This window comes from Schistocerca nitens, chromosome 2, assembly GCF_023898315.1.
Source record: "Schistocerca nitens isolate TAMUIC-IGC-003100 chromosome 2, iqSchNite1.1, whole genome shotgun sequence".
Classification (NCBI taxonomy): domain Eukaryota; kingdom Metazoa; phylum Arthropoda; class Insecta; order Orthoptera; family Acrididae; genus Schistocerca; species Schistocerca nitens.
In genome coordinates, this window is record NC_064615.1 from 80109059 (window position 1) to 80685774 (window position 576716).

At 40.8% G+C, this 576716-nt stretch overlaps 1 long non-coding RNA gene across 2 annotated transcripts; it reads right to left on the minus strand.

The window, feature by feature from the left end:
* Nucleotides 1-78139: 78139 nt before the first annotated feature.
* Nucleotides 78140-321070, minus strand: LOC126234276 (uncharacterized). 2 transcript variants are annotated; one of them, XR_007544701.1, is made up of 7 exons: nt 320989-321070; nt 272701-272724; nt 189637-189767; nt 166169-166530; nt 165507-165677; nt 100652-100880; nt 78140-78793 (listed from the first exon to the last, which is right to left on the minus strand). It is a non-coding gene; the product is annotated as an uncharacterized LOC126234276 (long non-coding RNA). The 2 variants fall into 2 exon arrangements; XR_007544702.1 differs by lacking the exons at nt 272701-272724; nt 320989-321070 and adding an exon at nt 216538-216630.
* Between the last annotated feature and the right edge of the window lie 255646 nt (nt 321071-576716).

Below are 576716 nucleotides of genomic sequence, written 5' to 3' on the forward strand. Positions count from 1 at the left end.
CCCAAAATTCTACCAATGAACCGAAGACGACTATCCGTCTTCCCCACAACTGCCATTACACGCTTGTCCCACTTCATACCGCTCTGCAATGTTACGCCCAAATATTTAATCGACGTGACTGTGTTAAGCGCTACACTGCCAATGGAGTATTCAAACATTACGGGATTCTTTTTCCTATTCATCTGCATTTATTATTATTATTATTATTTGTTTTATGGCCTTCATTGGACCTCTGTAGTCAAAAATACAAAGTTCTAAACTAGTTGTTACACATGGATACAATTTGGTTCGACAATAACTTAATATGATATTTAGGTAATATAATTATTAGAGGCTATTCTTATATGAAAGGTGTTTTGCTCTTCTGTCTGCCCAATATTTCTTCATTCTTTCAGATATTTTCTTTCTTTCTTCATCTGAGACAACTCTTCCTGTACTCCTTTCATTGATTTTCATTTGTAGTCTGGTTTGCGGGTCTTTCAGTATTCTGGTTTTCTCTGTCTTGTTTTTTAGGTCATCTACTGTAATTTGAAGTTCTTTTATATCTTCCTTAATTTCTGTGATCCATTTAATGTCGCTCTTGCTATTCCAAAATTTTTGTATTATTTTTTTACTAATTCTGTTTTCTGGAGTTCTCATCAGATGTCAAAAGAATGAGATGCGTTTTTTCCTGATTGTGCTCATGACTGGTTCTATTTTCTTATATACTGTTTCATTTGATGCTATTCTCCAATGTCCATTTATTTTATACTGTTTATTTATACATGTCCAGGACTAATGACCTCAGCAGTTGAGTCCCATAGTGCTCAAAGCCATTTATACATGTCCTAATTATTCTACTTTCTATTTTTAGTATTCTGTCAATTTCTGCTGTATTAGTTGTTTTGAAGATAGTTTAAGCTGTATACGTTATTTCTGGTTGAGTAACTGTTTTATAGTGTTTTAATTTTGCATCTATAGATAGGCTTTTTTGTTGTATGTAGTTTTGGTAATGTAATTTGCATAGTTCATTTTTTTTATTCTATTTTGCCATGATGGCTTCTCATTTAGATTGTATGTTATTATTCCGCCTAAATATTTAAATTTATCAACAATTTTGATTTCCTGTTCTCCTATTGTAATTTTGTTTGCAAGTAGTGGATCAGTTAGCATAATCTCCGTTTTTTCAAATGATATTCTAAGGCCTACTTTCTCTGCTCTTTCTTGTAGTGATTTCACTTGTTGCCTGGCTTCTTGAACGGTGTTGGCTAGGAGAGCAAGATCATCAGCGAATCCCAAGCAGTTTAAGCTAATATCATCTTTTGCACTTCCAGTTCTTATCCTCTTTGGATTGTCCTTGTACCATTCTCTCATTATGTATTCCAATGCACAGTTGAAAAGTAATGGTGATAGGCAGTCACCTTATCTTAAGCCTGTTTTTATGAGGAATGGTTCCGAAATTTCTCCTCTAAACTTCACTTTTGATTTGGTGTTGGTTAGAGTGAGTTGTATTATTTTAATTAGTTTTGGATGGAGTCCTAGATTTCTTAAAATTTTTTATATTGAAGGTATGTGGAGACAGTCATATGCCTTCTTAAAATCTACAAATGTTATTGCCAGAGGTTTGTTCCGCTTCTTGTAGTATGCCATAATCAATTTTAAACTAATTATCTGCTCTGCACAGCTTCTCCATGGTCTGAAACCTCCCTGATATTCCCCTAACTCCTGTTCTAATTGCTCCTTGATTCTTTCATATAGGATCTTGGATAGAATTTTATATGTGCAATCTAGGAGAGAGATTCCTCTGTAGTTGTCTGGGTTGCTCTTAATCTCCCTTTTTGTGTAGTGGGTGGATGATAGTGTGGTCCAATGTTCGGGAAATTGTTCTGTTTGTTAGAGCCATGTGTAAGGAGGTCTTGACTGTGTCACTTGCATATTTCCACATTTCAACAAAAACCTGATCTTCTCCACATGCCTTATAATTTTTTTGTTCTTTAAGAATTTCTTCTACTTCTCGGAAAGTTCGAGGGTCTAGTTTGTTAGGTTTGGTTTTTATTGGGGTATTTATGTTGATTTGTAAGGGTTCTTTGGGTTTCTCGCAATTCAGAAGTTTGTTAAATGCTTTGCCATGATTTCTGCATTTTCCTTGTTACTGTGTGTCATTCTTCCATCTTCATCTTTCAGTATTAGTGTAGGGGCCTCATATCGTTGTAGTTGTTTCCCAAAGATTTTGTAGTAGTTCCTGGAGTTGGTTTTATGATAATTACCTTCTATAGACTTTATAATATCTTTATGAAATCCTCTCTTAATTCTTCTAATATTTTGAGTGAATTTTTTCTTTCATTTTTTAGGTTGATGGCATTTTCTTCAGTTTTATGTGTTTGAAACTTTAACCATACTTGGTGTCTATCTTCATGGAATGTGTCACATTCTGATGTCCACCATGCATGTTTCCTTTGTGGGTTCAAGGGAGCTAGATTCTCTGCTTCTTTTTTAAGATTAGGCATTAGTTGTTCTAGATCATCTGTTAATTTGATGGTTTGTGTTATTTGTTGGTACTTATTATTTTTAATTAGCTGATGTGGGTCAAACCTCCTTTTTATTTTATTAGTTTTTCCGGTCCTCTTCTTTAACGGTGTGAATTTGATTTTAATTTTAACCATATAATGGTCTGAGCCTGTGTCTACTCCTCTCAGTATTTTAACATTGTGGATCTCCTTATGAAAAATTTTGTCCATACAGGCAAGATCTAGCTGCCACTCGCCCTTCCTCCAGTCTGGATGTTTCCACGTTTTAAGTTTACTTGGCTTCCTCTTAAAGTATGTTGATTTAGATATAAGGTTGTGTTCCCTGCAGAGTTCTACAAGTCTTTGACCGTTTTTGTTTGTAAATTTATGTGGACTCCATTTTCCAATTATATCTTTATATTTCCTTTCTTTTCCCAACTGAGCACTGAAATCTCCCAATAAGATTTTTACATTCTTTTTATTCACTCTGTTCACAGTTTGTTCTAGAAGGTCCCAAAATTTATCTACCTCTTCCTCTGTTTTTTTAGACAATTTTTTTCATTTGTTGGGGCATGAGCATTTATTATTGTGTAGGTTTTATTCATTGTTTTAAAGCTTAGAGTCGCAATTCTTGGTGATACTGCTTGGAAATCCGTTACTGAATCTATTATTTTTATGTTTACTAAAAACCCTGTTCCAAACTGGGGACATTGTTTCATTGCCCTCGGTCCTGGTTTCCCATTATAAATTCTGTATCCTTGTGATTCGAATGGGTCCTCTGTGGTGTTTCTCATTTCTTGGATCCCTGTTATTAAAATTTTTTGTTTATTTAGTTCATCTGTGAGCTCCTTGAGTTTTCTTGTCTGAAGTAGTGAGTTTATGTTGTGTGTTGCTATATAATTTATTTGTTTATGTTTAACCTTCTTTTTGTGTTTTAGTGTGCATTTGGATGGTTGAAAACGCTCCGATTCGTTGCTGTCTTCTAGTTGACTACCCACCGAATCCGATGTAGCCTTTTCCTGCCTTTTTGAGCAGGACGGTGGAATTTTTTTCCTAAAAGACCTCTCCATTTTTGACTGTCGAAGGTTGTCAACCTTAGTTGGAGCAAACTACGATTTACTGCTACGGTTGTTAACCGCAGAGGGTGTGTTTGGTCCGCGAGAGCTATTTTATTTCACTCAAGTCCGCCAGTAAACAGGTGAGGACTTCCCTATCCGCCACCTGGGACGCGCCACGTAGGAGTATCACCTCTCCTCCTACTATGACAGCATAGTAGGTGCGTGGTTCATCTGTATTTATTTACATTTTCCTATATTTAGAGTTAGCTGCCATTCTTTACACCAATCACAAATTCTGTCCAAGTCATCTTGTATCCTGCTACAGTCACTCAGCGACCACACCTTCCCGTACACCACAGCATCATCAGAAAACAGCCGCACATTGCTATCCACCCTATCCAAAAGATCATTTATGTAGACAGAAAACAACAACGGACGTACCACACTTCCATGGGGCACTACAGGTGATACCCTCACCTCCAATGAACACTCACCATCGCGGACAACGTACTGGGTTCTATTACTTAAGAAGTCTTCAAGCCACTCACGTATTTGGGAACCAATCCCACACGCTCATAACTTAGTTAGGAGTCTGCAGTGGGGCACTGAGTCAAACGCTTTCCGGAAGTCAAGGAATATGGCATCCAACCAGATGTTAATAGCAATAAGATTATAAACCATCGCAAAGATAGGCTAAACGGCGGTGGTGGAGCAGTGTTTATAGTGGCAAAAAGTTGATAATATCTAGTTGTTGATTGATTCTGGGGGAGGGGAGCAAACAGCGAGCTCATCGGACTCATCGGATTAGAGAAGGATGGCGAAGGAAGTCGGCCGTGCGCTTTCGAAGGAACCATCCCGGCATTTGCCTGAAGCGATTTAGGGAAATCACGGAAAACCTAAATCAGGACGGCTGGACGCGGGTTCTAACCGTCGTCCTCCCGAGTGCAAGTCCACTGTGCTAGCCACTGCGCCATCTCGCTCTGTGAGATAATATCTAGCGAGAATAGTACATAACCAAAACGCGAAATACTTTGGGTGAAGAGAAGTGTTAAATACGGATCAAACATGGTCATCGGATGCTTTAGCAGCAGTAGTGGCAGAACATTTGAGAGGGAACTTGGGGAATATTTCGCGCAAAATTTATCGTGTTAAGTGGAAATTTAAACTTAGCAATTGTAGACTGGGAGACACAAGTGATTAGGATAGGTAGTAGGACAGGCAATAGTGTGAAACTGTGCTAAATGCCTTGTCCGAAAATAAACTCAGCAGTAAATCAAAGAACCGACTCATGAACATACAGCCTCTTATCTGCTGATGACAAACAGACTCCAGGTTTTGGATTCAACTAGCATAGAAACTAACAAAACTCTACCATCTGGTGAGCAAGATGTATGAGATAGGCGAAATACCCTCAGACTTTGAGAAGAATATAATAATTCCAATCCCAAAGAAAGCAGGTGTTGACAGATGTAAAAATTACCGAACTATCAGTTTAATAAGTCACAGCTGCAGAATACTAACGCGAATTCTTTACAGACAAATGGAAAAACTGGTAGAAGCCGACCTCGTGGAAGATCAGTATGGATTCCGTAGAAATGTAGGAACACGTGAGGCAATACTGACCGTACGAATTATCTTAGAAAAATAGATTAAGGAAAGGCAAAACTACGATTCTAGCATTTGTAGACTTAGACAAAGCTTTTGACAATGTTGACTGGAATACTCTCTTTCAAATTCTGAAGGTTGCAGGGGTAAAATGCAGGGAGCGAAAGGCTATTTACAATTTGTACCGAAACCAGATGGCAGTTATAAGAGTCGAGGGGCATGAAAGGGAAGCAGCGGTTGGGAAGCGAGTGAGACAGGTTTGTACCCTCTCCCCGATTTTATTCAATCTGTATATTGAGCAAGCAGTAAAGGAAACAAAAGAAAAATTCAGAGTTGGAATTAAAATCCATGGAGAAGAAATAAAAACTTTAAGGTTCGCCGATGACATTGTAATTCTGTCAGAGACAGCATAGGACCTGGAAGAGCAGTTGAACGGAATGGACAGTGTCTTGAAAGGAGGGTATAAGATGAACATGAACAAAAGCAAACCTAGGATAATGGAATGTAGTCGAATTAAGTCGGGTGATGCTGAGGGAATTAGATTAGGAAATGAGACACTTAAAGTAGTAATGGAGTTTTGCTATATGGGGAGCAAAATAACTGATGATGGTCGAAGTAGAGAGGATACAAAATGTAGACTGGCAATGGCAAGGAAAGCGTTTCTGAAGAAGAGAAATTTTTTAACATCGAGTATTGATTTAAGTGTCAGGAAGTCGTATCTGAAAGTATTTATATGGAGTGTAGCCATGTATGGAAGTGAAACATGGACGATAAATAGTTTGTACAAGAAGAGAATAGAAGCTTTCGAAATTTTGTGCTACAGAAGAATGCTGAAGATTAGATGGGTAGATCACATAACTAATGAGGAGATATTGAATAGAACTGGGGAGAAGAGGAGTTTGTGGCACAACTTGACAAGAAGAAGGGACCGGTTGGTAGGACATGTTCTGAGGCATGAAGGGATCACAAATGTAGCATTGGAGGGCAGAGTGGAGGGTAAAAATCGTAGAGGGAGACCAAGATTGAGTACACTAAGCAGATTCAGAAGGATGTAGGTTGCAGTAAATACTGGAAGATCAAGAAGTTTGCACAGGATAGAGTAGCATGGAGAGCTGCATCAAACCAGTCTCAGGAATGAACACCACAACAACAACAATAACAGCATAGAAAAGTGAACCAGAGATCGTAAGGCCCGTGTAGCATCACTGAATACTGCTACAAATTGAAATATATAGAAAGACAGGAAGATTATTTTGCCTATTTAGAGCGACAAGTAGGAGATTTCAGATTACCTGGGCGGTCAGTTGAAAAATTTAACTCCAGCAGTATCAATGTTGAATATCAGTGGACTAAGTTCAACAGAATTATACAATATGCTTTAGACAGGTATGTAACGAGCAAAATTGTGGGGGATCTTTCCACACGCTGATCGCGCGAGGAAATAACGATTGTCTGAACGCCTCAGTACGAGCTCTAATTTCCCTTATCTTTAAATGGTGATCACTGCGCGATTTGAGAGTTGGTGGTAATAATATATGCTACGCATCCTCGGCGGAGATCGGATTTCGGAATTTAGTGAGCAGCCCCTTCCGTTTAGCGCGCCGTCTGTGTGCAAGTGCGTCTCACTTCAACTTTCTATGAGATGTGTAAGGCTCTCGCGATGGCTAAATGTACCAATCACGAATCTTGCCGCTCTTCTTTGGACCTTCTCAATCTCTTGAATCAGACCGAACTGGTAAGGGTCCCATACAGACGAACAATAATGTAATACTGGACGAACTAACGTATTGTAAGCAATTTCCTTTGTTGAAGGACTGCATCGCTTCACGATTCTACCAATAAACCGCAATCTGGAGTTCGCTTTCCCCGTTACTTGTGTAATCTGATCATTCTGTTTGAGATCATTTCGAAAAGTCACACCCAGATACATGACGGATGTTACCACTTCCAAAGACTGGGCATTTATTTTGTACTCTTACATTAATGGGGATTTTCGCCTTGTTATACGCAGTAGGTTACACTTACTAATATTGAGAGATAACTACCAGTCATTACACGACGCATTTATTTTCTGCAAAATCCTCATTGATTCGTTCACAACTTTCGTGTAATACTACTTTCCTGTATACTACAGCGTCATCGGCAAACAATCTAATGACGATGTCAATACCATCAACCAGATCGTTTATGTAAATCGTAAAAAGCAGCGGACCTATTACACTGCCCTGGGCCACACCTGAAGTTACGCTTGTTTCCGTTGAAGTCATCCCATTCAGGACGACTTACTGCTCTCTGTCTGTTGGAAAACTTTCTATCCAACAGCATATATCATCAGATAGACGGTAAGCGCACACTTTCTGGAGCAAGCGACAGTGCGGAACTGAGTCGAATGCCTGTCGAAAGTCGATAAATATGGCATCAACCTGGGAGCCGGTATCTGAAGCCTGTTGTATATCATGCACAAAGAGGACCAGCTGTGTCTCGCATGACCGCTTTTTCCTAAAACCGTGCTGGTTTCTGCAGATGGGCTTCTCAGAGTCTAGGAAGGTCATTATGTCTGAACACAAAATATGTTCCAGGATTCTACAACAACTCGACGTCAGTGAAATTGGCCGGTAATTATGTGTTATGTTAAACGTGTAAACGGATCGAAGCCATTTGTCCGGGCACTCTATGAGCATAATGGCACCGAAACGGAGGATGACACAGAAAAGGCCGAAATATTAAACGCCTTTTTCCAAAACTGTTTCACAGAAGAACACACTGTAACACCTCCTTTAAATCAGTCATGTCGGTACCAAAATGACAGATATTGAAACAGATGACTGTAAGACAGAAAAACAAAATCGCTGAACAGAGGAGAGGCCACTGGACCTTACGGGATTCAGACACGATTGTACATCGTATACGGAAAAGAATTTGCCCTCTTCTAGAAGTAGTATGCCATAGGCGTCTGGAAAAGCGAAGTGATCCTGATGACTGGAAGAAAGCACAGGTCATTCCTGTTTTCAAGAGGATCGTAGATCGGAGGTGCAACACCATAGGCATATATCTCTGACGTCAGCCTGCTGCAGAAGTTTTATGTTCGCGTATTATAACATTTCTGGAGACCGAAAATATCCTTGGAATTAACACGGGTTTCAAAAACAGCAGCTGTGTGAAACCCAGCTTACTCTACTCGTCCACAAGACCCAGCCACAGGCACCGAGCGACTCGAGTCCCTTGACTATTCTCTTCACTGGCCGTCCTTCACGATCATTCAACACACGCTTTCGTCCACATTGTGACTTGGCGAGTGAAATTTTTTCGCTTTCCCTGTATTCGCAATAAATCTTCGATACGGTTCTTCTTGAAATACCAAGCACTGCGGCTCCCTTGGTTACGCAGGCACCTACAATACGAGCACCGACAATGTGCCCACGTCCGATGTCACTTGTTCCAAAGCAATGCACTCAGAGCTACACAGAACAGTGCTCTAACCACTACTGACTCTTACAATGTATTGAGGATATTGCACATGAACCCACTACTGACTCTTACAATGTATTGAGGATATTGCACATGAAACCACTACTGACTCTTACACTGTATTGAGGATATTGCACATGAACCCACTACTAACTCTTACAATGTATTGAGGACATTGCACATGAACCCACTACTGACTCTTACAATATATTGAGGATATTGCACATGAACCCACTACTGACTCTTACAATGTATTGAGGATATTGCACATGAACCGTTCGCTGCCGAATACAACAGCGCCACCTCCAGTCGTAGCAGGCATCTGCGTTTATGTTCAGGTAAGCATTTCTCTCCATGTTTCCATATTTTTTCCAGTCCCTGTACATGAGAGTGAAATATGTTTCCCGATTATTCTTGGAATATACTCTCTCGGAAATCCAACAGTAAATCTGTCTGCAGTGCACAATGCCGCTCTTGTAGCGTCTGCGACTGGAGTTTGTTGAACATCTCGTTAGTGCTCTCGCGCCGACTAAACAGCCCCTTTGACTTTATGGGGTAATTTATCTGCCACTGCCGAACACCTTCCCCAATCCCATCTTGACTGGTTCACCGCTTGGTGTAACCAGTGGTTGCTCAAGGTCAATCCTTCCAAGACCCAGGCGATCATTGCAGGCAAAACCACCCCTTCCTTCCTTCTCCTCGATTTCTATATCACCATTTATGGCCGTCCTATCGCCCTCACCCCCACTCTTAAATACCTTGGCGTCACCCTTGACCGTCACCTCTCCTGGGCCACCCACCTCCGGACAATCTAAGCCAAGGCACGCTCCCGACTCCGTCTCCTCAAGCCCCTTTCTGGCCGCACATGGGGTCTGGACCCCTCCACCATCCTCCACACCTATAAATCCCTCATCCGCCCTATCCTCTGCTATACCCACCCTGCCTGGATCTCTGTCCCTCCTACCTTTTACAAATCCCTTCAAATCCTAGAACGCCATGCTCTCCGCCTCGCCTATTGCATCCGTCTCCCCTCCGCCATGCAGATCCTGATGACCTTATTCCGTTCCCGCACCTCCTCCTTTTCGTTGAATTGATACCGATCCTCTACACCTCCCGTAAACCTGATCCCCCTCACCCGCTTGTCTCTCCCATCCTCTGCCACCCCTGTCTGCTGCCGCGCCTGTATTCCCACATGCCACCTGCTCTCCATCTCTCCACCCTCCATACCCTCTCCCAAGGTGGCTTCCACCCCCTCTTTGAGGATACCCTCATCCCCTCCATCTACCCCTCCTATTAACTTTGATCCTCCCTCTCTCCCTCCTGCCTTCCTCCCTCCGGGCTTCCCCTACCCCCGTACCTTTTTTCCTCCCCCCTCCCATCTCCACTGCCACTGGCATCCACACTCTCCCTCCTCCCCCATCTTTCCCCCTTTTGGCAGGTCCCTGGACTCGCACATGTCAAGCGAACATTCGCGCGCCAGAGATCATCGCCATCGGTTCTGTGTGTGTGTCTGTGTGTGCCGTAGTGTTAGTGCTTCAGTGTTTTCACTGCTCCACGCTCACGTGTGTTATCTCAGTCATCAGTGTTCGTGTACAGTGCTGACCGTTTTTTTTTATTTTTTACTACACCTGTGAATGGCTGCGTGTTTTTTACTCATGTGTCTACTGTTTTTTATCCACCATTATGTTATGTTTTCTGTGTCTTCATTGTTTCTATTTGTACTGACTGTAGCCGAAGAGCGGCGTAATATTGCCGCTGCCGGCCCACCTTTTGTATAAGGTGTCAAAACAACAAAGAAAAAAAAACCTGCCGATGCCGTTTTATGCAACTATTAGTGTTACAGAAGATATGAATAAAACATTTTTGTAGGAAATATAATGAAATTAATTTTTTTTTTACTGTGATACGTTTTCGCTAGACGCCGTAGTTTTTGTCTTATTCAAGAATCACGTACAAAAGTGATCTTCCAACGCGACCCCACAACCACACTGAGCCTCTATCGGCCCAGATGTCTAGTGTGTTGTTTACGGCACTCCATTCTATCACTGTACAAAAATTTGTGACTGCACGAATTATTTCACACATTCGAACTTTTTTTTCGTCTTTATTGATTGACCTTATTACTACATGGGTTATTTGCGCATCTGTGAAATTGTAAAACTGACGATAATGTAAATTTTACGTAACAATTTTGTGAATTTAAACTTCATAAAAATCATTCATTGGCGTTATTACTACACCGGTTTAGTCGAGCACTAATGAAATTGTAGAACTGATGTTTATGTAAATTTTACTTAACAGTTTTGTGAATTTTAACAGCATAAAATGGACAATAACACAGTTGTATTCGTCAGACTTTCTGGCTACGAAACTACTGTGCTTCTAAGGATTAAGTTTGGATCGAATTCTCAACGCAATTAGATTTAGTGCAACGTTTTTAAAAGTAGTTTTTCTGTCACTATTACCACGGGCACGTTTAAATTAATATGAAATAGTCCACTACGCTGGTGGCGTAAAAGGCCGAACAATAGAGACTAAAGCTCGAATAGTTCGTGTAGTCGGAAATTTCTGTATAGTGGTTGGAGGGAGTGCCACAAACAACTTACTAGAAATCGTTTCAGTTGAGGGACGAGTGTGTGGGTAGGTGCTTTTGAATGTCACTTTCGTACGTTTTTCTTAAATAACTCAAAAACCGTAGGCTTCAGCGAAAACGTATCCCAGACAAATTTAACTACATTTAATTTTCTACAAAAACATCCTATTCATTTTTTTAGTAGGACTAATAGTTTGCGCGTAACGAGTGAGGAAATCTGCAAACTTCAGGCGTGGTTTTTGAAAGCAAGATACAGAATTCCAGCTTGCATAAATCGACATCGGTAGCGACAGTTGAATCACGCTGTATATTCATAAAGAAATGCATTTTCTCATACACCACTCATTTACTTTTTGTCTGGAATATATTGTTCGAGAATTAAAATATAAATGATTCGCAGTCCCCTGTTGTCGCAGTGGTTTCCAGGAGCTTTCCCTCCTTGTAAGACAAATGCTGGAACTGGAGATCGCGCCCTAAATATTCCCAGTTTGGTGTCCTTCTGTACCACTACCAAATATCCCGGTACATGGGTGAAAGTTTACTGAGTCTACTAGGGCTAGTACTCGAACAGCGCTCTTTGCCTAGTGAATAAGAAGTTTTTTTGTTTAAATCCATTAAAGGTGATATTACTATAAAATTGCACCAACACTGTTTTCGACTTTTTTTATAATAGTTGTTTTGTCCGCCGCTGTGAAGTGCTAGAATCTTTGTTTCTACCGTTCTTTTATTTACGATGTATGACGCTTACGAAAATGTCACGTGATCAAATCCTGAGGCGCTAACTGACGTAGTAAAGTGTAGCATTATTAAGTCAGATTAAAATGGAATATCTGTTTCGCGGTAGTGAGGAATGTGTCAGAGGGTAAGTCGTGTTGACGTACGGAAATTCTTCGTGTCGCCCTGCGGGACAGTGTTGTGTGTTTGCCGAACAGATATCGAGGACGTGAGTCGGCTGTTTGTTCCTTTCACCTGCTGCACGGTCCACGCTCCTACAAGACCACGGTCAAATATCGTGGACAAATTGGTCGCAGGCCAGCGCGGAGCTGGCCGTGTTTGTGTAAAGAAGCGACGTAGGGGTTTACTGAAGGGCGGAGTTTACCGAGGGAGTCCACGTGGAAGTCTGGCGCGGCCATCGCCTGGAACAGCAGTGACTGCGCGACGCAGCTTCCTGACACACACGGCTGTCTGCGTCGGGATTTCAACGGCACCATCAAATAGCAGTCTCACCATCCAGCTGAGAAAGCAGAATGTCAAACAAAACGGTTTGTTAACTGTTATGACCGGTCTGGATCGAATTAGGCCATTTTCAAATTTAACATTAAAATAAAGCGAAATGAAAACATTAGATTAATACGTAAATATTACAGGTTAGCTAAAATACAGGACTGTTGCTACCGACAGAGTCAGCTGGTGCTCGTTGCCGAAACTGCGATGACACACAAAACTCCTCGACTGCTTATGTCTGTGTGTCAGAGAATTGGAGTTACTCCTGCGTTAGAATGGTGGCGCCAAATCATTCATGTACTGATACTTGCTCTAGCGTTACTGGTACCTTTATCAAATGTTTGTAAAATTTGCGGGGACTTGCCGAAAACTAACGCCTCCCAATATTTTTATTCTGTTTTCAGTATCGGTTGAGATGTTACACGTCATGCATATTGCTCGGTCGACTTCCCCTTTCGCTGACGCAAGCTGCAGCCCTCTGCCACTAGAAATGTCCGAATTGTAGCGTCTGACATGGCGGTGTGTGACGTACCTACGTCGATGCTTGAGAATCGACGTAGTGTAATCGAGTTTTTAACCGCAGAAAATTTCGTCCTTACATGGGGCGCCCTCTCCTTAAGCGTGACAATGCCATAACACACACGAGCACTGCGACACCCGCTGGCTTCCGACGTCTTGGGTTCACTGCCTTCTAGCATCTTCACCTGATTTTCTTCGAAATGATAATTAAATCAAGACCCTACGCTGCCGACAGGCGTTGATATACATCAACGCGGAGGGTTGAAAATGTATGCCCCGACCGGGACTCGAACCCAGGATCTCCTACTTACATTGCAGACGCTCTCTCCATCTGAGCCACCGAGGACACAGAGGATAGTGCGACTGCAAGGACATATCCCGTGCACGCTCCCCGTGAGACCTGTATTCCCAACTTACTGTCCACACACTACATTCGTAGTGCTCCTGCCCATTACACTCATTACTAAAAAAAATGGTTCAAATGGCTCTGAGCACTATGGGACTTAACATCTGAGGTAATCAGTCCCCTAGAACTTAGAACTACTTAAACCTAGCTAACCTAAGGACATCACACACATCCATGCCCGAGGCAGGATTCGAACCTGCGACCGTAGCGGTCTCGCGGTTCCAGACTGAAGCGCTTAGAACTGCTCGGCCGGCCACAGCAACCCTCCTTCCACACGAGACACACTAGGGCAACTGGGCTATCTTTTGAATTTCCCGCCAGAATTAGAATATCCCGGCGTTTCACGCATAGCGTAAGTGACCTTCGTCAGGTGGGGTAGGGTGAAGGTAAGGATGGTGGTGAGGGTGGCAGGGAGGGGGAGGGGGAGGGAAGAGTATGGGGTTGGGGATGGCAGTTGGATTGGGGTTGGGAAGCCCCATGACTCATCGATTACGTCATTGGTGACTTACTTTGCCGGCCGGGGTGGCCGAGCGGTTCTAGGCGCTTCAGTCTGGAACTGCGCGACCGCTACGATCGCAGGTTCGAATCCTACCTCGGGCATGGATGTGTGTGATGTCCTTAGGTTAGTTAGGTTTAAGTAGTTCTAAGTCTAGGGGACTGACGACCTCAGATGTTAAGTCCCACAGTGCTCAGAGCCATTTGAACCATTTGACTTACTTTGTCTGTGCGTGTCCTTTACTATACAACTACCTCTCTGCGACTTGTCGGCCTCTAGCACTGGAGCAAGGCAGTGTGGTCATTTATGCTCCTTACTGGTGACTCCCGCTTTTACTGCTTACTGGTTACCAATGTGACTCCTTGGGCCAACCAACCACATCGACACAAAGCAAGTGTTGTGGCTTACCAACACAAGTACAAGGATAGCGTACCAATAGGGACAAGAAAGGAGGCATGAAGGGCGCCAACAGAAATAACAATCATCCATTTATTGCACCATTACACACGCACATAATGATATATGAAACATTATGACAAACAGTGTGAATAATGAAGGCCGCACAATTTTGCCAATGTAAGAAATTAAAATAATACTAGCACAAAATTAACTGAAGTGTCTTCAAGGAAATGCTTATGAGAAGAACATGACGGGGCCGCAAGGGAGGAGGCAACACAATACTTAACTCAGGTGCATCAAAACAAACAACGGTCACCAGGCCGCGCCAACAACGGTCACGTAAGGCACGCAACTACTCTCTCCGTTGCGGTTCCGCGCGTTGCACCCAAGTAATAGCTACCTGAAACATTTTAATACTTGGAACAGTACACTAGTGATCAGCAAATTTAAAAAAAACAATAACATGACATAAAACACAATAATTTAAGAAAATCACATCATATGAGTATGAGCTTAAGGTCTTTCGGTAATTAACAGATTACGAAAGGTAAAGGGGCATGTGCCACTATTAAATATTGCGTAATTACACTGCTAAATTTTTCAGTACCCAAGTTGCAATTAACGCAAGAAGAATTAAATCATTTAAGTGATAATGTTACTTTAAAATAATAATAATAAAATTATTTCATACAAAGAAAACCAAGAATGGCCCGATCAGTACTCCCCAGTGAAGCAGTTCACACAAATGGTACTCCACGGCTCCGAGCACACAGCCCCATACAAAATGCAACATAACCACAGCGTCCCGGCGTACTACCAGAACCACCAGGCAGTAAACCAAAATCGTACTAAGCCAAAACAAGGACCGACCTTTAAAATAACGAGACCTAGCCCGGGCCGGACAACAGACCAAATTCCGGGAAATCCATAAGAAACCTCAGCCCACTTAATACCAAAACAACAATTTATGAACAATATGCAAAACACAAGACCTCTCAGTCCAAAGGCTTCCGTTTAGTCACGAAGGTGGCTCCGACCCGCCTGCTGAGGTGCCAGTCGTCGTACGGAGTGCCGAATCAAGCTTAACCTTCGTTAACGGAAAGCGGAAGCACCACAAGACAAACGTAAAGCACCGAGACCAACGTGCCGCTGAACGACGCACTTCCATCACCAGCGTCCAGTAGAGTACGGAGAGCAGCGTAGCCCATCTATACACATCCGTGGGACGGTAAACGAGGATAACAATTCCAGCGACGGAGAGACAGGAGGACGAAATGACATCCCGCCGCACATAGAAGGTATTTCAAACTCAGGCTCGACAAACTACAACAGGCGAGATTTTGCTCCCCTTACGAATCAAGTTAAACGGCGCTGTCCACACTATTAACCGTAAAATCACGGTCCGGTCTTCCCATCGGGCCCCACTCGGCGTCCAGACGCAAACAACCCCAGCCGAGCCGAACTGCCAAGGCAGCCAACTCTCACCTCCTCACACGCCTCCAACTAACCCCAGCCAGCGATCACACACGGAAACAACCGCCTAACGCCAAAGCGCCATCTGAGTGAAAACTCAGCGCTAAGATCGATACGGACCTGGAAATAAGCGAGCACCGTAACAGCAAGTGTTGCAAGTATGTGTTATGGCACGATGCTCACTTGTCAGCTGTTGCCCACTTGGGTGGTGGTGGTGGTGGTTAGTGTTTAACGTCCCGTCGACAACGAGGTCATTAGAGACGGAGCGCAAGCTCGGGTTAGGGAAGTATTGGGAAGAAAATCGGCCGTGCCCTTTCAAAGGAACCATCCCGGCATTTGCCTGAAACGATTTAGGGAAATCACGGAAAACCTAAATCAGGATGGCCGGAGACGGGATTGAACCGTCGCCCTCCCGAATGCGAGTCCAGTGTGCTAACCACTGCGCCACCTCGCTCGGTGCCCACTTGGGGCACTGGTACTGGCTAAAGCTGATATCGCCGCTACCGTTGACTGGCTACCGCTGTTTCATGCGACCAGAGCAAGCCTCCCCAACAAATGCGCCACCTGGCGAAATTTGCTCGTTAGACAAGTGGTGGCACGATTTCAATTTCAGCTTCACAGCGAAATTCCAACCTGGAAAACCTCTGGAAAATTGCGGGAAAGAAGAAACTCGCGGCGTTTAGGTTATAGGGCCATGGGGTCGACTAATTTGCAACAGGGATGGGGGATGAGAACTAACTGATAACCTACATGACAAGTAAATTGGAAAAGCAAAAGCAGTATCATAAGCTATACAGGGGTTAAAGCGGCGCTATCAGTAAGAAACAGTTTTGTCTCGAGTTGAGGCCAATAGTAAATGAAGCGCTACAGAAATACACGGGGCAATCAAAAATTTTCAGTGTGATGGCGTTGCTGCAATGTATAAGCAACTTAGCGCGACTCTGATGTGAGTGTAGAGGCGCTCACATGTTGGCGAGGGATTAGTGTGGCGTTCGTGAGTGCGGTAAATGCGAAAACATGACCTACCAGTGTGATGTGCTGTTAGTCTTTTCTTGGGTGCCGAAGGGCAGACATCCATCGCAGCATGAAGAATGTGTATGGGGCAGCATCTCTGCCAAAAATCACCGTGGTGGAATGGTGCGCCAAGTCAGCCGACTTGGGAGGCCGACAGAAGCTACACCATCTCAAGCGTCCGCGCCGGTAGCTGAGTGGTCTGCGCGACAGACTGTCAATCCTAAGGGTCCGGTGTTCAATTCGCGGCTGGATGTTGTGTTGTCCTAATCATCATCATTTCATCCCCATCGACGCGCAAGTCGCCGAAGTGGCGTCAAATAGGAAGACTTGTGCACGGCGAACGGTCTACCTGACGGGAGGCCCCAGTCACACGACATTTGCATCGTGTGATTATCATTACATCAACGGAGACACTCGAGTACCCCACCGTCATGCGATCATCACGCCTTCGGTTCGTCAAAAAAGGCCTGAGGCTTCAACGATTCCTGTCGGACGAGAACGAGCAGAAGGCAATTATTGACTTCTTCACGCAGCAGGTCACGGTATTCTACCAAATGGGTACTTCAACTTCGTGCTTCGGTGGGATGATTACCTCAGTGTCAGATTGGCATACTGTCTCTGTACTGTACTGACTTTGAACGGCAACGTTTTGATGGTCCCCATACATTGCTGGCAGAAAGGGTAAAACTGGCGGTAACCGTGCTCCCCTCCATCCATTTGTCATAGAAACGATAATACGAACATCTCGAAGAACAGCACCTGTTGCGCATGCCACAAAGAAAAGCAACCAGTATTGTGTAACTGTGATCGGCAATCGAATGAACATACAGAATTTTGTCATTTGTTTCCATCTTACAAAATAATTCGATGTCTGCGGTTTCAAATGGGATCGAGAACCATTAATATTTACCTTAAAGTTTTCAAAAGATGTGTGACTAATAAGACACTGGAAATCTTTCTTTTCTAGCTACATCTGTGAAATATGTAACTGTACCGATAGTTGATGAACGTATTTGTACCCGATATATACATGTGGAACGATGTTGCTATATGTGTTGGGAAACCACTAACTGTTCATTAACTCATTATGCCAACTAGCTCTGCAGATGATGAAGAAATTGATGAAGTGTATGATGAGGTAAAAGAAATTATTCAGGTAGTGAAGGGAGACGAAAATTTAATAGACATGGGTGACTGGAACTCGAGAGTAGGAAAAGCGAGAGAAGGAAACATAGTAGGTGAATATGGATTGGGGGTAAGAAATGAAAGAGGAAGCCGCCTGGTAGAATTTTGCACAGAGCATAACTTAATCATAGCAAACACTTGATTCAAGAATCATAAAAGAAGGTCGTGTACTTGGAAGAAGCCTGGGTATACTAGAAGGTATCAGATAGATTATATAATGGTAAGACACAGATTTAGGAACCAAGTTTTAAATTGTAAGACATTTCCAGGATCAGATGTGGACACTGACCACAATGTATTGGTTATGACCTGTAGATTAAAACTGAAGAAACTGCAAAAAGGTGGGAATTTAAGGAGATGGGACCTGGATAAACTGACTAAACCAGAGGTTCTACAGAGTTTCAGGGAACAATTGACAGGAATGGGGGAAAGAAATACAGTAGAAGAAGAATGGGTAGCTCTGAGGTATGAAGTAGTGAAGGCAGCAGAGGATCAAGTAGGTACAAAGACGAGGGCTAGTAGAAATCCTTGAGTAACAGAAGAAATATTGAATTGAATTGATGAAAGGAGAAAATATAAAAATGCAGTAAATGAAGCAGGCAAAAAGGAATACAAACGTCTCAAAAATGAGATCGACAGGAAGTGCAAAATGGCTAGGCAGCGATGGCTAGAGGCCAAATGTAAGGATGTAGAGATTTATCTCACTAGGGGTAAGATAGATACTGCCTACAGGGAAATTAAAGAGACCTTTGGAGAAAAGAGAACCACTTGCATGAATATCAAGAGCTCAGATGGAAACCCAGTTCTAAGCAAATAGGGGAAAGCAGAAAGGAGGAAGAAGTATATAGAGGGTCTATACAAGGGCGATGTACTTGAGGACAATATTATGGAAATGGAAGAGGATGTAGATGAAGATGAAATGGGAGATACGATACTGCGTGAAGAGTTTGACAGAGCACTGAAAGTCCTGAGTCGAAACAAGGCCCGGGGAGTAGACAACATTCCATTACAACTATTGACGGCCTTGGGAGAGCCAGTCCTGACGAAACTCTACCATCTGGTGAGCAAGATGTATGAGACAGGCGAAATACCCTCAGACTTCAAGAAGAATATAATAATTCCAATCCCAAAGAAAGCAGGTGTTGACAGATGTGAAAATTACCGAACTATCAGTTTAATAAGTCACGGCTGCAAAATACTAACGCGAATTCTTTACAGACGAATGGAAAAACTGGTAGAAGCCGATCTCGGGGAAGATCATTTTGGATTCCGTAGAAATGTTGAAACACGTGAGGCAATACTGACCTTACGACTTATCTTAGAAGAGAGATTAAGGAAAAGCAAACCTACGTTTCTAGCATTTGTAGACTTAGAGAAAGCTTTTGACTATGTTGACTGGAATACTCTCTTTCAAATTCTGAAGGTGGCAGGGGTAAAATACAGGGAGCAAAAGGCTATTTACAATTTGTACAGAAACCAGATGGCAGTTATAAGAGTCGAGGGGCATGAAAGGGAAGCAGTGGTTGGGAAGGGAGTGAGACAGGGTTGTAGCCTCTCCCCGATGTTATTCAATCTGTGTATTGAGCAAGCAGTAAAGGAAACAAAAGAAAAATTCGGAGTAGGTATTAAAATTCATGGAGAAGAAGTAAAAACTTTGAGGTTCGCCGATGACATTGTAATTCTGTCAGAGACAGCAAAGGACTTGGAAGAGCAGTTGAATGGAATGGACAGTGTCTTGAAAGGAGGATATAAGATGAACATCAACAAAAGCAAAACAAGGATAACGGAGTGTAGTCGAATTAAGTCGGGTGATGCTGAGGGAATTGGATTAGGAAATGAGACACTTAAAATAGTAAATGAGATTGCTATTTGGGGACCAAAATAACTGATGATGGTCGAAGTAGAGAGGATATAAAATGTAGACTGGCAACGGCAAGGAAAGCGTTTCTGAAGAAGAGAAATTTGTTAACATCGAGTGTAGATTTAAGTGTCAGGAAGTTGTTTCTGAAAGTATTTGTATGGAGTGTAGCCATGTATGGAAGTGAAACATGGACGATAAATAGTTTGGACAAGAAGAGAACAGAAGCTTTCGAAATGTGGTGCTACAGAAGAATGCTGAAGATTAGATGGGTAGATTACATAACTAATGAGGAGGTACTGAATAGGATTGGAGAGAAGAGAAAATTGTGGCACAACTTGACAAGAAGAAGGGACCGGTTGGTAGGACATGTTCTGAGGCATGAAGGGATCACAAATTTAGCATTGGAGGGCAGCGTGGAGGGTAAAAATTGTAGAGGGAGACCAAGAGATGAATACACAAAACAGATTCAGAAGGATGTAGGTTGCAGTAGGTAGTGGGAAATATAGAAACTTGCACAGGATAGAGTAGCATGGAGAGCTGCATCAAACCAGTCTCAGGGCTGAAAACCACAGCAACAACTCACCAAATTGTTCGTTGCCTCTCTAACTGTACTTATTTCCCTTATTATTTATTTTTCTGTTTTGTGTCAAATTTCTGTGTAGTTTCGTTATAAATTAACTAAATAAAAATAGCTCCGAGTGTGCTTCTGATGACTGTGTACCGATCTGTTCTTGTGCGTTGTATATCAGATCACTATCGTCTCTCCAGTGTCCAATGATTTCTCTTCTTTTTTTAATAATTAATTCTGATTTTAAGGTAGAGGAAGGGTAGCCCAAGTAATTACGGACCCTGTTCTGCGTAACGGAGACTAATTGCTACAAGCAAATGGCGGATATTTTGCGGAAAATATTTCAACGTGTTTGGATGTTTGCGCGTGTCTGAGTGAGCAGTAGTGCAGAGAAAAAGCGCGTGCGAGTGACAGGGAGATGGGGAGAGGAGAAACGCGAGAAACAGGTGCGAACGATCATCAGCGAACACGAACCCTCACGATTTACATCTAAATTGAAACATCCGACTCATTCTCGTAAATACAGGCAAAAGCGTGTGGGAGGGCATTGTTTCGCCGCGTGGTCGCTTCAGACGCCTTGACTACCGTGGTATGTCGGCTGCTCAGGGTCTGACTGTTCATTGTGAGCAACTGCATCGAACAGTGGCAGAATCTGCGGGTGACCAACGGTGGAAGAAGCGCTCAAACATTCAGTCAAAAATCGTAATAGAGCTTTACGCTTTGGAGGTCGAAGTCTATGGTTCAATATATTATTTTCTTACAAAACTTATATTAATTTACTCTATGTATATACGTTTCAAACTATATGTACAAATACGTGTCAAATATGTTACATATATGTCAAAATATATTTGATACGTGCGGATGTGGGCAAAGCTATGAGTCAAAGCTTATCTTAAATCCCTCGAATGATTTCAACCAACTTTGATACACATATTACTTACAATCGGGAATGAAATGCTGTGTGGGTAAGAACCACCAGCCTCCTATTGATGTGAGAGGGATAACGTGGAGAGAGAAGGGGTATGAGGAGATGGGCAGAGAGAGGGGATGGGGAAATGGGCAGAGAGAGGGGTAGGAGGAGATAGGCAGAAAAAGAAAAGAGGAGAAGATCGACAGGGAGAGGCTGAGGAGGAGATGGAAAGAGAGAATGGGAGGAGGGGATGGATGTAGAGAAAGGGAAGAAGATGCAATTAGAAGGGAAGTAGGATATGAACAGAGGGGGAAGGAACAGATGGGGATGGAGCACATGAGAGAGTAGCAGATGGATGGAGAGAAGAGTAGGAAGATATGGATAGAGAGAAGGGCAGGAGGAGATCGACAGAGAGGGGGGAGGGGAATGGAGAGAGGGAGAAGTGGAAGAGGTGAAGAGAGAGGGGATGAAGGAGAGGATAGACTTATACAAGACTGAAATAGATACCACTTCGAGAAATTCAGATCCGAACTGAATACATTGTATATCCCCTTCGACGAAATAAACTAGAGACAACTAAGTGTTATCGTTTTACGAGTGGATGAGGCTTAAATAAAGCGTTCCATTGCAGGTTCTTGGGGCTTGTAATTTTAATTGGAAGAAAAAGTCAACATACAGTAGGTACAATAGGTAACGCTAGTCCAGAGTAGGAAACTCGGGTTTGAATGTAGATGATATTCTGTTTCTCGAGATACGATGACTGATACTGTCACCTTCTCATATAGTCACGTATGTATCTGAAAGTACTCGACGTTGGAATTTACTGTCATTTTGCAGTACATATTCGACTAAAGAAACCATTTACTGAGTGGTTATGAGGTACTGCGAAGAGAAATGGTTCAAATGGCTCTGAGCACTATGGGACTCAACATCTTAGGTCATAAGTCCCCTAGAACTTAGAACTACTTAAACCTAACTAACCTAAGGACATCACACACACCCATGCCCGAGGCAGGATTCGAACCTGATACCGTAGCAGTCCCGCGGTTCCGGACTGCAGCGCCAGAACCGCTAGACCACCGCGGCCGGCCTGCGAAGAGAATAAAATCCTACAACGTCATCGAGGTGTTCTCTTCCGGAAGCACGATACGTACGTGCACCTTCTTGGGTACTCTCCTCCGCGGGTTCAAAAATGGTTCAAATGGCTCTGAGCACTATGGGAGTTAACTGCTGAGGTCATCAGTACCCTAGAACTTAGAACTACTTAAACCTAATTAACCTAAGGACAGCACACACATCCATGCCCGAGGCAGGATTCGAACCTGCGACCGTAGCGCTCGCGCGGTTGAATCTGTGCACGAATGTTACTAGAGAGAGGGGGAAGGGGGAAGGAGAAGTACTCAAATGACTGTCATAGATACTCTTTCCGTGAACCTATGGCCATGTAATTATGACCAAGTATATTACATAACTTGCATTAATAATACATTACTTATTTGGATGCGTTGCTTTAGCGTAACTGTTTTCATATTATCAAAGGAAATACACAGGCATTCGATATTCTTGTTTAACGCAAGAGTAACTCCTCTGTTTCAGACGTCGTGAAAAGTCTCACAGATGAATATAAAACGGCGACAAAGATGTCTAGCTCTCTGTTAGCTGCTGGAGACTTTCTTAACTTTTCACTGCGTCGTTTCGTAATAATGGTGGCCTCCACGCGACTCTGCCGACATTGGCCTCAGACAAAAGTTAAATAAAGCCGGGGCTGTCTGAGCAGGAGGGCCTCCCTTACATACTAATACAGCGGCGCGACCGGGGGTGCTCCGCCGTGCCTCATCCCTCTCGGCGGATGAGTCAGCATTAAGAATGCAGCTCTTTCTGGCGCTTTACGGAGAAAGTTTCGTTAGAACTCTCATGAAATTACCCTCCTGCAACGTTCTTAATATTTATGCCGTAGTAAGTTTCCACTAGATAGCACGAGGTCTCGAATATAAATACGTGTCGTTTTCTGAGTACTTCACCCTGTCCGTGCTCTACGCTGACAAAGTATCCCAGCTACTGCATGGAATATTACGTTCAGCTGTGGGCAAATGTTGCTGTGGAAATTATGTCGTTCCTCTCATCAAACATTGGATGTTACTGCATTTATGTGATAATTCGTTTCATCGTTCAGCTGTGCTCATATGTTTTCCCTTGATCGGGAACCTACTTTACATACTCTGTATTGTCAGCAGCTCTGACGACTCTTAACATTTATCGATTTCTCGATGTTCATAACCTTGCGCTAGTCGGGGCTTCGTTTCTCTCTCTTGTTCTCTGATGTATCTTTGCTTACATCAGCCTGCAGTATTAATCGTACTGTAGTTTTACATAAATCACGAAATAATGAAATGATTAAATGCATCATGTATTAATTAAACAACTTTTTTGTAGCACGTAGTTATGTGGCAACTGATCCCCCCACCTTCCCACTATCACACCTTCCCACTGCCTTCCATATTTCAAAGGGCATTCTTTCCAGAATGAATTTTCTTTGTGCGGCGAAGTGTGCACTGCTACGAAACTTCTTGGCAGATCAAAACTGCATACTGGACTGGGCCTCGAACCTGGGACACAGTTTTAGGTCCCTGCCCGGTACACAGTCTTAATCTGCTGGCAAGTTTCAAAGATATTATTGTTCGCAGTAGGGGGATACTGCATTTCGTTATCACAGATGCATCGAGCTGTTCTGTAGAGTTAAGCCGCGGATGGAACTCCACTGTACAAACGGGACAGAACCAGGCAGTAACTATGTGTGAAAATATCAGTCAGCGTTCTTACTGTTACATTTCTTGTAGACCTCATGTAATAGAACGGCCTATTCAATGTCCTTCTCGTGGCTAGAATCACAGCATAGGCACGCTACACATATCATGCCTGTCACCTGCTTTACTGCGTACGTACATAGTTTTTTGAAGGTTTCCCTTCATTTAAGACAAATACAGGAACTGAAAATTCCCTCCCAAATATTCCCACAAATAAATAAATAAATAAATAGATAAAACACTTCACTGATCTAAATACCAAGTCACACACGTAAAAATAGCACTGTGAAGAACATGTAAATATAAAACAGACACTTCGTCGGCAAAGCAGATTCACGACACTAAAGTTAACAACGCTGAGTCTACCTACTAGCTGGAGAAATCAGAAAAAGAAATAAAACACACCAGTATATGCATTCGTGTCAGCATACTCACATGTGTTCACACGCTTGCAAACGAAAATATCTTTGTACGTAGTTAAGTACCAGGGTGGTTCAATACCTGAGATAACAAAAGCTCCCCATAGTGAATTAAACCCTGTGTGTAGATAGAAGAGACGCGTAAAACTGTCCAGCGGTCTAGGAACAAGGAGGTAAGTACACCGTTACATTTCGAAATGCAATTTCGGAATGGGGGCCTACGAGGTAGGCTATTGAAGCAGTAAGTGCGACAAGGTTCAAGGGAAACGTCTCCTGCTGCAATTAGTCACTAACTAGATGTATCGTCTTCCCAATCGAAGGGTTGATTCTGGCCGATCGTTGCAGTCAGGTGAGGCATACTGGACGAGGAGTCAGCATTCTGCTGTCAGTGAGTTGGAAATGATGCACAACGCACTAGAGTACCGCAATGCGTGAACTCTCTGGGTGCCACAGCAGCCCTCAAACGAGAATACAACGAGGTGAATGGGTTCTCTCCATTACTTAATGGGGTATTAAGCAAGGGGCGTTCCATTCGAGCACAGAGTCATCAGACGGGACGAAACGTCTGTGACTCATGGGACACTTGAACCGAAGAAGGCATCAATGATATAGATTCCCCTTCGGCTATAAGAATTTCAAAAAAGAAATGTACAAGAGAAACTTCATAGTTGCAGTCTCTTTTGGGTTGATCAGCATCACATACCACCATTCGCCACTTACGAGAGTAAATCAGAGACAGACGAAAGTAATGAGAAGAACAGCAATGAGATTGGTGTAGTGGAGGAAATGAAAGACTTCTACTACCTTGGAAGCAAAATTATGTAGGATGTTGAAAATCAAATTCAGTTGTTGGATAAGAGAAGGGGAAGACCGTAGAATCATCGAGGAAAACAAATCTTGTGAACAGCACTGACAAGAAATAATCATAGGATGTAGACATGTGTTAAAATACCAGACAGTAGCTTAACCTGTACTAGAGGGAGACGGAGAAGCCAAAAGACATGGCGGAAGATAAAGTGTAAGTAGGCTGTTTAGATTTTATATTGGTAACGCCATGTAGCGCTCTGTATGAAAATCACTGGCTGTGCTGTGTGCAGTCTGTGGCTGGGTGGCATTGTTGTAATATTCGCTATTGTAGTGTTGGGCTGTTGGCTTTTAACAGCGCCTAGCGTTGGGCAGTTGGAGGTGAGCCGCCAGCAGTGGTGGATGTGGGGAAGTGAGATGGCGGATTTTTGAGAGCGGATGATCTGGACGTGTGTCCATCAGAAACAGTACATTTGTAAGAATGGATGTCATGAACTGCTATATACATTATGACTTTTGAACACTATTAAGGTAAATTCATGGTTTGTTCTCTATCAAAATCTTTCATTTGCTAACTATGCCTATCAGTAGTTAGTGCCTTCAGTAGTTAGAATCTTTTATTTAGCTGGCAGTACTGGCGCTCGCCGTATTGCAGTAGTTCGAGTAACGAAGAGTTTTGTGAGGTAAGTGATTCACGAAAGGTATAGTCAGGGCCATTCTTTTGTAGGGATTATTGAAAGTCAGATTGCGTTGCGCTAAAAATATTGTGTGTCAGTTTAGTGTTGATCAGAATAGGTAAAGAGCGAAATGACTGAGTACGTTCAGTTTTGCTCAGCTGTTTGAAAATCAAATAATGTAAGAGATTTATCAGCACAGTAATTCAATAATTTTTCTAAGGGGACGTTTCAAAAGAATGCAACATATGCAACAGTTAGTCGAAGACGTTGGGTGGATGTGATACTCTGCGATGATGACGCTGCCACAGGAGGGAAAGTCGTGAAGGGGCACATCAAACCATTCAGAACACTGAAAAAAAGGAAATTTTGCTGTCCTATTTGTGTTTCGACAGGCAGGGTTCCTCGCTCAGACTTTATAAATTTAACTATAAAAATTATGTCAGACGAGTATGATACCATGCCACACAGTTCATACATTTGCAGGAGATAACGTTCTGTGCAACAGCGGCAAGGATGATGTGGAGTGTAAGCAGGATGCGGGAGACTAGCACTGGAGGACTACTCAAGCAGTCCTAATGAATATACCTTGGAGAACGCCAGAAATCACTTCTCTTTTACTCGCTGACTTTCCGTCAGTTCGTAGTAACTGTGACCTCTCTGATAGGAAATCACGAATCCAGTCACATAACTGAGACGATATTCCATAGGCACGCAATTTCACTACAAGCCGCTTGTGCGGTACAGTATGAAAAGCCTTCCGGAAATCTAGAAATACGGAACCAATTTGAAATCTCTTCCCGATAGCACTCAACACTTCGTACGAGTAAAGAGCTAGTTGTGTTTCGCAAGAACGATGTTTTATAAATCCGTGTTGTCTGTGTGTCAATAGACCGTTTTCTTCGAGGTAACTCATAGTGTTCAAACACAATGTGTTCCAAAATCCTGATGCATATCGACGTTAATGATGTGGGCCTGTTATTTTGTGGATTACTCCTACTACCTTTCTTGAATATTGGTGTAACCTGTGCAACTTCCCAGTCTTTGGGTACGGGTCTTTCGTCGAGCGAACGGTTGTATATGATTGTTAAGTTTGGAACTATTGCATCAGCATACTCTGAAAGGGGCCTAATTGATATACAGTCTGCACCAGAAGACTTGCTTGTATTAAGTGATTTAAGTTGCTTTACTACTCATAAGATATGTACTTCTACGTTACTGATGTTGGCAGCTGTTCGTGACTCGAATTCTGGAATATTTACTTGGTCTTCTTTTGTGAAGGCATTTCGAAAGGTGGCTCATTAATTGTAACGCAGACAGTAAACGAAGAAATAACTGACATTGCGCTGCTTCTTTATGTGCCCTAGAGCCAAGAAATAAAAGAGCGAAATCAGCATCATTATCTCCTCCTGATAACGAAGATATCGCTTAGTTTATCTGGCTATCTGGCGTCCGTGATAGTTCTGAGTCCAACCAAAGAGTTGTGCTCTCTCCAACACACGACATGTAACACTTGTCTGAAATATGAACATAGTACTAACGAATTCAAAGCATCTTATAAAGAGCAATTTCACGCTCAGAACTCTGAACGAATTGTGCAGATACACTCCTTCACGATGCCACTACTATCTAAACACTGACAAGCCTTGTAAACTTTTCATAGTGCAAAGGGATTCAATGGGATGTATACACAGGCTTAGATGTTACGTTCACAGAACAAAAAATATAACGAGTGCAAGGGCCATGTTACATATGGAAACAGAGAATGACAGCAGCGCTCCTAGTGGCCTGACAGTGAACTTTGAATACGATAAAGTATGGCACAGCATTTAATATTTTTAATTCGAAATACGCAGTTTAGATGACAATATTTTTCATTTATATTTTGTAGGTGGGCCTCGTAGTCTAGTAGTAAACTGTGTGCCTGGAATGCGAAAGGTTTGTGTGGGCTTGTCAAGTACGAGTAATATGATATTCGATTACCCTACATGAAAAACCAGGATTAACATCTCGTAGCTGGGATTCAAGCCGTGCAAACTTTTGTAAATGACGTCATGGTGACATTTTGACTGTAAAAGTATGTACTTGTATCACTCAATATCACAGTTATGAGCATGTGGCCATTATCAAGTGAAAAGAATTGTACCTTAGCACATGTGAAAATGATGTAATTTTCTGGCACCACTTGACAGAACACAGAAACTCGCTTCATTGCTTGGTGTTGCTGATTGTACTGTCTGAATTGCATTGTAAATATGTTGCTCGTATTCTGCTTTATTTTTGCATGCATCTGCGATATCTGCAATATTGTGCAGTATAAATGATTCCATATCTATTTTTATTTCATACAATACAGAAGCTAGTTTTGTTTCAAAGTGTTCTGTGGACATTTGTTCCTGTGCCTACAAATCCGTGTGTGAACTGCTCGACGTAAATGCGTTGCAGGCTAAGTACTTTTTATATACTACCTTATTTTAGTTTTCATCCAGTTTTCCTATTTTCTCGGATTTGGTGAAGAACTCCATTTTAGCAGCTTTTGACAGAACTAGTATTCAACATTATCGCATCTTGTCACAGGATGAGTATGTATTTCTAGTTCGAATAATGTTACTACTTGCCTCTGAGTATGCTTTGTAGTGTTAATGACTAAGGCATTCTTCCTTGCAAATGCTAACAATACGACTGTAGTTAAACAAATGTATTCACACGTTGTTGAACATTTTAGCTCAGATCAGTGTTCTACATAACTCTTTCTCTTCAATGAAAATTGAAAAGCAATTAATATACACTCTCATGCTTTCATCAGCGGATCTGCTAACGAATTGTGTATAACCAGAGTTTAGTAAACGCAGTAGCTTTCTGTACAGAGGAAGTACATTCACACTATACCACACAATCGCTTCTACAAAAATGCATTTCAATGTAGAATATTTTTGCAGCGTAATAGTAGCTGGCACAATTACTGTGTACTCCAACACTAATACTAAAAACCATACTCAGTGGCAAGATGAAACACCATTGAGATCAGAAGTCATACCCATTTCGTGACAACATGTAGTAGGTGTTTACCAATTATATCCAAAGCTGTGAAAATGGAGTTCTCCACTAGATGCAAGAAATTACGGAACATGGATAAAAAACTAGAATAAAGACGAGTACGAACAGTATACTTCGAATGCATTTAAATCAAGCAGTTCATACACGGATTCATAGACGGGAAGAATATTTACGGAACACCATGTGGCGAAGCTAGCTTCTATTTTACATGAAACATGAACAAATATGGAGTCATTTATTCCATCCAATATTACGGATACAGGCAAAAATCAAGCACAATACGAGCAACATGTTCACAACACAGTGCAAAGAGTTCCCATATGAGGTCATAATAAGGAACACAGTATTACGAAAGCAGCTCCTATTTTTAAGAATACCAAATGGTTCAAATGGCTCCAAGCACTAAGGGACTTAACATCTGAGATCATCAGTCCCCTAGACTTAGAACTATTTACATCTAACTAACCTAAGGACATCACACACATCCATGCCCGAGACAGAATTCGAACCTGCGACCGTAGCAGCAGCGCGGTTCCGGACTGAAGCGCCTAGAACCGCTCGGCCACATCAGCCGGCTTAAGAATACCAAAAGACTTCAAATCAACCAAAAAGAAACCGAGATTATGAACTGATGTACCTGCAGTGCTCCAAGTGTCTTGCCAATGAACTATGATCGTGTTACAGGAGGTGCCAGCAAGAGTTTCAGCCCCCCCCCCTCTTGCTGCCATAATAAACAAAAAAGTAGTTTTCACCAAAGAGCCCATGTGAAATGCAGATAAATATCGTTTAATAAGCACGATAAATAGTTTGGACAAGAAGAGAATAGAAGCTTTCGAAATGTGGTGCTGTGGTGCTACAGAAGAATGCTGAAGATTAGATGGGTAGATCACATAACTAATGAGGAAGTATTGAATAGGATTGGGGAGAAGAGAAGTTTGTGGCATAACTTGACCAGAAGAAGGGATCGGTTGGTAGGACATGTTCTGAGGCATCAAGGGATCACCAATTTAGTATTGGAGGGCAGCGTGGAGGGTAAAAATCGTAGAGGGAGACCAAGAGATGGACACACTAAGCAGATTCAGAAGGATGTAGGTTGCAGTAGGTACTGGGAGATGAAGAGGTTTGCACAGGATAGAGTAGCATGGAGAGCTGCATCAAACCAGTCTCAGGACTGAAGACCACAACAACAACAAGCACATATCTCATTCAGAATCAGATGTTGTATGGATGGTTAATATTAAAATGTTTGAAGGGAAAGAACTGTTTTTGTAGACAGATTGTTACAAACTACAAAAAATTTTAAACTCAGTTCACTTGGAACCTTTGGGTTAAAAATCAAAGACACAGCAAATGTCACATCGGTGTTCATTCGTTCTTCCGTCCTAGACTAGCTCTACTAGGGATATGATTTACAATTCGAACGAGGACTAGGCAGCAAAACTATAGTTTTGAGACTTTATCTACGTAATAGCTGCTTCAGTGGTTCACGGCCCTCACGTCGGTTAATATTGTGGAAGTTGTGGTGTCACCGCCAGACACCACACTTGCTAGGTGGTAGCTTTAAATCGGCCGCGGTCCATTAGTACATGTCGGACCCGCGTGGCGCCACTGTCAGTGATCGCAGACCGAGCGCCACCACACGGCAGGTCTCGAGAGACGGACTAGCACTCGCCCCAGTTGTACGGACGACTTAGCTAGCGATGCACACTGACGAAGCCTCGCTCATTTGCAGAGCAGATAGTTAGAATAGCCTTCAGCTAAGTCAATGGCTACGACCTAGCAAGGCGCCATGGCAATTGATAGTTATCGTATGAAGCATGTCTCATCAAGAACGATGTCTACAAATGATGGATTAAAGTTAAGTATTCCAGAAGTTACATACTTTTCTTTATAGCATTCATTACGTATCCTGTTTCAGACTTCACGCCAGCCTGTGAGAGTTAACGCCAGCACATTCGGCCTCCTCAACCAAGTAGTGTGCGTAGTGTTGGCTAACTGCTAACACTACAGAAGTGTACAATATTACAATGACCATCATCTTCAAATGCCTACAGACGTGTTGCTACGGAGGCTTGCCAATATGTTCGCTGGCTCGCTAGAAAAGAGCAGGCGCCAAGAGGGGGTGGGGGTGGGGGCTACAACGTCATCGTAGACGAATCATAGAGCACGGCGACACCCAGTGTTCCTTGCCGGAGAAATGGGCTCCAGTCTTCGTATGAGCGACGTGGGAAAATCGCTGCCGCGCGCGAGCGTAGGGAGTGTTGGTGCTCAATTCAAGGGTGCGGACTCCGATTCCCCGTCTGTGTTGACTCACATTCATTCGTTTGAGGCCTACTATACCTTCGTACCCGCAGTACTGGTTCCCATGCCTTGCTGAGTTGAAATCTCGTGTCTCTGTTAATCAGGTCGTTACTTATAGGTACGAGGGTTGTCCAGAAAGTAAGTTTCGATTGGTCGCGAAATGGAAGCAACAGTGAAAATCAGAAACGTTTTATTTGTAACAGTTAGGCGCATCTTCAACCTACTTCTGTACATAGTCGCCGCTCCAACTTCGAGTGTTGTCGTGGTGTTGTATCAACTTTCCAATGTCCTCGTCATAGAACGATGCCGCTTGTGCTTTCGGCCAGTTATCTGCACTGGTCTGCAGCTCGTTGTCTGTGGAAAAAATTTGTCTTCATAGCCAGTGGTTCTTGTGAGCAGAGATGAGACTCAGGGGGAGCCAATTACGGACTGTATTGTGGGTGATCAAACACTTCTCATCAGAAACGCTGCAGGAATGTCTTCATTGCCCCTGCAGTGTGCGGCCGAGATGTGACTTGAAGAAGTAACTGCTCGACAGTTGTGTTAAGTGGGCTGCATGACACAGGCGAAATCTCTAACCAGGTCCTCATACTTGGAGGGAGGTGCTATTCCCTACGCATCTTTATGTGCGACGCAACACGATAGACGGGAATACTAGAGACACAACCCAACACATCTGTGCAAAGCTTAGCCGGATTTTCCAGTGGTTTCCATTTCGTGACCGATTGGAACTTACTTTCTGGACAACCCTCGTATTTCAGTTGCTTCTTTCGTGATGGAGTCGCAGTGTGTGGAAGCGGACGAAAGGATTTTTCTGTTTCTGTTGTTCATGCTGAGACACAGCAGACTTTTCTGTCTGACCCAATCTGGCGAGGCGTCTATAATCAGCAAATTTGTCTGTAACAGTATGGCACGTTTGACCAATGTGTGATTTGCCACACTGGCACGGGATTTTTATACATCCCTGGCCTCATTAGACCTAGGTTTCTTTAACAGAACCCAGCGTCCTTAGCATTCGCATTGGGAGACGAAGGAATATTTTATTTAATGTTTCTTGAACAGCCACCTTACTCAAAGGACACGCCACCAACACAGGTTTAAAAACCATCCTCCTGGAATTCACAGTGCCTTCCGACTGTTCTTGAGATTTAGTGCGTGCAGGTTGAAGTGAATTTCGAATCTGTTAATCAGAGTAGCCGTTTTCTACAAACACAGAGCGAAGTGGCTATGCTTTGCTGACGAGCTTCCTAGATCTGAGCTAACTTGAAACACAACAGCACAGTGCCGAATAAATTTTTTCCAGCAGATAATTTTGTAACCATAATGCAACTGTGATGTATTTTCTGTCACATGTATCTTTTATTATTTTATTAATGTGGCCATATAATTAAATATTATGGAATGAATTGAAACGAGCTAATTAAAAAAGAATATTGTAAATATGATGCAGCAAAACGCTGGCATAGTCAGAGAAGTATGCTATAATATAGGGCCAAAGAACAAGTTTGAAGGAAGGAGTATTGTAGGTGGACGCGTAGGCGCGTAGTTGGACAGAGATAATCGGCAGAGAGGAGTTGCTAGCGACAAGTGATCAAGCAGGGAGGCAGTGCGCAGGAACGTAAGGAATAAACTGAAAGATTTTTTAATATGTCCAGGCGTATTATGGTGTTGTAAATGGGCACAGTACATTGCCATCAAGAGGAACTTTTATTTAATAGCAGTGAACTTCGTTGCTTGGTAGAATAACTAGTTTAAGAATAATAGTACAGTAGTAAAGAATAGTAAAATAATAAAGAATAATAGTAAATGAATAATAGTAAAAGAATAGAGCGGAAATTTTAATGAATATTAACAAAATATTACTTCACAATAATACATTTCATGTTTTTGTGTGCTTTGCAAACTCTGCTGACGTTTATTGATTGTTGTTCAAAATGGTTCAAATGGCTCTGAGCACTACGGGACTTAACATCTCAGGTCATCAGTCCCCTAGAACTTAGAACTACTTAAACCTAACTAACCTAAGGACATCACACACATCCATGCCCGAGGCAGGATTCGAACCTGCGACCGTAGCGGTCGCGATTGATTGTTGTAACAATGTAGGTGGAAGAATGACTGCATTTGAGCAGACACAAGAAACTGGCTGTCTACCCTTGAAGAAACCAACAGCAACACATAGTATTGTAGTGAAATTAGTGTTTTGTGTAATGAGAGTCTAGTGTACATTAAGGGAAAAAGCGTTGGCTTAACTCAAATTCAACATCGCACACCCACGAACTAAGCAGCATAAACTACACTACTGCCCATTAAAATTGCTACACCAAGAAGAAATGCAGATGACAAACGGGTATTCATTGGACAAATATATTATACTAGAACTGACATGTGATTACATTTTCACACACTTTGGGTGCATAGATCCTGAGAAATCAGTACCCAGAACAACCACCTCTAGCCGTAATAACGGCATTGATACACCTGGGCAATGAGTCAAACAGAGCTTGGATGGCGTGTACAGGTACAGCTGACCATGCAGCTTCAACACGATACCGCAGTTCATGATGAGTAGTGACTTGCGTATTGTGACGAGCCAGTTGCTCGGCCACCACTGACCAGACGTTTTCAATTGGTGAGAGATCTGGAGAATGTGCTGGCCACAAAAGCCCGTACAGGACCTGCAACATGCGGTCGTGCATTATCCTGCTGAAATGTAGAGTTTCGCAGGGCTAGAATGAAGGGTAGAGCCACGGGTCGTAACACATCTGAAACGTAACGTCCACTGTTCAAAGTGCCGTCAATGCGAACAAGAGGTGACCGAGACGTGTAACCAGTGGCACCCCATAGCATCAAGCCGGGTGATACGCCAGTATGGCGATGACGAATACTCGCTTCCAATGTGCGTTCACCGCGATGTCGCCAAACACGGGTGCGACCATCATGATGTTGTAAACAGAACCTGGATTCATCCGAAAAATGACGTTTTGCCATTCGTGCACCCAAGTTCGTCGTTGAGTACACCATCGCACGCGCTCCTGTCTGTGATGCAGCGTCAAGGGTAACCGCAGCCATGGTCTCCGAGCTGATAGTCCATGCTGCTGCAAACGTCGTCGAACTGTTCGTGCAGATGGTTGTTGTCTTGCAAACGTCCCCATCTGTTGAGTCAGGGATCGAGACGTGGCTGCACGATCCGTTATAGCCATGCGGATAAGATGCCTGTCATCTCGACTGCTAGTGACACGAGTCCGTTGGGATCCAGCACGGCGTTCTGTATTACCCTCCTGAACCCACCGATTCCATATTCTGCTAACAGTCATTGGATCTCGACCAGCGCGAGCAGCAATGTCGCGATACGATAAACCGCAATCGCGATAGGCTACAATCCGACCTTTATCAAAGTCGGAAACATGATGGCACGCATTTCTCCTCCTTACACGAGGCATCACGACAACGTTTCACCAGGCAACGCCGGTCAAGTGCTGTTTGTGTGAGAAATCGGTTGGAAACTTTCCTCATGTCAGCACGTTGTAGGTGTCGCCACCGGCGCCATCCTTGTGTGAATGCTCTGAAAAGCTAATCATTTGCATATCACAGCATCTTCTTCCTGTCGGTTAAATTTCGCGTCTGTAGCACATTATTTTCGTGGTGTAGCAATTTTAATGGCCAGTAGTGTATTTGCTAAATTTAGAGATAAATAGTAGCTATGCATTTATATAGGTTTTCCTTGATCAGACGTAGGTGTCTCTTGTCGTAAGTACAATCATAGTGACTAATACACCAATACAGAATTGTTACACATATGATGGTACAATAAATAGGCATATTAAGGAACTAACAAGTATACAAATGTGAAACGTCCCCTTAGAAAAATTATGAATGACTGTGCTGGTAAACTTCTACGTTATTTGAATTTCAAACAGCTGAGCAGAACTGAACGTACTCCGACATTTCTCACTTACCTCACAAAAATCTTCGTTACTCGAACTACTGCAATACAGCGAACGCCAATACTGCCCGCTAAATAAAAGATTCTAACTACTGAAGGCACTATCCGCTGATAGGCATAGTTAGCAAATGAAAGATTTTGATAGAGGACAAAAAATGTATTTACCTTAATAATGTTCAAAAGTCATCATATATATATGTCTATCAATTCATGACATCCATCTTTACAAATTTCCTTTTTCCGGCATACGCACGTCCAGATCGTGCTCACATAGTAATCTCTCAAAAGTCTGGCACCTCTCTCTCCACATCAACCACCGCTGGCGGCTCACCTCCAACCGCACAATGCTACGCGCGGTTCACATCCAACTGCCCAACACTACAATAGCGAATATTCCAATAATGCCAACCAGCCACAGACTGCACACAGCAGTCAGTGATTTTCATACAGAGAGCTACGTGGTGTTTGTGGTGTCACCGCCAGACACCACACTTGCTAGGTGGTAGCTTTTAAATCGGCCGCGGTCCGGTAGTATATGTCGGACCCGCATGTCGCCACTGTCAGTGATAGCAGACCGAGCGCCACCACACGGTAGGTCTAGAGAGACGTACTAGCACTCGCCCCAGTTGTACAGCCGACTTTGCTAGCGACGCTACACTGACAATTACGCTCTCATTTGCCGAGACGATAGTTAGCATAGCCTTCAGCTACGTCATTTGCTACGACCTAGCAAGGCGCCATAGCATTGGATATTATTTTATACTGTGGTTATAACATGTACCGTCAAGAGAGATGTTCTACAATTGTGGATTAAAGTTAAGTATTCCAGCAGCTACGTACTTTTCTTTATAGCATTCATTACGTATCCTGTTTCAGACCTCACGCCAGCCTGCGTGAGTTTAAGCGCGTGCCTTTCGGCTTCCTCTCATTGTGAGTTGGCTGTCTTGCATAGTCACAACATATTGGCGACGAGGATGGGATCCATCTCCTGGCTCGCCTCATCCCCAGGTGTTACCGACGCTGCCTTCCATTTTTCCCCATGGCCACGCGCCGCCGTCGCCGCCTGTTCTCCCGCCGGCGACGCCCGCAGTGGACGCTTCGCTGCAGCCGCCAAGCGCCTCCCTGGTCACGCGCCGCCGATCGCTTCCCGTGACCAGCTGTCCTCCGACATGGAACTCTTGCCTGCTCCGGACCAGATGTCTTCGCCCGTCGGGTACCCCGACGCGATGGAGGTCGACCCTTCGGCCCCTCCTGTCTCTTTACGGGCGCATACACCGCATGTTGGCGTGCACCCTGGACTAGGTTTTCAGGCGTTTCCTAGCTCCCCTTGGACCGAATGGCAGGGTGCGGGTGGCACAGCCTCGCCTGTTGTTAGGCTCCCCACCTCGTCGCATACGTCAACATGGGGTCCTCCCCACGGCGGGCGGAAGCCTTATAACACAACCGTACGCCGATTTGCGGGGGAGGAATGTGGTGCCACCGCCAGACACCACACTTGCTAGGTGGTAGCTTTTAAATCGGCCGCGGTCCGGTAGTATACGTCGGACCCGCGTGTCGCCACTCAGTGATAGCAGACCGAGCGCCACCACACGGCAGGTCTAGAGAGACGTACTAGCACTCGCCCCAGTTGTACAGCCGACTTTGCTAGCGACGCTACACTGTCAATTACGCTCTCATTTGCCGAGACGATAGTTAGCATAGCCTTCAGCTACGTCATTTGCTACGACCTAGCAAGGCGCCATAGCACTGGATATTATTTTATATTGTGGTTATAACATGTACCGTCAAGAGAGATGTTCTACAATTGTGGATTAAAGTTAAGTATTCCAGCAGCTACGTACTTTTCTTTATAGCATTCATTACGTATCCTGTTCCAGACCTCACGCCAGCCTGCGTAAGTTTAAGCGCGTGCCTTTCGGCTTCCTCTCATTGTGAGTTGGCTGTCTTGCATAGTCACAACAGTGTTACCAACATAAAAACCTAAACAGCCTACTTACAAATGGCTGTTTGGAGATACTTTGCGTCACTTGTCGTAGGCTAATATTATATAAAGTGAGGTTGTGTAACGTTGCGAGTGGTGTGTCTACAACGTATAAATTAAAAGTCAGAAGGTTTAGGTAAGTTTGCTGTATCTCGCTGCTTGCTGAGGGGCAGCTAGGTCAGGTAGGTGTACAAGCACTGGATGGAGCAGTAGGCATGGGAAGAGGTTTGGTGATGACCAGCAGGCAACTGTGCAGAAGCAGTGGGTAATTCCCTCAGCAGCAAGGATAAACTGTGTGGTTGTAGAAGCTAAGCAGTGTAACGAGATTCTAACTATGATAAAACTGAATTGTCACCAAAAACACTAAAACACCTCCCGACAAGCTACAGAAAATCTTGTGACACTATTGAAATTGTCATAAAGAGACAGGTTCAATAAAATCATTACCACATTTATCCAACAAATACTTTCAACCTTATTAACATTTATGTGTAAATTTTTTTTTGGCATGAAATATAAGCTATAGACACGCTACATATGCATAAGACACACCATCTGACAGACCTTCCAGTCAGCAGGTATTTATCTTACACCAAACAAACTAGATGTTATAAATCTATTATTTAAAGGTATTAATTGAGTGCAAAAACAATGAGTTCTCCACACATACATGATAGATTTAACTTCAGCATTAAAGACACGTACTATTCTTACAAATTGTTGATGTTATTTAACAAGACAATTTGCAAGTCAGTGCTTACAAGATGGACGTTTGAGTAGAGTAACGCAGAAGCGGGAAGTGGAATAGCTTTGTGAACTGGCTAGCGCTGATAAACATGTATATTACGAATATATAAAATCTTAAAATTTATAATCAGTAGAGTGGTGCTCTAACTTCTAGATACACCCTTGATCATAGCAGTTAGTCACAGGACAGAAGTGCTAAACAGGCAGGCAGTACACGTTTCTTGGCCTTCCGATTTTCGATTCTGTTTGCGTAAGGTCCTGAGTAAGGTTTGAGCGACCAGGTGTGTTTCGAGACAGAATTATATCTGTTGTTGTTGTTGTTGTGGTCTTCAGTCCTGAGACTGGTTTGATGCAGCTCTCCACGCTACTCTATCCTGTGCAAGCCTCCTCATCTCCCAATACGTACTGCAGCCTAGATCTTTCTGAATCCGCTTAATGTATTCATCTCTTGGTCTCCCTCTACGGTTTTTACCATCCACGCTGCCCTCCAATACTAAATTGGTGATCCCTTGATGCCTCAGAACATGTCCTACCAACCGATCCCTTCTTCTAGTCAAGTTGTGCCACAAACTCCTCTTCTCCCCAACCCTGTTCAATACCTCCTCATTAGTTATGTGTTCTACCCATCTAATCTTCAGCATTCTTCTGTAGCACCACATTTCGAAAGCTTCTATTCTCTTCTTCTCCAAACTATTTATCGTCCATGTTTCACTTCCATACATGGCTACACTCCATACAAACACTTTCAATAACGACTTCCTGACACTTAAATCTATGCTCGATGTTAACAAACTTCTCTTCTTCAGAAACGCTTTCCTTGCCATTGCCAGTCTACATTTTATATCCTCTCTACTTCGACCATCATCAGTTATTTTGCTCCCCAAATAGCAAAACCCCTTTACTACTTTAAGTGTCTCATTTCCTAATCTAATTCCCTCAGCATCACCCGAATTAATTTGACTACATTCCATTATCCTCGTTTTTCTTTTGTTGATGTTCATCTTATACCTTCCTTAAAAGACACAGTCCATTCCGTTCAACTGCTCTTCCAAGTCCTTTGCTGTCTCTGACAGAATCACAATATCGGCGAACCGCAAAGTTTTAATTTCTTCTCCATGGATTTTAATACCTACTCCGAATTTTTCTTTTGTTTCCTTTACTGCTTGCTCAATATACATATTGAATAACATCGGGGATAGGCTACAACCCTGTCTCACTCCCTTCCCAACCATTGCTTCCCTTTCATGTCCCTCGACTGTTATAACTGCCATCTGGTTTCTGTACAAATTGTAAATAGCCTTTCTCTCCCTGTGTTTTACCCCTGCCACCTCCGGAATTTGAAAGAGAGTATTCCAGTCATTGTCAAAAGCTTTCTCCAAGTCTACAAATGCTAGAAATGTAGGTTTGCCTTTTCTTAATGTAGCTTCTAAGATAAGTCGTAGGGTCAGTAGTGCCTCACGTGTTCCCATATTTCTACGGAATCCAAACTGATCTTCCCCGAGGTGGGCTTCTACCAGTTTTTCCATTCGTCTGTAAAGAATTCGCGTTAGTATTTTGCAGCCGTGACTTATTAAACTGATAGTTCGGTAATTTTCACATCTGCCAACGCCTTCTTTCTTTGGGATTGGAATTATTATATTCTTCTTGAAGTCTGAGGGTATTTCGCCTGACTCATACATTTTGCTCACCAGATGGTAGAGTTTTGTCAGGACTGGCTCTCCAAAGGCTGTCAGTAGTTCTAATGGGATGTTGTCTACTCCCGGGGCCTTGTTTCGACTTAGGTCTTTCAGTGCTCTATCAAACTCTTCACGCAGTATCGTATCTCCCATTTCATCTTCATCTACATCCTCTTCCCTTTCTATAACATTGCCCTCAAGAACATCGCCCTTGTATAGTCCCTCTATATACTCCTTCCACCTTTCTGCTTTCCCTTCTTTGGTTAGAACTGGGTTTCCATCTGAGCTCATACAAGTAGTTCTCTTTTCTCCAGTCTCTTTAATTTTCATGTAGGCAGTATCTACCTTACCCCTAGTGAGATAAGCCTCTACATCCTTACATTTGTCCTCTAGCCATCGCTGCTTAGCCATTTTGCACTTCCTGTCGATCTCATTTTTGAGACGTTTGTATTCCTTTTTGCCTGCTTCATTTACTGCATTTTTATATTTTCTCCTTTCATCAATTAAATTCAGCGTTTCTTCTGTCACCCAAGGATTTCTACTAGCCCTCGTCTTTTTACCTACTTGATCCTCTGCGGCCTTCACTACTTCATCCCTCAAAGCTACCCATTCTTCTTCTACTGTATTTCTTTTCCCCATTCTTGCCAATTGTTCCCTTATGCTCTCCCTGAAACTCTGTACAACCTCTGGTTCCTAAATCTCTGTCTTACCATTATATAATCCATCTGAAATCTGTCAGTATCTCCAGGCTTTTTCGATGTATACAACCTCCTTTTATGATTCTTGAACCAAGTGTTAGCTATGATTAAGTTATGCTCTGTGCAAAATTCTACCAGGCGGCTTCCTCTTTCATTTCTTACTCCCAATCCATATTCACCTACTACGTTTCCTTCTCTTCCTTTTCCTACTATCGAATTCCAGTCACCAGTGACTATTAAATTTTCGTCTCTCTTCACTATCTGAATAATTTCTTTTATCTCATCTTACATTTCTTCAATTTCTTCGTCATCTGCAGAGCTAGTTGGCATATAGACTTGTACTACTGTCGTTGGCGTGGGCTTCGTGTCTATCTTGGCCACAGTAATGCGTTCACTATGTTGTTTGTAGTAGCTTACCCGAACTCCTATTTTATTATTCATTATTAAACCTACTCCTGCATTTCCCCTATTTGATTTTGTATTTGTAACTCTGTATTCACCTGACCAAAAGTCTTGTTCCTCCTGCCACCGAACTTTGCTAATTCCCACGATATCTAACTTTAACCTATCCATTTCCCTTTTTACATTTTCTAATCTACCTGCCCGATTAAGGGATCTGACATTCCACGCTCCGATCCGTAGAACGCCAGTTTTCTTTCTCCTGATAACGACGTCCTCTTGAGTAGTCCCCGCCCGGAGATCCGAATATGGGACTATTTTACCTCCGGAATGTTTTACCCAAGAGGACGCCATCATCATTTATCCATACAGTAAAGCTGCATGCCCTCGGGGAAAAATTATATCTATGAGCACCTGTTCAGGACTTGCGACGTAGGGAACAGGTCTAGTGCAGAAATCAGTGTCTGAAGCAAAATGTGAGATCCCTGTCAGGTTCTCAAAATGAAATACTTCTGAAAATACGTTCATGTATGCTCTTAATTAAAAGATATGCTGTACTGTATATAATATTTAGGCCAATGGTTCAAACTAGTAACATGAAACAGAGTAATCATAGCAATTACCTCATTATTTATGAATAATGTGTGAAGCAATGTGGGTTACAACCGTGTACAGTGTTATGGGCATTTAGACCCAGTCCTCATAATAACTTACAGTTACAATATGTCAAATAGGGAGACGCGATTCCAAGCCATGAAAATTTCAGTGAAATTCCCTACCCTCAGTCTCAGGATGCGAACGAAGAAAATACACAAGAATAACACAATTTCCATGAAAAAATAGAGAATTCGTATTGCAACGTACATCTATTGCGAAGCTGCATACTCGCAACCGCTGCATCACAGTGCAAAGAAAGTCGTATTCGAAGCACGTCAGAACATAAAGTGCTTCTTCAAACTCTCAATCCAGAATGTCGAGAAACGGACTGTGACCTTGTTGGTCAACGCAGCTGGAACTGAAAGACTACTTCGTGAACACCTAACAGACAGGCCCAAAGATCGACTCTCTGTTTACAGTCGATAAGCGACTACTGAGCTGTAGCTTTGCAGAAGATCTGCATTAACTAACACACAAAGTAACTGAATAGTGCAAGTTGCAGATTTAACAGTCTAAGTTGCTAGTATAACAGCCAGCCTTCAAGCTTTTATACTGAACATTTTCCTGTCAGCAAGAAATAGAAATTTGCTTGACTCGATCACCATCATTATCATTCAACGTTATCTGCCATTCTTCACTCACTACTGGATAAAGGCTTCTGCCCCACTACTCCATCCACCTAAAAACAATCACGTTGCTCCTGGATGTTTTCCAGCCTCATCAATCCACCTTTCATAAGTCATCGCATCAGTCTTTCCTTAATGTTTGGAATTCAGGAATGAAATTTTTTGGTGCACCTACCAATCATTCATCTCGTCACTTGTCCAACTCAACTTAATTTCATCTAATCAAAGTTATATTTGCTTTTTATACATCTTTTTTCCCAGTCTGACCCTTGATTCATTACTTTGATTTCAAGTGTCTCTTTGTACTTTCGAAACTGCACCTCACCATTGCTCCTTCAGAAATCTTCGTCTTCTTAAGGGTTATTTTATAAAAGTTCCATGTCTCACTACTATAAATCCAAACTGGGATCCACACTAATTTTAAAGTTACCTTCTCGAGACACTTGGAATCCTAGTATTAAAAATTATATTTACTTTACGATAATCACACCAGGAAATTTTTATTCGTTTATTTCCTTCTTTTGCTGTCGACCACTCCTTGTTCTAAAGTGTCATAAGTACAAAACTTATGAACTGATTATACATCTTATTTAATAAGTTGCATTTTTCTTATCATTTGTTGGTTTACATAACTGAGTTTGAAGAATACTTTTAAGCTTGTACGTTGAAATACATAGAGATTTACCTTCACTACAGGCAAAAGTTTAATGTCATCAGTACAATAAATAAATTCTGTTCAGCATGTTCCTTATACAGTCTCAGAGGTAAACGATCTATAAAACTCATCCAATACCACTAAGAATAATTTTGACAATACGACATCTCGTCTCATTCCTCTTACAATTGCAAATTTCCCATCGTGTTAATGAATTCTAATGTTTGCTATAACATTTTTGTCTGTATTCTTCAGAACACTGATATAAATTCAAAACATGCTTCGCTTCTTCATGTACGTTTGTACTTTTTTTAAAACTGAATCAAAAGTTTTCGCAAAACTCTAAATCCAAGACGAAGAGGATAATCGTACTTGGTACTTTCTCCCGTAATTTCAGTCATAACTTGAGAATTTTCTGTTTTGTTAAATTCGCTTCTAAAGCATATTCAATCTTTTATTTGATTAAGAAACAACATTTTTCATGCTGTAATTGATAATTTAAGTGAAAAATCTTGTACATTACGCAGAGAAGGCACACAAGTCTGTAGTTTAATTCCTATTGCGTGTATTTGTTTCTTGTAAAGCAGAAAAAAATGATCCAGTTGTGGGGAACTGCATTCCACTGCAGATATTCTGTAATCAGTTTTACAACTTTCGTCTGTATTATTTTACCACGAGATTTAAAAAGTTTTGTTTCAACTCCGGTTTCTTGAGGCGTCTTCTCATTCTTCATACCGCTAATGGCTATTTATCAGCTTACTTAATCTGTCAAGATTATAGCCTGCAGACCCTCTCTTCCTTCCATCCAGACATAATTAGCAAGTTTACGCTACAGTATGCGTAATAAGTAATAATAATAATGATAATAATAATGAAAATAATAACAACAGACATAATAATGCATAATGCTCCAGAAATTAGAGTCCAGTTATCACTGCGTTAAGTAATTTCCTCATTACGTTTTTGTAAAACGTAAGTGACATCTAACAGATGTGTATAACAGCAGTGTAGAAGGAATAATATCTGGAAACGAATGTAAGTGGTCTGGAGAAAAGTAGGAAATAATAGCGCAAGGTAAGGAGACGAGATGGACAAAAAAGAAGAGAATGGAAGTAGACAGGGATGAGGAAAGCGTGGATAGCATTTACAGTGTGACATAATTTCGGTTGCAGGGGTTAGAATGAACACCGTGACATACAAAACCACCAAAAATAAACGCCAAGTACATCTGTTTGAAAAAGCACACGAAACTTTCTTGAGTTCTTCTTAACAGACAGTCTCGACTCGCTACAAACTATGGAAGTGTAGAAGAGATGTGGCTTAAGTAGTAGCAATAGCATCGGCGGAAATTGAGAGATTTATACGGAATACATTACTCAAAGGTGGTACTGACCGCCCACAGTACGCAAAACAGCTCAGAACAATGTTGTAGGAGTAACGGAAAAAGCATGCAAAATTCAAAAGGCCACAAAATCTCCAAGGTTGGCGATCTTTTACTCAAGCTCGAAAGTTAGCCCGGACTCCAATGCGAGATGCTATTGCTTGTTGCCACAACGAAAGCATGTCTCAAAATATGGTAGAAAATCCAAAGGAATTCTGCTCGCATTTAAGGAACACCAGTGGCAAGATAAAACCAATACCTTCACTGTGCGATACCAGTGGTAATATTACTGATGACAGTGCCACTAAAGTAGAGGTACTAAACACAATTTTGCGAAATTCCTTCACCAAAGAAGATGAAATAAATATTCCAGAATTCGAATCGAAAACGGCTGTCAAGATGAGTAACTTAGAAGTAGATACGGTCTGTGTAGCGAAGCAGCTTAAGTCACTGAATGAACGCAACTCTTCTGGCTCAGATCGTATACTAACTAGGTTTTTTTTTCAGAGTATGCTGACATAAATACCACCTTACTTAACAGTCATGTACAACCGCTCGCTCAACGATAGTTCCGCACCTAAAGACGAATGTTGCACAGGTCACACCAGCTCTCAAGAAAGGAAATAACAGTAATCCGCTGAACTGCAGACCCATATTACTGACGTCGATTTGAAGCAGGATTTTGGAACTTATACTGTGTTCTAAGACTATGAAAAAGACGGTCGAGTGACACATAGTTAGCACGGATTCAAAAAATACCATTCTTGTGAAACCCAACTAGTTATTTATAGGCCTGGAGTAATGAGTGATAGTGACTGAGGATCTCAAATCGATTTCTTATTTCTAGATTTCCAGAAGTCTTTTGACACAGTTCCTCCCAAGAGACTTGCAATCAAATGGCGTAGCTATGGCGTATCGACTCAGTTGATGGACTGGATCCCTGGTTTCCTGTCAGAAATGTCACAGTTCGCAATAATCGACGTGGAGTCATCGAATCGAAAAGAAGTGGTACTTGGCGTTACGCCAGGGAGTGTTATAGGTCCTCTGCTGTTCCTAATCTATGAGAACGATATTCTGGACAGCCATCTTTTATTGTTTGCAGATGATGCTGTCATCTCCTACCTAGTAAAGTCATCAGAAGATCAAAATCTATTTCAAAATGACAAAAACGTGATATATGTATGGTTCGAAAAGTGACAATTGACGCTAAATAAAAGAAAGTGCGAGGGCATCCACTTGAGTACTGAGGATAATCCATTAAACTTCAGTTACACGGAATTCAAATAAACAACTTGGAATTAAAATTACAACTAAATTAATTGGAATGGTCACATACATAATGTTGTGGGGAATCAAGCCGAAGACACTTATAGGACGGAACAAGTCTTCTAAAGACGCTGACGACGCTTATTTGTCCTCTGTTCAAGTCTTGCTGTGGGGTGTGGGTCCTTACTAGACAGGACTGATGGGGGACGGATAAAAATTCTAAAGAAGGGTCGTTATTTTGTCGTATCACGATGGGAGAGAATGTCACGGATATGATAAGCGTTGGGGTGCCAATCATAAAAACAAAGGCATTTGCAGGTGAGTCGAAATCATTTCGCGGAATTTGGATCACCAATTTTCTCCACCGAATGCGAAAACATTTTACTGACCCTAGCGTACATCAGAAGAAATGATCATCATGATAAAATAAGAGAAATCAGAGTTCGCACGGAAAGGTTTAAGTATCCATTTTTCTCACATGCTGTTCGAGAGAGGAACAGAGGAGAAATATGGGAAGGTGGTTCGATGAATCATCTACCTGTCATTTCAATGTGAATTACAGAGTAGTCTTGTAAATATAGGTGTCGAAGTGCAGGTTCGCTGCTGAACAGAAGCAAGAAAACATGAACATACCTAGAGGGAGGGTATTCTGATAGTAACAGGTAAGGCTTTAATCTCCTCATAAATGCAGAATGATTTTGTTTAAGACGCAGGTTACTGGTAAGTTTGTTTCATAGCTGTGTGGATGAAACGAAGAGGGAGACAGAGAATGATTTACGGTAATGTGTAATTACAGCCAAGACGTTGGGCGTATCAGGTCCAGTATGGCAGTTGTGGACTGATAGTTGGCATTTGATATGCGAGGAGAAGGCCTGAGAGTACCAGTTAATACGACATTGATGAAGAAAACAGAGCGAGTGAAAAATATGTCGACCATCCTGTCACAGATCTCTTAACCGACTGTCGGAAGAAATGATATAGTCGAACAGCCGAATGTTACACAAGCTTTCGTGGACAGATCTAGTCACCTGGGGGTTTCACTATTGTGTAATCAGTATTAAATATTCGACAGGACTTAAGTCTAATTTTTGTCCGAGTGGAAATATTTTTCGAAACTTTCCATTGCATGTGGTCAAGATAGAGATTTACTTCATGTTGCGGCACTTTGTTCTTTCCTGTTTAAATGCTAAACCAAGGTTATGCTGAAATCATTTATGAAATCAGTAACTGTTCTCTGAATGGACACCATCAAGGAATATTGGAAGAGCTACTTTACGAAAATCTTCTTTGATCGACATTCGATGTGTTATGTGGATGAATGAGATTCCTTGTACACTAGTTTTTGCAACACATTTTAATACTGATCAAAGCCTGCCAATCGCACTTAGCGCTCATGCTTAGAAACAACTGGCTGTCTCTAGCAAATAAGTGGTTTTAAAAGAATGTAGTACACATGAGATATCATTGACATACCACGAGAAAAGGAGTAGACCAAGCACTGAAGACTTCCTCGGAGCACATACCTTATACGGTGTCCACGACAACTTTTTCCAACACAGGCGACTCGATATTTAACGAAACTTCCTGACAGATTAAAACTGTGTGCCCGACCGAGACTCGAACTCGGGACCTTTGCCTTTCGCGGGCAAGTGCTCTACCAACTGAGCTACCGAAGCACGACTCACGCCCGGTCCTCACAGCTTTACTTCTGCCAGTATCTCGTCTCCTACCTTCCAAACTTTACAGAAGCTCTCCTGCGAACCTTGCAGAACTAGCACTCCTGAAAGAAAGGATATTGCGGAGACATGGCTTAGCCACAGCCTGGGGGATGTTTCCATTCTGAAAGTTTCATATCAGTGCACACTCCGCTGCAGAGTGAAAATCTCATTCTGGAAACATCCCACAGGCTGTGGCTAAGCCATGTCTCCGCAATATCCTTTCTTTCAGGAGTGCTAGTTCTGCAAGGTTCGCAGGAGAGCTTCTGTAAAGTTTGGAAGGTAGGAGACGAGATACTGGCAGAAGTAAAGCTGTGAGACCGGGCGTGAGTCGTGCTTCGGTAGCTCAGATGGTAGTCTGCCTTCGGCAGGGCAACAGAGCGGACGCGTACGTGTTGACTTCGTGCGGCGCGCGAGCTCGCCTTGTTTACTTTCTGACGGCCGTTGCTTAAGTGCCGGCTTACCTTGTACGATCCATGGCGAACCGTTACCGTAAATCAACACTTCGATTTACTTTCTACAAAGATTATGCCCGACCCAAAGCACTCGATGTGGAGCGTTTTCTGCGAGAGGACGTGAAGATCCCGGCGACCGATATTATCGGCATACATTTGTCCATCGTGAGCAGCACGGTCTATGTGAAAATCATTAACGACGCGGCGTGCGAACGCATACTACGTGAGACCAAACAGGGGCTCCGCTTCTGTCACGCTGATGGCAATGTGGGGGAGGTAACCGTCGACCACGCAGGCTTAGGTATGCGAACGATACGCATTTTCGAACTGCCATTCGAACTTCCTGCTGAGGAAGTCGTCGCGGCACTACGCCCATACGGCACAGTCCATGGCCACACTGCGGAGAAGTGGACACAGTTTCGGACGTATCCTGTCCTAAACGGGGTCCGACAGGTCACCATAGATCTCCGAAGCCACGTCCCGTCCTATTTACAGATTGGCGGATGCCGTGCAATAATTATATACGACGGCCAGCCTCGGACCTGTTCCGGGTGCGGTAAAGAAGGCCACCTTAGATCCGAATGCCTACAACGGCGTATTACGCAACTTCCAGCTGCCGAAGAACCACCCACGTCGCAACCTACGGTGCTACCGGTGACCTATGCCGCTGCTCTAGCTTCTCCTACCGCTTTGCAACGTCGCCCGGTCACCACAAACGACGCCACCAACGAGCCCGACCCGACACCGACGGAGAGCGCCTCGGACGACCCGCCACCTCGGCCGCCCATCGACGCCGCTCCGAAGATGCCGGCGCAACCAGACGCTGACCCTGGCCTCGAACACACGATGGAGATCGACTCGCTCATCGTTCCTACAGCGGCCTTTCTGCCAGAACGACGCGACTCCCTTGCGTCGTCTGACACGGAGGGTCGCACAAGGAAACAACGTTCCCCGAAACGTCGCAAGCGAAGACGTCGCACCGTTTCCGGCCAAGAGGAGACGTTACAAGTCGAGGAGGACGTAACCGTCGACCAGCACGAGGCCTCAGAACCCGCTACTGCTGACGAAGACGTTATGAGCGCGGAGACATCTATCGGTGTGCCTGCGCCCCGTGCTGACGCTGAACTAAATCCTGAACGTAACACAGGCGACACTACACCACGCACAATTACAACATCTTCTGCAGGCAAAATGGACGATACACCAGTTTCCGCTTCCACGGCGTGGCACGAGGAGGAGGTCGAGGAGCAGGACCCGTTACGGGACCCTGCGCCGTCACGGCCTCACCACTAATCATACTCTCCCCAGACTCCCCTGCGGGCCAGCGGGATAACGTTCCGCTGCGACGCCCACACCCTTGCGCGGACAGCGGAGTGGACCAACCTCCAGCAATCCGACACCAGGCCTACCGGATAGCAACCATCAACACCAACAACATCCGTTCCAGGGTGAAAATCCGCCTTATGCAGGAGATGTTCTGGGCTTCGGATATTGATTTCGCCCTTCTGCAGGAAGTTCACATGGCTAGTCTCCCGGATATCAATGGCTATACCGCCCACGCCTCCGCGAGTGATCCTATGGGCCGCGGGGTGGCCATCTACGTCCGCCACGGGATTTCTGTGCCCGATGTCGCCTTCCTTCCATCAGCTCGGGGCATGGCACTCACTGCCATGGGGACACGCATCATTAATGTCTACGCTCCCTCAGGCACCGACCGACGGCATGAAAGAGCCCAGTTTTACACCGAGGAAATCGCTCCCCTGTTTTTAGGGCGGTATGACCATTGCATACTAGGAGGTGATTTTAACTGCGTTCTGCATCCTAAAGATCAGATTCCCCACTATACTACATGCCAGGAGCTACGTATAGTGGTGCGAGACCTCCTGCTTCACGATACCTGGGAAGTTCAACACGGCGACCTTTCTGGCCATACCTTTCTTACCAGTCATTCCGCAAGTCGACTAGACAGGATATATGTCTCACAAACTCTTAGATCTGCGATACGGAGCGCCGAACGATGGCCACTGGCGTTTTCCGACCATTGCGCTTACATCTGTACGGTCCTCCTTCCGCCGCAATCAGTATGGCGCAGCCGTGCGCCATGGAAACTCAATACCTCACACTTGCATGACCTGGCGTGTCGCCAACAAGTCACTGAAACGTGGACAGCCTGCGAACGACGCCTTCCTCGCTACCACTCGACATTGACGTGGTGGTTGGATTGTACCAAGCCGGCGATCCGGAGCACACTGATGAGATACGGGAAGGACATGGCCGACTGGCATCGCACCACTGTTGACTTCTATTACGCGATTCTCCGAGATCTGGATGCTCAACCGCCAACCCCGGACAACCAGTTGGAACGGCAACGAACTAAGGCGAAGATAATTGCGCTGGTACGCCGGAAACTGCAAGGGGTCGTGATAAGGACGCGGCGCCACGATCACGCGGATTTAGAAATTCCATCCATGCATGATATAGTGTCCGACAAACGAAGGCGTCGTCGGCAGATCATCAGCACTCTGACCACGCCTCATGGAACGCAGGTGACCACTCAGAATGACATCGTCCACGCATTCGTCGAGCACTACCGTCGTACTTATAGTGATGAAGACGCTGGAACTGCAGCAGACGACTCCATTTTGCATTACGTCACGCGCACCCTCCCCCACATGGAGGCGGATGCTTTGACAGTGCCGGTCACGCTAGACGAAGTCAACCATGCCATCGCCAAGGGTGCAGTCAACAGATCGCCCGGCTTTGACGGCTTACCGATTGAGTTTTACCGTACCTTTCGGGACCTCATGGCACCACGGTGGACGACTATGTACCAAGAACTGATGACATCTGACCAAGCAATCCCACCCGCCTTTGCTGAGGGCATCATTATACCGGTCCACAAACCAGCCCGAGGTTCGATGGTCACGAGTTACAGACCGCTCACCCTACTCAATGCCGATTACAAGATTTTCGCGCGCTTACTGGCAATGCGGCTCCGAACTACACTCCCTCATATCCTCTCGCCAGAGCAAACGACGCCTGGCGGACAGGTTAACATACAGACTGCCACAGGGGAATGCCGCGACTTAATTGCGATAGCGGCGGCCTGCAGACTCCGGGCAGCGGTTGTCGCTATAGACTTCGACAGCGCCTTCGATAAAGTGCGTCATCGTTTCCTGTTTTCGGTGGCAGCCCGAATGGGCATCCCCCCTCCGTTTCTCGACGTCATCCGGCGTCTTTACGACAGTGCCAGTTCACGTGTCCAAGTCAATGGACGTTTAGCAGGGCCGGTACCTATCTGCCGTTCGATACGGCAGGGGTGCCCCCTCTCTACCCTCCTGTATGCCATTGCCCTTGAGCCCCTGCTTGGTGGCTTGACGACCAAGCTCTCTGGCCTCACCCTACGCCAACACACTTTTCGCTGTCGGGCATATGCTGATGACCTACTCCTCCTCATTCGCTCCGGCTCTGAGATTCGGGAAGTCCTCGAATTGATTACCCGTTATGGGGCTGTCGCTGGCAGTGCCATGAATGTCGCCAAATCTTCTGCAATGTACATTGGACGAGGCCTCCAGGAGGGTGAAGTTGCACCCCTGCCGCTTGTGCGGACTTTCCGGTACTTGGGCATTACCTTTACCCCCACGGTAACACGCACAGCAGCAACGAATTTCCGTCGCCTGTTACACGTCATCCGCAACGACGTCCGCCAGAACCTCTTGCGCCGCCAGGACACACTTCAACGGGTTGAGTTTATTAATCTTTATGTGGCATCAAAATTGGTTCACATCGCGCAAGTTCTCCCTCTGCCAACTGCATTTGGGCGCAACCTTCAGGCGGCTTTTGGCTATTATCTCACGGCTGGTTCGATGTTTAAAGTCCGTTATGAGACACTTACCCTGCCGTCACGGTATGGTGGCGTCGGGCTCGTCAATGTCCGTATGCGAGCTGCAGCCTTGTACATGAGTACCATGAGAAAACAGTGGATGGGCCAGGGTACATCTCTAACACGCAGCCTGCTTGAAGTCCTCCTACCCGCTTCCACCTCACCACCGGTGTCTGTCGGCCATATCGTGCCTTATGTGTCCCATATTTCGACCTTTTTCGTCGACTACAGTTACATACATACCAGTCTCCCAGATACACGCCCACCTAGGACTAAGGATTTTTACAGCCTGTTGCTGCGCTGTGTTCCCCGGAATGTGATGGAGACCAAACATCCCTCCATCCAGTGGCCCATAGTTTGGACTACCGTCCACCAGCCCTTCCTCCCTACGAACGTCCGGGCACTGTGGTATCACATAGTCAACAGGAAATTTGCCACGAAGCAGCGCCTGCACAACATTGGCTTGTCAGAATCCCCTCTTTGTCTCCTTTGCCACCAACTGGACACTGATGAACACCGTCTGACATGCGCCTCGTCGCAAGATGTATGGCGCTTCGTGCAGCAAATCATTGCCTGCTATCTCCGGGTGCCACCCGACACAATCGAACCTCGAATGTTTCTATACCCGGAGGACCGACATTTTCCCGCCGCCAAATGTCATGCTATTACGTGGGTCAAAGGATGGGCGGTCGCTTATCTCTTTCATGAGGGACCTAAATCTCGCCTCGACTTCTGGACCTATTTACGAACAGCCCATGCAGCTCTCGAAAACTCGCCACGATACCGAACATTATTTGCTAACTATCTTCGAGCGGTCTTTGTTAGACCTCCACTGAGTTGGGGGGTGCCTGGCTCCTCCCCTGGCGGTGTCTGAGTTTCAACCGCCTACGATCTATTCTACTTCTGACCTCCGCGGATGGGAGAGCGCGTCGCAGATTGCGCGGATTTTATTCCTTTTTGCTTTTCCTTTTTCCTTTCTTTTTCTTTAACCAGAATTTATATTTCTTTTCTTTTTCGCCGATGTGTTCCCGTAAATTCATGATATTAGTGAATCTTACAAAAACACATGCAAATAAATAAATAACAACGCCTTCCACTACTGTTGATTCCTGTGTCTCCTATTTCCCTAAACACCACAGGCTCGGTGGTGGTGGGGGGGACACTGTGGCCAGGCCTCAGGTTTCGACCCCTGCCCACTTTGCCCCCCGCGCCCCCACCGTCGCCTGTAAAAAAAAAAAAAAAAAAAAAAAAAAGGTGGATAGAGCGTCTGACATGTATATAGGAGATCCCGGGTTCGAGTCCCGGTCGGGGCACACATTTTCAACATGTCCCCAGTGAAGTATATCAACGCCTGTATTAAAAAAAAAAATGGTAGAGCACTTGCCCGCGAAAGGCAAAGGTCCCGAGTTCGAGTCTCGGTCGGGCACACAGTTTTACTCTGCCAGGAAGTTTCATATCAGTGCACACTCCACTGCAGAGTGAAATTCTCATTCTGGACTCGATATTTATTTCTTAAGGCAGCGGACGAAGCTCAGTGTTGCACGATTTGAGAAGTTCTACTATATCACTTTCATAAGTAACATATGGGTATCAAAGTCAACAGTAGCAAAAGTGTTGCTGAAATCAAGCAGTGTTCAAATGGTCACTTCGCGCTTGTTCGTGACTCACCTTTATTAATTCAGTTGCTGTGCTACGATGTTTTCAGAAGCGTGACTAATATTTAACGTGGATGATTTAAGTTTCAAGGTGTTCGTCGGCTACTGGTCAACAATCTGCTCCAAGAAATTATATATTATGGTTAATACACTGATCGGTATATACTCGCCTGGTGGTTTGGGGTTACCATTTTTCGTTTTTTTTCGAATCAAGATTGGTTACCACTCAGTAATATGTAAATCAGAAGAGAAACAAAGAGAGACTGAAGACATCAGAAGTGGAACAATAATGCCAACAACATGTTTAATAATACCTATCGTCGCTGGATCATTTTCGTTATCAGAAAAATACGTTTGTCGCGTAGGTATTTTCTTGTGGCTGGTAATTTATGACAAATTAAGAAGTGAGTGATATTTGCAAAAAGGCGCTTTATTCGTCTGCAGATGCTTGAAAAGCAGCATCAGATTTTGTCTTTCCTATACCAAAGTTACACAGTTTATTCTATAGCGATACAGTGTTCAACTTGAAACGCACACCTGGTTTTGGCTTCCTGTATATTTCATAAAGTTCCGGTGTTGGATTTCGTTCGAATCTCCTATGTGCAGAGTCTCGTTTATTCATTATCTGGATTGGTCGTATAGCCAGCCATTGAGCACAAGCTCTTTTGCTCTGACTGAACATAACGGCGCACATTTGAGTTTAAGTGCAATAAGCCTTTGACTTACTTTATGGGGAGAGACGGGTAATATACAACGTGTACAAGAGCCAATAGGGAATAATAAGAGTGGACGACCAAGAGGTAAGTGCTCGGATTAAAAAGGGTGTAAGACAGGGATTTAGTCCTTCGTCCCTACTGTTAGATCTATACAGCGAAGAAGCAGTGATGCAAATGAAAGAAAGGTTCAAGAGAGGAATTAAAATTCAAAGTGAAGGCATATCAGTGATACGATTCGCTGATGCCATTGCTATCCTGAGTGAAAGTGAAGAAGAATTACATGATCTGCTGAATGGATTGAACAGTGTAATGGGTACAGAATATGGTTTGTGAGTAAATCGGAGAAAGACGAAAGTAATGAGAAGTAATATAAATGACGACACCGATACACTTAACATCAGGATTGACAGTCGTGAAACAGATGAAGTTAAGGAATTCTACTACCTAGTCAGCAAAATAACCAATGACGGATGGAGCAAGGAAGACTTCAGAAGCACACTAGCACTGGGAAAAATGGCTTTCCTGACCAAGAGAAGTCTACTAGTATCAAACACAGCCCTCAATTTGAGGAAGAAATTTCTGAGAATGTACGTTTGGAGCTTGGCATTGTGTAGTAGTGAAACATGGACTGTGGGAAAACTGGAAAAGAAGAGAATCGAAGCATTTGAAATGTGGTTCTACAGACGAATGTTGAAAATTAGGTGGACTGATAAGGTAATAAATGAGGAGGTTCTGCGTAGAATCGGAGAGGAAGGGAATATGTGGAAAACACTGACAAGAGAAGGGACAGGGTGATAGGCCATCTGTTAAGACATCAGAAAATCACTTCCATGGTACTAGAGGGGGCTGTAGAGGGCAAAAAGTGTAGAGGAAGACAGATACTGGAATATATCCAGCAAATAATTGAACACATCTGTTGGAAGTGGTACTCTGAGATGAAGAGGTTGGCACAGGAGAAGAATTGTGGCAGGCCGCCTCAAACCGGTCAGAAGACCGATGACTCAAAAAAGTTAGTCTATGACAAAATTTTTTGGAATTTACCGCCTTAGTCAAATCATTACTTGTATCCTGTTGTGGGATATCTAAACATTCCTTGGAGAATATCATGGTAGAACTGTTTTAAGTTTCTGTATGTTATTTGGTGACATTTTTCCTCGAAAAATATTGCATCATTCACAGAAAGGCCAAGTCCAGAAGTCTGACGAGAAGTGGCAGTGGCATGCTATTTCCCTGTGCACCCTCATTTGAAAATCTAAAATACATATCAACAAAGTTTTGCATCACCTCGGTTCCGAGAGTTCTGGAACCAGTACAAAAAATTGGAATAGAGATCAACATTAACATAAACGTCATTTCCGCCCTTTCTATTGCTCATGAAAACCACACATTGCGTGTTGTACCACCATACAGCGAGACCTTCAGAGGTGGTTGTCCAGACTGCTGTACACACCGGTACCTCTAATACCCAGTAGCACGTCCTCTTGCATTGATGCATGCCAGCATACGTCGTGGCATACTATCCACAAGTCTTTCAAGGCACTGTCGGTTCATATTGTACCACTCCTGAACGGCGATTCGGCGTAGATCCATCAGAGTGGTTGGAGGGTCACGTTGTCCACAAACAGCTCTTTTCAATCCCTGCATTCATGTTCGGCAGGCTTCATGTCTGGGAACATTGGTACCACTCTAATCGAGCGATTTCGTTATCCTGAAGGAAGTCATTCACAATATGTGCACGATGGGGGCGTGAATTGTCGTCCATGAATGCCTCGCCAATATGCTGCCGATATGGTTGCACTATCGGTCGGAGGATGGCATTCACATATCGCAAAGGCGTTACGGCGCCTTCCATGACCACCAGCGGCGTACGTCGGCCCCACATAATGCCACCCCAAAACAGCGGAGAACCTCCACCTTGCTGCACTCGCTGGACAGGGTGTCTAAGGCGTTCAGCCTGACCGGCTTCCCTCCAAAAACGTCTCCGACGATTGTCTGGTTGAAGGCATATGCGACACTCATCGGTGAGGAGAACGTGATGCCAGTCCTGAGCCTTCCATTCGGCATGTTGTCGGGCCCATCTGTACCACGCTGCGTGGTGTCGTGGTTGCAGAGGATCTCGTCATGGACGTCGAGAGTGAAGTTGCGCATCATGAAGCCAATTGCTCACAGTTTGAGTCGTAATACGACGTCTTGCGGCTGCACGAAGAACATTATTAAATATGGTGGCGTTGCTGTCAGGGTTCCTCCGAGCCATAATCTGTAGGTAGCGGTCATCCATTGCAGTAGTAGCCCCTGGGCGGCCTGAGTGAGGCATGTCATCGACAATTCCTGTCTCTCTGTATCCGAAAAACATCGCTGTGTTTCACTCCGAGACGCCTGAACACTTCCCTTGTTGAGAGCCCTTCCTGGCACAAAGTAATAATGCGGACGCGATCGAACCACGGTATTGACCGTCTAGGAATGGCTGAACTACAGACAACACGAGCCGTGTACCTCCTTCCTGGTGGAATGACTGGAACTGGTCGACCGCCGGACCCCCTCCGTCTAATAGGCGCTGCTCATGCATGGTTGTTTACATCTTTTGGCGGGTTTAGTGACATCTCTGAAGAGTCAAAGGGACTGTGTCTGTGATACAATATCCACAGTCAACCTCTATCTTCAGGGGTTCTGGGACCCAGGGTGATGCAAATTTTTTTTTTTTTATGTGTGTACGAGGGCCGTTCAGAAAGTAACCTCCGGTTGATTTAAAAAAAATACACCAAGTTAAATAAAAATATTTTAATATATACATCTTACAACTACATCTTTGCACTATTTTTCTACATAGTCTCCATAGCGATTGAGGCACTTATCGTATCTCTTCACAAGCTTTGAAATTCCTTCTGCATAAAAATCACCCGCTTGTGCCTGGAGCCAGCCTGTGGCCGCATCTTTGAGCTCTTCGTCGTCATCAAACCGCTGTGACCCGAGCCATTTCTTCAAATGCATGAAGAGGTGATAATCACTTGGCGCCAGGTCTGGGCTGTAAGGTGGATGGTTGATAACGTCCCACTTGAAGGACTCAAGAAGGGCCGTTGTTCTGCGAGCAGAGTGAGGACGGGCGTTATCGTGCAAAAAAAACGATACCGGAAGTCAGCATACCACGGCGTTTGTTCTGTATAGCCCGTCGTAACTTTTTTATTGTTTCACAGTACACGTCTTGATTAACGGTCGTACCACGTTCCATGAATTCAACCAACAACACACCCTTTGGCATCCCAAAACACCGTTGCCATCAGTTTTCTGGCAGAAAAATCTTGCGAGGCTTTTCTTGGTTTGGTAGGCGAATTTGAATGTGCCCACATCTTTGATTGTTCTTTTGTCCCAGGGTTCACGTACTTAATCCAGGTTTCGTCACCGGTCACGATTCTGTTTAACAATGGTTCCCCTTCGTCCTCATAACGTGACAGAAAGTCTAATGCAGAGGCCATTCTTTGAGTTTTGTGGTGGTCGGTAAGAATTTTGGGCACCCATCGTGCACAGAACTTACGGTAACCCAATCTTGCTGTCACTATCTCATACAAGAGAGTCTTAGAAATCTGTGGAAAACCAGTAGACAACTCCGACATTGAGAAACGTCGATTTTCACGAACTTTTGCATCAACTGTCTGAACGAGTTCGTCAGTCACCAATGATGGTCTACCATTCCTCTCTTCATCATGAACGTTTTCTCGTCCAATTTTAAATAAACGTACCCATTCACGGACAACTCCTTCACTTATAACTCTTGGTCCGTACACGGCACAAAGCTCACGATGAATAGCTGCTGCAGAAAATCCTTTGGCTGTAAAAAACCTTATGACAGCACGCACTTCACATTTGGCGGGGTTTTCTATTGCAGCACACATTGCAAACTGCCACAAAAACTAAACTAGCGCAGGTACTACGTTCACTCGACCACGGCTTGATGCCGACTGACCTGTTGAGTGCATGAACGCACAGATGGCATCGCTACTCCCCCCACAACCCGCACTGTGACCAATCGGAGGTTACTTTCTGAACCGCCCTCGTATTACGTAACTTTCTGTAGAGCAGGGCATAAAATATCGTGTCGGAATTTTACAATTTATTGCTGCGACCCACATGTAAATACTAGATCTGATTCTAAAATTATGTGATTTTTAATTGAACAGTGCATCAGTATTAGGGGAGGCTAGCAGCAGCCACATTTGATCGCAGTCACGCTAGGTAAGGGGACATGGCCGTGGGGGAAGCGAGTGTCCGCTGCAGTGGGTGGAAGCCTGGTCCCAGGGAGGGGCAAAAGGAGACGTCTAGAATGTACTAGAAGGAATACTTGTATAGAAACTAAAAAGTAAGATGCAGTTTGGGGGGGGGGGGGGAAGACACCCCTTACTGACAGCAGGATCGTCTCGTCCCTGGCCCTGCAAACTGGGAGAGAAGAAATTGTCGTTTTGTAAAACTACATTTCGTATGATGTAGACCAATCCTAAAATTATGACGAGAATGGCTCTGAAAGAGTTGCAGCTGTGACTCATAGAGGTAGCTTAATTATGAATGCCAGGATAAGTTATATATCTGACATGTCACGCTCAGCAACAGTTACAAATAGGGGCAGTGTTCCGTTGTTCTGGGCAGATTTCTAGGGTTATTCGCTTAGTTCTGAACATATCGCTGGCTGCAGCTCACCCTCAGTGGCCCAGTAAGTTTTATTGTTAGTCCATCTGATGATGCAAAGTGTAACTATGTATAATTTCGTAGGAAGTGGTATTGATTGGTGTTTAAAACTGATTTTCTGAACTGTGATAGTGTTTAGAAAAGATGGGCAAAGCTGGTACTGGTAAGCAGGGCTACACTTATTACCTTACTATGTACAGGGTGTTTCAAAAATGACCGGTATATTTGAAACGGCAATAAAAACTAAACGAGCAGCGATAGAAATACACCGTTTGTTGCAATATGCTTGGGACAACAGTACATTTTCAGGCGGACAAACTTTCGAAATTACAGTAGTTACAATTTTCAACAACAGATGGCGCTGCAAGTGATGTGAAAGATATAGAAGACAACGCAGTCTGTGGGTGCGCCATTCTGTACGTCGTCTTTCTGCTGTAAGCGTGTGCTGTTCACAACGTGCAAGTGTGCTGTAGACAACATGGTTTATTCCTTAGAACAGAGGATTTTTCTGGTGTTGGAATTCCACCGCCTAGAACACAGTGTTGTTGCAACAAGACGAAGTTTTCAACGGAGGTTTAATGTAACCAAAGGACCGAAAAGCGATACAATAAAGGATGTGTTTGAAAAATTTCAACGGACTGGGAACGTGACGGATGAACGTGCTGGAAAGGTAGGGCGACCGCGTACGGCAACCACAGAGGGCAACGCGCAGCTAGTGCAGCAGGTGATCCAACAGCGGCCTCGGGTTTCCCTTCGCCGTGTTGCAGCTGCGGTCCAAAGACGCCAACGTCCACGTATCGTCTCATGCGCCAGAGTTTACACCTCTATCCATACAAAATTCAAACGCGGCAACCCCTCAGCGCCGCTACCATTGCTGCACGAGAGACATTCGCTAACGATATAGTGCACAGGATTGATGACGGCGATATGCATGTGGGCAGCATTTGGTTTACTGACGAAGCTTATTTTTACCTGGACGGCTTCGTCAATAAACAGAACTGGCGCATATGGGGAACCGAAAAGCCCCATGTTGCAGTCCCATCGTCCCTGCATCCTCAAAAAGTACTGGTCTGGGCCGCCATTTCTTCCAAAGGAATCATTGGCCCATTTTTCAGATCCGAAACGATTACTGCATCACGCTATCTGGACATTCTTCGTGAATTTGTGGCGGTACAAACTGCCTTAGACGACACTGCGAACACCTCGTGGTTTATGCAAGATGGTGCCCGGCCACATCGCACGGCCGACGTCTTTAATTTCCTGAATGAATATTTCGATGATCGTGTGATTGCTTTGGGCTATCCGAAACATACAGGAGGCGGCGTGGATTGGCCTTCCTATTCGCCAGACATGAACCCCTGTGACTTCTTTCTGTGGGCACACTTGAAAGACCAGGTGTACCGCCAGAATCCAGAATCCAGAAACAATTGAACAGCTGAAGCAGTACATCTCATCTGCATGTGAAGCCATTCCGCCAGACACGTTGTCAAAGGTTTCGGGTAATTTCATTCAGAGACTACGCCATATTATTGCTACGCATGGTGGATATGTGGAAAATATCGCACTATAGAGTTTCCCAGACCGCAGCGCCATCTGTTGTTGAAAATTGTAACTACTGTAATTTCGAAAGTTTGTCTGCCTGAAAATGTACTGTTGTCCCAAGCATATTGCAACAAACGGTGTATTTCTATCGCTGCTCGTTTAGTTTTTATTGCCGTTTCAAATATACCGGTCATTTTTGAAACACCCTGTATATGCTCAGTGTCTTGGTAGATAATAGCATGTGACCTTCTAATCGTGTCTGCATGTGGCTATTTAATACTTCTGGAGAATCTTGCGGGATGCGGGTACTAGACAGTAATCAGAACTATCCTAGTGTGTCAACATAAAGGCCGGCGAGGCAGCTTATTTTCTGGATATCTGACTGGAGTCGCTAGTTTGTAAAAGCTACGTTGTGGAGACGATTACTTTGAATTTGTGGCTTCCATAAAGGCTCTTTTAATTCTGATGTGATGCTCTTTTATCTTTGATTCGGAATTTATGCTGTTGTACACGAAAATAATGTGCGGACACAGAGCCTCAACGGTATAGTCTGTGCTGGTAAACCATCCTCTTCCGAGGCCCAGTATTTAATTCAAAGGCTGTGCATATGTCACTAAATGAGGCACAACGTCACAGCTCTTGCAGGCCAGGTAAGTCAGATGAGATTCGGCAGGCAGCAACGTGGCTGATGTGGGTTAAGTGTCAGCAGTCACCAGATGTCGGTCCGGAAAAGCGATACATTATGTGCAGACAGCCACAGCCGTGGCGACTTCTCTTCCAGAGAGGTGTTGCAAGTTCTGTACTTTCAACCTAACTTTTAGAACCCGATGCGTAGACATTAACTGACGAATGAAACAGGCTACAGCCTGAGAGTAATTACTTTATATGTACTCTTCATTGTCACTCTATCTACAATGAAGGGCCAAATAAACTGGTACATCTGCCAAATACCGTGGAGGACCCCCGCGAGCACGCGGAAGTGCCTCACCACCACTTGGCATTGACTCGACTGATGCCTGAAGTAGTGGTCGAGGGAACTGACACCATGAACCCTACAGGTCTGTCCATAAATCCGTAAGAGTACGGCGGGAGAGGGGGGCGTGGAGATCTCTTCTAAACAGCACGTTGCAAGGCATCCAGATATGCTCAATAATGTTCATGTCTGGGAAGTTCGGTGGCCAGCGAAAGTGTTTAAAGTCACTAAAGTATTCCCCGAGCCACTCTGTAGCAGTTCTGGATGTGTAGGTTGTCGCATTGTCCTGTTATAATTGCCCAAATTCGTCGGAATGTTCAATGAACATGAAAGGTTGCAGGTCATCAGACAGGAAGCTTACGTAGGTGTCAGGTGTCAGAGTCGTATCCAGACGTATCAGGGGTCCCACATCACTCCAGCTGTACACGACCCACGTCATTACAGAGCCTCCACCGGTTTGAACAGTCCCCTGCAGACATGCAGGGTCCATGGATTAATGAGGTTGTCTCAATACCTGTACACGTCCATCCTCTCGATACAATTTGAAACGAGACTCGTCCGACCAGGCAATATGTTTCCAGTCATCATCAGTCCAATGTAGTTGTTGAAGGGTACAGGCGAGGCGTAAAACTTTGTGTCGTGGAGTCGTTAAGGACACTCGAGTAGGCCTTCGGCTCCGAAAGCCCGTTTCGATGATATTTCGTTCAATGGTTCTCACGCTGACACTTGTTGGTGGCCCAGCATTGAAATCTGCAGCAGTTTGCAGGAGAGTTGCACTTCTGTCACGATGAACGATTTTCCTGAGTCGTCGTTGGTCCCGTTCTTACAAGATCCTTTTCCGGTCGCAGCGATGTTGGAAACTGATGTTTTACCGGATTCCTGATCTTTACGATACACTCGTGAAATGGTCGTACGGGAAAATCCCCACTTCACCACTACCTCGGACGGAGATGCTATGTCCCATTACTCGAGCGCCGAAAGCACCACGTTCAAACTCACTTAAGTCTTGATAACATGCCACTGTAGCAGCAGTAAACGATCTAACAACTGCGCCAGAAACTTGTGGTCTGGTACAGGCGTTACGAGTTAATTTTGGGTGTGCTGCAGCTTACTCTAATATTTCTCATAATCGTCATCATCATCCTCACTTCCTGGAGTAGACCCCATATCAGTCCAGAAAACATCTTGTACTCAGGCATTTGACGATTTGTTGTTCTGTGGGCGTGCAGTTCATGGCGACTCTATATACATGATACTTTTGCACCCTTTCTAACTGCATTCTTTCTAAATGGTTACATCAGTCGACAGTTCATACAATTGCTCTACGTCTACATCTACGTCTACATCTACAAGGATACTCTGCAAATCATAATTAAGTGCCTGGCAGAGGGTTCATCGAACCACCTTCACAATTCTCTATTATTACAATCTCGTATAGCGCCCGGAAAGAATGAACACCTATATCTTCCCGTACGAGCTCTGATTTCCCTTATTTTATCGTGGTGATCGTTCCACCCTATGTAGGTGGGAGTAAACAAAATATTTTCGCATTGCGAGGAGAAACTTGGTGATCGGAATTTTGTGAGAAGATTCCGTAGCAACGAAAAACGCCTTTCTTTTAATGATGTCCAACCCAAATCCTGTATCATTTCTGTGACACTCTCTCCCATAGTTCGCGTTAATACTAAACGTGCTACCTTTCTTTGAACTTTTTCGGTGTACTCAGTCAGTCCTATCTGGTAAGGATTCCACACCGCGCAACAATATTCTAAAAACGGACGGACAAGCATAGCGCAGGCGGTCTACTTACAAGGGAACCTCCCCATCGCACCCCCCTCAGATTTAGTTATAAGTTGGCACAGTGGATAGGCCTTAAAAAACTGAACACAGATCAATCGAGAAAACAGGAAGAAGTTGTGTGGAACTACTAAAAAATAAGCAAAATATACAAACTGAGTAGTCCATGTGCAAGATAGGCAACATCAAGGTTAATGTGAGCTGAGGACCGCCGTGGTCCCGTGGTTAGCGTGAGCAGCTGCAAAACGAGAGGTCCTTGGTTCAAGTCTGCCCTCAAGTGAAATGTTTAATATTTTCAGTTTATGTGACAAACTCTTATGTTTTCTTCACATTTTTGGGAGTGATTATCACATCCACAAGAAAAACTAAATCGGGCAAGGTAGAAGAATCTTTTTACCCATTCGTCAAGTGTACAAGTTAGGTGGGTCGACAACATATTCCTGTCATGTGGCGAACATGCCGTCACCAGTGTCGTATAGAATATATCAGACGTGTTTTCCTGTGGAGGAATCGGTTGACCAATGACCTTGCGATCAAATGTTTTCGGTTCCCATTGGAGAGGCACGTCCTTTCGTCTACTAATCGCACGGTTTTCCGGTGCGGTCGCAAAACACAGACACTAAACTTATTACAGTGAACAGAGACGTCAATGAACGAACGGACAGATCATAACTTTACGAAAATAAAGAAATTTAACATTTCACGCGAAGGAAGACTTGAACCAAGGACCTCTCGTTCCGCAGCTGCTCACGCTAACCACGGGACCAAGGCGCTCCTCAGCTCAAATGAACCTTGATGTTGCATATCTTGGACACGGACAACTCAGTTTGTATATTTTGCTTATTTTTTCGTAGTTCCACACAACTTCTTCCTGTTTTCTCGATTGATCTGTGTTTAGTTTTTCAAGGCCTATCCACTGTGCCAACTTATGTTTAAATCTGAGGGGGGTGCGATGGGGAGGTTCCCTTGTTAGTAGGTCTGTTACATTTTCTAAGTGTCCTGCCAATAAAACGCGGTCTTTGGTTAGCCTTCCCCACAACATTTTCTGTGTTCCTTTCAGTTTAAGTTGTTCGTAATTGTAATACCTAGGTATTTAGTTGAATTTACGGCTTTTAGATTAGAATGATTTATCGTGTAACCGAAGTTTAACGAGTTCCTTTTAGCACTCATTTGGATGACCTCACACTTTTCGTTATTTAGGGCCAACTGCCACTTTTCGCACCATTCAGATATTTTTTCTAAATCGTTTTGCAGTTCGTTTTGATCTTCTGATGACTTTATTAGTCGATAAACGACAGCGTCATCTGCAAACAACCGAAGACGGCTGCTCAGATTGTCTCCCAAATCGTTTATACAGATAAGGAACAGCAAAGGGCCTATAACACTATCTTGGGGAACCACTTCTGTTTTACTTGATGACCTTCCGTCAGTTACTACGAACTGTGACCTCTCTGACAGGAAATCACAAATCCAGTCACATAACTGAAATTATATTCCGTAACCACGCAATTTCACTACGAGCCGCTTGTGTGGTACAGTGTCAAAAGCCTTCCGGAAATCCAGAAATACGGAATCGATTTGAAATGCCTTGTCAATAGCACTCAACACTTTTAATTTTGAAAATTTGTTTCTGAGTCGCATTCCGTTTACAAATTGGGCTGTACGTCGTAAGAAATACAGATCAATATAGGGCCTGATAATAAATCCACCTAAAAATATGGCATCTCTAGGGAAAAACACAACGTCCGAAACTGAGGTACATGGCAAACGCTGGAGCAGAATGTTCAAATAATAAAAATTTTTCATTAGATATACTTATATACAGAAAAAAGACTTCTTTTTCTCTTTCATCAGCATCATCAGATGCACTTAATATCTCTCCAACTTATTCTTCTTCAGGTTCTTAATGAATCCCCCAACTATAATTAAAGTTCTTGTATTATTCACCACCGATTTCTGCAGTGCAGTTAACCATCTTCACGACCCTGAAATCTGTGTGTGATTTTGTAATACATTCAAAACCACCTCATGTCAGGGCACATTACGCATCACACCATTTACATCCTGTTTCAGACACTGGCACAAGAAAACTCTAGCCATCGCCCGCATCTCGTGGTCGTGCGGTAGCGTTCTCGCTTCCCACGCCGGGGTTCCCGGGTTCGATTCCCGGCGGGGTCCGGGATTTTCTCTGCCTCGTGATGGCTGGGTGTTGTGTGCTGTCCTTAGGTTAGTTAGGTTTAAGTAGTTCTAAGTTATAGGGGACTTACAACCACAGCAGTTGAGTCCCATAGTGTTCAGAGCCATTTGAACCAACCTCTAGCCATCCCTCTTACATTGTGATACAATCCTGTATGATTCTACACCTTGTCAATGGGTCCCTTCATACACCTAGTCAGTTGTGCATTTTCGTAGCTTTTGCATAGTAACAAATTTATTTCATAATGCTGATAAATTTTTTGTGCAGTATCTATTGATATGGTGTACTGTGCACACTAATCCATTAACTTTTCATCCTGTTTTGTTCATTTTTTACCCCTTGCTTGTTATATGTAAACTGATACTGTTGTAGTGTAATGGAATCAATGCATCGGCCTTTTAAAGCATAGTTACTGGTGGTTAGATTTACTGCATTATTTATAGATATAACAAAAAATGTGTTTAGTTCATTCAGGTACCAAAATATGGTACAGTTTAGAGCTGAAATACACATCAAATAAAGCAAGACATTTAAATACAGCTGAATGTTTATTGACAGTCATAAAAATAAACGCATATGCTAACGACAGCACATAGATAGTCTCTCATGCAGTACTTCCAAAATGCTGTTGTTTTCATTATTAACTATCTGAATTACTAATCGAGCAGTGAACTATTTTCTTAATAACTCTTGAAGGCTTGCATAATATTTTCCCTGTTGTTTGTTACTGTGCCTATTACACCTCAACAGCACGAAGCTGGTGTCTATGTGTCAGAACTTTATTATATTTTCTTTGAACTCCTATTGTTTTCAATAGTTTTTTGTAGTATGATGAAATCTTCAGAAAATGTTATTCAGTTCAGCATATTCCATTATGCTGCTGTTGCAATTTTTTTTAAACTCCCACCTATCCTTCAACGTGTAATTCCTTTCCAGATTTTCTTTTCTCTTCCTTCAACATATCTGCATTATTTTGGACTTTTGTGCATCTTGTAGTGAAATCAGCCAAATTTCCAGTTTGTGAAATAGTGTAACATAATTGCACCACGTAGAATGTGCTTTCCCTGAAACTAATAAAGTAAATAAAAAGTCCTTTTTTTAAACAATTGGCCCTTTCATCTAAGTCCACATAACAAAATGTTCGAGATGCTAATCATGTAAATTTAATTTGAAGCAACTTCTTATTCTTAAATGAGTTATTGAAATCTGTATTTCCAAATTTTTGTCTGAACAGTGTGTTTATTTCTATCTTTGTATCTGTTTTTGCTTTAAGCTGTAAGATTGTGTGATCGCTTGAAAATCTGAAGTATGTTTTATTCTAAACGGTTTCATTGTTGTTTGATTCAATGTATTTAATTTCAGTCTTAATTATATTTATTCCTTGTAAAATTTCATCCGTATTCGTTTACTGCTGGAAAAGTGTTTAATAGAATAACTTATGATGGTCTCAGAAAATTCTGTTGCAAGATAATGCCCTCTCCACGTTGCCAATTGGACGAAGATTACGCTTCAGCAGTTTGGTTGGGAAACACTGCAGCATCCCCCATGCAGCCTGGATACACCATCGTGGGATTTTCATAGCTTTGGCGACCTGTAGAAAGACATTCGAGGACCTTGGTGTGAGTCAGACCAGATGAAGCAGGAGTGGTTGTAGTTGAGGTTACGTCAGCGGCCAACTGCGTTCTATGAAACAATAACTGAATATCTCGTCTCACAGTTGAATAAGTATCTTAAAGTACGTAGTGATTACTTTTGAATGCAAGCGATCCATGGTCCCGTTGTGGCGGATGTTCGATTTTCATTTGACTGCCCTTCATAAGTAAAACACTGGACTGAGGTAGAAATCAGATTGTAGCATGGGATCACAGATGAACAGTACCATTACTCTCAAATTTGGAACTAGTCTATTTACATCCAGACCATCAGGAAGACAAAAGAGAAATTTTCACTTTAGCTGCAGTTCTTCCTTTCCATGCAACAAATTAATATCAGGATGTTAGTGAACATGTGACCTGTAACAGCTTCCTCGTTCTGTTAGAAAGAAAAGTAAGATTGAAGTTTTCGACTTATTGGAGACAAACGTCTTGGTATCCTTCGAGACTCAATGCAACTGTGGTAAGACGATGACATAAATTAGGAATAACTGGCATATTGCCAAATGATTCCTTTTTACGAATGAATGTAACACAGTGGTTTTCAGTGAAGACGAATTAGGAGAAAAGGTGATAATTCAACAGAGACTGCAAAATTGGTTATCGTGACACTGTACTTCTTTAAAAGAGAGAAGTATGTTCTTCTGGATATTATCACATAAAAAAGAATCACTTATATTTAACTGATTCTGCAGAAGTAAAGCATTATAATCGCAATAAGAAATACTCCGAGAGTTAAATATTTTCTGTTGACAAACTTAAACATTTTTTCCTACTAGTCACATACTGCATAATGCTCCGTAAGTGTTGCTTCCTGTTTCGATCTAATATTATAGACTAATTAAGTTTTGCTTGTGCCCCATTACTACAACATGGGGTTCCCAGAACCCTTCCGACCACGTGCGTATTTTACGTGTACAAGTAGGGTAATTTGGGAACCTCTGTGCTCGGAAATGGATAAACTTATCAAGCAAATATTCGAATTTGGTCGAAATCGGAAGCTTAGGAATATATCGTAAAAACTACAGCCGCTTGCTGCGCGTAGCCATCTTGGAATTTGCTGCCCGTTTTGATACCAGAAAACCATGTTCTTTGCGTGTTTCTCGTTAACGGATAAAGATTTTTGACAACAGGGAAGATGGTACTTCCAGATAAATGCCTGGGAAATATGCCGTTAAAATTTGAGAAATTTGCTGCTGTTTCTTGTTAGATATCCGCTGCTGACGGCGGAAAAATGGTGAAAAAACGGCTTTTCTCGGGGACCACCCATGAGGTAAATAGTGCCTCCACCATCCTCTTAAGGCGCATCGTAATTCACGTATAATGTACAAATAACTAACCGATTTGCTCAGTAACAGCAAAGCACTTGACACTACCTGTGAATTATCAATAGAACCCGGGGCATGAGCCCTGGGAAAATCCCGTGTTTATGCGCGGAATTTTGGAACTTATGGATAGCATATACTGTCGTTTGCGTACCAAAAGACGTTGATGTGTCTATGACGTAATAAATTAGGTACGGCGTAAATTGATTAGAGCAGATGTGACTGATAATGCGGTTTTTTCTTGAAGCCCTTTCTCCATCACCTTCAAGTGGTTCAAATGGCTCTGAGCACTATGGGACTTAACATCTGAGGTCATCAGTCCCCTAGAACTTAGAACTACTTAAACCTAACTAACCTACGGACATCACACACATCCATGCCCGAGGCAGGATTCGAACCTGCGACCGTAGCGGTCGCGCAGTTCCAGACTGAAGCGCCTAGAACCGCTCGGCCACACTGGCCGGCCATCACTTTCATTTCAACGAGTTTGATATAACTGAACACGACAACGCAGATGTGAAAACTACTTCACTTTGGTCACAGAGGGCATCAAGTTTTTGTCCTGTAGCGAAAAAAGGAGAATGTAGGTTGCACATGTAATCTGCAGCCATTCGCAATGTTACTGTGCTATTGTGCATGTTTGTTAATTATCTGCAAACATGAAACAAGTATACAAAACCGGTTACTGTCACCTATGCCATTATTTAATTTTTTTTTGGGGTGGTGGTTTGGATTGGATCCCCTACGGCAGTTAAAAAATCCTAATAATATTTTGTTTCAGGGTCGGACGTAACTTATTTTGTGCCGGATATTTATATTACAAGAACAAGGTGCTTATCATAGTTTCTAACTGCGAGTAGTTTCGAAACGAAGGCATTCATCGAGAACGTATGAAAGGAACGATTTTGAATTACAATAATTTTTTGAACGTATGTAAACGAACTTGTATTAAAGTGAGTGGCCAAAGGTCACGGAAAGAGTTGTACCATTGAAGATGTGTCTTGTATGACGCCGATAGTTGCTACTACATACGACGTTTGACGCTATTATAGACTCTATATTTTAAACAGGCAGCACATCGCAAGTGTACCGACTTTAAATATGGGAGGATAAACGGTGAAAGACGCATGGGGAACGGTACATTTGAGATACGACATAATTCGGACTTCCGTGGTCAACGAGAGTCTGGACCGGATCTTCAGTGTCACAGAGAGAATGTTTCCACAAACGTAATGCTGCGCACAGGACTACAGTAAGTGTTTGAAGAACCGACATGCGTCATTTCTGCTCACCCGATACAAAAGCGATACGAAAGGACTGAGGATCTTCTCCAACTCAGATCGCCTCCGATATGAATCAGAAGCGTGAGGAATTCGTTTCTACCTGGACCGTACGGAGATAAATGCATCGGATAAACTTCAGTAGCAAACGGTCGAATCGTATCCCTTCGCAGTCTTTGGCCTCTCAGTATGAGAAGTAATAACAGTCGGTCCAGTCACATTGATGTGCCCGCCACCTATGTTCGACGTCAACGTGCAGTACCCACTTACAGACGGCAGATGGCAGCACTAGCAGTGGAGTGGGAAGGGGGTGGGGGCGGAAAACAGTGCAGGCGTTGTCGTCATGAGGAAAACTCAGCGATTTATCTGACGTTCGAAAGGGCACGATCATTGTCTTTCTGGACAAGGATGACAACACTTCCAAACGGCTAGGTCTGTAAACTGTCCGCGTGTCGCCGTGGTTAAAGTACACCGTGCATGGCAAAATAGTGCTACCTAAAACGCGCGTTGAGCAACTGTTGTGATCCATCGGCCATAGATGACATGGATGAACGACTTGTTGACGAAATGTGTAGGAGCGAATAGTCGTGCAACTGTTGGGCAACTGACGGCCCAGATAAAGCAAGGGACTACCAACAGTGTCTCTTCAACGACCACTCAGAGAACGTTGTTGCGCCTTGTCCATAAACCCACGCTGACTGCTGCTCATCAGCAGCGAAGGCTGGAATTAGCACGTCTGTAACGCGACTGGATGCTCACTGAGTGTCGACAGGTGGATTTTTTCAGCTAAATCGATAAGCGTGCAACACCAAGCGCTACCTAAAACGTTTCAATCCGCCATGCATACAAACAGGACTCTTCCGGGGCTCGTACCATGGGGTACACTGGTGGCACCTTGGGCCAGAGACCATTTGTAATACGCAACAGAAGGACCGCCTTACTGTAAATATCCTACAGTACAGCGTCAAAATTTTGAATATTACACACTTCCTCCTGCTTAGGCAAATGGAACAAGTTGATAGGTTCTTTTTGCGTTAGATATGATTCATCGTAGGCGTTAAGGGGCTTATGGAGGCACTATTAACTCATGGGTGATTCCTTAGAAAGTCCCTCTCCACAAATAATTTTTTTTATCTTTTCTTCGTACTAAAACGGAGCCGCGGATTCCAAGGCTGTTATGAAAAACAAATGGCTGAAATTTTTACGATATATTCCCAAAATCACGATCTCGAACAGCCTCGAAAATTCTCTTGATATCTTTATTTATCTGTTTCTGAGATAAAGAGATTCAAAATTACCCTACTTGTATACGTAAAATCGCACATAAAATACGGAATGAGGCGAAATGTAAATAATAAACAACCACAGCAAACTGATCAGATTTTAACGGTATATCCTATAGACTTTCAGCTAGAAGTGCCATCTTTCCGTTTTGAAAAACCTTTATTAGTTCATGGGCGGTTCGTTATAGAAAGCCAAATGGCGATTTTTGCTAATTTTTTTGTTCCAAGCCTGAGCGATAGATTCCAAGATGGCTATTCGCAGCAAATCAGTGAAATTTTTACTATATATTCCTAAGATCGTGACCTAGAAAGAACTTGAAAACTTTGTTGAAATTTTTATTCGTTTTCGAGACACAGATGTTCAAAAATTACTGCATTTGTACACGTAAAATATGCACGTAAAATCTGATGTGAGGTGTAAAATTAGTTTTGCGTTATTTCTATTTCACATACGTAAACTATCAATCAAAATGTTACTGAACATAACATTATTTTCCTATGAGCGACAATCACCGCTGCAACGTGGAAAAGGAGGGACCCAGTGGATAAATGTTCGTATCGGAGCATAAAAAAGTAGAGTATGCCCTTGTTTTAAAGTCTCTGACTGAAAAGTGCGGTACCTGCTGACTCTTTCTTCCTTCTTCAGCACCTTTAAAGTCCGCCCCCGGTACCTGAGTGGTCAGCGCGACAGAATGTCAATCCTTAGGGCCCGGGTTCGATTCCCGACTGGATCTGAGATTTTCTCCGCTCAGGGACTGGGTGCTGTGTTGTCCTAATCACAATTATTTCATCCCCATTGGCGCGCAAATCGCCGAAGTGGCGTCAAATTGAAAGACTTGCACCCGGCGAACGGTCTTCCCGGCGGGAGGCCCTAGTCACACGACATTTATTTATTTATTTACCACCTTTAAAAATTTACTCAAGATTTTGGCATGCGACTATATTTGCGCTTTTCTATGCTGTGAGGGTATTAGACAGTGACAGTTGGAAAGAAAAGGAAAGGTAATAAGTACTGGAAGATGGTAGACAGTGGTCGTGGTATAGAAAGAGCGAAAGAGACAAACGTCCTAAAGAAGGTAGAGTGAGAAAACTGGTTCCCCACTTTTCAGTCAGAGTCGTTTAGACAGGTGCATATTTTCCTTTTTTGTGCTCCGGCAGGAGCATTTTTCCGTTGTACACGTTTTGTGCTGTCGGCCAGATGGTCGTCTAAAAGTAAACACCCTGCAACAATCATCGGAAGGCTCAAAGCCGGGAGGATGGATAATTTTTTCGTGGCATTCCGGGGCGACCTCCTCATTGTGGAAGTCACAATGAATCAACAGAAGTACGCATATATTCTTGGAGACCATGTTCACCCAGACATGCAGTTTTTTTCCTCAGTTGCATGCATGTCCGAGGGAACATAGCATCGTTCTTATTAACTACAAAAACACTGCAATATGTGCTTATCCTCAGGTACCAGGCAGTGACTTTCAATTAAAATATCCTCCTCTGTACAGGATTTAAATAATGAGTGTACGAGTACATGCTTGTGACGCAAGAACGACGACATATGAAAGTTTCGGTCTGCTTCAAGACTGCTCGTGTCGCAGTCATATGTTATTGGACACCTTCTTTGAGTTGTCAAGGCTGTACGCCTGGTTGATTAGGAAGGAGTTGAAGTTTGTGATGTCTGAAGATGGGTGTAGTCCCGAAACGCGTAACATGATCTAATAAAAGAGTCAACTGAACATCTCATGACTTTATTGCGATTGTGCAGCATTGGTTGCCAAGTATTAACATAAAAATGATCGCACGTCTCAGACGGGATTTTATGTCCTGTATATCAGTTTCGGTCTGGCCGTTATTCGTGCACGGATAGCCAAAGAGGTTAAAGAGCCCTTTCGCGTAAGGCGGGAAATCCGGGTTCGAGACCTGGACCGACACAAATTTTCTTTGTCACTCCCTTACGCAACTGATGTTTGTTCATAACACCAACTGCAAATACATTTCATCCATGTAAGTAAATGGCTGAAGCAGGTTAAGTAAAGCACCGAATTCTGAAATTGGGATAACGACAAATAGATATGAACTCCATTCCTCCCGAGTGCGTGTACATTCGATCATTGAACCACTTCACTCGGTGACTAACTACCAGAGGGATGAGACTGACATCTCTCTCAAACTAAGAACTGCACCAGGATTTATCTATAATGTGCTGAACAAGCTGTATAGAGAGCCCTGTGTTTAGCTTTATTTCTAGTCGTTGTATTGGCACCTTGCTATAAATAGGGAAAATGTAACCTAATGCACATGAATAACGAAAACAATTCTAGTCTTCGAATACAGCATTAGTAGTACGCTACTTAACATCGCCACTTCGATTAAGTATCTAGGCTTAACATTGCAAAGCGGTACGAAATGGAACGAGCACTAAGGACGGTAGTACGGAAGGCGAATGCTCGACTTCAGTATATTGGGAGAATTTTAGTGAAGTGTTGTTCATCTGTAAGGGAGACCGTGTATAGAGCACTAGTGCTACCCATACTCGACTACTGTTCGAGTGTTTGGGATCCCTACGAGGTCACATTAAAGGAAGCCATCGAATCAATCAAGTGGCAGGCTGCTAGATTTGTTACCGATTTGTTCGATCAACACGCGAGCATTACGGAGATGCTTCGTGAGCTCAGATGGGAATTGCTGCAGGGATGACGACATTCTTTTCGTGAAACATTATTGAGAAGATTTGAAGAACCGGCATTTGAGGTCTACAGCCGACAATTTACATTTCGCGTAAGGAACACGAAGATAAGAGGAATTAGGACTCGTAAAGAGGCATATAGACAGTAGTTTTTCTGCTTGTTTATTTGCGAGTGAAACAAGAACGGCATTTAGATATGAGGCACCTTACTTTGAAACCAAGGAACTGTATCTACCCATTGGGAAAAGCAACAAAAGTGCTTAGCAAATGGGACTTAACTGCTGTAACTTTTGTTCAAGTACCTTCTCGTTGCGCTGATAGATGGAGCAGGGGAAAGAATAATCTGTTTATAACTGTGTTCTTATCCCAATTTTCATCTTCAACGTCCTCATTGTAGTGATACGAAAGTGGCTGGGAACAATATTCGCGCATTCCACCCTGCAATGAGATTGTTAAAATTTTCCAGTCTGCCAAAATAGATTGTTCTGTTACACTTACCCGTTAGGGAAAGCGCTTGTGACACATGTTGCTCTTCTTTGTGTAAGCTCGATGTCACATATGTGGTCGACCTGATACGGATCCCACGTCGTCACTACCTTTTCGATGACCTTGTCATATCTAACAACTTCCTCCATTTTTGAGTTCACTATGCATCGGAAGGAGCACGTTTGCTTAGGGGCGTATGCAGCAAGTCATTTTGTCCGATGTTTCCAGAAAATCTTAGCAGACGTTCAACTGATGCACTCATCCATTCACTGTGTTCCGTTAATCCCAAAATTCAGGAGGGCTTTCGGGGATATTGGGACAATGAAATTATACATTAAGAAGCAGAAGCAGCTGCTGTAGCCTTCGTCTATAAAGCACACTAAAATAAATTATGACTAATGCTACTCTACTCATACTGATAATTATGAAAATTACTTCTGAATTACTTTGTATGTGTAAGGTGTATGTAAATTCGGAGAAAAAATAAGTAATTTGAAGGAAGTCACAGTCCCTCTTATAAATCTATTCAACTGCTGTTTTTATGTAACACGTGAAACAAAGCACTTAAAAACTTTACACAGTACGCTTCCTATTGGGCAGTACGCTTCCTATGGGTTTATACTGAAAAAGTCCAGTTTTGTTTTGAGACCAAATAAAGTAGTAAATCACAGGAAGCGTAGCATTTAAGGTATTAATTTACTTTGTTTTTGAACAGCTGGTGATTTTAAGTTTCCTTTATAATGTCTGTTACCTACCTGTTCACCTATTATACCATTTTGCATCAGATTATAAAACTCTGTGATGAAACCTAGACAGGGAGGTATGCCTATACGAAAATAATTTATACTTTTAGAATTTTAGTTGTGAATTATGCAATTCACCCTGAATTTACCCGCATTATTAACCGCGAATGTCATTTGGGAGTATAACTATTGGCATGTGAGTGTAAAAATTCCAAAGTGTTCCCAGGTTTCTGCAAAATATTCGATTATCAACATAATGGGATACATATCTTCTGGTAAAGCCAGAAAGCCTTCATACTATGATAATGGGATACGTTTTGGACAGTTGGACAACTTTTTCTTCTCCACCATAAAATTTGTGTATTTTTCAACGTTTATTGTCTTTTGGCAGGGTGTTCGTATAGATTGTCATACAAACTTAATTACAATGTATTGTCGATGCGCTGGCACTTAAGATGCAAGAGATACGATAAAATGAAAACATACTTGAGTAGACCATCTCACCCATAAGTGTGTGGGTGAAATGGACAAGGGTGTTAGGAGAGATGGACATATAGTAATGGCTAATTTAGTATTTTAATTGGAATATGTTTAATGAACACAGAATTATACTATTAAATAGTTGAGTCCAAAACAAATCTATCAGTTTATTATAAATCTTGACTGAACATTGGTTTTTCTGATGAGTTGCCTTGTTCAAGCATTAGCCTATCTTTCTCTCGCCACGGCCATTACACTTATTGCCAAATGTTGAACAACATTCATTTGACCATCATGAACGAGCAACTCACTGATGGTAATTGTCATTGTTATTAGTTTCGTAAAAGGTTTCAATATATCCTACACACTTATCTTTGTCCCATTCATCAAAGTTATTTTTGCAATCCTCTACAATGTCTGTATCAGATGAACACTCTGAGCTAGTTGCAGTATTTTTCCCTTTTTAGTTTCTTCAGTCTGTTTTCATTTTCGCTAGTATTTTCCTTTGGTTATCTTTTTTCTATTTCCTTTCTTTTCATTCCCTCTTTTTCTTTACAGTTTCAATTTTTTCAGTAGAGTTTAGTCATTTGGAACGATTGATGCCTTCCTCCTAAAATTCATAGTTTTATCAATAGAAGAAACGGATGACATTTCTTCCAAAAGTTTTGCCTGTGTTGGCTTAGGAGTAGACAGTTTGAAAGTGATAGTCTTGGAAGTTTTAGGTTTAGAAGGAGTGGAGTCCAAAGTTGTGTCAGTCAAGGAATTTGACTCGTGCCAATAACTCTGCTCTTAAGATGTGTTTTGGATCACTAGGTCTTATGATGGGTGTTGGTTTACTAGCCTTTGTGTGAGATTCTACTCTCCCATTTGTTGACACAGACACATCTTCCAACAAATAAGCATAGTCTGGGACTGCAGCCATCTTCAGTGAGATTATTCCACATGTCTTGAAGCTAAATTTAACTACACTCTATCTCTCCCTCATTAAAACGAGTGGTTTATATCTCCCAATGAACGCTTGTCTATCTCCTCCGACCGTCTGGGAGTGAAGCACCACAGCGACTTTTATCTGGAGGTAGCGAACTCGGGGCATTTTTAGGTTAGTTTGATGCCTACACATTTGTGAAGCTCGCAGTAAAAAGAACTACATCAATAAATACAAATAATAGAGCTTAAATACTAAAATTATGTAACTACACGATAAAACTTTTCGGCTTACCAGAAAAGAGAATGTGATTTTCTTCCAGAACAAACATGAAAATAACAGCAACACCTTTGCACCACTTTTGCCCACAAGAGAGCTTCCTCACAAATAACGGTGGCTGCTCTCTAGCGGCGCATTTGTGAAATACGCCACTAGTTCGTCTCACCTAGTGGTCCGACTCTCCCAGACTTACTCTACAATATTCTTACTTCGGTATAAGAAATACTCTTGACCATAGCTGAACTGCTGCAAAAGATTATGATATGGGGCAGTATGAAGTAAAAGAATGCAAAGCTTGGGAACATTTCTGCCTGTAGATCAATACAGTGAGAGTGAAAAGTGCAAATCAATAAAACTAAACTTCTGGTTAACTTTCCTTTTACAGTACGAAAACAGTTTTTTATCCATCTGTATTCCTAGAAATTTCACACACACAGATTATCATTTGGTTTGTGGGTTTTGACCTCTACTTCGTGTACCTGCAAGTAATTATTGTTTATTTCGAATTCTGTAAGAGGAGACGTTAAGGTTTAAGTTGTTTCCTGTGAAACAGTTACAAGCCTCTTCCATTACTTTCCTGGCCATGTATAGGTTAGATGTGTTTGGCCCTTTGTTAGCATACTAGTGTCATCAGCTAACATTATAGTTTTTGAAGAGTGCCTTAGTGTCTTAGACGAATAGGAATGGGTCGAGCACTTATCCTTATAGGGTACCACTTTTAATGTTTCCCCACTGTGAACTTAGTCTTATTCACAGTTGCATCATTTGTTAATGAAACACTCTGTTTTCTGTTGTTAAGATAAGAGGAGAATCTTTTAATTGAATACAATTTTAGTTTCCACAGCAGAATTTTATGTTTTATGAAATCTAAGACACTGGCAAGATTACAGAAAATTCCAACTACGTAATGCTCTCTGTTCCGTTCTTATACACACCCGTAATTGTGCAGAACGTTTCTTGTCTAAACAGATTGAGCAATGTGAGCATATTGTGTTGCTTAAATGATAAACTCACTGGTTACATGATAATGTGCAGCACGGTTTTTCAGCAGGATATGTCAACTAACTGTGATTATCACTTAATTTGTAGATCCACAACCAGTTCTTTCCAAAAAAAAGACGTGTTACAGTTAAGTATGCTGAACCTTGAAAATCTGGTGGTAGGAGACAGTTATGTCACATGGAAGTACAAGAAATGAAGAAGGACATAACTAAAGTACTTCTTCAATCACTGAAGTGTAAGAAGTCATAAATGTACTATGAAATATGTAGTAGGCTTCTTAGGACCAGCGTGCATTAATATTTTCATGTTAATCACTTATACTACGTTATTTTCTGTTTACTTGTGGACAGAAAATTCACTGAGTGTTCTACTTCATTTATTTCCATTTTTAGCTGTACATAATCAACTATATTATCTACTTTCAATTTATTGATTACAAGTGTGCCATTAGCTTTAATGGCTTTAGTCAGATTTTGTTTGTTGGGGGACTTACAAGACGAGGAAAAAAAGGAAAAGGAAAAGATTCAACAAGTCTGTTTTGAAGTATCGTTTTATTTGTGAATTTGTCAGTTGTGTGATGCAATTATGTGACTGCACCAGATTTTCTGCAGCTATTAGTATCTTACTTAAATTTGAATTCGTCGGTATACTGGGGACCTGACTAATATATAAATAATTTTCCGCTGGCAAAACGCATACTGTTTTTAACCTGTAAAAATGTCTCATGTAGAGAAAAATATTCTCCAAAAAAAAGTTGTTTACTGAATTCCAGAAATAATATTTGTTGCCTGGCAACATTTAATGTGTTTCTGAGCAAAGTCAAGGTAAAAGAAAAAAAGATGAAGAATAAGTACACCTACTTGCTACTTTATTCTTTTTTTCCTTATATTTGATTTCAGAACTTTCATTATATGTAGTCTGTAGATTTTATTGCCACCAACCTGTGCATTGCAATATAAAGATTATCATCTCATGATTATTCAGTTAAATACAAAAATGATTCTTTTAATTAACATTATTATATATGTTGATGCTACTCTCTACAAAAACCAATGAAAAAAGGTTATTCGTAGCAAACGTGTATGTGTTCACTGAAGTGGTTGTTAATATGATTTTATACTTAAAGAGACACCTAATGCTTTCTTTCGGCTGAACACCACATTCCATTCCTATTACAGCCTTTCACAAATCAAGTTGCTTTTGGGTACAAATTTTTTCTCAGGAACTGATACTCAGTAAGTTTTGAATAAATACTCTCATCTTTGGTTTAGTGCATTTCTAAATTTATAGGCACAAAAGACAAAAAGTTATTTAATATTCAGAGCTTTGGCCTGAGATCTCAAATCCAATTGGGTATTACGTACATTAATAAACTGTGTTATGACTCTTATCATACCAATGTGTGTGGATTATTTTTTATCAAATTTGAAACTGGGTTAAATTATAGGAATGTAAAAGATATCGTACAATTTTTGAAATGCGATTTGGAAATTTACATTTAGCTGATTCTCTGTTTGGCTACAAACTGTCAGTATACCAGTTGGATCAATACACAAATAAATGTTGCTGTTATGACCCAAAAAATATGTTGCATTAAAACGTTGAAGTTTTAGGTCTCATGCTTTCCTCTTCAGGACAGATGCAACATTAGAACATTGGGTTTACATGTTTCACATGTAGCAATTCTTGAACCTGTAATGAAAGAAGTATTTCTTTTAGTATTACATAAAACAAATTTTATGCAATTAATTAGTGATATGCCTAGTGATATTGCATTGATTGACTGTTCTGTCAGTTCTTGTTAGACTGTCTTATACACACACAACACTGGTGTAACATTCAGCAATGTTGTAGAATATGAATTCTACAATAATGTAGAATATTATGCTACATCATGTTTGTGTAAGTTTCATCCATAATACCTAATTATATTTATAAATGAACAACTAAGTATCTTCCTGATTAGAAAAATACGAAGTTTATCTAATATGTAAAAAAAGTCGACAGTATATTAAGAAAATAAAAGATACTGAGATATAAATAATTTGTGAGTATCTTATTAATGACACATTATAAAAAACATAGAAAAATAATATGTAGCACACCAAAGACACTACAGCCCAACCAGTATATGTTTACCCATTTGATATGGAACATCAAGGATCTGAAATACGTCGACTGTTATGTACATGACATTTGCTTCTTATGTGTGTTTCGTTAATGAGAAGCTGTATGAAAGAAATCTCAAGGCAAAGATAAGTATTACAATAGATGGTTGGCCTGTTTTTGTGACTGAAAGTAAAATTCATTCGTTGTTAGAAAGTTGTTTCATAATCAGAGCTTTTGGATCCATTGCTATTCTGCGGACAACCCATTTTCTGACTATTAAAATATCAAATTCAGTAAACCTACCATAAAAGTACCATCAGACGTCATTGTTAATTTCTATTGACTCAAAAACTGTAAGTATTTAATTAGTTTTCTGTAGTGACAGTTGTTTCGTTCTTCATCTCTAACATCCAAGAATAATTTGTATTGAGACTATGCGCAAGGAACATTGCCTCTTTGCTCTTGAAGTATCCTATATACTACTGTTTTTGTAAGTAACCTGTGTTTTGTGAAACTTGTTGATTTAAGATATCATATGTTCAGTTTTTCAGTTGTCCATCACTACAACGTATTAGCATTCACTGAAAGATTTACTATGCACTATGGCATAAAAGCTGAGCTGATTGGGATTAAGTTTGATATAGTTTAGATGGTGTCGACAAACATATACCTATGTGAATACCCTGTTGGTGCTTCTTTGTTACAACTATTTCGAGTAGCTGCACCACAGGGAAAATACAACTGTTTTAGTAGTAGATTTGAAGAAATGGAAAGGAATTTTTGTGTCAAGAAGTTAATGATTTTTCACTGTATGTATGTGGTCCTTCTCGTCTCTCGGCACGTACCGTTATTATTTATGCTTTTTTCATAAAAATATTTTTCAGTTTGGAGTACATGCGATGTTTGCTCATCATTTTGACAAGGAAATTTCGATGAATGCGGCCAGTCAAGTACTGGCTATTTACATAGTTCCTGGAAAAAAAGCGTACGATCGTCGAAATTTGAAGGTAGTGCAAATAAAAGAGAGCGATCGTTCATTAGTTATCTGGCCTCATAATACGGCCGACGGGTCTCAGTGGGCCGCCTTTTTGGAGGGTGCTGGCCGGTGTCCCATTACGGAGCGTTTTGCAGGCAACCCTGTCCAGGGAACGCAGTGACATTCTATGGCGCTGTCGAATCTTTCAACCTTGTCACAATGAGAAGAGTACACACATCTTGTAGCGATTGTTTCACCCCAGTAATTACTTCCAACACTCGTTTGTTTATTTATTCCGATTAACTTAATATGGCGGCCATATCGGTAGTATTATAGACGGGTGAAAGCGAAGTGTGGGTGGGGGTATGTGGACGAGAGAGAGAGAGAGAGAGCGAGAGTGAGAGAGCAGGGTGGCGGGCGGAGGGAGGGAATTTTGGGCATCAGGGTGGGGTTAACACGGGCAAAATGTTATTAGGCAATCAGGTACGTGAATACCGCGCGAGCTTACGGGAGCCCTTTGAACTGTCAATAATAAAAACCAAAAAAAGTAAAGCGAGTGCTTGTAGTGAAGGGGGTGTGCGACCCGTCGGCAGTCGCGCGCAACGCCAGGGCATGTGGTGGGGGCGGGATAGGGGTGGCAGCGGGCGGGGTGAGGGGAGGGCGACGTACGGGGCGCGCATGTTGTTTTCACAGCCTGACAATGCGATGACGTCACGCGCTCTTCCCCTCCCCCTCGTGATTGGTTTCCAGTCACAAAGAGAGCGCCGCGACGCCACGCTCGGGCAGATAGCGAGCTGCGCATGCGCGCCACGCGTCACGCGTCACGGCCGCTTTTTGTTTTGGCTGGTGTCGCCCGCTTCCTGTGCGCGCACACAGAGTCGCGCCGAAAAAGTTTTGGCGCGCTTTCCGATAAGGGCCGAGCACTTGTCAGCAGTGGCAGCACGGCCAGGTGGCCCCAACCTCGTGGCACGCAGCGGAGGATATCTCGTCCAGCAACAGGAAGCGGACACGGCGTGTCGAAGCTGCATCTGCGCCAGTTGCGTAACAGTGATGACAATGTTTACACTCAAAAAAATAAAAAAAAATAAAATAAAAATAAAAATAAAAAAAAGAAGAAGAAAGTTGCTACTGCCAGAACATTCAGCTTCTGCGACACTATTTTTTTTATCGATGTCAATACTTGTCGTGGTTATGGCACTTTTATTTTTCATTTATTTGTTATCTTTGGTCCACTGAGGCCATCTGAACCAAAGTTACTCTGTCAGACAACTTGTCACTTCGTACAGAAACGTAAGAAAAATAATAATAAAAAATGAAACAAAAAATGAAAAGATGATGGTTTGTATGAATAAGAAGGGAATTTCAACGAAAGGCTCTAAACTACTGTGAGGACTTGCAAAACGTAATAAACGAGTGAAACCGTGAGGATCTCTTAACCTTAAATTTGAAAACATCATTCACATTTCTCAGTCGTGCTGGAAGCCTATAGGAAACTGGACCTGTTCAATAACGCACGCTGTTTTGTTGCTGGCTGAAATAATTCTCATCTAAGTAAACATTACTTTCCTATCTATTGTTCTCATTGTGAATATTGCATCTCCTATTGAATGAGTTCATGTTATTAACCACAAATCCCATGAGGGAGTGTATGTAGACGGAACGCAGAGTTACAATTCAAACACACCAGAACAATGCAAGTGCCTCAACTGACACCCGTGAATGTCACTAGCGCCTTCTTCTAGGCAAAGAGAACACTCTGAGTTACCTAAAGAGCAAACGAGCTTCCACAAAATTCAGTGATGGAGACAGCTGAAGTCGGTTTCTGTACAAGTATGTGATACTATACAGAAAGCTCCTCATATGTCTTCAGTTCTAAGTTTTATAATTCTCGACCTCACTGATCATGTTTCTTTCCTTTTCTTGTTCTTTTTTTAAACCAGTAAGTGTAGCTACTGTATTCTATTGCACATAACAAAAATCTGTCGTAACGTTACAACCTACTAAAAAATGTAAAGCAGTCGTGAGCTCGAAGGTAGGTTTTAATAACACAGTGCTTTACGTAAAGCTATTGAAAGTTGCACGCCTTTTCCTTTCTGTAACATTTGCACTGACTTTCCCAGCCAGCTGCAGAGGAAGCTACAGTTCATGAGTAAGTCCACCCACGATGCAACATAGTATTTTTCAAACTAATCAACATTCCCAGAGTTGGAATAAGTGACAAATGGCAGATATAAATACTAGAACTGATTAGTATGAAACCCCAGGACTCTGGCGTATAGAATGGGCCTTAACTACTGAAACGCCGACTATATAATTTGCTAAGCATTTACTCAACATTCCAAATCTCCCACAGCAGTCTTGTGTCATTCTTAAAAATGAAACTTGGTGATTCATGTACCGTGTTTACTGACAGACCATTGATCTACATCAAGGAAAGGAAATTAGACAGATCACAGTAGCAACACGTGTGCTCTCCCCCCCCCCCCCCCCCCCACACACTCACACACATATGTACGCGCTTTATGGGACTCCAGTCGTATTCTTTTGGTTTTCTGGTTGTTGACGAAGTTTCGTTGTTTTTCACTTGTCCTTACTGAACAGCTTAAAAGCTGTATAGAGCTGGAGTTAATTTCAGCACATTTGAATTACCATGCGTTCTACAAACAGAAGGATAAGCACGCTGGCTAATGAAATTGTAAGACAGATCGAGACTGATTTACCGCCGGGGTCTTCACTGGAAGAACTGTAAACGTCGTTACACTAGGAAAGGGGAAAGAAACCGGTTTTGTTTCCGTGGAGAGAATCAAGTTGTCATGCACTTAAAATAGTTTACAGCTATTTTTATTTTTGCCATAAAGTCTTGATGTGTTACCCAACATGCGTGGTGTAGTTTTCGTAGTACTAAAGCATTACCCAACATGGGTGGTGTAGTTTTCGTAGTACTAAAGCACATTGGCCGGCCGGAGTTGCCGAGCGGTTCTAGGCGCTAGAGTCCGGAACCGCGCGACCGCTACGGTCGCAAGTTCGAATCCTGCCTCGGGCATGGATGTGTGTGATGTCCTTAGGTTAGTTAGGTTTAAGTAGTTCTAAGTTCTAGAGAACTGATGACCTCAGCAGTTAAGTCCCATAGTGCTCAGAGCCATTTGAACCAAAGCACATTGATTTGTACTTAATGTGCAGAAATGTTGATTTCAACGGAATCAAAACTTTGAATCAAACACGGTGTTTCAAAAACATTCGTCTAATTTCACGAGACTATACCTTCTACATCAAGACAGAAGTTTCAGGTGAATTTTAACTTAAGCTTCTAAAGTATTGCTGAATAACACAAATAATGTTGGAAGGGTGGTAAATTCTACTGAATGGGGAGTTATCACAAAGGAAGTCCCACAGGATTCAATTTTGAGTCCTCTGCTGTTCCTTATTCATGTGAATGGCCTCCCACTTAACGTTCAGCAAGTGGAACTAGTACTTTTTGCAGATGATACGAGTGTTATAATAAATTCCTTTTCAGAAAAAGCAGCTGAAGATATTTTTAAGGATGTCTTTCAAAGAATTATTAAGTGGTTCTCAGGAAATGGGCTCTCCCTTAATTTTGAAAAAACTCACTACATCCAGTTCTGTACACCGAATAGAGTCATACCGACAATTGATGTAGCATATGAACAAGGCTCAGTTAACAGGGTAGATTCCTTCAAATTTTTGGGTGTCCACACTGATGACAACTTGAACTGGAAGAAGCATATTACTGAGCTTCTCAGACGACTAAGTTCAGCTTCTTTCGCTCTTCGTATAATCGCTAGTCTTGTAATAAACAGATCAGCCTCCTAACATACTTTGCTTATTTCCACTCAATAATGTCTTATGGAATAGTTTTCTGGGGTAACTCACTAATTAGACATAAAGTATTGATTGCACAAAAGTGAGCAGTGAGAATAATTAGTGGTGTCCAGCCAAGGACGTCATGTAGGCACCTTTTCAAGGAGTTTCTAATGAAATTCGTTACAAATAATCCATCTCAATTCGCGAAGAACAGTGATGTTCATACATACAACACTAGAGGGAAAAATGACCTTTCCTATCCGTTATTGAAGCTGTCAGTTGCTCAAAAAGGAGTTCATTATTCAGCAACAAAAATCTTTGATCATTTGCCCAACAACATTAAGTGTCTGGCAGGTAGCAGATCAAGTTTTAAATCTAGCTTACAATCATTTCTTTTGGACAACTCCTTCTACTCCATGGACGAGTTTCTGTTTCAGAAATGGTAAACAAAAAATAAAAAAATAAAAAATAATTGTACCTCTAAATGTCGTTGCATGTGTGGAATAAAAAAATTCAGTAATATTAATATTAGGACTATTCATGTGTGTATATATATCTTGTAATCTGACTTGTTCCAGTTCATACCGATAAAATAATCGGGAAAATGATGTACGGAACATGAAATAACTAAAACTAAACTGAAACTAAACTGAAATATTGCCTTATTACCGTAGCAGTACCTGTCACCAGTCACGACTGAGGGAAGTGCATCAGTATTACAAACATTAGACTGCACACGAGCATCGATATCCAATGACTGAATAACAAATTAGTGTATGTACAGTATAATATAAAAAGAGACCATTTTTTTCACTAGTGCGTGTTTGCTAAAATAGTAACTAATTTCGTACAGTAGTGCATTATTTAGGCAGTCCAGTTTGCTGTTTTCCTGTTGCAAAATTCACTAAGACGTACAGTGGATTTTGGCGCAGACTGTGCAACACGTTTCACCGTTTCCATGAGTTTCATTTCCGTTTGTAGGTGACTGAACATTTTATCAGCGTCTTTTTAAAAGCCGTCCCTTTCACCGACATTCGATAGCTCGGCATGTCTATATTTTCCTTACTGCGCGTGTTATAAATGTAAATATCACTTCTGTTGCTGAACATTTCATAATTACCCTTCACGTACATCTACATCAGACAGTTGAAGACATTATGAGTGAAACTGGTCATAATCCTAGACGCGTGATCATGGATTCCAGTTTACTGCGTAATGGTATGACCATTATTGCTTGGCTCTTTGAGTAGCAGTACTTCCTGTCAACTTGCAGAATGACCCCATAGTAATGAGCCATACCTAATATAGCTATGAAACAGTGAAGAATATAGCATTAGCAGATTCTGATCATTTATCACGTGTTTCAGTTTTTGCGAGAGGTATTTGACTCGTGAGAGGTTGTCACACGCACGTTCGCAGCATGTGAGTTTGCTGTCTACCATGAAACACTTAAGTTTCACAGCCCCCTCACTGCTCAGGTATCCTTTGTCACTGAGGCTAAATGCAAATTTTTGCGTGTTTTCTTCCTCGGTTTTCGGTTTGTTTAAAGCACATCATTTCTTTATTATATGAAACAAAAGACCTGCTCCTTCTTGGGCATTATTAGTGTTAATGTTTTTCGTGTACAAAGTTGTGTCATCTGCAGAGTGCAGCTTCAACATCACTTACAAAAACTAGGAACACTAGGGGTCCATTAGCGATCCATGTGGCATGCTGTTCTTCGTTCTCATGATAGTGCTCTTTGGTCTGATACAAAAATGCCCTCTCTTTTCCGGGTAAGATTTGGGGGTTTCCAGTGTGTTGGCACCAACTCCATATCGACTGGCTTGTTTAGGACCTTACGAGGATTGCCGTCAAACGCCTTATTAATTTCGCAAAGTGTCGTAAATTATGGACTCTTTTCCTTCGCAACTGTGCTTATCCTACTAACTAGATTTAGTGCGGCAGCAGTTGTAGAACTGAGTTTCCCAACAACAACAAAATGCTGTGCATCTGTCAGGAGTTGATTAATTTCGAAATAATTTGTCATTTGGTCTTTCAGTGCAGACACGAACTATAGCGAAGAGTGGAATTACTGAAATTGGTCTGAAGCTTGCCACCATGACTGCGTCACACTTTTTATGAAATGGCGCTGTCCGTGCAAGCTTCAGAAAGTCTGGGAATATATCGACACAGGAAAACTTACTAATTACCATAGTTCGTGTTTGAGCTGTAATCATCCATGCCACTCATGGAATATAAAGCTCAGAGTAAAGATGTTCGTGACCGCAATTAATTTGTAAATATCGGGTCACATACTGTGGGAAAGTATTACTCGACGAGTGCGGAGTCTACCAGCTGGGCCGGCCGGTGTGGCCGAGCGGTTGCAGGCGCTTCAGTCCGGAACCGCGCTGCTGCTACGGTCGCAGGTTCGAATCCTGCCTCGGGCATGGATGTGTGTGATGTCCTTAGGTTTAAGTAGTTCTAAGTCTAGGGGACTGATGACCTCAGATATTAAGTCCCATAGTGCTGAGAGCCATTTGAACCATTTCTACCAGCTGCAGAGAGCCTGTAATCTCCGTGGAGCAAAAAGGAATGAAGGAGCCCTGGTACCATGGAAGACCTGCGGCACCGAGGAAGACGAACATGATGTACATGAGCTATTGCTGTTACACAGTATTCACAGAATGTTAACGAGATGTCTTTGAGACAGCAATTATTAATTGGTTATGGGAATATTAAGATTCCACGTAACGTCTAACCGTTTTTGTAAGATTGTGACAATGTAAGACATAACTGGAAGAAGTTCGATGGTGAGGAAGAACACGGCACATCATAGCAGGACCCTGAGAGAAGTCACAAGAGCTGCAAGGCTGAATCTCTATAGCAATCTACTACGGGAGTGAATCTTTAGGTGGTGGTGTCACGTCTAGAACGGGTCTAGAACAGACTTTACTCACGCAGTCAAAACATCGACACATAAGCTAAATACAGCAGCCATCAGCCGTTAATAAACACTCCATAGGAATTTCATAGATTAAGTTTCTCGAGGGCACTAGTGGGCATCCCACATATATACTGACAATCAGAAGGCCTGTAAGATCTCAAAACTTTTATTATTTAATGTTTTTGGTACTTTCTTCTGTTTCAACATGCCGCGCCTTTTGTTGTTTAAGTGATATTAAATGCACAAACTTAATGAAAAGATATGTTTCTTTCTATTTCAGCGACGAGGTTGCAGGCTGCGTCGCATAGGTTGCGACCTCCTTCAATTAACCTAGCACCTCTCTTCTTCCTAGCTTCTTGTACTTCCTATACACAAATTATTTTTGTGTGTAAATATTTACTGTAAAACATTTCGCTTGAACTGTGATAAGCTGCTGCTTTGAAATTATCAAGTACTAGCAGTACATTCCTTTTATTTAATGTCCCTAGGTATACCACATTTTTCCTTTCACTACGTTCTTTCTGTGTTCTGACTTGCTCTCAGGACATTTATGGATCTTCTGGGGATAGAAATAGCCAAATTTGCTTTCGATCATCTGGAAGAACTCTTTAAACGTATCAGGTGCTGCTATTTCCTATAATCGAGGTTGTCATTTTATTGCAAATAATGCTGTTTGACAAACACTTAATGCTTCCTTATTTAAAATCCCTTTTATGAATACATAATTAGAATGCCAGGGAAGAGCTGGTTTATTATTAACTGTTTTTGTATGAAGTTAAATAACTAGTGCTCTGTGGTCGGAGATGATTGGTTCAACAACAGTCATCTCATTATCTCAAGTACTTAGATTTGTGATCACAGTGTCACAGCAGGTATAAACTCTGCTTGGCAGATCATCAGCTAAAAACAGGCCATAACTGGCTACTAAATTCATAAATTCTCTCTCGTTAGTATGGTTTGAAATCACCAGGCAATGGAGCTTTTGATTTCAAGTACCTTAATTAGCACAGCCAAGACTCCCTCTGGGTGAGGAAATTTTCAAAGTTGCCATTTGGCAAATAGTATACTGAGACATTACGATCTAATAACTCTCAAGCAGCTGACGGTCTGAAAAGTCTATAAGGATGTTGCAGCGGAGGTTGTAATATATATACATCTTAAAAATAATTCGATGCGTTGCGTGCGTTTCCAAGTTATTGAGATACAAGTTAGGGAATTAGGCCGTTGCACTCACAAATTGAAGCACTTTTACGGGCTAAAATGCGATAATGCACAGCCATTTGTTGGTCCGTAAGTTACACATATTGAAATGCTCACCACCTATTAAAAGTTACCTTTTATGGAAGTGACAAAAATAAGCTAGGTGAGCAAAAGCTACGTTTGTTCGGTTTGAGGAAATCAAACACATAACACATTTGGCGACACGGCCTCTGGCAGGCTGCGACGATCTGATTGGCTTAATTCAGTGCTGCATAACAGTGAAACAGCGGAGGGTATCGAATTTGTTTCTTAAGAATTATTTCTCTGCACACCCTCCTCTGCGAGTCCCTTAAAAGCTTTTCAGACTGTTTCTAACCACCCTGTATAGAAACTCCAACAAAGGAAGCAGTTATTCTGTTATCACACACTTACTAAATTTAGATATTCAGTGCAACTGTGGTATTCAGCTTCTTGCGCTGATAACCAGTGTTCAAGCAGGTACAACGAATCTAGCTTCACGTCTTCTATTGAGAATGGTAACACATCAAGTTTGTTTCTAAGACACTGAACGTGCACAGTTTATAAAATATGGGAGTGACATTCTGAGCAATTTATGATCACTTTACTGTAAGTTACTGGTATAATTACTGGTATAATTAGCATTTTCAGTTGCTGTAGAATTCTGGAGCACTAAGTTTCGATTCTGTTTCGTAGTTTGTAGTGTAGTTTAGTACGAATGTTTGTGTTCTTCAGCCCCAGTTTCACTTTTTTTCCCCATTCAGTACTCTTGTAGATTTCTGTTTCATTATAAAAGGATACGTTTCCTCTCCTTTTCCTGTGTACTACTTGAAAAAATGTCCCTGCATTTTTACTGAGTTTCTTATGACCATTAGGACTACTTAGATCGTAACATTCACTGCATTCACATTCGTTAAGTGGTTTCCTATTTACATTTGAAGTGTATAGTGACGGTAACGGTGTGTTTTTGTTTACTTGGGAAGATATCTACGCACTTTAAATCACTACACACCTTTGTTTTAATTTGGCACCAATAACGAGTTGCCAGCTCACGTGATAACCGGTAGAGTCCATTTGGTGCCACTTGGACTGCTGTAGGAATCAAGTATCTGGATGTATTTGGATTTTCTCAAAATTGCGAAAACATGCCGAAAATTGTGTTTTTCAGTATGATGGATCAGCACCTCAGTGACACCTGCACGCAACTGAGTTGTCTCAACGATACATCGACCTCAAGGCATCCATAGATCTCGCATTCACCATTGACCCCATATGCCGCCTTTGTCTGAGAAGAGTAATGTGAAGAATTCAGTCTACATGCCACACCTTTCAACAACATAGGTTGAATTGTCACAAAAAAAAGGTTCAAAGGGCTCTGAACACTGTTGGACTTAACTTCTGAGGTCATCAGTCCCCTATAACTTAGAACTACTTAAACCTAACTAACCTAAGGACATCACACACATCCATACCCGAGGCAAAATTCGAACCTGAGACCGTAGCGGAATTGTGACAGCGCGTGGCAACACCACCAGCAACAGTTGCAGTAACTGCAAATGTACTCGCAAAAGTATGGGACGAATTAGTCGTATGTACGGTGCAGGGCACATTGAATGTTTGTGAAAGGTGAATGAAAGTTTTAATCCGAAAAGTAAACGTAAGAAGTACTGCAATGTCATGTTTGTACGCATGTGAAAGGTAGTCCCTTGTGTAGGTGGACTGTCAATCTGACAATAAAACTTTACACGATAATGCCTTACTCATATCTTCAATCACGTAGAAGATACAGTCTTGCGAAATCGGATTAATCTCTCTTAAACACCCTGTACTCTACCTAAATAATTTCAGACTCTTATGAAATAGACGATCACTGGGTATCCTTAAAGTGTTGTCGTAAACCTCAATACGTTTAATTGATATTTAACTAACACTCGAGCTGGTCAGTTTAAAATATTCTGAAGTCTCGATTGAGCACCAGCAGCGAGCCAGGGTACGCAATCGTATTGTGTAAGTGAGAGAAACTGCGGGCCGACTCCTCGGTGCAGAGAGACAACACGAGCAAGGCCGCAGTAATCTTCCGAGGGACAACAGGCCAGGGGAAGCGCCGTATAGATAAGAGGGCCCAACAGCAGCCTCTCTCAGTGAGTACTCAGTTACTCTGTTAGCAGCAGCGTCGCCGCCTTCTCGGAAGAAGTGCCAGCCGGCCTTCGACCATAAATATAATAGACTGGCCCTGACGTCATTTTCGTGGCTCCAACACCTCTGGGCTAAAGTCACTTGAACGTTGGCAAAACATAGTTGTTTCGTGTTGCGGTTATGGCTGTACTCAGCGTTTTGTCGGGGGAAATGGCATTACATTTCACGTGTGTTTCTATGATAGTGCAGATGCGTTTATTGAAATCTGCTGAAGTGACTTTTATATGTTTTTTACACTTGAAATAGAGTATCACGTAAATTAAAGTGTTGAAAGTGATGCGTGTAAAGTCAGACTCATATTACATTTTGGAAAGTATCTGTGATAATTCGGTTACGGAAGTAAGTATAACTGTTCCTCATTCCTACTCATAGGTTCCCTAAGGATGAAAACCGAAGGCAGCTTTGGATACAGGCCCAGAAACGGAAAAACTTGAAGCCATCTGCACATACGCGCCTTTTTGTATATATAAGTGAGATTATAATAAGGTAAGGGCACCTCTAGTCGACACATGAAGAGAATTTTTTTCTACCTTCTAATACTATTAAATAAATGTAGCCTCCAAAATTATTTTCTGAAACTTCAAAGTCTCACCTTTCATCTAAAATATCATTTTTTTTGAACTGATAGTTTAAACTTTTGTAAAAATAGTAGGAACTGAACCATTGAAGTGCACCTAAAATTGATACTCTAAAATGGACCTGCTCCTAAAGCCGACAATTTTGGCACCTAAAGTTGACATAATTCCCATATCCCATTTTCTTTTGTAAGTGACTAGAGCTCAAAACGCGGAGAATCCAATATTTAAAGTTTTGACACGAGCCCACTCTTACTGTTTAAAAGAGTTTTAACGACATTTTACTTTAATTGATAGTTTATAGTAATTTCGTCCCGCGTTCGATGTATTTGCTAGATTTTATAAATGGTACTGTGAACAAATCCACGTCAAATGTAGTTCTGACATAATTTTTCCCAAATAAGAAAGTAATTTTTGTTGTAAGCTTTTGGCAGTCAATTGAGAAATGTGGGTAAAATACGATACAAACATAGGATGGCAGACCGCTGATTTGAAATCCCGCCACGTTTTGCCAACAGTCACATGGTTTATGCTGGAGCCACACCAGCCCTGTAGCTTCTGCACAGCAAGGCCAGTCTACTAGTATCTAAGGTCGAAGCAGGCGGCACATGCCCGCTGGTCTCCATGTCACTAGGCCCCGTCTGTCGAACTTAGGATGAGTCCACAGCCGCAGTAGCGAGCTACGGAGGTAGAACCTGAGGCAGTCGTATGGCGCTAGGCTAGTTAGTGCCGGAGGAATCATCCTATTCTTACTTGTACATGCAGTTCTTGAGGACAGAACCTGGTTTCCTTCACCGAGTCCTGTATCTTTGAAACACTGCCGCTTTAGTAGATCGTCCAAGTCAGTGGTCTTCAAGCAGCTGCCCACGAATGGCAGCTCAGCAGCAAGTAAGACTGAGGTAAGCTCCTCTGTAACATAGCAAAGTGTCTCACACCGCTCGGGGACGCGACATTGTTCGAAGTTTACCAAGCCTAGTGAGCAATTATGTTTTATAAAATAAGATTTTAAGTTTGTTTACATCACAAACTGAATTTAAATACAGTTTTATTTGGTCTTAATACAACACATTTAAAACTAATCTTAACAGCTTAATGTTTGTGTTTGAACCATGACTTGTCCAGTTTTACCTTTTTTTAACTGACGTTGTGTTGTTCGGAGTATGACACATAAATACATACATTAGTGTTAAAATGACTTTACTCCTACCTGGCCTTGACCAAACACAAAGATTTTGTGCCAAGCAGGCCTCAGTCTTCTCATGTACTTTCAGTAGAACTTAAGTCCTGCATTTAAGTCCTCTAAACATTGAACTCTGTGTGTGAACAGAATGAAAGCGATTACACATAGAAATAATAGACTGATCTCTGACCACAAAGATAATAGAGAAGAAGCTGCGGCCTCTTGGTTTTTATTACTCATGATTATTGACAGTTTTAAGATGGCTGAATTGGATGAAATTGTTAATGAAAAAACAAAAGAAGGTAAAAGAGGAACGTTTGAGGAATGGCATCTTAATTTCAACTAACATAATAATACAAACTCGTGTGAATGACAACAGTACATAAACAGATGGAAGATAACGTGAAAATGATCGAATCGTGTGATATATTGATTTTAATACCTGATCTATTGAGTGTTAATAGTCGGTGGCCACAATACTATAAGAAAGCAACACTATATTAGTGGAAACAATGAAACATTCTCCGCCCTGATCTGAACAAGTTACATTTAAGCCTTCGAATACATAGAATTTAAGTTCTCTTCATATCTGAAAGGCTGTGTAATGACTTCATCTTGCGTACACTGACATGTATGTCACACATTTAAGCTTTGACAGCCTAACTGTATGAATGGTGTTCCTTTCCATAACACCTTAGCATATCCAGAAGGCAGTGTCGCCATCAAAACCAAGAGAGCAGTAGATATTCAGCAAGTACTATCGTATATATTTACCATGGATGACAAGAAGAGATTTTCTGCCAAGCGGTTGTTAACTGGAGCGACATGGCTGGAGCAGATGACGTTACTGGAGAAGACTGAAAGTTGTTAAATCTGTAACTGTGAAATGACTGACGTCGTATGGATTAAAAATCACAGTTTATGTTTGGTTTATTATGTGTTTGGATATTCTAAAAGTTTTAAATAATATTACTTCTGTAATATTGTTAGATACCTCGAAAAAAATACGAGATGAACTGTTTTATATAAATACATTAAGCCACTATTGAGTTTGGAAAAAATGCTTTTAGATCAAAAAATATGACTTTAGTTGAGAATAACAATACCATAAACAATAATAATTTTTGCAGAATTTTTACAGCAGAATTGTTAAATACAGTTATGTTCATGCACTATAAACCTCTTAAATAAGTCTGAATTGGGTTTTGAAATGAGAAGTTTTATAATAAAAATGTCCAAGAATAAATGTCTGAATTAAATCAAACAAATGAACCAGATGGTAAACATTTTTTTCCTAAGTTTTCTCAAAAGCAGAGTCAGTGGAATTACGCTCTTTTAACAAGTCATGTTTCATTTCTACATTATAAGTAACATTCCCTTTACGTTTCTCACATGGGTTGGTTTTGTGAAGCTGTTAACGTCTGGCTGATATACGCAGGGCCCTTGACTGTAGGGACTCCACAGTATTTAAAGCTTTTGACGCTACTTCTCGAAAGACTCGATCACTGAAACCGTCCTCTCCATGTTCACAAACTGCTACAGCCTCCTCATCTGATTTGTTAGGAATATTGTCTTTGTGTTGTTCTTGGGAGAACGTAACTTAATTCGTGTTATTGTTGTGCTTGGTGAGAGTGTCTGTAATACTTATGTTGCCATAAAAACGTTAGGATAGAAGACCAGACAGGAATTAGAATCCTGCTCCCCTTGATTATTGGTCTGTTTTTGGTCACATTGCCATGTTAGGATATTTCGCTGTGTCGCTACTGTTTCGACGAAGTGCTTGTTTCTTAAGGCGAATAGGAACAGGAGGTTAAACGCGTACCTGGAACACAATTATGATTTTTCATTTTCCATGTCGGATTTAGAAGCCCTGCTCATAGGATTTTCAGGCCTCTCAGCAAGGGGTATCGAGTGCAGTGTTACTTTCAAAAGTCACTCTGATCTGTTGGAACGAGAGATGTGGCGCAGTGGTTAGCTGTGCTTAACACTGTGGACTCACATTAGCGAGTACATCGATTTAAATCCGCGTCAGAGCATCCAAAATTTAGGTGTTCGGTGAGTTCCAAAAATCACTCAGGCCATTGCCGGGATGGTTCCATTGGAATGGCACGGCCCATCTCCTTACCCATCCTTGAAACATTCCTAGCTTGCGCTCCACCTCTAATGACCTCGATGTCGATGGGCCGTTTAAACCCCAATCTTCCTTTCTTTCATCTCTTGGCAGACGAAAACAGTGAACATGATATGCAAATAATAATTCTGTTGCGTAACACTGCTAGTTAAATGGGCTGCTTAATTGCAATAGAATTATTCATGTTGCCAGATTAAAAGCAACAATGATCCTGTTGAGAAATAATTTACAGCTATTTCGAGGAGAACCGCTTCAATCGAAAAAATTCTTCGTTTACAACAGAAAAAATACGAACCGCGATGTCAAAGTGATTGAACCTCTGCTTAGAGGCGTAGAACTGTTAAAAAGACACAAACTTCTGTTATCAGACATAATCGTGTACAATGTATAGAGCAATAACCAATTTTGACATCTTCTATTATTATCAGTTACAATCGTGTTCGACGTATAGAACAATATTCGGTTTTGGCATCTTATTTGTCATATACACAAAGAAGATACAGCACATAATGTATAGAGCAATAACCAATTTTGACGTCTTCTGTTATTATCAGTTACAATCGTGTACGACGTATAGAACAACAACCGGTTTTGACATCTTATTTGTCATCTACACAAAGAAGATACAGCACACAATGTATATAGCAATAACCAGTTTTGACGTCTTCTGTTGTTTATCAGTTACAATCGTGTACGACGTATAGGACAATAACCGGATTTGACATCTTATTTGTCATCTACACAAAGAAGATACAGCACACAATGTATATAGCAATAACCAGTTTTGACGTCTTCTGTTGTTTATCAGTTACAATCGTGTACGACGTATAGGACAATAACCGGATTTGACATCTTATTTGTCATCTACACAAAGAAGATACAGCATACAATGTATATAGCAATAACCAGTTTTGACGTCTTCTGTTGTTTATCAGTTACAATCGTGTACGACGTATAGGACAATAACCGGTTTTGACATCTTATTTGTCATCTACACAGAGAAGATACAGCACACAGCACCTTACTACAAATATATAGCGCAAAACACGAAATAATTATAAATGTTAGGTGGTGGTAACAGATAGTGAATCATCTGATAATCGTTGTGCTCTACCTATCCGTCGAAAATATAAATAAAATATTAAAAGGGTTTGGAATCATTATTACTGGTGTCTTGCGATCCGTTGTACGACAGATAATAATGAGTTTTCCAAGAAGCCTAAACATTTCTTACGAAAATGTTTTCATAGACTTGTCTGTCTTGCAACAGATTACATACGAAATACAGATGTGACTATTTCCTCGCAAATACCTGTTTACAGAGTTCCAACGACCAGTTTTACAGTTATGCCTCTACAAATACTCTACAGCCGGTAATATAGGGTGACACTGCAGATGTGGACAACATTCAGGAATATGACAGGAAACGTCGTTCGAAGCAAAAAACTTCAAATGAACGTATGCCCTGTTCCGAATGGTTTCCGAGATACAACATATTTAATGTACAATTGCTTTTCGGCTAGTGGCGCGTACGTATATGTCTTACTCGCCCAACAGGACAGAATTACTTTTTTTTTTTTTTTGGATAAGTCGTTTCCTGAACATCTTAGAACGTTCCTTGGACCACACGGACTGTAATGTACTTCCAGCATGACGGAGATCCTCCACTTTATACCACACGTGTGAGGAAACATGCCAGCCGTACTTACACTGGATAGGTCCTGGTAGTAAAATTAACTGGCCACTAAGATCGCTGTATCTTATGCCATTAGATTTTTGTTTCAGGGGTTGGATGAAGTCTGAGGTTTACAAACGAGCCGTGAAAACGCGAGATGAAGTAGTTGGTCGCATTACCGCCTGTGCTCCCCTCTCCTCATTGTGGAAACTGCAGAGACGTTCATTCAAGCATTATGAGAGCACAAATGAACACAAGTTGACTGCAGGATACTGAAACGTATATTGTGAACTGTGCAACAGCTGTAATGTGACGTGCGCGATATGATCATGCTCAGAGATGAATATATTATTTATAGGTGTTTTTCAACTGATACTTTATAAAACGCATGCTTTAATGTTTGCTAACTATTGTACATACACTATGTGATCAAAAATATCCGGACCCCCCCCCCCCACACACACACAAAAAAATACGTTTTTCATATTAGGTGCATTGTGCTGCCACCTACTGCCAGGTACTCCGTATCAGGGAACTCAGTAGGCATTAGACATCGTGAGAGAATAGAATGGGACGCTCCGCGGAACTCACGGACTTCGAACGCGGTCAGGTGATTGGGTGTCACTTGTGTCACATCTCTGTACGCGAGATTTCCACACTCCTAAACATCCCTAGGTCCGCTGATAGTGAAGTGGAAACGTGAGGGGACACGTACAATACAAAAGCGTTCAGGACGACCTCGTCTGTTGACTGACAGACGCCGTCGACAGTTGAAGAGGGTCGTAATGTGTAATAGGCAGACATCTATCCACAGCGTCACACAGGAATTCCAAACTGCATCAGGATCCACTGCAAGTACTATGAAAGTAAGGCGGGAGGTGAAAAAACTCGGATTTCATGGTCGAGCGGCTGCTCATAAGCCACACATCACGCCGGTAAATGCCTTGCTTGGTGTAAGGGGCGTAAACACTGGACGATTGAACAGTGGGAAAAACGCTGTGTGGAGTGACGAATCACGATACACAATGTGGCGATCCGTTGGCAGGGTGTGGGTATGGCGAAACCCGGTGAACGTCATCTACCAGCGTATGTAGTGCCAACAGTAAAATTCGGAGGCGGTGGTGTTACGGTGTGGTCGTGTTCTTCATGGAGGGGGCTTGCACCCCTTGTTGTTTTGCGTGTCACCAGCACGGCACAGGCCTACATTGACGTTTTAAGTACCTTCTTGCTTCCCACTGTTCAAGAGCAATTCGGGGATGGCGATTGCTTCTTTCAGCACGACCAAGCACCTGTTCATAGTGCACGGCCTGCGGTGGAGTGGTTACACGACAATAGCATCCCTGTAATGGAGTGGCCTGCAGAGACTCCTGTCCTGAATCCTATAGAACACCTTTGGGATGCTTTGGAACGCCGCACCGACCGACATTGATGCCTCTCCTTAGCGCAGCACTGATGAAGAAAGCGCTGACATCCCCCAAGAAACATTCCAGTACCTGATTGAGCGTATGGCTGCGAGAGTGGAAGCTGTCATCAAGGCTATGGGTGGGTCGACCTCATACTGTATTCCAGCATTACGGATGGAGGGCGCCACGAACTTGTAAGTAATTTTCAGCCAGGTGTCCGGATACTTTTGATCACATAGTGTATGTACAAGTGTAAAACTGACAAGATATGAAGTTATAACGAAAATAAATAAGAGAATACGTTAACTGCGTTCTGGTTTGAAAAAGAATTTGGAATAAGGGATATGTGCATGTAAAGTTTCTCGCTCCAAATGACCGTTTCTGTCAAATAACTGGGTACTGCCTCTTTCTAATGGGAAGTCTGTTGCTCGCTCACGGCCGCTAAAGTCTGAAGTTACTACAAACAGCGTGCTCAAAGACGTTAACGAATCATTCTTTCTAGGGTACATCCACATGCGGGAAGCGGAAACCACTTCATGGCCTCTGTTATCTGCGTTATAGTGATTCATAGAGTAATAGAGATAGCAAGTCATAAGTTCCAAATGGCTATGTGTCACATCTCCACCGTCCAGTCATATTAACGTGACTACCGTCTGTGTTCGACGTCAACATGCAAGAAACACTCACATGCGACGGGTGGCAGCAACAGCAATAGAGGATGTATAAGGTATGTCGGAAGGACGCGAGAAACAGTGCAGTCGTTGACGCAATGCGGAAACGGAGCATTTACCTAACGTCCAGTAGGACATGATCATTAGCTTTCGGGCCAAGGGTGGAAGCATACCGGCAACGGCTGAGTCTGTAGACTGTTCGCGTGCCACCTTCGTTAAAGTATAACGTACGTGGAAAAATGGTGCTATCTAAAACGGGCGCCAAGGTAACTATGGTGGACTACGGACTGTACATGACAGTGGTTAACGACAGTTGAGGAGATATGACGGGCGAATAGACGTGCAACTACTGAGCAACTGCCCACCCAGATAAGCCATGGAACTCTCGTCCGTTCAGCGGAAGTTGCTGCGCACGGGACTCCACACCAGCAGCCTGGTTCATGCACCCATGATGACTGTTGTCCAGCGGCGACTAAGGCTGGAGTCTGCCCGCCAGTACCGCAACTGAGTGGTAACAGGTGGCGTTATATGTTACGTTGTACAGATGGCTGTTAGCGTATAAGGCGTGAAACGTCGGAAAACAAAACACCTGCAACTGTCGTCGGAAAGGTCCAGACCTGACGAGGGAGCGTTATGGTCTGGGGAATGTTCTCGTGTCACTGTGTCGGAGATCTCGTCATACTGGAAGGCACAATAGACCAACACCAATATGCGTCTATCCTCGGGTGACATGTTCATCCCTATATGCAGTTCGTTTTTCACGGTATAATGGCGCCTGTCAGGAGAAGACTGCAGTGAGCCACACACTTCTCATTGTATGTTCGTGGCTCGAAGAGAACTAGGATAAGTTTACCGTACTCCCCTGGCCACCGAACTCCGGGGTTTAAACACAGCAGGGAATCTGTGGGTCGACCTCCCTCAGGAACTACGCGCCACGGTTCCTCAACCAAGTAACTTAGCGCAACTGACCACGGTCTGAAGAAGCGATGGCTCACCATCCCTATCGATACTACCAGAATCTCAGTGACTCTCTTCCTGCACGTGCGCACTGCAAAAGGGGGCTATCTACGCTTTTGGCAAGTGATCACGTTAATGTGACTCGTCAGTGTACATGCTGCCACATTGATACAATGCTATGATTTACTTCCAAATTATAGTTCTAATTATGGAAAAGTATTTAGTGCAATATATAGGTCAGCTTCTTGCATAGATATAATTTCGTAAAAGCCGTAGTAATATTCCTATCGCCACACGGGGTAGCCACGCCTTCTTAGGCGTCTTGTCACGGTCCGCGCGGCTGCCCACGTCGGAGGTTCGAGTCCTTCCTCGCGCTTTGGTGTGTGTCTTGTCCATAGCGTAAATTAGTTTAAGTTAGATTAAGTAGTGTGTAACCTTAGGGACCGATGACCTCAGCAGTTTGGTCCCATAAGACCTTACCACAAATTTCCAAATGTACGATCTTCCTATCAAATTGACATTCACTTTAAGTAGAAAATGAAATCGAAGAAGAGGTTTGTGTTAACCCGTGCTGAATGAGAGTCTTTTGTCGCTCATCAAGCAAGGAGGTCAGTGGGAAGACAATGCATTCGTTTCGGGATGACAGCGGTTCAAATTCGCGTGCGCCAGTCTTCATTTTCATTTTTGGTGATTTACCTAAACCGTCTAATACAGGACGTTGAATCTTAATATCCCATGTTTTTTTTCCTGTCCTTCATTTCCAATTCCCGCTTCTTCATTCACATGGCGTGAAACACACGTCCACACAACCCCCCCCCCCTCCCCCACACACACCTATACACCTACATGCCCACCCACTCAAACACACACTACCCACCTGCCCACCCACCCACACAGCCACCCACCCTCTGACCCACCCATCCAACCGCCCACCCACCAACACACACACACACACACACACACACACACACAAACACGCATTATATTATAAAAGTCTTCGATCTGAAGACCACACCATGACACATAAAAGAGAAGCTGAGAGGTGACAGAGAAAGAGAGAGAGAGAGAGAGAGAGAGAGAGAGAGAGAGAGAGAAAGATACGAAGAAAGAATAGTTTCAAAGGTTCAAACATGACGAGTGAAAGGCTCGTTAAGTGTATGCAGAATTAAGAAAAGGAGGGTAAACAAGAAACTAGCGTATGAAGACTAAGTTACAAGTGGGTGGACCTAGGATTTTAGAAGGGCTTGAGAGATGATGATGGGGTTGCCATCAACCATATCAGTGTCTAGCGGGATGACAGTGTCCTCTTCCTCCTCCTCTCCAGTCAATGTCCTTCATATTATCCTTAAATGACTGCATATTCTTGCAGCTTCATTACTATAGCGTTTCAAAGGAAAATGTTCCAAATAGCTCCACGTTGTTTCGGCCACAAGACAGTCATAATTACTTTCCAGAAAAACTAATATCTTCCGTAACGTAGCTGTCTCCTGTAGGGACGCATTTTTTACTTCTGGCCGCCTTGGAACTTATACCACAATATTATAGGAAAACATTCTTCTCTTCCTCCTAATAACAGGACAACACTTTCCAATACCCATCCATCTGTCATATCGTGCTCGAGTAATATGTTAACCAAGTGGAATTTTCGCTGTAACTGGGATAAGCAATTAACTTTTTGCTATCATTGGGCCAGTAATGAATTAAAACTTACCCATTTTGTTTAATTTCCTGACAATAACGTCCTTCACGGCAATTCTATTTCTCACTTCGTCTGGTACTGTGTCATCTCATCAACTATTGAATGTTTCCGTCCTTGACAATTCGACTGTGTTTGAACATTACGGATACAGCTTGTGAAAACTCAATACGTAGCTGGGAAGACATCTTCAGAGTTTCACATACCCATTTTCGAAGGACGTCTTTTTACTTTCTCTGGTAATCTGAAAGAGAAAGAGAAATGAAGTGCATGAAACACATTGTTATAGCACCTCAAAATGCTGTCACTTTTTTGGAAGTTACATGATTTATTAAGGAAGAGTTATTTCAATAAAACATGCAGTTAAAGTCATTGATCAAAGTTTCATATATTTGGTTTAAATTTTCATTGCGTCGTGAAATGTGTATCAAAATTAACCCTAATGATATAGTAAATCGATCGGGAATCGAATACGAACGATTATTCTTCAAGGACAACAATGCTCCAGCTGAGCCATCCAAATTCCTCACTCTCTCCCTTGCCCGCTTTCCTTGATTGGCACCCTGCGAGACAGAACGTGACGAAGAAAAGCCTAATACAGTCCAGACATCAATCTATTAATCTGTACCAAAATGTATGTGACAAACGTATCTTCTTAGTAAATTGGATATCCTTTGTGAACCTCTGAATTCGTATTCCAGTTATCAAATTAATTTAGAAACTTGTTTTTCTCCAGCCTTTCAGTTAGTCTCGCAAGAATAATATAGTATCTATTAAAGAGAAAAAAGAACATCTGACTAGGAATTTCCAATACTTAATCTGTCCTAAATTAATTGAAAATTCCAAACGTTGCAAAACCTCACTATAATGTTTAAGGTGTTATGAGTGTCAATCGTTATTTCGGAAACAATAAAACCCATCTGAAAAAGTATATATGCGGTGTTTATTCTTTCAGACTTGTCACAAAGAATTTTTTAAATTTATTTATCGAAATGTTGATTTCCCCACACAAAATTATATGAGAAGTCGGGATATAAGTTTTCTTCTTTGCTCTAAGTTAGTCACAAAATATGTTCCTCTTTACTCATAGGTTATTCAATTTATCCAAGAGCTCTACTAATTATTAATATCGTTGCTGTGTCATACACAGAACAGAAGCGGAACATCAAATTTGTACCTCATACTACTTGAAGTTACTTTCTGAATATAATTCAGCTGTAAGGAAATGTGAGAATGAAGTTGTACCACGAGACACAATGACCTGGTAAAGTATTTGAGGTACCAAAAAAAAAAAAAAAAAAAGTTAACAGAGTATGATTGAGAGCTTGACAAATATTTTTATGGAATTGGATTAGAAGACATGGAGTAAATACCATTAGCAGTAGAACGAGAAATATTCTAGAGAAATGAAAGTTTATCTCCCTTACGCTCTGCTGACACTTATCACATTTTAAAATACTCGTATATTGATAAAGATGGTGCTAGATAGCCCAGTACATCTATTCTTTAAGCTCGAGAATCCAGCAAATCGTTTGTCTCCAGTACAGAATCTGCACGAATCTGTAATGTTTTAAAGTGACTTGTACATTTCCATAAGAATTTGCACCTGTAATTGACATCTGAAATATAGTAAAATAACCCCACAGCTACAAAAGAATATTGCTGCAAATCCAGTTTACTTTTCCAGTTTGTAGTAATTAGTATGTGCTTCAGCTATTAATTGTAAATAAACGGAAGAACTGCAAGGCACTGGATGCTGAAACTATGCTCACTAGTGTGGAAGAAACGGCTGTTGTTGGAAACTGGGAACCGTGTGTTCCATGTGTAGGCCACTGAAACGTAACCTAGTGCTTAACAAACGAGGTGATAATTAATTTAGTGAGTGGTAAAAATCGAAAATTATATTGATTTTATAAATTTTAAACAAATTGGATGCTTCAATTTCAAACTTTTCCGCAAGTTTAAACAGTCTTCTTGTTAAAGAGATTACTTCCGGTTTCGTTTGGTCAAAAATGTTTTCACCTACATCTCTACTATGTAAGGAGTCCTGCTATCTGTTATGGCGTAGGAACATTGTGCTCTCTGAATTCTGAATTCTGGAATTTTCGAAAATGAGTGCGCCTTTTCTCTGCGGGGGGCACTGTCCTGCTTTCAAAGCCAGCATACTGCCCAAGCATTACTGGTCACACACAGAGTGTGTGTGTGTGTGTGCAGGGGATCCTTTTTGGGGCTACTGTTGTGATCGAGACAGCTCCGTGTTTGTTAATCAGTAACTTCCGTGGCGGAAAATATTGCTATTAGTAGGTAATTGAAAAAGGCTTTCGCTGTCAGTGATTATCTGTTAAATTAATGTGGAAGATGCAACACAGCAATGCTTACTTCGGTATTAATGTGAAACGTACTTAACTGTCAATTCAATAACATTGATTTGTACTGTTATTATTTCAAAATGATATTTTCCATTTTATAATTGAGGAAGTTCAACATTTGAAAAGTATAAGATACGCGCTTTCGCATGAGGCACAATGTCAGGTTTATTTCGTAACAAACACTGTTCTCTAGATAAAGCTCTAATACTCGAGTTAGATAGCTGCAAAATAACTAAAATAACATAAAAGGAGGTTTACATTTGTTGCTGTGTGCCTGTGACAGAGAGAGGTGTATTAAAATTAGTCACTGTGACATGGGCAGTCATTTTGCAACTATTAAACTAGCTGCTCTTTTGTAATAGGTCAGTAAACATCATGCAGCAGCAATGATAAAAAATTCTTTACCGAATCGTTCAGACATGCGTATCACTTCCACTATTTGTGCACATATCTGATCCGTGAACAAGAAAAAGTCAGGAGAAAAACAAAGATGAGACACATATAGAAGATGAAATGGAGGGTTGGGTGCGTGTGTGAAGATTAAAATGGAAAAAAAACATTAAGTCATCTGGCTGAGGAATGATAAGGTATAAGACGACGACTTATTGATGGAAGGCTGCCAAGATTTGTATGATATGGCTTCAGGAAAGGAAGGGCTAAAACGTTTGGTTTTAGAGAGACAACGATGCAAGACAGTCATGAATCGTTACATTTCAGTATCGGAAGCGTTTAGAATCTGAAGTTGATTTTCTCGAGGAGAAGCTACGCATTAGTAAAGACAATGTGAGTTAGTAAAAACCCCACTTATTACTTATAATGATTTACCATGTGGTCATCGCACACCCTACACTGAAGGAAATTCATGACTTGCAAGTCCGAAGAGGAGCCAACATTGACTCTGACCACTATGTAGTACGGATCAAAGTGAAATTTACTCCGAAAAGAATCCACCACAAGAAAACTCATTTTCAAAAAATTGACACCAAGAAGATTAAAGAAAGCAACATAAAAGAATAATTGTAAAAGGGAAAGGCAAGCACCTGGCATCAATTCAGTAACAAGATAATCAAGAGAACCAAAGAGGCAGTACCATTGAAGAAGAATACGAAACACCCGTGGTGGGATTCCGCATGTGAAGAAACACTGGAAGAACGAAAGGGGGCTTTCCACAAATCTAACTCTATGAAGTCACTGGATGCTCAACAACATTATATTCAGACCAGAAAAAAGCCTCAAAAATTATCAGACAAACAAAGAGGAGGCACGTGAAGGACCGGCTGAACTCGATAGAAAAAGACTCCCGGGATCACAATACTCGAGACTTTTACAGGACGTTCGCAGGGAGGATTCGAGGATACACCCCTCAAAACTTACGTTGGCGAAAAACCGGGCGACAAACTCGCGCTGACCAACCGAGATAATTGTAGAGAATTGTTTCGGTATTTGTCAGAGCTATTCAATTGCCAGGAGTTCACATCAAGATAGCCCAAACTAAACCCAGAAACTAAACCCAGAATCTCCACCACCTACCAAAGAAGATATCCATAGACACATCTTCAGACTCAAGAATAACAGGGCATCTGGAGAAGATGGAATAGTTGCAGAAATATTGAAGAACATAGGCCAAAATACACTTGAGGAGCTCACACAAATCATCATAGACATCGGGAAAATGGAAAAGGTACCTGAAGAATGGAAATGTGCACTCATCCATCCGTTACACAAGAAAGGTAACTACAGAGGAAGTTCTTTCCTTGAAGTCACCACAAGAACAGCTTGAAAACAAAATTGGTGACTATCAAGCCGGTTTTCGATCGGGGCGTTCTTGTGTTGAACAAATTTTTAGTTTGAAGATGCTATTGACATATAGAACAACCCAAAGCTCTCCGATCATCTGTATGTTCGTCGACTTCAAGTAGGCATATGATCCAGTCGATCGACAGTCCCTCTTTAACATCTTAGAAGAACAAGGACTTCATCGAAAGACATTAAGACTCATCAAGGAAGAACTCACGCGCACGAAGTCAAAAGTGGAATTCATGGGCGAATTGTCAGAGCCCTTTGAGATAAAGAGCGGTGTGCGACAAGGTGAAGGATTGTCACCACTGCTCTTCAACCTTGTTCTGGATAAAGTCACCAGAGAATGGGAGAAAGAATTGAAAACCCAGGACCACTGGAAACCCTTTCAAGAATGATGACATCAATGTCAGTTGTTAAGCTTTCGCAGGCGACCTACCGATACTAGCGGCCTGCGAAAATACAGCGATCAAACAGATTGAAGTCGTCAAGGATTGCGATGAGAAAACTGGACCACAAATTTCATTCGAGAAGACCAAGTTCGTCTGCACTAAATTCGACATTCAGGAACTGAGCACAAAACACGGGCAGATCAAATGAGGTCCACACTTCAAATACCTCGGTGAGATCATAGAACCAACAGGGTCGGAAAAGAAGGTACGGAAAGTTCGGTTACAAAAGCTCAAACGAGCAAATGTGAGAACGCGTGAAAACTACAAAAAGAAACGTATGTCCATCCATGTTGTTGTTGTTGTTGTTGTTGTGGTCTTCAGTCCTGAGACTGGTTTGATGCAGCTCTCCATGCTACCCTATCCTGTGCAAGCTTCTTCATCTCGCAGTACTTACTGCAACCTGTATCCTTCTGAATCTGCTTAGTGTATTCATCTCTTGGTCTCCCTCTACGATTTTTACCCTCTGCCCTCCAATGCTAAATTTGTGATCCCTTGATGCCTTAGAACATGTCCTACCAACCGGTCCCTTCTACTTGTCAAGTTGTGCCACAAACTCCTCTTCTCCTCAATTCTAATCAATACCTCCTCATTAGTTATGTGATCTACCCATCTAATCTTCAGCATTCTTCTGTAACACCACATTTCAAAAGCTTCTTTTCTCTTCTTGTCCAAACTATTTATTGTTCATGTTTCACTTCCATACATGGCTACACTCCATACAAATTATTTCAGATACGACTTCCTGACACTTAAATCTATATTCGATGTTAACAAATTTCTCTTCTTGAGAAACGTTTTCCTTGCCATTGCCAGTCTACATTTTATATCCTCTCTACTTCGACCACAATCAGATATTTTGCTCCCCAAATAGCAAAACTCTTTTACTACTTTAAGTGTCTCATTTCCTAATCTAATTCCCTCAGCACCCGACTTAATTCGACCTCGGTTTGCTTTTGTTGATGTTCATCTTATATCCTCCTTTCAAGACACTGTCCTGACAGAATTACAATGTCATTGGCGAACCTCAAAGTTTGTATTTCTTCTCCATGGATTTTAATACCTACTCCGAATTTTTCTTTTGTTTCCTTTACTGCTTGCTCAATATAGAGATTGAATAACATCGGGGAGAGGCTACAACCCTGTCTCACTCCCTTCCCAACCACTGCTTCCCTTTCATGCCCCTCGACTCTTATAACTGCCATCTGCTTTCTGCACAAATTGTAAATAGCCTTTCGCTCCCTGTATTTTACCCCTGCCACCTTTAGAATTTGAAAGAGAGTATTCCAGTCAACATTGTCAAAAGCTTTCTCTAAGTCTACAAATGCTAGAAACGTAGATTTGCCTTTCCTTAATCTTTCTTCTAAGATAAGTCGTAGGGTCAGTATTGTGTTCCAATATTTCTACGGAATCCAAACTGATCTTCCCCGAGGTTGGCTTGTACCAGTTTTTCCATTCGTCTGTAAAGAATTCGTGTTAGTGTTTTGCAGCTGTGACTTATTAAACAGATAGTTCGGTAATTTTCACATCTGTCAACACCTGCTTTCTTTGGGATTGGAATTCTTCTTGAAGTCTGAGGGTATTTCGCCTGTCTCATACATCTTGCTCACCAGATGGTAGAGTTTTGTCATGACTGGCTCTCCCAAGGCCATCAGTAGTTCTAATGGAATGTTGTCTACTCCCGGGGCCTTGTTTCGACTCAGGTCTTTCAGTGCTCTGTCAAACTCTTCACGCAGTATCTTGTCTCCCATTTCGTCTTCATCTACATCCTCTTCCATTTCCATAATATTGTCCTCAAGCACATCGCCCTTGTATAAACCATCTATATACTCTTTCCACCTTTCTGCCTTCCCTTCTTTGCTTAGAACTGGGTTTCCATCTGAGCTCTTGAAATTCATACAAGTGGTTCTCTTTTCTCCAAAGGTCTCTTTAATTTTGTTGTAGGCAGTATCTATCTTACCCCTAGTGAGATAAGCCTCTACATCTTTACATTTGTCCTCTAGCCATCCCTGCTTAGCCATTTTGCACTTCCTTTCGATCTCATTTTTGAGACGCTTATATTCCTTTTTGCCTGCTTCATTTACTGCATGTTTATATTTTCTCCTTTCATCAATTAAACTCAATATCTCTTCTGTTACCCAAGGATTTCTACTAGCCCTCGTCTTTTTACCTACTTGATTGTCTGCTGCCTTCACTACTTCATCCCTCAGAGCTATCCATTCTTCTTCTACTGTACTTCTTTCCCCCTTTTCTGTCAATTGTTCACTTATGCTCTCCCTGAAACTCTGTACAACCTCTGGTTTAGTCAGTTTATCCAGGTCCTATCTCCTTGAATTCCCACCTTTTTGCAGTTTCTTCAATTTTAATCTACAGTTCATAACCAATAGATTGTGGTCAGAGTCCACATCTGCCCCTGGAAATGTCTTACAATTTAAAACCTGGTTCCTAAATCTCTGTCTTACCATTATATAATCTATCTGATACCTATTAGTATCTCCAGGATTCTTCCAGGTATACAACCTTCTTTTATGATTCTTGAACCAAGTGTTAGCTATGATTAAGTTATGTCCATCCATACAAAATCAAACATTATAATATAGTGATGAAACGTGAAGAGCTGTACGTGACCAAAACCCTGGGTACTTAATAGAAAAGGCGATCTGGAGAACATCTTGAAGGAGGAAAGAAAGATCATGAGGAAAATGCTGGGTCTAGATAAAACAGAAGAGGCGTGTAGACTCTAATCGCGCAAAGCAACAGAAGAACCATCCAACCTTGCGGCGGATATTAGGAAACGAAGGCTGAAATTCTATGGACACATTCATAGACTCCCATCTTCAAGGCTAACTCTCAAGATTTTGACATACACTGCAAAACTGAAGAACATTCCATCGGTAGAAGAAGTCAGATATGACTTGGAAAAGTCACAGATAGGAACATTGGACATTCTAGACATGAAACTTTACTGTCAGAAGATAAACAGAAGGATAGTAAAGCCAGAGATTGTAGTCCCTAAAAGGTCAAGGACCAAGTGGTCAGAAGAAAGGAATAAAGCACTTCGAGAAAGATTGAAAGCTATGTGGGCTATTAGAAAGGCGAATCATAAATGTAATGCCTGATCCGACAGGGTCCATATGCACATAACAATAACATATTGATTTAATATAGCCTCATTACCTAGGAAGCAACGCTTGAGCTTGGAGCACATATGAAGAACAGATTAAAATTCCTCAGCCTGACACAAAAGTGATATTAACAACAAAGAATTTTTTTTGTACATGATGTGCAGAAGCATAAGTAAAACTTCTCTATGAGTAGCAGCCAAATTTAGTTTTTACATTTTTTAACATAGTCATGTTATGTAGTTGCACTAAAATGAAACAATTTACTTGGTATATCACAGTTTGGATTTCAGTGGGGTTTCTTGGCTGCAATATTCAGTTATACATTAACAGTACAAAAATAAATTAATGGAATTTGTGATTTTATGGACAACTAGTTTCAATCATATACAAAAAAATAATGCAGCAATTGAATCGATGTTGGAGAGACAAACTTTTCGTGAGAAGGGAGAAATCAGAAACTGAGTCCTACAGGGTTCAATTTTATGTCCACTCTTACTCCTTATATATGAAAATGGCCTTCCACTTAATATACGTCATGCAGAGTTAGTAGTTTTGCAGCTGACAAAAGTGTTATCAGTAATGTTCTTTGAATGAAACAATCAGAAAGAATGATTAAAATTGTTCTTCAGAGTAACAGAAAAACTTTTTAAGATTTCTCAAACTGAGCAATGTCCTTTAAAAATTATTAACTGATTTTCTCTTAATTTTGGAACAACACAGTATATTCAGTGCTTTACCACAAATTAACTACAAGGTACAAAGAGGGTATATCTAACAAATTTTGATTTTTTTGCATCAACCTACAGTTAGTTGTAGTGTAACTCTATGCACTGCATACATAGATCACACATATGCCCATTGGATCTTGTTATTGCTGGTTATTGACTATAGTGAAATATGCAGAATGAATGTATCTAGCACAGACGTTCCCTTTTTGCAAAGTAAATATACCATTTAATTGTATAACAGAATCATTGCTCATAATGTCACAATAGTAAGAAGAGTTTGTTGTGGAAAACTACAGGCAAAGAGTTTCTAGATCAATGTGGTGAATTCAGATAATAAGCTAGCTTTCAAGCGATGGCGTCCAGATAGTAAAAAAACCTGTGTCATTGAGATGAGACAACAGAAAAAGTACTTCAGATGAAAATAAAATTACTTTGCTACTGTCCAAATTGAAGCACATTGAATACAAATCAGATATTAAAGGATGAGTGTTGCTTTTAAATATATTGATGGACTACAAAGCATATATTTTCTCTGAAATGCTACAATAAATCTCTGAGTTTACAGCATCAAAAAGCATACATCACTAGTAGTGTTAAAATAACGATAAAGAAGGGGATCGACTTTAAAAACTGGTAAAACACATACTTGCAGAAGAGAGTGACTTCTGAGAGACAGTTTTCAAGTGGCCCACAACATTTGCAGAAGAAGAGGGCAATGAATGAGATGAAAAACTGCTTCTTATTACTCTTTTCATTTTTTCTGAATATTTTTATTAGTTTTGTTCATTTCGTAATTCGATCATGTGAAATAATATTACAAAACCTTTTTCTAACGATTTATTCATTATTTCATTAATATTTATAAGATTCCCATGTTTCTAAAAGTCGTACTTCGCAAAAATGGCATATGTACAATGGATATAATGCACAATAATTGTCTGGTATGTCACATGTAAGGTTACTTTTCCTTTCTACATTCTGACAAAATATGATAGCAAACCTGCAGAAAAGCTCCACATGCAAACTTTGTGTTTCAAACTATCTGTGACGTTTTTTGTGTATAATGAACATTTGCACTTTCGTTAGATATATCATTTCTGCACCTTGTACTTCAAATAAAATAACATCAGTATTACTAAGCTGCTTGAACAAGTATGTTGAACAAACTTTATTTCTTGTTTAACAGCTCGATTAGGAAACAAACGAATACTTTAAAAAATTTTGCTAATTTCCTCTCATTTACGAATTATGCCACACTTTTCTGGAGTAATTCATGAATTTGAAAGAAAATATTAATTGTACAAAAGAGAACAGTATGGTAGTATGTCATTTTCTAACACAGTCATCATAAAGATACTTCTTCAAGAATTTAGACATTTCAATGAATTCCTCACAATATGTAGTTCGATATAGGAATTCACAATAAAGAATCTTTAAAGCTTTGGGAGATTAGTAATTTTCACAGCTACAACAAAGAAACAAATGACATTATATTACTCATTACTACAGCTGTCAGTGACTCAAATCAGTTCAATATGTAGTCACAAATATCTAATCACTTGTCCAATAGCATTTAATATGCGATAAGAAGCAAACCAGGTAGTAATTCTATTACAAAATCATTTATTCTGGACAACTGCTCTTATTCTACAGATGAAAATTTAATTAAAAACTCGTAGTATGAGCTGTTAAAAAGCTAAATTAAATGAATCATTAGTTAAATGGGTACTAAGACTAGTATGTTAATTTTTATGAAATTTACATCAGCATATAGCCATACACACATATAAATTGCTTACATTTAACCTGTAAACTGACTTGTTCCACTTCATTCTGATAAAAACCTTGCCCTAACAGACTGGATAGAATACCATTACAGTTTCTTTGTTTTTGATGGTTTATCGCCAATGAAATTCATCTGCCATTGGGTGAATATACGTAACAAGCCTGCTCTTTCGATGTCAACAGTTATGAGATGGGATGCTGAATTCAACTGCCACTTTATTTCTGTCAAAGATGTGTAAGTTTTCTAGCTTATTTTTTGGTATTCAATGAAGGTGATGTGAGCTCTCTTTTCGTTCGATGTGCTAGACTTCATACTTGTACACTGGATATTTTTTCAAAGAGAAGTCCCCAGCAGTCGATATGCTATGCCACAGAGGTTCTGAGTGCAAACAATGTGATGTTTGATTGTCAGTAGCACTGTTATTGCCAGTGAACATTCTGTGTGGAGTACGAGTAGGTGAGAGAATACATGTTGGTCAGCCTGCTGAGTGGTCTGGAAACAACTAGCGCGACACAGAGATTCAAACACAGAGGATGTTATTTCTTGAAGTATGATTTTGTAAAGTGTGAAGATATTAAGACAATGTTTTCGCTGCATTAATTCCTCGTGCGTAAGTTATCACGAGTTTGAGAAAGGTAAATATCTAATACGATTTTTTCCTTTATTAATTTGGGTCCATTAGTTTGACTGTGGAGACATGATTAAACAAAATTACCTGACTACGAAACTTAGACTCAGAGTCACAAATACACCACTCCTTAACCATTTCAGTAAGGTACTGTAGTGAGGTGACAAAAGTCATGGAATGCATGAAGTTAGAATATTGTGACAGACCCCATTTTTCCCGGCGTAGGGCAGCAGATCAACTTGGCATGGACTTAACAAATCACTGGAAGCTCCTGAAAAAATAATGAGCCATGCTGCCTCTGCAGCCGTCAGATAATTGCGATGACGTTGCTGGTGCACGATTTCGAGCACAAACTGACCTCACGATTATATCCCAAAAATTTTCGATAGGATTCATGTCGGGTGATCTAGGCGGCCAAATCATTTGCTCGAGTTGTCCAGAATGTTCTTCCAACCAGTCGCAAACAACTGTGGCTCGGTGAATGGCGCATTGTCATCCACAAAAATTCCATCGTTGTTCCCGAATATGAAGTTCACGAATGGCTGCAGAAGGTCTCCAAGTAGCAGGCTACAATCATCTCCAGTCAGTGCTCGGCTCATTCCATGTAAACACAGTCCACATCGTTATGGACCCACCACCAGTTTGCACAGTGCATTGTTGACAACTTGGGTCCATGGATAGGCGGAGTCTGCACCGCACTGGAACCCTACCAACTGAAATCGGGACTCATTTGACGAAACACTGGTTTTCCAAGTGTCTAGGATCCAACCGATATGGTCACGAGTCTATTAGAGGCGCTGCAGATGACGTGCTGTTAGCAAAGGCACCCGAGTTGGTCGTGTGCTGCCATAGCCCACTAACGCCAAATTTCGCCGCTCTTTCCTAACGGATACGTTCGTCGTACGTCCCACATTAATTCCTGTGGTTCTTTTACGTAGTGTTGTTTGTATGTTAGCGCTGAGTACCCTGCGCAACGTAGGCCAGTGCGTTGTTCGTGATCAGAGATAATGCCTGAAATGTGGTATTCTGGCCACACTCTTGACACTGTCGATTTCAGAATACTGAATTTCCTAACGAATGTCCCGTGCGTCTAGCTCAAACTACCATTCCGCGTTCAAAGCCTGTTAACTGCCGTTGTGCGACCATAATCATGTGGGAAATGTTTTCACCTGAATCATTTGAGTATAAGTAACAGCTTCGCCAATGTAATGCCCTTTTATACTGTGTGTACGTGATACTACTGTCATCTGTTTATGTGCATATCGCTGTCTCATGACTTTTGTCGCTCAGTATACAGGGTGGTCCACTGATATTGACCGGGCCAAATATCTCACGAAATAAGCATCGAACGAAAAAACTACAAAGAACGAAACTAGTCTAACTTGAAGGGGGAAACCAGATGGCGCTATGGTTGGCACGCTAGATGGCGCTGCCATAGGTCAAACGGCTATCAACTGCCTATTTTAAAATAGGAACCCCCATTTTTTATTACATATTCGTGTAGTACGTAAAGAAATATGAATGTTTTAGTTGGACCACTTTCTTCGCTGTGTGATAGATGGCGTTGTAATAGTCACAAACATATAAGTACGTGGTATCACGTAACATTCCGCCAGTGCGGACGGTATTTGCTTCGTGATACATTACCCGTGTTCCTTTTTTTCCGTTTACCAATTGCGGAAAACGTCGATATCGTGTTGATGTATGGCTATTGTGATCAAAATGCCCAACGGGCGTGTGCTATGTATGCTGCTCGGTATCCTGGATGACATCATCCAAGTGTCCGGACCGTTCGCCGGATAGTTACGTTATTTAAGGAAACAGGGAGTGTTCAGCCACATGTGAAACGTCAACCACGATCTGCAACAAATGATGATGCCCAAGTAGGTGTTTTAGCTGCTGTCGCGCCTAATCCGCACATCAGTAGCAGAAAAAATGCGCGAGAATCGGGAATCTCAAAAACGTCGGTGTTGAGAATGCTACATCAATATCGATTGCAGCCGTACCATATTTCCATGCACCAGGAATTGCATGGCGACGACTTTGAACGTTGTGTACAGTTCTGCCACTGGGCACAAGAGAAATTACGGGACGATGACAGATTTTTTGCACATGTTCTATTTAGCGACGAAGCGTCATTCACCAACAGGGGTAACGTAAACCGGCATAATATGCAGTATTGGGCAACGGAAAATCCACGACGGCTGCGACAAGTGGAACATCAGCGACCTTGGCGGGTTGATGTATGGTGTGGCATTATGGGAGGAAGGATAATTGGCCCCAATTTTATCGATGGCAATATAAATGGTGCAATGTATGCTGATTTCCTACGTAATGTTCTGCCGATGTTACTACAAGATATTTCACTGCGTGACAGAATGCCGATGTACTGCCAACATGATGGATGTCCGGCACATAGCTCGCGTGCGGTTGAAGCGGTACTGAATAGCAGAATTCATGACAGGTGGATTGGTCGTCGAAGCACCATACCATATCCCGCACGTTCACCGGATCTGACGTCCCCGGATTTCTTTCTGTGGGGAAAGTTGAAGGATATTTGCTATCGTGATCCACCTACAACGCCTGACAACATGCGTCAGCTCATTGTCAATGCATGTGCGAACATCACGAAAGGCGATCTACTCGCTGTTGAGAGGAATGTCGTTACACGTATTGCCAAATGCACTGAGGTTGACGGACATCATTTTGAGCATTTATTGCATTAATGTGGTATTTGCAGGTAATCACGCTGTAACAGCATGCGTTCTCAGAAATGATAAGTTCACAAAGGTACATGTATCACATTGGAACAACCGAAATAAAATGTTCAAACGTACCTACGTTCTGTATTTTAATTTAAAAAAACCTACCTGTTACCAACTGTTCGTCTAAAATTGTGGGCCATATGTTAGTGACTATCACAAAGCGAAAAAAGTGGTCCAACTAAAACATTCATATTTCTTTATGTACTTCACGAAAATGTAATAAGAAATGGGGGTTCCTATTTAAAAAAACTCAATTGATATCCGCGAACCGCGCGGCTACACCGCGAGGCTGCACCGGTAGGAACACCGTCACTCAAAGTAAAGCACGATGTGCTTAGCATAGCTGTATATTTTCTTGCTTTGTACTTGTTAAGATTTTTCTTTAGCTGGTTTGCTGCTGTGGTGCATATTAATATTCATCACTTTGTAACAGCACAGTGTTTCCGTTGCTGCAAGATCAGGCACAAAATTTGTTAGTGCCAGTTTTACATCACTGTTAAGACACAGTAAGCGCATTCATAGTTAAGGATTGCGTTCCAAAATTATCTTCAGCGTTAGTTCAGGTAAAGTTCAGTAAAGGCCTCTTTATTCAGATATTGTTTTTCTTAATAGTGCAGTGTTACGTGTTCATGTGTTCGCATGTGTATCATTGAATGTTTGGAATTTCATTCAGCCAGTTTGTGGACGTAGATTTTCAGGGAATTTCAGTAGAAACATTTTGAATAGTTATTCTTTCAAAGTCATTTCATGCAGCATTTTTACTCGGGTAGTTTTATGTGTTGAAATTGCAGGACACGTACTTTGACGTCACTTATTGTAGCGGTGTTCACTGCACTGTACAGTACAGAATTTCAAAGAATATATTATTTAGTAAGGTTTTCTAATGTTTTTAAGGTTTTCTAATTATTTCGGGTTCAAGTTGATTAGAACTCAGTTATATGATTTCAGTTGGATTTGCCAACTATTTTTATTAGATAATGTTTACATAAGCACACCATTTGCGTTATTCAGTTTAACGTTACACCACAGATACAGTGGCTTAATTACTTCTTGCTAAAGCTTTCGTCATGTTTGTGTATTTCCGTAGCCTTCATGAAGAGGAGGGTGTAATAGCTTTACCCTGCAGCTAGAATTTCCCTGTCGGCGAATTTCATTATATGGTGTGTCTCTCACAGCGCGTACTTAGTCACAGTCGATTTCGCCACCTGCCCCAGCCTGCAAAGTCGCTTATGTTTAGTGATCTTGATGTTTACTGAGCGTCCAGGCATTCCAACATAGGCCTTTTCTCATTTACATTGTGTATAGCATATTCCCGACCTTTCAAGTGGGTCCTATTTCTCCCTTGCCGAACTGAGACACACTTTGATCTTCTTTGTCGGTTTATAAATAGCCTTTAAGCCGTGTTTGCGCAATTTACAGCCGATTCTGTACGTCACGCTGGGAATGTATGGCAGCGAGGCGTACCCAACATTTCTTTATCCTAACTCCAGCACCAGCTTTGGAGGGTGAACCTTTGACAATATCAGCCACTCGTGCTGGAGAAAAGTCAGAAAAACTATCAAACAAATGTCGGCCGAAGAACATGAGACAGAAGCCAAAAGACATTTTGTCAACAAGTTGCTACGAGAGCCTTAACAATTTTATGTATTCTTCTTTATGTTTTATCACTTGTATTTTCATAATTTGTGCTATTTTAGATAGTTTTTTTGGGTTACTTGCTTGATATTGTCGTGATTTGGTGAAAAGTAACCGTGCAGAGTGAAGCCATCCTAGTGCAGGTTCTACATGTTACTGTTTGATATATGCTGTTTTTTATTAATTATAACAACTGGGACAATTTATCTATTATGGATACTGTGTGACTGATAGACTTTTTTGTGGTTAATAGAAATCTTTGCACTATACTTTATTTCTGTCACAAAAAAGTCTCTATGGCTTGCAATACTAGATCCAGTTGTCGTTTGAGAGAAATAAGGAAAGTTCAAAGCGAGGATTTAGCACCAAGGGAAATTAGTGTTGTCTAACATTTACAACAAATTAGTAATGGCTCAAACTATTATCGAATCAAAATGTTGGGCGAGACATTGCTAGTGGAAGTTTAGGCTTTGAGGAAGAACCTGTGGGAGATGAGACACCACAACACAATGACATTTCTCAACAAGCTACGCCAGCGAAGGTAAAACCCTTGTTTGAGTCAACTTCTTTTGTGTTAACTATACCCACGTTGGTTTTTACTGGTGCTGGTGTCAAACATGGTTACGTCAATATTGTAGAATTGTTGCTAACGATAAAAAACTCACTGGAAGAAAGTACTAGGACAAAGGATAAGAAGAAATCTTAGGTACTGAATTTGTCAGTACAAGTTCGGTGGTATAAAAGTGATGAATTCCCGCCGATAATAAATAATATTTAGGCTAATTTCCTTAATGTTGAGACAGAACTGCATCGACAAAACGATGCATGTTTAGAACGAGATAAAATGGTAGATGATGTGATTTCAAACTCTGAAACGAGTCAACATCAGAATAAAGACAATTGTTAGCTAAGATAAACAGTGTAGTGCTGAGTGTTGTGATAACATAAGTGGAAGAACAGAATGAGCAGCTCTATACCAAGATGAGCTAAAGAGATGAACAAACTGAATCATTGAAACTGCAATTGGAAACAGAGAAAGAAGACCTAGGCTACATTTCTGAGAAAGTAGTCGGGATTGTTACAAAAGTAATGAATTTACCAATCAACACAGGTAGGCTTTCTGACAATAATTTACCGGTTCGTTTTACGGAAACAGAAGAATGACACGCTCTGATACAATTTACAGAAAATCCAATGGAAATCAACCAAAAACAGGAACGAGAAATAAGTATAATACCTGATTAGCCACACAAATCGAAATAAAAGTTAATCGAAATGGCGCTACTAATGATTTTGGTCATCCTCATTGAGTGATTTAGATGAATATGGAAACTCATGGCATTTAGGTGAACATTCTAGAGAACAAAATTAGTTTTGCAAACAAGATAGCGTTCAGACAATTTGATATAACAAAGGACGAATGCACTGAAGAGTGACAACTCGTTTCCTGATGCTTAGAAACTTCAAAGTGTTTCGACATTTTGGTGACGAAATTCACCCTCGAGTTTGGCTGGACTTGGTCACAAAGATGGAAACGACCCGGCTGTAAGGATACGCTCTATAGCGACAGAGTGTTTCAATTACGGAGAATTTTTGCTTTCGTTCTTATCTGCAAATTGGTCACAGGCTACAGAACATAACGTAAAATACGTAATCATTATGCACAAAAACTATAATCACTCAGATTTACAAGCCCCACATGTTGTTTTGAAAACGTGATGTGGAAGAATCCATATTTATCAAACCTCTACTGTCCATCTGAGTTCTTATGTATCTGCTCGACAAAATGCATTTATGGCATGTTATAATTGCAGACAGATTCAAAGACGATTTGTAAACATTTCAAGTTTTGTTTCAGGAATTGGAGCTAGATAATTATGATTATTGGGAAGAAAGTCGTTATATGTGCAAAGAAAATTACAATAGAAAAAAATCATTCTATACAAAACGAACACAGAAGTAATGTCAAAATTTCGACAACTGGGGTAATTTAAGGCATGAAAACAGACAGTAACTATAGAACATACATAAACGGCATGAAAGAAACAATTTTCATAACAGAGGTAGCTCCCAAGGCAGAGATAGAGACATTATGATAGCGAAAATCTGTTTCGCAGGACAACAAAGGTAATTACAGGCAAGTTTCGCGTCCAAACTCTTATTACAGTACTAAAGTGAATCCTCAGAGACAAGCTGACGCGACTGAAGTTCGGCTGTCTAATCCAAGTGGTGCTCATCTATTTCATGGAGTGGAGAGGATGGTGTCGATGTTCAAAAAAGTACATTTTTTGTGAATCAAATCTTAACAAAATCTGAACGAAATTATTCCAACACTGAACAGGAAGCTCTTTGCAAATTCCGTTTCCTTCTTTTTGGAAATTAGATTAAGGCTTACACAGATCATCGTACACTTCCATTTTTGATGGCATCTAAACTAATGCAGGATCATTTAAGACTTAGGCCTCTGTACCTACAAGAATTTGACTTCACTTCCCGGTTTTGGGAATGTTGTTACCGATACTGTGGCTGGTGCTCGAGTTGGTCTGGTTATAAATAGCAAGGAAGAGAGTCAAGATAACAATTTCAGTTTGTTACATATGCAGATGGTAGCTTCTGAGATTTTCATTTCTTCCTGTCTGTGTGGCACTGCTAAAGTTCAGGATACAGATCCGATCTGGAAAGACATAAAAGAGACGTGGTGTAACAAAGCGATCACAGCATTAAGACAGAATTATCTGGTGGATGATAATAATAATTGTTCTTCTACTTTGCTGCCTCTTGTACTACTGTTGAAGAGTAAACAGCCACCAGATCGTATTAAAGAATTTTTACTTTTTCTTTTATCACGTCACTTACTTCACAAGGAGTTAGTTGACATAGCATTGAGTAATATTAGGAAAGCTTCTGAAGACGAAAGAAATCACAACCTGCAAGAAGGAATATAAAAAAATTATAGATGGGAGAGAAGGTGTTAATGAAATATCACTACTTATTACATGAAGGTAAAAACGTCACTGACAATTTTTTATTGTCTACAATGGACCTTACTGTGTCCACAGAATAGGACATGATGAGGCTGTGGAAGATTAAGCTATATGTACACAGGAGAGCAAAAACACCTTCATCATATCACGTATACGAAACCGTTTATCGAGTAACCCTTAACATAATTTGCGGCGAATAGTTGGCTAGCATTTTTCACTTTGTGTATTTGTACATAGTTAGGGTCTTACATCCAGTCCACTATAATCTGATTACGGAATGTGCATTTCTGTGTATTGCTTTATAATGCAGAGAATATATAACATTTTGTAGACAATACTTTGCTACGCCTCTAAACGTCTTTTCATATGTTTAATGGATTTATGGCTACAAAGAAAGTTACAATCAAAGATGTTCTTTACACAGAAGAAACTAATTGTTACTCGCCTTATGGAAAATTTTAAGCCTTGCATGAAGTGAAGGTAGAGAAGAAGAATATGCAGGATCCTTTCACCTTCTTTTCTTGTAACAGCAACATTACCTAAGAGTTCTCCTTTAAATCTGTTTGGCTGGTTGATTTGGGGGAGGGAAGCAAACAGTGAGGTCATCGGTCCCATCGGATGAGGAAAGGATGGAAAAGGAAGTCGGCCTTGTCCTTTTAAAGTAACCATCCTGGCATTTGCCTGAAGCGATTTAGGGAAATCACGGAAAACCTAAATCAGGATGGCAGGACGGGGGTTTGAACCGTCATCCTCCGAATGCGACTCCAGTGTGCTAACCGTTGCCAAATCTCGCTCGGTCCTTTAAATTTATTTTTTTCTACAATGACACTATACTTTACCCTTGGATATTATAAGGTGAACTTGTGTGGATAAATTTACTTGTGAAAATATTGTTTTCAGGTTTTGCAACTTTTCCTTTTGGGAAACAATACAATACTTAAAGAATGAAATTTAGGGACATAGTGAATCTAAGTAAGGAATGTTATGTATCAGAATGAAGCTCAAAGCTGGAGAAAGGTTAGATTTGATGAAGGTGAGTTTTTATTCCGCTTAGTGTGCTGGAGTGATTTTTCTTTTTTTTTTTCTTTTTCTTTTTTTTTTTTATGTGACGGTATAACTTGTATTTAGGTTTTCTAGCTGTGTTTATAATATTGGTGGTCTTGAACAGGTAAGATGAAGTGCACAGATATTGATGAATGATGTGTCATATTGCGCGCGATTAGCCGAGCGGTCCAGGGCAATAGACAGAGAGGGGGGAGAGGATAAGATGGACAGAGACACAGTTTGGAAGAAATAGGCAGAGAAATGGGGGGAGGAAATGATGAACAGACAGATGTGGACGAGAAGATGGATAATTAAAGGGAAGAGGAGGAGGTGGACAGAGAAAGGAGAGAGGTGGTGATAGACACAGAAAGGAATTTGGAGGAGATTAACAGAGAGAGAGGGAGGAGGAGACTGAGAAAGAGAGTGTGAGGGGGAGATTGACAAAGAGAGTGGGAGGGGGAGGTGGAATTAGAGGGAAGGGAGGAGAAGATGGACAGAGGGGGAAAGAGCGTATGGACAGAATGGGAGGAGCAGATTGACCGAGAGAAGGGACAGGAGGACATTAACAGACAGTGAGGATAGAGGAGATGGGTGGAGAGAGGATGTAGTGAAGGTGGACAGAGAATGGGGACGAAGGAAATGCACTAATAGAAGACTGAAATAAATACATATCTGGACGACACCGGGTACTCACGCTAGTTGTATAGTTAGTATCAGGCACCAGAATTACCTTGTGATTGTGATTTTTTTTAAATCTTTGGTTTTGTGGTAATCAAACCAGATGATCAATACACAGTTAACTCTCAGCTGGGATCCTAATATTATTATCTCATGCAATTTCACTGGTTAGCTATTTTTTTTATTAAAATGACTGATGATTTCACAGCGGGAAGGTATTTCACATTAATACAGAGAACCACGTTACAGACAACAGACAGCAAATGCTAATCAGAAAAGTAATTTTGCAGCGTTTCATTTCAAATTTTAACTGTATTAATTACTCACCAACCTCTCAGTTTGACTGAAACTTACTCATAGTAAACGACCCCAAATCATCTTTCATCCGGAGCATCGAATTGGATGTTTTAACTGAAAGCCGAGTAGGACTCATTCAACTGAAGTCCAATATAGCACTCTTTGCCTCCAATCGTGAACGGTACAACGAGGCTTATATATCCCGCTCAGTCTGTTAGCATGCCTGGAAGGGTCATTTCAAGCTTACGCCACAAACGCAGTGTCACTTTTCGACAAGAAGGATTGCCAGCACGGTTAGGTGCCGTTACTTGAACGTTCTACCACTACTGTGTGGTGGATAGCTTAGTTGACCTGTTTGTTAGGTGTAAATGATAGCTCGTAAGTGTCTCGAGGGCCGCTTAACAGAGCTCCGGTTTTCTGTGCGGCTTGTCTGATCCAGGTCGTACGGAACGGTGTCCACACGACCTGTTCGGCCTGTAGGCGTCCATGGCGAGCTACATCTCGAAGTGCGCGAAGTAGGTGCGCAGAGGAACACATGGAAAGGAACCTTGTTCAGTGGCGTCAAGTTTTTCACATCAGCGAGCACAGGTTGTGTCTGAAGCTTGAGGATCATCGTAGTGGAATGTGGAGGCGACTAGTTACCAATGCTCGTTTCGGACTTGCAGTCTTCCGGTTTCAGCAGGAAGTTGGGTCGGTCGTGTTTTGCGCCGTTGTCACTTACGGGTGTCGGACGCCTGCAGTTAAAATTTCGGCGAGTGATTCGTCTTTCAAGACGACAGTGCACGAATACACAGACGTACACTCTCCACATAGTGGCTTTATTGATGTTATTTTGTTTTTACTTCACAGTAATTTTTTTAGTTTCATAAGATATTATTTTATTCCCTGCTCTCTTTCAAACTAATTACACACACCTTTCAGGTGCAAACCTTTTTTAGCATTTTTTCGAATACAGTTTAACAATTTCTGCTAGTGCACCACATTTTTGTTTTCAAAACTACCACACCTTACTCGATGCAGTGAAGATCGATATCATTAAGGCAAGGTACCTAAATGTCGTCAACCCACATGTCGAGACCGGAAAGGTTAAAGAAATGTTAAAAATTATCCGTTCTTACGTTGGCGAAAACATTCACTATTATAAATCACGGAAACACCATGAATGAACAACATTTAGAAATTATTGTTAGCCTCAAAACGTGTATCACGTGTGAATTTGTATCTATGCATGGATGAAGAGCATGTTTCGTGATACAAAATCAGGCATGTCATGAACCGAATCCATTCATCCCCGCTTGCGCTTTCCGTTTGGAAACAGTAAAATAATCTTTATAAATAGAAAATAAAATCATATTTTTACAAAAGTCCAAATTCCGACCCCGAGAGGAAAATAGGAACTATAAGGGGGATGAAATTACGAACCTATCCAGATTTATTCAAATGGGTGCTGCAGTAAGTAACATACGCGAAACAATTGACTATAGTGATTGCACACGCCCGAAACTACAATCGACGACTGAATATTTGAACCCAAATCAAGGCTCACTCTCCAAAATCGATATGTTGGTCCGGCAAGTAGCTATGAGCATTGAGGCCATCACCACATCAACACACCATGGTGAAGAAACACTAACATACGTTTTTGAGTGGGGTTCGCCTTTAGCAAAACACAATTTTGTTGCCGGCCAGAGTGGCCGAGCGGTTCTAGGCGCTTCAGTCTGGTACCGCGCGACTGTTACGATCGCAGGTTCGAATCCTGCCTCGGGCATGGATGTGTGTGTTGTCCTTAGGTTAGTTAGGTTTAAGTAGTTCTAAGTTCTAGGGGACTGATGACCTCAGATGTTGAGTGCCATAGTGCTCAGAGCCATTTCAACCATTTTGAACAATTTTGTTTTTTGTCCCAGACATGTTTCACTGCAGCTGCAGCATCATCAGTTGGTTTATGACTACTATGGCTGTTAAACGTAAGGAATGTTCTTTACTGTTTAAATCATATAAATGTTAGTTTCTAAATCGTATTTACAGATTTTTGAAGAGCACACAAAATTGTGTATTCTTACCTTCTTACCGCACGGTTTTATGTGCTCTTTAAAAAACCGGTAATTACGATTTAGAAACTAATACTTATATGTATTTAAACAGTAAAGAATATTCCTTATGTTTAACAGCCACAATAATAATAAACCCACTGATGATGCTGCAAGTGCAGTGAAACATGTCTGGGACAAAAAACAAAACTGTGTTTTGCTGAAGGCGGACCCCACTCTAAAACATATGGTTGTTAAAGCAAACACAGACAAAAGTGCTTCATCATGATTATGAAGAAACCCTTTTGATAGAACACCGTGTCCTGCTGCGTGAAGAAGTTCGCAACTACCTTCTGCACACCCTCGTCTGACAGGTGTCGTCGGCCCTTCGAGGCCTTTTTCAAGGGACCAAAGGCTTGAATACCAAATGAGAAGAATCAGGACTACACGAGGACAGGTGCTCGAGTATCTCCAATTTAATTCGGCGTAACGGCTGAGACTGGCGCCGCAGATCGACTGGCTTCTTGAGTGGAACCGCGACCAGCACGGAACGTGGCTCCCTATTACACAACGGTGATCTAAAGACAAGCTGTCCCAGACACATTCTTCACTCTCCGATGGATGTCTACCAGAGTTTGTCCTTCAGCAGCCAAGGAAAGAATAACAGCACGTTGGTACCATTTGGGTACAACTGGTAATAACGCCGTAGTTCACATTTCCGCATTTACCGCAAGCACGTCCGAAGGACACGAGCCCACACTAATCCCTTACCTATATTTTGTTGCTCATATTCCCGCATCAGAGTTGCGCTACATTGAATATACGTTGCAGCAGTGCCCTCTGTCGGAAACTTTTTGATCGCCACTTATACCTACTTTTGTGTTAGCAGAAGAGCGAACACCGTGTTACGAATGGAGGCCGAAATGCACGCGTTTTAGCTCACGCAGGCTGGCGTGAGGAGGGAAGAACTATACTGACGTGAGGTCTGGAACATGAGAAGGAATGAGAATTCAGAAAGCGGACGTAATTAGTTTGATACTTAACTTTAATCCATTAATGATGAACGTCGCTCTTGGCGGTACATGATGTGTTCAGAATATATTCTTGAAGATAGTAATATAGTAACTGAATATGGCGCCTTGCTAGGTCGTAGCAAATTACATAGCTGAAGGCTATGCTAAACTGTCGTCTCAGCAAATGAGAGCGTATGTAGACAGTGAACCATCGCTAGCAAAGTCGGCTGTACAACTGGGGCGAGTGCTAGGGAGTCTCCCTAGACTAGACCTGCCGTGTGGCGGTGCTCGGTCTGCAATCACTGATAGTGGCGACACGCGGGTCCGACGTATACTAACGGACCGCAGCCGATTTAAAGGCTACCACGTAGCAAGTCCCCCCCCCCCCTCCCCATGAACCATGGACCTTGCCGTTGGTGGGGAGGCTTGCGAGCCTCAGCGAAACAGATAGCCGTACCGTAGGTGCAACCACAACGGAGGGGTATCTGTTGAGAGGCCAGACAAACGTGTGGTTCCTGAACAGGGGCAGCAGCCTTTTCAGTATTTACAAGGGCAACAGTCTGGATGATTGACTGATGTGGCCTTGTAACAATAACCAAAACGGCCTTGCTGTGCTGGTACTGCGAACGGCTGAAAGCAAGGGGAAACTACGGCCGTAATTTTTCCCGAGGGCATGCAGCTTTACTGTATGATTAAATGATGATGGCGTCCTCTTGAGTAAAATATTCCGGAGGTAAAATAGTCCCCCATTCGGATCTCCGGGCGGGGACTACTCAAGAGGATGTCGTTATCAGGAGAAAGAAAACTGGCGTTCTACGGATCGGAGCGTGGAATGTCAGGTCCCTTAATCGGGCAGGTAGGTTAGAAAATTTGAAAAGGGAAATGGATAGGTTAAAGTTAGATATAGTGGGAATTAGTGAAGTTCGGTGGCAGGAGGAACAAGACTTCTGGTCAGGTGACTACAGGGTTATAAACACAAAGTCAAATAGGGGTAATGCAGGAGTAGGTTTAATAATGAATAGGAAAATAGGAATGCGGGTAAGCTACTACAAACAGCATAGTGAACGCATTATTGTGGCAAAGATAGATACGAAGCCCACTCCTACTACAGTAGTACAAGTTTATATGCCAACTAGCTCTGCAGATGACGAAGAAATTGAAGAAATGTATGAGGAGATAAAAGAAATTATTCAGATAGTGAAGGGAGACGAAAATTTAAAAGTCATGGGTGACTGGAATTCGAGTGTAGGAAAAGGGAGAGAAGGAAACGTAGTAGGTGAATGTGGATTGGGGCTAAGAAATGAAAGAGGAAGCCGCCTGGTAGAATTTTGCACAGAGCACAACTTAATCATAGCTAACACTTGGTTTAAGAATCATGATAGAAGGTTGTATACATGGAAGAACCCTGGAGATACTAAAAGGTATCAGATAGATTATATAATGGTAAGACAGAGATTTAGGAACCAGGTTTTAAATTTTAAGACATTTCCAGGGGCAGATGTGGACTCTGACCACAATCTATTGGTTATGACCTGTAGATTAAAACTGAAGAAACTGCAAAAAGGTGGGAATTTAAGGAGATGGGACCTGGATAAACTGAAAGAACCAGAGGTTGTACAGAGTTTCAGGGAGAGCATAAGGGAACAATTGACAGGAATGGAGGAAAGAAATACAGTAGAAGAAGAATGGGTAGCTTTGAGGGATGAAGTAGTGAAGGCATCAGAGGATCAAGTAGGTAAAAAGACGAGGGCTAGTAGAAATCCTTGGGTAACAGAAGAAATATTGAATTGAATTGATGAAAGGAGAAAATATAAAAATGCAGTAAATGAAGCAGGCAAAAAGGAATACAAATGTCTGAAAAATGAGATCGACAGGAAGTGCAAAATGGCTAAGCAGGGATGTGGCTAGAGGACAAATGTAAGGATGTAGAGGCTTATCTCACTAGGGGTAAGATAGATACTGCCTACAGGAAAATTAAAGAGACCTTTGGAGATAAGAGAACCACTTGTATGAACATCAAGAGCTCAGATGGAAACCCAGTTCTAAGCAAAGAAGGGAAAGCAGAAAGGTGGAAGGAGTATATAGAGGGTCTATACAAGGGCGATGTACTTGAGGACAATATTATGGAAATGGAAGAGGATGTTGATGAAGATGAAATGGGAGATATGAAGAGTTTGACAGAGCACTGAAAGACCTGAGTCGAAACAAGGCCCCCGGAGTAGACAACATTCCATTGGAACTACTGACGGCCTTGGGAGAGCCAGTCCTGACAAAACTCTACCATCTGGTGAGCAAGATGTATGAAACAGGCGAAATACCCTCAGACTTCAAGAAGAATATAATAATTCCAATCCCAAAGAAAGCAGGTGTTGACAGATGTGAGAATTACCGAACAGTCAGTTTAATAAGCCACAGCTGCAAAATACTAACACGAATTCTTTACAGACGAATGGAAAAACTAGTAGAAGCCGACCTCGGGGAAGATCAGTTTGGATTCCGTAGAAATACTGGAACACGTGAGGCAATACTGACCTTACGACTTATCTTAGAAGAAAGATTAAGGAAAGGCAAACCTACGTTTCTAGCATTTGTGGACTTAGAGAAAGCTTTTGACAATGTTGACTGGAATACTCTCTTTCAAATTCTAAAGATGGCAGGGGTAAAATACAGGGAGCGAAAGGCTATTTACAATTTGTACAGAAACCAGATGGCAGTTATAAGAGTCGAGCTGTATGAAAGGGAAGCAGTGGTTGGGAAGGGAGTAAGACAGGGTTGTAGCCTCTCCCCGATGTTATTCAATCTGTATATTGAGCAAGCAGTAAAGGAAACAAAAGAAAAATTCGGAGTAGGTATTAAAATCCATGGAGAGGAAATAAAAACTTTGAGGTTCGCCGATGACATTGTAATTCTGTCAGAGACAGCAAAGGACTTGGAAGAGCAGTTGAACGGAATGGATGGTGTCTTGAAGGGAGGATATAAACTGAACATCAACAAAAGCAAAACGAGGACAATGGAATGTCGTCGAATTAAGTCGGGTGATGTTGAGGGTATTAGATTAGGAAATGAGACACTTAAAGTAGTAAAGGAGTTTTGCTATTTGGGGAGCAAAGTAACTGATGATGGTCGAAGTAGAGAGGATATAAAATGTAGACTGGCAATGGCAAGGAAAGCGTTTCTGAAGAAGAGAAATTTGTTAACATCGAGTATAGATTTAAGTGTCAGGAAGTCATTTCTGAAAGTATTTGTATGGAGTGTAGCCATGTATGGAAGTGAGACATGGATGGTAAATAGTTTGGACAAGAAGAGAATAGAAGCTTTCGAAATGTGGTGCTACAGAAGAATGCTGAAGATTAGATGGGTAGATCACATAACTAATGAGGAGGTACTGAATAGGATTGGGGAGAAGAGGAGTTTGTGGCACAACTTGACCAGAAGAAGGGATCGGTTGGTAGGACATGTTCTGAGGCATCAAGGGATTACCAATTTAGTATTGGAGGGCAGCGTGGAGGGTAAAAATCGTAGGGGGAGACCCAGAGATGAATACACTAAGCAGATTCAGAAGGATGTAGGTTGCAGTAGGTACTGGGAGATGAAGTAGCTTGCACAGGATAGAGTAGCATGGAGTGCTGCATCAAACCAGTCTCAGGACTGAAGACCACAACAACAACAACGTAGCAAGTGTGGTGTCTGGCGGGGCCACCACACCTACTATGTATCTTCAGTCCAGCCTATGTACCAGAGTGTCCTTTATCGTCTGATAATCAAAATTTGTTCACGGTCATCGCATAGAGTCTTCATTGCAGAGTAGTTGATATTATTACCAGCCGACTGGAAACAAAGTGGTTCGAATGGAGCCTTAGTCCTCTTTCTTCGAGTGCTTCAGAGCGTTATCGGTCATCTGTGTGTGCTGTAGTCTTTGTATGTCCCTGAATAATACGTACAGCAGTTCATGAATAACAAGCTGACAAATATTTAAAAATTTAGTCGCTGATTTCTGAAACTGGCTTGCCTTAAATCTGCTGTAGGTGATGGTTAGAAGGCATTCTTCCACGTCGACTGTCTCAGATCAGTCCAACGATGAACTTGAAGGGGTGTTAAGTGACGTCCACCAAGACCAAATGCCGCAAATAAGTGGTGGTACAGTGGTTAGCACACTGAACTCGCATCTGGGAGGATGACGGTTGAAGTCTGCGTCCGATTATCCAGATTTCTGTTTTCCGTCATTTCTCTATATCGTTCAAAGCAAATGCTGGGACTGTTCCTTTGAAAGGGAACGGCCGATTTCCTTCCCCATCACTGACGCATTCCGAGCTTCCATCCCCAGTGACATCGATGACCACGGGACGTTTAATCCCAAATTTCCTTTCTTACTTCCTTCCTCTCTTCTTTATAATGCCGTTAAAAATAGGGCCTTTTATTTAAAAAAATCTTGTTTCAATATTTCGATTGACGCAAGAGTTAAGAGAGTTATATGCCCCACTGAGTACTATCTGCAGAAAATGTAGCTTCTATAGCTTAGAGGGTTCCCTAAATAATATGATTGTTACGTCTTACGAGATTAGTAAGCCAATAATTATCTACACTGCCGTTATAATCGTTCTTAGGTTGACACTACCACTTAGTGTTGTCGCAAGCCTCTAGATGGCACCTACCTCTTTGCTTATAGCAAGGTTTAGTTTTGCCACATCAGTTCGCTTCCCGAAGTGAACACGGCCGCGTGACACTCCGTTTGCACAAATGAAGAGCAGCACTGTATAATCCGTGCGAAGGTGCACCAGGATCTCAAATACAATGAAGACCTTTAGCAAAAGAGGGGGACATTGTTATAGTGTTGCGAAGCGTTTAAAAGTGGACTGAAGACGTGGCCAAACGAGCGTGAACGATGAGGAAACAGCAGGAAGTCCAATCACATTCAGGAAGTCTGTGATGTCTTTGAATAGCCAACGAATGACTGCTAATGACGTGCAAACTAACCGCACATTTGTCACCGTTCTGTGTATGACATCATCCACAACAAGCTCAATTTTCCTAAGGTGTTTGAGACATGGGTTCCAAAAGAACTCAGTGAACAAAAAAATGGCTCTGAGCACTATGGGACTTAACTTCTGAGGTCATCACTCCCCTAGTACTTGGAACTACGTAAACCTAACTAACCTAAAGACATCACACACATCCATGCCCGAGGCAGGATTCGAACCTGCGACGTAGCGGTCGGGCGGTTCCAGACTGTAGCGCCTAGAACCGCTCAGCCACCGAGGCCGGCTAAGGCACTGAACAAATAAATATAAAGTGGCTCCAAAATAGGAGGGAATGTCTACCATTGCTTAAATACACTGTTGGCAATAAGGCATAGAATATGTCCTTGAGTGCGACCTAACAGATGTCAACTAACATGTTATGTCCTTACGTTCATCACAGAATGGTCATGTTGGTAAAATCTGAGAAACTACAGCATAGGCACAGACTCAATCATTCTTGCCATGAACTATTTGCAAATGAGAGGATATGGTGAGGGGCTGAATCACAGTGGTGCCTCATGTCCCCTCCGCCACGCAACGTGATTTTCCTCGCGGAATACACTGAGGTGACATTAAGTCATGGGATAGCGATATGCACACATACAGAAGGCGGTAGCATCTCGTACTCGAGGTATAAAAGGGCAGTGCATTGGTGGAGCTGTCGTTTGTACTCCGGTGATTCATATGAAAACGTTCCTACGTGATTATGACCGCGTCACGGGAATCAACAGACTCTGAATGAGGAATGATAGCTTAGGCTAGACGCAAGGGACATTCCATTTCGGAGTCGTACGGGAATTCGATACTCAGCGATCCACAGTGTCAAGAGTGTGCAGAGATTATCACATTTCAGGCATTGTTCTCACGAAGGACACCGCTGTAGCCGACGGCCATGTCTTAATGGCCGAGAGTAGCTGCGTTTTCGCAGAGTTGTCATTTATAACAGACCAGCAACACTGCGTGAAATAACCGCAATAATCAGTGTGGGACGTACGACGCAAGTGTGACGAAATTTGGCGTTAATGGGCTATGGTAGCAATTGACAGACGCGAATGCCTTTGCTAAGAGCACATCGCCTGCAGCGCCTCTCCTGACCATGTCAATTGGTCCCTTGACGACTGCAAGGCCGTGGCCTCGTCAGATGACTACCGATTTCAGCTGATGGTGGAGTTCGAGTGTGGCGCAGACCCCACGAAGCCATGGACCGCATTTGGCATCAGGGTTCTGCGCATGCTGGTGGTGGCTTCATAATAATGCTGGCTGTGTTTACATGAAATGAACTGGGTCCTCTAGATGTTCGTCTATTTTGAGGCCATTTGCAGCCATTCATGGAGTTCATATTCCCAAACAGCTATGGGATTTATATGGTTGGAAATGCACCATGTCACTGGGCCACCATTAGTCTTAGTTGGTTTGAAGAACATGTGGAAATTTCGAGCGAATGGTTTGGCCATCCAGACCGCCTGACATGAAACCCATCGAACATTTATAAGACGTAATCGAGAGGTTAGCTTGTGCACTAAATTCTGCACCACCAACACTTTCGCAGTTATGAATAGTTATAGAAGCAACGTGGGTCAGTATTTCTGCAGGGGATTTTCAACGACTTGAGTCGATGCGATGTCGAGCTGCTGTACTACCCCAGGAAAAAGGAGGTCCGACAACATAGTAAGAGGTGGTTCAAATGGTTCAAATGGCTCTGAGCACTACGAGACTTAACATCTGAGGCTAGGAGTCCCCTGTAACTTAGAACTACTTAAACCTAACTAAACTAAGGACATCACACACATCCATGCCGGAGGCAGGATTCGAACCTGCTACCGTAGCGGTCGTGCGGTTCTAGACTGAAGCGCCTAGAACCGTTCGGCCACAACGGCCGGCTCAGTAAGAGGTATCCCATGACTTTTGTCACCTCAGGGTCTAGCTTGAGGAACACGGGAAACAGCAAAAGTAGTGAACAAGGTAACACAGAAAGAACTACTTTCATGATGAACCTCCTCTCGCTCGTATGGAACTCCCTCTTTCTGTTTGTACCGATGAGGACGAACGCATTTCGAGATGCTAATTGACAGGGAGCGAAGCGGTCAATGTTCCCGGATCGTTTTACAGGTGCTGGGATAAGCTTGGCGAGTGCGTGGGAACCGACACACAGTTCATAAAGTATTGCTAGTTTACGGCTTTAATCCGGCGACGCTTTTACTTTTACATGTCCGCCGAACTAGGTTCCGTCTCTTTTTCCTTTCCACCTCTTCCTGTTTTTTTTTTATTCCCTCCCCCTCCCCGTCTCTCTAAAAATGTGGGAACGGGATGCTTATCGGTGAGTGGTCTATTTAATCCGCCGGAGAAGAGTTTAATTTTCCGGCGTTCGAGTGATTTCTGATGGCGGTCGTGATTGCGGCGTTAGGAGCAAGTTTAGCGCCTGTTTACGCCGCTCGCGGCATGGCAGGGTGGCTCCGTGATGATTGAGCGGGCGGAGGGAGGGTGGCAGCGCAGGGCCCGCCTCGCGCCTAATGGCTCTCCGATCGATCACAGCCACTCTGCCCCCACCCCACCCCACAGACCCAAACCCAAACCGATCACCGGCTCCTGTTGCCGGCCGGGCCCATTGTCCGCCGAATATCGCGAGCCAGCCCGCCGTGTACACAGTCGGTGGCAACTTCCTTTGTACCTACAGCAAACTTGCTACGGCATTTTCGTAGGAGGCTGTCACAACATTTTTTTTTGTTCCTTTTTGAGAAGCTGTTCGCCCAAGTTGACGGCGATACTGGCAGCTACGAGGAAATTCGTTCGTTTGAAGCTGGCTGGTCATTGTTCTCCGGCGGGGATAAGCACCAACAAGCGCGTACGCTTTTTCCCCCCTCTTACCCTTTATTATTTTTTGCATACAAATACTCGTCGCTACATGTTACTGATACATTCTTTCTTGTCCACGTACCCTTTTCCCTTCCTGATACTGAGGTTAAATTCCGAAATTTGCCATTATGAGGTAATTTTTATGATGCAAGTTATAAGCTGTATACACGTTTTCAACCTTTTTTTTTTTTTTCAATAGTCCACACAAACAGTGTCCGAAACTCTTACGTCTACAAATGAATAAAGATACGGCAGAATCTACGCACTGTCAAGCGATATTATTGTTACTATTTCGCAGTTGTGACGTCCATTACACGTAACTCATGTCAGCATAATTTGTTCGGAAAATTTGTTTGGATAAATTTTGTTTCTCCAATATTATTTCCAGCAAGTGCGTCTCAAACTAAATACAGGTGCCCAGTTACGTAGTTGCTGATATCTTCGCTACAAGTCTGGCTACGTACCGTACATTTCTCACTTAACAGGTTTTCCAACATCATATTGTCTAAGAGAAAGGAAAGTCTATAATGGACCTACACTTGCGATTAATTAGGATTTTTAAATGTCACGTGCATCCAATGTTCCCTGTTGTTTACGAAAGGCTTCTATTCCAAAGAACAATTAGAAGCTGGACAAGTGTAGACACAGTTATAACCGAATCGTTAACGCGCGACTACATTTGCACGATAACGATCAAAAAAAATTTGACGAAGAAGTTAAAATAAGAAGCACTTATTGAAATTTGGAGTAAATAAACTGAATCTGAAGAACGGTTTCCTGCTCATTGTGTGATCAAAAATTGCTGTACAGTTATTACCTGTTTACAATCTGCGATTGCGAACTAATCTCTGAATTGTAATCAAGCGAGACCGCAATTAAAGGCACTGATTCAAGCTCAGATGTAAAAACACACTTAATACCATGAATTAAAGTCAATCAGAAAACCAGCAGATTGATTTGTACTGAACACATGCATGTAAATGTTAGTTGTTTGCAAAGCACTTTGCGTAGTGAATAGTATGCGTCACTCTCTGTAATGCTGTTACTGATTTTAGAAATGTAAATGTTAATAAATACTTGTTTCCTATTACAGTGAGCTATTTCTGGAAAGTTCATAATATTTCATTTACACTGTTATTTAATTAGCAAAAGTGAATAGAGTTTGCTGAGTACACTGTTGTTGTTGTTGTGGTCTTCAGTCCTGAGACTGGTTTGATGCAGCTCTCCATGCTACTCTATCCTGTGCAAGCTTCTTCATCTCCCAGTACTTACTGCAACCTACATCCTTCTGAATCTGCTTAGTGTATATATCTCTTGGTCTCCGATTTTTACCCTCCACACTGCCCTCCAATGCTAAATTTGTGATCCCCTGATGCCTCAGAACATGTCCTACCAACCGATCCCTTCTTCTAGTCAAGTTGTGCCACAAACTCCTCTTCTCCCCAATTCTATTCAATACCTCCTCATTAGTTATGTGATCTACCCATCTAATCTTCAGCATTCTTCTGTAGCACCACATTTCGAAAGCTTCTATTCTCTTCTTGTCTAAACTATTTATCGTCCATGTTTCACTTCCATACTACACTCCATACAAATACTTTCAGAAACGAGTTCCTGACATTTAAATCTATACTCGATGTTAACAAATTTCTCTTCTTCAGAAACGCTTTCCTTGTCATTGCCAGTCTACATTTTATATCCTCTCTACTTCGACCATGCTGAGTACACAGAAAACGTGAAGTCTGGAGTAATATTCTCTCAATATTCATTTAAATTTTGCTGTTACCCTTTCACTGTTAGGAACTATTCTTAACTAGCTGTTCTACAAAGCAACAAAGTTCGCTGGTATGTAATGACGTTTTGGATAGTTGTAGATTTTTTTAATTGCACTTCTTCATGTTATTTACCAAAATTAAATAAACTCATCACTTTCAGTATTTTCCTGTTCTTTCACTGGTGGTATTCTCGGAATGGTGACAGGATATGACCCTGTTGGGTAAATTATAGAGGTAAAGTTCATTTACACTATAACAGTTGCTATTTTGTTACACAATGAGAAAAAGTAATACGCTAGTCAGCCTTGTAAAATCTAACGAAGAAACTGCTCGGATCTTACTTTGACGAATTGCTGCTGGCGAGAAGTGAGACAATATTCGTCGACAACGTATGGCAACAGGCTCTTCTTTATCGTCACACCATGTAACAAGTTTGGGTCCTCAGTACTCTTCTTGAATATTAATTCCTTTTACTGAGAATGTACTGTGCCATTTACAACCATATAACATGCCTGGCTTTATAATAAAAATCTTGCAGTTTATTCCTTACATTCCCGCGTACTTCGTCTGCGCACTTGTTGCTAGCAACAACTCTGCTCCGCCTATTACTCTCCCCAGACACCGTGTTTACGGGCCAAGCGACAGTACTCCTTACATTACACGTATTCTTTTACTCTATGTAATAGCAAACTTCCCTGTCTAGATCAGTGCATTTACTACATCATAATACAACAACTTTCTCAAATTAATCATCTTGTGGTGCAGTTCTTCTTGTTGTCTCCGTGCTTGCTAAGAAAATGGGATGAGAAGTTCCGCCTTATGCAAGACACGTTTTTTCTCTTGTTTCACCCATACATGTTTCAGCACTTTTGTGCTATCATCAGTGGGTTCATTTTTATTTTAACTGTAAATTTGTTGTTATCATATTAACATTTTCGTCGTTTACAACATTATGTAAAAGTTGCATTTATAACTTAATTGGCATTGGCGAAAAATAACATACCTTACATTATATTATTGTCCTCTTATTTTGGTAGCTGTTATGCTACACAATATACAACATGTCATCTGCAAACAGCAAAACATAATTTATTTTCTATTTGCTATGTATTTACGAATGGAAATAAGACTATCATGTTTTCTTTCTGTAACTTACAGTTTTGAGGTTGTGGTATGTTTTCCTGTTTTGTTGGCGAAGTAAATGGGCTTACTTCTTTGCCTGTGTTCGTGTGGTAATGCAGTTTTTCGAATACTCAAAACATAAGCAGAGTTTTCGCTGCCATTACGTGTTGTTGTGGCTGTGTGGCGTTCATTTGTTTCGCAGCGTGAACACCTCAGAGCACTGAAAAGCAATAGCACACACTCAACATTTGCAGACCACCTGGTAGCACACAACCACCACCCAACAAACATTGAAACTGACCTTCACATCCTAAAAACTAGCAGCAGCCTATACCAAAAATTAACTATAGAAGAAAACTACCACATCCAAAAATCAATAGCCCAAGGAAAGAAAGTACTCAATGAATACACATCACTGTGCAACAAAACTCTCTTCGCCACAATAGAAGAACTATACAAGTAAAACACACACACACACACACACACACACACACACACACAAATCCTCTCTCTTTTCTTTCTTTCTTTATTTCATTCTTTCAGTCTCTCTCTCTCTCTCTCTCTCTCTCTCTCTCTCTCTCTCTCTCACACACACACACACACAATCTCTCTCTCTCTCTCTCTCTCTCTCTCTCTCTCTCTGCCCCAGTACTCATCACACACAAGCAAACCCACATAAACCACACACAACTAACACCAAATACAATTCAAACTCGCGCGCCTCAGCTAGCAGAACACGCTGCGAAACAAATGAACGCCACACAGCCACAACAACACGTAATGGCAGCGAAAACTCTGCTTATGTTTTGAGTATTCGAAAAACTGCATTACCACACGAACACAGGCAAAGAAGTAAGCCCATTTACTTCGCCAACAAAACAGGAAAACATACCACAACCTCAAAACTGTAAGTTACAGAAAGAAAACACGATAGTCTTATTTCCATTCGTAAATACATAGCAAATAGAAAATAAATTATGTTTTGCTGTTTGCAGATGACATGTTGTATATTGTGTAGCGTAACAGCTACCAAAATAAGAGGACAATAATATAATGTAAGGTATGTTATTTTTCGCCAATGCCAATTAAGTTATAAATGCAACTTTTACATAATGTTGTAAACGACGAAAATGTTAATATGATAACAACAAATTTACAGTTAAAAAAAAATGAACCCACTGATGATAGCACAAAAGTGCTGAAACATGTATGGGTGAAACAAGAGAAAAAACGTGTCTTGCATAAGGCGGAACTTCTCATCCCATTTCTCAAATTAGTTCGTTTGAATTAATTCTTTGACATTTAATTATATGATAACTATAATGGAATAATAAAAGGTAGAGAAGAATGATGGGGAAAAATTCGTGGAGTCTGTAATATATACCAGTGGAAGCCGGTCGAAAGCAAGTCGATTTGTGACCGTCCTTTTTGGATCTGATGGCAAGACAGACTTGACTTAGTTCAGTTCCTTATTGCCTATGTGGAAATACCCTCCGCTTCTACTTTGCTCTGTGAAATGTCAGCATGTGAGACTCCTCACTTTTGAATCATTATTTGAAGTTTGTCTACTCTTGAATCCGCCGTTAACTTTGGTAGTAACTTCTGTTCTCTCCTGAATGGTCTCTACAGACGTGCTTAGTGGAATAAACAGGCAGAGACTACATCTTGACTCTTGTTTAAACGTGACTGTCCTTAACTACGCCTGTTTAATGCTACCTAAGTGTTCACACTTGTCTTCTTTCTGGCCGACCAATACCAAACCGCGGCTTTGCTTGACGTATAGAACGCAATGTGTACTGTCGAAGAAGATTCAAGGACACCACCGAAAATGATACCAAATTGTATCGCAGTTCTGCGTTCACCCAAGAAGATCCTTCAAGCCGCAAATGCAACGAGTGATCAAAGAGTAACGGGAATTTTTCAATTCTCGGACTTAATACATCCATTTCTCAGATTTTTTTTATCTTGTTAGTACACGTGCTCCTGATGTATGTTTGCATTTTCGGCTGTTTTGAATATTTAGCTTCTTGTTGGCATCGAAAAGATCGAGTTTTTGAGTGCTAGACGAATTTTTACTTTCGAAAAGGATGGATCGAAGAACTTGCACTAAATTTTGCTTGAAAAATGGAATAAAGTGCAGCATCGTATTCGAAATGTTGATTGTGGCTTTTGGTGAATCTACTACGAGTAAGACAAGAGTTTACGAGTGATATAAATGTTTCAAAGAGGGGCGAGAAGACGTTGAAAACAACGACCCCCTTGACGCCCTAGCACGTCGATTACAGACGTCAATGTGGAGGAAGTAAAGAAAAGTGTTCTGAAAAGTCGCCGAGTCACCATCAGAGAGGTTGCTGATGATGTCGGCATATCCTTTGGCTCGTGCCAAGCAGTTTTTTCGGAAGTTATGGGCTTGACACGTGCAGCAGGAAAGTTTGTTCCGAAATTGTTGCATTTCGACCAAAAACGACGTCGCGTAAAAATCGCTCAGAAATAGCTGAATGAAATCGATAACGATCCAGAACTTGCAAAAGGCGGTTCTAACAGGTGACGAAACATGCGTATACGGGTATGACATCGAAAGCAAGGCCCAATCGTCCCAATGGAAAGAGCCAAGACCGAAAAAAATTCGAAAAGTAAGATCTAGTGTAAAGTTACTTCTCACTGTTTTCTTCGACTACAATGGGATAGTCCATCATGGGTTTCTGCCTTATGGTCGTACGGTGAATAAGAAATACTACCTGGACGTTACGCGCCGTTTGCGTGAAGCAGTCTGAAGAAAATGACTAGAATTGTGGTAAAACCACTCGTGTAAATTGCGTCATCATAATGTTCCCGCTCACACCTTAATGGTTGTTCGTGAATTTTTGGCAAAGAGGAAACCTCTTATGTTGTCTCAGCAACCGTAATCGCCGGACGTGGCCCCCTGCGGATTGTTTCTATTCCAGAGGCTGAAGCGAACTATGAAAGAACGTCGTTTTGCCACAGTTGATGAGGTAAAAGAAGAATCTCTGAGGAAGCTGAACACCGTAACGAAAAGTGAGTTCCAGAAATGCTTCCAAGATTGGAAAAAGTGCTGGCACAAGTGTATTATATCTGAGTGGGATTACTTTGAAGGGGATAAAGTTGATGTCGGCGAATAAATAGAGATTCCTTCAGAAAAAAAAGAATTCTGTTACATTCTGACAACACCTCGTGTAGCTAAAGAGAATGTTCACATATGACGATTTTGTAATGGACAGACTTACCTAAAAGGCTACCGATTATGTACAGAGCCATATGCAATAATTAGGCACACTTGTACAGCATGATAAATAAATTTACGGAAGGGGAGACAGTGAGCCCATTGGTCACTGACACAGGTTGAGTCCCGTTGATAGATTTGGCACTGTCGGTGAGCTTTCTGCACAACTGAATTTTGATATAAATAGCACATGGAAGATGATGGAAATACGAAGACAGCGGAAATCTCTGGGTACCGAAAACTGTGTACGATGTTGCCACCCCAACAGTTGCCACAGGATTTGAGGGAGAGAAGGACGGAAGGTTTCTCTGACCCACTTGAAATGTTCAAAGTCAGTAGACACACGTTCTTTCTTGGGTGATAGAAGAAGAAATGTAGCATACCTTTATGACACTAAAATACAAGAAATCGTTCTATGTCCCACTTCTTCTCCAAGGCCGCAAAAATTTGTGAGCCTTAAGTAGTTATAGTAACCGATTTTGGGATGACGAATGTGCCATTTTCTTTGTTAATAGGAACACAGCTGTGCCAAGAGCACTAACAAGGAGAACCTTTGACATCGAACACTCTGAACCGCACGAAACCATGTTTAGCGTAACACTCGACCATAAGAAACCAGTGGTCTGGGCATTTCCATGCAAAAAACTACCTTCTACCTCAAGTGACATTTCAATACAGAGAAACAAAGTAACAAGATATTGATATCATAGAAGGGAAATTTTACGTAATTCGATGGCGTCATCGTATCATTACATTTTAAACAGCAGTGCCAAAAACCTTCTACTTAAACTAATTATAATAGCGCAAAGTACACATATCCTACACACCTGATAGTGCTTATATTAATCTGTAAAGTGCAGATGCGGGATTCAAAGTAAGTGGTTAAAACAAAGTGGAAGAGAAAAACGTGCACACCTTAATAAAGTCACGTTTTTACATTCAAAATCACTTGTTGTGGACACCAGTCCGAAGACTGGTTTGATGCAGTGTGGGATGCTAGCCATTTCATCACAGAATAACTGCTGCAACCTACATCCTTCTGAATCAACTTACTGTCTTCATCTCATGGTCTCCCTCTTAGATTTTTACCCACTACACACCCCTCCAATACTAAGTAAGTGATCCCTTGATATTTTAGAATGTGTCCTATCAACCCATCCCTTTTTTGGTCAAGCTGTACCACAAATTTCCTATCTCCTCAATTCTATTCAGTACTTCCTCATTAGTTATGTGATCTATCTATCTAACCTTCACCATTCTTCTGTAGCACCAAATTTCGAAAGATTCTATTCTCTTTTGTCTAAATTGTTCATCGCCCATATTTCACTTCAATACATGGCTACTCTCCAGGCAAATACTTTCAGAAAAGGCTTAGTAACACTTAAATTTATATTCGATGTTAACAAATTTCTCTTCTTCATAAATTCTTTTCTTTCCACTCTAATTACATTTCAAATGATGATATGGGTATGCCAATGTCATAACCTGCCTTTCGTCAAGCATACTGCAACATAGGCGTATACTTTGGTGCAGAAAATTGATTATAAACGACGGAGAGAAGTTAGATAATGAAATAACGACCATGTATCTTCACTTATGGTTTGGCACATTGTAGTCTTACAAAATCAGAAATATTTCTGATATAGATCTTATACTGCCGAAAAAGTAAACATCAAGGGATTAGCAAATGTTGTTGTTTTTGATGGCAATATCTTCAGCACAACCGTTTTGTTTGGAAGACCTGTATCTAGGAGGCTACGATCTGTGTGACCTGACCAGGTATGGCACAACAACAGGCTCTTTTCACTTATTTCATATTCGCCAAGAACTGAAGTCAGAAAACGTTCACGTGTTCTTTAGTCATTTTTCCACTTTTGCTTGCATGCACATGAATGTTTCGTAGACAGGTTGTTTCAAGTTTCTTTGAAATATTTAGGTCGAAAGTGCCTTCTTCTTCTTGCCGCGTGACCGCTACGGTCCCAGGTTCGAATCCTGCCTCGGGCATGTATGTGTGTGATGTCCTTAGGTTAGTTAGGTTTAAGTAGTTCTAAGTTCTAGGGAACTGATGACCTCAGCAGTTAAGTCCCATAGTGCGAAGAGTCATTTGAACAATTTTTTTCGTGCTTCTTGAAAACAGATGTACAACTTGTTTGCTAGTCTGCTTGTCACTGATAAAGCCACAACAGTTGTGTAGTTGTGGGAGAGCTACGTACCGACTGCAAAACACTAGCTGTAGTTTTCTCTTCTCTGTGAGACAGTGTTGATGATGACGACATTTCGTACTGGAGTTGACTCTGGTCACTGTTCCAAACATTTCCATTCTCCACACCCTGCTCTGCAATGAACATGTTCACTCCTCCACAACGTATAGTGCCTTCTGAGATACACAGGGTAGGGCAAATAGAAGTGACCCAGAGAACAGAGTTCCAGGCTACAAAGAAACACAACAGAGCAAAGGAAGTACAGTAGTCTGATAACCTGACTATAACAGATGTTGAAAGTGACCATCATTCATCTCTTGGCGCTTATGGGCCCTAGTCAGCAAGTTTTTGAATGTGGATAGAAAATATACTGCTGTAATTGCAGCAATCTCATCCTAAATATTATGATGCAGTTCTTGAAGACTGCGGGGGTTGTTGCGATACATTGTAAGTAGACTGTTTAGGTTTTCTTATTGGTAACGCCATGTAGCGCTCTGTATGAAAATCACTGGCTGTGCTCTGTGCAGTCTGTGGCTGGTTTGCATTGTTGTTGGCTATTGTAGCGTTGGGCAGCTGGATGTTAACAGCGCATAGCGTAGCTCAGTTGGAGGTGAGCCGCCAGCAGTGGTGGATGTGGGGAGAGAAATGGCGGAATTTTCAAATTTGTAAGACTGGATGTCATGAACTGTTATATATATTATGTCTATTAAGGTAAATACATTGTTTGTTCTCTATTAAAATCTTTCATTTGCTAACTATGCCTATCAGTAGTTAGTGCCTTCCGTAGTTTGAATCTTTTATTTAGCTGGCAGTAGTGGCGCTCGCTGTGTTGCAGTAGCTTGAGTAACGAAGATTTTTGTGAGGTAAGTGATTTGTGAAAGGTATAGGTTAATGTTAGTCAGGGCCATTCTTTTGTAGGGATTATTGAAAGTCAGATTGCGTTGTGCTAAAAAATATTGTGTGTCAGTTTAAGCACAGTCATGTATAATTGTTCAACGGGGACGTTTCATAACTCTTAAAGTACGATTCCCGGTTTCCAACATCCTTTTTCACAAACCAGAGTCCCTAACCACTACTCATTATTCCTTGCTTTATTACACATATACATATTCGTAGACACTTCTTCAATATTTCATCATAATAATTACGTAGCATAATCAAATTCCTCATACAGCATCAGCTTATTGATCATAAACATACCGCAACAGCGTAATACACATCGTCATCATAACATCATAAAACCTCAGCCAAATCTCAAAATCGTCGTAGCTTCCTCCAATAATTTCAAAACCTAAACAAATTCTGTGCTCATTTCAATAGTGTCATCTACCTCAAATGTACTTTAAAAATCATGATCCCATACCAAATACATCATTCAAAGCTCTCATAGTATCACAATGGTTCCAAAAAATATGAAGGGTTCACACAATGCAGACAAAATACAATTTCATACGTGTGAAGTTATCCAGCTGTGTAATTGCGTAAACATCTGTCACTGACGTAGTAAAAAAGACATGTTTGTCTCTCTCAGTTAAATGATCAGATAGCTGTATAATTTATGTGTTAGAGAAATATGGTACCGATGTGTAAAGTTGTATAAGCAAACACCATATTAGCTAGGACTCCTTGTGCTTGCCAAACACATGTATATGTGTAATAAACTGTTATATTTACAGGATTTTGTTTCTACATATTTGTAACGCAAATTCTCGACCTGTGAAATTTTTTATATGAGACTGTCACTGTAGTGCAAACTGGTGTCGTAAATATTTCGGTAAGAAAGTTAAGTGACCACCTTCACGTAACGAGTCGTGGGCACCCAGTTGCGCGACAGTCGCCTTGAAAAAAGCCATTAGTGTGTGCCTTTCAGAGGCACACGTGGAAAAAAAAGAGGCCATTATCCTCGCTATTGACATTTCTTTGTAGAAAGCGTCGCAAATACGACACGCTCAAACTTGAAAACATATGATTACACTTTGGAGCTCTTAATTTATGATATTTACTAAAATGCCTAATGAAATGATCAGAAACATTTTTACATCTATTGTCTTTCTAGTTGAGAGATGGCTCAATTTGTTTAATATCTAGTTTCTAGCTGTCCTGCAGCATTGGTTAAAATAAAATTTTATAGATGTACTAATATAAATATTTTATGCCAGAGATCCAGTAAAGAATAACTTAATGATGTACTTAAAAAAAACGAAGGAGCACAAAAAGACATTTCCCTTTACAGGAATTGCATACAGAATTTTCTTTTCAAGTACTTGGTAATTTCTTTTGTAGAATAAATTGTGATGCATCACTCTAGTATTAAGATGTGACATAGGTATTAGACATGGCCATCTTTAGTGTAATATTTTTTCTGCTTGAGCTTTGTCATGTTTAGATATTAGTTATTGCATTTGCTGCTGCTGTTTGCCAGGCATAGTGCTACTGAATTTCACTTTGTATTACTGTGTTAAGCCAGTTTTACTACTGATTTATTTTTCTTGTTGCTGTACATTGGCTCATATTAGTTGTAATATTGCATTTGCTTGGTAATTTAGATTTACTGTAGCTTGCTTTGCCAATTTCCATTTTTTTGTCATTGCTGTTTGTGTTAATTGTTTTGCACTGCTGCATTACCTCGTCCCTTAGTTTAGCATCTGAGCTTAGTAGATTTAAGTTAGCTTAAGATGGGGTAGGCTATATGAGAGAAAGAGTTGTGATGAATTGGAAGAAATGCATTGAGAAGCTATAAGAAAATGGTTTGGCCAAAAATGTATTTTGAAAGAGGATATGAGCAAAAAAGTAGGGTTTATGGATAACAGGTTTAGGTAGGATTTTCTTGGAAATAAATGATGAGGTAAGATAATGGAAAATAAATAATGAGGTAAGAAATATGTGAACATATAAATACAGAAAGCATGCTTGGATAGGATTTTTTTGGTGGAAACAAATGTTGAAATAAGATGAAAGATCTATGGAATGAAGTTTTGGGTTGGACTGCAGTACCAAATGTTACACTGAAAATGAACCCTGTCATTCCTTTTGTATTATTCTGCTATGTGTTTCTGTACTCTTGTGTATTTGTGTTTTTCCTGTCTTTATGTGTTTAGCTAATACGATTTATGTTGTAGAATTTTTCTAGTAGTAAGGTACATTCACTATGATGAGGGATACTATTATCCTCAAATATAATTTGCATTAATAATATGTTATTTACTTTGTAAAGATGTTTAGACATTATTAATTCTGTTCTGTTTCAATGCTCATGTGTGAAATTAATGTTTCGAAAACTATTCTCAATATTTTATGTATTTACTTATGGCATAATCCCTGTAACACTGATGTATCTGTTTATTTGTATTCTTTTGTAAAGCCTGTACTACCACAAATGTTATCTGTATTGTTATGTTCTTTAATGATGTATTTTGTACCTTTGTTATTGTATTCTTATGTTATAAAATTGTAATGGACACCAGTTCATCAAATTATTAACTTGTAAGTTCCATTTCACTGCACACGTTTCTGTTGGTCATAGTATATGGACAATATGTGAGAAGTAGGGACTGTTAGTGTTTGCACATGTGTTAATAATTCAGCAAGGGACTGGATAACAGCATTGCTGGTTCTAAGGACATTTCAAAAAAAAATTTTGTGAGTGCACAAGTGGTGGTTTATGGACTTGCTATATTCTCCACAAGACTCTTCGATAGTGATTGTGCACCTGCACAGTCGCAACAGATGGCTGCTGGCCGTCTCTACAAGGACTACAGTGGGTCTGCATCTTTGATGGCCCACCAATACCATTATTTCTACAAGGACTGCAGTGGGTCTGCAACTCTGGTGGCCCACCAATACCATACTCTCTACCAGGACGACAGTGGGTCTACTCTGTGATGACCTACCTACCAATATTCTTCAAAACGTCGAATGACTCTGCTGTGGGTTTCCTCTGTTGTGGCCCATTACCTGTCTGCATGTCGTGAGTCAGCACTGTCTTTCCGTTGGAAGGACAACACTACTTCTTCAAGACTGCATGGAAATCCACTACTTCCGTGAGAATTTTCTTTTACTGCTCAGACTTTGAGAAAAACACTGCAATTTTACTGTGATGAATGATCAGGACTGTCTTTATGGACTGTAAAAAAATTTTAGCTTTTGACCAACATTGTATCAATAAGTGTGTGCATTTGATTTCTTTGTTATTGTAATTATAAAAATAATTTATCAAATCATTATTGGCCACTGCCCAAAACAATTTGTAAAATTTTTTGTGGGGAGCATGGGGGCTATGTAAGTAGGCTGTTTAGGTTTTCTTATTGGTAACGCCATGTAGCACTCTGTATGAAAATCACTGGGTGTGCTGTGTGCAGTCTGTGGCTGGTTTGCATTGTTGTTGGCTATTGTAGCGTTGGGCAGCTGGATGTTAACAGCGCATAGCGTTGCTCAGTTGGAGGTGAGCCGCCAGCAGTGGTGGATGTGGGGAGAGAAATGGCGGAGTTTTGAAATTTGTAAGACTGGATGTCATGAACTGTTATATATATTATGACTACTAAGGTAAATACATTGTTTGTTCTCTATTAAAATCTTTCATTTGCTAACTATGCCTATCAGTAGTTAGTGCCTTCCGTAGTTTGTATCTTTTATTTAGCTGGCAGTAGTGGCGCTCGCTGTATTGCAGTAGCTTGAGTAACGAAGATTTTTGTGAGGTAAGTGATTTGTGAAAGGTATAGGTTTATGTTAGTCAGGGCCATTCTTTTGTAGGGATTATTGAAAGTCAGATTGCGTTGTGCTAAAAACTATTGTGTGTCCGTTTAAGCACAGTCATGTATAATTGTTCAACGGGGACGTTTCACAACATCTTAGACTTGACGGCTCCCCACACAATGTGATCGCACACTGGCAGATCACGCGACCTGGGTGGCCAGCTACGACCGCGACCAGACTGACCTCTGCTAACAACTCGTAAGGCGTGAAGATTGTGTAGATGTGCTCCAAGTTTCTGCCGGTTGTACGGGGAACTGCTCCTTCCTTTTGGAAGTACATGTTGGCCTTGTCCTGCTCCGTCAATCCTGCCATAAATGGTTTCAAAATGTAGGCTATATAACGCGCAGAAGTCAGCGTCTGATGAAAGACGATGGGAACAATATTTATTTTTATTTGTTTATTCTTGACAATTACAGCCTGTTATCTAAAATGCTGAAATGGCCATAAAGTCATATTTCCTTCGATAGTTGTAAGTTATATATGGATGTGTGTGATGTCCTTAGGTTAGTTAGGTTTAAGTAGTTCTACGTTCTAGGGGACTGATGACCACAGTAGTTAAGTCCCATAGTGCTCAGAACCATTTGAACCATTTAACCATCGGTAGGGATGCATGTGTAGGTCCACGTGGAGTATTTGTCCGCATGGTCGACGTGTTATTTCGGTCTCTTGCGACAGGCGTCGGATTGATTTGGTAGGACTCCGAAGCATTTTCTGGTCAACTGCAGCCACATTTTCTGGTGTACGTGCACGTTTCGGAATGTTTCTTGACATTTTCACTAAGCGTTGCATGTCACCGTTTGCTGGCACTTTGACACCATTCAACTTCTGCAAAAACAACAGACCACCCGTTTCCATGACTTTGTTGTCACGTAACTTCCCACAACGAATAGCCGCTGCTCTGCTGTGAGTGCCGTCGCCCCCTTTGCACTGCTTCACTCAACACTGACACAGCCCGCACTGCGCTATGAACCGGTGTTGATCACGTGTCAAGCATACAAGTGGTGTGCGCGGTACGGGATGTGGTTACATGTATACACTAACTTTCAACCGTATCCTCTCGATACATTCACGTCCAATCGTATCCATTCGTCCGTGCCACCTTTATTTGCCCCTCCCTGTACTGCCCTGTCGTCTTATATGGCCCTTTTTTCCTGTCATCATTCTTCTGACTGGTTTGATACGGCCCGCCACGAATTCCTCTCCTGTGCCAACCTCTTCACCTCAGAGTAGTACCTGCAACCTACGTCCTCAATTATTTGCTGGATGTATTCCAATCTCTGTCTTCCTCTACAGTTTTTGCGCTTTACAACTCCCTCGAGTACCATGGAAGTCATTCTCTCATGTCTTAACAGACGTCCTATCATCCTGTCCCTTCTCTTTATCATTGTTTCCCACATGTTCCTTTCCTCTCCGATTCTGCGCAGAACCTCCTCATTCCTTACCTTATCAGTCCACCTAATTTTCAACATTCGTCTGTAGCACCACATATCAAATGCTTGGATTCTCTTCTGTTCCGGTTTTTCCACAGTCCATGTTTCACTACTGTACTGCTGTACTCAAGACGTACATTCTCAGAAATTTCTTCCTCAAATTAAGGCCGATATTTGATATTAGTGGACTTCTCTAGGCCAGAAATGCCCTTTTTGCCATTGCTAGTCTGCTTTTGATGCCGTCCTTGCTCCGTCCGTCATTGGTTATTTTACTGCCTAGGTAGCAGATTTCCTTAACTTCATCTACTTCGTGACCATCAATCCTGATGTTAAGTTTCTCGCTGTTCCCATTTCTACTACTTCTCATTACCTTCATCTTTCTTCGATTTACTCTCAATACATACTCCTTATGTGTGACAAACGTAGTAATATGCACGTATGAAATGCTTTATTCGGCCTTAAAATTGACAATAAAAGAAATCGAAGGTTTGAAACTGTCCAAGCAAACCATTTAGACGCTTATAGTGCCCACGTTTGCAGATGCCAAAGGTGAAGTGTTAGATCCATATGAACTTTCACTGTCAAATTGCGATATTACATTTTATAGTTTGTAATTGCTAGAGGCTGTTTCCTTTGAAATAAGCTCCTGCTCTCCTTTCGCCAGACGCATAATTAAGAATTAATCTGCAGATTGATTTATTTTAATGCACTTATAGAGCCTCATTAGTTCTGTATAGGAATTGAAGCTACGATTGTAATAGTCTTCATAAATGTCTCTAGTACACTGTCATCAATATTTTCTAACACACTGGGCGTCGACTGTTTGGGTGGAGATGGTGCGTCCTCACTTTGACTGGGCGTTTGCTGTTGCTCTGGAGATGTGGAGATGAACATCGTGTACAGTTTGAACAGCCACCTTCAGGCTCAGGTTCTTCCTGTTCAAAATCAGCATATCTATCCAGCATAAAGTCACATATTTCTGTGTCATCCCCATTATATTTATGAATTATTATGTTACATAATATATCTGCGGACTTCCTGTTCTCGACCTGGATTTCATTTATATATTCGGAATGTCCCAACTTTCTCCCTAGTATTTGGACGACATACGTTGGATTAATTCTCTTCGTGATACACTGCACACAGTATGTACAGTAAATCGCATGTGAACACTTTGAGACACATATCGAACTGCAACTATATCATAAACGCAACTCAAGCATTTGTTACTGCAGCTACAACATGCCACAGTCTGATGCCACTAGCAGACAAGTGCAAATTTTTCAATGGAGATGACACGGACCACTATTGCTTTTACAGGGTGTTTCAAAAATGACCGGTATATTTGAAACGGCAATAAAAACTAAACGAGCAGCGATAGAAATACACCGTTTGTTGCAATATGCTTGGGACAACACTACATTTTCAGGCGGACAAACATTCGAAATTACAGTAGTTACAATTTTCAACAACAGATGGCGCTGCAAGTGATGTGAAAGATATAGAAGATAATGCAGTCTGTGGGTGCGCCATTCTGTACGTCGTCTTTCTGCTGTAAGCGTGTGCTGTTCACAACGTGCAAGTGTGCTGTAGACAACATGGTTTATTCCTTAGAACAGAGGATTTTTCTGGTGTTGGAATTCCACCGCCTAGAACGCAGTGTTGTTGCAACAAGACGAAGTTTTCAACGGAGGTTTAATGTAACCAAAGGACCGAAAAGCGATACAATAAAGGATCTGTTTGAAAAATTTCAACAGACTGGGAACGTGAGGGATGAACGTGCTGGAAAGGTAGGGCGACCGCGTACGGCAACCACAGAGGGCAACACGCAGCTAGTGCAGCAGGTGATCCAACAGCGGCCTCGGGTTTCCCTTCGCCGTGTTGCAGCTGCGGTCCAAATGACGCCAACGTCCACGTATCGTCTCATACGCCAGAGTTTACACCTCTATCCATACAAAATTCAAACGCGGCAACCCCTCAGCGCCGCTACCATTGCTGCACGAGAGACATTCGCTAACGATATAGTGCACAGGATTGATGACGGCGATATGCATGTGGGCAGCATTTGGTTTACTGACGAAGCTTATTTTTACCTGGACGGCTTCGTCAATAAACAGAACTGACGCATATGGGGAACCGAAAAGCCCCATGTTGGAGTCCCATCGTCCCTGCATGCTCAAAAAGTACTGGTCTGGGCCGCCATGTCTTCCAAAGGAATCATTGGCCCATTTTTCAGATGCGAAATGATTACTGCATCACGCTGTCTGGACATTCTTCGTGAATTTGTGGCGGTACAAACTGCCTTAGACGACACTGCGAACACCTCGTGGTTTATGCAAGATGGTGCCCGGCCACATCGCACGGCCGACGTCTTTAATTTCCTGAATGAATATTTCGATGATCGTGTGATTGCTTTGGGCTATCCGAAACATACAGGAGGCGGCGTGGATTGGCCTCCCTATTCGCCAGACATGAACCCCTGTGACTTCTTTCTGTGGGGACACTTGAAAGACGAGGTGTACCGCCAGAATCCAGAAACAATTGAACAGCTGAAGCAGTACATCTCATCTGCATGTGAAGCCATTCCGCCAGACACGTTGTCAAAGGTTTCGGGTAATTTCATTCAGAGACTACGCCATATTATTGCTACGCATGGTGGATATGTGGAAAATATCGTACTATAGAGTTTCCCAGACCGCAGCGCCATCTGTTGTTGAAAATTGTAACTACTGTAATTTCGAAAGTTTGTCTGCCTGAAAATGTACTGTTGTCCCAAGCATATTGCAACAAACGGTGTATTTCTATCGCTGCTCATTTAGTTTTTATTTGCCGTTTCAAATATACCGGTCATTTTTGAAACACCTTGTATGATCGAGTGTTAGTCTAAGTATGGTATCCGAGCGTTCGACATCAAAGGTGTCCCTTATAGGAGGAATGCAGGAACACGGAACGAGCTTACAGAAGCTGTTTGGAGAGAGAAACCTAATCTGAAAGTTATCAAAATCCACTGAGACATTGTGTCGCAACTCAACTCTTTGGCAACAAATCAGCTGAAGGGAAAGTTCAGCAGCACCGTGGACAATCTCGTATCTGAAACCCTCCAACTCTGAGTCTGATTTCACAAAGGACGACTTCAGGGACAACGATTTGACGATACAGATGACTTGGAAGCTATGAAGAAATGGATGCAGTCGCTAAAGTAATTCGGCGGTGTGAGACCCAGAGAGCTAGGAAAATTCAAGAGTTGGACGTGACGGTGTCGCAAATACATATTATGATTGTTCAGTTAGTAGTAACGTCTTTTAAAGGAAGGATCACTATAGCATAACCTGCTTCAGTTAATAAATACGTTACGAACGATTACCCATTGCTTCCGGTACATACCTAGCATATCTGACTGACATGATAGATAAAGACAGGGATTTCTTTGAGTTACAAGAAGTGATTGGAAACGGCTTTCCAGTCTGTATGAAACGAGGGGAACGCAGTTTCGTAGAGATAAAGTTTATGAAAAATTTGTGAGTCTTTGCCGTTCAAGAGTATCATCATCGGATTAACAACACACGATGATTAACCACCTGCGGCACTAATGAGCTCTTCACCCCAATGAGCAGGTGATGAGTTGTGACTACGAGCGAAAGGTCGGGTTGATGTACTACATCTCACAGTTCGATAGTCAAGAGGCCATAAAAACTTGTCTGTAACAGTTCAATGAACACTATGGGTCATTGGGCTTCAAAGCAGATGGGTACAGTGTGCATATAATCTAACCGTAGTATACTGGTGGAAATATTTCATGAGAATTGGATTACTTTTGATTGTACTTACAGGCGAATTGGAGTATTCACTGATGAGCCATGTTTCCCGATAGTAGTCGTCTTGTACGCCGAACAACCGAACAACACTAGAAATCACGTAATATAAATTATGTCTAGAGCTTTAAAACTACCATAGGCTACCGTACACTGTCATAAGTAAGCATAGAATACGGTAGGACTCCTTGCAGCACTGGTCAGTCAAGGTCGTACCGGTGTTACTTCTATATTAGGTGCGTTGCATGACTATCTAGCCCTACCTCATAATTATCGCTTTCCTTACGCATTCCATCAGTGTCCTATTAGAGTTCCCTAAAAGCAGTGAACTGTCTACAAACTGACTGAGTATACATAAAGTACTCGGTAACCTATGGAACACTTATGTTCTACATAGTTATCGTCGTGTCTGTTACTTAAAAGTAAACAGTTCTACAGCAAAATTGAAACTGTTAAAGTTTAGTTGAGGTTTTATTAATAAACTGTCGATTTGTAACGTGAAAGAGACGGACGTTGTAGTGAAAATAAAGAAAATAAATAATACAGATTTATCATATAGCGCTAGAAAACACAATTTCCTCAACAAAAAGGTTAAAAAAAAACAAACAGCAAAACAAAAATATATCAGACAGTGCTTCAATCCTTCATCGAGCTTATATAATACGTGTTTCTGTCATTAATGAACAACTTTCGCATTTATCAGTAATAACCGGAAATACTTGCCTTTGATCATGGTGAAGCACGCTCTATGGAGTAAATAGAACAACAATAATTATATATATATTTTTACGTTTGTGTAAACTGTACTTGCATCATAAGTAACTGAAGACATGCGCCGAAAAACGGGCTACCCCTCAAATGCAAAATCTTACAGATAAGCGTTTACATCTGTTGCGCGGTATGGGAATTGGTCTCACCCCTAAGTGATATTTAGGGGTGAGACCAAAGTCCATTTTGATAGTTCCCATACACAGCAACAGATGGCAACACTTATGACTAATTTTTTGCGTTTGAGGATTAACCCATTTTTACGCGCATGTCTTCAATTGCTTTGGTTACATAAAAGCGCAGAAGTTACATGACCAAGTAACTTTTATTACTCATAAAATGCAGTTTACATTTCTAAGGGTATAAAGTACACAATGGAATAACGCTGAAAGATTCACGGTACTACTTACTTGCGAACCAAACAGCCAAACAAACAAAAAAACAAAGAGAAATCGTCTGCTCTCAGTTTCTGTCTTACACATTCATTTATGTTTCTTTCCGTACCAATGGTACCAATACTTCCATTTATTACTTCATTAATTTAGTGTATCGATACTACTGAACCATAGTTTTCGTAGAGCGCAACGCTAATTGTGTCCAGTGCTGGAGGAAAGCGAAGCCAAGGCGAAGCGCTATGATTTTCCTGGAAATCTATAGAATGATGAGTCTTTATGAAAGGCCATCTTCACCCGTCTATTTTCGAATTCGGTCTCTGAGATTACACAAGACTATCTCACCCGGGAAGAACGGCAACCGTACTGTAGTTTAATGCTTCACATTTTACATCTAGATATGTCCACAATAGGCTGGAAAAGCACCATGAAATCTTTAAAGTAACTCAGTGGCACTTTAACTCCTCTGGCCTCAACATAATTAAACTACCTCGCATGTCGGAACTGCTAAGCGAATCTTCGCATGCATTTCATATTATCCACGAGAAGCACTGTAAACAGTATTGCTCCAAACGCCTGTGGTGGGCTTTTTGCACTTGAATGGGTATTCCCAGCTAGTCTTCTCACCTGAGCTTGTGCGGTGCAAAGAGCGTTTTCGCTGGAGGCTAGTTAGTGATGAGAATCATTTGAGATAAAATACAGTATTTTCATCGGAGACTGTGATGCGACAAGGTAGTTATTTAGTGCCCTCTAGTATCAAGTGAGGAACAGATCCACCCACTTCCAGTAACTAGAATAATATCACAGTAACTTCCTTCCTCAAATGAAGCACTCTGTAGAATCTTAAATTCTTTTGCATACTACTCACACTTAATATTTGGTGGTACACTTCTGGGAATACCAAGCTCCACAATAGTAAAAGATGTGATTTTGCCCCGATTTTTCCGTATACTGTTAGAGTATTAAGGATACGGAATACACCATTTTCCGGTAAAATTTAGAGCGCCTAGAGACATCAAGCCTTTTAAGTATGTATCTTCATATACCATGGCCTTCTGGCAGTCACAGTAAAAGTCAACTGGTGTCTGGTCCTCGGAAAGCCTAGGCCGTCCCGTAGATACATACCTAAATGAGTTTTCCCTTATGTGTTTTTCTCTGAGTCACCTTGTAATACCGGGAAAAATGCACAGAAACCAATCCTGGTCAACCTAGAAATCGAATTATTATCAAGTTTAGGATTTCCTTAGAATAATCTCATCTCAGAACAAATACCGGAGAGTTACAGGAACCGATATCCCGACGTTTGGATTGTAACGTCCCAGCAAATATAAAGGTGAACAAATCAGAAAATTATAAGTTTTTGTGAGATATCGTTACGACAAGTCTCTACAGTGAAAACTGTGTAGCTCAATCTGTAGAAGAAAAAGGATGAAGGGAGAATACAGGTACGATGGGCCAGTTAATTTGAGATAACATGAAGAATGAATCAAGCGTCATGGAAGAATCACTCCGTATCGGTGATGCCAGAGTAGGATTCTGTTAGTCATTCCATTTTAAACTGAAAATTTCGTCAGGCTATACGAGAATGTTTGTTTCAGGACGTGAGCTTTTCAAAGTTAGTGTGTACGATCTCATCTCAGAGAATTTCAGAAGATCCGCAATAACATTAACGTGAAGCAGTGAGCATAGGCATCCGTGAGACGCCAAGATAAATTGAAGACAGACGCGAATCTAGAAACAAACTACTACAGGCAGTAAAACTCCCAGAAATGTTATGAAGCTTCTATTGTCATTTTCGGTTACAGACACATAATGTAGTCTCCAAAGAGATTTCAGAACATTCTGTCATCAGCGGCTTATGAAGTATTATATTGAAAGTACTTCTTGAGACTGCATGGCATTGCAGATTAAGCAATAAATTTCTTCTAAACGCTACAAATACTTCTTGCGATGAAATTTTGTGTTTCTGTTATATGGAAATTTTGAATTTTTTGCCCAGATGTTGTTACTATGATCAGTGTTGTTTGAACTCTTACTTCTAAAGCTCTACAGTTCCCCCTTACACATATACAACGTGCCATGCAGCAAGTGAAGGGAGTGTGTAGGCTACGGATTTGTACATACACACATCAAAAAATGTTTTGCATCCCCTCGATTCCGAGAGTTCCTGAACCTGTACAGAAAATTGGAATAGAGATCAACATAAACATCATTTTCGCCCTTTTTATTGTTCATGACAACCACACACTGTATGTTGTACCACCATACAGCGAGACCTTCAGAGTTGGTGGTCCAGATGGCTGTACACAGCAGTACCTCTAATACCCAGTAGCACGTCTTCTTGCATTGATGCATGCCTGTATTCGCCATAGCATAGTATCTACAAGTTCATCAGGGCAGTGTTGGTCCACAATGTCGCACGCCTCGACGGCGATTTGGCGTAGATCCCTCAGAGTGGTTGGTGGGTCAAATCGTCCATAAACAGCCCTTTTCAATCTGTCCCAGGCATGTTCGATAGGGTTCATGTCTGCAGAACATGCTAGCCACTCTAGGCGAGCGATGTCGTTATCCTGAAGGAAGTCATTCACAAGATTCGCGCGATGGGGGCGCGAATTGTCGTCCATGAAGACGAATGCCTCACCAATATGCTGCCGATATGGTTATACTGTCGGTCGGAGGATGACATTCACGTATCTTAAAGCCGTTACTGCGCCTTCCATGACCACCCGCCCCACATAATGTCACCCCAAAACAGCATGGAACTTCCACCTTGCTGCACTAGCTGGACAGTGTGCCTAAGGCGTTCAGCCTGACCGGGTTGCCTCCAAACACTTCTCCGACGATTGTCTGGTTGAAGGCATATGCGACACTCATCGGTGAAGAGAACGTGATGCCAATGCTGAGCGGTCCATTCGGCATGTTGTTATGCCCATCTGTACCGATCTGCATGATGTCGTGATTGCAAAGATGGACCTCGCCATGGACGCCGGGAGTGAAGTTAGGCATCATGCAGCCTATTGTGCACAGTTTGAGTCGTAACACGACGTCCTGTGGCTGCACGAAAAGCATTATTCAACATGGTGGCGTTGCTGTCAGGATTCCTCCGAGCCATAATCCGTAGGTAGTAGTCATCCACTGCAGTACTAGCCCTTGGGCGGCCTGAGCGAGGCATGTCATCGACAGTTCCTGTATCTCTGTATCTCGTCCATGTCCGAACAACATCGCTTTGATGATCCTGAACACATCCCTTGTTGGGAGCCCTTCCTGGCACAAAGTAACAATGCGGACGCGATCGAACCGCGGTATTGACGGTCTAGATATGGTTGAACTACAGACAGCACGAGCTGTGTACCTCCTTCCTGGTGGAATGACTGGAACTGATCGGCTGTCGGACCCCCTCCGTCTAATAAGCCCTGCTCATGCATGGTTATTTCATCTTTGGGCGGGTTTAATGACATCTCTGAACAGTCAGAGGGAGTTTGTCTGTGATACAATATCCACAGTCAACGTCGATCTTCACGAGTTCTGGGAACTGGCGTGATGCAAAACTTTTTTTGATGTGTGTAATAACATGCTATATTGTTCTTCTGCCGCTTCTTGGTACATAATAATAAACGTAAAGCACAATACTGAGTACGTACTATAGGGAAAATTTAGTTAACCTGTTTTCAATTTACAAGCTCACTTTAGACTTTAACCGACCATCGTCGTCAAAGTAGTTGGAAAGATGGTGGTAATGAAATTAAAAAGGTAAAAAGTTGAACAATAAATAAATACAAGGGGAGCAAACCAGAGAAAGAATGTACACTAAACTCGAAAAACAGTGCCTATATAACAATTCATATTAAATTAAAAAGCCCAGTTAAATAAAGTAGTACTTGAAAAGACAGCTAAAAGCAATTTGAAGAGGTATTCCATGTGGAAATCTGTACAGAAACCGTGTAAAACATAAACTGACTATTGTAACATCGAAATGTGTGGAGGACGTAGACAGTCACAATAAAACCAAAATAAATAAATGCAAGAGAAACAGACAGGAGTAGACAGTGTGGGAAAACTGAGAGGATGGAGTGTTGTTTAGAAGGGACGGAGTGTTGAGCTGTGTTTGGTCAGTTAATATTAAATCAGCACTGGTGACAGATATTTATTTAACTTCTAGGATATCCAACAGGTTGAGTTTTTGGCCTTTGTCTGCTAAGTGAAAGCTGTGGGGGGATTGTAGTTGGTAGCTGTGCACCTCTGTGGCCTTCACTCAGTACATGCTCAGCAAATATGGAGCTATAATTCTGCGACTTCCAGCAGTGTTTATGGTCAGCCAGCCAAGTTACTACGTTTCTCCCTGGCTGACTAATACCAAACTTATCACAGTCAGGACAAGTAATTTTGTGTACCCCACTGTTGGCTAGTAATTGAGTCTTATCATTTCTTTGCTGTTGAAAATACACTGGACTCTGGTGTTCTTCACATAGCAGGAAATCTCTAGTTGCAGGATTTCATTGTTCTTACTGCATTCCGTGATAGGTATAACATTGTACATCACTTCCTGCAGACATTGGAAGGAGCAGCAGTGAGAGCATAGGGGAGGGGTTTAAATCTCAATTTTTTTGCTTTCTGTGAAAGATGTGGTTTTACTGCAGAAAGCATTTTACCCACTGATTGAGACAATAAATTTATTTGTGCCTAAATCTGCTTTGAAATCTTCTTTGGACATGGGAATAGATATGAGACAGTGCACCATCGGGTGGAAAGTTGCATGTTTGGGTGTTAATGAGTGTTCTGAACAGGAACTTCTTACTTGTCTGTAGTTGTTCTTGTATATATTTCGAAATAATGTGTTTGTGTACTGATGTCAAAGGTTAGATCTGGGAAGTTTACAGATTTTTTACTATCTCTATTGCAAACTGAATATTTTTATGTTGACTGTTTATTATGGAAGAACGTATTGAGCTGTCTTGCAGGGCCTGTTGACGTACACAGTACATCACCTGTGTATCTGAGCCAGTATTTCATATTTGCATTCAAAGGTTCTTAATTCAGAATGGTGTTCAAAACAGTCCATGAACATTTCAGACAAAGGTGGATCAAGACGGACAAGCCACCTAATTCAAATGGCTCTGAGCACTATGGGACTTAACATCTATGGTCATCAGTCCCCTAGAACTTAGAACTACTTAAACCTAACTAACCTAAAGACATCACACAACACCCAGCCATCACGAGGCAGAGAAAATCCCTGACCCCGCCGGGAATCGAACCCGGGAACCCGGGCGTGGGAAGCGAGAACGCTACCGCACGACCACGAGATGCGGGCAAGCCACCTAATTGTTAATGCAGAGTCTCTTACGCATTTTCTTTCGTCATAGTGTATTATCAGTCAGGAAAGAGCTGTACTCGTTATTTAAAGAGATATGTTCGATGGTCGCTAGTTCTGTTTATAAGTCAGATCCAGATAATCTTACGATATGTGAAGAGATGCACCGATGGATGGGAAGCTACATGTTTGTGGCTGTGTGAGTGCTGGTAGCTTGCAGGAATTGTTGTATCTGTAGCTATGGTTTTTCTGTACACGGTAAATAAGTATCTCTTTGTTTTAATATCGATATAACGTCCAAGGAAATATGTAAAATTTCACCACTTCTGTATTCAGACAAACAGGAACCAATCAATAGTTACAAAAAGTGGCGCACTGGTGCATCACTCCATATACTGGCAAAATTTCAAATAACCTCAGGAAAAAACTGAAGTCTCGTAACTACAGACCTGCGTTTTACAAAACCAACAGCATTGAAACAGCTTTATTCAGTAGTAAAGAAGAAATGAATCGCTTGCCACATAGTGATTTATGTAAAATCACTTTCGACCGCTGTTGGAAAGTACATGTCGGTCAGTTAAGCCAAGCTTTGGCAGTTAGGTTACATGAACATGAGAAAAGCTGGAACTTAAGAAAAAAGATTTAACTTTAGCCGGTCATTTTTTAACAGAAAACCACTCATATGACTTAGAACGTTTTCCATTCTGCAAAGAAAATAGCAATATGACTCTGCTGGAAAAAAACCCACAGAATGTCAGCTTAGTATTAAATGATCAATCTGTTTCCTTTTTCCTCCTCTTTGAAATGAGGTTCCAGTTGCAAATAATACATTGAATAAGAAATTCAAAATTATTCTTCATCAGTTGTTAAGTGTACCTTTACAAAAAACTTTGTTTCCTTTTTTTAATTAACGTAATTATTTCTGCATATACTTTTCGCTGTAACAAACTACATGCCAGAGTTTTTGTTTCTTTGGTCTCATCTATGTAAATAATATCTAAGTAAGTCGCGTGTCATGGTATGTGTATTTGCGCTATTCCGTTGTCACCTGAAGAAGCTGAAAAGTAGTTTGTAACCATATAATCTTGCAGGACATCAAGAAGTGTTTCTTGTTTAATACTATAACTGTGTTCAGCCAATTTTGACGGAAAGTTAAACCATTTTATTTTTATTAAAGATGGACATAACATTTGAAATATATTTGTTGTTTGAAAGGGAAATAATGTACAGTTATTGTTACCTGAAGAGCTTTGATAGATTAAAGGACAATCATTACAGAGTTGACTAATGTACAGAACTGAATAAACATTTACGAGAGGCTTGGCTACTTTGCCAAGGGCCTTGCCGCGGTGGTAACGCCGGTTCCCGTCAGATCACCGAAGTTAAGGGCTGTCGGGCTGGGCTAGCACTTGGATGGGTGGTCATCCGGTCTGCCGAGCGCTGTTGGGAAGCCCTTGTGAGGCAAACTGAGGAGCTAGTTGTCGAGAACAAGCGGCTCCGGTCTCGTAAACTGCCATACGGCAGGGAGAGCGGTGTGCTGACCACATGCCCCTCCAAATCCGCATCCAGTGACGAATGTGGGCGAGGATGACACGGCGGTCGGTCGGTACCGTTGGATCTTCCAAGGCCTGTTCGGATGGAGTTCTGGCTACTTTATTCTTCATCTAATGAGCTGGATGATTTAACGACGTCAAAATGAGTTCAGCTGAAACATCAGTCAGGTCTTGGCTTTCGTATTAGGATCATTCATTATAAGAATGTAGATTTCTTTCATCTGGAAGGAAATCTGTTTTCCTAACCGTTCTTGGTGTACTATAAAAAATGGAAGTTTGAATTCTACACTTACTCCGATGCAAAAAGCATAATGCAGTCACAAAACGTTTTCCATCACACATTACACATGGCACCTGCTTTTACATTTATAAACCATGTTCTTCAAATTTTCCATTTACACGTGTCTTTATTTATTCAAGAGCTTATTTTTCTTTTTATAGAAAGCATTCCCCCCCCCCCTCCCCCCAACCTTTACTGAATATGAATAGTATGAGCTCAGTTATCCTACTGCAGCTACAAACAACGAAACAAGTAACGAATATTTGAAAAAAAGGAAGATTGGGTTTAACGTTCCGTCGACATCGAGGTCATTAGAGAGGGAGCACAAGCTCGGATGGTGTCAAGAAGGAGGATCCACCATTCACTTTCAGAGGAACCATCCCGGCATTTGTCTGGAGCGATTTAGGGAAATCACGGAAAATCTAAATCTGGACGGCTGGACCCGGCTTTGAACCGTCATCCCCCTGAATGCGAGTCGAGTATTTGAGTTCCAACCTTAACATTTTATAGTTGTATATTGTACGTTATGATTTATATAGAGCGAACTTCTTGTTACTGTTCAGTAACAACAAAATGACTGTAAGGCTATCTACAGGACCGACAAGGTCACATTCTGTCACTGCTTTCCCTTTTACTGTTACAAATCAAGAAACGTAACAACGAAAGCCGGCCGTTGTGGCCGTGCGGTTCTAGGCGCTTCAATCCGGAACCGCGCTGCTGCTGCGATCGCAGGTTCGAACCCTGCCTCCGGCATGGATGTGAGCGATGTCTTTAGGTTAGTTAGGTTTAAGTAGTTCTAGGTCAATTGGATTGATGACCTTAGATGTAAAGCCCCATAGTGCTCAGAGCCATTTGAACCCTTTTGTAAGAACGAAGTTTGAATACATAGTTCTATTTCACTGTATCAACAGTTTCGCTCTGTCTCGTATCATGTAATGACCCAATATGGGTAGCCTATGAGACAGGAAAACACACGCACTAACTGGTCAGAACTATCCGGTATCTGTTAGTGGACATGAATATAGGCCGTGTCCGTTCTTCGGCTGTGTGACTGAAGTCTGCTGCGGTCACTTTCAATAAGGTGTCTGCATAACTGTGGAGAAATGGCGCCCATTCTACTCAAGTGCCAAAACCAGACAAGGTAGTGGTTCTGGACGCCGGGATCTGGAAGGACTTCGACGTTGTAGTTCATCCCGAAGTTGACCCATTGGGTTCCAGGCGGGACTCTGGACAAGGTAGTTCAATTCAGTAATATTATTTTCCACAAACCACTGCGTCACAGATGCTGTTTTATGACAGGATACATTTCCGGGCTGGCACAAACATTCATCGTCTCCGAACTGTTCTTCTACAGTACACAGGATACAGTACTGCAAAATGTGTTCATATTATTCCGCATCTTGCATTTTCTTAAGCGCGATAATGAGACCACACCCTAACCACGGAAAACATCCTTACACCTAACACTCTCTACTCCGCAGTTCACTGTTGACTTCTACATACGATGGCAGGTAACTTTATCTAACCTTGGCATCGGCCAAATCCTTCCATCGGATAGCTACATGGTATAGCGTAATTCATCACTCCAAATCACTCGTTTCAGCCATCCTCTGTCGAGTGGCGTCGCTCTTCACGTCACCTCATGCATCGCCTAGCAGTGACTACTGAGATGTGTGGTTTACGAGGAGTTTCTCGACCATTGTACACCATTACTTTTACCTCCTCCACACAGTTATTGTGCTAGCTGGACTACTGAAAGCACTTTAGAACTCACGAATGATTCCTTCTGCTGATGTCACGTGATTTTTTTACAAATACCCACCGTAATGCACGACAGTACCTGTCCATCAGTACGTGAGGCCTGCCTGTTCTTGGTATATCTGTATTTATACCTTTGCATGTCCACTTCACATTGACATCACCAACAGTCGAGATAGGCAGTTTTACAATGGGTGGAATGTCCCTGATGGATCTATTGCGGAGTTTACACCCAGTGACTAGTCCACGTCTGAAGTCACTGATTTGAGCTCTCCCTACAGAGTCACTCTCTTGCCACTGCATTTCCATTGACAACACCATGCTAGTCACCTCCTCTTACACTAATGAATCCGCGTCTCGTGACACCTAGTGTCTGGATACTTGAAATTGGAAAGTGTGCCGTAGCCCTGTAAGGTGTCAGGCAAATCCAACACCTTCCATGAAAACCCTGACATGATAAGCAAATCCAGCAGTATGTCACATAGCTCCGAATAAATCGTGAGATTAAATTAACCAAAGTAATATGAGTAACGAGTGAGCAAATGGAATACCACAGACTAACACAAGAATGCCTAAATGCATGTCATACCTTCCCACTGTGAGACAGACGCAGTTCCGAGGGGAGAAACGAGAACAGAAGCCGAGAGCAGAACCGTGTTAAGCTAGAAGGCCCTACGATAAGGGACGGACACCCACGTCGCCAGCCAACCGCCAGGACCACCCCCCAGTCCATGTTAAAAGATAGAACCCTCCAGAAGAACAGTATAGATCTTACGATAACACTAAAAGGGCCACACCAGCTGCAAGTTTTAGCGTGAGACTTTTTCGCGTCTCTGTTACGTTGCAAACGTTAGAAACATTGCCCCACCACGAAAAGTATAACGTTTCTCATTGGATAGACAGAATTTTTGTAGGCGGAGCTTAAGGTTAACATTGAGACCCTGATTGGTCAGATGAAAACACAGCCAGATAGTTTTTTTTAAACCAACTTCGGTAAATTGTAGTAAGGAGAAGTTAGGTGAGAGTTGCTCCCGAGACGGCGAAAAGTATGGAGCTGCGCCGCCCGCCGCCCGCCGCCCCCTGACACTGTCTAACCAACGACAAGGTAATGAACGCACGCGATGCCGCCTAACAGCGCATAAAGCTTCACTCAGAACTGCAGAAGTCTCATCTGTTACACCCCCTTTTTACGTAATACTAGTGTCGATCGTCAATTAAATCTCATGGTGTTCACATTTGCTACGTGAAGTTAAAATCTGAAACGCGATGATTTTTCTGTTATATAATTATTGAGAAGCCATATCAGCCACTGTAATTTACGACAAGTTAGATAAGTAATTAAAGATAATTGAGGGTCACTGTAGACCATTTTGATAGTTTTCTCTTTTGTGAAACTTAAATTAAACCTAGATTATAGATGTGATATGGCATAGGTCATCCATCGATCCATTGTAGAACTTGGAAACCCACTCGGGGAATATTCGTTAACATTTTTGTTGAACGCAGTCGGTTTTTACCATCCTGTATTAAAACATGTCCTTTTATCAATAGTGCAATTTATAAACAACGTTTTGTGGGTAGAATAAAATTTCCAATGGTAAACTTAACTGCTTTTTCGACGTTATTTTACCAGCTAACTAAAAATAGGAAAGCCTTGAACCCTTTCCACTAAATTTAGTTAGTATTAAGATTCTTTTACAGGGAGTGCAGTGGAGCTGACGCTGAAATCATTAAGTATTTGGTTATATCATCGCTAGTCTCACTGACCTCTTCTGAATTCCACATGTCATGTGTGGTCTGGCGTCTCCTTACCAGCAACAGGTCCCAGGTTCAAACTAGTCAATTCCCTAAAAAACACGCTCAGAGCGTCATTGCGTGAAAGTGGTAGGTAGACATGGCTTAGAACAAACAGACACCACACAGAATGTTACAGAATGGGACCAGCAGTAACACAGATGCGAAAAATAGTTGGTAACGAGACAGGACACCTCAAATCGTAAGGGTTAAAAATTTTAGAAGGCGCATAGATCCTAAATTCTATATTTCAGATAAAGAATTAATAGTTCGAAGTTTATGTTTTAGACAGCTGGCCGCCTTGAATGAGCAATGTGTGTGAGAAATGTGTTTATAAACATCCTATGATTCATAATAAGCTGTTGTCTGCCACATCCACGTCGGTGGCGCTGGTGATCAAAATAATACACAGTCGTCAGCGATATGTCCATCCCGTATAGTTCATGACTGGTTCTGGAATACTCAACATTTCCCGTTTCAGGAACACGTGATAGTAGTAGTAGTAGCATTAGTATTATTATAGTAGTAGTTTTATTCATCTAAACATGACTTTTACAAGGATGCTAGTCGTGTCTTTGTATAACAGTTCAAGAATAATAAAAATAACATGCTTCATATTACGGGAATTTACATACACATAGCTCTATTTAAGGAGGGGATAGATAGTCGGCTATGGCCTTATATTAGGAACCATCCCAGCTTTGCCTGAAGTAATTTAGAGCAACCACAGAAAACGAAAATCAGGATGGCTGGATGAAGTATGGAACCAGCATCTCCCGAATACAAGGGTAGTCCACTTAGAACTGTGCTACCTCATTCGTTTTTATCCCTAGAGTTCAATACCGTGTTACAATCAAATGATTTTATAATGCAGAAGACTAGTGCTACATTGTTCATTCATTCTCATTCCCAGTACTGCACACACTCTCGTACATACATTCTTTCATAAAGTTGCACAACACAAACTATCAGGTGATTTCATTTCCATTTTGTGTTCCGCAGCTTCCCATTTTCAGTACAAAAAACTGAGTCAGCATTCCTCTATGACAAGTAAGATTTTGATCACGGAAAGATAATAAACAATGAAAAGATTCGGGAATAAGTTTTTCCAGAAAAGGAAAAAAGAGGAAAGAAAAAATATAGTGAGGAAATATTATGCGAAATGATTAGACATCTTATTATTACTGCTGTTATTTATTTGTGTTACACGTTTTCCCAGCTCTCAACGCTGCACTATCTAAGTATTCAACGTACAGAATGTATTGCGTAACTGATACATTTTAAATGCATTTTGAAGAGGTTTGTTTTAGTAATCTCTTTCACATCCTCGAGCAATTTGTTGTACAACTGTATTCGTTAGCAGAAGTTGCTCTTTTGAGTTTTATGCTATTCCTTTCGCGGTAAATGTAAGTTCAACCTACGTCTTGTTTCACACTAATGAACAGAGGTCTTTGTGCAGTAATTATCAAAGTTATTTCTGACGTGCACAGCTAACTGATAATTGTACTCTGTTTTGAACAGATTTTTACAAAGATATCGATTTCTATTTTTGGTTATTATTCTGGTAGCTCTTTTCTGTTGTTGCAAAACTATGTGCATACTTTGTGCATTTGTTCTCCATATAACAATTCCACAGCTAAAAATTGAGTGTACATATGAATAATAAGTAATTAAAAGACTGTTCTGTTCACATTGATGACAGGACTCTAAGGGTATATAAAATGCTGATGAAATTCTTCTTGCGAGTATCTTTACATGTTCATAACACTTCCACTGAGAATAAGTGTTCACTCCTAGAAATGTTTTGTTTGTTACGCGGTCTGTAGAGGAGCTATCTCCGTTTCATTTAAGAGTGTCGATTTCTCTCTTCAAATTGAAATTCACTTTATTGGATACCGTGTATGCATATTGCATTCTGACCAATAGTAAAGTTCCTTGAAGGTTTAATTTCCTTTTACTATAGAGAGTTCTCCTATTATCTGAGTAGATTTCCTTTTTCTACAGGGAGTTCTCTTATTATCTGAGTAGATGTAATCCTTGGAAAGCGACGTATCTAGAAATCAATTAGCAGCCATCACCAACGATGACTTGAGAAGTGAAGAGGACGTTCTTCACAACTGTTCTGAAGGGGTAATGAGGGTAAATATTCATCTGCTGCTCCGGAAAAGAAATATTTCGATATCTCATATTATCATTACTGGTTACATGTAACAAATATTTTGTTATCGACAAATGTCATTGAAATAACTGGCCTTTTAACCAGGAAAATTATTGTGATACATTGTTGGTTTGCCGCTAGTGAGACAATAATGAAAATTACTACCCTGAACAACAAAGTAAAAATTACACTTTTACTGGCTGGCCATATCGCTTTTACTGTATCCTGTGGATTACCCAGCATTCGATGGCAGTTTTTTACACATTTGGAATACTGTTAGTCTCAAAGCTACTGAAACAAATGTCGAACACTTCTTTGAGACTTTTCGTAGCCCGTATGTTTCCCCAAGATCTAAATAAGTACTTCGTCAAATGGGCACTTACTTATACGTTTCAACAGTATTGTTTTAAATAACACTACAGATCTTGGACTTCGTATGTAGGCACCTCACACAGAAAGACATAGCTCGTTAATATTCCTTATGTAAGTATTGTGTTTGATTCTGAGCGGCTGATATTGACTTCTTAAAATGTAATCGTCCCTTCTTTGGAAGACGGTTCAAAGTAAATTGTCCTCATTTGCTCAGATTCTAGGTGTTCTGAAGAATTTATTCCCGTTCACGTCTTTTTCGCGAGACAGCATCGAATAATGACAGTATAGCTGGATTCACTTTCACCTGTAATGGTGTAGAAGTGCAGCTATGAGAAGTAGTATAAAATAAATGTCTATCCGTTCCACCGAACGTATTTACTGCAATAGATTCAGTCAACGAATTGTTTGAATGATGTACATCGCTTAAATATTTCGTCCATTTATGCCATATTTCACTCAGAAGAGGAGTATGAGTCACCGTCTACATCTAGGAAATCAGAACTGTAGGAAAATAGTGCTGTTTGAACATCGCAGTCAGCAGATCGCGTCCTATGACGGGCGGTTGTTTCAAATGTCTCACAATATTAATGTCTCTACTCAATAGCTTTCTGTTTCTACCGCTTTAGTTTACAGTTGCTGTCATGGTATTTTAATATATTGGGGACTAGCTGGGTAGCTCTTCGTGTGGTCCTGTTTTATTTTTACCACGAGTCAGTAATGATGAGTATCGTACTGTAGATGGACTTCGTCGCTGTCCAGCAAGAATGTATCTCTGATAGCACATATCAATTTTCGTGCTTCTTTTTGTCCTCTCAGACAAGCCAAGCTCTACTCATTAATGGATCTTCTACTAAGTCAGCTACGCCTTCACATATTTCATCGAGATGTACTTTCTATACAAGACGACTGTTCAGTAACCCAACTAAGAATGTGAGTTCTATCAAATGTTACCTACCTGACGTAGGTGTCTTTCTGCCTTTACTCGTGTGGCAGCTACTCGTCGGTATACTTCTCATGCTGCGAAATAGCTGAATAGCAAATCAGTTGACTGGTAATTTGCTGGAATTGTAACAGGACAAATAAAAGTCCTTCTTTCTCCATAACGTCAAAATGAGCGTCCTCCCACCTGGAAGAAAAATATATCTCTCTTGTACCTTCATTTGTTCTGGAGACCGAAAGAAGATGAAGAAAACAAGAACAACAGAGTGTTTTGTTTTGCATGCACGAAGTCCTGTTCCCATGTGAAAAAAAGTTGCACAAAGCGTTGAAGACGTTCCCCCTGTTATTTCCCGTTCTGAAGATCATGTGTTACACTATGCACAGTTACTTATACATTGTATTATTTTACTACTATTAAATTTTATTCTGTGAAACATTATTTACTGAATAAAATTTTGAAGAAAAGAAAAACGCTTTGGAACTGGAATTTATCCAGATAATCTGTCTATAGGTTAATTAAAATACAGAGAAAAGAAACAATTTTATTCGTCCTTGAAACGTAGTGTGTTAAGTTGTAACACTATCGAGCAAAGTTCAAGATTCATATTTCAGTTCTAAGTTAACTAAACTCATTTAAATTGTTAAGTGCTTTTGGAATATAAAGTAAGAACATATTACCTTCGGAACCACATAATTTTGCCCAGTAATTGGCGAATTCATATTTGTTGAGGGTTAATTATGGTCTGACATATTTCTCCGTAGTAATGAACTTGCGTTCCATTGTTGTCCTTGTTGTTACTTGAGAATAGTAATGCAGCCTTCTGCTTTTTTTCCCTTCATCTCCGAATATCTGCTTTCGATGTAAAGTGTTTCTAAGTCGAAGCTCCTGAACCTTCTCCTTCTTGAAAACAAGCATTTCTGCTATTTACGAATGTGGCTCTTAATTTGAATCGACAATTTCGTTGATCATCATGCGGTTCAGGTTGCCTTTTGCTTAAGTATTTCCTTGTTCTCTTGCTCGTACGTACAGTGCATGGCATCTGAAACAGATATTTATTAGAGGTTGGTTGCTTTATCGTATTACAATCATCATTAGATCCCAAAAAAAATTGCCTCTCAGTAATAGAGAATAATGTATATCCTCGCAGTTGGCGCAGTGTCGCAACCAAGATTCTTGCTGGGTTCGGTTCAGTGACAAAATATTTTCGCGTCTACTTTCCGAGTTTTCGGAGAGACTACGTCTTCAGGAAACATAGAAGACGCGCCATTGTTTAGTTACGGAACCTGGCTACGTCGTTGTCCTGCAGTGACGAGTCTTGAAAGTCGTACACTATTCGCAGCAAACGAAACTAACAGCTTTGACACCGCAGTCCTAGATTTGGGAAAGCACTTCACCAAAGAGCACACTACAGTCAAACTCCTATTAGTTCACTTTCGAAACTTCTACAACGAACTCGTCCTAAACTGTACCTGTGTTCCGTGACATGTGATTTATCATCACAGAAGATATGCTCTTCGTGTTACTATTTGTATTCTTAGAGGTATTTTGCAAAACAAAATTTCAAATATCACCTCCTAGACATTTCATCTGTATATGGTCGATGAGATCTCTTACAGTTTTCTGACCGCAGCCCCCTCTTCCTCATCACGAAATCCGCGTGAATAAAGAGACGATATCGGCTGAAAGTAAAAGAGACGTTCCGTAGCCAAAACTTCAGTGATTACTGTCAACTCTATCATAGATTAACCACTACACATTGGTATGAGATTTCTCACATAGAACCAGATAAAATTTAATAATTTATGTACTGAATTTGTTGCGACTGTTGAATACGTTTCCACAAAGCAACCTTGGCAAAATTACCCTTTACATTTACACGTAGATTAGTTGAGACACCACACGTCCTGACATCCGTAATGCGTTCATGTTTCTTAGATACTTGAAAGTTTATTGAGTATTGTTTGTAGATGGCACAGATGTCTGAATTTATGGTTGTCTGCAGAAAATACATCTATAACATTGTAACACAGTCGCCCTAGATAGCCCCAGTTGCTAATAACATAGATTTTTATATATATTTCGTACTGAAACATACTCATCGTTCGACTTCCTTCACGTGTAATCAGTTTTATGAGACAAAAAGGGACCTATTGCTATAACATTATTGGGTAAACTGTGACAAGACATTTAGAAAAATCACTTATCTTATTACGATTACAATGCCTGAAGAGTAATTGAATATTTTGCGATGCTGACTATAAATCTCTTAGATTCAAATTGTTCAAATGGCTCTGAGCAGTATGGGACTTAACTTCTGAGGTCATCAGTCCCCTAGAACATAGAACTACTTAAACCTAACTAACCTAAGCACATCACACACATCCATGCCCGAGGCGGGATTCGAACCTGCGACCGTACCGGTCGCGCGGTTCCAGACTGTAGCGCCTAGAACCGCTCGGCCACCCCGGCCGGCAAATCCCTTAGAGTTTCCTTTAAAAATAAGTGTACTACTTCGAAGCAACAACAACAAGAAACGGTTACTAGTTTCGAATATAACAAGTTTTAGTGAGGTACAGTTCTTAGCAAAATTCTACTATTAAAATCCATTACAACTGCATATGTTTCAGATCAGCACGTCTAATTTTGTACCACGCAGGGATTTCAGCACTGTGCGCCTTCTGCAGCGACGTCACTGTCTAAAGTAGTAACAGATAGCGCTTCAAAATCGAGATATGGTTCCTGGTATTGTGTCACAAGCACTGCAAAGTAATTTCATTAACTTCTTGTTATAATCTATGGAATATGTTTCTGAAAACTGAAAAATCTGAATTCAAGATAGTAGCCTTATCGTCACGTTGAAACCACACTCAAATCCAAATCTGAAGGTTGGGTCGTCGATGAGGTACAACACTTAGAACTGAAAGGACGTTTATTACTTACAACAGAACAGAACTGACGTCCTGGATAGAGAGTGCAATTATTTATACTAATATAGAATATTCCATACATACAAAATATTCCAAATATACAAAAATTACCAACGTAAGATATTTCAAGAATCTTCCAGAAATGGTAAATACGAAATAACAAATAACAGTGGTCGGGTCTGAACTGGTGGCCCATAGCACGCCAGCTGCAGACGCCAACCACCACACCACGTTAGATGCACCATAGATCCCATCATTACTCCCTGTACTGGAGGACCAGCAATCTGCTCTTTCTGGAGTCCTAATTGGAGCCGATTACAGCACCCTGGTTCTAGAACTTTTCAATGGTCCACTGAATAGGGGCGCTGGCGGATGCCCGTATGCTGGTCGCGTTTTTACGTTCCTCTTCAGTGAGATGAGCGTCGAAGGTAGCCCCTCCTGTGGAAACTTCATGGTCGTCGAGTGGTTCTTCAGTTTCCGCGAAATACTCATCTTCAATCTACGCCTCTGGGCTGTTGTAGGGCTATACAGGGAGGACACGGACGAGATCTCAGCACTTTTCTCTTCTTCATGAAAGATCACAATCCCCGACTTCATATTTGGCGTCCGGCAGGAGTAGAAGGATACGATGCGGCCCAAAGTAGCGCTTTAGTGAATTTTTATACAGTCTAATTATCCGCCAAAGCCTAAAAATCCACTGCAAGTTTTTTGGCCTGTATCTTATTGATCTTACTTGACGTTTTATCGCTCTCGGTCTTTTTCCTGAACTTCCGGAGTCTGTGTGCGAGCTTATTTGCTCCTGGTGATGAGATGTCTCACATAGTATCGTTAGGTTGAAACGGGGACACTGTATGAAACAGAACGCACAGCTTGAAGCCTGTAATGCCTTGCTTCGCCGTTTTGTATAGGAACAACACGACGGTCAGTTTGTATCCCAATCTCTCTGTTCGACATGAACGTACATCGAGAACATATCTGCCCATGTCTAGTTAAGGAGTTACGTCAAGCCACTCGTTTGTAGATGTTAGACATCCTGTGGGTGATGTCACAACGTGGAATTATCTCTGACAGCAGTCTCGACCGAAAAGCTTTTCCACGATCAAATATCATCATACCGGGTGTACCGTGGTTTAAAACGACGCCTTCGAAAAGGAACTTTGCAATTTCTGGAGCTTCGGCAGTCGGCACAGCCGTGGCACAGCTTGATGACAGCATCGATTCCTGTTTGTTGACTTCGGTGAAATCCCTGAGTGGCCGATTCTAATTCGGTGGAATGGCGCTGCTGCAGGCGGGATTGATACCAGATCCAGATGTCTTTGAGCTAATTGCGGCATGTGCTTACGTGGTTCGCATTCCTTATAGTGGCTCACATAGTATCTGACAGATCGGTAGCGACCTGGTTAGTGATACCTGCGTCTGATTTCGTCTAGAGTCTTCAGGTGACCAGATGTTACAGTAAAGTGGAAATTCATCAAGATCGTTGGCCACAGATGAGTTGGGAAGCCATGAAACCATTTCCGCCCCACTGGATCATAGTTCCTCCTATGGAGTGCTCCGTTTAAAAACTGGAAACCCCCCTTGATCGATTCCCCATTCTTCCATGCTCCTATAGTTTTCAGTAGTTCTGTATCTTCCCTCTGTTGAGCAGGAATCTCATTTAACGCAGCGATGCCGGAGATTTCGTCCAAACTTCTGTGTTCCATCGAAGGATTCCTTGAAAGGCAATCAGCATCTTTGTGTTTTCGCCCATTCTTGTATACCACCGTGACGTCCTACTCCTGAAGCCCTAATGCCCATTCGCCAGCGGATGACTCAGTCTGGACAGCCAGCAGAGAATGGCGATCCGTTACAACAGTGCATGGTTTCCAAAATTACACTCCTGGAAATGGAAAAAAGAACACATTGACACCGGTGTGTCAGACCCACCATACTTGCTCCGGACACTGCGAGAGGGCTGTACAAGCAATGATCACACGCACGGCACAGCGGACACACCAGGAACCGCGGTGTTGGCCGTCGAATGGCGCTAGCTGCGCAGCATTTGTGCACCGCCGCCGTCAGTGTCAGCCAGTTTGCCGTGGCATACGGAGCTCCATCGCAGTCTTTAACACTGGTAGCATGCCGCGACAGCGTGGACGTGAACCGTATGTGCAGTTGACGGACTTTGAGCGAGGGCGTATAGTGGGCATGCGGGAGGCCGGGTGGACGTACCGCCGAATTGCTCAACACGTGGGGTGTGAGGTCTCCACAGTACATCGATGTTGTCGCCAGTGGTCGGCGGAAGGTGCACGTGCCCGTCGACCTGGGACCGGACCGCAGCGACGCACGGATGCACGCCAAGACCGTAGGATCCTACGCAGTGCCGTAGGGGACCGCACCGCCACTTCCCAGCAAATTAGGGACACTGTTGCTCCTGGGGTATCGGCGAGGACCATTCGCAACCGTCTCCATGAAGCTGGGCTACGGTCCCGCACACCGTTAGGCCGTCTTCCGCTCACGCCCCAACATCGTGCAGCCCGCCTCCAGTGGTGTCGCGACAGGCGTGAATGGAGGGACGAATGGAGACGTGTCGTCTTCAGCGATGAGAGTTGCTTCTGCCTTGGTGCCAATGATGGTCGTATGCGTGTTTGGCGCCGTGCAGGTGAGCGCCACAATCAGGACTGCATACGACCGAGGCACACAGGGCCAACACCCGGCATCATGGTGTGGGGAGCGGTCTCCTACACTGGCCGTACACCACTGGTGATCGTCGAGGGGACACTGAATAGTGCACGGTACATCCAAACCGTCATCGAACCCATCGTTCTACCATTCCTAGACCGGCAAGGGAACTTGCTGTTCCAACAGGACAATGCACGTCCGCATGTATCCCGTGCCACCCAACGTGCTCTAGAAGGTGTAAGTCAACTACCCTGGCCAGCAAGATCTCCGGATCTGTCCCCCATTGAGCATGTTTGGGACTGGATGAAGCGTCGTCTCACGCGGTCTGCACGTCCAGCACGAACGCTGGTTCAACTGAGGCGCCAGGTGGAAATGGCATGGCAAGCCGTTCCACAGCACTACATCCAGCATCTCTACGATCGTCTCCATGGGAGAATAGCAGCCTGCATTGCTGCGAAAGGTGGATATACACTGTACTAGTGCCGACATTGTGCATGCTCTGTTGCCTGTGTCTATGTGCCTGTGGTTCTGTCAGTGTGATCATGTGATGTATCTGACCCCAGGAATGTGTCAATAAAGTTTTCCCTTCCTGGGACAATGAATTCACGGTGTTCTTATTTCAATTGCCAGGAGTGTAATAAAGCAGGAACTTAGTGATGGCCAGAAAAAGATAAGGCGCTCTTCCTCGGTTGTATGTTCATCTCGGACTTAGAGAGTACTCGGGAATCATAAGGTTACCTTTTCATCACCTTCTTGAATTGTTCTAGAACTACGTCTAGCCAAAAACGACTGGTGCCTGTTCGAAGTTCTGTCTCGGCATCCACGATGTTAGAATTGAAGATGTTTGCGCCTCATTAAGGACAAAGAAGAATCTCCCTTGCACCTCTTTATAGCTACATTTGGCTCTCCCTGCGGTAATCCTTTGCAAGTGATGTGTATTGGTATGGACATCCTTCATGAATCACTGGCTGCAGGAGCACATACTGAGAAAACTTTTCACATCACGAATGTGCCGAGGAGTCGGAAAATCTTTGGCTGCTCTATTTCCTCTGGATGATGACGGACTCCATCGCCATGTACTTGGTGCCACAAGATTTTTATGCCTTGGGCGACGAAGACGCACTTTTTTGCATTCATGAATAGGCCTGCAACCTGAACACTCTACAACACGGTTTTGGCGTTCTTCAATACTTCAAAAGTTTTTGAAAAGACGACAAAGATAGCAAAGTTTCGGCGAACGTTTGGGTGAAGAAGAAATAATTGCTGGAGGTCAGGCTGAGCTGGCAGTGCGCAACATGCCAGTAAGCAACGCTGACCGCTACACCACAGTGTATGGGCCAGAAATGCGCTACTTATTTTGATGATACATTTATTCTCTCCAATGAGAAGTACTTAGTGGGGAAACCACAAGCGAACAGCAACACACCAGAGTACACTGAATTGCTATTTGTTGCTTTATAGTTGGCAGTTATAAGTGCTGGCAGTTTCCGTCAATGTTTGCAAGGAGTAGAATGTGCTGTTGCTGTTTACATATGATTTATGTCTCTATGAATGCATCCTGTGCAGTATTCTTCCTTTATCACCCATTACTATCACTTTTTGCAGTTCTCGACTCTCTTTCTTTCTCCTCCTCTTTTTCTCTCGTTTCAATACCCTTGACCCAGCGAGGTGGCGCAGTGGTTAGACACTGGACTCGCATTCGGGAGGACGACGGATGAATCCCGCGTCCGGCCATCCTGATTTAGGTTTTCTGTGATTTCCCTAAATCGCTCCAGGCAAATGCCGGGATGGTTCCTTTGAAAGGGCACGGCCGACTTTCTTCTCCATCCTTCCCTAATCCGATGAGACCGATGACCTCGCTGTCTGGTCTCCTTCCCCACTCAACCCAACCCCCCCCCCCCCTCAATACCCTTGAAAAAAGATGAGTTATACGCCTGTTTGACGTTCTACTCGTCCTTGATACTTAGCACCTGTAAGTCTTTAAAATTATGTTACGATCTCACTGTACCACTGGTGTTATGAAAGGTACGAGGTGCGGCTAGAAAAAAACCGGACTGATTCTGGAAAAAACATTTATTTACAATTATTTACAATTTCATGTTATCTCCTTCAATGTACTCTCCTTCTCGGTCTCTACACCGCTCCATACGAATTTTCCACTGTTCATAGCAATGCTGCAGATCATTTTCGGTAAGTCCATACATTACTTCCGTCGCTTTTTCTTTTACTGCTTCAACAGTCTCAAATCTAGTTCCTTTCAAAGCTGACTTGACTTTAGGGAAAAGAAAAAAAGTGACAGGGGGCCAAATCAGGTGAGTAGGGTGGATGATCTAAGATGGGAATGTTGTGTTTTGCCAAAAACGTCTTCACTGACAACGCACTGTGAGCTGGGGCATTGTCTTGGTGAAGGATCCATGACTTTTTTCTCCACAAATCGTTCCGTTTTCTCCGTACTCGCTCACGTAGGGTAGCCAGGACGCTAATGTAGTAATGCTGATTCACTGTTTGTCCCTCTGGTACCCAATCAATGTGCACAATCCCTTTGATGTCAAAAAAAAAAAAAAAAAAAAAACAATCATCATTGCCTTGAATTTCGATTTTGACATTGGTGCTTTTTTTTGTCGTGGAGAACCAGGAGTTTTCCAATGCATCGATTGGCGTTTAGTTTCGGGATCGTAAGTAAAAAACCACGATTCATCGCAAGTAATAACATTTTGTAAGAAGGTGGGATCACTTTCAATGTTTTCCAGGATGTCAGAACAAATAATTCTTCGGCGTTCCTTCTGTTCAATTGTGAGACACTTTGGAACCATTTTTGAACACACTTTGTTCATGTTGAAACTTTCATGCAGAATCTGCCTAACACTTTCCTTGTCAACTCCTGTTAACTCAGACACTGCTCTGATTGTTAAACGGCGATCTTGTCGAACAAGTTTACCGATTTTTTCAGTGTTTGCATCAGTTTTTGCTGACAATGGTCTGCCAGTGCGAGTGTCATCACTGGTGTCTTCGCGGCCATCTTTAAATCGTTTAAACCACTCAAACACTTGTGTTCGCGATAAACAATCATCGCCGTACACTTGTTGTAACATTACAAACGTTTCACTTGCAGATTTTCCTAGTTTGAAACAAAATTTGATGTTAACACGCTGTTCTTTCTGTACACTCAACATTTTCCGACGCACAGACAAAACGTCAACTACTTAAAACAGACGCCACGGGCAGACTGAGTGCAGGAGGCAGATGCAACTCGAGCAGTAGGCGGAGCGAGAGTCACGTGACAGGCCACGCGACTTTCAGCCTTATTGCATTCGTTTTATTGTTTCACCAGTACTAGTCCGGTTTTTTTCTAGCCACACCTCGTATACACGGAGGGGACAAAAGTTAAGCGATACCTCCCAATATCGTCTCGGACCTCATTTACGCCAGGGTAGTGAGGCAGCCCGGCGTGGCATGGACTCAATAAGTCGTTGGAAGTCCCCAGCCGTCCATAATTGCGTTAGTGTTGCCGGTGCAGGATTTTGTGCACGAATTGAGCTCTCGATTATGTCCCATACATGATCGACGGGATTCGTGTTAGGTGATCCGGGTGGCCACATAATTCGTTCAAATTATTGAATCCTGCCTCGGGCATGGATGTGTGTGATGTCCTTAGGTCAGTTAGGCTTAAGTAGTACTAATCTGTAGGGGACTGATGACCAGTCCCATAGGGCTCAGAGCCATTACATTAAACCAATCACGAACAGTTATGATCCTGTGACATGCTTGGGAACATGAGGTCCATGAATGGCAGCATATGGTCTCGAAGTAGGCGAACATAACCATTTCCCGTCAATGATCGGTTCAGTAGGACCAGAGGATGCAGTCCATTCCACGCAAACACGGCCCAAGCCCACACCATTATGGAGCCGCCATCAGCTTGCACACTGCCTTGTTGACAACTTGGGTCTATGACTTCGTGGAGTCTGCTTCTCAGCTGAACCCTAGCAACAGCTCTGACCAACTGAAATTGGGTCTCATCTGACCAGGCCACGGTTTTACAGTCGTCTAGGGACCAACCGACAGGGCCAAGAGCCCAAGAGGGGCACTGTAGGCCGTGCCATCCTTTTAGCAAAGGCACTTCCGCCGGTTGCCTGCTGCCATGTCCTATTAACGCCAGATTTCTCCGTACTGTCCTAACGGACACGTTCGTCGTACGTTCCACTTTGACTCACCGTTGCTTGTCTGTTAGCAATGACAACTTTTACGCAAAATTTTCTGCTCTCGGATGTTAAGCGATGGCCGTCGTCCACTGCGTTGTCCATGGTGAGAGGTAATTCCTGAAATTTGGTATTTTCGGCACGCTATTGACACTGTGGATCTCGGAATATTGGATTACCCAAATGGACTGTCGCATGCGTCTAGCTCCAACTACCGCTGCGCGTTCAGAGTCTGTTAATTGCCGTCGAGCAGCTCTAATCACGTCGGAAACTTTTCACATGAATCAACTGTGAGCAAATGACAGCTCCGCCAGTGCCTTGCTCTTTTCTACACTGAGTACGCGACACTATCGCCATCCGTATGCGTGCATACAGGTGTCCCACGACATTTATGACCTCGGTGTATAGTACAACACAGAAACGGTGTGCGTCTTCGAGGGACCTAGATTTCCATTGTTTTCCGCAACTTGGTTTACATAGCATGAGGCTGCTTTGGAGCTGCAGTGCTGCCTAGCGAGGTGAAGTTGCGGATTAGACTATGGGTTCCTGTGCAGGAAAAGAATTGTTAAAATTTCCTTTGGTACAATTTCATTTAATTTTCCTTCGTTTCGACACAGCATACCAGGCCAGTGTACATAAGGTTTCTTGTACGTGCCTAGGAGTGAATGTACTGATTCACCGCCCCCCGATCCTCCAATAGCACTTATTCACTTTTGTTTCCTCTAACTGTGGTCGTGTTACTCGGTGTCGACGTTACATGAACAGATACTTTCATCCTTGGATCCGACTGCTCTGTGAATCAACTCATCCAGTTGAATATGACGACAACTACAGTTTGACGATTTTGAGCCACTGATGCAAATTGACATTTTTTATGTTCATGAAGTTTTGGCAAACATTTAAAACGTTTGTTTCGTTTGTCAGAGCAAATTAAAAACAATATGATCCAACCAAATACACAATCTAGACAGTTTAACAAGTTTGCCATGTGCAAATTGAGTTTCATGTTGTAAACGTCGAATCTTCTTTGTGCGCAAGACTAGCTAGCCGTTCCTTCCTTCACCATGCTGAGATAGTAAATTTAGTTCGACAGAATTTTGCGTCTTAAGAAAAGAGAGTGAGCCTACAGAGGCTTATTCTAGGCACCAATGGTTGCACTTAAGAGTCTAAAGCTGCAGCATCCCTCTGCATGTGTGATTACAAGTATTTCGTGGAGTATTTATTTGGTACAACTGTTACGTCTACATACGTGAACAGCAGTGGCAAGTAGCCGGCCGGCGTGGCCGAGCGGTTCTTGGCGCTTCAGTCTGGCACCACGCGACCGCTACGGTCGCAGGTTCCAATCCTGCCTCGGGCATGGATGTGTGGGGTGTCAGGTTAGTTAGGTTTAAGTAGTTCTAAGTTCTAGGGGACTGATGACCTCAGATGTTAAGTCCCACAGTGCTCGGAGCCATTTTTAAACAGCAGTGGCAAGTGGGTTTAAGTGAGTATTTTTCGTAGCTAAAAAATTCATGTAAGTGTGTCATTCACCCATAACATTAAGCGCAGTATCCCGGGGACGGTTCCATGGTGGTTTCCTTTCCATGATAGCACGTAACTGTTGTCTGCAGCTTTCATAATATAAAATAACGCTGTTTACGTATCACGAATGCAGGTCATCGAGCTGTTTTTTAATTTGTTTAATTTGTTAAGGTATTGTTCGTAAGGAGGAATCTGTAGCTGACACTACTTACTGCAAGCCCTTTGGATGGGCTGTGTTTTGTTGGAGTATAGCGTGATGTGTGTGAGGAAGGAAGCACGTGACTTCCTTTCAACAATTGCCCTCAGACAGTTGCTGAGGCTACCCGCAGTACAGAGGGGTTGCTATCGTCAGTGACACTCCTCAAAGCCTCCCAATGGTCAGGATAACGTACCAATATGCAATACGACCAAAAATCAACAACCTTCCAGGCAGTCAATGACAGCAGGTCTCAATATCGCACAAGGCTCAGACAATTACCGCACATGCATCAGGCGTGTGTAACGTTAGCGTACAGCCTCGTTGTGTCGTACTAGTGGGGCGGTAGAGTTCCAGACACGAGGTACATTGAACATAATCAACAACCTCGGCTTTAAAATACAATTTTTTGGTAAATAATAATGTATCTATCGTATGCTGTCAATATTTTGGAGAATAAAATTAATCAGTGCAAGAATGATTAGTATACCTCCGACTAAAGCAGAGAATTAAATTTGTCCACTGAAATTATTTGAAGCGCCTTTTGTCTGTTGAAAAAACATGTACATCCAGAAATGGCCATCATACAAGTGATTATTAGGACTTACAAATCGCTTATTATTAGAAGTGAAAAATACATTAGTGAGTACAAGACAAATGGCACGGTTGATAATACTAAGAAACGTTGGACATCAACAACTACCTCCGCTATCAATTTCTTGTCGTTATGAATGTCAATGGATCTAACTTTCGTACGATGGTATCATTATGAGAAATTCAACTAATGGCCGCAAGAATAACTAGCAGACTTATCCTGCCCTAGGTTTGAATATGTATAGAAGTTATTATCATTGCTCTGACTTACAACTATAAATATAAACGTACATGTACCTTACTCTTGAACTGATAATTTCGCTAAATTTTGTTCTAGATTTAAGTTTATTAACTGACACACACACACACACACACACACACACACACACGTGTTCCCAGGTATGATGATTTCAAAAATTTACTTTCAGTTGTCTATTAGAAACAAAAAAAATTTTAACTTTATACATTTTTGCTTTAATACCATATGGTAGCTGAAGCAATGATTTAAAAATTATATTGGCCGTCCTGTATCAATACTTGTAGTCAAAGAACGTAAAGACATTCTCGAGGAATTATTTTAACTTACAAAAAATGCAAAATAATTTGCTCAAAATGCTATAAACTTTAAGGATTTTCAAGATTACTATCTTTGTTCGTCCATCTATGTAAGTTTGATTTTATGTCTAGGGTCCTTTTCCCTACTTCTAGGAATGCACTGAATACAATGAAGAACTTTAATCTCTGTCTCTTTTTTTCTGGAGCTGTGTAACGTGTATTTTATACCTAAACTCTAAAGTTACACTCACAGCAGATCTACGAAATTGCGTCGTGCTGGATGATTCGGATGTGTCTAGCTGTCCTCTGCTTTTAAAAAAAGTTGCTTAAGTCACTTGTCGGATCCTCTTTATTAACTGACACTTATAACAATTCGAGAGACCGAATTATTACTGCTGTAATTATTCAAGTGTTATCTTTCCCTATGGTTTTAATATGTGAACTGTATATCTCTGACTCATTGATGCTTGAAATTACCAGTGGAAATAACATTACATAATTTCCCATGCTCTGAGTGACTCCTCATCTCTTATCAAGCAAGAATTTCCTTATGTGGCACGTCCTTAGCTTAGTCCTGTCGACTGCGCAAGCTTTGTCACGTTGTTTTCTTCACAAGTCTACATGACTCGATCTCAAGGATACGGGTGAAAGTAGAGCATATCAGAGACGAAAAAAGTGAATGTGTTATATGTACAGGGAACACGAGTAACTTGAAGGCTAGTGAAGAAAAAATTGGCTTTGAAACTGAGTTTCGAATTGAGAAATTTTTAGCACACTATATACTTTTCTATGTCCTGTTCAACCTGAAACGTCCGTTGGCATTACATCATGCATGAATGTTCTACTATGGCTTCTTAAATAACTCATGTTTTAAAAATTTAAAAGCCTTTATATGGAATGTTAATTCATTATTACAACATTGTTAATTTTTCATTCTTACAATCTCGTTCCCTAATTCAGAATTTTTTTTTTTTTTTTTTTTTTTTTTTTTTTTTTTGCCAAAGCATAAGAGAACTTCGTAAGGGCACGAGCGTGGGAAGTAGACACAACAAATATTTATTATTTACAGCCAATATTTATTTTTATTATTAATTTAAAATTTTATCGACGCGCAAGTCGTTAGCGACTGAGTAAGTTGGAATAGGTAGAAAAACGAACGTGGCACAGCGTTACTAGAAAGGTAACTGCCATTCACCTCTGGCGATTTCGGAAAAGAGTGCAACATGTGAACCTGCACAACCGTCCCATTGCTGCACCTAGCTCACAATCAGCTTACGACGATAGTAACGAAAAGCCTTGTAGCCAACCATTTATGGGAAAGATTTCTATCTTTATACACCGCAAAAAAAAAAAAAAAAAAAAAAAAAAAAATCAGTTAAAAGCAAATGGGGAAGATTTCCATCTTTATACACCGAAAAAATTAGTTAATAGCGAATGAAGAAGACCAGAACATATCATTTGGCGTGAAATAATAAAATATATTCGCCGTTCGCTGTTATTCTTCTTATAACTGAAAATTCCAAATGGCTCTTCTAATAGTGTTGTACCTTTAGTTAGCGATGTTATTTCTCGTGTTAGGTGCCCTCCCCTAGCTCAGAACCCGGGTACGTTCTTGTAACAGGGCGAGGAGGTTCAGCAGTAGCGTTATCTTACTGTTCGAACAATGAGGGCTTTTACGACTGGATGTCGGGTTGCTGCATCCCCGAAGGTATCATCGCAGCTTCGGACGAAACGCCAGGAACAAAGGAGTTTCATGGATCACGACCATATAACGCGGAAGATCCCCATCAATGTTATCTTACTGTTTTGTGTGAGAAGCGGGTCTTATACAGTTATTAGCAAATCAGGAAAAAGCAATTCTCTTGAGTTCTCTGAATTCGGCGGGAGGAAAGATGAAATTATGTGTGTAAACATTGGCTACATCTATCTTTAGATGGTAGATTTACTTCGGATTTCATTTCCCGTGAGGTTTTGTGTGTGTGTGTGTGTGTGTGTATGGGAAGAACTGTTTGTGAATCCATACTCTCTCATATATTAATTGGTCTCTGTTGCTCCATGCCTTTTGTTTTAGTAAGCTGTAGTGCCAATCCCAAAATTCCGATCATGTATCAGCTCAGGAGCTTGATGCTTTGTGTTGTCACATCCCATGTTAACTTAGTTGACAAGGTCAAGGTTTTGGAAATATATCAAGGTATTAGATTAGTGATGCATGAAACATTGGAGATTATGCCACCAATTTTTTCGAATTCCCATGCGTGTATAACAATAGAAATGAACGAATAAAGCTGCACTTCGACTTAAACATTACAGAAATCACGTCCGGAGGTAAGCAAAATTTTGTAACGCAAGTGCATTTTACGTTTACTTTTGGTAACAGGCCTTTATTTCAGACTAACGAAGTACATTAGATGTGAAAATAAAAAAAGAACCTGTGAATCTTTTCATTTAGTGAGAACGGCGTGTATTTGTTTACGCAATGGCAGAAAATATTTGTCTTGGCAGACTTTATAATTGAGAAACTGGAGGCTAGTACTGAGCTTGTCTAGCGTTACGTTTTGTATGACGTCTACCTGAAATTCCGTCCATATACAACCACAGTTAGTGTATTGACGCTCGAGCATGTTTTTCTGTTTGTGTCAATCTCATTTATTGAACCACTCCTCATTTCAGAAGAGCACTGTGTCTATAAAAGTATTTACACAAAAATATGAACATAAATAAAGTATAAACACACATGTACGTGCGTTGACAGAAATTTCGTGGCAATGACTGTGTGTCTGTGCTAGTTTATTTAGTTCTGCAAAACGATTAATTGAATCTGAGGCACAGAAATTCTTCACGATGCGATGCAGAGTCGTACGATACTATTTACCGCCTTTGAATGTTTAAAATTAATGTTGTAATATGAGTTTTATTTTTCAACATAGGTTCGCAAATAATTATTGGGGGTTTATTGGTGATATCATGAAAGGATCCTACAAACGACCATAAACGTCTGGGGCGTGTTTGATTCGTTATCGTAACATCTATATTTGTTGCCGTAGCGTCTATATTGGTACTTAAAATTAACTGCATTGATGGAGAATTGTTGCTCATAAGTTTTTGCTCATGTATCACCATCACACATATGATATTTCCAGCAGGAGAAATCTGGTATTACCTGAGTTTAATGTGGGCATTAATGCCCTGCAAGTGTTGATGGTGGATACAGCAATAAGGAAACATTTAGAACGTTTGAATTAGCACTTACATTCTCGTGGAAATCTCTCTTTACTGTGACTGACGCACGGAATTAAATTTGTTATTTCTATGCTACTGACTGTGATTGCGGTTAATTTTCTGAACGCACTGATCTGTTTATTCAGCTTTTATTGTGTCATAGCAGTTTCTGTTCACAGATAATTAATTAGCTATTTTCTTGTTGTATGTGTCAGTTTCGCAATAGCTTTCCATGACGTGGAACATATTATCACAACTGAAAAAAAAATACGTTTTCTAGAAGAAGCATGACTATATGCCGTCTAGTTTAATGAGCGGTTTTAATCGATATTCGAAGTGATTAATTAAAACAAGCAAAAAGGATTACCCTTTACTTTTTCAATTGTTTTTGTTGTGTATCAGCACTTTAATTTGATTATGTATGTGATCCTTTTTTTCCATTTTTCTGCACATAAGGTCCTATGCAATGTCATGTTAAGTTTAAAATAGTGGAGGTAATTATTATTTTTATTGATTATGTGTGAACTCTAGTGTTGTTTCAGGATTTAATTAATTTTTGTATACACGTTTCAGCTGATATTTCTGATGTGCTACACATACCAAATGTAATTCAGCAAGCGTAGAACAGACCATATAATTTCTTCTTCTCTTTTCCTCGTCGCGGGGTCCTACGGATGTCGCCGCATCCCGCGTCTCTGTTGCTAAAGCCTCGATCTTACCATTCTTCCTTACCCCTTATAATCCCTTTACCTATCCATTTTTGGATACCGCTTAGACAAACTTTTCGTGGTATCATTTTTCTTCCAGGAGGTTGCCGTGAAAGTGCTTACTTTGGATACCTATTATTCTAACCATTGTTTTGACATGCCTTAACCATACAGTCTCCTTCAATTCCATCCGCAGTGCTATAATGGGTATGCGTCATTTGTCTAATCTCGTCATTTCTTACACGATCGAACCAGTGAATTCTACATGCTCTTCTCAAGTGCTCAATTTCTAAAGTTTTAAGTCTCTTATATTTCTTTCCGTCAGTTTCCAACATTCATTCCCCCAACGTGTTACTGGTTCCGCGATGGATTTGTACAGTGACATTTTAACCTTTGAATTTATTTATGACGAGCAATATCATTGCTCATATGTTTTTACCTGGTGATATAATTCAAGGAAGAATATTACGAAGTACTGCTACTAAATGTATCATGAGATGCAAATTTGTATGCCTGTTAGATTCGATAACGGTATAAGATTTTTGATTGTTTTTCTAATGTAATAATGTTTTGAAAAACGTTGCCATGGGAGTAAATATGATTGATCTCTGCACGAAATAGTGACTATATTCTGCATTACGAGGACTGTCTCTGTGTTAAAATGCTAATGCAAATACATAGCGACTTCTTTGTTTATCTTGAGAAAAATAAATATCTAAAAAGCTACTTATGATATTAAAAAACTGAAAAATATATGCTTATCGGCCATATCCCTACTCTAGCATGGGTGGTAGAGCTGGGGACAACTGTAAAGTCTCAACTAGAAACATGCCAATTTTATTGTATTGGGAAAAAATACGTAACTTTTCTATGATAACACTTTCCGTTGCGCTGTAGATGGCGCTGTAATCGACAAACAACGCAACTGAGTCGCATAAGGGTACTATCCCTAGAAAAATGCACTGGAGCGAAAACAGAAAACCGGACGTCTTCTGTAAATGTGAAAGAAAGCTTGTCAGAGGTGTGTCCTCCGACCTTTGCCAACGAGGTGCTCTTTGGGGGTGTATCCTCTAGCCTCTTATCAACGGGGTGCTTTTTTGTAAGACCTGCTTCACACCAAGTGCTTAAAAACGTCGCCGCCCGCTTCGATCCACTTATTTGTCCGTACATGGAGTGATGCGACATAAGTGAGAAGTATGTCCGATCCTATCTGCAGGCATTGGGTCGTGTTAGTGAGGGTTCTTGCACTTCATTGTAGGCTTCACTCTTCAAGTTACCCAACGAACAAAAGTCAGATCCGACGATCTTGCAGGCCAAGACACTGGACCGCCTCTTCTGATCCACCGACGTTTGTACAAGCGATCGCTAAATCCAGTGTTGTTACAGAATAATGTGCTGGGCAACCATCGGTGGTGAAACCAAATCGTCTGTCGCAAGTCCAAGGAAAGGCCTGCAAGCAATACTGGATGATTGTCCTCCGAGAATGTTCGATACTTACCCTCATTTAAAGTGCTATAAATAAAGAATGGGCCACTGATTTTGTCACCAGTTATTGTACACCACACATTCGCATTCCACGTACGCTAATGTTCAGCTTAGTGTAACCAATGTGGGTTTTCCACGTTCCAGTAATGCATGTTGTGTCGATTAACCATATCATGGTTCGTGAAGGTCAATGGTCAAAGAACAATACTCTGGCAAAGACATTAGGGTCTCTCTGTATTTGCTGCAGCGACCACCGGCAAAATGTTAGTCGGGTCTGGAAATCATTGCCTCCTATGGAGGAAAATAAGAAACGGATGATATTTTCTATGTTTCAAAATTCGGCAGACAGTAGTTATACTAACTCCCGATTCACAAGGTAATTGCAGAGCGCTAATGTGGGGACTATGATTCACTGCAGCAAATCTAGCAGTTTCATTATTATCTCCAGCAACAGTTCTTCGACTGTTTCTTTTTCGCGGATGTACGCTTTCCTCGGTGGAGAGTTGTCGATTAACCCGACAAAAAGAAGCCCGTGGTCGCACCCTGTTTGAAAATGTTGAGCACAAAGAATCACAGCATTATCGACGTTCCTGCCGGCTTCTTCTTAAATGTAAAGCATTTCATTTTTCTCTTCGATCGTAGTAGCCTACTTTCTGACTAACAACGCAGTCTGTTTATCAAGGAACGTATTTAAGGAGTGAGGGACGACGTCCACAAAATGAAATGAAGTCAAATAATGAACGGATGAATCTTTCGAAACAACTATATGGAGAAAACTGCAAAACAGTGTGTCATGGGGGTCGACGTTGGTAACGCAGGATATCACTTTTCTAAATAAGGAATCTGATGCGTGGTTTTTGAAATTAGTTGTCGCAACATAAATATCTCATCTGAAATATATGTATACCTAGATAATGTACCCATCCTCTGGTGTGGTAGCTAGATTATAGGAAGCATATATACAGGATTGACAACCAACAAATTTAAACGATATTCGCAGACGAGTGGAAGAGAAAAGTAGTAAAAGAATAACCTCAAATCTCTAAAACAATAGACGATTTTAGTATAGCCTCACGCGAAAATATTCATTTCGCTGCAGTACAAATTCATATACCTCAATTCCTCTTATAAGTTGTTACAATGTAGGGAATCCGTAACGAGTCTAATTTGATCATCTTTTTCCATTCAAGACTTACAACGTTCAGCTGAAAGATTACGTCCACAGCACAGTATGTGGTATCACTTCCACGCGATAAGTGCTTTTACTGTATTTTGTAGCTTTGTATTGAATTTCATCCCATCTTTCTGTCTCTTGCCGTTATTTTTTGTTTTCAGTTTCCCCATGTTATAGAGTTCATTGTACGTGCATACAAGTGAAAATTCGCAAACCGGTATTTCCGTTCAGAGCGGAACTGGAACCTGAACTTCTTTCATCGACATTCTGCAAGTAATGCATTTCTCCAGAGATGCATTCCACACATGACAGTGGCAAAAAAATAAAAATTGTAGTGCCTTTTGCGCGTAAAGGATTATAAAATGGTACTATCTATTCAAATAATATTTACCACCCTTTTAGTCTTGACGTTTTAAGATAGATTAGAGCTTTTCGGAGTGTGAACAGATATGGAGAAGTCTCTATGGGAAAATCACTAATGCTAAAACTCTCTTATTTTTCGTATATTTATCTACAAATTTAGTGTTGGAGTTATATCAACAAGTATTGGAAACATGGCGAGGAATGTCAGTTAAACGTAGTCATAGATGACCAAATTGTTCCAAGGTCGATCTGTATGCAGGATTGAACTACAATTTTCTGGTGCTGGTACAGTTTCGATCTTTAATATTGTTGAAGACCTGAAACACCACATCGAAGGTGACAAAAAATTGAAGTTCTTCCGTTCGCAACATTTTACTTGTTAATTATTTCACTTGTTTCATGATTGAAAGAGAATGTTGTAGCTCATCTCATTCCAAATAGAGGATGACATCTTAAAGATATCTGTGTTACTAAAATGCAATTACGTGTCTAAATTTGTAAATCGACTATAGGAGCTGTTCTGGCCGTGCTCACGGTACTGACGCAAACGTTTACACGAACAGCAACTAGCTGGTGGCACAGTAAGTAGTTAAGGAACTCGACACTCAGTCTGTAAGAGGATATTCGTATGGCCATTCAGATTCAGAGCTTCATGAATCGTTTAATGTAAATGCCATGGTGGCTATTTTGGAAAGAAAGCAGTTAAGTTCCTTCCCTGTTCTTGTCCAATCGGAGATTTTCTTCTGCAATAGCCACATCGCTGACGTGGCGTTAAATCTGTCTTCCTTCATAAACAACATGTAAGTAATTATCCAATGGGTACACAGTAACAACTTTACTAAACATTTGCTTATTTTATAACTGTAGGAGACTACAATTTATCCTTTAATTTTACAGACAACTGCTCGTGCAAATCATTCTCTACATGTAGTGCACAGAATTTTATCAACTAACATCTCCTAAAATACAGTCTCACTGTATGCTCTTTCCTCTCCCTACCCATCTTTCCTTCAGTTATCAACCTGAAATATCCTTAAAAAAATGTGATTCAACTTGCAAATACGTCAAAAAAGCAGTATCATTTCTGATTTCACTATTTATCCACAACGCCAAGTAATAACTAGGGTATCTTATAGTAATATTTATCTCTCTCCCTTCTCCGTTTTGGACTACAAACGAAATAAATGTAGGTAAGAATAGATTAGATTAGTACTTGTTCCATAGATCATGAATACGACACTTCGTAATAATGTGGAATGTGTCAGGTTAATAAAAGGTGTCTATACAAGGTATTACATTACACAAAATATTACATGACACTTAATATTTTTTTTTTTTTTTTGTGGGGGTTGGGGAAATTACCCACTTACTATATACAAAAATTCATCTAATAACTGGAAGGAGTTGCCATTAAGAAATTCTTTTAATTTCCTTTTAAATGCTATATGGCTATCTGTCAGACTTTTGATGCTATTAGCTAAGTGACCAAAGACTTTTGTGGCAGCATAATTTACCCCCTTCTGAGCCAAAGTTAGATTTAACCTTGAGTAGTGAAGATCATCCTTTCTCCTAGTGTTGTAGCCATGTACACTACTATTACTTCTGAATTTGTTCGGATTGTGAATAACAAATTTCGTAACTGAATACATATATTGTGAGGCTACAGTGAAGATTTCTAGCTCTTTAAATAAGTGTCTGCAGGATGATCTTGGATGAGCTCCAGCAGTTATTCTGATTACACGCTTTTGTGCAATGAACACTCTTCTACTGAATGATGAGTTACCTCATACGAAAGCAGAGAATGAAAATAGGCGTGGTAAGCTAATTTACTCAGATGTATATCGCCAAAATTTGCAATCACCCTAATAGCATAAGTAGTGTGTTTTTTCCAGTTCAACCCCTCATCAGTGCATACACCTAGAAATTTAAAATACGTATCTGTGTGTGTACTCTGCAGTTACGTTCGAATTTGTTCATTTGCTTGAATACCGAAGCGTACATGTCCGAAGAGATAGTCTCTTATTTTAATTAGGATCGCGGTTTTATTACTGCTAACTATAACATAAGCTGTAACTACAAGTCAAATGCCGTAATCCGATTCCGCGGTAATTTTACTCAGTGGAAGAGGAATCAACAGAAGCGAACACATGTTTCGGCTTCTCCTGCGATATTGGACCGTTTCTGAGAAAACAGCAGTCAAAGCTTTCGACATAATGAAGATACGGTTTAGCCGGAATGCAGGCGCTGTGGCTAGCAGCCCGGCCTTCCAGTTTTGCGACCAGTGTTCAAAACCCGAATGTTGTTTTGATTTTACTTTCTTTTTTTTATTTACTTTCCTATGTCTGTAGAAGGATACTACACGAGTTAGGGGATACCAGGGCGTTATACGAACTGCAAAATTACAAATGATTTTCACAATAAATTATTATTATAAAATATATTAGTGTATCGTATTTTCACAATCTTTTTAAATTCACTTATGCTTATTCTTATATTTAATTTTTATGTCAATTCTTATATTACTTCTTGTATTTATTTTGTACCTATGTTTATTCTACAGGAAGATTTGGTCCGTTTCCTTGGATGATACCGATCGTAGAAACATTCAAAACACAGAAATTCCCGACACCACAGGCGTCGCGTGAAGACAGTTTTGTCACAGTGGCATTTCGTCATATGAAACTCACTCATGAAACTTACTCTGGAAGGAAACGTTGTTAACATTTTTGAAGATTTTACGCGCTGACAATAATGTCGCGGTAATCTTCGCATGACGGATCACTTTACCAAAGACTTGCGCTTGCACTTGGTTATGTATCAACATGCAGTGCAGGAATTCCACCGAAAACGATTTCAAGTAATTTTCTAATGCATTTTTTTTTTTACAATCGTATTGACCAACTAAGATCACGTTAACAACTTCAGTTCCTCTTCTTCCTTTGTTGTTTCCTGTTTTTCCAGTATTCCCTCATTTTCTCCTCGTGAAGTCTCTTCCTTTCTTCTGTCCATGTTGTTCCCTTTTTTTATTTCTTCTTCTTTGAAAGCTTTCCAAATTTAGTATTTTGTTTTTAAAACGGTTTCTTTCTGCTATTTCTGATTCTTTGATGTTGTCTGTTTCAAGATCTTTTCTTACTTCTGTAATCCACGCTATTGTCGATTTCTTCTTCCAGAAATATAGGAGTATTTGTTTTGTTAGTCTATTTCCATCCATTCGGTAGAGATGTCCAAAAAAGGTTAATCTTCGTTTGGGCATTACTTCAGATGTTTTCTCTATATCTTTGTAGATCTCCTTATTATTTCTTATTTTACAACCATCTGCAGTTTTCATTGCACCCATTATTTTTCTAATAATCCTTCTTTCCAGTACCTCTAGTTTGTCCATCCTATAGTTCATCGTTAGGCATTAAGATGCATATAAACATTCTGGTCGTACCACTGTGGTGTAGTGTTTTAGTTTTGTTTGTCTAGATATACATTTCTTGTTGTTTTTTTTTTGGTCAAAACATATGCTCTTTCCATTTTGTTAATTCTTGCATCTATTGCAGATTTTTCTAGTCCATTCTGTTGTATAGTTTCTCCAAGATATTTAAATTTATTTACTCGCTCTATTTTACCTATTTGTGTTTCTATGTATTTTGGTGCATTTTTTATATTTGTCATGAATTTTGTTTTTTTCAGCTGAAATTTTGAGACCAGTTCTGTTTGCTAACTTTTCCAGAATGTTTATTTGAGTAACTGCTTCTGTCAGGTTTTCTGAAAGTATTGCGAAATCATCCGCAAAAGCTAAGCAGTTTACCTTAATTCCATTTGTTGTCCTTCCCACAGTTATTGGTTCAATTTTGTGATTTTTTAGCTCCGAATTCCAGATCCTTACAATTTTTTCTAGAACACAGTTAAACAGTGAAGGTGATAAACCGTCACCTTGTCTAACACCAGTTTTTATTTCAAAAGGCTGAGATACTTCTCCCATAAATTTGACTTTAGATACTGTACCTGTTAGTGTTTCACGAATTATGTTTGCTAGTTCTGATTTACAGCTTCAAGTCGGAATACGGAAAGTTCTCATGCATTTATTGTTTCTTTTCTTTTCTTAAAATTCATTCGCCAGACATACAGTTAGATAACGAATAACAACAACGTTATTTCAATGTATGTTGGAGAAATCGTCTTCTTACTCATGTAGATAAATGAAAAATAAGAACAAAAATAATACTCGGCTTTCGAACAGTTATCGCAAACGTGTCAAGGCGTGACGCAAGTCACGGCGCAGCTACTTCAGCTGAACCTTTTACTTGCTAACAGGCACATCAAGTACCTCGAAAAATTTGACCGTCGTTTCCTCAGAAAAGGTCGAATATCTACTGATAAGCCGAGATACGTATTCACTTATTTTGGTTCATCTCCCTCTGAGCGACGTGTCTGGCAAATCGGGTTGTGGCTCTTGGCGTGTTCTCCTCGTTTATTCGGAAAAAGGTGGAGTAAAGTAATAGCAGTTATGGAAGCGAAGTTACCAACATAAAAAGGCACATTGATTACCTACACACCTGCGCAATATTATCTGATGTTTGGGGGCGCACAGTTGTTCGTCCTGTGACAGCTCTGGAGTGAGACCGGCTCCTCGTGGTCCCAAGACAGGCCTCTCTTAACGTTGCTGGAACTGTTGACGAAGCAGGGCCTGCATGCAATGGAAGGTGATCGCTTAGCGATATCAAAGGTACTCATAAATCTGATACTACATGAGACAGTAGCTACATAAACTTGCGCTTCAAGACTACATGCAGTATACATTTGTTTAAGTACCTCTAGCAACAAAATTATTAACAATGATCGCTAAATTTATGGGTGTTGATACACTTGCGGCGATTAAGTTCAAGCTGACGAAGCGTGTGTCTACGCTTTTTAATTAGAAAGTAAACGACACTATTTTGAACCTCCTTGACCGAGGTAAGAGAAGCAAAGAAAATTATGGAGTGTGTGTAAATGTAATTATTCGCGCTATATTCTTAGAAGGTGTAAGTTCTATAGCAGGTATCAGGCCAGAAATAAAGTGGTTGTTTAAGAACCTTTTCGATCTGTAACATTACATGATTAGCTGCATATACAAAGCTGCAAACTGTTAAGTTGTCGCTACGCGGCATTTGCCCAGGATGTTATTTGCATCTTACTTAACTAGAAAACATTTATTAACTCATGATGCTGGCTCATCAAAACGAGGTCAACATGTGGAATAGCACCGTATTACGAAAAAAAGAAAACCATATGAAGAAATGCATTCTCTGAATGAAAAAAAGAATATGATAAATGTCTACTTATGTATGAAGAAACATGATTCTCACGTTTAAGTACAATGAAAGTGATCTATTTACGACGCTCCAAGCTTTACAGAACCTCGTATGTTCAAGGACAGACAAGTATGACCAGCAAATAGGTTTACAAAAAAGTTCACAAATCTGGGAAATGTCGTTTACAAACACGGCGAGCTGAGTCAAATGTATCGCAGGAATATAGTTGTTTTCTGTAGAACAAATAGTTGATGGTTACTGGTTAAATTAGAAAATGTCTAACAGGCAGACTAAGATAAAAAACGTACTGATTACAGAACTTTCAAATTTTTTTGCGCGAGTGTAGAAGCTTATAATTCATAATCTTACAAAGGTAATTTAAGATTATTCAAGTTTCTCATCGCATTTGGGAACCATCAAACCGAGGGGGGGGGGGGGGTAAAAAAATAAGACCTGTAACCGCAGGGCTCGGAGTTTTAAGACCCAAAATACCTGGAAGATCATCACTAAAATGACCTGGAAATATTGATAAAACTACTACATATGATATAAAACACACTTCAAGTAAGTCATAAAAGGAATTAGAGTAGTGAAAACTCTGTAGGAGTGCGGAAATGAAATTAAAAAACGGATAATTAATTTAAAATCTCAATGTTTTTCTATAAGGTATGCGACTCTCAAAAGATGTAAGAAGATTGTTCTGTGCTAATCATCTTAAAGCAATTGCAATGTATTACAGTGACCTGCCATTGTCGAAAATGAGGAACATCTGTTGTCAAACAACGCACGCTTGTAGTTAGAAAACCTTTCAGCATTTGCTGAAACAATTGGAGGGTGCAATGTCATGTCTTCGTTTAGTTTTAAGAACGAGTCTAAACACACGAATATTACATTTCGTAGATAGACATAACTTTTAGTTCAATATCAGTGTTTTCGTTTTAGTCTCGATACCTGGTAAAAAGTTAATAACAGTATATGATGCGACAATGACAATAAGAAGATGTACCATCAAATTATTTTCCGCATTTGTGAATACATTCTTGAGCATCATTGTTGCGTTTCCCTAGGGCATGTGTAGTGTCCATTCTTTCCAACGTTAAAGAAAGAATTATTCTGTCATAAATCGACATTAAACACAAACTTATAAAAAATGAAGTAAAATCATATCATTCTTGAAAAATCAAGTGAAGTACAGTAACAGCATGACGGGAAACGAAAATTAAATTTAAGTTTTAAAATCCAGATTATTCGGAGATTTTAGTACTTGTGAATAATGTGTAAGCCATAAGAATGAAAGATGTCAACAAACTCTGGGTATTAGTAATTAGCTATAATGAAATGAAGCTGCGTATCGACTTTGTGACAAAACTACTACATGTGTACGCTGTTCCATTAAGAAGGATATCCAAGGTATACGTTCCGTATCGAAAATGTGGGCTTCTTAGAGAACAAAAAAATCACCCTCCGAATCCCCACATGGTTAGGAACGCCCACCTTCTTAAACATCTTCATGGCTGTTGTTGACACATGGCAGTCACCGTGGTGCATTCATAAGTGGTCCATTCACCTAGTATAGAAAGTTTCCCGAGCCTGCAAATATGGGTGTGAATTCTGATTGGCATAAAGATGCGATTGAAAAATCAAATAATATTGTTAACATTATGACAGAGCAAACTAAGAGAAGAACTGTTCAGCAAGAATCTTACTAGTACAAAACTAATCGCGCTGAGTTGAAATAATTGTTCCTTGAGTATTGTTTTGTGCAGAGAAAAAACAAACTCAAATGCTGTTTTTTTAATTATTTATTGCAGGTCAGAGCACAATGAGGTAACGAAGTATTGCGAAAATATTTTGAAAGTGCCGGTAAAGATACCACCTGTCTCAAATATCTCGAAACGATTTAGATTAGGAGAGAAACTGTGTAGCTTTATATTACGCATTATCCACGGATTGTCAGTGAGCAAAAGCACGGATTACACATAAATCGATTTGAAAATCTGTGTTGAAGCTTGTGCTAGTGAGCGACAAGCGCAAAATGTGGGAAACGTTACCCATACTAGATTTTTAATAGCAGGAAAACAATTAGCTGAGAGAATAGGGCTTACGACGGGACCAACAGAAAACAAACTAATGATGTGAATGCGTAAAACTTGGGAACGTAAAAATAAATTTTACTGCAATTATACTATTAGGTTCTTCATATTTATAACTTTCATCCGGTACTAAATGTGTAACGTACGCCGGCCGCAGTGGCCGAGCGGTTCTAGGCTCTTCAGTCTGGAACAGCGCGACCGCTACGGTAGCAGGTTCGAATCCTGCCTCGGGCATGGATGTGTGCGATGTCCTTAGGTTAGATAGGTTTAAGTAGTTCTAAGTTCTATGGGGCTGATGACCTCAGATGTTAAGTCCCACAGTGCTCAGAGCCATTTGTGTAACGTTCAAAATTTTTAAACAGAATTAACGGGAAAAATATTTTTCCCCCCGCTGACACGAAAACCTGCTGGTGCTCCAGCTCCCAACGTTCAACTTAAACAACTTGGCTGTCTGCCAACTGATTGCTATAAACGTATGGGCTAAGAAAGTGAGGCTGTAATCTTTGCTGGGCCTTCCAATGCTAAAAAGGTCTCTTGGCGATATATTGACGGTCTGTTACCTGAAGTTATTTAGTGCTGGTTGTAGCTAGATGAACATCTCAGAGACTGAAAAATTAACATAAATTCCAATCATAGTTATTCCGCAGATAACAAAAATCTATATTACATAGGCGTTAAATACACTTCTACCTCTCACTATGGTTTGATAAACAAAGAACAAGGTTTGCATTGGAGTTGTGGTCTAGAGGTCCCATTTGTGTTTGCTGACGCTATCTGCTGATTTTCTGAATTTTTGGAAACAAAGCTTTTTTCTTCTGTCATGTTCCTTAAGAATAAAATACGCGTGTCTGAAAACCGAAAGCTTGCCGGATCGAACCAAGGTCGGCGTGCAGGTGCTTTTTTTGTTTTTATTTTTTATTTTTTTTTTGTTTTTAGTCTGCCTTTAACTTAGTATTCATCTCTCATTTATGTGAAGATTCTCCAGCAACGTCACGTGGCTCAGTTTCCACGTTAAACTGTGGTTCCCCCTTTCCATGCGTGTTTGGATAACTAGGTTAGGTTAGGTCACGCTAGTCGCTGAAATGTCCTCCAGTTGAAAATCTACACGAAGCTTTTGAAGCACTCGAAATTGTTATTAGTATTATTATTATGAAATTCGAGTGAGTCTTAATTTCAAATAACGAGAAGGTTCTTATAACATTAATGAGTAATTAGATTTAAAATTGCATATAAAGTTAAGATTTCTGTCTAAGCATATTCTAGCATGGATTATGTACTTGGGAAAAATTAACTCTGAACTGATAACATGTGAATGTCGTATATACATTCACTATGAGAAACAAGATAATTTTTATATTAGGTTTATTTTTACAAAACACCACTACAGCGATACTCCCATCTTATTGCAACGAACCCTTCAAACTCGCAAAATGACCACTGATGTGATTTATCGTTACCGAAATTTCCTAGTAACCTCTTGAGCAAAGGAAAATTTCATTAATATCTTTGAAAATTTTGAACTGAATCGAGAAACCTTGCTCATAACGGAAGCTCACAACTGTAAGTCATAAATTCTAAAAACAATAATAGAAAGTTGGGTGGATCGATAATTCTCCTAACCTCTTTCAAATTTCTAGCTTGGCTGGTTACCGCAAAAACATAGTCTCTAGTGTGGAACGGTAAATAAATTCTGCCGTAATTCGACCACTCTAGAAAACTGGATCTGATTGCAGGAAAATTCGCACTCACAAAGATCATTCGCCTGTTCATTACTGCCGTATTCTATGTAAATGTTATGAGAATTTCGTTTTCATTTTTAATTAATGTGCCTGAATCAAGATAGAAGAAACACGTTGAGCAATTCATTTACAATGGTCTCAGACACAGCTGTCTGTATTTATTTATTTATTTTGCAAAACTAGACATCACGCTCGTCAAATTCATATCCCACTTGTCTGTTTCCCACTACTCTTCGAACGTATACGAAAATGTAAACAAAAAAAAAAAAACTAATAAATATAACTAACTCAGTTCAAAGACGAAAACAGCATTGTTAACATGAGAAGTAGAGAAGAACGTTGTGATATACTGCGCAAAACGCCAATAGCCCGTGCTGAGCGTCTGTTGTCCTGATTAATAAGTTTCTCTTGCCCAGAAACATTTAAAGTTGCTTAGTACAAAAATCGGAATGTCTATGTCGGTTTAGTAGTGTTACTAAAAGTAAAACGGCACTATCCTCGCACTGACAGCCGACATGAAAACGAATCATGTCTCGTAGTAGATAGTAATGAAGAAAATAAAAGTACTAGCATAAAAACTCTGAGTCATTTACTGTCGTAGCTAGCAGAAATGTACTGGATACACTATTGTTTTTAACAGTTTGAAAAAAAATCTGTTTTAAAGAAACTCCATATCCCGGTGCTATAATTCCAACTTTCTTGAACCTCTAGTTCTCTTCTGTTCTTTGTAGGTGTAGCATCCTGCTGCTTGTGTAAATCAATTAAAAAGTATTTTTCCTTGAGTTCATTATGTAATAAGTCTTGTTAATAAAATCCGTTGGGGGTTCCCCGCTACCACCATACCTGTGTACTTACGTCTTCCGTATTCCAGTGAAATACTGGTATCTCTTTGTCTGTCAATGTCAGGACACAGACTGATAGCTTAAAAGTTCCACAATAAATGCGTTAAAGATAATATGAATTCCATTGCATGATATATCAGGTACGTTTGTACGATAGCTCTCTGGCACATGCAGTCGATAAAACTAATATTTTCATTCATTAGTGTATCATAGCGTCTGTGTCCAAAATCGTTTGTGATATAAACATGTGCACTTACAGGATGCTATCCCAGTGCTTTAAGTGTAAAATATGCTTTAATGGTATTACGTTATTATTTATTAATGGCACATGTTTTCCACAGTCGCTATTCGCCAAGTGAATCAGTGTGGTGGTATTTTGTTTGTCATTCGACATGTTTGTACCATGACATGTGCGGTGTTTAGTAGCGCTGTAGGTAGCATTATATCAGTTTCACATCTCATTTCCCCTCTTGTGACACTGTAATCGTTCAAACGTACGATAACTTCACTTTGTTACCATAGAACTCCTCAAAAAATTGTACACTACGCAATTGTAAAGGCAGTGACATTTTTTTACAAATAAAATACAAATGTTTGTGTTGTGCTATTACGCCTGTAGCGCCAATTATAAAGTACAGCTCAGTAAATTGTTCAGGGTGCATTTTACACTCTACGCCTTTACAGTTATTTGAAGATTTCGTCATTGGTGACTGCAAAAATTATGTTTCCGCTTACGATTTCCTTAAAACAGTTTGGAGACAGGATCCGGAAGACTTGGGCTTCATTTCTTCTTTGCAGTACCCGCATTGTCATCTCCTTTCATCGGTGAGATATTTTACGGTACGAATTAACGATAATACCCTCAAATAATGTGCAACGCATCTGGTCGAAATACAGACATATTGCAATCGTAATACACGAAGGGAGCAACAAAGGAAAGAAGAAAGGTATTGAAAGAATATAAATTCCCGTTGAGTACAAGATCATTAGGGAGCGCTCATGGTGACACGACAACAGGCAAGGATAGGGAATTGGCCGTTATGAATCCGAAAGAACCATCCCACCATTTACTGTGAGTCGTTGACAGAATCACGGAGAACCTACATCTAGATGACCCGACTGGAACTTGAAGCACGCACTTACTGAATGCAATCCCAGCGCTTTAATTGTAGAACGTGCTTTAACCAAAGTACAGTAGGCTGTTGTTTAATAACGACATTTGTTTTCCACGGTCTCTGTATGCCACGTGACTCACTGGGGTGCTGTCTCGTCGTCATTGAATTGTTCGGACCGTGACTGTGTGAAGATACACGTTAACTCTTACAATAAAGGAAAAATAGGAACTAACCACCAATAGTAATATTTAGTAAGAACAAGTACTACCGCTGCCAGTCCCGAATCGTCAGATTGATCGTCAGATATCTCGTGCTTTACATTTCATGTCGAGTGTTTTCTTTGCGGCGAACGTTGCTTATGGTGGCGGTATCCTACAGCAAAATATTAAAGTAATTGAAAGAAATTTGGACCATAAGAATTTGTGTAACTTGCATGCGTAATTTTATTGCCCTGTGGATTCCTTTAGATGTTTACGAATCGTGGAACAGTAGCTCTTTTTCTGTCATATTTTTTGTTAATTTTTTTCCTTAAGACAGGACCACCGCAACGAAACTCAACGAATGACAGTCAACACCACATGTACAGCATAAGTTAAATGCAATTAAAAATGTTGATAGACTGTCGATTCTAACCCGATAATGGAGCTATAACGTCTGTTTACTGTACTTAGAGTTTTCCTAAGGGTTAACATAAATAATTCTATGGATCGTTGGAGGAAATAAAATTAATAAACAGTGAACTTACGTTTACCAGGTTTTTGTTGCATGGAGTAACTGGGAAAGTTGGCTACATAAACCAAGACAGTAGGTATAAACTTCTGTAGTTCAAGTTACTGTTCTCTCTGCAGGAAGAATACAGTGGAGTAAGCATAAAGGTTCCTAGTGAATTCCGCATGTTATTTAGTTTAAAAATGCATCGATGTGTTTCAGTCGAGACATTGCTTATGAATGAAATATATTGTCCACAGTCTGTGTTTTTCAAGTGGAGTTACTACGAATCTGTAGAAGAAATATAATAAATACTGCAGTTACGCTCAGGGGAGTGTATTAACATGATTGAAAAGAGCAACTGGTCAAGTGTTAGATTCTATGATCCGATATTGTTCTTTCCGCGGAAGCAGTGCAGTTTTTTATTACAAATTTTAAATTTTGTTTAAAAACTATTCACTAACCTTATCCCGTTACTCCAATAGCGTATCTACAAGATCTTCAAAAGTAGATATTAATTTCATGGTTATAGACACACATCAATGGGCAAAGAAAGGATTTCACCCGACCTACTAAAACACGATGTCCACTTCCTGTTGCATTCGTTATTCTTAGCGAGGAGGAGGGGGAGGTAAGCGTTTAAAGCTCCGTCAACATGAGGTCATTACAGACGGAACACAAGCTCGTATTATGGAAGGAAGGAGAAGGAAAGCGGCCGTGCTCTTTCGAAGGAACCATCCCGGCATTTGTTTTAAGTGATTTAGGGAAATCACAGGAAACCTTCAGCATGGCCAGATAAGTGTCTGAACCGTCGTCCTCCCGAATGCGAGTCTAGTGTGCTAACCGCTGCGCTGCGCCGCTCGGTCAGTATTGCTGCCACTGCGTTGGAGAGCGCATGCAACATTTGCCTTTAGCTGAGATTTTTATCTTTTTTATAATTATGTAGACAGTTACTTGGCAGGTTTTATAGACTCTTTTTTTCTGCGTTGTACATGTTGACAGCCTGAACGGAATCACTGCTCGGACCAAACTCGTTACGATTTTGTGAAAGTAGTGGAAATTTAAAGAAACGCTGGACTAGTGCCAGCAAGATGAGTGCTCTGAGGATTCCGTGCAAACTCAGTTATGTATATGTAGTTCATCTGTTGGGTGTGATGAGTGAGTTTTCGAGTATCAAAATATGCGACATAAACGGCACTATCTTTTGACTGTATGAAGTTAGAAGCTTAAATTCTTTACACCGCCAAGGGACCGAAGACCTTCGTGTTTGACATGAATTTCAACGTGATACCTCTACGCGCTCCTGAGAAAAAGCTGTCTCAACAGACGGCCGCATCTTTTAATTGCTTTGACTTACAGATTTCAATTTTTTACAACGGCAAGGGAACGTAGACCTTAGTATTTTATATAAACTCAACAGGATATCTTTACCCGTAGCTGAGAAAAAGGAGTCTTAAAGACAGACGGACAACCAAAGGGCCGCGCGGGATTAGCCGAGCGGTCTTGGGCGCTGCAGTCATGGACTGTGCGGCTGGTCCCGGAGGAGGTTCGAGTCGTCCCTCGGGCATGGGTGTGTGTGTTCGTCCTTAGGATAATTTAGCTTAAGTAGTGTGTAAGCCTAGGGACTGATGACCTTAACTGATAAGTCCCATAAGATTTCAGACACATTTGAACATTTGATAACCAAAGGGGTACATACACAAATCGATAATTTTGTAATATTTTCCTTTACTTGTACTCAGAAACCTTATTTATTTTCAGATTTCGGGACTGTATACCAATGATAGGTTTTTGATGAGTCAGTTCGCGAATATCAAAATACATGACATAAAAAGCCGTATTCTTTGACTGCATTGAGTAAAAACTTAATTCTTTTACACCGCCAAGGAATTATAGACTTTAGTATTTGGCATAAATTTGACTTGATATCTCCACCCATCCCCGAGAAAAAATGAGTCTTAACAGACGGACAAACAGACAAATGAACAAAAAATGAGAAAAAAAAGTTTTGCGTGACATAATTTCAGATTAACAATTTTCGGCTATTTTTCTTTACTTGCGTTCTGAGACCTCGCTTTCTGCCGAATTTTGAAATTTTAAGCCACTGGTGTAGTCGATAAGCGTAGTGCTGGCTCCTGCTATCGACATCACAAACATACTGCTTGCTACTGGAGTATCGCTAGCCGCAAGTAGCAAGACATGCCCCACCCCTGAAGCAACATCGGCGGCCTGTGTTGAAGTAAGCTGACACACGGACACGAGGTCAGTTCTGCGCCCGGCTACTACGTTCCAGTCAACGCCTAGTCGACGTGAGGCAGCGAGAAGAGAAGGGTGTTCGGCTACAACAGAGTTAGAGACGACCAATTTGACTTTTCATGCTAATCAACAAGTCCTTTCTTATTTTGTGAACTTCGTGTTTCAGCAGTGCTACAAGAAAGGGTTTCTTTCTATCGACATTACCAACGACAGTCTATTTCATCACAAGTTTTAGACTGGTTTTATCAATGTATATAATTGTACGTACGCTGTGACCTACATTCACAACAAAGGATACGTTTCATGACAAAAGATAAGTGTTCATCTTGACCGTGAGGTATTTCAATTTTTAGATCTTACGCGTGCGATGATCATTTAATTTATCACCTATTCAGAAGCCAATTCATTTGCGACAATGTGTCACAACAAGGTCAAGAGAACATACCCTACAGGTTTTTATGAGTAACTTTCCGAGTGTCAGATCAGTGACGTAAATGGCCGTATCTTTTAACTCCATTGACTTAGAAGCTTAAACGTATTACACCTGTTTAGGGATCTAGGTATACTAACTACTGCTTAACAATATATTTATTCTTTAAAAATATATCACTTTTTCAAACCAACAGCTCAATTCATGGAAGCAATACCAGAAATAAGAATAATCTTCACAAGGATTTAAAGTCACTTAGTCTTGTACAAAAAGGTATGCATTATTCAGGAAGACACATTTTCAGTAACTTGCAAGCAGCCATAAAAAGCTTAACAACCAATGAAATTCAGTTTAAGAGTAGCCGAAAGGATTTATTGGTGACCAGCTCCTTCTACTCCATGGATGAATTTCTTAGTCGAACCAACTGATTTGTGTGTATATATATGTAAGTACAAAATAACGTTTGCACAATTTCAGTGCAGTAATGTGTTCATTGTAAATAAGTGTGTGTGTGTGTAAGTACAATCTAACTTCTGTACCATTTCAGTGCAGTAATGTGTTCATTGCAAATATGTATCATAGTAGTTGTATTACACGTTTATTACCTTATAAATAAATAAAAAACTTTTTTATTTTAAATTCAGTGCATTAGTATTTGTAAAATGATCCTTTCATACAGTGTTCATTAAAAAATGACGATCATTCCACCTGGGACCTGTGGAATGGTACATTAGCTTATTTGTTTGAGTTGTTAATTGTTGTGTACATAGTTCCGCGTAGTCAGCGCGTACACAACTTTCCCAAGAGAGCGCGCCCCGCTAAGCACAACAGCGCCGGCGCAGCGCTCGTCCGTCTCCGCACTACGAGATTGCGCTGTTTTAGAGAGGGACCAAATTCTGGTTCCGCCGTTCCGCGTATTAATATGTAACGCAGCCAATGAGATTGCTGCTAACGTAGAACCTTTTCTCCTCACGGATCACACTCGCGCAGTGATACCTGAACGCGCGAGGTATTATAACGAGGTATTATAACGATTAGTCAGTCTGCATTAGTCTGCATTTGTCTGTACCAGTCGATAGTCAAGTTTCAGTCTACGCCTAATAAGATTATCATATTCCTGTACGTAGCCATGAAGATAAATGAATAGACACTTTGTCAAGTATCAGAGATATGTGAGAATAAGATTCACGTACCAAGACTAAAGGAACTTCAGATTGTCAATTGTAAACAGCATCCAGAATCAAGTTACGTAATATCTATGATTTTTATTATTTTAATAAATGTGTGTGAAAATTAATCAAGTTCTGTTTAAAGTTGGTCACCGTCAATCTGCTACTCTAAGCGTGCAAGTGGCATTTCTATCGTCTGACCTAACGGCAGAAGATAAACACGCCACGATAAGACCACGAGACATATTGCTGACACTCGCCTACTTCGTTAGAGCGACAAGTCAAAAATCTAATGGTGTGTGTACCGAAGGTCTTACAGTACGCACACCACATTAATATTTGTCATGTATTGTTGTTTTCGTGACATGTTCTACATCCTGGAGGACCTCCTCACTACGGATCAGTTGGAATGAAAGTAAATGTAATCTAATCTAAACCGCCAAGGACCGTGGACCTTAGTATTTGAAATAAATTTCAAATTGGTAACTCCACCCGTTCCTGAGGAAATGGCGTTTTAGCAGACGAACAGACAAGCCGACGACAAAATGATCCTATAAGAGTTCTGTTTTTACCGACAGAGGTACCGAAACCCAACAAAACATTGTTGGCAGTGCTGTACAGAAAGAGACAAATCCGTCTTTTGCGAGCGTGTAATGCACCTGAAAGAGTTTGTTTACATGTTCACCGTTATCCACACACGCAGCCCGTGGTATCGGCGGCCGGCAGTTTGGCCTAGTTGGCGGCCAGACGCGGCAACGCCGCGCTGCGCCGCGCCGGGCGGCTTTATTGTGAAGGTCGCGGCAAGGATCGGCACCGGCGCGGACAGAGAAGGTCGGCAGGGGCAGGGCGGGTGTTTACCTCGGCAGAAGACACGGCGGCCCTTCCGGCAACAGCGCGCCAGTGAGGTAGGTCGCGGCCGGCTGGCGGCGCGCGCGCACCCACCCCGTCTTGCGACGCCAGCCGGCAGACAGCCACAGCCGAGGGCCTCCCACGCTCCCACCAGCCAGGCGTGCCCTGCGCAAAGGAGCGCACGGCGCGGCGCTCAGTCGGCCGCCGGTCGCCGCCGCGGAAACATCCGCTCTGTGCGGTCCGGGCACCCAGCGCCGCCACCTCCCCCACACGCCTCGCCCTCCTAATGCGCAATTTACTTAGACTCTGCGGCGCGGCACCCTTCATTTTACCGCCCTGCCAGAGTCCAGCAATGTTCATTTGTCTAGCTAAAAGCTGTAGTAGAAAATACTAGACCACTACTGTCTATTGCAGGTCGCAACATACATGGAATTGTCCGGTAAACGGGATGTGGCTAGCTACTGAAATGAAAGTTTTAACTTGGCAATGTAAATTTTCAGGTGTATTTTTACGATAAAGATCACAGTTAATACTGCCAAGTCCGTACTAAGTGGCAACACAATGTAAAGTTCACACGCACACCACAATCACACACGTAGCCAGTTTATGGTATTTACACCCGTTACCGAAGTTAGTAGAGTTGGTTGGTTGGTTTTTGGGGGAAGAGACCAAACAGCGAGGTCATCGGTCTCATCGGATTAGAGAAGGAAGTCGGCCGTGCCCTTTCAGAGGAACCATCCCGGCATTTGCCTGGAGCGATTTAGGGAAATCACGGAAAACCTAAATCAGGATGGCCGGACGCGGGATTGAACCGTCGTCCTCCCGAATGCGAGTCCAGTGTGCTAACCACTGCGCCACCTCGCTCGGTCAGTTAGTAGAGTTCACCGGATCATTTGTTACGAAAATGCTCGCTCAAATGTTGTGCACTCTGCTCTACGCGTAATACCTGTTCCAGTCTTAGATTGCACAACACGCCACGTGGTTTTAACTAACAGTCAAAAGCAATAATTTTGATATTCCGTCCGAAATTCCACACGACTTCCACTATACCGTTCACTTAAATACACTTTGTACTACTTCGCGAACTCGTAATTAGCATTTTCCCGCGATTTTACAGTACTTTCGTCGGAGCTGCTTTCAATGAAATGTTACTACTTCGAACCCTCAGCCCCGACCCCCCTAGATCACACCAAAGGCTTTGTTCCCAGCATAGATTAGCGCAAGCCTGCATTTTTATGATTGGCTGGTAGCACAAACAGCAAATAAGAAAAGTATCAATATAAAATTACTCTATCTGAAATTACCGATTATTTTGTGTTCTACTCACCGTTTATTAGTACCATAAACTGACTGCACATTTAATTATAGTAAATCCCCTGTATAGTTTAACTGGTACTTCGTAAATAAAGAAAACAATTTTCATTTACGTCTGTTCTTCTTCACTCATACAACACTCACACTGCTAATTACTACACCTATAAAACAATTATAATTGTACAGATACATTAAATATTAATCAAACATAACTTTACAACATTGTTTTGACTACGACTGCTAGCACTGTCCGTCAACTGCTGACCTCTGCCGCCTACTAGTACAACTACGTGCAGCTCTGTAACTCAGGTACATGTCAGCTGGTGACATCTGTCGATGACTCATGCCCATAACGATATCAAGGTGCTACGCCTCAACGCGAGCATATTATTATGTTTTTAATAATATATAATTTAGTCTCTGGTGACACGGATGTAGTGTTGCCAGGTCCAAAAATAGAAAAACTGGCCTCGGCGTTATATTTAGCCGGACATTTGGCCCCATAAGACGGACTACCTATTTTAATTAGAAATAGAGTCGGTTGGGTATTTTCAGTCGTTTAGTAATCACCAGTTACAGTCGGATTTTTGTGAGATTAGCCTTAAAGCATCTTAAACAAAGAAAATCACTAATCGGCCATAAGTTCTCTGCTTCATCGCTTAAATGCCGGACTTGTATTCAAGCATTAACCAGCGTGATCGGAAATGTTAACATTAGATTAAGGAAAGGCGAACCTACGTTTCTAGCATTTGTAGACATAGTGAAACCTTTTGACAATGTTGACTGGAATACTCTCTTTCAAATTCTGAAGGTGGCAGGGGTAAAATACAGTTTGCGAAAGGGTATTTACAATTTGTACAGAAACCAGATGGCAGTTATAAGAGTCGAGGGACATGAAAAGGTAGCAGTGGTTGGGAAGGGAGTGAGACAGGGTTGTAGCCTATCCCCGATGTTATTCAATCTGTATATTGAGCAAGCAGTAAAGGAAACAAAAGAAAAATTCGGAGTAGGAATTAAACTCCATGGAGAACAAATAAAAACTTTGAGGTTCGCCGATGACATTGTAATTCTGTCAGAGACAGCAAAGGATCTGGAAGAGCATTTGAACGGAATCGACAGTGTCTTGAAAGGAGTATATAACATGAACATCAACAAAAGGAAAACGAAGATAATGGAATGTAGTCGAATTAAATCGGGTGATGCTGAGGGTATTAGATTAGGAAATGAGACGCTTAATGTAGTAAATGAGTTTTGCTATTTGGGGAGCAAAACAACTGATGATGGTCGAAGTAGAGAGGATATAAATGTAGACTGGCAATGGTAAGGAAGGCGTTTCTGAAGAAGAGAAATTTGTTAACATCGTGTATAGATTTAAGTGCCAGGAAGTCGTTTCTGAAAGTATTTGTATGGAGTGTAGCCATGTATGGGAGTGAAACGTGGATGATAAATAGTTTGGACAAGAAGAGAATAGAAGCTTTCGAAATGTGGTGCTGTAGAAGAATGCTGAAGATTAGATGGGTAGATCACATAACTAATAAGGAAGTATTGAATAGAATTGGGGAGAAGAGAAATTTCTGGCGCAACTTGACTTGAAGAAGGCATCGGTCGGTAGGACATGTTCTGAGGCATCAGGGGATCACAAATTTAGCATTGGAGGGCAGTGTGGAGGGTAAAAATCGTAGAGGGAGACCAAGAGATATATACACTAAGCAGATTCAGAAGGATGTAGGTTGCAGTAGGTACTGGGAGATGAAGAAGCTTGCACAGGATAGAGCAGCATGGAGAGCTGCATCAAACCAGTCTCAGGACTGAGGACCACAACAAAATGTATTATATGTCATCAAGGTGATGACGAAAGAGTTCTCCTGAATTCTTTGCACTCATTCGTCGGTGTACACAAAGTGTATAGCCGGCCGTTGGTGGCCGAGCGGTTCTAGGCGCTTCAGTCCGGAACCACGCCACTGCTACGTTCGCAGGTTTGAATCCTGCCTTGGGCATGGATGTGTGTGATGTCCTTAGGTTAGTTAGGTTTAAGTAGTTCTAAGTTCTAGGGGACTGATGACCTCAAATGTTAAGTGCCATAGTGCTCAGAGCCATTTTTTGAACAAAGTGTATGCGATAGCGTAAGTGATGTAACCACGAGAGTAAAAGGAGCTTGTGATCACTGGAGACAGTGCCGCACGCTACCGAAAAGTCATATATACAAACTTTATTAATTTGTTCAACTCCAACTGAGGACGGAAGATTAACCCTCTGAAATTCGTAGTTAAAATAAAATAATTGGGGAACAGTTACAGAAACCTGTAGTTTCAGTTGATAATCATAACACACGGTAACGCCTAACCTAAAATGGTGGAAGCTAAAATGTTTCCTGTAGTTTGCATACCATGACCGGCCCCTGCAAATCTCAAAGTCTAGCATCAGTCAAATGAAATTTCGAACATAGTATAGCAGGACATGGGAAAAAGGGATGGGGGTCCAATGTGCTTGTTTACTATACAAAAGAATAACATACGTGAAAAACAGAGGTAAAACGAGGGCTGGCCGCGGAGAATCAACAGAGTCTAGCCCGGGATGGGAAGGCCTGTGCTGGGTACCGTGCTGTGACATGACCCGCCCCCTTCCAGCCCACCCCCGCCTCTCTGCCCACCCCCCCTTCCCCTCGTCGACCCAACGCTACCGACTCCCACCGCGGGACTCGCTCGCCGCCATTCGCATTATACACGAGTCGCCCACCGAAATTGTAAACACGTCCGTAATGGTCGAACTTCCAATACATGATAAAGCCTAACAATATTAATGTGAAAAAACTGCAGTGTCTGTATTTCATAATACGCACTGCGTCAAAATTTAAACCCATAAAATTCTCAGCGTTCGAGCGACTACTTCACGTATATCTATTTGCCTTTTTACGCATTCATTTGCATTCATTGATTGCAGCCGGTGTAAATCATTAGCACGACAGCGTGTAACAGCCTACATTCACCTAAAAATAGTGGTGATAACGCTATAGTAAAAAATTTCTGTTCTGTTGTATGTTTAAATCAGCAGGTAAAACAGCTAAAGTGACAATCTATCGGGATGGTGGTTTGAATATCACATGGCTTTTGAAACTATGTTTCAGTTGCTGTTAGTATATCCTTGACGTCCTCTGATCCGTGACCAAATTCACACAGACAGATACTGGAAAATCCACAGTTTAACACGGAATCAGTAATTTAACTTACTCTCTTCATTACAAAGACTCCAGTAGGAGACTGCTCAAGTTTACTTCGAACATTACTGTCCGTTGCTAGGAAGGGCCCCTTCTAAATATTATTCCTTAAAGCTCCCAAAACAAGGAGTATTCGGATTCAATGTGTTCCATGACCGCGTCATTAGTCAAAAATTCTGTTAATGAAAGGAACGAGGAAAGAATGACTGCTTATATTTGTATCACTAACAGTATGGATTTCCTGGAGTTAAACAGTATTGCACTATCTCAGTAGGTAGCATCCGGATTATTTACGTTATATCCTTTCCTGGAAAATCTGCATTTCATTTTGAGCTATCTTCCTTTAACTCTAAGAAATTTCGTGACTTCTTCAGGATCTGAACATTTTTTCTGATACTGCCCTTAAAGTTGGACTGTACTTTTTGGAGTTTCCTTTGGTTTCAATTATACCAGAGGACAGACATAATACTTCAGTTACAATAATTGATTGGTTCCCCTAATACGGCATTTGATGTGATTTAAGGACTTAAAAAAGTGCAAGATCACGATTTGTAGTCATTTACCTTCTTTTTCGACTAGTAACTGAAACGCGTTAAGATTAAGTTCCTTGGTTGTAAATAGAAATATGATGCATATACACAAAACATATCTTACTTCCCATGAAATAATGTCATGATGCCTTTACTGTATCGCTGGCACGAATGGTTTTATTGTCACTCAAGCAGTAGCGTAGTTGTGACACGGGTCAATCTTGATTGGCTCAAAATTGTTAACATCCAAAATATCATAGCAGACTACAAATGGCCGCTGACAGTAGATGTAGATGACGTTGTCGTGATCGAATACGCGTGCACTTCGTTACACAATTTTATACAGACTACACAAGAATGTGACAGCCGTTTGGACGAAATTATTGGAAGCGAAACATTAAGAGAACTGATAAGTACCTTTGCATAACACAGGTACAAATGAAATAATTTTTCCCATTAGAATTTAAAATCTACGCACTAGACAGGTCACGCATTCAGTCTACCCATTAGAATTTAAAATCTACGCACTAGATAGGTCACGCATTCAGTCTACACGATTGATAATGATATGTTAAATTCTAACCACCTTCCTTGTTTCCAGAGCTCCACGTGCACTTGAGGGAACTCGTTGACCCATGACTGTCAACAATTCAACGAATTCAAATAGTAGCCGCCGAAAAACCAGTTTGCCGTTAACAAAAATGGTTCAAATGGCTCTGAGAACTATGGAATTTAACTTCTGAGGTCATCAGTCCTCTAGAACTTAGAACTACTTAAACCTAACTAACCTAAGGACATCACACACATCCATGCCCGAGGCAGGATTCGAACCTGTGACCTTAGCGGTCGCGCGGTAGCAGACTTAAGGGCCTAGAACCGCTCGGCAACACCGGCGGGCGCCGTTAACATAAATACTAAGTTTTATAGGAGATAAATCACTACATATTACCAAAAGTCCTATTTAGAACAGACAGTTGGTAATGTTCTAATCGTTTCTCAATTGAAAATAAATAAATAAAATAAAAACAGAATTTTGCACGGAGAAACCATTTTTCCTTTAGAAAATTATGTAACTTATTTTTCGCAGAATGTATTTGTTTCAGAATTTTACTTATAGGTAGCCAATTTGCCTTCAGATTTTACACAATTTAGGGGACTAACTTCTTCATTAGTACGTGGTGAAACAATATGTGTTAAATGAACTGTGGGAACACACAAGTGGAGGCAAACACTATTAACTGTGCAATGGAAGTTTATTAAGCTTTATGTCTGTAATTACGATTAACGCTTTGTTCTACAAGTCATTCATTGCCCGAAAGTACAAGTGTGTCATATTCAACGAGATGCAAGTAATTACACTTCAGCAATGAAAAAAAGGTGAACACTAACATTAAGCTATTCTGGTTAGATGAATATGCTGAAGGCAGTCGTAACGAGAGAGTTGAATAGGCCTGAAGAATATCGAGTCCTTAAACATTAACTACCAGCTAAAAGATAATATGTGGCTGACGTACAGAGATACAATAAGTAGAATAATTTTGCCTCCGAAAGGAATTCTCGCGGACTTTGGAAACAGGGCCCTCTTAGGTCATGTTGAATAAGAGACGTAATAAAAAATTTATTTTTAACTAAAGCTCTGTGTGCGTAAGCTCAATGTCAAAACTGAGACCTTTGACGTTAACTTCACCCATAACGTAACAGAAATTTCACTGCTTTAACAAGTTAGTACACAACAGATCAGCTCATAAATAAGGTTTAAGGAGACAGAGATGTAATTAAATTTATTTTTAACTAACGCTCTGTGTGTGTAAGCTTAATGTCAAAATTGAGACCTTTGACGTTAACTTTACTGATTGTACAACAGAAGTTTCAGAGCTTTAACAAGTTAGCACAGTACCGAGCACCTCATAGATAAGATTTAAAAAGACAGGCTGTTACCCTCAATGTGCTTACTTACAAGGGAACCTCCCCATCGCACCCCCCTCAGATTTAGTTATAAGTTGGCACAGGGATAGGCCATGAAAAACTGAACACAGATCAATCGAGAAAACAGGAAGAAGTTGTGTGGAACTGTGAAAAAAATAAGCAAAATATACAAACTGAGGAGTCCGTGTCCAAGATAAGCCACATCAAGGTACATGTACACTGAGGGGCACCGTGGTCCCGTGGTTACCGTGAGCAGCTACGGAGCGGAAGGTCCCTGGTTCAATCGTCCCTCGAGTGAAGAGTTTTAATTTTTTATTTTCAGACAATTATCAAAGTTCATGCACGCAGACATGATCAACTTCGCTCTCCAAAATTCCAGGACATGTTCAGATTTGCTTGGACACATGCAGGATTTGACGATCTACACACGGAAAAACTTGAAAACGTTAAAAACGTATGTTTTGGCAGAGCACAGGGAAAACTGTGCGACTGTGAAACTGTTGCATTCATTTGTTGCCGTTTATGTGACAAACACTTACGTTTTCATCACTTTTTTGGGAGTGATTATCACATCCACAAGAGAACCGAAATCGGGCAAGGTAGAAGAATCTTTTTACCCATTCGCCAAGTGTGCAAGTTAGGTGGGTCGACAACATATTCCTGTAATGTGACGCACATGCCGTCACCAGTGTCATATAGAATATTTCAGACGTGTTTTCCTGTGGAGAAATCGGTTGACCTATGAATTTGCGATCAAATGTTTTCGGTTCCCATTGGAGAGGCACGTCCTTTAGTGTACTAATCGCACGGTTTTGCGGTGCGGTCGCAAAACACGGACACTAAACTTATTACAGTGAACAGAGACGTCAATGAACGAACGGACAGATCATAACTTTGCGAAAATAAGAAATTAAACTTTTAACTCGAGGGAAGACTCGAACCAAGGACCGCTCGTTCCGCAGTTACTCACTCTAACCACGTGACCACAGCGCTCCTCGGCTTACGTAGTCCTGGATGTTGCATATCTTACACTTGGACTACTCAGTTTGTATATTTTGCTTATTTTTTCATAGTTCCACACAACTTCTTCCTGTTTTCTCGATTGATCTGTGTTCAGTTTTTCAAGGCCTATCCACTGTGTCAATTTATAACTAAATCTGAGGGGGGTGCGATGGGGAGGTTCCTTTGTTAGAGAAATGAATGAAACCAGCGCGGAACTGCAAAAGGAAATGCAAATTAGGCCAAGACGGCGAGTGTTCATCAGAGACAAGGGTATCATCAGAAGTGCCCCAGGGAAGTATGATAGGACCACTGTTGTTCTCTACGTACACAAATGATTTTGCAATCTGCTGTTGTTTGCTGATCATGCTGTGGTGTACGGTAAGGTGTCGAAATTAAGCGACTGTAGGAGGCTACAAGATAACTAGGACCAAATTTCTAGTTGGTGTGGTGAATAGCAGCTTCCTCTTAATGTAGAAAATTGAAATTAACGCATATGAGCAGGCAAAACAATCCCTTAACCTTAGAATACAATATTAGTAGTGTGATTCTTGACGCAGCTACGTCAATTAAGTACCAGGGGCGTAACGTTGCAAAGAGAAATGAAATGAAACGAGCATGTGAGAACTGTGGGACTGTGGTAGGGAAGGTGAATGGTCGACTTCGGTTTATTGGGAGAATTTTAGGAGAGTGTAGTTCATCTGTAAAGGAGACCGCATGTAGGACGCTGGTGCGACGTATTCTTGAGAACTGTTAGACTGTTTGGGATCCGTACCAGGTCGGATTAAAGGAAGACATCGAAGTAATTCAGAGGGGGGCTGCTAGATTTGTTACCCGTAGGTTTGAACATGGGGTAAGTGTTACGGGGATGCTTCAGGAACTCAAATGGGAATGCATGAAGATAGTAACTGTTATCGAAAGAACAGATACCACTGATGACAGTGCAGATTCTCTAGAATAAATGATAATTAATTGAAACCCTCAGCTGCCGACAGGTGTTTTCGATATACCTCGATGGGGACAGCTGAAAATGTGTGCCCTGACCGAGGCCCGAATCCGGAATCTCCTGCTTATGTGGCAGACACTCTACCCATATGAGCCACCAAGGACACAGATGAATAGCGCGACTGCAGGGGCTTATCCCTTGCACGCTTCGTCTGTGCGAATGCGCGCAATTTGCCCGAACTATTACGGGAATCGTCACCTTAGTTGGCGCGAGTAATGAGTGGATGGGCAAATATCTATTAGGAACATTACGTATGTAAATTGTGGACACTAGGGGATGTGGGTCTCACGTGAAGCGTACAAGGGATAAGTTCCTGCAGTCGCGCTATTCATCTGTGTCCTCGGTGGCTCAGATGGATAGAGCGTCTGCCATGTTAGCAGGAGATCCCAGGTTCGGGCCCCTGTCGGGGCACACATTTTCAGCTGTCCTCATCGAGGTATATCAACAACACCTGTCGGCAGCTGAGGGTTTCAATTAATTATCAAATGGGAATTCCTGGTAGGAGGGCCACGTTCTTTTCGAGGAACAATGCTGAGAAAATTTAGAGAACCAGCATGTGAAGCTGACTGCCGAACGATTCTACTGCAGCCAACGTACATTGTGCGTAAGGACCACAAATATAAAATACAAGAAATTAGGTCTCATACGGAGCTCTGTCTGGGAGTCAAGCGCCGTACGGTGGTCTGCGGAGTGTCTATGTAGCTGCAGATGCAGAAGAGAATGTTTGAAACAACCTGAAAGTAGGGGATAAAAGCTCTTCGGGAATACTACGTGATCAGCGATGAATGTGAAGAATGAGCCTCTGTGAGTCAGTAGGATAGTGTTGTGAAACTGCTTTTCTCCTACGAAGAACGTTAACAGTATACCTCATTGATCAATAATATCCTTTTGCTGAATGTTTATGTAAAGACAGTATTCTCACGAATCTCGACAATCTTCAGAGATCAGATCGTAATTTTAGCATCAATTGGAATGAACGTCAGTGAAATGCGGTGCAGTTAAAAATGAAAATCCTTTTATTTCAAGGTACGAACGGCTGACAGCACATAGTGGTGCCAATTTATTTGTTGTTTGGACACTGATACGGCGTCACAACCATTCTTTCATTTAAATCAATTTACAGCTGAACTGAAAAATATTCGCCTTATTGATTATTTGTTAAACAGTCCGCTCCGAGAGCTTCTTCAATTCTTAATAGAATGAGCGGGAATCAGTCAGTGTCTCCCACGTCTTCAGATTTGTGTACTTTTCTGATATTTCTGATATATTATTATGGAGAGAGATCGGCGGATGTGAACTTACTTTATACTTTGACTAGCATTTTATCCACTGGTTAATCTTATCACAAATAAACTGGAAGCCGTCTTGATCGCATAATTTTTTTAATGTGGTGACCTGTTTCGATCTTATTATAAGATCATCTTCAGACCTACAATGAACAAGATTCCTTATAAACATATAAAGGAAGAAATCTTGTACTAAAAGAACAGTAAATAACGGTGATATACCATAGAGGTCTGCCGGAGGCGGTGGCGCATGGCAGACTTCTATGGTATATCAGCGTTGTTTACCGGTACTGTTTTATCAATATACGATACCGTTCTTTATATGTTTATAAGGATTCTTGTTCATTGTAGGTCTGAAGGTGATCTTCTAATAAGATCGAAACCGGCCACCACATTAAAAAAATTATGCGATCAAGACTGCTTCCAGTTTATTTATAATAATTATAGATCGCTGTTTCCTATAATAAGAACTATGTTCTTTAAAATGTTAATCTTATCAGTAGTCAGCCTGCGTAGGTGGTCAGCGCTTTTCACTGCCATACGGAGGTTAACGATACGGTTCCCGGTACTGTCAGGGATTTTTCCTTGGTTGAACGGCTGGTACGGGCTGCACTCAGTTTCGTGGGCTCAACTGAGGAGATATTCGAGTGACAAGTAGCCGTTCCAAGGTCAGGGAACCCGACGACGATGACCTTGAGAGCGACGTGCTGACCACACGCCCCTCCATACCGCATCTGATGACTCCACTGACATGGTGGACGGTCATGCCCGATTGGCTCATCCAGGGACAAAATTTACTTATTAGACTCAAAAGTCTATAATTAGACGTTTTCTATATGTTGTGAAATAATATGGAATAACTTCAGACTCACTGTGTATTGGACACACTCGTTAAACGTAAGGCAGTAGATCGTATGGAGAAATAATGTAATATCTTTGTTATCGCTGCAACTTGCAGCTGTTTGCAAATATTCATCCATAGATCTTTTCGGTGTCTATTTTCAAAAAATTTCTATGTATCTTGTTACTCAGAGTCTGCTCTGTTGCTATTTGATGTTTTTAAGAACTGCTGTTTCCTTTAGTCAAATCTGCTTAGTAAGTATACTTTTAAAACATTACTTTGATACATTCAGTTACTGAGTTTTTGTTAAACAGTCATTTATGACATCGTAACAACAAGAACGCTTTGTGTGTAGAACACACTATCTTACCTGATTTCTATGCAACGAAATTCATTTTATGTGGAATGAGTGGTGATTTATATTAGTCGTAGGTAAATTGTTTATGGTTATCTGGGAGTGTTTGAATGTTATAAAGAAACATTTTATTGTTGGCCTCTGCAGATTACCCAGTTCAGACTTCAAAATTTTTGTTTCTAGACAGTGCACAAACCTTAGTCCCTAGCAAACACAAGTTTATTGTGCGTGGATCTTCAGTATTAGTATTCTAAATGGTTCCAACGGTAGTGATGTTAATGGATATGCCTCAGCCCTATAACATGATCCTTCCGAACTGGACCACAGGGAGAGAATAGCGGCAAAGACAACATCTTCACAGATCCTTCCACTGTATAGTGGCATATTTTGAGAAAAAATTGCAATTGTCCGTCATATAATGATGCACAAAAATTAACAATGAAAGGACTCAAGCTTGACTCATATCGTAAGGTACCAAACACCTGATTTTAGGGATTTGGGTCAAGTTGTAAAGCAGAAATGAAAAGTCAGTCTCGACAAGCACACTTAGCAAGAAATCTATAATTACACATTGAACTGCAAATGCAGTATGCAACTACTTATAACTTCTTTTGACATGAATTTTCCATGAAAAGGTTGTAAGCTGAAAATGTGTTCCTATAAGCAGCCATTGTAGTGACTCAGAATACCAAACAAGAGGAAATGGTAACAGACTCTTTGCACTCAATCACTAGCGACAATGCTGAAAAATGTTGTAAAACATTGTCAGACAGGCTGAAACAATGGTCTACACCAAGAGAATAAGAAACTCTTGCGTTTAAGATGTCTTATCTGTTTTTGCGAGATAATTATGTCACGTACAAGGACAAAACTGAATCAAATATTTAATTAGTGAAAATAGCGAAACAGATGAGTAAGAAGAAATACCAAATTGGCTTACTGCGTCAATGCACCGCACATTTCTGTAGCACCCGATCACTTGTACACTGAGTGTTTTCAATTTTCCAGGTAGATTAACACTTTAGTTAGTATATTTACTAAATAAAATCGAAGGAAGGGATGCAGAGAAAGTTGCGAACTAGTCCCCATGATACCAATATTATCAGAGTTCTTGAGAAGGCAGCGTATAAGAGAGTTGTAACACATCGCATTATGTATAGTTCGATTTCACAATAGGAGGATCACGAAAGCGAAGGTTATTCTTTTGTGTATAATGGAAATGAAGAATAATAGCAAGATGACAACAGGAGGCATTCCTCACTACCTTTTGTGATGTACATTATTGTTTTGTATATATACAACGATGAAAAAGTTAAGATACCTAAATTCTTGAAACAGTTTCTGCATGTTTTAGAGGTCTTTCTTCTTAAATTGGTCCTAATTGCTTTTTTTTGTAATGTGAACACTCGTTTTGTCTCTTGCTTGTTTGAGTTTCCCCACACAGTCACTCCATACTGTAAGTATGGTTCGAAAAGTCCATGATACACTGTACACAGAAGGTTCTTGTCTGAATACTGTGATAGCTGCATCATTAAGAATATGACAGAGCTCAGTTTCTTACAGACATTATTAATATGTTTTTTTCCATTTCAGTTCATTATCCACAAGAATACCTAAGAATCTAGCAGATTCTACTTCTTGCAGCCTTGTTCCATCAACCTCTAAATCCATGTCTACAGCCTTTTCCTTGTTTTTAAACACTGCATACATAGTCTTTTTTAGATTTATAACCAGTTCATTTTCCAACAGCCATTGAGCTGTGACATTTGCAGATATGTATGCTCTTCTCTCAAGCTGTTCCATATTTTGGTCACTATTTAGTATTGTCATGTCATCAGCATACAATATTTTCTTTTCTTCCTCCTCAACACCTATATCATTAACAAATACATTAAATAACAATGGCCCCATTACCGAACCCTGCGGCACTCCATATTTGATGGATTTGGTTTCTGATTGGTACGAGTTTCCTAATGATACATACTGCTTGCGGTTGCACAAGTATGATTTTATCCATTCACCTGGTTGCCCCCGAATGCCATAGTTGCTTAATTTTTGTATCAGCATTTCATGGTCAATGGTGTCAAATGCCTTTGAAAGATCCAGAAACATTGCAGAGACAACCTTTTTCTCATCTAAGGACTGTAAAATGTAATCTGTTAGACTGACAATTGCTGCGTATTTCAAGGAAATTCGAATAATAAATCGTACTTGATGACTTCCTTGTGGAACTTCCCCTCTACTCCGTCCAAAATATTTCGCATTCACTTTAGTGTGTTATTTATTTGCATTGGCCACCTTCCTACTGACTTTTACATTTTTTATTCTCATTTTTAAAACTTTTTTCATCATTATGTCGTTATGTTGTGTCTCAGTTAATGGCTCTGAGCACTATAGGACTTAACATGTAAGGTCATCAGTCCCCCAGAACTTAGAGCTACTTAAACCTAACTAACCTAAGGACATCACGCACATCCATGCCCGAGGCAGGATTCGAACCAGCGACCGTAGCAGTCGCGCGGTTCCTGACTGACGTGCCTAGAACCGCTCGGCCACCGCGGCCGGCTTGTCTCAGTTATCTAAGTAGCTTCGACTCACATGGTCTCAATGAAATGTGGATGGACGTGTGATATTTCTGAGCAGTTTAGGAACGTCTCGGGGAATTAAAACGGGGTTTCGTAATCGTAAGCAATAGTTTGAATAATTTTGCAGATTCCAAGTGTGTATAAATACAATGACTGTTTATCATTACCATGGAACTCCTAAAAATCACTACACCACGTAACAACGGTTTCTTGTAGCTCTCATAGGAGAACCACTGAATTCCCATTTCAGTGGTAAGTTACTGGTCGCAGATTTCTGTCTAATTTCAACAAGATGCAGTTAGTTATCAGAATGAGTTGTTTATGACGCGGTACACTATACATTTCTATCAGATATAATATAAAAACCGGTAGGTACCTGTCGAAGGAAAGCTACTTCTTTTTATTAGTAGTGTTTTATGGAGGTCTGTTGTTTTATATCCATTCCTGAAGCGGATAGCACCGTACGAATTTTGTTGGTCAATTACGTATTTGGGTCCAGTTTTTATCCAGGCATATAAAACGTTCAGTTAATTTATAGGAATGCAGCCGGGCGATGTCGCTTATAACCGACGGTATTTCGCAGCTTACTTGATGCAGTTTTGCCTTGAAAAAGACAAGGTGTCACGTGGCGAAATAAATCGTCGTTTATAAGCGACATCACCCGGCTGCATCCCCATAAGTTATTTAAACAGTTACATATTTATGTATCTATTATGATGAAGGTAATGAAAGTGTGAAAATGAAGAGAAATTAAAAGTCTGGCACTGTTTGTCCACTTCAGTGGTGAGATATACGCAGAACTGCTACAGCTGAAATATGCACCTTTTACGCACATGAAAGCAATGCGATATAAGCTGGCACACTAGTTGACAATAGCGATCTACAAAGGGGGCGCTTCGGACGTACGTGAAAGTATCTTCTTCAGTCTGCGAGCTGATGCACCCGGGCGCTTACCGGAGCTAAGAGGAGCCTGGGGTGGTTCGACTTCGCACATGTTACTCACACAGTCCTGGAAAAGAATGTAGGATGATCCGATTAGCGAATGACTTATTTTTATGTTGTACTTTGGTTCTAAGGGTACTTACCGAAAATCCCCAGTACTTTGAAACTGAGCCAAGTTTCAGAGATATTTACTGTATTTATATGAATGGTTTGTGTAGAATGTCATTAAAGATGCTGTGACTCGACGTTGTGAAGAGGCCGTGGGAGACTCTGACTATGCGAGCTTTGACCTGAAAATAGATCGTGTGCAATAAATGGAACTGCCCTGAGGTGGCACCAAAGAATCTCTGGAGTACAAAACGGGGGAAAAAGGAAAAAAAAAACTATCTAAAAGGGTTATTAAAATTCATGGAGAAGAAGTAAAAACTTTGAGGTTCGCCGATGACATTGTAATTCTGTCAGAGACAGCAAAGGACTTGGAAGAGCAGTTGAACGGAATGGACAGTGTCTTGAAAGGAGGATATAAGATGAACATCAACAAAAGCAAAACGAGGATAATGGAATGTAGTCAAATTAAATCGGGTGATGCTGAGGGGATTAGATTAGGAAATGGGACACTTAAAGTAGTAAAGGAGTTTTACTATTTAGGGAGTAAAATAACTGATGATGGTCGAAGTAGAGAGGATATAAAATGTAGACTGGCAATGGCAAGGAAATCGTTTCTGAAGAAGAGAAATTTGTTAACATCGAGTATAGATTTAAGTGTGAGGAAGTCGTTTCTGAAAGTATTTGTATGGAGTGTAGCCATGTATGGAAGTGAAACATGGACGATAACCAGTTTGGACAAGAAGAGAATAGAAGCTTTCGAAATGTGGTGCTACAGAAGAATGCTGAAGATAAGGTGGGTAGATCACGTAACTAATGAGGAGGTATTGAATAGGATTGGGGAGAAGAGAAGTTTGTGGCACAACTTGACTAGAAGAAGGGATCGGTTGGTAGGACATGTTTTGAGGCATCAAGGGATCACAAATTTAGCATTGGAGGGCAGCGTGGAGGGTAAAAATCGTAGAGGGAGACCAAGAGATGAATACACTAAGCAGATTCAGAAGGATGTAGGTTGCAGTAGGTACTGGGAGATGAAGAAGCTTGCACAGGATAGAGTAGCATGGAGAGCTGCATCAAACCAGTCTCAGGACTGAAGACCACAACAACAACAACATCTTCCACTGCAGCTTCAATCTTATGAGAGCTGCCAAAGAGGAGGTTTCTTGATTTCCAGTTTCAACTGCACAGTACTTCCTTTCACACAAAGTTTTTGTTATCTTGTGATGGTTTTGTCTAGACGTTTGAAACAGTTTTCATGTGTAGAGGTGACAATTACGATTGTATTCAAGTGCTGAATTGCTTCATAAAACTCGTTTGGTACAATGACGTAACTATCTTGTCTACAAAGTCCTGTCAGGGCAAGTTGAACTGCTTGTTTAGGGGCATGTAGACGCAGCCGACTTATCTCTCATTCGATTTTCTGTTCGTAAATATCCTTTGCGTTTTTAATTAGTTTTTATTTTAGTTGTAGGTTTGCCATGAGGAATTGGAAAAGGCAGTCTGAAGCATCCTGCTCAGACATCGTGGCTGATCCACCCCCTGGTTACATTCTTTCCACCGCATCTTCGAGTGATACTCTTCCTCCAAACACAACCAAAAGACATTCGCCTTCTTCCGAAAGAAGTCCAATCGTGACAGGAAACGTTGGCGTACTATTATTTTGACAGATAATCCTATAATCCTATAATAATACCCAGTGGGGATGGAAAGCATCAAAATGAAGAAAATTCCATTTAAAAAGCCTATTTTAAGCAGGGAGAGCATAAGCGCTGCGACTCCAAAAAGAAGAAAGAAAAAGGATTTTGAAATAAAGGAATATGAGGATGTATTTAACGAGCTATGCTGTTTCTGGGAAAAATCGTGTGTTGTATGAGGCGCAGACACTGAAGAGAAATGCGAGCACAAAGCTTCGGTACCTCGAGAGTGCCCGTGTACACGAACTCCAAATGTGAACACCGTGGATGCATTTTCAGAAGATAAGTCAGAGCAGTTTTACGTTGTTGGCATTGTGGTGGTAATTATAAAACCTGACTTTATTTTGCACAACTAAAAGAAATTGATAATATGAATGATAATTTTCAACTTCAGTGGAAGAAATGGAATTTTAAAATAGGCCAGACATTCTAGGAAAATTAACGTCACTAGTTCAAGACAGCGATCTGCTTATGATCTTAATCGACAAGACGTTGTGATGGACGACTTCCTCGTTCTTTTTTATTTTTTGTAACTTTCGTTTATACATTATTACTTATTTTCCTTAATTTAATTTTATGTTTGTTGCTTAACATGTACATCACATTTTTCTGCGTTTCGATTTGACATAAAAGTTTTGTAGCTGAAATCCTACGTTTATTCCACAGAATGTATTAACAGTATGTTATTGTTATGGTCTTCAGTCCAAAGACTGGTTTGACGCAGCTCTCCATGCTACTCTGCCCCTTCCAAGCCTCTTCATCACCTAGTAACTACGGCACCCTACATCCTTCTGAATCTGCTTAGCATATTCATATCTTGGTCTCCTTCTACGATTACCCCCTCCCCCCCCCCCCCCCCACGCTTCCCTCTAGAACTATATTGGTGACTTGCTGACCCCTTGATGCCTCAGAATGTGTCCAACCAACCAATCCCTTTTTCTAGTCAGGTTGTACCACAAATTTCTCTTCTCCCCAATTCTGTTCAGTACCTCCTCATTGGTTATGTGATCTACCCATCTAATCTTCACCATTCTTCTGTGGTATCACATTTAAAATGCTTCTCTTCTTGTCTAAACTCTTTATCATCCATGTTTCACTTCCATACATGGCTACACTCCATACAAATACTCTCACAAAGGACTTCCTGACACTTAAATCTATACTCGATGTTAACAAATTTCTCTTCTTCAGAAACGCTTTTCTTGCCATTGTCTGCATTTTATATCCTCCCTACTTCGACTGTCATCAGTTATTTTGCTTCTCAAATAGCAAAACTCATCTGCTACTTTAAGTGTATCATTTCCCAGTCTAATTCCCTCAGCATCACCTGGTTTAATTAGACTACATTCCATTATCCTCGTTTTGCTTTTGTTATTGACTGTGTATTTTGTGAAAAGATACGCTCACAGTTCGTAAGATTTTGGAGAACGTCGTATTTCAACCGACTATATGGAAGCTCTTTCAATTGCTCTAACTGTAGACCATGGAACGCGTTCGTGGTATTCCAAACTGTAGGGTGCCTTGTGAGGGACGTCCCGACGTTTTGATCGAATGACAATGTAGCTTTCTAAACGAAGAGGAATGCCACGACCTCGTATTACTAGTATCTTTTGTATAAAAAAAAAACACTCCGTCTACAGGCCCCAAGTGGCCCATAGGGACCATCCGACCGCCGTGTCATCCTCAGAGGAGGATGTGGATAGAAGGGGCGTGGGGTCAGCACATCATTCTCCCAGTCGTTATGATGGTATTCTTGAGTGAATCCGCTACTATTCGGTCGAGTAGCTCCTCAATTGGTGTCACGAGGCTGAATGCACCCCGAAAAATGGCAACAGCGCATGGCGGCCTGGATGGTCACCCATACAAGTGCCGACCACTCCCGACAGCGCATAACTTCGATGATCTCACGGGAAGCGGTGTATCCACTGCGGCAAGGCCGTTGCCACAGTCTCTTTTGTATAGAAACAGTATTTGTAATGAAAGATACAACTGGACTAAGTTTTTTTTTCTCATCGAATTCCATGAAGTGTGCAGCATTACAAAGCAACCGCCACTAACGTGAGCAGGATAGTGACTCGTTACTTGAGAACTTTGTTTCCTGAGCGGGAACAGAGCTATCCGTTGGCGAAAGCGACCATTTAGAAGCGTGGAAGAAACCAACTGACTACAGCGAAGCGATCTGATGTTACTGGTACGTCGAGAGATGGTCAGCAAGTGTGCCACCAAGAGCTGACAGATGCCACCATCGTTGATGATTTAATACGGTGCATAGAACAGAAGTCAATATTCTTTGACTCTCGCGGTTTTCAAGAGTTGTCTATAGACGAAGCTGGTGATGAACAGAAGTTTTGAGTTGTGGCTCATTACTACAAGTAGCTGTGCATATGTAAGAGTATGCAGCACAGAATGATTAAAGATGTACAAATCTCATTTTCGGTCCTAAATTATCTGTGTCAACGAAGCAAACTTTGTCTTAAGGGAAAAGATAGTAGTTGGAACCTTATGTCTGTAACGGTAAACGTTTCTTAATTTTTGATTAGCATGCAAGTGGCGGAAGTGCTTAGTATTTTGTGTTCAGTTGTGTTAAATTAAGGTAAATATTTATGGTTGTAAGAAAAAGTATACTTGGCCGGAAACTCAGTTACATAGGTATTTTACATGTAACTGAAATAAAGTTACGCTTTGTGTTCTGACAACACCTTGCCTGTGAGTGTTATTTAGTAGTTATCAAGAATTTTTGACTTCATTAACTGCTTTGTTATATTCGAAGGAATAAAGATACAAAGGAAAGAAAATGTGCTTTTACAGCTGTAAAATATTAAGCGGATGGGAGAAATGGTTTTAAAGGAAAACTACTAATAAAATGATATTTTTCATAATAATGAGAAGATCAGAGATAGCATTTCCAAATAACTTTCATCATACATTGACAAAGAAAACTATGACGCTGCCTAACAAAATATAGCACTTCTTACCCAATCTGGCGCAATATAAAAATTTTTGCTCATTACGAATCTATTTAATGGTTTACAGCAAAGAGAGCTGATCTCAGAAGAACGTATAATTAAATTTCGTGAGTACAAAACTTTTGTCAAGAAATTTGTTCGGTAATTTTATTTATGTGTGAAATTAAATATTTCACAGCAACATACGAAATACTGGAGTACTAACACAGTTAAAAGAACTTCTACTGCAGCGTAGTAACCGTCTCTGAGGCTATATTATGAGTTATTGAAATCTGAGATTAAAACTATGTGAGATTACGTACTCATCTTTTAAAAAAGAAGTATCGCACGACAGAATCGGTATCGTAATCGCTAGATTACGGTCAGAGGTGACATATATAAGAAAAATGTATAATAACTTCCTTTAATATGTTACGAAGCATAATGAACGTTAAAATATGATTCATATCTGTGTCTTTGACTTATAAGGCAAAACGCAGAGGGAACCATTGGAAAGTTAAAAACTGTTTTCAGTCGCTTACAGTTCTTGTCGTCGACGAAATGTAAAAACACTTCTTATCCTTCGCTTCCTTTTCTGTTACCAACGTATCATTGTAGCGAGTATGTTACCGTTTGAACTTTCTCAAGGAAGTGAACCGATACAGGGTTGTTTCCAGTTCCAAAGACGGCCGGCTAAGCTTGCTTAGTGGATGCCTGTGTCTTGTTATCTTTTGTCCCGACATAATGAGTACTTCACTTGCATAGACTGTCTTTCTCTTTGTGTCGTACCTTAGTCATGGCGTGCAATATTTCCCAAGTGCTCCTGAGGCGTTCGTCTGCCGCGTACTCTTGTGGATAGCGGACAGCCTCATCGCTGCTTTTCTGTTAAGCACCTTGCTGGAGCCAAGGTCATCATGGATCTTGGGTATATTATGTGGAGGAGCTTGACAAATGCAGATGCTGGGGCATCTCCTTAAACAATAACTTCCTTGCGGCACGGACTCACATTTTCATCTGGTGTTTTACTGGTTTACTTCACCCTGCTGTTCATCGCTAATATTGGATTTTAGTCTTTCCAGGTATTCCTTTCTTTGAACATTGATCGCTGCTTCATTCTACTGTAGAAATCAAACAGTTTCGCTTCTCCTGACAAAAAAAAAAGTAGTGCAACAGTGGAAATGGGTATAAAGACAGGGTTCCTACGAAAATAATAGTACAATGTCTGTAGCGTACTGTATCGAATTTATTGTGAAAATTGTAGATACGTATAAAACATAAACAATAATGATGTAATTACATATCTTATCTCATAACACGAGTAACAAAACAAGGCGTTTGCTTTTTCTGAGTGGATACTGATAGAAAAGCACTCACTACCCTGTTGTGTTATTGTATTATCCAACCACTGTTCCTCCTAATTACCTCAAAAATTTTCTTCCACATTGATTTTGTTAGGGTTTCTAGTTCTTGCAGTGAAATTGTCGCCCACTCTACTCGAATCACACTTTTTCAGTTCACATACGGCCTGAAATTCCCTTCTATTGCGATAAATACGGCTTGCAAGTATTCCACAACAGTCTTCCACAGAGTTCATATCTGGGATACGTGCAGGCAAGCGCAGAAGATAAATATCTCTATCTTCAAATAACTTTTGGTTCTAGCAGAAACATATACAGATGCATGATCTTGTTAAAACATTAGCCTTTCGTTCCCGAGTTCCTTATACATATAATTAATTCTCCTTCTAGTATCTCAGTGTACATGTTAGAGTTCATAACAGTTCATAACATCAAGCAATGCTTGATTTCCCTTTAGCGCCTAAGGCTGCCCAAATCATAATACTTCCACCACTAAAATTTCTGCTCATTCTTACCTGCTGCGCAGTTCTCAGATCATGCGAAAACTGAAGTACATCCGGCTCTTCGAAATTAAACTCTATTTTCATCACTGAAGATCACTTAGACCCATTCTGAAGTCCATAACACATGATTTTAGGCAAATTTCATTCTATCTTATTTATGTTCGGGTGTTAAAGCAGGTTTCTGCGGCCGTTTTTTTGAATGCAAGATGTTTGTCATTTTACAAAATTTGTCGTACACATCTGGCAATTACTGACAACCGTTAATCACCAAAAGGAACCGTTGTGATGCCCAAGTAATTTTTTGCTTGGCCTACATTTTACGTTTTATTAATCTAGTGCGTCCAGCCTAACGAAATTATCGTTCACTGTACTTGGACTGTTCAACTTCTTGTCGATTTGACGATTAGAGAGTCCCAATTCCTTGCGGGCACCAATTTTTGCTTTTTCATCTCATGATAGCCTTTTTCATCATGACACTGTCACAGTATTGCTTTATGTACACTACTCCTACTGTTGCCGATTTCTATTACAGCCCTACAACAATGGCACTGCTGTACCATGTGCTACAGTGGCATTTGTTGTTGTTGTGGTCTCCAGTCCAGATACTGGTTTGATGCAGCTCTCCATGCTACTCTATCCTGTGCAAGCTCCTTCATCTCCCAGTACCTACTGCAACCTACATCCTTCTGAATCTGCTTAGTGTATTCATCTCTTGGTCTCCCTCTATGATTTTTACCCTCCACGCTGCCCTCCAATGCTAAATTTGTGATCCCTTGATGCCTCAGGACATGTCCTACCAACCGATCCCTTCTTCTAGTCAAGTTGTGCCACAAACTTCTCTTCTCCCCAATTCTATTCAATACCTCCTCAATAGTTACGTGATCTACCCACCTAATCTTCAACATTCTTCTGTAGCACCACATTTCGAAAGCTTCTATTCTCTTCTTGTCCAAACTATTTATTGTCCATGTTTCACTTCCATACATGGCTACACTCCATACAAATACTTTCAGAAACGACTTCCTGACTCCTAAATCTATACTCGATGTTAACAAATTTCTCTTCTTCAGAAACACTTTCCTTGCCATTGCCAGTCTACATTTTATATCTTCTCTACTTCGACCATCATCAGTTATTTTTCTCCCCAAATAGCAAAACTCCTTTACTACTTTAAGTGTCTCATTTCCTAATCTAATTCCGTCAGCATCACCCGACTTAATTCGACTACATTCCATTATCCTTGTTTTGCTTTTGTTGATGTTCATCTTATATACTCCTTTCAAGACACTGTCCATTCCTTTCAACTGCTCTTCCAAGTCCTTTGCTGTCTCTGACAGAATTACAATGTCATCGGCGAACCTCAAAGTTTTTATTTCTTCTCCCTGGATTTTAATACGTACTCCGAATTTTTCTTTTGTTTCCTTTACTGCTTGCTCAATATACAGAATGAATAACATCGGGGATAGGCTACAACCCTGTCTCACTCCCTTCCCAACCACTGCTTCCCTTTCATGCCCCTCGACTGTTATAACTGCCATCTGGTTTCTGTATTTTACCCCTGCCACCTTTAGAATTTGGAAGAGAGTATTTCAGTCAACATTGTCAAAAGCTTTCTCTGAGTCTACAAATGTTAGAAACGTAGGTTTGCCTTTTTTTAATCTTTCTTCTAAGATAAGTCGCAGGGTCAGTATTGCCTCACGTGTTCCAACATTTCTACGGAATCCAAACTGATCTTCCCCGAGGTCGGCTTCTACCAGTTTTTCCATTCGTCTGTAAATAATTCGTGTTAGTATTTTGCAGCTGTAACTTATTAAACTGATAGTTCGGTAATTTTCACATCTGTCAACACCTGCTTTCTTTGGGATTGGAATTATTATATTCTTCTTGAAGTCTGAGGGTATTTCGCCTGTCTCGTACATCTTGCTCACCAGATGGTAGAGTTTTGTCAGGACTGGCTCTCCCAAGGCCGTCAGTAGTTCCAATGGAATGTTGTCTACTCCCGGGGCCTTGTTTCGACTCAGGTCTTTCAGTGCTCTTTCAAACTCTTCACGCAGTATCGTATCTCCCATTTCATCTTCATCTACATCCTCTTCCATTTCCATAATATTGTCCTCAAGTACATCGACCTTGTATAGACCCTCTATATACTCCTTCCACCTTTCTGCTTTCCCCTCTTTGCTTAGAACTGGGTTTCCATCTGAGCTCTTGATATTCATGCAAGTGGCTCTCTTTCCTCCAAAGGTCTCTTTAATTTTCCTGTATGCTGTATCTATCTTACCCCTAGTGAGATAAGCCTCCACATCCTTACATTTGTCCTCTAGCCATGCCTGCATACCTATTTTGCACTTCCTGTCGATCTCATTTTTGAGACGTTTGTATTCTTTTTTGCCTGCTTCATTTACTGCATTTTTATGTTTTCTCCTTTCATCAGTTAAATTCAGTATTTCTTCTGTTACCCAAGGATTTCTACTAGCCCTCGTCTTTTTACCTACTTGATCCTCTGCTGCCTTCACTACTTCATCCCTCAGAGCAACCCATTCGTCTTCTACTGTATTTCCTTCCCCCATTCCTGCCAATTGTTCCCTTATGCTCTCCCTGAAACTCTGTACAACCTCTGGTTCTTTCAGTTTATCCAGGTCCCATCTCCTTAAATTCCCACCTTTCTGCAATTTCTTCAGTTTTAATCTACAGTTCATAACCAATAGATTGTGGTCAGAGTCCACATCTGCCCCTGGAAATGTCCTACAATTTAAAACCTGGTTCCTAAATCTCTGTCTTACCATTATATAATCTATCTGATACCTTTTAGTATCTCCAGGATTCTTCCATGTATACAACCTTCTTTCATGATTCTTGAACCAAGTGTTAGCTATGATTAAGTTATGCTCTGTGCAAAATTCTAAAAGACGGCTTCCTATTTCATTTCTTAGCCCCAATCCATATTCACCTACTATGTTTCCTTTTCTTCCTTTTCCTACTGTCGAATTCCAGTCACCCATGACTATTAAAGTTTCGTCTCCCTTCACTACCTGAATAATTTCTTTTATCTCATCATACATTTCTTCAATTTCTTCGTAATCTGCAGAGCTAGTTGGCATATAAACTTGTACTACTGTAGTAAGCATGGGCTTCGTGTCTATCTTGGCCACTATAATACGTTCACTATGCTGTCTGTAGTAGCTTACCCGCACTCCTATTTTTTTTATTCATTATTAAACCTACTCCAGCATTACCCCTATTTTATTTTGTATTTATAGCCCTGTATTCACCTGACCAGAAGTCTTGATCCTCCTGCCACCGGACGTCACTAATTCCCACTATATATAACTTTAACCTATACATTTCCCTTTTTAAATTTTCTAACCTACCTGCCCGGTTAAGGGATCTGACATTCCACGCTCCGATCCGTAGATTGCCAGTTTTCTTTCTCCTGATAACGACGTCCTCTTGAGTAGTCCCCACCCGGAGATCCGAATGGGGGACTATTTTACCTCCGGAATATTTTACCCAAGAGGACGCCATCATCATTTAACCATACAGTAAAGCTGCATGCACGTTATATAGCCTTTCTTTCCAAACCAAATCGTTTTAAATCACATTAGCTATGCATCGGCATTTGAATGTCTATCATTATTTTGCATTTGTGATTTGTTTCCCCATGCTTTCAGCTGTTCGCAGTACCACAACAGCAAGGCCGTTTTGGTTAATGTTACAATGCCAGATCAGTCAATCATCCAGACTGTTGCCCCTGCAACTACTGAAGAGGCTGCTGCCCCTCTTCAGGAACCACACGTTTGTCTGGCCTCTCAACAGATACCCCTCCGTTGTGGTTGCACCTACGGTACGGCTATCTGTATCGATGAGGCAACGCAAGCCTCCCCACCAACGGCAAGGTCCATGGTTCATGGGGGGAGGACATTTAAGTAACAGAAAACAGAAGTGCTTTTGAAGTTCGCTGGAAAGAAGCAATCGGATATAAAACATAATACTCCTTAAGTCATTGCTGGCGCTTTCGAAGAGTTTGTCGAGATGTGGCCTCAATCAGATCATTTCTATCGTGAAAATATTTTGAATTACATAACGCTTTTATGCTTATGTAAACACTTAACGTGAGTAAATTTAACGATATAAGCCACAACCTGTCATAGTTGTTATCATTTATCATTCGCGTCAATAGTGTCATAACGGTTCGAGCTTTCAGTAGTTCATTTCATTGGCGGGACACAGATTTAATGCCGCCAGTTTTTTATAGTTTATATATTGTTTTCCATTTACATACGTTTATCAATCGTCCATTGCATCTGTGAAACAGAGCGAGTTTAATTACGGTCACTCTGGAATATAGTAACTCACTAACAGATGGCATAATGAATGTAGAGATATGTTGATCATGTTAACGTTTACTTGGGCTGTGACGCTTGTGTAACGGGTTGTGTATACGTTATAAAGCCTTTCTTTCCAAACCAAATCGTTTTAAATCACATTAGCTATGCATCGGCATTTGAATGTCTATCATTATTTTGCATTTGTGATTTGTTTCACTGTAGTGAAACTATTCACAATAAAATTTAAAGTTAGTTACACAGTCCCATTTATAGTAAACAGTCAACATTCAAACAGTTGCGTCAAAGTACATAAGAGGTGCAGAAAGTCGAAGCTAAAGACGGTTAATGCAAAGAGTTATTCTTAAACTATTTTGAAAATTGGTAATTCATATGTAAGAGGGTCATGTTATTTTGGTTTTTGTGTGTCACTGACGTCCACGTCAGAGAGAGAGAGCAAGCTACTTTATTGTTGAACAAACTTTGGTCTTGTCGTGGCACAGTCTTTGCCTCTGTTCAGTCTGATTAGTCGAAGTGTGGTAGATGATGGACGTATTTGATAGCGCTGTGTGGATTTGTGATTGTATCTGTTAGAGGAAGAAAGGACAGCAAGGATGAGTATCATGAGTACATTGAAAAATGAAAGAAATAGAATTTTTGAATAATGTCATTATTTTTGAAGAGAAGGAGTTTGCACAGTTAGGAATGAGTATTGTCAGCTAGTTAACTTGTTCAGAGTTGAGGGAAAGACCACCCTACATACCTAAGTCAAGGATTTACAGGTTAATTGATTAAGCTGTTTCATTTTTATAGAAATTCTCTGTTAACTTCGTACTTTTTTTTTTTAAGTCATTGTTCACTTTTACCGTATTATTGTTCAGATCATTATGTGTGAAGATAACTCGAAGTTTTAATCTGTCTTTTGAATATACACTCCTGGAAATTGAAATAAGAACACCGTGAATTCATTGTCCCAGGAAGGGGAAACTTTATTGACACATTCCTGGGGTCAGATACATCACATGATCACACTGACAGAACCACAGGCACATAGACACAGGCAACAGAGCATGCACAATGTCGGCACTAGTACAGTGTATATCCACCTTTTGCAGCAATGCAGGCTGCTATTCTCCCTTGGAGACGATCGTAGAGATGCTGGATGTAGTCCTGTGGAACGGCTTGCCATGCCATTTCCACCTGGCGCCTCAGTTGCACCAGCGTTCGTGCTGGACGTGCAGACCGCGTGAGACGACGCTTCATCCAGTCCCAAACATGCTCAATGGGGGACAGATCCGGAGATCTTGCTGGCCAGGGTAGTTGACTTACACCTTCTAGAGCACGTTGGGTGGCACGGGATACATGCGGACGTGCATTGTCCTGTTGGAACAGCAAGTTCCCTTGCCGGTCTAGGAATGGTAGAACGATGGGTTCGATGACGGTTTGGATGTACCGTGCACTATTCAGTGTCCCCTCGACGATCACCAGTGGTGTACGGCCAGTGTAGGAGATCGCTCCCCACACCATGATGCCGGGTGTTGGCCCTGTGTGCCTCGGTCGTATGCAGTCCTGATTGTGGCGCTCACCTGCACGGCGCCAAACACGCATACGACCATCATTGGCACCAAGGCAGAAGCGACTCTCATCGCTGAAGACGACACGTCTCCATTCGTCCCTCCATTCACACCTGTCGCGACACAACTGGAGGCGGGCTGCACGATGTTGGGGCGTGAGCGGAAGACGGCCTAACGGTGTGCGGGACCGTAGCCCAGCTTCATGGAGACGGTTGCGAATGGCCCTCGCCGATACCCCAGGAGCAACAGTGTCCCTAATTTGCTGGGAAGTGGTGGTGCGGTCCCCTACGGCACTGCGTAGGATCCTACGGTCTTGGCGTGCATCCGTGCGTCGCTGCGGTCCGGTCCCAGGTCGACGGGCACGTGCACCTTCCGCCGACCACTGGCGACAACATCGATGTACTGTGGAGACCTCACGCCCCACGTGTTGAGCAATTCGGCGGTACGTCCACCCGGCCTCCCGCATGCCCACTATACGCCCTCGCTCAAAGTCCGTCAACTGCACATACGGTTCACGTCCACGCTGTCGCGGCATGCTACCAGTGTTAAAGACTGCGATGGAGCTCCGTATGCCACGGCAAACTGGCTGACACTGACGGCGGCGGTTCACAAATGCTGCGCAGCTAGCGCCATGCGACGGCCAACACCGCGGGTCCTGGTGTGTCCGCTGTGCCGTGCGTGTGATCATTGCTTGTACAGCCCTCTCGCAGTGTCCGGAGCAAGTATGGTGGGTCTGACACACCGGTGTGAATGTGTTCTTTTTTCCATTTCCAGGAGTGTATGTTTCATTCCAAAATCGTTGTCTTGGAATATTATTTCATAGGACAGTTACTCTCCCCACCTCACTGTTTATCATTACGCGTTACCACATGTAACAGTTCGAATATGGATTTAGAAACAAAAATTTAGTTTAGCCACTGCCTGCTTTCTGCTTGCTGTTGCGCTTTCGAGAAATATGTAAAAATTTCGTCAAGACGCGAGGTAACTGGAAATTTTAATTAGGGCCACATAATTGTTATACTTCCGTTGCGCATTTAATTCAAAGTCAAGCTGCATTCAATCAGTTCAGTTCACATTAGGTTCTTTAACGTTGAACCAAATTTCAGACAGGAACAAAATACAGAGAGCAGCTTATAATGTACAAATGGTAAATTATAGAGAGTGAAACAGTTGTAATATTAGGTATATGCTAACACTACTCATATTTAATTATAGAAAGTTAAGTGTACTGGAAACATCTTTGAAAATTATCGTGAATAATCCATTCCACTTTAGCCAGGACAAAATTCTGGTACCTTGTGAACCTTCACTGTAAATGAAGAGTCATATTTTCAAAGGACGTTCAGCGTTTCTCTCTTTTCAGCATAATATATAATACGTTTTCAGTGGATATCACGAAGAGATGACTGGCAAATATTGATTTGATTAGACTTCAGTATGCTATTTATATCTAATTTCATAATGTCAGTTTTTGGTGAATTACCACTCGCTCTCACTTGCAGGTGAAATCGAACATTGGACGTATATTAATATAAAAAAGCGCTATGACTATCAGAAAACGTTTGTAATAAATGTATATATCGCACCTAAAGAAGAGCTTGAGGAAGTCGAAACCGGTATGTTGCTATTTAATAAACAAGTATTGAAATTAATGAATGGTTATGGTTTACCGAAGAATGCTGAAGATTAGATGGGTAGATCACATAACAAATGAGGAGGTATTGAACAGAATTGGGGAGAAGAGGAGCTTGTGGCACAACTCGACTAGAAGAAGCGATCGGTTGGTAGGACATGTTCTGAGACATCGAGGGATCACCAATGTAGCATTGGAGGGCAGCGTGGAGGGTAAAAATCGTAGAGGGAGACCAAGGGATGAATACACTAAGCAGATTCAGAAGGATGTAGGCTGCAGTAGGTCCTGGGAGATGAAGAAGCTTGCACAGGATAGAGTAGCATGGAGAGCTGCATCAAACCAGTCTCAGGACTGAAGACAACAACAAACAACAAACAAAACAATGGTTTATATTGCTCAATGTATGTTAGTAGTTACATTTTTCTGGCGTCCTGTTACGGATAAAGTGTATACTTTGCCTTAATGTTCAATGGAATATTGGCGACTTGGTTTTATTTGTTTAATTATATTATGACAGGTTACATTACCGATATAGTTACATACGGAATTATTTCTCGTACCGTGACCCGGTCTATATGTTAGGTCTCACGTTCCTTAATAACGCACTATGTGACCTGGATCTGATATCGACGAGAACTACAGAAGGAAGCTCATTGGAACAGAGTCATGGTAGTTTTGTATTGTCGATTGTGATTATACGACAGCTTTTGCTTCCTCTGTGCAGGAGAAACATGCAAGGAGGAACCTGAACAAACGCTTCGACTTCAGTGAGTTGAAGCAGAGTACCTATTCGACAGATTCATTTTTTTCAGCAGCACTCACCTCCTGTGTCGACTAGCGATTCCTCGTAAGTAAGTCCCCAGAGTGAAACACTGCTCAGCGCCGAAAAAAACGTACACTTTCAGTCCTTTTCAGTGTATCCGCCCTTAAATAATGCTTGTTTGGCAGTTCTCGTGACTGTCATGCTGTGACGTGCATGTGGACTGATCCACATTGCCCACAGCATTTGTGAGACCTAATACGCTGATGCATGAATGATTTGTCTTTTTGTCTATATTAAATATGTGTGTACAGGATGTCTCTTCTAAGAGTCATTAGGTGCTTTTTGAATGGTTCGAATGGTTCGAATGGCTCTGAGCACTATGGGACTTAACAGCTATGGTCATCAGTCCCCTAGAACTTAGAACTACTTAAACCTAACTAACCTAAGGACGTCACACAACACCCAGTCATCACGAGGCAGAGAAAATCCCTGACCCCGCCAGGAATCGAACCCGGGAACCCGGGCGTCGGAAGCGAGAACGCTACCGCACGACAGGTGCTTTTTCTCTGGTTTTCCTGAAGATATTAGCAATTTCGTTTTTCGTGTGTAGCTGCACTCAGGCGAAACAAATAATTCTCATCACATCTCTCATTCGACTCCGAGTGTCTACGGAAATCGCCTGTTTGTTCCTGTTGCAAACAAAATGATTTCTGAAGTGGTATGTTACGTGCCCATTCGATTAAGACGTCCCAAATTAGTACAGTGCGATAATTGTTTTATCGATATATATTAACAGTGACAGTAAAACACGAAGAATAACTAGTGCTTCAGCAGTGACATCAATGCCCTGACCCGCAATGACTGCTACCGTGATACAGTAGCAGCGCTGCTTAGTCGCTGCTAGAGTACTGGTTATTCTTCGTGTTTTACTGCCCCTGTTAATACATGTCGATAAAACGAATATGACACTAATCTGGGACCGTTCTATTGAATGAATACCTAAAATTCCGCTTTAAAAATAGTTTAGTTTGTGATGAGAAGCAAACCGGCGATTCCCGACAACACTGGGAGTTTTATGAGAGAAGTGATAAGCAGTATTAGTTTCGGATGGCTCCAGCTATATCTTGCAAAAACTTAATTGCAAATATCTGTCGAAACATCAGAGAAAATACGGCTGACGACTCCTAGGAGAAAAAATGGTTCAAATGGCTCTGAGTACTATGGGACTTAACTTCTGAGGTCATTAGTCCCCTAGAACTTCGAACTACTTAAACCTAACTAACCCAAGGACATCACACACATCCATGCCCGAGGCTGGATTCGAACCTGCGACCGTAGCGGTCGCGCGGTTCCAGACTGTAGCGCCTAGAACCGCGCGGCCACCACGCCCGGCTCCTAGGAGAGATACGCTGTATATTGAAAGAGCGTACACTCTAGTATCATGCGATAAAAGGACATTGTAACGAGCTATAGGAGAGTGTCATTTCTTGCTACAAAGACTGGTTTACCACCACTTTTATTACTATTATTCATTGTATTTTTGTTTCACTGCTACTACTGTGCACCAATCGACATGTGTGATTCTGCAATACGGCAAATTGTCCACACGAGTGGTGTCACATGTGCACCTCTGGTACTAAGCGATAGTGTGCAACCTGCAATGCGTTTCTATGACTAGCGTGAGAACGGAGAAGCTCTGATACATGTGTTCAGTGTTTGTCGAGCCGTCCCTCGCCCCCAATTGTGTACATAATTCTGGAAATTGCGTATCTGTAACGCGAGATTATAAATACAGAGAGAAAATTTATGACGGTGCGCTGCTGCGGCTGTCGATGGTGGCCGCGCGCTGCGATAACATTTATTAATTTGCTGAAAGCCGGCGGCTGGTGGGACGTGCACTGTGCACGGGCGCGTTGTTTGTGGCGGCGCAAACAGCCGGGTCGGGCTGCGGCCGGGCCACGGCTGCTGCGACGGGTCGCCATCTGCTGGCACCGCCTCACCGGTCTGGCGGATTCGCGTTGGACGGCACCGGTACTCCGTCGAGTATCGTAAAAATGATCAGTGGTTACCGTCCAGCAAACATACCGCATGGACGAGCCGTGAATGACTGCTTTAATGTATCGATAGACCTGTAAGGGACAGTCACTTGTTTGCACTAACAAGGGGAGGCCGCCAATTGTGAAATTCAGATTCGATTCATACTGCGCATAATAAAAGCTCATGGCCAGAGGTGTGATGTGGCAAAGCACCAAGATGCACTTCTCAGCCGTTGTCGAGAAAATCGACAGTTAAAAGAAACCGTTGCGGTGAAATACTCTCTACGATTAATAATTTTCCACAGCGTCGTGGCGCAGCGGTAAGCGCTCCGGTTTGTAATGTTAAGGTCGCCGGATCGAATCTCGCACAATGCAACTTTTTTTTTTGTAGTATTCGTTTTTTGTAATTCAAATGTGTACACACACACACACACACACACACACACACACACATACATATATATATATATATATATATATATATATATATATATATATATATATATATATAATTCCCGGCAATCAGTTGCAACAATTATGCATACAATAAGTTGTTGAAAGTCGTTTGTCGTGGAAAAACTGGCGACTTTGAACATCATTATGTTTTCTGCAAACAAAGTTGTATTTCACAAATGTTATTCATTGTCTTCATAATGTTAACCACGTATAGTTAACGGAAGACGTAGAAACGATATTCCGAAACGAATACGTATAGCGCAAGTCAAACGTTCGAATTAGAATAGAGACCCCACGAACACAAATTCGCTGTGGCAGGTATGAAATATAAACTCTGTTACTCGCTCGTTACACTTGAAGGACAGATGTTGAATGGGCCGAAACGAGCCGCCGCATAACAGCGTAGTTGCCTGCTAACTTCGAAAGAAGGTAGATGCAGTCCCTAGCGCAACTTATAACATCGTCGAAAATCAGTGTGGATTGCAGAGATTTGGTACACCCTGTTAAAAAAACGGAAAAATGGAGGCGGTACAATTGGAGAGCGATCCGCCTTCACCAACAAGCATAAGCAATTCATTAATAGTTTATATATATATATATATATATATATATATATATATATATATATATTACAAAAAACTAATAATAAAAAATTGCATGGCGCGAGATTCGATCCGGCGATCTTTGGATTACGAACCCGAGCGCTTACCATTGCGCCACAACGCTGTAGAGAATTGTTAATCGTAGAGAGTATTTCACCGCAACGGTTTCTTTTAACTGTCGATTTTCTCGACAACGGCTGAGAAGTGCATCTTGGTGCTTAGCCACGTTACACCTCTGGCAGTATGAATCGAATCTGAATTTCACAATTGACGGCCTCCCCTTGTAAGACCAGCGAAACGTGAAGCTCTGTACGCGCTTGCCGCCTCAGTATCAATAGTCAGACGTCGCTCCTGCGGGTTAATTGTCAGCTAACCCCACTGAGGTCGCTAACGGTACCGACTGGATCTGTTGTGAATTGGCAGGAGCCAATTCACGGGGTTTGGAGGAAGCCGAAAGGCACGCGTTAAGCTCACGCAGACTGGCGTGAGGTCTGGAACAGTTAAGGGAATTTTTAGTAGCAAATAAAGTACGTAGCTTCTGGAATACTTAACTTTAATTCATAATTGGTGAACATCGGTCTGACGGTACAGGCATCACAAGTTAAATATCTATTGATAATGGCGCCTTGCTAGGTCGTAGCAAATGACGTAGCTGAAGGCTATGCTAACTATCGTCTCGGCAAATGAGAGCGTAATTTGTCAGTGTAGCATCGCTAGCAAAGTCTGCTGTACAACTGGGGCGAGTGCTAGGACGTCTCTCTAGACCTGCCGTGTGGTGGCGCTCGGTCTGCTATCACTGACAGTGGCGACACGCGGGTCCGACGCATACTAATGGACCGCGGCCGATTTAAAGGCTACCACCTAGCAAGTGTGGTATCTGGCGGTGACACCACAGGATCCTTACTTCTGCTCCCAGAAATCGTTGACGGTCGCGAACTGGGACCATTTGCAGCTGACAAATACTGCCGTTAGCTTGCCCAAAGGGAGCAGATGTGAGACGCCATCTGCTGGGATAGCATCGGTTGGAAGAACTGCATTCTTGGACGAGTCTGGTGTTGTACACGAAACTCCGTGTAAACAGGCCCCGCAAAGCCCAACAGTAACGATCGACTGCCGTGTCATCCTCAGTTGATAGGCGTTACTGAATGTGGGTATGGTGGGGCATGTAATCAGCACACCGCTCTCCCGACCGTTCTCAGCATACGTGACTGGAGCCGCTACTTCCCAGTCATGTAGTTCCTCAATTGGCCTCACAAGGGCTGAGTGCACCCCGCTTGCCAAAAGCCCTCGGAAGACCTGGACTGCCACCTATCCGAGTGTTAGCCAATCGCAACAGCGCTCAACTTTGGTGATTTGACGGGAACTGCTGTCAACACTGCATCAACACCATTGGCTGTTGTGCATGAGTTCGTCCTCTGTTAGAATATTGCTGCACGGTGTGGGATCCTTACCAGGTGGGATTGACGGAGGACATCGAAAGGGTGCAAAAAAGGGCAGCTCGTTTTGTATTATCACGTAATAGGGGAGACAGTGTGGCAGATATGATACGCGAGTTGGGATGGAAGTCATTAAAGCAAAGACGTTTTTCGTTGTGGTGAGATCTATTTACGTAATTACAGTCACCAACTTTCTCTTCCGAATGCGAAAATATTTTGTTGAGCCCAACATACATAGGTAGGAATGATCATCAAAATAAAATAAGAGAAATCAGGGCTCGAACAGAAAGGTTTAGGTGTTCGTTTTTCCCGCGCGCTGCTCGGGAGTGGAAGGGTAGAGAGATAGTATGATTGTGGTTCGATGAACCCTCTGCCAAACATTTAAATGTGTATTGCAGAGTAATCGTGTAGATGTAGATGTAGATAAGGCGTACCTTAACCCAGTGACAAACTTCGAGAACTTATACAGAGCGTCTGGAGTAACAAATTGAAGATAGGGCCCAGTGTTCAGAAACGGCATCCAATCATCTTAAAGAGCGTCAAAATTACAGGAATCGATGCCTGCTATTGACTCACCACTTCGGCAGCGAAACTCAGTCTTTCCGCATCGAAGTCTTCATGATCTTACTGCTGGACGTAGACTATCGAACCCGAGAGCCCAGTCAGGTGAGTTCAGCTGTGGACACTCCCTGCTGAAGCTCTGACCACCAATACGCAAATCGTCCCAAGACCCGTCAATGTGTGAACACAACACATTTCAGCTAGTTTAGAAAAGGCTAGCTGTCCTGACATAGGTCATGTCCTACATCGCGAGTAACAGACCATCAGGAGATGCGTCAAATGACAACACCTAATGAAGATTATATTTGGCAGGAGGATTCGTACAGGGAACATGGTGAGTGCTGTTATCATACAGAAGTTCGGGTAGGTTAGGGACTGAGGCACTCGAGAGCAAGGGATTTAATATGAATTCTTGCAAATGAAAATTCCATGTTCCATACAGGAGAATAATTCGGGCGAAAGTGCCTTCCATATTCTAATGAAGCATTTTAAATGCAATATCGGTACCATCACAGTTCCTCGTTCTTCCAGAAAAGACTACAAACTATTCTCAAGGTATTTCTCTAAACTTTCCTTAGAGTATTTATGTCTAGTGGAACGATCAATCCACGTACAATGTCCTTTCACTATTGGAGCTAGCAAAATATTCAGTTTAAGATACAGTGCTTGCCATGGCCAGAAAGTTCACGAGGTACCCAATTAAAAAATTCAAATAAGTCACTTCCTTTATTCATTACAAATGAGATAGTATAATAGCTCAGTAACTGCCTTAATATAACTAATTCGCCAATCCAGACATCGTATCCAGAGGATTTTAATAGTAATTTGTGTACAAATTACAGGTTTCTGAAATCACGTGACTTAGTGGGGTATGGTTGTGGTCCTGTATTCTCATTCTCTGTTCCGTCATTACTTATTTTGTTATTTATGAATAAGCCCATTACGACCAAGCAAAGTATATAAAGGTGGATATTTGCCTTCCTTCGTGCCCATATTTCTTTCTTTCTCTTCCTGTGGGCTTCCTTTCTCTCTTCAAACTATGTTTTCCCAGTCTTCTTCTTTGGTTTTTCCTCTTCGTAGAACTGTCAGTTGTGAAGTTTGGACCTGAAGATTTTTGCATGGACCTATTCTGGAGTAATTCCGCCCAATTTTAGACCAGTTTTATCTTGAAAACTCATTTCATTGTGCCAGTTTTCCCTTTTCTCCCGTTGTCAAAAAATCGATCTTTTGTTTTATAGCCGGCCGCAGTGGACGAGCGGTTCTAGGGGCTTCAGTCCGGAACCGCGCGACTGCTACGGTCGCAGGTTCGAATCCTTCCTCGGGCATGGATGTGTGGGATGTCCTTAGGTTAGTTAGGTTTAAGTAGTTCTCAGTTCTAGGGGACTGATGACCTCCAATGTTAAGTCCCATAGTGCTCAGAGCCATTTGAACCATTATTTTTTTTTTGGTTTATAAGTCTGCCTGGGAACATTATTTTAATGTGTCATAGAATATTAATCTGCTTTTTCTAATGTCCAAGCGGATGATTGCATGAAGTTTGTTTTCCTGATTGCTTCTCAGTCGGTATTGTTCGTATACAAGTTTTGGGCCTAGAATTTTTCTTACAATTTTATTTTCTTTTTTCTCAATGTTTTCAGTGTCAGATTCCCTATGCATAAAGACTTTGTAGTTTAGTTACTGTAATGTAATGCCTCAGTCTTGTATGCCTCGAGATAAATTTCTTGTTATAGATATTTTGGGTAAGTCGGTAGCACCTTCCATCTTTTGGCATTTAATATCATTTGCTTTGTTTCAATTGCATTTTTGTATATTTTCACCAAAATATTTAAATTGTGGAACTAGTCTAACTACGCCAAATTTCGCGTCCATGAATTGTTTGTTACAATGTTTTCAAATGATCTCTGGAGACCCACTTTTTCTGCAGTTTCTTTCAAGAGTTGTACTTGATTTTGTGCTGATGTCGCAAGCTGATATTGCTAAATCGTCTGCAAAAAATCATTATTTATATAATGGAGGTATGAATTAAAAAACACAGTAAAGTCACAACTTTTCGTGTTTCTTTAAGTACACTATGCATTTCGGGCACTGTGGGTCCATCATCAGGTGTGATTTGTCTTAATTCATGATTTATTTCTTCTCTTGAATAAGGTGAAATGTATATTCCTGTGAAAAAAAGTTTAATGTTAGGTTATGAATTTCGTAAATCAAACGCGCAAAAAATGAGCGAAATAGTTGAAAAGATGAACAGTGCAGACTTACCACAAAATCCAAGAAAAGCGTTTTCAACATTTAGAATATGAATACGAAAATGGTGGAGAAAAGAATGTTTGCTGGTGAAAGGCGGCTGCACTGAGTCACAGCGCCAGAGATTGCGCCAAAGATTATTATTCCGCCGCCTCCACTGGGTACAGTAGTAGTTCAGAGGATGTCGAGAGCAGTCGTTGTTCTGTTAGGTGAGGGAGTAGACGAACTGAGTGTTGACTGAAATGTTGTTCTGTTCGGTTGGTGTAATGTATAGATGGAAGAAGATGCAATTGTCAGAATATATTTGAGAAAGGAGATGGGCTGTTGATTTATGATGCTAGTTTAATGGAATATTTTCGTCAATATATAATGGGGTAAAAAGGTATTACGGTTTTCTTTAATAACAATACCTCTTGCTCACAGGTACAGTCAGCAAAGCTTAATCAAAGTTTGATTATTGTAATAACTTTAAAGAAATCAAAAACTCTCTGCCAAAATGTGTAAGATACGTTCTATAACATTATAGAACACACATGGCACTGCTGATGTCACCTACAGATTAAAGTGCTCATGTGAATGAGAATACATCGATCTTTGTAGTTCACCTAAGTTAATCTGTAACAGCAAAAATATTTCATGATATACTGCTCACCTAATTTATTGGTTAATGTAGACTTGTTGCCAGCAGTACTTCAGTCTTTGTACTACACTTTAAAGCAGTGACTCTCAACATGTTGGAATGCCGCCCTGGAGAGAGAGGGGGGGGGGGGGTGTGGGAGATTTATAGGGGAGGGAGCCATAGACAGCTTATGACGAAACGAGAAACATGCAGTCACGCAAGTCAAAATTTTATATCCTTGTTACTGTTACCATGTGCATTTTTAGTGCTGCTGAGAGCATCAACTTTGCTTCACACATCATCAAGTTACTGCTCACACAATACATTCTTTACTCTGTGCTCTGCATTCTTAATTCAGTTCTAGGCCTGTTTTATTTTGTAGAAGTAAACAATATTTTTATTATTTTTCTATGTTGAGTGAAAATGTCTAGTGAAAGGAGAGAGTATAATGAAGAATACATTAAGTATGCATTCACATTTACTGAAAAAGAAGTTGTCCAACTCCTACAGCATGTTGTGTGTCATATTGTCATACTAACAAGTCACTGTGGCCTGTGCATGTGAAATGTCATCTAGCAACCTAAGGTTTTTGCTGGAAAAGAAATTCCTTAAATTGCATGAAACTGGACTATACTGGGATGTTTCAGCAGGGAAATGAGAAAGACATTAAAGCATCATATGAAATTTCTTTGTTAATAGTGAAAAACAAAGAATCTCATATTGTTTCTGGAGAAGATAGATGGACAAGATACGTCTTTCAAATAACGGGGTACAACATAAAAAAAGGGCCTTCATTGTGAAAGAACACCTAGTTAAAAAGACTGAATGTGTGTCCATTTTTTGTCTTGCAGTGTCATGATTCTACTGATACAGCTCAATGATGTCGCCTCATGCTGTACTGCCCACTTGTGGATGGGAAGAAACTAAAGGAATATCTGTTATTTTTTAAAAGATTGGAAACTACAAGAAAAGGTTCTGAAGTATTTTCTGTCATTAGTGGACTTTTGGTTGAAAATTATTCATCTTGCGACAGAGTTATGGGAATTTGTAATGACAGAGCACTAGTCATGTTAGGTTCACTTCTGGCTTCCTAAGTATTGCCAAAGAAAATAATTATATTCTTATCTGATCTCACTGAAAGTTCCACAGACAAGCCCTAGCTTCTAAAACTGTAACTTAGAAACTAAACACTTCACTGAAAGTGGGTGTTAGTGTAGTTGATAAACAGAGGAACTGTGAATACTAGATTTTTCCGAATCCTATGTAATGATCTCAATGCTAAACACCAGTCTTTAAACTTTCACACACTAGTCAATGGCTTTCGAATGCCAATACGCTTAGCAGGCTGAATGAATTGAAATCACTGGTAGAACTTCTTCTTTTTAATCAAGGGAAAGCTGCACTTCATTGTTTACCCACTTGTTACAGCTTTATGTATTCCCTAGCATACACTGCAGACTTCTTTGAAGCCCTGAATAATCTGAATTTGAAACTACAAGTTAGAAACACCACAATAACCGACGACAATGATGCCATAAGGGCTTGGAAAAGACGTTACAGCAGAAACTTCGTCAGGTTTCTCCCATTACCAGTTTTTTGTCATTCTCTCGATTCAGTGAACTTCTAGGCATGCAACAGTGCGATATCAATGCATGGAGAGTAATGACCAGTGAAAACCTGGAATGGCTCCAAAGAGAGTTCCACCATTATTTTCTTGATTAGTGTTCAGAATACTGGCACTACAAATTAACATGAACATCCTTCGCAACTGATGTGCATGCTGTTCCTGACGTAATGGAAGAGGATTTAATTGAATTGAAATGTGATTCAAGTGCTAAGGAACCATTTCAACAAATGGGGTTGGAAGAATTTTGGACCATTTTCCTTCGTGTTTAATCTGGTAGTATCAAACGAAGCTTGAAAAGTCCACATTCAGTTATCGCCTACATACCTAAGTGATGCCAGATTCTTGATACTAGCCACCATGAGAACAAAACACTGGAGGTATCTGAAAGTATAGTGTGACCTTAGATGTGCTTTAATTAGTTCCAAACAAAAAATTCAGGAGCTGCTCAGGGTAAAACTATGTCAACCCTCTCAATCATAACATGAATACAAAAACGTTAGATGTCAAAAGTGTGGTTTAAGGGAAAACAATATCATAAGGTACTTAACTAAGATGTAAAGGTCTATTTCAGCTACCAAGTCCTTTAAAACACTATTGTTTTGCATTATTCAACATCTGATAACCCTCTTTTACTAAGGCATGGATTCTAGATTATTGTTAACTTTTTCGAAAGAAGCAAATAAATAAATAAATAAAATAAATAAACATTGGGTGGTATGAGATATTCTGGGGTTTAAATGAGGGGCACCAGGTAGAAAAGGATAGAAACCACTGCTTTAAAGAAACCGAAAATTGTCTGTATTATTAATCAAAACACATGCAGACTTGATCAACAACAATACCAATGCATGTAAGTAGCAGTAGTGATTTGACTTACAGGTTAAGGTACACTTGCCAAAGATGATTTACAGTGACACATAATGGAAACTGTGACATTTCAATGAAACAGCATAATGAACATCAGTTTTAACATATGAATTTTATAAACATTCATATTGCTAAAAAAAGAGGAGTACTATGCTTTCAACTATTTTTCGAAGTAGCGACTTCATGCAGTACAAAACACTTGTCATCTTCTTCTGATAATGATAACTTATGCTGTTGCACAGTGGAGACTACATGACACTTTGATGAGATAATCAACTGAGCTGCAGTTTTAGCATGAGAATTCAATACACATTTGGTGACACAGGGCACATTATTACATTGTGACAATAAGTCCCAACGAGACTGTAAGAAACTACCCTATTAGATATTCAGTTACAGATAAGCATTTAAGAAATTGTAACTCTGTAATTTTACACTCAAGTTATTTCCTTTTCTGCCATATTCAATGCAGGTGCTCTGAAGTATGCTGCTGTGAAACTGCAGAAAACCTATGTTGATGTTAAAATGAATACCATTTGAGTAATGACATGGTGGCTGCTACTATTGGAGTAATTAGGGTTAGTTGAAATTGTTGTCAACTGTGCACTTCTGAGTAACACTTGCATTTTACAATATGAATTTTAAGCAATACAGAAGCAGAAATATCACATTAAAACACATCATTTTTCAGTTTGATTTCTTGTTCAAAAGTGCCATAAAATTTTACATTGGTGGCTGAACATGATGTTACAACGTAAATGCAGGAAGGTTCAAAATCAAAAGTAATCAAAAAATATATATTCATCAGTCAATAACATCAACAGTATTTTTCATGATATATTTTGTTCTTCATCCCTAAAATGGTACTTGGTAAGTTTGTTTTTGAACTCTGTAAGTACTGTCAATATTTTTATGTATTTTGGACAGGAACTTTACGTTTAATGTCGGTATGTGTCACCCTAGATACCAACAATGAAATTATATATTTGAAAGAATGTTCCATTTTACATGTTAACTTCACTTTCCTCTTAAGGAGCATATTGTTACTTTTTCACCATCATTAGTAATATGTGAGAATTACTGATATTGTTAATTCTGTACATGTAAAGGTTTTGTATGTTATGGCACTGAAAGTAAAGAAAGAGTAAAACATAAAATGTTTTTTAGTAAAGTGTGAAACAGAGAGAGACAAATATTACTGATGAAGAAGAATTTAAGGTAAAACTTTTGGATTTAGCAGACTTTTTTCCTTTTGTATGTTTCAGAAAGATGAAATTTACTGCCATGCAGAATTTGTAGGTACAGTATTTGTCATAAATTGTTTTTAGTGAGAATAATTAAGTGTATGAATGCCCAACCTGGCATGTATTTTACATATTCTTGGTAAATTGTCATCAGGTTAGTTTTGCACATGGCATCAATTTATGCAGTTCAAACATTTCAGATAATTTTGAACATGGCTAAAATGGTAGTTCTGGGGCTACACATAAATTACCTGTTTTGTTTTAATGGTGTGTAAAATACTGGGCCGTGATTGGCTGTTTCTTTTCACTGGCCAGTGCAGTACCATTCTAAGATTAGAACAACTGGGTTAGTTCCAACATCTTGAATATTTTTTAATTTAATGCCACTGTAACATCATGGATTTCATCATCTTGGATTGTGATGCCATTTACTGGTTTCTATTCTATGGAAATCGCACATGTTAAATTATGAGTACATCACTGAGCTGTCTGTGCATCATCATGAGGGTGAAAATAGCCTGGATAGCAGGTAGCTATACGCCTGTTGCTAAACTCATACATAAATAAAATCAGCTGTAAATTACTGTATATCAGTGTATTCTTAAAGTACAGAATTTTATCCTTTTCCTAGTATAGGTGTGACTCTTCAGCAGTTAATATGCAGCTGAAAATGAGTCAAAATTTGTTCTAAATTTAGGAGGTATAACTGGAAGTGACATCTTGATTATGCACGTTGCGGCAGTGTTTGTATGTGTATGTATGCTTCGTGAGCAAAGTCTAATGTGATACATGGGAAAATTTGTTACAACTTTAGATTAGATTAGACTAGATTAATACTAGTTCCATGGATCATGAATACGATATTTCGTAATGATGTGGAACGAGTAGAATTTTCCAATACATGACATAATTAGGTTAATTTAACAACATACTTAAGTTAATATAACAACTTTACTTTTTTGTGTTTTTTGTTTTTCTTTATTTTTTATTTTTTTAATATTTTTTTCTTTTTTCTTAATTTATATCTAAAAATTCCTCTATGGAGTAGAAGGAGTTGTCATTCAGAAATTCTTTTAATTTCTTCTTAAATACTTGTTGGTTATCTGTCAGACTTTTGATACTATTTGGTAAGTGACCAAAGACTTTAGTGCCAGTATAATTCACCCCTTTCAGTGCCAAAGTTAGATTTAATCTTGAATAGTGAAGATCATCCTTTCTCCTAGTATTGTAGTTATGCACACTGCTATTACTTTTGAATTGGGTTTGGTTGTTAATAACAAATTTCATAAGAGAGTATATATACTGAGAAGCTACTGTGAATATCCCTAGATCCTTAAATAAATGTCTGCAGGATGATCTTGGGTGGACTCCAGCTATTATTCTGATTACACTCTTTTGTGCAATAAATACTTTATTCCTCAGTGATGAATTACCCCAAAATATGATGCCATATGAAAGCAATGAGTGAAAATAGGCGTCGTAAGCTAATTTACTAAGATGTTTATCACCAAAATTTGCAATGACCCTTATTGCATAAGTAGCTGAACTCAAACGTTTCAGCAGATCATCAATGTGTTTCTTCCAATTTAATCTCCCATCAATGGACACACCTAAAAATTTGGAATATTCTACCTTAGCTATATGCTTCTGATTAAGGTCTATATTAATGGCGTCATACCATTCACTGTACGGAACTGTATGTACTGTGTCTTATCAAAATTCAGTGAGAGTCCATTTACAAGGAACCACTTAGTAATTTTCTGAAAGACGGTATTGACAATTTCATCAGTTAATTCTTGTTTGTCAGGTGTGATTACTATACTTGTATCATCAGAAAAGAGAACTAACTTTGCCTCTTCATGAATATAGAATGGCAAGTCATTAATATATAATGAGAACAACAAAGGACCCAAGACTGACCCTTGTGGAACCCCATTCTTTATAGTTCCCCAGTGCTCCCATGCTAGCCCTAAGGTTGGTAAGGAGTTCTTATGGTAGGGCACTTCATTCCTCCACCAGCACAGTTGACAACTGTGCAGGGATCACTGGTAGATGTGGATGCAGTGCAATACATCTCCCCTACAAATCCCTCACATGTTTGATGAAATTTAAGTTCGGAGAATGGTCAGCACAGTCCATTGGCCAAATATTATCTCATTCCAAGGGCTGCTCCACCTGTGCAGTTTGTTGTGATCACATAATGTCGTCCATAAAAATGATGTCAAGGCCAAATGGACTCCTGAAAAGATACTTATGGGGAGAGGTACAATAATGTAGACTGGCATGTTAAAAGGTTCGGAGGTCAGCACACCCACAGAACAGTATGCCTCCCCATACAGTAACACCTGTCTCACCAAAACGACCATGGTTGTAGAATGCTGGATGTACTTCATATGGATATAGGTGGGAGCCCATAATGTACACAGCAGCACTGTCAAACATGAACATTTTGGTGGTCCATGTATTATTGTGTGGGGAGGTATAATGTTGCATGTGTGTGTCGTCCTCCAAATCTTTGAACACAGTGCACTCACCATTCTTTGTTATTGTGACACTGTACTCTTTCTGCACATGCATATTGTTAGGGGTGTACTTGGCTCTGATTTTTTTTATGGGTGGCAGAACGATATTTATTCAGACTACAGAGATGGAGGACCTCTTGGAATGAGAGGGGATTCGTCTAACAGACTGGTCTGCCCCTTCCCCCAACTTAAATCATATTGAGAACGTGTGATTCGTTGGAAAATGTTGTATAGCACGTCCACATGCACTAACGAACATCCTGGAGTCGTCAGCCACACTATTGGAGGAATGGAAGCCCTTGCACAAGAATTCCTTACCAACATTGTAGCCAGGATGGATGCATGTTACAGAGCAAACATTGCCATCCATTGTGTGCATGCATTAAGAAAGATTTCTTGCCATTCGTAATGTCCAGGGAACACTCATTATTTGTGGTAACTTCAGCGTAATTATTGTCTTTGAATAAAGATGTCACAACTATTCGTCTCATTTCGTATTTCTTTGAGCTAAATTCTAACTATACAGGGTGATTCAAAAAGAATACCACAACTTTAGGAATTTAAAACTCTGCAACGACAAAAGGCAGAGCTAAGCACTATCTGTCGGCGAATTAAGGGAGCTATAAAGTTTCATTTAGTTGTACATTTGTTCGCTTGAGGCGCTGTTGACTAGGCGTCAGCGTCAGTTGATGCTAAGATGGCGACCGCTCAACAGAAAGCTTTTTGTGTTATTGAGGACGGCAGAAGTGAATCGACGACAGTTGTTCAGCGTGCATTTCGAACGAAGTATGGTGTTAAACCTCCTGATAGGTTTTCTGTGCCATTTCAGCCAATAAAGTTTTTGGTCCCTTTTTCTTCGAAGGTGCTACTGTAACTGGACTACAGTATCTGGAGATGTTAGAGAATTGGCTGTTCCCTCAGCTCGAACAAGAAGCACAACAATTCATATTTCAGCAGGATGGAGCGCCACCACATTGGCACTTATCTGTCCGTAACTACTTGAACGTCAACTACCCGAGGCAATGGATCGGCCGCCAGGCAGCCCGTGACAGAGCACTTCATCACTGGCCTCCAAGAAGCCCTGATCTTACCCCCTGCGATTTTTTCTTATGGGGGTATGTTAAGGATATGGTGTTTCGGCCACCTCTCCCAGCCACCATTGATGATTTGAAACGAGAAATAACAGCAGCTATCCAAACTGTTACGCCTGATATGCTACAGAGAGTGTGGAACGAGTTGGAGTATCGGGTTGATATTGCTCGTGTGTCTGGAGGGGGCCATATTGAACATCTCTGAACTTGTTTTTGAGTGAAAAAAAAACCTTTTTAAATACTCTTTGTAATGATGTATAACAGAAGGTTATATTATGTTTCTTTCATTAAATACACATTTTTAAAGTTGTGGTATTCTTTTTGAATCACCCTGTATTATGCTATATTATACTATCCTGTTGTACTTCTTCCTATGCATGGTGAAAGTTTCAGTGAACTATGTTACTTGACTGTGACACATCATGTGAAAGTCTATTCCGTCCTGACTTTTTACACATCGTTATATTAGGAAATATTTCATGGATATCACAGAAACAAAATTAAGAAAAATAGCGTTTTAATGTTCACAAAAAAGATTTAAATATAAAAGGGTGAGAAATGGGCAATTTCTTACAATTTGGCTTCATGCTTATCTCTAACCGTTGATGTGTAAGGGAGTAGGGAGAGTTTTGTTACATATTCGTTAGGGCTGGTTGCCACTTAAAATATGGTACATACATCGAAGTATTGTGCACTTAAGCTGCAAGTTTGATGAGTGGTACCAATAAGTAACCCACGTTACTTGTGATAAATGAAAAACATGTCATTGGTTGCTTAAATAGTCCATTGAAATCGTAGGAAAATATTCTGTATCTTCTAAAAGGTGGGGTAGAAGTTTCGTTTACCTCGTTCATATGTTTGGGAAGATTGAAAAACCAAGTTTGGCCAGCAAAATTTATGTTGACTAAACTTTCGTTGCACAAAAAAGTTGGAAAATATAGGAATTTTTCAGTTTTATCGAATAAATTGTTTCTAGTGCACCTAACTCTTTGAGATCGATTTCCTTTTTAAAAGAACACAAATTTCTCTACAAATTTATTACAACATTCTTTTCTGCCTTGAGTTGCAGGGGTGCTGCAGTTAAAAAAACGATTTTTTATACTTCATGCATAATGGCAAAATACTAAGTTTTTGAGCATAATTTTTTTATTTTTTTGTATAGTAGAAATATATTATTTGTAATGTTATACACTAGAATTGAACATTTCACTTTGCAATACGGCCAGCATACATAGCATCGCTGACATTACATTCAGTACCTACTAACACAGTCAGATCAAATTCCGTTTATTTTGTGTTTTCTTTTTTTTGTAGCATGTACCACTGACTAATTGAGTGCAGCTGCCACACGTATTTTATAGCTGAATGATGTTTATGATCAATTATGAAAAAAATGTACATGAATTTTTATATAGTAGGCAGTACTGCATTTATTTCTTGGCGATTGCTTACACAGCACGTTCACAGCTGTTAGCATGCAACCATAAAGTCCTTACATTATTGTAATGGCTTCCATTGAATATATTTTCATGATGTTGTGATGCTGAAAAGAGTGTGTCTAATGTGAATTTGTATTTCATTTGCGAAAAAATGTAATGAGTGATGAACATTTATCGATCAGAGTGTTAAACGTAGGTAGTCTGCCCTCACACATTTAATGAAAGGGCTCTGTGAAGTGGTAGTACATGAAATATACTGCAAATATACTGTTCTAATTATCCAAGATCCAGCACCTGTGTCACTATCTTACGTAGCTGTGTACTCATGTGAGCTGAGATGTGGCAGAGAAAGCTCCTGCAGAAGTGCAGGTGTGAAATATTCTTACATTTCTAGGAACTATAGTGGAGTCAGCTGTGAAAATGTGCCAGAATTTTGATATAAAGAAAGTGAAGAAGAAGTAGCATTCATGGAAGTTAGTGTAGAAACACATATAAACGAACGACCTGGAAAAAATCTCACTCACTGTTAGAAGCACAGGTAGCTCTAGGACCCACTCAATGAATTTCCCCCAATTATATTAGTCAAGGCATTTCTATAGGAATCTAGCCCATCGAAATATCAGAAGTGATTCACACCATGTTTGCCTCACGTTCACCAAGCTCTGAAGTACACTGTCAGAAGTATTACACATCCAAAAGTGATAATGATAAGTGTTAGTAAATTTAATGCCTTTTTAATTACAATAACGTTACTTACATTTCACTTGTATCGAAAGGTTTCTTTATACTCATATAATTAGCTACCTATCGCATTTTGCCTATTTCTGCTAAGAACAGTTCAGGTTTCTGTTACTGGTTATTTAATATACATAACATAATGAGTAAATGATGTAGTTTTAGAAATGTGTTTGAATGGAGGTTGAAATACCCTGGAACTTAACTTCAACTAGTGACGTACAAATCACTTTAGGTAGCTGCCCAGAAATCACCTGGTTGCATAGGGATAAATTGATTACTGCAGAGTGAGATGTTCATTTTCAATGTAGAACATAATATATAATTTATTTCTACAACAGGAACTGAAATAAAATGGCTCAAAAGCTAGATATTTTGCTATTTTGAAAAACTGATATTGTTTGGAAAAATGTTGTACCCTTGGTATTGGGTGCAGAAAACTGTTATAGTAATCAGATTTATAGAGAAAGAAAACAGACATCGATGTGACACAAGTAAACGAAACTAAGGTAATTTTTGAAAAAAATTGAAATCTCCAAAGTTTTTCAAGTTTTTTTACTACAGAAAGTTTAACGAACATAAATTTTGTTGGATAAATTTGGTTTCCCAAACTTTTCAACTACAGGAATGAGCTAAAAAAATGAAACCTTCTACCCAGCATTTGCAAGGTATATTTACTATTTACTTGGGTGAAGAGTGTGATAAAATAAATGTAACCATTCTCATCGACAAGTGCACTTTAATGTCTATGTTAGATCAGTAGCTTCCGTGTGTGTTTTGCAATGTTATAGAACAAATCTTGATGTATTTAGATAAATAATACAGACGACATTGCCTTTTTTCAAGTGTGATATGATAACTGAACTTTGAATATTGGTAAATGCAGCTTAACCTTGAAGTTATATCAGCAGTGCCAGTATGTATCACATGTTCATTCGTTTTTAATTTTATAGAACAGTTAAATTATAACAGTAGTGCCACATGTGTTTTGTACTGTTATAGAAAAAATCTTTAGGAATTTTAGTAAATAACACACACAGTCCTATTTTGGTGCTAAGATCGAATTTTCGCTCACAGTCAGAGATCTGTGTGGGATCTTGTCTATCATTGTGTTTGATCAAGCAGTTTCGTCATATTATATTTCGTGCATTTCAACATTATACTTATATATTGTTATACGTGACCCACATTTGTTTTGTATTCTTATAGAGGAAATCTTTACATATATACTGATAAATACTATAGACAACTATGTGTTTGTGCAAAAATTAAATTTTCGAGAGATCAGACTTTTCTCTCTGTCAAACCTTGTCCATGATTTTCTCTGGTGAAACAACACATAAAGTTCCTATCAAAACACACCATTGTTATTATGCTTTGTTGTGCTATAGATTCAGAAAATGTGATGTCAGTGGATAAACATGCTAGTGTCATATAACCATAGATACATCTGGGATGAAAGCTATGTTAGTCAGTCAATAACATTACTGATATTTTTCTTGATTCATCATCTTCTCCCTCTCCTAAGATGGTGATTGGTTTGTAACGTTTATGTGCTATCAGTGGCATAGCCTCATTTAGGCCTAAGAGGAAACATTGACAATTACTGCATTATCTGATCACCATGTTATTTTTGCAAACATCCTTTGTACTGTTATAAAACAATAAAACAGATAATTTAGACATCAAAATAGCATTGTGGTAAATAATTTGAGAGTCCAAAGTCCTGTTCCAGGCACCAAGTGAATCTTAACCTGTAAGTTGTACAATAATTGTGCTTTTCCAGTAGCTGACACTATTCTATCCAACATTTAGAACAATAGTATAAACAATTTAGACATGGAAATATTTAATTTTTTTTTTTGGGGGGGGGGCTACATTGCACTTTGCACCAAGTGTAGTACAGAGATGAAATTTGGTCACTGTTCAATGAAGCTCAACCTACAAGCGAAACTGGTAGGGTCATGTGTACTTAAACACAATTTAGATGTGGAAATACTATAATTTACAACAGTATAGTTAATATCTTTACACAGTTTTGACATATATTTTAGATGTGGAAATAACAATGAAACACTGTGTGTTATTGACGTATTTTTTTTAATAATGATATAGACATTTGAGATGTGAATACTTTAAGTTATATCCTTTACATCTTTGTGACAGACATCTCATCATGGTAATATCGCTGACATGTAAATTATGTATGTGTGTGCATACATATTTTTGATAAATGATACAGAAATGTTAGATGTAGAAATGCTCTAAATTATACCAGTATTGTTTCATCATCTTTCGGGCGTGCACTCAGGACAGCGACAATTCTTCTTGCGATATTTCGGCTAGAAACCTCCCAGCCATTTTCAAGGCGAGTCGGAGACTGAGTTCATAGCGTTTGCGCGTGCCTATTTATACGGAGAGTCACGTGATACAAAGCTGCTGAGGATTGAAAGCGCATGCGTCAAAGATATCAAAGTCGCCACTACTGTGCTAGTCATAGATAAGATGTATATAGCAAAGATAAACATATAAGCGCAGAGTGCAAACAAAATAGTGCTGCCGCTTATTTCACACCTTCGTTCGGAAAGTATATCTGCATCTTCACTTCCGACAGATGTTACCACTTTTAAAGATTAATTGTTTATTTACAAGCACTGTGGATTCGCAGCTTTCGGCGTCTTGTGAATAATATGCCTAGAAAATTTGGAAATTTGTGACAAGATCCTATGGGACCAAACTGCTGTGGTCATCGATCCCTAAGCCTACACACTACTTAATCTAACTTTAACTTACGCTACGGACAACACACACATCCACGCCCGAGGGAGGACTCGAACCTCCGACGTGGGGGGGGGGGGGGGCAAGATCTCAGGGACAAACGGATTGCTACAGGTTAATAGTTAATAGGTGGTGGCTGGGCTTTATTTGCTCATAAGTGTATATCTGGCGCTCTGATAGGTCTTACGTTTAACAGGTAAGTGTAAAGCACATTAACAGGATCTTCGGATTTACTGCCATTCTCGTAAACATTTCATAACATTTTTCTAATTGTATCTACGTAGACTCGAAGGAACAAAGAGAATGTTTTCTAATTGACCTATTCGTGAAGACACATCGAAAGATATGAAAGAGCTACTCTACACTAGTGGTGTGAAACTAGGAAGAGATACGTATGTAGTTATGAAAAATTTCTTGATTCAGAGAAGAAAAGAAGCGTTTCCGATTAGATGAGGGAGTATCTTAAATTAAAGACTTGGTGGAACAGTTTTTACAGTGCATTTAAGCTGTATTGCTGCGACAGTAATAGTAGGTGACAACAATGAAATGTCTTCACCTCTGCCTCACCCATCGCCATCACTGAACTTCTTTGCAACCCCTAACATCTAGTATCCCTGTCTCCTTGGACCTCAATCGCACAAGAAATATCAGTTCTTAGTGATTGGCCTTATCTGATGTTTAATGGAATGCTAAGTTGTATGAGATTAAATATGTCTGACTATGGACCGTATATCCTGAAATGGTGTACATGATATGTTAATAATACTGTAGCTTTGATTGTGATTGGTACGAACTTACATAAATGTGCAATAATCGTCGAAAAACAAATCCCAAATAATCCTTCCTGTCCCACCTATGTGTACCCAAAATATTCCCACGAAATAGTTTCCACCTAAGATTGAAATAAAGTGAAAAACAGATGTGTAAAATAATCCGACAACCCGACGACAGAACATCAAATGTTTTCTGTCTTTTATCGCGTGATTCATTCCAGAAGTTACGAGGTTGTAACACCTGCCTATACAGATGCGTGTTTCTTTGTGTGTGTATGTCTGTGTGTGTGTAAGAGAGAGGGTACGAGAGGCTGCAGACGGACACAGACAGTACAACGTTTTGAATGAGGGTGATTTCCGACTGTCACGCCAGAACATTTTCGTTTCGTGTGTTTTAGCGACTCGTACAACGGCCAATACCATTAAACTGAGTAACAGCCCTTACTCTCCCTAACATATAGCAACTGAACACAAACCACTGTGCTGTTCAATAGATTTACACGGCACAATTCGGGCGTCACGAGCACAGACTGAAGAAAACCGGGGTTACTTGTTCGACTGATTCCCAGTCTGATAGCAAACCAGTCTGCTGTTAGACTGTTCCTGCAGGTTCTACGTGGATTTTTGAAAAGTTATATTAGCGGCGGTAGCAGGCTCTTGACTCCCTGTCACTCACTGATCAGCTTTGCAAATTGACAGAGAAAAACAGTAATTGTCTCCGCCAAACGAGTGTCGTCGGTGCACATTACGTTGTTCACACAACTAAGAAATTACATTATTATGAAATTATAAGTGTGCAATAAAAATTATATCATAAATTATTAACATGGTGGTCAGGTTCCGGTTTGGTTTTCTTGCGATTTTAGCATGCTATTCTGTGGGTAAACAGTGTGAATCTCCGAAACGCCACCGCAGTGTTAAGACACAAGACACACATTCGGGTGGACGATGGTTCAAATCCCTCTGGCCACCCGGATTTAGGTTTTCCATAAGTTCCCTAAACCGCTTTGGAATAGCAGGATAGTTTATCTTTTTCAAAGTTCCTCAATACGAGTTTATGCTCCTTCTCTAACGATCTTATGGTCGGCGAGACGTTGAACCCTAATCATCCCTACTTTTTTAAGTGTCCTAGTGAATTCTGTATTTAGCTGATAGCTCCTCTGATGATCAAACCGATGATACCGTTCGCAAGATGTACAAAGACGAAGGTGAATGGACTTAAATGAAAGCTTCTCTAATATGACAACGAACTCCAGAATGAGACTTTCACTCTGCAGCCCAGTGTGCGCTGATATGAAACTTCGTGATAGATTAAAACTGTGTACCGGATCGAGACTCCAGCTCGGGACCTTTCCCATTCGCGGACAAGTGTTGTAACGGCTGAACTATCCTAGCACAGTTCACGAATCGTCCTCACATTTTTACTTACGCCAGTACCTCGTCTCCTATCTTCCAAACTTTACACAAGCTCTCCTTCGAAACTTGCGAGACTAGCACTCCTGAAAGAAAGAATATTGCGGAGACATGGCTTAGTCACTGCCTGGGGAGATGTTTCCAGAAAGAGATTTTTAATCTGCAGCAGAGTGCGAGCTGATATGAAATTTCCTGACAGACTAAAACTTCCAGCGAAAACTAAAGATCCCGAGCTCAAGTCTCGGTCTGGCATACAGTTTTAATCTGCCAGGCAGTTTCATATCAGCGCACTTTCTGCTGCAGAGAGAAAAGCTCATTCCGGAAACATTCCCCCAGACTGTGGTTATGCCATGTCTCCACTATATTCTTCTTCCAGGAGTGATAGTCTTTCAAGTATCGCAGGAGATCTTCTGTGAAGTTTGAAAGGTAGGAGATGAGATACTGGCGCAAGTAAAGGTGTGAAGACAGATCGTGAGTCGTGCTTGCGTAGCTGTCAGTGGAGTACTTGGTCGCAAAAGGCGAAGGTCCGTTCGAGTGTCTGTTCGGCACTCAGTTTTGATCTGCCAACAAGTTTCAAGATAATGAACTGTTCATATTAACATTTGAAAGGTGAATGGTTCATTCGCGTTCTGGCGATATATTGTCTCACGTAATTAGAAGAAGCTTGAAGATAACACACTGCATTTACATAAGTTACAAATGAAGCGTTCAGTATTCCGTAACGTGTTCTCGTACCTTACTTCCCCTTGATTCCGTTTACACACTTTGTGCCTGAGTGTTGTAACTGACGTTGTAGTAAGGACAAAGTACCGTCACTGAAATTGAAATAGCGGATATGTCACGCACTATCTGGTTACATACGCATAACTGATTCGCATTATAGATAACAGAATCTCAAGTACATCATACCTAGTGAATATCAGTCACTTCGCCCGTGCAGCAAATCTAACAACAGTAATTTCGATAATTTTCTGGATAAATTTCATGTACCATCTTTTCAGATTCTCAGAAACACAGAAATCCAAGAATTTTTTCTGGCGAAATAACCGAATATCATAGCTGTAAATGGGTGTAGGTCCAGAAAGTGACAGTAGTCACTTTCAGGTTGAAGCCAGAACAACAGACAGAGTAAGCAATGAGTTCATTCTGTTGCACTACAAAATTACGTACTGGGTGTTTATATACGATAATGATTGAAGCAGATAACATTTGATTGTGAAATAGGTAAGTAACTTACAGAAATGTTTGATACAGCAGTGAATGCAGTGTGTACCCAAGTTTTATTTACAAATGTTCAATGTGGCTACCTGTAATACGACAAAAAATATCCCATCCGTTCAGTTTCCTGCGAAATCCTATGAAGAAAATCTCGACATATGGCGGCAACTGCTTGTGCTATCTGTTGTCGCAGCTCGTTGACGTGTTCCGGAAGCGAAAGAGTAAACATTTTGTCTTAAATGGAACCCCAAACACAGAACTTCATTAGGGTTAAATAAGATGACTGTGACGGCCAGCATATTGATTTCTACACAAAATTCAGCTCATTTTTCTTGTCACTTTCTCTTAAAGCTTGGAACAGTTCCAGTTTGTGAGGTCTGAATGATAAGCGTTTCTGTAATACCAACCACACTGTAACAATTCTAAGATGGCATTTCTCGTTGATTTACACGGACTTCAAATGTAAGACTACCGAACTTGTTCAGTTTCTGCGTCAGAGACTGCTGGTCGGACCAGAGCCTGCGTCCTATGCGATACACAGCAAATTTCGGCGAAACGATTGTACCAAATAATAACAGTTTGTCTTTGAGGTGGTGGTTTGTGATATTCAGTTTTGATTTTTCTCTGAACTGTTGCAGCAGATTTGGATTCACGAAAGCATAAACAACTCTGCGCCGTCTCTGTACCGTTCCGCCAGTCCACGATGACAGTTGGAATAACTCATTCGCACATGCCACCCACCGTGAACGTCGGGAACTAACAGTGTTAGGAATAATTTGAAAAATGCTGCATTCGATGCCGTATCAAACATTTCTGTAAGTTATTCACCCTTTTCACAATTAAAGGTGACTTTTGTATGGCTAATTTATAAACACCCCTTACTTAGCGTGGCTGAGTAAAATTAAGGTATTGCCCTCCGGTGCTGCAAGATTCCAGGTGAGCGAGTCGAGTTTGCCGGGACAGATACGCAGTACGGCAGGCTGAGTCAGCGGTAACTGCTGCTTTGGCAATGAGGCAGTTACTTCATTCCGTCGCGAAGCCCAGCAAGATGGAGCAGAAAGATGGAGCATCCACGGCGCGCGGACAGCACATTTACCTCAAGCGCAGGTTAAGGCTCTGTTATGACTGGAGTGGAAGAAATAGTGCTGGAGCTACACATATACGGACCAGGCCCGTACAAATAATCCTCATTTTCAGGTAGAGGTATCTCAGTCTGCCAGCATCCAGCTACGAGGAGAAACCGGCATCGGTCCGCAGTCTTTAGGTCTACTGTTCTACGAGTTCCATGGTTTTCCTGTGAACTTTGACGCTCCTAGCTGCGTTGCTGTGCTGCCCAACGATGAAGACGGAGCTTTGTAACCGGAGGGCGTCTTGGTGCCCTCTAGTTCGTGATATGGGGCGCGCTGCAGCATGTCCACTACGACTTCTGCGTGCAAACTACGTGCTTGCTGCAGATTCCGCCACTAGATGCTGCTCCTTCTGCACACAGACTTCGTCGTGCTCACGCTTGCCCTTCCCGAACTGCTCCAGAGGCTTGATGGTGTACGTCTCTCATGCTGGGTGCAAATGATTTTCTATTCTAATGATTATCATTGGATTAAAACGCACATAATGGATATCTATTGTCTTTAGCAGGAACTATGTGCCGAGCCTAATGCCGTTCATTTTTATATTGTGCTGCGTTTTCTTTTCTACACTTTGGGACCTGGACTCTAGCATAGCCTGCTAGAAATTCTCCCAGGAGTCAGTTTCAAAAAGAATTTGTAAATAGCCATACTCTCTGCCATTGCGTAAGAGAAACATTGGCATTACCGTTATATCTACAGTTGTGGTTGAAAGATTCAAACGACTTGTCGTTTTTCTTTTTGTCTGAATCCAGTATAGAATTTTCCACCTTTTCAAATTAGCTTTGCTACTTCACTGTTATGTTTACTAGGATCACGACGATTTTATATCTCTACCTCTTGATTCCCCGTGACCAACTGAAGCATCATCAGCTGAAATATCGAAGTCTTCTGGCTAGTGAGCCAGAGATTTCATCAGCAGTAGCGCCAAGGATCAAGGAAGGTAGTTTACCTTCACTAGGGTCAGTGCCAGTACGTGATGGACTGTTATCCCCGCATGAAGGGCTGATAATGTTGCTAGATATTTCATTCGTAATGTAAAGGTATGTATTTGCTGCAGGCCACATCGGTTTCGGAGCATTGCAAGAGTTTGGTCAACAGAGAGCAGCGGTGAATACGAGCGGTGGTGTCTCAGAATGAGCCTGCGCACACACGTCTCATTTTCGTTTTTCAAAAATGTAACTTGCATCGTTTTGTTTCTACCCCTCTTGATTCTAAGCTTTAATTTTAATTCGAATCTTGTAATACTTGGTGGAATTTAATAAAGACGCTATATGAAAAGGGAAAAATCATCATTTTCCACATTAATGACGGTGGTTACAAATAAATTACTCAGCCACATATCAAAACTTACTAGTAGATTGTCGTAAATGTCTTATTTCTGCGCTATACTAAGCCATCAAGCACAGTTGACAGAAGCGAAGCTGTTAAGTTTTGGTGTTTCAAGTATGGAACTTAGAAACATCTGTGTAGTAAAACATATGAGTTTTTGGTTGTCATCTGTCTAGACAATGTTTGGAGAAATGAAGAGTGGCGGCTTGTAGGTATACATTCTGGATGTTCACGAATTTTTAAATTCAGGTACATATGAGAGTGCGAAATTAATAGCATCTGCTGTAAAACAGTTATGCTTATCAACATATTTATACAACTTCAGCCGCTGTCAATAATAATAATAATAATAATAATGATAATTGTAACAATAGTATGCATAAATTCTCTGAAAAAAGGAAGAACAGTTTTTGTGGAATTTTGTTGTTTTGTACATAATTTAGTACAGTTTATCGCAAGAGCGAAATAATGTTTAAGCTTTCGTTACTCACTGTTTCGAGATTTTGTGTAAGAAGGACTTTTCGTGCTTTTTTATTTCTTCGGACAAACGTAATGTCTTGCCATGAAGAGCAACAAAACAGAGTCTAGAATATCGCCGACATAGCCCCGTGCTGTGAAGGGGCCGTGGATAGCAACCAAAGGGGTCCTACTATGAAGTGAAATGGTACCCAGACCATTACTCCTAGTTGTCAGGCCGAATGGTGGGTGAGAGTCACGTCAGTAGCCCACACCTCTTCGCCCTGGAATCTTACTGACTGCAGAAAAATTGTGTTCAGTGATGAATCCCGCTTCGAAATGAGCCGCGATGACTATCGAAGACGTGTCTGGGTGCGCCCCAGACAGTGGCTGGATACCAGCCTGACTGTCGCCCAACATACGGTCCATCAACCAGAAGTGATGGTCTGATGAGCCATATCTTTCCATAGCAGCGTCCCTTTGGTTGTCATCCGTGTTATCATTAAAGCGCATCAGTACGTCGACGATATTCTCGGCCCTTCCTTGTTGCCTTTCATCCTGGGCTTATATTCCAGCAAGATAATGCCAGACCACACACGGCGAGAGTTTCTACTGCATGTTTTCGTGCTTGCCAAACCCAAATTTTGCTAGCAAGGTCACGGGATCTCTCCGAAATTGAGCTCTTTTGACCATTATGGGCAGAGCCCTCCAGCTAGCTGGGGATACGGTCAATCTAATGCGCCAATTAGATCCTGGCACCACATCGCTCAGGATGACACGCAACAACTCTATAAATGAATGCCAAACCGAATAATTGCTCTTTCTTCCAAACAAATCATCCAATCTTTCTGAAATTGTAATTATTTGTTTCTCTATGTTTATCTCTAAATGTACATTCCTCTGTGGTGCGTCTTTTTTATCTTATAGTGTATTTCATTTTAGTGAGGTGATGTAATTTGGAAATATGGTTTTGGCTTGAGGAATCACAAATAATTTCATCCCTTTACCATCAAAATATATTTCGATGAAGTTTCAGAATCATCAGTGGGTGCTCTTATTTTCTTAGTATCACATATTAATGATGTCTATTTGGATGTCTAACATTTCCAGTACAGCTGATATTTTCTTTAAACTTGCCATTTTTTATTGTTTCCATTTCCTCATCGCTCTATGTAAACTGTCCTTTCTAACTTTCGTTGTGCTGTTGATCACACTATTGGGTCTGTATTAAGAAACTGCTAAAACAGTACCCCAAAACGGTTGCAGGTTGGCTGTCGATTGGGTTCCAGGAGCAACAAAAGTTTGGTTATCAGTATTTCACACAAATAGCGACTGAATTTAAAAATTTAAAATGCTATCATAAACCACTCACTAAGAGCTATAACCCTAGTTAAATGTTTAACGCGAAACCTAACTGTTATAGTTATACTCTCTGTCTATATCTTAAGCCATTGTAACTCACGGTGCTCAAATTAATCAGAGTAAATTCATCCAGTATTCTTGAATCAAGCACTTAGCGACTTCAAACGAGCATTAAGCATAATTTAAAACCCCTTCGAAACTTTTTCTTGCTGATTTTCCCCGCAGAACAATGAGAGAAAAAATAATTATCGCTTGCTACATTTTTGCTGTCCCTGCAATATAGCTTCAGCATCAGATGTGACGTTTCAATTAATTGCTTCTTGACTACTAAATTTACTCGCAACACGTTTTGCAGACAGTATCCACACACATCAGGCAATGTACTTGCAAAATTATACAACTGTGTGCCACATAGTTCAGGAGAGATGACGTCATAAACAGAGAGAAGCGTGAAAAAGGAGCTTTTCTTAAAGCAGACCCCAAATTATTCGGACTACACTCATCCTATTTTTGATAATTCTCCAACAAGCTTCAAACATAGTTTCAAAACTTTTGTAAACTTTTTTCGCTTGTAGCCACAAAATAATGAATGAAATGTTCGTTGTTCATATGGTATAGTTTCGGCATCAAGCATGAATTATGTGAAGGGTATTTTAGTTTTTAAACGTATATTTTATTCTTTTTTAGCCTCCGTTACTTGACTCACTTGTCTGCCTCCGTAGGTGAGTGGTCAGTTCTATCTGCTGTGCGACCCTGTTTGATTCCCGCTACTGAAAAGGACGTTTCTTGACGGGAGGACTGCTGTGGGGCGCACTCAGCCTGTTGAGGCCAGCTGAGGACCTGTCCGACAGATTAGTAGCGGTTCGAAGGTCAAGAAACCCGATAACGGCCGGGAGAGCGGTGTGCTGAGCACATGCCCCTCCATACCGCCTCCAATGACGCTACTGGCAGGGGGTGAAACGTCGGTGGTCGCGCCTGATTACTCCGTTTAGGGACATAACGTGGAACTAGGTAACTTACGTTAGAAGTAAAACTTTATGCTTTTGCATCTCCTAACAAACCCATCAAGTAAATTAAAAAATCAGTACCGAACTAACTGAACAACACTTTTATTTCTCGTGCACCTGTAATGTTGTAAATCTGTTGTGAAAATATTAAATAATTTTAACCAGTAACGCTGCTATAATAGAATTTTGTTTAGCCGTTTTATGGTTACGAGCTCATTTCAGTACCATGGTCATTCTCAAGACATCTGTAAAACATACAAGATGTTAGTACATAATTTTTGTACATTTCCGTTAATTGTAAATTACGTTATAACTTTAAATTACAATGTGGAATTTATTTCCATAACACTTCGTTATTGCGGGAGTTGTCGAGAATTATTATGTGGTAATAAGTTGATGGAGATTTTTAATCTGCAGTTGCTGAGCATTATTTTCGAGATGTTTGACTCGTTTTTAAAACTGACAGCTTCTGTTGACTGATCTGTCACGACGTTCTATGGTTACATCCCTGGTTTATTAGTCTATGGATTTGTGTGATATTTTCATCTTTGTATTGTTTATTGGTGGTATAATTTTTATCTGTGAACTATGGTTACATCTCTGCTTTATTAATCTATTGATCCACAGAGGTAAAAAAAAAAAAAAAAGAAGAGAGGTGGCACTAAAGACTTACGCTGCACCTTGTTTTGAAGAACGAAGTGGGCGGGGCCTGCCACCCTCTTAGATAGTTCAAAACATTAGCAGAGAACTGTTTGTGATTGCTTCTTGTTCATTATTTCTGTCGTGTCCACGCAACAGCTCTTTTAAATACTAAAAATTGCAGTACTTACACAAATAACATTGTGTCAGAAAGGCAATATCCAACGTTTTCCTGTTCTTGAATGCGAAGTTGCTCTAGTAAAAAGACACATTTAGCCACGTTTATGTAACTTGTTTTTTCTTGCAAGATGAGACTGCTGAGATACGATAAGAATGTTTTCGTTTTCCATCTAATTCCACTTTTACTGTATTTGTATCGATAGCAAATCAAGCTGGGACTCCAAAACCATTGCTTATTTGCTTACTGGTACTGCTTCTTGTTCGTTACGTTTTCAGCTTTCAGCTCTTAAACACAACATTTTTAATGTCCACTTTTGCAAAAAAACTTATCTGTGCGTTCTTTGCTAGTCCATACACGGGTGCAATGACGGAAGACGCAAGATATGCTATCGTATTTTGTTCATATCAACAAAAGTGAATGATTATTGAAATACCTGAATGAGATTTTTACTCTGCAGCGGAGTGTGCGCTGATATGAAACATCCTGGAAGATTTAAACTGTGTGCCGGACCGAGACTCGAACTCGGACCTTTGCCTACTGAAATGTTAAAGAAACAGAACTGCATGCAGAATCGAGTTCTTGTTTTATTAGTTTTGCCTATTGAAATGTCAAGGAAACAGAACTGCATGCAGAATCGAGTTCTTATTTTATTAGTTTGTCAGTGAATTAACTGTAGTTTACTCATCTTCTCACTTTGAGACCTTATCTATGATGTGACATTCAACGTGTAGCCAATACTAGCAATTTACAGGAAAAAAACTATGTTTTTAAACATATTATAGTATTGTGCAATACTATAAATGTGATTAAGGGAATGGTCCTTAATTCTTAGACCCGTAAAATCGGTATTTTGTTTTATCATGTATGTGAGTCATATATTATTTTAGTAATGATAGCCTAACCTGTAGAACATTTAGGCCCACGTTTCCAACAGTAGTCTGTTCGCTTCTTTACCCGGAATATTTCCCGCCCATAGCTCTGTCACTTTCTCAAGAACAAATAAATAAATAACAGTTGCAATGTTTGTCTATTTGTAATTTGCACAATAAATCGTAATGATGTGGAACGAGTCATTTTATATTAACATCAATCTTTTTTTTTGTACATGTTCCTCTATGCTGATTATTTTTTTTTACTAGTTGTTTTTTGTTTTTAAATTAAAGACAAACAGATGTTAAACCAGTAATTTCTACCTATCACGATTTACAAATTATCATAATGGACTTCTGCGGTAAAGGAAGAGTTGTCGAAGAGGAACGTTTTAAGTTTGGTTGCAAATTTTACTTTTGTGTCTGTCAGGTGTCAGGTATCTTATATTACTGCGTAAGCGATCAAAGCTTATGGATGCAGCATTGTGAACCCCTCTTTGTGCTACACATGACCTAACTGTGACGTAATGAATGTCAGTTTTTTTCTTCTGTAATTGTGAACATCATTGTGCCTGTTTATGCGAAGTGGATTCTTTACAGCGAACTTCATGATGGGATAACTAGACATGAAGTAGGTACATTGCTCTCACAAGCCGAGCAGCAGTCATACACACAAAACTAAACACACACACACACACAAAAGCGCGCGCACGCCTACATGAAATGGCTGTCTCCGGCTGTTCTAGGCAGAATCTTTTTTTTAAAGGAGGAGGAAATGTAAATAATTATCGGTATGAGGAATTTAGGCATGAGGTGCTGCACAAATAACCAGCGCAGTCACGTAGCTGTATGTTGTGCGAGGACGAGACCATTAATATAGTGTGGCTCGAATGTTGGAGCATTTACGGTTTGGAAGACAATGAAAAACACAGGAAAGTAGAGAAAGTACGGGAACCGAACGAAGTAAAACTTTAGAGGACAGTAACAAAAGAAAACATGTATGGTTTGTGGGATAGAGAAAAAGCAGTTAGGTAAAATCAAACAGAGGGGTGTCCAGATTGGAATATCAATAATATTCGCCAATTCTGGCTGCGGGTACCGGAGACAACGGTAATGTGTGCGCGAGTTTTGTGTGTATGATTGTATAAATATGTGACTGTATTTTCCTTCTTTTCTGAAGAAGGGTTTACCAAAAAGCTGATGTAAACAGTCTTTTCGTCTTGCCTTCTGCTATTTGACGTGTCTTTTTTACGGTGACTAGCAGTCTATTCTTTTAACAATATTGTTGATGTTCCAACCCCTACTTTCCATTCCACTGTTTGATATACTGCGAAGAGCTAGTCAGCGTGCCAAACGCCTGATACAGATGTCTACAAAATGATCGTTGCTGAAAACCACATCATATTCTTACAGAAGTTTTTGAGCAATTAATATTTTCTTTCTTAAAGATATGTTGTCCGCAGCTCGTGGTCGTGCGGTAGCGTTCTCGCTTCCCGCGCCCGGGTGCCCGGGTTCGATTCCCGGCGGGGTCAGGGATGTTCTCTGCCTCGTGATGACTGGGTGTTGTGTGATGTCCTTCGGTTAGTTACGTTTAAGTAGTTCTAAGTTCTAGGGGACTGATGACCATAGATGTTAAGTCCCATAGTGCTCAGAGCCATTTGAACCATTTGAAAGATATGTTACACCTGAACAGTACTGAATGGAAATATACGAATCATAGACAATGGTCGAAAGTAGGCATGGGATATATCACTGCAGTGAACTATGGAGGCATAAATGCGGTGAACATAATGTTTTTGGGCTACATAAGATGGCAGAAGTCAGCTTCACGTTTGTGACGTAATGACAACTCCCTTCCTTTTTTCTACCTTCATGTATGGATCTGTGTGCTTCTAGAATCTTTGTATAGTTTACTGAAGGTATTTTTTTCCCTACATTATTTATCCGTTATGGTTTTCGATGATTCCAACGAAGTTGTCGATGTAATGTTTATGTTTTAATTCTGTCGGTTTGCTTAAGATTTTGTTCGGGTTTATGCACGTATGAGTGTAAATTTCTATTTCTTCCGGAAAATTTAGTGTCAAGCTCTTAGGTGCTATGTCCAGGATTCCTATAGCATTTTCTGTCTGGTTCACGTTGTAATTTTCTGTTTTGATGTGATGAAATAAAGAGGACTGGTTCGTATCTCTAATTCTTATGCATTCTTGAAATCTTACGTTGAAGTTTCTGCCAGTTTGGCGTATGCGGAATTTTTAACATTCACTACAATTGAGTTTATTTTTCCAGTTCGATATGTGTTTTGAGATAGTATACTGTTTTCATTTTGCACGAGAGATGTACCCATAGTACATCGTCACCAAGCTGTCAAACATCTAAATAAAAGTGCTCAACAGCTGCAGATTAAAAGAACTCCATCAACTTATTAACATGTGATAAATTTCGACAGTACCAATGATAGCGATGTGCTAAGGAAGTATTTCCACATTATAAAGTAATTTATAACGAATGAAAACTTACAAAAATTACGTACCGATATCTTATATGTTTCGCATATATCTTGAAAATGACCGTGGTGTTGAGATGAGCTCTGAGCCTTAAAGATATCTGAATAAAATACTATTATAGCAGCGTTATGAGTTAAAACTATTTTATACTTGTACGATGGTTATTCAATAGTTAAAGAGACAAATTTACCTGGAGAAAACAGCGTTTATTTTTGCAAAACAATACTTTTCAAAATAATCCCCTTGAACATCTATGCACTTGTTCCAAGGGCTGCAAGCCTTTTTATTCTGGTTGCAAAGAACTGTTTATCTTGACTTTGAACCAATTTCTCACAAACTTTTTCATGCCCTTGTTGTCCTGGAACCTCTTCCCACGTCATTCAGTGCACCAAACAAATGGAAATCACTAGGTGCTAAATCAGGACTGTAAGGAGGATGAGGCAGTACTTTCCCGCCCATTTTGTCGATGGTTTCACGGGTTAGTTGAGCAACATGAAGATGTGTGTTGTCTTGCTGGAGAATCACACCTCTCCTCTGAGATCCACGACGTCCCTCTCTCATGGCTGGCTTCACCTTGTTTAAAAGCAAATCCGAGTAGTAATGGCTGATCATTGTACGCTGCTCTTCGAGACAATCACAAAAAACTGGACCTTCAGCATCCCAAAACACCGTCAACATGACTTTTCCTGCTGATGCTTGGATTTTGAATTTTTTTTTTTTTTTTTTTTTGACGAGTTGGTGTGCTTCCACTCCATGCTTTGTCTTTTTAATTCTGGCTCATCATAGTGAACCCAAGTTTCATCACAAGTTAAAATGTTGTCGAAGAAGTGCTCACCTTCTCTTTCATAATGGTCCTTTAGCTCTGTACACACTCTCAACCTTGTTTCCTTGCGTAGCCGCGTCAACTCCTTTGGAACACATCTTGTATATGTTTTGCGGTTCTTCAGCTTGTTACAGATGTTATGAACTGTACCAGTACTAACGTGAACCTTATTAACTATCATTCCTAGAGCCACACGGCGGTCGGCACGATTAATGTCATCAATTTGTCTTTCAAGATAGGTACCTGAAACTGCAACTGGTCGGCCAGAACGGTGTTCTTCGGTCACTGAGTCGCGACCGTTTTAGAACTGCTCTTCCCACTTCTAAAAATTTGCAGGATTCATACAACTTTGACCATAAACTTTAGACATTCTACAGTATATATTCACCGGTTTCTCGCCTTCATCAAGTAAAAAAGAATAACTAATGTGGACGTTCCAAGCGAACTCGTCCTGAAATGTATTTTTGAGTTTATAAACAAAACAATGTTGATACATCAGCTGATCAGGGTTCATAACAGTGATGCCAACTTAGAGCCATAAAAGTAGAAGTAAAGCTGTGAGGACCGGGCGTGAGTCGTGCTTGGGTAGCTCAGATGGTACAGCACTTGCCCGCGAAAGGCAAAGATCCCGAGTTCGAGTCTCAGTCGCGAACACAGTTTTAATCTGCCAAGAAGTTTCATATCAGCGCACACTACGCTGCAGAGTGAAAATCTCATTCTTCGAGAAATATTCTGTTTCAAGAAGTACATTAGGTATTAGATTTAAAGAAGAAGACTGGATTCAATATCAAATTTGTGAGAGTTAGCCCCGTCAGAATTACGCCCAAATAGAACATAACAGTCTTTTACTAAGCATGTGATAAATGTTTCACTAAAGGTTAAACTAATATTTTAATTTAGGTCTAAATCAGGAAACGGACTGTAGAGAAGCAGCTTATGGAAAGATAGGCAAATAGCTGTATCTACAAAGAGGGGCCATAATCAGAATCCCGAAAGGGCGGGATACAACAAACAATATAAGTCAATGTTCCAAATTCATTCAATGTAAACTTTACACAACATTTAAAAATAGTTGTACTCTTCACAAAAAATCTTGAGCTTTTCGTATGATTTCAATATAAATGGTAAATACAAATGTCTAGGTTTCTCTACTTAGGTCGTTCCCGTATACAAAACGAATTTTTATATTGTTATCATTTAATTATGACTTTGTGTTGAACTTATTGATCCCAAAATAATTTCATGTACCTGTTTTAAACTGGTCGAACTGAAACTTTTACTGTTGTACGTTGCAGACAGCCTATGATACTCAAACATTTACTGTGTACACTGTGGGGCAATTAATTTATATTGGCATGAGGTCATTAACAAAATGTAGTATGTAATAATAGCCGGCCGGTGTGGCCGATCGGTTCTAGGCGCTACAGTCTGGAACCGCGCGACTGCTACGGTCGCAGGTTCGAATCCTGCCTCGGGCATGGATGTGCGTGATGTCCTTAGGTTAGTTAGGTTTATGTAGTTCTAAGTTCTAGGGGACTGATGACCTCAGAAGCTAAATCCCATAGTGCTCAGAGCCATTTGAACGATTTTTGTAACAATATTGATATGTACACGATTTTCATGTGTATGGCTTGGGTCAAAATGTGTGAAAGAAATCCATACATTGCTAATCCAACATCACACTTGATGTCAATAAAATGCAGCTATTACTAAAAAAAATTCTCTCTCTCTTTTCTACCTAGTTCCCATTTCTTTGGATTACCGATTTTACCTTGGTTGCACAGTCGTTATTGTAATATGGCATTAGCAGCTCATAAGTTAAGCAGGTATGACACCTTTTGTAGGAAACGGTGGGAGCACCGTGTCTGCCTTGTCAACGTGTCATCAGAAGATCTATAATTTATTTACCTCAAGCGAAACTATACGCTTGGTGAAGTTAGCAGTATTTGGATTTGCTCATCATCATAAGTGAGGTAGAGGCAATAGTAAACAGGAAATAATAAGCTATCTTTAAACTGGCTGAAAAGGCTTGCTAAATCATTGATGTTCAGCTTTAGGGGCACAGAATTTAGCGTGTTAATTAATGTTGGACATTTTAATTCATTGATGACAGATGGGGTAATATTTTGAAGTAAAACCACATTTTAGTAGAACACACTTAATACACCGAAGTTATAAGAACTACATAACGCATTCACCCAAATACTCATGTAAGCATCTGACAATATTAACCAGAACCACACAGTGCATTTACTCGCAGCTAAGAAGTTGAGAGCAAGAATCCATTCAAGCCTGAAAGCAATAGAGAAATTAACAAATACGATACTGGAAGGAAAAATGAATGAAGTAAAATACAATACAGTGACTCTACATTTGGTACTGAAAGGAATGAATTATGTAGATGTAAAACTCCTCGACATTGTACAGACAGACATGCAGTAGCAGTATTTTCAAAAGCAGATTAAATAAATTTAATTCCTCTGAATGACTTCCTCTATATCATTTTGAAAAGTTCGTACAACTTTTATTTACAGAGGGGATCTCTCCTGTTCCGGGATGAATGCTCCTACGAAAATGCCTGAGAGGTCAAAACACAGTAACGCGCAGGGACTCGAACCTACACACTTTCGTTCTGGTGGAAATGTTCTTGATGAGTGAGTCCTACTTGTGCGACTTAAAGCTTTACTTCTGCAGGTACCTCTCACCTATTTTTCGAAATTCACAGAAGCTCTCTTTCGAAAAAGCATAGATCTCAATTAGTTTTTTTCATTTCCACTCGATCTCTACAATATGATTTTTTTAATAAACTATGTAGTAACATCATAACTTACCCTAAATGAAGTGATCCTGTCTACGATATCTCCAAGGTGTTTTCCAGTAGATCCTTTGAATCTTTCTTTGGTAATGTTTAGCAGAATTCTGAGAAGTGGTGAAATGCTAGTGTTATGTATGACAAATAATCGTCATAATTTCCGTCTTTAAGAATGGTGATACATGTAGCATCAAGAGTATCCGAGAAAACTGTGTTAAGACTCATACCGTTCATGTTGTATATTAATGACATGGTACACAAAGTTAATAGTAACCTCATACTTTGGCAGAAGATGCAGTTATCTATGGGGAAGAACTATCTGAAGAATAAGTTTAACAGAGACCCAGTTAGATCATCATAAGTTTCAAAATGTTACATGGACTGAAAACTTGTTTTAATATCGAGGAATGTAAAACTTTGCTCTTCACAAAACGTAAAAACGTAGTATACTATGGCTACGATATCAGTGAGTCACACTTGGAACTACTCAACTCATGAAACTAGATAAGTGTAACAATTTGTGGGGATATGAAACTGAATGACCACTTAGGTCAGTGTTAAGAATAGCTGGTGACGTACTTTATTTTATTGGTGGGATACTGGGAATATGCAGTCAGATTACAAAGAACAACGATTACAAAACAGTCGCGTGACCCGACCTAGAATACTGTTTAAGTGAGTGGGATCCATATAAAATAGGATTAACAGTAGATTCTTGAACGTATTGAAATAGGGACGGTCGAACGTTGATGGGATTGAGTCAGTGGTAAGCATCACACAAATGGAGAAAAACTTGAATTTCCAGACAGTTGAAGACAGACGGCAATTTCATGCAAAAGCATACTTAGAAAGTTTCAAGAGCCGTATTAAATGAGCCCCCTACTATCTGTTTTGCGGGAACGAGAAGCTTAGAGTAATTATAATTCGAACAGAGGCATTTAAACAATTATTTTTCCTGCGCTCTAGAAGCTTAGGAAAAGGAAGAGATCATAACACATCATCGATGGGAAGCAACCTCTAACATGCTCTTGGAACATATCTTGCCCAGCTGAAAAGCTGCAGGTCAAGCATGTACAGCTCCCGAAAACGTCAATGAAGCCCTTAAAAATGGCGTTGTAGCTCCGAAAAGCTGTCGACTTCAACATAAATAAATCTCGAACAGCTCATGACTGAATGTCTGTTAACACCGCATTTTCACGTAAGTAAAAAATTCAGAGTATCAACAGCAGTCGCCCAAGACGTCCGACAGCTGCTGGAGAGCATTCAGTGGTGCTTAATACATACAAAATGGTTAAACAGTTGTTCTGTTGTGAGCTGAAACTGTCGATAAATTTTCTTGTGATTTTTTTTTTGTTTTGGTAACATCTCTAATGAAGTTTTTATATAAGTCTTCAAACTCAAAGAACAGTGTGGTTTGTCTTCCCGTAAGCATCAGACTGAGGCTTTCTACATGTCTGTGCAAAGGTTTTTTAATCTTCAGAAATCAAAATGTCTACTGTTGTCGGCACTAAACATTTGACCAAAGGAAAAAAGTTATAAATCCTAACCTTGTGATTGAAATGGCAAACTTTTTCTGTTCCTAGTGTTAAAACTAGTAACGCCGAATGTCGTAGTTTCACGGTCATTTCGAACGACGATACAGCTGAGAGTTTTCATATACATGCACCACTGAACGTGACGAAAGTGAGGCTACGTACTAAAAGATGTTTATTTTGCAGTTGGTGGTTTGACGTTGAACCACCTTTGAGACAGTTAATTTTAAGGCAACTTTCCTGTGAATCCGCTTCAAAAAATCGGTATTTCGTTTTTCATCTTAAAGCAACATTTAGAGAGTTTTGAGCAAAATGTTGGTTAAAAGAACTGAATTGAACAACAGGAAGACGTTTAAAAGCCAACTTAAACATCTCTTGCTTTGCGTCCACATCCATGTTGCCGCTGCTGTCACAGGTCGCTGTCACCATTAGACTCCTGTTCGAAAAACATATACTGCTTTTCAAGTTGGCAGCCCTGTTAGAACACACTCTTCGTGATGCTCTTATGTTTCCCTTGTATATTTTTGGTTATAGAGTATCGATTCCTTTATAAACTTTTCTGTGGTTTGGTTCAAATGGTTCAAATGGCTCTGAGCACTATGGGACTTAACATCTATGGTCATCAGTCCCCTAGAACTGAGAACTACTTAAACCTTACTATCCTAAGGACAGCACACAACACCCAGTCATCACGAGGCAGAGAAAATCCCTGACCCCGCCGGGAATCGAACCCGGGAACCCGGGCGTGGGAAGCGAGAACGCTACCGCACGACCACGAGCTGCGGACTCTGTGGTTTGGGCTGCTACTATTTTGTCATTCTTGAGAGTTATTATTATGTTTGTAATTTGTTTTAATGGGGGAGGGGCAATCAGTAGGTGTGAAGTTATAGGGTTTCTAGGAATAAATTTAGGCTTAATATTAAACAGTCACTGTTGGCAGTTGATTACATGAGCGTGGCCGAAGCTGAATAGTCAGTCTTTGAGGCAACTAAAGACAGCAAAATAACCTGAGAAACAAGAGAGAAACATCTAAACGAAGAAGATTATGCAACTGGGGTGTATTAGGAGCAAGGGAGATGAGTCATAGATCAAATATAATTTTGAAAGGAATTTCCCTAGAATTGATTTTGCTGACGTGTTTATTTTATGCGCAAAAACATTGTTGTAACAAGAGATCTGTAATTTTTTGGGATATTTCAGGATACATTTTGGAGGAAAGTGGCCTACAGACACTAACGTACTAGCAATAGGAAGGAAAAATACATAAAGATTAATCATAAAAGAGTAAACTTAATTATCATTATCAGATGTAAACATTTCTAGATTAAAAACATGTGGCTGAAATGATGTGATTGTAGTCTACTTTTTAGACAGATATGTTGTTAATGTGTACTTAAAGTTTCAGGCATCTAAGTACGATAGACAGTCAGTGCATAGATTCTACGTATGAACCGGGATCTAAAAATGTAATTTACTGATCTTCGTAAAAAAATTGTAATAAAGTCAGCATGAGAACTAATGTGATTTGTGTGTATCAAAATGTTTAGCAAGATACACTCCTATCGTTTTATATTTTCGTCCTGATAAGAGTTCACGTTTTTTATTAGAGCCGCGCAAACTTTATGAAAATTGTTGGTATTTTTCCAGATGTTCACAGCCGAGTTACGTTAAATGCGTTTGCGGGGGTTTGTTAGCATTATGAATTTTTCAGTTTGGAGCGGTTAATACACTGTAATGTAACTTAATAGGAGATTACAATCGTTATCGGACATGTTTTTACTTTTAGCATGAAACTGCTTTACCGGCAGAAACATCCGAGAACGTCCCGCGGCGTGACTCAAATTTCTTATGGAACTGCGTCTTTGTCCATACTTCCCAGTAACAGTGCCTCGTTAATTTATAAGTAATTTTGAACAATAATAATTTTTGCACGTCCAATAGGGTGTGGCATAGGCTATCTTTTTCGCCGTGTTCTATCTCTTATAAGTGCTGGCAGACAGAAATTTTCGTTAGGGCCGAGAGATGCGCTGGTATTAAGCGATAGCAATAGTTCACCTTGGAAGGCCAAGGTCAGGATTCTAGTCGCGAAGTCCCACCATCATTTAATTTCAGCGTATTCCATGAGGTGGGGCTAAACTCATCGCTGGGCCAAACTAATTTAGAGATAATGTATCATTTTAAATGGCTTCAGGTGAATGGTCAAGAGGTTGCATCACAGATCTCTCGCCCCTTTCCTTCCTTCGCCCACAACATAAATATAATGTTATCAATGTCGACAGAACGCTCCAGCAGAGAAGAGAGGGAAGAGAAGTGGAAAGACGTCTGTGGTTTAAAAGGGCGCCGTCGCTTGGAGGGTCCACAGCTTCCTTGTAGAGGTGTCTCCGGGACAGGTGTACTGGCTTCGAACCCCGGCACGTGCCGACCGGTTTGTGCAGAGCTGCCACGTGCCGCTCGCTTTCAGCTGGGGACAACCTCTATACGGGGGCTGCGGTACAACACTCTTGTTATGTTAATACTGACGCCTACCTACCCGTTCGAGAATGCGAATATCTTATTGATAATTGCACAATACTCACGGTTCCTGTATGCAGCAATCACAGTTACTCGAGTCCGAGTACAGTAACTAAATAACTTCTATTTGTCGCTATACTAGCTTGTGCGAGAGCGAAACTGTGCACACAACAGATTCTTCCGGAGTAGGAAACATGACTCCATGCGGCATTATGTTGTAGCATAGGCTGTGACTCTTCTAGAGCGAAATGGGATGTATGATACTTCTAAACTGAAAGTCTATGGAGCACAATAAAAATAAAACTACATTTATAAAGTGAGAAAGAGGTTCTCATGTTCCACATTTGTATAAAAATAGAAAAAGGGGAGTAAATATGTGTAGTGAAAGTGAACACTTTCACACGGTTATCAACGTACCTCATCCTTTGTGCTGTGTTTCTCCTAAAACAAAACGAAAAATGTGATATTAGAATAATGCTATCGATCTGACATTTCTACGATAAGAAAACAATATAGTGCTTACTGATTTTTACTGCTTCAATGTTAATCTAATAATATATAAAATTGTTGCCAATGGATTCGTGATCTAATAATATTTTTCTCTCAAGCAACGAATTAATAGTACGAAATAACAATGTTTTGCAGATGTTAACTTTGATCTAAACATGACAAGAATATTTACGTAATGGTTCTGTATTAATGAGAGGTTCAATACATTGCAATTGGACGTTAGAACAAAAAATAAAATTGAAAAGCAGCATTGATATTAGAGTGTCGAAAAATCTTCCCCACTTAATGTTGTACGCGTACTTCTGTTAGTGTCCTCCCAAATTTTATTAACATTTTGTTAAAGATACTCAGTGAACAACATTTCTTCTGTCCGTAACTGTGAATTAATATTATTTCCATGCTATATGATGTTCATATTAATTTGTTACTACTTTGATTAGGATAGAACATTGACAGTTTTCTGTAGAATTATTTTACACATGTGGTAAATTACCATGTCACTGCTTCACCAACAAAATCTTTCTTTGATCCGAGAGTATTTCCTGTTTTCAATATCTATTGGTGTATACACCCATTGCTAAACAGACTCATTTCTAGTTGTATATTAGCCTTCACTTTACTAAAATTCGAGAACACGTGTGAAGTTTATTATGTACCAAACATGCAGTCAGAAAGACTCATCCAGAGGTCGAGATAGTTCTCTATATTGTGTAAATTGTTCTGTGCGGATTAGTCGGTGAAATGTAAGCAAAATCCCCTGAACAACAGAAATAATAACTACGCTTTCCAGAAGGAGTGTTCACTCTGCAGTGAAGTGGGTGCTGATCTGAAACTTCCTGGCAGATAGACATGTATACCGGACCGCGACTCGAACCAGGGACCTTTAACTTTCGAAGGCAATTAAAGCTTTACTGACTGAGCTATCCTAGCACGACTCACGGCTCGCCCTCATAGTTTGGGAAGGTAGGAGATGAGTTACGGAATTACACGGAAGTATGGCTATGAGAGTGAGTCGTGAGTCGTGTTTGGATAGCTCAGGCAGTGAGCCCGCGTAAGACAAAGGTACCTGTCTCGAGTTCTGGTCGTGCACACAGCTTTATCTGTCAGGAAGTTTAGTAATTACACTGCCTTAGAATATGAAAGTTACTAAAAATCATATTTTGGAGCGCTCAGGCCTGTCTGCTCTTTCCATTCCAGCTAAAATAAACTACGTGAATTGTTTCGATCTTTATCTGTTAATTTACACATAGTGGAATGGTCGAATAATCTAAATCTGTTTCTGGCCTATAATAAATAACGAGAACACCATAACCTTGGTATAACATGCTATACGGTTGTAAACATTGTACCATTAACATCTGGATCAAATCAATATTGCACCTTTCTTCAAATCGCAGTTTTCTTTTCTATATTTCGCAAAATATATCACATGGCTTAACATCGTTCAAAAATAGTAACCTTTGGTTGAAACCGAGAGCGAAGATCAGCACGTCACGATGCAACAAATCGATCTATACACCAGTCAAAACTCCTGTGTGGTGAAAAAATTTCCTAGCTTCATCCTTACTTCGCTTTGGACTAAAATGTTTGTTATTTAATTTTTTCTCGCAGTATATTATGCAGGAATCGTTGTTATACGAAAACGATATCATTTGTAGAAACGATGTGTCTTTGGATAATTGTTTCCCATTTATTCTGTTAGACACCCGCATTGTTTCGAAATCTTTGAACAGTTTTTAGCCATCACATTTTTGTCTCCGCTGAATAAATTTAACATTGCAGCTTTCTTCAAATCGCAGTTTTCTTTTCTATATTACACAAAATATATCACATGGCTTAACATGGTTTGTGTTTTAGTGTGTAAAACTGAATTTAATGTGTGAACTCGTTTATGCTTTTAGTTTCCCTCCAAAGTGAAGTAAAATGACCTCCTACAATTCAATGTTACGTAACTGACGAAAGTTCTAAATACGCTTAAAAAAAAAAAAGAGAGCTGGTATATAAGCCTGAGTTATTTTTCGGCTACATGGAGAATCTCACGACACCCGAAGGAGCTATTTAGAGTTGTCATCTTCCAATTTCTTCAGTCTTACAAAATTAGAACTCAGGAAATATTCATTGGAGAGCCACGCTGAGATTTACCAACAACATTGCACATAAAAATTCCTATAGATCTTTTCCGTTTCCTGATCGCACTTGATCGTGAACTGCTATTATGTGAAAGCGCCGTGTCACGTTAAGAGGTGACCGCAGAAGGGAAAACACAGGGCTCACGCTGTATATTTTAATGAAGCGTATGAATACAACATGTGCGATCAAAAGTGATGTATTAGTGGCGTCGTTTCGGAAATACCGCATGAATATTGAGTAATGGAATACGTTGAATACGGGCAGGCTTCGCTTTCGTCACGATGTATTGGACCGTGTACTTTAAATGTAAATAACATGCAAAGGAAGTTAGTGTTCGCAGATATCACATGGAACAATACGCTGCATGCCTTTTACAGGTCTGCAGGTGAAATGGTCCACTGATGTAGTTTAGTAGAATTCACAGTTTAGGAAGTCTGTCGCTTATGAACCCGAATTTAATAAATAATTCTCAATGTAGACGATAATAAATGTCGAACAAAGGAACACTTATTCATGAATAAGTTCTAAATTCCGTGTAGTAGACGTATTTTGTACCAACTCTTTTTGAGAAAACTACTGCTTATTTATGAACGTATTTTCCTCAGTCTTTCCAAATTTATCCTTGTTAGTTGAGCTGAAGGGGTCAGATCGTTACTACTAACTTATTTTTCTAAGAAACTTTCAGAAAACGTACTACTGTTCGTACGCGAAACGCTTTCAATGTAATAATTCTTTACTAAAATATGCTCACTGAAACTCGTAACTTTTGTTGTGCTGAAATCTGAGTAACGCGTTGCGTAGCAGGATTTCGTTTTAAAGTTCTGCGATCTACTGTTTCATTTATACGTACCTCTTAGTAATCTAGAATTGTAGCACTTGATACTTCCTGAAGACATATGCCTAGAATTTTTGTTCACTTGGAACTAATATTTTTCTCGTAACTGCAGCTGTCAACAATGAATGTCAGGACTGCTTATTACTACAATTCACTGATTGTCTGCAGCATGCCCATATTCTTAAAAAGGAATAAATAAAATATACAAAATTAAGATTAACATTCGAACTGATTTTAACGCAGATTTTGCTTTCGCATTTACACAGCAAACACATTCGCAGACAACAACGTGGGTAATTTTTTATGATGATGTTCACAAAAATATAACTTCTGTATCTCTACGAATTCAGAAAGAAACCACAAAACGAGAGAAATTTCTCTTATTTTTGGGAATATTCTCAAAGAATTTTTTCAGTAAAAATGGAATGAAATGATCGTGTGGCCCCATCCGGGGAAGTTCAGCCACCGGTGCAAGTCTTATTTCAGGTGACGTCACAATGGATGATTTTCGCGTCGGTGATTAATTGATGATAAGGACAACACAACACCCAGTCCATGAGAGGACAAAATCTCCAATGCGGCCGAGAATCGAACCCAGGCCCGCCACATAGTAAGTAACAAATAGTGAACTAAGAGTGTAATTTAAAAATTGCGACCTGGTCAGACATCGGAAAAATAATGTGTTTAGAAAGATTAAAACATAAATTTCCCGCCACACCAATAAAATTTTTTACCGGTTTTCTGTTGTTGAGGAAAACCTAAGGTAAACAGAACGAGTACTGTCATAATGCATAGAATATAATACCAATATTATGCCGACTATTTCACTCAATTAAGTAATAACCTATTTACATGGTTCTCCCTTCAATTAGTGATGAAATCCTTCTAGATGTGTAATATGGCAAGAGATACAATACAGAACTGATATTATGCGAAAAAATTAATATGGTTATGTTTAATGGTGATCCCAACGATTTTAAATGAGGTTGTTGACAAGCACGCAGTTAATAGAAGTTACAAGGTAGTTGTCATGTAGTGTAAATATGTATGTACTAAAGTAAATTAAATCGTCAGATACTTTGTAGACTACTCCGATAAAACATCAGCAAATGAAAAAAAAAAATTATTTTCCGTTTTCTGATCACATAGTTGCACTGACTGTATGGGTAAGTACAATACTACGTACAGCTGACATTAAATGATATCATTGCTAATTTTGGCAATATGCTAAGTAGATCGTTGACAAAGTAGAATTTTTCCACCAGAAAGGCCGTTAGGCATTTCTTAAACCGTGCTTTATTAATGGCTGAACTTTTTACGTTCGCTGGAAAGTTATTAAAGTATATGTTCTTTATTTACGTGCACCTTCTCTGGGTAAAGTAAGTATACAGATTTTTCATAAATGCTGCTAGGGATGTACATGTGCAATTATGCTGACACAACACGAACTATCACCGGCTAGAGATCTACAGAATACAATACAACACACACACACATACATACACACATACAGAGAGAGAGAGAGAGAGAGAGAGAGAGAGAGAGAGAGAGAGAGAGAGAAAGAAACAGAAGCGTCATCGCATATTACTGCACTTTCCAGACCCTTTAGAGAGCTTCGGTTTTCTGTGGAAAATGCATGAAGATTAATGTAAACCATGCCAAGGGTGAAAGCTTTACATTCGTTTGTCGACTTAACACTGCTAACGATGGCAATCTTAATGATTCACAATAATCCATCACAACACATCTGATATCCTACTTGTTATTTGTTTATTTACCTAACTTATATGTTTGATACACTTACAACTCACGTGCGGTTTGCGGTCTAATTGTATTTAAATGCTACTAATCCAGATTACTTTATCAATTATTTCATAATTTGAGAGGATATTTTTTGGATAGAGATAGATGACGATCTTACATGATCCATTTATGGGGTTAGCGAATAATCTCTGGCTGCAAAACTTAGCCAGTTAACGAAATAATTTGGAGATATTACTCTGATCTGTTAATGCAGGCGTTATAAATAGAAAAATAACATTTCCTCTAAATATTCCTCTTTTCTAGTTACATTTGACGACTGTAGTGCTTTTCTCATGCTGAGTACGTTACTAGTGGTACAGCACATATTCAGCCATCTTAGTCAGTTTAATGCAGTATACACACTTTGTAACCACAATTAGACAATGTTTCACAAAATTTTGATCGGTTATCGAAGACCTTCCTCATACAGGACTTCTTAGAGCTCCTCTGCAGATGAAGAACGGTGTGAGTTATTTTGATTGCGAGAATTGTGTGAACATTGAACGAGTACAGTTTCTCATCGCTATTCTATGACACACACAGTTTTCGTAAATGCTGCATAAGTTCCCCACTGTAACTATGTAGGCTTCCGCGGCCAGAGCCCCACAGAATAAAAGATTTGACCTAGAGAAAGTCCACCGCAACCGTTGCCGAAACATCGGCTTTATTTGATGATAGTTATTTGAAAATATGGCACGATACCGTACCCAAAAAACATCTGTGTTAAATTGACCATATTTTCCATCCTTTCCTCTTCCTCCTCGTTAGTTCTCTTCCGGCCTCCACTTCTCTGACCAATGCTTATGTAAGCGGCAAATATCTATCTAACTATCTCACGCTGTCGACGAGTGTTAAGTTGATTTATGTTAGGGTAGCTATTCTCTTAAACATTATGAAATTTATTTTATAATTTTTAAGATGGTTGTTACAGACTGATACTGGTCCCCTTCTAAATGGCAATCATTTTTCCAATCTCTTGGTATTGCTGCTATATTTAAATATACCACTGAGTCATTCTGTACGAAAACACTAACTGAAGTAAGTACTCCTATTCTTTTCGTACATTACTTCTTGCCTGGGAATGAAGCGTTTTCTCTGTATTGATACATTTTCTGATGTCACCCAAAACAGTGGCAGAGTTTACGAAAAAGCGCTTCATTACGTTGAATTCTAGTGAGTCCTCGGCTAACATGCGAAGTCCAGCTGATGGGCAGTTGTAGTTAACAGTTTGTCATTAAAATCAGTCTTTACTGTAGTAGGCACTAGGTCAATGAATTTTATGAGGATATTACTGTTGAGATACTGAATGTAGCTCCGTATGTCGTTTGTTGCCGTTATGGTATTACTCACATGAATACTGTCTTTCTAAGAGCATAGGATGATTTCCCGCGCGAGTGACGTAGATGTTGTAAGCTCCCATTGGTGTGGTAATGTATATACTTACTTGTATAGAATTTTTGAAGTAGGGAAAGGGTTGGAAAAGCTTTTGATTAAAAGAAAATGGAATAGCGAACCAGTTTCGAGACTATTCCAGTACCTCGGCATTCATCATAGACGCTCAGCTGACAATGAGGAATAGAAAGGGCATTGAAGTGAAAATGAGATAGCTGGGGAAAATTTAAGTAAATTCTTTGTTATTTCATAAACAATCGCCATACTGTTCATACATTTGTGCCGCTGTGAGACAAGACGGTTGGTATCTCCGTGGAAAAATGTTTGCGGTTGCGATTGAACTCAGGCCTACACTTCTTCGTCCGACGCAAATCGACGGCCAAGAATAGATTTACTCCTAGGCAGAATCACGATTCCGGAGGTAAGCGGTAACATTTTTCTATGAAACCATTGACAGTCTAGTCTCACCAGGGGATAAATTTCTCAACAGTTATGGCGACTACTTTTGAAATAACAGTTTGCTTACTTTTTTTCCATCTGTCTCGTTCTCATTTGACTACCCATCATAGTTTCTGTTTTAATTCGTACACTACTTGGGGAATAAATAATTTGTCCAAAAGGACTTTTAGCTATATAGCAACACGAGATTATATTATAAGAAGTGAACTCAATAAAGGAAGTTACGAAATTAGAATTAGTCTTATGGAAATAAACACAAAACACCGAGAAGTGGATTCCTGTGAGACCTAAAATCTTTGTTAAAAAGAAACATTAAGATGGATGCGGGAGATGAATCTGCTAAAAACATCATCTTCTTTTGACAGATGAGAGGGGTTTGAACTCTAATAAAATGTTGAAGGAAAAACAGAAAAATCTGCATAAGTTTTGCTATTCTGTAGATTATTACTTGTTTTTGAATGCCGTAAAAAAACTTTCTTAGGAGAGAAAAGAACGTCATATCATCAGGCGTAGAAAATGTTGTAAAATGTATTATTTCACCAAGTTTTATAATGACCGACACAAATTCTACATGCCGACGCCATAATTGGTTCCGAAATTAGTTGTGGAAGTGAAGAATTGTCAGAACGTACATGTGTAAAGTGTTCATATGTCTCGAAACTGTACATATAAGAGTGACTGAAGGGCCCAGTGGAAGAAAGTGCTAACCCACAAGGGATTTTATTGCCAGCAGGCGATTACTTGCAACTTCTACAATTTTTTGGAGAATCTTCGTTTGCACACAGCTGTATGGCACTTTATTACACAACCAGCTGCAGTTATGGGCAACCATCCTCAGATATACGTATTATGCCATCGTAATCAGATGTATGATAACTGATAACCACCACCCAGCATCATCTCAGAAACCAATGTCTCAGTTCAGCTACAAATCTGGAGCTTTTGTAGCTTACAATCGATCTGTCGCGAAAAGCACTGAAAAACTCATAGAACAGATGTTGCTTTTTGGCAGTGCGTGTGGAACTAAATGTTACTCATATGTGGCACTTTATTACATCCGAAATCACAACGGGTGATGGTACTAATCCTTACTCAGTTGAGGCACTACCTTCCACCGTCCCATTCAGTTACAGATTTATACGTCTTATAGCCCTCTATATTTTATGTGTTAAGTGTAAAATTTCGTCTACCGGAAATCAGTAAAATAGTATAATTTTATGTGAAAGCAAAATAAATATAGGCACACTCTTCTTCTGTGCAGAAAATACGTTACGCAGTGTGTGCTAGAGAGAGAGAGAGAGAGAGAGAGAGAATGAGAGAGAGAGAGAGAGAGAGAGAGAGAGAGAGAGAGAGAGAGAGTACTCGACAGCTCAAAAATGTGTCTTGAAGACATCGGTTAAGAGACGGATTAGGCAGAGGAATACTTCGTGAAGATTTTCGGGAAAACTGTGATTTCTTCAAGACAGTCATGTCATATTTTAATACTCGCTTAAAATCTTTATTGTTTACGTTCAAGTAAAACGTGGTATGTAATACAGTATAACTTAACATTAGGGTCTGCTGAAATGGGTCCAGCGATACTCTACCAGTCAGCTTCGAACGGGTATAAATATCCGCAAAGTGTTCACAAGTTTTCCAGAAGTATTAATTTAAACACATTCCGCTACATAAGTACATGACATTAACAGTATCTCTTATTATCCAGTTATATATGATCCTTCTTTTCAAAGAAAATTCGAATGCACGATAAAACTATAATGGTATGTAACAATCCTAATGATGAACCCAAAAGGAAAAAAAGCAATATCGCTAACGAAAAGTCCCAACAGAGATGCTTAGTATTATTACGAAAGTATGCCACCTATAGAATGATTTTATTAAATTTATATTTATTTACGTCACAAAGCCCAAAGTCGATACATAATAATTCACGACCAGCTCTGTCCATTTGGCGGATTTAGCACTAACAGCAGAGGGGCACAATTTTCGAGTATTTTAAAAATATTCCCGAGGGCCACTGCCTGTGGAAAGCATTACGCTTTAAAGAGGATTTACACGTTTGTTATTTAGATTTGACGGATTGTACGAAAAGTCTTTGCAGACATTAAAACAGTGATTTATTTCGTTAGCTAATAAGAAGGAATTTGATACTAGGGATGCATCAGTGTACCTGACGGGTACTCCTTTAAACTAATCTTAAAATCTTATCTTATCCTGTTTGTACCTGGTAACCGGTTTCGGTTATACGTACAACCATCTTCAGACCAATTTCATATCCACTGTAACGTTGCTGAATGGGAAATACAGGGCCAAGTAATATCTGCCAGCGGGAGTCAGTCAGCTATGGAAGGTATATAATCTATTTGTGTAAGTATGGATAAGTATGGTTGTACGTATAGCCGAAAACAATTGCCAGTTACAAATAAATAGAGATTTAGACTGTTTTTACGTCAATTAATGATAATCAGGTGCTGCTGTCCATTATTGATTATATCTAAAATTTTGTTACTTGTTTGATTTTGTGTCCACATAAAAATAGAGTTCTGTAAAGGATCGCTATATCATATTGCCAAACGCTATTCACACAAACTAGGTGCATTAATGTTCTAAAAAAAAAAGAAAAAAAGAAAAGAAAAAAGTTACTTACTCAGCCATTTGCGCAACTATGTGACGGTAGTTTTTTAGTTTATGGTATCAAGGACCCAATAAATCACTGATATTTGAGTTGTAAGGGAGAAATTTCTTCCAGTTGTTGTATCCCTTTTCCGACATGTCTTACTAAATATGCACCAAGGGAAACATAGCATCCTTATCAATTATGACGCTTTCTCATTCGACCATAATTACAAATTAATTAATCGATAATATGAGAAACTAATCGTAAGGGTTGTCATGAATATTCTGCGTTCTACAGCTCATAACAGATGACACATTTTGTCTTATGACTGCACTCATGTTCTTCCGAACTGGTTGTCTGCGACGTTCTCCTTATCGAAACCGAAAGTCCCCTCGTTTCTTTATTGTGGCAGTGGAACAGAAAAATAAATCAGTGTATTTCACTCATAAACAGAGCACCGGCTGCACCGAAATAATCCTCGTTCCAAGACAGCAATGACATCTCATCTTGAAGCCCAATGTTTACGTTTTGATTGTACTCATACCAGTCTTTTTTTCTTTATTTTCAGTATACTACTACTGTAGGAGCCATGGAATTAACTTTTTTGTTTATCACTGTGAGTTTTAACGGAGCTTTAGAAGATACAAAAATAGTTATTCAAACAAACGTTTGCAAAACAAATACAGCAATTTACTTTCCTCACAAAGAAGAATGAAATCCCAGTCGGTGGATTACTTGTCAGTTAACGACTCAGATGTGTGGATAAAATTATGTGCTTTAGTGTCCCCATACATACTGTCGGAAATGAACGCTTGTATGAGAACAGTAATGACAATGCTACGTCAACGGACACGATTACTAGCAGAACTGCCTTCCTCATAAACAACGATACCTGGAATTCAAGTAACAAGAAAACAACAAATCAAATTGACCATGTTCGAATAGATAACAGACACAGAAAGGAAATTAGTGATCCTCTCGAGGAGCTAAAATGGGGTCTGACCATAATCTAGTAAGTGCTACTAAAATCGGGTTGAAGATAGCACCTAAAACGAAAATCTAACTTGGAGACGTCAACAGATTTGATCTGGAGAATGTTATGGGGCCAGAAGTCATTCTAAAGTAGAAAGTTGAAATTTTAAACCGAGTAGAGGTTTTAAGCAGCATGAGAGAAAAACCAAGAAATGGCCAGTAGTAAGTGCTGAGAAAGAATAAAAGAAGTTACCATCACAGCTGCAAGTAATAATCTATAGAAAGTAAAGCAAGGCAGGAAGAAGTGGTTTGGTGGCGAATGTGAGGTAGCTGAAGACTGTGTTATGAAATTACCTAGGAAATAGCTACAAACAAATAAGGATCCCGAAATAGAACTTACTTATCGACACGCTCAAAAGCCGGCTAATACAATAAATCTTAAGAAAAAGAAACCATATCTAAAACAACAGATTGATGAGGTTGAACGTATTTATGAGTATCATCGAAATAATAATATTCGGAGAAAGTGTGTCAGAGTCAACAAAATTAAAAGAGGTTTTTATTACAAATGGTGATGAATTATAAGGAAGGAAATATGATTATTGAACCATATAAAGTTTTATCAGCAAGCAAGAAATATTTTGACAATCTACTGAACTATTTTGATCCGGAATCATCAAGTACGAATTCCAACAGCAGTCCTAATAATGAGCAAATTCCAGAACCGACATATGAAGAGGTGCTAGGAAGTATCAAACACCTAAAAAAAGGGCAAGGTAACTGGAAGTGAAGGAACTCCAGCTGAGAAACTAAAATGTTGTGAAAAAAACTCTGCAAAGAAGTTTGTATTACCCGGTACAGGTGATTTGGAATAGTGAGACTATATCAACAGAGTGGAAACAATGATTAATAGCTCGGATGCATAAAGAAGGAGGGGCTTTATTGCTAACCCGTTTGAAGCCATACGCAGAAAATGTAGTCTGGGATTATGAGAACTGCTTTCACAAAAATAGGTCCACTGATGACAATATATCCGTTATCAGAAGAATAAAGGAAAACGTGTGGGAATGTAAAAAAAAAAAAAAAAAAAAAAAAAAAAAAAAAAAAAAAAAAAAAAAAACGATACTTGTTCATCGATTTTATGGAAGCTTATGACTTCGTACTCCAGCAAAGCCTGTGGAGTATAATAACCGGCTTGGCATTTCCAATTAAACTTATAGATTTTTAAAACAATTCTAATGGATTATAACATAAGCAGGGTTCTACTAAACGAAATTAAATCTGACCATTTTAAAAATAAAACTGGACTGAGACAGGGAGATACTCTCCCCCTCTTTTCTTTAATCTAGGATTAGAGGAAGTTGTGAGGAAATACGTTCTAGTACCTGCTGAGGTCCTCCAAAGATATGAAGTCAAGACTTCAGCGTATGCAGGTGATATAGCGTTCATTGGAAAATAGAGGTTAGACAGTTAGTTTCGGAGATCGTAGAATAATTATCCAATCTTGACCCAAAAGTGAATGATCATAAAACAAAATACAGATAGTTGAAAGATGAAGAAGACAAACAATCACGTCTGATAATTGGCAGACATAAATTCGAATGTGTTGAACAGTTCAAATTTCTCGGCGCACCGATACACGAACAAAATCAGTGACAAGTAGAAGAAAAAAATGAGACTGCGAAATGTCAATAGAGCCTACTACTCGATACAGAAACGTCTAGGGCCTAAACTAGTCGCAAGGAAAGCTAAACTGGAGCTATCATCAGACCAGTCCTAACCTCTGGAGCAGAAGCGTGGAGTTTTACTAAAATTGAAGGACAACAATTAGATGTATTTGAAAACAAAGTTGTTAAGAAAATGTTTGGTGCATACTGTGATAATGAATTGCAAAGTTGGATTGGTTGGTTGGTTGTTGGCTGATTTGGGGAAGGGGACAAAACAGCGAGATCGTCGGTCCCATCTGATTAGGGAAGGATGGCAAGGAAGTCGGCCGTGCCTATTTAGAGGAACAATCTCTGCATTAGCCTGAAGCGGTTTAGGTAAATCACGGAAAACCTAAATCAGGATGGCTGGAAGCGGGTTTGGACTCTCGTCCTCCCGAATGCGAGCCCCATGTTGTAACCACTGCGCCACCTCGCTCGGTGCGAAGTTGGAAGAGAAGACTTAAAACAGAAATGCACATGTCATCATGACAAGCAACAGCAATGACCATAATAAATTACAGAGGACTTCAATGAGAATGAGATTTGATAAGAATGAAAGAAGATCAAGTAGTTTCAAGAATATTCACGGAGAAGTCATTTGGCAAGAGATTAAGGGAGAGCCCCAGAAGTATATGGGTAACTGAAGTTAAAACTACATGCAACAGGACTGACGTAAACAACTGGCAGAGAACGGCACAGGATTCAGGAATTTGGAGGTAATAAGGACAGGAAGACAAGTTCAAACATTCCCATGTAGACAACGTAATACAAAATATATCCGTACAGAAAGACATGCGAAGAGGTAATTCAAAATTCTTAATCAATAAACATGTTTCACAGGAAAACAAAATTGTGCCGTTAACGATGTAATGTGCTGTATTTTGAACCAAGAAACGTTAGGTCGTTGAGCAGTTTCCTTTAATGCACGTATTCACATTTGCCGGTGTTCTATATCATCGTTTACAGTGGACAAGGTATTTAAAAATTGCTGTTTACTAGAAGTTTTATAATTTGTGCATTGTTTAAAAGAAAACAAATATTATCACTCGAATATTACAGAAATTCTATGGCCGCCATGAGCTGGGTGTGAAAGCGTGTGTTCGATAACTCTGTGATGTTTGACTCTTCGATCATATTTCACCACGATGCCCACAGTTATCCTAGCTGCGTGCAGACAAGTGCAGAGTTTTCAAATACTATGTCTTCTCTACCGTCTTATCAGCGAACACTGTCCTTCACATATCTCCTTGAGTTTAAAGCTCTTATTTGCACAAAATGGCAGAAACATCCATTTCCATCAGAGCAAAATCATTTCTGTCTCAATCGATAGTCCAGCCATATTCTCGAAGTCCTTCTCACAAGGGAACTTCCCCATCGCACCCCCCTCAGATTTAGTTATAAGTTGGCACAGTGGATAGGCCTTGAAAAACTGAACATACATCAATCTAAAAAAACAGGAAGAAGTTGTGTGGAACTATGAAAAAATAAGCAAAATATACAAACTGAGTAGTCCATGCGATGATAGGCAACATCAAGGATAATCTCAGCTCAGGAGCGCCGTGGTCCCGTGGTTAGCGTGAGCAGCTGCCGAACGAGAGGTCCTTGGTTCAAGTTTCGCCTCCAGCGAAAAGTTTTTCTTTATTTTGGCAAAGTTATGTTCTGTCCATTCGTTCATTGACGTCTCTGTTTACTGTAATAAGTTTAGTGTCTGTGTTTTGCGACCGCACCGCAAAACCGTGCGATTAGTAGACGAAAGGACGTGCCTCTGCAATGGGAACCGAAAACATTTGATCGCAAGGTCATAGGTTAACCGATTCCTCCACAGGAAAACACGTCGGATATATTCTATACGACACTGGTGACGGCATGTGCGTTACATGACAGGAATATGTTGTCGACCCACCTAACTTGTACACTTGGCGAATGGGTGAAAACATTCTTCTACGTTGCCCGATTTAGGTTTTCTTGTGGATGTGATAATTACTCCCAAAAAAGTGATGAAAACATAAGAGTTTGTCACATAAACTGCAACAAATGAATCCAACAGTTTCGCAGTCGCTCACTTTCCCCTGTGCTCTGTCAAAACATGTTTCAAATTTTTCCGTGTGTAGACCGTCAAATCCTGCCTATGTCCAAGCAAATCTGAACATGTCCTGGAATTTTGGAGAGCGAAGTTGATTATGTGTGAGTGCCTGAACTCGGTTTTTCTGAAAATAAAAAATTAATCTTTTTGCTCGAAGGGGGACTTGAACCTAGGACCTCTTGTTCCGCAGCTGCTCAAGCTAAACACGGGACCACGGGGCTCCTGAGCTCGATTTGTCCTTGATGATGCTTATCTTGCACATAGACTACTCGGTTTGTATATTTTGCTTATTTTTTCATAGTTCCACACAACTTCTTCCTGTTTTCTCGATTGATCTGTGTTCAGTTTTTCAAGGCCTATCCACTGTGCCAACTTATAACTAAATCTGAGGGGGGTGCGATGGGGAGGTTCCCTTGTCAGTAACATCTCGTCACATCTTTTAGCACAAAGACGAGCAAATCGCCGAAGTGGTGTCAAATAGAAAGATTTGCACCAGGCTGCCGAACATCCCCAGATGGGGTTTCCCGGTCAATAATGCCATACGGTTATTTCATTTCATTCGTCTGCGGTGTATCCATCGATTTCATAGATTTAACCAATTTGTAATTGCTGTTCGTGACAACTGCTTGGCATTAAGACACGCTGTGAAAATTTAGCTGTCTACACATTTGCAGTTTCATCAAATCATAGCACGTGTCGTTACAAATAATGTGGAATATCTGTCTTAGATCAAGAAATTTCGTTTAATTGTTTACGTGTGAGAAGTTAGTTCAAAACAGCCGTTTCTTATTGGAGAAAAGCTGTGTTGACGATGGGCATGACACACAGCTATATGGTTGCATACTTGATTACGACAGGTATCCGTCCTAGACCACCATATGGCTCCTAGACTTAGTTTTATCCGTTGAGAGTCGAACCTGTGTAGATATTGGATGAAGATAGTCAGCAAAATTAAATATAGCATTAGTATCCATAACCTAAACACTTCCTGAATTAGTCAATGTTTCGGCTTCCTTTTTATAGTATTTGTCATAAACTGTTTTATATTCTGGGCATCCGTAGTTGTTGAAAGGCGAATGAAAACTGTCAATACTATGGCGAGCGAAAAGTAACGAAGACGTGCTCCAATCATTTAGGAATATTTGCTGAGAAGCTAAACTTGTCATTTCAGAATCACGTTTTAAAATTTGCCTGAGTAGTAATTGCATAGTTACGTGGCTTCGTTACTTTCCGCTCGTCATAATATTAACAATATTCACTGAATAGTAAACGTTGACTTGGGGTGATAGGTGTCTCCATGATCTTTTAATGTTGTTGAACCTGAGGATACGGCTTTAGGCTGCGAAACGGGTTGTATTTTTAATAAACAACAATTTCGCCAGCTGTTAGCGGGACTCTTCCTAACATGACGTTGTATTTGTGAAGACTCTCGTTGTGAAATTGCTCTTTCGAACGCATTCAGCGACGCTGAGCACCTGCCTTATCCTGACCAAGTGCAGCAAGAGACGGAATGAATTGAGAGCGCAATGAGTATGTAATGCTACCGCTAGCAGACATGTGTTTAAGGGGTGTTAAATTAGGTGCCGTGTCCCAAGAAAGCATGAAATATAAGCTGTGATATATCTACAGTATTTCATCAGACAGTGCCAGAACTCAATTAGGATAAATGGGGGCTGTTCATGGAGGATATTGTCTTGAGTGCTGCTATCATTCCACTTATTTCGGATCTGCGACATCTACTGGCAGGCGGCTGTACGGTTTTTTGATTATGCTCGTACGTCATAAGCAATTGAAAGTTCGACGCTGATCAGCAGAGAGTCGAAAGTGCAACTGGTAACTATAACAGATATCTTCAACCACTGCTTAATCACAAGTGTCTTCCCTTAGGTCTCGGAACAGGGATTAGTTAAGCCCCTACCTAAAAAGGACGTTATCACAACATCCTGTGATCTACAACCTATTTGCAAGGCCTTAAAATACCTAGTGGACGATCAGCTACCAAATTAAATAACTATAAATAACCTACTAGACGAATACCAATCAGGATTCCGTAAACATTGCAGCGCAACATCTGCCTTAATAAACGTAACAGATGACCTAAAGCATTCGAAGGATGCACAGGATGCGACTATCTTGTGTTTCTTAGAATTCAGCAAAGCCTTTGACACTGTCGACATCGACGTACTACTTTCTCGCAGAGTGCATTGCAATGGTTTCGCTCATACCTGACGCCTCGTCAGCAGTACGTTACGTCCGGCACCATGAAGTCACCATGGATGCAGGTAGCATCAGGCGTCCTCCAGGTCCTACGCTCTCTTCACTGCACGTCCGTTATTTGTCATCCGTTTTGTCCTGCTGAAAGTACCACACGTATGCTGGTGACCTCCAACTGCACATACGGGAAAATACAATATACCTAAAGTCACCGACCTGTTCGCACTGTCAAAATGGGCGCAGGATAGAGCGTTACAGTTCAACCCATCCATAACCCAAGCGGTACTGGCTGGACATTTTGAACTCATTAGCCTGAAATATCGGGAATCCCTACCAATTTTAATCCTAAATGGACAAACGACAGCTTTCCTATCCCAATAAATATTCTAGGGGTAATATTAGATGAAAATCTGAATTGGACCGAGCACATGACTGAAATGCGGAAGACAGGATCAGCACCTCTCCATGCCCTACAAAAATATAAAAAGCTCTGCTCTCTTGACCCGAAAAAGAAACTTGTACAAACACTTATATTTCCAATTATTGATTACAACGATTTTATCCTGCAAAGTCTGTCTCAGGACAGCTCACGGCACCTGAAACTGGATGTGAATCAATATCTGCGACGTTTCACTCTTTAATAATATTTCACCGTCATATGCATAGCTATACTGGGTACATGCAGACATGCGCAGAGTTTTCCGTACCCCATGTCTTCTCTACTGTCTTATCAACGTACACTGTCCCTCATATCTCTCCTCGACCTTAACGCTCTTATTTGACCCAAATGACTAAAACACCCGTTCCCATCGCAGCAAAATTCTTTCTGTCCCACTCCACTGTTCCGCTACTTTCTCCAAGTTCTTCTTAGAAGAAGGAACCTGACTCGGAAATAACCTTAAGCATTATATTAGGGAACCGAAGAGCGTCTCCAGCTTTAGAAGACAGATAATGAAGTATGTACTAAAGCAACAATAATGATTCCCTTTGTTCCTGTACGCACAAGCACCCGTGTCTAACATTCTTTCCTATAGATCTTCGTCATTTACCAGTGTTCTTAGCTGGTGCAGTCTCCTTAAATTTCGTTTCTCCAGAATTCGCTATATCAAAAACAATCTATCTGTCACGTATATAAATTCTTTTTATTTCTGCCACTACCGTTATTGTTATTACCGTCATTGTTATTATTATTACTTTTCTCATTATTAGTGGCAATAGCAGCAGTAGGAGGAGTACTGTCAGTATTAACTTTATTAGTTGATTATCAGTATTAATTATCCACATAGTCACTATAGAGATTCAAACCATTTTAATACTATTTCTCATAGTATAATTGTTATTTCTTAGGTAACTACCATGTAAAAAGAAACTGCTGTATGTGCGAAACCCTGGCCTGGTGTAAGATAAGGCCCGAAGGCCCTAATCACATCAACGTAAATAAACAAATAAAGTAAAATAGCTAAATTTCGTTGAATTACCATTCCCTATGTCTGAGTCAACTAGACTTATCACGTTTCCAGAATACGCAGTATAGACAGTCCAGATACAGGACTCAAGATAACCGTCAGTCCAAAAAGTTTCAAAACTGGAGTAATTAAAATATTAGACAAACGTTAGGATGACGTCTTTAGTGCTTCAGGTGTTCTACATAGGCTTCCCCGTTGGAATACAGCGCACAGAACGTTCATACAACCACGTGAAACTGTCAGAAAAGTCCTTCTTTGGAATTTTGCTCAACTCGTGCATCATATTGGTTTGAACCGTACGTCCACTATTTAACACTGCCTGCTCACGACTGACTTGTCGAATACACATACGTTGTTTACGGTTTTTATTTCAAGCTGCACAGCGTATTTACTGCGCTGACGTCGCTTCTATGCCAGGAGCAAAATTAGTCTCGGAACCGCTGATAATCTCGCCGTTGAGTGCACGTAAGCACCAAACACTAAGTCTCGGAACTCTTTGGACGGCTGACACACCCTCCATTACCCGTAGGCAGACTGCGTTGTTGTGATGAGTCATTTGCCTGGCAGTTAATGAGTTATGCAGAGTATGTTGCCCCTAAGCGGCTTGGGTGAGGTAAGTTTGTAAGCACGATAATTTTCCTATAAAATTATTCTAGACGTGCTCGCTATTAACTATACAGCTTTAATCAAATAGGCAACCGCAACTTTTCTCAGGCGTGTACACTAGTGTGTGGGAGAGTGGTCCCCATTACGAATATTCAAAAATAAATACCGGGTGATCAAAAAATCAGTATAAATTTGAAAACTAAATGAATCACGGAATAATGTAGATAGAGAGGTACAAATTGACACACATGCTTGGAATGACATGGGGTTTTATTAGAACAAAAAAAAAAAAAAATACAAACGTTCAAATAATGTCCGGGCGATGGCGCTTCATCTGATCAGAATAGCAATAATTAGCAAAACAAAGTAAGACAAAGCAAAGATGATGTTCTTTACAGGAAATGCTCAATATGTCCACCATCATTCCTTAACAATAGCTGTATTCGAGGAATAATGTTGTGAACAGCACTGTAAAGCACGTCCGGAGTTATGGTGGGACATTGGCGTCGGGTGTTGTCTTTCAGCATCCATAGAGATGTCGGTCGATCACGATACACTTGCGATTTCAGGTAACCCCAAAGCCAATAATCGCACGGACTGAGGTCTGGGGACCTGGGAGGCCAAGCATGACGAAAGTGGCGGCTGAGCACACGATCATCACCAAACGACGCGCGAAGAGATCTTTCACGCGTCTAGCTATATGTGGTGTTTTTTTTTTCCTAATAAAACCCCATGTCATTCCAATTACGTGTGACAATTTTTACCTCTCTATCTACATTATTCCGTGGTTTATTAACTTTTCAAATTTATACTGACTTTTTGATCAGCCGGTACTATACATGTCAGCTGAGCATACCACCGACTTACACGTTAACGTTACCCACAGGTCTTTCTGTCATCAGGAGCTACGAAACATGTATTCTGGTGCTTTACATTGTCAACCACTTGCGATAATTTATGAAATATTTGTTTATTTCGACAAGCTAGTTTTAGCTTGATGCTGGGTACTGTCTTGCAACAGCCCAACAGCCCCCCCCCCCCCACCCCTCCCTCCACCGGTACGGAATTTGTGTACCCCATCCGTGTGCGTCTAGTGATATACAATGAGGAAGTGTGACAACAGTTACGAAGTGTTTGGGCACCGTGCAACTGAGGCGGGACGTGAGTACCAGCCCAGTATTCACCTACTCTGATGTAGGACTTCACTGGCACACCGGCCCTCTTCGTTAATCCACCGAGCATATTTTGTCCGGAGCCAGCGCGTCTCCCCGAATCCTGTACGCTGCTGTCGAGACGGATTTCTGGATTGCTGTATTGGGTATAGTGTTGTTAATACCCACCTGAAATGTTGCATTTTCATTGCCTGCAGGCGACAAAATTAATCACTATTCCTTGTAAACACTGTCACCATACGTTCGTCAGCATCCAGCATGTGCTGTACAGCACATCACATAATTTTTAGTTTTCCTAAAACAATTCCAAATAACAAAAACTGAAATTCGGTACAAATCCGAGAATACACGTTGTGTGACGTGTTCTTCCTATCAGAGTGATAGACTCTACTTGTTAATGACTGTATTATTTTCGAATTTGTCGAGCGGGGTAGCCGTGCGGTCTGGGGCGCCTTGTCATTAGAATAGGTTAGGTTAGGTTAGTGGTGTTTAACGTCCCGTCGACAACGAGGTCATTAGAGACGGAGCGCAAGCTCAGGTTAGGGAGGGATGGGGAAGGAAATCGGCCGTGCCCTTTCAAAGGAACCATCCCGGCATTTGCCTGAAACGATTTAGGGAAATCACGGAAAACCTAAATCAGGATGGCCGGAGACGGGATTGAACCGTCGTCCTCCCGAATGCGAGTCCAGTGTGCTAACCACTGCGCCACCTCGCTCGGTGTCATTAGAATAAGTTAGATTAAGTAGTGTGTAAGCTTACGGACCGATGACCTCAGCAATTTGGTCCCATGGGAACTTACCACAAATTTCCAATTTCGAATCTGCAGGCAGATGTTATACGCACATTGCAGTGCAGCCAGATCTTATACTCACATTAAGGCAACAGTTCAGCAGTCCATTTTTTTTATTTATTTATTTTTTTTTTTGCAGAAACTGGCTCCTGTACTTTTCTTCTTCTTCTTCTTCTGGTAACTATCTACTGAAAAGTCAGGAACTTTTCAACCTTATACCAGTCGAGCTGGTACAGTGGCATGTGAATCGAAAATAGGAATAATACGAAAGGAATTTCCAGTTCCGGCATTTTCTTACAATTAAATGTAACGCCCAGAGAGTAGTATTCTTTTTATTTATTTATTTTAATTTGCAATATTTTCGTTTTCCACCGAATGATTGCAGCGGACTCTTCAAGATCCGGGCCATTAAAGCGCCGCCTTTCTATTCAGGCAATTATCAGGCGAGCTGGTATTGGGGCAGACAGGGGATCCCAATGAGAAATAAATGCGAGGGTCTTACCAGATCGGGTATTCACCTTCCAAGCAAAACCTTCCGAAAATCTTGGTCAGAACTAAGGAACTGGAATTTAATTAATTTATTTGTAGAACACCGTCATCCATTACTTGACGATGAATCTTATCTCGGTGATACAATGATAAAATGACGGTTATTTTATACAGCACAAAGAACCAAATCGGCTGCGAGGAAAGTTATCGTTACAGAACTTAATGCAAAGCGAAGCTATAGAAACGATGAATCGGTACAGAGTATAAAAGCCTATCAGATAAAAGAAGATTCACGTGTTTAAAGACTAGCCCTTATCATTATTTAATAAATGACCTGCCTAATTTCAATCTATTTACTTAAGATACAGTCCCAATAGTGAGACCCAGTGGCAGCTATGTATCTCCTCGTCTATCATTCGGTGTTCCTCGGCAATAGATAGTGTTCCGCCATCGCAGATTATTCAGCTTGTTGTCATCGTGTGTGGCAGGAAAGTTTATACAGTCACATCTACCCATTATTGCTGGTGCAACCGCCTAGTATGGGTACTGCTTTATCATTTAGTAGACTGCCTCTACCATCTAGCCGGGAAGTACGAAATCCATGAAGGCGGTGACAGCGTCGTTGTGCCGGAAGTAACAAGAACGAATACGTATGCTCATAACACTAAAAATAACAGCTTCAAATTTTTCGAATTTCTTGTGTCTCAGTACCCTTATGATGGGCAGTTTTCCACATACCAATGCAGCCAGAAATATCAAAGACTTTTGTGTGTAAGCTAGTACATAGAATGAGCTACGGATGCTTCTACCTTTAATAAACAAGCCGGGAAAGGACATATATAGACACAGAGGGAGAACGAGAATTTAGTGGGGCCCACAGTGTGGATTCCAACGCGCTACTGTGTGGACATAATTCATGAAGCCATCAACAATGTGAGCGGATAGGAACGTAAATTATGGCGCGCTGATGATACGGCCCTCGCCTGTCCCCACGCCTCCCCGCCTGCCGCCGGCTCACACACAGAAGCGCAGCCGCAGACTGCGGGTGGCCAGTGCGCGCCCAGACTCGAACCGACGGCCCGCGGGTGCGCGTCAAATTGACGAGCGAGGCGTGCGCTGCGGCCTCACGCGCCATTGACCCCAGTCACCCACCAGCCACTACCCACCAGCCAACAGGCGCCAACCGGCTGCACGCCCAATGCATACGCGGCATCCTTTCTTTGTCCCTATGCTGCCATTTACACTATATATATTTTTTTTCGCGGTCAACAAACACTCCTTCGTTTCATGCTATAGTTCACTTTCTAAACCAGGGGTCTCCAAACTACGGCCCGCGGGCCAGTACCGGCCCACGAACACCATCAATCCGGCCCGCGGTAATCGGCCGGACATGCGTGGTATCCGGCCCGTCGTATTTTATTTTTTTATTACCTTCGAACCTTGCTTATCGAGAATATCCCATAACGAGTGATAAGCACAACGAGCGGAAAAAACGTAAGAAACTAACCTGCTTAACGAACATTATTTCGCCTAAAGTATCTGTTTGGTGCTATTTTTTCAGTCTTGAATAATCATTTCAAAAACAACTTCCTGGCTTATACGAGTTGGGACATTACTTAAGAACAAGTGCAAATAACACAGGTTTGTGAAACATGTCATGTACATAAAAGCATTTGAGCAACTAAAAGAATCAAAAGATTTCAAGTTAAACAGCACATTTAAATTTAACATAATATAAAAGTGGGGATATCACAGTATTTGTTAATGGTTGATGAGATACAATTACAGACATGAGTACACCGTGGTATTGATTCATATGCTATAAATCTTATTTACATGTTATAGTAGTGACGTCTTATTTATATGACGTAAAGATGACATAGTAATGTTAACAACTGGATCAGCTACCACATATGAAAACCATCTTAGGCAATTTGTAACACTTGTAAGTAAACATTAGAAATACGGATTGTTATACGGTTATATCACTTATGTGTTTCACTGTTATTGTCTAACCTGCTTTCAGGAAAAACTTGATAAGGGCACTTTGAAGCCGAAATCATGATTGTGTAAGTGTAAATGTAACACTGTACGTAAACAACAGTCTAATGCCGGTACTGACTTTAAAGAAATATTTTATGACTGTGGCCCCGCAATATGAAAAAATTATAAAGTATTTCTTTGTACCAATGTAGCTGAAATGAAATTAAGTCCACAGCTCAAGGTCAAACAAAAACAGTTCACTGCGTGATGCCTACTGTAATGCCACTGAGTATCAGTTCGTAAAGAATGGCAGCAGTGGTAAGAGCCACAAAAACTTCTGAACTGTACCGAGAAGTTCCCAGCGGTACAGGGGTATCAGGCCACAAGAAAACTTAGACAAACTGCAGCTAGGTTGCGGCCCTTGGGGCTTGGTGGAAAAGCCAGTGTGGCCCTTAGGCTAAAATGTTTGGAGACCCCTGTTCTAAACCAGCAAACTGTTGCAAGTACAGTTCGAGCCAGGTGGCGCAAATGTATGACACTGAGCCAGCATACGGGACGACGGCGGTTCAAATCCCCGTCTGGTCATCTAGTTTTAGAGGCGTTCCAGAATATTTGACACGGTGGTCGCCTTGTTTTATGCCTTGTACGGGGTGCACTCAGCCTCGTGATGCCAATTGAGCCGGCCGTGGTGACCGAGCGGTTCTAGGCGCTTCAGTCTGGAACCGCGCGACCGCTACGGTCGCAGATTCGAATTCTGCCTCGGGCATGGCTGTGTGTGATGTCCTTAGGTTAGTTAGGTTTAAGTAGTTCTAAGTTCTAGGGGACTGATGACATCAGATGTTAAGCCCCCTAGTGCTCATTGCCATTTGAACCATTTTGAACCATGCCAATTGAGCAGCTAGTTGACCGAGTAGTAGTTGCTCCACGTCACACGAAAACTGACAACGGCTAGAGCGTACGCTCCCCTTCCCCCCTCCCCCCCTCCCCACCTCCATACCACATCCAATAGCGCCATTGACAAAGGATGATACGGTGGTCGGTCTGTCGGTTACACTAGTCGTTACCATCATGTTACTTTTGGCGGTTTGCTTGGCGATTCTCCAAATATTTCTTGATAACGTTGTGTTTCTTCCAACTATTGCCCGTACAGAATACTTCGATGTTGTTATCATCTGTAGCGGACGTGAGTAGCCGGTCTATCACCTAAAGGTCTAAAAACACGCTCTCTGTACTGTCGCAACAGTTTTGTGTTCTCCGTTAGGTTCTCAACAGCATTGCAACTCTGGTTGAAATGTCATTGACCGAGTGGGTGGTGCAGTGGGTCAGACACTGGATTCGCTTTCGAAAAGACCGGCTTTTAGAGTCCGTCCAGTCATCCTAATTCGAGTTTTTCAGAGCTTCCCTGAATCGCTTAAGACAAATGCTTAAAGGAACATGACGGACACCATTCCCTTCCTTACCCTTTAAAAGCTTATGCTCCGTCCCTAATGACTTCGTCGTCGACGCGACGCTAAACCTTAATATTATTCCTTCTTATTGTAGGTAGATTCCCAACGAATCAGAAAGCCTGACTGTCTGATCCGAATTATCTCAGAGTGCAGCAGAATCACTAAATCCGAAAGGAAACAAAAATTTTCCTTGTTTTCTGTCATTTGAATCCTGCTATTATCTAGAGGCAGTAATTTAAATAATAATTTCTCACAGCCATCGTTTCAGTTAAAGCGTACCAGCTTACGTCATATATTACAACGCTAGTCTCTCTCATTTTTTTCCTTAGTTATGGTTTTAGGATGCGAAACTGCTACGGTCATAAGCGCCCATTCTGTGGCTAAGGGAAGGGTAAAAAAACCGAATGTTAGATCAGCAGCAATGGGAGAGAAACTCAAGAAGGACGGAAACTAAAAACGGAACGAAATTTTAGAAAACTGCTGTTGAAGCGGGGGGGGGGGGGGGGGGGGGGTGTTGTATTCCCCAAAAATGAGCGTCAAATGAACGATGTCATCTCACTGACACAGATAAACTCGAGGACGCGATCGGCTGAGCGCGTGTCATGTGCTAAAAGGGGACATCTATCAGGCGACAGCTGTAACCGGGCACGTAGCGGATTAAAATAGGGGCACGATATTATATTTTAGGGACGAGTAAATAGCTACGTAAGACGAGCTCAATACGCTGACGCTATATTTTTAATCAGTGTCAATCATTATTAGTCGACTCCAAGGTACCACTACACGGAGCGAGTGCGAATTGTACCTTCAAACCGATCGCTACCATAATACTTAGAAAGGCAGATGGCAGACTGAGAAACATTGCAAGAATAAAAAGGAAGTGTGGTCCACCCACCAAGGAAGAAACTTAAAAAGCTCTCCTCCTACCAATACTTGAGTATTATTCTTTATTCGGGGACGCTTATAAGGTAGAAATAATTGAGGAAAACGTGTAAATCCAAGAAAAGCAGCGAGTCTCCTTATGGGTTCGTTCGGTAAGCGCAAAACAGTCACAGATATGCTCAGTCTGCTCCAGTCATAGAAGCTACAAGACAGGCATTGTGAAACACGTTGTGATTTACTGCTAAAATAACGTGAGCGTACATACCTAGAAAAGTCAACGAACATATTGTTTCCCTGTACAGTTGTCTCGCGGAAAGACTATGAAGGTAAAATCAGAGAGATACGAGCACGTTATAGAGTTATTCCTTCGGTTTGATATCTCAGTTACTAGGTCACTGGATGACACTGGGAATAACGGCACATCACTGCAAATCGGTCTAATATAGAATTTTTGTCAAGTTGTAGGAAACAAAGTGAAATTCTGTTTTCCCTTTTCGCCCCCATGCTGAGACTACAGTAGGATTGTACTATGTGTACAGGAATAGATACGAAGCACAAAATATAGACTAAAGGAACGCTATTAGGGTCATTGCAAAATTTGGCGATATACATCTGAGTAAATTAGCTTACCACGCCTATTTTCATTCTCTGCTTTCGTATGGCATCATATTCTGGGGTAATTCATCATTGAGTAAAAGAGTGTTCATTGCACAAAAGCGTGTAATCAGAATAATTGCTGAAGCTCATCCAAGATCATCCTGCAGACACTTATTAAAGAGCTAGAAATCTTCACTGTAGCCTCACAATGTATATATTCACTCATGAAATTTGTTATTAACAATCCGAACGAATTCAAAAGTAATAGCAGTGTACATGGCTACAACACTAGGATAAAGGATGATCTTCACTACTCAAGGTTAAATCTAACTTTGGCTCAGAAGGGGGTAAATTATGCTGCCACAAAAGTCTTTGGTCACCTACCTAATAGCATCAAAAGTCTGACAGATAGGAATATATCATTTAAAAGGAAATTAAAAGAATTTCTTAATGGCAGCTCCTTCTACTCATTAGATTACTTTTTGGATATAGATGCAGGAAGTCGGTAATTTCCCAGCCCGCACAAAAAAATTGAGTGTCATGTAATATTTTGTCTAATGTAATATCTTGTATAGACACCTTTTATTAACCTGACACGTTTCACATCATTACGAAGTGTCGTATTCACGATCTATGGAACAAGTATTAATCTAATCTCTAATCTAATCTGATCCCGTTGACGTTGAATTCATGGGAACAGAAAACTATACCTTCGGAGGAACTGTTTAAAATATCAAGCACCAGAGGGCTTTACACATTATACAGAAACACACCATGGATTTAAATTCACTGTGAGGAAACTTATTGTTATTCTGTCAGTACTTATGTACTACTTACTCGGTGAATCATCAGTAATTACGTACTACTAACTTGGTGACTCATGTTGTGTATAATACTGGTTCTCTCATCACAAATAATTTGTTGTTTCTTCAAATCACTTAAGGCAAATGCTGGTTCCCTGTGAAAGGGCAGGACGAGATTCCATGCATACCCTTCTTCAACGCCGATTTGTGTTTCTATCACTAATGACCTTTTCGTCGGTGGGAAGTTAGGGAAAGTTAGAGGTTGAAATTCATTATTTTTGAGTCTGAGTAAATATTTTTGTCTTACATCGGGTGAAGCATTTCGCACATTAAGACAATTAATTGAGAAGACTTTAAAACCACGTCCAGATTTATATTTTGTATCTTATTCCTTATTAATTTCAGGTATAAGCGTTTCTTCAACAAAGGCACTGTGAATTTCCTTCTACGGAATTATCCAATTAAAGTGCTCCGTCTGTAATGACATCGATGAAGATCTATCTTACTGTTTCGTAAACATTTGTTTGATTCCTTAGTTTTCAATAATACATATGAACAGCAGAGAAATAGCATTAGAATTGTATATATTATGGTGCAGAAAAGTCACTCCTGAATGTAATCTGCTGAAACTATTTCTCAATGCAGCAAAGCAGTCAGTTTAGTACGGGGAAAATAACTTCGAAAACAGATAAATCTGCGACAATTGATTGGTGGACTCGGTGAAATGTAGAGGGCGCGCAGAATTGGCAGGATGAGTGTTGTCATGTCACCGCTGAGACGAGAACTTCTCATCCGCAGAATGACCGCTTGTCACTGGCGACAAATATGATGTTCCCCGCGTAGTCCACCTATATGACGTTTCTTTCTGTAGGCGCATAGGCTCATTCATGAGACAGATCGCTTCTGCTACGCTTAGTGATATATCGTCTACTGACAGAATTCTCAGTTACCCCTTTTAACATTACTGATTGTATCGGTGTTTTGACAGAAGCAAATTCTTTTATTCGGTTCAGAAAGGAATGCAGATTCTACTTGCCTAAAATGTTTTCATGATAGGAGTAATGGCGACGAGTAATGTTTAGTGTTGCGGCGCTAGTATCGAAAATCATCAGCCACAGGCGTCTGTAATCATGATTTCTCCATCAGATCAAAAAGTATGAAACTGTAGCGCATCCTAGTCTGAACATAAAAATTTACAATCCTGATATCTCTCTTTTTGGAGTAACGTACAGTGTCTCATTACAAAAATAATCACATCGACACAAGAAGAAATCACTGCATAAATGCAATGGTTAAAGCTAAAACAGAGAGTTAACTGATTCTCTCTCCGCTTCTTGGTAGAATCAAAAGCTCATTATGGTGTATTTTTTACAGGTTCTTGTGGAAGTATGTTTTCCGATTTTGAAATAAAGCTGTTCGGGATTCCGAAACTACATAAGGGAGGTGTATCCATCCGTCCAGTTGTATCCTCATTCGCAGCTCCTTCGTGTAAACTGGTAAGTAAACTGTAGATTAAAAATAAAACAAAATTCAGATCAAAGAGTGGCATTTTAACTCAGTGGACCTTGAAAATAAAACGAAAAAGCTCCCCATCTCACACAGTGCTAAATTAAGTATCCTGTAATGTCTACGGTTCGTTTCCCAACGTACCAGTAGAGGTTGTGCAGATATTCTGCCGTAGTTAATGTACAGATCTAATGTCAACCCTGTGGAAGAGGATGACTCGAGACTGGATATCAAACATGCATAGCACAGAACTGTTTCTGTTTACAAACGACTTCTTATAAACAGTTAGATGGTTTAGCAATGGTATTGCATCTTAGTCGATTTCTGGCTGAGATATACAACATTTTTTGAATAAATACTCTTTGAGTATTAGTATTAAATACTAGTACACGTATGAAGATGACGTAGTGTGTATGTGGGCAAGAAGTACAAGGCAGCTAAACACATTTTTCGTAACTTAAATAGCGTACATAAATGCATTAAGTTCGCAACGGAGATTGACAACAAATCTATAATCTTACCAGATTTATTCACTGACACGCGTACACAAATACATTGTTTTAAAATTTACAGATAGACTGCAACTACAGACACAATAATACTGTATCTTCTTGCTCACAACACCCAGTAGAACTCAAACATGCAGCTTTCCACTCAGTGGTGTACTGTCTCTCATCTGTTCCCATGTCTAAAGAAGATTTCAAAGCAGACGTGGCCTGTTCGACCATATCTTGCATAGTAAACGAAAACTGAAAACTATACCAACCTTCTATGCTCCCTCTTCTCTACCTTCCAATGTTCGCTAGAAGTGGTTTGGAAGTCCATACCTAACTCAAGGACTACATAGTGCAGCCAAAACACTGAAATCTTGCGATCCTGGGATTCCTTTTATCTGAGCAACACAGCAACCCAGCGTATTCAAAATATCAAAGAGAAGACCCAGTTACTAGCCAAGAGGGCGGTATACAAAATTACTTTACGTGGTTGTGATAAGTTTTATATTCCTTAACCCTTAAGGGGCTCCGGAACGCCCTATACTTGCAATGTTAAAATAACGCCTATAAATTACATCTTTCCTCACAAAGTATTTGAGGTAGGAAGTTGAACTTTTTACGGATTATTTATTGGAATATGGGCTACAACTTAACACAGGGATTTTATAAAATTTTAGTTCAGTTATTAAAGATGATTTTTTTTCAATTGTAATGAAAATTCACAACATTTTTTTGCAATTTTTTATTTATATATTCAAAAATATACAGTTTTTGGAAAAAGGCTGTGTTAAATTATGCAGAAGGTACTGTGTAACATTTACTGAAAGTTTGAAACAAATATGTTTGGAAGATCCTTAGAAAACATGTAATTAGTATGAGAAAATAAAAGTTTTGGGAATCGAGCGACAAATATTGGATTAACTTTTTAGTGCATTCCAGGTCCATAGGATGGATTATCTTCATCCTCTGCAAACGCCTCCTCCAGCTTCCTCTTGTTCCTCCTCCTGTTTACTCTTGCTTGTATTTCTAGACTCTTTACAGCCCTGTCTGCAGCCCGAAGGCGTTCCTTGTCTAAAGCAAGCATCGCTCGTACCATGTTAGAACCTATCTTCATTCCCATATTTCTAAATACCTTGCACCTTACAATGTTGCCATCATTGAAAGTCGCAACAGCATCATACACACCAAAGTGAAGTGTTTCTATTCCAACAAATACAGTCTTGGGGATTCTCGACCATATAACACTATTTACACTTTCATTGGGGTTTTGAGTTTTTCCGTGAATACACTTTTTCAACAGTTCAGGTGCTGCTAAGTCTCTGAAAATAGGTTTTATCACCTCCATTATTGCATGAGGCAGACTATGCTTATGAGTGTACACTTCACCAGTTAGCAAACCTTTGTTATATTTACACCAACTGTCTTCTTCTTTGGGACACAAGCTATGTTGGGGATTTTCATCGGTTGAAGAAGTATGAAGAAAAAGAGCCCAAACATTTCGTCGACACTTTGTGTATTTTGCCTAATAGCCATTCCATAATAGTTCTGTATTTTGTCAATTACACTGTCAGTTAACCTTCCCTTCCCATCCAACCCTTTACCATCACTGAGTTTTTGTTTTTTGTACGAAGCTTTCAGTCGCCGAAGTCTTGTTCCCATTCGCTTCTGTACGTGTCCAATACACTCAAATTTCTGCACTACAACATCATCACCATAGGGCTTCAGTCCTTGAACATGTTTGAAACTTTTAGAATCACCGTCACCAAGGTAATTAACATATCGCACTTTATCACACGCCTCAGAACGCTGGAATATACTGGCAACACCAGCCACTTCCATTCCTCCACTACTGCCACTATAGTTAGCTTTGCAGTTATTTTCATGTGTACCTTTATATTTTTGTGGACATCTACAATACTTTGATATTACTGCTACATCTAAAACTTTCCCTGTATACATACTGGTGGCAGATACTACACCATGAAGAGATGTGTGTCCCCGTTTATGCCAGGTACCATCGAACGCTGCAGTCAAATCTCTGTTACCATTATTTTCCATTACTGCCTCTTCCACAGCGTTCTTCATAGATTCTATACAGACATCTTCTACTTTAGACCCTATTAATTTATTATAGGTCGTAAACTTGGTTGGGGGATTTGGAAGATTCATGATGCCACAGAAAATTGCACCTGCAGTAGCACCCTTACCAACTAAACGCAAGGAATAAACAAATCTAATGTCGTCTTCGTAGATTTTGCTACCATTTTCTTCAGTTGCAGTTACTGCAACACTGTTCCAAAAGGTGGTCATGTATGAACACTTATCACATTTCAGTTGTATTTCACTAGCAAGTCCTACGTGCTTTATTATGGAGAGTTCCAGACCAACTTCACTACAATGAATACATCTTACACAGTTTGACAAAATTCCTCTGAGAACCGACATATCAAATATTTCATTCACATCCGATTTGCCCATAAAACATTCATAGTTTTCACTCATTGAACCAATCTTCTTCTGTGAAGTATTTTCTTTCCCACTTTGACTGCTATGGGCAGGTGTACTTGAGAGGTTAGGTTCACTCACTTGGTTATCGTCTTTATTGTTTACAGTAATAACACATACCTTTGGCTTTCCAACATTTCTCCTTTTCTTAAAAACCTTCAGAGGATTTCTAATAACTTTACTTTTACTCATTATTATACTTCAACAAAACAGAGACTCGAGAAACAGAATTAATTACGAATATTTTCGAGATAACGACAGAGTAAATAAACATGAAACAATCGACAATCACACCAGCGATATATATTGAACCATCACAGGTTAGCCACAACACATACTTTATCTCACATCACTAAAATGTACCTGATGAACACGGACGTTAATAATAACACCATTTGACAGCAGTTTAACAGCGCCAAAGTGGGTCACGCCCGTGTAGAACACATTTAAAAAAAATTGAAAAATAGTTGTAGTCTTCGGAATTGAATAAATTATATATCTATTAAAAGGTAATAGTCTGCAGATTCAGAAAGCGCAAAAAAGTAAAATTGATCTTTTCATGATTTTGAGCCTTTCCGGAGCCCCTTAAGTGCATGCTTTTTTATTTCAAGTGCCCACATTACGAAAAAAATTTTGAAAAAGTTTTTAAATAAATTAACAAAGCATTGTTGTTGACAATCGCTACAAACACAAAAACAGACCTAATTTCAAATATATCGTAAAGACACTCGAATTAACTGTCTACACCATATCTACTTACGTTTTCAAAATAAAAAAGTAACTCTCAGACCCACAAATCAGTGCACAAACACCAAAAAAAGGCTCTATTTCGGCCAAAACACACGGGCAGCAGTACATCCACACAGCTGATTGTCGAACTGGTTCAGTTCATAATGCCATTTACGATCGCTATGAAGAATTACTAGCAGCTTACCATCTGCAGTAGAGTGTATACACTTAACTAAATAACGAATTTGTTACAAAATGTTGCTCAGTATAGGATACATCGAAGAAATGAAGTCTGTAGCTGATCAGCTACACTATGCATTAAAGGGTTAATCAGGCAGAGGCGTAGCAGTGAGGTTGGCTGAGCATGAACGTAGCTGGAGGTTTCAGAATTATGACTCCACATTTTCTGGGCGTGCACTGAGTGAAGGCCAAAGCTACCAGCCACAGTCCCATGTCTTCTAGTTAGCAGAGGCCAAAAACTTAAATATATTGGATACATTAGAAATCAACAAACATAAGACCCACCACAGTCCTGATTTCGTATTAAATGACGAAGCGCAGTTCAGTACCTCCCCTCTTCACTTAATTTTCACAGTTTTCCAACGCTTCTCACACTATCTATTTCTCCATTTTACCTGTATTTGTCTGTTTCATTGGGACTGACTATATAATATGTACTCCATATGTTCTGTTGTTTTATAATATGTACATCTTCCCTACAGTAAGAGAAATTCTTCTTACCACTAATATATATTTTAGCTTACTGTTACAATTGTGAGTTCTATCTTTTATTCTGCTTCTGTATCAACTTCCATTCGTAAAAGCTGTTGAAACTTTTTTTTATCGGCACTCTTATATTCTCAAAAACTACGCAGACTCTCAGAAAATCACACTTGAACATGAAATATGCAGTAGATAGAGACAGTTGGTGTACACAGATTTCGTCCCGGGGGAACTGGTGGCGGCGGGAAGAGCATCAAGCCTAACACTGCCAACAGCGATGTTTGACAATGCCGACTCTCCAGAGAAATGCGCGCAGACGTAAAGGGAAAGGAAGGAAAAGAAGAAGAAGAAATAATGTAATACAACCTTTATGAGCTTTCAGTTCTTTTAACAGATGCTTTAATTCAAACTATCGATTAAGTTCACTGAACATCCCCCGGTGCATGAGGCCCAGTGGATTCTTTGGTACACATGAAAACAGTATCAGTACCGACCTTGTGCTACAGAAAATGTTTTCGCTATTGCTACGTTTTACGAAGTGAAAAGACTCTTCTTTCTGCCCCTAGTGTGAGACTGCAAATTTAACATGCACGGTAATTCATTATTATGCATATCATATCGCAGCCTCACCAATTATATGTACTTAGAGCTGCCAATAATTCAAGAACAGTCTTCATCGCATTTGTTATTGTTATAATACCGCCAACCGGTTTCAACCCGACGTAGGCGTCATCTTCTGGGTTGATAGTTTCCTGCCGTTATGTAGACAGGAGTGACACCACCAGCAGTCGACCAATGGTGTAAACGCCCAGAAGATGACCCCTACGTCGGGTTGAAACCGGTTGGCGGTATAATAACAATAATAAATGCGATTAAGACTCTTCTTGAATTATTGATTAATCATATTAATCGCTGCTTCTCTCCACAACCATGTTGTCCAAAAAACTTAGAGCTGCGCCTCAGAGCATTATATTTTTATCTTAAGGATCTTCTGTATAGCAGTAATAAGAGGATCACAGGTTTAGGATGTACCTAAACACAACACTATAAAAGCTTTTTCAGTCACACAGCTTTGAGAAACGTAGCATGAACCAAAGTAGAGATGCTAGTCTCCTTGTACTAGACAGGAACGGTCTCAGCATTCTTACTTCGCCTGTTTCGTATTGCTCAAAGGATTAGCGTGATCGCCTAAAAGAGTTTGCTTGCTAAACTGAAAAAAATTATTGTAACGTTCGGCAAAACATTGTTTGGCAAATAGTGATAGAGTGTCCTGCTTCTGCATTTTCTCACAATCTTAGGAAATGATTACGTTGAATTCAAATGAAAGTGTTCGCGATTAGCGTCCTGTCGACACTACAGTCATTGAAAAGGAAGTACTAGCTCATTTAGTCATACGTTAGAAAATAACTCCGAAGTGGTGTTGCTGAGGGAACCATTCCTGCATATTTAGAAAGTTATTTAGAGGACATTATTGCAGTAGGTGCACGGAGATTTGATCCCTACTTCTCTTGAGTGTCGATCCAGCATATTAACCACTGTTTCACAGCTCTCGGTTACAAATCGTTTTAATTTCGTTTATAAATCAAGAAGACTGAACTAACAAAGAGAAAATTAACGTGTGAAGTGTCTTACATGTATGAAAAGTGTATATTCTTGCGTGTTAGATATTTCCTGAAGACTAATGCCTAGTTACTAACAACGGTTTAATTGCTTCGATAAAACTGAATCTCGCTGCCTGGGAGCAACATAGTGGAACTAGCGCTGTTTGTTCGTCGTCGTTGTTTACGTAACATGTTGTAATTATGCTGTACACAAAGGCTTTCAATTAGTTGTAATTAAGTTATTAAATGTAATTGAATGACCCCTCTTTGTGTTAGGGAAAAACAGTGGCAGCGAAATAACTCGAAAAATTTGCAAAGGTGCAATTAATTACACTAGGCTTCGCGTTGAAGAGGTAATTGCCAGAGGCGGTGAACAGGACGTGGCAGTAGCTATAGAAATCTGTACTAACAGAATGACTGTAGTTATTTTTTCTTGATAATGGTAATACGAATTTTTAAGATACAATGCGGTAGAGATCACCGCTGACAAGTACTGATCATCAGAAGAGGAAGAATTGGAATAAAATAATCCCGCTATGGCAGTGGATTTATAGGTGATGGTAACTTAAAGAAGAACCCAAATAGTAATAGTAATAGTATTGCCCAAATTACGAAAGATTTTCATTGTTCAGCAAAAACGTAAATGAATACACCATGTTGATGGGTTTCTAAGCAGAAGAATTCGGATGCTGAAGAGTTGTTGTTGTAGACTGGTTTAACTGTCCGCACATCGGTTGATCCTATACAAGTCTCTTTACCTCTGCATAATTTCCGCACCTACATCCATATGAAATCGTTTACTGTACTTTAGACTTTGTCTCAGTCTACAGTTTATTCCCTCTTCCTCACCCCCCCCCCCCCTCACACACACACACACACACACACACACACAATAAGCTAATTATTTCGCAAAAGTTTTTAATGCCGTTTATGATGTGTGGCATACTTCGTCAAATCTCTTCTAGACAACCATTTAAACAAGTAAACATTCCAACAGCTCATTCATTTTCTTTGTTTTCTCCTTTATGAGTTCATAAAGAACCTCACAGAACTGGAAAATAACAGTTGCGTTCTGAAACATAACAGAGAACTGACTCTGACACAAAAATGGGAATCTTAGGAATATTAGATGACCTCTCTTGTCAGTTATAGACGCTTTTACACTGTAAGTACAAAGCTGCTGAATCTGGAATGAAATTTTAATCCTGCAGCGAGGTGTCCGCTGATATGAAATTTCCTGGCAGATAACAAGTGTGTTCCGAATCGAGATTCGAACTTGAGACCTTTACATTTTTCGGGCAAATGCTTTACCGACCGTGCTAGCCAAGCACGACTCAGGAAGGATTCGTCCTCACAGTTTTATTTCCGCCAATACGTCTTCTCCTAACTTTCAAACTTCACAGAACTTCTCCTGAGAATCTTGCAGTAGTAGCACTCCTGGAAGAAATGATGCTTAAACCATGTCCCCGCAATATTCTTTCTTCCAGAAAGCTTCGCAGGAGAACTTCTGTGAAGTTTGAAATGTAGGCAGTAAAGCTATGAGGACAGGTCGTATTCCATGCTGTGGTAGAACAGTCGGTAGAGCACTTGTCCGCAAAGGAAAAGTTGGCGAGTTCGAGACTTGGTCCTGCATAAAATTTTAATCTGCTAGAAAGAGTCAGTGAAGAATCTATTAAACATTATTTGCTGCAATCATGGCAGCAGAAATAAAGATTTAAATGAAACAACTTGTGAATGAGACGCTACAATTATAGACAAGGAAAAAAGATTACCTCGGATTCTGGAACCGTAACATTGTCATGGGAAGAAAAGCGTGAACAGTGAAAAATTGTCAGGGATTGAAGAATGATATACTCAGCGCAAAGTAAGTAGAAAGAGAGGGAGAGAGAGAGACAAAAATAGAGGGGAGAGGGGGGAAGGGAGAGTGGGAGAGAGAGTCGTTTGATATCATTTTAATATCCTCCACACGTTGAAAAGCATCAAGGAAAATAAATCTAATGAAGAATTTAATGAAAAGAGAATAAAAGATGAAAATATTATACACAAGATATAGAACGGCAACGACAACGAAGTTCATTAAGAAACAACATACGTAAGATGAAAATGGAGTGAAATTATTTTGAGAGTGGGCTTCACAGCAAACTATTTATGGTCTTTGTTTACGTCAGTATATTTTATGAAACTCTTGGTAGAGTTTTATAGAAACGTGTCGGTATAACAATGGATGTTATAAAATATATTTCACTCATCATTTAGTGATGTTGTACTTAAAGCCAAGAGAAGAAAATTCCATTTAGCAACGAAGTTCTATACAAAACGAAACATTTACCAACTCTATAGAAGGTTTCTTTTATGAATATTGGTACAACTGGATCTTCAATTTCCTGACAATATTTTATAATTTAACAATAAAGCTTCATTTGAAGCACATCGTTTTTGCAATAGTTCGCATTTATATTGTAAATCGGTTTTATTTAATTCTCCATATCCCATTATCCAAAACTGTTAGAGGCAGCATGTCACTAATTTCGCGGCCCCTCCAGCCGGAGGTTCGAATCCTCCCTCGGGCATGGGTGTATGTGTTGTCCTTAGCGTTAGTTATTTTAAATTAGTTTACGTAGTGTGTAAGTCTAGCGACCGATGATCCCAGCAGTTTGGTCCCCTAGGAATTCATACATATCCGAAAAACGTTTTATTTAGCTATTAAGAAATTTTGTTCTCATGCTTATGAAAAATTATATACTGTGCACCAGTAAGCTGCTGATTATGAATGAATTTATCACTCTATATGTATTCAGTCTTTCCATTCGTTTTAATAAACTGTAACACGTTTCACCGCCTAGAATCTATCTTTTGGTAATATTCAGACTCACGTGAGCTCTTCCAGTTTAATTCGTCGTTTTTAGTTTCAGTTAAGAATTATGGACACAATGTAGCTGATAAAATAAGCAGATGTACCTGAAACAAAACGCGTGCAAGTACTGAAGCTATTATGGTGCACCTCCAACAAAAATGCGAAACTTGCAGAGATAATTTTCACTTTAAAATTCGTGTAAGGCAATCTTTGCAGTTAGTTGACGGACATTTTGCACATTAAATTTATAATATTACCTTCTCTTTGTAAATGAAACTAATGTGGATTTTTAGAAATATGGATGTATTATACATAAAAGCTGTGCTGATCGTCATATCTAGGCAACGATTCAGTTTGAGGTGTTCAGGTTTACTACGAAAGAATTATATCACAACTGATCAGTTGTGGTATAATTCTTTCGTAGTAAACCTGAACACCTCAAACTGAATCGTTGCTTAGATATTATTGAACGCCATCATTCACAGATCCTAGCACTATTCATCAAGAACCCCATCCTTCAATGTCTACTATAGGCTAAGCTTGAGGAGAGCAATGAAAGGATATACCTGCTCTCCCTTTAACGTTTAGTCTGTAGGACATAATAGTTGTTTTCTATACATAGAGTAATGACTTGTATTCTACATTTTAAGTTACCACACTAATTGTTTAAATGGTTCAAATGGCTCTGAGCACTATGGGACTTAACATCTGTGGTCATCAGTCCCCTAGAACTTAGAACTACTTAAACCTAACTAACCTAAGGACATCACACACATCCGTGCCCGAGGCATTCGAACCTGCGACCGTAGCAGTCGCGTGGTTCCGGATTGAGCGCCTAGAACCGCGAGACCACCGCGGCCGGCACACTAATTGTGACTCGAAAATATTTCATTCTTGCCGTCGCAATTTCGGTAATAGCCTTTCCATCAACGGTACGCTACCGTTGAGTAGCCCATTTAGTGGAAGTCTTTGCAATCCGCATCACATTGAGCTCATAGCAGAGTGCACGTACTTGACAGATTAAATGTTTGGCAGTGCAGCGATGTAAACAGGTGTAGGATACCAGTGCGAAACGTGATGATCAAGATACAGGAAGGACGCGCTTTTATTTACGGCAAATGTAGATAAGCTAACGAATCTGCGCACACTTTGTGCAGCTCCGTCTGTTTACAAAGCTTCTACTTGAGTGGCGCGCGCGTTTTCGCGACAGCTGATGGGAGATGCGGCGCCAGGCGCCGGACAAAACGCAGGCCACGCTTTGTGCGGCATTTAAGCTTATTTAGGCCCAGGCGGGCTCAGCCCGGGCCCAGGAAATGAGTGAGTTTGCACCGTTTCCATTAGCGGCCTTTGATGTTATTTATGAGGCACCGGCGAGGTCCGGCGATCGAAAACGGATCGCCCGGATGCGCTCTGCGGCTCCACGTGACCGTCCAGGCTGCCTCGGCTGCAGACGAAGCTCTGCTGCATTTTTTCACCAGACACCTTCTGCTGTAATTATATTTAATAGTGTACTTAGCTTCGCTTACCATATTAAAAAGCTCACCGGCCAATTAGACAAATTCTATGGTGTCGGTGACAGCGCGTCCCCACCCCTGGCGCAAGTGAGGGCATCCATCCCCACCACGCGGCCCTTCTACTCCCCCACCACAGCACACAACTCTCCCCTCCGACCCCCACCACGGCGACCACGGCGGAGAGGCACGTTATAACTTCCGGTGTGCTTGTAATACTTACACGCATTTTAACAGATTTCCCCGGACCTTTTGTTGCCGAAACACGTACCACAGTCCGTCATCACGATGGGCACTTTAAACTAATAACCGTTTATTAGGTTACCTTATCTCAGACGGTCTCGTGGCCACCCGTAGTAACAGTAATTTATGATGTTACATCGTCACGCTTTACAGTGATTTGACACGTACAGCTATTTATAGCGACTACTGATATAACATCGGACCAAAACGACTATTTCCTCAAGCTTCATACAACGACTATCCGTTTCTTGGAAATAACTTACAAAATTGGTACCACATGTGTAATAGCTATTTATCTTCACTGCATCAGAAAAATAATCTCGCACTGTAATAGCTTTTCATTAAGACTATAGTATCATGTATCACCTGGATTTTAGTGTGATACGAACAGAAGAAAATGAAATTCATAAACTGGGAATGACTCAGGAAAACTAATGGATGTCTTCTTGTTCTTACGTCGCATATCCAACATACATTTAAATATGTTTTCCTCTTTCGTCCACACTATATTTCTTTAATTTATATGTACTATGACGTCGGAGCCACTAATTTGTTCTCTCACTCTACAAAATTTTTGTTATTCGATGTTCAATTTCCCCTGACAGTTCTACATGTTCCTAGGATTCTAATGTGTACATGTAAGAACGCTGCTTGTTCCAAAATGTTAAACAGAGCATACTGGACGCAACTTCTTGGTGAACATAGAGAATGTATTGTATTATGCATGTGCGTCTAACGCGCCAGATAAATCTGTTGCAGTAAAACATTACTGGCTACGTGCTCGACAGCAATAACAACGAATAAGATAAAGAAAGAGTGCATACTACACATAGACGAATAAATGCAAATGTGCTTTCGTAGAAAGAAGAGGCAATCAAACAGGTTACGGAAGGGGAAAACGACTTGATAAGAGTTTTAAAAAATTCCAGGCATCCATAGATGGACACACAAGAGGAGATGATGACACCAATTACTATTCAAAAAAGTAGGTTTTATATATGTTCCTGACATTTATGTTGCCTGAAGTATGAGGTCTCCATATAGCTACAGAGCACTGCACGTTACAGGTACATTTTTGTGTAGTTATTTTGTGGGTTAAATCTCCAGGCTGCTTTCCAGTTATAACAGTTTTCTAATGTTATTGTTTTACATGTAGCACATTAAAATTCACAGTCTGAAACGGATAGGTATACCTGAGATAGCTCAGTTATTAATGAACCATTCTAACAAGGTTGAATAGTATTGTTGGTATGTTCTGGTCAGGCCAACTGGGATGATTATTCCATTTCTGTTCTCTAAATTTCTACAAATTACTTAGTTTCATTAGCTGCTATGGGTGTCGGCCCGAATGTGTGTTTGTATTCAACTAGAAAACAAAGTCACTAACCAGGATGGAGAAACGAAAAATATACTGCAAAAACGTCTATAATATATCACCAAGCTCGTACGTGTAATTTATGTAATATTATTCTGGAACAAATGATTCTCCAATTTCTTTTTGAATTTGTGTTCAGTCAAGAGTAACAGAGAAAAGTCATTGTCAAATACAGCGGGACCATAGAACTGTCTTAAGAGTCCTTACAGTGGAATTAAACTTTACATTTTGCAGATATAGTTTTTAGCAATGTTTTGAGATAAGGGAGGAAAAAATCTTTACACAGCTTTAACCGGTCTTGATTTATTTACTAATTTAATAAAGATAAATGGGGACGTGAAAGTATCTTGAACAAGCTAAAAAGATATACTGTGGAAGGAATACATAGAGGGTCATCCTAAGGGGAACAAATTAGAGGATAATATTATATAAAAAGAAGAAGATGTAGTTGAAGTCAAGATGGGAAATATGATACTGTGAGCAGAGTTTCACAGAGAACTGACAGACCTAAGAGGAGCCAAGGACAACGGCGTACACGAATTTCCATCGGAATTACCGAGATCCATGTGGTAGCCAGCTGTGGCAATACTATTTCACTTCATGTGCAAGATGTATGAGACATGCGAAATACCCTCAGACTTCAGGAGAAACGTAATAACTGCAATTTCAAAGACGGCATGTGGTGGTAGGTTTCAATATTGCCGAACCATCTCTTTAATAAATCAAGGTTGCAAACTATTGACTCAAATTATTTAGTAGAAGAATGGAAAAAGAGGTATAGGCCGACTTTGGGAAAGACCAGTTTGAGTTCTAGAGAAATGTACTGACATGCGAGTCAATACTGATCCTACGATTTATCTGAGAATATATGCTGAATACAGGCAAATTTACGTACATCGTATGTAGTGTTTGTAGATTAAGAGAAAGCTTTTGTCAGTGTGGACTGGAAGCCAGCAGGGATAAAACACAACGACCAAAAATTTATTTATAACATGTACAAACACTATGCTGCGATTGTAAAAGTTGAAGGACATGAAAGGGAAGCCATAGTTGAGAAAGGAGTTAGAGTTGTAGAATATACCCAATGGTATTCAGTTTTTATACGGAAAAGCAGTTAAGATTAAAGGAGGAGAATTAAAAACTTTGCGGTGTGCCGATGACATTTAATTCTGTCAGAGAGGGCTAATAACGGAGTGGATAGTGTCTTGAAAACAGATTATAAGATGAACTTCAATAAAAGAAAAAGAAGAATAATGAAATGTAGTCGAATTAATTCAAGCGATGCTGAGGGAATTATACTAGGAAATTAGACACATAGCAGTGGATAACTTTTGGTATTTGGGCAGGAACAAAACTAATGATGGCCGAAGTAAGAAGATATATAATGCAGACTGGCAACAGCAAAAAAGTATGTCGGAAAAAGACGAACGTGCTAACATCTAATATAAATTTAAGTGTCATAAATTCTTTTCTGAAAGTATTTGTCTGAAGTACAGCCTTGTAGGGCAATGGAACGTGGTACATAGGCAACTGAGGCAAGAGGATGGAAGCTTTTGAAATGTGGTACTATGGAAAAATGCTGAGTATCAGTTGGATACATACAATGTTAAACGAGGAGGTACTGACTGAAACGGAGGAAAAATGGAATTTGTGGTACAGCTTGAGTGAAAGAAGGAACTGATTGATAGTACACATCCTGAGGCATTAGCCAGTTATCAGTCTGGTAATGGAAGCAAGTGTGTGTGTGTAGCCCAGAATGGAAAACTGCATGAAACCGGTCTTCGGACTGAAGACTAAGCCACACAGTTTACAAAGGGCAGTTGTCTCTTAACTCATTAGCGACAGGATGAACTTGCCGATTAAAGCGTAAGCTTTCCAAGTAGGAGAAATATAAATTTAACTGAACTATTACTATATGACGTCTGAAAATTCCGGTGTGTAACGTACTCCTGATACAAACAATGTATCACAGGAAGGAAGTTTAGGGAAGTTCCGAAAGAATGCTGATTTGTTTCGCTCTATTGTGCTCAGCAGCAGCTGAAACAATTGAAAGATGTTACCAGAAGAGTGTGTCAGAAGCAAAAAAATTTCCTTGTATTCGGGGAAACGTTCACTCTGTACATTAACCTTCCAGAAACAAACGTTAGAAAACGTGCACGGGCCTTGAAACTTAAGCACCATTCCACATTATGTTCGAGAAACTAACGTGTAAGAGAAACGGTGCATCCGACTAACTGCACAGTGTACACTCTTATGCGTTGCTAAACAATACCAAGTTATTCGTTGACTGGCGTTATTGTACTACAGTTCGCCGTCAGCACACTCATTTGCATCACAAGTTCTTGACTAACCATGTTTTCGCTCGTCTCGGATTTCACATGGAATTACATGTGAAGAGATCAAAGGACGTTAAGTGTGATATCTAAAAACTGTGTGTACCTTCAATCGAGAATACTGTACGATTTTTAGAGAGACAAATTTTCTGCACTGGTATGTGTTATATCTTGTATGAAGTAACACATGCACAAAAACCACCAGTTTAGGAAAGAGATTGTTGGTTAATCTTGAATATAATGCCATGTTAGGAAACAGCTATTTGAAAATAAAACCATTCCTGAGTACATTCGGTGTTATTATTAAAAATCTAAATGTTTTTGGTAACGTACATCTGCAATCGACAGAACGTCGTTGCTACATTCTTATTCAGGAGACTGAAAGTCTTTCGGTTTACAACACGTGACCGCCTTGTTTGTCAGGATTTTTCTGATACTATAAAATTACAGGTAGTTAATGTGGAAGGTGTTCACTACTACAACATTTTACACATCACATTTCCTTCATAGCTGTAATTACGACACTGGTAGACGAATATTCGTCTCCATCATTAACTCAACGTTATCCTTGATATGGACACAGAATCACATTAAAAAAAAAAAAGAGAGTGAATTTCTGGTTTCAGAAGAAATTCTATTTTCGATTGTTCAGCTCAAACATTATGTTATATGGTTGAAACTTTTAAAATGAAAAATGCATAGCTGTACGTGTTTACCGCATAGTCGATCTTTACAAAGACATTTAAAATTTTATCAGAGAGTGCAACAATGAACGAAACTGCAGTGCCTCTTTGTTATTTTTCTGTCTTTGAAATGGAACAAGTATTTTGTTCTATAGCATTGACTAATATGTAGTTGTTATCTATGAAGAGGAGCATTGAAATACAATATCAGTCACCAAAACAGTAATTCGAGTGTAAAGTATCTAACAGAAAAAACAATCAATACGTCCCATTCCTAAAAATCTTGTGCATCACTTAACGAATGATTAATCGAATTTCAAATGCATATCTACACCTTATAAAAAGTAACATTAATTTACTGTTGCATGTATATAAATGTTGCTCATGTATGCTTCAATAACACTAAAATCCCTACATGTTTCGCATTTCTTTGTTGTTTAAGAAGAAATCGCTCAGTAAACAACTTGTTCAGTAGAGTGTAACATTTTTAGATGCGTGAACTACTATTCATGAGGATGAAACTCCATTTATAAATCATGGTTCTTATATGAAATGTTCCAACTGTAATAGGTGTACCGTTTACTAACATTGTGCTATGGTCTAATGCAAAGCGATATGCTGCAAACACTGGAATTTTTTACTAAACCTAACCATATTTCTACAGTAGCTTTATAATTTTTAGTTCTTTTGCCGATATTTCTCGTATCTAGTGATGCTCCCTCTATTTATCTGTAAAATTTGAGACAGTTTCTTTACCTATAAAATTTTGGGTTGGTAAGATCTTGAGGAATGTTCAAAGGTACGAACACCGAACCGGGGATTCTCTCCGTGAGAACTGAATGGAAATGTTGCAAAAAACTGCATTTCCTTCGAAAACGGTTGTTATTAACAAAAGTAGACGTTGTTGTATCAACTGTCTCTGTAACATAAGCATAAGACAAGATATTTCATTCAGTACTTTAAAACAGAGTCATTTATGAGGTCAATCGTCGTGCACAAAAATTTTTCTGAAATTTCTAATATTGATGCAGAAAGTACATCGCTGTTTAATTGCTGAAGATCCAGTGAAGAGCTTTGAAAGTTTTCTGTATATAATTACCACTGGCATTGAACTTTCTCACACAATAATTTTTAATAAGTGATCAAAATGGAGTTAACAGACACGGAAAAAATTTATTGGAATTTTTCAAGAAGTAGTCTCCGTTATGTAAGGTTTCACGAATCTGCGAAACAGCCTAATCCTTTTTTGGGCATAACCATTTGTGTTGTGAAGCGATGGGTCCCTGAAGTGCAACGCGTCGTAATTAAGGCTTCGTTCTAGCTAGAACGATATAAAGGACAACATTTCGTCACATGTGCTCTAGACAAACACCCCCCCCCCCCTCTCTCTCACTCTCTCTCCTCGCTCTCAGTTATGAATGTTTGAGGTTCGCTTTCTTGTTTCTAGCGTTCATGTAAAAGATAAGGAGAAATGTTCTCGTTCTGTACCTATTTTTGCAAATATTTTCAACAATAATCTACCTATTCTACTGAATACGGGTAGAAGAAAATCTCTACTTGTTCTACTGAATATGTGTAGAAGAAAATCTCCAGATATAGATTCAGCTAAATTGTAATTTAATCATACCGGGAAGGTACAGTACAGTTATTTACATCCATGTTTCTGGCAGGTATACCGTTGTGAACCTATAACATGGACTGAAATTTCATAAACAGTTGAAATATAATTTTCCTAAAAAATGGCTCTGAGCACTATGGGACTCAACTGCTGAGGTCATTAGTCCCCTAGAACTTAGAACTAGTTAAACCTAACTAACCTAAGGACATCACAAACATCCATGCCCAAGGCAGGATTCGAACCTGCGACCGTAGCGGTCTTGCGGTTCCAGACTGCAGCGCCTTTAACCGCACGGCCACTTCGGCCGGCTAATTTTCCTAAACTTCCAGGCTTAGTTAATATGTTCATAGAGAATAGACAGGAAAAATCGTTAAATCTTTTATCAGTTCGTCAGTGATTTATAGATAAATTTTACCGGCGTTCTTTGGATAATGACCTTGGCTGGGTTGCCGAAAATGTCTTGTGAATCTCCTGCATCAAAATCAAGACTACAGCGCACCTGTGACATGTGAAAAGGAGGGTAATGGCTTTGTATATATCTGCCAAGTTCTGGTTTCTGCCTGGAATAATGGTCTTAAAAGTTTACAGATTTGTTTGAAGAACGCTCCTTCAATCATTTCATGATTTCTTGTGTTCCGTGTGTTGTTCTGACGGCTTAGCATACAAAACAGAGAGTAAGAGCTTGATAGAAATATGAACCAAGTGTTTGCCAAGATATGATATTACGAATTTCTGTTAACAGGAAAAGTATCTAATGCTCTAAATTCGCCTACATGATTTGATGTTAAAAACGGTTTTGAGAGAGCTAGGACTGTTTCTTTGAAACAGATTCCGCAAGGCATTGTCATTTACATACAATGACGCACAACACATTATTCTAAAGAAACCAACCAAACATATAAAAATTACGGCAGACTGAAACATATTTTTCAGATCTGTATGATGTGCGTCAACGTACAAAGAAAACTGTTGCTTACTTGATTTTAGTCGCCTTATGAAACTAACGTACGAAAAACATTACTATAAAGCGACCATATGATAAGAACGGAAGACGTATCTAAAATTTTGTTCCTGGTACGGGGAGTTGTACGAGATTCACCCAGAACGAAGAACCAATATATCAAAGGCAAAATTTTATTGTTTTAATGGCTATCACTACTACTTTCAGTGATTAGTGCTTCTCATGTCTCGTATCGTTCTGTACTATTTAATTACGCTATTGCCCTTGACTCGCACTATTAACTTGTATTCTTCATTTTGTTGACTTTATTTAAATTACGCGCTAATTTAATTTACGGTTGGTAGTTAGAGTGTTCCTCATTCGTATGTAGATTACGAAAGTAATTTATTTCTTTTCGGGAGCAACTGCCATTTGGAAAGAACATTCTGCTCGCTGACTTGAAAATAAAATTGTGTAAATCGACAGTCGCACTGAGTGCGACCGGACGTTGTCAATATCAGTGTGACTCCAGAGTTCACAATGTCCTAAAAGTGTTTCTGTTCTACATTTTTCCAAACTGAACTGCACGCTCCACGACAGGACTAATTGTTAATGATGAATCTTGTTTACAAACAAACAGTGATGTGGTTTCTTACTTTAGATGGTATTTTTTGTGGAAACTCACTTGAAACCGTGCCTCATGTATTAATAGAGCGGCATTACCACAGATGCTTTTGTTTGTTCCATATAAGTTGTTAATTTTAAATCTGGGCAAATTAACTAGCTGTAGTATGAACTTCTTTTATTATAATATTTACTTTCTTTTCAGCAGTTAAATAGAAGCAAGAAGATTTAGAGCCCTAATGCAGTGAAAAACTTCCATATATTTGTAGATGTTTAAAGAAAAACTGTAGTGAACCAATTAAACAACAAGTAGAGCACAATGGAGATAAAATCGATTGCATCGCTAAGACACGTAACTAATAAACAGTGACGCAACATGATGAAAAACATGTGAGGAGGGAAATAAACAATCGTGAGTATAATTATCAAGTACCAAATATCCACATCAACAGTCAATAGAAAAACGGTGAAGATAATTAACAGGCGAAAAAACATTATCTATATGATCGGTTTGGAAACCTTTCTCTTTTTATTATTTCGTTGGAAGAAAAATCCGTTGCTTGTATAGAATTTCATTACGTCCTGCCACTACTATGATCATATTAAAAAATCACTAAAGTTTTCCTGTTGCAGCCACCATACATATCACTTTTTTTCATTGTTACGTTTCGTATGGTTAACCGAGCCTTCAGTACAGACAGTTCAAAAAGTATTTATAACATATCTATATATATTCTCAAGATCGTTAAATAGATTTGTGTGGTTTATGCTGTTTGTGGACAGTAAAAATGCGCGAAGTGGACTCTATCCGTTTATACAACTGCGGTCTGAAATACCCGGCTCTACGGCAGAAAACTGCAAAGGTACAGGTTTGGCACGGGGAACAATATAACTTACTTCCAGATTAGTAAGTACTGGTGCTACCAGTGTTAAAAGGAATTATGCTGCACTTGGCTGCAGACTTGAATAGTGTCTGATGCTTGCACAATTACCGGAGCGAAAAGTATTACTTCTTGTTGGAAATCCTTACTGTTCTGCTACTTAAATTTTTTAAACATATTTCATCTAAAAAGAAAACACACATAAATTTCTAGCCTAAGTGATCTAGCAGTTGACAGAAATCACAACAAACACATTAATGCAGACGAGCTACAAACGCACCAAAATGTAAATTAGAAGAGTCTGCTATGGTGAGCTGCATATATGCAATGCATAAAAGCTGCTTCATAACAGAGAAATTATAATACACATTATTAAATAAATCGACCACGGATGTTATGAATTACTTGAGAGATGGGTAGCCGGCATGTGTGGCCGAGCGGTTCTAGGTGCTTCAGTCTGGAACCGCGCGACTGCTACGGTCGCAGGTTCGAATCCTGCCTCGGGCATGATATCCTTAGGTTCGTTAGGTTTAAGTAGTTCTAAGTTCTAGGGGACTGATGACCTCAGATGTTATGTCACATAGTGCTCAGAGCCATTTGAACCATTTGAACCGTTTGTGAGATGGGTACTATTAAAGATGCTTTAAAATCGGCCGGATATGCATACACTGCAGTTTTCTTCAGCACCTATAACTGATGGAAACTATTTTCGTAAGAAAGACTTAAGATGTTAGAAATAATTGCTTATAACAGGTTGGGAAAAATATCATAAAAAGTGGCTCCAAACTTGCAAAAGAAACCAGTGCTACACCTGCAGTAAACAACAGAGATAAATGTAAATAGCTATTCGATCTTAATTATAACGCAAAAGTGTAGTCAATCTATATCAAACAAAACTCTCGCGTTGTCTAGAAGCAACTGACGCATGGAAAAACTGTCGAGAAGCGGAGAATGGACATTAGTGGCACAGCTAATTGACAAAATATGAGAATTAACTACGCACTACATGAAGGAGTGCATTCGCACGCACTTTCTGAAATATACTATACTTCTGATTCAGATGGAAATAGTTATGACAACTGTGTATCCGGCTGCAGAGACAGAGATCACAAATATATATTTTCTCACCAATTATTCCAGTGCCCATTGTAGTCAGAACTTTATCCAGCTTCATCCATCTCTCAGTCCACGTGGATATGCATGTGGATACCTGAAAGAAAAAAACAAAGAAATGTTCAGTAAACAAATAGACGTAGGAACCTATTAGAAGAGTGGAAATTCGTAGAAAAGTACAGTATGTCGGCTTCACATCGAAACTAAATCCTTCGAGGTAGGGAAGAGCTAAAACGACAACGCGTACTTAACGCACGGCTTATTAATATTAATAATTTTCATTGATATTTACTCAAAATTAAAACTTACAGGTATGTTTACCAAGACACTTCTCTGAATGAAATGTGTAATTCAATTACTTAGCTAAGCGTTCACAATCATCCATCTGCACGCTTGGAATAGTAATTTTGGCAACATTTATATAACAGACTTTCACAACTCCTACGTTATAGTCGTGAAGAACTCTTCACTATCTCACCTGAAAGTGAAAAGACAGGCATAGAACTTCGAGCACTTAAAAACTGGTAGTAGAATGGAAGAGTCATAAACCTGAGATTTCCCATTTAACAGTGCAATGAAACAACCATTGTACAATATTGAAATCCGTAAGACTTGTAGTCTGTTCAACAAAAACTAAAAATAACAACTATGAGCTTGCAGTTAGTTACGAATGAATTTTCAATTTTTGAATGGTATTCAGGACCTATACATTGTTTCCAAAGAACCTACACTACGGGAACAGAAGTTCGGCCTGACGCCTCACAGAAACAGCAGTTGTCTCGTAGACAGCTGAATGTGACAGTTTTTTTCTTGTTATATGAGATGTCTTTGACTTTTTAGATTCTTTATTATACTTACAGTCCGATACCGATAATTCTGCTCAAAACCAACTAACACTTCGTCAGGAGGAGGCCATGTTGTTACCGTGAGAAAATATTAAATACGTGAAGCTGTATACAGGCACAAAGAACGCAAATATTTTCAAGAGAGTGCTACGCTGTACATATACAACAGGGCAGTTTACATCCTAATTTCGCCTTCGGCCGAGTGAGATGTGTGATATGCTGCCGTTGATTTCTATGAGACGCAGAAAGAACCGGTTACAGAAATACCAGTAAACCCCTGATTCTTTAAAGAATCGAACTCTCACTTATAAAACAGTTTCAAACTTCTGATAACTTTAAAGATAATTTAACGAGTTAAATATTTGACGATAAACATATAAGTGACAAAAAGCTTCGAAAAGGATTGAAATTATGTTACAGTTCGTTGGACGTAGCTAAGTGCTCCCATTATCAAACACTATACGCGTATATTGTGGATAATATGCGCTTCGTTTTAAGTGTCTCAGTGTTTATGATGTCGTGTCTTCTGAACCATGTGTCGAACAATAACATAATTTTGCATATAATTCAGTGTTGTATGTGAACAGTGACTGCAAACTGTGTTGCAAATACAGATAGTAAAAATGTAACAAATTAAAACGTCATGCGTGATGCGAGAGTTTTACAGCTTGAACAGTAAAAATGTAGTAGGGCCTAAGCGATAAGTTTTTTTTTCCTTTCATCATCTTGTGGGTGGCGTAAGGGAGAAAACGTTTCGTAACGGTTTTAAATTATGTGTAAAATTTGTTGCATGTCGGTAAGTCTCAAATACTGGGTGAATATAGTCTGGGTATTTGGCTCAAGACGTATACACAGTTTATAACGGTAAGACTTTTTTTACTGTGTTGAACTTTTCACAAAAGTTTATACGTCTTAATGAGTAGATTACGTCAGAATTTCAATTTTTTTAAATTCGGTCACTATTTATATGAAATTTTGGAAATCGAATTTTTGTTGTCCCTACATGTCATTAGACAGACAACGTTTAAATGGGTTCGGGTACTGTGCCCAGTCTCTTAGTGATACTGATAGACGTCAGTGTGCAACTGAATCAGGGTGTGCCTACATTTACAGTTCACCTTACGAACTAGAACGTTTATCACACAAAATAGCAGACTCGTCATTCACTCATATGATTGAATACTGTGTGAAGTTATTAAATACGTCAATGGACACTGAAAATAATGTAATGAAGCAAGGGTGTAAAAAATTATTGGAATCAAAGTCACGCAAATTATTTGAGCCACGCTGTGGTAATAGGTAAAATTCAGAAACAAAAATAGCGAAAAATTTTAATATTTTCGTGGAATATAAGGAAAAGAAGTCATTTTGTTATCAAGCAGTTTTAATTGTTTCTTAGTGGAGACATATGCTGTTCGCATAAACCTGGTCTGAGCATAGCCCCCCTGTCTTCAAAGAACGTACCGCTTAGTTCAATAGCGAATATCCCCATTTTTCGTACGTCTGAAGTCAACAGCGAATATCCTCATTTTTCGTATTGTCTAGTATTTCCAGCGGATAAGCTATTTCGGGAATAACATTGAAAAAGGGAGATATTTTTTTAAAGCGACAGTAATAGCGACATTGAGCTCACTAAATACGGAGGGCCAGCTCAGTCTCATCAACATTTCTATTTCTAAATTTAAAATGACTTGAGGTACATCTAGGGTGATTTCACGATACTACTTAGAACCTTCATCGAGATTGCTGAACCAAGGTTCTGTCCCTTTCTACCCAACGGGGTTGAGAATACTAACATTTACGCCGAGCCTGGGGTATTTGCGAAGGACACACACTTGAAAAACTTTTTGGCCATTTTTCTTATATTATGGCCGACTTCGCCATTTACTTTATTCAGATTAAGATGTGTCGAGCTTGGCAGTTACATCACAAAATAGGATTGATTGATGCTTTTTTGATGTATTGGACTAATGGACACAATCTCTATTCTCTAATTTCGTAGGTATGTGATGATGCGTAGCAGACAGCGTCTGGCTGAGAAAAAAAAACAGACGACGTCGTAGAAGAAACTGTGCTTGTATCCTGCGTTACACGCGGTCGAATGAAGTTAAAACAAAAATTACTTACAAAACCTGAACCAAATCAGAAGATGAAATAGGCAATCCTCACAGGCGTTGTGGTTCGTCATATGACTGTTGCCGAAAATCGCTCTTTGCTTGGAAAATGATGGTAATTACATGAAATGCTTAAGCGAAATCATGTCCCAATAAGAGTAGTAATTATAATGGCTGTACCCTCCCTAAGAGATGACAAATATAAATCAGTAATGTCAGGTGATTGTATAACAGCGGAAAAGATGTGCTACAGTTTGATCAAGGAAAGCAGGGCAAGCAGCATAAGACTGCTTTCCCTTGTGTGTTCCGTATACAAACACGACGTAGAGGAAATAACAGTCCATAAACAGATTTGTCAGAACCCATTTTTTTTCCATCTAATTGATGTTAATTTGTATTTCATGTTTTGAGAAGGGTGGAATGAACTTCGTTCTTACCTCGTTCAAGAGAAATGTTTGAGTTGCTACAAGTTCATAGACAGGGACTGTTTTAGAACCTGCCAAGTCTTTGTGACGTCCACGATAAACTCAGTTGATTGATTGTACAGGGTAATTATGCAAATGTTCTCAAACTATAAGATAAAATTTCAGCCTTCAAATTGAAACTACTGTGATGGGAGAAAAGGTTGAATAATTAAGCCATACGTTATTTTCTCACTGCTTTTCACACGTTTTTAGAAGCCAATGACTTTAATTTAAGTGAAGAATTTAAGTCTGTCTCTGTGGAAGTTTAACTGAATTCATTGATTACTTTTTGGGTATTTTCCAGAAGAAGCTAATCGACACAACTGGATCAAAGCCCCGTTCAATACAGAGCTTCCATAACCACTTCCCATCGAGGAACAAGAGCATATTATTGATATTTCTTCAGACTTCTCATTGAAATCGAAGATCGTTTCAGTAACACTGCTTCCGTTTTTGCACGTGGTGTACAAGGAGCATCTGCATGGGAGTAACAAGATCCTCAGAGTTTTGATACCTTTTGCTACATTCTAGTTATATGAGGTTGTTCTTTTCAGCGTTGATAGTCATAGACACGAAATAAATATCGCTAATGAACGTGGAGAAAGAAACGCGCGTCGCAGTTGTCAATCTTACGACGAGTTTTGAAGGCCTGATGACGAAGAAGGAAGCTCACCCGTCTCATTGACTTCGTTGCAAGAATAAGATGTAATAACGCTGTAAATTATTCGTGTTGTTTGGAGACTAAAGTTTATTTACCCCGAATTTCAAGTCGGATATTATGTTTAAATGAGCTCCGCATGTTCGTGTTGAGGTCAAGGGAGCCAAGGACCCAGAATTTCGAAAACCATTGGCCTAACACATACACACCACTTCACTGACATAATTTAGGTCATCGATGGTGGGTCACATGACCGCCTATTACTAGTTCCACACCATCGTGATCAGTGAGCTCTTTTGTGGGGTGTTGACTAACGCTTTGTCCGCTGAACTGAGTTAGTGAGTTGCACTTATAGCCGCGGGTGGCCCAGATAAGACAGCATAAAAAATTCCCCTGGGATTCAGACACTTAAAAAAAGAAAAAAAAGACGTACCACTAAGGAGTTATCTGAATGGTGCAGAAATCGGTAAATGTGAAGTACGTGGAGAGACATACGAATGATTACAATTTCAAAAAACTTCGATGATTTATTCAAGAGAAAGAGCTTCGCAAACTGAGCAAGTTAATAACGCGATGGTCCATCTCTGGCCCTTATGCAAGCAGTTATTCGGCTTGGCATTGATTGACAGAATTTTTGGATGTCCTCCTGAGGGATATCGTGCCAAACTCTGTCCAGCTGGCGCGGTAGATCGTCCATATCCCGAGCTAGCTGTAGGGCCTTGCACATAATGCTCCAAACATTCTCAACTGGGGAGAGATCCGACCTCGTGGCCAACTTACGGTTTGGCAAAGAGGAAACCAAGCAGTAGAATCTTTCGTTGTGTGTGGGCGGGCATTATATTGCTGAAATGTAAGACTTGGATGGCTTACGGTGAAGAGCAACAAAACAATGAGTAGAATATCGTCGACGTACTGCTATGATGTGAGAGTATCGCAGATGACAGCCAAAGGGGTCCTGCTATGAAAACTAATGGTACTGCATACTCCTGGTTGTGGGGGCCGTGTGGCAGGCGTCAGTCACGTTGGTATCCCACAGCTGTTTGGTGCGTCTCCAGGAATGCCTTTGATGGTCATCGCTGCTCCGTTTGAAGCGAGACTCATCACTGAAGACAATTCTACTAAAATCAATGACAGCCGAAGCCGAAGATACATCTGGAGATGCCCCGATCTGCGGTGGAATACCAATCTGACAAACACCATAAGGCCTGACAAACATGAGTGATGATCTTGTGTGCCATTTTGTCCTTGGTAGGACCCTCTGGCTGTCACCCGCCGTACCCTTACAGCACAGCGGCGCGTCGACGATGTTCTAAGCCCCGCTTTGTTGCGCTTCATGTCAAACCAACGTGGGCTTACATTTCACGAAGATAACGCCCGCCCGCACAAGGCGAGAATTTCTCCTGCTTGTCCTCCCTCTTACCATACCCTACCTTTGCCAGCAACGTCGCCAGACCTCTCCCCATTGTTTGGAGCATCATCTACATCTACATCTACATCTACATCCATTCTTCGCAAGCCACCTGACGGTGTGTAGCTGAGGGTACCTTGAGTACCTCTATCGGTTCTCCCTTCTATTCCAGTCTCGTATTGTTCGTGGAAAGAAGGATTGTCGGTATGCTTCTGTGTGGGCTCTAATCTCTCTGATTTTATCCTCATGGTCTCTTTGCGAGATATACGTAGGAGATAGCAATATAATGCTTGACTCCTCTGTGAAGGTATGTTCTCGAAACTTTAACAAAAGCCCGTACCGAGCTACTGACCGTCTCTCCTGCAGTCTTCCATTGGAGTTTATCTATCATCTCCGTAATGCTTTCGCGATTACTAAATGATCCTGTAACGAAGCGCGCTGCTCTCCGTTGGATCTTCTCTATCTCTTTTATCAACCCTATCTGGTACGGATCCCACACTGCTGAGCAGTATTCAAGCAGTGGGCGAACAAGCGTACTGTAACCTACTTCCTTTGTTTTCGGATTGCATTTCCTTAGGATTCTTCCAATGAATCTCAGTGTGGCACCTGCCCCACCGACGATCAACTTTATATGATCATTCCATTTTAAATCACTCCTAATGCGTACTTCCAGATAATTTATGGAATTAACTGCTTCCAGTTGCTGACCTGCTATATTGTAGCTAAATGATAAGAGATCTATCTTTCTATGTATTCGCAGCACATTACACTTGTGTACATTGAGATTCGATTGCTATTCCCTGCACCATGCGTCAATTCGCTGCAGATCCTCCTGCATTTCAGTACAATTTTCCATTGTTACAACCTCTCGATATACCACAGCATCATCCGCAAAAAGCCTCAGTGAACTTCCGATGTCATCCACAAGCTCATTTATATAATTGTGAATAGCAACGGTCCTACGACACTCCCCTGCGGCACACCTGAAATCACTCTTACTTCGGAAGACTTCTCTCCATTGAGAATGACATGCTGCGTTCTGTTATCTAGGAACTCTTCAATCCAATCACACAATTGGTCTGATAGTCCATATGCTCTTACTTTTTTCATTAAACGACTGTGGGGAACTGTATCCAACGCCTTGCGGAAGTCAAGAAACATGGCGTCTACCTGGGAACACGTGTCTATGACCCTCTGAGTCTCGTGGACGAATAGCGCGAGCTGGGTTTCACACGATCGTCTTTTTCGAAACCCATGCTGAATCCTACAGAGTAGATTTCTAGTCTCCAGAAAAGTCATTATACTCGAACATAATACGTGTTCCAAAATTCTACAACTGATCGACGTTAGAGATATTGGTCTATAGTTCTGCACATCTGTTCGACGTCCCTTCTTGAAAACGGCGATCACCTGTACCCTTTTCCAATCCTTTGGAATCCTACGTTCTTCTAGAGACCTACAGTACACCGCTGCAAGAAGGGAGGCAAGTTCCTTCGCGTACTCTGTGTAAAATCGAACCGGTATCACATCAGATCCAGCGGCCTTTCCTATTTTGAGCGATTTTAATTGTTTCTCTATCCCTCTGTCGTCTATTTCGATATCTACCATTTTGTCATCTGTGCGACAATCTAGAGAAGGAACTACAGTGCAGTCTTCCTCTGTGAAACAGCTTTGGAAAAAGACATTTAGAACCTTGGCCTTTAGTCTGTCATCCACTGTTTCAGTACCATTTTGGTCACAGAGTGTGTGGACATTTTGTTTTGATCCACCTACTGCTTGACCGCTCTGCCAAGTCAGTACATTGAACTTTACTTTCGAATTCATTGAACGCCTCTCGCATAGCCCTCCTCACACTACATTTCGCTTCGCGTAATTTTTGTTTGTCTGCAAGGCTTTGGCTATGTTTATGTTTGCTGTGAAGTTCCCTTTGCTTCCGCAGCAGTTTTCTAACTCGGTTGTTGTACCACGGTGGCTCTTTTCCATCTCTTACGATCTTGCTTGGCACATACTCATCTAACGCATATTGTACGATGGTTTTGAACTTTATCCACTGATCCTCAACACTATCTGTACTAGAGACAAAACTTTTGTGTTGAGCCGTCAGGTACACTGAAATCTGCTTTTTGTCACTTTTGCTAAACAGAAAAATCTTCCTACCGTTTTTAACATTTATATTTACCGCTGAAATCATTGATGCAGTAAACACTTTATGATCGCTGATTCCCTGTTCTGCGTTAACTGTTTCAAATAGTTCGGGTCTGTTTGTCACCAGTAGGTCTAATATGTTACCACCACGAGTCGGTTCTCTGTTTAACTGCTCAAGGTAGTTTTCAGATAAAGCAAAAAAATTTCACTGGATTCTTTGTGCCTGCCACCCGTTATGAACGTTTGAGTCTCCCAGTCTATATCCGGCAAATTAAAATCTCCACCCAGAACTACAACTTGGTGGGGAGATTTACTCGAAATATTTTCCAAATTATCCTTCAGGTACTCAGCCACAACAGCTGCTGAGCCAGGGGGCCTATAGAGACATCCACTTACCATGTCTGAGCCTGCTTTAACCGTGACCTTCACCCAAATTATTTCACATTTCGGATCTCCGTCAATTTCCTTCGATACTATTGCACTTTTTATCGCTATAAACACGCCTCCCCCTTCACCGTCCAGCCTGTCTCTGCGGTATACATTCCAATCTGAGTTTAGAATTTCATTACTGTTTACACCTGAAGATGTGCCCTCCAATTAGCTCAAGATTTTGACGATTTAAAGCGCCAGTTGGACAGAATTTGGTACAGCTGCCAAGAATTCTTCCGGGTTGTATGGCCGTGGTCCATGGAACTCTTCTATCCCTGACTTTTCGTCCAAAGCTACTTTGGACATCTGCGAAGGTGCTCCTGGTTGAAGAAGCTATGAAACTCAGCGATGTATGGACAGTGGCGCTATAGAATCGATGAGAAGTTTTTTTCTTTGACGTACTATGATCGATGGACATATTTTATCCGTGACAAGGTTTATCTCTGCTATCACGTGAAATCCAAACCACGCCCACTTTCCACGGTATTTAGGCCGTTCTTCGACGTCCGACTCGTCAGTCGGCAAGACTCAGCACAATCAGGAGTACCTCCACAGATGTCCAACACAGCTTTGGACGAAACGTCAGGGATAGAAGAGTTCCATGGACCACGGCCATACAACCCGAAAGAATTCTCGTCAGCTGAAACATCCGGTCGTAAAAGTCTTCATTGTAGAATTTGGTACGACATCCCTCAAGAGGACGTCCAACCACTGTATCAGTCAATGCATACCGCATAACTGCATCTTTGAGGACCTGAGGTGGACCAACGCATTATTGATGTGCTCAGTTTGTGAAACGTTTTCTCTTGAATAAATCATTCAGTCTTTCTGACATTATCTTTACTAAGATGGTATCTGTTTTTTCGGACTTGTCCGAAAGAACAGATACCATCGGTGACCAAGGAGCTCGTTAGAATGAAATTACAATGAAATTAACACCCTTAGCTGCTTACAGGCGTTGACATACGTCAACGGGGACAGATGAAAATGTGTGCCCTCACCGGGACTCGAACCCGGGATCTCCTGCTTACATGGCTGACGCTGTATCCGTCTGAGCCACCGAGGACACAGAGCAAAGCGCGACTGCAGAGATTTATCTCTGGCACGCCTCCCACGAAACCCACATTCGCAACGTATTGTCCCGCACTACATTCGTTGTGCCCCCACCCATTATACTCATTACTCGCAGCGCGTTGCCGATTCCCGTAAGAGTTCGGGCGCTGTTTGTGCATTCGCAAAGAAGAAGAAGAATATGGTCAAGTGGCCGGTGAGCCTTAACTATATATTTAGTGAGATGGTATCTGTTTTCTTTCGGACGGGACTGTCCGTTGAGAATGTGGGTTTCGCGGGAGGCGATAAATCACTGCAGTCGCGCTATCCTCTGTGTCCTCGGTGGCTCAGATGGATAGAGCGTCTGCCATGTAAGCAGGAGATCCCGGGTTTGAGTCCCGGTCGGGGCACACATTTTCATCTGTCCCCGTTGACGTATTTCAATGCCCGTAAGCAGCTAAGGGTATTCCTTTCATTGTACTTTCTGGCATTGTCGTTATTTGTTAGTGTGTGCATTCGGAAATTATTTCGTGCTGCGTTGGCCTTTATTTATTTACTTATTTAGCGTGTAGCTCGACACAACAGAAATATTGCCGCCTCAGAGCTTTTCCACAGATATTACAAGAAAACACAAAAGCCAATTAAGGCTAAAGAAAAGTCAGGAAACAATCCCCAGAAATGAGATGTTTGTACTGGGCGGTACATATTACTTCGCGGAATCCTAATACGACGTAGGTTCTTTCACGAGAGGACAAAGACAGTGCGTGTGAACCGACACACACATTTGCTGCTAGAAGTCACTCGCGGGATGCGAGAGGCGCCGCCCCTGGAGGACGGGTGACGGCGCAGTCGCAGCGGCAGCCGCGGCGCTAAGAACCACTGGGCCCGTGACCTTGGGGTGGGAGGCCCAGGCCGAGTGCGGAAGCCGGAGAATTCCTGCCGCCTGCCGTGAAAGGCCGAGTAATAAGAGCCACGCTGAAAGGGCTTCTCTGCCGTAATGGAGTTCTGAGGCAGCGAATGCCTCGGAAGGAGCGCACGCGGGGAATAAAGCGAATGCGCAGAAAGGAAGGAGCATTCTTAGGTCATCTCAGTCCGAGAGGGCCGCAAGGAGACACCGGAGGCAGCGTCCGGCCGGCAGCCGTGAAACACACCACACACTGGCGTCAGGCAACACGTCACCTTGTTATTTTAGCGGTGCTGAATCTTGCTGAAATGCGTCGTTGTTTCCCAATTAAAAATTGTACGGGCAGGTATAGAGAAGATCTAAACGTAGATGGCCAAGGAAGATTTTCAACTGTGTACTGTCCGGAAGAAGAAGAAGATGAAGGTTCGCAGGAGAGCTTCTGTAAAGTTTGGAAGGTAGGAGACGAGGTACTGGCAGAAGTAAAGCTGTGAGTACCGGGCGTGAGTCGTGCTTCGGTAGCTCAGTTGGTAGAGCACTTGCCCGCGAAAGGCAAAGGTCCCGAGTTCGAGTCTCGGTCGGGCACACAGTTTTAATCTGCCAGGAAGTTTCATATCAGCGCACACTCCGCTGCAGAGTGAAAATCTCATTCTGAAGATGAAGGTCAGTGCTAATATCGGAAAAGTACAAGTAGCAATACAAGACCGAAATCTCTGACTGGATGAGAGGAAGCAAAGAGGCCTACGCAAGACGAAAATGCTAACACCTAGGCGTAAACCGAATAGGAAGAAAAGAAGAATATCTTGATGAAAGACCCAGCTAGCAATAAATACACTGATGGGAAGTAAAAATCCCAACACAAAAGATAATTACATTACTGGCCATTAAAATTGCTACAGACGGGAAATTTAACCGACAGGAAGAAGATGCTTTGATATGCAAATGATTAGCTTTTCAGAGCATTCACACAAGGTTGGCGCCGGTGGCGACACCTACTGACATGAGGAAAGTTTCCAACCGACTTCTCATACAAAAACAGCAGTTGACCGGCGTTGCCTGGTGAAACGTTGTTGTGATGCCTCGTGTAAGGAGGAGAAATGCGTACCATCACGTTTCCGACTTGGATAAAGGTCGGATGTAGCCTATCGCGATTGCGGATTATCCTATCACGACATTGCTGCTCGCGTTGGTCGAGATCCAATTGCTGTTAGCAGAATATGGAATCGGTGAGTTCAGGAGGGTTATACGGAAGGCCGTGCTGGATCCCAACGGCCTTGTATCACTAGCAGTCGAGATGACAGGCATATTATGCGCGCGGGATTAGCCGAGCGGTCTCAGGCGTTGCACTCATGGACTGAGCGGCTGGTCCCGGCGGAGGTTCGAGTCCTCCCTCGGGCATGGGTGTGTGTGTTTGTCCTTAGGATAATGTAGGTTAAGTAGTGTGTAAGCTTAGAGACTGATAACCTTAGCTGTTAAGTCCCATAAGATTTGACACACATTTGAACATTTTTGGATCGTGGAGCCACGTCTCGATCCCTGAGTCAACAGATGGGGAGGACTGCAACACAACAACCATCTGCACCAACAGTTCGACGACGTTTGCAGCAGCTCTGAGACTATGGCTGCGGTTACCCTTGACGCTGCATCACAGACAGGAGCGCCTGCGATGGTCTACTCAACGACGAACCTGGGTGCAGGAATGGCAAAACATCATTTTTTCGAATGAATCGAGGTTCTGTTTACAGCATCATGATGACCGCATCCGTGGTTGGCGACATCGCGGTGAATGCACATTGGAAGCGTGTATTCGTCATCACCATACTGGCGTATCATCCGGCGTGATGGTACAGGGTGCCACTGGTTGCACGTCTCGCTCACCTCTTGTTTGCATTCACGGCACTTTGAATACTGGACGTTACATATCAGATGTGCTACGCCCCGTGGCTCTACCCTTAATTCGATCCCTGCGAAACCATACATTTCAGAAGGATAATGCACGACCGCACGTTGCCGGTCCTGTACGGGCCTTTCTGGATACAGAAAATCTTCGACTGCTGCCCTGGCCAGCGTATTCTCCAGATCTCTCACCAACTGAAAACGTCTGGTAATGGTGGCCGAGCAACTGGCTCGTCAGAACACGCCATTCACTACTCTTGATGGACTGTGGTATCATGTTGAAGCCGCATGGGTAGCTGTACCTGTACACGCCATCCAAGCTCTGTTTGACTCAATGCCCAGGCGTATCAAGGCCGTTATTACCGCCAGAGGTGGTTGTTCTGGGTACTGATTTCTCAGGATCTATGCACCCAAATTGCGTGAAAATGTAATCACATGTCATTTATGGTACAACATATTTGTCCAATGAATACCCGTTTATCATCTGCATTTCTTCTTGGTGTAGCAATTTTAATGGCCAGTAGAGTGATGAAATTTCGGAAATACATTTGTCTAGGTAACATGTTTAAATGATTAAGCATGCAAGGTCAAATAGAGTGAGATAAGCCTTTGAAAATGTGAGATGCTGGTATACTAAGAACCAGTGTAACCGCCAGAATATTCAATGCAAGCATCAAAACCGTGCATACGTTGCTACACAGGTGCCGAATCTCAGTTTATATGATGGAGTTCCCTGCCTGTTGTACTTAGTCAGTCAGTACAGGGACAGCTACTATGCTGCAGTTGTCCAGTGATTGGAGACCGATCTGCTGATCGAGCAGGCTGAGGTAACGTGTAGAGTATCTGGAGTCACAACAGCTTTACATGGGAGAGCGTTATCCTATTGGAAAACCACCGCTCTAATGTTGTTCATGAACGGCAGCACTAAGGATCAAATCAGCATTCAGGGAGCGTGGGATAACCACGAGAGTGCTCTTGGTATCATAAGAAACCGTAATCCTGACCATAGCTCCAAGTGTAGGTCCATTGTCTCTATCAAGCAGACAAGTTGGTTGCAGGCTCTCAACTGGTGCCGGCCAGAGTGGCCGAGCGGTTCTAGGCGCTACAGTCTGGAACCGCGCGACTGCTACGGTCGCAGGTTCGAATCCTGCCTCGGGCATGGATGTGTGTGATGTCCTTAGGCTAGGTAGGTTTAAGTAGTTCTAAGTTCTGATGGACTAATGACCTCAGCAGTTAAGTCCCATAGTGCTCAGAGCCATTTGAACCGTTTGAACCTCAACTGGTCTCCTAACACACGCCCACCACTGGCACCGAGTCAGAAGCAGGTTTCATCAGAAAACACAACAGACCTCGACGCTGACATCCAATGAGCTGTCACTTGACACCAGTGATGTCGCAAATGGGCGATCGTTTCGGGTTAGTGGAATGTACGCTACAGGGCTTCTGGCTCTAAGCAATCCTTGATGTAAGCGATTTGTAACAGTTCGTTGCGTCAATGTGGTGCCAGCTGCTGCTCAAATTGCTGCTCAAGATGCAGTTACGTTGTGCCAGAGCCATACGCCGAACACGATGGTCTCCCCTCTCCGTAGTGCCATGTGGCCATCCGGAGCCCGATCTTCTTGCGACTGTACATTCTTGTGACCACCATTGCCAGCAATCATTTACAGTGGCTACATTACTGACAAGTTTTCTCTGCAAGTATATTACACGACCTTGTCAGAGGTGGCAGAAGCCCCCTCTCATATTTCTGTCTTACTCTGAGTAATTCGATTGTCCTCTCTAATTGCATGTGGTGAAAAGTTGCTATTCCTTCACACGCGGACTTCCCACGTAGCATCTCTTGTCACCCGGGTGGTCCGGTGACAGGCGAGTTCCGCTGAGCTTGAAAGGGTTAAGCCGACGGGTGTGAGGGAGTCGAGTGGATGCTTTCCAGAAGCCGACATTGTCATAAGAGCAGGAGCGACACGTCCAGATGCGCCTGAAGGGGCGGCTGGGCTAGAGATTCCATTACTTCGCAGAAACGTAGTGAAAACCGTTTCTGGCGGGCTACCAGCGAGGCGTGGGAATGACTTGTGTTCCCAGGCAGTCTTGGCGGGCAAATTCCCGCGTTTTCTGCAAAATTGTAACTGTGATTGGCTTGCTCAGGGCATAGCTCTGTGACGTAGCAAAATCGGCGCAGAAATTGGCGCCAAGAATCTTTATTGGTGGAATGGTAGTGCTTCGGCAATAGAGTGGAATTTTCCGCCGGTTTTCGAGTTGCTGATTGGAACGTTTAACCACGGCCACTGTCGTGGGGGCGGGAATGTTCTGTGTTCGGCTTGTACGGGTGCTCTTGAGAGAGTCGGCTCTCGCCTTTCGGTCGGAGTAGGTTACAAGACTGAGCTCTCACTGCTCTGGACAGCCTGCCTTCCGTTGGCTGTCTAATATACTTTTATTTAATTGTAACTGTTTGAAGAAGTTGGCCGGCCGAAGTGGCCGTGCGGTTAAAGGCGCTGCAGTCTGGAACCGCGAGACCGCTACGGTCGCAGGTTCCAATCCTGCCTCGGGCATGGATGTTTGTGATGTCCTTAGGTTAGTTAGGTTTAACTAGTTCTAAGTTCTAGGGGACTAATGACCTCAGCTGTTGAGTCCCATAGTGCTCAGAGCCATTTGAACCATTTTTTTGAAGAAGTTGCTGAAGTTTTGACTTCAACGTAACTTTCCGATTACAGTTGGAAATTGAGCGTTCTGCGTACAAGCGGCCTATGTTGTCTGTCTTGAGCAGTTTTAGCTAAAGTTGACTGTATCGGAGTTACTGTGTGGTGAGCCTTCTCCGTCTCCCTCAGAGGCGCAATTGTATTGCTAGGAAGTCTTTAGTCTGGAACAACCGGACCAGGATAATTTGTTTCGGGCTATACCCACGACGAGACGTCGAAGCAACCAGCCATCGCCTCCAGTAAGCCAGATCGTGCCCTTGCAGTTAAGAAGACAGCTTGGTAATGTACGTTCGCAGCACCGGCAAAGCAGGCAATTTTGCTAGGTGATAATCAGAGCTCAGCAGAGCGCGCCTGTTCGTCTTTTCTAACTTTGTTCTGTCTTGGGTGTCTATTGTCTGAGTTCTCACTACTGTAGCAGCAATTAATGTTGGGTTGGCTGTGTGTTTCTCTTAAGATTTGAGTTGCAAGGAATTGGCTCCACATACCACTTCGTCATAAATGTCACAATCTAGTTTAAGGACAACTTCACCTTCACAGCATTTATTTGAGTATCCAATTTGAGCCAATTTGATGCATTGTAAATGGTTCATGTCTTTTGTTTTTTATTTTGCGTTTAGTCATAATAAATCATATTGTTATTTTGGACAGAACTTCCATTCTGTTAATCGGTTCAAATGGTTCAAATGGCTCTGAGCACTATGGGACTTAACATCTATGGTCATCAGTCCCCTAGAACTTAGAACTACTTAAACCTAAGTAACCTAAGGACAGCACACAACACCCATCCATCACGAGGCAGAGAAAATCCCTGACCCCGCCGGGAATCGAACCCGGGAACCCGGGCGTGGGAAGCGAGAACGCTACCGCACGACCACGAGATGCGGGCTGTTAATCGGTAGAGCGACTCTATCATTCCTCACTACGTTAATGAAACTTTCCTTTATTTAACTTATTTATCAAATTAAATTATTGCAGGTGCCAAACTCTTTTCTACTCCACTTGCAGGGTCGATTACATTCAGTTCGCGTTTCTTTTTAATCGATGTGCAACAGCAAAAGTCGGAGTTAGAGAAGGGGGGGGGGGCTTAGAGCATCATTTACATATGTAGATTCTAGAAGAATTTAGTGTTGAATACACTGCTAGCCCCGGCACCTCGCACTCGTTCAAACTGAGTGAGAAGCTGAAAATGGCGTCTTTGTCGCCTTAAAGGGATTCTTGACTGGCATCAAGTAACCCTGTGTAATCTCAAAGTCAACTAACGCTTATGACCGTTAAAGCGTGTATTTAAAGTAAACCGGGTTTGCATTCTCATAGTGGCGCTACTAGCAACTCTGTCATGTGACTGGCGCGAAATTAGAATAGACATCATGTTTCGGATGTAGAGACACGCCTTCCAACTTTCGTTTACGTTGTGCAAGTCCTTCCAAGCGTAGCGGTTTTGTTTCTGTCAGTGTATATTTAAAAAACCTTATTTTAACGTCACTGCCAGGTTCGGGTGCTCACGCCCATTCCAGATGGGGCAACTCGTCTAATTACAGCAACGTATTGCATGCCTTTCGCTCCTGCAGTGCAAAGAATGTTTGAATGTTTGAGAAGTTAGCAACACGTGTTGTGTTCTTGACATGAATAATATCGCGAAATATAATAATGTGACTGCAAATGATGAAATATAATGTGGTTTCTGTACTATACGTGTTCCATTTATCCTTAAGCACTTTGTGAATCGTCCTAAAAATCGACTCTGATATCTTGGCTTTCCAAGTTCTAACTTGATATTATTAAAGTTTTTATTGGATGAAACATATCCACAGCTAACAGCATCATTTGCGGCAAGTCTGAAACGGGGAGCAATAATATCCGCTTTACCATTAATATTAATATGAACAGTAATGCTTTGCTGGGACACAGTGTATTTTACTTCTCTGTCTGTAGATGTATCTTCATGTAAGAGGTCTTCAGTTCAGCTGAAAACTTCGTTGTGTATCCGTCGAAGGTGAATAATACAGTATGGGAGTTACGTGAAACAGTTCTGTTTCTGTCTTGTAGGTGACTGTGTCCTGAGCTCTTTTCCATTCGTAAGGCAAGCTCTGATCAATATGTTTCCGGCAGAATATGGCTGAAAGAGGAGCTAATTCACTCGGATACTTTGCACAGACTTTAGCGGTGACTTCGTAGGGCTGCGGCAACATACTGACTTTTGGCGGTATCAGCTACTTTTCGACACCACCATCCTGATTAGCTTGCCGCTCACCACTGCACCTAAATGGAGGCAATATTACAAAGCCTTCCTTAGTGAAATAAAATCGTAACATAGAAGTTAACAAGTCGACCTTATTTCATTTTGCCATTATCTACTTCAGACTCTGTATTTTCGATAAGTATGTGTGTCGGAGATTTACAGACCAAAAGAACGACTCATGTACTGATTAACGGAGAAGTAGTAATCAGATTACTAGAAACCAAAATGTTTCTATGCTGTCACGATGGCACATAAGAGAACAGTGATTTCGGTGCTTGTACTGATATTCTGCTATGACAATTAGAGCAATGGTATCAGAGTATATGTTTATACACTGCCGAAGCGAATGAAGCTTATATCAGCATGTGTGTTAGTAACGGAATAACACAATTTGTAAATTGTAATATGAGTAACAAGTGATTACAGATCAGTGGGCAGTATTTTTCGTGATTTAATATCACATAGAAATAGCGTGTATACGATAGTTCTTCTAGATGTGAACCTAATGAAGAGTCATGCGAAAATTGTTTGTGAAGGTGGAAAATACATTGCTACCAAAAATTTTCTTCGTGAGTTTGATATTATTGGTGTAACCAAAGCTTCCATCACGCATAAGATTCTTTTTTCGAATGGCAGAGAGCGAATGAGGTTGACAGAAGACCTGTAGGAATGGGGCTTAATTTTCTGTTTGGTAGCCTGAATTAATTGTTGTCCTAAATCAGTTGAATGTCGTATGTCCTCTCACCAATGCCACAAATAATTTGAGTTCAGTTGACAGCCGATGGGCGGAGAGATGGCATCACAGCTACAGGTAGTCAGCGTAATCCAGTTGTGTTGGCCACTGATGCCCATTATACACTGAAGAGCGAAAGAAACTGGTAAACCTGCCTAATATCGTGTAGGTTCCCGCGAGCACAAAGAAGTGCCGCAATACGTCGTGTTACGAACTCGACTAATGTCTGAAGCAGTGCTGGAGAGAACTGACACCATGAATCCTGCACGGCTGTCCATAAATCCGTAAGAGTACGGGAGGGTAGAGATCTCGTCTGAACAGCGCGTTCCAAGGCGTCCAAGGCATGCTAAATAATTTTCATGTCTGGAGAATGGCCAGCGAAGGCGTTTAAACTCAGAAGGGTTTTCCTGGAGCCACTCTGTAGCAATTCAGGACGTGTGGGGTGTCGCATTGTCCTGCTGGAATTGCCCAAGTCCGTCGGAATGCACAATGGACAGAAATGGATGCAGGTGATCAGACAGGATGCTTACGTACGTGTCACCTGTCAGAGTCGTATCTAGACGTATCAGAGGTCCCATATCACTCCAACTGCACGCGCCCCATACCATTACACAGCCTTCACCAGCTTGAACAGTTCCCTGCTGACTTGCAATGTCCACAGATTCATGAGGTTGTCTCCATACCCTAACACGTCCATCCGCTCGATACAATTTGCAACGAGACTCGTCCTACCAGGCAACATATTTCCAGACGTCAACAGTCCAGTGTCGCTGTTGACGGGCCCAGGCGAAGCGTAAAGTTTTGTGTTGAGCAGTCATCAAGGGTACAAGAGTGGGCCTTCGGCTCCGAAAGCCCATATCGATGATGTTTCGTTGAATGGTTCGCACGCTGACACTTGTTGATGGCCCAGCATTGAAATAAGCAGCAATTTGCGGAAGGGTTGCACTTCCGTCACTGTGAATGATTCTCTTCAGGCGTCGGTGGTTCCATTCTTGCAGGATCTTTTTCCGGTCGCAACGATGTCGATGTTTTACCGGATTCCTGGTATTCACGGTACACTCGTGAAATGGTCGTACTGGAAAAATACCCACTTCATCGCCATCGCTCGTGCGCTGACTATAATACCACTTTCAAACTCACTTAAATCTTGTTAACCCACCATTGTAGCAGCAGTGACCGATCTAACAATCGCGCGACACTTCTTGTCTTATACAGGCGACCGCAGCACCGTTTTCTGTCTGTTTACACATCTCTGTATTTGAATACGCATTCCTGTACCAGTTTCTTTGGCGCCTCAGTGTACATGGATCGTGATAACCCCTTCAGCATCAAGTAAGGCCTGAAGATGGTGCACTGAAGCGCCGCAACTGGTAGCTAGGAAATAAATGGCATCACAAGGACGGCTGTAGGTGTTTCATTTTCTTAAAATAGTGAACGGCCGGAATCCCTCAGACCTCCAGTCAAAAGGATGGACATACAAATAATTTCCTTTCCGAAATCGAAATCCAGTTCTGTTGCTAACGACGTCGTGTTCGTGGTACGTGAAGTGTTAACTGCTCTTGATTGTATTGTATGTTATTTCTCCTTTTCTCCTTCCTATGAATAGGACCATAAATCATATGTGTGTATAAAGGTTAAGGTGCCTCAATGCCATTTCACCTGACATCTATAAGACGATGTAATGTATTTACTACAGTGGAGCAAACCTGTTTTCTGGTCAACTGAGCGACTTGAGAGCGCTCGGACGCTACTACTGTGGAGGCGAGGGTGGTTTGGCATTCGGCGGCAGCAATTTGACCTCGACAGGTAGCGTGTGTGTGTGAGGGGGAGGGAGGGGCGGGGCGTTGAGGCGTGGCTAGCCCTGCTCAAGGAAAGCGGGGGCGGTGGCTGGGCCTGCCGTGTCCGCAGGAGTAAGCCGCAGGGCTGTCTCGCGAGATCAGGACCTAGAACTTGTCTCCTGGTAGGTAACGCCATCTGGAACGCGTCTACTCTTGCAGTAAGTCAAGAGATTCTTCTGTTTCGTTTGAGAAACGTATTGCGGCGTTGCCGTAGTTAAAAGATTCGTCCTGGAATAAGTTCAAAAATGGTTCAAATGGCTCTGAGCACTATGGGACTTAACATCTTAGGTCATCAGCCCCCTAGAACTTAGAACTACTTAAACCTAACTAACCTAAGTACATCACACACATCCATGCCCGAGACAGGATTCGAACCTGCGACCGTAGCAGTCACGCGGTTCCGGACTGAAGCGCCTAGAACCGCACGGCCACCGCGGCCGGCTGGAATAAGTGGTTTGATGAATCCGTGGGTCTCGGTGGGAAAGTATATACCTGGCAGTCCTGTTGCTTACATACTCTAACCATTTCCCTGACCTCATACCACGTTTTATTTCTTCTTTCCAGTATCTCTCTGTAGTTACTATGAACATAGTCTCTCAGACTTCACTCACGTCAGTGTAATAGCTCTATGCTGTTAGCTAATATGCTACGAGAAAGGAAAATGCGTAGGATTACATCATTTTCGTAGTCAGTGATTACAAAAATTGGTGCATTATCCCATTTACTGACAATATTTCTCAACTACAGCGCTGCATTTTATAATAACAACAGTGTCTCTAAGTTTTTATTCGGCAGCAAAGAAAAACTGCGGGCTTTGGCACAGATTGGCGTGTATAAAAACATCTGCAAGCAGTGTGCAAAAGTATATGGTGGTCAGTCAGGCAGAGCTATGGCAGTTGATTGATGAGAGAAGCTGGAGAATGGGATGGACAGAAAACTACCCATGAGGAGTTTTACATATTGTTAAGAATAGCAGAAAAAGACTTTTCTGTAAATACTTGAAATCACTAAACATTTGACTTACATAGACAGCTCAGTTTTAAAGGACCAAACCAGATCTCCACTGTGTTAAATTAAGTTTCACTTATATGAATATTACATAAATATGGATTAAGCGTATTGTTTATCTGTTATTATATGTAAAGATACCCATTTGAAATACTTTATTTTTCATTTTTTCGTAAAATGTTTCTACTTGTGCATAACATACTTTCTCTTGAAACGCTCTACGTCTCATTATTTTTTCTGTTTTCTGCATCTGTATGAGTAATTAGGAGTAGTTATGAGTAATACCTATGAAAGTCCTTCGTCATTTTTTCTATGTTTGCGACATTTATTTGTCACCTGATGGTGGCCTAAGGAGCTGCAACGCTGTTCGTGATCAAATAAACAAAAATTTTACAGAACATCAGACAAGTATTATCTATTGAATGGTGGTATTTCAGTCTCTGTCTTCCCACTACAGAACGAATCCGCCAACTGAAAGAGAGTCACAGCTATTGAAACACGGTGTTACCTCTAGGCTTTGCTCTAAGCGCTATTTGGTCGATGTCGTCGTGCAAGTGTGCCGTATGTTATACGTATTCTCCGCCCACTGCCAACACGATGCACAGTTTCTAGTTCTGACATTCGTATGTGACTACTAGTTTCACCTCCAGGCGGTTTATTGACTATAGCGTTTGCCATACAAGAAAATGCAAAGGGAATATTCAACAATAAATTATTTGTACATTCTCCAGGAGACATTTCCACACAAATCTAAGAGCCTATAGCTAAGAGTACATGACTACTAATAAAGCGCACTTAAGTGTTCGACAGAAGATTCACAAAACCATATTCAGACTATTTCTCGACAGTTCCACTCACGAATTGCACGTAGGAAAAATGAACACTGAAATCTTTCTGAGCGAGCACTGATTTCTCCGCCGTGCGGTTCTAGGCGCTCCAGTCCGGAACCGCGCTGCTGCTACGGTCGCAAGTTCGAATCCTGACTCGGGCATGGGTGTGTGTGATGTCCTTTGGTTAGCTAGGTTTACATATTTCTAAGTTCTAGGGGACTGATGACCACAGATGTTAAGTCCCATAGTGCTCAGAGCCATTTGAACCATTTGAACTGATTTCTCCTTTTTTATTACGCTGGCCATTACTCTCTGTGTAGACGTGAGTCAAAAAATGGCATTTGGAAGAGAATATTGCAATTTTGGCGAAAGATACGTAATTTTAGCTCCTAGATATTTAATTGAATCGACAATAGCTTCATTGGATTAGAAACAAGAACCAACGAGTTACAAAACATAGGTTTATTAAATTGTGACCATGGTTTCGACGGTTTTAAAAAGATCTTCTTTAGATGTTTACCTATTAACGAGATTCCGACATTGTACTTGGAACAAAGATAGTAACATTACAATGCGCAAAATTACAGAAAATGCTTACAAAATAATTTTTAGGGAAGCATACGTAAAATAACATTATCTATGGTGAATATGGTAGTCACTGACTCTGTCAAGTACATGCCATCCACTTAATCACAGTTTAAAATACATTGTGTAAAAGTAGTTGCCGTCTACTGAAAGGCTTTGTCTTAGAAGTTTTTAAAATATCACATATTTGACGCTAGATACAACAACATACAGTATGCCACTTGAAAAATTTGTATAAAACTGACATTTAAATATAAAACGTGACATGGGATCCTGTAGAGCGAAAATATGTACCATTCAGAGATAGTGCCAAGCGCCGACAGGCTGAAGAATAGAGGCACCAGCGCTGAGTAACCTCTGGTGGGTTGCTCTCCTTCGCGTCCCATATGCGCGTATCTGCAGTGACCACCGTGTGTGATTTCACTAGTACATATTATTAACAGGAATAGCATATTAACTAAATAGGTGAAAAGAGGGGGAGGAGAGAGGGACAAAAATTTTGTTATTTAAGTCATATGGCTTAATAAAGAGCCCGCAGGCTCGTGTAAACAGAGCAGACTCTTTACAAAATGCGCGAACCGCACGAGAAGCACTAGTGCGTGAATATGTAACCACAATGAGCATGAGTACCAAAGCAAAGCCGCTTCAGTGAACACTATCACTGTACAAGAGGCCCAACACTAGACGCATCCAGTTGGTTGACCCCTGTCATGCTGGAAGGACACACTGTGATACAGAAACTGCAAATATTAAAAGACAATAGACAATTTGTGAAGAGAATGGGGGTTGAAGTAGTGGGGGGGGGGGGGTAGATCATCTCTTGTAAAGCATCATGCTAAGTGTTGTGGTCGTACTGACAAAGCATGCCATATGAACAAATGTACTAGAAGGGACGGGGGACGGGGGGGGGGGGGGGGTACCAGTAAAATTATAAACAAAGCCTCACTAAACAGTGTAAATGCGTAGAAATCACGATGTTGTTGGCAGAATAAAACCACACTAAAAATAAAAAGATGGTTCACTACTAAAATGTTGAACAGCAACTAACTGTGGATCACAAAGCGCATTGTAAAATAACAAGAGACGTATTGTCACTGAACACAGAATACTGAGGAAAACAAACACTACACGGAGGCAAGCACCGAGCGGTAAACTTGGTAACTCGGCCAGAAGTAGAGGCTTAAAGCCTTCCAAGAACTATCTACTTGCAAGTTGAAGATGATCGTTTAATACGTAGCCATCGTTTTTCTCTAAGTGTTTGAAAATTTCGAGCTCTTCCCATAAATCTAATCTACGCTCTTTACTCCTTTGCATAAGATTACGGTATCCTCTAAATCCTTTCGAGTATGACCAACAATAAATCAGATTCAAGATCTTGAATCGACAATCTTTAAATTTGTGTGTTTTAGTGTATAATCGAAATTTAACTGAACTTTCTTGGTATTCATGTGGAGGATATCACACTTTTGATTGTTTACGGCCAATTGCCACTTTTCCCACAATACTGATATCTTGTCACATCATTTTGCAATCCCTTTCGATCTTCTGATTACTAAAAGTTAAAAGCATCATCAGCAATCAATCTACGAACGCTCCTCAGATTGTTTACAAAGTCGTTTATGCAGATTAAGAACAGTGGAGTGCCTATAACGCTTCCTTGGAGAACCCTAGACATCATTTCGGTTTCATTAGATGGCTTCCCGTTCCACTGCCTCATATTAACCTCCGTTTAGTTATGTCATATGGCTACATAATTGGCTTATTCATCTACGGAGTTGTGTGTGGTAGCAGTAATCTTTGCTAATGTTCGATGGTGTTGTCTTTGCCTTTAAATCTATTTCATCCATTACTGTGTTTTCTTCATTGTGCAAAATATTTTTCTTTGACGATTAATGTCAATAAATAAATAATTTTATGTTTATAGTACACACATTTTTAAAGAACGCAATGTATGACAGTAGGTTGACAATCTGCACTGTTGCTAGTCTGCAGTAGAATCTTTATTATATTTGGATTCTTGTGGGCTTCACTTCATGGTTTGGAGGTCCATATTTTTTGTAGAAAAGGTGACACAGACATTTACCATAGTTGGAAACAAATAAATGGTTATAATATGGGGTACAAATTTAACAGCATTAAGAATTTGATAGAGAGACTCTAACATATAATGAGACATAAATAAAATGAATGTAGGGAAATACATGTTGAGGGCTAGTGTAAATCAATCACCTCATGCAGATGTTTATGTTATCGCGGCGCAGTAACTGCTCCATTAAATTTCGGACGTGTCATTCGGCATAGTCTGAAGATGGCTGCACGATACACGGTCGAAATATCAGAAGAAGAAGCGGAATTTATGCGCCTGCATGTCTGAAATTTAATGGAGCAGTCACCTCATGTGTGAGTGATTAAATATAAGATTTCAGAGTAGAAGTAGCTTTTTGTATGCGTGCATTTTAGTATAGTAATATCTTTAACATGAACTCTAACTCAGGAACTGTGCCGGACACGACTCCCGACCTCTCTCACAGCATTACCTCCGCCATTACCTCTCCTTCTATCTTTCAAACTCCACAGAAGTTCTCCGGCGAAGTTTGCGGGGCTAGCACTCTTGGAAGAAAGGATGCTGTGGAGCCATGGCTTAGCTTCAGTCTGTGGGTGTTTCCTGGATGAAATTTTCACTTTGCAGCTGCTTGCGCGCTGGAGTTCCTGGCAGATTTTTGAAAGTTGGAGATGAGATACTGGCCGACGTAAATTTGTGAGAACGGGACGTGAGAAGTGCTGGCTTGGCTCAGTTGGTAGAGCACTTACCCGCAAGAAGTAGAGGTCTAGGGTCCGAGATCTGGTTCGATACACAGTGAAATCTGCGAGCAAGCTTAGTGCTGTTAATCAGAGAACAACATTCTTTTCTGTACGAAGAAACTGCTATTGAAAATATGCGTTAAAGAATTTTAAATGCATGCATTTGCTTATAATTGGGAGACGTCGCTCTTCTATTAAACAAATTCGTTGACTTGCTGTAATAAGTTTGATTGAGAATTTCTTTTTGCTTTTACAAGTTTTCTGCGAAGTTTTATGTGTGCATAAGTACTTCAAAATGCTCTAACAGGCCTCTTCGCTTTTTTCTTTGGAGGACGCTGCTTCATTTTCCCGTTTTGTCACCCTGATTTAGGTTTTCTAGGACTTCGTGAAATTGCGAATGCGTGGATGGTTCCTTTGAGAATGTGGTGACCGAGTTCCTTCCTTACCATACCCCAACCTGACGCGATGCTGCTTCTCTAAAGTCCCTTTTAAACGAGCGGCTATTTTGTGCCTACAACTCGTGGTAAATGAGTAAATTGCAGCGCCACTGGCGTACTATTCCTGAATTGCATCTCGTTTGTCACTAATGGTAGTTTCAGTTTATACATCAGCGTCAAAACTTCCTGTCTTCCGTGAAGGGGGAATTGTGAGGGAGCTTCCTTTTTATGAAAATATTGAAAGAAGCAATGATAATACAGTGTGGTTATAATTAAACTTTTGCTATTTGAGAGGGCCCCCATGAAAAACGTGTGATCATAAGGCCAAGAAACTTTGTGGAAACTTTTAAAGCGCATACGGAAGAGAAATAACGAATAAACCATCGAAATAAACACATTTACTTTTCTCATTGTGAAGAGCACCTGCATTCACGACAGCCTCTCAGATTGTCGGATATCATTTCATACTTGCTCGCAGCACTTTTTGAAAGGTGGACCATAGGTTGTTCAGCCGACGTGACACAGCTTGTGCAATGCTTGAAGATGGCACATTGGGCCCAGAATTATCAGCTGTGGCAACTGTGATTTGTTCAACAATTTGTAGCGCAGTTGGCCATCGGCCTCTCCCAGGAGACAATCCCAGATCGCCAGTTAATTGTAACTTTCGGATTATATTCTTCAACCTCGGAGCGGAAAGAGGACTTCTGCGGATTCCTTTAATACGCCGATAGTCGCGAAGAACAGTAGCATTGTTACTGTTGTTTTGATAAAACATGTTTTGATGATAGGTAAAGCCCTGATTAACTTGTAGAGGCCTATGCCGACTGTCTGTGGCTCTTATTCACACTGATGCTTGCGTTTCAACCCTACGTCGCCTTACCAGTACCAGCACCTAACGAGAAGTCATGAAACTAACACAAACTCTAACACTAACAATAACAATGGAAATCATGCAGCGTATGGGCTTAACATCATTCGTATAACATTCAGTACCAAATAGTTTCCCGTCTACCACGGCTCAAATAGCGAAAGTTTGATTATAAGTGCCCTACCAAAGAAAAATTCATAGTGGATATTCTTGACGAGAGTCGTATGATCAATCCTCCACACTCCAAAGAACTGAAAGTGTGGTGTCACCGACAGACACCACACTTGCTAGGTGGTAGCCTTTTAAATCGGCCGCGGTCCATTAGTATACGTCGGACCCACGTGTCGCCACTGTCAGTAATTGCAGACCGAGCGCCACCACACGGCAGGTCTAGAGAGACGTCCTGGCACTTGCCCCAGTTGTACAGCAGACTTTGCTAGCGAAGCCACACTGACAAATACGCTCTCATTTGCCGAGACGATAGTTAGCATAGCCTTCAGCTAAGTCATTGGCTACGACCTAGCAAGGCGCCATAGCTTTGATAATTTATATTGTGGTTATAACATGTACCGTCAGGAGAGATGTTCTACAATTGTGGATTAAAGTTAAGTATTACATCAACTACGTACTTTATTTGCTACTATTAATTCCTTTAACTGTTCCAGACCTCACGCCAATCTGCGTGAGCTTAACGCGTGCCTTTCGGCGTCCTCTCGTTGTGACTTGGCTGTCTTGCTAAGTCACAACAGAAAGAATAGGGAATGTGTTGTCCAAACACTTCAGAACATTTTTTGCTCGAGATAAAACAGAGCGATTTTGCAAAATTAACACAAACTGTAGGAAACGATCGCTTAGAGAGCAGGGAGCAACAAAAGTCACTTGGACATATGGCTGGAAGTGCACCTCTACGGAGGTATGCCGACTTGAAAGTGGAGATAAAAGATCTTTGACAGTGACCCCTGTATCAGCACAGGGCAAGTGACCCGCCAGCATGGCATAAACCAGACAACTGTGTGGAACAATCTTCAGGGCGGTTGCCATTAGCCGTACTGTAATGCGAGCAGTCCTTATTGCACACGGAACTAGATCCGCAACGAAGGTTTTGACACTTGTTCGTCGCGCTGGTGTTCAGGTGTTCAGAGTTCTATCGTCCATCCCATCCCAAGATGAGGCTAACTTTGTAAGAGGCAGTAGCGTCAACCTACAGTATACCCACCAGCTTGCAACGGAGAAGCGAGCCATCAACACGTCAGCAGCAACGTGTAGGCGACCACCTCTTGGGCCCAGTCATCGTCAGGCAAACCCTGGCAGGCGGGGCTTATCTTACTAGGATCTAGCTTCCCTGCTGAAAGACGTGCCTTTGATGGTATGAAGAGTGATGTGGCTACTAAAAGATGGTGTTCCAGGTCACTGTACTCTTGAGTGTGGTGCTAAGGCACAAGTGTAGACAGAACATTCGCACTTGCCTAGCGTGTTTTCATGTGTACCCTCAGTCACTGACGTCTACACCGTCAAAGATGTTTTGCCTCCACCTTCAAGTAGGTGTACCTCCCTGAGAATGGAGATTTTCTTCGCTCAGGGACTGGGTGTTTGTGTTTTTATAGTCTGCATTTGGGAGTCATACTGCAGGATGTCCACATTCACCAGCGTCTACACAGCACTTGCCACTGGCGCTGGTGGACGAATGGAACGCCCTACCACAGGAGCTCATTACAACCTTGAGGCCAGTATGGGGGCACGTTGCAGAGCATACACTGTTGTCTGTGGTGATGACATACCGTTTTAAGAACCATGTCCCTCCTTTTGTACTGCCCAGGGATCACCGTAAAGCGCAGTGACTTCACTGTAATCATGTCTTTGCATAAAATTATTATTTCTCTTCGTCACACTGCGTATTTCTTCCAGTTACATTCTTTACTACATTTTAGCACTCCTTTCTGCGTATGGTCCAGTTTTTATCGAGGTATGTTACTTGGCAGTGGTGTATCATGCAAGAGTTACTTTCGTCATTACACTGAAGTGACAAAAGTCACGGGACAGCGATATGCACATGTACAGATGACGACAGCACCACGTACACAAGGTATAAAAGGGTAATGCCTTGGCGGAGCTGTCATTTGTACCCAGATAATTCATGTGAAAAGGTTTCCGAAGTGATTATGACCGCACGACGGGAATTATAAGACTCTGACTGGGGATTGGTAGTTGGAGCTAGACGCATGGAACATTCCATTTCGGAAATAGTTTGGGAGTGCTGCGAGATCCAAGAGTGTGCCGAGAATACCAAAAGGCAAAAGTCAGGCATTACCTCCCATCATGGGCATTTCAGCGTCTGACGGCCTTCCCTTAACGACTGAAAGTAATGGTTTTTGTGTAGAATTGTCATTGCTAACAGACAAACAACACTGTGTGACCTCAGAAATCAATGTGGCACGTATGACGAACGTATCCGCTAGGGCAATGAGGCGAAATTTGGCGTTAATTGGGCTGTAGCAGCTTGTTATCATTACATTATCTGTAAAGCGTCTCTTGAGCTCATGACTATATCGGTTGGACCCTAGACGACTGGAAAACCGCGGCTTGGCCTGTTGAGTCCCGCTTTCAGTTGATAGGAGCTGATGGTAAGTTTCAAGTGTGGCGCAGACCCCACGAAGCCTTGCACTGTTCAAGCTGGTGGTTGTTCCATGCATTACATGGAACTGACTGGGTCCACCGGTCCAAATGAACCGATCATCAACTGGAAATGGTTGTGTTCGGCCGCTTGGAGACCGTCAGCCACTCATGGACTTCATGTTCCCAAACAAGGATGTCATGTCACCGAACCACAGTTGTTCGCGATTTGTTTGAAAAATGTTCTAGACAATTCGAGCGAATGATTTGGCCAACCAGATCACCCGACGTGAATCCCATCGATCACTTATGGAACACAGTGGAGAAGTCAGTTCTTGCACAAATTCCAGAAATGACAACACTTTCGCAATTATAGAGCTTTATAGAGGCAGTTTGACAGAGCACTGAGAGACCTAAGTCGAAACAAGTCCCCGGGAGTAGACAACATTCCATTAGAACTACTGACAGCCTTAGGAGAGCCAGGCCTAACAAAACTCTACCATCTGGTCAGCAAGATGTATGAGACAGGCGAAATACCCTCAGACTTCAAGAAGAATATAATAATTCCAATCCCAAAGAAAGCAGGTGTTGATAGATGTGAAAATTGTCGAACTATCAGTTTAATAAGCCAAGGCCGCAAAATACTAAGACTAATTGTTTACAGACGAATGGAAAAACTGGTAGAAGCCGCCCTCGGGAAAGATCGGTTTGGATTCCGAAGAAATGTTGAAACACGTGAAGCAATACTGACCCTTGCGACTTATCTTAGAAGAAAGATTAAGGAAAGGCAAACCTACGTTTCTATCATTTGTAGACTTAGAGAAAGCTTTTGACAATGTCGACTGAAATACTCTCTTTCAAATTGTGAAGGTGGCAGGGGTAAAATACAGGGAGCGAAAGGCTATTTACAATTTGTACAGAAACCCGATGGCAGTTATAAGAGTCCAGGGGCATGTAAGGGAAGCAGTGGTTGGGAAGGGAGTGAGAGAAGGTTGCAACCTATCCCCGATGTTATTCAATCTGTATATTGAGCAAGCAGTAAAGGAAACAAAAGAAAAATTCGGAGTTGGAATTAAAATCCATGGAGAAGAAATAAAATCTTTGAGGTTCGCCGATGACATTGTAATTCTGTCAGAGACAGCAAAGGACCTGGAAGAGCAGCTGAACGGAGTGGACAGTGTCTTGAAAGGAAGATATAAGAGCCGGCTGTGGTGGCCGTGCGGTTCTAGGCGCTACAGTCCGGAACCGCGGGACTGCTACGGTCGCAGGTTCGAATCCTGCCTCGGGCATGGATGTGTGTGATGTCCTTAGCTTAGTTAGGTTTAAGTAGTTCTAAGTTCTAGGGGACTGATGACCTAAGATGGTAAGTCCCATAGTGCTCAGAGCCATTTTGAAGATATAAGATGAACATCAACAAAAGCAAAACGAGGATAATGGAATGTAGTCGAATTAAATCGGGTGATGCTGCGGGAATTAGATTAGGAAATGAGACGCTTAGAGTAGTAAACGAGTTTTGCTATTTGGGGAGCAAAATAACTAATGATAGTCGAAGTAGAGAGGGTATAAAATGTAGAGTCGTAATGGTAAGGAAAGCTTTTCTAAAGAAGAGAAATTTTTTAACATCGAGTATAGATTTAAGTGTCAGGAAGTCGATTCTGAAAGTATTTGTATAGAGTGTAGCCATGGACGATAAATAGATTGGACAAGAAGAGTATAGAAGCTTTCGAAATGTGGTGCTAGAGAGGAATGCTGAAGATTAGATGGGTAGATCACACAACCAATGAGGTGGTATTTGAATAGAATTGGAGAGAAGAGAAGTTTGTAGCACAACTTGACTAGAAGAAAGGATCGGTTGGTAGCGCTTACTCTGAGACATCAAGGGATCACCAATTTCGTATTAGAGGTCAGCGTGGAGGGTAAAAATCGTAGAGGGAGAGCAAGAGATGAATACACTAAACAACTGAGAAGGATGTAGGTTGCAGTAGGTACTGGGAGATGAAGAACCTTGCACTGAATAAAGTAGCATGGAGAGCTGCATCAAACCAGTCTCTAGACTGGAGACCACAACAACATAGAGGCAGCATGGTTCAATATTAATGCAGGGGACTTCCAACGACCTGTAGACTCCACGCCACGCCGAATTGCTGCACTACACAGGGAAAAAGAAGGTCCGACACTGTATTGGGAGGTATTCCATGGCTTTTGTCACCTTAGTCTAAGTTTTGCATACCAGTGTAGTTTTGGTCCTGTTTGTGTATGCTGTGGGAGGAAGCTAATAATTCTGGTAGATAAAAACGAGCAAATATAGTAATCTGGGAAATTGATAGATCGGTGCGCGACCTCCCACAGGCGCTTTACCCCCCCCCCCCCCCCGGCCAATCACTCTGTCTATTTATTCATCTCTGTATTGGCCTCTCTCCTGCTCTGTAAGTTTTGTAGGGAAGTAGATGAGAACCGTTAGATGGATAAATTAATGATCGAAATACACAGGGAAGCCTGAATCAGTTCGATGCATAAAGGAACTACATTTTTATGTAACTACATGAAAGGCTATAGCGTAGTTATGCCGAAATAATGAAAGCCCTGTTGTTTGATGATTAATTAAATTCGCTTCCTAGCATCCATTGGAGACCAGGCACTAAGTGAACAACGGGCGCTGTCCTCCGACTGTGCGATAAACTAGGGCCGGTGTTTGCAGCGACAGGTCGGAGCCTTCCGGCGCTGTGTGCGCCCCGGCTAAGCTCGTTGCGCGCAGCCGAGCCGCCAAACACTGGCCGTAGTAGCCCGGGGCTCTCGCATCACGCGGATTATTGCTGAAAAAAAGAAAAAAGGGCTGCGCCGACCGAGCGTACGTTATTAGCCGCCCATAATGCGCGCGTCGTTAATTGACGCCTGTATCATTACAAAGTTTTCCTTTTTTTTTTATTTCAGTACATGAGCATATGAACGAGGGATTCTAGGGGTAAATGAGATGTGTGGTGATGGCGGAGAGAATAAGAGATATATAGAAGGGACAAGGGCCAGTCGGAAGCTCTCAATTCCTGAGGCTATCTATTGTCAGTGAGAAGTACGAAGGTCACTCCAAAAGAAATGCACACTATTTTTGTAAAAATTCAGTTTTCATTCAGCATGTGTGAAAGTTTTACAGTGTGTAGATACATCCTTCCCGCTTGTTTTCAAACTTAGATCAACCTGTTCCCGTGAGTGGCGCCGTCACAATGTCTTCAAGATGGCTGCTACAGTTGACGTTCGTCAGAACCAACGGGCTGTCATAGAATTCCTGTGCTGTGGAAACGAGACAGTGGGGAACATCCACAAGAGGTTGAAAAAGGTATATGGAGATGCTGCTGTCGATCGCGGTACAGTTTGTCGGTGGGCAAGCACGCTACGTGATGAAAGCGGGCACTGAAATATAGAGGATTGTCCTCGCAGCGGCAGGTCTCGAACTGCACACACTCCAGACAATTTGCAGAGAGTTAACGAATTGGTGACTGCTGACAGACGGATCAAAGTGAACGAATTGTCACACTACGTTGGAATAGGGGAAGGAAGTGTTTGGAGAATACTGAAAGTGTTGGCGTTAAAAAAACGTTTGTGCCAGGTGGTTCCCAGGATGTTGACAGTGGCTCACAAAGAAATGACAACGCTGAAACACCCGCCTTACAGTCCTGACCTGGCTCCACGTGACTATCATGTTTTTGGGAAACTGAAAGACTCTCTTCGTAGAACAAGGTTTGAAGATGATGACTCCCTTATGCACGCTGACAAACAGTGGCACCAGCAGGTTGGTCCAGAATTTTACCGTGCGGGTAGACAGGCGCTGGTTCCAAGATGGCGTAAGGCAGTTGAGAGAAATGGAAATTATGTGGAGAAATGAAAATATTGTTCCTTAAGGATGTATCTGCAAAGTGTAAAACTTTCAAACATGTAGAATAAAAGATGGATTCGAAAAAAAGTAGTGTGCATTTTGTGGTGTCATCGCCAGACACCACACTTGCTAGGTGGTAGCTTAAATCGGCCGCGGTCCATTAGTACATGTCGGAACCGCGTGTCGCCACTGTGTGATCGTAGACCAAGCGCCACCACACGGCAGGTCTCGAGAGACTGACTAGCACTCGCCCCAGTTGTACGACGACATTGCTAGCGACTACACTGATCGAAGCCTTTCTCTCATTTGCCGAGAGACAGAATAGCCTTCAGCTAAGTTAATGGCTACGACCTAGCAAGGCGCCATTAACCATTTGTACCATTGCATGTATCTCAAGATAGTCTCACTTGTATCATCAAGAATGCTGTATACCAAAGGACGATATAAAAGTTAAGTGTTCTAGTAGCTACGTTCTTTTCTTTATCACATTCATCACGTATCCTGTTCCAGACTTAACGCCAGACGGCGTGAGTTGACGCGTGCCCTTTCGGCTACTTCACTGTGGACTGGCTGCCTTAACAGTCCACTACACATTTCTTTTGGAGTGACTCTCGTAATTTCCTGTGTTGAAAGTGTTATTGAAAATTTCTCATGAAATGCACCTCAGGCAAGAACTGCAGTGCCGGAGTGAATAAATGGAAAGCTATACTGAAGTGACGGAGGATCTATTCGTTTATGGCGTCAGCATATTATACTGAGGTGACGAAAGTCATGGGACAGTAGTATGCTCATATACGGATGAAGGTAGTGTCGCGTGCACGAGGCATAAAAGGGGAGCTGTCATTTTTACTTATGTGATTCATGTGAAAAGGTTTCCGACGTGATATGACCGCACGACGGGAAATAACAGACTTTCAACGGGGAATGTTAGCTGAAGCCAGACGCATGAGACATTTCATTCCGGAAATCGTTAGGGAATTTAATACTGCAAGATCCCCAGTGCAAGAGCGTGCCGAGAATCCTAAATTTCAGGCAGTATCTCTCACCACTTACAATACAGTGGCCGACGGACTTCACTTAACAACCGAGAGCAGCGGCGTTTGCCTAGATTTGTCAGTGTTAACAGACAAGCAACCCTGCGTGGAATAAGTCCACCTAACGTATCCGTTAGCGCAGTGCGGCGAAATTTGGCGTTAATGGGCTGTGGCAGCAGACGATCGATGTGACTGCCTTTGCTCACAATGTAACATATGACATTACATTAGATTAGATTCAGTTTTCATTCCATACACTCAAAAATGAGATGGTTCTCGTGGGTGTCGAACAAGTCAGAAAGTATAACATTAAAAACATGAAACATTTGAATACAAACTCAGTACCCTGATCATTTGTCAGGAGAGTGTCACTACAGGTGAATACAATACTGTAAACTGGAACTGCTAATATTCACACAATTAATACAGTGTCAGAATGGAACAAAGTTATACACTTGTAATAACCGTATCATACACAAAACACCTAATCTTGACTGTTGCGACCAAACTGCTGTCAGAACTGAAATCTAACAGAGATTCTCACTTCAGCTGGTCTAACATTCGCTGTTAAGATATTCATCTAGAGAGTAGAATTAGTTGCCTGTCAAAAAGTGTTTCAAACTCTGTTTAAGATGTGCTTTATCTGAAACCAAGTTTTTAATAGTTGCTGGCAGTTTACTGAAAATGTGTGCTTCTGAATACTCGACCCCTTTTTCTTCTAAGGTAAGTGATATTAGGTTTTGACGAGATTTTACTTATTCCTAAAATTGATCCTATGTATTGAGCTGTTGATTGGAAATAGAGATACATTACTTGCAACACATCTCATTCAGGAGTAAATATACTGACAAGGGGAGCCTACAACATTGGGATCACAGATTTACTTCGAATTTAGCGCGTCTTTAGTAGGTCATTAAAACAACATAACGTGCAAGTAGCAAAGTGCACTACTCAGGTAATTCCAAGAAAATCGCAAGAGAAGTTTTACGCGTCCATTATGTATCTGATGTACCTGTGCACAGGTGGCACACGTAAACGTTCATGGTGGTCTAGTGGTTAGCGTTTGAATTTCCTCTTTCCTTCCTTGGCTCTGAGAGGGTGGAAACGGGGCATTGTGGCCAGGCCTCGGAAGGCGATCCCTGACCACTTTGCCCCCGACCCTCCTCTCAGTTTTTTTTTCATTTTTTTTTCTTATGAGTCGACGGTTCGTCTCCCGCTTAAACCTTCATTTTTGTACTACTAGTGTAAAGTCTCTGATATTCAAAAAATTTGGGCCTACACTATTCGTTCATGCTACAACACCAACGTCTCACCACTACGCGGGTTAACTGCCAAATGGGGAACGCCTCTGTGTGTTCATCTCGAAGCATCGAGGAGCAAAGTAGTATACCTTATTAGATTAGATAGTATACCTTATTAGATTACATGTGTAGGGGATTTCGCAAATCACGACAGGCATACAGTTAAGGAAAACTCTATGTGTTTCTCAATTTGTATGCCGACAGTTATAAATATTTTTTATTCCAATAATCAAATTTAACTAAAAATAGTAATCTGTCAAAGAACACGAATTTCACTAAAACTTCATGCAAATACACGTGGTTTTTTAAAATTATATTACCTCTTAAATTTCATATAAATTGACTACTATGACTAGTGGCGAAAAACAAATAGATTAAGAGTTAAGTTGGAGCAGGAGAGGAACTGTCGCTTTATAAATGTTGGTCGTACGAAGCTCAAACGCTAACCACATGACCACCATCAACTCTGACATCTGGGACTTACATTCGGATACTCACTCCAATATTAGACGCGAAAAACTTATCTTCCTATTTTCGCGGAATTCCCAGAGTAATGTACCTTACTACTTGCACGTATGTTGTTTCTTGAGTGCCTACTAAAGGTGTACAAAGTTTGAAGTAAATACGTGACCCCAACGTCATGGTCTCCCATTGCGAGTAACAGTAGTTAGAATACAAAGATCTTTAAAAAGGTTTCTGAGGTATCCTGCTCACTCGTCCCTTATAGGGTGCCTGGGAAGGCAAGAAAATCTTATTAATTGAGTTTATTACAGTAATTGAATTGACAATACTTAACTTTTGTTTCTACATGATGGGTCGCAAGCAATTGGAGACATGCAAATGAGCAGTTTCCTTTCATAGATACAATTTCAATGCAAGCTAACCACACAAGTTGAAAAATCACTGCCATCGTTAATACCACCGCTGCTCTTCTCGTGCGCGTCTCCTACTGTCCGGCCGCGGCTAGGCGGCCCGTCGCTTTTATTCTTTCCTGTAGATGCCGCTCCTGTCGTGATGGCGTCCTAGTCAGCGTGCTATTGGTTGACGTCGTCTCAGAGCCTTCTTTGCTGTATCGTTCTTGACCTTTGTGCCGGCGCTTGTCGTTAAGCCAGAACAGTTTCTATATGGCTTTCTCGAATTTACACCACAAAAGTTTTATAATAGGTATTTGCACGCTAAAAACTTTTACTCTCTTTGACGAGTTACCCCAGAATATGATCCCTATGACATAATAGAATGAAAGTTAGCAAAATATGGAAGTTTTTTTATATCTATATCTCCGATATCTGACATTATTCTCACTACAAATACACACTTGTTTTGGCACTTCGACAATTTCGTGGAACCCTTTTCCCAACTGCATTTATTATTGAGTTGTAATCCCAGAAATTTAACGCTCTCAACATCTTCGGTTTGCATGTATTCAAATTTTCTACACATGCTGGAAGGATATCTCTTGCAGGTTCATAACTCCACATACTGGGTCTTTTTTCAAAGATTAATGACATTGAATTAGATTTAAACCATTTATTAAAGTAAGTGAAAACGTAATCAGCAGCGATTCTACATCTATACTTGACTTGCTACTTACTGCAATGTTTGTATCATCTGCAAGCGTAACATACTTGGCATGTTGCAATGTAACAGACGAGAGATCATCAATTAACACTAGAAAAAGCAGCGGACCCAAGATGGAACCTTGAAGAACACCACATGAAATTAATTGCCAATCAGATGAAGACTGGATGGTTACTGCACAGGTATTTCGCAACGATACCCTTTGTTTCCTGTTAATTAGATAAGACTGAAACCATTTCGCAGCGCTGCTGGCGACACAATAATATTCTAACTTACTTAAGAAAATGCTGTGATTCACATAGTCAAAGGCTTTTGACAGGTCGCAGAAAATGCCAGTAGGCTCTAATTTGTTATCTAAAGAATTAAGTACATTCTCGCTGCGCGTGTAAATAGCTTTTTCTGTATCAGAAGCCTTAAGAAACCCAAATTTTCACTTCGACAGTATTTTATTTGCACTCACATGCTTAAGGAGACGCTTGAACACAACCTTTACAAATACTCATATTTTTGAAAAAGCCTGCAAAAGTGATACGGTCGATAGTTTGATGATATCTTCTGGTAAAGATGTTTAACTTCGGCATATTTTAGCCAGTCTGTACATGTTTCGCTCATAATACACTGATTACACAAATAACTTACTGAAGTTATTTGCAGAGACTGGTTTCAGATAGTGCATTACGCTGTTTGCCGAACCTGAAAACCCCACGCCGTCAGTAACAGAACCAAAGTAATTGCACCTGCAGTACCTCTCCTGAGCTCTGCACCTTATCGATTGGACGCTAGAGGATTGAGAAACCGTTACCTGGTCAGACGAACCGCAACTTCAGTTTGTATGAAGTGATGACAGCGTTCGAGTTCGGCTCAGATCCCACGAAGCATGAACGCCAGTTGTCAATAAGGCACTGTGCAAGCCGGTAGCGGCTCCATGATGGTGTGCGCTGTGTTACATAGAATGGACTCTATAAACGAGAATTCGAGTTAAAGTTTTATTTCTGAGAAAATAAAAAGTGGAAAGTTGTTGTTGCTGTTCTGGTCTTCAGTCCTGACACTGGTTTGATGCAGCTGTCCATGCTACTCTATCCTGTGCAAGCTTCTTCATCTCCCAGTACCTACTGCAGCCTACATCCTTCTGAATCTGCTTAGTGTATTCATCTCTTGGTCTCTCTCTACGATTTTTACCCTCCACGCTGCCCACCAGTACTAAATTGGTGATCCCTTGATGCCACAGAACATATCCTATCAACCGATCCCTTCTTCTAGACAAGTTGTGCCACAAACTCCTCTTCTCCCCAATTCTATTCAATACCTCCTCATTAGTTATGTGATCCACCCATATAATCTTCAGCATTCTTCCGTATCACCACATATCGAAAGATTCTATTCTCTTCTTGTCTAAACTATTTACCGTCCATGTGGAATATTGTTGGACAAATGCACGGACTTCGATCGAGAGAAATAACTTTTTTTTTTTTTGCAACATTATCGATTCACCCTCGTGTCAGAGCTGATGCAACGGAACCGATCATTGACTGGAAACGGCTGTATTCGGATACCTGGAGACCATTTGCAGCTATTCATGGACCCCATGTTCCCAAAAAAAGATGGAATTTTTGTGGATGACAATGCCACAACTGTTCTCTGTTGGTTTGAGGAACATTCTGGACAATTCGAGCGAAGGATTTGGCGATCCAGATCGTCCGATATGAATCCCATCGAGCATTTATGTGACGTAATTTAGAAATCAGATCGTGCGCAAAATCCTGCACTGTCACCACTTTCACTATTTTGGACGACTGTAAAGACAGCACGGCTCAGCATTTTTCCTGGGAACTTCCACGACTTGTTGAGTCCACGCCACATCGAGTTTTTGCACTATGCCGAGCAAATGGAGACATCCCATGACTTTTCTGTCCTCAGTGTATGCCCTTAGAGTGCTGCCATCTTCTGAGTGACATACTGTTCACACATACGTTCAGTTCTCAGCTATGATAATCTTTTATTGCAGAATAAGTACAGAAAACATGAAAACTACAGAAGAGAGCCGAAATAATATTTACGAAAACTGGTGTTGGACTCACTGCCGGCCGCGGTGGTCTAGCGGTTCTGGCGCTGCAGTTCGGAACCGCGGGACTGCTACGGTCGCAGGTTCGAATCCTGCCTCGGGCATGGGTGTGTGTGATGTCCTTAGGTTAGTTAGGTTTCAGTAGTTCTAAGTTCTAGGGGACTTATGACCTAAGATGTTGAGTCCCATAGTGCTCAGAGCCATTTGAACCATTTGAACTCACTGTAAGGATCTGTTCAAAATGTAGGGCATTGAAGCTTCACCCTGAAAGTACATTTACTAATAGTTACGCTTGTCAAAATAGTATAGATAATTCCTACACAAACAGCTCTGTCCATAGTAATAGGCCAAGATATACGCTGAACTTTCATTTAGCAAGAAAGAATAAAGATTGGACTCAAAACAACATTACATACCGAGGAACAAAGTTCTGTAGTTAAACTGCGTAAGGAGATAAAAGTGATTAACAAAAAGAGCTTACTGAAGACGGCATTCAAAAGTTCCTGTAGACCATAAGCAATACATTCTGAGGCGAGACGGATTGCTTAGATAATAAGGAGTAGGGTTACGGGTAAGACATGTAAAACAATTAAATCGTAATAAGGCATTTGTTCCGTCTCACAATACTCTTGAGCATGCGTACATTTTTTTTTTTTTTTTGGAATACCTTACACCAAAGCTCTGCAATAATTAACGCTAATAATTAACACTAATATATTACTACTTTGCGAGCTCAATATGTTACCCATTGCAGTGAGATGCTTGCCGGTCGGCGTGGCCGAGCGGTTCTAGGCGCTACAGTCTGGAACTGCGCGACCGCTTCGGTCGCAGGTTCGAATCCTGCCTCGGGCATGGATATGTGTGATCTCCTTAGTTAGGTTTAAGTAGTTCTAAGTTCTAGGGGACTGATGACCTCAGAAGTTAAGTCCCATAGTGCTCAGAGCCATTTGAACCATTTTGAACCACAGCAGTTAAGTCCCATAGTGCCCAGAGCCTTTTTTTTTTTTTTTTTTTTTTTTTTTTTTTTTTTTTTTTTTTTTTTTTTTGCTGAGAAAATTTCTCAGGTAAGCTCAAATGGTTCAAATGGCTCTGAGTACTATGGGACTTAACATCTGAGGTCATCAGCCCCCTAGAACTTAGAACTACTCAAACATGACTAACCTAAGGACATCACACACATCCCTTGCACGAGGCACGATTCGAGCCTGCGACCGTAGCGGTCGTGCGATTCCGGAATGAAGCGCCTAGAACCGCTCGGCTACAGAGGTCGGCTGTCAGGTAAGCATGTGAGACGTTGCGATAGACAAAATAGAATCGAAACGTCATTGGCATGGGCCAGTTATCAGTTGATAGTGTGCACAGTAATTCGAGTTGAGAAATGACTGAACATAATGGCACTAGTTGTCACTTTATGAAAAAAAAATCTGGAAATGCGTAGAAATAATATACGAGTATTATTATTCCTTAGGAATGAACCGAATAGGATTGTTCTGCTTTCAACAGATTGGCTTTGTATTCCGGGCAATGGAGGCTCTCATCCCGTTCTGCCCAATTCTGATTTGCATTTTCTGTGATTTACGAAAATTATTTCCAGTAGCTGCCTAGATGGATTCTTCTATCGTGCCTCAGCTGCCTACCTACGCCTAGTCGTTACACTAGACTTATAAGTATGTAAATCGTTGCAGATATGAATTTTGATTACACTTACCAAGTGCTGCCCAAGTACTCTGACAGCTAACTATACCTTTCGTGATTAAAAGGGCGACGGGGGCCTCTTGCGTATCACTGTTGGTACGGAGATTGTAAATGTAATAGTGAAAGAAACAGCTATCAGACATTTTACACAACAATGAATTATAACAATCTGTTGCTAGTTTGTTTCGCAAGGGCTTGAGAACCTCCAGTAGATACTGCTGCCGTGTTTCTGGTAAAGATAGGAACTGTGCAGCAAAAAACAAGAAGCCACACACAGATTCGCTAACAAGTGAAAATATCGAGTTACAGTTTTAGTGACGTGAATTCCCTTTTTAAGCACAGAAGCAGATTAAATGTTGCAATTTTAGTGATTACAACAAAAAGTCGATAAACGGTTTCCATTTTTCAGGTTTGATTGAAAATAATCATAATTTACAATAAAGCATTCATTTCTTTACCGCAGATAAATGGCCGAAAAGGGTGATTCATACACTTAAAATTATGAAGAATGTAGCAACCGGTCACGGAAAGATAATTTATTTATTTTGTGCCAAATCGATTTCGACTGATATCAGTCAGTACTTCTACTTATGGCACGTATCGGTTAGAAAAATGCACCGATGATGAGTGATATCAGTCGAAATCAATTTGCAACAAGATAAATAAATTACGTTCCCGTGACTGGTTGCTACATTCTTTATAATTTTATATTCCACGGTCGCTGCATAGAAAGGGAACCTTATGGAGCCCAACATTCAACAATTCATACACTTGATTTTTTCACGTATAGAAGAACGAGTATGGAAACAGGAAGTACACCTCTGGGAAGTTACGGGGAATGGAAGGAGAACTTACGAGATCACAAGAAACTTTCACGGTATGGTTTGACGCAGGGAAGGCTTGCGCTATTATAAAATGGAAAAAGGGGATAGAAGCACGTGACAAGTTAAAACTATATTCTAGGCCAAGATCTGAACGCGAATCACCACGTTTCACCTGTATTATAGCACCCTAGAAGTTTTGAGGAAGATGAATTACAAATAAATTTTGAGTTTCGAGTTTAATGAACGTCGATCATTAAGAAACGAGAATTCGAGTTAAAAAAAAAAGTCTGAGAGATAATATTTAAATTTACGTTGTTATCGTTTTAGGATTTATACCGACGAGACCAGTGCAAAGCTGAAGCAGAAATTTAGAGCACGAATGAAGGTGCGAGAGGGACAGAAGTAAACCAACGGTAGCCAGCCTCTAAATTTGAAGATGTTATCATATTACAAAGAAAAGACAACTGTTGCATAGGACTAAGTGACAAATTAGAACACAATTACGGCTAAGAAGAAGGAAATAAAAGATGAAAACAATGAAGAGTAGTAGGGACGATTATGAATACCATTCACATATTGCGTTTGAGGAAGAAACAGACGAAAGAATTACAGAATTTTGTGACAAACGTAGCGATAAAAATCGCATCCAGAAATGTTCAAAGCTGAGCTATAACGACATAATAATATAATAATCTTCCTGGCAGAACCGAAGGAATTATGAACAGAGTTTCTAAAACTAAAGGGTTTGGAATACGGCACTGTGCTGAAATAGTGCACTGATTCCGAGAAAAACAGATAAAAAAAACTAGACGTATATGAGAGATTGTGTTGAGAAATGAGACTGAAAATTAAGAGGAGCAACGAAGGTTTAACAAACATTTTTAGGCATTTCACTTATGGAAAGACCTCTATGAGGGATACTCGTTAGAAAAGAAGGCGTGTACTTTCGAGGTTTGCTAGGGGATCCTGGAAGGTAATAATGTGGTTAAAGTACGACATTGGCTGCTGCAAAACACTAGCAACGATGCGTTTGGTACTAGGCATGGAGAATGGATACAGCGTAATACCAGTAGGTAGGCTGTTGGTAGTATGTTAAGACTTGAAGTTGATGTGTCTTTAGTAAATACAGATCCTCGTCCTATAAATGGTTCAAATGGCTCTAAGCACTGTCTTCAGTCCCCTAGTCTTAGAACTACTTAAACCTAACTAACGTAAGGACATCACACACATCCATGCCCGAGGCAGGATTCGAACCTCCGACCGTAGTAGCAGCGCGGTTCCGGGCTAAAGCGCCTAGAACCGCTCAACCACAGCGGCCGGCTCCTATAAATATTCATGCTAATTATCAAATATAGAATTTTCTTAGTATATGGAGATAATGGTGAATTTGCTGATTTGTTACTTTCAACTCGCCAGTCCTCTAATACAAAACTTCGATTATCACGCTTAATATGCATTTGATACACTTTTTGAACTTTCTGGCTGTAATTAATTTATGTCATGTAACAGAAAATTTTTGGCAGGTAACGGCGAAGCAGCTTCAAGGAAAGGTACAAGACTATGTAAGCCGAATAGTGGATGGCAAAGGTGTAGTCGTGGCTCTAAGCGAACATGAACGAAAAGACTGACTTATGTACCCTAAAAGCTGAAGGCGCACGAGTTGTCCTCAAAGAATAGTGATACAACAGATACTGCTACTTAGTTTCAGTAGTGGCTGATTAACCATTCTAGCTCATCACATATACAACAGTTTGAGTAAACTGGAGATGAACGTGGAAGGATTCACTAGATAGCAACAAGAGGTGCCTCGTCCCTAACCGGAAATAAATAGGACAGATGTCACTCCCTTTAAACTACATAGGAAGGACAAATCATCTTTTCTTCTTTAACAGTTTCGAACACCCATGAAGAAACGTACAGTGAGCTCCAGCGGTTAGGGCGCTTGTGATTTTCATATTCGCACACGAGGACTGCCACAGTACTCACGTTGTACTTCATACGCCGCGCGGACGGTGCGAAATAATGTTTTTCGTTAAACAGAGACAGAGCGTGCCATTATTCGATATACAAGTGGCGTGCGAACAGCAATAAATGAATATGTCAGCAGCTGACATGTTTTTCCATTCTCAAAACGCAGTAAACATTGATCGGCCCTCACTGGCGGCCAGTATTTTTGAGAGACTGCCAAATTTTTGTGCGCAGCTGCCGTCACATTCCCTTTGGCCAGTTAACGCGCAGTCACCTTATGGCGTGAAACCGCAGCAGAAACACGGCGGCACAGCAAAACTCTGCGCATTATGTAACGGTCCATGCCGTGTTCAGAGCGAGCCTGCCTGTACATTCTGTCGCGGACCCCCCACGACTAGGATATCTAACATGAAGGCTCCTCGCTCTGACACAGCAGAACTCGATAACTACTAAAGTTAGCGTTAAATATAAATAACACTGTTCTTAAGAGGTGTTCAAAGTCTTAAAGAAATAGCTTTCACGCAAGAGCAGGGAGCCATTAGAGCTGTAACAACAGATACTAAATTGACTAACGTAATGTAACAAAGGAAACAGAAGAAAATTCGGAGTAGGTATTAAAATCCATGGAGAAGAAATAAAAACTTTGAGGTTCGCCGATGACATTGTAGTTCTGTCAGAGACAGCAAAGGACTTGCAAGCGCAGTTGAACGGAATGGACAGTGTCTTTAAAGGAGGATATAAGATGAACATCAACAAAAGCAAAACGAGGATAATGGAATCTGAATTCCCGTACAAGTTGGCCGATATAAGCTGCAGCAGGTGCATAACTGACTCCTTTGGCGTAACTGTGTCAACAATTCGTCCACTAAGTAGCATAATTCACTCAAGGGGTATCTCTGAGATGAAGTTATCAAACTGTACACGACTGACCACTCCCCAGATAACTGGCAAGGGAATCAAATTCATTTTAACTAATACTGTACCTTCCGAACCACACAAAAAATTTCTAGAAAAAGAATTATAAAGTAGAGACTGTGAAAGTTCTATTGTGAGGCACTTTTGGATTGGTATAACAAGGATAGACGCACATTACGATTCCGTTTCTTATCTTAGAAAGACGTGGTGCTACAGAAGAATGCTGAAGATTAGATGGGTAGATCACATAACTAATGAGGAGGTACTGAATAGATTAGGGGAGCAGAGGAGTTTGTCGCACAACTTGACTAGAAGAAGGGATCGGTTGGTAGGACATTTTCTAAGGCATCAAGGGATCACCAATTTAGTACTGGAGGGCAGCGTGGAGGGTAAAAATCGTAGAGAGAGACCAAGAGATGAATACACTAAGTAGATTCAGAAGGATGTAGGTTGCAGTAGATACTGGGAGATGAAGAAGCTTGCACAGGGTAGAGTAGCGTGGAGAGCTGCATCAAACCAGTGTCAGGACTGAAGACCACAACAACAACAACAATGTAATTTTGAAAAGAAAACATAGTTGTTCTTTATTATAGCTTGGAGATTCAGAGATTTTAATCACAAACAGTAATAAAGCATTAATATTTAAAATTAAAATCTTGAAGATGTTTGGACAGTTTATGAACGGGATTAGCCTATGTCATCACAAAAATATAGTACAAAGTGTTATGCATCAAAGACATTCACACTCAGCAGGTATGCTTGTGAATATCATCGAACCACACGTTACGGTTTTGCTCAACAACTTGTACAATGTGTCCGTCTGGTGTAGTCAGTTGTTTACAACATTAAAATGCCCGATATTACAAAAAATCTTTGTACAATGGGAGAAAGTGACAATGAAGACTATTACACGCCAGTTCCGTGCTACAAATACACGTCCATGTACACGTAACTTGCTGTCAGGATTGCAGTTTGGATTCAGGGATATTGCGTCATTAGGAAATACAATTTATTCCTTTACATGTGAGACACTTGCAGAGCTGAATGGTAAGTTGAGGGAAGTAGGCATTTTCTTTGGTTCGACAAAATTATTTGATTGTGTGCACTGTGCTACTTTCTGTGTTGTATGGAATGTCGTAGAATTCAGAGAAAGGATGAACCAAGTTTGATTCCTCATCTAAGAGGACAGAAAACAAAAGTTTGTCCCCCAGTGTCAACTAATATTAAAGAGATTTGAATCTGAATGGAGTTCTTTAATATCGCAGAGTGCCAGAGGTTTCTGTTGTGGGTCCATCGATAATCGATCTGCTACTTAATGTGGAATGGGGGTAGGGGGAAGAACAGAAAATTTTTCATCTAGCATTTGGCATGCGTCATTGGGAAACATGTGGAATAAGTATGATAGTGGATAACATTTGGTTTTGGCTTATAGAGAACAAATTTATGTTTAACTACAACTAAATACAGAGCATGTAGTTTCTGGCATGGAACTACCATAAATGAGTAATATTCTTATCACATGGAGCAGCAGAGGATAATTGCAGATTCCTAGGAATGAAGGAAGACAGATATAAAGTTTTCTTGAACATGTCACAGTCAGGAACTTCTGTAGAATCTAAACTCTGCTATTGGTAATACTATAACTAAAACTGAACCATTCAAGCTTGTTTTGTTTGCTTGTTTTTTCTCTAATATGTTATAAGTACTATATTGCAGAGTCAATGTGTGATATTATAAAATACACTTATCAGTAAAAGAAGGTCACATCTATGATTTCACTTCACAAACTTTGTCTGAGCTATTGTTCAGTCGCATCTGAATTATACCTCTGCCTTTTTTGTTTATATACATTCTCATATGATTTGTGGGTAATGATGTAAATTCACCCACACTGAAATGCATAATTTACTCTCAGGACACTAACCAAAAAATTGATTTTCACTTAGATGACATTTCTTGAACAGTTGCAGAGAACACATGTACTCTTCTACAATTTTCTTTTTAAAAGACTTCTCTGGAACTGCAAGTTTTCCACATAAATTCCTATTTAAATTTAATTAGAAATTCTTTTTTGTGGCTCATGCCTTTTATTTTGCCTGGAAATATCACACAATAGTTAAGAGTCTTTTATTTTATAGTTAAGAGTCTTTTACTTATTTATACAGTTTTAAATATGTGATGCTCTAGGTTAGGGATATATTTTATAAATAATATTCCAGTTTCAGTCATAATATTGTGACTGAAGGTGGAATACTTCTAATAAAATATATTCTTAAATTAGAACTTAATTATGGAAATCCCACGACCTAATATCTAGTAATAACAAACAATGTAATGTTGTTCTTTTTGATTATTTTAATTATTAAATAAATGTTGTAAGAGATGTTCTTAGGAAGGTGGGGGGCGAGTGTTTCCCTGCTGGAGGTGGATTGAGGTGCAGGCAGTGTAGACACCCGACTAGTTGCTGAAAGTCTTTATTAACAATCACAACAAATGTAGAGCGATGTCTCTACATCAGGCAGACAGCAAACGGCGGGGAACGACCCTGAGACCTGAGTGCACTGGCATGGGTGCACTGGTGCGGGCATTCTTTGAGGACGGCAGTGGATGGGGGCCAGCGGCTACCAGGCTTTCCCAGTCAGACTGCCCCGACTGTTGAATTTCAGATGTCGTAGATTAGGGAGCAGTGGTGCCAAGCTGACTGGACTCAGTGCGTGTCTCAGTCCAGGCAGTAAGTGTCCTTAAGATACTGTGGTTCCTGCGTCACAAATCCGTGCTGGCTGGCTGTCGGGGTTATCCTAGGTGCTTTAAATGTCACTGTCCACTGATCGTTGCTGAAGAAGAAGTGTTTCTGGGTCTTGGTAAAACCCCTCGAACAGGGCTAGTTTCCAGATGTGGGTGTCGTCACTTAGAAGGTGGTCATAGCAAAGGTGGACCTACGGCGAAGGACTGCTGTATTGAAGGTCTCTGACCACACAGATTGGTGGCGGCAGCGGTCTGATAACAACTGTCGACAGAGACACGGTTTCATGCTATTACAATTCCTCCCTCCTTAGATTAATTGAAGGGGTTATTTCAATAGTGGTACAAGTCCATTACCTCCACTTTCCTGCCTATAATGCTTATGAATTTAATGATCCAAACAAACAGAAAGAAAGGTTCATCTCTAGCAAGAAGCCATATGCTTGGATATTTCTGGTATCTCAACTGCAGATCTTTCAGCACTGATTTAACTTTAGGACTCTGTATCTTAAAATGAACAAAAATGGACTTGCACCACTGTTGAAAATTCTGGCCATCAGATTTCTGTTTAAGAGTCCAGCTAAAACAGGGACACTGATACATATAGATACAAAATCACTCCTTCTACACTTCACAATCTACTAAACACATTCAGAGTACGCACTTCTTGCGTACCTTTTCCCTAGGAAAGTTCTTCTTTTCTTTTTATGTGGGAGTATGTACATTATCTCACTCTTGTGATGCTCATATATGGATTTTCTAGGATCCTTTTTTCTTTTTTTGCAAAACCTAATTTCACTCACTGAGGTTCAGGCAATTTTTCACTGGTGCTGATACGATTATTATTGATCCACAGTTTAAAGGAAATAATAGCGGAATTTGGTTAACTATGCCTGAGGGTGCAGTACGCAATACTTATTATCATCAGAAGTACACAGACAGCCGATGCACAACTTCCTATGGCAATGAGTTGGTCTGGATATTTGGTCCAACATTTTCTTCACGTGTTGAAGCAGACATTCCAACAGCATGTGGCAGTATTGTGCGGCTGTCAGCAGATCCAGAGAAGTAAGTTAGGTTTGCCTTGGGCAGGATCTCTAAGGGTAGGTCTGACACGTAAATTGATGAGCAGTTAGTGTTTAGCACTGTGGTCCCGGTGGTGATGGCGGATAGCCAGGAAGAAGGTCCTGATACATGCACCACTTATCAACAGTCCCATGCCCTGCAGTTATAGTCTCTGTGCCGCGGAAATGACCTTGTCTGTAGCAGATGCAGATAACGACTACCGGTTCTGGTACTGAGAATGGCCAATGTGACCATATATTTTGAAAGAATTTGGTTTCGCTTGTAATGACCACCCAGGGGCACACGGTCGCAGGCTTCTCGGAGCAAATGAGAGCGAACTCGCGTCACTCACTAAGTGTGTGTATCTATTTCGTTGAACAGATGGTGTTTGCCCAGTTATGCACTGCAGTAATTCTATGGAGTCAAGAAGTACTTCTTCAAATCCATCATCACCTCAAATGACTAACCCGACAAACTTCTGTTACAAAAAATCTTTAACCTTGAAATTAAGTGCAAGCTATACACACAAACCACGTGCTTAACAAAGCAATAAACGTATTGCACCATGTAGCAGCGATGGTTTCCTTATAAACTAAATTAGGCACGATATTGTTCCACTAACATTGCCAATAACAGTTTCACCCGAAAATTCTTTCAACCTATTACCTGAGCTAAAATGTCACCCTGACACTGACATAGCCATAGCGCATACTCGCAGATATACTTAATAACTAATAAGAAAACACATAGAGTTATCTCGAATGGCCACGTTGTGATTTCCAGGCGTATGGACGTGTTGGTACAACTATAGGTACGTCCTGCTTCGCTTACCTGCTTTGCCTTTCTTTCTTATATTTTCTTCAAATCCCTCTTTTCTCCCTTCAGACAGGGCTGCCAGCAACTAAGGCATTGCTTCTTGTTCACCCTCAAATGGACGAATTTTTCGACCTTGCACCACTGTGCTTCGGATCAGAAGTTTTAATTTGACGGTAACTAGACACGTCATATTGAAAAGTACCACGAACGTATATTTTGATCATTTGGTATGGTCTATACCACTCAGGTAATCTTTGTAGTGGGATTCACTGGCGGCTCAGTTCACCTCTTTGAGCACCAGGAATGCAGTTCTTCACGTAACGCCCTATATCTTACTTCCTTGTTGGCCACCAACAATTTTCTGCAACATGATGCTCTGTGGCACATTGCTCGCTATGGAATCGTGCGCCTCGCTAAATACTTCGCTTTGCAACCTTGCTTGTGGAAGTATATGCTACCCATACGTCGTTAACGTGTACAGCAGTCTGCCACCAGAAGTGAACTGCCCTTTCAGTGCAAACTGTTGATAGATCAGGTGAGCGGTCAGAGCTCTGCACCGTTCATCAGCGCTTACCCAACACTTTTATGGCGCGCATTTTGCCACTTAGTCCATCTGCATTACTGTGAGATTTCCCTAGACAGCACGCAACTTCAAAATAAAATTCGCTTAGTCATAAAACTCACTGGGTTAAAAGCGTTGTTGGTGGATCTTCTAGTCCCAGAAGCCATTAAAGTGCTGTGTGAACCGTAAAGACCTTAAAATGACATATGCAGAAATACCAACGGAAATAGGTGATTGCCAAATGTTTGCCCGGGCTTTTCGTTTTTGCTAGTTCAACAGTTCTTGTCTGGTTTATTGAGCTGCATGGAAACCCACCTGGTTGTGTATTAGTATATCATTTTTGGGCTTTGGGCGTGTGTCCTGGTCCCATTGCATTAACGACGATGTGCTGGCCATTGTATGTCCAGCAAAGAAGAATGGTAGCTCACCTTATAAGAACATACAATGCAGTTGACAGATAACAGATGGCAAAAGAAGATCCCGATGTCCCATTCTCAGTGAAGGAGGAGAAGAGGAAGGCCATAGGTTGCCTGGATAGATGGAGTATAAGAAGCTTGTGAAAGAAAGAAACAGAAGATGATCATGGGAGGATAGGAGCAACCCGTGACAACAGGCATGTGGGAAGTGGCGACAGCTGTAGGAACTACACAGGAAAAAAAAAAGATATACTCTGGTTTACTACAGATACCTGTTGTTCTCAGAATGAGATTTTCACTCTGCAGCGGAGTGTGCGCTGATATGAAACTTCCTGGCAGATTAAAACTGTGTGCCCGACCGAGACTCGAACTCGGCACCTTCGCTCTTTGCGGGCAAGTGCTCTACCAACTGAGCTACCGAAGCACGACTCACGCCCGGTACTCACAGCTTTACTTCTGCCAGTATCTCGTCTCCTACCTTCCAAACTTTACAGAAGCTCTCCTGCGAACCTTGCAGAACTAGCCATTTCTCCGCTATATCCTTTCTTTCAGGAGTGCTAGTTCTTGCAGAACTTGCCATGTCTCCACTATATCCTTTCTTTCAGGAGTGCTAGTTCTGCAAGGTTCGCAGGAGAGCTTCTGTAAAGATTGGAAGGTAGGAGACGAGATACTGGCAGAAGTAAAGCTGTGAGTACCGGGTGTGAGTCGTGCTTCGGTAGCTCAGTTGGTAGAGCACTTGCCCGCGAAAGGCAAAGGTCCCGAGTTCGAGTCTCGGTCGGGCACACAGTTTTAATCTGCCAGGAAGTTTCACCTGTTGTTCTGCACCCAACAAATAACTCACACAACCTTCCTTTTATGGAGCTGGTTAGACGAGTGACTGCTATTGATTTCACACATGTGAGGGCAATTTTAATGGAGTGCTGCACCTGTTTGCACAATTGCTACCAAACTTCTGAATGTGGTCAAGAGAGCAACATCTACAATGTATGACATTTGTGTTAAAAACTACTCTCTTCCATCTCAGCGTAGTCGCCTAGTCAGTTTAAATTAAAACCACAGCAGATGCTACTGCTTTGCCCAGTTTTCAGGCATTCCATATCCTACTTTTGTGACATTTCAGCCAAGATTCTTGTTATGGTCTTCAGTCTTCAGACTGGTTTGATGCACTTCTTAATGCTATTCTAACTTGTGCAAGCCTTTTTATCTCCAACTGTCTGCTGCAACACACATCCATTTGAACTTAAGCAGGCTCAAATTGAAGAGCCTTTTACTATAATTTGCTATTTACTTATCTATATGATTAAATTCAATGAATTATATGCAGAGTCCTTTATAACGAAGAAACTTTGGTTCTGTAGTCCTGTGAAACTCAAGAAAGTATATGTCAATAATGGCGCCTAAAAAGATAAAACTCATAAGCTGTTATAGACAATATATATGGCCAATGATACAGTAAAAATTTAGCCAGATACAGTTGATAATTACCTCAGAACAGACAATTCCAGGAGGAACTCACAATATGTGCATTGCTTCACAACTCGGTCATAACACTTACCATATATCAAGTTAATTTCACATTGATCTATAAAAACCATTTCCAAAAGAAAATTGTAAAACACCAAATCAGTATAATTTTAAAAGAAGCAACGAGTACTATAAAGAGAAAAAAACTTGGAAAACTCACTAAGCAAAAGTCAGCCAATAATCACAAGATGAAAGCCAACAGGCAATTTGTTATTGAAATATTTATCGAACAGTGGTAACTCCACGTGGTATTGATAGTAAAAACTTGTGCATAGCAGATGTAATTATAAGAAACATTGTTTTATATTGAAAAGCATTTAAAAACTTTGATAGGTTAAAATTAGTGATTTAAGAATAAAATAAACTACCTATGGGAGAATGAGTAACAATTCTTCAAGGGGATGTAGAGTTATAATTCAGATTTTAAGAATTACAAGGCAGCACACATAAATCAAATAAGTAGAATAACTTATGAAATTATGAATGTTAGAAAAGTAAACATAAAACATTTGTCTTTGTGTCAGAAAATCAGTCAAAAACATTTTAGCAGTCTAATGTTATTTCAAGTTCTTTATATGTGATATGAATATTATTAACTTCCTTAAAATCTATCATTTAATCAAGGCAATAGAAACTACTGTAGCCACAAACAATGAAGTATGTAGACCTCTAATCGAGAAATATACCATACTATGATTAACTATAATCAATCATTTTATCCTAAAGAACTTCATTGTTGTAACGGTAAGTTACTGATGACCAGTTAAGCATTTCTACTGGTTGGAAGACTGTACCACATTTCTTTTAACGTATGACATAAGTTACTTAAATAACAATAAATTAATGACAGGAATTCTCTCTGATTTGTCTAAGGGACCTGACTGAGAAGTTGACAAAATTAGCATGATAAAATGAATTATTGGAGATTTGAATATGTAATTAAAAACCGATTTTTCTTATATTTTAAATAACTAGAAATATGATGACTATATTAAGTGACTGCATCATTTAGTAAATTCAATAGCCATCTCAGTGAGGCAAAACTATTCTAACACACAATATTAGGTTCATTCCTGTGTCTGTCATATTTATGAATAACTTTTGAAATCATATTGAGAAAGTGGAAATATTTTCCTATACCTGTATCATTTCTAAAAAAAATCAAGATACAAAAAATAGATAATCAACACACTTGTCACTATAATTATTGATAATTTATCTGTGTATGCACTATCAACTAACATTTTTGACAATACAATAATTTTTTTCCAGAACATTTTGAAGGATACAGTATGTGGGGCAGACTGTGCAATGCAATGGATTGCAGATATTAAAATTTAGAGAAGAGATATTATATATACACTATATCTTAAACCATTTATAGGCAACTATTTTAGCAACATTAAGATGCAAAGGAGTAATATAATATACACACTTAAAACATATATAGACAACTATTTTAGCAACTAAGGATAACAGCTTATGGATGGATCCTTCCATTACTTCTTGGTAGAATTGTTCGTTATTTGAAGTTGAATAACAAGTACACTGTTTTGGGTCTACTGATTTTTGTTTATTTCTAACTTGTTTTTCTCTTACTAGGCCATCTGCAGGAAACAACAGAATAGCCCTTGGAAAGGACACTATTATTAAACACAATAATTATAATACACATCTTTACAGTATTCCAGGTCATTTGGTTATGATGCCACAGTTTGTCAGATCATGAAATCAATTGAGAACTGTCTAAATCAGCTCTAGTCACACTGTGTGAGAAATATGTTTGATATTGTAAATGGCAATTTACACACTGGGCAATATTTATCACAGTATATACACAATATTACAGTATTACAAGTTATATTGTTATAAATTGAGGTTTGTTTGATAAGCGAGGTAAGGAATATGAAATTCTATTGTTTTTAATTTTGTGCAGCAGTATGTGTCACAGTGGCAGAGGATATGTGGCTGGTTGATTACTTCACATATAATACATGCTTGTTGCACAAAATAAGTGACTAGTGCTCAGTTAGGCAGTTCTCATCCCTCAGAAACTATGGAAACATAACCATAAAATCTGTAATACTGAAATACTCAATAGTATAGTTACTGTGTTTCAATATAGTCAATATAGGAAATCGTACTTTATAGTGTTAACAATATGTCTTATGCATCACACACTATGCAAGAGGATTTTATCTTTGCCTATATTGTTTGGTTACCTAAGAGGTAATGTCCCTTGCAGATGCTAGTTAGTTGTTTTCTGATGATGGCCTTGTAAGCCAAAGCTAGTTAGAAATAAACGAAAACCATAGGAACAAAAGTAGTATGCTTGTTATTCACTATACAAAATAAAAACAAAGTAGCTTTAACCTCATAACATACTCACATACAACATTTACTATTAACATGTTGTTATAATGTAAACAAATATATCCTTTAAAAATCTATAAGAAAAATTAATGATCATCATTATTCACACTTAACCTTACCATAGCATAGTAAAGAGCCATATATGATTCCTGAAGAATATTTAGTCAAATAATCACTAGCAAGTGGAATTTGTTGTGAATCAAAACTTGGGATGCAGAAACAAAACCCTCATTTTTATTTACCAAAGATGTCTAGACAATAATAGAGTTTTTGAATAGGGAATGGTCTTTTACGTGTCTGCAGATAACAAATTTTGTTCCAGAGCGATGGTTCATGGTTTTCTGTTTAAATAATTAAAGTGAAAACGACTCCAATGCACAACTTTATGTGCATGGCAGCTGAATTAGCATATTGGTGAGTTCGAATAGAGCTGAATAATTGTCTCCAGAAAACGTTCCTTCCTTATTATGTCTTTCATCTTGAACTTAGGATTTTGCTACTATAGTTATGTATATTGGGGAACAGTGGATAGACGGTTAATGAACAGGTGGTCGACCACACAATGCGAGCACAGTACGATATGGTTGTCATCTTGTTTGCTTTGTGATAATGAACAATACTACTTACTGCACAGTATCACTGCAACTCTATATCACTCTGAAAGATGTTTATATTTATGGTTAGAAGCCATTTACTGAGGGAAAGGGTGGGAAGCATGCTATTTCATTAGATTTCATTTCGAGAAACCACAAACATATCAAACTACAATAAGCACATGAACGCTGTCCCTGGTGGCAAAATGTATTGTCTTCAGAATAATCTCACATTAATCTCATTTTCAGTGACAGCTACATACAAACAGAAGCTACTTTGGCTGCTGTAATCGAGTTTGCACTACTGAGTGACATAGTGGATCAACAAAAGTGCTTGTATTTCACAGGTTTGGAATAGTGTTCATGTCTGTACTCATGGTACATGTTATTTCAAGTAATAAATAATACAAGGTTACAGCAAAGAGAAAAGTTCGCAAAGTATATTTAAAGGTATTGGTACTTCCTTCTACATGCTTAATTTTTCCTTATCACACGTAACTTTGACCAAGAGTAGCATTCTGAGGTACATTTTCATGCAAGCAGTGCAGTATGTAAGAACGAAGAAGATTGTGGAGAGCATTGGCCAATTGGGAAACAAAAGTTTTTGTTCATAAGGTGTTTGAGGGAGACAAATAAATTTAGTAGAGGCAACAGTGGAGAGCTTAGAAGTGAAGGTAGTGAATAATTTAGAAATGTAACAAAGAATAAAAGGAACGTTCACACTAAATACATTCCCCCACTAGACACAATGAAAGGAACACATCCATCCATTTCCAAGCTAGCCACTTGACATAATGTGGACTCTAAGGTGCAGAGTGATTTTATGGATATTTCCAAACTTTTTGCCTACTAGAAAAAGGTTAAAAAAGGTGGTTCCTTCAATTTCTAACAGATTATGGGCTTTGGTTAGCACAATTGCAGATCATGCAGAAAGGCACTGACAATGGCCTGCGTCAGAATAAAAGAGATAAATATAAACTAAAACATTTGGCGATCAAGTTTTTTTGCCGGTAATCGAGCTTCATAACGTATGGCGTCAGAGTGGCAATATCAAAACAATGTGAGAGAACTAGAACTTCATAATTCAAGCGGAAACGATGAAATACCATCGAGGAATGATGTTTACCTCAAAAAAGATAAGTCCAGAAGAATCTCCCACCTCTAGATTTATTTTCTTCGCAGAAATAATGTGAACAGACGGGGAGGTTGAACTTCCGAGCTTCTCCTGCCAATCTGTTTCTTTCATCTGGAGATCTATGTTTCGCGTTTGTAGTGTTTCATCGAATGTCCAAGACTGACTGTATACTCACTATACAGTTACTGATCGAATATCAGCGATTCTTCTACTAAATATATGACTCCCTCTCTGAACGAAAAATACCTCGTGACGTAACTATCGACTGCATTGTTAAAGTGTTCACGTAAATTTTTCTTATTTACTGTAGTGCTCCTTCTATAAGAAAACGCATTAACAGTCCTTAGTCGATACAAAAAGGCATAAGAGACTGTGTGATATTAAGCTTCGATGCTGGTTACTTGAAGATTGTGCATTAAATTTTGAATTCTGTTGATGTGCAATGTGTAAATATGTAAATGAAATGCCAAGCCTTACCGTTTCTTATTTGTTTCAGTGAATAATCGTACTGATATCATATCTGCTAGTTATTCGCAAAAGGTTGCCTTCTTTTCAAAATGCATGACTGAATCTCTTACTTGTATATACCATATCTTATTTTCGTAGTCACTTATTCTAGTCTCCAGAAGCTAAATCATTGAATGTATATTAGCAGTGATCCTTGTGGTAGAGAATGTTGTCAAGTGATCAGGTGTGACAATTGATTCGTTTAGCAGTGGACCAACAGGGTTAGGTAAAATAGTGGCAAGGAAGCAAAACAGTCTATAAGTTGTCAATTTACTGACACTAACACAGATAAAATTTATATAATTATTCAGTAACTGGAGTCTGAGAACTGAAACAGTAATATTAACTACAGCAGTATAGCATTCTGCCTTGGTGTAATCTATGTTACATGTCGCCTTGCTGCTCGTTCCAGTATATTGTGGATGGAAAATTTGTTTTATGTCCCCTGTTAAGCTTATGTAATGACTTAATGTATACTCTGAATTGTCAAAACAAAGGTAGTATAAAATTCCCAGTGATGAGATTGCTGTATGGGGATCTTTAGAAAGCCAATAATTTAAAAATTAAGAAAAAAGAAACTTTAGCAGTAAGAAAATATATAAATTCATTCCTATCTCTTATCTGCTTTGTAAGAAGCAGCTAACAGACTGAATCTTCGCTAAAACAATAAAAAGAAATATATCTTTCTTGCAATAGTTAGACGGATAGTTGAAGGGAAGATATTTTTGGTGGCTGGGTGTGTATAAGCTCTACACTTAGCCACCAAAAGTATTGTATCTTCCCCTACACTACATGCCTCACTATTGCAAGACCTCCAGCAGAAGGCAAATAGAGCTACTTGTACGATTATTGTTGATTATGATGCGCAGTCAGTATCAGCATTGTTATGTAATGGAAAATGTCATACACGGTAGTGTATTATGAGAACGAAATTCAGGTACAAATAAAATTTTTTCACAGAAAGCTAGCCATCACAAACATAAATGAAGTTAACTGACTATCCTAAAGTAGGAATGCACTAAAAAATCTGGATATTCTCATGCTAGAAACACAATGTACTCATCCATGTGTCTTGTCTTTAAAAACAGCAAGAGGGAGACTTGTAGCGACACGGAAGTTGCACAGTAGTACAGAGATCTTTACCATCTCCACGATGTATGGGTACTGTATGTAATTAATATAATGACTTTATAATATCAATGTCTCTGGTTTAATGTAAACCACAAAATACTCAATATACACTTTTTTACTTGCTTCATGCATGCATATTCGCGCAGCGTGAGTTCTTCACGCCAAAAGATACATTACCCATCTGGTCGACTGCCTTTCACCCATCAAGACCCCTGAAGCTTTACGCCTACCATATCCCCTGTGGCGATTGTGGTTCTACAATGAAATAAATGAATCGATATTCGGTGTTATTGAGGTCCTTTTTTGATGTGTCCAGTCTCTTCTTGGCCGGAACCAAGATCAGTTTATAGAATGAGTTAGGATATTTTATCCGTGAGAAAATGTTTAGATCCTTGGTGAAAATAAGCAGTGTAAAAGTGATCTTTTGAAGCAGCTAATATTCATTGCACGACATATACTATATCATATACCAAAAGAGAATATTAGTTGCGCATATTATAGAATTTTAATCAACTAGTTAAATGCATGTGAAAAAGCTGTTAAATTTTGAGAACTGTTAAAAGTCTTTGTTTTTACGTATAGTACTTCGACTACCAGTATTTACACAGGTATATATTTGTGTTTCAGCAAAAGGAAAGAGTTACATACTACCTTTTGATGAAAAGCTTACATTCAGATTACTTGGAAAAATATATTGTGGCCTATTAGTGTTGGTGAATATTAATTTCAAGGATAACTGCTGCGACAGAGACCAAGGATTCATCTCTGGTGTTTTAGTGTCTATTTAAACAGCACCACTGGTTATCTGAGTGGCGGAGAAAGTCAATAACTGAATGTACGACTATTTCTAGTAGCTACTATAGAGAAACATTATTTCTCATACTAGGTGAATCTGTAGATATTTATGAATTCAACGAAGTACAGTCCAAAAAGCAGACAGTTGCAACATCATAAACTATATTATTTGTCATCGCTCCATAAGGAAAAGGGAACCGTTTCACCACTTACTGTGTTCCTGGCTAGCGTGTCCCAAAAATGTCATTGTGAACTTAGGACCTTTTGCAGCTGACTCTCCAAGATTGTTATGTCCTCCATATTTGAGAATTATGAAGACATGGAAAATGTGATAAGTTTTTACAAGTGTGAGTCTTCCCTTCTGAATAGTTCCTCTGGTGTTGTTATGTGTTTCACTGAATCAGAGATCTAATGGAACAAAAATTACATTTACTAGATGAAAAGGACTCATTTCGCTAGGTTTTTTTTTTCATTTCTTTCCTGAATAGGTAGAAACATGCAATTAATCAACTCATTTGTGAGCATCTACCTTATACTTAATGCATGTTGCTATAAACTACATTTGCATAGACACATATAAATTTCAGCTTGAATGAATCCACCTAATGATGCTCTAAATTTTGTAATATCAGAAAGTTGAGTCCGCCTTGATGCAGAACACCTTGGTATTCGTTTATTTCTTTATTCTCCCGAACTAGTTTTGGCGACAAATATCACCATGATCAGTGGTTTTTTTTTTTTTTAAATTTAAAACATGCAGAATTCAGCATGGATATACAAACACAGTAGCACTTTATTACATTTTTACTATTCGTTTTTTAATATAGTTTTCTATGGACACTTTTACACGACCTTACTTATTGTATGTTACAACATGTTTTAAGCAATTATTGTCACTGTCTGTGACATTTTCTGTGCGCTTTTTATTTCTGTTGCCGTTTTTTACTTAGCGAACATTATATCATCGCAGACAGCGACAATAATTGCTTAAAACATGTAGTAATATACAATAAATAAGGCAGTATAAAAGTGTCCATAGAAAACTACGTTAAAAAACGAATAGTAAAAATTTAATAACGTGCTACTGTGTTTGTACAACCATACTATTTTCTGCATGTTATAGATTTAAAAAAAAAACCACTGATGACGGTGATATTTGTCGCCGAAACTAGTTTGGGAGAATAAAGAAATAAACGAATAACAAGATGTTTTGCATCTAGGCAGACTCAATTTTGTGATATTACTGTTTTCTATGCAAATACAGGCCAAATGGACTAGTTCCAAGATAAAATCATTGCTCTAAATTTTGTTTTAATATGGAGGTGAAAATTCATCTAAAATATGAGGTCTCAAGTACCATGATGCATAATCTATGTCAGAAAGTGCAGTTTTTTAGATCTATCGTTCAGACAGCGCTGCAGTCACTTGCATTTCTCTTCCTCCCCCTCCCCCCTTCCTTCTCACTCTTCTCCGCTCCCCCCTCTCTCTCACACACAATGTCTCTCTCTCTGTCTCCCCTCTCTCCCTCTCTCTCTCTCTCTCTCTCTCTCTCCCTCTCTCTCTCTCTCTCTCTCTCTCTCTGTGTGTGTGTGTGAGAGAGAGAGAGAGAGAGAGAGAAAGAGAGAGAGAGAGAGAGAGAGAGAGTTTGTGTATGTGCGTTTGTTTGGGTGTGTGCTTCTGAGTGTGAAAATGTGTATCTGCGTGTATACGTCGCAAATAACGAAGTGGGGAATAGGTTACAATTTCGTTTGAAATCCGATACAGAGTATAACATGGCATTCCTCACAGGTGTATTGTTTTCCCCGGAGTTGAGACCCGTGATATGTCCTACAAAATTCTAACGGACGAGAACTGTTTCTCCGTTGACACACGCTTCAGTTATATTCTCACTTCCATCTACTTAGTATAGGAAAATTAAAGGCGTGCAGTATGGGCGATTATAGTAGTAGTGTCCGGTAAATATCTCGTGATGACAACTGTGCTGCAGAAAGAAACCTGGAATAGTCATAATCATGAGAAGATCATGGGACTGTGAAGACTTTAGTATAGCTGCATGGATTCTACTAGTAATTCTAGCCATTGTTAGTTGTCTTTCTGTTGGGCTGTCTTCAGGTGCTTTTATATGTGTTTCGATAATATAATGCAGAATGACTAATTAGTATAGAATGTGACAACATATTAAGTTAAATAATATTTTTTATTAATTACTTTAACTCATTATTTGGAGTATAGGGCTGTAACAGAATATTGCCATCTTATTCTGTCTTCTGCTAGTATTTCCGCTTCTTCCCACCCAAATCCTTGCTGTTGAGCTTTCCCGTACTTTACCTTGCTGTTGGTCTTCTGCTTCAATTGTTTGTCTCCAAGTCATTCAGGACCTGCCTCGTGTCCGTCGTCCCTGCGGGATCGAATAAAGGGCTACCTTCGCAGTATGTTCGTTAGGTCTCCTAAGTGTGTTGGTTCTTTCCCAGAGTATTTCGTTAGAGACGACATTTGGCTACCATGCCCCCGGGATGTTCCTCAGCTGTTCTGCAGCTTACTGATAAGTTGCTTTGTCAATTTTCATGTTTCACATCCGTATAGAACGACATATTTTATATTATTCTCAAATATACGCGATTTGGTCCTCAACGTTATTTCCTTTACCTCCTGATAGAGTGGAGAATTGTAAAAGCGCCCTTGGCTTCGTTGATGCGGCTGTTAATATCTTCTGATGCACCACCATATGGTTTAACATTGCTTTCAAGGTAGCAAAACATATTCAAGGGTACATAGTTCCCCAGTTTAAGCTTTGCGGTGTTGTTATCATCTGCCCGCATGTCTTTTAGTTTTTGGGCATTATTTTCAAACCGACTTTCTTCGCCGCAGATTTCAGTTCTACTTTCTCTTTCGTGTCCTTGAGGCTGTGGGATAGAAGGCAAAGGTCATCTTCAAAATCTAGGACATTAAATGATAGGCGTATCTTAAAGTTTCAGACCATAAAGTTGACAGTTTGTCCCTTGTAAAATAAACGCCACTTAGGACAAAGAAGAGTCATTAAATGTTTCTCTCCCAACTCAGGTTATACCTGTAGCTGTTCAGGAATTTGTACGCTGCGAATGAAAAATACGCCGACATATTTATAAATCCTAATACGTAACTATTTAATTCCGTCACTCATTTCTACATACCCCATATCCGCTGTCACGTGTGCAGAGTATCCTTAGAGTAGCAGTAGCCAGATGGAGCACTTTAACCATTCTAGAGGGTACTGTGAATGTCGAGCGAGATCTACGTATGTAAGAAACATCCTCCGCGTTTGTTAACACAAGCTACAATAATTTAACTCATTTTACGGAAAAAGTATGAACTTGAGAGCACTCTTGTACGCGAATGATTACACGTGTTTACGAAAATCGAAAACTCATAATGACATATAGGCAATTCAGAGAGTAAGCGGTATTATAGCACTGCCACTCTTGACACGGGAAAAAATACGGAAGTCACATGAAGACTTTTTATGAGAACTAATAATGTTACGTACTCCACAACAAAGAAGCTCCACAAGAAGCGGAGACGGAATGTTAGAGTACAGCATACTATCGGCATGAATATCGCAGGAGACGGATTACTAGCTCTGCTGGATGAGTAATATGGAAAGGCGTGGGCATGTTACTTTTGAGGAACCGGCGATGAATACGTTTGGAGTGTTTGAGGAAAACTCATACAATATCTAATTCACAATGGTCAAATGGTTATTAGAATCCCGTTTCACCAGTGCACGAGCGCAGTCTTTACTTAATAATGATCCTAAGAACTTATTCCTATCCAGAATGAGATTTTCACTCTGCAGCGGAGTGTGCGCGATACGAAACTTCCTGCAAGATTAAAACTGTGTGCCGGACCGAGACTCGAACTCGGGACCTTTGCCTTTCGCGGGCAAGTGCTCTACCAACTGAGCTACCCAAGCACGACTCACGCCCCGTCCTCACAGCTCTACTTTTGGCAGTACTTCGTCTCCTACCTTCCAAACCTTGCAGAAGCTCTCCTGCGGAACTTGCAGAACTAGCACTCCTGAAAGAAAGGATTTTGCGGAGACATAGCTTACCCACAGCCTTGGGGATGTTTCCAGAATGAGATTTTCACTCTTCCTATCCACTCTCAAATTTCTTACGATGCACGTAATGAAGAGTAGATATACAAGCAACCGTTCTTTCTGTGCAGCGTCCGCGAATACGTTGGAAAATGTGCAGGTAGGACTGACGCAAGATATCCTACGTCGTACACCGTATGTCGAAGTCTGAAGTATTAATAGGAATGGTGTAGTAAACCCTGTGAGACAGAAAATACGGGTACGGGTTCACAACTGCACTAATATATTTTTATTATTAAATGAATGCTTCTACGTAGATTGCAATAACTGTTTAGCAGTAGTGATATGGAACTAACCTGCCTTAGAATATTAATAAATGCTCGAAATCACCAAGCGACGACGAATAAGGCTGCAAATGTTTACATTGGAGACAGCAGCTCGTGTGACGAACTGTATTCGATTGGTGCAAAAGTTCGCAGCGTTTTTCCACAAGTTTAATAAAGACAACAGATACACGTAATCGAGATTTGAGTCAGCAACAATATGTTCAACATCACTGCTTACAACAGTCTGCCAACGTAGATGTAACTTTTCTATTCCGAGACTGTATAAACCACGCGGTTCTTAGGCGAAGAACACGTCGAGCCACGTTCCGAGAGCATTTTCATCCGGAAAGGAAGTTCCTTCAAGGTTGTTCGGTAGAGAGCGAAGGAGGTGAAAATCTGAGGGCAGAAGATGAGGTGAATAAAGTGGGTGCGACATGACTTCCCAACCCAACTCCTATATAGCGTTTTTTTTTTTTTTTTTTTTTTGACAGTCTAGCAGAATGCGGACTGTTGTTATCGTGGAAGAGTATCGCTTCACGCATTCTTCCTGGTCGTTTCTCTTGGACTGCGTCTGTGAGACGTGTCAGTCATTGGCAATAAATGTCACCACTGATGGTTAATCTCGGGGAAGCAGTTCGTTGTACACCACACGTCACTGTTCCAGCAGATGCATGACATTATTTTTTGCTCATGCGTGCAGGTCTTTGTATGGGGAGCTGCTGCTTTCCTTGGGCTCAACCATCCATTTTGGTCTGACGTCAGCATAAAGACACTGTTTTTCGTCACCAGTAAGGATACGAGATGAGATCGGAATGGTCGGTGTTGTTGACGAGCCAACTGATGACGAGCAAGCTGGTATGCATAGAGGTAAAGGTGGATAAATGGGCCCCTACTCTGTTTTTTTTATATAACACCTTTTATTTTTAGTATAATCACCTAAAATTAACATAAAACAGTTCTCTAGTATGTCCTGCAATAGTTACGACATGTTTTGGTCCAACTTTTTAATATTTAAAACAAATTTTTTTTTTCCTGATATTTTGCATTTTGTTGCGTCAAGAATTTGTGCTGGTAATATGGGCCCCAAGGTAGTTTGAAATCAAAAGAAACAAAAATTTGAAAAATATAATTTTATTTAATTTTTCTTTATAATGAAAGAAAGATTCACTCTGAACATTGTTATTTAGTCTACTGCTGGGATGATTTTCACAGCCTACTCCTAGCCTATTTACAATAGCCACACAGATAAGCATCTTTTTCGCATCCAGCGCATTCGTTTTGAGCCCACATCTCACAGGTTATACACTGGACCCAAAGTTCACCTTTTGTGTCCTTTGAAAAAATCCCTTCACAAAATAGACATACAGCGTCATCAACATCAGGGACAGAAACACCAACTTTTTATTTCTTGTGCAAAGCTGGTAGGCCATGCGCCTGGCGTCATTTCTGGTAAGGCCGTAGAATTTGGATTCCATAATGAGAAGATATTTAACCAGTTCGTCCTCAAGTCCCTGTGATAAAACCGGTGGAAAGCCTTTGGAGCGTAGAACGAGGGACAGAGTACACTTTAACCGCTTTTTTCAACCCCCATTTTTTTCTCTTTAATAGCTACAATAGAATTTGCCGTATTTGCTTTGTCCCACGATTGCCGTTTCGATTTTTTTGGGGGTACAAGATGTGTTCGAGGCATCTGAAACATAAAGAGTAGCAATATCTGATTGATTTTACGGGGCCCATAATACCAGCAGCAAAAGGGGCCCATATATCCACCCTCGCCATCTTGGGAAAAACGATCTTGCCTACGGTTAGTTTGGTTCGCAACCGACGTTAATTAACGTAAAACGGTATCCCAACAGCAAGCCAAATATGTACCTTACTTTAGTTCTACTAATAACATGTTAGAAATTTGAGTTTTATTCAAGTAAACACTAACCTTTCAAACTTTTGATGACAGCGAAAAAATTCACAGCACAACTACTCACAAACCATGACAGCTACTACGTCTGCGCACTGTACAGTGAAGTTTGGCAACTAGTTCTAGTAGTTCATGTGCTCTCCGCTAGAATTCGTGGCCTGTACTTCCAAATATGTAGGGGGCCCATAATACCAGCAGGGGCCCATTTTTCCACCTTTGCCTCTATATGTCCATCCGCAGATTTTTGAGAATTTGGCTTAGAGCATGTGGTACCCAGACATCTGATTTGCGAACCTCCTCCATTGCTTGCAAATGTTGAAGGACGGTAGAATGATCTCAGTTCATCGTATTTGCCGGTGCTCGACTACACTGACGTGCATCATTGTGGAGTAATGCGTTTAAGCCATCTTTATCAGAGCCTCAGGGTCTTCCTGAACGTGGAGAGTCATTAATGCCAAAGCGATCCTCCTTAGAACGAGAAAACCATTTTCTTGCCGTGCTCTGTCCAGTGGCATTAACCTCATTCACGGCGCAAATGTTTCTGGCTGCCTTCACTGCTACCACCCCTCTATTGAATTCAAACAGAAGAATAAGTCGGAAATGTTCCGATTTCTTTACTTGATATTCCATTTTCTAGCGTCCGCAGATACACTTACTATCTACAAATACTAAAATGACAATATGTAAACTCAAATAATACACTGAACTACAAATACAAGATGAAAATTGACAAATAAACCCACAGCCACAAGAGTACCAAAATGCAAATCAAAAAAACTACGAACTTATGCACCAACCTAATGTACATGATATACTTACTAACAGCACATACATCAATGGAACATCACCGACATTACAGACTCAGAAGAGAGTAGATTTTTTTCACAAGAACCACAGACACCATACTTTTACTGAGTCTTACTGACAGTTCTGTTAGACGACGGGAGACATCAACAGAAGTCTGTGAAAAGCCCAGCTACACATTTTATTGCATAGAAATTATATTATTTTCTCACTGTTGTTTGGTATTGAACGCACAAAAATTTCTTCAGATCCCATGCACTTTCAGTATGTGTCTTTTCCAGCCTCACTTTTTATGTATTCTCGTAATGTGATCTATGACACATTTTACCAGAACATCAGGCAAGTTCTCCTGCCACTCGATGCTAGGATTAATATGCGAGTCCCTGCAGATTTTGGTGCGTGGGAAACCAATGAAATGAGTGCTCAGCACTGTAAACTTGACGCTATACGACGATCCGTTCTTGAACGGCATCCATGATTGTGTCGCACGAACTGTGTTCTAAATGTGGTCCATGACGCTGCTGTTGCATAGAATCTTAAGACTACAGCTCTGTTTTAGGGCCGTCTGTCTGTTGGAGGAGTGACGACTGCACTCTGTTGGCTGTAGTCCGCGACCGCTGCTGCGGAGGTTCAGCTATCGACATTAGGGAAAACAAAACAAAGTCATCGTGGGTGTTCCCATAGTCACTTAAGAGGCGACACTGATGTTCAGGAAGCAATCAGGAGCATTCGCAATACGCGAGGTAAGTTGTTGATTTCTACTATAGGAAGGAAATGCTGTCTTCTAGGAACTGTAATTGTATGAGGAACAATAACAAATGTGTTACCATCACTTGTAAAAAAGAAAAAAAAGCAGTTATCCGCGTCTTATGATTTCGAGGTAGGTACCGAGGTCAGCCGCGACTGGGCATTAAAATAATTAAGTGACGAAAGTTGAAAATTTTGGCCGGAATGGGCCTCGAACCCGGATTTCCCACTTCACGCGAGCGGTCGCTTTATTGGACTGATATCGGTACATCCCTCGACTGTACACTTGGCTCTGAGCACTATGGGACTTAACTTGTGAGGTCATCAGTCCTCTAGGACTTAGAACTACTTAAACTTAACTAACCTAAGGACATCACACACATCCATGCCCGAGGCAGGAGCCGGCCGAAGTGGCCGTGCGGTTAAAGGCGCTGCAGTCTGGAACCGGAAGACCGCTACGGTCGCAGGTTCGAATCCTGCCTCGGGCATGGATGTTTGTGATGTCCTTAGGTTAGTTAGGTTTAACTAGTTCTAAGTTCTAGGGGACTAATGACCTCAGCAGTTGGGTCCCATAGTGCTCAGAGCCATTTGAACCATTTGAACCGAGGCAGGATTCGAACCTGCGACCGTAGCGGTCGCGCAGTTCCAGACTGTAGCGCCTAGAACCGCACGGCCACTCCGGCCGGCGACTGTACACTTGACCACTTTGATATCCTCAGTGTGGATGCGCAATAGTGTTCGAACCTCTTTCAGGAATGCATGAAATTTTGCGAGCAAATGAGGTACACAGACAGAGACGCTACTTCGTAGTATGCAATAAGCTGAGAATTTGGATCGAAATGAAAGCGTGATCGGATAACCGAACTGCTTAAGGCGACCGCTCGTGTAAAGCGGGAAATCCGCTTTCGAGTCCCGGTCCGGCGAAGATTTTAAACTTTCGCCGTTATTTCAGTTGTGGCTAGCGTCGATACCTATCTCGAAGTATTGATATTTACGGTCGCTGTATCAAAAACCGTACCATATGTTCTCTCTGACAGAACAGACACGACACGTATGTAGTAAACATTTCTTTGTTTGCATGTTCATAAGTGCAGTTCCGGTGCATGGGAAACTTTCAACGTCTTGAGCGATATTTTGAACATGATAAAGTTCCCTCCTGTAGCTTTCTCCGACTGCTATTCAAAAAACTCGCGGAACCAACGCATCAGTGGTAACGTTGTAACTATGTCGGGCCAGTTCAGATCATTTCTTTAGCCGCGTGATCGCCATGAAAGAGTGCTGGATGTATGACTGTGACCAAGAGCGAAAGGTGCAAGGCAAGCAGTCCAAACATGTGGGTTCACTTCTGCCGAAAAAAGTAGAGACCCAACCATCATCAGGCAAAGTGATACCGAGCATTTTTTTGGGACTGTCACGGTGTGGCGCTTTCAGATTACGCTCTCCTGAGGCAAGCTGTCGCAGAAACATACTACCGGTATCTCCTGCCGCGGTCACAGCAGAGTGTCAGAACGAAGCGTCGCGGGAAGTTGTCCCAGGGAGTGTGTTTACATTACAATGACGACCAAGCTCATACTGTACAGGACACAGTCACAGTTGATGCTTTTATAGGACACCAAATTACACTCCCCCCCCATATTCTCGTGACATGGCACCCAGTGACTTCTACTTATTTCCTCATGCGAAGAAACAGGCAGGGACAACGTTTCCAAAAGGACGACGATCGGATTTTAGAGGTGGAACGTTTCCTGAACATCTAAAGCACAAAGTTATACACTGCAAGAAAAAAAAGCTGGCCAGAGCGAATTACCCAAGCGGAACTGAAGTTGGTAAATGCGATATGCATGTGCAGACAAACAAATGATCACAATTTCAGAAAAATTGCATGATTTATTGAAGAGGATGAATTTCACAAATTGAGTGAATTAATAACGCTTGGGTCCACTTCTGACCCTTGTGCAAGTAGCTATTCGGCTTGTTGTTGATTGATGGAGTTGTTGACGTCCTCCTGAGAGGTATCGTGCCAAATTCTGCCAAACTGGCGCGGTAGATTGTCAATGTCCCGAGGTCACTGGAGGATCATGTCCATAATGCTCCGAACGTTCTCTACTGGGTAAAGTTCCGACGAGCTTGCTGGCTAAGGTAGGGTTTGGCAAGGATGAACACAAGCAGCAGAAACTCTCGCTGTGGGCAGGCGGACATTATCTTGTAGACATGTAAGCACTAGATGGATTATATAAAGGGAAAGAAAACGGTGCGTACAATATCGTCAACGTACTGCTGTGCTGTAAGAGGGCCGTGGATGACAACCGAGGGGTCGTATTATGGAAATAAATGGCACTCCAGACTATCACTCGTGGCTGTCGAGCCATATAGCGAGCCACAGTTAGGTCCGTATCCCAGCGCTGTCCGGGGCGTCTTAAGACACGTCTTCGGGGCTGGAATCTCATTGACAGGAGTAGAATTGTCTTTAGTGATTGATGATCCCGATGATCAGCAAAAACATGTGTAGAAACGCTGCAGACAGCTATGGGATAATAACCTGCCTGTCGCCGCCATATCGCCGTACAGGTAGAAGTAATGGTCTGATGTGCTATTTCTTTCTATAGTAGGACGCCCTTGGTTGTAATCAGCGGTACACTAAAAGCGCAGTGGCACCTCAACGATGTTCTACGTCCCGTTTGGTTACCTTTCATGAAAAGTCATCTTGGGCTTACAATTCAGCAAAATAATGCCATTCCGCACCTGGAGAGAGTCTCTACTGGTTGTTTTCGTGCTTGCCAGACCCTACCTTGGCTTGCAAGATCGCCGGATCTCTCCCCAACTGAGGACGTTTGCAGCATCCGGGAAGTGCTTTCCAACCACTGATATCTTACGCGCCTATTGGACAGAATTTTGCATGGTATCCCTCAGGAGAACATTTAAAAAATCAATGCCAAGTAGAATAATTGCTTGCATATGGGCCAGTGAAGGGCCAACGCCTTATTGGCTTAGTGTGTTAACCTAAATGTCCTCCATCCAAGCCAACGTTGTGAAAATGTGTCGCATCAGAGGGTCAACATGTAGAGTAGGGCTAACACCATCACCAAGTTTCACGATAGCAACTTCATTTTTTCGAGATTATTAGAAACACTTCGTGATAAACATACGGTAAAAGTGCTAGTTCTCCACAAGTGAGCTGGCGTCTGCCCCGTCAGAAGCCCTGTGCGTTGCTTCAGGCTCATTACACTATTATACAGGCATTTTTAGTGCAGTGCTTTCGAAAAGTTTGCGCATGAAGATAAATGTGTCTGTAAACAAGAGTACCACTGCATTCGTTCACTCAGCTACCACTAGATCTAATACGGGTATTTCTGACAACTAAAAAAGACGGCGAAGTTTGGTCCCGAGTGAGTTGGTGTGCAACGTCTGCCACAACTCCTTGGGCTCAAGGTCATATGCGACTCTTAAGCCGTCGGCACTTGGGACGAGGCAGCCAACGTTGATGTGCATGCAGACGGAATATCCAACGTCACGAGAGACAGCCCCTCTGGCTGACGGCACGATCTGCTTCACATGATATTTCATTCTCAGTGCTCTCCAGCGGCAGTTGTCGGCTTTATTTGGTTCGCGAACCATACGGTTTGTTCACGGAAATGGACACGCGTAGAATTCCTATGTTGACTATACTGAGACGCACATTTCCTGTCTTGACAATATGCTAATAATGTTGTTCTGTCTGTGTATACGTAAACAAGAACTTTAGTACCCATGAACGTGTAATAAGAAAAAAATGAAAGACACCTGTCCAATCAGTAAGAAGTTGACCAAATCGAACAAACTCACTCCTGACAGAGAGCGCACATATACAGGGCGCCCCATATAAAACCGCTACGCGTCATGCCCGAGGCGCAAGTAACAATGAACTAACTAAGAAAGAATAGGTAATAGAAGCTTTAAAAATATGTGATTATGATGAGGTCCCATACTCCGAGTAGCCGGGAATAGAAGCCGGGACCCCGTGCGTGGGAAGCGAGAACGCTACCGCAAAACCACGAGCTGCGGACTTAAAAACATGTAGCCACCTGTTTATAAGAGATGCCGCAAGAGACAGCCATGGGCCTTTCCAGATAGTGTTGTCAGTTCACAAGAATTGGACAAGAGATGATTAACCGGTACATGAGGAGTACCGGTTTCATGTGGAACACCCTGTATTTACAGTACATTAAGTAATATAGACACAAGTTTTAGAAAACGCTAAGGTGAAAAAGAAACAAACGTATACAGCTGCACACGAACCCTCTACCGAACAACCCTCGGCTCCAAAAAGTTGCATCTAAAAAAAAAAAAATGGCTCTGAGCACTATGGGACTCAACTGCTGTGGTCATCAGTCCCCTAGAACTTAGAACTACTTAAACCTAACTAACCTAAGGACATCACACACATCCATGCCCGAGGCAGGATTCGAACCTGCGACCGCAGCTGTTGCATCTCAACCAGCTACTCTGCAACTAACAACCTCGTGTTTTATATTACAGTCTTTATTATTGCAGCTTTAATAGCTGAAATGTTATTAACTGACATGTGGTTATAACAAATCCTAATAAGAACTACACGTTTCCGTATATCTTCAAAAATATACAAATGTGTGTGAAATCTTATGGAACTTAACTGCTAAGGTCATCAGTCCCTAAGCTTACACACTACTTAACTTAAATTATCCTAAGGACAAACATACACACCCATGCCCGAGGGAGGAATCGAAACTCTGCCGGGACCCGCACAGTCCATGACTGCCGCGCCTCAGACCGCTCGGCTAATCCCGCGCGGCCCATAAATCTTCAATGGGTTGTTGTCTTCAATCGTCTTACTCTCATAGCACCCGAGTTATACAGTGAAAATAACTAGATATGAATGTTCTTTAGCCACCAATACGACGTTTACCATCATCTTACTACGGCAAATCGTACAATAACTACTCGTTCTCGGTGCCGGTGCTTAGAAACGGTGTGTGTTCGTAGAGCATAACGTGTAACGTAAGGCCAGCCGCTGTGGCCGAGCGGTTCTAGGCGCTTCAGCCTGGAACCGCGCTGCTGCTACGGTCGCAGGATCGAATCGTGTCTCGGGCATGGATGTGTGTGATGTCCTTAGGTTGGTTAGGTTTAAGTAGTTCTAAGTCTAGGGGACCGATGACCTGAGCTGTTAAGTCCCATAGTGCTTAGAGCCATTTAAACCATTTTGTGTAACGTAAGACCCACCGAATATGGGCTTCCACTGTACACAACAAATACAGTATAGCGTCTTGCTTTCTGCTTGTGACGTAGAGAGCATTCTTGCTTACAGTTGGTAAGCGCTTCACGTGATGGAATACCTCCTCAACGTGAAATGGGAGGAAGTGACGTCAGAAAGCTCGTAGAGCGGCACGTCAAGTTTACCTAACAAGGGGAGTCCACGACGTTTGCAACGCGGATTAACTGCAAACTTCGTACACTCTTAGTACTCCGCGAGGACAACAAAATGTGTAAGCAGTAGCGCGTACTTCTCAAGCGTTATTGAGAAAATCGCAAGATTTGGTCGTCAAATATATACTTGTGCGTGCCCGTTTATACCAGGAAGCGGCGGCAGCCGAGTGGTTAGCGTTCAAGCCCGCAGTCGCTGGACCTATTCCCGTTCATCAGTTTTTATTTTAAACACAGTCATTTTCTTTTCTATTTATATTACAATTGATATAATGTGAAAAATACGTGTAATCAGATGAACTTTTATTAAATTTACAATATTATTTGGCAGTCTACAAATATTTATTAAGAATATAATATTCATAACTATCGACTAGTGAACGACCAAACGCATAAAGTGATACTGAAAATGTATGCTTGTCCGTGATTTGAGAAGTCTCCTATACCTGAAAAGAGCCAGAAACGACTGGTTACCTGCCAAGTTTTGACCGGCACAGACGGCTTTCGAATGATGTACAATTCGACATTACGAGTATAAATTGCAGGACAGTATTTTTCGTAAAAAAATGGAAAACGTAAAGCTAAACGGCACCAGCTGCATTGAATAAATGCTATGTTTCCGCATACGCAAGGTCTTTAGAGGTTTTCCTTGGGAAAAGGAATATCGTTAACATTTTCAAAAACCTCTCTTTTAGCAGATAATTTGGAAGCAAACCATGCATAAAGCAACATTTCCTTAAATATTGGCGCTGATAACTGGTCGTGCAGTATCGAGTGTATTTTAATAGCCTCCTCACGAGAAGCAATTTCTCGTTCTCTTCCGATTAAATACGAACAATTTTGAGCACACGAACAAGCATACAATTTCAGTATCACTTTATGCGTTTGGTCGTTTACTAGTCGATAGTTATAAATATTATATTATTTGTCACAATAAAAATTTGTAGAGTGCCAAATAACATTGTAAATTTAATAAAGGTTCATCCGATTACATGTATTTTCCCAGTATATCAATTGTAATATAAACAGTAAAGAAAATGTGACTTCTGAAATTTTCCCGGCGTATTTCTTCTTCTAATAATTTCCGGGTATGCAGCCGGATCCCGTCGACATTCTGCCACGATATTTCGGCCCAGAGACGTCCGGCCATCATCAGGTGAGTACATAACTACTGAAGAGCCCAGGTGCAGTCGCGGTATTTATGCCGATTCTCGCGCATGTGAAATGTACTGGCATCCTACAGCGCATGCGTCAGGTGTTGACATGCGCAGCATAGCCGAGTTGTACGTGCTGCCCTCGGTGGTGAAAATAAAAGTTCATCTAGTCATTGAGTATCGAATGACACTGTCGATTCCGCTGTGATTGTATAATTTTAATAACAGGATTCCAATTTTTATCCAGCTGAAAGCCGTTGTCACGATTTATAAGATTATTGGCAAGACGTATTTCCACTGATTCCTTGATTACGGAATCCCAAAAACCGGAAACCGGGGATAAAATTTTTGTTCCATTGTATTCCATTGAATGTCCCAATGAAATACAGTGCTCTGCTACTGCCGATTTTGACGGTTGCCGCAGACGGGTGTATCTTTCATGTTCTATACATCGTTCATGGACAGTTCTTGTCGTCTGGCCAATATATGCAGAACCACATTCACAGGGAATTTTGTAGACGCCTGCTTTCTTCAGTTGTAAATCGTCTTTAACGGATCCAACCAGGCCCTGGTTCTTTGCTGGTGGACGGAAGATAACCTTGATTTTATTTTTCTTCAGTAAACGGCCTATTTTCGACGACACATTCCCGGCGTATGGAAGGAACGCAGTTGATTTAAAGTCGTCATCTGCGTCCTCAGTGCGTTGCTTCTTGTTATGATAGTTGCGCATGGCCTTCCTTATTTGGCGAGAAGTGTAGCCATTCTCTTTGAAAACCTTCTCCAAGTGTTCTAATTCTGCGTGGAGGTTTTCATCATCCGATATTATATGCGCTCGATGTATTAAGGTACTGAGAACGCCGGCTGTTTGTGCTGGGTGATGGCAGCTTGACGCCTGGAGATACAGATCTGTGTGAGTCGGTTTCCTGTACACAGAATGTCCTAATGACCCATCATTTTTACGGCGTACTAGCACGTCTAGAAATGGTAAAGTGCCCTCTTTTTCAATCTCCATCGTAAATTTGATGTTCTCATGTAATGAGTTTAAGTGATGAAGGAATTTCTCCAGTTCCTGTCTGCCATGAGGCCATACAGCAAAAGTATCATCTACGTACCGCCAGAAGACCGTAGGCTTTAAAACAGCAGACTCAAGTGCTTTCTCCTCAAAGTCCTCCATAAAGAGATTAGCTACCATAGGCGACAAAGGGCTCCCCATGGCGACGCCGTCTGTTTGTTCAAAGAATTCGTCATTGAATAAAAATTACGTTGAGGAGAGTATATGTTCAAACAAGGCCGTCATTTCTGCACTGAATAAGTTACCAATAAGATGTAATGATTCCATTAAAGGCACTTTGGTAAAAAGTGAGACCACATCAAAGCTGACTAATAAATCCGAGCTGCTAAGCTTAACTTCCTTCAAGCGGCTGACAAAATCCTCGGAATTACGTATATGGTGGCAACACTTACCCACATACGGCTTTAGTAATGGGGCCAGATATTTTGCTGTAGAATAGGTCGCAGCACCAATATTACTCACTATTAATCGTAGTGGGGCACCATCCTTGTGTATCTTCGGAAGACCGTAGAGTCTTGGTGGTACTGCATTGTGTGGTCTCAATCTCTTGATAACTTCTTCAGGTAGAGAACAGTCGTTCAAAAGGGTAGTAGTTTTCCTTGATATTCGGCTTGTTGGGTCCTTTTCAATTCTACGGTACGTAGAATCATTTAGCTGACAATATATCTTCTCGTTGTAGGCTTCTCTTGTCAGAAGAACTGTGGCGTTACCCTTATCCGCAGGCAGTACGACTGTGCTAGTATCTTCTCTCAGGCTGCGGAGAGCAGCTCTTTCAGCTGGCGAGATGTTACTCCGTTGTGGCGCACTTTTCAACAACGTTCGGCAAGATTCACGTCGAATTTCGTCTGCAGAATCCACAGGGAGACGTCTAATGGCTTCCTCAACGGCTTTCAGCTGGATAAAAATTGGAATCCTGTTATTAAAATTATACAATCACAGCGGAATCGACAGTGTCATTCGATACTCAATGACTAGATGAACTTTTATTTTCACCACCGAGGGCAGCACGTACAACTCGGCTATGCTGCGCATGTCAACACCTGACGCATGCGCTGTAGGATGCCAGTACATTTCACATGCGCGAGAATCGGCATAAATACCGCGACTGCACCTGGGCTCTTCAGTAGTTATGTACTCACCTGATGATGGCCGGACGTCTCTGGGCCGAAATATCGTGGCAGAATGTCGACGGGATCCGACTGCATACCCGGAAATTATTAGAAGAGTAAAGAAAATGACTGTGTTGAAAATAAAAAAAAACTGATGAACGAGATTCGATCCAGCGATTTAGCGATTACGGGGCTTGAACGTCAACCTCTCGGCTGCCACCGCATCATCGACATTACGAGTATAAATTGCAGGACAGTATTTTTCGTAAAAAAATGGAAAACGTAAAGCTAAACGGCACCAGCTGCATTGAATAAATGCTATGTTTCCGCATACGCAAGGTCTTTAGAGGTTTTCCTTGGGAAAAGGAATATCGTTAACATTTTCAAAAACCTCTCTTTTAGCAGATAATTTGGAAGCAAACCATGCATAAAGCAACATTTCCTTAAATATCGGCGCTGATAACTGGTCGTGCAGTATCGAGTGTATTTTAATAGCCTCCTCACGAGAAGCAATTTCTCGTTCTCTTCCGATTAAATACGAACAATTTTGAGCACACGAACAAGCATACAATTTCAGTATCACTTTATGCGTTTGGTCGTTTACTAGTCGATAGTTATAAATATTATATTATTTGTCATAATAAAAATTTGTAGAGTGCCAAATAACATTGTAAATTTAATAAAGGTTCATCCGATTACATGTATTTTCCCAGTATATCAATTGTAATATAAACAGTAAAGAAAATGACTGTGTTGAAAATAAAAAAAAACTGATGAACGAGATTCGATCCAGCGATTTAGCGATTACGGGGCTTGAACGTCAACCTCTCGGCTGCCACCGCATCATCGAAAAAATGGCCACGCACAGGTATACAGGGTGTTACAAAAAGGTACGGCCAAACTTTCAGGAAACATTCCTCGCACACAAATAAAGAAAAGATATGATGTGGACATGTGTCCGGAAACGCATATTTCCATGTTAGAGCTCATTTTAGTTTCGTCAGCATGTAATCTACTTCCTCGATTCTGATGATCAAATTCTAAATATTCACAATCAACATGTGTGGGCTGATGAGAATCCGCACGCAATTGTGCAATCACGTCATCAACACAGATTTTCTGTGAACGTTTGGGCAGACATTTTTGGTGATGTCTTGATTGGGCCCCATGTTCTTCCACCTACGCTCAATGGAGCACGTTATCATGATTTAATACGGGATACTCTACCTGTGCTGCTAGAGCATGTGCCTTTACAAGTAGGACACAACATGTGGTTCATGCACGATGGAGCTCCTGCACATTTCAGTCGAAGTGTTCGTACGCTTCACAACAACAGATTCGGTGACCGATGGATTGGTAGAGGCGGGCAAATTCCAAGGCCTCCATGCTCTCCTGACCTCAACCCTCTTGACTTTTATTTATGGGGGCATTTGGAAGCTCTTGTCTACGCAACCCCGGTACCAAATGTAAAGACTCTTCGTGCTCGTATTGTCGACGGCTGTGATACAATACGCCATTCTCCAGGGCTGCATCAGCGCATCAGGGATTCCATGAGACGGAGGGTGGATGCATGTATCCTTGCTAACGGAGGACATTTTGAACATTTCCTGTAACAAAGTGTTTGAAGTCACGCTGGTACGTTCTGTTGCTGTGCGTTTCCATTCCATGATTAATGTGATTTGAAGAGAAGTAATAAAATGAGCTCTAAGATGGAAAGTAAGCGTTTCCGGACACATGTCCACATAACATATTTTCTTTCTTTGTGTGTGAGGAATGTTTCCTGAAAGTTTGGTCGTACCTTTTTGTAACACCCTGTACATTTGACGACCAACATTATCTTGAGATTTTCTCAATAACGCTTGAGAAGTACACGCTACTGCTTAACACATTTTGCTGTCCTCACGGAGTACTACGAGCAGTAAATCCGCGTTCCAAACGTCGTGGCCTCCCCTTGTAAGTTACCAGGTGTGCCGACGGGCTTACACGTATTTCGCTTTGGGTTACTTCAGTTGCAAAACGCTGCATATGACTACTCGAATGTATCATTATCCCTTGCTGCCTCCCACTGCCTGGCACGGTGGCCCAGAGACGCTTTGCTGGGACTGCTTGAAGATGCGTATGCTGACGCACGCCAGCTTGGGCGTGTGGGCGACCGCGGTGTGGGAGAGGAGGAGGGTTACGGGGGTGGGTGTGTAGGAGGGGTGGGCCTACCTGAGCGTGGCGAGCTGAAGCAATTACGGCGCCGTGGCGGCGTCGGCGCGTTTAATAGCCTTATCCAAATTGCTTCAGTTAACCTTAAAATGCCATCAAGGGGCGGCCGGGCAGAAGATGGTCGGCGTGACCCGCAGCCGGCCGCGCGGCAGCCGACACGGAAAACTACTCGCTAATTCCCACCAAATTTGCTTATCGTGCCGGTCTAATCCGCCGCCTTCCGGCCCCCGCTCGGATACGCCCAATTTCCGAGTGGCAGGTGGCGGGCGCGTCGCGTGGCGGGAAACACGAAGAGCGGCCGACCTTGGGTTTCCTATCACTGGGACTGCGGTAGGCGGAATGAACAGCGTGCACACGGCACATTTCATGGTTGAGGAAAAGAGCCGTCTGTGAAGCGACGACGTGCGAAGGAGACATTATGGGGAGTCATCAAACGTTGGGCCTGTGATCACAAGTGCCGAGCGGTCTAAGACGCTGCAGACATGGACCGTGCGGCTGGTTCCGGAGGAGGTTCGAGTCCTCCCTCGGGCATGGGTGTGTGTATTTGTCCTTAGGATAATTTAACGTGGATTCTTTACCGACGAATGGAAAAACTGGTAGAAGCGGACCTCGGGGAAGATCAGTTTGGATTCCGTAGAAATGTTGGAACACGTGAGGTAATACTGACCTTACGACTTATCTTAGAAGCTAGATTAAGGAAAGGCAAACCTACGTTTCTACCATTTGTAGACTTAGAGAAAGCTTTTGACAATGTTGACTGGAATACGCTCTTTCAAATTCTGAAGGTGGCAGTGGTAAAATACAGGGAGCGAAAGGCTATTTACAATTTGTACAGAAACCAGATGGCAGTTATAAGAGTCGAGGGGCATGAAAGGGAAGCAGTGGTGGGGAAGGGAGGGAGACAGGGTTGTAGCCTCTCCCCGATGTTATTCAATCTTTATATTGAGCAAGCAGTGAAGGAAACTAAAGGAAAATTCGGAGTAGGTATTAAAATCCATGGAGAAAAAATAAAATGTTTGAGGTTCGCCGACGACATTGTAATTCTGTCAGAGACAGCAAAGGACTTGGAAGAGCAGTTGAACGGAATGGACAGTGTCTTGAAAGGAGGGTATAAGATGAACATCAACAAAAGCAAAACGAGGATAATGGAATGTAGTCGAATGAAGTCGGGTGATGCTGAGGGAATTATATTAGGAAATGAGACACTTAAAGTAGTAACTGAGTTTTGCTATTTCGGGAGCAAAATAACTGATGATGGTTGAAGTAGAGAGGATATAAAATGTAGAATGGCAATGGCAAGGAAAGCGTTTCTGAAGAAGAAAAATTTGTTAACATCGAGTATAGATTTAAGTGTCAGGGAGTCGTTTCTGAAAGTATTTGTATGGAGTGTAGCCATGTGCGGAAGTGAAACATGGACGAAAACTACTTTGGACAAGAAGAGAATAGAAGCTTTTGAAATGTGGTGCTACAGAAGAATGCTGAAGATTAGATGGATAGATCACATAACTAATGAGGAAGTATTGAACAGGATTGGGGAGAAGAGAAATTTGTGGCACAAATTGACTAGAAGAAGGGATCGGTTGGTAGGACATGTTTTGAGGCATCAAGGGATCACCAATTTAGTATTGGAGGGCACTATAGGACTTAACATCTGAGGTCATCACTCCCCTAGACTTAGAACTACTTAAACCTAACTAACCTAAGGACGTCACACACATCTATGCCCGAGGCAGGATTCGAACCTGCCACCGTAGCAGCAGCGCGGTTCCGGACTGAAGCGCCTAGAACCGCTCGGCTACAGCGGCCGGCTAAATAAAATACAGATATATATGTTGAGTGATATGAAACATTGATTTACATTTTAAATTTTTGTGTAATTATTACAAAAATTCCAATATATGAAAATGAAATATTACTTTTAAATAATAAATTTTTTTATATGTGAATATGTAGTTATTATGTTCTTTTAGATGTGACTGAAACACTGGCCCAAATTACACCTACACAAATATTACTTCAGAAGAACTCTAAAAGGATAAAACTGAATCCCATGACTCGAAGATCACAAAATCAGCACATGAGGGACAGCACATGAGGAAATCAACGTCCAACAAAATAAACCACAAATTTCAGAATATCTCAGCAGTCAGCATCAAATATTCGGTGGTGAGGACGAAGATGTGAAGAACATTTGGAAAAAATCCAAATGCATCGTTCAATAGCTATAGACAAGTATGTTCCAAGTAAGGTTTTATGGGATGGGAAAGAGCCACCATGGTTTAATAGCCGTATTAGAAAAGCGCTACGTAGACAAAGAGGGTTTCATCTCAGAATTAAGAGAAGTAAAAACCTAGCTGACAAACAAAAGCTGAACAAAGCGAAAATGAGCGTACGGAGAGCAATGAGAGCAGTGATTTCGAAAGTGAGACGTTGTCAAACGACCTGACAAAAAAACCCTAAGATATTTTGGTCGTATGTAAAATCAGTAAGTGGGTCAAAATCATCTAGTCATTCCCTCAGCGACCACACCGGCACCGAAACGCAAGATAACAGAGAGAAGGCCGTAATACTAAATTCGGTCTTCCGAACTTCTTTGACCGCGGAAGATCGTAACACTGTCCCTCCTTTCAATCGTCGTGGGAACGTCGAAATGGCAGATATTGAGATAATCGATCGCGGAATCGAAAAGCAGTTACAATCGCTTAGCAGTGTAAAGGCTTCAGGACCAGATGAGATACCTATAAGATTCTATAAAGATTATGAAAAAGAACTTGCTCCTCTTCTAGCAGTAATTTATCGCAGATCGCTTGAGCAGTGAAAGGTACCTAACGACTGGAAAAAAGCGCAGGTCATTCCCGTTTTTAAGAAAGACCGTAAGACAGATCCAGACAATTATAGACCTATATCGTTGACGTCAATCTGTTGTAGAATTATGGAACATGTTTTATGCTCAAGAATTATGACGTTCTTGGAAAATGAACAGCACCTCTATACAAATCAACACGGATTCCTCAAACAGAGATCCTGCGAAACTCAGCTCGCTCTGTTCCTCCATGAGATCCTTAGCGCAGTGGACAACGGCGCTCACTTTGATGCGTGTTCCTTGATTTCATTAAGGCATTTGACACCGTCCCGCATTGCCGTTTAATGAAAGACATACTAGCTTACGGAGTATCATCAGAGAAGACCTGCAATTGGATTCAAGACTTTCTTGCAGATAGAACTCAACACGTCGCTCTTAACGGAACTAAATCTGCAGATGTAAAGGTAATATCCGGAGTACCACAGGGAAGTGTGATAGGACCGCTGCTGCTTACAATATATATAAATGATTTAGTAGAAAGCGTCGGATGCTCTTTAAGGCTATTCGCAGATGATGCAGATGTTTATACCAAAGTAGCAACGCCAGAAGATAGTAAGAATTTCCAGAACGACCTGTAGAGAATCGATGAATAGTGCAGACTCTGGCAGTTGACCCTGAACGTAAATAAATGTAACATATTGCCCGTACATAGGAAGAAATCCACTACTGTACCGATAAGCTATTGATGACAAACAGCTGGAGACAGTGTATGCCGTAAAATAACTAGGCGTAACTATCCAGAGCGACATTAAGTGGAATGACCATATAAGACAAATAGTGGGAAAAGCAGACACAAGACCCAGATTCATCGGAAGAATCTTAAGGAAATGTAGCTCACGCACGAAGAAAGTGGCTTATAAGGCGTTTGTTCGCCCGATTCCTGAGTATTGTTCATCTGTATGGGATCCCTATCAGGTAGGACTGATAGAGGAGATAGAGAAGATCCAACTAAAAATGGCGCGTTTCGTCACGGGATCGTTTAGCTGGCGAGAGAGCGTTACAGAGATGCTAAACAAACTCCACTGGTAGACGTTACAAGAGAGACGCTGTGCTACACGGAGAGATTTAGTACTGAAATTTCGCGACAGCACTTTTCAGGAGGAGTCGGACAACATATTACTTCCCCCCACACACATCTCGCGTATTGATCACGAGGAGAAAATTTGAGAATTTAGAACCAATACATAGGCTTACCGACAGTCATTCTTCCCACGCACTATTCGCGAGTGGAACAGGGTTGGAGGGATCAGACAGTAGTACCGAAAGTACCCTCCGCTGCACACCATTAGGTGGCTTGCGGAGTATGATGTAGATGTAGATGAACCATTTACACAAAAAACGTTGTACGTTTTTCCTTCTTCTTCTCTTCCTGGTGTAACTGGACACAATATTAATAATCTCGTCATCACATAGTACGTCAGATCCGACTGTAACTTACGGTGACAAGAGGAATGGAAATAAACTTGTCTTTGGTCGATATCTGATACAAAATTTCTCTAATACAATCTCGTTGTTTTGAAAATTACGCACTGTTGGCTGTATGTTAAGTATAACCGAAATCACTGTTCTGCATTTGGAAAACAATTTATAATACCGAATTTGGGAAACTATTTGTCAATATATAAATAGCGCTAGAGTCTAAATTGGATAGTAGTAGTCTGCTATTTAGATTTGTATTCCGAACTGTTTTCTGTTTTCTGTAGCTCCCTCAAGTAGTCTTAAGTAGCTTAGTATTTAAGTAAGTTGATTTTTGTTAGCCCGGGCGGTCCATCGAAGAGCAGTCATCGTAGCTGTATGGTGGGATATTACAATGAAAATCAACCCTGAATTACATTTTGTGTGGAGAAGCAGCATAAACGTTTTCTAGAAAATATTGGCACAATTACGCTCAGTACTTGGAACAGATAATCGGTAATTTGCATTTTTCAAGTACTGTACGTACTTGATGGTGAACATATTATTTGAAACCAGTAATGACAATATGTCATCATTTCAGTGGTTGAGTTGTATCTGAATAGCCTCATCATTTTCAGCATTGTCAGCGGGATGCAATTTTTTTCTTGTCGCAACCTCCTTTTTGACATTTCCCACACCCTTTCCTATGTTTTACAGCTGTCTGCCAGAAATGCTTTTGCACTCTGAAGCCAGTCCTGTGTCATGCATTTTTTGTTCTATACAGGTAGGTACTCTTCAATAAATAGTACGATAAATTTTTAAAATAGAGTAAGACGGCTTTAAGCTAACTGAATAACACGTTTGTTGAATTATGCTTCTAACAAAATGACGGGAAACATTTCTCATCAACATTTTAAAAATAATCGAAGTGATTTTGTGTACCGATTGTTTGCTGTGGCTCAAACAAAGGTCTACCTGTTCACAAACACACCAATCTCGAATAAGAGAAGAAGGTGAAATACGGGGACCAAGAACTAATAACACGACGTCCAGGTACTGTGTCGGAAACATGATGTCAAGGGATTTCTCGGACGTAAAAGGAATTCTTCTTACTGACTGTCTTGGAACAGTTAAAACAGTTGTCGACGGACACTATGCAGATGTCCTGAACCACATGATATTAAAAAAATAAAAAATAAAAGATAACTCACAGACAGACAGGGTATGACTGTTAAAGACAAGTTTACCTTTCACCAAGATAATATGCCAAACGACAAAAGGGTTTTACACGAAAAGATTTGCAAGAAATAATTGTTGGAAGATCTTTTCTAAAGAAAGTTAAGATTGGAGTACCTTTTAGTCCAGTACAGAAGTTACGTAGCCATAGTTCGGTAATTTTTACGCTGTCTAAAGCCGCGTTTCGCGAATGGTTTCTGGTCAGTGGAAAAAAGTGGAACAAAGGGCATTGGTTAAGAGGAGAGTTAGATGAAGAGTTAGTGCATTTTAAACCGTAATTATTTTTCTGAATTTTTCCTTCCATTGCCAAATAGATTACATCCTCGGCGTTTTTACATTTATGCCCCTATGCTGGTAAGGATTACTGTGGACTTCTGTTCAACTTTTGTCTATCATTTGACTGTATTGTAATTTAAGTTTGGTGTTTATTCTGTAACAAGAATTTCTCTCAAATTCTTCCCCCTCTAATTATTTTAATTTCCGTGTTGGATTTCCATAAATACTGCAGTCCACACTCACTATTTAAGAAAATTCTTCACCGACATTATGACAGTGTACGTGGTAATGTATAAATTGCGCCCAAAAAGAGTTATTACCTTTATTTTATTCACACGTTATCCATTTAGCTTGTGTAAATTTAGGATCAAAATTATGCACATGGTGGAAGCTACTAAACTGAGTTCTTTGAAATATGGAACTACCAATCAGAAATGAATATTCACTATTTCTGTTGACATAAACAGCAACAACAACTGAACCTCACTGCAACTGTCTAAAGTGACGAGCGTCAGTCACAGTGCATACATTTCAAGGGACTCCAGTGATGAAACTGATTTATGGGTTCAAATTCGTTTCTCTCGATTGCTTGTAAGTGTTTTTCACGATAGGGATGTAACGTCTTCTGTTCCAGTAGTCTGCATACAGTATTCTTCAAAATTTCATTGTCACGTAGATCACTGCTTACTGGTGAATCTTTTCAGATCCGATCCAAAACTATGTAATCCAAATTCTACTGTGTGCTGGCCAAACCTCTGCAGATAGAACAAGCCATCTTTCCGTAAATTTCTATCCAGGACAGCAAACTTCTTACTTCTGTGGTCAAACTTTTATCACTAAATTCGTTCAGCCATCTTTCCGTAAATTTCTATCCAGAACAGTAAATTTATTACTTCTGTTGTCAAACTTTTATCACTAAATTCGTTCAGTTTTCTTGCTATGACAGGCAGTCGCTCCGTACTTTAAATACGTACTAGCAAGTTTCTGTAACAAGTAATACCCGTTTTTCGACAAGCAGTGATGAACTGTGAGCAAAAGTTAGATCCCTAGTGAATACGTCTTAGATGACTGTGAATTGTTTCCCAGGATAGCGTCACCAACGTAGGTTCGGGAGGCAGCTGTTTGCTGTGAAGTAGGAATAGGTGCCGTAGGCACATTGCTCATTCAAACCTTGTACCGTCAGAAACATTCATTCTCAACCATTGGTTCCAGACATGAAAATACAGACAGTTTAGTATTGTTTGCGACAGTAAGATTCTGGGACGGCATGTATAAGCCGGAAAATAAATAGCAGGACATTTATTTGGTCATTTTTGTGCGTCATGTGATGATGCATACTGAGATAAAATTTGTGTGCTTCCGATACTAGCGTCACACACAACATGTTTCAGAACAAGTTGGATTTCAGTAAACAAAGTTTGCTTCCGTTATCCTAGACATTTAAGTCACGGCTTTTGGCAGAAGCCCTAGCAGCAGAGCGTGGCTCACTATAAGCGTTCGCTGTGCAACGCTTTGCCTGGCAGCCTAATCCGCAGGCGCTATGCAGCAGAGCACGGCATACTAAACTTCTTAGGGAAATATCTGTCTGAGAACAATAATTTCTTCATTTCGAATTACAAATGCAATTACCAGAGGCTTCTGGATCAGGTTTCCAGAGTGGGAGGAGTGAGAGCCAATCCCCATCTCACAATCCAGGTACAGACTTTCCTTCGCTTCATTAAACTGATGAAGATGGATGCCGAGATTGACAACAGCATGGCTGAGAATCGTCATGATCTTCTTCTTCTTCTTCCCCATCTACTGTACGTTTCAAACACGGTGTTCCCATCGTCTCTTTGGTCTGCCGGCTCTTCGAAACCCTTTGCACTTGTACCTGTTGATCGACTGTGGCAAATATTCTTTGTCCATTATTTCTATATGAGTTATCCAATGATTATTATATCATAAAATTTTGTTATTTAAGATTATATCAGTTCCTGACCTTCTTTAACATCCCCACATCAGCTCGAAGAAATCTCACTTTCTTTGTAGGTGAGATGGTGGAATTATTGAAAGTAAATTGTCAGACACGTTTAATGGATTTGTTATTAACAACCAACTTCAAGTGGACCACAAAGTGCCATAGGCTGTGTTGTGTGCAGCGAAATTTGGAAGTGTTACTATTCAATTGCTTTAATCATTTACATCACAATTTGCTGTAGTATATATTCAAAATTTCAAACTGTTTCGTTAGCAACGCCAAACGATAGCGACCGCATAAAGCTATAGCTATTTATGTCATTATCAGAACCTAATTTTAGAAGCTTCCAGTTCCATTCTGGAATGGAAAGCTACGTATAAATAAAAAAAAAAAATCGGCCAAGAGGCCAGTCATGTCCTACATCCATATTCTGAAATGAGCTCTCCTGGCCTCTATATACATTTATCTATGTAGTACTATAGAGGTTTATTCCTGTATATGTCGCATCACGAAAATAATATCAGCAGAGGATCTACCTTTGAGAAATTTCTTCCATAGTCCATGTACCACCTCTCTAATGATTTAGTCGGCGGTGGAACGTAAAGCCCCCGTTTCTTCTCTTCTTTTATTTCCCAGCAGAAGATCAAAATTTCCAAACGAAAAAAATGTTAATGCAGCAAAACGAAATTTTTAAACATTCTCGACGTGCTAATTCCTGCTTTCATTGAATGCAGTGGCGTAGCAGGTTAATAATGATTGTGCTGAAACAGTTTGTGGCATATAAGGACAACGTCTTAGGGAAGGCGAGTCATTTTATTTTCATTAATTCAGAGGAAACTGTATTTGTTGGTATTCCACAGCAGAAGCAATGCAGCAGGAGCGCCGAAGGGCTGGAGAGGTGCAATATATAACCGTCCGATCATGCTCGTGAACACGATCGCACATATTAGGCCGCTGTTTATTCTGCTGTATTCTGTCTACTTACACTGACATTGAATATTTGTACTGTCGTAATATTTACAACAAAGTGAGCTCACCTTATGTTCATAGTTTGAAACACACGCCTGCTATCCCCCTCCGCTTCCATCTCCCTCACTCCACGCTCACCTTAACCCCCTCCGCTCCCTAATCTTCACTTCTCAGACTCAGGCGGTACTGATTGTGAATAATGTACAGTATACTAACTGAAAATAAGTTGTTATTTGTATCACTTTTATTACGTGTTGATTCTATGTAATTGCACATTTATTCTTAAGGAATATTCTTTGCTAACATAGTCCGCCTGCTTAGTGGGTGGTTACGTGCGTGCCTCTCATATAGCGGGCCCGGGTTCGATTCCCGGCAGCGTTGGATATTTTCGCCGCTCGTGGATTGGGTGTTGTGTTGTTATCATCATCATTTCATCCTCATCATCGGCACGTAAGTCACCCATAATGGCGTCGACTGGAATAATACTTGCACTCGGCAGCAGTCCTTCCCTGGATGCGACCTCCCGGCCACGGCCAACAATGCCACACGCTCATCTCCACATTTTTTCTTTTTTAACTTAAGTTTGAAGTTTCGTACGGTTGGGGTTGATGCTGGATACTGAACATCCAAGGGAGCTAATACCAGACTACGTATTCGGTAAGTTCAAATCATCCGACAACGTTTGTTAGTTACATATAGGAGCATTCCTTTAGAGCCACCAATTTTCTAATGATTTGATACTCTCATTCGTTTCCTTTTATCATTGCAAAAAAATGGCTAGGAGCAGTAACTGCTGAGGTCATCAGTCCCCTAGAACTTAGAACTACTTAAACCTAACTAAGCTAAGGACATCACACACATCCATGCCCGAGGTAGGATTCGAACCTATGACCGTAGCGGTCGCGCGGTTCCAGACTGTAGCGCCTAGAACCGCTCGGCCACTCCGGCCGGCTTTTATCATTGCACGTTTTTCACAGTCAGCGTCTTCGAAAATTCATCGTATGCAAACCAGTCACTGCGTTTCTCGAGGCCTTTTACTCGTCAACTCCAGCGTTACATTTATGAGTGCATCACCTTTTCTGAAATCAACATATTCTTAACAACAACATTCACACGGTAGTAAAGACAAAGCGAAATCACATTTGCTGCGACATCTAGGAATTTCAAGGATAAGCAGCAAAGTGATCTCTTTAACAGCATTTCACGTGCTGACAAAGTTTAGTGATTAGTTTTCAGAAACAGAGAACCATCGCGGAATGGCGTATGCAGATAAATAAAAAACGGGAATAAAGTTATGCAAGCAGTACCACGTCTTTAGATCACAATGAGGGTCCTGAAGACGTCATAGGGAGAATAATAGTTAGGGTATCAAACAGAGTGGCATACCTGACAGACACCTCAGCATCCAGTTATCGTTTTTCCTTACAATTCATATAAATTATATGATTTTCAATCTATGAATTCACAGACTGCCGAGAACATTTTCCTTCATTCATTATGTTAAGTTTCTCTCTCTCAGACAACACAGTTTTCACGGAAACTTGGCCGAGAGTGACAAATTATAGAAAGATATCGGCGGAAGCACACGCACTGCATAAAGGAAAAAAGTCTTTGAACAAAAGCACTTGAACGTTTCATTTCATTTATACAAGTGAATAAATAAGTCAGTTATCCAGTGAACTCTGTTGTAAGCCTGGGATTTCCGTGAGAAGTTCTGGAAGAGCGGAACAACTCTAGCATTCTAAAGCATAGGAAGCTGATTACGCATACTAGGCTTTGGTTTGAAACACATTGCTACAAACCCGCTGTTTGCTCTTACAACTGACTGTCTCGAGACAATCAATCTTCAAACACCTTGCAATGAAGTAAAATCTTATCTTAGCCCATCTAGATTATTACTTTATGTTTTGTGATTTCACGATATTTATATATTTGCAACTTATATCTCGACAGGATACTGTGAACGAGAACAGGATTGTCCTAAATAGATGTATGAACACTCCTGTAAGACTTAGACGTGTCTGACCTTCACTGTATCTGAGTATACCTTGCAATCATTTTAGATATTGAGATATTTCGGTTTCTATTATGCCAAGTTAGTGACGACCACTCATTCAACTTAGCAATGGCTGACAGACGAACGCAGATTATAATGAGTGACAGCCGTGATAGATATTAATAGGTTCGTGTGCGTTCGGTTGTTAGCGCAGATATTTTTATATGTTCTACCTTAACACGTTCATACATACGTATGTTGCTTGTTTTTTCTCTGAGTCGAGCAGTCTTCCCACGAACACGACACATAATTTAGGATGCGGTGTTTTTCTATGGCAGTAAGGCACCACTAAGTGAATTACGCCTGTCAGTATAGACTAACCTTTCTGCATCCATGCGACCACACTTCAACAACTAGATTGATATCCAGGAGAAAAGTAAGCATCAATCGCTTGCTCTTGACACATGTACTTGGAGGCAGTACCCAATTTGAAAACATACAACTAATGGTATCTGTAATTATTAGTAATATCTGTAATTATTAGGTTGCAAATGACGTAAATACTGATGTAATGTTTGTTCAGTACACCGTCCTGTATTTGCACTTCTATCTGTACACACACACATTTATTTATTTTCATCACTCTCTCTCTGCAACGTTCGTGTGATCTATTTTTCACTATTACCATTCTGGCGAATGGTAACTTCGAGGAGAGCTAACTCTGTTGACAATCTTTCGGGGTCTGAGGTAACATTATAAATAGAGATGGATGTTTCTGCTTAAATTCTGTATGGAATCCTGATTTCTTCCTGGCCAGACAACAAAGGGACGGAGTTAATACTGCCTTACCTGTTGTTAATTAATATTCATTATCTATAACTTCAGACGTTGGTCATCTTTGGTTGTGTGGTGTAGCGCTAGTGTTCACGGTGTGTGTGTGTGTCTGTGTGTGATATGTGTGTGTGTTTCGGGATATGCCACACATGCAGTGGTTTTAATTCCCTTGCGCACTGCTCTCTCATTGCATTTGTAGCTTAAAGTGACAGGGTGCGCAACTTTCGAAATATCGGCGGTCGGCGGTTGTTGAAGACGTGATCCAGCTGCATTGCCGTGAGCTGTTTGAATACTGTATGCGTCTAGAGAAACTGGAGTGTCGCATCATTTTCACTATGTCTCTATGAACTGCTCAGAGATTTTCATTCAGCGTAGACCTCAACATGTACTCAGTGAAAGGGCGCTGACACAGAACGGTAGACATTGTACTTTATTTTAACTATGTAGGTTAATCTGCAATGCCACTGAACGACAACAGCAAGTTTTAAAAAATAAAAAACGAAATAAAAAATTAAAAATAAACCAGGAGAAGTTTATTCCAAGTCTCGTCAGCAACGGGGTCGTTGGGGATGGAGCGGACGCTGGGACTGGACGAGGAAGAGGAAGAAGTCAGCATCCTCCTTTTAAATGGAACCGTCTCGGCATTCACGTTCATCCATTTAGGAAAATGACATAAACACTAAACTTGGTCTGGTGAAAGAAAATTAGGACGTTAGCACATCCCCAATGTGACTTAAGTGTTGTAGCCCCTCTGCCTCCTCGATCGATAATACTTCTCACTTAATGACGCGAACTCTTTTAACCTGAAGTCTTTTAATTTTCCCCTCGACGGACAATAGCCATGGTTCGCAGCAGAGAATGACCTAATGTGCTCTATATTTTCAGCATTTACCTCCTCCTCAACGTGTTCCTAGAACACTAGACTTAAATTTCAATTCAATTTTCACAGATCTGCCTGCCTGAACATATGTGGATATTGGTTGTATAACTTAAAAAAAACCAGCAGGAGCTGTTCACATTATCTATGCTTACCACCAACATAGAAACAAACAATAGTTATGGTGGAGTATGTTTCATTGCATCATTCTGAGTCGTAACTGTCACATTTTCCTCTTGACTTCCATAGAGTCCATTGTAAATATTTATTCTTCGTTGTATTCATTGTTTATGTTTTGTCCCCTCATCCTTTAATGTCAAGTGTGACTCCTCTGTTTTGTGTATTAATTGTCTTCAGAGCCATTGTTAGCGTGTGCTCTGTGTAAAAATGTTCCAGTACGTTCCCTGGAGGATACAGTACCAATGTACTACATTCCTTCACAGTCTGTCTTTAACATACGCCTTAAACCATACAGATTTTACTTATTCTTTCATTAGTTTGTCTGGTTAGTATTGCGATATCAGCTGCCATATTTGACGGCGTGCAAATAATAAAAATCCTTTGGGAGAACAATAATGTAGTCTGTGTTTTCCCATCGACAGTGGGTCGCGTTGTTTGAGCTGAGTGTGTCCGGATTCGTTGTGTAGTGTTGTATAGCGGTTAAGAAATAGTGAACAGTCAGTCGATGGGGAAAGTCATACTGCATGCGATTTGTCAAACATTAGCTCAGAGAATTATTTGGATTACTACAGTCGCAGTTATATAGAGAATGCGTGTTGGAATTTCAAGTCTTCCTTCTGTTATGAATCTGAATCTAGTGACACGCAGTAATGTGCGGTATTATGTGAACATGAGTGCTTATTTCGGTATGATAGTGGCAAATTTATCCATTCTTGTTCTTACTTATTGCAACATTGTCCGTCCTTGAACGAAAATTCCGAAAAATATAAACGTTGCTAGTACGGTTTAATTCATACGTCAGTAAAATATTCGAAACTGTGCGGAAGATGACGAAAGTATATAGTGGATAATTTTTTATATCTAATCTTTCGTTGTATGTATGTTATCGGAAACACTCCGATAATAAAGTTCATTAATGAAGCAACCAGGTTTGTCCGACTGACAATGTTAGTATAAATAATCTGAAATTACTCTACCATAGTCAAATAGAACAAAGTAGAAGCCACTATGTCCACCAAATGAACCGTTAACATTACTTTTAAGCAAATCGTGCGGTTATATTTCGCTGAAAATTAAAAAAAAATTCTTCATCGATCGGACTCCAGTGCCTAAATGACTTTGCGCTTACTATTATAATCGAGCACCACAAGAATGATTTACAGGCACAAAATGCTTTAAATGCGAACGACGGACTAACGGAAGAGTGTAACTTCACAGGACGCAGCTAAGAACACGTATCTGAGATAGTCGATAGTAATGCTTCTGTGGAAGAACTCTTCAGAAGAAGCTTCCAATTAACGAGGGTATACTACGTGAAAGGCAGCTTTGAATATAAAATTTCTCGTTCCTACTTTCTTCTTTTCTGCACATTCCATGTGTGAGATATCGCCTGAGTCAATAGACGACAACGCTATTTGCTGAGATGTGGCAAACATAATCATAGCGTCGAGTAGTCCAGTTCGCGCCCTCCGTGCTTTTGGGAGGAACGTGCAAAGGCTGAAAATTGTGCGCGCGGTAAAAAAATATCTCTATGTCTGTGTCATCAGAAAAGGGCATTTACATTGCAAATTGTATGGTCCGGCCGGCAGTAGGAAAAAAAGAGCGGATGAAATTCGTCTCCAAGAGCAATTAAACTGTAATTTCGCATTTTTACAAACCAATAATTTTACGAGAGGCGACAAATTACTGGCCGCACTCGATAATCAACAATTTTTCGTAATTGGTTCCTCGTGAAACTTGTTTTGCTTTGTAAATGTCACATGATTTGACCGTGCCAGTTCTCAGAAATGCGTTGAGTAATGAGGTGTTACATTTCTTAAGTGAATGGGAGACAATCTACTGTTTTATCCGTTTCTCCTTGATTATATGAATTAGTACGAGAAACGAAATATTTACCCTCACTGTCCCATACTTGCAGGTGCTATATTTTCTAGGGAAATGTTTTTTCGAAGAATGTTGTTGATGGGGAATGCATAATTATTTTGCTGTAATGATGACATACGATTATAATTCGCCGTGTTAGGACAGTGACAGTAATTCCACCTGCTTTCTAGTAGAACTGAGACACGTTTGAGGAGTGAAGCTGAGCATTGTGCAAGCTAACCGATAAGCTTAAGTAAGATCCTCTTTCTGACCCTAGATGGGCCACTTGGAACCGACCGACCGCCGTGTCGTCCTGTACCAATGGCGCCATGTGGTCAGCCTACCGGTCTCCCGGTCGTTGTCGGTTTTCTTGACGCTGGACCCGCTGCTGGATACGTCTAGTACCTCCTCAGTTGGCCTCACGAGGCTGAGTGCACCCAGTTGCAGCCCTTCTACCATGGAAAAAATCCCTGGCAGCATCGGGAATCGAACCCGGATCCACTGAATGTCAGTCAGCAGCGCTGGCTATCAAGCTAGGAGTCGGACAAGCTTGAGAGAAGGAGCAAGAAAATATTGCTACTTGATCGTAGGCATGCAGCTGCGTTTCGAAGGATGCTCATGCTGGATGTCTTCAACCAAAACAGAACTTCTCTGTTCAGCACTGTTCCTGTTTTAGCGTATAAATAAACAATGTAATTGAAGAAAAATAATTATTCTGTTTTCTTCTGAACCATCCCTATGAATAGTGCAAGTTGAAGACAAACTGCAATACAAAAAGATTTTTAACAGCGGATATCATTTCTGGAGAAAAATTCACTGGGGAAAATGGAACGTGAGTTGCTGACTGCAAGCCGTACATTTCAGAATAAGCGAAGTCCCTTAACGGGCACTTCCGTGCTCGCCAACTCGAGGCAAGCGTTCGCCAATCCGTTCGTCCTGAGCGTAGCGCTCTACAGGCTTTACATCATCATTAAACTATACAAATATTAGCTGGTAACAAAAGCTACGAGGAGATGCAGCACAGTCAACAGAATTACGTGGATCCAGAGGAAAATAGAACAGGACGCATTAAAGAGAGAGTGAAGACAGCAGAAATACAAAGGCGAAACTTCTGCACCGTGTACTAAGACGTAACAAACTAAAATGCTGGCTAATACGGACAAAATGGACCGAGGAAATAATTTTTCTAAGGCCTGAAGAGACGTGAAGTTGCCAAAATTACTGCATTAAGTAATCAAAAATGAAGGAGGAGCTCGAAGAATGTGGTGATGATGTCCATTAGAATAACATTACTGCTCCTTATACGACACATTCATATCGATATATTTAATGTTACCAATGTTTACAACAATCAGTACTGTTGGTAACGGAACTGCCCTGCAGCACTGCCTCATATGAGTGTTCTACATATATCTTTTATCCTTTATGATGGGTACAGACTGGAAACTATCGAGAGGATGGTAAAGAAACGGTCAAATTCATAACTAGAAGAAAGCAACTTCTCAGTGTGTAAACAATGAACTTTTTCCATTGCCTTATGGCCAGTAACGTCAATGACCCCTCCGACAATGACCGGAAGATAGTAAAAAAAAATGGTTAAAATGGCTCTGAGCACTATGGGACTCAACTTCTGAGGTCATTAGTCCCCTAGAACTTAGAACTACTTAAACCTAACTAACCTAAGGACATCACACACATCCATGCCCGAGGCAGGATTCGAACCTGCGACCGTAGCGGTCTCGCGGTTCCAAACTGCAGCGCCCAGAACCGCGCGGCCACTTCGGCCGGCGGAAGATAGTATCGCGTTGTTACTTTGTATAGGATTGTTCTTAATTTTTAGTATTCACCATAAGAGACACCAAAAAAATTAAAAAGCCCACATGAATATGGATCCCCTTCTGCATTGGTTCCGCATAATCATTCTAGCTGTGATGGAGTCATTGTATATGTTCCTGTAATACAGATATACGAGTCAGGTTTGAATATATCTAAACAGAGAGTTTTCCGAAGAAGTGTAGAGAGCGCTATGTTTCGGGTTTACTCGACACAACACCGTTACTTTTGTGTGTGAACAATGAAGATAAAAGTATTTTAAGAAACTCGCAATATTGTCACAACACTTCGGCAGATGGCGTCTAATAACACTACCATTTTGCCCTAGTGAAACATATGACCTTCCCAAGTAAGATGATGACTATCAAAGAAAGACAATGAATGCCAAACCCAGTGTAAAATACGTACCTGAATTTGAAAAGTCCGAATAGGCTACCAAATGCTATTGAATTTGTAAACGTCGTGACTTATATCACTTCATATTCAGACGTTAGACTGGGGACGTAAGTGTTAGTTGACATATGAAACCCGCGGTGAGATACGTAAGTAGTCTGCAGCCAAACGATAACAATAACAGCTCATTTGACATGTGGCAGATCAACAATGGCAGCCCTCCAGCTCCTCTCCGGCAAGAATATTTTACTGAGAGAGTTTACGCTTTTACATCAATCAATTTCCATATTTGTCAGCTAAAATTTGGAGAATAAAACAGCCTGAACGCAAAGAGTCTCAAACAACAACAATCTATTTTTAACAGAGGATACTTTTCAGTTCAAAAAGGGGGCTTTAAGCATTATGGGGCTTAACATCTGACGTCATCAGTCCCATAGAACTTAGAACTACTTAAACCTAACTAACCTAAGGACATCACACAACACCCAGTCATCACGAGGCAGAGAAAATCCCTGACCCCGCCGGGAATCGAACCCGGGAACCCTGGCGATACTTTTCAGTTGGTCACCTTGACAGTGTTAACTGAATTATTCACAATTATGAGCATACATGACGATTTTACATCGTGTAAATTATGACGTCCTCAAAACATTAGGAATTGGTAGCTATTTCACTTCTTTAAAAGCATCGACTGACAAAACTTTTCGGACGTTTGCTTTTCACACTATATATTTTCTCAGAACTGGTATTTCTTCGAAGTTATTGTGTAGCAGACTAGCAAGCTCAGCTGTAAACAAATTATTATTACTACATAACAAGATTTTATAAATTTTGTCACTATTCACGTTTGACTTCTAATGGGCCATGTGATGTACAGCTAAAGGAATTTTCAGTGTTTTGTTTCAGCGTTGCTTCTGCTTACTTTCATTCTCTCAGAATGGACTCTTTCCCGCTCGTCAGACCTATCTGTTGTGCTCTTATTGGGTTTTTCTGTCAGGCCAACTGCCCAGTCCTGAATATTTCGCCTAAACATTTTTATGTCCGGTTTGTCAAGTTGTGTTATTCCTGCTGCCTTCACGTCCTCTTTTACTGCGCCGATCCATTTTATTGCTTTAATTTTTGTTTTACGGTGAGTTTCATAGAATTCCACAACCTAATTAATCTGATTGGTTCGATACTTTTCGTGTGCCCATATAATTTTAGCCTACATTTCTTTAACATCCGAGTACGTGTTGGTATACTTTTCAGTTCATTTATTTGCTCTTTGTCTGTGTGTTCCTTCTTTGGTACAATCTGAACGTAAAATTCTAATGATTTCTTTTCGTTCTCTCTTTCACATTTCTCCAACGTATGTCCTTCCATTTAAAACGAGTGTTTCAGTTCCATAAAAGCATTCTGGTATGATGACTGATTTGTAGTGTCTCAGTGTTGCAAATTTTGATACGTATTTTCGTTACAGATACCTTTCGCAAATCCATCTTGTGGCCACTGAAGTAACTAATCGTTTCCATGCCAGTCTGCTGAAAAAATGCGTCAAAATATTTGAATTGTGACTTTCTCTCTACTTCCTCGTATTTAATTTTTAGAATTTTGAGTACCACTATGTTGCTAATCTATGTATTTTACTGTTTCCAAATGATGTTTAGTCATCTACACTTCCGGTGTTTCCTTAAGAACTTCTGTTAGTTTCTGAACTCTTTGAATGTCCTGTTACAGAATCGCCAGGTCGTCTTCAAAAGGTAAGGTATCGGTCCTCTTATTGGTTCTTCCTAATTTGACTGATTCGTTAATTTTAACTTCCGATTTATGTTCTCCCTGCTGTTGGATTCTGTTTTCTAATGCACCGCTGAAAAGAAAAAGTGTGAATCTATCAACGTGTCTCACTGCTGTCTTAATTTCAAAATGTTTCGAATTTTTTCACTGAATTTTATTATAGATTTTTAACCATTAAGTATTTAGATAATAACTGCAGTTGTTCTGATGTCGATACCGCGATTTTTTCAGGATCTGTAAGAGAGAGTGAGGTATTTTTTAAAAAATTTTTAGATTATAAATTTTTAGATAACTAAGATATGTTATTGGCAAGAAAATTGTATAATTTATTGTTACAATTATTATTAAATCTTATCCATTTGGGTGTTGTTGTGTCGTCTTTATCATCAACATTCATCCCCATTACGGTCGGAGGAAGGCTATGGCAAACCACTTCCGCTAGGACCTTGCCTAGTACAGCGGTGCGGGTCTCCCGCATCGTCCCCTACGCTCCTCGGAGTATGGGACCTCATCATCATAGGAGTGACAGCGATATACAAGGTGTCTCGGAAATTTTGGCCGGCCGGTGTGGCCGAGCGGTTCTAGGCGCTTCAGTCTGGAACCACGCGACCGCTACGGTCGCAGGTTCGAATCCTACCTCGGGCATGGATATGTGTGATGTCCTTAGGTTAGTTAGGTTTAAGTAGTTCTGAGTTATAGGGGACTGATGACCTCAAATGTTAAGTTCCATAGTGCTCAGAGCCATTTGAACCACATTCAGAAATTGTGCAACAAAATTGTAGGGGTTTTAGAGGATATCTTGAGAAGCAAATCGTTGATAGAGATCCGTGTCTAGAACCGTCATAGAAAGACGCTATAGAGCGTCAAAGTGTTAGGCACCGGCGCCATCACTAGGCCTCCCCTTGGGCAGCAGAAGTGACTTTTCTCGCTGCCGGACCGTAAGCGGAACGTCTCGCAATGGCGTTTGTTATTCGGTGATAGCGGCTGATTGACAACGTTCGCCAGTGGAGATGGTGGACTGCTGCGTAGAAAAGCCTTGTCTCCTATGAATGCGATGCTCTGTTGCCTGGTCGGATGACAGTTTCGTACAGAGGCTTCCAGCAGCAGTGTATTTTTCTCCTGAATCCCTCTAAAATATCCATTGCTTTTTGGCATACAGGGGAAAGATAAACTGCAGAGCGTCGCATTTATAGCAGATACGGCATTTCTACGAAGCAGCTAGCTCCAGCTACTCCACTAGCGATCGTGGCAGTCTACGGTCCATCAGCGTACGAAGTCACGTTTGGTGCCGATGGGTGGCCTAGTTTCAGGCGCCGGTCCTGTTACTTCGTTGCCCTCTAGCGTCGGTTGGATAATATTTCCGGACACGTTTCCTATCCTCGATTTCTTCCTGAAGACACGCCCTAAACCGTCGGAGTTTGTCGTGACGTTTACAGGACACACAGTATATTAAGGGGGGCGGGAGTGATAAGCAGTGACCTCCTCCTCTCTCCCAATCCCCCAGAGGCGCGCCGGCGTTGTGCGAGAGGACGCGCGCCTGGACCGAGTGCGAGACGGCTGCTGTATAACAGAACGCCAGACGCCGCAGCGGAAGCAGCTGCCCCGCGGGGGCGTAGGAAAGCCACAAGTGGCAGACAGACGCTTAAAGCGGATGTCCGAGAAGCAGCGGCCCGAGACGGCCGGCCGTCTCTGCCGGCTGTCCTAACAGCCAGACGACTGCATCCTCTTTAGGCCCTGAGCGCGCGTCGCGTCGCTCGCCCGCTCTTGCAGTGGCGTACGAACAGAGCTCACATGCCGGTTATTCGTTTAATCGTGGCGTATTCGTTATCGCAGCTAGTTACCTATAATGTGTTTAATCCTCAAGTCTGTTCAACTATCATAGTGCTTCTTACTTATAACCTATCTGCCAAACGAATTTGAACTTGCATTATTAATAAAAATACAAACTGGCAATAATAACAATAATAATAACAATAATAGTAACACTAATAATGACGATGAAATAATGAAGGAATTAAAGATGATATTAATTATTTAGTACGTAACAAGCATAATAATAATTTACATTGTTAATAGAAAGTAGTAATTTGCAATAATAATATTAATTGTAACACTAACAATAATAACAGAATAATGGAGGCATTAAGTATGATACTGACAAATTTAGTACTTTTGAAGCCTTGTTTGGTACTGGAAGAAGTGGAAAGGATAATGAAAGAAGTGAGTATTGAAATGAAAGTGCAATGATTTCTAGAGAAGAAGAGTACCGGTGATCAAAAAAGTCAGTATAAATTTGAAAACTTAATAAACCACGGAATAATGTCGATAGAGAGGTAAAAAGAGAGATATAAATTGACAGACATGCTTGGAATAGCATGGGGTTTTATTAGAACAACAAAAAAAAAACTAAGTATTGCTAGACCCTTGAAGGATCTCTTGCGCGCGTCGTTTGGTGATGATCGTGTGCTGAGCCGCCACTTTCATCATGCTTGGCTTCCCAGGTCCCCAGACCTCAGTCCGTGCGATTATTGGCTTTGGGGTTACCTTAAGTCACAAATGTATCGTGGTCGACCGACATCTCTAGGGATGCTGAAAGACAACATCCGACGCCAATGCCTCACCATAACTCCGGACATGCTTTACAGTGCTGTTCACAACATTATTCCTTGACTGCAGCTATTGTTGAGGAATGATGGTGGACATATTGAGCATTTCCTGTAAAGGACATCATCTTTGCTTTGTCTTATTTTGTTATCCTAATTATTGCTATTCTGATCAGGTGAAGCGCCATCTGTCGGACATTTTTTGAACGTTTGTATTTTTTTTTGGATCTAATAAAACACCATGTCATTCCAAGCATGTGTGTCAATTTGTACCTCTCTATCTACATTATTCCGTGGTTTATTCAGTTTTCAAATTTATACTGAATTTTTGATCACCCGGTATTTCGACAGAGAACTCTGTAGACAAGGGGAGGCAGAAGTATGGAGGACGGAGGGTTGACGAGGATGTGCTGCAAGTAGAGACAGCTGTTGTGATAGCACGCGTACCATTAGCTATATTCTGAAGTTTTAAAGGAGATTAATTTCGCTAATATTCTGAGAAAAGTTGTCCCACAGTCGGGTTCCTGATACAGAAACTGATTTAGGAAACATGGCAGTGTTGTGCAACAATACAGAGAGGATTTTACTTTTTTGACAACGAGTATTTCTTCTGTATTGTTTTCATAGTGGTGTAAGCGTCGAAAATAAATGGAAAGAAGTGCAATGATTGAGAAGACGAAACATCAAAAACAGGTTGTGATAATCGCTACGCTTATCGCACGTAGTCACGATAATTTATTGTAGGCAGAAGTGATTGATCGAAATAGCGTACACCGCAAATGTGTCGCACAAAAGGATCCATCGCCAGTTTCAGCAGACGTGAATTCTCACAAGCAAGTCCTAGGAGAATAGGATCACCATGATTAAGGATAGGGAGTATTGGTGACTGTACGATTTTTTTAAGGCTCGAGGAGAAATAATTTTTTCTATTTCTGTCGTGAATAAAGTGATGCTGACACCTCCTTACAGACTGTAGTTTTGTGTTCAGTCCAGCTTAGGTGATGGTCCAGAATTATCACCATATTCTCTGCAGCAGAAGCAAAGGAAATTTCTGTACTGTTTAGGACTAAGGGAGGAAGAGATTCTCTGACCGGAGAAGTAATAAGTCTCTCGTGATCGTTCAAGATAGCTTGCGGTATAGATGGGTTAAGTTTCAAACCCTACATTTGCGCCCATTCTGATAAAGGAAGTGAGTCAGCATTTACGTCCTGGATAGCTGTGCCTAGATCTTATGGACTTAACTTGCACTTCGGTAAAACAGAAGGTATAAATAATATTGGCCGTGGGACACAATAGTATTCTCACAGTAAGTGTACAATATGCGTGCTGCTAAAACTCAGAAACGATTTCCGAAACGATCATGGAGTTATAGGCTGTGGTAGACCTCTGTCCCCCATCCATGAAGGAGGTTCCCGTTTTTACCTGAAGGGCGAGCTTTTGAAGATTAAAGCGCTGAGAAGTTTCGCCCTCTATAAATTTCTAGAAAATTCTAGATCATTTTAGAGTGTTCAAGAACACTCCAGAGCATTAGAGAGAATTCTAGAGCACTCCCAACTTTCCAGAATGTTTCGGAATGTTCCACAATGATCCGGGATATTCTGGAGTGTTTGGGAATAGTCTGGAACATTCGAAAGGATTACAGAATGTTCGAAAACATTCCGGAACATCGCAGATCGTTCTGGAACACTCTCTAATTTTGTAGAATATTGTGGAATATTGAGGACCATTCAAAGCATTTTCGGTATGTTCTGGAATTCGCCACTGGTGGGGCTACCCATTGGTAATGGTGTATAAAGCAAGACTCGTAGTGGGTTCAAACCTCAGTTTATTATCAGTGACGAAGGGAGGGGGGGACCAAAAAAGTAGTGTAGTGAGTGAATAAAAACAAACAGTGAAGTGTGAGTAGTCAAAGTTATACAGTGACTGAATATAAACCGAAAATAAATTTATTAAAAGAAAGTTTATTTGATTTATATTTTAGAGAATGCCCAAAGACGATATCTTGCCAGTTCTGAAGCAGATCGGCGAAAACGAAAAGAGCACCAAAACAACGAAACAGACGAATACCGCGAAGCACAATTAAGTTCCAAATCAACGACAATGATCACTATGAGAAGTAGAGAAACCGAGGAACAACGAAATGAACGGAATGAAGATTCAAGAATTGCGACACAGTCTTGTAATAAAAGAGTGCGATCTCAAACCAGCCATGAAAATATCACCCTACAAGAAGCGAGGACAAAGACAAGTAAAGAGTACAGTCTAACATATAAAGCATTCCACTGTGACTTACGAAAGAATATAAAAAAACACAAACACCTCGTAATCGGAAAAATTGATAACATCTGCCAATTTTGCAATGGAAAAAAACTCAGTAGAGAAACGGCAGGATTCTGCTGCATGAATGGAAAATTTTGATTAGCACCGCTGGAAGCACATCCACAGGAATTTTAACATTAGATGACACGGGAAACTCCAGGATCAAAACACTCTTCAAAATATAAAAGCGTACAACGCCTGCTTCGAAATGACTTCTTTCGATCTCACTTCGAATCAACACTAACAGAGATGAAATCGATTTTGTTTTTCCCATCCAAGGACAAATCTATCACAACATGGATTCACTACTACCACTACCCAATGAAGAAACAGAAATTGATCAACGATGCAAAAATATCAGTGGATTGAGACGAGAAGTAGTCCAAGATGTACAGAGATTCTTACGTATACTCAAAAGAGCACTATACAGAATGATTCCTGATGACTATAAAGATATACTTCAAGCCGACAAAAAGACTACATTTAGAAATTATAAATCGAGTCGACAAAAGACCACATGGAGAACAGACACGTCGATTTAATGCACCTCAGATGGACGAAGTTACCATTGTAACAGTGGACAATGAAAACACAAGCCGTGGGATAATTGTACAACGAAGAAGAGAAGGACTACAATGGATTGCAGAGATACAACATTCATTTGATGCCCTCCAATATCCAATAATATTTCTGCAAGGAGAGCACGGGTATCATTTTAATGTGAAGGAAATCCAAGCTGAAACAGGCGTAGAAACAAACAAAAAAGTCTGTTCCAAGAAGTTCTACACTTATCGCTTAATGATCAGTGACAATGAAACATATAATCACATTCTCAACTCTCGCCGTTTATTCCAATATACTCCTGGTAGATACGTACGCAAAAATAGATGTGGAACGGACGCTTTACATAAAACTTAATCACAAGAAACTACGCACGGAGGAATGCATCCACCTTCGAGACACAGTCATAAATGACGGAAACATGACGACATGGGAAAAATGGTAATCTTGCTCTCATCGTGCATAGGAAGTCCGAGATACAACATGAGTACACTTGAGATGCCGTGACCTACGTAACAAAATATGGACGACCTGACCTCTTCACAACATTCACATGCAACTCGTCGTGGCCAGAAATCAAGGAACAACTGAGATACGGACAAGCCTCCACGCATCAACGCGTCTTAATGTCCCGAGTTTTTCGACAAAAAGAAATAAGATTTGTTGAAGTCATCACAAAATACCACATTTTTGGAACGGTTCGATGCTGGATGTACACAATCGAAGGCAAAAACGAGGACTGCTTTACTCACACCATGTCATATAGCTACACGAAAGGATTCATACCACGGATTTCGACAAAATCATGCAAGCTGAATTTCCCAATACACAAGAAGATCCAGAATTGTACAACATAGTAGCGAAAAACATGATTCACGGACCATGTATGACTGACGTAAAATGTACAAAAAATTGCCGAAAACCATACTTGGACGACACAAAAATCGAAGTTGACGGCTGTCACAAATACAGAAAACGATTAGCCTAAAGCTTTGGCTTCACAGCAAAAATACGAATTCGAGGCAGTGGCGAACTGGAAACACATAATCATTGGGTAGTATCTCGTATAATACACTGTTTTCAAAAATGTTCCAAGCACACATAAAGTAGAATACTGCAATTCAGTGAAATCTATCAAATACACTGGTGTACTGGTATACAAACCAGTATTTTCCTGTCCTGTGTCTCATTCACGATATAAACGTACAAACTGTCATTAGATGTCCATACGATCGTGTCCTGCACGGAAGATGGCGTTTAGTCACCGGGCAAGTACGCCACCGATGACGTCGGGGCACTTATCAAACGGGATAGTTTGCGGGGTACTACCACGTCCACAGTGCAGTATGGCACAGAGAAGAAGCCTAGCAGCTCTGTGCTGGAGGGCCGTGGGGAGGAAGGAAGCAGGAGAGTCGCAAAATGATGTGACCCGATGGTTCACCGTGAATCGTTCTGTTGTTTTTCGAATGTGGAGACAGTTTATAGAGATTGAAACTGTATCCCGAAGACCAGGGCGGGGCTGACCAAGTGTAACATCAGAGAGAGAGAACCGTTATTTGGCTGTAAGGACATTGCGGTACCGCCTTAATACTGCATTGCAACTGGCATCTGACCTCGCAGCATCCGCTGGACGTGTTGTATTGAGGCAAGCGGTGTACAGAAGGCTTCGGCATAGTGGCATTTATTGTCGGAAACCTGCTATATGAGCCCCTCTGTCGCGTATTCACAGAAGGGAACATTTAGAGTGGAGCCGTCGACATGCCACCTGGATGGTCGAACACGGGGCCAATGTGGGAAGGTGTTTCTCGACAGATTCCTATTTGGAGGGAACATGGAACACGATTACGGTACCCAACCATTGTGGAAATAGACATATCGAGGATGATCCCTAATGTTGTGGTCAGGGATTATGTTGACTATTCGAACAAAATGGTTCAAATGGCTCTAAGCACTATGGGACTTAACATCTGAGGTCATCAGTACCCTACAACTTAGAACTACTTAAACCTAACCAACATAAGGACATCACACACATCCATGTCCGAGGCAGGATTCTAACCTGCGACCGTAGCGGTCGCGCGGTTCCAGACTGAAGCGCCTAGAACGGCTCGGCCACACCGGCCGGCAGGCGAACTGAAATGACACTTCTATTCAAAGACAGTAATTGCGGTGAAGTCACTGCAATTCGTAATGACCCCCCCCTAGACCTTATATAAAAGGCGGGATGCGATTCTTGATAGGGTGTGTGATCATACGGACACCAATGCCTGCTCTGCAACGCGCTCCCATTCTGAACACAAGGTTGGTAAGGAATTCTTGTGGCAGAGCGATCCATTCCACTACCAGCACAATCGACGACTGCTGGTGGGTCTCTGGTGCACGTGAACGTGCTCCAGTACGTCTCTCCAACGCATCCCAGACGTCGAGGTAACGGACAGGCCAGTCTCTTCGCCGAATATCCTCTCGTTCCAAGAACACCTCCACCTGCGCTGTTCCATGTGGTCACGCACTGTCTGTCATCCAGTAAAAATGAAGTCAGGGCCGAATGCACCCCTGAAAAGGCGCACATTGGGAAGAGCAGAGCGTCGCAATAACTTTGACCACGGAGTGTAAGATTTGGAGGTCGGTACGCTCATAAAACATTATGACTCCCCACACCATAACATCTCGACCACCAGAACGATCGTATTAGAGAGTAGTCTATGTTCCATCACATGGTGATAGGTGGCAAAGCATAATGCACCCAGGGACCTGTGTATTTCAGCCTCCACTATGTGCATCTCCATCAATACTCTGCAAGCCAACGCGCGATCTGCAGCGGAGGGTATTGTATGCACAGCTGTCACCAGCACCCTTTCCAACACCAATCGCGAATGGTTCACGGTGGGGCGATTGTTCATTTGCTTCCATGTGATCTCGAATCTTTCTAATTTTACGTTCATGACCTTTCTGCGAAATATACACAGCAGGAAACAATATATTGGTTGATCCTTCTAGGAACGCGTATTCTCCGAATTTTGACAATAAACAGCAACGTGATAGCCTATCTTGCAGCGTGACTACTAGAGTCGGTTGAGCTTCTCCGTGACGCTTTCGCGCTTGCTGTGAGAGGATTTTAAAAAGAATGTTACATGTTTAAAAATCGTAGAGAGACCAAGAGATGAATACCCTAAGCAGATTCAGAAGGATGTAGGCTGCAGTACTAACTGGGAGATGAAGCAGCTTGCACAGAATAGAGTAGCATGGAGAGCTGCATCAAACCAGTCTCAGGACTGAAGACCACAACAACAACAGCATGTTTTAATAGCAGACAAGGAACTACTACTGAATGCTCCACTACACTTCAAAGTGACACAGATACATGGCAGTATTTTGTAACATATTTATCAAGTCTCTGTAAAAACTGATTCCTCGACGATAGAACCATGATCGCTGTCAAAGTTGGAAAACATGCATTTGCTGTTAATCGTTCCCTGTATTGCCTACATATTATCATCTGTGGTCAATGCAGGTTGCCTTCCTACCCAATCAGTATCATCCAAGTCAGCTCGACCTCAGTCATGGGATTGGCATCATTTCACTACGGATGGAAGCGATATACCACATGGTCAATGTACTCCCATAATTTCGCGGTGAATCTGCACACGCTCAACATGTCTTACCCACAGGAATTTTATTGTCCCGCACCCTTTTAACTTTACGTACCTTTACAGTTGCCGCGCCATTCCACTCACACGGTGTGACTGACCTGTTAACCGTACCGCAGCAGAAATATGTCTGCAGGAAACCTAGAGCATGTACTCTCATCTCACATGGCGCAACCTTTTTGTGTAATCGTCTTAGCGTGGGACGACATGTGTAACGTACTTTTTGAAGTCGTCACGTAAATCAATCTGTATCGAAACGCGCTGGTCTTCTTTGGATATTATCTATTTTTTTATCAGTCCTATTTCCTATGGATCCCAGACTGACAAGCAATATTCAAGTTCAAATATTTCAAATGGCTCTAAGCACTGTGGGACTTAACATCTGAGGTCATCAGTCCCCTGGACTTGGAACTACTTAAACCTAACTAACCTAAAGACATTACACACATCCATGCCCGAGGCAAGATTCGAACCGCGGCCGTAGCAGCAGCGCGGTTCCGGACTGAAGCGCATAGAAACGATCAACCACAGCGGGCGGCAATATTCAAGTACTGGTCGAACGAGCGTCTTTTAAGTTACATCCCTCGTGGGTGGACAACACTTCCTGTGGATTATTCCAACGAATCTCAGTCTCACATCTGCCTTACCAGAGATTAGTTTTATGTAGTTGTTCGTTTCGTACGGTTACGAATAGATTTTTTTATGGATGCGACTGCTTATGATTGTTCTGCAATAGCTTAATCATACTATACTAGACCTTTCTGCTTATTCATCGCTATACGCTGCATTTATTTATGTTGCTGTAAAGCTGAAAACGGTTTGCATGAGCTGAGGCTGAAAATACAAATTCAAAAATTTCCTTAAAGACTATCACTGCCTTTCTTTATTGCAGGAGGTCTAGTCTACTTATTTTCGTAATATAAATGCCTGTTTTGTTAATAGCTCTGCGGAAACTCTTAATAATTTACGAGTATCAGTACTTTCGAACATTATTTGACTTGAGTAGAGTACTTCCTTACGTTCAATACTTGTAGGGTAAGAGTGAGAATTCAAGATAAAAAGACAATGACATAAAACAGCTTCACACGTTTTTTGGCGTGTCATAAAGTGGCATTCTACAATGAAGTCGTCCAGCGCGATACCGTCCTTACACATACAACATTCAACTAGGGAAGGGCTTGTGACACTTTTTACGTGATACAGACGCTTCGATTCTGAATGAGTAATTCTTTTCTTTTGGTATCAACGCAAGGGCTAGGATAAATATTCTGAACTATTCGTTGTGATCATCTTCGGATATGTTCTTACGGTAACACAACAGGAGGAGCAGACATAATAGTAGAATGAGACCTACCAGTCAGTGGAAAAAAGTGTTTCGCTGTAAAAGCTACTGCACACCTGCTCCAAGAAAACTAGATCAGTTGGCTGATAGGAGTGGATGAATCGATAGAAATCGAAATACGCTGACCAGTAGTAAATACTTTCCAGTCGATTCCAACTTAGTTATCAAAGATCACGGAGGTTAACGGATCTAGCTTCAGAAAAAATTAGTCCCATTTTAGTTACATACGAGATTTGATCTTTAATTGAACGTAAGAGTTTTGTTTTTGTGGTCGTACACGCACTAACTGCAGTGCTGTTTGCCAGCAGGCATTGACAGCGAACAGAAAGCTAATTAATACTGCTTGATGTCAGTCGATTTCTATCTACTACCATGAGCTACTTCGTTGAGGCTCGTCTTATAGAGCTCGTTTACTAAAGCTACAAAAGAGAGATGTATATGTATCTATTATTGCTCAAGACGTCGCAAGTACCTCGCCCTCCCTCCCCCCACCCCCGCCCCCGAGTACATGCTGGTAGTAGACTGCATTATATTAGATTGGGTGTATTTTTTTTCCACAGACCCACAGTGAGGAGATCATCAAGGATGTAGAACATGTCATAAAACAAGAATAAGATGAGGTAAGTGCACAGGTAAATTCATAAACTACATTAATGCGTGATGTCTGTTCATTCTGCTTACTAGACAGGTGCGGGCAAGGACTGCGGATACGTGGCTCTCGACGGGAATGTGTATCGGCCGTGAGGCGCGCCAGATAGTCCCCGCACTTGCGATAAACTGTATCCCTGATGACGCAGTGGTTAACGGATCTGCCTAGGAAGCAGGAGATCGCAGGTTGGAATCCCGCTCCAGCACAAATTTTCACTCGTCGCTGCTGATTCCGCGTAATGTCCGGGTGCAGCTGACAGCAGTGGTTCCCTCCCTTTCCTTTCTTTTCTTCCCCTCTCCACCTTCAGTTTACTTAAATTCATAAAATTCAAAGTCAGATGGGCATACAATCTTTACTTATACAGCTATATAAATTTCATTTCCTGAGCTGCAGTAATGAAATTGTCCTCTTTTAAAGATATACACTCCTGGAAATGGAAAAAAGAACACATTGACACCGGTGTGTCAGACCCACCATACTTGCTCCGGACACTGCGAGAGGGCTGTACAAGCAATGATCACACGCACGGCACAGCGGACACACCAGGAACCGCGGTGTTGGCCGTCGAATGGCGCTAGCTGCGCAGCATTTGTGCACCGCCGCCGTCAGTGTCAGCCAGTTTGCAGTGGCATACGGAGCTCCATCGCAGTCTTTAACACTGGTAGCATGCCGCGACAGCGTGGACGTGAACCGTATGTGCAGTTGACGGACTTTGAGAGAGGGCGTATAGTGGGCATGCGGGAGGCCGGGTGGACGTACCGCCGAATTGCTCAACACGTGGGGCGTGAGGTCTCCACAGTACATCGATGTTGTCGCCAGTGGTCGGCGGAAGGTGCACGTGCCCGTCGACCTGGGACCGGACCGCAGCGACGCACGGATGCACGCCAAGACCGTAGGATCCTACGCAGTGCCGTAGGGGACCGCACCGCCACTTCCCAGCAAATTAGGGACACTGTTGCTCCTGGGGTATCGGCGAGGACCATTCGCAACCGTCTCCATGAAGCTGGGCTACGGTCCCGCACACCGTTAGGCCGTCTTCCGCTCACGCCCCAACATCGTGCAGCCCGCCTCCAGTGGCGTCGCGACAGGCGTGAATGGAGGGACGAATGGAGACGTGTCGTCTTCAGCGATGAGAGTCGCTTCTGCCTTGGTGCCAATGATGGTCGTATGCGTGTTTGGCGCCGTGCAGGTGAGCGCCACAATCAGGACTGCATACGACCGAGGCACACAGGGCCAACACCCGGCATCATGGTGTGGGGAGCGATCTCCTACACTGGCCGTACACCACTGGTGATCGTCGAGGGGACACTGAATAGTGCACGGTACATCCAAACCGTCATCGAACCCATCGTTCTACCATTCCTAGACCGGCAAGGGAACTTGCTGTTCCAACAGGACAATGCACGTCCGCATGTATCCCGTGCCACCCAACGTGCTCTAGAAGGTGTAAGTCAACTACCCTGGCCAGCAAGATCTCCGGATCTGTCCCCCATTGAGCATGTTTGGGACTGGATGAAGCGTCGTCTCACGCGGTCTGCACGTCCAGCACGAACGCTGGTCCAACTGAGGCGCCAGGTGGAAATGGCATGGCAAGCCGTTCCACAGGACTACATCCAGCATCTCTACGATCGTCTCCATGGGAGAATAGCAGCCTGCATTGCTGCGAAAGGTGGATATACACTGTACTAGTGCCGACATTGTGCATGCTCTGTTGCCTGTGTCTATGTGCCTGTGGTTCTGTCAGTGTGATCATGTGATGTATCTGACCCCATGAATGTGTCAATAAAGTTTCCCCTTCCTGGGACAATGAATTCACGGTGTTCTTATTTCAATTTCCAGGAGTGTATATTCAGTATTTGGTTTTGATAATTGCTATTTTGCTGCTGATAATATTCTTTAAAAATGTCTAGCTGTGCACCAACATGCTAAAGTTAGGTAAGTCTACAATACAGCTTGTTAAAGCTCTCTTTCTAGTTGACAGTAATACTGGATCAAGTGCCCAACAGTATATATTCTGCCATTTCTTTTTATCGCTGACTTCAAAGTTGGTTTAAAAATCTTTGTGCCTTGTCACAATGCATATGGACATTAAGAAATTATATAACATCAAAATCAAGAATTATTGTGTCAAATTAAATATTTTAACAATGTATCGTAGCAAACAAACTTTCTTCATCAGGATAAAAGATTGACAAAAGATAAAGGCGTACATCTTTACACATAATATAGCTAGGAACAAAGAGAGAAATTACAAGTGATTGCAAATCTCATCTTAAGCACTACGATGATGAGATAAACAGGTGACAACAATATAAACTAAAATAAACACTACTGTGCATTATAATAAAAGAATTCAATATTAAAGGTCACAACCCCCACTTCTTCATATTCTGGGCCGTGGAAGAATATTTATAACATGCAGTGCCGTCGCATTTTAGGTAACCATTGGGGGAAAAGCTCTTAAATGTTATAAACTGTATAAAATGAGCCTTTACGAAGTCTGTAGTCAAAGAACTGCCTACCAGTCTCTCTAAAAATATACTTGATTCACTATTTCTTACGTAGTTTGCATTATCTGAAGAAAACAATATCTGGTAATGATTCTAATAAAAAGAAGAAAAATTGAGGGCTAGAAAATGGAACCATGAGGGACACCATATGTAATTAGTTGGATGACGTCAGTTTAATGCAGCACTCTCTCCTACTGACGCCCATTATTTCCAGTGAGAGAGATTCGATTTGAACCATTTCATGTCTCACTGCAACATTCTAATTTACTTAAAGGGATGTTGTGATTTAAATGGCCATATGCCTTAGACAGATCACAGAATGTGCCTGTAACCAACAATATATTGCCTGAGGAATTAAATACATTCTCACTATATATGGACTGGAAGCCATCAGAACCCAACACTTTCATTTTGAGAATATATTATTTCTAGTCAAATGGTTAAAAAGCTGCTTTATATTATCAGTGGATTCTGGTAAAAGTGAAATTAGATGGAAGTTTGACAGTGTTTCTTTGTCTCTTTCCTTATACAGAAGCCTACCGCCGGCGTGTTTCAGTCAGTCAGGAAATACTCCAAAAATAAATGACTGGTTACACAAATAACGTAGTATGTTACTAAACTCTGAAGAACACTCTAATTAACGTTTTTGATATTTTATCACAACCATTGGAATATTTTGAGTTTAAGGATTTTATGGTAGATATTATTTCTCCTGGAGTGATGTAGATCCTGTTACTCCAACCTCTGAAATAACTGCAGAAAATAAAGTATTCAATTTTAGTAATTTTCGGGCAAATATGACGTACTATTTTCCAAACCTGACCATTAGAATACGAATTACAATATTGCTTAGTTAGCCTCTGTATGATATCTTCTACAATCTCCCAGTGAAAACCACGTGTGAAGAATAAAGTTGTTTATACCGTCTTCAGATACTCTGCTTTAAAAATCACACCTGCCTCTAGCCTTCTTTTTTTTTTTTTTACTCTGTTCATCGAAAATAATTTGTACACTGTGTTCATATGTCTATTATTACTCTACAACGAAAGCCAATGCAAAGAAAAAAAGTTCATAATGTGAACGTCTAAGACTATTTCTTATTACCTCTTCCACATTGTATTGGTGTCATTTCCATACACAAGTCTGCGAAGTTAGATTGAAATGGAGATTAATAAACAAGCTTCGAACGCTGTATGGTTGCTTCATTTAAAACTAACTACACAAGTTTTACTTTCTCTCTGTATTCTCACGTGGTGCCTACACTGGGCAACATTATTAGTAAAGAGTAACTGTTCATCTTCTCCAACTGCTTTGTGGTTTTACTGGGTGCAATTCTGGCAGCAGTTCCGTCTCATTGCTATCCAGGACCGTATTATATGCTCTATTTTCTCAACAACAGTGTCCTCTGCTTCGCATGGTCCTGTTATGTTACAGTCTTTCTTATTAAATCTGAACTGACTACAATTTTTTATTCAATATTATTTTCTTGTTCTTCCGAATGTGATGATTGTATTCTTTAGGACTCCCTGTACATAAATGAACGTCGACGCACACTCTGCCCTGAATTTAACATCTGTGGCATTTAGTCCCGTCGTTGGTGTGAACACAAGAATTCTATTTCAATTAGCGTGGCAATTTGTATCCAGGTATTGATAGTTGTATTGTAGTCACCACATCGAAGATGCCCCTAATATCGCCGAAGATTTGATATTTCCTGATTATTCATTTGTTTTATGTTCTGCACACAATGAGTCATTTCTTGTTATCTGTATTATATGCGTGTCTACATTGTTACATAGAACGCCGAGGACAGATGTATCCATCTGTTCGAAGAGAAGCAGGTATTCTGTAATCAAAAATCGCGCAACACTGTTCAGTGAGCAGACGATGACGAAGAACACCCATTTTTGGGAGTTCTTCGGGGGCTGGTTGACTTTCAAAGTCTGAAAAATGAGAAGTCAGTCAGTGTCCTAGAAACAAGTCGAAGCATCTACTAAGCGCTTATATAGTACCACATTAGCTGTTCGCAGTATGAGAGCATTTTCCGTCCAATTTATCTGCACACGTTTATTTTGCAAACTTGGTCTTCAATGTAATCCTAATCACTCGTAACATCAAACTGAATTGCCATAGTTATCTCACTGCACATTTGTTAATGTAAAAAGTTGTCATTAATATCAGAAACGCACAGTGTATGAGTACGTCTAGTGGTCGGCATCTGCAAGTAAATATTTTTAAAACTGTTTTTCTGTAATATAAATATGGGTTGACTGAAAGAATAAAATACTTTTATCTGTAATTTTTTACACTATCGTGTAAATAGTTTACAAAATGACACTGAGATAGATTTGATTTGTATAAATAATTCAAAAGCCAAGATCGCTTAAACACTGTTTACTACATGACCGGTTTCAACACACTAAAGGTGGCATCATCGGATCTGTGAAGATACCTGTATGTGGTGTTGTACTAATAGTAATGTATGTAGTGTAACTCATGTAAGCCCTCCCTCAAACCTGTCATGTTATATCTCCACAGATCCGATGGTGGCACCTTTAGTGTGTTGAAACCGGTAATCTAGTGAACAGTGTTTAAACGATCTTGACTTTTGAATTATTTATACAACAGAGTGATCGCCCCACAACACACTATGTGTTCACCGCAGATCTGTTTCGATTTGACTCGTTAGAGGATGTAGTTGTATTATTTGTGTTCTCGCTTTCAGTTCCAGGTGGACAAGATATTTTAATAACAAATATATGTGTTTTAAGTGTCTGCTGCAGTTTTATTGATGATTTCTAGGTATCATTAACACGTATTTGTGGAAAAGACAATTCTATTTGTACATAAACAATTCGAAGTTGCTTGTAATTCAATTCAATAACCTAGTTTGCACTAGCAGCGCTCATATTTTCTTGCACTATGTTTTTATGGAAATTTTTTAACTCTATAATTCCGTATTCTGTTTTCGTATAAACCTCTGTGCACTCTATTATCTTCTTCTGTACAAACAAATATTCTGTATCGTAAATGTATTCAACAAAGAGGGCGCTGAAGGCGTCCACCACAAACTTGCAGCTTAGCTGCGTAGGTTTTTCTGAGCAGCTAGCTTACTTTGAATCTTATCTGCTGATGGGCATTTTCGCCATTATAAACCTCCGTCTTTGAAGCTGAATTTTGTTCATGACTGTATGAGTCCTCAGAACTTAGTCTTGGCATGTACTTTACCTTCTAAAAATCAGTGTTCTCTTTTGAAAAATGGTACATTCGTTTGTACATTAATCATTCAGGTTTGACTTCGCGTGTTTTTATTTTTAGTTTAGCGCTGAAGATGATCACACTGTGATTCAAATAGGTATGCAATAATAACAAAAAAGGTTTCAAATTTATACGACCATTGCTGGAGTTCCCTTGTTTGCAATAATGTCTTTCTCTTTTATCCTTCAGTTTTTTGTGTCCTGTTATGACCACATCTAGCGGCATAAAAAACATGTAGAGAAGCTTGCTTTTATAGCTTCTTCTTTAGTTTGCCCTCCAATAAAGAACTCCCGTAACCCTTAAAGTTTAGAGTTTCGGTCTAGGCTTCGTTTTTTTTTTTTTTTCGAGCTGTTCGGTACAGGCTTATTTTTTCTTTGTTTAAATTTCTTTAAACTGTACTAAGCAGGTCTGCAATAACCGTATATACCCTTCTTCTTCCATCATTCTGTATTATGGAAAACACTGACTTGTTGCGTTTTTAGAGACCAGTGCACTGGTGGAGAATTCGCTAAAGAAAATATTTTTGGTTTCGCAAGTAGTCAGCTGCACAGAATAATAGAGAAATCAGTGATATCTTGCCAACAAACAATGACACGCGAACTGCGGGAATTTTATACACCGTAGCGTAGCAAGACAGTGACAATAAACGTGTGGAAAACTGAAAATGCAACTGACGTGAGACGGTGTGTGACAACTCACGCTATGAGTGACACAGATCCTTGGCTTTGAGCTAAGCCATTACGTTTAGCAACGTGGTACTCATTATCTTTGTTCTTGTAGGTATATCTGGTCTTTAATCTGTTCATGTAGGAAGCCTATATAAGTCGTAATCTCTCCTGAAAAATCTCAAATTCACATGTCACGATAAGACGATGAAATGATGCTGGCGAAATTCTCTTCTAATTGGAACTGCACGCAGACGCGCTGTACGGTTGATCAGTAATTAATTTACGACCGCCATCTTCGTCAAGGCGGATGTTGTTTGAACAAGGGCAGTGAGTATTACTTGCCTACGTCCTATACATGGATATCTTTAAAGCCTTACAGTCAGACAACCTAAAGATGTGAAATAAAAGCACGCACCTAATTCACAGCTCCCTGGTTGAATAAACTGGTTTGTATTTGAGTTGGTGAGAGAGCAGACATGTGAACACTGGCGAGTGTCCGGTTGGTGCAGAAATTTGAACACACCTTCAGAGCCCTTTCTGTCCTCCTTCACAAGTAATTTATTCACAGTAAAATTGTAGTGTTGGAAATTGTTTCGCCTAACTTTTCCCCGACTCACTCCTTTGAGATGTTAATTTCTCAACCTAATGTTACGGCTGACAAAATCATTTTAATTTTTTATATGTATGTGGACGCTTCGATGTAAATATCTTGACAAACCAAGAACCTATATTTTACTTTCTCGAAGGTAATCTATTTTGGTCAGCTCTGTTCGACGGCGCCTGTACCAGTCAGCAACTTCAGTGGCTTCTTCGCAGAAAGTCGGCGTTGGTCTTTTTTTATGTGCACTATAGTGTAAATGACGGTGGTATAGCTCGGAAATGGGAAAGATGCTACTGTTCATCGGGAATTCAGTTTAACGTAGCGCACGAGGAATTCCGATCACATCTCACAGCCTCAGAACTATGGTAAGGTGTGTACTATCACTCTGAACCAGAATAACCATTTATTAAGGGGAGGTTTACTAACTATTGGTTCAAAAAATCGATTTTTTTAAAATTGCATTTTTGGATCCATAAAATTGTTTAGAAAAGACGAGTTATTGTACCGGTTCTTGGGAGGAAACACACAAAATTCAAATGAAAGTTAGAACGCGTGTGTTTAGAAGTTAGCTCCCAAGTATTTGCATTCTGGTGCGAAAACTGTGGAGAACGCGAATTGTCTGGCAGTGAGCAGCTTCAACGAAGGGTATTCAGCAATTCTGAAGACCATAACAACGATGGACGTCACCATTTGACTCTATTCGATGCAGTTCGCCAAGCATTCGGACGACCACCGGATTCAAGCGGCCGAAAACCGCTTGTCACCGGCCGTACGAGCGGCTCTGGAGCAGCGCAGGATGGCCCAGATCGAGCAGAACGCCCTCTATGAGGAAGAGGAAGGACTAGTTTATGGACCCGGAATAGCAGATTGAACGTACGTTGCATAATATTGCATTTATATGTAGTCAAAACTTCAAACGCGTTTTTCTTGAAACGACTTTTTTTTATCGCGCGGTATGATAACTTCAAATCTACTGAACCGATTGGCATGATTCTTTGTTTCCGACGAAGATAACTAAATTGTCTATAAGTTGTACCATTTTTATTCCGATCCGTCAACTATAAATATTTTTACTTGGCCGACGAATTCGAAAAATGGATGAAAAAACCCTATTTTTATAAATGGCCGCCATTTTGTTTCCTATGGTTCAAATAATTTAAGCGAGGTACAACTCCTAAAGAATCTTATATACTTCGCTAACGTCAACTCAATTTTGGTATCAGACGAGCCGGCTGACCTGTGACATACCGCGCGTGGAGGTCTACATCGAAATATTTTTACGTTCCGACGGCACTTCCGCCTTTACTCTTCGACATTTCTGATCGAAAAAATTTCAGTTTGTAGAGAAAATATCAGTAAACATTTTGACTAAATTTGACATTGATATCTGTAACACATCCTGAGAAAAAAATTCTCAAAGAACATGCTTTTTTCGGGCCAAAGATAGCTTTCCTCCCCTTAATCTAGACGACAAAATCAAGTTTTTTTTATGGTTCATTAATATCTCGTTTTCGAGTAGTAGCTCCTTAATTTTTTTGTAAATATCGATGTTTTAACTGTTACAGTGAGTATCACGAACTAAGATTAATCGTAACAGTGAAGGTGTAAAGAGTGATCACTGGTCTCGAAGCCGAGACGGACGTGCTTGTGAAGATACGAGGAACAGTCTTCCTATAAATGTGATCAATGATTGAATACGTGGTCACAGCTACACATTTTAAGTTGTGGTGGCTAGGTGAGGACATTTTGTGTCATCAATGGATATGGAAAGGCTCGACAGAGCAAGGAGTCGGTCTATCGTTTTACGCGGCCCTGACACCAACAGGTATTGATTGTATAGAAGCCAACGTGCTTTTATAAATGCTTCTGGTATCAGTGAAAGTATTTAGCAGTTCGATAAGGGGTAGTCAAATGAAACCAAGATGGGTGAAAAAGGTAAGTAAACTCTTTATTACTTCGGAAGTAATTGCCGTAACTGTTAATACATGTATCCTGCTGTAAGACAAAACGGTCAATGCCTTCACGAGAAAATGCTGCGTATACCGATGGAGCCATGATTCCACCCAAGTGTGCACCTCTTCATCCGAAGCAAATCCACGGCCACAAATCTCTTTCTTCAGGGCTCAAAAAATCTGGAAGTCGCTTGAGTAAATGTGGGGACTGTATGGAGGAAGTGTAAGGGTTTCCCAGAGAATCATCTGTAGTGTGCACGAAACAACGTTGGTAATATGTGGGCCACTTTCCAACACGAACCCATCACTATACATAATCTCAAACGGGAAGGCATTTCTAGTTGTCAAAATAGCCTACATATAAATGTGTGTGTGAGAGAGAATTTTATCCATAATGGATGCATTTGATCTTTGTGACCGCTCTTTTATAGGGTACGGAACAATAACCGCTAGCAGGCACAATAGGAGATGAATTTAACACACGACAGGTTTCTGGCTTGTATCCATCTTCAGGTGATACACATTCATCTACATGTTTTCTCGCTCAGCGTTGGAGTTCACTGTTTAAATAAAAACAAATAATGTGATAATCACTATCACATTATTTGTTTTTATTTAAACAGTGAACTCCAATATTGAGCGGGAAAACATGTAGATGAATGTGTATCACCTGAAGACGGATACAAGCCTGAAACCTGTCCTGTGGTAAATAAAATTAACTTCTGAAAAGTGCGAATTCACAGTGGAACAGTCCTTTAACAGCTCGCTGTAGAGAGAGAGAGTGGAAAAGCATACAAAAACACAATAAGAGAAATAAATTTAGCGATAAACGACATTGTGAAGTGTTGTTATTGCGTGGTAACATTTCAGCCTCTAGTTCGCAAACAGTGACTCATCTTGGGTAGGCTTCATGCATGGCTGTACGAGAAACAACTTTTACGAATACCCGGAAATAGATACAACTGTAAAAAAAATTGGAATATTGAGTCATAGCTTTTTTTAACAGTTTTCTGAAAAACTGTTCGGCCGAATACTTTCCTGTAATCGTAACATGTCACAGAAAATGCTGCAGAAGAAATGGCTCACCCTGAAATGGAGTAATAGTCTGGCATTAGGAGATATCTTCACGTCTTTGCTTTTTGTTGCGCATCATACACTAGCTGCACACACAGGAATAGGATGTGTCGGACCTCATGACTGGCACACGGTGGCTTTGCAGAATGCCGTTTTATTATTGTTCTCTTTCTGATAAGCCAGACAATGATACTAAATGGAAGCGGATGACTGTGAACCAGAAAACGTGGATGTGAAACCAGAAAAATGGATGTAGAGGATCTGGCTGTCCATCACAAGTAAGGTTTATACGCAGAAACAAGCTGATACTAAGGTTCTCCTCATTTTAACACACCATTCCGTTAGCTATGAGGATGTGATGCCCTTTGAAATTCATAGGAGTATTAAAGCAGAATTTTATAAAATCCCACGCGAAAAGCGGAACTGATGTCTTAACTGTAAAAAAAATGGAAGTATAGACAGGGTAAGATGTTGAAGTATCTGCCAGCAAAGAAAATACGATATTCTTATTATGTTAAAAAGCACTCGTATTTTCCAGTAAAATGTGTGAAGACTTCCATTATTGAAGGTGCTTAGTCACTGAATAAAAATTCGCGTCTAATTTATCTCAGTCAGTGACGAGCAGGTACGAAGTATTGTCAAGAGATGCGTAAAGGAAATACCTTTATCAGAGCTTGCACGATACATCCACGAGTAAGGAAGGAACGGGAAGACACAGTTATTGTCATTAAATTAAATGTGCAATTTTATATTGGTATCTGGTCATGAGTTGTGTGCCTCATGTATTTAAGAATAAATTTTACGTGCCCACTCTAGAGAAAATGTCACCTGACAGATCGCATACCAATACAAAGATGAGGGATACAGCAGCAATATTACTGCAAATGAAAAGAAACTTAAACTGCTTCGAGTCATCTAGTTATTAGCCCTAGACAGAATTGATGTCAGTCTTTATTACACAACTGACAAATGAATGACCATCGCTCGAAATCATCATTTACTGTACATGACTGACTTTAGTGACTGGGAAACAACGCAAATCACACTCATCCACAAGAAAATGTAGCGGAGCTGATAAGTAGAAACTCATCTTATATCACTCACCTCCATTTGAAACATTATTATCACATACAGTTTGGCAGTTATAAGAGTCGAGGGACATGAAAGGGAAGCAGTGGTTGGGAAGGGAGTAACACAGGGTTGTAGCCTCTCCCCGATGTTATTCAATCTGTATATTGAGCAAGCAGTAAAGGAAACAAAAGAAAAATTCGGAGTAGGTATTAAAATCCATGGAGAAGAAATAAAAACTTTGAGGTTCGCCGATGACATTGTAATTCTGTCAGAGACAGCAAAGGACTTGGAAGAGCAGTTGAATGGAATGGATGGTGTCTTGAAGGGAGGATATAAGATGAACATCAACAAAAGCAAAACGAGGATAATGGAATGTAGTCGAATTAAATGGGGTGATGTTGAGGGTATTAGATTAGGAAATGAGACACTTAAAGTAGTAAAGGAGTTTTGCTATTTGGGGAGCAAAATAACTGATGATGGTCGAAGTAGAGAGGATATAAAATGTAGACTGGCAATGGCAAGGAAAGCGTTTCTGAAGAAGAGAAATTTGTTAACATCGAGTATAGATTTAAGTGTCAGGAAGTCTTTTCTGAAAGTATTTGTATGGAGTGTAGCCATGTATGGAAGTGAAACATGGACGATAAATAGTTTGGACAAGAAGAGAATAGAAGCTTTCGAAATGTGGTGCTACAGAAGAATGCTGAAGATTAGATGGGTAGATCACATAACTAATGAGGAGGTACTGAACAGGATTGGGGAGAAGAGGAGTTTGTGGCACAACTTGACCAGAAGAAGGGATCGGTTGGTAGGACATGTTCTGAGGCATCAAGGGATCACCAATTTAGTATTGGAGGGCAGCGTGGAGGGTAAAAATCGTAGGGGGAGACCAAGAGATGCATACACTAAGCAGATTCAGAAGGATGTAGGTTGCAGTAGGTACTGGGAGATGAAGAAGCTTGCACAGGATAGAGTAGCATGGAGAGCTGCATCAAACCAGTCTCAGGACTGAAGACCACAACAACAACAATAGTTTTCTTCAATCATAATGATCTGAATTACAAAAACACAGAGTAGGCGAACGAAACCTATATAATTCCATACAGAATTAAGCACTTGAGGTGGAGATCACTTGGTGGATTCAGTGTTTACAGACATAATACATAACTTATTTCAGTATCAGACTGAAGGATAAAAAGTAGTTACTGAGTGGTTATAAATGAAGTGCAGCTACTTACAGAGGTCGAGTGTGGTCTGTAGTTACCGCAATGCACCGAAACTTAGTAGATATTCCAATGCGTTAATGCAGAACCGATTTAGGTTGAAAAAAAAATTAATTCCCATTTTAGCCACCAAATAAAAATCTGGCGCTGTCAATGCAAGAAAGACGTGTAGCAGTTTTTCCACATTTAATGGATTAGGAATAGGACATGAGCAGAAAAGGTCAAACAAGTGAGAAAGGACATAATGTTCGTCTCACTATTAACTGCTGCTTACACAATTAGTTCAATATGAGCACTGGAGACATCGATGAGATGCTGTACAGCGCCAGATTTACACCTGGTGGCCAAAATTGGAACTAATTTTTGCTGCATTTACACATTCGCACATCTACGAAGTTTCGCTGCCATACGATAATTTCAACCCATACTGGATCTCGAGAGTGGCTGCTCTTTAATTGTAACCATCTGGCACGTTCTTACAGCTTGTAAAAACATGGGTGATAATGTACTCAGAACCTGTTGACAGACAGAAAGTCGCAGGTCATCCTAGATGGAGGATTGTCTACAGACGTAGGAGTTTTTTAGAACTTGCCAAGGTGTGATGGAGCCAGTACTGTTGTGTTAATATGGCAGTAAGTTGCATTATAGTATTGCTTGGGATCTCAGACTCACTGGAGATGACGACTGAGCGAAGTGGCGAAACAGTGGGCGACTAGGGCGGTAGTTACAAGCCCTCGTCCGACCGGATGGACTATGGTTTTAAGGGATTTCCTTAAATCACGTAAGACGAATACCGGTATCGTTCCCTTGAAAGGATTTGCCCTATTATCCTTCCAAATTTCCCCATCCGAGCTTGAATTTCGTTTCTGATGATCTCGTCATCGATGATTCATCATCGCAAATGGCGTACTTACTATGAAGCAGTTCTGTCCGATAGTGACTATACTAATGTGCAATTATATCTGGACAAAACTGTTTGCCCATTAAGACGTTGCGACAGAAATACTGAAAAATATTCCATGAAAGTAGTCGAATTTCTCGTGGAAACGTACTTAGACAACATTGACAGCCGCTGAACAAAGCTAAATTTACGAAAATATTTTGGTGCTGGATGTAGCGGCCGTATAGGGAATGTGACGGTAATATTAGGCTAACAGAAACATTGACAACGAAGTCTTTCGCGGCGACACTGTTATACAAAATATTCTCGGAGTTCTTGCAGCGCCAATAATTTCAGGATGAAACATCGAACTTTCGACGATTACCTCCATCGTCTTTGTCAGGAGCAACTGACGAAGACGATGCACGTAATTTCGACATCTCAAGATTTTACCCAGAATTCATGCGGCAAGAAGTCCGAGAATGTTTTATACATAATAGTAGCTCTATTAGTATCATTCCGGCTTTTCTTGGTTTGGTTGTGAGTAGTAAATGGTTTATGTCCCATGTTACACTTTACCGATCTGTAGCCCCAGTAGCTGGATGGTGAGTCTATGACTTCAGACCCAATGGCAGAAGGAAGAATAGGAAGACTACGAAGAAGAAGGTGCAACAAGCTTGGCTTCGGAACAGGCAAACTTGTCTAACCCGAAAATGTGCATCATGATGATGATAATAGAAGCTCCCACAGAATGTGTAAACATTCTATCTTTCAACGCTCCTCTCGAAAATGAAATAGAAACTGGAATAAAATATATATCACAATAAGAAGTAGGCCCTGTCACACTAAGTATAGTAATTCACAGAATATAGTGTCGATTACAGAGAAATTATGCATTAAGCAAGACACAGTTTGTTTACGTTTATTTTAAGGATACATATTTTTGTACTTTCCGTGCCATCTACAGTGAATTTCTGTTTATAATTCTGTCTCAGATAAAACTGTCATCTGTTTAGTACTGGTAGTCTTATAAGTGTCATGTAAAGCTTGTCATTGTTCCAGATACTGTAGTCTTGTTCCCCGATTTTTTAGATGTGTTAAAACTTTAATTTTTTCGCTATATTTTCATGAACGTGAAATAGATGCGAAGGCTCTTGAATCGGGGGTGCAGATCTTGTACGTTTTTGATGAAATTAATGAAATGTGTGTGCAAATATTGGAAACCCTGATAGCGAGAAAAATAAATCTATTAAGAATGGGAAACCAGTGTACATCAAAAACGATGACAAACTACAGAATGAAGGGAACATAGAACAAAAGTAACGTCATAAGAATTTGATAACGTTATATGGGACAAAGTAATTAACAAGAAAACCACTCAAGACAAAAAATCTTAATCATATATGCGCTAATGAAAAATAAAATGCTAATGTATTACTGACGTCATGTGTTCTACATTCTTCAATAGCTGTTTCCATCCGTCATGGTAATGGGCAAAAGTAGTTAATAAATAATGTAAGCTACTTCCCCTATCCCATCTACACATATACATAAGTCTAATACGCTAGAACCTCCATTAAATACTGCCGCAGATATTACTGTTTTTAACTGTTTTATAACTCCATAACCGGAAAGTTTGCCTAGACTGGTCTACGTAGTGAAAATGTTCTAGCAGTAGTTCCTTTATATGGAAAGACAACTTTGTTACATTGGACCAAATGTAAACAAATGGTTCAAATGGCTCTAAGCACTGTGGGATTTAACTTCTGAGGTCATCAATCTCCTAGAAATTAGAGCTACTTAAACCTAAGTAACCTAAGGACATCAGACACATCCATGCCCGAGGCAGGATTCGAACCTGCGACCGTAGCGGTCGCGCGGTTCCAGACTGTAGCGCCTAGAACCGCTCGGCCACTCCGGCCGGCAAATGTAAATAGCTTAACGAAAAATGTAAATTCACGTATAAAGTGTAGAAGAAGGGTGGTGAGCCATGAAAATATATGAGGATCCAACAACCGGTTAGAGCTAGGCAACTTGCAGCCACCGACATGACCTAGGGAACCTACGTGGCTGTGCCGAGACATACAAGTCTTTGTGGGACAAGAGGTTGATACAATTGTTCGTTTGCATAGGGTGCTAGATAATAAGTCGACGGTGGCACGGTAAACGGAGGAGCAACAGGTGGCGGAAGTGCCTGGTACAGGAAAAAAAAGAAATGCGCGGAGTGTGGAGAGCGGCAAGACGGTGACACTGAATCGGTGAATATACCGGTCTGGCGCGCCAGGTCAGTTGTCGTGGCAGAGACACTGACCGGTGCTGTACCAACTGCCGGCATCGGGGGAGGCTATTTAGAAAGGGAAGGTTCTTTTTTTTGTGTTCCCCAGCGACGAAGTCAGGGTCGGGACAGGCGGGCAGAAAGGTGGGCCGCAGATGTGCTTTCATCCCCGGCCGGTTCTTACCAATAGGAGGCCTTCTATACAGCCGTCACGTCACGTGGTGCAGCAAAAAAATGCCCCCCCCCCCCCGACTGCTAATAGAATACCCACGTCCCACACCCGCCTTCTCAGCGCTGGCAGCAGACCTCTACTGGGCTCAGTGTGTCTCTGGAAGAGCAGTAGGCCAGCTTCGGTCAAATTAATATTTCATATCTAATTAACAGTGACACATCTCCAGGATCTACGCTAATGTTACTACGTGTTTAGCGTCTCTCCGAGCACGACTATCAATGATGATAATAGTCTTGTCAGCCCAACTAGTTTTTATATAAAAAAAATGAGGCGTTATAATCTATATTTCTTGTTCATTTTTTTTCTTGCTCAGATACATGTCATTACACTATGGGATACAGAGCATGTAATGCAGCTTCAAGGTATCATATATTCGTGTGGTGTGTACATAAATTTCTGCACCTATAATGTCCCATCAAGTGAAGACATCGTATTAATTAAGTACTTCCATTTTTTTTCATTTATTCCCCATTTTCTCACAACAGCAGCCTGCTTCTTCATGCCATAAAGCTTTATTACCCTGAACAGTCGGCAGGTGAAGATAGGTACCAAGCACATAGCTCAAAAATGTTGAAACTTGATAACATATTTAGATAACTAACTTGTCAATTTTATTACATTAGATAAACTAATAACAGGAGAAGGAGAGTAGTTTTTTAGCTTAGTCATATCTTTTCGCGTTCCTGTATCATTTAATCGAAATATGAAAAATGCTGCCGGCCGGTGTGGCCGCGCGGTTCTAGGCGCTTCAGTCTGGAACCGCGTGACCGCTACGGTCGCAGGTTCGAATCCTGCCTCGGGCATGGATGTGTGTGATGTCCTTAGGTTAGTTAGGTTTAATTAGTTCTAACTTATAGGTGACTGATGACCTCAGAAATTAAGTCGCATAGTGCTCAGAGCCATTTTGAACCATGAAAAATGCTCGCGTCATTTACCTGTCTACAATATTCTTTGCTTAGTACATCAAAGACTCAGCTCGTGCTCTGTTAAATTCCGAGGATGCTGGAAAGTGATGTATGCATGAAACATTCTGGTGTTCGTTTAAAAAATGTTTCTTTTCCGATATGTGGTGACACAATTCCAAGAAAATTGGAAGCAGAGCTGGTTAAACGAGCATGAAACTAGAGCCTTGAGAATTAAGAAAATTCAGAGAACTGGCAGAGGTAATTGTAGAAATTCGCTGCCAGCACGCTTCGTGTGTACCGAGACATGACTATGATTCTATGAAGAAGAGTAGAAACAATACAGTTATCAACAGGAGTGAGAAGTATCGATTGTGTTTTTTCTTCCACTTCACACGTAACAGCTGCCTAAAGATATAAGACAGATAATGAAGACTCTGCTTCATCACCCCCACAAAAACTGCCACAGTTAAAGTGCTGTTTGAAGTGCCTCTAAATTAACTTCCAATGTTTCGAAAGTTAAAAGTTCCGATTTCACCAGGCTTTTTTGTGAGGTAATGAGTTTTTTAATTCAAATGTATGTGTTACCCCTTTACAGCCAATATTCTGTACTTGTGGAGAAAGTAAGATGTCGATTTATTAACTATTAATAAAACTGTGAAGTAGTTGTATAAATTCTGCGAACACAAACAGGTACGGAAGAGAAAAACATCGTACGGTGCAATATTTGTACTACCTGGGTAGAACCGTTTCTGAAGCTGTATGTATTTACACGTTTAACAAAAATTATCATCCATATTGAGACAGTTATCAACGGGATTCATTTTCTCCCAAAGAACGTAACTGACAGATAAAATCTGTCGTGTTCCGACCATGTGATCTACTTTAAACTTCGCTAGTAATAGCTCTTTATCTCGAACTAAAGCGATGTGTACCAAGTTACCATAGGTATAAGATCCTTCGAGAGGTGCATTACAAAAGGCGTTTTCTGTCATTACATTTTGCAAGTCTGTATCAAATGTCCCTAAATATACTCGTTAAAACAGTGTATAGTAAGTACTGTTCCATTGGCGTACGGGGTATACAATACGTTCACCTTAAAATGTAAGCATAATTTTAAACAGAGCTTGATTTACGCAATATTCGTCCATCAGTGCGGCTAGTAGTCATTAAAATTTTGTCATATATTGTGATACTGCAATTCAAATGAACGAAATCACATTCAAAGAAACAGCTGACTGGCACTTGTTAAAGCAAAAAAGTTAACTTCGGTACAATTTACTAACGTCTTAATTGACATTACAAAAATATAGTCTTGTTGTCTTCTTCTCAATAGGAAAAAATACTGACGACCTGAATTGCTCATTATCTAGCAGCTTTCACGTTCTAGCCATAACAGAAGTATAGCCGTAACAAAAGTATTACATTTCTTCGTCAGACATATGGAATCTCATGTGTTAAAAACAGCCTACAATCGAATTTGAAGAGAAGGAAGTCGCAGAAAGCATGTATTGTGGCTCAAAAGATTCTGTAGTGTCGCCCTTTGTCAGACAATACACCACAATTATTTATTTAATTAATTTTTTTGTAAACATATCACAATGATCTTAGGCCGAGACTTATCGCATTATGTCTAGCAGCTTTTTTGTGGATGTACAATAATCCAGCGATACAGTTGCTAACAGTTCGATTTATCTCAATTAAATATATACAGAAAAGTTAGAACGGTAAGATAACAGACAAATAGTAGCAGTTTCCCGAAGAGCGACAAAGAGAACGTGAGTTTTGCTTCGAAAACACGTTTAACAAAAATTATCATCCATATTGAGACAGTTATCAACGGGGTTCATTTTCTCTCAAAGAACGTAACTGACAGATGAAATCTGTCGTGTTCCGACAATGTGATCTACTCTAAACTTCGCTTGTAATAGCTCTTTATCTCAAACTAAAGCGATGTGTACCAAGTTACCATAGGTATAAAATACTTCGAGAGGTACATTGCAAAAGGCATTTTCTGTCATTACATTTTTCAAGTCAGTATCAAATGTCCCTAAACATACTCGTTAAAATAATGTATAGTAAGTATTGTTGTGGTTCATTGTGTTATAGAAAACAAAGACTCTGTAAAATTTGCTGGACTGTCTGCTAGTTTTCCCAGAACTTATTATCTCGGGCGAAATAATTTACGTCGGACTGCGTATTGACTTCATGACATTACCAAAGTACGTAGACAAATTCGTGCCGATAAGATTGAAGCTTTCCATTCTGGAAACTAAGTTGAAAAATCTCATTCATTCAAACAGCACAAAATTTTTATCACTATACAAAAAAACAGTGCAATTATGAGAGTATTTGTCAAACTCACGCATCGCCATCAGTATTCAAGAGATGTCTTGTGAATAGTTCTGCTGCATTCTTTCCCACAGTTTCTTCGTGCAGTTCATGGTTTAATCTGAAAATATTAAAAAAATTAATGTGAAATTATCGTCAGAAATTATTACATATTTTAAACATAAAATGAATCTGTGTTATCTGTTGTAAACAAAAGATATATAGTCTATCGCTTTTCTTATTTATTTTACAGTTTTAATCCAGTAAAAACATAAGCAGATTTCGAAAAATCGTTGGCAAAATTCAGCAGACACAGAATAGGTAAATATATGAAGGTATGAAGCACACTTAGTAACTTCAAGTTTCAGTCAGAATATTCATTCCAGGTATGGACGCTGATGAACTAAATCTGAATAAACTAACGTTTATCGAAGGAAAATGACGGAGGCAGTGAAAGAAAACGAAATCTCCAGAAGATGTAAACTATACACCGTAACAGCATTTTGTAATCTCTCGAGTTTCTTGGCGGGAATGAAACACAATGCCGACAATACACTGCTTTCGAGTGTTCTGCCGATTTATTATTTCTATTTCACGCGCAATATTTCGACGACCGAACTAGCCGTCTTCGTCAGGTGTTGCGAGTTTCACTGTTATGTGTACTCGGCCATAGAAATATTTGTACGTAGAGACTGAAATAACACCTTGGCAGAACACCCACAAGCGTTCGTCCATAGTTTTTCACAAAATATTCTGACTGTGCAAAGTATTGCGTGTGATGCGATAAATTATTAAATTATTATTGTTGTGGTTGTTGTGTAATATTTTTTGTATGTATTGTTCCTGGTCAGATGTAAGAGAGGGTCTTACGGCCCTAATAAGGTCAGGCTAAAATAATAAACAAATAAATATAGATATTATTCGATAAATATTTATAACAATCACGGAACTTCTTCTAAAACAGATTCCTACGTTTTAAGCTATTTCTCTCACACTTCTTCGGGAAGAGGCAGAGGAAAATCGCCACCAGGTCGGGTTGTTAGTAACAACGATAGTCCCATTTCCTTTCCTACCTTAAAATGTTTGAGAATGCGATTGAGTCCTACACAGCGTTTTACGGCATCACCAAAAAAGAAAAGAAAAAATGGCGGCGGACTGCATCGTTACTGATTTCTGTATAACCTGTTAATCAACAACAATGAAAAATTAAAAAAACACACCTCCTACTATCTTCTAGTGTTATTCTATGGCTTCTCTTCCCTATACAGATATTGACTCTCATATGAGCTATGTCAAATTTCTCGTAAAGCAAAGTTTTCGTTGCACATAGTGAGCCAGCACTCCACGTCACAGCTGTAAATGTTATAGGTCACAATAAAACATTTCTGCCGTTCACTAACTTACATTGCTTTCCACTAAGTCCTTCTTTGTTTAATATCACGAATTATAATTTCAAACAAGTTTCCCTTTTCTTTCTTTAAAGCGAATAAATGCTCTCAAAATACAAAGATGAAAATTATAAATTAAATTTGAGTACATGTCACTTCAAGGTGCATTTACTTAAAAGCTTTTCCCTCGATAACTTTGAAAATAAATGCTGTCGAAGATAAGAAACGGAATTGTATTGTACGTCTATCCATGCGATACCAATCCAAAAGTGCCTCACAATAGCACTTTCACAGTCTCCACTTTATTATGCTTTTTCTTGACTTTTTTTGTGTGGTTCGAAGGGTACAGTATTAGTTGAAATGAATCTGATTTCCTTGCTAGTTATCTGGCGAGTGGTCAGTCATGTAGAGGGTGATAGACTACGCGCAAATAACTTCATCTCAGAGATGCCCTTTGAGTGAATTATGCTACTTATTGGACGAATTGTCGACACTGACATGCCAAAGGAGTCAGTTATGCACCTGCTGCAGCCTAAATCGGCGAGCTTGTACGGGAATTATATTCCATAACATTTTGTCACTTTGAAACTACCTTGCTACTGGCACTAAGGATACGGCACAACAGACAAGATGCAAGTGTTGAATACGAAAGTCCAAAAATATGCAGATAAGCACGTAAAAAACTGACCAAGAGAAAAAATAATAGAACAAGAAGCATTATTTTCTTCTGTCTTAGTATGTAGCTCGTACAAAAGAAAGAAACTGTCCATTGAACAGAATCTGAGATTCCATTCCTTCTTCGTTACCACCTGTTTCAGTCTTAGCCCACTATTTGTCATGTAAATTCACTTGTAGATAACAGGGAAATGTACAAAATATTAGTTACCGTATATATTACTGAAATAAATGATTAATTAATCAACATTATTAATAATGAAATTACATCACTTACAAAAGAGTAAAAGGAACACTATTCCATAGTGATGGGCTTTTAATATTACAAAGGTACACTTCTCTTACGGCGCATTCTGACTGTAGCCTATAAGAAGCAAAGTAGACAAATAATCGTTACCATATTATCTGTTATGATAGAAATTTATAAAAAAAACAAACGTTTAATGTTTACAAACAATCATTATCGTAATCTGTATTCTGAATCAAAACATGAACAATGATCTACGTTCGTCGTTTACATTTCGTTACTAATTCCTACCGTCACTGTATGTACACGATGACACATAGTTGCTACGACCTTGAATCGTGGTCACAATATATCTAATAGCGAATTCAGAGAGATAACTTACTACTCTTGAGAAATTGATATTTTTGAAAGCTGAAACGTGTAAACAGGATGCTGTTACTGCCCACAAACTGAAAGAAACAATACTGAACTGCTATATTTTTCAATTGTGCGGCCATACTGTCGGTAGTTGCTTTACAGTTCTTGAGGGTATCTTTTTCTGTCGTTGCACCTATAAAAATGCGAGATTTTTATTTCACAAAACGCGATTCACTTTATTAAGGTAAAGCATCATCCGTGGTCTGCAATTAAGTTATTTACAGCTAGATTTGCTTTAAGATCGAAAAACAATTCGTTAAGAATATGTTAATTTGTCGTACGGTAATTTTCGGTTGATTTCTCGCCTACATTGGGAAATGCCGGCTGCAAGCACATCGTTGTTTTTCTGCATTAGATGCTGATAATTTTGGTCTAATTGAACTGTTATAATTTCTGCGTTTACCAAGGGAACAGCTATGAAGTGTAAACGTACCTATATTTTTGGAAGAACTGCTCAATCTTCATTATTCTATCGTACCTATTTATTATACTGAAGTCCCAACGGAGAGCTTAAAATAGAGCTGCATCAACATTCCTCACACTAGCTAAGACTAGGAGCAATAGTAGCGTGCATGTTGAAGTTGTCATAAGACAACAAACAGTTTAGTAAGTGGCAAGTTGTCAAACTCGCTACGCTTATGTGCTGTCATAAATAGTGCAAATTCGTTTATGTTGAGACTCCTCAAGAGTAAATTTCTCACAATTTCGAGCAAGATGTAAAATAAATGATTATGTCAGAGGTACATAATGTGTAAGTGCAATTAAAAAATCGAAATGGTAACAGCAAATCAATGAAAGTCCCATCAACTGCATGCGAAATGTGGAATTCTCTAATTAAGAACAAACTGTTTGCTTTACCTATAAATCAAGTATTTGTGTGCAACGTAGCTTTCTGTAACCTTCCCCCTCCCCCCTCCCAAGTGCGCAATGTTGTCGATACAAGAAGCACAAAATAGGAAAATAATCACCTTACATTCCAAAGGAATTGGTTCACTAATCTGAAAATTGTAGTCTAATGTGACACTATAGTATTAACACATAGCAGAAATGTTCAGAAATAGAATTGAACAGTTTACTAATATTGTTGTATCAGGAGCTATATTTATATACTAACTTTGCCTTCTTGTTGCAGACAAATTATCTACCGTCAGATTTTGACAGCAGTGGAGTAGAGAGAATATGTGATCTTGCGCAAACACCTGAACGAGACGTCTCTAGACTTCTTACTGACTACAGGGTTCTGAGAACGAAACATTGTCTGTTGGTAGCGAGTCGTGTCTTGGACTGCAAACAATCCACTTTAATACTATATTATCCCTCGAATGGATGGTTTGATAGCTGAAGAAAATAGTGAATTATCATGTCGCAAAACAATAATAATAATAAATTCAACGTTTAGGAAAAGAAAATAATGATCTCTCGATGTAAACGTTACATCAGCTAAAAAATTGTTAGACCATATGATTCTCACAATGCTGGGAGTAGCTAGATAATTTTGTGGCGCAGTTTTGCATTTGCACAAAAGATATTCGTAGCGAAAAAGAGAACCGTAACGTTAATATGTTGTATATATTCTGATGACTCCTGTACGTAATTAGTGAGACGATTTGATGCACATACAGATATTTCACAGCACATTAACTCTCTTGTAAACAAGTTCCTTAACTGCTAGTCACAATATGAAGACTTTAACAACATACATAAAGACTACACTTGATATGACGCAGAAAGAAGGAAATTATATAGCCCAAAAGTATTTGGCTGCGTCCCTGCAAAGTTCAGCGTATCAGTAGGCAATAAACATAATGAAACTAATTTTCTACTACTCATAACTTAATTTAAAAGAGTAATAATTGAGCCTGTGTTTATCATAGGATCAAGATCAAAATGAATAAACACAACAAACAATCTTGTGAAAAGTCAGTTTGTCGTGCTACGAACACCAAGAAGAAGTGGTTGACACTCTTCCATCACAAGCTTGTTACATCAACATTGTTCATGCAACATTTAAAAAAGAAAAAAAAAAGATCTTTAAGAAAAATAAAGGTGTATGTCAGTACTGCTGTCACACATGCTACCTACATCTTCACTCTAAAGATATTTAGTTAAGTTGCTTGAGATAAATAGCACCATCGGTTTTTCCTGTTGCACAATTGCGCAAAACTGCGGACAGTGTACGTGATAGATGATGAAAAGGTACACACCGACGCATGATCAAACATTACAGCTGTATGCAGTACACAACCAGAGGAGTACAGAGAATAAATATTTGCTATTCAGTTGTCCTCGACAGTTCGTTAGTTTTACCGTACGAGAATTGGAGACTATTAGAGTAGTTCAGTAAGAAATAATTCATTGCTGCCAGTCAACGTTTCTGTTTAAGTAATGAATATCCGGCGTTACTTCTCGGACGAAATGCATGTTAGACTAACGCATCGACAACGATTGAAGGTAATGAAATAATTACAGTTCCAAAGCGGATGAGGGACTAATGAAAGGTAGCCAAAGACAGATAACTAATCGCAGTGAGAGTGAATTTGTTCACTTTTAAAATACAACTGCACCGAAACCAGAATTCTGCGAAACGTAACGATGACATGTTTTGCAAATAAAAGCTCTCTGAAAAACATCTCTCAAATTACTTCTAAAATTTCAGTAAAACAAGCGGGTTTTTTAATAAGTACCAAAATATTACATTACATTCAGCGTAATTGGCACACTTAATGCAAACAAATTACAAACGTGATTATTTAGTACTGTCTGAAAAGTTATCCATTACTGTAATTGACTGAAACGTGAGACATACGAGTTACTGTATATCTTGGACAATAGTTACAGAGAAGACCTGAGATCTGTGAGATTTTAACGGCTCTGAGCACTATGGGATTTAACTTCTCAGGTCATCAGTCCCCTAGAACTTAGAACTATTTAAGGGGCTCCGGAAAGGCTCACAATCATGAAAAGTTCAATTTTTACTTTTTTGCGTTTTCTGAATCTACAGACTATTACCTTTTAATACATATATAATTTATTCAATTCCGAAGACTACAACTACTTTTAATTTTTTTTTTTTTTTTGAAATGTGTTCTACATATGCGTGACCCACTGTGGCGCTGTTAAACTGCTGTCAAATGGTGTTATTATTAACGTCCGTGTTCATCAGGTACATTTTAGTGATGTGAGATAAAGTATAAAACCTATTTTCAGAGACTTAGTAGCACCTGAACTGTTGAAAAAGTGTATTCACGGAAAAACTCAAAACCCCAATGAAAGTGTAAATAGTGTTATATGGTCGAGAATCCCCAAGACTGTATTTGTTGGAATAGAAACACTTCACTTTGGTGTGTATGATGCTGTTGCGACTTTCAATGATGGCAACATTGTAAGGTGCAAGGTATTTAGAAATATGGGAATGAAGATAGGTTCTAACATGGTACGAGCGATGCTTGCATTAGACAAGGAACGCCTTCGGGCTGCAGACAGGGCTGTAAAGAGTCTAGAAATACAAGCAAGAGTAAACAGGAGGAGGAACAAGAGGAAGCTGGAGGAGGAGTTTGCAGAGTATGAAGATAATCCATCCTATGGACCTGGAATGCACTAAAAAGTTAATCCAATCTTTGTCGCTCGATTCCCACAACTTTTATTTTCTCATACTAATTACATGTTTTCTAAGGATCTTCCAAACATATTTGTTTCAAACTTTCAGTAAATGTCACACAGTACCTTCTGCATAATTTAACACATCCTTTTTCCAAAAAACTGTATATTTTTGAATATATAAATAAAAAATTGCAAAAAAATGTGTGAATTTTCATTACAATTGAAAAAAAAATCATCTTTAATAACTGAACTAAAATTTTGTAAAATCCCTGTGTTAAGTTGTAGCCCATACTCCAATAAATAATCTGTAAAAAGTTCAACTTCCTATCTCAAATACTTTGTGAGGAAAGATGTAATTTATAAGCGTTATTTTAACATTGCAAGAATAGGGCGTTCCGGAGCCCCTTAAACCTAACTAACCTAAGGACATCACACACATCCATGCCCAAGGCAGGATTCGAACCTCCGACCGCAGCGGTCGCGCCGTGCCAGACTGAAGCGCCTAGAAGCACTCCGGCCGGCGTGAGATTTTAAATGGTACTCCATAGCACCAGTTAGTTTGGAATATTGTCGTTTCTTTCATTTTACTCATAGACACAAATAAAAGCTGTATACAAGCTAAGTGAGTTTGGGAATGGATTTAGCTGAAAGTGTTTGTATGAGGTGTGGCGGAAGCACCTGGGATCACCAAAGCCATCGTAGACGTTTTAAACGCTGACGGAAATTACACCGTTACCGAACGCTGTCATTTTGATACACATGTATTTTTGTGCCTGTGGGATATCTTGATTACAATTTCATTCTTATCCGAGCTTACCTTCAGAACGGAAAAAGCTATTCGTACAAATAAATACTGATGTGACTATGTGATGATTACAGGATGCGGCTAACATTAACGGGAGTCTTCAGGTGGCAAACTCAACACGCGGTGCCCAGAGCAAGCGCACCTGTCTCTCATCACCACGATTCGGACTTTGACAACAGTCTGATGATGAGATGAGAGAGATGGGAGATGATACTGATAAGTCTCACATAGGTGAACTGAGGACAATAATGTGGCAAGAAGAATAGGCACGTGTCCTTCCAGACGGGCTACGAGATCGTAGGACGGTGTCAACGTTGTCGAGGGTTTTTGAAAAATTGTTCTACATAGTTTACGACAACCACTGGCATAACATAACATTGTTCGGCGCACCAGTTCTCGTTGCAGGCTACTCTCTCTTCCAGACTACTATGATTAAAGACATCGGAATACATAGCCTACAACATTAACAGAGCATACTACACAGTCGCAATGCCGGCCGCGGTGGCCGAGCGGTTCTAGGCGCTTTAGTCCGTAACCGCGCGACTGCTACAGTCGCAGGTTCGAATCCTGCCTCGGGAATGGATGTGTCTGATGTCTTTAGGTTAGTTAGGTTTACGTAATTCTAAGTTCTAGGGGACTGATGACCTCAGATGTTAAATCCCATAGTGCTCAGAGCCATTTGAACCATTTATACAGTCGCAGTCTTCCTTGATGTCGAGAAGGCTCACGATAAGGTATGGAAGGCCAAGCTATTTGCAAACTTGACGCATTAGGAATAATTCCTAACTACCTAATTAAAATAATACGAAATTTCCTCACTGACCGAATTTTTGTGTGACGATTGAAAACCAGTAATCTAGCATCTTGGTCAGGGAATTCCGCAAGGATCAATGCTGTGTCCAGCTTTATTTATTCTATACGTCGACGATCTACCAACTGTGCTGGAAACAGTTATTGCCTAACACACGTATGGCACAGCGTTATTAACGTGCAGCCATAGGATGAATGCAGCAATAGTCAGATTCCAACGGTAGTCGCTAATAACAGAACAGTGGCCACGTACAAATATGATAATATCAAATACGGAGAAAACAAAAGTAGTGATATTTACGTGAGAAAGATCGCACTTACTGGGCGGGCTTGACATAACAGTACTAAAACCCAGTGGACGAATCGGGTTAGATACCTTGGCGTGGTAATGGACAGTAAACTCCTATTCAATCACGCATTAAGACGAAACAGTAAAAGAATGATCAGATTAATTCACAAGTTACTCCCACTGCTATCAAACAATCAGATAAATATAATACTGAGACTGCACAAAACATTTTTTTTTTTTTTGCAATGTTATATGGATGCTCATCGTGGTGCGTAGCAAGCTTATCGAATATTCATAGTCTACAAGTTATATAAAACAGATGCTTAAGATTAATTATAAAAACGCTCAAATGGGCTATAACACGACAGTTACGTGAAGGACTCAGACCGGGCTACATATTAGACATTATCAACATCCACAGACCCTAAGTTATTACAAAAAGGCGGTCGGTCGGTACCGTTGAGCACTCGGGGACTTTTACGGACGGAGCTTAGTTTCAGTTTAGTTTTATTTGGGAAAACAGCTATTTCGGCTGCGATAAGGAAATGGTGACATCGTGTGCAGACGCAGCCAGTAGTTAAGAGCCAACAAGCAGAAATTTTGCACAGTCAATTCATAAAGGTGGCGTCGTGTTCGAGTACCTAGAACCACAATAGAAGACCCTGCTGCCGGGCGGGGTGACCGAGCGGTTCTACGCGCTACGGTCCGGAACCGCGCAACTGCTACGGTCGCAGGTTCGAATCCTGCCTCGAGCATGGATGTGTGTGATGTCCTTAGTTTAGTTAGATTTAAGTAGTTCTAAGTTCTAGGGGACTGATGACCTCAGAAGTTGAGTCCCATGTGGTTAGAGCCATTTGAATCATTTAGAAAACTCAGCTTATGGAGCAATAACTAAATAAAACCAGCGTAAGAGTAGGTGTTAGGGCGTGACTATCATAGAAGTTTTCATGGAACATAAAACAAGATATCCAGCCTACGATCAAGGCAGCACTTCTGGAAAATAATACATAAAGGAATCGTAGGATCGTTCGACTGACAGATGTATAGACTGAAACGCGGGCGTCTCACCACGAACCGTCGGGACTAGATTACTGGAAGTTGGGCTGAGACCTCGAAGCAGAATCAGCTGAGAGATGAGTGGCAGTCTGTACTGTTCACTGCTGAATCTCGATTTTGTTGGTGGTGATCAGTTCACTATTAACATGTCCGTAGACGACATGTTGGGAGGTCACTGAACGCAGCGGTTTTGTAATACCATTCGTCTCTAACTGCTAGTCTCGTGGAGAGAGCTATCGGATATTTCAGCAGGACTGACTTCGTAATATATATGATGACGAATATTCACATTCCCTTCAGCAATTACGAAGTCAGTCCTAGTAACCGGTAGATCTCCACACGAGTCCAATTCACACCAAAAACTCGTCATACTGATTCTTGACTATCCCGTCCCATCACCTCATTTGTCAGTTCTGTGTGGGATGCTATAGGACCTTTACTTCACACCCGATTTCAACCAGCAAACTTCATAAACTGACACAGCATTTTTTTCTGGCACGGAAAGAAATTCCTCAAGATTACATCCGGAGGCCGTTTCCTTCCAAGCTACAAAGAATACAATATTGGGGTCACATCACACACTGATGTTGATGACTGACATCTGTTCCGAATGGAATAAAAGCTTAAACATTCATTACCCATTATGTGATGAACTTATCCACGAAGTTTGGTCCTTCATGGTTTAACAGTCTCAATTCACGTTGGTGTACTGGTTGCCCCAGAAGACTTTCCCCGATTACAAATGTTCATAAGGCATAAAATATGATACATAGAAAAAATACCCTCTATTTTGAATTGCATGCGAAATATTCAAGTTTTTGTGTGCATGCGTACTTACTCTTACTTGGTTTATTACAGGACCCAGGGACGTAACAACAGCGCAATCGTACACCATTTGCAAACAACGCGTATTCAAACCAGGAGAAAGCCCAATGTGTGACGAGATACGGTCACCAAACTCAGTCCAGATAAAATTCCTGAAGGCATACCATGGACAGTCACCATACGTTATAAGCATCAATATGTGGTGTGCGAAGTTTAAGGAAACAGGGAGCATCTGTGATCTCTGTAGAAGAAGCAGGCCAGGACGTAGCGCGCAAGTAGTTCGCGAACAACGAGAGGCGCCTTCGCGTGAAGTCTCAAGAAGTCAGTCCGCAGAGCCTCACGTGAGCTGCAGACTCCGAAGACATCAGCGCTCCGCATCCTTCATAAACAACATCTTTTCCGGGCGTGAAATGTCCAGATCGAGCAGTGGTCGTTACGATTTTGCTGTTGCCTTGGTGGATGTGATTGAGGAAGATGATGACTATCTGAAATGTGCCCTTTTGCCAGATGAGGCCACTCCGTAACTGTCTCTCGTGATACCAGAGGAAACATTGGGCTTTCTCCTTGTCTGAGTACATATTGTTTATAAGTGATTTCCGATTCTGAAGTTGCTATGTCACTGGGATTTGTAACAAACAAAGTAACGGTAAGTATGCATGCACACAAGAACTTGAATATGTTACATGCTACTCAGGATGAAAAGTATTTGTGTGTGTGTCATATTTTATACCACCACCACCATCATCATCATCATCATTTAAGACTGATGATGCCTTTCAGCGTTCAGTCTGGAGCGTAGTCTCCCTTATAAAATTCCTCCATGATCCCCTATTCAGTGCTAACACTGGTGCCTCTTCTGATGTTAAGCCTATTACTTCAAAATCATTCTTAAACGAATCCAGGTACCTTCTCCTTGGTCTGCCCCGACTCCTCCTACCCTCTCTATTGCTGAACCCATGAGTCTCTTGGGTAACCTTGTTTCTCCCATGCGTGTAACATGACCCTTATACCATACTAATATTTTATCAGGGAAAGACTTCTGGGACATCCGGTATGTTGACAGAATTATACGAAGTAGCACTATGAAGTAATATTCTTTGACCATCGTATCCGTACCTGTGAAGAACTGACTTTGTAAGTAGGCTGTTTATGTTTTCTTATTGGCAACGTTACGTAGCGCTCTGTATGAAAATCACTGGCTGTGCTGTGTGCAGTCTGTGGCTAGTTTGCATTGTTGCCTGCCATTGTAGTGTTGGGCAGCTGGATGTGAACAGCGCGTAGCGTTGCGCAGTTGGAGGTGAGCCGCCAGCAGTAGTGGATGTGGGGAGAGAGATGGCGGAGTTTTGAAATTTGTAAGACTGGATGTCATGAACTGATATATATATATATATATATATATATATATATATATATATATATATATATATATATATATTATGACTATTAAGGTAAATACATTGTTTGTTCTCTATTAAAATCTTTCATTTGCTAACTATGCCTATCAGTAGTTAGTGCCTTCAGTAGTTAGAATGTTTTATTTAGCTGGCAGTAGTGGCGCTCGCTGTATTGCAGTAGTTCGAGTAACGAAGATTTTTGTGAGGTAAGTGATTTGTGAAAGGTATAGGTTAATGTTAGTCAGGGCCATTCTTTTGTAGGGATTATTGAAAGTCAGATTGCGTTGCGCTAAAAATATATTGTGTGTCAGTTTAAACACAGTCATGTAAAATTTTTCTAAGGGGACGTTTCAACTTCTGTGTTTTTACTGACCTGAGTCTTTCTTGAAATCGGCTCATTGGTGATTTTTTGTTAACATGATGTTGGGGGGGGGGGGGGGGGGGAGGGAATTTCTTCAGAAAGTGTACGTCAAATGTCTGTAAAATTACAAAGGCAAGCTGCAACTGACTGTTCAGTATGCGACCCGAATTATAGGGAAAAGCAATGTGAGTATGTACTTTCACATTGTAATAACTTTCATATGTCTTGACCATTCTTTTTATTATTTCCAAAATTGCCTTACTGGTACAAAAAGATATCAAAAACTTAACGATTGATTAGAGACATAGTATAATGAATAAATTATGGTTTTCTCGCTTAGCAACGTTATGTCAATCACATAAAACTATTCAATAGATGCAGTCTATTTCCAGCGCAGACTGTTAGCGAGGAACAAATTAGAAACCAAGTGGACCACACCACTACGATCTCTGTTGATCCATAGTGGATACGAGAGAGAGCCGGTCAGATATTTGTCGAAGAAAAACCACCCAACAGCCGCAGATTCCAGTAGTTGATATTTTATCCAGACGACCAGTTTCAGCATGTCATTAAGGCCTTCTTCAGGTCCCTACGCGCTCCATATATAGAAAATCACATACACCGATGCGTGTATAACAGGAGCCATAACTATATAGATTCCGTGAATTTTTTTGTGGAGTGTGTACTTCGAAGACGTGTTGGTGTCAAGTCTTCTAAATACACACTAAAAGAAAAAGTACTCAAAATCCAAGTACTGATGGGGAGGGTTATGCGTGCATCGATGTATCTGATTCTCTGTCGTGCAGTGCATAGAGGCTTGAAGATGGTGTTAATGAGATTCCGAAACTGACCGTGTAAATAAAATAACTTCCGAAAGCATACGGCTGTTGGGTGATTTTTCTTTAGTAAATACCACTAGCAAGCGCTGAATATGTGGAGACGCTGCGTTTGTATGTTCACAACTATATTTTTCATCGCTGCAACGCATAAAGCAATTTCATCAGTAAACAATTAATAAAAATCACTTTACAGTGCCTTATAAACAGGTATTTTTTACAAAACAATGCGTAACAGGTCTTCTGTAAAGTCGGAAATTGGGAGAGGCTTTGAATGGCGCTAGGGGCAATTAGTCTATTAGCAAATACAGTTTTTGACTGCTTCGAGCGTAAAAATTAATAGAATCAGTAAAAGTTCATAAAAAACACTGTATAATAATTTGTCTACATGGACAACTGCAGCTTAATCTGTATATAGTTAAAAAATCTTTTTTTAAAAAGTTGTAGAAAAGTCTTTTAAAAAAGCTGGCTGGATTACATTAACCTATGAGACCAATACGATCTCCCTAGCTCTATAAGGCACATCTCCTGCCAACATCAAATGCAGCAGATGCTGAACGATCCATCACTAATCTCAGATAATTACGGGTCATCACTGAGATACATACTAATTAGAATCGGTGTTGAATTCCTAATGATATTTAGAAAAACAGCTATGAGGGGCGTTGAGGAAACGGCATCATTGTGTGCAGAAGCAGCGGCTACTATGTCATGGCGGAAACTCCAGCTATGACTTAACTACTGGCTGCGTCTGCACACGACGTCATCATTTCCTTATCGCAGCCGAAATAGCTGTTTTCCTAAATAAAATTAAACTAAAACTAAGCTCCGTCCGAAAAAGTCCCTGAGGGCCCAACGGTACCGACCGACCGCCGTGTCGTCCTCAGCCGATTGGCGTCACTGGATGCGGAAATAGAGAGGCATGTAGTCAACACACCGCTCTCCCGGGCGCTGTCAGCTATCGTGACCGGAGCCGCTACTTCTCAATCAAGTAGGTGATCAATTGGCCTCGTAAGGGCTGAGTGGATCCTAGTTGCCAACAGCACTCGGCAGACCCGCATGGTCACCCATTAAGGTACTAGCCAAGCCCGACAGCGTTTAACTTCTGTAGTCTGACGGTAATCGGTGTTACCACTGCTGCGAGACCGTTGGCTGTTTCTCTAAATACCATCAGGAATTAGACACCGGTCAAAATCGGTATGTCCCTCATTTATATGCCATAATTATCTAAGATTACTGATGAATCGTTCAACATCCATTGCATTCGATTTTGCCAGGAAATGTGCCTTATAGAAGTTGCGAGATCGTATGGACTTCATCAGTTAATGTAATCCAGCCAAATTAACCTAAATACGTGATTCATTATCGCGGTTGTACCTTGATCTCACAATAAATGGAGATTCGTAGCTACATGCGGACTCTAATATTTTTTAGAATATTTTACAATACAATTTTTTAAAAAATCTTTTAACTATTTACACACTACTGGCCATTAAAATTGCTACACCAGGAAGAAATGCAAATGATAAACGGGTATTCATTGGACATATATATTATACTACAACTAACATGTGATTAAATTTTCACGCAATTTGGGTGCATAGATCCTGAGAAATCAGTACCCAGGACAACCACCTCTGGCTGTAATAACGGCCTTGATACGATTGGGCATTGTGTCAAACAGAGCTTGGATGGCGTGTACAGGTACAGCTGCCCATGCAGCTCCTACACGATAGCATAGTTCATCAAGAGTAGTGACTGGCGTATTGTGACGAGCCAGTTGCTCGGCCACCATTGACCAGACGTTTCCAATTGGTGAGAGATCTGGAGAATGCGCTGGCCAGGCCAGCAGTCGAACATTTTTCTGTACCCAGAAAGGCCCGTACAGGACCTGCAAAATGCGGTCGTGCATTATCGTGCTGAAATGTAGGGTTTCGAAGGGATCGAATGAAGGGTAGAACGACGGGTCGTAACACGTCTGAAATGTAACGTCCACTGTTCAAAGTGCTCTCAATGCGAACAAGAGGTCACCGTAACGTGTAACCAATGGCACCCCATACCATCACGCCAGGTGGTTCGCCAGTATGGCGATGACGAATACACGCTTCCATTGTGCGTTCACCGCGATGTCGCCAAACACGGATGCGACCATTACGATGCTGTAAACAGAACCTGGATTCATCCGAAAAAATGACGTTTTGCCACTCGTACACCGAGGTTCGTCGTTGAGTACACCATCGCTGGCGCTCCTGTCTGTGATGCAGCGTCAAGGGTAACCGCAGCCATGGTCTCCGAGCTGGTAGTACAAGCTGGTGCAAACGTCGTCTAAGTGTTCGTGCAGATGGTTGTTGTCTTGCAAACGTCCTCATCTGTTGACTCAGGGATCGAGAGGTGGCTGCACAATCCGTTACAGCCATGCGGGTAAGATACCTGTCGTCTCGACTGCTAGTGACACGAGGCCGTTGGGATTCAGCACGGCGTTCCGTATTACCCTCCTGAACCCACTGATTCCATATTCTGCTACCAGTCATTGGATCTCGACCAACGAGAGCAGCGATGTCGCGATACGATAAACACGCAATCGCGATAGGCTATAATCCGACCTTTATCAATGTCGGAAAAGTGATGGTACGTATTTCTCGTCCTTCCATGAGGCATCACAACAACGTTTCACCAGGCAACGCCGGTCAAGTGCTGTTTGTGTATGAGAAATCGGTTGGAAACTTTCCTCACGTCAGCACGTTGTAAGTGTCGCCACCAGCGCCAACCTTGTGTGAATGCTTTGGAAAGCTAATCATTTGCATATCACAGCATCTTCTTCCTGTCGGTTAAATTTCGCGTGTGTAGCACGTCATCTTCGTGGTGTAGCAATTTTAATGGCCAGTAGTGCAATAATTCACAAAGTATAGAAATACGAGTTGGTGCATGTAGCACTCACCTATGAAGACAGGCGGTGCCCATGCATTGCCATTTACGCCAATTGGAATAAAGGCAAAAACGAAATACAGGAATTCAAAAAAGTTGCGGTCGTATAGCCTTCAGTACTTTCAGGTGGTTTCCGTTTGCTAGAACTGCTCTAGGGCCAGAGCAGTATTGTTATTGGAACGCTGAGGATCCCATGTGAATTTAAGGGCACACAATCACGATGTTCGGCGCGACCGTCTCCGCCAGACACGAGACTCTCATTGCGCTGAATGCTAAGGTGGCGATGACAGTGACGGGGCAGACAGGGATGGCGGCTTCACATGTGGTAATCCCGGCCGGGATTACGGCGTCCGCGACCACGGGGGTTCTCCACCGCCTTGGCACCAGCTCCAGCGCGACCTCTCAGGGTTCATTACGAGATGAAAAAGCCGGCGCACTCTTCCTTGTGCCCCGTAATCGGCTTTGCGGCATACTCTGCTTTTGCAGCTGACCCTACTGACAGCCTGCTTTCTAAATACCCTGCAAATTAAATAAGCAGTTTTTTTCATAAAGACAGTCCCTTAATTAAAATTATGCCATTGGGCTGAAACACACCTGTGTGCAGGTACGTAAGCGTGTAAGGGTCCTACAGTTACTGATTGGGCGTAAACATCAAAAACTGATCATCACAGTGCATATTCGACACAACATTTTCAAAAGAAAAAAATAATTCTACAAGGAACTTTTAAAGAGTTTGTTTCATAATCATAGAAGGTCATTGTCACGTAATGCCTCTTCATGACATCTGATGATAACTACATTTTGACTAGATGACCCATGATCTCTATTCTCGTTAGTCACCGACATGCAATATCGTAACGGAGAAAGAAGTAAATGCAAGTATTCAGTAATAAAACGTATTATATTTTGAACAGTAGCAACAAATATTACTCTCGTTATTAAAAATTTATGTCATTACACCCAATATGATTAACTGTAGAACATATGAAGGGCTTATTTCAATAGTGGTACAAGTCCATTTTTGTTCATCTTGAGATACAGAGTCCTAAAGTTACATGAGCGTTGAAAAATCTGCATTTGACATACCAGAAATATTCAAGCATATGGCTCCTTGCTAGAGATGAACCTTTCTTCCTGTTTTTTTGGATCATTAATTTCAGAAGCATTATAGGCAGAAAAGTGGAGGTAATGGGCTTATACCACTATTGAAATAAGCCCTTCACATGAAAATGGGATATTGTCTTCGTCAGATTAGTTTTATTTTTTTAAAACCTCTTTATTTTACAAAAATTCTTTGAAAACAGTATTAGCTTTTATAATGTGATCATCATTTACTTTGTGGCTGTAAAGCCACGTATAACTGTGCGAAAATGCAGCATCTAGTAAATCCAGTCCTGCCCTTTGAAGCATGGGCATAGGATTGGCTACTTTTATTGGTAACTGCTTTCGCATAATTTGGAAAGCCATGGTTGGTTCGGAAGGTGTGATGTTAATGTGGGGTACAAGCATAATTTCAATGGTGTCATTGGATTTAGCAGTGAAGACGTACTCGCCTAAGACAGTTACCACTAACCTTGCACCTTAACATTTCTGAATAACAAAATAAAAAAAATTTCTTTGAAACCAATTGATGAGCTGGTTCAAAAATTCAACGCGATACAACTGAATGTTGTTTGTTTCTCAACGTTAGACAAATCAGATCTGAGGTAGACCTTTGCTTCTCCGGGTAAGAAACTATAAATGACATGTTCATAATATTGTTCCAGTATCATCACTTTTTGGGCATAGAACGGCCGTTGAATAAAAATGCGAAACATTTTGTTCATTGACCTCTCTACCACTGAATATAGTAGTAATAAAACTATGATAACTATTGTAATAAAACTATTGTAATTACAATGACGATTTTTAAGAAATTTGATCGTTTCATTGAAATAACCTGCTTGAAATTGTAAATCACCGTCACCCAGTTTAACTAACCGTTTAGTGAACACGTCATCACCGTTTGATCACATATTATGAACGAACTTAAGAATTTAAACATAATACCATAAGGACGATCATTTAACTGCAGTTTAGAGAGTGGCGTATCTAAAGACGGGTAATAGGTGACAGAGATCTCTGCCAAACAGAACTATTCGGCCGCCGTAAGGGGGGTCATTATTCATAATGTATCCTAAAAGTCGAAGACAGTGTTTAGCGTGTCTTTGAAAGTAAACAACATCAGCAGCTGTTGGGAATTACAGTAAAATTAGATTTTTAAATTCTTTACATCGACTGATATGACCGAAATCGTTTGAGAGACTACACTTCCGTAAGGAATCTAAATATCTGTACGAGTTGCCATGAAAGTTAGTTAAACAGATTGTCAATAGATGACACCTTCTACGCTGTTTTTTTTAAAAAAAACGTTTTTAACAAAAATCATAACTTTAAATTTTTTTGTCATTAGTGACGAAGTAAATCTTGAAAATGAAGTCTCAGTCTTTAATTTTGATGAAGTAATGTAGGAGATTCGGCGTACTGAGGAAATAGCATCGTTGAGAAATAATGTACATGATTATGTTACATATGGTGTTCATTTCCTATAACCATAGTTACATCCTCGTGGACGCAGAATACGTCAGAAAAATGTGGTAATGAATACATATTTCACAATTTCACACAATAACTGGCATTCTTATATCCTGAGTTCATTCGACAAAAAAAAAAAAAAAAAAAAAAAAAAAAAAAAAAAAAAAAAAAAAAACCATTACACCTAATTGATAAAGACAGAGGAATATTAAATTTTCAGTGTTTACATATACCGATCATGATACTGCTCTAAATGTGTGTAGAACGCTTTATCATATTGAAAGCTAAGCTTCTTATGATTGCTGAGATTGATATTTTTTATTCCTGACTAATGAACACTTTTTTGGGCCCAAGTAAGTCCTTCAAGTCTTTATGCAAATCGCTCTTATTCCTAGTTTGAATCTGTGAACTGCGTTTTTTTGTTGAAAACACAGATACAATATTTTCAACAAATTTAAGAAAAATATTTATTGTTAAGCAATAGTTAGTAAACCAAATCTTTCATTTTGGATTCTTCAGGGTGTTTCTGAAAGTAGACTTTATTATAATTCGCATTAAACGCTTCTGGACTCAGAAAACTTCGGCCTGGACTGAGAAGTTTCCGAAAAAAAAAAATAAGGTGATACAGGGTATATGGGAGTGGCAGTAAGCGGATGATTCCAGTTACTTATAATTTGTACGTCACCAGTGTCTCGCAACGCCCTAATATCAGATAATGATTTCTTAATTTCCTTCAGAAGGAAGGAAGGAACGAAGGTTAGCTTTTAACGTATCGTCGAGATCGAGATCATTGGAGACGGAACACAAGCTCGACTGTTGGAAGAATGGGGGAGGAAATATGCCGTGTCGTTCCTAAGGAACCATCTCGGCATTTGCCTGGAGTGATTTAGGGAAATAATGGAAAACCTATGTCTGCTTGGCCAGACATGTGTCTGAACCACAGTCCTCCCGAGTGTGATTCCAGGGTGCTGACCATTACGTCACCACGGTCTCGGTTTATGTCTCTCAGGAGTTCTGAGCATGGTCAAGAATTCTACACATTTTACATATACCCTCGATCGAAATCTCTTAGAGTTTCTGAAGGGGCTTTTTTTCAAAAAAGTTTAATGACCGTGCGTTGCTCCATATCATTTATTAGTGTCCACAATACCTCATTAACAGCCCTTTCTACAACTTCATTTGACTCGTAATTTACCGCAATACACATAACACTTGATTACAAAAGAAACACAGAATCTGGAGCATAGTTCATTAGTATAGACGGAAAACAAAGGTCCCACGACGGAACGCTGGAGGACAAAATATATAATTCCTTCCCAGTGGGATGACGACTGATAGCCTAATTCATGATCATGTTGACACACTTTTTCCCCGCCTATAGAGCTATGACTTACTCCAGATACAGCAACGCCTTTGATAATGTAACAGTATAAATTAACAAGAATCCTGCCCCCTTTTCCCTTCCCTTTTCTCTCTCTCTTTCTCTCTCTCTCTCCTGCAAACACACATATACGGGCTGTATTGAAGTAATAGGTAACTGGAAAATAGTTGAATTAGTCGATTCAGTGTAGAATCGCATTACAATTCGTTGTTATCGATATTATTTTTGCAGTATTATTTGTATACCATAAGTTCATCTGAACATATGTTGGTGGATATTAATGCGGCGTGTTTCTAGCATTTATCTTTATGCATTTATAACGGGTTGAATTCTATTAGTGACACTTTAAAGGAGGGGTGCGAGGGGTTGTAAACACTGGCATACAATCAGCTGCACATCTTGTGAAATCAGCACTAGAATGCATTAGGAACTTCTTTAATTTGTGAAACAATTGAGTTTTCAACAGTGCAAGGTCTTGATCTTACACAGTTCTGCTGTGTAGCGTATTACTTGCTCGGGGCATACTATAATTCTACAGTGTCTTAGTCTTCTTCTGGGTTATTTTGTGGTTTTTCAGTTCTACTAATACCCCAGAAAGTAAGGAGTATATTTCCACACGTTTTTCTTCGACTAATACGTGCTGCAAGGAATGTTGGTATCCTTTGTATAGCTATCCTATACACGTCTCACTTTTCCCATCGAATTTTATTTGGTAATAATGTTTGTCCCCCTGAAGAATAGAACGGCATATCTTTCGTCTTCACAACAGGACGATAGTAACGTTCAGCTCTCTTCTATGGTTCAAGTAAAACGAAAGGAGCTGATCATATAGGATTTCTATGCGATCTGGCGCGTCATGTCCTTTGCCTAAAAGTAATCGATCGTGATTTATATGTCCACGGCAGCAGCTGTAAATCGACGCTATTCATGTTGTGTCCTGTTATAAAGAAACATTTGCTCGAATGTGCAGCAAGATACTTATAATTAGAGTAAGGACTACACACTTTACACAACATCCTATTGTTTCTTTATCGATACTTCATCAGTCATCTTGGTTTAAGGTGAAATTCCTTCTTGAAGAGGTTTGCTTTGGTCGTCAGACACCAAACCTTCCTCTTCCTGTTACTTTGAATAGAGTTTTCGCTGTGACTAAATGATACAACAGAATGAGGAGCTACGAAAAGTCAATATAGGGCAAAAAACTTCTGCATCTGCAAGCAATTATTCTGTTGGCAGAGACACCATTTACAACACTGATTATTATTTTACTAACTTAGCCACCTCTACTTCGCTCTTGTAGACTGTGCGGCCTACAGAGATTTTTGTTTCTTTTGTTTTTATTTCATCGAATGTTTATGTTGTTCACAAACTACAAGATCTAAGTTTTTCACGCTAATGGCCATATAAGCATGGTCTTTTCCGACTTTACTTCTGACCAATACCCGATTCTGGTAGGTGGAGTCCAAATTTTTTGTTAATCACGCCTTTTGCGTTCTTGTGGAGATATTTCCGTAGCAAGTTTTATCCGATAGCAAATATTTCTTTACATCTAACCAGGAAACGAATACCAATTTCCATAAATATAGATTTAATTTTTTTAATGTAACGAACCATATTTTTAAAAATTTTCATCCCCTATTGCACTCCCTTAGGAATTGAATTTCCAGAAACTCTGAAATAAGTATTTTCTTATATATACCGAGAATTCAGACACCAGTTTTCACAGATATAGTTTTAAAAATGCTTTAACAATGAATACTTTCGTGTAATGTTTCACTCCCTATTTCACCCACTTAGGGGTTGAACTTCCAAATTAACTGACGTATGTTTTATTTCTAACAGAGAAGCCAAATACAAATTTTCATAAATTTAGCTTCAAAACTGCTTGCGCAGTGAAGTGTTTCCATGAACACTGTCGTCACCAGTTTCACCCGCACAGAGATTGAATTTCCATAAACAGTGAAATACGTATTATTTTCCTAATTGCGAAGCCAAATTTAATTTTCATAACGTTATCTATAATAACGCTTTCGTGGTAAAATATTTTCGTAAAATCTTATCCCCTATGTATTTTTTCCAAAAACACTGAAACACCTATTTTTCTTATTTTTAGCCGAGATGTTAAATACCAGTATTCATAGATGAAGCCTTGAAAATACTTCAGTAGTTCTTTAATAACGATATATGTTCAAAAAAAGCTTTCACCCACTGTTTCACCCCTACAAGGCCAAATTTCCAAAAATACTGAAACACGTATTTCTTTAGTTCTGACCGAGGTCTAGCTTCAGAATTGCCTTAAGAGCGGCATTTTTTTTAAACCATTCATCCCCTATTTCACCCCCTTAGGGTTGGAATTTGGAAAACTTTTTCTTAAAAAATTATTTCTCATACGACGACTACAGTATAAGATCCACACCTCACCCAAATTTGAAGCTTCTATCGGTAGCAGTTTGGGTTGAGACTTCCTGGCAGATTAAATGTGTGTGCCGGACCGAGAGTCGAACTCGGGTTGGTCGGTGGTGAGTCAGTCAGTCAGTCAGTCGGTCAGTAGGACACTCCCATTGATATATAAAAATTTCATTTACTTTCATATGTATAATATTGAAAATGGTTTGGAACTGACATCACATCTAGTAGACACAGCCTTTTAGATGCTAATTTCTGCACGCTTGGTATTCTTATACTGTTAATACGTGATAGCGATGGTTGTCCAAAATGGACAACGGAGTCATTAGGCTATACAGTTTAAAATGAGCTCTGCAACTCCTTAATAAGAAACTGGAAGGCGTTCTACACACCTTTAAAATCAGTGTAGTGCATTTTTCATTACATCTTCGTATATAATATTTATCAAAAGTCATTTAAACACTAATTTCAAGATTCCAACAAAGTTAGTGCCGCTTGACTTTTTCAGAATTTTATTAAATTTTTTAGAAAGAATTTATCTTTGCAGATTTTGTTTCTAGCGTGAAAAGTAGGTAATTTTGGGTATCATCATTTTCATTAGTTCTTAGCCTTAATCTTATCAATGGTGAAGTTAAGACTCACTGCTCTTAGAAATATACCACACTTGAACTACTGTGCTGTCGCTCTGTTTCTTTTTCTTTTGACCTCATCCCTCCCACCCCACCTCTCTGCTGCTCTCTCTATTCTCTTTCACTATTTCTCTCCCTTATACTTAGTTGTTATGCAGAAAGGTAAGTGTCATAAGCCGGAACTGATTTTAAAACTAGATTATCACCAGACTTACAATATCAGTCAGGCATAATTACGAAAACTGCCGCACTGCAGAAATAAGTAGATAATTGTATTAGAAACACTGTATTCTAGGAATTATCGCGAAAGTTGAAGCAAGCCATTGAAATCCCGCTTTTGGTGCTAATAGAGCAATAAAATGTTCCTGCTCTCACCTACGTAGTGAAAAATTGCGTTAAAATCCAGTGTGCAACAACAGACTAATAATGATAAGTGGGAGACTGTAGAAACATAGGTTGCTGTCATGAAGTGTACGTATTTCAGCTAAATAACTATTCATAATGACTGCAACGAAAGTGAAATTATGGGAAATAGAGTCAGGGCCATGTGAATGGGCAGTCGATGGACCAAGAAAACCCTCTATCTTGTACCAGGGGACAATAAAAGACTGAGGAAACGATGGAACGGAAGGTGGATGGATGATGTTGGAAAACAAGTAGGAGCAGTATGGATGCGTGTAGCACAGAGAACTGTGGAGGAGCTACTTATCCAACAGCGCAGGTTAACAAGGAGCTGCTGCTGCAGCAGCGATGGGGAATAAAAAAATAGACAGACTATCTTGTTACATGAACCACAGGCTCAAAAGGAGGTAATGTTGCCATCTTGAGGAAATCAGCTATACGGGTCATAGGTATACAGGGATGGTATGAAGAACGTAGTAATTAGGCACCACGATGGTATTAATATGATAGCTACCATTGTTATTATGAACTCTTTAAAAATTTGTTTTGAGTTGCAGACACTGCTGCCTGTTAAACACGATTCGGGTTACAATTTCAGTAATTGTTAAGTATTAGTCAGACGCAAAGTTTATAGCTATGATGGCCGAATTTACCGTCAATACAATCTCGTTATGTCACTCCGGAGCACATTTTCTGTGAGTAGCTAGGACCTTTGTACAGTACATTAAAAGAGGAGATAGTGACACTGTGAACTAAATTGAATGGTTTGGACAAGAACTTGAAATTAGTGAATATAAAAGAAGATTCTATTGAAGCAGACTGTGTATATGAAGGCAATGCAATATGCTTCAGAAAGGCGTATCCAGCAACTGACCGGGGAGCAGTTGAAAAAATAACGCATTGCACTTACGAAAAAAGGTTTGTAGGTGAATTCAAGACAACCCTAAGGCTGTTAATTGGAAACAAGAACGTCCAACGTTAGCAGAAAACAGTACTGGTCCATACAGTAGATGAAAAAAGGAGGTTTATGTTTGAACTGAAGCTGCTATTAGTTGCACCGGCCATCAAAAATAACAACTCTGTAGTAATAACAAAGGTACATTAGAAAATTTAGGTTCACTTTAAAGGATGATGAAAATAAAATTCAGAAGATGGTTATGCAAAATACCCATCGGAATTATAGAGGAAACAGTTGTTCTGCTTGTATTATCAGTACAACAATTTATGATAGCTTGATTATTTCTTTAAAAAAACCTCAAAAAATCTCATCTTGTTAAAAGATGAAAATCATTAAAAATTTTCGGTATAATCTGCCGCCTTTTTCACTCAGAAAAAGTAAATTACTTACAATTTCATTTGCCTAATAATGAACAAATCTCTTACAGGTTGAGTAAAATATTAAGGGAATTAAACAGACGTATACAGCAGTATGTCGGACAAAATACAGATAAGAAATTGGTTGTGGTATAAGACAAAAAAAGAACCTAATTCATAAGTGTTAGACACGCCTGGCCATCATATGGTGACAGTGTCATAGATGAAATAGAGGAATTTGAGTATCTACAATTCAATAATAGTGGTTGGTATATGTGATTGATATGTTCGTAATTTCAGTTGAGAAAGTAATTTTATTTTTAATTTGTGTAGATTAAGTTGTGTACATTGTAGTGCACACATAGTTAAGGGAAGAAAGAAAGAAATCTCAGAAATATAGTCTGTTTTGAAAGCCACGCATAGAGGAAAAAATTGCAGGTCCAGTGCATACTGGACGAAAAAAGGTACGTCTATAAACCTCGAATTGTACTGCATTAACAGCGGAAAATTTTTGAGACTAAGCTGGCAAATCTGCAGTTAGTTAAACAGTTAGATGTTTTATTCTTCATCTCTGCCATAGCCTTAAAATAAATGCCCAATTTCACTGTTCTCCCAAGATGTTCAGGAATGAAAGTATATCTACGACTGAAGTAAATGTATATCTACAACAGCTATTAAAATCCCAAGGCACTTGGAAAATGGCAGCTGTCACATGAGCTAGGTAGCCCCAGAAACGTCAAGGCATAATAAAGATTTTTATAGTTAAGCTATTTGCAAAGTTTCGGTTTACGCAGTTGCCAAAATATGGCCAAGAAAGAAATATGAGACAAGTGTTCGATCAAAAGGTTGTAAACGTACAGTAGGAGTTTTGAAACAATGTATTTCAGAAGTCTTCTTACGTCAAGAAGCCCATCCGTCTCTAGCTGGGATAAAAAGACATCACAAAACAACCAAAAATATTTGAATAAGGTGAGGTTTGCTCCACGGGACATGCGAGGGAGTCACAAAGTTTCAGGGGATTGAAGACTACAGCTGTCGACCACATTCCATCACAAAAATACAAAAACATAAAAAAGACTTACTTAGAAGAAGAAGACGTACAAATGGAAAGCATGAAAGAAAAGTATATGTGGCAATAATGTGTGTTAAGAGTCGTACCAAGCAGTTTCCTAAGACAACTTCACTAATGCCTTTGCATACAATCGGAGTGGTGCTTGCTGTATCTGTGATAATTTTAATGCTACGCTGAAGTTCGTACGTGTCAAAAAAGACTAATTCGAGGAACAGCACATGAGATTATTAAAAATATAGAAAATTTGAAATGCAGAATGAGGCATATAGTAGACCAGCACAATGTTTTTATGACAGGAAAAGAGAATCCAGGAAAGAAAGTAGAAAGTACACGCGTGCAGAGATTTTAAAAGAAAAATTCTGCCTCTTCCATATGGTAGCATACGAATACTGTGCTACTAGCGTTGGTTATCTTTGATCGTTTTCAACATTCACAGGCTGATAACATATAACATATCAGTGTGTACCCCCAACTTGAGAGCACAAGGAATGCGAATGGGGATATCTCATTCTAGGAGCATTTGATGTTTAATCAACTGACTGAACAAGATAAAGGCCTTCACAAACTTAGGGCTATTCGCTAGTGGACAGAACTAAAATCACGCAGCTATATGTTGTCGATATCAATCGCGGTATGCGCACAATGTTGTGAGGTTTGTAGTTGATATTTATTTCATTAGAGGCTACTCATACCTGCGAGCGTGACAAAAATACGGAGATAGTGAACACTAAAATTAGAATTGGTCAAATACTTGGAGGCCATTTTGCAGATTGCTCCCTCCATACCAGAATATTTTATTTTAGAAACTAATACAAGAGAGGATGATATAATAAAGGACGAGAAATCATATTTTACTCCTACAAAAAGGAAAACGCATTCATTCAGAACTCTACTTTGACACTGAGCTTTGTCTTGCCATTCATTGTGAGATTTCCAGTAGATGATGCATAATTTCCATAACAACAGCAAAATAACCGAGAAACTGTAGAGAAGGAATGGACGAAAGACTCCCAGAAGGAGACTTTCCCAATACTCAAAGTGGAAAGTAGTACACCTGTAAAGTTTTGCAACTACGACTGACATTTTGTTAGGCCCATTACAGATTTTGTTATTTCACGTGTCGTATCAGTAACATAAGAGGAGATCGTAGACTTGCAGCAAAACAGTATACTGCTGCCTCTGAAGGCCAAGACTATTACATTTCACTACCACACGAGGATACACCATTATTTTCGAAAATATTAATTGATCTCAAGTGATATGCATTTAGCAAGAAAATTAATTCTTCCCACATCGTTGAAAAAATTTAAAATCTTAGCGTTAACAAATTTGTTTTTGTGCGTGTAATTAGATAAAATATCTTTTGTTCCCGAGAAAATTCATATCACACTAGTTTCCATTATGACTTTTATTATAAAAATGGTCATTTAGAAACTAAAGGAATATTTTCAAAATGTTAAATACGCTATAGCTATTCACTATAAGCAAGAAAATTAACACCCGGAAATATATTGTATTAATATCGAAAGAAGGTTTTAAGAATAATTTTGCAACATATTTTGAAACTGCTCTCCTGTAAAATTTATAGGCACATGGATGTACCTTCTTTTCCCTCTGTTATTTTGGCAATGACAATGACGAAAATTATAACACTTCAACTGTGTTAAGTCATATGGTACTAGCAAGGGAAAACTCTTGCAAAAATAAAATTTCCTTCCAGTCAGTGACAAGTCCTGTAATGCGAAAGCCCTTGCGAGATAAATTTCCTGTCGATACCGAAAATATAATAACAGACCATGTGTAAGGAAACTTAATAGAGTTGTTGCTAATTGAAAAGGAGGATGAGCAAAATATAAGTAAGATCTATGGAATCATGCAGGAAGGAAACAGGAGACATAGGATGACAAGAGACGTTAGATAAAAAAAATCACTTTGTGTTACACTTTAAAAACAGGGAGCAACTTAAGTTGATTGTTTTCAACGTATGGGTATTCTTTCACTGGCACTGAATATTACCTTTCATTATTGTGTCACATCGAAATACAAGCTTTTTTCCACTGTTCAGTAGATCTTTGTACTTTCAGTAAACTTCTGATTTACTGTGTGTTTTCGTTGGCTAAGTACTGTAAGGTGATGATGGGACTCAGTTGTTTTCACGGTTTAAAATCCAATTTTTAACACAATATTATCGTGAAAATCTGGATAGTGATCATAAAACTTGTGTGATGATGCAGTAACGTAACTTTTCCTAAATCTCATGTGAATGCCATATAAATAGTGAAAATAGTAAAACAGTTACAGAATGAGTTGCACTATGCTAGTTCAATTAGCTTCATTCAGGCACTTGACAATTTTTTAACGTAGTTTATTTAATTGTGAACTAGACATTGTGAGGCGTACATTCGAGAATTAATTATTCCTGTTAGAAACCAACATATTTATTTTATTTCCATTTTATGAATTTTCGAGTGAGAAAATGCTATTCCATACTTAAGAAACGTTTTGTGGTTGCGTTGTGCGTGCGTGTGTGTGTGTGTGTGTGAGTGTGTGTGTGTGTTCCAGTATACGTCCTGAATGACTGGAACAAAATTTAGTAAATGTGGCATGCATACCACTTGCTATCTGAATAACCGGTGTGACACCCTTGACAGGTTTACGACTTGAGTTTGGAGCCGTAACTCTGGAGCGCCTGGAAAAATTAGTTATGTGATTCGCTAAATAGACAATAAATAACAGGGAATGAGAAATCTTTGCATTTAGGGGATGCGGAAGGAAAATATGTAAAAATAGTTAAAATCGATGAATACTCGTGTTGAATCAGCAGTTTTTGGAGTCACTGATTCGTGCGTCCCAATATAATTTAGAGGCTAACCTGACAGTCTGCAGTTTTCTTGCTGGCACTGAGTTCTTAAACAGGGCCTATCTGTGTCACTCAGCTTCACTTCCATCAGTGACAGCAGCTGTCAACATGTAGCGTCCTTGTGCACCACGGAGGACCTCATGGGCAATCTCCAGGTGCCGTCGACACGATACGGCGAGATGCTCCCGATTAAAGTGTTTAATATTCGTTTACTGTTTCTTGGTAAATCTGTGGAGTCGAATTTAGACTGTTTACATTGTTATGATTGTGGTACTGCGCTCCCCGTTCTCCTACTTCCCCATAATTAGCTACGGTTGATCGATGATCGGAGTGACTGCTTGTTCACACCTGCAAGTAGGTTCGAACCAAATGCTTCCCAAACCACAAGACATTGCATCACATTCATAGGAATCTGTTTGCTAGGAGATGCGGTGATCAGGAGAGATGTAGCACCACAAATTGAAATAGGTAAAAATACAGTACCTGATCAAAAATACCACGGCACACCTTTGTAATGGGGAACTGACCACTAGATATCATAACAGGCGGAACCGCCAGTATAAAAGAAGACCGGGGGTACTGTGTTGCCTGTGGAGAGCCTGTAGCAGCAGAAATGGATCGACCAGGAGAGTACAATGACTTCGAGTGTAGACTAGTCACTGGATGTCCCCTGTGTAACAAATCCGTTACGGACGTTTCAGCCCTTCTAAAGCCACCCAAGCCGTCCGTTGGCGATGGGATTGTGAAGTGGGTACCTGAAGGATCAACCAGGACCTCGCATACCTCCTTTATTGACGAGTGGAGGCTTTCGAGCGTTGCAGAGGGTGGTTATAGGAAATAACATGAAATCAGCGGAAGATATCACATGTGATATCGTGGTACCACGAGAAATCCGAGGTGACGTCAGTACCTGCCATAAGTGGCCAAAAAAAGAAGATGGCTTGTATATAAGTCGAAACCGGCCAATAAAGATCTCGACTGTTCATTTTAACTTATCACATGTGATTTCCAAAATCCTACCACGAGTTTTGCTAGCACAATGTCTATGTGTATGAAGTTGAGAAGAACGGGTTGCAATGGTCCTCATAAAGCACAGACTCCTGTAGCCACTGTTAAAAAACGCTTGAGGTGATGTAAAGAGCAAATCTACTAGCCAGAAGATGACTGAAACGAGTGAATGGGGGCTATATCCTCTAACAATCCGGTGGAAAGGTTTGCATTTGGTGAATACTGGAGAACGTTACCTGTGACTGTGTCTAGTGTCAACAGTAAAGTAAACAGGAGGTAAGGGGTGTTTTTCGTGGTTAGCCTGTGGCCCCTTGTAGCGTTTAAGAAAGGAGAATATTAACACATTTTACAGCCTAGTGTAGAGGAACAGTTCGGAGGCAGTGACTGTCTGTACCACCATGACAATGCAACCTGTCATAAAGCATCAACTGTGAGGCAATGTTTTGTGCAAAGTAACATTCCTGAATTGGACTAGTCTACTGAGTCCCGACTTGAACACAACGGAACATCTTTGGCATGAGATAGGGTGTTGACTCAGAAGGCGAAGGTCTGACAGGTGGGTCACCAATTTTGATCACGTTTTACAAGGACGTTCTGTATTGAAAATGAAGAGACACGTGTTTCGGCTTTTTCCTACGCTCTTTCTAGTTTTTTTAAAAAAATCTACGTCAAAGGTGATGACAGAAAATCGTTTTTTCAGTGTTGTGCGCCAAAAGCTCGTCAAAAACAAACATTTTTAGTAATATAGTATGGGATCCAAAGTTAATAACGTTCAACGTACTAACGTTTCTATGTTTTGATGACGTAGCATGGGTACGTGTCATTCTACACATCTAGTAGATGGAGGTCAGTGTCGAAACATTAAACTACCAAGCTGCTGGTCCATGTTTGATTCGTGGTCATCGCTTTTTTCTTTCATTAGATTTTTTTTCAGTGTATCCGATAAGATTCTGGTAAGAATAATACTTTTCATTACCTTTTTAAAAGTAAAATATAGGGAGGAGTGGTTAATAATCAAATAAATACATATAATGTATTGACAGTTATTTTCATCATGACAATTAGTATAAAAATACATCTAAAGTGTATTATTGCGTAATCCTCACTGATCGTCTATTCGAGAGCGTTCTCTCAATCACCGTGGTGAAACGTATCACAGAAACAGGCAAAACATACATATTTCTATAATGTTAATTATAATCCGCATTGACTGGAAAATCTTTATTCACATGACCGGTTTCGGTTCCTCTAGAGCCATCTTCAGATCTGCAATGTGACGCAGCATGTCACAATGTGACGCAGCATGTGAGGGTTGCTGAGTGTGGACGGGTTACTCCTGTAACCGAAATTGCAGATCTGAAGATGGTTCTAGAGGAAACGTAACCGATCATGTGAATAAACATTTTGCAATCAAGACTGATTATAGTTAACATTATATAAAAATTAATTGCCGTTTCCCTGCGGACATTATGTCCGTTTATGCAAAGTACATATTTCTCTTACCATACTCTGCAGACGAGCGTAATCTCGCCACGTAGACACGTTTTCTTGTGCGTTGTTTGTGGGAAGCATACCTAATTCAGGCTGCTAATAGCAGATCTATCAGATATCGCTTTGTACTCGTACCAAGCGTATAAAAGCATATCATGAAATAACGGCGAGGGCAACTGGCTATGGACCAACGCACCAATTCTCGTAGCATCTGCCTTATGTTTTATTTGTCTGCTTTTCTGTCATGTCGCATGTTTTTCAGGTCGTGCGATGAAATTTGTTACCTGTCGGAAAAAGTTACAGTTCAAAAATGGCTCTGAGCACTATGGGATTTAACATCTGTGGTCATCAGTCACTTAGAACTTAGAACTACTTAAACCTAACTAAGCTAAGGACATCACACACATCCATGCCCGAGGCAGGATTCGAACCTGCTACCGTAGCGGTTACGCGATTCCAGACTGAAGCGCCTAGAACCGCACGGCCACACCGGCCCGCAAAAGTAACAGTCACATGGTTGACAAAGAGAGGTGCATTTCGGTGTTATCACTTTCTCGGGTCGGTTGAACATCATCATTTACAAAAGTCCTATCGTAGCGCGTCGTGTATTACAATGAAAATAACTGTCATTACTTTATATATACTCAACTGAATATCAATTAATTAAACCTCCTGCTATTTTATGTAAGAAAAAACAAAGAAAAGTATTCTGATTATCGCATAAAAAATGTGACTACTAAACATCGGACACGGACCAGCGGGTTTGGTGGTTGGATGGCTTCATCGCTCAATCGCTGGCCTCCCTCTTTCAGACGTGTGTGGGGAGGGTTCAGTAAGTAATGTAACACATCATTTTCTGAGAGCAAGTTGCTTTTATTCAGGATTCCACCACACCACACTTGTTCCCACTCCTTTGACTCCAAACCCTATTTTTCAACATAATCTGCCTTCGATGCGACGTCATTACACCACATTACGGGAAGGGCCAGCGTGCCCGCATGGTATCCCTCTACTACTCCATTTCGGATGCCTTAATAACCTCCCCGTCATTCACGTACTGCTCCCCGCAGAGTGCATCCTTCATTAGGCCAAACACATCCAAGTGGTAATGCGCGAATTCTGGGCTGTGGGGTGGGTGAGGCAGAAGAGTCGAATGAAGTTTTGTGACTTCCTCTCGGGTGCGCAGACTTGTGTGAGGCTTTGGGAAGCTCATTTGCATTTTTATCGCGAGGAACACAATGAAGTCGTCTCTTCAATTTCATGAGCAGAGCGCAATACACTTCCTAATTGATCGGTGCAAAGTGAGGGAGACCATCAAGTAGAATTGCACCTTCAGTGTCGCAGAAGACCGTCGCCATGAATTTACTGGCTGTAGGTGCGGCTTTGAACTTTTACTTCGGAGGAGAGATGGTGTGGTGCGGCTACATGGATTGCTGTTTTGTTTCCGGTTCGGAGGGATAAGCCCATGTTTCATCGATTGTGACGATATTCAAAAAAAATTGTCACAATTAGCCTCGTAGCGTGCAGGATCAGGCGGACAGATGGCCCTTCGTTGCCCTTCATGGTCTTCGTTATGCGGCAAGGAACCTAGCGGGAGCACACTTTTTGCTACATCAAGTTGTGGACGAGTGTGACAGCGCTCGCAACAGAGACGTCCAGTTGTGAAGCGAGGTGTTTGACTGTGATCCGTCGATGAGCTAGAATGAGACTGTCCGCACGTTCGAACATAGCAGAGGTTACAGCTGTGTGCGGCCGAGCGGCACGTGGGGATTGGACAGATTTGCTCGACCTTGCTACTATGGCAGGCGCCTCACCCAAGGACACACTACAGTTTTGTTTACTGCCAGATTTCCGTAGACACTCTGCAAGCGCCTCCGAATATCTGCGATGCTCTCGTTTTCCGCCAAAAGAAACTCAATGACAGTTCTCTGCTTGGAACACACCTCCGTTACAGACGCCATTTTGAAAGGTATGTATAGTGCCGCCACCTGTCGGAAGTTCGTGACACAAAGGGGGCTGAAGTGGGAATATTTCACAATGTCCCGCAACAAATTTCGCATTTTTCTAGGGGAATTAGTAGAGGAAAAAAGTTGTGCATTACTTATTGAACGCTTCTCGTTGAATGAAGGGTACCGACGCTACAGCATGAAATACGAAAACGTTAATAACTCGCAGATTATTAGCTTTGGACCCCCACGATATCAATAAAAATAATTGTTATTTGGACGATCTTTCGATGCATGGCGTTGAAAATACGATTTCTCGCCATCACCTTTGACCTCGTTTTTCTTTTTTTCTTTTTTTTAAACTAGCGAGCGTCAAGCAAGAAGGGGAAACGCGTCAGACTGTCTCCTTGAGCTGCAGACCCTAGCAGCCTCCGTCAGTACCTTAAATGGGTTCGGCTCTCGAGGAAGAATGGCCTACCGTTCCTCCGCAGGTATTCACACATCACTGGAAATGTCGCCACCATACACTCCTGGCCATTAAAATTGCTACACCACGAAGATGACGTGCTACAGACACGAAATTTAACCGACAGTAAGAAGATGCTGTGATATGCAAATGATTAGCTTTTCAGAGCATTCACACAAGGTTGGCGCTGGTGGCGACACCTACAACGTGCTGACATGAGGAAAGATTCCAACCGATTTCTCATATACAAACAGCACATGACCGGCGTTGCCTGGTGAAAATTTGTTGTGATGCCTCGTGTAAGGAGGAGGAATGGGTACCATCACGTTTCCGACTTTGATAAAGGTCGGATTGTAGCCATTGCGTTTGCGGTTTATCGTATCGCGACATTGCTGAACGCGTTGGTCCAGATCCAATGACTGTTAGCAGAATATGGAATCGGTGGGTTCACGAGGGCAATACGGAACGCCGTGCTGGATTCCAACGGCCTCGTATCAGTAGCAGTCGAGATGACAGGCATCTTATCCGCATGGCTGTAACGGATCGTGCAGCCACGTCTCGATCCCTGAGTCAACAGATGGGGACGTTTGCAAGACAACAACCATCTGCACGAACACTTCGACGACGTTTGCAGCAGCATGGACAATCAGCTCGGAGACCATGGCTGCGGTTACCCTTGACGCTGCATCACAGACAGAAGCGCCTGGGATGGTGTACTCAACGACGAATCTGGGTGCACGAATGGCAAAACGTCGTTGTTTCGGATGAATCCAGGTTCTGTTTACAGCATCGTGATGGTCGCACCCGTGTTTGGCGACATCGCGGTGAACGCACATTGGAAGCGTGTATTCGTCATCGCCATACTGGCGTATCACCCGGCGTGATGGTATGGGGTGCCATTGGTTACACGTCTCGGTCAGCTCTTCTTCGTATTGACTGCACTTTCAACAGTGAACGTTATATTTCAGATGTGTTACGACCCGTGGCTCTACCCTTCATTCGATCCCTGCGAAACCCTACATTTCAGCAGGATAAAGCTGCAGGTCCCGTACGGGCCTTTCTGGATACAGAAAATGTTCGACTGCTGCCCTGGCGAGCAAATTCTCCAGATCTCTCACCAATTGGAAACGTCTGGTCAATGTTGGCCGAGCAACTGGCTCGTCACAAGACGCCAGTGACTACTCTTGATGAACTGTGGTATCGTGTTGAAGCTGCATGGGCAGCTGTACCTGTACACGCCATCCAAGCTCTGTCTGACTCAATGCCCAGGCCGTTATTACGGCCAGAGGTGGTTGTTCTGGGTGCCGATTTCTCAGGATCTATGCACCCAAATTGCGCGAAAATGTAATCACATGTCAGTTATAGTATAATATATTTGTCCAATGAAAACCCGTTTATCATCTGCATTTCTTCTTGGTGTAGCAATTTTAATGGCCAGTAGTGTAGTTCAACGTGTTATAGAGGGGAAGCGTGGACGCACACCGTATTAAGGTCCAGTAATGGGTGTCCGGGTACTTTTGATCAGATAGTGTATAAGCGAAATGATCCGCCTCTGCCGTTCCTCTTGGGTCCACTCCTTTATTTGAGACGTTGGAGGATACTGAGAGGTGGTTGATATCTTAAAGAAGACGAGTGCTGTTTTAGCTCTGAGTCGGGAGTCTGTACGGCGGGTAGCTGGTCCGCGCCTGGGCGGCGGGAGGAGCCCGAGTTACGTGTGGTGTCGCGGCGCGGCAGCAGGTGGTGCTCGGCTGCTCCTGGAGAGAACGCGCGAGGAATAGGCGATGAGGCGCGGCGTGGGGCGGGTCGCGGCCGGCCAGCCAGCCCTGCAGCCCTGCAGCCGTGGCCTACTGCCGGCAGATCAAACACAGCTGCGGCGCGAGGAGAGCAGAGCCCATCTCGAGGTAATCGCGTGTGGGCGGGCGGCGGCGGCGGTGGCGGAGGCGGCGGGGGGGAAGGGGAGGCGACCGCCGTCTCCCTCTCTCCCTCTGCGGAGTCTCTCCTCTTCCCGCCTCCTCCCGGAGAGCGCAATTAACAGGTGGTGCGGGCCGCGGCGAGGCGCCGCGTCATTCGGCCTCTGGCCGCCTCTGCCGCGCCACCACAGACAGTGGCGTCTCCGGCCTTCTCTCTCTACCGTGGTACTTCCACTCGCTCGCACGAGGCCGACTTTTAATGTCTGCAGATACATTCTAACGCAAGCTCACATTAATCGAAATCAGTTTCTTCTTTCGTATTTACACAACCGTAGAACGAATGCTTGTAAGGGGGGTGAAATGAGACACTTAAAGTAGTAAAGGAGTTTTGCTATTTGGGGAGCAAAATAACTGATGATGGTCGAAGTAGAGAGGATATAAAATGTAGACTGGCAATGGCAAGGAAAGCGTTTCTGAAGAAGAGAAATTTGTTAACATCGAGTATAGATTTAAGTGTCAGAAAGTCGTTTCTGAAAGTATTTGTATGGAGTGTAGCCATGTATGGAAGTGAAACGTGCACGATAAATAGTTTAGGTAAGAAGAGAATAGAAGCTTTCGAAATGTGGTGCTACAGAAGAATGCTGAAGATTAGATGGGTAGGTCACATAACTAATGAGGAGGTATTGAATAGAATTGGGGAGAAGAGGAGCTTGTGGCACAATCGGGGATCGGTTGGTAGGACATGTTCTGACACATCGAGCGATCACCAATTTAGTATTGGAGGGCAGCGTGGAGGATAAAAATCGTAGAGGGAGACCAAGAGATGAATACACTAAGCAGATTCAGAAGGATATAGGCTGCAGTAGGTACTGGGAGATGAAGCATCTTGCACAGGATAGAGTAGCATGGAGAGCTGCATCAAACCAGTCTCAGGACTGAAGACCACAACACCAGGACGTGAAACGGGCCGACTTGGAGCAGGAGAGGCACCACAGGACATTTTAATTTGCACTGTCTATACTTTTACAAATAAATTCGTAAAACTTTGTCAGCATGACCAGGAAGGATTCATGATTCACACTCATAGCAGAGCATGTTCAAAAACACAACAAAACAATTTTTTTTACATGTGAAATTTCATCTTCTTTTTCACTTGGTATTGGCTGTATTTGTTGCTGTAGGTACACTTTTCTTCATAAGTAAGAGAGATTCTTCGATGAATTTTGCACAGCATACAAAACATACTTACAGGTGTGTGAAACTCTAGAATTTCGCAAATCTGTTCAAAATGTGGTAAAAATTGAGATAATTAACTATAAAATTAGAGTTTTCTCTAAACACGTAGTTTAAAACGTAACTGACCATTAATTTTTCCATAGATTAAATAAATTCTAGAGTTTCATGGACCTGTAAGTATGGTTTGTAAGCTGTGCAAAATTCATCGTAGAATCTCTCTTACTTATGAAGAAAAGTATACCTATAGCAACAAATGCAGGCAACAGTAACTGAAAACAGTCATGAAATTTCACATTTAAAAAATATTATTTTTTCGTGTTTTTGAAGTTCCACTGCTATGAGTGTGTCTGAATCCTTCCTGGTCATGCTGACAAAGTTTTATGAATTTATTTGTAAAAGTATAGACAGTGCAAATTAAAATGTCCTGTGGTGCCTCTCCTTCTCGAAGTCGGCCCGTTTGACGTCCTACCCCCCTTAAGCTAGTGAAACTAAGCTCCATCCACAAAGCGTTTAAACCCCAAACTGTCGTGTCATCCTCAGCCCATAGGCGTCACAGGATGCGATTATGGAGTGGCTTGTGGTCAGCACACCGCTCTGACAGCCGTGCCGTCAATTTTTGTGACAGCAGCCGCTATTCCTCAATCAAGTAAATTCAGCTTTATCGTGTTAAGAAATCAGCCGGGGGGCCCTTATTACTTGGTGAATACTTTCAATCGTCAAGGTCGCGTAAATATTTCTTATTTACAAAAAAACGGTTCCGACAGACTCTGCAGTCATCTTCAGGTCTTCAAAAACTTTTTTATAAAATGGGTTCCTGTTGAGTTGGAAGTTGACACTTAGATAAAATGATTTATTTATGACAAACTTTTACTTTACATTTTGGTTACATGACAATTTGGTGTAAGGTTCCAACTCCAAACGAAAACATTCTATAACAAAACCTTTTAAAGACCTGAAGATGAGAGCAAAGTCTATCGAAACAGGTTGTTTGTAAATTGGTTGGTTGGTTGGTTTGTGGGAGTGAAAGGACCAGGCTGCTGGGGCCATCGGTCCCTTTTTGCAAAAACTTCAAACACCCACACAGAATAATAAAGAAAAATTGGAGATGACAAGAGACGACACAGGACAAGAAAGACTCAGACAGAGACCAGACAAAAGGAATTGAAAGCACACAGAGTGTGAAAATGGTTGGCTGACCATAGAGACAAAAAAGGAAAAGCCAACTACCTAGAAACACACTGAAAACCCAGTCTAAAATCGTAGGCCAGACTCAAAAGGCTAGACTCAAAACAAAAAAATGACAAACACTTAGATGAAGTGATAAAAGCCTCCTGCCCGAATAAAACAGTTTGTAAGTAAAGAAATACTTATGTCATCTTTGATTTAGAAAGTTTTTACCAATCACTTAGCTCCTCAGTATGCCTCACAAGGGCTGAGTGTACCCCAGTTGCCGGTAGCGCACGACAGACTCCGGAGGTCATCCATCTTACAGCACGAGTAAGATTCGCATCTCGTATGCAGTTTCCTAAATCGCTCACAGAGATGGTTCACTGAATACGTCCAATGGATATTCCTCAAGAAATTGCTCTGCCTGTGAAGCTCTTATTTCGTACGACGGTGCTTAACCTCACTGATCTGACAGGAGCCGATGTATCCATCGTGTCAAGACCGCTGCCTTTCATATACACGTTTGGGGAAAATATCCGTAATAGGAACCAAAATTTACAGGAAAGGCGGAGTTTTCCAATATCTTACGTTAGCAGCATGATAACATACTAACGAAACAAATAAATAAATTAGAAGGAAACATATAATCAGAATGCAAATGCACTCACTGAAGCTACTAGTAAACCTGGATGCCTAGAATAAGAATCAAAAGGTCTCAAGTGCAGACCGCTCAAGAAACTAAAGACTGCGAGAGGGGATGGAAGTAGGTTAAATTGAATCTAGTAGTATCATACACTTGGAACATGCACAGACGAGGGGCGAGGCACGGCATCAGAAATTAGTGTTATTGATAGCCGCAAGAGACGGAGGAAATCCTACGTAGAGATGAGCATTCAACTTTTGACGACAGAACGCTCCTAAACCGCAAGCAGTAGAACGAGAAGAATAATGAACAGTCACGAATATCGAAGAATCGTCTTGTTAGGAGGAAGACCTAAGAAAAGGAATTAGAGTCCAAGTAGACGAAATATAATCTTCTAGTTATGTTTGCTATGTAGATATAAACACCTCCGCCTTTTGCAACTGGCTGCAAATTTTAAAAATTTTAAAAATTTCCAGCACTGACAATGACAGCGACTTTAAAGATCAGATGATTGGAATAGAAAGTGTCTTGAGAAGTGGTTATAATGTGAATGTCATCGAAAGTAAAGCAAGGGAAATGGAGTACAGTTGTCTTGAATGAGAAGGTGCTGAGGAAACTACAGTAGGAAGTGAGTCATTAAAGTAGTAGACTAGTTTCCCTATGACAGCCCAAGTAACAATTAAAAGGAAAGAATTTCTGAAAAAAAGAAATTTTCTAATATCGACTACAAATTTAATTATTAGAAAGTATTTGTTTAGAATGTATACTACTGCGGACATAAAACCTGGACGATAAACAGCGCAAAGAAGAGTAGAATGTAAGCTTATGAAATGTGGTGTCACAGAGCGATACTGATGATTAGATGGATAGCTCCAGTAACAAATGAAGAGGTACTGAATTGAAATTGGAAAGAAAATATTTACAGAAAAATTTAACTAAAACAGGGAATAGCTTGATAGAACACATTCTGAGACATCAAGGCATTGTTAATTTGATAATGAAGGAACCTGCAAGGGGGTAAAAATTAACGGAGGGAGAGCTAGGCTTGACTAGAATAAACAGGTTCACGTAGATGTAGGTCGCAGTAGATATGTTAAAGCCAAGAGCATTTTACAGGTGCTTCGGACTGCAGACTACAACAACAACAGCAATTACTAAAAGTTTTCTTGTTCTTTAACTTGCTCTAATACTTTTTTCTTCTTTTCAGCAACTTACGTAGATGTAAAACCATTTAATCCATTATTTGGACAGCAAGACGTCCGTCTTCAGGGGAGCAGGATTACAACGCTACCGCACAAAAAGAAGAAGGGGTTGCCCTAATTCATCTTCTGGTGGTTTATGGTCAGAGTATGAGAACTGAATGAGATACAATTTTTTTAAAATAATCTAGCAAATTCCTATGCCTAGGAAAGTTGTAATGCAACGCAGATATGTAACTTAGAAGATATTTATAAACAAGTACAAAAATTTTTCAGACTGTAGGGAATTCTCTGAATAAAAGTCCTTTAGAGTATTGATAACATAAACGCTAGTTCTGTAGTTAGATAAATTACAGGATACAGGACACGAAATAGTAAAATATATTCGGCTGCACGTTTGAAGCAGTACTGTCATAATTGGTAGTGCGCAGTTACTTTGAAGGATTGGAATTATGGGACTCAAAATTTCGATTTTCCATCGTGGTGTAATGTAGTTAATCTTCCACAATAACAAGAAACACATCACAAAAATTAATTTGTATGTGAAAATTAGATACGAAATTAGGAGTAGAAAGTTATATTACAGTAGAACTGAATACACGAAAAACACAAATACTCACTATTTTTTTGAATCTACTGTAATATTCATAAATTAGATAAATGGTGCAAATATTTCGTGGCAGCCTTATAAAGCATGTTGACTGAAAAATATGCCGTTAGATATCTCATATGCGGAAATCGTAAATAAAGAGAGGTGTTTCAACAGAAACACGAGGAATGACGTCCAAATTTCAGTTTTGGGATAAACCAGTGCTTATCTAGAAGTACGTATCAAGGAAACGATGTTCGTCAAAAACCTTTTTCTTGTTAAGAAATGAAACAACGTTTGCAATTCGGATTCGGTTTCTTGAGGCGGTCTAGGAAATGATAGACACTTCATAATCTGATGCTATGCATACATACTCAAATAGGCTCTATATGAACATGCAGAACACAGTGCCGTGTGTCCCCCATTCTAATAATAATTCACTATTTATTAATAATTTTGAAATAGAAAAAAACTAATTGTAAAACGTTCTATTTATTACAGAACAGGACTATTGCAAATGTACAGAGCAAGGCGTACTAAATACTGGTTTGGAATACCGCACGAGTAAGATTCGCATCCCGTATGAAGTTTTCTAAATTACTCACAGAGATGGTTCACTGAATACGTGCAATGCACATTCCTCAACAAATTGCTCTGCCTGTGCAGCTCTTATTTCGACTAGTGCTACTACTAGTCATATTACACTCGAACTGCTGCAAGGCAGAACACTGCTGACAATTAACATTACAACCAGAAATGATGTAGGGATTAAAAGCTATTTGCATGTTGGAGAAACCTGATTCAAGTTCTGTTCGGATCAGGTATTTAGAACCCCAGTACATTCTCTTTGTTCCAACAGACGAATATCGCTATAATTTCTCAGATGCGACAGTAACCGATTACATAGAAAATCTAGCAAATTCTTATTTTATAAGGTGCTCCGATTCAGAAGTACGCTAAGCGCTAATTAGAAAGAAAACTGTAAGCCAAAATGTATTGGCTTCTCCCAGTCATCACGATGAATAAGTCACTAACAGTCCACATAAACATTAAGTCATGCCTGAAGATTTAATTCCTAAAATGTCGTCTGGGCAGAGGTGAGACGTGGTCATGATGTTTCATATTACTTGTACAAATATTAGCAAAGTCTTGAAGAATAACGAAAGCTATACATTCCAAAATCAGATAAAATAATTAATAATTTCCGTTATAGAAATATTTTTAACTTGTCGCGAAGCGTTTCATCAGAAATAGTGCACCTCACCCACAAACAATATCATTTCCTCATTCAGTTGGTGACCCTTCAGCCTGGAGAATAGACCTTTACGGTATCTAAGAAAGAGCGTGTAAATACTTTTTGTTAGGGAATTTAGTATATTGTTACCCTGCACAATAATTCTCATGGAGAATGAAGGAAAATTGAGAAGCTTTCTGCCTGGTGCAAGCCTGGAGAATAGACCTTTACGGTATCTAAGAATGAGCGTGTAAATACTTTTTCTTAGGGAATTTAGTATATTGTTACCCTGCGCAATAATTCTCATGGAGAATGAAGGAAAACTGAGAATCTTTCTGCCTGGTACAGGACGCCTCAGTTCCGTACACCAAAACTCGATTTATTATTTTATCTAGCTTCCTTGCATGTCAATGCGCTTTGTCATTTTTTTAATAAGTAGATTCTATCCCAGATGTCAGTTTACAAATTTTGCATATCATTCTTTTTCATTCAACTCATATTATTCGTGAGACAAAAGTTTCTTCAGATTTGTAAATTACAGGGTGTCAGATTTCGTGAAAGGCTTAGATTCCGCAAAAAATGATCTTGAAAGCCTTTGGTTTTGCCATGGCGTAACCACTTATGTTCTGAGATCCACTGCCCTCATGCTAGCTCATTTCGTCCTTAATCAATGTCGACCCTTCAACCTAGTTGATCCAGAACACTGGGAAGTACTTGTAAGTTACTATTCTACCTTTTATACGATCAAAGTGAAGAATACCTTTAGCATCTTAAAGATGACTGTCTATAAACTTTCCATCCGGTTACTGGTGTTAAATGGTGACTGCAAGTTTCAGTCAAGTAAAAAATCTGCGCGCAATGGGAGTTGTATTCTACTTAAGACGTCCCAAACGTTGCTATTGAACCCCTTTTAGCATTTGTTTTTGACTACAATAGGGATCATGTTGTACCCATCATACTCAAAGATATCTCGCAGCATTCTTCACCTATAATGACTTGTACTGTCTTGTGATACAGCTATGGCGTCAGCTGTTCGATGTTTCATTTATCATTCATTACATGGATGACCTTCAGGAGAAATATGGGCACCGTTGAAGGCGAAGGAGCAGGTTATGGATGGATATTTCCTGTTAAAGGAAATAATTTTATGAAGACGCAGTGCTGTTGTTTATCTGATTGACGCAAACAAACTTCTTTTTTTTAAAAAAAAAAAGAAAAAAGAGTAGGCAATATTGTTCCATAGAAGAAACCGACAATCGACATAGATAGCTACACAATAGGAATGTAGCAGAAACAAAATGTTACTGATATCAACTTCATTTTTGTGACAATCTGAGGAATTTTGCCCTTGTACTCGTAATGGTACGTCAGCAGATGTGGAAGGGAGAGACATTATATCCTTTGTTTTTTACCTAATTTTTATATGGTAGTTTTCTGTAATTCATTTTTAGAATCATTCTAAAGACAGTAAGCAAAGTAAACTTTACAATAAAGTGAAATACACAGGAAAGAAAGTAAACATTATAATAAAATAAATGAAGTATAATGAGCAATATATTTAGCATTTTGTGTCAGAAATAAGTGTGTAGCTGTGGGATGATATGAAATGAATGCTACAGCTACTGATCAACAATTACATTACTTGGTGGCAAAAGTCATGCCATATGATAAATGCTAACTCTAAATACGTCGCATAACGTGTGAATGGTTTTTCTCACTCATTTTATAAGACGAGTGACCATAGCAAAGTATTTTCTCAAACTGCCAGTGCTAAAACAGAATAAAACCGTCGTAAGAATTTCATAGCTTCTCTTCTTCTGCCTCAACGTTTGTCCCACAATGTAGTGGGGTCCGCTATTTTGGCTCTCTGTCTTCACAGCTGCCGCGTGAATTTCACGAATTCTGACAGAATATCCAAACTGCTCCTACACGAAAAACGTCTTTGTATGCTCTGTCTTTGGCTTAAAGTTGTTCTCCAGCTGTGTCATTGGCAACAACAGTCTCACTCGCCATGTTGTATATGTACTCGGATGTTTAGCGTTACTCTTTCGTGCTGTTTAGACAGTAAGAGCCCTTTCTTTTTTAAAAATATTTGATAGCATCTCCGTCGCTAGAGTGCTGTTTTCGAAACTACCAACCGACAATATATTGTGGGATACCGTCTTGAGCAAATTACAACAGCGGTTTGCTCGAGGCAGCAACCATAAAATACGTGACACTCTTCAAGTAAACATGGATGCAAATAATGACATTTATTGACGAAGATCACCTCTAAATGAATACCAGTCAATAACCTGTTTTGCTAAATGGCTAACCCAGTGCACGGTGCTCAGTCACAGTTGCAAGTTGCCTGTAATGTCTTCCAAGTGCAATAAAAATTTCATTTTGAGTATTTCACATAAATAATGATTAATTATTATAAATCATTCAACCGTGCGTTCTTGGTGAAACATTTTATACTGCATTAACGAAAGGAACACTTCTTTAACATTGTTTCACACATAGGTTTCAGATTATAAGCCCATTTTTTTAGTACACGACTCATTCCAAAGATGAGAACCAAGCAAAGATAAACATGTCAGCATCTTAATTTGTCGATATTGACTTAAACTATAAAAGTTATCTCCGCTGACGATTTTGACACGCTTATATATGGATTTTCAAAATTCATTAGGATAGTATTTACTACGACAATGACTGAACGTCTAGCGGAATAGAGTCATGCGCGGGAATGGGAATTTTTGTCATTATTTAGTCGTGAATGAAGGCACCAAGGCTCTTCTCCTATGTATGTAGAGTTTTTAACATTGTCTAAAAGGCGGAGATAATTGAACTGGTTTTCTCATTCAGTATAAAATCTAGGGAGACGCACATCTGTTTCTTAATTCCTAATATCACTAACTAAGTGAGTTTTGCCCCTTTCCCTCCACGTGTAGAACTTCTACATCTATTTTGTGTTTGCGCCTTCCTTTTAAACAGTGCTCGGTAAAGGTTTAATCTGGCTCCTTTAATCTTCAGCCTCTGTGGTGTTCTGACTGAAAAGCTTTTCGGAGTTCGAGAAATACTGCTGCTACTTGACTGCCATTGTTCCTGGTTTTCAGGATGCTATGCAAAAAAAGCGAGAGATCGGTTTTGCATGACTAGTTCTGCGTATTATTGATGGTTGTCGTGGAGAACGTTACTCTGTTTTTGATGCAGTATTATAATGGAGCACAGAATATTTTCTAAACTTCTGCTACAGACAGGTGTCAATGATAATGGATGGTAGTTAAGTGCATCACCTCTGCTTCCTTTATTGTTATGTTGTGTTGAGATGCACATTACAAAAACCTGTATACCTGCGTAATTTTGGAGATGGACTTCAAGGGACAAAAATACATGCTGAAGAAATGGGAAAAAGACATTTTAGTGCCTGTTAAGCAGGAAATTACAACAGAGAATGAGTGATGTATTAGAATTCTGTCGACGTCATTAGCTGCGGGATTTTTTACTGTTCACTGAAATATAAAATCTGAGTTAAAAAAAAACTTGAAGTTTGTTGGGAGAGTGATTTGTCAGAGTAAGAGCAGTACTGAGATTCCCAATACAAGAATTAAAATATTAACATGTGTGACGGAATTTTCCCTTATTTCCTTTTTATTTTTTTGAGTCGTCAGTCGATACGTTCCTTACCTCATCAATCCACTTAATTTCCAACATTCGTCTGTAGCACCACATTTCACCTCCTTCTACTCTTTTCTGTTCCGATTTTACTACAGTGCGTGATTCGCTTCCATAGAATGCTGTGCTCTAAACACACATTCTCAGAATTTCTTTCTCAAGTTAGTGCTTATTTTTGATACTAGTGGACTTCTCTTGGTCTGTGCTAGTCTGCTTTTTATGTCCTCCTTGCTTCGTCCTTAATTTCTTCTACTCTGTGATAATCAATTTTGATGTTAAGTTTCTCACTGTTCTCGTTTCTGCTATTTCTCATTACTTTCTCCTTTCTCAGGTTTACTCCCAGTCCATTAGACTGTTAGTTCTATTGAAAAGATCTTATGCTACTTCTTCTTCATCTTCTCTGAGGATGGCAATGTGATCAGCAAATCATATTACCGATATGCTTTCACCTTGAATTTAATCCCACTCTTGAAACTTTCTGTTGTTTCAACAACTTCTTCTTCGGTGTAGGGGCGATAGACTGCATCCCTGTCTTACCCTCTTTTTAATCCGAGCACTTCGTTCTTGCTCTTCTAGTCTTATTGTTCCCTCTAGGTTCTTCAACGTATTGTATATCACTCATCTTTCCCTACACCTTGTTCTCATTTTTCTCAGAATTTCGAAAATCGTGTACTATTCTACTTTATCGAAAGCTCTTTCCAAGCTGATAACTCCTACGAACGTGTCTTGATTTTGCATGAGGCTTGCTTCCATTATCAAGCGCAATGTTGGGCCTGCTTTTCTGGTCCGTTTACCTTTCCTAAAGCCAAACCGATCGTCAACTAACACGTCCTCAGTTTTCTTTCCCATTCCTCTGTGTATTTATCTCGTCAGCAAGTTGGATTCATGAGCTACTAAGCTGACTGTGCGACAAATCTTTTCACTTACTTCACTTATCTGCCCTTATTTTCTTCGGTATTATGTGGATGATATTTTTTACAAAAATCTGATGGTATGCTTCTAGTCTCATAATATCTACGCAACAACTTGAATAGTCGTTTCCTTGTCACTTCTTCCGATGATTTTAGAAATTCCGACGGAATATTATCTATCCCCTCTGCCTAATTTAATCTTAAATCGTCCAAAGCGTTTTTAAATTATCACTCCCATAATGGATCCCCCGCATCTTTCATATCGTCTTCAATTACTACTTCTGTCACACCATCGTAGAGGCCTTTAATATACTCTTTCCATCTACCCGCTATCTGCTCTGCGTTTAACAATGGTATTCCCATCACAGTTTAAATGTTGCCGCCATTGCTTTTAATTTCACCGTTGGTTATTTGATTTGTCTATATGCTGAGTCAGTCCTCGCGACAGTCATTGCCTTTTCAATCTTTCCTTTTTTATTATTGACATTTCCCCTTATCTTCACTGCACTTGCTATTTATATCATTCCTGAGTTGTTTACGTTGCTATATGAATATGTTTGAACTTCCTTCTTTCGTCGATCGACTCAAGTTTTTCATCCGTCACCCCAATGTTTCTTTGGAGTTACCTTCCTAGTATTATGTTTTCCTTTTCAACATCTATGATTGTTCTTCCGGAGATGTCCACTCTTCTTCAACTGAACTGCCTGCCGCGATATTCCTTATACAAACAGCCACATCTTCAGCGTACTTCAAATCCATCTCATGATTCCTCAGTGCTCTGGTGTCCCACGTCTTCCCACGTTGATTCTTTCGCATGGCTGTCGTAAATTTCAGTCTATTCTTCATTATTACTAAATTGTGATCTGACTTTATATTTGATCCTGGGTGCGCCTTACATTCCAGTATCTGATTTCGGAATTTCTGTCTGATCATGATGTAATTCAGTTGCGATAATCCTGTTTCTGCAGGCCTTTTCCAAGTATATCCGTTCTTCTTGTGGTTTCTGAACAGTGCTCTTCCTATTACTAACTGAAATAATTTGCATATAGCAATTAGTCTCTCTTTTCTCTTATTCCTTCTACCACTCCCATATTTTCCTGTAACCCTTTTTATATTCCTTCCCCTACAACCGCATTCCAATCAATAATGATTATTAGATCATCACCCTCCCCTTTAAATACTGAATTACTTGTTTAGTGTTTCATACTCTTTCTCTTTCTTTTCTTCTTCTACTTATGGCGACAGCGTGTACAACTGAACTATTGTTGTCCGATCTGGTTTTCTGTTGAATCTGATGATAATAACCCTTTCAGTGAATTGTTCACTCCATCTCTGCCCTGCCTTTCTATTCATAACGAATACTAATTCCGTTATTGCATTTTATTCTGCTGTTGATATTACCCTACACTAATCTGACCTTAAATCCTTGGAAATCCTTGTCTTCTTTCCATTTCACTTCAACCCCCCCCCCCCCCCCTCCGTGTCTAAGCTGAGCCTTTGCACTTGCATTTTCGGATTTTCTAGTTTCCCTAACGTGTTTCAACTTTTGACATGCGACATTCCAACTCGTTGAATATTATCCTACCGTTGGTTATCCCATCACCTCCCAGAGTTCGGAAAGGAGGACTAATCTGGATTCTTTGGCTAATGGAGAGATCATTTTGACACTTCCTCAATTACAAGCCACATGTCATTTGGATACACCTTATGTGTCTTTAATGCAGACGTTTCCTTTTCGTTTTACACCCTCATACATTTGATCATTGCTAATTATTCCACCCTTTAGGTGTAGTTTCCCATCCCAACATCTGACCGCTCCTCTGACCGCTTTGACAGGGCCGTTGGCAGAATGAGGGTGACTTGTCATGCAGCAGGTCTTTAGCTGGCACTGTCGACGATTTTTGTTCAAAATTCTGTCAGTGGTTAGGTTCTAACGTGGGAAGCAGAACCTTTTGATTAATAGTCAAGGATGTTACCACTTGAGCATGGGCTCATTCGAATGATATTAACAAATATCTGTTAGTGTTTAGTTCTCTATTACAACGTTCTGATATCGTCAGTCACACAGCTTCTCCAGATTTCCCAACACTCAGGAGATAAACAAATTTATTGACAAATCAAGAAATAGATACTACCGTCATATATAGTTAAAATAGATACTACTAAATTTTATTTATGTTGCCTGTTTCGTGCCTGTGAAATGAATACAGGAGAATTCTAATGGGAACAGGCGCCAGCAGTAATGCATTATGTGGAAACATTTGTTCGCAGGTTAGCAGGTTTTCAAGTCTCTCCGGGTTCATTGTAGAATGGTATTAATTACAGAGCATAATAACTTTTTTTTATATTGTGTATGTCTTCGCTGGTGCATAGACTAGATCTCATAATGAATTTTCATTGAAGATTCCATGATATTGCCACAAATTTGGTAATGATCTATGTATGATTAACAAAATAATAATATTATTGAGTCAAGGTCTGCATTGAACCAAAATCTATCTCATACATAAAGATATTGTGACTGGTTTCTGTATCTGCCTGAATTCCAACCGAGACATAGTGATCGCAGTAACAGTAACAGAAACTATTGGTTTTGTAAATAAAAAATCCGTTTTCTTGCTGCACTGTATTTTGTTCTCTTAGACATGTTTCGCCTTTTTTCGCTTTAATGTATCATCAGTGGGATACATAATGTTGCAATTATGATGCACCTTGATTTTGATATGTGTTATTTGTATATTATAAAACAGTTCATTCCTTGCTTTTTACGTAAATAAGTGATTACTGACAGTCCTTCGTGTTTTTAGTTGGCGTCTGGTCAGATCGAGGTCGCACTACCGCTCTACTTACGAGGCATAAGCATGCTTTTGTGTTTCGAACATTTTTCTTCCCATGAAAATCGTGAAGAAAAATGTTCGAAACGCAAAAACATGCTCATGCCTCGTAAGTAGAGCGGTAGTGCGACCTCCAAGTGACTAGATGAGAGGCAATACTGATGCCAACTAAAAACACGAAGAAGTGCAAGTAATCACTTATTTCCATAAAAAGTGAGAAGTGAAGTTTTTTATAATCTACGAATAATACATATCAAAACATAAGTGTACAATAACTGCATCATTATAGATCCTACTGATGATGCCTTAAAGCGAAAATTACGGAACAAATATTTCTGTGCTTCCTATGGAGGATGGTGATGCCAACAAACTCGTAACAGAAACTGTATCTGCAAGATGTGTAAAATATTCTCTGCATAATCTTCCCATGAGAGGAGGTTTCATTTTACAATCAATATCATCACAGATTTTCGTTGTAGAGGTAATAAAACCGTCTTAACAGAATTTCATGCTATACATCTTTGGAACACGGAGTAGACAGAGTCTTATACAAGAAATTGTTCAACTTTAAACGAAGTTAAATCATATTAACAGAATCTTCCGTCGGTTCTTGGCAGAACAAAATTATAATAAATGAAAAGCACCAGTTTGCTTTTGTTCTACATTACTTTTATTGTTTTAACTGGTTTTCGTCTTACAAGGCCATCTTCAGACATTTACTGAGTATTGTCTCCAAAGAAGTTACAATGTTTGCAACAACATTGGAAGAGAAGTAACACATCTAGACTGAAGTAGAAACATACCGTAAGTAACATCTTTCATAGTTTGGTGGTACTGCAATGAAGAAGTGAAAAATTGAACAGTAAATAAATAAAAGTGGAGTAGACAGGAAAAACTTTAACACAAAATAGGAACAGCAAGCCTACATAACAGTTTCTATTAATAAACGAAACTAATAAAATAAAATAAAATTAGTACTTGACAAGGCTACATCAGGAGGTATAAAATATGGAGAGTGATACACAAACCAATTAAAAGAAAAAACAATTATCAATGTAACTACAGAATACATAAAGAACTCAAACAATATCAATAAGATAAACAGAAATAAATAAATGCAGGAAAATGGAGGTGTTTGAGGGAACATACAGTAAATGCAATCTTTGAGAGTGTCGTGGAACTGCACATTAACATTATATTCAAAACTGTGGCTATGTAACAGTTTGCATTAAATAAATGAACCAAGCAAAATATAAACAATATTTACAATAAAAGTAATATTGTAGAACAAAAAACTGGAACTTTTCATTTATTATGAAGTTAAATCACATAAAGTTTCCTCTCAGTCTAAGAAAAACTGAACTTATAAAGGAATTAGAGATAGACTTCAATATGTTGCCAATATCAATGTATTTACATATACAAGTAGTTGTGGAAGCTAACTATAAGCATCTGAACTTATTGTAAAGGCCAAAATACCAATACAACAGCAGTAACGTTATTAATACCCATGTGTACGAAAAATGCTAACAGTAATAGCTGCTACTGAAATTTAAAAAATTTCCCTCTCTGCTGATAACCAGGCATTGAGTTTGTGAGATATCCAGTGACATCCAACACATGTTGAAGGAGGAAATAAAGAGCAGTCGTTAATTCTCAATTCAGATCGATGAGTCCACCTATACTGGCAGTCATGTGCAACTTCTTTCCCGAATAAGGTATGTTGATGAGGATGTAACAGAAGGTCTTTTTTATTTTTTATTTTGCAAAGAAATACCTGAGTAAGCAGCCAATGAAGAAATATTTTGTGTGACTAATGAATATTTTGACCATAATGAATTGATATGAGTATATTGTGTTAGTGCTTGTACAGACAGAGCCAATTCTATGACAGACTGAGTGAAAGGATTCACTTGTAAGGTATGTAAAGTAAATCTAAACTTATGAACCAAGAATTGTCTGATTGACTATGAAGCCATTCTTACTACGACTTTGACATCTCCTCTAAAAATTAGAATGGACAAAAGAGTAAAAGCTATGAATTTCATCAAATCAAGGCCCCTAAATATGAAGATTTTTCATATTTTGTGTTAAGAAATGGGATCACAAAACACTACACTATTGCTACATACCGATGTACAATGAATGACTTGAGGTAAATTGTTAATATGAATATTTCAACATAAGAAGTGAGGTACTTCCATTTTTGACTACTGAAGACTATGAGTATATGGGTTTATTTGCAGATTATTAATGGATGTTGTAAGAGGTCCAAGCAGATGTAATTTCAATGTATTGCTCATGCGCTGCCTGCGATATGCAAGGTATAAGAGAATCTCTGACCAGAGAGCAGTGTTGACTGCAGTAGGAACTGTGTAGCTGTAGCAGTAAGTTGTTGCTAGTCTGGAGTCTGCTCTGGTCTGGTCTGGTGTATCGTGTTGGCTGGCCGGTCGCGGTGCAGCGATGCCGGAGCCTGAGTATTATTGTATAAGGTAAAAAGCAGCCTTGTGCATATGTAGTAATTTTACCTCAAGTCCCATATAAATGTTTTAAAAATCTCATAATAATAATCTTTCTCACAAAAAGTAACTTTTAACAACCATTCATTTCAATTTAAAGAATTTACTAATTTCTCCCGTCCATGATCATCCCGATTGTTGCAAAAGAATAAACTCTGTTGCTTCCTTTCATAAATGACAGATATATCGGCCAGCATTGCACAGGGCTGTGCCAGAAAAATTTATTGTAAGAGCAGATATATATGCGTTATCTGGCGACTTCAGTGAGGTAAGAATTTTCCTTTTTTTATTCAAAATGATCTTTCAGGGCAATGACGCAGCACTGCTGTCATCCAAAATTACCAGGTTAAATTCACAGTGAATTATTGAAAAGTCATAAGTGAGTGACAATTTAATTGAGAGGTTAGTTACATTGTATTATCACCAGGTTATCGAATTTATTTTTTTGTTGGGACGTTACACTGCATGTGAATGGCATAATTATAATTTTTACTGTTGAGAGGTTTAGGAATTTTTTTTTGTTTTGAGGTTACACTAAAATGTGAAAGAATTTTGTGGGAAGGTTAAATGAGATGAATTTTGTGGGGAGGCTACACTAAATTAGAATATTATTCATATTCATATTTATTAAATTTTGTGGGGAGGTTACACTTGGCGACCCTGCCAGGATCGTATTTCTTTGTGAATTTCTGAGAAGTAGTAATATATCTGCTCTTATTTACTTAAATGTAGTTTGCATCTGGCGCAACGCATTTACTAATTTGTCACTCTTTCTTTCACAGACCATCGGCAATTTATTGCTCTTTGTTGTAATTGTGTTTGTTCCATTTTTGCTTCGTCTTTGTTTCATTTTTGTGCTTATTTTTGATTTGTGAAAAATTCCGCGAAAAACTGTTAATAGTACATTGCGATGTGCAATGAGTGAAATAGTCGACTCCAATAATTTGACAGATAATTCTAGCGACACTCAGTGTAATAGTGATAACCGTCTAATTACAGATAATCAAATGGTTCAAATGGCTCTGAGCACTATGGGACTCAACTGCTTTGGTCATCAGTCCCCTAGAACTTAGAACTACTTAAACCTAACTAACCTAAGGACATCACACACATCCATGCCCGAGGCAGGATTCGAACCTGCGACCGTAGCAGTCGCACGGTTCCGGACTGCGCGCCTAGAACCACGAGACCACCGCGGCCGGCTCTACAGATAATCAGTGCCTGCCGATCACTAGTAATGATTTTGATCCTAATGATGAACAAACAAATTCAATAATGTCCACAGTAAATGTAACAATTGATGACGCGGCACGTTCCGTTACAATGAACGCTGTCCAGTTTGACATGCCTAATTTGCAAAATTTACGTAGTGAACAGATAATTGTTTCTAACGAAGGTGAACAATATTCACAAAACACTTCAGATTTATTTGATTCTGAGGTAATGACCAACAGTGCACATCCGATTGGCAAACCTTTACACAGTACAGAGAATAGAGCCGCTAATTTTGGCTGGGATCAAGTTATGGCAGTATTGCTACCAATTAATGAATCGTACAAACAACTTAATGAATCATACAAACAACTTAATGAATCGTACAAACAGCGTAATAAAAATCTTGAACAGTGGAATGAAAAACTAAATAACAATTTCAAACAACTTAATGAAAAACAAGACAACACTTATAAACAACTTAGTGAATCGAACAAACAACTTAATGAAAGTTTCAAACAGCGGAATGAAATACTAGATAACCATTTCAAACAACTTAATGAAAAACTAGACAACAATTCCAAACAGTTGAATAAAAAACACGACAACCTTAACGAACAGAACAGACAACTTAGTGAACAGATTACAGCCGTTACCGTGCAACGTCATGATACTTAAGAACAATTACGTGAGAAAATTAAGGCTTGTGCTAGGAACAGTAGTGAAGAAATTAGATCTGTTGTACAAGAATGAAGTAGTACACGTGTAGCCACAACGAAATTACTTAGAGATGAAAGTAGTGCAGTCACTCAACAATGTTCTGAAAAAGCAACACAGTTACGCGACGAGTTTAATTTAATGTCACCAGAACTTTCACACACTCTGGATGCGAAAGTCGAGAAGAGATTTGAACAACGGAACAGCCAAATTGACGAACGTTTTAAAGTGACAGAAATGAAAAATGTTTCAGTCACTAACACGTCACAGCATACGCCACGTTCCGAACATTTGTCACACCCACACAGCCAGTATAACTTAAGTAATATACAGAGACCACGCGACTTAGAATCCGAAGAGACACAAACAAACAGATTCTCATTCAATCCTGAACCTGTTCACACATTCAGATACGATAACGTTGATTATAAGCACTTTTTATCTGTAAAAAAATCTAAGGTACTTAATAATGCCAGAACACAGAATCACGCTTTGAACTGGATACGACAATTTGCTTTTGTATTTTCATCAGCTTGGCCTGTAATGCAGAAACTGGAATTGGATTGGATACAACAACTTGCTTTTGAATTTTCACCGGCATTGCCTGTAACACAGAAACCAAAATTTATTTGCAGCGCGTAATAGACCTCAGGGGATTCATTACACTTCGATGAATATGTGCCGTAGCGTGCACAGGGCCCCGAGCCATAGTAGTGCTATTTCATCTTTAGTTTTCTGCACTGCTGCTTTCTCTTCTACTGTCCTTTATATCTATCAAAACAGCTCTTCAACTATCGATCTATATAGGATAAGAAATGAGTAAAGAAAACCTGATATGACAAGTTTTACCGAGAGCGACAATTCTCATTAGACACTCCCAAACTACCAGTATAATTTTAATAAGTGACAAAATTTTAATCATCAGCATCGTCAAAATTATCAGCAACAGGAACCACATTTTGGTAACTTTGGTAACTTTGATAACTTTTCTCCGCAACAGCATCAAAACCAGCCGGTTAGCATACCTACCCAACAATGTGGTTTTCAGGGTCAACCAAGCTTTAATGTTTCTCCACCCACACGTATAGCGTCGGCTCCACCAAATAGTAACGCACAGCAACAATGAAATAACTACGTACAGAAAACACATCATTTTAACTCGTATCGCAACGCGCCGTATAGAAATGACTATTATGACAGACGTAAAAGTAATGAGCACAATTTTCTGCGTACGTTTAATAACAGTCGGTCTTACCAGCAGCAAAATCATCCGCAACAACAGATAATCATGAATGAACCAGACAGTAGGTATCATCCGGAACCTAACACGTCAGGACGCAATAACAGAACAGTACAAATAGTTGAAATGCCACAGCATCCTCCCGCAAATAATACCACGTCAGAAAGAATTTGACTATATGCAGTACAGGTTGCATCTTCCAGCAACGCAAGCAATACTTTTGACACAGAGAATCTTGTTCACGAGAATGTTATTACTTTTGACGACATCTGAGACACACTTTTGCATGAAAAACCAGTTATTCAAAAAATCATTTCCCACCCTGTCATTGAAGTAAAGATTGGATCATCCAAATTTTCAGCAGTAATAGATTCTGGATCCCCTATGTCAGTTATAAATGAGGAAACTTTCAACGAATGTAACAAAGAGAATACCTATCCTACGGTACCATTAGGCAAAACTAAAGTAAAAGGAGCATTATCTGGTAAAGGAGTAGATGAAAAGTTACAGACACACTTATCATTTTGTATTGTAGGTCATACGTTTCACTCAAATTTTTGGATTGTTCCCTTATTGACAGCAAACGTTATTTTAGGTACGAATTTTCTGGTACAACATGACGCAATTATTGACTTTCAAAATTCGTATTTAATGTTAAAGGATGAAAATGTACAACTGGCGTTAGAATTTCAGCACTCTTTATCTGCAGAAGAACAAACAATTAATCGGGCAGAGGTTATTTCTGCATCACATAACATAGACTGTCATTCCACATTGTTCACACATACGTACGTACACAGCTATAATACTCCAGACGAAGACGACTATGACGTTATACAGATGATTTCTGATAAAGTTAAACAGAGCAATGCATATACAGACGACGAACGCACGCAACTACGCAAAATTCTTTTACAGCAAGCTCCAGTTTTTTACAACATCCCTGGCACTATGTCCGGTTTTATGTATGAATATCAAGTTAAACAGCACGACACATTTAAAGCCAAACATTATCTCATTCCGTATATTCACAGAAAACAAGTTAAGAAAGAATTGCAAGCTATGCTTGACCAAGGAATTATTGAACCGGCAGTTAGTCCGTACATAAACCCGCTCCATATTGTTAAGAAAAAGGATGGTTCACTTCGCCTCGTACTTGATTCGCGTCACATCAATGACATTATTATTAATGAAACAGATCGCCCACAGACACTAGAAGAACTTCTACAGAAATTTCATGGTACTGCTATTCATTCCACATTACATTTGAAATCGGGATTTTGGCAAATTCAGCTCCATGCGAACTGCAGAAAGTACACAGCTTTTCTCTGTTTTGGTGACTGTTATCAATTTTGTAAATTACCGTTCGGTTTAACTATTTCTTCAGCAGCATTAATTCGCGGTTTGAATACTATACTTCCGACAAAATTAAAAGACAGAATCACAACGTATGTAGACGACATTCTTATTGCAGAAGCTAACTGGTCTGAACACAATTTGATTCTTGAACAACTGTTACGAACTTTTCGTGCACAAGGACTCACAGTTAATCTCAGTAAATCGCACTTTGGCAAAACTTCTATAAAATTTCTTGGACATGTAATTTCAGCAGACGGCATTGCGCCTGACCCGGAAAAACTTCAACCTTTTTGTGACATTACTGTTCCTACGACGAAGAAACAACTACGCAGCTTTTTGGGTTTAATTAACTTTTTTCGTAAATTTATTCATTACTCTGCTTTAGACACCTCTAGATTATGTCAATTGACGGGTAAAAACACTATTTGGTCCTGGGATAGCCAAGCGCAGTCTGAATTTGTCAATCTGAAACAAGCTTTGTTGAATGCACCACTTTTATCACAGCCAGATCTTACTAGAAATTTTTCCATTGCCACCGACAGTTATAACACCGCTTTAGGCGTACACATTTTTCAGAAAATTGAAGAAGATGGTTCTACAGTAATTAAAAACATCTCCTTTGCGAGTCGCATTCTGTCACCTGCTGAACGCAATTATTCTGTTACAGAACTTGAAACATTATGTGATGTATGGGCATTTACGAGATTTAGGCATTTTGTTTATGGAAGACACACTACCGTTTACACAGATCATAGAGCTATACAGTTTTTACTTTCAGCAAAATTTACACACGACAGATTAAGCAGATGGAAACTTTATTTACAGGAATTTAATTTTACAATTGTTCACATTCCCGGTACACAAAATGTTGTAGCAGACGCACTATACCGTTCTCTCAGCAACAACCAGCAAGACATCGCAACCAACTTCTGCCAAGCAAATTCTAGCGTCATGTATATTCAACAAGTTGCATTCGAAAATTTTATTTCGTCGTCAGTACGAGATATAGCACAAGAGCAGAGTAAAGACAACATATGGAAAGAAATTAAACACCTTTGGCAAGATAGGAATAATGCTACCATCAGAAACCATTACACTGTACGCAATAACATTCTGTTTCGCCGCTCTCACCCTGACAGCAACAACTGGTTACTATGCATTCCTGGCGAACTGGTTAACAAATTAATTTGCTATACTCATTTAAGTTACGCACATTACGGAGCCAGAAAATGTTTTCTTATACTGAGACAGCACTGTTATTTTGCCAACATGGAGAAACGTATTCGACGAGTTTTAGCGTCGTGTAAAATCTGCCAGAAACTAAGTCAGACACGACTTCACATATTCCTCCGTTACATTCCATTGTACCAGTTAGATTGAGACACATGGCCGCTGTAGACATTTTCAGTCGGATTCCCAGAACTAATAGAGGTTTTTGTTACATCTTTGTCGCTGTTGAACTCACTTCAAAATTTGTTACCTTCACTCCGTTACGCAAAGCTACTGCTAAATCTGTTTCGAAAGCGTTTGTAAAACATTTTTTATTTCATGTAGGGCATGTATTGAAAGTTCCAGTGTCACCGCCAGATACCACACATGCTAGGTGGTAGCCTTTAAATCGGCCGCGGTCCGTTAGTATACGTCGGACCCGCGTGTCGCCACTATCAGTGATTGCAGACCGAGCGCCGCCACACGGCAGGTCTAGAGAGACTTCCTAGCACTCGCCCAGTTGTACAACCGACTTTGCTAGCGATGGTTCACTGACAAAATACGTTCTCATTTGCCGATACGATAGTTAGCATTGTCTTCAGCTACGTCATTTGCTACGACCTAGCAAGGCGCCATTATCAGTTGCTATTGATATTGTAAATAATGTACAGACAAGAGCTACGTTCAACATTAATGAATTAAAGTTAAGTATTCCACCATCTGCGTCCGTTTATCTAAGTTCTAATTTCCTTGTCCTGTTCCAGACCTCACGCCAGCCTGCGTGAGCTAAAACGCGTGCCTTTCGGCTTCCTCTAAATTTAGTGGGTTGGTCTCCGGCCAATCCACAACAAAAGTAATTTCCGACAATGGACCACAGTTTCGATCTACGTTATGGACACGTATTTTACGAGCAAGAAACATTTCTCCGATCTGTATATCCAGGTATCACGCTTCTTCGAACCCTTGTGGACGACTAATGAAAGAAATTGGTGAACTATGTAGAATATACTGCCATAAAAAACATATTGATTGGGATACACCCATACTGTCATTCCAGGATGTAATTAACTCGATACCAAATGAATTCACTATGCTATCTCCGACTGTTATATTGAAAAATGTTGGACCACCTAATAAAATTAAAGAATTAGTATCCTTTCGTACATCTCGTCGACTACGCCACCATGAAATAATTGACATTGCGCTGAACAACATCAAACGTGCCGCAGAGTGCCGGAGAAGACAGCAAAAACAGGTTTGTACAAGCTGTGACTTTCGCATTGGACAGAAGATATTAGTACGTACACACTATTTATCCAACAGAGGAAAAATTAGATGCAGTAAATTTGAGCTTCTATACGCAGGTCCATACAGAATTCGCAGCATTCCTCACCCCAATGTAGTACACGTCGAAACTCTGAGAACCAGAAATAGCAAAGGCAATCACCATGTCTCCAATATTAAACCCTTTATTGAATGAACATGCTTTATGATTTATCACAATGCAATGCCATTTCCTGATTTTTATATGACCACTTATATTTATGTGAACACTTACTGATGATTATCATACTTTTTCTTGGCAAGTGCCCGGCAAGGTAAGGTTAGCAGGTCTCTTTTCTTATCGTTACACATCAGACCGTGCACATTTTTTCAGATAAACTTACATATTTTATGACCAATTATGCAATTCCATCTATGTGACTACTTACTGATGATTATCATATTTTTTCCTGGAAAGTGCCCGGCAAGGTAAGGTTAGCAGGTCGCTTTCTTGTCGTTACACATCAGACAGTGAACATTTTTCCAGAGAAACTTGCATATTTTATGACCAATTATGCAATTCTATCTATGTGACTACTTACTGATGATTATCATATTTTTTCCTGGAAAGTGCCCGGCAAGGTAAGGTTAGCAGGTCGCTTTTCTTGTTGTTACATATCAGACCGTGCGCATTTTCCATTTTTCGTGTATGTACGATTGTTTTCCTGTTTTGTTTGTATGCACTATGTAATCTTTAAGATATAACAAACACCAGTTGACTTTGACATTTTTTTTGTGATATCTCACATCTTGACTATTTTACATTTTTTTTGCTACTACATTATGATACTCTGTGTACATTTTTTTTTTTGCACTTGAAAACTGTCTATGGTTTTGACATAATACGTTTTCTGTCATGCTGTGCTGTATGCTTAATCATATCACTAGAAACAAGTTTTTATTTAGTGAGTATATGATTTACATGCAAGATATTAATACTTATTCATCATTTTCAGAAAGCAATAACGCGTAAAAGAAATAACTTAAACAAACCACAGTGGAGTACTACGAAACGGGAAATTCACCTTCGGAATGAACGAAAGAAAATGCAATACCCTGTCACGAAGAGTAAATGGATCAAAATTAACAAGCATTAACAAGAATATACTATACACATCGTATGATAGCAGTCTTAACTAATTATTTTTCTTTCAGAATACGAGGCGATTGATGCAGACTGTCACACAGAACTACACATATTAGTCTTAGTGATGAAATATGCTAGAAATAAGAAACTCTATACTATGAATAGTTGTATGAAGTAAATGGTATTATGAATAATGAAAAATGAAGTGTCTTTTTTGCAGATGATAATGAATGATGATGAATAGTTATATGAAGAATATGCTAATATGAATAATGAAGTTTTTCTCTGCAGCTGATGATAGTGATGGAGTTATGGTAATATGAATAATGAAGTTTTTCTTTGCAGATGAGGATAATGATGAAGTTTATATATTTACTGTTAGTTAAGAAATGCTATGTAGTTATTTAAGTATTTGTTACAGTTCGTTTTGACAGTATGTCTTATATCGCATGGTATAATGACTGAATGTTTTGGAAAGGACAGCTAGAGTACATACATTTTGAGTACACGTTTCATTACCTGTTAATTCGAAGTTCACTACTTTTCAGCATAATATGCGTTTATTCTTTCAGCTCAATATTCCATTTTGTATTTTTTCCAGGAGAAGCTATTCATGACATTAATGTGCTATAAGCAGTTAGTCATTAAACCTGTTCTAGTACTTGCATTTTTTTACCCATTTGTGTGTGTCATTCATGAATTTGATCACATATACTCTACTTGTTTCATAACCTTGCTACAGCTGACTCATGACGAATGACGTTACTAATCCTTATATCCAGCAATAAGTCAAAAGCAAATATTTTCATGCCTCAGCAATTAATTATCGATCCTAACGCAATGAATTGCTAGCACAAAAAAAAAAAAATACCGGTCCCAGCTATTACCAGTATACAACCAAATAATGCTACTAGTTTAAGAGATATATCTAGTTCTAAATATAATGCAAATTTCTCAGATGTATTGAATCCATTATGTCTATGTATTATTGGACCACAGACCTTGAGTAATAGTTACAGTGCATTACATTTTAAATATGTCCTATGTCACTTGAATGATGAGTTCTGAGTAATACTGAATGATGTTTTCCAACCACAGACCTTGAGTAATAGTTACAATGTGGTACATTTTAAATATGTCCTATGTCACTTGAATGATGAATTCTGAGTAATACTGAATGATGTTTTCTAACCACAGACCTTGAGTAATAGTTACAGTGTGTTACATTTTAAATATGTCCTATGTCACTTGAATGATGAGTTCTGAGTAATACTGAATGATGTTTTGTAATAATGGATAAATGCTATGCCAATAATTTCTGTAAATAATATTTTTGTTATACTCTATAAATGCTATGCCAACAATTAACTCTCATTTTGAATGATGACTTCTGAATAATACTGAGTAATGTTTTATAAAACTATATGAATACTTTGTAACTGGCCAATGAATGCCACTGTTTCTTATATTTTAAATTTGTCTTATGTCACTTACATGCTATTATATATGAATACCAGTAGCTTGATGCTAAACTCATTAGCTACTGTTATGAATGATGACTTCTGAACAATGCATACAAATGGTTTGTAACTGGCCAATGAGTGCCAATGATTACTATAACTAAATGAATTATGTAAATGCTATGCCATTAATTAACTCTTGCTTTGAATGATCACTTCTGAATAATGCATAAAAATACTTTGTAACCGGCCAATGAGTGCCAATATTTACTGTAATTAGAAGACTTATGAATAATGTTCTGTAATACTCCATACATAGTACAGAAATGTTTAGTAACTAGGCAATGAGTGCCAACAATTACTCAAATCGGTTGATAGACTAGTGTAATTTTCAATGATGACTATATAAGACTTAATGTCCTTCACCTTCTGAACTAATTACTAGAAATTACTGCAATATCCGTTTGTCCTGTCCATCCTCATGATCATGGAGCACTATATTTGGATTTTGCAATAATTCTACGTTGGTGAAAGAGTATGGATTCTGCAAGAGTGTGGTGTTGACACATCATGCTGTCCACCACCTTGAACGATGGAGATGTTATTATGGTCCCACTGTTTGGTGTACCTAATGTACTACCAAAATGATAACATTGAATATTAATACAACATTTCAGTGTCTTGGCCAAACTGACTAATACTTCAGGGAAGAGAACTTCAGATTGTCTCACTTGGTGTTGTGCTTCTGTAGAAAGATATGGTCTTTCAGTGCAGCTACGTGCAACCTACTGTGCTACAACCATGATACAATCCTTCCCTTTCCTTTCCTAGTTCTTGTAAAATGCTAAAAAAATATATACTGTGCATGTGCACTTTATATCATTTGTTAATATGTTTTGTACTCATTGCGTATACATTTTGTCATTGCTTGATATGTTCTGTACTCATTGCATGTGCACTCTATTTCATTTCATGTTCTGCACTTTATATATATATATATATATATATATATATATATATATATATATATATATATATATATATATATATATATAGATGTATATACTCTCTGTCTGTAAACTTAGTTAATTAAGTAGATTTTATAAAAATTTGTTGCTCATGGCAAGTCCAATTGACTCACCATCACTGCCAAAATTTTTGCCCCCCCCCCCCAGTGGAGGGTTATGTAAGAGTTCTGAGCAGATGTAATTTTCATGTATTGCTCATGCGCTGCCTGCGATATGCAAGGTATAAGAGAATCTCTGACCAGAGAGCAGTGTTGACTGCAGTAGGAACTGTGTAGCTGTAGCAGTAAGTTGTTGCTAGTCTGGAGTCTGCTCTGGTCTGGTCTGGTGTATCGTGTTGGCTGGCCGGTCGTGGTGCAGCGATGCCGGAGCCTGAGTATTATTGTATAATGTAAAAAGCAGCCTCGTGCATATGTAGTAATTTTATCTCAAGTCCCATGTAAATGTTTTAAAAATCTCATAATAATAATCTTTCTCATAAAAAGTAACTTTTAACAACCATTCATTTCAAGTTAAAGAATTTAACAAATTTTTCCCATCCATTATCATCCCGATTGTTGCAAAAGAAAAAAAATCAGTTGCTTCCTTTCAAAAATGACAGATATATCGGCCAGCATTGCACAGGGCTGTGCCAGAAAAATTTATTGTAAGAGCAGATATATATGCGTTATCTGGCGACTTCAGTGAGGTAAGAATTTTCCTTTTTTTATTCAGAATGATCTTTCAGGGCCATGACGCAGCACTGCTGTCGTCCAAAATTTACCAGGTTAGATTCACAGTGAATTATTGAAAAGTCATAAGTGAGCGACAATTTAATTGAGAGGTTAGTTACATTGTATTATCACCAGGTTATCGAATTTATTTTTTTGTTGGGACGTTACACTGAATGAGAATAACATAATTATAATTTTTACTGTTGAGAGGTTTAGGAATTTTTTTTGTTTTGAGGTTACACTAAAATGTGAAAGAATTTTGTGGGAAGGTTAAATGAGAATGAATTTTGTGGGGAGGCTACACTAAATTAGAATATTATTCATATTCATATTTATTAAATTTTGTGGGGAGGTTACTATCAATGGATATCTAAGTTGGCATTTGTTACAATATTTTCAAACGCTTAAATGAACCCAGAAAAATCAAGATAGAACCGAAGTATCCTTACTAGAATCAATGATTTATTAATTATTTACATTTTCAATTACAAACAACTAAAATTCCATCATGTCAGACTTTACTAACATTGTAGTCCCTTTCAAATGATAGTAAGGTGTTGATGGATTTAAGTAAAGAACATTTAGTACCCTTGCAGCAGAATTTCAAAAAATATTTTGGAAAGAGTGTTCAATATTTTGACTAGATTGATCATTCATTCAAGGATTCAAAACATCTGAATAATTTAGGTTTAGGCTTACGAGCAAAAATGTTCTATTTGAAAGGAGACATAACATTGAAATAAAAATTTTTCAAAGTGGACTTGGATATGTTTTGGTTGTCATTAAGCAGTGAATGCAAGCTATCTCCAAGATGGCACTTCATGTGTTTAATACCATTTTCAAGTACATGTTTGTGTTAAATGGCTTCTTAACACTGACAGAAATTGAGACATCAAAGAGAGAGCGAGAGAGAGAGAGACTCCGATCCATCGACAAAGATGTGAGGCTTGCTTTGTCACCAATTGTGCCAGTAATCAACTGGCAGGATGGAGATAGGCAGGATCAAACATCACATTAAAGGTGTGACTGAGTTATTTACTTTAAAATTCATATCAGAAATGTCTATTTTCTTCAGTGAATTAAAGTTTAGTGTTTGTTAATAAACACAAGAGTCTATTCCTATTTCACAATCTCAATAACAATAATTGTAATTATAATTTTTGTTATTACTGGTTACATAACTATGTAATAATTTACAATTACACGAAGATTCACACACTTTTCAGAGGTATGACATTTTGGTGTGTCTTGTTGAGTCTAGGCCCATCTGGATCTTCTATGAGTATTAAAACGTTGCAGAACGCTGGTTTATAATAAGAAAATCTGTTTTGCAGTAGCAGTTACTTGTTGTATTTGTCTCTGAACAAGTTCAGTATAGACATAAACAAATTTGTTACAAATAATGTTTCACTTAATCATAATATACAATGTACTCTACAGACGTTCACTGGGCTAAGGTGCTAAAATACTTCTGTTCTAAAGTAAATCTTAGACTTAACAGTAAATTAACATTGAAAAATGGAACAACAAACAAGAGTACTTTTATGTATTCTTCAGATCATGAAATGGCACTAATATATAATTTGCATATATATTCAAGATGACTATATTTTTTATCAGATGGGTGTACTTATTACTGAAACTTTTCTTTCTACTTATAGTGAACAATAGAGCCTTCAATGAAGCCAAATTATGTAGCATTACACTTAAGTAGATGTTTTTGTTTAGTTGCAATGTATGCCACATCTAACAACCTTAAAATAATTAAAAGTTCTTATAGATTTATAGAAATAATTATATATGTTATATTTGAGAGAAGAATAACTGATTTACTTCTTTCAATAAAATACAGTATCACAACTTTCAAGATCAAGTGAAAAGTGCACAAATTTTCGTTGTGGTTGGCCCAAACTTTGCAGAAGCGTCACAAGGCGAAACATCAGTTTTGCCTTGCTGTTTAGTTACAATAAGTTTCTATTTAGCACTACTGGCTAATTTCAAGCTTTAACTCGTTTTCAAGTGCACAAATTTTTGTGGAAGGAACCACTTAATGTGTAAAGGCACATATACTACACACTTTCTGTTGTGTGACTTTTAGCACATACACACTTGGAGGATGTATTCATGTTCGTTTATGCATTTTTATAAGGAAGTCGTATTCTAAATAGGCTATTAATGTTAAGTAAATTGCTTATTTCAACCGAAAAAGGCTGAGAAAGTGACATGTTTCTTTGAATTTATTAGGGCTGTGGTGTCCACCTGGAAGTCAGTATGAATCTTTAGGTTGACCAGCAATTCTTTGGCAGCATCATTTGATTTAGATTTGAGTGCATGAGCAGTCTTATTTACACTTATTAAAAATTCGATAACAGTCTTCTTATGAAAGAAAACCAAGTCATAGATGTAATGTAGGATATGTTGTCAGTATGGGAAGGAACTGTTGAACTAAGTGTTACAAGTTGCTTATAAACATGTTCCAGGATGTTATTAATGCAGAAGATTCTTTATAAAAAATATATGTAATACAACAAACGATGCATTAACTTAGAATGATGAGTTGCTTTGTAATTAACACTGAATTTAGTTTTACAGGCGAAAAAATGTGTGCTTCTATTAAACTTTGGTACTATAGAAAAATTTCAAAATGATATAAGGATTTATTTGAATATTTTTGTATGTCTCTACTGTGTCACCCAAAGATGCATTAAATAAGAAACAGAAAATAATGTTTCTATTTGTGCACTATATATTTATTAAAGCCTCATTTTCTTATATGTGAATGTGCTACACCAGAATTATTATTTTTAAAGATTATGGTTATTGGTCTCTAGTGTATGTAAATAGAAAACATTATGCCTTTAGTACTGGAGACTTTGTCTTCAAATAATTTAGTGTTGAGTTATACATAGAATTTCACTGGTTTTGATGGTCGTCCATATATTTCAAGATAAATTTTATAGGTATAAAGCATTTGTATGAAGGTGTGAAAAAAGTCTTTTAATTCTAGAATCTCTGTGATATTGTAAAGAGGAAAGGGAAATTTTTGAAAGTAATATTGTACTGAAATATGTGCAACCAATTCAGAAATTCTGGTTCCTCAGACTTTTCAAGAAGTGAACATCTGTAATGACTTTGCCTCTGTAATAATTGCTTAGTAAACTCGACCTTCACCTTAGAGGCAAACAAAAATCAAATGTTAATTACATTTAGTAGAACATAAGGCAGCACTCTTGCAAAAGACAGAATACAATGAAGAATTAAATTACCTACAGCATGTTGCATGTTCGAAACAGAATACAACCGTACTGCACTGAATTTATGCTTCCTGACTGTACCACTAGCACTGTCTGCTTGCGCTAAAATCTCTTTTTGAACAAAATGTCACCAAGAAACAGAGAAGCAGCTCTTCAGAGTCTATCCCCAACTAACTTTATACCTGGAGCGATATTGTTAACTTTCCTTTTAAATGGTTATGTTTCATGTAACAGCAGCTGCGAATGTAGGTAGCCACAGAAATGTTTTGCCACCTCCTTCAACAATATCTATTTTTTTCGTCATTGCACACAGTAAATGTTCCTAAAGTAAGAGGTGTAGGTTTCCACATCTATAAAGTGCTTTTCTCAGCTCCCTGTTTCAGTGTAGTTTCCCACTAAGGTGTTGAACTTCCCTTGAAGAATTTAGTTCACTTTTTTTTTCTTTAAGCTCTTGGAACCATAAAATTACTTCCAAGTAGTGACAGCACTTGTTCCTATATATTGCTGTTTGAAATTTATTTCTACCAAATACAAATGGATATAAAAATACAAATTTTTCATTACCCTTTGGGCTTCTTTGCATGCAATCTGTGTTGTCAAAGTTGAATAAAATAATGATAAGAAAGCTTAGGCAAATTTCGCTAAATACAAGAAAATAATAAAAGATAGATACATTGCATAATTCAGTAAATGAAAATAGTAATTATTAATTATGTAATTGAGCAATTAGGAAATAAATGTACTACATAACTAAGGGAATGACAAAGACAATAAATAATCAGTTCAACAAAAATAATCCCCAAGACTGCAATTAATAGTTACACAGCCTGACATAGGCAGATATAAAATGAAGTCTGTTTCTGTTTATTGTTCATTCTGATAAGAAATGTAGGTCATTTGTCATGTAGTCAAGAAACTCAAGCAGAATAACATCCTTTACTTTTCATCCATCTCACAAAACTTGTGTTAAATCTATTTATTGGCACTATGCAGATATTTTCACACAGTTTGTTGAGGTAGACAAGGCTAAGATATTTGTAGCTGTTATGAGTATTTGCCATTCTACCATATGTCGTATTATTCGTGTGTCACTTCATGTGTTATCGTCATGAATTGTCTTCCTTATGTCGAACTTTTTAGATTTTCTTAATAAAGACAGGGCAGCTGTAGGTATAAAGGCTAGGTCCAGTCTTTCTGTTTAGCTGTTTGAAATAATCTCTACATTTTTCACATGGGATAAGTCCTAGTATCCACCAGAGAGCTTTATTTCGTCACTTGAACAAAATGTGAAACAATATACTCCAGAATTAATAATTACGAATGCTTGTTAAGCTGTGACAGTGAAGGGTGCCCACTTACAACACCAAATATGACAGCAGTACTGGCTCGATAGGCGATCCAGATACCTTCATTCATGCTTTTTTTCCCATTGTGATTATGTATTGGAATCATATGTAGGCCTTTTATACTGAGCTTTTTTCTTACCTGCTCGAGTTATCTAGTTGATGATCTGACAGATAATAGGCTAATAGACGTTTCACCAACATAAAATAATGTTATGCGAGTCTAGAAGATGACGAACATGTTGTTTCTAATCGCAAATATTTTTTGTTTTGATGTATATGTTTTACACAGACACAAATGTTGTTAAAGGAATCGTGTGTGAGATATTCCACACTTTTCGTGTGGTATGCTGCCCCCAAAACACCGCAGAAATTCACATTAAATCACCAGCATTGTTATGTCCAGAAGTAACATTATTCACAGAGAAAGGTGATTTTGCCCCGGAGCCATTGGCACTTTATGTATCGTAACCCCTAAGCTAGGTTACGTAGCGGGTAACCCAATGGTCTTTTATTTAAATGGAGGTAGGCGCAAAATGCTGTCCAGCTGTCCTGTTTCTCGTTTCATCATAAGTTGGATGTTGGCGTAATTCATTCAAAAAACACCATGCTCAGTTTCTTACCCATTCTTATCGAATCGAACTACTGCCCCATTCATAAAGTCCTCAAAGCGATGAGGTGCTAAATTCTATCTTTCTTTACTTTTTTAATGCGTTTACTACTTCCCTTGGTCGACGAAGACATGTAAGGATACGAAATTGAAACAAACAACAGTCGAGCTAAGAACGAGGATGATAATTTCAATCTTAAACGTCGTAGCCTTTACTTTTCTTTTTTCTGTTATTTATAGTCTTGATCTTCATTTTTCCTTCAGAGTCGACACGTGTCTATGATCTATATTTAATTTTCTATGCTTACGAGTGTACACATCAGTTTCATTATGTCCTCCTGTGGACTTACATGTAATGATTTTTTCAGTAGAGAGACTGACTCGAGTTAAGATAAAAATTTAAAGGAGAAGTGGACACCGATTACTCTGCCGTCACCGGAAAAAGTCATTATGTTGTACAAGGAACAACATTTAGACCGTCATGTGCAATAACAAAATGCAGGTAAAACTAAAAGGACCTCATATAAAATATGCGATCTGAACATGAAGTGGCAGACATTAAAGATAATTTTCATTTAAGAAAATGGCGACGATCGGGTTACCCCTGTGGCTGTGGTAAAGGAAGTTTAGTTGTTTATTAAAGAAGAGAACAGTAGATTTACATCTGGTAATTAATGTTAGAGTTGTAAAACGCAAACTGAAATAAAAATAGTGTCTTTCACTTCAGTCTCTGGAATTAAAGAGATAAAAAAATTTAAAGGCGGTAATTTCTTCGTATGATTGTAGAGAAACTATAAACTGTTTTGAGGGAAAAGGGAAACTAATGTTCATTCAGGGAACAGAAAAATCTTCCCGAGGTAGGCTACAATGAACCGATTATTATGTTTAAAATGTATTAGCTATTCCGCTAGCCCTCAGCAGAGCGTTGACAATATATTGCAATAGCTTCCCTATGCGACAGTCAAGAGAAAATTTCGAATAGAAGACCACAGATACTTAAAACGTTCCACATAGCTGCGATAGTGCAAACACTTCTTTAAGGAAGTTTGACTGCGTGTGGCTTAATGACGGAGAGAAATTCTTTCAACTGGACTCCACTTTGGCGTATTGCGTGTCCCTTTTCTACCCTAGTTATCCAATTGAGGAAAGAAGACCCACAGTTTAACGTGAAATCCAAACCAAGTGTCGTTCCTGTCTATTTCTCACAGCGTTGAGAGATGATAGCTAGATTAAAGGCACACTGAAAATTTCAAGGTCCGATGGGGATCCTTGATTTCCAGGCACGTGATTTAAAGCTAGACCGCGAGGGTCGACTTTGTGGAAACTAATGCTGGACATTAACGAAACTGAGCAGGTGAGTAGAAATGAGGTTTCTCAAAAGCGTGGTGGGTTATAGCTTAAGCAATAGAAAGAGAAATGAACACATAAGAAAGGAAACAATAAATCTTTTCAGAACGTAAAGGGAGAAAGGGAAGGAACTTATGGCAACGACAGATGAAGCTAGAATTCCAAAGAATTTGCTAAACTGCAAGCCGAAACACGACAGAAAGAGCATTGGGTGATCTACGAGGGGATGGATGGAGCAAGACTTTCGAACGCCCAAAAAATAAACATTGGTTTATCCCTTGATGATAATGATCTTGTAAGATTCTAATTTCAATATCGGTATCCATCCGGCTCTTCGGAACAATATTTATTTTCGTCGAAGCAATGCAACGATTCTATTCATTTTTTTTACCTAATATATGTGTAAAACGTATTTGACCTAAACTTTCCTTAAATTACAGGCAACATATTTTTGTTGTCTTAGATGTAAGTGATAATTGTCTGGAGTTAATTAATGGGTGTTGTGGCGAGTATACCCCACTAGATATTTTTTTACATGAAACGGGAAACAACGTTTTCGGCTGAGAAATTCCTTTTTTTAGCAGCCTGTCATTATCCTTAATTTCTTTTCGTTTCCCGGTCCTTCAATTGTTTCGTGTACGTCGAGAAGCTTCTATTTTCATCACGGAAACCACTTCAAACTGCAGTCAACACCGGCCGATAGTGCCAAAGGATAGCATATTCGATGTTGTTTACATACTGTGGTTCAAACAGTGGGAAACACAATGTAATCTATCACAGACGCCCTGACAAAGGCAAAGATTATTCGAGACTGACGCTCTAATACGAACGTTTCATCCAGATAATTCAGAGTTTCAACAACGTATGTAATAGCAGAAATTGCCTCTTCTGGACAGTCGTCATTCTTATGTCTCATTCGCTGCGAATTGTAAAGGGAGAGAAAGATAAAAGAGAATAATCGTACTTATCTTCCTGTATGTGCTTGTATGTGCTGCAGCTAATGTAGTCCCAACTTCTACGCTAAATATCATCAAATGACTCTTAATGACACCGAATGAAACAAAAACTTACGGGGCCTTCGTTTTAATTAATAAGGAATTACAGAATATCTAGCACTCAAGCCAAAAATTACTGTAAGGACAATAGCTTCTCTACGATCTACGTAGGCAAAGGTTTTAACATTTTTGTTTCATGGTGCGTTCATTTTAAATTTACTCTTATCGTATTATCCAATGAATTTGTTGATATGTATGAATTCGTTACGGATTTCGGTGAGAACTGTTGGTCTACATAAAGAATTTTCATACCTCTGTATTTCACGAACAGATGGGAAACTCATATGTACCTAGAAAAGATAACATAGAAGGAACAAACCAAAGGCCTGTCGTACTAATACATTACTAGCATAAAAGAAAAGCGTGGAGAATACGTACTCACAAGGCATACATATTCTCGCACGGGCTAGTCACATGACCAAAAACGGTATTTCCTAGTATAGATATACAGTGGAACAATTTCCCGAAATATCTTTGCTGCTCATATACAGTAGACTAACGATCATAAATAATGTGTAAATGCACCGTTTTAAATCGGTTATTAATGAAAGCAACTAATATCCTATTCACGTAACATAAGATTAGGTGATACTGTGGTAATTTTTACAAAATTTGGGGGTTAGAAATTAGGTCGTATGTGGCCATAATGAAATTCTTATCAGACACTACTTCTCTGAGAAACTGGGGCAAACGGTGTACCAAGTGCAGTCAGCGCAGCTGCTTCTAGACACATTTGAATTTGAGCAGTACATAATTTTGAAGGTACTACCTGGCTAATTTTTTGTTACCATCAACAATCTTTTTACATGTAAATCTGAAACTCTATTTCCATATCTCGTGAATCAGTGAATTCACCTGCACATGCACTGTGCTCAACGCACTCTGTAATATATGGTTCCCATTTTCGCCTTTATCTGCAAATTTATATTCTGTTGCTGTCCCTTGACCGAATTAGACAGTCCTGGCTCATGTTCCACCAGTTTGTGTCTCCTCCTGACAAGGGCGTCTGGCGTTTCCTCTCTTTTATTGCAGTAATAGAAATTTTCATCAGTTTCCTCATCGTGGTTGGATCATTTGCTTACAAGACGTCAGTGGTGCTTCAAACTAACAGATCGTCGTGGGGTTGTCTATAATTATAGCTCTGTGTATGGTAACAAAGGTGTTGTAAAGCTAAAATGTTATTTTGTTTATTTCTATTTGGATCCTAACTTTACTGCCCTGCAGATAATTGTTATCATTTATACTTATCACATGTACTTTTTATTTTCGTCAGGTCTTATCTTTACCTTTCTACAGATAGATGTGCTCGTTTACATTTCTCAGGGCTACCTTCTATGTTCTTGTTTTTATATTTCCAGTTCATGTTCTGTAAAACGTAACTGATATTCCGCACTTATTAGAAATTGCTGAGACTTCTCATTTACCACAGACAAATAAAATTTGTAATGCATGTCATTGAGATCATCACCTCTTCCGCTTCTAAGCCCAATGCAGTTCTTTTTTCATTATCTTCAATTTTTGTAGCACACTGGTTAGACAGCAGAGTCACATAGTGCATTCTTATGCTATAAAATTTATATTCATAAAAGAGTGTTATTTCCTTTTTATACACTTGATGCTACAGCCATATTGCGCAGATCCTCCTATGACGAATGGTGCCAATCGTAAAAAAAATTGGACGTTAATCCGTTGCTATTGTAATGAAGTGCTGGAAATGTTCTGAAAACATACACCGTTTTGTTGGATTCTATGTCGTCCTCTACCTGTAGCCTACCATCTGCGTGTTTCAGAAAAATAACTCACCAAACGAAGCTTCTTCAGTGTGACCGATCCACAACTTTTTAAATGGCACGAGTAAGCTATTAAGAGGGGAGTAGAGCGCTACGTATGTAAGTGAAATTTGTGGTAGTAAGAGTCGACCCGGTAAGGAGCAGCAGCAGAATGAAGGTACTGATAGAGTTGAAAAATGATGTTAATACAAGAAACATATTTTCAAGTTTTTTTGAAAACATTACTTACAACATCGACATCTCCTAAATCAATGAAATTTTCTAGGAAGAACGAAAATGGAATAATAACTGGTCATATCAGAATTCCGTAAGTACCTCCTGCTGGTCTGTCGACTGTGACTTTGACTCTAATTGTGTCTCACTTAAACGTAATTTATTTCTCTGTACAGACTGTTTTAACTATACGAACTTTGTCTAGCATATCCCATTAACCAATGAAGAAAGCATAATAAAAATTAAAATACGAACCAAGCTGTTCTATAAAATTTGATTTTGATTACACCGTACTGTCTTCATTCGATGTTAATTTTCTTCCCATCATCTGTCATAATAAAACAGAAGAGTGCCTAATATTAAGAGCATGATGGATGAAGTAGTAGTTCGTATAATGCTTGAACATTTGGGCCATTTACATTATAGACGTTTGAAGAATACAGTTGCTTTTCAGTAATTTATGGTAGAAAAATCACTAAGGATGACGAGATTTGCGGGTATCAGTGGTGCTCATTTTCCAAGTAGTATAAAGGAAATGTTGTTCTAAATTCGCCACCTGGGAGAATAGTTTTTGTGATCCCTGGAAATTTTTCACACGGGGTAACCAATGGCTCTATTATACACTGCTGCCATCTTGCAAGTAATGAATCCACTTTTGATATACCGTCTCTCAGAGACTCAAAAACGTACTCGGGTATCAGTGGAACAAGGTCATACAGTTTTGAGGAACTACGCCACGCTGCGGTTTTTGGTCAGTTGTTAAAAACTGTGACGCTCATCTCGTCAACAGATTTTCCATAAAGGATTTGAAATAACAGTTCATTTAAGAAGTTTGCACTCTTTGCTATTTCGTGGCTGATCACTAGCGATCTTCCAACAGCATTCAGTCTACTTCGTTGATCATACCTATAGCTGTGGCGTTCATTTCTAGTAAAGAGAGGCCTCGGCATTACTCATACTCGGATGACAACAAGAAAGTAGAGGAATTTATTTTATACTTTTCCTTCTGTATATTATTATTTCCTAAAAATAAGTAAACGGTTATGTGCTATAAGATGCTCTCAGTACTTAATTGAAGTAAAATTTCAATAGGTCTGTGGATAATTGACGCCCGGCGGCATAGGTGAGACAAGATTCGTGTAACAACTCGCGTCAAAATGACTGACTTCTCAAACTAGACGAGCAGTGGTACATTTCAACATTAGTCATTATAGACATATACATAGGATTTTTTTAATTCATCCGCAGATGACAAAGTTTTCTAAAGAATCTGCTGTGTAGACAATAACTAGTTACTATTGTAACACAATTGAAATCCTTTTTGTGTTACAGAAGCAAAGTAAATTTGCAAAAGGTGTAAGACTGCTACAGAAAACAGGGACTGCTTTACTGAACGTTTTGAGAGGAAGCGTCACTAAGATAAAGCTGGCGTAATAACAGCCCGTGAAAAACATGAGATTGATTCAACTTTGGTAAACGTACTGAAATATAGAAATCAGTGATAAAGCTCCCACAATACCTCATAAGTTTAGCACGAAATTCAGAAACAGGAAACATGGGACGAGTTTCCTCAAGTCCTAACTATTCTCTTTAACGCTAGATGAAATTGGAAAACGAATATGTAAGACACATTAAAGAACGTATCTAAACCACGTTCGTTTTGTGTGTGACATTATACTGTTGCCTCTAGTATACATAAACTCAAACTGTTAATGGAAGAATATAATAAAACAATTTGGAAAAGAGGCTTAGAAGTCAACATTAATGAAAATAAATGTATAATCAACGCACTGCAAAGGAAACAGTACATATCGACAACGAAGTCGCAGAAAAAGCTGGTAAGATTTGGCGTGTTGGCAAATTAAAGAGAGCGGACTTGGACTTTTAGTGTTAAAGTAATTAAATATCTGAGGGTTGTTAGACGCTTGTTGGAAATTATTTGGAGAGACATGCAACCAAATAGCTGGATCAAGCAATAACATGTCGTGGGCGACGTAGTTAAGGTTGCAATGAAAGTAGTGATGGTGGAAAGCGGTGGTTTTCACGAGCGAATAAGTGGCTGATGGACCAAGGAAGTACTTTTCTAGATTCCAAGAGATAAGAGAAAACCAAGACAACAGCTGAAGAAAGGTGGGCAGGTAATACAAGAGAGAACATGCATAAGAAACAGCGACGTTCATAGCTGAAAACCATAACGAATGGAAAAAGTTAGATGTAAACAGTGAACCTAAGTGGCTAATGGTGTTGATGACGTTATACATATCTGTCTTCACTTTGGACTGTGTAGCATATTCTTCCCTTCAGTTTCAGCTTTCATTTAAGTATCTACATGCAATGTACATTTTATCTAAATTTATTTTTGACAGTGGTTTGTTTCATTAGTTGACAGTACTTGAGATGTGACTTTTAGCATTTCAGGATGTCCGTAACCATCTTTGTGTTATACATCATGAGTGATAGACTGGACTAGACGGCACTACTTCCTGTCTTGCCAAGCTATTCAACCTCAGTGCCGCCGATTAATTGAAATGGAAGTAGTTGAAGCTTGCACTAGACGTGGTCATGGAATTAGTTGACAGTATTGAAATCTGAAATTATTTTCATTACAGTGACTCTTTCACTACACGTATATGTAGCAATAACTGGTTTTGCCTAGTTTTGGGCATCTGTAGATAATACACTTGGTGAAGGGTGGATTGCATTAAACGCAAGCATGTGGGAATTTTGTGGCTACACCCCAGCATGGTGCAAGGCTGTTAGCAATAAAAAATACTTAAATAATTGAGGAATTTGATATTTTGTCTGTAAAAAGAGAAGTTTAATCCGAAGCGACCGAGCCAGATGACACAGTGGTAAACCAACTGACTTGATTCATGGGCCACAACGACTCGAAACAATTTTTGGAAACGCTGACTGAACTTCCCGTGGTTTGCATAAATCGCTATAAGCGGAAGTGTTGATTATTCGAAAAAGAGTCGCTTATTTCACCCACAGTTTTCATCCAGTTGGGCTAGTATTACGTGTGTAACGATCTCTACGTCGACAGGGAATTAAAATTTGTCTATTCGTCTAGATCTTGATCTGGGAACCATGTCTCAAGTTTTATACATGTCTAATATCTTTAGGTCACCTGGACGTGACAATGAACTCCGAGCTGTTGCATCATAGTTACAGAGAGAGAGAGAGAGAGAACGACATTAAATGTAATGCAAAAAGTCAACCGTCCAAAATTAAATTATCTCTTGAGTTACTATTTTGTGGCTGTAGTTTAACTCTGATTACATCGTAACGCCGGAAACCATGTTCGAAAATACAGAAGAGAGCAATATTACTGAAAGCAATTCATGTACTGTAATTAACAGTGTTGTACTGTGAAATAATTGCTAAGAAAGCATACGTACGTTAAGCAAACTAACATCTGTTTATCGCATGCAGCATGTCATGCTGTCGGAACTGAAACGAAACGAGAACAGCAATGTGCATGTTTGAGTATGACTTAAACCGTCTACAGAGAAACGTGAAGTGAATTTACCTCGATGAAACATTTCGATACGGCCTGATCACAACCACCGACAGTATGTCGTGTAACTGAAGGAAGTAAAATCAACCTATAGGTCTATTCAGTCTAATATATCACACTACAGAGATCTGAAAAATATGTAGCACTTTGTTAGGTTATAGAAAACGTCTCGCTATCGATGTTTGTACAGTTAATATTTCATTTACTGTACAAACATCGATGGCAATATATACGTGTGTAAGCACTATGTTTCTTCCACAATATTATGCTAGATTATTTCGGAGATCCTCTTTGGAATGTAGGTGGTATTTAATTTGCTCCCAACAACAGTGCTTTGAAAATAAAATATGTCACAAACTAGTACGCAGTAGGGATTAACTAAAGTCAGTTTACCGCAAGCAAGGTGTCTTGCAGTGGGTCACGAAATGAGAACAGTAACATACATGTTTAAGAATGCCTGAAACCGTCTGTAAAGAAACATAAAGTGAACTCACGTCGAAAAAACATTTCCATATGAGCTTATCACAATTACCGACATTAGGTTGTGTAGCTGAGGGTATAAATTCGACCTAGAGGCCTACTCAACCTAGTAAGTCATGTTACAGATGTTTTAAAAATAGGCAGCACTTTGATAGGTTATAGAAAACGTCTCCCTGCCGAATACTGCACATTACATGAATTATTTGTGATCTACGTGTGTGCAAAAACTATGTTTCGTCCACAGTATCATCCTACATTATTCGGGAGATGCCCTTTTGGATGTAGATGGTATTTAATTTGCTCTCCTTAGCATTGCTTCGAAAATAAGAGATGTCACAACCCAAGTAGGCACTACAGATCTTGGAATCCTGTTCTCTTGCAGAAACAGAGAATTTCTGCAGCAACTCCCGGAGCTCATATTTGATTTCACCTATGAGAAAAATATCTTCGACAAACAAGAGAGCGTCAATAAAACAATTTTTCCCACCAGAGGTATTTATGTTGTCCATACTTTAAATAAAAAGTTGATGTATAAATTAAAATGTATCGATGATAAACTGCACCTTTGTCTAAATCCCTTAGTTGCCCTAACATAAATTGTTCTACCTGGTATAAAAGCCATACCGACACTGAGGTAGAGAGTGATATCTGGAAATTCACGAAAATGTCGTACACAGATAAATGAAACGGAGTTACTCAGAAGAGTTTAACGAGTAACAAGACCTAACCTAAAGAGACACGAACATGTGAGATGATACCTGCAAACAACTGCAGTTAATGGTACAATAACAAATTAAAGAGGAAAATGGCTGGCATATGTGAAACAGAAATAAATGGCAGCTAGCTGTGAAGGAAATCCATTCGGAAATGGAGATAAAGTTGATGGAGATGAAATAAAAACATGCCGATGGCATGATCATTATGTCAGAATTGGAAAAAGACTTGGAAGAACCTTTGAATGACATGGACAGTGCCTTCAAAAGAGGTTATTAGATGAACAGCAATAAAAGCTGAGAATTTCCATTCAAAGTAATCGACGGAATTCCCAGTGCACTCCAGCATTCTGGATATATAGCACACGTTTACGAAGGCCCAGAAATACTAAAATCACAACTCATGGGCTGTCATATAATGAAACAAACAACTTTCGCAGGTAAATTTAGATAAAATTGGATACACACTTCAGTACCAGAGGATTAAGATTGAACTCTGAAACTGACTGAATGCATTAGATTAAATATGTCGTCTTTAAAAAATAAGGTAGTTCCAAAATACGTGAATGTTAAATTATGAAGCCTTTAAAAAATAAGGTAGTCCCAAAATATGTGAATGTTAAAATTGTGAACAAACTCCTGCTAAACCAGCTAAGTATCTAGTGTCAAGAATTTAATGCCATGTGTTACACGCAAACGGTGTGTGTAACGAATGGTGAAATGAGGTACAGAGGCTCACATCCATTTTACTGCTTTTTATTAATGTTGACTACAACTGGTTACAGGGCTATGCCATTTGATAATGATTTAAAGTCGAAATTACAATCATGGAAACGATAGTAAATAATACAGACGATGACGGACACCATGTTGTTTAAAAATTCTATTGGACTGCGATCCGAAACAAAATACAATTGCCAAGAGGAAGACGATGCCAACGGAATATAGTCGAATTAAATTAAATGATACTGAGGTCACTACATTAGAAAACGAGACACTGGAAGCAATGGGTGAGTTTTGATGTTTGGGCAGCAAAAAAACTGATCACTGTCGAAGTAGAGCGGATACAAAATGCGGACTGACAGTACCAAGTAAAACCTTTCTGAGAAAGAGAAATTTATGAAGCTCGAATACAACTTTAAATGTTAGGAAACTTTTCAAAGGTATGTGTCTAGAGTGTAGTTTTGTACGGAAGTGAAACATGGTTGATAAACAGTTCAGACAAGAAGAGAGAAGCTTTTGATAAATGACGCCACAGAATCACTAAGGAAGAGGTATTGAACAGAACTGGGTATAAAAGTGATGTATGGTACAATTTGATTTTGATTACAAGAAGGTATCGTTTGATAGGACATATCCTGAGGCAGCAAAGAATCACAAGTTTGGTCATCGAAGGAAGTACTGGGGGGGGGGGGGGGGGGATTGGAGATAAACACTGCAGAAGAAGATCAAGGCTCGAATGGAAGGCGAGACGCTCCTGTGAGATCAGACGTAGACGCTACTTCGTGTGCTTCTGGCCCTCCTTACAGTCTACCAGTAAACGATGCAGTAACGCTTTTACTTCAACAAACGCAGAGGAGAAAGAGAGATACAGAGAAGACAGGTGGAAAGAATACGTTGAAGGCATCTGTGATGGGGAGGACTTACCTGATGTGACAGAGGAAGAAACGTGAGTCGATAGGAAATCGATGGGGGGATCGAGCGTTAGAATCAGAATTTAGAAGATCGTTGGAATGTATGAGACTAGCGATATACCGTCTTGTTTTCGGAACAACATCATCCACACAACTTCCAAGATAGCAAGAGCCGTTAAGTGCTAGAATTATCACACAATTAGCATAAGAGTTCATGCATCCAAGGTGCTTACAAGAATAACATACAGAAGAAAGGAAAAGAAAATTGTTTTTTATTTAGATGACGATCAGTTTGCTTTTAGGAAAGGTAAACGCGACACAGAGGTAGATCTGACGTTGTGGATGATAATGTAAGCCAGACTGAAGAACAATCAAGGCACGTTCATAAGATTTGGCGACGTAGAAAAGGCGTTCGATAATGTAAAATGATGAAGCATGTTCGAAAGTATGAGAAAAACAGGGGTAAGCTGTAGGAAAAGACGGATAATAAACAGTACGTACAAAGTGAACATGATCGTGCTAGACCAAGAACGAAGCCCACGGATTGAAAAGGATGTAAGACAGGGATGTAGTGTTTCGCCCCTGCTCTTCAATCTCCACGATGATAAAGCAATGACGGAAATAAAATAAAGGTTCCAAAGTGGAGTTAACATTCAAGGTGAAAGGATACCAGCATTAAAATTCTTTGATGACATTGCTATCCCCAGCGATAGTGAAGAAGGATTACAGGATCAGTTGAATGGAACGAACTGCTGATTACGAAGTAGGTGAAGTTAAAGAACTCTGCTACCTAGACGGACGGAGCGAAGAGGATGTCAAAAGCAGACTAGCACTGGCAAAACCGGCATTACTGTTCAAGAGAAGTCTACTAGTATCGAACGCACATCTTCATTTGAGGAAGAAATTTATAAGAATGTATGACTGGAGCCCAGGATTGTATGGCAGTGAGACGTGGAATGTGAAGAGAATAGAAGCGTTTCAATTGTGGTGCTACAGACGAACTTTGAAAATTAGGTGGACTGGTAAGGTAAGGAATGAGGAGGTTCTGTGCACAATCAGAAGGGAGAGGAATATATGGAAAACACTGGGAAAACGAAGGGACAGGTTGATAGGACACCTGTTAAGACATCAGGGAATAACTTGAATTGTACTAGAGGGAGCTGTAGGGTGTAAAATTGCTACAGCTGGCGCCTAACACTTTTACAAATACTAGAGAAATCATCCCGTGAGTGGTCAGTCTGAATGGCGGAGTCCTAAAAGACGACCTTACACCTCTGAAATTCTCTAACGTTTCTGAATATGAGAAAATGTCGGAAGCAGTCTTCTAAAGGTGCATCAGGCGTTTCCGTCAAGCAGTCAGTAACCATCATCTATTTACAATACTCAGCTTGTGGTCTAGTAGTTAGAGTTCCTGCGTTTAGATAGTGGGGTCCCGAGATTGATACCTTAGCAGGTCAGAGGTTTCCATAATTTCTTCGCTCTGGGACTTGATATTTGTGTTGTCATCGTTTCACCTCATCTTCATCAACGAACAGGTAGCCGAAATAGCGTCAAATAGAAAGACTTGCATGAGGCTGCAGAACAACCCCAATGGTGTCTCCGGTCATTAATTCTGTACGATCATTTCATTCCATTTGTTTAGGAAATCTGTATTGCAAAACTCTGCATCAACAGAGGGGAGACAGGCAAACTGACCAAGATGAGAAAAGTGGCCATTGGGGTTCTTGGGGCTATAAGGCACTGGCATGACGTGGGAAATGCTTTAACTCGTTCTACCTGGAGGGCACAGTCACCCCAAAGTCTAACCTGTGTGCTGTGCTGGACCTCGGGGTTATAATAATTTTTGTGGATTTTAGTTATCCTCCTCTAAATTAAGTGGTCAGTTTTTATATTTATTGTAGGGAGAGAATGTGACTTACGCCTTCCTAATGAAATTGTATTGGAAATGTCACATCTCGACTCCATAATCCTACTTCAGTTACTGAAAGTACTGCTGTACTATAAGAGGATATATTGTTTTTGTGCAAAGGCGTCAGTGCGGGGAAATTGGAAATCTTGGCGGTGGTTTCTGGCCACTTTATCTGTGTATTTGTAAGACTTTATCTGTGTGTTTGTAAGGGGTGGGGGTGGGGGAGTGGAGGGGGGGGGGAGGGGGGAGGACAAGTAAAAGCAGTGATCGAAAGAAGTGTCCTGCAGCCGTACTTGCAGAAAGTCCTTATAACAGTGACCTAGAAGCAGTAAGTAAAGAAAGAGAAATAAACAAGAGTTAAATGAAGGAAGGACGGTGAACAGCAGCAGGGAATTGAGGCAGTAGATAGAAGAGTGCAAATAGTAGGAAACCGAGCTCTTGATGAAGACAGAGAGTGGAGTAAACCTTTCAGATTCAAGGCCGGAACAGTAATCGATTTAGTGCCAGTTGTGCTCTGTCTGTGCCCACGTACTTCGTACAGGAGTTGAGGATCACAGTTTGACTTTTATTTGTGAAAAATAAAATACAATTAGTTTTTTATTAAAATAAAATATATTTAGTTCTATGTTAAAAGTGTTTCTAATTACTCATGTTTGAGTTTAAGGCTAAGGTAGTCACTTCGACCATTCATGTCGGAAGAGTGGCCATTTTGTCACTTTGTGAAAATTGAATTTTTTAAATTATTTACTTTCATGTTAAAGTAATTAAACTATTCGATATTCTATTTTAGTAGTTGCTGATTATAATCACTCATATCTATGGGTTACCGTTTGAGTGAATACATTAGACGGGATGCATACAGAATACAGCTGATGACCAGCCATTCGTATCTGAAAATTTAGGTTCATCCTTTGATAGTATGGTACTGGTAACCAGCACTGAGTCTGGGAAATGTACGATACAGGGAATGCAGGGATGAAGAAACGTTGGTTAGTCGATAAGAGTGAACCTAAAGTGCTGAACAACAATACGGTCTCTGTGACAAAAAGGATAGAGAGAAAGTATACTACACCATGAAACTCTTGTGTTCCAATATACTCAACAGATTCTTCTGGAGCATTTGGAATAATTTGCGGAAAGCAACTAACAACTTCTTACGAAGTTCTTTATGGTGTTGAACACTGGCGTCCCATAGACATCGCTGAAATCTGAATGGTATCGTATTATATCTGCTTAGATCAAAAGAGCTTTTTTTGTGAAATTTCTGTGCCATGAAATACCACACCTAAATTCCAAAATATGTCTTCGGAAAATTAGTAATGAAAATGTAGTTATGCTCTTATTTCGATACGGCCAGCTTGCTTGTCACTTGTTTTAAGTCAACAGTCTTCTGATGGTTTGATGCAGCCCGCCACGATTTCCGCTCCTCACCCTAAGCGTTCAGTTATTGTTGGATGTATTCCGTTCTCTGTGTCCCTCTACAGTTCCTACCCTCTACGGTCACTCTAGTACCATGGAAGTTGATCCGCGATGTCTTAACAGATCATCCTGTCTCTTCTTCTCGTCTGGAATGGTAAGGTTAGTGATAAGGTAAGGAGGTAAGGAATCAGTAGGTTCTGTGTAGAATCGGAGAGGAAGGGAATATGTGAAAAACAATAACAGGAAGAAGGAATAGAACGATAGTCTTACTTACTACTTGGAACTTAATGACCATAAGCCGTTTAAAAATGGTAGCACATGGATCTCTGTTGTACCGCACTATTATTATCGAATTCGTGAAGCAGTATTTAACATTGCTGGCTATTAACTAGAAACTTCTGATTTGAACTGCTGATATAAAAAAAAAGACTTTTTTTAAGCCTTTAGGTTTAAAATTTCATCCGGGCTGGAAGAAAATTACAACAATGTCAGTTGCCCTGTTTTATCAGACTTAAGTATGTAGTAAAATGGTTCCCATGACTGACATGCAAGACAGTTATATTTGCTTTTAGTTCTCATAGAGAAAAGAACGATGTGAAAATATTAAACACTTCTTAATTATTGTAGTTAGACCATATAACATGCTAACTTTCTCGTGATGAATTACTAGTGTGCGTCTGCAGTTATTTCGACTTTTTTCACCACTAAATCTGTAGCAAAAATTTATTTTGCAGGTTTTGTCTTGGTTAAGATTCATAGCAGTGGAAAATTTTCAGATCTCCTTTTGTGACCACGGAAATACTTCTTATGATCGTTGCTGCATCTTATTCTGCACGCCTGCAAGGAAAAATTGGAGAGAAAGTGACAACAGCGTAAAAACTGTGTCGCACTGTAATGTATGGCAAAGTAAAACTAACAGCACAGAATAGCAGATAGCATTATGTGAAACAAAGTAATTAGCAAAAACCCACTGGAAATAGTATAGGAAGCGCACAAAATATGGGTGGAAAAAAGAAAAAAACTGAGCTGTGATTTGCAAATGGGAGAATTTCACATTATAAAAAGAAGTGGTTGTAGCTAGTTGGACACAGCCATGGATTCTTAATTTTAAATTCTTTGATTATAATGAGCAATATTACGTTACATGAAAGAAACAAGGGAATCTTCGAGGGCAGACATGGAATAAAATCATGTCCTTGCACGTTAAAAATTTGGGTAGATATGACTGACTGTTTATGTTGTCGATTACAGTCTTTTATAATTTTCATTAGTTAGAAACTTCATTTTCATATTATTTAATCTGCATTAACATTCCTTCTAAAGACACAAAATCAAAACTGCAATCTCTACAACCAAGTGATGCTGCAATGATATAGTTCTTACCGCTTTGTTTCATGTATCCACGAGACGTTTATGTCATCACGAAAATAATTAAAGGAATATTCTAACATAGTTAAGGCTTCTGAGAATATGTATTTATCATTCACTTACAAATGAAAAATACCTAGGCTAAAACACTCAGAAAATCAAGACATATTTTATGTATCTGAAGCAAAGAAGATTGTCTGAATTAAAAAAAGAAAAGAAAGATTTAGCAAGAAACCTTTAATGTCACAAAACCTGGAAGTTACTATACCTCAACTGTGCCTGACTGAAATGGCTGTTAACCTGACATGCCAAGTGGTTAGTATCCTCTGTGAAAACATCATAATGAGATTACAAGTACATGAAAGTTTTCTTTAGCCAACAGAATGAAGGAAACAGATCCGGCCTCGAAACTCCGTATGATCAGGAATATGGCAATCCCGCCCCCGCTGCCATTAAATGCTGAAATTTTCAGTGAGAAATGTGTGGTTTCTGACGGCAAGCAGTAAGGAAAACAGGTACTCTTCATGTTTACAAAGTACCTGTAACTCTACACGACGAACGTTGTTGCCTTGAGCGGGGGGGGGGGGGGGGGGGGGGGGACGACGACGACTTTAATAAGGAACACTGGCTTCTGGCTTTAAGTAATTATATAAAAGTTACTAAAATGCGATGTACTACAACTCTGGTGCATATGCTTGCAGCATTTTCTGTCATTCATTCCGACTTAAAAACTTGAAGATTCGAACAGAATCTCGCTGTTTCTACTAGAGTGCCCCTCGAGATCATAAATGTAAGAACACGCAGGAAATTCCTTAATTATTTACCTTTTTGGTTTTTTACGCTCTTATCTGTTGTTATATGGTCTCAGTTTATAGGTTAAGAGGCAACGGTTTTTCAGTTAAGATCCGGTAATAGAGTTGGGCACTTAGACATGCATTTATAATGCTAATATGATTTACGTAATAGACCACCGCTGGTCAACCAGGTCCCTACAGCCTACTAGAGTGTGTTAAAGCTTTCATAGTGGGCGGTAGGAGATAAGGATTTTAAAAACGTTCTTCTTTGGTTTTCATAAAATTTTGACGTAAAGTATTTGGTATTACTTACTACAAAGGAAAATTTGTTCCCTGCTTTATGAATCACCATTTGTGTGTAACCGGTGGGTAATTGCAAAATTTTACTACTAATAGAGACACAAAAGTGGGCGATGGGTGAGAAAGGTTGGCTACCCCTCCTTTAGACATAAAGGAGACGCATGTACAGCCATAGTTTGTTAAGCAGGGGTACTGAATAGATGAACCATTAAAATTAATTTATTTGATATTGGAACGTCAGAAAAGTAATTTATATTGATCGTAGCTCCTGACTGTGATTTCTAGTACACACAGGCATATAAATAATGTTGTACATGTAAATGTTTCTACAGATAATACGTACGTTAAATATAATGTTTGGGTTACTTCATAAATAAAAGGGTGAGGCAGTATTTGTTTTGCGTGACCAAGTTCCACGTGATGACGTTGACTTCGTAACTAATGTATATTAGATTTTAAAAAGAGATCGACGATCGAAAGAACATGTAAACATCGAGAAAAGCACGCATTACTGCAGTAAAGACACAGGAGTCATACCTAAGACGGCACGCAAAGATGTAATTAAATAGATACTTCTAACAACACGATAAGAAGCGTTGAGATCATGGACGAGATTTATGAATGTAGTTTCTAAAGTAATTTCTTTATGGAGTGCTTAGCAGTAAGAATAATCGGAAGAAGCTATAGAAAAAAAAAATTCCAGAAAGGGTAGCACGGGAGGATATGTAAGTCACTGCACTAACATAATTACAATTTTGGTTTAGGCAGAACGTACTATGGAAAAATAAATAAGTAAATAAAAATAAGCAAGCTTAATGAGACTCAAAGATTGAGTGAGGAGCAACGGATTTGATATTGTACGCAACGGTAGATCCATGCAAAGGTTGAGTGAATCATGCTACTATTTGCACTGGCATTGTTTAAATTCCGAGAACGGAGATCATAGTGGGTGAGGAAGTACCAAGAAACGAGACTAGATGTCACTCTCCTACAAATAAAAAAAAATAGATTTCGGTTCCAACTAATCACTATCTCATCATCAATTTCATCATTAACAAAATCTAAATTACTTTCCTTTTAACTACAGAGGTGTATTAGCTACACTACGACGGAATGAAACATTTCGGCGGGCTGTAAACTTAGGGAAAGTGTTAAGCGTATACATGGATACTGTGAAATTATCTGAGATACAGAGGGTAATCCTGTTACTAGAAGATTTGTGTGACACATGGGCGTCTTCCTAATGATGTCGTATGTTTATTCAAAACTGACTTTGAGTTGTTACTGGATTGTAAACTACGTTTGTTTCGTGCACGTAATACTTCTGTTTTCTGATTTAATACAGCGGATTTGCATGTCACTTAATATGATGTTACCTTTCTCACTTACCGGCTAGATCGGTCTCTGAGGTCGTACTAGAGACAAAAGATAGAAAAGTATATATTGCTAAACTCACTGTCGGTACTGCATTATTTTATGAAAATGGTGTTAACAGCATGCGGATGATAGAACCAATGGTTTTGAAATAATTTGAAGTGGCTTAACTAAGGGCTCTAGATAATTTGCAACACAAAAAAATAATATTCTGCTGCTCAGTATGGGCCGTAGGTATCTGATACAAACGTTATGAAATTATTACTTGATTGCTGTTTTTAATTTTTATTATTGGAGATTGTAAGTGCTCATCAGATTGGTATTTTCAATTTTAAAATAATATATTTCACATATTTAAATCATACATCTGATGGAAAAATGGAAGGACAAGTTCTTTTTTTGTTTTGTGTTGTAAAAAAAATGCCGTTTGGTGGAGATACTGCGATCTGCACTTCGTCTAATGAGACTATTAGGTTGTTCCATCTTCATTTTCAGGATAAGTATAACAACATGGGAAACATAAGAGAACGTATAATGTTGAATTTATATCACTAATGTACGAGAGGTTACGGTAAATTATCGCCTCTATCCACATTAGCGTATTGAAAAGACACGGTAGATGCATGCAAAGGTTGGGTGAATCATGCTACTATTTGCACTGGCTTTGTTTAAATTCCGAGAACGGAGATCGTGGGTTAGCGTTCCACTCCAAATAAGGTATTAACTCTGCTGTGCTATGTTTACAAATATTACTCAGTTTCATAACCACAGCGCAGGATAAATAATTTGTTTTGATCTTTTCTTCGTATAGGACTGCAGTCGAACAGAATTTCTTGACAGAAGTTTCCGCCATTTGACTGTCAGTTGTTTATTTATTTTATATAATTATTTCGTCTCTGTAGACATTTTAAAGAGGATGTGGAAATGTTACAGACAGGTCAGACATATTTTTACATTGAAACTTGCACTTTAAACACGTGACAGAGCCGAAATCATAACTGTGTAGAATAAATGAACAATTAACAGTGAAATCACGGATATATCTTTAAAAAATGTTATGAAATGGCACGCATTTTCCAGGGAAGTACTACTACCCCAACTTTTACTCTGCCAACTATCGTAAGAAACGAAATAGAAGATCTATTACAAATTGGTAGGGGCCAGCTTCCGTACAAAGCAGTTGGATGCGCCCTTGCCAGAAATCACATTTAGCCTAAATAATTTTTCAGCTTGTACCGATCACCACTTCATACCCAGGCGGAATGCGAGCAATACAGCTTTTATTGTTTTTTCAGGCGGAAAAAAAAGGAAAAGAAAGGGAAATACGATCGGCACATTTAGTGGACATGCTTAATAAAGAATGAAACGTTTCCAGAAAGCAGTGTTAATGTTTATCGCGCGTGCCCCCATAAGGCTGAGCGACAGGAGGGGTTGACGGCTGGCGGACGGTGGGGAGGATGGGGGTGGTGGTTTCAGGGGGAGGCTGACGAGGGGGCGGCAGCATTGTTGTTTACGGTCGCGGTATTAGCGTAAACAAAGTGACGGCGGCTGCGATTGGTCATGCAGCGACATAACGCCCGCTGCGCGCCGCGCGCACCATGGCGGTACCACGTGACCGGCCGCGTCCTTAGCGGCCGTATCGATCGGCGCGCCGAGCTCCGTCGACTGCGTCGCCGGCTCGTTCGAGCGAGGTGCCGGCCGCCGCCCGGGACGCCGGGTCCTTTTCGCGCGAGCGAACACGCCGGCGTCGCCGATTACTCTTTCACGGCGGCGGCTACGGCGGCGAGGCGAGCGTCTCGGGCTGGACCGCACCGAGTAGCAGCCCGGGAGGCGGAGGGGCTTACCTGGAGAGCGGAGTTCCCTGCGCCGGGGCAAGGCGACCAGCAGCGCCTCCTTGCGTGCGAGAAGGCGTCGGGCGGCGCCGCGCCAGACTGCCGGCGGCGGCGGCGGCGGCGGCGGCGGCGGCGGCGGCGGAGGAGGCGGCGCCCCGCGGGGGCCGCCGAGGAGTGGATGCGCAGCGCGATGCGCACTCCGGCCGCGCCGCGGCGCCGCGGGCGTCGTCGTCGTCGCCAAGACGGAAGGCGCGCGTCTTGGCGCGCAACCCGCAGCGCGTTGCGGTAGGCTCTGCCCGCGGCATGGTCAGGCGGCGAGCGGCACCTCGCCTCTGCGGCGCGGCGCGGAACCGGTCCCGGCCGCTGCCACAATGGCCCGGGCCACGCCGCCGAATTAACAGGGGCGGCGAACCCGCTCCGTTCCCACCACACTGCACCTCTTCTGCTCCAGATGGCTCACTACAGTACCCTACCCTACCCTTTCTCCTTTTTTTTGGACTGGCGGAAGGGGGGGGGGCAGACTATGGGGTGGGCCAGAGCGTGTCTGCATTCAATCTCCAAAAACCTTTTGTCGTTTGAAAAGAGGTCCTCTTTTACTAGGCCCAGCTCTTCTGCAGATAAGGCTCGGGGCTGGGGACTGGTGAGGTAGGCCCGTAAGTACAAAAAATTGGGAAATCGTTTCAACCTGACATCTGTCCCGACCTCCGAATTACATTTCAAACGACTCCTTCCGCTAACGAGCCCTTGCCGGGTTTGCAGCCGGAATTTGGGATCTAGTATTCTAGATGCAGCCACTTGCACATTGCCAGCAGCAAGGATGACGCACATTTTCTTGGTATCAATGCTGCACATCCAATCAGAGGTCATAAACAATTATGTTTTATAAACCATAAAAAATATGAAATATAAACACTGAAGCTACCAGGAAGCCACAGACATACAGGCACCAGATATGGTGTTCCAAAAGAAAACACCTGGGAATAGGTTCCTCTAAAATAAGGCTGTAGTAAACATAGTCTCTAAACTGCATACCTTAACAGTTGTGACCATCTGTTCATTTTCGCTAGTATGAAACACTCTTCCATTTAACAAGTGCTCATAGCTCTTAAGGTATGCATTTTAGAGTCCATGTCTACTGGAAATTTTGTTGTTGTTTTGATCCATCCTGCCTTCTCACAAAATATGCAGAGCAAATTGGTTCAAATGGCTCTGAGCACTATGGGACTTGACATCTGAGGTCATCAGTCCCCTAGACTTACAACTACTTAAACCTAACTAACCTAAGGACATCACACACATCCGTGCCCGAGGCAGGATTCGAACCTTCGACCGTAGCGGTCGCGCGGTTCCAGACTTTAGCGCCTAGAACCGCTCGGCCACAATGGCCGGCCATGCAAATCAAAGAGATTCGAGTAGAAGAGAGGTATTTCACTGTATCGAAGATGAACAAGTCCGCACTGCGCATACCTGTTAAGCTGTACATTTTGGAGCAAATGTTTACTGGACGTTTTTCCTAGTTTTGGTGTACATTCCCTGAAGAAACACTGCCGAAAATACCACCTAAAACCCAAATTCACGCTGAAGATCTCTCTACCAAGAAGCCAGTGACGTACACACTCACGAGATAAAGAAACTGTACGCCCTATCAGAACCTTCAGAAATTAAATTTGGGTGGCGCGCCCGGGAATTGAACTCTAATCCTTGCCGCTGACAGGCAGTTCTCATTGCTCATTGAGCAGTATGGGCAATACTAATTATAGAAATTGCACCTAAACTGTGTGAAAACTATTCTCCCTCCCTGGATGATGATACGGACAATGCAAGATTTGAGACTTAACGAGAAGTTAATCGGGATGCCTCACATGGTAAGAACACTGTTAGCAAGAGCGAAGGGCCTGGGCTCGATCGTGCCCACATAGTGCAGTCGGAGCCGGCACGGTAGCTCAACGTGTTCGTTCAGAGGGTTAGCTGCTCTCTGTAATAAAAACTAAGTGAACGGATCAATGATGAACCCGAACAGGTGTCATGGGACGTCCGCCCCAAACAAATGCAAAGAACACAATGAGATTTTCAAAAATGGTCGGTAAGAGCACTTTCCACTAAGTGCAAGGTTTCGGGTTCGAGTCCCTCTCCGATACACACTTTTAATGTGCCATCTAGTTTCTGTTACACTACCCACTACACTACAGAGTGAAAAATTCCATCTGAAATTATGCCTAATTGCCGAATTAATAACTGTCACACACTTCACTGTCGGTGAAAAGACGCTACCAGACTGGAATTTAGACAAACAGACAGACACTCGGAAACTGGCCCGTTTCAAAACTGGTCATTTGAGATACTTTTCACTCCTTTGGACCGTTAAGTCAGAATAACCTATCTCTGAATTTTCTAGCTTGTGCAGACAAGAGCCGAAGAGCACCAAGCCACTATCAATACACTTCCAAAGCTGTCTCTCAATAAAGTTACAATAAGTTTACAGCGTAAAACGAATCTGTGAATGATGATGAAGAAAGAAACACGTGGGCCATACAACTTTTCAGTGAATAGCGGCAGTAATTTGTCTGCTGAAATGCTTAGTAGAAAATATACCTCTCAGTCTGAAGCTGAGAAAAGGCACTGTATTATAATCTAAGGTTTTCAAAGATGCAGTGATAGGGTAACTTTCTTAGAGTCACATTTGGCCCTAATTTGTCGACAAAATGACACATTAAAGAGTGATAACAGAACAGCTCGTCTTAATTTCTACAGTCCGTTTCTCAGTATTTTAATGTGATAAATGTTCTTTGATCCCTAAATTGATCCGTTTGACATATGGTGGGTATATCTCTATATGAAAAAAAGAACGCAGGTTTTCTTGTTTAATCCTGCTTCAGGTATATACAGATTCTGCGCCACCCCCCATCCCTTCCAACACAGTGAGATGACGTCAGGATTTTCTTTTCCTCAATTGTAAGATCATCCTGGCCCTGTTTTAGCTCTTATTTACCGAATTTTGCTTAAGGAGCAATTCAGATTGAAGCTGCATGTCAAAAATACGTTAGATACAATGACAACAAATAGACATTAACCTCTTGAAGACGTCCAGATTGAAACTGGTGTAAGCGACTGTAAGGCAGCTGTAACGACAATGATTACCAGTCCACAGTGAGTAATGAAAACAAGTAGAAATATTTACATGTTCAATAAACTAGATAAAGAAGCAGTAGTGTCATACCTAAGGGAAGAATTTGGACGAAGAGGAACTGTTGTTAGTGGAAGAGCTCGCATTTGGAGGGATCCTCAACGAATATAGTGTCTGTAAAGAAACTTCTAAAGGAAATGAGAATATGTATAAAACAAAGCATGGGGCTATAGTTACAGAGGCACTAACGTACCAAAATTCAGAGACACATTATTAAGCGAGGAATGTAGGAGTATACTCCAATCTGCTGTGTATCGTTGTCGTAGTTCCCGCGATGAGAAGGATAGTCTATTAACAGTGCTTATAGCTCTGGAAGTACTGCAGATTGTAGGAAATGACAGTATGATCTTACAATTGAGGAAAAGAAAATCCTGACGTCATCTCACTGTGTTGGAGGGGATGGGGGGTGGGGCAGAATCCGTACACAGTCCGGAACCGCGCGACTGGTACGGTCGCAGGTTCGAATCCTGCCTCGGGCATGGATGTGTGTAATGTCCTTAGGTTAGTTAGGTTTAAGTAGTTCTAAGTTCTAGGGGACTGATGACCTCAGATGTTAAGTCCCCTAGTGCTCAGAGCCAGAATTCGTACATACCTGACACAGACGGCCAAGGACGCAGGGACCAAGCACCTCACGAAATAAGGAGACCTCCTCTGGTCAATGTGCCAAAAGCCTCTTTGAGAGTGGATGAGCGGGAGAAACGTGGGGAATGTGAAATCATTCCTTAATGCTGTGTAACCTACTATGTACAGAATACGGATTGAGAGTAAATCGAAGAAAGACGAAAGTAATGAGAAGTAGCAGAAATGAGAACAGCGACAAACTTAACATCAGGATTGATGGTCACGAAGTAGATGAAGTTAAGGACTTCTACTACCTAGGCAGCAAAATAACCAATCACGGACGGAGCACGGAGGGCATCAAGAGTGCTGGCAAAAAGAGCTTTCCTGGTCAATAGGAGTCTACTAGTATCAAACGGAAATTTGAGGAAGAAATTTCTGAGAATGTGTATATGGAGCACAGCACTGTATGGTAATGAAATATGAACGGTGGGAAAACCGGAACAGAAGAGAATCCAAGTATTTGAGATGTGGTGCTACAGAAAGAAATATCTGGAAAGCACCTACTAGGAGAAAGGACAGTAAGATAGGAATCACATCCATGGAGCTAGAGGCAGCTGTAGAGGGAAAAAACTATAGAGGAAGACAGAGATTGGAATACATCCAGAAAATAATTGAGGACGTAGGTTACAAGTGCTGCTCTGAGGTGAAAAGGTTGGCAGAGGAGAGGAATTGGTGGCGGGCCGCATCAAACCAGTCATAAGACTGGTACCGCCATAGGTTGCGAAAGGGAATAGGAAACCACCACACTTCTTTGTCTCCTAGATGAATGTTACAAGAATGGCTGGTCTCGTGGAGAATATTTCCGGAGTAATGTATTCATCCTCTGAGAGGATGTCTTCTCAAGGGAGTTGTGCTCTGTGTTAAAAAATCATATCAAGAGAAAAGCAAATGTCGTAAGAGAAATATTATTAGTATTTTAGCACTATGTGAGGTGCGGAGAGAATAAGAAAAAGAATTTGAGGCAGTACATGCAATATGTGAATAAATACCGTAAATCTACGAAGATTATGGAAAGGGAGAAGGGAAATTACTACGAATTATGTAAGACTGTAATATCAGAGTCGGAAAATGGTAACAGGAGAACGGACACTATTTCATCAGAAGCACCCCGTCACCCTCTTGTAATGCGGAATTGACCACTAAATGTCACTAGAGGCGGACTCTAAAATAAGAAAGAAGTGCAAGAGTACTGTGTTGTCACAACTGAAGCAGTAACAGCAGAATGGGTCGATAAGGAGATCTCAGTGACTTTGGTCATTGCATGTGACCTGAGTAAAAAACCCATCAGGAACATTAAAACCCTTCGAAAACAGTCCAAGTCGACTGTTGTGATTGTGGAGTGGAAAATCGAAGGAACAACCACTGTTAAACCGAGACCACGTAGACCCCATGTACTGACGAACATGGATCATCAAGCACTGCAGAGGGCAGTTTTAAAAAAATCGCATTAAATCAGTGGAATCGAGACCACGTTGACCCCATGTACTGACGAACATGGATCATCGAGCACTGCAGAGGGCAGTTGTAAAAAAATCGCATTAAATCAGTGGAATCGCTCGTGGTTTCCATAGTGCTACCAGAGGCCAGCTAGCATAATTACTGTGCGTAGGAAGTCAAAAATAATGGCGTAGAATGGTCGACCAGCTCCTCGCACGCCACACATTTTTGAAGTCAGTGCTAAACGGCGCTTGAGATGGTGCAAAGAGCGCCGTCGCTGGACGTTGGATGACTGGAAACGAATGATTTGGAGTGATGAATCACGCTCTACTCTGTGGCAATCTGTCAGAAGTGTTGGTGTTTGGCGAATGCCTAGAGAACGTTACCTGCCACCATGTGTAGTACAGCGGAGTACGGAGGAGACGGAGTTGCGGCATGGCGATGCTTTTCGTGTTCAGGCTATGCTTCCCTTACTGCGCTAAAGAAAACACTAAATGCGAAATGTGTGAACACATTTCACAACATTGTGCACTGCGTACAACAGAGACACAGTTCCGAGGTGGTGACTGTATCCGCATACCAATGTAACCTGCCATTAAGCAGCACATTTGCGGCAATGTGTTTTGGACAGTAACTTTCCTGAAATAAACTGTCCTATCCAGAATCCCAATCTGAACGCAACCGAAAACCTTTAGGAGGAGTTAGAGCGTCGACTTCGCTCCTGATCGCAGTGACCACCACCACTACCTTCACTGGGTTCGCTTCTTCAGGCGAAATGCGCCACAAGACTTTCAGACAACCTCGATGAAAGTGTCCGCAACAGAGTTCAAAACGTTATAAAGGCCGAGTGCGAAGGCAAAGTAATATCCACTAATATGTGTCCGTATACCTTTGATCAGACAGTGTAGTTGATGGACCTGGGAAAAGAAACGAAAGGGAGTGAAAAAACTAAATAGCCTTCTAAGACCGCTTTGATCTCAAGCTTGGTTTAAGAACCACCATCGAAGACTGTGTACATGTGTAGCTCCTGGTGACAGTGCAAGGTAACAGATTTTACTATAACAGACTATAGAGTCAAATATAGCACCCAGATGCCGAGACACAGCCCAAGAACACATGCTGGTACAGATCATACCCTGCTGTCGGCAGACAATGTAGACGAAGCTGAAGTATATTAAAAGAAAAGCAATAAGAAATGGAGACGTGGTCAGGCTGAACGTTTGAAGATCTAAAACCTACTCTCAAACTATTGAAGAAAAACAGGAAAATTCAGTAGAAAGTACCAACGTTCCAGAAGAGTTTAATACGATTACAAATACAATTGCCGGCCACTGTGGCCGAACGGTTCTAGGCGCTTGAGCCCGGAACCGCATTGCTGCTACGGTCGCAGGTTCGAATCCTGCCTCGGGCACGGATGTGTGTGATGTCCTTAGGTTGAAGTAGTTCTAAGTCTAGGGGACTGATGACCTCACATGTTTAAGTCCCGTAGTGCTTAGAGCCATCTGAACAAATACAATTTTGAAAGCCTTAGAATAGGAGATTAGGAACTAAAGAAGATAAACAATTACATCAAGTACGTTAGGTAAAGTGGATGGTCGTAGGTAATGGCCTGCCCCCAGTAGATGAGTTGTCAGCGCACCAGAATGTCAATCCTAAGGGCCCGGGTTCGATTCCCGGCTGGGTCGGCGATTTTCTTCGCTCAGGGACTGGGTATTGTGTTGTCCTCATCGTCATCATTTCATCCCCATCGACGCACAAGTCGCCGAAGTGGGGTCAAATCGAGAGTTGCACTCGGTGAACAGTCTACCCGATAGGAGGTCCTTGTCACACGACATTTACATTATCGTAGGTAATGGAATAATAATCGTTCTACACAAGGGAAAGAGGTAATGAGGTTGAATAAAAACCGAAGAAGGTTAACTGATCACGTTAGAGATGAATGGATTACAAGTCAGTGTGACAAGACTGAAGTGGAAAAGCAAGGTAAATGAGACTAAATATACGTAACAATTAAAGAGCTGATGATCAACCAGTGTTATCTTAATAAGAGGAAGAACGCAATTTATGAGAGGACAGAAAACTGGGGAAAAGATATGAATGAGGATAAATATAGGAAAAACCAAAATGATGGTAATCAGTAAACACGAAAAAATATCATGGGAAAGAAAGAACTTTGAACAAGTAAGATCTTTTAGTTTCTTAGGCAGTTTTTTGAAAGGAAACAGAGAAAATAACAAGTAGAATATCTATAGGTAAGAGAATTTTTAGAAGGTAATAAGTTTGTTGAGAAAAAAAAACGAATTCCAATAGAAATAAGACGGAGGTAGGTTGTTTGGTTGGAGTGCAGTATAGAAGGCACCGAATCAAAGACACGTCGAGCCGAAAAAGAAACAGTACTCGGATAGTCTGTTGCGAACATGCGCGGTAAAAATGGAACCAAATGACAGAATAATGAATGAAAAAGTACTCCTAAGAACAGAAGACAAAGGGAAATAAGTGAAAATGATATGATATCTTGACAGATCCAGAGAAGCGAGGAAAATTATTTGGAATACTGGATGCCATTAAAAATGGTTGAAGTTACCATCAGATTAAGGAAGAAGGAAGAAGCACAGGGCAGAGGAAAGTGGAGAGCGTTCGGTGGATACCTGCCGTGATCCAGACGTACCAAAGAAGAACATAGAAGCATGTAAGCAGGCATGCGAGTGAAAAGGGGAGAAACCCTAATATGTGGCAGCAAGGGAAGTACACTCTATTATGCGCTTCATAGTGTAGAGCATGGACGTATAGTAGATTCATGTGAAGAAATCTTACGTGTTGTTTTTGAATGAACCATTCAGACACTGTCTCATGCGTTTTAAGGAAATCACCCAAATGCAACTTCCTGTGGTTCACCGTTGCGCCATCTGGCAGCATAAAAGTCCACAACTTACTCGCATAACACTCGTAAACGGAGTAAGAAAGGACCCAAGTATTACTTGGAACAAGTACTACCTGCCATGCACTAATGAGACAGACGTAGGACAGCGAACCTATTTGGCAGCGTTTCACGCCAACTTGCAAAAAGAGAAGCGATGAAAGATATTTTGTTTCACGCTTTCGTTTATTGTGATTTTTTAAGAATTTTTGCTGATGCTTTGGCCACTTTATTACATTGCAATTTTCTGTTTCGTTCAAGAAGAAAGTGTTGAGCAGGGAGGAACTACTCTTTGTATGTGAGAGAGGCCATTTTGCGAACAGGGAACTTTTCTGACTCTCACGCACTTGGGGGCATTCCAACGGCTGTTTTGTCCAGTCCTTATTAAGAAAGAGTTATGAAATGTTTAATATTGAACCTAAGCACAGATTCAGATTGTAGAAGAGATCACGAACCAAACGTTTACAATCGTTCGTTGACTGCATATCTAACTAACGAGCTGGTAAATTTGGTAGTAACATTGTTACTCTCAAATGTAATTTCCCCCACGTTACCGAAATGAACGACGTGTTGCCGAAAAAAGAGAGATGGTTCAAATGATTTTTAGATTTCTGGAAAGCAAATTAATGAATTAGTCTCAAGATGGTGTGTCATTAAAGGAAAAACAAGAGCCATTGCTCTCAAACTTGCTCCATCAACATGCTTTTGCAGAAGAAGCCCGAACAACCTAAAAACCGTGGAGCCTCCCCCGATGCTGCAGGAGGCGTCGGCGCTGCCTCCTTGGTCAAGTTGGTTTCAAGTAACTACTTTTTACCGTTGTCGTTCCACCACGGTATTTCCTGGAACGAAATAAAACCGACAGAGACACACCCTCAAGTCTCACTTTGAAGGAGTATCGAGTTTTGATACGTCGTCAACATTGGCATGCAAGTCTGCCGTTATCTTAGTTGCAGTATGTACTATATTTCATTAACTCGAAGTCAGACGCTTATGAGATACACATGACAGAAATACTGTCGCATTTCTTGAAGATGCGTACTATTTCTGCGATTGTGGTAACAACTTGTGCCCGCAAGCTGTAATGCAAGCAGCCGACCGCTAGCACGTTGATGTGTCACTGGAAAGCAGTGCGCTCATGTGCCCACACCCTCATTCTTACCTCGACTGCTCTCGCGGCTCAGCAACTGCTTACACGAATTTCGAGCAGGCACACAATCGAAAACTGATCCTGCTCACTCTCATACATGTGTTAGCCGAAGAGTCACGAAGCTAGGCTACCCTGTGGATCCACTGTTTCATGACCTTCAAGGAGCATTTTGATTCAATGCCACACAAAGGAAAGTGACAGCTGCACGAGACATTAACCAGCTCATCGCCTAGAATGAAGACTTCATCATACATACTGTAGAATATCCTGGATGTAGAATCTTCCATATACACATAATATCTTCTGCATCGCGTGGAAGAGTTATTGCAGTAGTTTTAATATTATTTTCTGTAGGTGATACGTCACAGCTTGTATATCTGCATCAAAAATCATACTGTACCACCTTCAGGTACTACGAAAAATGTTTATAATTCTTATCGATTTCCACAAATCATCATCATGCAAAGGAAGTTTTTAATTGACAGTACGATTAAGTACATGTCGGTCAGCTACATTTTCCATATCGTCAAAACTACCAACTGGACATCAGTACTTGATACATAAAATTTGAACATTATTCAGAAGATCCAGTGAGTTAATAATATAAAGGACTAAGAAATAGTTTTCGTTCGAAGGCCATACAGTCCAGAATCTATCAGGCAAAATCGCCGTGAGCGTTGAGGCAAACATCCCACCAATGCACCAGATTGAAGATACCCGTTTGGTAAAACACCAGGTCCTGCTGCTTTCGGAAGTCCGTAGCCGTCTGCTGCACAGCCTCGTCCAGCAGGAATCGTCGGCCCTTCAAGGCCTTTCTGGGGGATCAAAGGCGTGATAATCGCGTGAGAAGATATCAGGATTATAGGGGCGGAAGCTCGAGTCTTTCCCACCTAAGTTGGCGTAGCTTATGCGTTACGATATTTACGATACAGGGACGTGCGTCATCATGAAGCAGAAGCACCTTTTGGCACACCACTTCTCAACGGTGGTTTTCGACAAACGCGCTGCCCAATACATATCCTTCAGACTCCGATGGATGTCTACCGGCGTTTGTCCCTCCGCAGCTAGGATAAGAACATCAGCATGTTGGTCCTATTCTGATATGTACGGTAATAACGTCGGCACAGTTCGCGTTTCCCCATTTACCGTACGCACGTCGCAAAGACGCGGAAGGCACACTAACACGTTGTCTACATGTCGGTGCTTCTATACCCACACCGGAGAAGCGCTACGTTGTACATACGCTGTAGCAACGCTCTCAAACGCAAACACTGACCGCCCCTTATACAACAGCACAACATACGCAACCTGTAGGTACTTCGAAACTGTTGTAACGACATTGGTGTCAGACGTTTTGAAACCAACTGAGGTGAAAGACAGCCGAATGTGGTAGCAATAATAAAAAATTTCTTAGTAACTGGTGGTGGTAAGATATTTTCGATAATTAGTGAATCATCACAAACTGTTACTTGTGCTACAATTTGAAGAGAATGCAGCTATCTGTGATTGCGTCCTAAATTCACACTTAATCGACAGATAGGTGAGAATGGGAAAGAAAATCGTGAAAAATCACTGAAAATTACAGTCACAAGTCCCTCAGAACCCTGAAATGCGCTCTCTGCCTACGAAAGCAGTGGTGTTTCCACCAGAAACGCTGCTCAGCAGAATGTGATAGTCATGTTTACACTTGTGATTCAGTGCAGTACCTAGGTGACTTTCGTAATATTTTGCGTGAAGTCACTATTTGAATCTACTCTCGGCCTACTATAGCAGAAATCAAGTAATTAAGAGATGAGAAGGAGATAATTTTTTTGGTGTGATTACATTGGTGAATTCAGTATACTGGCTTGATGAATTTCACAAAGTAATACAATGATTTCATCAATTGGACCTCATTCCACAGGGTAATATCCTGTGAAATACGAAGCTAGTCTGACAAATGCCACGTTCTCAACAGTGTTAAATGTGCCAATAAGTGTCATTTCAAATTTCTAGCGACGATGTCCACACACGAAATGCTTGTCATAGGATTGTAAAAGATCGACCGAATGTAACTTCTCGACAACAGGATCGTTACCTAGAAATTATGCCACAACGACATATGATGATGTCTCGAAAATAAATGACCCCAGACTTTACAGTACCTTCAGGAATTACTGTTTCGCTACAGACTGAAGGTCGACAGGAGTTACTGTATGAGCGACTTGGCCGGAATCTTTTACCCCACTGTTGTTAGTATAGATTGGGTTCTATTCTTGTTCATTATACAACGTCGCGATTACACCAAAAATGAAGCGAGGAATATGTTCCTCACTGATGAATCCAACTTTGGAGAGTGATTCTCATCGCGTATGCCTTCGGATGGAAAATTGTATTATGCATGAAGAGCAAGACCAGACCGAAAGCAACTCAAACGCCGTAGCCTTGGCCGGAAATGTTCAGTTCTGCATCTCTGTGGAAAACAGTATTCCCCGAATCACCAGCGAAGCCTGAAGGTCCATCCACCCATACAACAAAATGTTACCTTCTGAAGGAATCTCAAAAACATCGAACAAGCGTGCTCCCAGTACGTTTCTGTTATTGCACCATAGATACGACACCTGTTTGGCAAAGAGCGATTTTATCAAAAGTCAGGTTACCACCTCAGCGTTACCACAATGAGACTACCTGGCATCTGGGACGTCTGCACGACAACACGCCGGGTCCGGGCACGTATAAACAGAGCCCACCCAACCGGCGATCGCTGCTGACCGAGCAACTAATGTGGGGTCTGAAGAAGCACCTTCCCTCGATCAGCGTCCGCTGGTGCAGCCATCAGCGTCAATGGACACGATCTTCGAACTGGGACCCTGCTATTGACCGTCGTAACGCCGCCTGCTGTCATAGGACGCCATCAGCCAGACATCGCGGGATTCAGTTCCCTCTGTGGATGACGCGGCCTCTGTCTCAAGCCGCTGCCACACGGCTATCACACGGCTGTGTCGCCAGCACCGATTCAGCGTCAACACCGTTGGGTGCCTGTCTGCTAAGCAAGTATTCTCCGCTCCTAGTGACACTGCACTGTTTGCAGCAGTGGCTATGATCGTCGGTTCGATGCCCATCCTGTTTGCTGTCTTGTAGCATCACTGTACTAATACAGCCGGCCAGAGTGGCTGAGCGGTTCTAGGCGCTACAGTCTGGAACCGCGGGACAGCTACGGTCGATCGAATCCTGCCTCGGGCATGGATGTGTGTGGTGTCCTTAGGTTAGTTAGGTTTAAGTAGTCTAAGTTCTAAGGGACTGATGACCACAGCAGTTAAGTCCCATAGTGCTCAGAGCCATTTGAACCATTTATTTGTACTAATACACTACTGGCGATTAAAATTGCTACACCAAGAAGAAATACAGATGAAAAACGTGTATTCACTGGACAAATATATTATACTAGAGCTGACATGTGATTACATTTTCAAGGAATGTGGGTGCATAGATCCTGGCTCTGCCAGGAAGGTGGCGTAAGGCAGAGCCTGCATGCCCGCATGGCACCAGTCTACTGATGGACGTGCTGGATCCCAACGGCCTCGTATCACTAGCAGTCGAGATGACAGGCATCTTATCCGCGTGACTGTAACGGATCGTGCAGCCACGTCTCGATCCCTGAGTCAACAGATGGGGACGTTTGCAAGACAACAACCATCTGCACGAACAGTTCGACGACGTTTGCAGCAGCATGGACTATCAGCTCGGAGACCACGGCTGCGGTTACCCTTGACGTTGCATCACAGACAGCCGGCCGCTGGTGGCCGAGCGGTTCTGGCGCTACAGTCTGGAACCGCGCGAACGCTACGGTCGCAGGTTCGAATCCTGCCTCGGGCATGGATGTGTGTGTTGTCCTTAGGTTAGTTAGGTTTAAGTAGTTCTAAGTTCTAGGGGACTTATGACCTCAGCAGTTGAGTCCCATGGTACTCAGAGCCATTTGAACCATTTAGCCATCACAGACAAGAGCGCCTGCGATGGTGTACTCAGCGACGAACCTGGATGGAGGAATGGCAAAACGTCATTTTTTCGGATGAATCCAGGTTCTGTTTAGAGCATCATGATGGTCGCATCCGTGTTTGGCGACATCGCGGTGAACGCACATTGGAAGCGTGTATTCGTCATCGCCATACTGGCGTATCACCTGGCGTGATGGTATGGGGTGCCATTGGTTACACGTCTCGGTCACCTCTTGTTTGCATTGACGCCACTTTGAACAGTGGACGTTACATTTCAGATGTGTGACGACCGGTGGCTCTACCCTTCATTCGATCCCTGCGAAAACCTACATTTCAGCAGGATAATGGACGACCGCATGTTGCAGGTCCTGTACGGGCTTTTCTGGATACAGAAAATTTTCAACTGCTGCCCTGGCCAGCGCATTCTCCAGATCTCTCACCAATTGAAAACGTCTGGTCAATGGCGGCCGAGCAACTGGCTCGTCGCAATACGCCAGTCACTATTCTTGATAAACTGTGGTATCCTGTTGAAGGTGCATGGGCAGCTGCACCTGTACACGCCATCCAAGCTCTGTTTGACTCAATGCCCAGGCGTATCAAGGCATTTATTACGGCCAGAGATGGTTGTTCTGGGTACTGATTTCTCAGGATCTATGCACCCAGACTGCGTGAATATGTAATCACATGTCAGTTCTAGTACAATATATTTGTCTAATGCATACCCGTTTATCATCTGCATTTCTTCTTGCTGTAGCAATTATAATGGCCAGTAGTGTAATTTGGTCCCAGTACTTTCCATATGTTGATAAAAATAGGCGTGTAATTAATAGCTCCTCCACTATACTTTTCGAAGAGTGCATTTCACGAGCAAGAAGATGGGTGCATGTTGATGGGCGTTCTCTCTCACCGAGCAAGGCGGGGCCGTGGTCAGACACTGAGCTCATATTGTGGAGGACGGCGGTTCATATCCCTGCCCAACCATGTATATTTAGGTTTTTCGTGGTTTCCCTACATCGCCGAAAGCAAATACCAGGACGGTATCACTCACAAGATCACGGCCTGTTTGATTCAAAATCTGGATGTATGTTCTGTTTTTGAAGGCATCGTCATCGACGAGGTGGCGGCCCCTGATGTTCTTTCTTTTCTTCCTTCTTTCTCCCATGCAGTCCCCTCAAACAGGATGGGCATCGAACCGACGATCATAGCCACTGCTGCAAACAGTGCAGTGGCACTAGGAGCGGGCTCCCTGTGAGTCCCTGTTTGGTCGGCTGGTCGAACCGTGCTATATTCCGATTTGTGGGGAATTTGAATGTCACAGTACCCGATGTTGGAGAGCATGCGAACGTGAAGGCATGAACAATCGTCATCAACGTACGTTCCGGTCACCCAGTCTGACCACCACGAGGGAAGATCGCCATATTATAACCATTTCACATCCGGTCCTCTCATCCGAGAATGAGTAATGGACTCATTGCAACATTCTGGGTCATCCTGCACCATTGGCCGAAGACTTGCAGCCACCGGACTAGGGAATCTCTGTGTCGTATGTAGGCTACTGCGTTTGGAATCGTGCCACAAACATGTGCGCTCCATCTTTGGAAAGTACGACCCCGAGCTGAGGAGAAGTCTCATTCATGCAATGTTTTGGAATTGTGCAGCGGTGTTATCCCTGGCGTTAGTGTGGGGAGCCATGGGGTATGACTTAAGGGCACGACTCTTAGTGATTGAGGGAACTCCGACCGCACAGCGGAGGTCACGGACATCCTGCGCCCTCATGGGTTACCACTCATGCGACAGTATTGTGGTGCCATTTTCCAACAAGACAAAGCTCGACCACAGGTGATGTGTGTCTCTGTGAACTGTCTGCATGCTGTTGAGGCTTTCCTGCATCCAGCAACATCCCCAGATATATCCCTGATAGAACGTGCGTAGGACCAGCTCGGACACCAGTCTGTTCCAGTGCCAATATCCATGATACCAAGGACCACCTACAACAGTTGTATGCCAGTTTGCCAGAGCCTGCCTCAGGAGAGGACCCAACGACTTTAAATACTTTCAGCTTCCCAACCGATTTAGTGCACTCATTCAGACCGCGGGGTGACGTTTGGGAGGGGGGGGGGGGGAATGAAACGATGTACTGATAAATGGAATCATACTGCAGAATTTTTTTGTTGTTGTAAATTTTACTCGATTCTGTAATCACTGAAATAATGTCATATAGCTTCTGAAAGCGCGAAGTTTCATTTTGTTTCCTCCTCCCCTTCTTGGAGCTTCATTGTTTTTGTATATATGTGTATGATAAGCAGTTTAAAAACAAATGCCTCACATACATTGATCTTTCAAAGTCTTGTACATTTACATCCAGCCATTGGCTCCTCATCTCAGAATATTTAATATCCTATATTGTCTCTATAGCTTCGACTCTAAGAAGCTAATTATATTTAAATCAGTAAGTAGCAGTGAGAGTGATAGGAGAAAGAGTAAAATGAACAGGATTAGAAAAAGCAGTAAGACTGTTTAGTGTCTCCTGCCTTTTTCATTCTGTCTTTACAGAGTATAATTGACTCATGTCGAATAAATAGCAAGGGTGGTAAAAGATGCAGGAAGAAGGTTGTGATCTTTGAGGTTAGGATACAGCATGGTCCTCTTTAGAAATGGACGAAACAAATCTACAAGAAACTCTAGACGTGACTCAAGCTAAGGGAAGGAGCTATGGGATGGAAATTAACGCAAAGAAAACAAAAGTGAGGGCAAGGGGAGAAAGTGAAGATCTAACGGTAATATTGTTGATATTTGCAGACATTCTTCCTGAGACGCTAACTGAATTATGTTTATCATGTTGACAGGCACAAGTATTACTAGCCTTTTTTTCGTTTAGTAATGACAACGCTGACTAGAGAAACTTCAGACCATGCGCGAAGTTCTAGTTAGCTAAGAAGTAGAAGTGAAACTGACTGGACCTGCAGAACAAAAAATAAAACCACGATGGCAATGGCGAAGGAAGAGTTTTCTGAAACAATGCGAACGAAGAAATGAGGAAAACAGTGTTAAAGTGTTTTGTATTCCGTACCCTCCTGTATTGTGGTGAAACGTGGATAATGAGGAAGAAAGAATGGCTGGAGAATTTTCAGATGTGGACGTTGCGGGGGATGGGAAAGAATATGTTGAACGGATAAGGTGTGAATAAGGAGCTCCTGAGAAGAATGGGAGAGCAGACACCGCTGTTGAATGTAACAAAATGAAGGAAAATAAATTGGAAGGGTATATATTAAGAGAGGAGGTGTAAAGAACCGTAGTCTTAGGTATGTGGAAGGGAAAGACCAGGGGGAGAGATCTCGAACCGCTGATCAAGTGCTGGATTTCATTATATACTTCAGCATTAAGAGGGAAGCGATGTATCACCTGTAATGGAAACGCAAAAGGCCTACTGACATAGTTGAAAACAAATGATGATTATAATGAGTTGGGGACTATCCAAAGACATGAGGGAAGCACTAAAGGTCTGCAACAGGGTATCGGATATTTCTGAAAGGCTTTAGCAGCTTTGAAAACTCATATAGATATATTCATATCGTGACAGACTTGGAATTTGTGTAATTTTTTATCAAAGCAGTTTGTTACATCTTAGGACGATGTGGATTTCGTTTCTTATTGGACGCCCTCCATAAGGGAGAACGCCACAAATATAAGTTTGGGCTAGATGACGCTGACATTTTGCAGACTTCAAAAGGAAGCATAGGCAGTACTCAGTCACTCCAAGGGACCAGCGTTACTGTAGCAGTAGAATAATCGAGAGGAGTAGAACTAAAATTTCATTTGTGGAAGAAACGCTAGCTGTGTTGTCTCTCAGTGAAAAACTTAAACCAGTTGCGTATTTGAATCACCGATGTGAGTGCAACAATCTTTTTGACTTCAGCAATCGAACTCAGTGAACCTGCCATTGTACTTTAGCACTTTCTGTCTTTAAAAGACACTGTTAATTAATGTGAAGCCGAACTTGCGATCTGTCCTGCTTCCAAGTATATGCTAGGTTACCTTTCTTGGTAACGCGGTAACCTTCAGGTTTTGGGATTATGAAGATTTTACCACCTCCGTAATCCAGTTGCCAGACTTGGCACTTCCAAGAAGGCGACAAAAAGCGCAAAAGTACCGAGACCATGGAGAACAAAGAAAGATATTTCTGCGTCGAATCATGCTTACCTTTGCTACTAACAACAGACGACGAAGGCTTGAAGAAGCTTATGCGTTGGAGTGTCTACCAACAGCCGTTGAACATGGATTTTGGATGCTATTTCCGGCACTTTATTCCTTCTATGCCCACCTCCCTCCCCCTCAAGAAGTAACTGAGACTGAGGGTACTACATGAGTTATCCACAGCATTCTATAATATCTGTGATAGATGTGTTGCTCCCAGGCGCGGCACGTTCCAGGTCATACGAGTTTAGTAGTGTCTGTCACCTTAGGTTAGTTGTACGGACGGAATCCTGAGCTGGTTATAAAGCGCAACGCAGGTGACTCAAGAAATCAGCACGTACTGCGCGGCTAACTTTAAAAAATTCTGCCACAAAAAATTCACGAGTTACGGGTATTGATTCCGCCCCGAATCGCTGCATTGCAACTGGCTGAAGCTGTTTCAGCGCCATGTTAATCACATTCCGTCATGTATTATTTTGACAACGATTTGTTTAAGCCGATTCAATTGCAGCAAAGTTTTCAGGCAGTGAATACTGGTAATGAAGATAATTTCTTCTTACTGTCTTTGCTTTTGTGAGTACCTGTGTTCCAAACACAGATAGCTAGGTGAAAAGTAAATTACGCGAGTGAATAAATGTATTGTGAGTCACATGTTACAATTTCCAGCAGCACAAATTTATCTTTGACACATATAAATATGTACATTCTTTTGTTTTGCTCAGGTCCTCTCCTCACTGTAAAATATTATTCTGAAGAGCACACAAAAATGAGTATAAACTGCCTGGAACAGGATAAACCTGCCCTAAAGAGGCGAAAAGAATTGGAATAAGCAGCAGGGACACATAAGCATTCGAAGTAGCTTCAGAAGGAAAGGCAAGTACATGTTTCCTTTACGATAGACCGCATAAGGGCTGTGATCCAACATAAAAATTGTACAATGAGATATAACTAACGAAGAAAATTTTGAAGGCTGAGTGACGGCTAAAACAGGCAGAAACTGGAAGAAACTAACCGATGATCTGCAGAGAACACCGAAGGATACAAGCAGTGTCAAGTGATGGATAGGAAAACAGGAGACTGAATGAGGTATTGAATAAAATTGTTTAGCATTTAAAATACGACAAAAGTTCAAGCAACACTGGAGTGTCGAGAAATCGTGGATATGTTCTGTGGGCAAAATGTCCACCTCACGATCTGAGAAAGAAACCGTGTCGCACTAGGACGTCATGAAAGTATGTTTAATAAAATCATCGCTTTCGAATAGAAATATAAGATAGTTTTAAAGGAATGGTACATTTTTGCACTGTGCAGCTTCCTCGAAGATCCAGCTGCTGCGAGAACCACTCCCAATTTCCAGTAGCACCTCCGTGGCTGCAGTAATTATTAATTTGCAATGACAGGCACTGCACTTGATATCACAGTATTCAGATACGATACGCCGCTAATCGTTTATTTATTTATTTATTTACATGTCAAGTTCCGTAGGACAAAATTGAGGAGCAAATCTCCAAGGTAATGGAATGTGTCAAGTACACGAAATTACAACATAAAAGTAATAACAGGTGAAAATAAAATGTTCATGAACCCGAAAAAAGTCAGTCCGTAAGTTTAAGTAAACGCAATGAACAATACAACAAAAAATGGTTCAAATGGCTCTGATCACTATGGGACTTAACATATGAGGTCATCAGTCCCCTAGAACTTAGAACTACTTAAACCTAACTAACCTAAGGACATCACACACATCCATGACCGAGGCAGAATTCGAACCTGCGACCGTAGCGGTTGTGCGGTTCCAGACTGAAGCGCCTAGAACCGCTCGGCCACACCAGCCGGCGCAAAACAGTCCAGGGACATAATTCTGACTAAGGAGAAATCCCGAATGGGGTTCCCCAAGGTTCTATCTTAGGTTCACTACTGTTCCTAATACACATATCAAAAAAAGTTTGGCATTACCTCGGTTACGGAACCTGTATATAAAATTGGAATAGATATCAACATAAACATCGTTTCCGCCCATTTTATTGCTCATGAAAAACACACATTGCATGTTGTACCACCACACAGCGAGACCTTCAGGGATGGTGATCCAGATTGTTGTACACACCGGCACGTCGGTGTATATATTTGGTGGCCAGTGTCAAAATACTCAGACTCTTGAATAGGTGTCGACAAGAGGTTCGTTAACTTACACCACTTACTGCCCGAACCGCCCGTTTCTGAGCCAAAAATATCCTTTTATAATGGGAAGAGTTACCCCAAAATATAATATCATACGACATAAGCGAATGAAAATAAGCAAAGAAGACTAATTTTTGTGTCGAACGATCACTCACTTCAGATACCGTTCGAATAGTAAAAATGGCAGCATTAAGTCTTTGAACAAGATCCTGAACGTGGGCTCTCCACGACAGTTTACTATCTATCTGAACACCTAGAAATATGAACTTTTCAGTTTCATTAATCATGTGCCCCTCTGTGAAATTAAAACGTCAGGTTTTGTTGAATTTTGTATTAGAAACTGTAAAAGCTGAGTCTTACTGCGATTTTGCATTAGTTTATTTTCTACAGGCCATGTACTTAGGTTATGAACTGCACTACTTGAAACCGAGCCAATGTTGCACACAGCATACTTTACTACAAAGCTAGCGTCATCAGCAAACAGAAATATTTTATAGTTACTCGTAATTTTAGAGGGCATATCACTTATATAAATAAGGAACAGCAGTGGCCCAAACACTGATCTCTGGTGCACCCCCACTTGACCGTACCCTACTCAGACCCCACAGCAAAGCAATTCTGAACATTGTGAATAATGACCTTTGTTGTCTGTTGCTAAAGTAAGAGGTGAACCAACTGTGAGCTACTCCCCCTATTCCGTAATGGTGTAGCTTCTGTAGCAATATTTTGTTGTCAAGACAATCAAATGCCTTACTTAAATCGAAAAATATGCCTAGTGTTCGAAACCTTTTGTTTAACCCATTCGGTACCTCACAGAGAAAAGAGAATGTAGCCTTTTCAGTTGTTAAACGACTTCTAAAGCCAAACTGTACATTTGATGGCAAATCGTGTGAAATAAAATGATCAATTATCCTTACATACACAGCCTTTTCAATAACTTTAGCAAACACTGATGGCATAGAAATAGGTCTAAATTTATCTACATTATCCCTTTCTCCCTTTTTATAAAGCGGCTTTAGTACTGAGTACTTTAATCTTTCAGGAAACTGACCATTCCTAAAGGAAAAATTACAAATATGGCTAAATACAGGGCTAACATGTACAGCACAGTACTTTAATATTCTGCTAGGCACTCCATCATATCCATGACAGTCCTTAGTCTTCAGTGATTTAAATATCGACTCAATCTCCCCCTTGTGTGTATCATAGAGAAGTATTTCAAAGATCAGTGTTGGAAAGGCATTTGACAAGAAGGTCATATGATTCCCTGTAGAAAGTAAATTTTTATTTACTTCACCAGAATTGCTCAAAAAATGATTGTTAAATACTGTACATATATCTGATTTATCAGTAACAGAAATATTTTTACTGCGAACTGATTTTATATCGTCGAGCTTGTGCTGCTCACCAGACATTTCCTTTACAACTGACCATATGGTTTTAATTTTATCCTGTCAATTAGCTATTCTATTTGCATAGCACATAATCTTTGCCTTCCTAATAACATTTTAAGCACCATAAAACACTGTTTGTAATGTACTGTAGCTTGATTGTGACTACTTATAACATTTTGATACTATTCCCTCTTTGTTCTACATGATATCCTTATCCCACTGGGCTGCCCATTACTGCTAGTACGCCGTTTTGAACGTTCTAATGGAAAGCAGCTGTCAAAGAGCATGAGAAATATGTTAAGGAAAGCATTGTATTTATCATCTACGTTATCGGCACTATAAACATCTTGCCACTCTTGTTCCTAGACAAGGTTTAAAAAACTCTCTATTGCTACTGGATTAACTTTCCTACATAGTTTGTAATTATATGTGACATTTGTTTGTGTACAAAAGCCTTTTATTGTTAAAATGTGTCCATCTAGTAATGAAGAATGAATAAAAATATTGTCTATGGCTGTGCTACTGTTTCCCTGCACCCTAATTGGAAAAAACAGAGTCTGCATCAGATCATATGAATTTAGGAGATCTACCAACAGCCTTTTGCTTGCCCCATTATATTGAAGTCACCACATATAACGCATTTCTGATACTTCCTATAAAGTGAATCAAGAACACGCTCTAGCTTGAGCAGAAATGCTCTGAAGTCAGAGTTAAGGCACCTATAAACAAGAACAATTAGAAGTTTAGTTTCACTAGATTCTACTGCCCTTGCACAACATTCAAATATCTGTTCAGTGCAGTGCCGTGAGTCATCTATGGACTCAAACGGAATACTATTTTTTACGTACATTGCCACTCCCCCACCCCGCAAGGAACTCCTTGAAAAACAGCCAGCCAATCTGTATCCTGGTGAAGGAAGCATCTGAATTGTCAAATTATTTAAGTGGTGCTCCGACATACGAATAATTTCAGAGTCAACATCCATAGGCAGTTCACTAACTTTATCTCTAATACCTCTTATATTTTGATGACGCTAATTCCTTCTCTACTTGGAAACATGACGTCCTCTGAAGGTGAGCCCTTAGTTAGAGGGACTTCCTTTAAGCAGGTATACTTCTATCTAAAAGTGCTGCAGCTCTAACACCAACTACTACACGAATTTTTCCATGAGTGGTACCACCACCACCCACTACACTGTCACCTATAAGCCTCCCCTTCCCAAACCTGTTGAGATGCAGGCCATGCCTAGTGAAACCCGATCTGCTGATAGACCCAGCAGGCACCACTGAAATAGGTCCCATGCCCTCTGCCATCAGCGCCCTCTCCAGCTCCATGATAATGCGCCTAACAGCCGCACTAAGATGAGGCCGATCATGAAGCTGAAACAGTTGCATGAAATGCACATTAGTGCCACCAATTTGAGTAGCTATCTTTACCAGGTCACCACTTACACCATATTCTCCGTCCCTGCTGCACCTACTATCACTACCTAATCCTGCTTCGTAAAATTCCTACATAACTCCCCTATGCTATCAGTCACCTCAGCACCTCAACCAATCCTGCACTAGGCTTTACAGTGCTGGTGACCTGGTACTCACCCCCCCCCCCCCCCAAACACTTCCTGCAACTGCTGGCCCACACCTCTACCATGCGAACTACCTAGCAGCAGAACCTTCTTCTTTCTGTTAGACTTGTAACTGACCTAGGCCTCCTAACTGCTGAGGATTGCTGCATGTTCTCTACATCTACAGCTGTAAGAGGCTCCACTCCACTCAACGCTGACAGTTGGTCAAATCTATTGCATATAAGCAAAGTATAACAGTCTGAATACCTCCTCCTCCTCGCTGCCATCTTGCCAACTACCAGTTCGCAGCCCCCCACCACTCTTCACCCTCCTCAACCTATCTAGTCCCTCCTCTGCGCGTTGTATCTGCACCTGAAGGGCACAGATCTTACGCTCCTGCTCCTCTATCAACTTATTTCTACTACACATTCTGCATTCCCAGGAGGGAATGCCCACTGGCTTCCCCACTGCATTCCCGCTCAATGAAATTACTTTGAACAAAGCCCACACCGTAACCCACTACTCACAAACCTAAAATGTCACTGTCTCTATCGGTCAACCAGTTCTAATGGGAGACGTCTCTGGCTTTGTGTTATGAACACTGTACGTCACGGAAATGACTATCTTACAAGGGAACCTCCCCATCGCACGCCCCCTCAGATTTAGTTATAAGTTGGCACAGTGGATAGGCCTTGAAAAACTGAACACAGATCAATCGAGAAAACAGGAAGAAGTTGTGTAGAACTCTGAAAAATTAAGCAAAATATACAAACTGAGTAATCCATGGGAATGATAGGCGACATCTGGGACAGAATCAGCACAGGAGCGCTATGGTCCCGTGGTTAGCGTGAGCAGCTGCGGAGCGAGAGTTCCTTGGTTCAAGTATTCCTTCCAGCGAAAATTTTGATTTTTTATTTTCAGACAATTATCAAAGTTCAGGCACTCACACATAATCAACTTCGCTCTCCAGAATTCCAGGACATGTTCAGATTTGCTTGGACATATGCAGTATTTGTCGGTCTACACACGGAAAAATTTGAAAACGTTAAAAACATATGTTTTGACAGAGCACAAGGAAAAGTGAGCGACTGTGAAACTGTTGGATTCATTTGTTGCAGTTTATGTGACAAACTCTTATGTTTTCATCACTTTTTTGGGAGTAATTATCATATCCACAAGAAAACCTAAATCGGGCAACGTAGAAGAATGTTTTTACCCATTCGCCAAGTGTACAAGTTATGTTGGTGGACAACATATTCCTGTCATGTGACGCACATACCGTCACCAGTGTCGTATAGAATATATCAGACGTGTTTTCGCCGGCCGAAGTGGCCGTGCGGTTAAAGGCGCTGCAGTCTGGAACCGCAAGACCGCTACGGTCGCAGGTTCGAATCCTGCCTCGGGCATGGATGTTTGTGATGTTCTTAGGTTAGTTAGGTTTAACTAGTTCTAAGTTCTAGGGGACTAATGACCTCAGCAGTTGAGTCCCATAGTGCTCAGAGCCATTTCAGACGTGTTTTCCTGTGGAGGAATCGGTTGACCTATGACCTTACGATCAAATGTTTTCGGTTCTCATTGAAGAGTCACGTCCTTTCGTCTACTAATCGCACGGTTTTGCGGTGCGGTCGAAAAACACAAACACTATACTTATTACAGTGAACAGAGACGTGAATGAACGAATGGACAGATCATAACTTTGCGAAAATAAAGAAAAATTTTTCGCTCGAGGGAGACGTGAACCAAGGACCTCTCGTTCCGGAGTTGCTCACGCTAACCACGGGACCACGGCGCTCCTGCGATCAAACTATGCCTGATGTTGGCTATCTTCGCATGGACTACTCAGTTTGTATATTTTGCTTATTTTTTCATAGTACCACACAACTTCTTCCTGTTTTCTCGACTGATCTGTGTTCAGTTTTTCAAGGCCTATCCACTGTGCCAACTTATAACGAAATCTGAGGGGGGTGCGATGGGGAGGTTCCCTTGTTAGTCCGCAGTGTGTTTTGTGACAACATTCAAGACGTAGTTTTACATTCCTTCATTCTCACTGACATGAGGTATCTGTCGTCCCACGACGACGCCACAGTGCGTCGTCCCTTGTAGCGTTTATGATTTCTGCAGTTCTGTTTGGTCCACACTACGTACATATCCGCCACTTCTGCAGAAATATACCACGTAAAAGCTGTAGGATTACAAAATGAAATCTGAGAATCACTGAAACCAATCTCCCCCCCACCGTCAAACTCCACTCTTTGGTCACATTATGCGCTGTTGCAGCAACTACGCACAACAGTAGTGTTTCGAACAACCACAGAGTTAGATGGTAGGAGTGGATGTCAAGCCCCCAATCAGCTATTCTGATAATTCCTTCCAGGATTATCCTAAATCACTAGGTGAATTCCAAGATAACTCCTTCTACAACACCAAGTCGTGTTTCCCTCGTAGAACTTGTAAGACTTAGGTAATGCTAAAACGTCCCCTTAGAACAATTATACATAAGACTGTGCTTAAGCTGACACACAATATTTTTTAGCGCAACGCAATCTGACTTTCAAAAATCCCTACAAAAGAATGGCCCTGACTAACATTAACCTATACCTTTCACAAATCACTTACCTCACCAAAAATCTTCGTTACTCGAACTACTGCAATACAGCGAGCGCCACTACTGCCAGCTAAATAAAAGATTCAAACTACGGAAGGCACTAACTACTGATAGGCATAGTTAGGAAATGAAAGATTTTACACTCCTGGAAATTGAAATAAGAACACCGTGAATTCATTGTCCCAGGAAGGGGAAACTTTATTGACACATTCCTGGGGTCAGATACATCACATGATCACACTGACAGAACCACAGGCACATAGACACAGGCAACAGAGCATGCACAATGTCGGCACTAGTACAGTGTATATCCACCTTTCGCAGCAATGCAGGCTGCTATTCTCCCATGGAGACGATCGTAGAGATGCTGGATGTAGTCCTGTGGAACGGCATGCCATGCCATTTCCACCTGGCGCCTCAGTTGGACCAGCGTTCGTGCTGAACGTGCAGACCGCGTGAGACGACGCTTCATCCAGTCCCAAACATGCTCAATGGGGGACAGATCCGGAGATCTTGCTGGCCAGGGTAGTTGACTTACACCTTCTAGAGCACGTTGGGTGGCACGGGATACATGCGGACGTGCATTGTCCTGTTGGAACAGCAAGTTCCCTTGCCGGTCTAGGAATGGTAGAACGATGGGTTCGATGACGGTTTGGATGTACCGTGCACTATTCAGTGTCCCCTCGACGATCACCAGTGGTGTACGGCCAGTGTAGGAGATCGCTCCCCACACCATGATGCCGGGTGTTGGCCCTGTGTGCCTCGGTCGTATGCAGTCCTGATTGTGGCGCTCACCTGCACGGCGCCAAACACGCATACGACCATCATTGGCACCAAGGCAGAAGCGACTCTCATCGCTGAAGACGACACGTCTCCATTCGTCCCTCCATTCACGCCTGTCGCGACACCACTGGAGGCGGGCTGCACGATGTTGGGGCATGAGCGGAAGACGGCCTAACGGTGTGCGGGACCGTAGCCCAGCTTCATGGAGACGGTTGCGAATGGTCCTCGCCGATACCCCAGGAGCAACAGTGTCCCTAATTTGCTGGGAAGTGGCGGTGCGGTCCCCTACGGCACTGCGTAGGATCCTACGGTCTTGGCGTGCATCCGTGCGTCGCTGCGGTCCGGTCCCAGGTCGACGGGCACGTGCACCTTCCGCCGACCACTGGCGACAACATCGATGTACTGTGGAGACCTCACGCCCCACGTGTTGAGCAATTCGGCGGTACGTCCATCCGGCCTCCCGCATGCCCACTATACGCCCTCGCTCAAAGTCCGTCAACTGCGCATACGGTTCACGTCCACGCTGTCACGGCATGCTACCAGTGTTAAAGGCTGCGATGGAGCTCCTTATGCCACGGCAAACTGGCTGACACTGACGGCGGCGGTGCACAAATGCTGCGCAGCTAGCGCCATTCGACGGCCAACACCGCGGGTCCTGGTGTGTCCGCTGTGCCGTGCGTGTGATCATTGCTTGTACAGCCCTCTCGCAGTGTCCGGAGCAAGTATGGTGGGTCTGACACACCGGTGTCAATGTGTTCTTTTTTCCATTTCCAGGAGTGTAGTAGAGAACAAACAATGTATTTACCTTAATAGTGTTGAAAAATCATAATATACATAACAGATCATGACATCCAGTCTTACAAATTTCCAAACTCCGCCATCTCTCTCCCCACATAAACCACTGCTGGCGGCTCACCTCCAACTGCCCAACGCTACGCGCTGTTCACATCCAGCTGCCGCTCCCCAACACTACAATGGCAGACAACAATGCAAACTAGCCACAGACTGCACACAGCACAGCCAGTGATTTTCATACAGAGCGCTACGTAACGTTGCCAATAAGAAAACATAAACAGCCTACTTACAATGCACCACCTGTAATAATCGAGTGAGATGGCGCAGTGGTACGAGACTGGGCATGTATTTGGGAGAATGGTGGTTAAAATCACCGTTTCGGTCATGTGTAGATTTAGGTTTCCAAAGATTTAGCTAAATAGCTTAAGGTGAATGCCAGAGTGGCTTCTTTTAAAGGGCATGAACATCTTCACCCCTATTCTTCCCCAGCCCGATGTTGTCCTCCAGCCCTATATATCACAAGGTCGGATTGGTTAAGGATATGAACTAGCAGACAATGGTACACAGTATTCAAGGTTTCTCCATATAGCTCTCAATGCGTACACACGACACGGATACTGGGAGCAGTCTGCTCAAACCGAGCACCAGGTCCCTAGTACTGTCGCAAGAATACATAGCACATACTGTCGCAGGAACGCAAAGCACATTCCCACCAAAACCCGATACGGTTCATAGGCGAGCAGTGGAGATCTCCAAGTCATTACTGGATGGATGGGTTTGTTAAAAGAAAATCTGGAATAACTCGCAAGAGTTAAAGCACGGAAAATCTCAGAAAATAACTTCAATTTCGTAAGTCTGAAAGGCCGCCTCAGCTTGAGCAGACGACTATTGTCAGAACGTGCAAAATAGAAAAGTAGGAATACCTTTAGGAGAAATACATACAAGGAAAAGGGAAAAGATAAAGAAAAATTATAGGCACACTTGGAGGATAGGGAAGCAACTGTATGAACAGCGGCTGAGTTGCAAGAAAGTAGTAAACAAAGAAGGGAAGGCTGGAAGGTGGGAGGAATTTATAGATGAGCTGCACAAAGTAAAAGAACTTAAAGACAATGTTACTAAATTTTTTTCTATTTTCCTTCTTTGTTTAGTAGCTATTTTCCGTCTTTCCTTAGTAGCTTTAAAATTCGTGGAGGTATGTTCCGTCTTCGCCACTGAAGATGCTTCACAACTGAAATAAGCGAAACGCGTATGGCAATAAACAGACTGCCTTCAATCAGTTACATAAATGGAACATACCTCCACGAATTATCAAAAGGGTTGACGAAGTAGATGAAGAAGTGGTAGGAGAAGACAGAGCACTGAAAAACCTAAGCCGAAAGAAAAATTTTGGAGTCGACGATGTCCCCTCAGAATTACTACGATCTCTGAGGAAAATAAAGCTATCACAAAACCATTCCACTTAGTATGAGAAAGTGTGTGAATATGAGAGAGGCGACTTCAAGACAAGAGTAACAATTTCAGTTCCAAAGGAGGCGGATGTTGACAGACGGGAATATTATAGAGCCATTGCTGTAACTGTTGCAAAGTACTGATAGAAGTTATTTACGGAAGAGAGAAAAGAGTGGTAGAAGCCGGTCCCTGGGCAGATTGTTTAGAATACGCTGGACAATTCTGACTGTAGACTACAGCTTGTACCAAAATTAGACGACAGTGATTCGAAGAAAATTAAAGAGAAGGGAGTGAGACAGCGTTGTAGTGTACCCCGGATGTTCTGATATTATTCATTCTGCACACTAAAGGGAGAGAGACAGGGTTGTAGTTAATCCCGGATGCTTTAATATTATAGGCTGAGCAAGCAGTAAAGCAACTCCCAAGAAATTAAGAAAGGGATAGGCAGCGTTCTGTGGCAGATGTAACGACAGAGTACAACTCTTGTAAAGACACAAATGTTTCGAAGAACATTGTTCGGCGCAAATCGTTGAAAATGGGACCCTGCAACAGAAGTTCAAGAAGAAAAAATAAAACGTTTGAAATTTTCCGATGACACTGCAGTTCTCCCTGGAACGGAAAAGTGCTTGTAAGATTAGTTGAAGGGAATGAATAATACCTTGAAAATAGTCTATAAGTTGAATATCAACAAGAATAAGATCACGGTAATGGAATACAGTAGATGGAAATCAAGCGATGTTGAGGAAATTAGGTTAGGAAATGAGACACTAAAGGCAATCGAAAGGCAGTAGATAAATTTTGCTGTTTGGACAGCAACGTAAATGAAGATCCCCCGCCCGCATCTCGTGGTCGTGCGGTAGCGTTCTCGCTTCCCACGCCCGGGTTCCCGGGTTCGATTCCCGGCGGGGTCAGGGATTTTCTCTCCCTCGTGATGGCTGGGTGTTGTGTGCTGTCCTTAGGTTAGTTAGGTTTAAGTAGTTCTAAGTTCTAGGGGACTTATGACCACAGCAGTTGAGTCCCATAGTGCTCAGAGCCATTTGAACCATTTTTTGAAGATCCCCGAAGTAGAGTGGACATTAAATGCGGACAGACAAACGAGGAAAAGCACTTGTGAAAAAGAGAAATTTGTTTACTGCGGGTATTTACTAATGAGTCAGAACATTATGACCACTGCCCTGGCGCCTGTGAACGAGCTGGTCGCCTGTTCGGGTGCTGCTGTTGAGAGCAGCTATGGGAAGTGTTTGAAGGCCGGTGGAACACGATTAGACGACGAGCTGTCTCATGTAGAAAGTGCTGATCGTAAGCTTTAAATGGTTCAAATGGCTCTGAGCACTATGGGTCTTAACACCTGAGGTCATCAGTCCCCAAGAACTTAGAACTACTTAAACCTAACTAACCTAAGGACATCACACACATCCGTAGCGGTCGCGCGGTTCCAGACTGAAGCGCCTAGAACCGCTCGGCCACCACGGCCGGCTCGTAAGCTTCCCCACTTTGTAAATGAGGGTAGGCAGCTTTCTGTGGCAGATATAACGGCAGAGTACAATTCTTGTAAAGACACAAATGTTTCGGAGAACACTGTTCATCGCAAATCGTTGAACATGGGACTGTGCAACAGGCGGTTCCAACGTGTTGCCATATACTGACACAGCGACATCGTCTGTTACGACCGCTGTCCGCACGGCATCATCTTGACAGGACGGTGAATCAGTGGAAACGTGTCACCTCTTTGTAAGAATCACGCTTCACGCTACACCAGTTCGACAGTCTCTCATGTAGGCTAACGACTTTTAGTAAAGTGCGCCGCACCATAGACGCAGATTGCACAGCAAACTGAGCTGAACAAAACGCTTGCGATAGCTTCTAATCTCACGTCGGACTTTCTTTTGCCCGGCTTAGTGCAGCAACCCGACGTGCCATAGACTCAATAAGTCGTTAGAGGTCCCCTGCATAAATATTGAGCCATGCTGTCTCTACAGTAGTCCATAACTGTGAAAGAGCTGCAGGTGCAAGATTTTGTGCACGATCTGACTTCTCTATTACGTCCCATATACACTCCTGGAAATTGAAATAAGAACACCGTGAATTCATTGTCCCAGAAAGGGGAAACTTTATTGACACATTCCTGGGGTCAGATACATCACATGATCACACTGACAGAACCACAGGCACATAGACACAGGCAACAGAGCATGCACAATGTCGGCACTAGTACAGTGTATATCCACCTTTCGCAGCAATGCAGGCTGCTATTCTCCCATGGAGACGATCGTAGAGATGCTGGATGTAGTCCTGTGGAACGGCTTGCCATGCCATTTCCACCTGGCGCCTCAGTTGGGCCAGCGTTCGTGCTGGACGTGCAGACCGCGTGAGACGACGCTTCATCCAGTCCCAAACATGCTCAATGGGGGACAGATCCGGAGATCTTGCTGGCCAGGGTAGTTGACTTACACCTTCTAGAGCACGTTGGGTGGCACGGGATACATGCGGACGTGCATTGTCCTGTTGGAACAGCAAGTTCCCTTGCCGGTCTAGGAATGGTAGAACGATGGGTTCGATGACGGTTTGGATGTACCGTGCACTATTCAGTGTCCCCTCGACGATCACCAGTGGTGTACGGCCAGTGTAGGAGATCGCTCCCCACACCATGATGCCGGGTGTTGGCCCTGTGTGCCTCGGTCGTATGCAGTCCTGATTGTGGCGCTCACCTGCACGGCGCCAAACACGCATACGACCATCATTGGCACCAAGGCAGAAGCGACTCTCATCGCTGAAGACGACACGTCTCAATTCGTCCCTCCATTCACGCCTGTCGCGACACCACTGGAGGCGGGCTGCACGATGTTGGGGCGTGAGCGGAAGACGGCCTAACGGTGTGCGGGACCGTAGCCCAGCTTCATGGAGACGGTTGCGAATGGTCCTCGCCGATACCCCAGGAGCCACAGTGTCCCTAATTTGCTGGGAAGTGGCGGTGCGGTCCCCTACGGCACTGCGTAGGATCCTACGGTCTTGGCGTGCATCCGTGCGTCGCTGCGGTCCGGTCCCAGGTCGACGGGCACGTGCACCTTCCGCCGACCACTGGCGACAACATCGATGTACTGTGGAGACCTCACGCCCCACGTGTTGAGCAATTCGGCGGTACGTCCACCCGGCCTCCCGCATGCCCACTATACGCCCTCACTCAAAGTCCGTCAACTGCACATACGGTTCACGTCCACGCTGTCGCGGCATGCTACCAGTGTTAAAGACTGCGATGGAGCTCCGTATGCCACGGCAAACTGGCTGACACTGACGGCGGCGGTGCACAAATGCTGCGCAGCTAGCGCCATTCGACGGCCAACAGCGCGGTTCCTGGTGTGTCCGCTGTGCCGTGCGTGTGATCATTGCTTGTACAGCCCTCTCGCAGTGTCCGGGGCATGTATGGTGGGTCTGACACACCGGTGTCAATGTGTTCTTTTTTCCATTTCCAGGAGTGTATTTTCGATAGGATTGGTTCTGAGCACTATGGGACTTAACATCTGTGGTCATCAGTCCCCTAGAACTTAGAACTACTTAAACCTAACTAACCTAAGGACATCACACACATCCATGCCCGAGGCAGGATTCGAACCTGCGACCGTAGCAGTCTCGCGGTTCCGGACTGCGCGCCTAGAACCGCTAGACCACCGCGGCCGGCTTCGATAGGATTCATGTTGAGCGATCTACGTGGGCAAAATCATCTGTTCCAACTGTCTAGAATGTTCTCCTAACCAATTGTGAACGACTGTAAGCCTGTGACATGGCGCATACTCACCCATAAGAATTCCTTCGTTGTTTGGGAACATGAAGTCCATTGTAAGTAGGCTGTTTAGGTTTTCTTATTGGTAACACCCCGTAGTGCTCTGTATGAAACTCACAGGCTGTGCTGTGTGCAGTCTGTGGCTGGTTTGCATTGTTGTAATATTCGCCATTGTAGTGTTGGGCAGTTGGCTGTTAACAGCGCGTAGCGTTGCGCAGTTGGAGGTGAGCCGCCAGCAGTGGTGGATGTGGGGAAGTGAGATGGCGGATTTTTGAGAATGGATAATCTGGGGATGTGTCCATCAGAAACAGTACATTTGTAAGAATGGATGTCATGAACTGCTATATATATTATGACTATTAAGGTAAATACATTGTTTGTTCGCTATTAAAATCTTTCATTTGCTAACTATGCCTATCAGTAGTTAGTGCGTTCCGTAGTTTGAATCTTTTATTTAGCTGGCAGTAGTGGCGCTCGCTGTATTGCAGTAGTTCGAGTAGCGAAGATTTTTGTGAGGTAAGTGATTTGTGAAAGGTATAGGTTAATGTTAGTCAGGGCCATTCTTTTGTAGGGATTATTGAAAGTCAGATTACGTTGCGCTAAAAAAAATATTGTGTGTCAGTGTGAGCACAGTCTTGTATAATTTTTCTAAGGGGACGTTTCATATGTCGACCCTTAGCCGAGGATACCTCACTGGAATCTTCTGATTTTTACTTGTAGTTTGTGTAATTAGTGTAGCTTTTGTTCATTGCTAGCGCGCAATTGAAGAGAGAATCTCCTTTGTAGTTGCAGTCTTTCATTATTGTACAGTAAAACAGTTGTGGCATGCATGTAGATTTGCACCAAGTATTTCGCAGCTGCGCTTGCAATTAACTAGATATTATTTTCAGTGCTATGTTAATGTGTTCTCTTATTTTTGCTCTTAAAATTGTGCTTTTCTGTGTTATCGTGTGAAATATTGTGACAATAATGGCGTGTGAAAAACGTAACACTAGGCTCCAAAGTAAACTGAGAAATAATAGTGACGACGAGCGTAGCTTACCAGCACCGCTGTGTAATGAATTAACAGACATTCAAAGTAGTAATTTGGTAATTGTGCATAGGGAAATGGAGCGGGCGGCAAATAATGGTGTAGACAATGAAACAAGTACTGAACAGGGAAGCATTATCGATCGATCGGTCGGCAACAGCTCGCCTGAGGAATCCGAAATGACAGAACACAATATTGCAAATACTGTACACTTAGGTTTTGGGTCCTCACCGTTTTCTCAAATGAGTCAAGACACATTTTCTGCTTTTCAAAATGTGAATGTTGCCGGTGAAAATGCACTGCCAAAAAGCATAGAGAAACAGATTCTAGACACTAATACATTATTATTGCAATTAATGCAACAAATGGAACAAAATCAGAGACAAACACAACAAAAGCTTCAAAAGTTAGACACAATAGAACAAACTCAGAGACAAACACATCAAAAGCTTCAAAAGTTAGACATAATGGAACAAAATCAGAGACAAACACAGCAAAAGCTTCAAAAGTTAGACACCATGCTTGAACAAACACGTGAAGATTTAACTACTGAGTTACATAACATTGAATCGAAGTGTCAAAAAGTCTGTAACGACGTAAAAACACAAATTTGTGAGCATTGTCAACCTATTGTTTCGCGGCATGATAATGCATTAGAGAATCACGAAGCAGCCATAAAAGAACTGCAAACTATTGTTCATGAAAATCATGAGACCTTGCAAGCTAAAATTGACTCAGTTGCATCTACCGACTCGGTTACGCAACTTGCCAAAACTCAGGAAAACTTAAAGGACACAGTAGATACTCTGAAAATTAGTTCAGAAAGACATATGGCGATGTAAGCCTGTGACATGGCGCATACTCACTCATAAGAATTCCTTCGTTATTTGGGAACATGAAGTCCATGTATGGCTGCAAACAGTCTCAGAATAGCTGATAATCCTTTCCAGTCAGTTATCGTTTCAGTCTGACCGGAGGACACAGGCCGCTGCATGTAAACACAGCCCACACTATTATGGAGCCACCACTAGCTTGCACACTACCTTGTTGACAGCTTGGATCTATGTCTTCTTGGCGTCTGTGACACACTCGAACCTTACCATCAGGTCCTACCAATTCAAATCGGGACTCACCTGCCCACGCCGCAGTTTACCGGTCGTGCATACAAATGACCAACCAACTCCAGATAAAACCAAAACTTTTGTATATGCAGACGACCTGGCAATAACAGTTCAAGGCAACAGGTTTGAAGCCATCGAGGAGAAACTAGAAGCCGCCCTTTCTATAATGTCAACCTACTACAAAAAGAATTCTCTAAAACCCAACCCCTCCAAAACTCAAGTGAGTGCATTCCATCTGAACTCGAGGCAGGCAAAGTACAGGCTCAATGTTACCTGGGATGGGACATTACTAGAATACACACATACTCCCACCTACCTTGGCGTCGTGCTGGACAGAACATTGACATACAAATATCATTGCGAAAAAACACGCAAAAAAGTAGAAGCACGAAATTCCCTAATACGAAAGCTGTCCCACAGCAAGTGGGGTGCCAAACCTACCGTGGTCAGAACTTCAGCCCAAGCTTTGTGCTTCTCAACTGCCGAATATGCCTGCCCGGTATGGTGCGAATCCGCCCACGCAGAAAAGGTAGATATTAGCTTGAATGAAGCATGCAGGATAGTGACAGGCTGCATGAAACCTACCCCCATAGAAAATCTTTACAGGGCCGCAGGTTTCACAAACCGAGAAGCTAAAACAAACCTTTGATGCTTGTCACTCAATATTTGGCCTAGAGTGTGGCCCCAGCAGACTCAAATCCAGACGCCGTTTCCTAAGTTACGCCTTAGATGAGCCCCCCCATCTACTATCCACTAAGAGAGGACCCACCAAGTGGCGTTTCTGGTGATTGGAAAACCTGGAGAATGCTTAACCGCATCAGAACTGGGGTGGCTCCTGTGAAATCTAATCTGATCACATTGGGTTTGTTGGACGAAAATGACGACAAATGCGACTGCGGCACTCGACAGGACATGGAACATCTCCTACAATGCCCAGCCTGCCCGCACAGATGCACCCTCGACGATCTATGGCTGGCTAAAGAAGAAGCATTGGACATTGCCCAATATTGGGCAAACAAATTGTAGTTTCCAGACACGAAAAAGTAAATAACCGCCTGAAATTTGGTATTCTCGGCACAGCCTTGACACTGCAGATCTCGAAAAATTGAATTTCCTAACGATTTCCGAAATGGAATGTCCCATGTGTCTAGCTTCAACAAGAGTTCCCCATTAAGAGTTATTAATTCTCATTCTGCAGCCACAATCACGTCGGGCACCGTTCCACAGGAGTATACGGAGCACAAATGACAGGTCCGCTAATGCATTGGCCTCTTATACCTTGTGTAAGGGACGCTACCGCCATCTGCAGATGTGCAAATCGCTTTACCATGACATTTGTCACCTTTGTACTACGGGAGACATTCACCTGGTCTTCCATGGGACCTTTGATAGTAATCGAAGACATTATGACAGCTGGAGACCACTTGAACATAGTGGCGCGCCCCCTCCAGACCTTCACGTTTGATGTCTTCACCGACGGCGTGGCACCTTGCAGCAGGAAGAGGGATAACTGTTCATATCACAAAGGTAGAGTAATGCAAAAGTGGTTAGAAAAGTCTGATACTGATCTGAGTATGATCAGGTTGACACCTGGGCCACCTTACCCACGTGATCTGAACCAGATGGATCACATCTGGGACGCTATAGGGTGCCAGCTCCACGCCCACAAATCAGCAGTATTCAATTGGTGGGGGTTTTGTGATATGTGCGTAGCCCTCTAGTGCCACATAACTCCCAAAACGTACCAAGGACTTGCCGTATCCATGTCCGACATAGAATCTCTTCTGAATAACTCTCCAAACTTTGACCAGGAGTCTACCAAGACGGCGATAATAATGTTTTGCCGCGCGGGGTAGCCGCCCGGTCTAGGGCGCCTAGTCAAGGTCCGCGCCGCTCCCCCCGTCGGAGGTTCGAGTCCTCCCTCGGGCATGGGTGTGTGTGTTGTCCCTAGCGTAAGTTAGGTTAAGTTAGATTAAGTAGTGTGTAAGCTTAGGGACCGATGACCTGAGCAGTTGGTCCCATAAGAACTTACCCCAAATTTCCAATAATGTTTTGGCATATCATTGTAAATTTAAGTATTAGGACATAGTTCCTGAATGTGTTGTAAGCGTAGCTTTGTACAGAATGGAACTGTCGACGATAAACACTTCAAAGAGGATACTATAATCTTTCGAAATGTAATGCTACAGAAGAAAGCCGAATATTAAATGGATATCTCAGGTAACCACTGAAGCGGTACTGAATGGATTAGGGGTATAAGAAGTGTACGGTTCAACTTGACTATAGGAAGGAATCCGTTTACAGGACCGGACCTGCGGCATCGGGCAATCGAAGATTTGGCAATGAAACGAAGATCGAAGGTTAAAAACTGCAGAGAGAAACCAAGGTTTGAGTATGGTATAAAAGGTCAAATGATTTTAAGTTGCAGCAGTTACGTATAGACCAAGAAACTCGCACTGGATAGACGAGCGTGTACAGGTGCATTAAACCAGTTTTAGGAATGAAGGCCAACACCACAAGAACTAAAATAGTATGGTGAGAAGTGAGCGGAAAAATGAAGCTCATTTCCAGTTTAGTTGTGAAACGAAACTGGATCATAGATCTGTTACGACCATACATATAACTTTGTACCGAAAATGATTCGACGAATACAGTTAAAAAATGCTCGAGAACATGCCAATTTTTTCTCAAATTTTATTTCCTGAGAGTAAAGTGCTTCTATTTTTATGCCATTAAAAAAAAACTACACGAAGATTAGCTTCGTCACATTTCTTAGGTAATCGTACATATCCGTGCTGACGACGCAAATAGTATTCATGAGTCACGATTGTGACAAGTTAAAACTGAAAACACGCGCTCTCTAGAGATTAAGGAAATTTATTACGTGGATCCATATGGCACGATCTACTGGCTTACTTATGTGTAGGCTTAAAAAATATATTTTTCGTCTTGACGACACCATCATTTTGTGAAATACTTAATAAACAACAAAATTGTCAATAGTTAGTTACACGTTCCATGGATCATTTTGCACGATAGATTGTAATGATGTGGAACGCGTCATGTCACACGCACATCGCAAATTAATTTGTACATACGATAACATTCGGAACATCACAAAGATTTTTTCCCCAAAAAGAAAAAAAAAAGATATAAGAATGTGAGTTAGTAATTCATAACCAGCACCTTTTACGCGTTACAGTAATAGAAATTCTTCTACAACATGGAATTTGTTGTCAAAGTTTTTCATTTCATATCAAATTTTACTTCGCTGTCTGCCAGACATTTCTTGTCACTGCGTAAGTGAAAAAAAATTTTTGTTGCAGCACTGTGCACCTCTGTATGTGCTAAATATAATCGTAATGTGGAGTAATGAATGTGAATGTAGTTTTCACTTCTGTTATTGTAATTACGTACCTCATTGCTCTTTTTGTACTGTAGTGGATTATTTACAACAAACTTCGTTATGGAATAGACATACTGTGAACCAGTAATCAGAATGCCCAACTTCTTAAACAAGTGTCTACAAGATGGTCGTGGGTGAACACGAAATATTATTCTTACAGCACGATTTTGTGCAACGAAGACTTTCTTAAACATGAGTTACCCCAGAATATTATTGCACATGACATTATTGAATGAAAATGTGCATAATATGTCAACTTACCGATTTGTCTCTCTCAAAATCTGCAGCGATTCTATGCGCAAATGTGACTGAACTAAGTTGTTTTAAGAGTTCCAAAATGTGTTTCTTCCAATTGAAATTCTCATCAACATGGACCCCGAAGAATATTTAAGTTTCCACCCTCTTTACCATTTCCTCACCATGTGTTAAACTTATCAGTTGTGAAGTACCTCTAGATGTGCAGCACTGAATGTGTTGTATCTTTGCAAAATTGAGGGTGGAACCGTTAGCAGAGAAAGAGTCAACGCTACTTTAAAGAACTTTGTTCAACATTTCTTCTGTTTCTGTATGTTTGCTTGGATTTATTGCAGTGCTACTGTAAACCTAAAAAAAAAAAAAACTAATAATGCCTGTCATATACTAGGCAGAAGATCATTTACATACACACACTTCAAAAAGTGTTTTTCACAACACATCACACATCAAAGAACGTTTTGCATCACCCCAGTCCCCAGAACTCCTGAAGATAAACGTTGACTGTGGATATTGTATCACAGACACAGCCTCCTTGACTGTTCAGAGATGACACTAAACCTGCCCAAAGATGCAAACAACCATGCATGACCAGCGCCTATTAGACGGAGGGGGTCCGACAGTCGATCAGTTCCAGTCATTCCACGAGGAAGGAGGTACACGACACATGTTGTCTGTAGTTCAACCATGCCTTGACGGTCAATACCGCGGTTCGATCGCACCCGCATTGTTACTTTGTGCCAGGAACGGCTTTCAACAAGGGAAGTGTCCTGGCGTCTCTGAGTGAACCAAAGCGACGTTGTTCGGACGTGGAGAAGATACAGAGAGACAGGAACTGTCAATGGCATACCTCGCTCACCTCCTAAGGGCTACTACTGCAGTGGATGACCGCTACCTACGGATTATGGCTCGGAGAAACCCTGACAGCAACACCACCATATTGAATAATGCTTTTCGTGCAGCCAGAAGACATCGTGTTAGAAGTGAAACTGTGCGCAATAGGTTGCATGATGCGCAACTTCACTCCCGACGTCCGTGGCGAGGTCCATCTTTGCAACCACAACACCATGCAGCGTGGTACAGATGGTTGCAACCACAACACCATGCTGCGTGGTACAGATGGGCCCAACAACATGCCAAATGGACCTCTCAGGATTGGCATCACGTTCTCTTCACCGATGAATGTCGCATACGCCTTCAACCAGACAATCGTCGGAGACATGTTTGGAGGCAACCCGGTCAGGCTGAATGCCTAAGGCACACTGTCCAGCGAGAACAGCAAGGTGGAGGTTATCTGATGGTTTGGGGTGGCATTATGTGGGGCCAACGTACTCCGCTGGTAGTCATGCCAGGAGACGTAACGGCTGTACGATACGTGAATGCCAATCTCCGACCGATAGTACAAACATATCGGCAGCATATTGGCGAGACATTCGTCTTCATGGACGATAATTCACGCTCCCATCGTGCACATTTTGTGAATGACTTCCTTCAGGATAACATCGTTCGACTAGAGTGGCTAGCATGTTCTCCAGACATGAATCCTATCGAACATTCCTGGGATAGATTGAAAAGGGCTGTTTATGGACGACATGACCCACCAATCACTCTGAGGGATCAACGCCGAATTTCTGTTGAGGAGTGATACAATCTGGACCAACAGTGCCTTGATGAACTTGTGGATAGCATGCCACGACGAATACAGGCATGCATCAATACAAGAGGACGCGCTACTGGGTATTAGAGGTACCGGTGTTTACAGCAGTCTGGACAACCATCTCTGAATGTCTCGCTGTATGGTGGTACAACACGCAATGTGTGTTTTTCATGAGCAATAAAAAGGCCGGAAATGATAATTATGTTGATCTCTATTCCAATTTTCTGTACAGGCTCCGGAACTCTAGGAACCAAGGTGATGCAAAACTTTTTTATACGTTTATTAGGAACAGTAGTGGACCAAAGATAGAACCTTGGAGGACCCCATACGTGATTTCTCCTCAGTCAGAATTATGTCTCTGGACTATATTGCTTGAATTACTAAGTACAACTTACTGCATTTTTTTGTTGCATATGATATTATCCATTGTTTGGCTATACCATCAGTCCCATAAAACATCAATTTATCTAAGAGATTACTGTGATTCACATAGTCAAATGCTTTAGAGAGGTGTCTGAAAATGCCAACCGTCGCTATTTTCTGATATAATGCTTGTAAAATCTGGTGAGTGGACGTGTAAATGACATTCTCAGTCGATTATCCCTTCTGAAACCCTAACTGTGATTCTCTGTTACTGAGATTCTATTCTAGAATACGTCATCTTCTCGTTAGTTTTGGAGAACCATGTCAGCGGTGCAACAGGTCGGTAGTTACTGACATATCTCTTATGAACTTTCTTAAAGAGAGGTTCAACAACGGCATTCTTCAGTCTCTCTCCAAAAATTCCTTGAGTTAGTGATGCATTACATATTTGAAATATGACTGGGCATGTTATATGGGAATAAATTGTTAGCACTCTGTTGGAAACACGATCAAAACCAGATGCGCTTTTGTTTTTGAGAGAATGTGTAATCTTTTTAATTTCAGATGGAAAAGTTGGTGATATACTCACATGACTGAATTTTATGAAAATTACGTTTTCAACATACTGCTCTGATTTTGTTCTTGAACAGCTTGTCCCTATGCTTTCTAACATATATATAATAAATGATTATTAAAGCATTTGCGACCTGTGATTCGTCATTTATACCCCTTTCTTTCAGTTCAGCAGTGATGTTGTCCTGTTCTGTGGCTGCTTGTACTGTCTATCGTTTCACTAAAATCCACACATCTTTCAGTATGCTGTCGAAAGTACTGATTTCTGACATTGTGTGCATGTTCTTTGATTTTTGAATAACCTTTCCCAGTAATGTAGAGTAGCTCTTGTAGGGTGCAACTACTGCAGGATCCCTACTTGTTCTTACCAGAAGATACATTCCCCTTCTCCTTTCACACGATACTTTAACCCCTCTAGTGATCCATTGTTTTTACGTGGCTGTTGAGTGTTCTTTCTTATTAGCTTATGAGGAAAGCTGTTTTCAAATAGTGATGAAGATTGATCGCGGAACAAATTAAATTCTGTGATAGCATTCGGTTAATTATAAATTACATCCCATGTTATCTCCTGCAAACTATTCTTAAAAACATTTATCCCGGCGTCATTAATTATTCTGATTTCCACTGAGGAGTATCCGTACTGTAAGGCGCTATATTATTTATCCTAACTAACTGCGCATCGAGATCAGACGCTGCATTTGAGACCAGGTAAATGGTTATTTTCTTATATCTTCAGCAAAGAAAACGTTATTATTAGGGTCCTATTGTCTCTGTCCACCAGTGCTGGAAAATCAAAAAAGTAACAACCCAGGGCCCTTACAGTACGTGTAGAAGCGCTGACGAGAATACACGTTACAGACCGCAGACCAATATGATACCTAACAATGTGCAGAGACCTACCTATCAGCTTCTTCGTTTTCTCAAAAGCACAATAGGGCGGCTAAGCATCAATAATGCAGGACCATTGAGACGGAAAACACAAAACAGATGTGTTAAATGACCTGGGTACTTTACCCGCCTACAAAATCAACAGAGCACTCTCATGTACGCACGAGTGAGATCCAGAAATCCTTAAACCAAGATGCTCAAGAGATACTTGACTTTGAGAAGGCAGTTCCGCACTGTCGTTTAGTGAAAAAATATGTGCCAGCTTACCGAGTATTGAGTAAGACTTAAGAGAGGAGCCTAAAATTTTTTAGCTCATAGAGCTCAACTCGGTGTTCTTCGCGCGGCGTAATAGGCAGATGTAGAGGATATTTCGTAAGCACCCGAAGTGACATAGAGCGGTTAGTGTTTAAATAATACATAAATAATCCAGTAGACAAGTTCGATAGTCCTGCGAAGGTGTTCTCAGACGGTGTCGTTGTTTATAGGAAGGCTGCAACACGAGATGACTAAAGCTTCAAATGGTTCAAATGGCTCTGAGCACTATGGGACCTAACATCTAAAGTCGTCAGTCCCCTAGAACTTAGAACTACTTAAACCTAACTAACCTAAGGACATCACACACATCCATGCCTGAGGCAGGATTCGAACCAGGGACGGTACCGGTCGCGCGGTTCCAGACTGAAGCGCCTAGAACCGCTCGGCCACATCGGCCGCCTCGAAAACCGGCTCCAGCGACAGAGATCAAATCACATTTAAGTGCCTGGCAAAGGGTTCATCGAACCACCTTCACAATTCTCTATTATTCCGATCACTTATAGCGCGCAGAAAGAACGAACACCTATATCTTTCCGTGCGAGCATTGATTTCCCTTATTTTATCGTGGTGATAGTTTTTCCCTATGTAGTCGGTGTCAACAAAATATTTTCGCATTCGGAGGAGAAAGTTGGTGAATGGAATTTCGTGAGAAGATTCAGTCGCAACGAAAACCGCCTCTCTTTTAATGATGTCCAGCCCAAATCCTGTATCACTTCAGTGACACCTGTTCCCATACATCGCGATAATGCAAAACGTGTTGCCCTTCTTTGAACTTTTTTGATGTACTCCGTCAGCCCTATCTGGTAAAGATCCCACACCGCGCAGCAGTATTCTAAAAGAGGACGGTCAAGCGTAGTGTAGGCAGTCTCCTTAGTAAATCTGTTACATTTTCTAAGTGCCCTGTCAATAAAACGCAGTCCATGGTTAGCCTTCCCCACACAACATTTTCTATGTGTTCTTCCAGTTTACATTGGTCGTAATTGTAATACCTAGGTATGTAGTTGAATTTACGGCTTTTAGATTAGACTGATTTATCGTGTAACCGAAGATTAACGAATTCCTTTTAGCACTCATGTGGATGACCTCACACTTTTCGTTATTTAGGGTCAACTGCCAATTTTCGCACCATTCCGATATCTTTTCTAAATTGTTGTGCAATTTGTTTTGGTCTTCTGATGACGTTATTAGTCGATAAACGACAGCGTCATCTGCAAACAACCTAGAAAGGCTGCTCAGATTGTCTCCCAAATCGTTTACATAGACAGGGGACAGCAAAGGGCCTATAACACTACCTTGGGGAACGCCAGAAATCATTTCTGTTTTACTCGATGACTTTCCGTCAACTACCGAACTGTGACCTCTCTGATAGGAAATCACAAATTCAGTCACATAACTGAGACGATATTCAATACGCACGCAATTTCACTACAAGCCGCTTGTGTGGTACAGTGTCAAAAGCGTTCCGGAAATCCATAAATACGGAATTGATCTGAAATCGCTTGAAAATAGCACTCAACACTTCATGTGAATGAAGAGGTAGTTGTGTTTCACAGGAACGATGTTTTCTAAACCCGTGTTGACTGTGTGTCAATAGACAGTTTCCTTCCAGGTAATTCATAATGTTTGAACACAATATATGTTCCAAAATCCTTCTGCATATCGACGTTAATGAATGGGCCTGTAATTTAGTGGATTAGTCCTACTACCTTTCTTGTATATTGGTGTGACCTGTGTAACTTTCCAGTCTTTGGGTACGGATCTTTCGTCAAGCGAACGGTTGTATATGATTGTTAAGTACGGAGATAATGCATCAGCATATTCTGAAAGGAACCTAATTGGTATACAGTCTGGGCCAGAAGACTTGCTTTTATTAAGTGGTTTAAGTTG